We start from the raw sequence: 544,417 nt of genomic DNA on the forward strand, positions 1-544,417 counted from the left end.
CAAGGGGTTAAAAGATAAAAAAAACACTAAATGTGTAGCGCAATTTCCCCTGAGTATGGAAATACCCAACATGTGGACATAAAGCGCCATGTGGGTGCAGGGTAAGCCTCCAAAGGGAAGGAGCGCCATTTGGTTTTTGAAGGCTGAATTTGGCTGGAATGGATTCCAAGGGCCTTGTTGCATTTAAAAGGCCCCTGTGTTGCCAAGACAGTTGAACCCCCCCACAATTGACTCCATTATGGAAACTACACCCCTCATGGAATGTAACAAGGGGTGTAGTGAGCATATGGACCCCACTGGTGACGGGCACAAATGTGGAACAATATGGCGTGAAAATTAAATATTACATTTTTTACACTATAATGTTGGTTTAGCCTTAAATTTTTAATTTTCACAAGGGGTTAAAAGAGAAAAAAACACACAAAATGTGTAGAGCAATTCCCCCTGAGTACGGAAATACCCCACATGTGGACATAAAGCGCCGTGTGGGTGCAGGGCAAGCCTCCGAAGGGAAGGAGCGCCATTTGGATTTTGGAGGCTGGATTTGGCCAGAATGGATGATGAACGCCATGTCACATTTACAGAGCCCTCGTGCTGCCAAGACACTGGAAACCCCCCACAAGTGACGCCATTCTGGAAACTACACCCCTCAAGGAATCTATCAAGGGGTGCAGTGAGGATATGGACCCCTTGATGACGGCCACATTTGTGCCGAGAAAGTGAAAAAATGAAAATTTTCCCTTTCACGTCACATTGTTCCACATTTGTGCCCATCACCAGTGGGGTCCATATGCTCACTGCACCCCTTGTTAGATTCCTTGAGGGGTGTAGTTTCCAAAATGCGGTCACTTGTGGGGGGTTTCCAGTGTCTTGGCAGCACGAGGGGTCTGTAAATGCGACATGACCCTTGAAATCCATTCCAGTAAAATCCAGCTTGCAAAGGACAATTGGCGCTCCTTCCCTTTGGAGGCGCGTCCTGCGCCCGCTTGGCACTTTATGTCCACATGTGGGGTATTTCTGTACTCGGGAGAAACTGCGCTACACGTTTGGTGTTTTTTTTTTTCTTTTATCCCCTTGTAAAAATGAAAAATGAAGGCTAGAACAACATTTTAGTGTAAAAAAATAGAATTTTTCCTTTTTTACACCACATTGTTCTGAAAATCTGTGAAGCCCCTTTGGGGTCCAAATGCTCACCGCACCCCTTGTTACATTCCTTGAGGGGTGTAGTTTTCTAAATGGTGTCCCTTTAGGGGTGTTTTTAATGTTTTGGCACCCCAGAGCCTCTGCCAACCTGAAGTGGTATGGTCAAAAATAACCAAATATAACGGAGGCGTTGAAATTCACTGGGCGCTCCCTTATATCTGAGGCTTGTGGTTGCGTCAAATAGCGCAATACGGCCACATATGGGGTATTTCTATAAACTGCAGAAACGGGGCAATCAATATTGGGGTGCATTTCTCTGGTAATAGGTTTATCATTATGAAAGATATATGATTACAATAAAATCTCTGCACAGAAAATAAAAATTTTCTAATTTCTTACACAATTGGCTTTTATTTCTGTGACTCCCCTAAAGGGTTAAAACACTTTCTGGATGTGCTTTTACAGAGTTTGGGGGGGTGCAGTTTCTGAAATGGGGTGCTTTGTGGGGCTTTCTAACATACAGGCCCCTCAAATACACTTTCAACCTGAACAGGTCCCTGAAAATATCTGATTTTGAAATTTTACAGAAAATTTGGAAAATTGCTGCTAATGATTTAAGCTTCCTATTGTCTAAAAAAAATGAAATATAGTTTAATAAATGCTGCCACCATAAAGTAGACATGTTGCTAATGCTTTTTAATATATAATTTATGTGGCATAACCATTTTCTGTATAAGCAGGAAGGTTTCAAAGTTGGAAAAATGCATTTTTTCACAATTTTTCACGTTATTTTGGTGTTTTTCATAAAGATTCGTTATGAGTATCAACTCCATTTTACCAGAAATGTGAAGTACAATATGTCACGAGAAAACAATCTCAGAATCAGCCGGATAGGTAAAAGCATCCCGAAGTTATTAATGACTAAAGTGACGCAGGTCATATTCATAAAATTTGTTTCTGTCCTTAAGGCCATTTCAGGCTCTGTCCTTAAGGGGTTAATAATGATATGGTGGTGGTCATAATATTTGTTTCATATATTCTGGTATTATACATCTTGGTATACTAGATTACCTCCACAGTCCTGTCCCCTGATGTAAGCCCCAGCCTGAAGTGGATATGCTATGATTTGGAAGGTGAGGGAGACTTCCTGGGTCAGAGTGCAGTGCTGTAGACCCCACTATGCAGACCATCCCCCTCCCCCACTCCCCCTTCCACCCACCCAGTACAGGGAGCTCTTAAACCAAAGCAATACTTTCAAACCAAGTTACAATTTTGAAACACTGTGAGCTCTTCTTGCAAAATGCTCTCAATCCAAGTTACCACTGTATTCTGATCTCCCACCAAACTTCCAGTATACAATACACATAGGAACTTCCAACTGCAACAGCTGCAGACATGACAACTCCCAGCATTTACTGACAGTCTGCAGCCATCAGGATATGCTGAGGGTTGTGGTACATTAAACACACAATCTTTATGTCCACTGGGGCTGTAAAAGGATTTAGTGCTGGAACTTCAAGGCCGATGGTTGTGACCCACAGATTGCAGCAATAATTTATTAAAGGAATGTCATCTCAAAGACTACATCTCCCAGCATACCCTGTGAGCATCTTAGAATGCCCTTATGTAGTTCGACAGAAAATTTGGTATTAACAAGGTAGTCGTGAACATCGTGGATCCAGATAAATCCGGGATAGGACCAGGTCAGCATGTCACTTCTCACTTGTTTTTCGCTGGTGGGCCCCCCAGGATCATTCCCTCTGGTGGGTCCCTAGTACCCTAGTCTGACACTTGTCAGACATTGTCTATAAGGCCCCATTCACACGTCCGTGTCAGTTTTTACTGTCAGGAAATCCTGATCAGGAGGCCTTAAATGTCATCAGGATAGTATCAGGATTTCCTGACAGTAATCCGTTTTTACCATCAGGAAACCATCAGGAAAAACCTTCAGGATTTCCTGATCAGAAGAAAAAAATAGGACATGTATTTCTGCAAACTGGATGGTCATAGCTTGCAGAATTACAACTCCCATCATGCTTGGCTGACAGGTCATGATGGAAGTTGTACTTCTGCAGTCTGTGGTCACCCAGGTTGCAGTACATGATGGGAGTTGTACCTCTGCAGCCTGTGGCCATCCAGGTTGCAGAAGTACAACTCCCATCATGACCTGTCAGCAAGGCATGGTGGGAGTTGTACTTCTGCTACCTGGATGGCCACAGGCTGCAGAACTACAACTCCCATCATGGCCTGTCAGCAGGGGCATGGTGGGAGTTGTACTTCTGCAACCTGGATGGCCACAGGCTGCAGAAGTACAACTCCCATCATGGCCTGTCAGCAGGGGCATGGTGGGAGTTGTACTTCTGCAACCTGGATGGCCACAGGCTGCAGAACTACAACTCCCATCATGGCCTGTCAGCAGGGGCATGGTGGGAGTTGTACTTCTGCAACCTGGATGGCCACAGGCTGCAGAAGTACAACTCCCATCATGACCTGTCAGCAGGGCATGATGGGAGTTTTAATCTCACCTGTCCTGGTCTCCTGGCCGCGGGGGGGTGCGGGGGTGCCGCGAGTGGCCGCGGGGGGGTGCGGGGGTGCCGCGAGTGGCCGCGGGGGGGTGCGGGGGTGCCGCGAGTGGCCGCGGGGGGGTGCGGGGGTGCCGCGAGTGGCCGCGGGGGGGTGCGGGGGTGCTGCGGGGGGGTGCGGGGGTGCCGCGAGTGGCCGCGGGGGGGTGCGGGGGTGCTGCGGGGGGGTGCGGGGGTGCCGCGAGTGGCTGCCGGGGGTACCTGCGGATGAAGAGGCAGCGAAGAGGCAGCAGGAGCAGAGGCGGAAGGTGAGTGGAACTCCGGACGCTTTCCTGATGTGCATCAGGAAAGCGTCCGGGGCCCGGGCGCTCCCATAGACTCCTATGGAGGCGTCCGGGCCGGATTTCCGGACGAAAATAGGACCGGTTCTAAAAAATCCGGTCCTATTTTCCGGAACGGACAGCCCTCCGGAAAATTCCGGAAGAGTGTCCGTGTCCAATGAAAGTCTATGCGTCCGGAAATCCGTCCGGATTTCCTGATCGGAAATCCGGGCGGTTTTTCCGGACGTGTGAAGGGGGCCTAACAGAGTGCATGGTATGTACATCTATCTCTTTGATGCATATAGGGGACATATGAGACTGAATATAATGTGCTGCCCTGCGATGGCATCAAGGGTGGCACATGAGTTCTCAGTGTGAAGGGTAGACCACCATTTAACTACACAGTGCAAGACAGGTATACTCATCTATATCATAAAAATCAAAGTCTGTCTGTCTTTCTGTCCTTCTGTCTGTCTGTCTGTCCTCTATAGACTTCCAAACGCCTGAACCGTTTGACCCCAAATTTGGCACACAGATACATTGGGTGCCCGGGAAGGTTTTAGCGAAGGTCCTGTCCCCGCCAGATTTACAGGCGGGGAGGGGGAGGGGAAAGAGCACCCCATAGAGATGAATGGGAAAATCTCCTCACTGCAAACACAGGTGATATAATTAGCTGCAGCAGACACGGCAGTTGGAGCCTTAGCAACCAATAGGATTACTGCTTTCATTTTCACAGGGAGCAATGGTTGCTAGGGAAGCTGCCTCACAACATCCACAGTAATAACTGGTAGACCCCCTACTCCAACTATACAGTACATGTATACAGGACCCCCTACTCCATCTATACAGTACATGTACATACAGGACCCCCTACTCATCTATACATTACATGTATATACAGGACCCCCTACTCCATCTATACAGTACATGTATATACAGGACCCCCTACTCCCTCTATACAGAACATGTATATACAGGACCCCCTACTCCATCCATACAGTACATGTATATACAGGACCCCCTACTCCATCTATACAGTACATGTATATACAGGACCCCCTACTCCATCTATACAGTACATGTATACAGGACCCCCTACTCCATCTATAGAGTACATGTATATACAGGGCACTACAGGTATACCAAACTGTGACTGGGTAACACTGCCACACCAGACCTGACCAATACCGCCATACTGTGACTGGATAACACTGTCATACCAGACCTGACCAATACCGGCATACTGTGACTGGATAACACAGCCACACCAGACCTGACCAATACCGCTATACTGTGCTGGATAACACTGTCATACCAGACCTGACCAATACCGCCATACTGTGACTGGATAACACTGTCATACCAGACCTGACCAATACTGCTATACTGTGTTGGATAACACTTCATACCAGACCTGACCAATACTGCCATACGGTGACTAGATAACACCGCCACACCAGAACTTATACCACCAAACTGTGACTGGGTAACACTACCATACCAGACCTGACCAATACCGCCATACTGTGACTGGATAACACTGTCATACCAGACCTGACCAATACCGCCATACTGTGACTGGATAACACTGTCATACCAGACCTGACCAATACCGCCATACTGTGACTGGATAACACCACTATACCAGACCTGACCAATACCGCCATACTGTGACTGGATAACACTGTCATATCAAACCTGACCAATACCGCCATACTGTGAATGGATAACACTGCCATACCAGACCTGACCAATACCGGCAAACTGTGACTGGGTAACACCGCCACACCAGACCTGACCAATACCGCCATACTGTGCTGGATAACACTGCCATACCAGACCTGACCAATACCGCCATACTGTGACTGGGTGACACCATCATATCAGACCTGACCAATACTGCCATACTGTGACTGGATAACACCGCTATACCAGACCTGACCAATACCGCCATACCGTGACTGGATAACACCGCCACACCAGACCTGACAATACCGCCATACTGTGACTGGATAACACCGCCATACCAGACATGACCAATACCGACACACTGTGACTGAATAACACTGCCATACAGGTAAATACAACCCTGCAGGTATACAGCACACTACAGATATACAGGACCCCAAAACTATACACTACAGGTGCACGGGACCTCCACAAAACTATATACTACAGGTATACAGGACCCCAAACTTTACACTACAGGTATAAAGGACCCCAAAATTATATACTACAGGTATACAGGACCTCCACCAACTATATACTACAGGTATACAGGACCTCCACCAACTATATACTACAGGTATACAGGACCCCAAACTATACACTAAAGGTATACAGGACCCCAAAACTATACACTACAGGTATACAGGAACTCCATCAACTATACACTACAGGTATATAGGACCTCAAACTATACACTACAGGTATACAGGACCTCAAAACTATACACTACAGGTATACAGGACCTACACCAACTCTATAATACAGGTATACAGCACCTTCACCAACTCTATACTACAAGTATACAGGACCCCAAATATACTACAGGTATACAGGAACTCCACCAGCTATATACTAAAGGTATATAGGACTATACAAACTATACACTACAGGTATACAGGACCTCCACCAACTCTATACTATAGTTATACAGGACCCTCAAACTATTCACTAAAGGTATACAGGACCCCCGAACTATATACTACAGGTATACAAGACCTCCACCAATTATACACTACAGGTATCCAGGACCCTCAAACTATAAACTACAGGTATACATGACCTCCACCAACTATACATTACAGGTATACAGCACCAACTATATACTACAGGTATATAGGACCCAACTATACAGCACCAACTTTACTACAGGTATATAGGACCAAAAAACTATACACTACAGGTATACAGGACCTACACCAACTCTATAATATAGGTATACAGCACCTTCACCAACTCTATACTACAAGTATACAGGACCCCAAATATACTACAGGTATACAGGAACTCCACCAGCTATATACTACAGGTATATAGGACCCCAAACTAAACACTACAGGTATACAGGACCTCCACCAACTCTATTCTATAGTTATACAGGACCCCCAAACTATATACTACAGGTATACAAGACCTCCACCAATTATACACTTAAGGTATCCAGGACCCTCAAACTATAAACTACAGGTATACAAGACCTCCACCAACTGTACACTGCAGGTATACAGGACCTCCCTTAACTATACACTACAGGTATACAGCCCCCCCCAACTACACACTACAGGTATACAGGACCCCCCCAACTATACACTATAGGTATACAGCCCCCCCAACTATGCACTACAGATATGTGAGACCCCTAAAAACTATACATTGTGGGTATACAGAACCCCTCCAACTATGCACTACAGGTATACACTAATTCCACTGATTAACTCAGATGAAACAATACCTTTTGCTGACTGTGATAACTTAGTAGACATAAAACTCTGGTTAGCTGATTGGTAACTGCCATAGAGGGTGTCACTTTGCTACGTATATGGAGAACAATTTGTCCTGATTGTCTAATTTTTAACTGGAAGATGTAAACGGGTGAAAGAAATGATTAAGTCTGCTTCTGCATATATTACTGCTGATAGAGTGATTTATATACTCCAGTAAAGTTGAATATAATTATACTAATGAGTGATACCTCATTGATGCCAGTCTGTAAATGTCTCCAATCAGCACGAAAGGGCTCTTTGACCTGCAGAGAAACCACTCTAATTCTTTTTTTTTTTTTTGGAAATAAAAAGGGCTGACGTCCACGATGCCAAAAAAAAAAAAAAATGGTAATAAATGTTCCGCATATTTAAATCTAATAAATCTGACATGTAAATTTATGCAGGAGTAGCATTTGTATTCTTCAGTGTAATTCTTTGAAGTTCTGCATCCTTTTCATGTGTGAGTACACAAGCTTTTGTCTTTGATGCTCTAGGTGATGCTGCTTTATAAGAAGATTTCAGTCCCCCCTCCTTTTCATAAAGCAGATGGGAGGCATATGCCGAGAAGCAGAGTCCATGTATCATATATATTGATCACTAAACATTGTTCAAGTAGCTGTCACAAAAAATTGCAGTGGTAGTTTTTTTTTTTTAAGTAAATTGCAAGATTTGCCACAAATATGAATTTAAAATTCAGTGTCGATGCAAATTAGGGAGCAACTAAATCTGAACAGAAAACAACTGATGACAGTGTTAAATCCACATGAATATAATGCAGCAGAAATGACTAAGAAGATTAGAAAGCATGATCAATTTAAGTAAAATTAAACATACAAAATACTCTCAATGACTTCTCTGTATTGATTTCATGACTCACATACCAAATATCTATAGGAGTTGGTCGAAGTGGTAAAGCAAAAGGCTTTTTACTGTACTTTTCTTCACACCAAAGTGGCACAATATGCTTGCTGGTTACAGTTCATACTAAGGGAATAGACTTGCTGGTTACAGTTCATTCTTGGTCAGAGGTTTCACACTGACAGCCCTCCTAAAAACTAAACTATAATATAACTATAATTCCTATCTTGCCTAGAAACCCAAATCTTTGGCTTTGGTTGTCAAGGAATTGTACTTGGGAAATATCTGTAAGGCTGCCAGTTGGACCCACATGCTCAAGGTGGTGCTATATGATTGGTGGTTGGTAGGCACTGACAAAACTACAGAGCATTGTAGGTATTACAACACTACTACAACGGTACTTGGTAAAGTGACACTGTCACCTCCTTTTTGCATTATGACATCTCTACACAAATGTAAAGGGTAAATTTTGCAGTTTTCATACCATATTTTATATCATACGTCATGGTGCTTATTCCAGTTAAAAGTGATCATTTATGTAACCTGGGTGGGGCTTCACGGCTGCAGCACCAATTAGCCCAACCCACAGAGCCACAATAGGCCCCGCCCCTCTGTGGTGTCATCGGTGCAGGGCCCCACCCCCTCGTTGGCCCTTGGAATGGGCCGGCCTAAAGGTCTAGGCCCCACCCCCTCTAGGTCAGCCCATACCAATGGCCTCTGAAGGGGGAATGGCAAAGTGGGTGGAGCTAAGTGGAGCCCGTGAAGCTCCGCCCAGGTAGCACAATCAAAAGATTATAAATGATTACTTTTTACTGGAACAAGCACCATGATGTATCATATAAAATAAGGTGTAAAAACTACACAATTTACCTTTTACACCTGTGTAGAGAAGTCATAATGCAAAATGGGAGTGACAGTGTCACTTTAAGCAAATATGCTTTTTTTCTCAGCTAGGTGGGTGTAAGGGTTACTTTCTATATCTGACCCTATTCCCACACCCTGTTCAGACTACTTTATTCTACAGTCTACATTACAGGATTAAACTTTACAGGTCCCTGGGCAACCAATCTCCCTGTCTGTGCGGGTCACCAGTTATTCCATTTTACTTTCCAGTCAACTGACACTACCACAAGGAGCAATACCTGACCTGTCTCAAAGGTAAAATATTGGCTCTACAGGATTAACGACACTGCAACTTTTGGCACTAAACCACAAACCACTATCTTTAATCTGCTCCTCTTTGGCTCTCCTATCAAACAGATCAAAAAGACATTTAGGTATAAATGTAAATGGGTAAAATTTTACATGAAAAATTAGTTTTACTTCTATCTTCTAAGTTTCAGTTTTAAAATGTAATTCCTAAAATTGTCAATATGGATAGTTGTTGATTTCCATAAAAGAATGCACCCATTCCAAGTTCTTGGGTATGCTGAGTATTAAAAATAATGGAAATCATTTAAAAATTATCTTAGTCTTGCAGGGATTCAGAAAATTCCAGTGTGTTTTTCCCCGTGCTTTGAAATCAGTCATGCACTGAGTAGCTGGCATCACCAGTCAGCGTGACAAATTCACAGTATGTACAGATTGATTAATCATTATTCATCTGCTTTACTCCTTGCATTCTTAAAGAGGTATTACCATCTCATAAAGTGATGACACATAGGATATTCCATTACATTATGACCAAAAGGAGTCTGATTTCCTGGATCCCTAGAGGGAAGCTGCACTTCAGAGTTTCTCTTCAGTCACCTGTTGTGTGCCCATCTGGATCAGTGCAATCAGTGCAATGGCCCCTGGGGTCAGTGGGGTCAGAGGTCGGACCCCACTGATCATAAAGTGATGCCTTAGTTGGGAATACCCCTTTAAACCCCTTCCTGTAACCAAGTCTTTGCTGGGTGTATCTGCACTGAGAGCGTTTATTTCTAAGAAAACAAATCATCTGTTGTCTTCATAAATCACACCCAATCTCCTACGCACATCTATCCGCACTCCTAATTGTAGGCAATGTTAATTCTATAAAGAAAGGGAGGGACAGGAAACCTGTTAATGCGGAAAATAATTTAAAGGACATACTTTGTTTTTTACATTGCGTTCTACAAGCATTTTTCTATTTTCATACTTTTACATGTTTTTTTTTTCCAGAATAGCAACAATATACTATACCTATGGCATACACTATTAAAAAAACACCATGTACAGTACCTTAAAGTGACACTGTCACTTTAAGGTACTTAAAAAGTACACTGTCACTTTTTTGTGCATTCTGACTTCTCTACACAGGTGTAAAGGGTAAATTTAGCGGTTTTCATACGTTATTTTATATCATACGTCATGGTGATTGTTCAAGTAAAAAGTCATCTTTTTATCAACTGCAGATTGTGTTAAGTGGGCGGGGCCTCTCGACATTAGCACCACTTAGCCCCGCCCACAACACCACAGTTGGCCCCACCCCCTCGTCGGCCATTGGAACAGGCTGGCCGAAAGGTCTTGACCCCACCCCCTTTACGTCGGCCAATGGGCATCAAGGGGGTGGGGCCAATGGTACAGTCGTGGGCGGGGCTAAGTGGCGCTAATGCCGTGAGGCCACGCCCACTTATTACAATCTGCAGTTGATAAAAGGACACTTTTTACTTGAACAAACACCATGACGTATGATATGAAATAAGTTATGAAAAACGCTAAATTTACCCTTTACACCTGTGTAGAGATGTCAGAATGCACAAAGGGGGTGACAGTGTCACTTTAAATACCCAATTAAGCATCAGATAAAAAATAAATAAAACTGCATGGTTTGTAATGCATTGAGGCTAGGTTGTCATACAGCAAAGTAAAAGCAAAATTGGTATAATGTGTTCACACATAGGGGGATATTTACTAACAAATCTAAAAACACGATTTTGTCAAAGATGTTTTGGCATAATTTCCAATCGAATGTGTTTAGTCAAATTTATGTAAACTGTCTAATAGCATAGTAAATGTGTCTTAAAAATAATGGTCTTCCAATTAGTCTAATAAATTCACCTGTTTCGGAGCAGACCTAGCGATGCGCCAATATATGCGACTTTTTAAAAAAATTGTGCAGTTAATAAATTTAGCTAAAAAAGAATTCTGCCACACTTTCAATCTAATTAACAACAAAAAAATCTAATTCAAAAAGTCGCATCTAATTTGGATAGTCTTGTCTAAAAAAGTTTCATAAATTCATATTTATTCATATAGATTTATTTTGAGCGCAAACTAGATATATTAGACTAAAAACAGGCGCAATTAGTTTGATAAATGTCTCCCATAGTATTTCCACATAGTCTTTTTTTCAACTAAAACCAGGAGTGGAACTGACAGGGCAAATTTTAATGGACAGATGTGCTCAGCTTCTGTGTTTTCAACCCACTCCTGGTTTTGGTTGAAGAAAGATTGACGGAAATACTATGTGTGAACATAGCTCAGCACACTCACCTGAGCTGAACAGAAACTTATGGCTTATTCCTACATCCCTTTTATTTCAGAAATATGACATATTTAAATATCCCATCAAGTAATGGGTGAGGGGTAAATCTTCTAGTTTATGTCTGGAACATGACCACCATCTTGAAAGCCACCATATAAAATCAAGGGCAAATTTTACCAATGGGAAGGTGGTCATGTGGCATATCAAAAAAGACCAGAAATTGATTGCCGCAATCAGCAATCAACATAGAACTTTGGTTTGTTTAGCCTATGCTCTGTGTTCAGCACCATGGACAACACATTTAACAGGTCAAATAGCTGGGATATTCCCTTCTTGGTTATATGTGTTCAAGTTTTATAAGAAAAAAATAAAAGTAAATATTTTTTAACTCTTCAACTCCTTAGTGACCACCAATATGAGGTTAAAGAGGTTAAAGGTTTGTAGAAAAACTTAGGTAACTAACATAACCAATCAATTTAACACTTTTGGGATTAATTGGAAGGTCAGGTCACCACTACTTTGACACTGAAGGGGTATTGTCAACTCCAAAAATTATCTTCCATTCCTTGTTTGGAAACCCTACTGTGAATAAATTTGGGTGCCAATTTTCCTCTATTGTTGGATTCGGTGGGGGTAACCTCTGTTCTTGGGATTGGTGGTTGTCCCAGTAGTCAGACCCCTACCGATTAGTTACTTATCGCCTCTCCTATGGCTAGGCGATGACTTGATTTGGGGATAATCCTTTCAAGGACAGGTAAGTTTATTCATTTTCTATTTGCTGTAAAGAGCAGAAGAATATGTGTTAGTAACGCTGTGGCAGTGTCCCAAATTTCCTTTGCAGAACAGTTTGCTAGCCTTCTGGTGGTGCAGAGGTTAACCGAGAACACACTGTGTGATGTATTTTAGGAGAACATGAAATGCCAGCACTGCTGTGGGGGAAATAGGCAGACATGTGATTAAGCTTCCCATCTTCTTTATTTATAATTATAGATTGCTCTAAAACAGGAAAATACCAGCGTCACTAGGAAATTTAGTGCCTTGACAGAGGTTGCATGTCCATAATTTTATGAAATTAATCTAAATAAAAGCTTTCATCCATACCCAACAATTGTCAGCGTGCTTTCCTCTCGCTCGCTCCCTTCTGTCAGTTTAAGGAAAGAAAAGACAGGGTTTTCGAGCAAGGGAAATGGAGTGAAATAAATACATTCCAATTTATGTTTATGTCAGTGGCAAGTGCTTAACAAGCCTTCTATCAGAATGCAAAACTGGAATTTATTTAGAGAAAACACTGCTTCATCTGCGGTTAGGAACATATAAATAGCCAGGCTGCATTTCTTGCCAGTTTCTAAACTGTTTCATTGTTCTTTTGTATGAAGCAAGTGTTTTCAGCCCACTATGTTATCTTATGCCAGATAAGGCTGGACTTACCTATAGGTACTGTAAAGCCCCTAGTACACGGGGCGACGAGAGGGAGCAAGCGAGCGCTGATGGCAGCAGATCGCTGCTATTGTGATCGTTGAGTGTTGTAAGACAACGATCAGCCGACATCATGCATGTCGGCTGATTGTTGTCTTCTATTACACAAGACAATTATCGTCCGCAACGGCCTATATGGGCCGAATCGCTTTGTATAATAGGGCTTTAAGTTTATGCCTATAGGCCACCTTGACATAGGACATCTGTTAAATTAAAGGGTTAAAGTTTTTTTTTTAAATATATATTACTGGGGCTGCACAGAAAATAACCAACCCATAGTCACCTAACAAGCTGATCTGACATCTTTGTGTGCCCCCGCTGAATGCTCTGACTGCTACTTCAGGGATGGGCTTGTCTCAGCGCAGACAGCCCACTCAGCCAATAACTGTCACTTGTTCCAAGACAGCCAGTGAATGAGCTGTTATGGTAACGCAGGGGTGCTTGGTGTTGCAGTACATCTGTGGCACTTGTCACAGGGCTCGGAGTAAACACGCCTGTTAAAGGAGTAGTCCCTGTAGTGTGATATGTAGGTTAAGGAATCCACAGAGCCCAGAGTACTTAAATGGGTAACACTTTACTTGGTAAGTTGGCTTGTCAGGATCCCTAGCAGTAATACTGGAATAGGGTTTAGGGCTTTGCCAAAGTCTCTTTAGGGCTGACTTGGTTAAGTTTAGACTTGTGATTTGAGAGCTAGGGAGGCTACTGTGAGATGGGGGTCCTATTCAGTTTGTATTGTACTCAGCTGGAGGGGCTCTTACCACTTTGGATTCAGTGGAGATATATAATAAGAAGAACCTGCACTCACGGCTATAAAGCTCCCTCTGTTGTTGTTTGAGGGCACTGAGTCAAACGTCCCATAGTACAGACCCTGGTGAAGGGTGTGACAGCCATTGGGGTTCCTCTTTAGGTCCTGGCAAGTTGTTGCGGGGTATGTCAGCTCCTGTTGAATTCAGGGCTCGGAGAAGACCTTGCTAGCCTTACCCGAGGAGTACTAGCCTGACCTAGCTAGCATACAGGGACACTTGAGGAAACAGAATCAGCATACACTACTTTCACCACACTAGCTGAACTAGTGCAGAACTAAAAATAAAATAAGTTTGTCCTTGAGGTGCTCAGTCTAGTAGCCTAATACTTTAATTAAATTGAGCTATTAGACTGAGCACCTTAAGACTTATTTTGTTTTATTTTCCATTTTGTATCTAGTGTATTTTGAGTAGTGCATTTGTCTGTTCACCTTGATGTTTTGGTGACTGTATAGGTAAGCTGCCATGACTGTTATTTCGGATCTACTTCAGACCTAATGGGCACATGGTCCACTCCACTTCTACTTATAAACTTCCCAGAGGTTTCTGATTGATGGGAAGGACATGGGGATACAGGAAAGTTACAGTTTGGGTTAACTTTTATGGAGACTGGACAACAAGCCAACTACCAGCAGGTGGTAAACAGGTAAAGATATGTGCATAGGCACATACACCATTAACCTTTTCTTTTATATACCTTAAGCTGTGCTTCACAGAGAATAGAAAATATACAGTGACATCTTGTGACCAAAATGCAGTACTACCTTTACCATCCACAGAATACCCAATAACATGTATACCTTCAGTGCCAACCTACACATACACAGAACCAGCAGTGGCACATGGGTTCTGGAAAACGGCACTGTCATTGCAGAGATAACCCGTTCTCTGAAGTAGCAATTCAGTAGCAATTATTTTTCTCCCATAGGAGACCAGAGATAAAAATATATATACAATATTTTCCTATAATCTTTGCACAATGGACTACCAAGTGGGAGATTTGTGTTGCAGAAAATACAGGGGATAAAGGATACCTGTCCTTATTATCCTAAGTGGTCTCTATGGTTGAACCATCATGATCAGCTATCACATATATTTATATTAATCTCTTTAATTATTGGTAGTTATTATTAGGTATTGTTAATGTTTAGCTAATGATATCCAGCACAGGTCATATCCACATCAGTCCCTGTAACCACAGAACCTACAATCTCATCCCCCATCTCAGGCAGATTTCTTAGGCAGCATTAGTGTTCTAGAAAGGTTTGGACAAGTTGTGTTTGGATGTTCTCCAGTTTTGAAGAAGACTTTTACATACACCTTCCTGTTGTAATTTGGAATTCTCAAAGAATGATTGTTACATTCCTTATAAAGGTGTTATATCATTATAGAAGCCTGAGAAGTTCTTTGTAGTGTTTTGCTGTCAGTAACTTGACCCAAATTTGTACATCAGTTGAGCACATCACTTTTTTTTTCGCACCCTGTCATGCTTTAAGACAAACGCGATTGAAGTATATTCTAATTTTTATGGAAATTATGGTTTTATTGGAACTACAGAAATAAAATGGTTTAAAAAAGTTATTGTCTTAAAGAGGAATAGATCGTGTACCTGTCATATCATACCTTTATTTTATTTACATGACCAATAATTGCATAACTATATTACAACGGCACAGAAAGAGATTCTTTACTGCAACAGCAGTGAAATTATGGAAGTCTCTCCCAGAGGAAATGGGAAACGAAATAAAAGGGGGCTGTACACATTTCTGTAGTGTAATAACATTACAGGTTATAGTCACTAGATTGTGGAGAAGGGTTGGTTGATCCAGGGATTTATTCTCATTGCCAGATGTAAGGGTAACTGTGATAATGATTCTCTCTGCACATCAGTGTGCCGTCAAAGCTGACACTGGAAGATCAGTTTGCCATGGGTATATCCCAATCCTAGCGAGTTTCATGCATGTGCCAAACATGCGACATATCCATGGCAACCTTATCTTCTAGTGTCAGCTGCGTCTGCACACCAATCTGAAGAAATCCTGATCTCCTCCAGCCTGGTTACAACCACCAGAGGTGGTTAGGCAGCTAGAAACAGCAAGAATGGAGCATTTTGGATATTGATGACATATCCTGTTGATATTCCATATGGTATATGGCCATACTGTCTCTTATCTGAATACAAGTTGTGGGAGGATTGGCTTAGTAGAGTGTGCGATTGCAGTATGAACAGCAGTCAAGCGGCTGAAACGAGTCAGTACAGGCTTTGCCTATGTTTATTATCTAATACAAGAAAGCAAATAAACAGCCTTGGCTTCAGGCATAACACAAAATAAACTCTGTTTGTCCAGCACTAACTAAACAGAAGACGGCCCTGTCTATATGTTACGACTAGCTGCAGTTGTACGAACACAAAACATTGCATCAGGTCCAGTCTTTACCTTGGTCAGGTATATGGCTTCTTTGGAGGCCGCAGCCTTCCAGCACACTCAGCTGCACCCAGCCTCACTCTGCCCATGGCTCTGCAAAACTTTATGGCGCTCTTGACGGTCCAGTCTCAGCACCTGTGGTGCCCAATGCCAAACAATAGCTATAGTGGAGGAAGTGGAATGGACAGCCCCACTGCCAAACCTGCAATCCAATGCTAAAATAAACGGAAAAAAAACCCACAAGCCCAAACATATTTAACCAAAACATCTCCCAGCAAACATCCCTGGTTTCCCATGTCTCAGGTAGCAAGACATGAACTTCCTTCAGTCCTAGTAGATGTAATAGCTGAACCCAGGTGAAACATAGCGATTGTCTAAGATTAACCCCTTCAGTGTCTACAGATACAGTTCTATACGTTGTCCCTCTTCTCTTTTCATGCCTGTTAGTGTCAGTATATTATTCCTATGGTTGTTGCTTTGTGCCTTATGTAATTGAACATGAACCTGCCGATCAACTTAAATTCTCTAGAACACAATTTTCGTTTTAAAAAATGTAGTTGTATTTTCATTTTCTGACCAGTATGACACACCTGTCCTGTCCAGTTATAGATTTATGTTCTTCTTTCAACTGGTAAGTGCTTCATCCCTTTGTTGTACATGGCTTAGAAACTATGTAGAGTTGCTTATGCAGAATTACTCTGTTTAGGTAATTGCCTGGATGGAAGAACATCCACCGGCACTTGATTATTATGTTTATGTGATAATATTTTCCATTACTTAGATAATGGCAAATGATATACAGAAGCCCAGAATAATTATCTTTCATCTTACCGTAAACAGTATCTCTAAAACTATCATTAGACATAGCATACGAGGCGTGACATCAAGCTATTAACCTGTAATAGCAATGCAAGCTATCAATTATTATTAAAAATAAACATAGTTTATTAGGCATGTCAGCTCGGTAACAGTTGACTAGAGGAGGGTTCATGTTGATTAACTTTCCCTGTGTGAAACCAGAGATGCGATTAAATTATTGCAAGCAATATATCTTCACTATTCCATAGAGATCATTGATGCAATTACTTACCTGTAGCTGGCTAATTACAGGGCAACCATAAATTGTTGTTATGATTGCAACTGTGTTCCAAAGAATAGCACAAGTTCCCTAATGCTGTGCTTCTCAAAGATGACTCCCCAGCTTGGCCTCCCCATTTGCTGGTGTATGCTTTTTTGGCAAGATAGCAATACCACACTTTTCTGTCCTTCACAAAAACACACACCTAACGTATACAATGTTTTAACATTCAATTCTATGGAAAAAGTTTGGAGGCATAAAGCCTTACATTTAACATATCCTAAATTTAATTTCAGGCCCGAGCAATACCAAGATTCTGACTGAATTCTGCAACTTTACTTATAAGGAAAAAGGATACAATTCTTATGTAAAAACAGATTAAAATGCATTGCTATATATCAACATATATATAAAATAAGAAGACAGCAGTGTAAATACAGTTACATTTGTCTACATTGTTTTTAGGTATATAGTTTATTTATATGTGAAATATACATTAAAAACATGATGTGAGCTCAGACATCTACTAAGCTTAGGTAAGAGACTAAGAGATGAACCCCCTCCCGCCGGCGTTAATTTACGATCAAGGATAACACAGGCGCAGAATCTGTGTCTGTGTCATCCATGGCAGGTCCCGGCTATCAAGGATAACCGGGGACCAGCCGCAACTCTCGCGCTCCGGTGCTGAGAGGTATCCCTATAGATACTGCGTCAGCACGACCGCAGCATTTATAGGGCTCCTGACAGAGAATTCTCCCTCTACAGAGGGAGAATTCTCTGTCCGGTGTCCATTGTGGCTCTGCGAAGTGATTGCAGAGCCCCGATGGTAGCCATGGAAACCAGAAGCCTCAGTCTTCTGGTTTACTGGCTACGGAGGCCGGTGGGGGGAGGGTGGGAAGGCAGAGCGCATGCCAGGCGTGTGGACGTGCACTCTGCCCCCTCCCTTCTCTCCCCTGCCACTGTCATAAGATTGTAACAGCTGCAGGGGACAGAGAAGAGATGGCAGACAAAGGGACATCAGCTTATGGGATCATTATAATCCAATAAGCTGATGTCGGAAAACGACCTGGGCATTGAGGCATCAATGCCCCCAGGTCATGAAAGGGTTAACTAAAAGTATCCTGTCACTAAAAAAAAAGTTTGAATTGTCATACAGACTAGGGATGGTCCGAACAGAGTTCGGTTCGGGTTCGTACGAACCCGAACCCTCGGTAATGAATCCTGCTGTCTGCCCACTCCGTGCAGCGGGCGGATCCAGCGGGAGGACTGCCTGGAAAACTGGGATACAGCCATAGCCATAGGCTGTATCCCAGTTTTCCAGGCGGTCCTCCCGCTGTATCCACCCTCTCCACGGAACGGGCAGACAGCGGGAATCTGGTGCCGAGCGTTCGGGTTCATACGAACCCGAACCTCGGAGAGTTTGGACCATCCCTAATACAGACATATCAAAAGTTTTGATTAGACAGGACCCCAATCGATGACAGTAACAAGCTGGTGGAAGTACACACCTAGTGCAGTCTCTCCTGACTAATTGTCACATACTCTTGTCGGGGGTCATACTGTAAGTTTATGGGGTATGTCCAGGGTTCATAAATACAGGACTGCGTGGCTCTCCCAGTTTGTTCAGCTACTCGGACAGGGACTGGACCCTCTGACCCAAATGGATAAAAACTTTTGACATGTCAAATGACTTTTTTGCAATGACAGGTACACTTAAAGTGTACCAGCCTTATTGGGTGATTAGAGTGCTATCAATAGATATACTTAGCATGTAAACTAGTGTATATGTTAAATATACATCACTAACATTTTATAACACTAGATGCATCAGTGCCCATCTAATAGTACTAATAACAGAACCCATATTACCCTTATGGCTCATAAAATGGTGCCAGGTGCAAAATAATGGCAATCATGGTGATCCACAGGAGTTCTATGTGATTCATGACTAGTAGTGATGAGCAAACTTACCGAACATAACTGAGCCTAGGGTTGCATCCAACTTCTACAGCCACCAAGATTAGAATAGGGAGCATCCAGGCGCATCCTCCTGGTGACTATTCTTTGTCTCATTCCTGCATGCACTATGGGATGTCATCTGAAATGTTTTATTTTCTGACAGATCTATATAATCTAAACTCAAGTAAAACAAGTCTAAAGCGAATCAAGGACAACTGTTCTCTTCCCCAAGGGAAACAATATTATATCTTCTACTACATTCTGTACATAACGCAGGGTTAGCCCTGAGGTAGTTTCTATATTTGTATCTAATGATTCAAACGCCAACATCTGCTCCCTGGTTTAGTTTTATTTTAAGTGAAATTTATTTTACATTAGTATGTAACCATTTTTAGAAAATTGTCTTAGCTAAATACATTTTGGAAACGTAATATGAATTTCTTCATTTCTACTTTTTTTAAAAAAAATTGTACATAATAAAATATACAATCTGAAACTTGTACCATATTTTTCAATACGTTACTTACATCCCCAACATTCTTTTCTAATAAAGCTTAGTTAGAACAGGTAAACATTATGACATAGATAGATATAGATATATATATTTAGATCAACGTATTATGGCAGAAATGTGTATTTAAAAAATAGTAGATATGTATGATTGGCTCAAATATAACAAACGCTTCCTCTTAAGGTTACAAACCCACTTGCCGGATCTGCAGCGAGTCTCCTTGCTGCGTTTTTGCAGGGAGACTCGCTGCAGATCCCGGCCCTATACTTTCAATAGCAGAGAAACTCGCAGCAGGGATGTACATCCCTGCTGCGATTTTGTCTGCAGCCTGCCCCATTAACCCCCCGGCCGCCGGACATTATACATTACCCGGTCCCCGTTCCTGCTTGCTTTGGGGCTCCCGGTGTCTTCACGGCCCGCCCGGCCAATCAGTGTGCTCCGGCGGGGCAGCGCACTGATTGGCCGGGCGGAACGTGCCGGGAGCCGCTGAAGCAAGCAGGAGCGGGGACCTGGTAATGTATATCCTGCCTGCCTCCCTGCAGCCCCGATCGCCCCCAGCCCCCGGCCGCACGATCGCCCCCAGCCCCGCAGCCCCCGGCCGCACGATCGCCCCCAGCCCCCGGCCGCATGATCGCCCGCAGCCCCGCAGCCCCCGGCCGCATGATCGCCCGCAGCCCCGCAGCCCCCGCAGCCCCCAGCCCCGCAGCCCCCGGGCTGCAGGGCTGCAGGCGATCGTGCGGCCGGGGGCTGGGGGCGATATACATTACCTGATCCCGGCTCCTGCTTGCTTCAGCGGCTCCCGGCACGTTCCGCCCGGCCGCACTGATTGGCCGGGCGGGCCGTGAAGACACGGGGAGCCCCGAAGCAAGCAGGAACGGGGACCGGGTAATGTATAATGTCCGGCGGCCGGGGGGTTAATGGGGCGGGCTGCAGACAAAATCGCAGCAGGGATGTACATCCCTGCTGCGAGTTTCTCTGCTATTGAAAGTATAGGGCCGGGATCTGCAGCGAGTCTCCCTGCAAAAACGCAGCAAGGAGACTCGCTGCAGATTCGGCAAGTGGGTTTGTAACCTAAAAGGTATTTACACTGCAAGTGAACCTAATGCTTTCACACCCTCTTCTATCTGCTAACCTACCCAATTCATGTTACCTACAAAAGATAAACAGGAGTGTGAACTCAGACTACATGCTGTTTGTAGTCTGTTACTATGGTAACTCATAGGTATGTATAGGAACAATAAATGAGAAAAACACTTGTTTGTGAAAGATGTGATACTATTATAAAATGGTGCAAAGCATGTTGGTAAATGGTGACACACTGCTTCAAATTAAGGTGCAATCTGACTACTTTCACACATTTGTAGTGCTGTCCGTAGCTACTGACAGCACTATTGGATGTGCATCCGTAGCTGTCCGCAATGCATGGTCCCATTCATTAGTGAATAGAAAGGTATGAAAGGGGCCATTCAAACTAATGTCCATATTAATGTAGCCTTAGGCTATGTTCGCACATTGTATTATCACTCTGGAATTAAGGGTGTTTTATAAATAAATAACAAGAATAATATTTCTGTCAGTCTTTTTTCAACCAAAACCAGGAGTGGGTTGAAAATATAGAAGCCGTGCAAATCTGTCCATTAAAATTTTGCCCTGTCAGTTCCACACCTGGTTTTGTTTGAAAACTGATGAAGACTGATGGAGATGAGCTATGAGTGAACATAGCCTTATACTGCATTTTGTTTTATTTACCCTCTAGAAAAAAAGAAGGCCCTCCTAGAAGAGAATACCATGCCTCACAAAGAGAACATCCAATGCCAGCTGGATGGCCAAAAGTACCTGTAGGGGCAAAGGTCACACCATGAGATTGGGAATTGTAATGTGATGCCCATTAAAGGGTTAGAAAGTAATTAAAATAGTTTTTTTTTAAATTTAAAGTAATTTTGGAGTTTTACAAGTTGGTATTGTGCATGGGCTCTATCACAGAACTGGAAGAATACATTTTCCTATATCTAATTAATATACATTGTCTAGTTATACTACCTTGAATTTAATTGATCATACCAAATTATATGTAGAAATTGGGCCAGCAGTTAATTTTGGGAGGTTTCTGCTAAAAAGCCTGAAGTTTTATGAATGCAGACAATAATATACATTTTTTAATGCATACAAGTCCATATTATATAAACTAGTGTCTATACTCCTAAACTATTTTCTACTACAGAATATAGGTCTGATTAATAAGAAGAACCTTCTGCCTTGTTTTGTGAGAAATATATTGATGATTATTTTACTATATCATAAACTATGATCAAAATTGACATTAAAATCCTATAACATGCATAATGTGGGATATAAAAGTCAATAGAAAATCTTCCCAGGCAGTTTGACCTACTGTATGTAACGGCAAGTGCAAAAATATGACTTATGTATTATTAAAATCTTCTCAAACTGATAGATGACACTGTCGATTATTGTCAGCAATGAGGAAGTGAGCCATTAGATTTCAGACTTCTTAAGTATTTCCTCAGGGGGCTTTCTGAGACTGCGGCACTTAGCTAGAATTTCTTGGCATAACCAAAGGAAATCAACATCTGGTGAAAAAAAAATAGTATTATAAGCATCACTCTTAGTAAAAAGCTAAAACGTAATTTCTAAAAAATAATCACATGTTAGCACCTCAGGGTGACATATCCATCAATCTGCTGTGATTTGCATGCACAGAGTGTCACCACTAGAAATTACCATCCACAACATTATATTATTCGGCTGCAGATACTACAGAGCTGATTGATAGTGCAGTCAGATAATCTAATCTATCCCAGGATGAGGCCATTGTCATTAACCAGGGCTGTTCTTAATGTAAAATGTATATAACCTTTTACATCCATTCTAGTGGTGACCCTAAAATTTAGACTGACATATTGCACCTAGGATATGAAACATTTCAATCTCTGGCTTCTCAGATCTTTATCCTCCCACGCTATCTGCCAAGATTCACCGCAGTCATATTTCATTGCAGGACACTTTGATAATACAGCATTTCTCATACAACCTATGACATATAGTGCGGCCTATTAAACATTACACAGCTGTATTGAGATTGATGTCTGTTTGAAATCACTTTAAAGCTGGGTTCACACACTGTATACTTCAGGCAGTATTTGGTCCTCAAGTCAGGTCCTCATAGCAACCAAAACCAGGAGTGGATTGAAAACACAGCAAGGATCTGTTCACACAATGTTGAAATTGAGTGGATGGCCGTCATATAACGGTAAATAACTGCCATTATTTCAATATAACAGCCGTTGTTTTAAAATAACAGCAAAAATTTGCCATTAAATGACGGCCATCCACTCAATTACAACATTATGTGAACAGAGCCTTTCTGTGTTTTCAATCCACTCCTGGTTTTGGTTGCTATACAGCCTCACAAATACAGGCTCAAATATACATAGTGTGAACCCAGCCTTAGGCTGTGTTCACACGTGGTATTTCCGGCAGTATTTTTTCAACCAAATCACAGAGTGGGTTGAAAACACAGAAACTGTGAAAATCTTCCTACTTTTTGTTTTGGTTAAAAATGTATTGACCAAAATAATAATATATATATATATATATAGCAACATTGCCCCAGTAGCCAGAATCCTGCTCCACACTGACGAGGGGCAAATACCCCGAAACTGCAGTCTGTGGATGGATGCCTAGCCTTGGTTACCCTTGTCTTATGTCGTTATACTCGCCACAGAGTTAGACTTTGACTCACAGGGGCCACCCTGGTGTTTCCCTATTTAGGTCCTAAAGCTCGCAACAGAGTGAGGACCTGAGGGACTACGTTTCAGGGTGGTTTGGTGCTCTCCCCACTAGGAGGCACCCCTTGGCAATGGGCTTCCTTCTCTGGAGAGAGGGATATCTGGCTATTCCCGTGTTTTGAGACTCGTAACTGAGGCTCCACGGACCCCTTTTTTGCATAATATATATATATATATATATATATATATATATATATATATATATACACACACACACACACACCTGGGAATGCGAATTATCATGATCTGCCGGCAGCTTTCTTTGCAATTGCCCTAGATATGTCCCAAATATGCACTATGAGAGACAAGTCTGAAGACACTGCAGGCCATATCTTGACCAACATATGGTCTGGCATTGTCGTGTTCAAAAACAGCCTCTAGGACAAGTCAGAGAAATGGTTATACCACTGGTTCCATGACGAAATGAATGTGATACCTAAATGTTAATGTAAAATTAGAGGGCTTCAGCTATTGTACATTATGCCATCCCACACCATAATCCGGGGAGTAGGGCCGGCATGACAATTTCACATTTTTCACATTTTTCCATTTTTTATTGATACTTTCTAAGTTTAATGTCTCAAATGTGCTTTAAAAAACAAACAAAAAAGAAAGAAACAAATTAAGAGTTAAGATAAATAAAAATAAGGATTTATTTTGTGTCAATGAACTAAATCTAATATTTTCACTCTTCAAAGTAGTCAATACAACAGCTTTATGCATATATGCATTCTTTCTACAATTATATTCACATATCCATCCTCAAATGCGGACAGAATGTGGACCCACTTATTTCTTTGGCCCCTAGACATATCTATAGGTGTTATGGATCAGTACTGAGCCGTGATCTGGGCAGCAAAAAAAAAAAAAGGCAAGCCATTGTGTGGTCCCTAGTTCCGGCACCTGTTTTATCAATGGGTCCATGCAAATGGGGACTGTTACTGACACACATCTGTAATCCTGTCCGTAGTTGCAGGTCTGCAGTTATGGACAGGATTTCTGATGTTTGAAAGAGGCCTAACAGCAGTAGTGCCGCAGTGGTTCAAACAGTTTCCCCTCTCCCTGCATGATATTGATACATTGAGAAATATTCCATTACAGGGCTTCCCCATCTGTAGGACCGTAATTTATGGGGCATGGGAATAATCCCTTTGTCTCAACACTTAAGACAAATGCTGCATTGAAGGTTCTGTGTCCAGTATTCTGTACAAAATAATGTGCTGACCAGAGGTGAGCAAACCTCCAGCACTTGGGTTAGTCCGAACCCCTTGCATTTGATTACTGGTGCTAAAGAAGTTGGATGCAGCCCATAGGCTGTATCCATGTTTACCAGGACCCCCTAGGGCTGCATCCAAGTTCTTCAGCCCCCGGTAATCAAATGCTACAAATGCTCGAGGTTTGCTCATCTCTAGTGCTGAGCCATCACTGCAATGTTCACACACGGCAGTGGTCATGCAAGAGCAAGGCTCTGTACAGAATTCCTAATATAATGTCTAGTAAGGCTGTATGTTCACTTACAGTTTTCAGTTCTGTTCCTCTAGATATAATTACATCTGTAAAAATTGTGACTGAATTGTTACTGCATGCAGTAAAAAATACTAGTAGATTAGTATCAGGTATTAGTAAAGTAGTAATGATTCCTAAATGTAGGGTATGCTAACACACATCAGATTTATTGCAGAAATTTCCCAAAATTAAACAACTAGCTCTATATGGCACAAACTTTACAAAGTGCATCATAGGTATACCTTGGCAAAAAAAAAAAAAAAGAATGCTGATGTATACTGCAACATACTGGCAGCGGATACATTTAGTTTATTGGCCTGAACATACTCGACTAATAAATGCGGGCCATTTCCATTATATATATATTAATTTATTTTGCAGGACTCAAAAGTGTGGTCTGTTGTGCATTTAAGTTCTGTTAAATTGACATATACCTGTGGGAAATGGTCTAAATGTAGTAACTAGCCATGAAAGTGAAACGATCCACTGCTATTAGGCCTTTTTATATGTTGGCACCTTTTCTTTACAGGATGCCTAAATATACCTATAATATATTGTCTCGATCCTTGGATATTTATACATATACCGAAGACGTATAGTACTAATGGAGTTGTTTCATCAGAATGTTCATGTAGTTTAACAGCCTTCATTAAATTGTGATGAATTTATTGTTCATATTTTTCATGAATATAAACGTCACAAGATGACTTGTATAGCTCTCCAAATAATACTGTTTAGATATCTCGATTTTACTGGACTCTCTTAATTTACATAATTCCATAGTACACAAGATGACTATGTCACCAACTAATACTGGGTGACAGGCAACATCAACCTTTCAAAAGAGTTTGTCTGAATACATTATTCAGTAACATGCCTGGAGAATCAAACCAGTAGATCAGTGATATCTCAGCAGCCTCGCAGGTGGTCTATCACATAGTTGGTTTGCAGCTAAAACCAGCGATATTAACCTCTGGTCATAGTAAAATATTACGTAGTCCTACACGCTATCATTATATATTAGAATGCAGCAAGTTATATTGCTAAGGCAAGAACTTACATCACTACATTAAACAATAAAAAATAAATAAATCCCATAACCATTTTTTTCAACTTCTGTAAGCAGGGCACTATGTAGATTTCATATAACTATAGTATAGTTCCCCCACTCAGATCTTGCTGGAAGGTCATCCTTTTCTGACAGGGGTTGACTTGGGAAACCCTAGCCTAAGTTTAGCATGCACTCACATAAAATAAAAATATAAGCACAATCTTGTATGGTTACACCCCTAGTGGTAAGAAATGGAGCTATACACCAGGTTTGCCTGGGTTAAGAAATAACTCTTTCACAACACTTTGTTAAACCCACCAAAGATTATTATACCAAGGTGTTTTTTGTAAATTTTTTAAAATTTAATTTGTTAACACAATACATTTAGAATGCTTATATATAAAAACAAAAACCAAACAAATTAAATACAACAGTAGATCAAGCAAATAATTATAATGCATTACATCCACTACCCCCCCCCACACCTTTTCCCCCTACCTCTTCCCTCCCTAGATTTTCTCATCTACCAACATCAGTATTAAATCAGTTGTGAAAGAGTTTCTACCAAAAACATATACAATAGGTGTTCCAGGAACTGTTACTACACTTTAGTATTATATAAACAGCAAAATCCTCAGCAACAGTTATCAGACATACATCTCAGTAGCTAATAATACAGGTCTCTGAAATAATTACTCACTACTAGCAACAATAAATCTAGTTTTATACTAGGATTCAGCATGGGTCTGCCATGTTTAAATGGGGTTATCTGATAGGTGCTGAAGATCTATGGGGTAATCCAGAGATCCAAGGAGAGCACTATTGGCGTTAGAGTGTCACAATCATCAGTTGGTTTAGATAGATGCATGTCTTTTCATTGCAATCCCCTTAGACAACACATTTTAGGGTCTCTTAGACCCCTTTTTTAAGTACCAGAGACATCATAACAAACAGTAAAAATTAAGCTGTTTAAAAAGTAAACGCGTGGCAGGAATTAGGGCACAAACACAACATATCAATGTCCAATCTATATAAACCACGGTTCTAGAAATAAAAGGACATATGTAATGCACAAGTATAAAAGACATATTAAAATGGTTTCAGATTACCTCAAGGAAGCCATGAATATCCTAGTGGATACAGAATACTATGAAATAACAGAAGACCCCACATATACTTACCACTTACTGGTATATGCAGCTTTGGTATCTGGTATTCTGTCTGACAAAGAGAAAAAAAAAGATAGTATTCTTCATAATCTGTCCTTAGCATTATTCTGTCATCTACCCAAGATCCATTAAAAATCCCACACACTCTCTTGGTAGACCAATCATTGTCGAGATTTCATCAGTGACCAGCAATATTTCTCATTATGTTGACATTATACTACAGAAATATATCATCACTCTAAATTCCTATCTTAAAGACTTTACCACTCTAGTTAAAGATGAGGACTTTGTTGTATCGTCCCTGGGCCTCCTATGGATCACACTTGATGCCTTAGCCTTATACTTAAACATCCCTCACAACAAAGAGGTTGACTGCATTGCGACAACATTGGAAAACAATACATCCATTCTTAAATTAAAAAAAACCCTTATTACAGACAGTATTGCATTTAATCTTAACCTTAAAGCGTAACTGTCATTTCAGGGTAATTTTTCTGAAAACATTAAATATCAACAGTACAAGCGATTTTAAGAAACTCTGTAATAGGTTTTATGTACTAAAAGAGTTTCCTTCTGTACTGAAAAAGCAATCTCCCAGCCTCCCCCCTCACATCAAATGAAGCAGGATTTCTGTCTCCATTATGTGGCTATGGAGAGGGGAGGGGCTGTTAGGAGTGACTGAGCACGGAGCAGTCCTGCACAGCACAACACCCTGCAATCTTCTCTCAGTAAGTTCATAGATAAGCACTGGCCTTTCTTACCCCAGAATCCTGCGGTTTAGGTGCCCAGAGAGTCTACAAACAGCTGACCTTCATGTCACCTCTTCCTGCTCCCTCATCTCCCTCGGCCCATCCCCCCTTCATAGACTTACAATGGAGAGAGCAGAGCCCGTCTTCACTGGCTTCTCTGTAATGAAGACGTGTTTGCCTGATAATGCACAGATAAGAAGTCAGGGGGGAGGCTGGGAGATTGCTTCTTGAGTACAGAAGGAGGCTTTTTTGGCTGATGAAACCTATTACAGAGTTTCTTAAAATCGCTTATACTACTGATTTCTGCAATAAAAAAAAACATGACAGTTACGCTTTAAAGCCTTTGGTTTTGAGTGTGTACAGGCATACGAAAGGGACAGCGATGGGGACACATTTCTCACTGAGTTACCCTAACCACTAGATGGGTACCTTTGAAGAACTATTTATCTACCATACTATCTGGTCTGACAATATCCTTTTCCACAAGAGGTACATTAAAGACCTAATTTTTGTCTTGAGGGGGTCCATAAACAAGGCCAAAAACTTTGTTGCACATCTCATGGATAATACATGGGGATTAAGCTTCACTGCGACTTATTCCAACATTAAAATTGAAAACCTAGATCTAGACATATCTATAGAGGATCAGCAAACTGTGACTAAAACCTACTTGAAAAAAGGGGACAACAACAGCTATCTGGACTATGGCAACACTCATTCAAAGAAATGGAAGGATAACAATTCCTTTAGTCAGTTCAAGTGCTTTAGAAAAAAAAACCCACAAAGTGACATCCTCAGGTCTTGATTTTAAGCTAAGGGGTAACCCGAAGAAGTAGTCCAAGCAGCTTTTAAAGGAGAAGATGTCCTTACCCAAGAAGAATGGCTGAGATCCAAAAATATGACACAAGACTCTACAGAAATTACAGTTTTTCATTTATAACCACCTACAATTCTGGGCTCAAACTTATAAAAGAAGCCTTTACCAAAGACTGGGTAGTCATCCTCAGCGATCGCATCTCTGTTAATGGTGGAATTGTCAGGTCTGGTATGGCGATGTTACTCAGACACAGTGGGGTGGAAATTTGTTTATGTTTTAAGCAGTTAAAACCATAAAAAACACAATTCCGACAATGTTTCTACAGGGGGGGGGGGGTACAGCAGTTTTGTTTCAGTCTTTTAATCTATAAATCTGGTTACGTTTTTTGTGCCTAATAAATATTTCAATTACAATTTATTCATTTATCTATTCAATTACTAGTTGCCTGCCGGTCATATGATGTCACTTTTATTGATTCCACAGGATGCATTTTCTGTAATTTTTATCTATTGACTACCTAAGAGATTTTATTGTCTTTTATACTTGTGCATTACATATGTCTTTTTTATTTGTAATACAGTGGTGCCTTGAATTAAGAGCATTATTTGTTCCAGGACTGTGCTTGTAATCCAAATTCACTCTTAAACCAAAGCAAATTTTCCCATAAGAAAGCATTGAAATGTGGACAATTGATTCCACACCCCAAAAAAATCATTTTTTATTCTGAAGAACATTGTCACAAATTGCGCCGGACGTAGGTAGGGAACAGAACGAGACAGTGAGCCCTAACCACTAGAACCCACCTTCTGACCCTACCTACTTGCCTCAACGGCCCTAAACGTCCGTGGACAACCACGGTGTCAGTCCCTGTCCTACACCAGGTGATACACAAAACAAGACAGACGAAACAAACACAATAATGCAAAGTCTACGGTCCGGGTCAGCAACGGCGGTCAGCGAGGTACAAAAACGTAAGGCAGAAGAAGAGTCAGAGACAGGCAAGGAGGTCAGGGCAGGCAGCAGACAAAGCAGGTTGGAAGATCAAGCAATAGGTCAGGCAACAGAAGTAACAGAACCAGGAGAGTTGAAGCGCTTAGCTGAGTAACACTCAATAGCCAGCAGGGAAATGAAGAGCCTGCTGCTTTTTTATCTGGAATCAGGGACTGGGTCCAGCACTTGATTGGATCAGCCCTGATCCCAGCACCCAGCTCAGCTGGACAGGTCTATAAGGAGTAACCCCTGCACTGCCAGAGTGTAACAGGCAATGCGGGTGTGGCTGGGAAACTAAGACAGCATTCAGACAGAACTGCAAACAAAAAACAACCAGAGGCTCAGCGCTTCCTCGGTCGCCCAGCACGGACCGAGGAGCGCAAAGTCACATTCCTGACAGTACCCCTCCTCTTATGAGGGGCCTCAGGACCCTTATTTAAAGGACCCGGTTTAGAGGGGTTATGGTCATGAAACTTCCGGAAGAGACGTGGGGCATGTATATCCTTACTGGCAACCCACATATTTTCTTCAGGACCATATCCCTTCCACTGGACAAGATATTGGATGGAATTTTGAATTTGACGAGAGTCCAATATCCTGTGCACTTCAAACTCCAGCTCCCCCTGGATGACCAGAGGAGCAGGGAGGACTGAAGGAAGCACAGGATTAACATATTTTTTGAGAAGAGACTTATGAAATACATTGTGAATTCTCATAGACCCAGGTAATCGTAATCTGAATGAAACAGGATTAATGATCTCTGTGATAACGTACGGACCAATGTACTTGGGTGCTAGTTTACCAGAGGGAACCTTCAATTTCAAGTTCTTAGTTGAGAGCCATACCTTTTCTCCTATACCGTAATCTGGGCCAGATATGCGTCTTTTGTTTGCCTGTTTCTTAGCTGTCTCTTGGGCTTTGACCAAGTTCTGAAGAGCTTGGGCCCAAACTGTGCACAGTTTAGAATAAATACCTTCGGCCGAAGGGTTTACGGACTCTGACGCATGTACAGAAGAATATCTGGGATTAAAGCCATAATTACAATAAAATGGCGACATCTTGAGTGACTGATTTTCACGATTATTTAGAGCAAATTCCGCTAAGGATAGAAACTCTCTCCATTTATCTTGGCTCCCTGCAACAAAACACCTCAAAAATTGTTCCAGAGATTGGTTCACCCTTTCTGTCTGGCCATTAGATTGTGGGTGAAAAGCCGACGAAAAGGATAATGAGATGCCCAGCCGACCACAAAATTCTCTCCAAAATCTGGAGACAAATTGTACCCCCGTCAGAAACTACATTTTCTGGAACACCATGCAAACGTAAGATATGGTTTATGAACAATGTAGCCAAGGTACGAGCATTAGGGAGCTTACGCAGGGGAATAAGGTGACACATCTTAGAAAATCTGTCAACAACCACCCAAATGACTGTTTTACCCTTAGAGGGTGGCAAATCGGTAATAAAATCCATAGAAATATGAGTCCAAGGTCTGGTAGGGACCGGAAGGGGATGGAGGAGACCTTCAGGTAGTCTACGCAGAACCTTGGATCTGGCGCAAGTTTCACAGGCGTCGACAAATGATTTGACATCTCTTGCCAATGAAGGCCACTAATAATGCCGTGAGAGTAAGTACTTAGTACCTGCAATTCCCGGGTGACCAGCCAACACAGAATTATGAATCTCCTCCAAAACCTTAAGGCGAAGGTTTGGAGGAACAAACAGTTTAGACTCAGGAGTGTTCCGGGGAGGCAGAGACTGAGATTCCGCAATCCGAGCTGCCAGATCGGGTTGCAAAGTGGCCACCACCACTCCGGGTGACAGGATGGTCTCTGGTTGCTCCCTGGGAACCGTGTCGATGTCAAAGCTGCGCGATAAGGCGTCAGCTTTAACATTTTTAGACCCAGGTCGAAAAGAAATTTCAAAATTAAATTGTGTAAAGAACAAAGCCCATCTGGCCTAACGAGGAGTGAGACGTTTGGCTTTATCCAGATATATCAGATTCTTATGATCTGTTAACACCTTAATTCTATGTTTAGCCCCTTCCAGAAAATGTCTCCATTCATCAAAGGCTAATTTAATGGCCAGAAGTTCCCTGTTACCTATGTCATAGTTGCTTTCGGCTTTGGAGAACTTCCTAGAAAAGTAGGCTATGGGTCTGAGGTTGGTGAGGGTCTCTGAACCTTGTGAGAGAACTGCTCCTACCCCAACCTCAGATGCGTCAACTTCAATGACAAAGGGTTGTTCAAAGTCAGGCTGAGTTAACACAGGAGCTTCCGCAAAACACCTCTTAAGCTTGTCAAATGCCAGGATAGCCTCAGGACTCCAATTAACCAGGTCTGCCCCCTTTTTGGTTAGATCAGTTAATGGTTTAGCAATAACAGAAAAACCCTTGATGAACTTTCTATAGTAATTGGCGAATCCCAGGAACCTTTGTAGGGCCTTAAGGCTACTGGGTCGCTCCCAATTTTCAATGGCTGTCACTTTAAGGAGATCCATACAAAATGAGTTGGAGGTGATCTTATACCCTAAGAATGAGACCTCCTGTATCCAAACTGGCATTTTGACAGCTTGGCGCAGAGGTGATTTTGCCTTAGCAATTCTAACACAGTACGAACATGCTGAACATGAGAGCACCAATCAGGAGAAAATATCAAAATATCATCTAGATATACCACCAAAAAACGACCCAGATGTTCACGGAACACGTCATTAACAAAATGTTGGAAGACTGCCGGAGCATTACATAATCCAAAGGGCATAACGAGGTATTCGAAATGTCCCTCAGGAGTATTAAAGGCAGTCTTCCACTCGTCTCCCTCCTTTACTCTTATTAGGTTGTATGCTCCCCGCAAATCAATCTTAGAGAACCATTTGGCTCCCACAATTTGGTTAAACAAGTCTGGAATGAGAGGCAGAGGGTGTTGATTTTTCACGGTGATCTTATTCAATTCTCGATAATCAATACAGGGGCGTAGACCACCATCTTTTTTACCCACAAAAAAGAATCCCGCCCCCATGGGAGAAGAGGAGGGACGGATGAGACCTTTACGCAAGCTATCCTTGATATAATCTCGCATAGCCTCTCTTTCTGGACAGGACAAATTAAATATTCTACCCTTAGGGTACTTAGACCCTGGTATCAAGTCAATAGTGCAATCATAGGGACGATGGGGAGGTAATCCATCCACCGATCTCTCATCAAACACATCAGCATAATCAAGCAGAAACTCCGGAATCTCCCCATCATCAGAAGAACATTCAGCAAGCGACAAAGAAATACAATGAGGAGCACACTCTGGTCCCCATCGAACCAGTTCCCTGTTGGGCCAGTCAAACACGGGGTTATGCTGGTCCAACCAGGGTAACCCCAGAATAATATCAGCAGACAAATTTTCCATAAGCAAAAAGTCAAGCTTTTCAAAATGAACTGATCCCACCTTTACCTCAAGATGGGGGGTAATGTAGCGTATATTACCCTGAGCAAAAGGGGCAGAGTCCGCTCCAGTCACATTCAACGGACATTTAAGCTGAAGCGGACATGCCCCCAGACCAGACCAGAAAACAGTATTAATAAAGTTAGCAGAAGCCCCAGAGTCAACCTGGGCATATCCAGAGATAAATTTATCTCCCAAAGTCAAAGAAATAGGCAACAACAACTTCTTTTTCTTGTCGAAGGTTACCTGTGCACCTGAATGACCCCCTCGATAATCATTCAGGCGCTGAAGTTTTCCGGCGGTGAACCAGGTCCTGCGGAGGGGACACAGGAGAGGAAGAAGAAGGTTAAGAAGGTAAGGTCAAAGGACATGAACCAGAAGGGAATTTAGACGTGTCTCTCTCTTTTCGTCTGTCCCGCATACGCCTATCTACCCGTATGGCTAAGGTCATAGTTTCCTCCAGAGTCTCAGGATTAGGATAGGCTACTAACAAGTCCTTCAGTTGGTCAGACAAGCCCGCACGAAACTGAAAACGCAGAGCTGGGTCATTCCAAGCAGAGAGTACACACCACTGCCTAAAGTCAGCACAGTATTCTTCCACTGGTCTCTTACCCTGTCTGAGTGTCGTCAATTGGCGCTCTGCCTCTGCTGCTCGGTCTGGGTCATCATACAGAAGGCCCAAGGCTGAAAAAAATCTGTCAACGGTCATTAAATCAGGGGAGTCAGAATGTAGTGAGAATGCCCATTCTTGGGGTGGGCCCTGCAGCAGGGACATAATAATGCCCACCCTCTGGGTCTCATCTCCGGAGGAGCGGGGACGTAGCCGAAAAAATAACCTGCACTCCTCCCGAAAGGTCCGGAAATTTTTCCTGTCCCCCTTAAATTTCTCAGGGAGCTGCACTGGGGGTTCAGGAGCCTGCAGGGGGGTCAGACACATCTGCCTGGGCAAGGACTCTTGTTCCTGCACACGCTCAGCAAGGGTCTGAACCAACGTATTCAGACCCTGCATCTGGGTCACCAGGGTGTTCATAGGGTCCATGATGCAGGTGACCCAAAAATCTTCTTTCAGGCTGGCTATTCTGTCACAAATTGCGCCGGACGTAGGTAGGGAACAGAACGAGACAGCGAGCCCTAACCACTAGAACCCACCTTCTGACCCTACCTACTTGCCTCAACGGCCCTAAACGGCCGTGGACAACCACGGTGTCAGTCCCTGTCCTACACCAGGTGGTACACAAAACAAGACAGACGAAACAAACACAATAATGCAAAGTCTACGGTCCGGGTCAGCAACGGCGGTCAGCGAGGTACAAAAACGTAAGGCAGAAGAAGAGTCAGAGACAGGCAAGGAGGTCAGGGCAGGCAGCAGACAAAGCAGGTTGGAAGATCAAGCAATAGGTCAGGCAACAGAAGTAACAGAACCAGGAGAGCTGAAGCGCTTAGCTGAGTAACACTCAATAGCCAGCAGGGAAATGAAGAGCCTGCTGCTTTTTTATCTGGAATCAGGGACTGGGTCCAGCACTTGATTGGATCAGCCCTGATCCCAGCACCCAGCTCAGCTGGACAGGTCTATAAGGAGTAACCCCTGCACTGCCAGAGTGTAACAGGCAATGCGGGTGTGGCTGGGAAACTAAGACAGTATTCAGACAGGACTGCAAACAAAAAACAACCAGAGGCTCAGCGCTTCCTCGGTCGCCCAGCACGGACCGAGGAGCGCAAAGTCACATTCCTGACAAACATGTAGAACAGATGAAACAAACATTTAGAAACAGCTGAATATGTCATATTATAAGTTATTGTACAGTATGGCAAACAGCATGTGGAGTATAATGTATAGTAAGTGCATAAAACTGAAAAACAGCAGCAGTTTGTAGATACAGGATGGAACTGGAGATCCCCATAATGCAGTAGTGTAGTACAACAGGCTAGAGTAGAGAAGCAGGGCTGCTGTCAGAGGGCTGTGTGGTCACATGACAGCAATGGGGAAGGGGGTGTGTTCAGCATGGAACAATAAGGAAGTGAGAATCATAGAGCTGTGCAGGAGTATAGTAACAGAAACCTCTCTATACAGCAGTGTAAATGGCTAAGTGTATAGCAGTAATAGAGAGGATGGGAAACACAAGGACTGACAGCGACTGCAGGGAGCATGAAGGTATGAGCAGGGCATATGTGAGCACAGTATATAGCAGCACTCTCTGTCCAGCTGTCCAGGTTACAGCTATGGAGAGATTACCTCCACAGTCCTGTCCCCTGATGTAAGCCCCAGCCTGAAGTGGATCTGCTATGATTTGGAAGGAGAGGGAGACTTCCTGGGTCAGAGTACAGTGCTGTAGACCCCGCTATGCAGACCATGCCTCTCCCCCACTCCCCCTTCCACCCAGTACATGGAGCTCTTAAACCAAAGCAATGCTCTTAAACAAAGTAACAAATCTGAAAAACTGTGAGCTCTTCTTGCAAAATAGATTGGACATGGAGGAGCCCCACTCTGTTTTTACTGTTTATTATGATGTTTCTGGTACTTGAAAAAGAGGTCTAAAAGCTCTGAAAAGCATTTTCTACTGAGACTGTAAGAGACCTACATCCATCTGAACAGACTGATGACTGTAACACTCTAGTGCCGATGATGCTCTCATAGATCAGCACCGATCAGATTATCTCTTTTCCCAACATCTCGTGGCTACAGATCCCGGCGGACTAGGGGCCTAACTAGAAATGGCTAGGCCCCATAGCAACCTACCCCCTCCCACTTCCAAACTGGCCCCTAAGCCATTAAGTCTACCTGCAAGTTCTCATCAGGAGTGTTTGGAGTTAAAGGGACATTTGCAGAACCCTGGAGCCCTGCTTGGCCACCTGGTGGTTAGTATGATCTGCCAGCTATGACAAATCACTCCCTGAGTGATACTTCAGAGGAATATTTGCTGTCACCTTGTATAGTGTCCAAGTGGACACTATACACACTTTGACTTGCTAGTTTGTAAGTACTACTCCTGAGTGCTAGCAGCTGCTGACCGGCACAACATTGTATAAGGAAGGCCAGCTCTTGGTTTATACAAGTAGAGATGAGGCTAGTCCATAACCACCCACAGACTAGGTTAACATACAATTTTTTATGTGGGCAATTACATGGATGTAGCATCAAATGCTCGGAAAAGCAAAAAGAGAGGGGGAAAGAGAGGGGTTTTATAAAGCGGCATACAGCTTGTGAGCAGCAGGCATCCCCTCTGCTGAGGGTACTGTGCTGGTTGTCAGGCCCACTGCAGAAGTTAGTTTCTGTTATAGTCATTTTCATATAGAGCATGTACATTGGGTATTTTCCCCCATAAGGTCATAAGAGACTTTTTTAATGGGATTTGAACTCTACACTCTCCTCTGAAAATGTGGCTGACATATTAGTCCCAGTTACAGCGGGAATACAGGCCCCCAACACTCACTGGAAGACCTCTTGTGGATATTCAGCATCCAGGGATTACATTATCTGCCAGGATGGGACTTAGGAAGTCTTACTGCTCATGCAGTGCCATATACAGTCATGGCCAAAAGTTTTGCAAATTATACAAATATTAATTTTTACAAAGTCTACTGCTTCAGTTTTTAAAATGGCAATTTGCATATACTCCAGAATGTTATAAAGAGTGATCAGCTTAACCACAATTACTTGCAAAGTCAATATTTGCCTAGAAAATGAACTTTATCCCCCAAAACACATTTCAATATCATTGCAGCCCTGCCTTAAAAGGACCTGCTAACATCGTTTCAGTGATTGCTCCATTAACACAGTTGTGGGTGTTGATGAGGACAGGGCTGGAGATCAATCTGTCATGATTAAGAATGACACCACTGGACACTTTAAAAGGAGGCTGGTGCTTGGCATCATTGTTTCTCTTCTGTTAACCATGGATATCTCTAAAGAAACACGTGCAGTCGTCATTGCACTGCACAAAAATGGCCTAACAGGGAAGAGTATCGCAGCTAGAAAGATTGCACCTCAGTCAACAATCTATTGCATCATCAAGAACTTCAAGGAGAGAGGTTCCATTGTTGCCAAAAAGGCTCCAGGGCGCCCAAGAAAGACAAGCAAGCGCCAGGACCGTCTCTTAAAAGTGTTTCAGCTGCGGGATCGGGCTACCAGCAGTGCAGAGCTTGCTGAGGAATGGCAGCAGGCAGATGTGAGGGCATCTGCACTGTGCACTGTGAGGCGGAGACTCTTGAAGCAAGGCCTGGTCTCAAGGAGGGAAGCAACTTCTCTCCAGAAAAAACATCAGGGACAGACTGATAATCTGCAAAAGGTACAGGGAGTAGACTGCTGAGGACTGGGGTAAAGTGATTGTAATGGCCGGTATATATTGTCAGGCGTCTATAGGTATATTGTTGCCATTGGCAACCCTGAACTGTCTGTATTGGGGCCTATGTATTTGTGTCTTTTCCTTGCCTCTCTTGTGGTAATGTATTAAATGAGCATTGTTTTCTGTCATGTATTTGTTTGTTTAATATGCTGTTATGTATTGACCTTTAGTGGTACAAGTGTTATTACAGTTTCCATAGCAACCCACTTGGAGAATATTTATTGGTCAATTTATATGTTTGTAAACAAGTGTTGAGCTTGATCAGTACTCCTCCCATGCAACCTATCAGACTCTAGTGATTGGCCAGGGGAAAGCTGGCTCCGCCCACCTTCTACCCAGAGGGCTGTGCAGTCTTGACAGTTAGTAGTCTGGCATTGCCAGAATCACATCTAACCTCCCTGCATCACCTCAGTAATCCTGTCAGACTTGATACCCAATCTCCTAACCAGGTTCCAGGCAGCCATAAGGATTAATACGTGTCCTCAAAGTCTCAGCAGGAAGTTCTCTGTATTTATTAGTGCCTGCTGTCGGATTGGTGAAGTGATAGAGGGTCTCCCATTCACTGTCCATATCTTCCTGCCTCTCAAGTCAGTGTGTTCATGCGTCTTCCACCTGCTTGCCAGTGTGCGTTGACAGCTTCAAGTCTCTTCAGTAACTTCAAGTACCTATTTACACGTACCTTATAAAGGCTGGAAACCGCAAAGTCCCTGGAACAGGTCTGTCTACTTGAAATCCTATCTATCTATCAAGTCTAAGTTAGGCTGGGTTCACACTGCGTTTTTGCAATCCGTTTTTTCATCCGTTTTTTGAAATATTCCCCCCGTGTGTATGCTGAGAGGAGAAGGACCCCGGCACCCTCGTACCCCATCGTGACAGGAAGGTTCCAGAAGGTGAGCCCTAAGGTTGCACTACACCACCCAGCAACAAACCCTCAGCATATTACAGTACATCGCATCATTTTCTCTGATGAATCCCCTTTCCGATTGTTTGGGACATCTGGAAAACTGCTTTTTCGGAGAAGACGAGGTAAGCGCTACCACCAGTCTTGTCTCATGCCAACTGTAAAGCATCCTGAAACCATTCATGTGTGGGGTTGCTTCTGAGCCAAGGGAATCGGCTCTCTCACAGTCTTGCCTAAAAACACAGCCATGAATAAAGAATGGTACCATAATGTCCTCCAAGAGCAACCGTTCTCCCAACCGTCCAAGAGCAGTTTGGCGATCAATAATGCCTTTTCCAGCATGATGGAGCACCTTGCCATAAAGCAAAGGTGATAACTAAATGGCTCAGGGAACAAAACATAGAGATTTTGGGTCCATGGCCTGGAAACTCCCCAGATCTTAATCCCATTGAGAACTTGTGGTCAATCATCAAGAGACGGGTGGACAAACAAAAACCAACAAATTCTGACAAAATGCAAGCATTGATTGTGCAAGAATGGACTGCTATCAGTCAGGATTTGGTCCAGAAGTTAGTTGAGAGCATGCCAGGGAGAATTGCAGAGGTCCTGAAGAAGAAGGGTCAACACTGCAAATATTGACTTGCTGCATTAACGCATTCTAACTGTCAATATAAGCTTTTGTTACTCATAATATGATTGCAATTATATTTCTGTATGTGATAAAAACATCTGACAAACACACATTAAAACCAGAGGGCAGCAGATCATGTGAAAATATATTTGTGTCATTCTCAAAACTTTTGGCCATGACTGTATACAGAGTTTGAGAAGTCAGGGACAGTACTCACTGTATATACTGACAGCAGCTCCCTCTGTACCTCATAGAGCTAAAATCAGACTCCCCTCTTCCAAGTAGTGCTGCCCTGCTTTGTGGGGACTCTGTTAATAAAATGGCCAACGTGGAGAATCATGTGACCATGCCCGGCTTCAGTGTCCACCACTGAGCCTGTATATGCCTATGGTGGACACTGGGGGGGTCACATGCTCCTCCATGTTGGCCATCTTATGAACAGAGGGGAAGCACAGCCTGCCTGTGCATTATAATATATAATGTATAATAATTTGCAAACAGTGAACGTTGTTTTTCAGTTGTTCACACGCACTTTTTCTTTTTCACCGTCCTTTCACAGTCTTTACTATTAAATTCAACGGACTTTTCAATGTGATAATAAAATGGTGCGATGTCGCAACCATGTGCAGGATATGCTGCAGATCTGACGTCGCAGACTCACAGGATTTATTCTACAGTTATCGCCAGTAGCGGATTATAATAGGTAGCCCGGGGCCCTGAGCTCCTGGGGGGCCCATGGCCACCCAAAAAGAATCATACTTTAAGTGGTGTATTGTCTTCTGGCTACAGTTCTGTCATGATTTGCAAAAAAAAAACAAAAAAAAAAAAACCCCACTGCTTTTTTACCACAATTTTGCACAAATCTGAGCATCATGACATTATCTATCCTGTACTATTTGTACTATGAACACCCCGCTAGTGCTGCCATAGTTACAGTGGGGCTGGGGTGCCCTGGCCTGCTGACGATCCCATATGTGTGAATAGACCTTTACAAAAAAAAAATGTACACATATTAGTTATCCCCATACCCTGTGCTATAGAATTGTGTCCTGCGGGCTGAACTCTTAGTTAATGTAGCCCATCCTGCATCACCACCAAAATAAAAAACAAAAGCAAAAACTAACAACCCCTGAAGGTAACAAGATCGTTAGGTTATAAGTATATAAAGAAAACCCATGTCATATACAGGGCTAGTAATATGATACAAGCTATGGATGTTGGAAGATGGGGTTGCAGCTGACAAGGGGTTAACTCTGTCCAGAAACTACAATGTGACTATAGCCAGGAACAACCTAACCTGTTTAGTAGCAGAGCTGCTTTGTGTTGCACTGTGCAAGGACAGGTTATATTACAAGCTGTTATTACACCACTGCGTCACTAGGTGGCGTCTCCTGCTTGTTTACGTGAGCTGAACACAGCGAGAAAGAAGGAAATACCGGCGTCCTCCTTACCGGAAGGTAACGAATCCTTCAGCTACTGTAAGACCTGTATGACTGAGACTGTAAGGAAGTGCTGGCCGTGGTATTATAGCATTAGCGCAGACTGCCGCCCTGTCTGCTGTGTCCTACACGGCACACTGTAACCTATGTTATCACGTGACCGAGCCTGCCGGGCGCTTGTTGGCAGCCGCTCTGACGTCATGCTGTTTGGAGGACAGTGGGAGGAGCTCAGCAGTGACGTAACAGAAAGCCTAATTGCCTATTTTATTGTTTACTTAAGTCTAGCACGAGGTCAGTTGTATTCTGCAGTGGGATTTCACCTTATAAAAAAGAGGGACAGTCTGTTTTATGGGATAAGCGAGATTCATCTTGAAATTCCTGTTCACACCTTGCGTTTGAGCAGTGTATGGTAGGCAGGTTATAGACTAGTGTCATTTAGATACATTTTTGCATGTGTGCAGGCTGGAGCCACATGAGGGTCCCTTCACTTTTGCACAAGAATGAATATATATATATATGTATATATATATATATATATATATATATATATATATTTTTTTTTTTTTTGGGGGGGGGGTATAATCAATTAGGCAATTTTGTTGATTGCGTATACAGTACAGTGCAATACTACACTTTAGCGTTATACTAGCGATCACATGATGGCCTCTCTTACATTTACTTTCCTAGAGGCTGCATCTCCAGAGGCACAAGCGTATTGTAGAGAGTGACATGTGAGGACGCAGGGGGGGCTGAAGTAATCCAGGCAGCTTTAGGACACTAAAATAAAAATTAAAAAAATTAATCTAAAAATCGATCAATAAATAAATAATTCTGTGCATCAGAATAAAGGCACTGAAATATAAAACCTCCTGACCTTCTTAGAGCCATAACTTTTTTGTTTTCTTACGTACAGAGCCATATGGGGGCTTGTACTTTTTACTTTTTAAATGCACCCTTTATTTTACCATAAAGTTTACTGAAATATTATTTGGTGGCTGAAATATTATAAATCATTATAAGCGGTCGCCTATATTACGAGACGGCTGCCTTTCCCCTCTGTGTTCCCTCATGTGCCAGGGTTATTTTTTTTTTTGGGGGGGGGGGCAGTTTGTGGCAGGCACTCATTTTTTACTAAGATCTCCCTGACCTGTAATAGTCACTAAAAAAAACCTGATCGTGTTCTGTGTTCAGGTCCATGCTAATTAGAGAAGAGCGAACCTCAAGCATACTCGAGTCCATCTGAACCCGAATGTTCGGTATTTGATTAGCTGGGGCTGCTGAAGTTGGATAAAGCTCTAAGGTTGTCTGGAAAACATGGATACAGCCAATGACTATATCCATGATTTCCACATAGCCTTAGGGCTTTATCCAAGTTCAGCAGCCACCGCTAATCAAATGCCGAACGATCGGGTTCGGATGGACTCGAGCATGCTCCAGGTTCGCTCATCTCTAATGCTAATGTACTGCTCATACTGTCCTCCTCCTAGGGTTGATGTATCGCCACATACTGTATATGAACTCTCGGTACACATGCATGTACTTCAGCAGCAATAACTCAAGAACTCCATACTGTTAGTAAAAGCTGCACTGGATGGAAATACATGGCCAAGGGCAGGGAGTTTCCTCTATCTTGTACAGCCCCCAGACTTATACTTTATGGGTGCGTTCACACATTACGGATCCGCAGCGGGTTTCTCGCTGCAAATTTGCAGCAAGACCCGCTGCGGATGCCTGCCCTGTACATTCTATGTGCCGATAAACTCGCAGCAGGATGCACATCCCTGTTAACCCCCCGCCGCCAGAGTCCAAACTTCACATGGTCCTAGCTCCGGCTTGCTTCGGGGGTCCCGGTGTCTTCATATCCCGCTTAGCCAATCAGTGCCGAGAACCCCTGAAGCAAGCCGGAGCGGGGGACCAAGTGATGTATACGCTCCGGCGGCCGGGGGGGTTAATGGGGCGGGCTGCTGTCAAACTCGCAGCGGGATGTGCATCCTGCTGCAAGTTTGTCTGCCTATAGGGCGTACAGGAAACCTGCTGCGGATCTGTTACTTGTGAACGCACCCTTAATGATGGATTCCTGCATGTTTTAAATCATGTATACCCAATATGACAGATTATCTTTTTGTATAGATAGTGATAACTTTTATTATGTTTAATCCTTCTAGTATGCAGGATGATGGAGACAGGCCTCATCGATTGTACCTAGCCTCTGAAGTAATGCATTCTACCTTGCATGTGCTATATGTATATGTATCACCTGTGCATGTCTTATGTTGTACAGCTCCAGGCCCATTGATCAGATAATGGTACCCTTACCTGGGGCAGAACTGGTACATAAGCCTTTACAGCTGTATCGCTATCTTCTTCGTTGTTGCAAGCAGCTTCCAAATGAGCATCTTCAGCACCATTACAAGCATGCGGTCCGCCAGGTGAGTTGTGTTGTACGCCCTTGAGAAGTGGCTCTTTTTCTTCAACCTAAAGTTAGACCTTGAGTTATGGTAGGTTTACACGGGACAAAATTGGCCCAATCGCACGATTAACGATGTTGGAGTAACAATTTTTTTTTCATAACGATCAGCGTTTAGACGGTACGATATATCGTTTTAAGATCGCGCGCCCACAGCCCGGCCCCCTGCTCATCCGCAGCCCGGCCCCACGGTCAGCCGCAGCCCCCTGCGCCGCCCCGATCGCCACCCCCGCCGCTCCGATCGCCACCCCCGCCGCCGCTCCGATCGCCCCCCGCTGCTGCTCCGATCGCCCCCCACCCCCCGCCGCCGCCACCACCGCCGCTCTGATCGCCCCCGCCGCCCCGGCCATGAACATACCTTACCTGCTCCGTGTAGCAGGTGTTCGAAATCCCCGGCTCCCCTCTTCAGTGCATTGATAGGCTGAAGAGCTGAGCCGGGAATTTCAAACGGCCCCTCTTCAGCCAATCAGTGCTGCCGGGTGGCGATCAGAGCGGCGGCGGAGATCGGGGCGGCAGGGGTGGCGATCGACCCGGCGCAGGGGGCTGCGTGATGACTGTTTACATGGAACGATCGGCAAATTTTTTGCGAACGACGAACAACGATTTAAGAACAAGTTAAAAGGTCAAAATGAACGATTTCTCGCTCGTCGTTTCGATCGTTTGCTGCGTTTACACGTACGATTATCGTTCGAATTCGATCGTTATTGTGCAAATTCGCACGATAATCATTCCATGTAAACTCAACATTAGGGTCCATTTACACAGAAAGATTATCTGACAGATTATCTGCCAAAGCCAGAAACAGACTATAAACAGATCAGGTCATAAAGGAAAACCTGAGATTTTTCCTCTTTTCAAATCCATTCCTGGCTTTGGCTTCAAATCTTTGGCAGATAATCTGTCAGATAATCTTTATGTGTAAATAGACCCTTAGAGCCAACATTTTTTCCAGTGTGAGCCTATGATCACCCACTATGAAAATGATGGTTGTTTTTATTGGACGGTCATCACTTAATGGCAAATAACGGCCGTTATTCGTATAATTATAAAAACGGCAGTCACTTCAATAGTGTGTGAACATAGCCATTAAAGTGAATGGGGTCCATCCCTGTCTAGACACATGTACGCTGGCACTCCATTTGGTTGCTGACATGTATGTATCTTGGAAGGCACAATCAGACTGTCAGAAAATCAGCCTAGCAGAAAATATATTAGGGTACACCACGAGAAAAGCTACAGGTAGAACACGTAAAGGCCTTTTGCATTGGGCAATTATTAGCATAATAAATGACAGAAATTGTAGAATATTGAAAAGAGAAACACGATTGTCTTGACTTATTGCAGCCATACACATGAGACAAATTGTCCTAACCAGCTGATTTTGGCAGTAGCAGCCAATCATGTAGAAGGGTGTCTTAATTTTCCTTCAGTGTCAATTGGGGAAAAGGGTTTTAACATGATCCTTTGTTGTTAAAGGGGCAGTTCAGGGGGAAAAAAATCTTTCAAATCACCTGGTGCCAGAAAGGGGAAGAGATTTGTAATTTTCTTCTATTAAAACATTTTAAGTCTTCCAGTACTTATCCGCTGCTGTATGTCCTGCATGAAGTTGTGTTTTTCTTTTTCAATCTGGAGAGCATCTGCTCTCAACAGTTCCTGTGACGGACAGGGGTGTCAGCAGAGAGCAGGTGTCAAACTGGAAGAATGATGAGTGGACTGGAAAGATTAAAGGGTGCCTATCATTTAATTTTTTTTTTTTGCAGAAATCAAATCTCCTCTGAAGTCAGTACTGACCTCTCTGCCTCTGAATACCACTTTCATGCAGCTACCGCTGTGTAATCCTTTGTTCTCTGCTCTCTGCTGCCAACTAATCTCCCTCCTTCCTCCTCCCCCCTTCCCTCTCCATAGCACAGACAGGATCTGACTGTGTAAAAGAGTTGAGATTTTCTGATAATGAGCAGTGGATGACAGAAAGAAGAGGAGGGGGGGACCTGGGAAAAGGCTTTTTGAATGCAGATAGTGGCATATTTGCCTAATAAACCCAATTACAAAGTTTCTTAAAATAACCTGTACTATTGATTTCTGCAAAAAACAAAAACAAAACGACAGTGACTGTTTTTTCAGTGTCCAGGTTCCCTCTCCCCAGTGGTCCAACTGCAGCCTCATGATCTGCCTTTATTGTGCATGACACTGTGACGATAATGTGAACTAAGCCTTAGAATGTTTGTCAAGTTACATGGATTAAATATGGATTGTTTTCCAAAAGAGCTTCCGGGTTCATGCTGATGAGGATGACTCAGAGAGGATACAACAGATTATTAAGAGAGCCATAGAAGATGCTGACTGGGTGATGAATAAAGTAAGTACAGAAAAACACTAAATTCAGGTTACACTTGATACTTGATAGAAGATAACTCACTAACCATTCACAAAGCAATTATCTTATTCTCAAAGTTATTTTTCTGACACTTTATGGTAGGAGTAGCATACTGCCAGTGATGATGCCGGTCACATCTCCAGCTGTCACTGTTAATCCCTTACTCCATCCATCATATATTTACAATGCTGTCACCAAGCAGCATCATATACCTCTATGTTAAATTATCCCCTTATTCATTCCTTATAGTGAACCGTGTAAAATGGAAAAATAAGTTAATAATTAGCCTAGCCTGAACCTCCAGCTCTGCTACATCTGGGGAGAATTGGGGGGGAAGGGGGGGCACCTCCAGCTCTGCTACATCTGGGGAGAATTGGGGGGGGGGGCACCTCCAGCTCTGCTACACTCTGAGTGTTTGGGCGTCCACTTGGCAAATGAGGTTCAATGTGGATAAATGTAAAGTTATGCACCTGGGTACTAATAACCTGCAGCATCATATGTCCTAGGGTGAGTCACTAATGGAGAAGGATCTGGGTGTACTTGTAGATAATAGACTACAGAACAGCACACAACGTCAGTCAGCGGCTTCTAAGGCCAGCAGGATATTGTCATGCATTAAAACAGGCATGGACTCCCGGGACAGGGATATAATATTACCGCTTTATAAAGCTTTGGTGCGGCCTCATCTGGAGTATGCCGTCCAGTTTTGGAACCCGATTCATAAAAAGGATGTTCTAGAGCTGGAGAGGGTACAAAGACGGGCAACTAAACTAATAAGGGGAATGGAGCATCTTAGTTATGAGGAGAGATTAAAAGAATTACATTTGTTTAGTCTGGATAAGAGGGGAGATATGATTAACTTATTTAAATATATAAATGGCCCCTACAAGAAATATGGGGAAAAGATGTTCCAGGTAAAACCCCCTCAAAAGACAAGGGGGCACTGCCTCCGCCTGGAGAAAAAAAGGTTCAATCTCCGGAGGCGACAAGCCTTCTTTAGGGTACGTTCACACTTACCGTATCCGCAACGTATTTTCCGCTGCGGATCCGCAGCAGATTTCATTTAAATAACTGAACACAGCAACAAATCTGCACCATCAAATCTGCTGCAGATCTGCTGCGGATCCTGTAGGTGTGAACGCACCCTTACAATGAGAACTGTGAATCTGTGGAACAGTCTACCACAGGATCTGGTCACAGCAAAAACAGTAGAGGGCTTCAAAACCAGCCTAGACAAGTTCTTAGAGCAAAATAATATAAATGCATATGTATAGAACCTATCACCCCTCCCCCTTCCCTGTATCCATCCCCTCCTTGGTTGAACTTGATGGCCATGTGTCTTTTTTCAACCGTATTAACTATGTAACTATGTACATCTAGGGAGAATTGGGGGGGGGGGCACCTCCAGCTCTGCTACATCTGACATTGTGATGTTATCAGTGAAAAAAAACAGACACTGCTGATAAACGAAGGCAATCACAGGTCACAGATTAAAACTAACAGACAAAATCGCGAACCTTAAAAATCACTGGACATGTGAATGAGGCCTAAGAGTAATACATTATAATTATATAATTTATGACATGACAATATATAACAGGAAAAATATGGCTCCTCAAATATGGCTCCCGTGAAATAGGTCCAGTAAACAAGCACCGATCTAGCAGATCGGCGCTTGTTTAGATTGTTGATCGGGTCCTGGTCGGCCCGTGGAATAGGACCCTAACTCTTGACATGTATAACTAATGTTTATTCCATCATCCTTGTCATCTTACATGGTGACTCGTTGTGCTGTTGGTGAGACTGCTGTCTCTTATAAACACTCTCCAACACAGGAGCCAGAAGCAACAAACTCTGCAAGCTAAGTACTTCTATATTGTATTGTGAGCGAGTTTTGGAGCGTGCGAGTTTTTGATCTAAAGTGTGTTTTTGTCTCAAGTGTGGGACTTTAATATTCTGGGAAGGAGTGTATAACATACCTGTTACTGAGTGATATCTGTCCTTACTGGATTTATAGATAACAAATCCCTGTACACATATAGTATATAGCAAGGTACTATAGATTAGTTTATCTGTATTTATTTTCCTAGAGGTTATATACATTGTATCTGGTTTACATGGGACACATTACTATAGCCTGTATATACACAAGCTTGCTGGAGGTTACACAGGTGGAAGGGGAGGGGACTGATTGCTAATTAAGAGTTGATAAATTACATCTGTGTGAAGCCTCCCAGTCTCTCCAACACAGGAGCCAGAAGCAACAAACTCTGCAAGCTAAGTACTTCTATATTGTATTGTGAGCGAGTTTTGGAGCGTGCGAGTTTTTGATCTAAAGTGTGTTTTTGTCTCAAGTGTGGGACTTTAATATTCTGGGACTTTAGATTCGGGGAGTTTTAGAAGAAAACAAATTGTTTATTTGCTTTTGAACACATTGTTTGCTTTTGTTGCTTGTTTGTTTTTTCTTTCTTTATACATAATATCCCCATATAAATGAGCGCCATGTTTGACAATGCGGCCCAATGTACATCTTGTGCGATGTATGCAATCCTTGATCAACCGATCGAGGGTGCATACCATTGTGGGAGATGTGTGCATGTTGCTGGTTTGGAAGCCCAGATCCTGGATCTAAATGAGCAGCTGCAACGATTGAGATGCATTGGCAAACTGGAAAGGGGTCTGCTTCTGACTGAGCAAGCACTCCAAGGGGTAGATGGGGGAGAGTGTGATAGCATGGAGGTACAGGAGGAAGAGGCAACTAGTTGGGTCACAGTTAGAAAAAGGGGTAGAGGGAAGAGTGTGAGGGAGGCCAGTCCTGATCTGGCACACCCCAACAAGTTTGCCAAATTGGCGGATGAGGGGGATGTTGATTCAGGGGTGGCATTGCTGCAGCAGGACACTGCCTCTGAAAGCCAGGGGGGTGTCTGCTCCAGTAAGGTGGGAAACAGGAGTTCAGGGCAGGCCAGGCAGGTACTGGTAGTGGGGGACTCAATTATTAGGGGGACAGACAGGGCAATCTGTCACAAAGACCGGGATCGTCGAACAGTGTGTTGCCTTCCTGGCGCTCGAGTTCGTCACATCGCGGATCGGGCTGACAGATTACTGGGAGGGGCTGGCGATGACCCAGCAGTCATGGTGCACATTGGCACCAATGATAAAGTTAGAGGTAGGTGGCGGGTCCTTAAAAATGATTTCAGGGACTTAGGCAGGAAGCTTAAAACTAGGACCTCCAAGGTGATATTTTCCGAAATATTACCTGTACCACGAGCCACACCTGAGAGACAGCGGGAGATTAGGGAGGTAAATAAGTGGCTCAAGAGCTGGTGTAGGGTAGAGGGGTTTGGGTTCATGGAGAACTGGGCCGACTTCTCGGTCGGTTACAGGCTCTACGGTAGGGACGGGCTGCATCTCAATGGGGAGGGTGCAGCCGTGCTGGGGGAGAAGATGGCTAAGAGGTTGGAGGAGTGTTTAAACTAGGGACCGGGGGGGAGGGCAACTACAATATAGTAAGTAAAGACAGAGTAGATGGAGAGCTGGGCCTAGATTATGGAACTGGGGGTGGAGCGGCGGGAGGGGTTAGAATAGTCACTAGTGATAAAAGGAAAGGGAATATGGACAAATATATTAAATGTATGTATACTAATGCTCGAAGCCTCACTAATAAAGCTGAGGAATTAGAACTCATAATGGTTGAAGAGAAATATGATATAGTGGGGATAAGCGAGACATGGCTGGATGAGACCTATGACTGGGCCGTTAATATCCAGGGTTATAGTCTATTCAGAAATGACCGTAAAAATAAGAAAGGGGGAGGGGTCTGTCTCTATGTTAAATCATGCCTTAAGCCTATTCTGCGGGAGGATATATGTGATGATAATGTGGAGTCTCTTTGGGTAGAAATAAGGGGAGGGACGAAGAATAATAAAATTCTTATAGGAGTGATTTATAAACCGCCAAGTATAGTGGAAGAATCAGAAAATCTTCTTATAAGACAAATAGATGCGGCAGCGAAGCAGGGGGAAGTCATTATTATGGGGGACTTTAACTACCCAAATATCAACTGGAAAGCAGAAACCTGCAGCTCCAGGAAGGGAAGCGTGTTTTTGGAAATAGTAAAAGATAATTACCTTTCCCAACTAGTAGAGGAACCAACAAGAGGGGGGGCCCTTCTGGACCTGATCTTAACCAATAGGCCCGACAGAATATCAAAAATAGAGGTGGGGGGTCACCTAGGTAATAGTGACCATAACATAGTAAGTTTTCAATTATCCTTCAATAAAATAATTAGCAGAGGGGCTACAAAAACATTAAATTTCAGGAAGGCTAATTTCCAAAAACTAAGAGAGGACCTTGGGAACATAGACTGGGACAATGCCTTCAGAAATAAAAGTACACAAGAGAAATGGGACATATTTAAGAGCATCCTGGGTAAATCATGTGAACGACACATACCATATGGGAATAAACGTAGTAGAAATAAGAGAAATCCAATGTGGTTAACTACAGCTGTAAGGGGTGCAATAAATGATAAGAAACAAGCATTCAGACAACTAAAACAAGAAGGTAGTGGGGAAGCATTGAGCAACTATAGACAGAAGAATAGAATGTGTAAAACGCAAATAAAAGAAGCAAAAATAGCAACAGAAAGAAGGATAGCCAAAGAAAGTAAAACAAATCCCAAAATGTTCTTCACCTATATAAATAACAAAAGACTTAAAACCGAAAATGTTGGTCCCCTCAAAAATAATCTGGGTGTAATGGTGGAGGGGGAAGAGGAAAAGGCCAATCTACTAAATACATTCTTCTCTACTGTATTCACAGAGGAGAATCCCATAACAGACGATATGACTAGGGATAATGTTAATCCTCCCATAAATCTCACCTGCCTAACACAACAAGAAGTGGGGAAACGCCTTAAAAATATTAAAATCCATAAGTCACCGGGCCCAGAAGGTATCCATCCTAGAGTTTTGCAAGAATTAAATACTGTGTTAGACAGACCGTTATTCCTATTATTTAAAGATTCTATTACGACAGGGATTCTTCCACAGGACTGGCGCATAGCTAATGTGATACCAATATTCAAGAAGGGGTCAAGGAGTGATCCTGGAAACTACAGGCCCGTAAGTCTAACATCTATAGTAGGTAAAGTATTTGAGGGGATTGTAAGAGATGCTATACTGGAGTATCTTAATGAAAATAATCTTATGACTCAGCACCAGCATGGATTTATGAAGGATCGGTCCTGTCAGACTAATCTGATCGGCTTCTATGAAGAGGTAAGTTATAGACTGGACCTGGGGGAGGCTGTGGATGTTGTGTATCTGGACTTTTCAAAGGCATTTGATACTGTGCCGCATGAAAGGTTGGTCTACAAAATGAGGATGCTGGGACTCGGGGAAAACGTATGCAAATGGGTAAGTAACTGGTTGTGTGATAGAAAACAGAGGGTGGTCATTGATGGAACATATTCAGATTGGGTTTTAGTTACTAGTGGGGTACCACAGGGGTCAGTGTTGGGTCCACTTCTTTTTAATATTTTTATTAATGATCTTGTAGAGGGGCTACAGAGCAGAATCTCCATTTTTGCAGATGATACTAAACTGGGTAAAGTAATCAGTACAGAGGATGATAATATCATATTACAGAGGGATTTGGAGAAGCTAGAGGCTTGGGCGGAGAAATGGCAAATGAAGTTTAATGTGGATAAATGTAAGGTTATGCATTTGGGCCATAGAAATAATAAGTACAGTTATGTGCTAAATAATAAAACACTGGGTAAAACTACTTCCGAAAAGGACCTGGGGGTATTGGTGGACAGTAAACTCAACTTTAGTGATCAGTGCCAGGCAGCAGCTGCCAAGGCTAATAAAATAATGGGATGCATCAAAAGAGGTATAGATGCTAAAGATGAGAACATAGTTTTGCCTCTTTATAAATCACTGGTCAGACCACACTTGGAATACTGTGTACAGTTTTGGGCACCGGTATATAAGAAGGACACAGCTGACCTAGAGCGGGTGCAGAGGAGGGCAACAAAGGTCATTAAGGGAATGGGTGGGTTACAGTACCAGGACAGGTTATCACGCTTGGGGTTATTTACGCTAGAAAAAAGATGTCTTAGGGGCGATCTGATCACAATGTACAAATATATGAATGGACAGTACAGAGATTTTTGTAGTGGTCTTTTTACTCCTAGGTCTGTAACAATGACAAGGGGGCATCCTCTACGTCTAGAGGAAAGAAGATTTCATCATCAGCATCGACGCGGGTTCTTTACTGTACGAGCGGTAAGACTGTGGAACTCTCTGCCACATGATGTTGTCATGGCTGATTCAGTAAATAAGTTCAAGGGAGGCCTGGATGCTTTTCTTGAAAAATATAATATTACAAGTTATGGGCATTAGATTTCTGGTGATACGTTGATCCGGGGATTGTTCTGGTTGCCATTGCAGTCGGGGGAGGGGGGGGGGGAGTTTCTCCCTGTGGTGGGGCGTTTGTCTTCTGCCCCATAGGGGTTTTTCGCCTTCCTGGATCAACACAGTAGGATTTTCCTAGGTTGAACCTGATGGACTCTTGTCTTCTTTCAACCTTATTTACTATGTTACTATGTTACTATGTAAACCTGGAAATACCCAGGAAACTTTTTTCAGGTTTATTAACACATTTATGTTATTGGAGTAAAAAAAAATTGGCTTACTAATGATATGTTCGTTATACTTTTACATTGGTTTATTTATTTAATATTTATTTTTCTTTTTTTATTTTCATATTTATTTTATGTTCATATAAATTGTATTCTTATTTTATGTCTTTTTTTTAAATTTAAATTACTTTTTGATGTGACACTATATGCATTAATATAATTAATATAAGTACAATATATAATTTTTTTTATTTTTGGTAAAATATAAACTTCTGTCTGGAAATTTTTGAAAGAATAAGTATTGAGTGTATGTTTTTTACAGTATAAAAGCCAAAGCTAACAAAGAAAATGAAGATGTGTAAGACCTCATTAGAGGAGTGATTCCCAGACAATATTACATGATTTGATTGCAACCAAGGAAGCTAAGTTCATCTAAATGGCATCTCTCCTTAAAGAAGCAATCTCTTCCCAGTAACGGACTACATTGCTGACTGTCATTCACACAAGCTCTATGGTTTATCTGGAATGATGTTCACATAAAATATCCGAAAGGGAAATGCCTTGTATTTTTCTGTTATAGTATTTGTTATATATGTTAATATTAAAGTGTGGGCTTAGTGTCCTCTTTTTGCAAAAGAAGGTTTTTTTATGAGAGGAAATTGACTCTTTAAAGCGTACCTATCATCAAGTGTCATCTGCCCTCACAGCTTGCCAAGTAAGGGCAGTAGAGGAGTGCAGTAAGGGAAGCTCCGGGAGAGACATAGTAATTGGAGCACACATGGTACAGTTTTCCTTTATGATATAGTTATACCTCAGTAAAGCAGATTACCATCTAAGGGCCAGTTAAACAAAGTAAAATCTGCAGAATTTTGTGGCGGAACTCTCCGCCAGGGAACTCCGCCTGCCTCAGTGTAACACTGTTTTTCTATGGGAGGGCTCGCGTGCCCCGCTTCCGCCACTCTCCGCTCAAAAAATTGACATGTCCGGGAGCCCTCCCATAGAAAACAGTGTTACACTGAGGCAAGTGGGATTCAACGGCGCAGAGTTCCACTGCAGAATTCTGCCGATTTTACTCCGTGTGAACTGTATTTTTTAACAGTATTTTTGGCAATATTTTGCATCCAAAGCCAGGAGAGTGTTAAAAACACAGGAAGGCTATGTTCACACACTGTAGAAATTAAAGGGATGACTAGTGGCCGCATGTTAAAGGTTGATTTAAACATAGAAAATGTAAAAAAAAATTAAGCATGTATATTACAAAGCTACTTGTAATCACAACCCCTATTGATTTATTATAAAAAAAATTGTGACAGTGCCTCATGGTTTCTAAATTTAACATTTAGATTTTTTTTTAATAGATCACCTTTAACTTGATAATACTGACATCTAATGAGAACGTATAAAAATAGGATTGCCGGTATATTTTTCTGACGCAAATCATGTATTGTCTCCTTTTTGCATTCTGACATCTCTACACAGGTGTAAAGGGTAAATTTAGCGTTTTTCATACCTTATTTTATATCATACGTCATGGTGTTTGTTCAAGTAAAAAGTGTCCTTTTATATATCCATTCCCCAGTGTATACTTTGGAGACCTACTTTAAAAATATTATATTGTACAGCAAAGGAAAAGCTACATCTGGAACACTTAAAGAAGCAACCCCCCCCCCCATATTTTTTTAGATCACTTTGTCTAAACAGTCTGTTTGTTCTATGTAAGAGCAAAAACGATCAGTTAAACAATGATCAAACAATAAAAAAAATGAGATTTTTCTTCTCATGTAAATGATGATCGCTGGGAAAATAATATTGTTCCTTCAAAGTTGTTAAACGATCTATTGAGCAATTTATCGCTCTGTCTGAAAGGACCATAAGTGTTACAACTAGAGATGAGCAAACCGGGTTCGGGTTCGAGTCGATCCGAACCCGAATGTTTGGCATTTGATTAGCTGGGGCTGCTGAACTTGGATAAAGCTCACATGGATACAGCCGATGACTATATCCATGTTTTCCACATAGCCTTAGGGCTTTATCCAAATTCAGCAGCCACCGCTAATCAAATGCCGAAAGTTCGGGTTCGGATGGACTCAAGCATGCTTGAGGTTCGCTCATCTCTAGTTACAACTATTAGATTTGGGGAATTAACATGAACCCCCCCACAATACTGAAAAGATTAAACAGGTGTTTATGTATTGACCACCAGATGGCATCAACATTTAACTTTTCCTAATGCTATTGGAAAGCTTTACAGATACTACAATGTTGTTAGATCAGCTGTAATGTCTTTGTTGGGATAATGTAAAATATGCTAGATGTAATATTTTATGGAAAGGATTTCATTAACCCCTTCCCACATATGGATGTGCCCCCGCTCTGCAGCCTGTGGGACCCTGGGCCTTGGCCAGCAGCTTTTGTCCCCCATCCCTGGTGTCTAGTGGGGCATATCTCCCTTCCGCCATGCGATCCCTTACCTGGCCGGGCCTCTGCGTCTCAGTGACACTGACCCTGGCTCGTTAAACCATGGATCCTTAACCTTTGTCCGGCTGACTAGGTACAATTGTACCTATTCCGAACAGAATATATTGGCCAAATTTCAATAAAATATCTCCACCCCCTTTCGAGATAAGGGGTCGAGATATTTTTGCATCCATAACAAGCTGCATAGGTACAAATGTACCCTCATATATTTTGAATGAAGATAATGCAAGGAAAAAAGAATATATATTTTTTATGATAATGCTATTTTATTATTATAAACAAGTAAAAAAAAACCTGTTCATTAACATTATAAAAGAAAATGTAAGAAACTTTTTTTTTTTTATTGATTTTCAATGCATGTTGTCTTTGCTACTGAGTGTTCATCACAAATGGGTTTCACATAAACCACACAAGACTTTCTATTCTTACGTTGTTTTCGCCTCAGGTCTCAGCAGACATAGCAACTACCAACAACAGGGGAGGGTTTACGACTACCATGAGGTATTTGAGGGACAGCTGCCGCTTACGATGCTACCACAATGCATCGTCCAAGCACCATTTCTACTGCACCTCGAAGAAAATGGTTTCTCATCATCATTCGTTTTGTACTATGATCTTCAATTAGAAGCATACACAGCTGATTTGCGAGATCTTTCAGGAACTTTCTTCGTTGGTCCTTTGTGCTGGAGCTTGGATTGTGTTCTCTGTAGACGATGTACGATGCTAACCCAGTGACGTCAATCATATTGTAGAAAAATGCCAGAGGCCAACGTAATGTTCGTTGTTTCACAGTGTACTCTCCCAACATTTCATCCATAACATCAACTCCGCCTTTTGTTTTGTTGTAATATTTTATTATCTCTGGCTTGGCTGCTAGTGTCTCTTTAACTTCTCCCGTCCTGTGCATAGATGATAGAAGCATGACTGATTTGTTCTTCTTTGGTACATATGAACAGACTGTTGCATGATGATTGTAGGCAAAATTTGTCGAGTTTACAGGCCTTTCTTTGGCAAGCTGCATGTTGCTCGGTAGGAACATTTTGTTTGTTTTTTCTCACTGTACCAACTAGTGTCATGTTCCAGGAATTCAATACCTTAGCTAGTTCCATGGTTGTAAAGAAGTTATCGGTGGTGACATTTCTTCCAGAGCCTTTATACGAGCTCACTAGGTCCAATACTGTTCGTTCACCAATGTTTACTTGTCGAGGACCATCAGTTGGTTTCCCAGTGTAGAGCTGACCTTGTAATGGGTAGGCATTTGACGAGTCACAAGCCCAGAAAATCTTTATGCCATATTTAGCTGGTTCTGAAGGTATATGCTGGGTAAATTTATACTGGTATATACTGGGTAAAATATGCACATAAATAATGATTATATCTGGGAAGAACTGCACATTTGTAGCTGAATGAACTTTAGTTTCTGAAACCAAGTAAAGGAGAAAGTCTTCCCACAGTGGATTTATATGAAGGTACAATTGTACCTCTGCAGCCTGTTAAGGTTGTAAAATTATGCAGCCTGACAAAGGTTAATAAAAGTTTAAATCACCCCCTTTTCCCAATTTTTTTAATAAACAAACATTTTTGGTATTGGCTTGTGTGTAGTCGCCCGAACTATTAAATTATCACATTCCTGATCTTGCACGGTAAACGGCGTGAGTGAAAAAAGTGCAAAATTGTTGATTTTTTTAAATAGAAAGTACAGATCATGGTGCACAAAGTGTCACCTCATAAAGCCTCATAGACTAAAGGATAACAGCGTTATAAAGATGAAAAAGAGCAATTTGAAGAACTAGTTTTTAACTCCTTCACGTCAGCAATATGTATATATACGTTCCTATTACACATGCCCCGTGCAGTAGGAATGTATATATACGTTCCTGCTTTGACGGGGGTTTGTGATGAGAACAGGATGGCTGCAGAGATAGCGATCCCGCTCTCATCAGAGTGAGGCACCGGAGATGATGAGAATCAGCTGCAATCCCGCAGCTGACCCCCATTAACCCCTTAGTGACCGCCGAAACGGCGGTGCCGCCCCTGTATTTCATCTCCCCCCACCGTGAACCCACGGTGGGGGGAGATGAAATAAGTAAAATCAGACCCCAGATCAGTTGTCCGTATTCACCCCACGTTGCCCGTAACCACCCCAGGTTGCCTCTAACCACCCCAGGTCGCCTCAAACCTCCCCAGGTTGCCTGTAACCACCCCAGGTTGCCTGTAACCACAGCAGGTTGCCTGTAACCACCCCAGATTGTCTGTAACCACCCCAGATTGTCCGTAACCACCCCAGATTGTCCGTAACCACCCCAGATTGTCTGTAACCACCCCACGTTGCCTCTAACCACAGCAGGTTGCCTGTAACCACCTCAGATTGTCTGTAACCACAGCAGGTTGTCCGTATCCACCCCACGTTGCCCGTAACCACCCCAGGTTGCCTGTAACCACACCAGGTTGCCGTAACCACACCAGGTTGCTCGTGACCACCCCATGTTGACCGTATCCACCCCAGATTACCCGTAACCACCCCAGATTACCCGTAATTAACCTCAGACTGCCCGTAACCACCTCAGACTGCCCGTAACCACCTCCAGATTACCCGTAACCACCCCACATTACCTGTAATCTAATTTTATTTTAGTAACTGCGCTATTCTAATAACTATTACTAGCTGCGGTTTTGCTCCAGCAAATTGGCGCTCCTTCCCTTCTGAGCCCTGCTGTGTGCCCATACAGTGGTTTATGCCCACATATAGGGGAACCGTTGTACTCAGGAGAACCTGCGTTACAGATTTTGGGGTACATTTTTTCTCCTGTTCCTTGTGAATATTAGAAATTTCAAACTAAACCAACATATTATTGGAAAAATTCAAGTTTTTCATTTTTACTGGCCAATTTTGAATACTTTCCTCTAATACCTGTGGGGCCAAAATGCTCATCCTACCCCAAGATGAATTCTTTGAGGGGTGTACTTTCCGAAATGGGGTGACTTTTGGGGGGGTTGTATTCTGTAGACATTACAGAGGTGCTGCAAATGCACCTGGTGCTCAGAAACTTCTTCAGAAAAATCTGCATTGAAAAAGCTAATTGGCGCTCCTTTCCTTCTGAGCCCTGCTGTGTGCCCATACAGTGGTTTATACCGACATATGAGGTACCTTTTTACTCAGGAGAACCTGCGTTACAAATTTTGGAGTACTTTTTTTCTCTTGTTTCTCCTGAAATTGAGAAATTTCAAACTAAAGAAACATATTATTGGAAAAATTCGAGTTTTTCATTTTTACTGTCTACTTTTGAATACTTTCCTCTAATACCTGTGGGGTCAAAATGCTCATCACACCCCAAAATGAATTCTTTGAGGGGTGCACTTTCCAAAATGGGGTGACTTATGGCAAGATTTTACTCCGCTGGCACTACAGGGGCACTTCAAACACACCTGGCGCTCAGAAACTTCTTCAGCAAAATCTGCATTGAAAAAGCTAATTGGCGCTCCTTTCCTTCTGAGCCCGGCTGTGTGCCCATGCAGTGGTTTATGCCCACATATGAGGTACCATTGTACTCAGGAGAACCTGCGTTACAAATTTTGGGGTACTTTTTTCCTCTTGTTCCTCGTGAAATGGAGAAATTTCAAACTAAAGGACCATATTATTGGAAAAATTAGAGTTTTTCATTTTTTCATTCTTTGAGGGGTGTACTTTCCAAAATGGGGTGACTTATGTTTTTTTTCTCTCTGCTGACACTACAGGGGCACTGCAAATTCACCTGGCGCTCGGAAACTTCTTCAGCAAAATCTGCAATGGAAAAGCTAATTGGCGCTCCCTTCCTTCTGAGCCCCACTGTGTGCCCATACAGTGGTTTACACCCACATATGGGGTACCGTAGTGCTCAAGAGAACCTGCGTTACAAATTTTGGGGTGCTTTTTCTCTCATGTTCCTTTTGAAAATGAGAAACTTTAATCTAAACGTATATATTATTGGAAAATTTAAATTTTTAATTTTTTTACGGCATAATGGTGAATACTTTCCTCCAGCCCCTGTAGGGTTAAAATGCTCATTATACCCCTAGATTAATTCTTTAAGGTGTCTAGTTTCCAAAATGGGGTCACTTATGGGGGTTTCCTGTATACAAACCTCCTAAATCAACTTAAAAAAAACCTGATCCCTAAAAAAATCAGTTTCGGAAACTTTCACGAAAATGTGGTAATTTGCTGATAAATTTCTAAGCCCCGTAACACCCTAAAAAAGTAAAATATGTTTATGAAATGAAGCCAGAATAAAGAGGACATATTGGTAATGTGACTTCGTAACTAATTTATGTGATACGACTTTCTTTTTTTAGAAGCAGAGAATTTCAAAGTTCATAAAATGCTAATTTTTTAAATTTTTCATGATATTTTGATGTTTTTCACAAAAAACACACAAAGTAGTGACCAAATTTTGCCACTAATATAAAGTGCCATATGTGAGGAAAAAAACAGAATCGCTAGCATATGTTAAAGCATCACTGAGCTATAAGAGCATAAAGTGAGACAGGTAAGATTTTGCAAAATGAGCCTGGTCTTTTAGGTGCAAATAGGCTTGGTCTTGAAGGGGTTAAAAAAGGTTTTAATTCTTTTTAAAGCTGTCAAATAAAATAAAAGTTATACAAGTTACATATTGAGGAACATAGATGACATGTCAGTTTAACCATAGCGCGAACGACAAACACAATCCCCACCCCCCAAAAAAATGTAAATCACTTTTTTTTTTTAAGTTTCACCGCACAAATCGTTTTTTCCCCCTGGTTTTGTAGCATATTTCATGGAAAAATTAAGTTTGTCATTGCAAGGTATAATTGCTGTTGCAAAAAATAAGAGCTTGTGTGCGGCTGTAGGTGAAAAAATGCAAGTGCTATGGCCTTTTAAAAACAAGGAGGCTAAAATAAAAGTGTAAGAATAAAAATTGGTCCAGGAGGGCTTTAATTTGATCAGACCATATTGGTCCGTGTACCACGTGCAGGTCCCCTGGTTCACACGGGTCCCTACGCTAATTTCCACACTGTGTCAGTCAGCGTGCACATGCAGGGAAGGGAGGCCATGGAATGGCCCTGCAACCCCAATGTCACAGGACCAAACCCAAAATGCCCCACCAAAACCCAGTCAGCACCACCGGCGGGGAAGGCTGCCCCCAAACAACACAAGTATGAATATGGTATTGCACTCACCACTGCTGCTGCAGACAAAATGGGAAAGACACAAGGTACTGACATGTAAGCACAGGTATATCCTGCCAATTTGGGTCACGTGGGTCTTATGAAGGGGAGTGGCAGCTGCTCAGAAAAGGGAGAACTGTAAAATACGACATGGTGAGAAAGAAGCGGCTGCACATCCCACCTATGGCTGATACTAATGCCGCTAGGCATATTTTAAAAACCAACGCCAGGATGTCGGTATATAATTTGATCAAACCACATTGCCCCGTGTACCACGTGCAGGTCCCCTGGTTCACACGGGTCCCTGCGCTAACTCCACACTGTGTCGGTCACCGACCGCCAACCCCGCAAAGCGTGCACATGCAGGGAAGGGAGGCCATGAAATGGCCCCGCAACCCCAATGTCACAGGACCAAACCCAAAATGCCCCACCAAAACCCAGTCGGCATCACCGGCGGGGAAGGCTGCCCCCAAAAAACACAAGTATGAATATGATATTGCACTCACCACTGCTTCTCTCCTCTCCATGTCGAACTAAAAGTTATTTACCTACAGCACAGGTGATATCTACCTGATCGCCTGCTGGGACCCCCAACAATCATGTGAATGGAGGAATGGTGCAGAAGCACACATGCTCAGCTTCGGCCCTATTTTGCTCTTCTGAGGATAGCCATTATACATAGAGAGTGAATGGAGTGGTGGCCAAGCATTCGAGTTGACACTCCATTTATATGGAGGACAAGAGGCCTCCATTCTTGAGATTGAAGGAAACCGAGTGGTTAGACCCTTATGGATCAGCTAGCTATCGTCTATCTTGTGGATAAGTGAAAAGATAACTTTTAATCTTGAGGTAAGCACCTTTTTTTTACTTCATTGTTCTTGATCAGTGGAGCGAGATATAATGATCATTATCTATCTGTCCTTCTTCTGTCTTGGTAAACCATGCTAGATGGACTATGACTCACATAGCCGGGTATTGACATGGTTCTTAGTTAAAGGAAATTTAACACATCATGATTTTTGCAGGTTATTTATTTTTAAGTTTACTTAGTCTATCAATAAGTAATAAAAGAAACCTGTTCAGGGCTTCTATATGGACCTTAAGCACACTCCAGTAAGACTCCTTTGCAATTCTGTTGCCATCGCCATTGTACAAAAAAATTAGTAAATAAAAAATAGGGTGCTGTTTTTTAAAAGGACAAAAAATGTGACAGGAATAAAGCAAATGTACCATCAGGTACATGCCTTTTTTCTTTTACATGAGCCTATCAGTGTCGGCACAGGGATCCCGATGGCACAGTCCTTTTTTCTTTAGAAACGCTAAGATAAGGCACTGCTGGCCTGTTTTGCTCTCCCATACCCCCCTTCATCCTCCCTCCATACATAGAGTTCTATAGCATGCCTCTCTGCATTAGGGTATGTTCACACTGAGTAAAACAGGTGGAATTCAGCGGTGGAACTTTCCGCCACGAAATCCCGCCTGTCTCAGTGTCCCATAGCCCATCTATGGGAGAGCGCACGCTCCTCTACAGGCGCTGCTCTCCGCTCATGTCACTTCTTCGAGCGAAGAGCGGCGGCAGCGGAGGAGCGTGCGCCCTCTCATTCACTCACAGCGGGACACTGAGCACGGTGGCATTCCACCGTATTTGCTCAGTGTGAACATACCCTATCTCTGCCCCCTCCATAATCTTACACTACACTCAGACAAGGAGGGCAGGCTCTGTGGAGGATGCTGAGTGACTTGTATTGTTACACACTCCCTCACAGGAAGCCATGTATGGACAGAGGAGCTGTTTATCATGAGCAGGACAGGGGATTAATGGGGGGCACAAAAAGAACGGGCCCACAGTGAAGGCACTCTCTGTAAGTGCCTTACCGTAAAGATTACTGAAATTTTACAGAATGTGTGAAAAGGTCGCCAACCCTTTAAGGACCTACTTAACACGTGTAAGCCTCCAATAACACTCCTGTAGAATTCTGTTGCCATGGACTTTTGTTGTACAAAAAAAAAAAATTGCCAGGATCCTAAAGGAAACAAAATAATTAGATCTAAGCTGCTGTAAAATCGAAGGAATTTGTATACTCCCCTTCCCCACTTCCCCAATGCTGCTGTTCTCACAGAGCCAGCATTTCCTGGTGTTGGCATTAGAATTGGTTCTCTCAACCAGTCAGTGGGAGTAATGTTTCACCTCAGACAATGATTGGCTGAGCAGGCAGTTCCACCAGCACAGTTCGGACTGGCACAGTAGAGACCAGTTGAAGATGCATAAGTAGTTTAGCTGCTGGGGGGCCATAGGTATACTGATACCTTGTTTATTATTTTTACACCAACCACCAATTTGCTGTGGAACACATTGTTTTGCCTGGACAACCCCTTTATTCCATCAAGATTAGCCTATGCATAGTACCATAGTTGCAACCATGAAAATATGACAACACTGGTACCAATAAAAGTAAAAAACAAAAGTAATCTATTTTTATTTAGAACTTTATGTTGCAACTACCCATTATTCTACAATGTTGGCAGACTGGAGATCAAACTCTCACACAATAAACAAACAGGTTTAACTTTTACGCCAGGGTACAACAGCCTATTTTTGGCAACTTGCTTTCAGCTCTTTGGCAGGAAACGTGCATGGCAAAATTTTATTCCCATCTAAACAGCTGCTCTCTGTATTATTATATTACTATGTCATTGTTATTTTTGGTGATTTGATAGTATCATGAAGAAACTAGTTTTAATGAAAGTAAAGCAGGCGTACAATCAGGTTTCCTTTTTATTGTATGACTTAATGTCAACAGGTTCAATTCTACTTTTTTATTTGACATAACTAAATGGGTAACATGTTTGTGCTATATTTCTTCTAAGGTCAAGGCCATCAAGCTGGAAAACAAGTAGAGAACACCCAGGTGCAGTTCCTGCATCTCCCAGTCAGATGGAAAGTGTGACATTTTCCTTATTTTGTATCAAGTAACTGTACGCTTGCAGTGTTGTTTTTTATTATTCATTATGGGGCTAGTTAGCCAGTATATATAATTCAGCTAGTATTACTATATCTTTCGCTTTATAAGACACACTTTTTAAAATGCTTCTGCTCCTGCCTCTCCCAACTGGGGGCGGACACTGCCACCAGTCGGCCCAAGCTCCCCGGACCCTTCCCCAGGCCCCCTGACAGATCACCTCCAATGTGTGCTACCGCCTGCTGATCCAGCAGTGCCAAATTAAAAAAAAAAATTCCACTTCTGCCTCCTCCTGCCACGGGGGACACCCCCCCCCCCTCCCCCGGCGTGCCCAAGCTTGGGGAAGCCTTTAATCAGGCACTTCTGGTCGGCCAAAGGAAAGAGAGTGGCAGCACACAGATATGGGAGAAGACAAGTGTCAGCTGAAGCAGGAGTTGTCAACAGATCTCTGCAGCGGCTACAGGAGCAGGTGAGTGGATGTCCTGCAGTCTCTGCGATGATCTGTTGGTGGCGGCTGCTTCAGCTGACACTTGTCTTCCATATCTGTGCACTGCCACTCTTTCTCCACTCACTGACCTGAGGTGCAGTTGCCCATGGTGGCACAGCACTGTGGATTTCTTCCTCCCCTCCCAACCTTCTAGCAAGCTAGCCAGCACAAGTGGTCCTCTGTATCAGGTTGCTCAGGTGCTTCTGGGAGTAATGGCGTAGCATTTTGCAGCTCATTGAGGGTTACCTCCGTAGCACCACTGCTCCCAGAACAACCTTAGCAACCTGATACATTTTGCCCATAGCACTACACAGCTGTAACTGCAGCTCAGTTACTATTTACTTGAATACACCACTGCTACACAATGAATGGACACAAACTTCCTTTACTGTGTAGTGCAGCACCAAACAGCGCCCCCTCCTCTCAAAACCTAGGCGCGTTTAACCCTTTGAGGACCAGGCCCAAAATAACCCAGTGGACCGCGCAAATTTTGATCTTAGTGTTTTCTTCTTTCCCTCCTCCCCTTCTAAGAGCTCTAGCACTTTCAGTTTTCTATCTACAAGCCATGTAAGTGCTTGTTTTTGACAGGAATAGTTGTACTTTGTAATGGCGCCTTTCATTTTACCATAACATGTATGATGGAATTCCAAAATTATTATTTATGAAGATATAAATTGGTGAAATCGTAAAAAAGGATGCAATATGGTAACGTTTGGGGGGTTCCTGTGTCTACGTAATGCACTATACAATAAGAGCGACATGATATCATTATTTTATAGGTCAGCCCGAACCATGTGCAGGTTTACACAGATTCTCTACTGTTATATATTTTTTTTTAATGAAATCCTTTTTTTGGCAATTAATTATTAAAATGGACCTATTGTAACGCTTATAACGTTTTTATTTTTTCACCTACGGGGCTGTATGAGATGTCATTCTTTCCACCATGATCTCTAGTTTTTATTAAGACCATATTTGTGAATATCAGAAGTTTTGATAACTTTTTATAAAATTTTTTTATTTTATATAATGTAACATCAAATCGGTAATCCGCGCACTTTTTTCCTTCTTTTCGTGTACGCGGTTTGCCATTCGCAATGATGTTTGTTATATTTTAATAGTTTATTTATTTTTATATGTTTTTTTTATATAATGGGAAAGGGTTTCAACGATCGGCAAGTGATGATCGGTAAGTGACAGGGGACTCCCCCTGTCACTTACACTTAAAGGACAACTCCCACAAAATTTTTTTTTTGCTTATTTAACACACATTACAAAGTTATATAACTTTGTAATGTGGTTAAATACCCGGTCTGACCCCCTTCCCCCACTTTCGGACCCCCGGTCTGACCCCCCCGGAAGTTAAAGTAATTATACATTACCTATTACGGTCGTCACCGTCCTCTTCTCCCGGGCGCCTGTAACGCCTGGAGTAGTGGATCCACTGAACCGTCACTAGCGATAGCACTAACCTCACCAGGGAGCGGAGTCTAAGGGGCCGCTGGTTTTTGCACCAGAGCCCGCCGCAAGGCGGGACGGACTTGCTGCGGCAGGCGACCCCCAGGTCGCTAACCCTGGCTTGGTTGCTAGTGACGGCAGGCGAGGCGTGGCAGGAGCAGTAGGCAGGAGATAGTGCAGGCAGAGGTCTGTAGGCGTGATCGCAGGTGGCGGGCAGAACTCAGGAACAATAGGAAGGCAGCGGGCAGGGACTAGGGACAAGGACTGCGGACAGGAACAAGGAACAAGGACTAAGGTCAGGAACAACAGGGAGCTGGGCCAAACGCTATGGGAAGCATGCAGAGGCTCCAACACCTTTAGTGGGGCAGGGCTGGAATTTATAGGGAGTGATTAGTGCATCTAACCAATTAGGGGTGGACTGGCCCTTTAAATCTGAGACAGCCGGCGTGCACGCGCCCTAGGAGGCGGAGACGCGCGCGAGGTAAGGCGCCCCCCCGGGGCCGAACAGGTAGCAGCGCCGGGTCCCTGCACAAGGCCCCCGGCGGCTGCATGGGGCAGAGGGAGGTCGCGGCGGCGGCCCGGAGCATGGGACGCAGCCGTGACAGCGCCATCTTGTGACGATGACGTCAGGTCCGGGTCTTCTTCCTCCTCGGCGTCTTCATGGAAAGTGAATGGAATAGAAAAGGCTCCTGGTGCACATGCGCACCAGCAGCCTTTTCATTGGCTGGAGCGCATCACATGGCTTCCAGCTTGCTCAGCCCTGATTGGCTGAGCTTGCTTAAAGCCATGTGATGCGCTGAAGCAAATGAAAAGGCTGCCGGTGCGCAAGCACACTGGCTTCCTTTTCCATCCCCTGGACCCGGAAGTAAGAGGCATCGCTGGACAACTGAACCTCCATAACATACACCTGTTACTTGTTGGAGGTGACTGGCAGGGAATCCTGCCAGTCACGCCTCCCTAGATGCAGTGCAGCTGTGGACCAGATGAGCCCCTTGGACGGTGATGCCAGCCTGCGGCATCCCTGGTAACCAGGGACACTGTTGGGTATCTATTACGTCACTCAGCTGACGATGCTGGAGTCTAGTAGAGGGACGTGCCCCTGCAATGTGTGGCTGCCGGGACAGGACTCCAGGCACTCTGGTGGTGCGCCAGAAGTTGGAGTGGACGTCATAGGCTCGCAGAGAGGTATGTATTTTATCTGTATGTGGTGCCGTGCTAATGCATCCTGGGATTGAAAGAAAATTTTAAATGGAAAGAATGCAGTCTTTATTCTGAAAGTTAAGATTGATCAGAAGTCATATGACCCAGCTTCAGTAATGGAATGTATGGATACAGCTGAGCTAGGATGAAACAAATGACACTGCAGGATTAGTAATGGAAATGTGAATAGTATGGGCAAAAATACAGTTTTTACAATTTTTGCAAAAAGATTCAATGTAATAAAAAATTTATCAATGTATTAATTCACTGGATTAAGAAATAACATTAATATACTTTCTGCCTCAATTTAGTTTTGTAAAAAAATTACCTGATTTCCAAGTCTTCTGAATTAACACATTCTCATTTCAGACTTCTCCAGGGTCTTAGAACTTTTGGAAAGCAGAGTGATTAATTTAAGGCTTGAGGTGGCAGACAATTGGCAGGTGGAATGGTCCTTTAAGTTAAATAGAGCCACTAAGTAGGAAGCTTGTCAGTTGTGAATTTTTTGGCTTTTCATAATTTTTTATACCGTACATCGGGACCATCTCTGTATATTTTGTGGTCATCTGTGGTTTTTTGTGGACGTCTGTTTCTAGTCTCTTTAATAAGATTCATCTTCATTTTTATATAAATCCTGGAATCAGAATGCACTAGAACAGAGGCTAAAATTCCCTACTTTTCCGGGCAATGACCAGTCAGCCTGCCAGCCTTTCATCTCCATTTACTGTATTAGAATAATCTTTTCTACTGATCAGGTCAAGCTTATGAAGTGGTGTTAAGTGAGAGGTGCTGCCATCAAATAGTGATCCTGGAATGTAATCAGTGTGCGGGGCAAACATTAATTTCTACACAAATCTTCATTCTCCTCTATTTCATGTGTTAATTATTATTGTTGTTGTATGTCATACACTATTCTCATGGGAAATAGGTGCACAGATATTTATATATCACAGTTTGTATTCATTTAAACAAACAATATTTATTGTGCTACACCTATCATTTACATAGATTGTCATATGTAAAGCATAGAGGCTGCATTGATTGATATGCATGATTCATAATAGAGCCAATTGCATTGAGAGACACAAATATTTATCCTGTTCTGACATTGGGCGTGGAGAGGCAGATGTACATGCTAGCTGTATGTTTGCTTCAACAGCTGTATGTTCACATAATGTATTTTGAGCCTTAAATATTGGTTCATTTTACAAGATGAGTCTCAGGTTTTTTAGTTTTTTTTTTGTTTTTGTTTTTTTTGCTGTAAAAGGGCTAAAAAATAGACCAAAATTCTGATGTTTTTGGATCATAAATTGTTAAATCAAGTAGAATGTGTCTGGAAGGACACTTTAACATCATTAAAGGAGAAGGCACGTTAACATCAAAGAAGATGTCATTTTCGGCTGGAATCTGGGTATGTTACGTACTCGTCTCTTGGCTGCAAAGTTAACGCCCGGCTAAGCGATTGTCCAATCAGCCAGCCAGAGACTGGGATGGTGTCCCCTTCCAGTCACTGATTGGCTGAATGGTCAGTTGATCACCTGGGTATGTGACATTGCAGCTGGAAGAGCAGCAGGTGGCCAGTGGCTGTCATCGGGACCCGGAAGCGCCGCTATAGGGCACAGGGATGGGTAAGAATACTTTGTTTATTATTTTACTGCACCCCCCTGCCTTCCTCCCTTTTTTCAATTTCATGGGACTTCTTTGAATTCACTAAATCCCTGGATCAACAATTTATGTCCAGAAAATTATTCAATTAGCCATAATGTGTAATATTATTACCCCCAGAGAAGACATCCAGGCCCTTTTGAACTCTTTTACAAAATTCATCAAGGATGTATATACCATTTATACTAGGTGATTTATCTTTATCTTCTTCTTCTTCTTTATCTCATGCTCAGAGCTGCAGACATGAGCAGGTAGCTGATAGGGGCATAAGCAATTAATACCCGTCTCTTAGATAATAGCTGTTCATTATTAAAGTTATAAAATCTTCCTTTGCTGCCAGCTCAAGTGTCACAGAGGCCATGCCGAGCCACAGCATGCAGGCCCCCTCCCTCCTCCACCCCGCCTGCATTATAGATGTACAAGCCTCTGCTGGAAGCCAAGCAGTAAAGGATGAGTTAGAGAGGAGGCTTAGATGGAAAACTTTATTTTAAAACTTTGCAAAGAGCCATTAGCTAAGAGGCATGTATCATGTATTTTATCTTCCCATCACTCATATCTGCAGCTCTGAGCATGATATACAGTTGACAGATTCTCTTTATTCTGGTGTCTCTACGCTTCTCCCTGGGTTAAACAGGTGCCAAGTTTATGCATTTAATTTCAATTTTTATTGAGCTTTCTTTCTTCTTATTGCCTTTCATTATGCTTCCCTCATTCCCTCTTTTTTAATAATTATATAGTAAGAATATACAATTTTAATAATTATATAACTTTTAGGGTTAGTTCTATTCTCTTTGCCAAAGAGACAAATATTTTTTTTCTATAATTTATATATATGGCAGTGCAAATAGCCAAACACTCCCAGCGCTGCCATTCTCTGTTTCTTAGTCAAGAATGAGATAGCAACTATAAGGCTATTTTTTAAACAACGTATATTTTCGTAAAAGTACGGCCGTTGTTGCCGATTGCAACAACAGCCGTGATTAATACGAAAATATACATTAGGTTGCCCTCTATGGAATCCTGGCTGGAGTGTATAAACATAGTAAACATTCCGGTCGGGATCCCTAGTGGCGCTGTGAGAAACTGTCATGTCAGCTTTCTGCGGCCGCTATTCACAGTCTAAAGCGAGCACAGAACAGACCTGCTGGAAGCCCCATAGGCTGCATTGTAAATGTATTACAATGTAGTTTATGGAGCTTCTGGCATGTCCGTAGTACAGTCGCTTTAAAATGGAGTGCAGAGTCGTGAGAGTTTTGAAAAGGTATCCTGACGTGCGAACAAAATGATTGGCACTTTTTAAGTCATAACTACTGTACTTTTTAGAAAGAAAAACATGAAGTGAAGTGGTCAACAATTTGAGATGTTCATGTTATCAAAATATGTCTTTTTTATATTTTGTAAGGGAAAAAAGTGTGTATATCTATAATTCGATAATTCTCTTAAACTAAAGCAAATTTTCCCATAAGAAATCACTGAAATGCAGATAATCGGTTCCACACCCCAAAATAATGATTTAATATTCTTAATAACAGATAAAACAAATGAAAAAAACAATGAGAAACAGCTGAATATGTCATATTATAAGTTACTGTAGAGTATAGCAATCAGCATGTGGAGTAAAATGTATAGTAAGAGCATAAACCTAAAAATACAGCATCAGTTTGTAAATACAGGATGGAATTGCAGATCCCCATAATGCAGTAGTGTAGTACAACAGGCTAGAATAGAGAAGCAGGGCTGCTGTCAGAGGTCTGTGTGGTCACATGACAGCAATGGGGAAGGGGTGTGTTTAGCATGGACCAATCAGGAAGTGAGGATTACAGAGCTATGCAGGAGGACAGTGATAGAAACTTTTCTGTACCGAAGTGTGAATGACTGAGTGTAGGCACATTATAGCTGCAGTGTGCAGGCAGATTATAGCAGCAGTCTGTATAGCTGAGTGTAAGTGCAGGCACATTGTAGCTGCAGTGTTTATAGCTGACTGTAAGTGCAGGCACAGTATAGCAGCTGTGTCTATAGCTGAGTGTAAGTGCAGGCACATTGTAGCTGCAGTGTGTATAGCTGAGTGTAAGTGCAGGCACATTATAGCAGCAGTGTGTATAGCAGAGTGTAAGTGCAGGCACATTATAGCTGCAAAGTGTATAGCTGAGTGTGAGTTCAGGCACATTATAGCAGGAATGGGGAGGATGGGAAACACAAGGGCTGACAGAGACTGCAGGGAGCATGAAGGAATGAGCAGGGCAGATGTGGGCACAGCATAGCAGCACTCTCTGTCCAGGGAAAGAGGGGTTACAGCTATGAAGAGATTACTTCCACAGTCCTGTCCCCTGAAGTAAGCCCCAGCCTGAAGTGGATCTGCTATGATTTGGAATGTGACAGAGGCTTCCTGGATCAGAGTACAGTACTATAGATCCTGCTATGCAGACCATGTCCCTCATCCGCTCCTACTCCGTACAGGGAGCTCTTAAACCAAAGCGATGCTCCTAAACCAAGTTACAATTTTCTTGTAAAACGCTATCAATCCAAGGTAACACTGCATATATTATATACATGTATATATATATATATGTATTTATTTTTGCTTCAGTTTTCCATTATACTTTACATAAGACTTCTTAAAGAATAAATTTTGTTTATAAAATGTGTAAAACAATAAGCCATCGAGATACAGGTGCCACCTTCCTTATACACTTCTATCTGCATGGACCATTTCTAGGCACAGGAAATGTGGTGTCACGTGCCCTGCCTATAGCTGCAGGGTCACAGCTCTGCTACAGACTAAACCAGGGATGGAACTGGAAATTGCTGTTCAGCCCAGGATTTCAATATCTGGTATTTTACATATGACACAGTAAGAAAAACAGGTACAGATTGTGTCATGGAAAATAAAGTCCTTATATATCTTTATGTTTTCCTGGAACGTGCCTGTGAACATAGGCGTAGCTACCATAGAGGCAGGGTAGGCAGCTGCTATGGGGCCCCTGCAGGAGGGGGGCCCGGGGATGCACAGGGAAGATAAAAGCCAACCTGTATCCTTCTGCTTAACCCCTCATGTACTGCTGTTGGTAAGTGATCCAAAGTTCATTTACATGCTGCAACATAAAATGGGTTAATAAGCAGAAGACAAGGCGATCTCTGTTTCACTGCTCTGATAACCCCTGACCTCTGTTCTCCTGAGCCCTGCAGAGGTCAGGGGTTATCAATGCACTAGCCATCTCCTTCTCTTGTGCTTTTAACCTTTTTTTGTGCTGCAGCATGTAGGTGAGGTTTAAGTCACTTACACACTTAAGTACATAAGGGGTTAAGCAGAAGATAGTCTGCTCCTGCACCTATGTATTTAACCATAATGGCTCCTAATGGGCCCTTATAGTTAAATACAGTGGAGTGACGGAGCAAGCAGCGATTGCAGCGATATATATAGTGTGCTTTTTGTTGTGCGGGGGGGGGGGAGCTGTATAGTTTTTTTTTGCTATGGGGCCCCATGCATCATAGCTACACCCCTGCCTGTGAAGCCCATCATTTTTAAATCAATGGTATCCCCACAGAGGAGATCGTCCTCCATCCGTCATCTGTTCTCGCTTTCAGCCCTCTACAATATTTTCCTGATATTAATATATGCAGTTCAGTCAACCACTGCTGACTGAAACATTAAAATTAGTCAGACTAGACAGCGGCATCTTGGTCAAAGAAGTCTTTGTGTAAGCTGAGTGTGTTACAGTAAGAGGTTCTTGTAATGCCAATGCTCGCCTTTTCCTTTTGTAGAAACATTTACATGAAATGCACCTGAGAGCAGCTAACCTGCACCAATGCACGTACTCACTTGGCAAACAAAATAGGCTTTTACTCATTCAGTGATTGAAATTTGCTGATTTTATAATGTTATTCACTGTCAAGTGCGGTTAAACATCATTTTACAACGTATAAAATATCTGTATGAAAAGAGAGGAACCCCTTTTTATGATGCCCAAAAACCTTGTCTTCATGAGACAACCCTTAGCAGAAATTCTAACATATAATTTGCTAGGCTGGATTGCATTGTGGGAGAGCTTTTTCTTTTCTTTAGCAGATAACTGTATACTTCGGTAATGTGATAGATATTTTATAGCTCCGGCAATTATGCATGCGATGAAATAAAATATTTAGCTTTTTTCCCCTTGTTTTCTTTTTAAATGAGAAAAGGGGGGATTATTAGAACTTTCATTATGGGAGGCTTAAAAAAAAAAAAAAAAGGTTAAACTTTTTTTAAAGGACAACTCCGACGGGACCCCCCCAAAAAATAAAACACAGACACACACAGACACCATACTCATCATCCCTCCGGTGACGATCGCCACTCCATTCGCCCACCGTCCGCCTCACCGTCACCTGCGTCCGCCGTCCAGAGATGTCTCTTGCTTCCGGGTCCATGAGAGAGAAAAGGCTGCCAGTGCGCTTGCGCACCGGCAGCCTTTTCATTGGCTGGAGCGAATCACATGGCTTCCAGCAAGCTCAGCCAATCAGGGCTGAGCAAGCTGGAAGCCATGTGATGCGCTCCAGCCAATGAAAAGGCTGCTGGTGCGCATGTGCACCAGCAGCCTTTTCTCTCCCATTCACTCTCAATGAAGACGCCGAAGAGGAAGAAGACCCGCACTGCCCCCCAGCTCTGACGTCACCCGTCACCAGATGCCGCCCGGGAGAAGAGGACCGTGACGACCGTAATAGGTAATGTATACATTCTTTAACTTCCGGGGTGGGGGGTCGGGAGTCGGAAAGTGGGGGAAGGGGGCCAGACCGGGTATTTAACCACATTACAAAGTTATATAACTTTGTAATGTGTGTTAAATAAGCCAAAAAAAATTTTCGCCGGAGTTGTCCTTTAATAAAAAAAAAATATTTTTACTTTTTAATTCCCTCTAGGGACCTTTTTTAATCAATTAATAGACTGATCTATGCTATACTATAGTATTGCATAGATAATTGAGATCAGTGCTAATAGAGTCTGGCTGAGTCAGACTCCAACTGTGAAGTGACCCATCGTCACCCTGCAGCCACAGCAGCTGGGGAGGTCTGTACTAGGGGTGTACAAAAAAGCAAAGTTTCATGGTTATAACCACCCTGTTGTTTTCCTTTGAACTGTATGGGCATGATTCTGCTCATACAGATGAATATTACTGTTGAGAGACTCCCTACTCTTGTAGACCACAGACACATTTAAGCCTTTGGCCTATTAGATGCAACACAGGTTGGTGCAATGCATTGATACCATTGGGTCCTGCTGCACTACGATGCTGACAGTGCCAGAAGCAGCTTGCAATTTGAGCAGCCACTAAGGGGCACTATTATTGTGTGGGGCACTATTACCATGTGGAGAACTGTTTACATGGGAGTAACTTTAGTTATAAGGCAAGGGAGAAGCAGGAGGTACAGGACAGTAGTGTTAAAGGGGCATCAGAAAAGAAAGTTTGTGTAGTGTGTGTAGGTGGGGATGGAGAAATAAGGACCCTAAGCCGTGTGCTTCAAAAACCTTTAAGACATAAATTTTACAGTCTATAAAAGCAAGCATTAGGACTGTATTTTCACATAGGAGTTATTTTGAATTTATGATTTTTTTTTACGTTACTAGTTATTTCAGCAGTCTACACAGAAAAAAAGACAATGGAAAGACATTGAAAAGTGGAAAATTTCTACTGAAGTGTATGGTAATATTTCCTGTAATTTTACTGTCAGTGGTCAGCAGGAATTAGTTTCTACGCAACAATGTCTAATACTTAGAAAAGATTTTTTTTTTTCAAATACCTAGAAAAATCTTTTTTTTAGCATTGAAAGCCCATTTTTTCGTGCAATCGTAGGCAACATTTGCTATTGCAGCAATGCATTCGTGAACTTCTAAATTCTTTTTTTTTTCAGTCATTTAACCGTAAACAATGCAGCCAAACTTGGCTGTGTTAAAGCATGGACATCTATCATTTTGCATTACTTTGTTCCAACATCTGTAACTTTTTTCATGTTGGCAAGCTTGATCCTTGGCAGATGAATTATATCAGGCTGGGACAACACAGCCAGGATCATACAAGTCAATGGGGTCACACTGCATCCCTGTAGCCTCTAAAACCATCCAGGTTGGTTGCAGCCTCCTGTGGGTCACAGTGTGACCCCATTCACTTGTATCCATGTAGTCCAAGCCGTATTCAGTTGCACTTCCCAGGTCTTAGCATTTAAAGCATTACTAGCATTTCACAAAATATTTGACATGTCATAGACACTTGTCAGAAGTTTTGAACAGTCAGGGTTTGGGTCAGGAGAAGCACTTGGCTGACATGTCAAAGTTTTTTTTTATCATATGAGATTAAAGGGATATCAATTCTCCTTTAGAAGGGCATCATAAAGACGTGTGGAGACTCAAAGGCTATTCTTGCTCCACTGGGAATTCTGGGAAGAAGGATATGCAAAATAGTTATCGCACCACCTTGATAAGATGGTCTCAGTTTTACTCCATCAAGGAGTCTTAAGGGCCCTATTACACCAACAGATTATCTGTTTTTTTTGAGCCAAAGCCAGGAATGGACTATAAACAAAGAACAGGTAATAAAGGAAAGCCTGAGATTTCTCCTATTTTCAAATCCATTCCTGGTTTTGGCTTAAAAGAAATCTGTCAGATAATCTGTTGGTGTAATAGGGCCCTTACAACATTGACTGGGGACATATGCTAGACCAAAAATCTCTCCAAAGGCAAAGACTACCCATCTGCAGACAGATCCATGGTATAAAAGACTGGTGGTCACCTTAGTAGGGTGAAAGAACATGAAGTACAGAATCAGCTGACAAAAAGATAATTAAAGCCAAGCAGAGGGTTAAAAAAAAAATCAAGAAATCAAGATGTTAGTGAAGCTAGTGGAAGAAACAATCACAGACATCTGCCATAGGCAAGAGCCTAATGTAAGTAATCCAGTAAGCAACCATGAGATGCTAAGCAAGTAAAGAGACAGAACCAGCACTGAACGCACTGTGTGCTTGGAGTTGCGATTTCATACAAAGTGGGGTGCTGCTTTCTGTAAATGTATAGTCCAAGTAGCAGATGTAAAAATAAAGGAATCAATAGGCACTAACCACTTTTGCAGTTTATTAATCTTCAACCGTGCAGGATATTTTCCATGTTAGTAGACAATGCAGATGCCAAACCACCTTTCCATGACAATTCTTTGGGTGGATGGAGGCATGCGCGTAAGATATACTATTGAATCAATAGGACTGGCGGAACTTCAAGCGGAGTCTGCGGCACAGACTCCACTTGAAATTCCACGCTAATTCTGTAGTGTGAATGGACCCTTAGAATAGAAAACCAGCTATAGTTAATGGTGAAAGATGACGCCCTGTCTTATGTTGAGGTCATTTGGTATATGTGTAGCTAATGAGAAAATACAGTATATAATCCTTGCAAAGTAACTTATGGCTGTAGTCTCATCTCCTATCTGGAGGACTTACTCTTTCAATGCCTTGTCTTTTTAAACTAAAAAAATACTCCCACCATGTGTTTGTGCACAATGTAGGGAAACAGCAGAGACATTTCTGTTAGCAAAATGTGGAATGTCAGATAGATGTTTACTTTTCTCGTTTTAGGATTATTTGAACACGACACAAGGTACAAGATGTCAGATAAACTGCATGTGGAGTGTTGCAGTTAATATAATTCTTAATGTTGAAAGGCTGCTGGTTCACATACGAAAAAAATGATGATGAAGTGTTCATAATGATAGAACATATACATCTGACATGTCCACACATAAAAGTCTCTGTATGATGAAGATAAATATAGTCCTGAAGTGGGAACTTTTTTTTTTTAGCTACGCATTGGTAGTGTGAGCCAAAAGTATTACTAAATGATGGGCCAGAATAAAAAATGGCATAAACTTATGCATAATGCCACAATGTGCTGTAAGGAGTAGAGAAAATGACTGGTCTTGGTGCAAACAATGTGGATTTATCAACCTTCATTTCCAATAATTGAACACTATCACTTTTTAGGACAATTCATTTTGCTCTTGCTGTTGCTGCTCCATTTGGGATACTTGTGTTTTTTTTGCTGTACAATATTCACCTTGATAGAAATACTGGTTGTATGCGAATGGTACCCAAATTAGTCCTGGCATCAGTACTTTTACAGGGAAATATTTTATTTTATGTGCAGGATGGCAGGAACTGGCTTAAAGAGTCATATTACTTTTCATACTATGCAGTATGTGGCTGTTTGGATTGCATTAGTGTCCATGCTTATAGTGAGAGTAAGATATAGTGATATAGTGAGAATCATAGAAGAGGGTAGAGGACCAGCCTAAGCAGGTATTCTTAAGGAAATTAAAAAAATGTCCGGTATGGCTGCCACATGGAATCCACATGGAACACTAAAAGAGGACACCAAGCAGGTCTGAAGCAATACATACACCACACAGTACAGACAAAAGAACTAAAATATAGCCTGAATCTCTTTCTATGTGCTGTCGACTGATGTGGAGAGTATTAAAGGGAACCTATCACCCCCCGTGCCGGGGTGAAGGCCGTCCGACCCCTCGCTAGAGCCCCGGATACTTACCCCATGTCGCCAAGTCCCGTTCTTGGAGCCGGTCCAAGCCGAGCTTGGTGTATTGAAGTATTTATTACGTGAATAAGATTTGTATACAAATTTACATACTCCAGACACATTGTCAGGATTGTGCTGTAACCTGGTGTGAACTGAACCTGTTTTGCTTCTGTGTGCCACACCCGCTTGCTTCTCAGCTATCTGGCAATGCGGGAGTTAATCTGATTTCCTAGGAGACTTGATCTTTCCAGCTGAGTCTTTAGACTGACAGGAATCTCTGCCTATCTAGAACCTGGATATCTGAGCGCCGGTCCAATGGGGGATTCGGACTGGGCTCTGGTTCAGTATAAATAGGAAGCTAAGACAGAGTTCCAGCGCTGGTTATTAGCTTAATACCCTGATCCCAGCTTCCCTTGTCTACTCCTGCGATCCCCACTCCTAATCCCTCTGTTTTGCTCGACTTGTTACCTGACCTCCTGCCTGACTTTTTGACTATCCATTTGCTTGCTGATTTTGTACTGCGTTGCCTGTTTGGATTTTTGACCCGGCTTGTTTGACTTTTCTTTTGTGTTGTTTGTCCGTCTTGTTCCGTGTGCACATATTTAGCGCAGGGAACGTCAACATGGTTGTCCACGGCCGCCTAGGGCCGACTGAGGCAAGTAGGCAGGTGACAGTGGGTGGGTTCAGACCTAGGGCCCACTGTCTTGTCGTGTCTGTACCTCCCTGTCCTGACACACATTTGAGTGTGGATAGCCTGTGTGTGCACTCCTGATTATGCCCTGCCTCATCACTGGGATAAGACCCCCTGGTATGGGCAACCCCAAATCCAACAGGAAAGGGGCATTCCCTAATCTAGGTAATTAGATATGAACAATTCACAAATGACAATAAAAGTAGATACTTAATAATAACACTTATTGCCACTACTTAAAGGGAACCTGTCACCACCCGTGCTGGGGTGAAGGCCGCCCGACCCCTGTAGAGCCCCGGATACTTACCCTATCTCGCCAAGTCCCGTTCTTGGAGCAGATCCCGGGACGGAGATATCCCCGTCTGAAGCCCAGCGCACGCGCTGCTGAGGTGAGTCCGACGCCCATAGAGAATGAATGGAGATATATGTATTCTGACTTTTATGGCGGTGTACCTATTACTGACACATTCACTTAATGGGTCCTGTAATCCAAATAAACTGTAGACTACTAGTAACTAAAACCTACTGGAAACTGTGTGGAAGCATTACATCATTGAATGCCCCAGGTTTTAGACTCTAGGATGGTGGAAAACATTTTTTCACCTATGTATATAAAATATACTTAGAGGGATTTCCCAGGATTAGGAAAGAGTTCTGCTTTTTTTTCCATAGACATTACCACCCTTGTCTCTGGGCTGTGTCTAGTATTGTAGCTCATACTCATTCAAGTAAACAGGTCTATTTTGGGTCTATTTTGGGTCAGATTTTGTCACATTTCTTTCGTTTTCACAGTATGACTAACATGGAGATTTTACCCTTGAAATGGTTAATCAGCATTTCATAACTTTTGGTCAGTAGATACAAGAATACAAAAATGCACAGAGATATAAAGCATTGGCCATATAGACAATAAACATACAAATATATGTTACACACTCCAGTATCAAGATAGTTAGGACTACAGGAATCCCTATGAAACAGAGCTGAATCCTAATCAGACTGAGAATACTTGTATAGCGGGAATATGCAACAGTTGTTACCTAGGAATAAAGGTTCTGTAGGCATTCTGGAAAGTCATGTAGAGTGGCCAGAGGGCTGTCGAGATGTAATGAAGACAAGAGTAAACATAAAGTGAGAACAACAATTATCCATATAAAAAAGAGGTGTATTGGTATTGGTAACTTTGGTATTATGGAATAAGGCACATGCAACCACCTATAGAAAAACTATATTCTGGGTAGGCCATTATTATTGTATTAGGTGGATCTAAAGGGGAAAGAGAACCCATTCATAGTACACAGGTGTAAACATAATAGGTAATTCTGCTGTGGGTCATTAGAGAGGAAGACAAGGAAACCCCCCTAATGCATCAATATCCACAGAAGGCAGAGTGGGTGTGGGAGCAGGGAGCATCATCGGAGAAAGACAGGGAGCCTGGTGATGACATGCTTGATTGGGGGAGGCCAGTGATGGATATCATCAGCAGGTTGGCACCTGGGAGCATGCATAGTGAAGGGTGATTTGACGCTGTGCATTATTAGGCTATGTTCACACTACATGTATTTTCATACAACTACGGCCGTTGTTGCAGATTTCAACAACGGCCATGACAAAAATATTACAAAAATATACTTAACATTGCCGTCTAAGGAATCCCCACAGGAGTGTATACACATAGTATACACTCCGGCCAGGATCCCTAGCAGTGCCGCGAGAAACTGACATGTCAGTTTTTTGCGGCCGCTATTCATTGTAGTGGCCGCAGAAAACCCTGTCAGTGCACAATGTGGAGCGAGCGGTTCTGGCCGCACGCTCCCTAGTGTGAAGTGGAGAGTTCTGATGCGGGCGCATATGGCACGCCCATATCAGAACATCAGATCATGATCTTTTCTGAGACCGGCCGTTCAGGCCTAGCAGGTGTGCCATGCAAAAATACTATCAATAACCTAAAAGAGCTTGATAAAAGGTGACTTAAAAGGGAACTATCAGCAGGTCCCTGTTGTGTTCGGGAAGCTGAGGATGAAGGTAAATCTGTTGCAGTTGTTAATGTAATTGTCTCCGGTAAGGCCATTTGGAGCATTGAAGGGTTCCGGGCTACCTCCCCCAGAGCACTGATCCGCCCTCAGCTGGCCCACATCTAATGATTAACAATGAAGTGGTCAGGCCAGGGGCAGGCCGGATCAGTGCTCCTAACGGCCTTACTGGAGACATGATTACATTAACAACTGCACAGGAACGGTGCCAAGGATGAAGGCAAGAGACTTACCTTCATCCTCAGTGCCCATGGGCAGTAGGGAGCTATCAGCAGGTTAGATTAATCTAACCTGCTAATAGTTCCTCTTTAAATAAAATATAATTCATAAATATAATATGGAATAAGCAATATTTTATCAGTTTTATTAAAAAGTTTTATTTAGTCACTTCCATTCTTTTTCCCTTTAAGGTATATGACACTATTTATTATGTAATTGAGGAATTATCGGGTAATTACGAATACTTGAGTCACAAAGTCGGATTATTGCCTTAATCTGGTGATCTGTAACCTCTTAGAAATGGTCAAATGTCCAATATTTCATTGTATAACTCAAAGTTTTCTTTGAGGAACTTTCTGTTTCCTTATGTTTACTCATACATGGTAATTAGTTTAAAGTTCATATTGTAAAGCTCCTTTCAATTGTCGCTACCAGAGCTATGCAAGTCTTTGCCAACATTTTACTAATGGTTGAATATGTTACTATGGAGGTGCATTTTCCTTCTATTATAAACTGGAGGATTAAAGGACAACTCCCACAAAAATTTTTTTTTGCTCATTTAACACACATTACAAAGTTATATAACTTTGTAATGTGGTTAAATACCCGGCCTGGCCCCCTTCCCCCACTTTCGGACCCCCGACCCCCCACCCCGGAAGTTAAGGAATGTATACATTACCTATTACGATTGTCACGGTCCTCTTCTCCGGGGTGGCATCTGGTGACGACGACGTCAGAGCCGAGGGGCGGTCCGGGTCTTCTTCCTCCTCGGCGTCTTCATGCAAAGTGAATGGGGATGAAAAGGCTGCTGGTGCACATGCGCACCAGCAGCCTTTTCATTGGCTGGAGCGCATCACATGGCTTCCAGCTTGCTCAGCCCTGATTGGCTGAGCTTGCTGGAAGCCATGTGATGCGCTCCAGCCAATGAAAAGGCTGCCGGTGCGCAAGCGCACTGGCAGCCTTTTCCATCCCCTGGACCCGGAAGTCGGAGACATCGCTGGATGGCGGACGGCGGCGACGGAGAGGCGGACGGCGGGCGAATCGAGTGGCGATCGTCACCGGAGAGATGGTGAGTATGGTGTCTGTGTGTGTCTGTGTTTTGTTTTTTTTTTTGGGGTCCCGCGGGAGTTGTCCTTTAAGGGGCACATTTATCATCTGTGCATTTTTTTTGTGCTGCGTTTAGAGACCTTGCTTAAAATTTAACATTAGGCAAATAGGCCTTGATGTATCTTGCACATTTTTTGTGTGCTTGCGCAGGGTAGAAGTGGAGTACTGCTGGGCAATTTTCTGTGCTAAAACTAAAAACAATTGCACATGATTAATCTGGCTAATAAAGTAGCTAGCATGAAACTACTGCTCTCTGTACCTCCTTAGGGACCCATAGGAGTATGGGTATGTCACAGGTCTTAAAGGGGTAGTACGGCGCTCAGAAATTATTCACAGAATAACACACATTGCAAAGTTATACAACTTTGTAATGTATGTTATGTCTTTGAATCGCCCCCTTCCCCGTGTCCCACCACCCCCGCCCGTGTACCCGGAAGTGTGTGGTGCATTACCTGATCCGTGTCGAGGCTGTCCGCCATCTTGTGCCAAACGTCATCTTCGGACGCACGGCCGAATCGCTGCTGCCGTTCCCCCTCCGCCGCGTCATAACTGTGCTCAGCCGTGATTGGCTGAGCACAGTTATGCTCAGCCAATCGCGGCTGAGCGGCTGATGACGCATTTGTAAAATAAAAAATATAATTTAATTGAATTAAATTTTGTATTTGAAAAAATTATGAAATTGAAAAAAAAAAAAGAATATACATTTGGATTAAATAAATGTAAGGTGCAGTCCATGCTGTATTTTCCAAGCACATGGACTGGCACTCGGTAGATTATTTGTGGTGCCCCCTGATGTTTATATACAGTACTGTATATTCAAATCCATATATCAAAAAGCTCAGCTCCTTCTGCTCTATAAAATAATGCTTTTAGATTGGACTGCATTTTTAATGTGACAGTTCCACTTCAAGACACTTTAAGAGTTGAAAACTTTCTTGTTGGATTACTGACATATGCCAGATTCAATAATGATTATGCAACAGAATAGAAAATCTATGCACAAACTTTGGCAGATTGTCTAGAACAGTCCTGTCAAACTCTGGCATGTGGTGCCGTTATTTTTGGCCCGCCATGCTTTTTCATTGCTGTGTTTGGCCCACCTGACGGTGCAGCAGATTGTAATATGGGTGGTACATAGAGCTGCTTGGACCACCCATATTATAATCTCATAGGCCGCAGGCAGTTTTTGGCCCGTGGCCTAGAAGTATCTCAGTAGTGCCCTAACACTAGCAATGTGGTAAAGTCATCGTGCGCATCCTCTGATGGGCGTCTCCTGCAGCCTCTGGAGCCGCAGGAAGGGTGAGTACAAGCTATGGGGGCAGCCATGAACAACTACAGTAGGGGCTGGCTTCTATTTTAGAGACTATTGTTGAGCACTGACTTCTACATAAGAGACTGTTGGGGAGGGCTGGCTACTATATAAGACTATTGGAGAGGACTGACTACTTAAAAAAAACTATTGGGGTGGGCTGGCTACTATATAAGAAACTATTTTAGGGACTGGCTTCTATATAAGAACAATTGGGGAGGGCTGGCTACTATATAAGAGACTATGGGGGAGGGCTGGCTTCTACATAAGACACTATTGAGGAGGGCTGGCTTCTATATAAGACACTATTGGGGAGGGCTGGCTACTATATAAGACACAATTGGGAGGGCTAGCTACTATATAAGACACTATTGGGAGGACTGGCTACTATATCAGACACTATTGGGGGACTGGCTACTATATTAGACACTATTGGGGGACTGGCTACTATATTGGACAATTAGGAGGGCTGGTTTTTATATAAAACACTATTGGGAGGGCTGGCTACTATATAAGACACTAATGGGGGGATAGCTACTATATAAGAAACTATTGGGGGCTGGTTACTATGTGGGACACTATTGGGAGGGCTGGCTACTATGTAGGTCTCTAATAGTATGCCTGGCAAGTATGTGGGGCACTATGGGGGGGGGGGGGGGCTACTACATGGGGCACAATTATGGGATTGCCTACTGCTTGAGGGATATAATGGGTAACTTTCATGTCGGGAAAATTACTTCAGGATAGGCAGTGCCAGGAACGCCGCACGCTGCTCTGACAGTGCCAGAAATGCTGCATGCAATCTTCATTAAATATCATGGTTGGCCCGTGACTTTGTCCAATTTTTTAATTTTGGCCCACTGTGTATTTAAGTTTAACACCCCTGGTCCAGAAGATACCTAGCGAAGGAAGATACCTAGGAAGGTAGACAGAAGAAAGATGATAAATAGAAGTTATCTTAGATACATTTAGGCTAAGTTCACACACCTTCAAAATGACGGCTGTCATTTGTTGTTAAGTAATGGCAGTCCAATGAAAACGGATGTCTTTTTGTGTGTGAACATAGCCTCACAGAAAATCCAAAAACAGGCCAGTGTCAATTAACAGTATATTCAGCCTCTTAACACCATTATTGTATGTGGTATATTATGAGAAATAAGCTCAGAGATTGTAATACCTCAATGCGGAAGAATGATGTAAGAGGTATATGGCGTGGGAGGAATGAAAACAATACAATAGGACTGAAAAGGAAAAGTAAATTGAGCGGTGGAAAAAGTAAGTCTACAAAGATGGAACATTAATTTCATCCAACAAGGGGTTTTAAAATTCTAATTAATTTCTAATTAATTAATTTCTAATTCTAAGTAATTTCTATGAATTATTTCCAATGAAATAAATATTGTGCAGGCTAAAAGTAACAAGAAGAGACATATTCTGAACAGGATCAACAATGACTTCACCGCACCAAAGAACACGCAGGGGAAGGAAAAGTCAAATATATAACAGTACATGCTATGCACCAAGAATACTACAAAATCACGGAAATATCTACAAATTTAAGGGATAGGCCACTCGAAAACTATGTATGTGAAAAAAATAGTCACACAGACAATGGCATAATAGTGACAAAAAAAAAAATTAGTGTAAAACACATTGTGAAACTTGAGAGCCTTGTTACAATTAATAGCATAACATGAAACAAATGTATGTAGTGAAAAAAAAAAAATATATATTTTGTGCAAAAGAAAGTGTAAAGAAAAGTGTGCCTCCAGCTAAAACTTCATTGCAATATAGCCCCCAGCACTGTTTGACCTGCTGACAGTTCATGATGGGAGTTGTAGTTTTGCAGCATGTGGTCATCCAGGTTGCAGAATTACACAGTATAGAAGGGGGAGGTAGTGGCACAGTAGAACTACATCTACTATCATGGTGTGTGGTAATATGCAGGACCACATCTCCCAGTATGCTGTATAGGGTAAGCTGTAGAACTACATCTCCCTGCATGGAGTGTGGTAATATACAGGACTACATCACATAATAGGAGTTGTAGTTCTGCAACAAATTTGAGAATGAGAGATGTCATGAGGGGGACACAGTACGCAAGGAGTGGAAGGGGGCATGGTGCAAAAGGGTGGCACGGTGCACGAGGGAAACTTGGTGTCACGGTACATGAGGGGGAGACAGCGACACGGTACAGGAGGGGCAGCCAGTGGCACTGTACACAAGGAGAGACGGTGGCACGGTACACAAAGGGGAGACAATGGCATGGTACACGAGGGGGAGACGGTGGCACGGTACACAAGGGGGAGACGGTGGCACTGTACTTGAGGGGGAGATGGTGGCAAGTACAGTAGGTTGGTTCTTGGCGATGTTGGTTCTTGTGATGTATATGGAATATATGTTGGTGACATTGAAAGATTTCCTTTTTTTTTCCCGATGAGGAAATCTTAAAGGCATTCTCTGATGGTTTCCAGAAGGTAAGAACTGTTTACTGTCAGGAAATCCTGATGCTTTCCTGAAGCCTTTTGAGGACTCCTCCTGATGAGGATTTCCTGACAGTAAAAACTGACACTGATGTGTGAAGGGGGCCTGAGAGACTGATTAATATTGGGCACACTGAAGTTCAGTTCTCTCTTTTGCCTAGTTTAAATATAGTATGTTTATACATCTGTCTTCCTGTGCTTCAGTGTACATCATGTTGTATCACCTCTTCGACAGAAAAATACATTATTATGGTGCGTTCACACCTACAGGATCTGCAGCTGATTTTCTGCAGCAGATTTCAGTTAAATAACTGAACACAGCATCAGATTTGATGCTGTGTTCAGTTATTTAACTGAAATCTGCTGCAGAAAATCAGCTGCAGATCCTGTAGGTGTGAACGCACCCTTAATATAGAATTTGCAAAACCGAAACAAATATAGCACAATTCTTGTCACTCGGAAATATAATATACTTCAGTAATTTCCCAGGTTGGCTACAGATGGTCACAGCTACTCATAAAAAAAAAATAATTCATGGACAAACTTTGAATACGTTTCTTTCATATTTCGAAATTCAGCCTCAGGTATAATTTCTTATTGGGAATTTCCATTTTTATTAGAAAGACTAGAATAAACAACATTTTGCCTTTTACGTCCTTTTCCATGGAAAGGATGGAAGGCAGATGTAGGACCTGAGCCAAATGAGTCAAGGATTTCCCAATTTATATTAGTTATTGCCTGCTACTGTACTGAAAGTTTAGCTGCTGTTTTACTGGTAGCAAGAATCAGGCGGATTTAGACGATTTTAGCTCTGTATAACAGAGACAACAATCAGCCAATGACCACAACCTAAAATCCTCGGCCGCCAACCACACATTGCTACGTGTAATAGTGACTAGAGATGAGTGAACCTGGAGCATGCTCGAGTCCATGCGAACCCGATCGTTCGGCATTTGATTAGCGGAGGCTGCTGAAGTTGGATAAAGCCCTAACGCTATGTGAAAAGCATGGATATAGTCATTTGCTGTATCCATGGTTTCCAGACAACCTTAGAGCTTTATTTAATTTCAGCAGCCACCGCTAATCAAATGCCGAACGATCGGGTTCGGATGGACTCGAGCATGCGCGAACATTTCGCTCATCTCTAATAGTGACGTGTGGCAGACGGCCTAACGATTGAATACACTAGGATGCCCTCTGCTTGCTTCCTGGCTCCGCGGCTGCAGCTTTGAAGTGGTCTCTGAGCTTGCAGGGCGCTCACAATCACTGGCCACGGCAGTCCTGGTTAGTGATTGAGCGACCTGTCAGCTCAGAGATAAGTTTGAAGCTACAGCCACACCATCAGGAGTAAAAGCATGTATAACAGTTTAGGGCAGCTGTGTAATAGGCTCAGTAAAGATCGCTGATCTAGCAGTTTACATTATTGATTGGGCTGCCATTGTCCCATCTATTAGGAGCCTAAGGTAAAGCAAAAAAAAAAAGTGTTATGTCAGGGCCTCGAGAACAAAGAGACACAGCACAAGTGGGCCCTATAGCTAACACCCTCCACTCTACCTACTTGCCACTATCCGCCCTAAGATGGCAGCGAGCAACTGGGCGGCGGTCCCTGCACTGGCTAGGTGGAACACAAATACAAGACAGACAGACAAGGCAAAATCACAAAAACACACAGAAGGACAGGATCAAGAAGACAGCAAGGAACGGAGGGCCAAACAAACGGAGGACGAAAGCCAGAGACGCAACAAGGTAACGGTACAGCCAAAGCCAGAGATACAGCAAGGTAGTGGTGAAGCCAAAGCCAGGGAATGTAGCAAGATGAACAGGGGACAGCACAAGGAACACTGAGGACAAGCAAGGCACACTGAGGACTAAACAACAAACAGAACCAAAAGACAAGGAATGGCAAAAAACAGGCAAAAGGGATCAGGAAACCATGAAAACAGGCAGTATAGCCAAGGTTGGCTTAAGCAGTACAGACTAGCTGGACAAAGCTATCAAGAGCCCAGACTGAAGGGAGGGAGAAGCTTATAAGGGAGCAGAAGTCCCGGACTCCAAGCAGATAGGCTGAGCAGGAGAAACACAGAAAGCCAGAGGTGAGGAGACCTGTCAATCACAACACAGCAGACACAATTAGTAAACAGACCACAGCAAGGAAGGTGCAGGGAGATCTAAGAAAACATGGACCGGAACACAGAAGACACAAGCAGAGAACACAGTAAAACCAGGAACGGATCATGGCCCATAGCACAGTCTTTGGCGCAGAGGTCGAATCTTCGCAACAGAGGGTGGCACTGATGCCTTTTCAGGCGCCATCATGACATGTTACTTATAAAACAAGGTTATTCTTCACTTTATTTGCAGATGAATAGTCTGGAGCATATAAAGCACTCATATCTTATTCTGATTCCGTACATTTAATTTTATTGTTTAGCTCATCTATTGTAAAAATGAAATATATTAATTATTAAAATATAGGTTTACCAGAGAGCAAGGAAACATGTAGATGTAGAATTCCAAGAATTCCATCATCTATGACTGAAATAAGGAATGCTGCAAACATGGGACTGAAGTCATGTGGTAGAACAATAGCAACCACCAACTTTCGCCGCCTCAGACAGTGAAACAATGAGGCGGAAAATGTACAGTATATGTCTCTGCTCTGGGATGGAGAAGTTTAGGTACTAAATATGTAATGTGAGTAGGCTATAAGGCTACAGTATATTCCCATATGACACTTAAGAGGCATGATTCCATGTATTTCTCATCACCTTCTAAGAGTCATAACTCTTTGAGCCACAATCTATAGGGTATATTAGTACCATATTAGTGTACATGTGAATTTGTGATATATACTGTGACAAAAAAAAATGCAATTCTGGCATTTTTTCTCGCTTTTTCCTTTACGCTGTTTACCATGTGGGAACAAAATCATTATATTTAAATAGTTTGGACAATTCTGCAGCTGTGATACAATTTTTTTTTTTTAGTTTTACATACTTTTATTTGTAAAATTGGAAAGGGGGGTCATGTTAACTTTTATTGTGAGAGGGGCTTTGCAATATTTTTTAAAAACATTTTCAAGCAATAAAACATTTTTTTTTACATTTCTTATTAGATTGATCAGTGAGACCGGCACTCTGCTACTAGAGTCTGACGGAGGCAGACTCTAGATGCAGATTACTGATCTGTCAGGACGGAGGTAAGTATGAGATTTCCAACTGTCAGGGGTTAATCCGTTTGGGTGTTTTTCTTAAAGGGCCAGGGCCAAAGTCACTCTTAAAGGGAAAGCACTAAAGTTGCTCTCCAAAGGGTGGTGCCTGAGTTATGTACTGAGGGACAGTACATAAGCTGGTCTTGCCAGGGGTTGCTCCTTAAGGTACTGTACCAAAGTCACTCTTAACCCTTAGGGGACACAGCTAGTTTTGGTATTTATGACATGGCCAAATTTTTCAAATATGACATGTGTCATTTTATATATTTATAACTCTGGAATGCTTTTACTGATCCTTGTGGTTCCAAGACTGTTTTTTCGTGACATATTCCACTTTATGTTAGTGGTACATTTGGGCCGATAACTTTAACTTTTTTTGTGAAAAACTCCAAAATGTTATGAAAAATTGAAAAAAATTGCATTTCTCTTAATTTGAAAGTCTCTGCCAATAAGGAAGATAGTTCTACCACAAAGGTTATTGATTAATTCATATCTATAACATGTGTACTTTATGTTGGCAGCATTTGGTGAACATGCTTCAAATTTTTTAGGATTTTAGAGGCCGTAATAGTTTAGTAGCAATATTCTAAATTTTTGTGAAAATTTAAACTCAGAATTTTTTAGGGACCAGTTCAGTTTTGAAGCATATTCCAGAGGCCTGTATGTTAGAAACCCCCATATTTCCCCCCATTTTGAACTCTTCACCCTTTGAAGTATTCAAATTGACATTTAAGGCTTTGTTCACACTGCGTATAAATCCGTCCGTAGTGCGAACCGCGAATATACGCACGTAGTTTTGAGGTTGATGCGTTCGCTTGAAAGTATACGATATACGCCCGCACAGTGCACACTACGTATGAGCTTACGGCCGGATCGTATATGGCGCCGTGAAAATTGAACAAGACCATTGTTTGAGGACGGAAATGTTGAAACTCTCGGCCGTGGATTTCCATGTGGTCCCGTACGGAGTACTTATTTCAGCCAAATTGAACTTGATTTTTCGATCCAAAAGGTTCTGTGTGGTTTACGGGGCTGGGCAAAGATTTCCAAGTAAATGACCTGCCTCAGATCGCTTCGAATCAAGCTAGGGAAGCATAACTGTACTACGGGCGTATGTTCGCGGTTCGTACGCATCCGGCCCATGTCTATTTTTCCCACGCCCGTAGTTTCAGCCGCACATGTACGGCGGCGTATAATCTACGGACGGATTCATATGCAATGTGAACATAGCCTAAAACAGTTTTTAACCCTTTAGGCATTTCACAGGAATAACTGCAAAATAAGTGTGAAAAGTAAAAATTTCCATTTTCTTTGCAGACATTCCAATTCAATCCTATTTTTTTCATACCAAACCATACCAGCTATAAAAAGTGAAATGTAATAAAACATTTATTCCTCTGAATCTGCAGTTTTTACAAATACCCCATTTGTGGACGTAAAGTGTGGTGCAGGCGCACAACATGGCTCAGAAGAGAAGGAGCACCCTTTAGATTTTGGAGTGTGGATTTGGCTGGAATGAATATAGGAGACCATGTTACAGTTACAGAGCCCCCTAGTGCCGAGACAGTGGAACCTCCCCCACAAGTGACCCCATTTTGAAAACTACACCCCTTAAGGAATGTAACAAGGGTTACAGTTAGCATTTGAACCCTACAGGTTTTTCACAGTTTTTTTGCAAAAGTGGGCCATTAAAATGAAAAATCACATTTTTCACACTTATACATTGGTGAAACCCCAAATTTCAAAATGCTTGGAGGAGAAAAAGCCCCCAATATTTGTAAAGCAATTTCTCCTGAGCACAGAAATACCCCATTTATGAATATAAAGTATTGTACGGACGCACAACAGGGCTCAGAAGAGAAGGAGCACCTATGTCTGTGTATGCACTACTGCTCTAGCAGTAAATGCACAGACATTTACTGACACTTACTAACGCTTACTCACACTTACTAATGGACAGTGACTAACGCTTACTCACACTTTCTTACGGACACTGACGCTTACTCACGCTTACTAATGGATACTGACTGACGATAACTAATTGACACTGATTGATGCTCAGTAAGGGACACTGACTGAAGCTTATTCACACTTACTAATGGACGCTCACTGACGCTTACTTACGGATGCTGACTGACGATTACCAACGGATGCTGATTGATGCTCAGTAATGGACACTGACCGACTCTTATTAACGGACGCTGACTGATGCTGGCTGACACTTACGGAAGGTGACTGACGCTTGCTGACACCTGCTAATGGACGCTGACTGACTCTTACTAGCGGACATTGACTGATACTGACGCTTACTAACGGACACTGACTGACACGACGCTTACTAACGGACGTTGACGGATACTGACGGACACTTACTGACGCTTACTAACGGACACTGACTGATGCTTACTAACATACGCTGACTGGCGCTTACTAATGGATGCTGACTGACGCTTACTAACGGACGCTGACAGGTGCTAACGGACGCTGACTGACGCTTACTAACGGATGCTGACTGATGCTTACTAATGGACGCTGACTGGCGCTTACTAATGGATGCTGACTGACGCTTACTAACGGACGCTGACAGGTGCTAACGGACGCTGACTGACGTTTACTAACGGATGCTGACTGATGCTTACTAATGGACGCTGACTGGCGCTTACTAACCGACGCTGACTGATGGACACTAAGATCTCCCTTATTACTGGGAGATCACAAAGGAGGGGGGATTTTTTTTGTGTGTGTGTGTGTGTTTTACAGTATATGGATGCAGGCTCTGATTTTCTCACAAAGTGAGGGATCAGAGCCTGCATCCGTGATCAGATACTGTGAATGGCAGCTCTGATCACAGGGGGATGCTAATCGGGGGGAGGGGATGCCACAGAGGATCGGGGGGGGACACGGGGATGCCACAGAGGATCAGGAGGGACGGGGGGGACGGAGGACAAGGATCGGGGGAGGACACGGGGGATGCCACAGAGGATCAGGGGGGACAGAGGAACGGAGGACAAGGATCACGGGAGGACACAGGAGGTGGGGAGGACGGAGGACATGACATGACCTCGGCAGAGACCGGGACCGGGGGTTTACTGCTTTCTTTACTGGCATCAGTGGATCGTTACCGATCCACTGATGCCGGTGATCGCCTGTGCTGGACCCCTTCAGGGGGTCCAGCAGCAGCAACACTAAACTGTCATATATCAGCTGACAGTTTAGTTGCGGCTCCCGGTCACTGTTTATGCAAATCTAGTTCTATATCATAATTGGTTTTGCTTGTTTGGTAGAAGCCTGAATGCTGTAAAATTAAAATTAGAATTGCTGTTTTTTGTCACGTCACTTACCAAATAAATGTAATAAAAAGTGATCAAAAAGGTGTTTCTACCTCCAAAATAGTACCAATTACTCCAACAAGAAAAAAGCCTCACACAGCCTGACAGAAAAATACAAAAACTTCAGAATAAGACAAAACATAATAAAAACAATATAAATTGTGAGTCATCGTTATACTGCCATTCAGATTGAAGTTAACATTATTTTTACAACATAAATAATTACATAAAAAAGGCGTGTATTTTAATATTTTGTATGCATTTTATGGACAAACAATACACTTTTGGATTTTATCTGGAGCTGTGGATTTCCTTTTCCCATAAAAAAAGAAGTCTCTGACTTAAAGGGGTAGTGCGGCGGTAAAGAATTATTCACAGATTAACACACATTACAAAGTTATACAACTTTGTAATGTATGTTATGTCTGTGAATGGCCCCCTTCCCCGTGTCCCACCACCCCCACCCGTGTACCCGGAAGTGTGGTGCGCTATACTCACCTGTCACGTGCCGACACCCGTCTCCGATCTTCAGTCAGTGACGTCTTTTTCGGACGGCATAACTGCATAACTGTGCTCAGCCAATCGCAGGTCACTGACTGAAGATCGGAGACGGGTGTCGGCACGTGACAGGTATGTATAGTGCACCACACTTCCGGGTACATGGATGGGGGTGGTGGGACACGGGGAAGGGAGGCCGATCACAGACATAACATACTTTACAAAGTTGTATAACTTTGTAATGTGTGATATTCTGTGAATAATTCTTTACCGCCGCACTACCCCTTTAAGACAATGATGGAATTGCTTTTTTACCCCATTGCACCCAACAACTTTTTCAGTACATCAAATGGTACTATTAAAACAATAGATGTTAATAGAAAAATAACAACAACTATGGGGAAAATTTATCAAGGGCTTTGTGCCTATTTTTAGGTGAATAATTGGATACATTTTTGGTCTAAGTTCTATTTATGAACCAGTATTTAAAGGGCAAATATTTATTAGATGCAACATTTTTTTAATCTGCCTGTTCTGAGTATTCTCCCAAAAGTTTGCATATTTGCGACTTTTTTGCAACTTTTTACTTAGATACATTAACTATGGCAGTGCAACATTTTAATAAATCAGTCAATAGATATTGGAATAAAATATACACCAATCCTCATTAGAAGAGTCACACAGATTAGGCTCCTTAGTAAATGTCCCCCTATGACTCTTTGAAGACAGGTGGTAACATAATAAATAAGCCATTTGTACCTTTTCCTCTTGACCATGCAGTGTCACAGCTCAAGGTCACCCTTTGGTCTCCTGTTTTATTCCAGTTCTTCCATGACCTGGATCAGAAATTCCCACTCAAGCAGATAGTGACTAAGACAGGACATCTCCGCAGTCACTGACTGGCTGAGCGGTTAGTTCCTGCCGGGTCATGATAACACAGAAACTGGGAGAAAACAGGAGACCAGAAGCTGACAGTGAACTGGAGTGTTCCTTTATTCTATAAAACAGATCTACTTTGCTCCAGAATCTGCCTGGATCCTTCCCACTTACTATTCCACTTGCATTTTGTATCCTAACATCTGTTACATACATTTGAATCAGGTGCTTATATCTATATTAAAGAGCAATCTAGCATATAGAAATGCACATAAAAAGAGGTACTTTCTCTTTTGCTGTCCAAAACAGTAGGGAGATATGGCTGCATTGCTAATAGTATATAATATAATATCACTATTTGGATAAACACAAAGTGAAAGTAAAGTTTCTTATTAACTTAACAGATGTTTTTCGGGAATTTACCCTGTGCTAACAGAAAGAACAACATTCTCTGCCCCTAAGCTGTTTGTGGTAAGCTGCACAGTTGTTGGAATGTACTGTCTAAATTATATACCCCAACAGTATTGTGAATGGACTTAGTTTGGCACAAACAAAATATGTATATAAAACCATAACTGCACTGCCATTTATATCACCTATCCATATTATTTGTGCCCACTATATGTTTGCTCAGATTATTTCTATTTTCAGATGTCAAATTAAGGCTTTATTCGCACTTAGTTAAAATACATATATAGGGGAAGGAGGCCGTTTTATAACATAGACGGACACTTATAATGATCATGATCAGCCTTTCACTGATATAATTACAAAGTGGGAACATAGCTTATTTATGTAATTTTTTATATTTTGTAGGTCTGTCCACTTCATGCCTATAGTTTCATTGTTTGCACACACATATTAGTCTTATATAATATAGTAAGAGCGGTCTATTTATTTGCCTGTTAATGCTTCAAAATACTTAAATATTACTAGCAAAGACCTTATTTGCTTAAACCACACATGCCCATAAAACAATAAAGGAGTGCAACAAAAACTGCTTCATAAACAAAAACATACATGATAACGCTTTATGCAATGTTCACACGCTATTGAAATAATGTCTGTTTTTATTGGACGGCTTTTAATGTCAACGGTGTGTGAACATAGCCTAAGGCTATATTGACACAGCTTTTTTTTTTTTCTTAGAAAAGAACGGACGCTGATTGTAATGAAATCTGCATCCGTTCTTTTCTGCAGCGGTGTGCCAAAATCATTATTTTAAAGTCTTTTCTTTAGAACATACCTATTATTGTTTGCCAAACAGAGTCCGGAAAGAATAGCTGTTCGCACAATGTAAAGTACGTCCGCCAAAGTCAATGGTTAATTGATTTGCGGGCACACCCAATGTTGTCCGTAATTTAATTGTAAAAAAGTAATGTTCTTGCAGCTAATACGGCAGTATTGGCTGTAGCAACAGTTCGAATGCCTCCCGGCGGCTATGCTATGCAGCGAACAGTGTTATTGTGTGAACATAGCTGTCAGGAACTCACCTGACCTGGCTCCTGCGGCGTCTTCCCCGGCCTCTGCTCCGGCGGCCGGCTCGAGAACGCGCCGGAGCTCCGCCCGCCGGAGCAGAGTGACGTCACGGAGACCCGACGGCGTCCCTAGTAACCGGGGACGCCGCGGTCTCACGTGACAGTCAGTCAGCTGACTAGTCTTGCAGCTGATGCGGCTCGTGCGGGCTGAGTGGCAGATCGCTCTGCCACTTGGTCTGCAGCACCGCAGCTGCAGTATTGCTGGATCAGGAGACCGGACCAATCAGTGTCTGGTCCGGGCTCCTGGTCCAGTATAAAGTAATGTGAAAGCCAGCTGGTAATTGCTGGCTATTAGTTCTTCTAGTCCCAGCTCCCCTGCTCCGTCCCAGCGTTCCCTGCCCTATATCCCATTCTGCTTGACTTCTCGTGTTCCTGACCCTCCGCCTGACCCGTGACTATTCTTTGCTTGCCGATTGTGTACTGCGTTGCCCGTGTGGTTTGACCTGGCTTGTCGACTTCTCTTTATTGTGTTTTGTCCGTCTGTCGTTGTTTTGTGTTCCACGTGTTCAGTGCAGGGAACGTCTTCGTGGTTGTCCGCGACCGCCTAGGGTCGACTGAGGCAATTAGGCAGGGACAGTGGGTGGGATCAGATCAGGGCCCACTGTCTGGTTGTGTTGCCGTTGCTGACAGAATAGCCAGCCCGATTTTAGCGCCATGGACAATCGGACGGCCATGTCTAATATCGTGGACCAAATGCAGCGGCTCAACACTATGGTTCAGGAGCTTGCTGTAAGGGTCCAAAACCAAGAGACGACACCCCGACAACTCACGGTGACTTCCCCAGCATCTCCTGAGCCACCCGTTCAGCTCCCAGATAAGTTCTCGGGGGATAGGAGCAGGTTCCGTGCATTCAGGGAGGGGTGTAAGTTATTTTTTAGATTGCGCCCCCGCTCTTCAGGAGACGAGTCTCAGAAGGTCGGGATCATCATATCCCTCCTTCAAGGGCCGCCGCTAGAGTGGGCATTCTCCCTGCCCCCTGACTCCCCTGACCTGCAGACTCCTGACCAATTTTTTTCGGCCTTGGGGTTACTTTATGATGACCCAGACAGTGCAGCCAATGCTGAGCGTCAGTTGACTGGGTTGAGACAGGGTCGACGTCCAGTGGAGGAGTACTGCTCAGAATTCAGGCAGTGGAGTGGTCTCTCCATGTGGAATGACTCGGCCCTCCGGTTTCAGTTTCGGGCAGGCCTTAGTGACCGACTGAAAGATATGTTGGTGGCATACCCCCCTCCTGACTCCTTAGAAGAGAGCATGACTTTAGCTATCAGAGTGGACCGGCGACTTAGGGACCGACAGAGAGAGAGAGGTACCCCCGACCGACCAAAAAACCCTGAGTCACTGTTTCCTAACCCCAAGCCTTCCCTTCCTGTCTTGTCCGCACCTGAAGAACCCATGCAGGTAGATACTACTGAGGCTAAAACTCGAAGAGCCCATCGCATACAGAATAATCTGTGTTTCTACTGCGGGAAGACTGGACACCAGATCCGACAATGTCCTTCTAGGCTGAGGTCACCGCCGGAAAACTCCAGCGCCTGAGAGATTATCGAGGGGGTCTCTCAGGCGCACAGGTACCCTCCAAAAATAAGCTACTGTTACCTATTTCTCTATCTGTGGGAGGTAAAAGTATCAATGGGTACGCCCAGATTGATTCTGGATCCTCCGCAAATTTTATTAATCCTGTGTTCTTTTCTGGTTTAGAGGTATGTCCCCTGCTGCTCCAGCGTCCTGTTAATGTCACTGGAGCAGACTCTGCTCCCTTTGCCCAGGGGGACGTACGATATGTGACCCCGTGCCTGGAAGTTAAGGTGGGGTCGGTCCATGTTGAAAGTCTTGATTTTCTTCTTATGCATAATTTGTCATCAGATGTAATTCTGGGGTTATCATGGTTGGAGACACATAATCCAGTGTTTGATTGGTCAAGCAGGGAACTGGTCCGGTGGGGGCCTGGATGTGATTCTCATTGTATTGCTGTGTCTCTCTCAGGATGTGCTCCTGAGGAAGGAGAAATTCCAGAATTCTTGTCAGACTATGCTGATGTCTTTGATGAGAAAGCGGTAGAGGTGTTGCCACCCCACAGACCGTATGACTGCGCCATAGATTTAGTTCCTGGTGTCAAATACCCGCGAGGTCGCATTTTTAACTTGTCATGCCCTGAGAGGGAAGCTATGCGGGAATACGTTAAAGATAGTCTACGTAAGGGTCATATCCGTCCCTCCTCTTCCCCCATGGGGGCAGGGTTCTTTTTTGTGGGTAAAAAAGATGGGGGTCTCCGACCCTGTATTGACTATCGGGAACTAAATAAAATCACTGTTAAAAATCAACATCCGTTGCCTCTAATCCCCGATTTGTTCAATCAGATTGTGGGTGCTAAATGGTTTTCGAAGATCGACCTGAGGGGGGCGTATAATTTAATTCGTATCAGGGAAGGTGATGAATGGAAGACCGCATTTAACACCCCAGAGGGTCACTTCGAATATCTCGTCATGCCCTTTGGGTTGTGTAATGCCCCAGCGGTCTTCCAACACTTTGTTAACGACATTTTTCGGGAACACCTTGGTCGTTTCCTTGTTGTATATCTTGATGATATTCTGGTTTTTTCCTCAGACTGGTCGACTCATTTGCAGCATGTTCGTATGGTAATGGAGCTTCTGAGACATAATAATCTCTGTGCCAAGTTGTCGAAGTGCCAGTTCGGTATTCAAAAGGTCTCGTTTCTGGGTTATAATATTACCCCTGATTCGTTTAGTATGGATCCCATCAAAGTAGCAGCCATTGAGAATTGGGAGCGACCTTGCAACCTGAAGGCCTTACAAAGGTTTTTAGGTTTTGCTAATTATTATAGAAAATTCATCAAGGGTTTTGCTATCATAGCCAAACCTCTCACTGATTTGACCAAAAAGGGGGCGGATCTGGCACAGTGGTCCACAGAGGCTATCAAGGCCTTCGACACACTTCGTCACTGTTTCTCAGAGGCTCCAGTGTTAATTCAGCCAGATTTTGAGCGCCCATTCATTGTTGAAGTGGACGCATCCGAGGTAGGGGTAGGAGCAGTTTTGTCGCAAGGGATCGAACACCCTTACCAACCTCAGGCCAGTTGCGTACTTCTCGAGGAAATTCTCGCAAGCAGAACGCAACTACGATATTGGTAATCGGGAGTTACTAGCCATTAAAATGGCATTTGATGAGTGGAGGCACTTCTTAGAAGGTGCCAAGCATAAGGTTACTGTATTAACTGACCACAAAAACTTAGTATATCTCGATACTGCCAAACGTCTTTCTCCACGTCAGGCCCGGTGGGCCTTATTCTTTGCTAGATTCAACTTTGAGATCACCTATCGACCTGGTTCTCGCAACATCAAGGCTGACGCCCTCTCCCGCAGTTTTGATCCCGAAGACAGTTCCGAAAATCAGGTCGATACGATTTTACGGCCTGGGGTGGTGGTGTCTGTCCTGCAGCCAGACCTGGTGACACTAATCGCGCAGTCACAAGACCTTGCCCCCCATAACACACCTGAATCTCTCCTCTTTGTGCCGCCGAATCTTCGTCTCCGAGTGTTGGAGGAGATCCATAGTTCTGTGTTGGCAGGGCATCCGGGGGTGGCAGGTACCAAGTACTTACTCTCGCGTCACCTTTGGTGGCCAACCTGGGCTCGTGATGTTAAATCATTTGTTGAAGCCTGTGAAATCTGTGCTAGGTCCAAGGTTCCCCGTAGACCACCGGAGGGTCTATTACATCCCCTGCCGGTTCCTACGAGACCCTGGACGCATTTATCCATGGATTTCATTACAGATTTGCCGGTGTCTAGGGGTAAGACAGTCATTTGGGTGGTGGTGGACCGTTTCTCTAAAATGTGCCACCTCATCCCACTACGTAAACTCCCTAGTGCTCGTTTACTAGCCACGCTGTTTGTCAATCATGTTCTGCGCTTGCATGGGGTACCGGAGAACATTGTTTCCGACAGAGGGGTCCAGTTTGTTGCTAGGTTTTGGAGAGAATTTTGTGGTAAATTGGGTACCTCGTTGTCCTTCTCTTCTGCCTTTCATCCCCAGACCAATGGACAGACTGAGAGGGTTAACCAGTCACTAGAACAATTTCTAAGGTGTTTTGTGTCAGATACTCAAGACAAATGGCGTGATTTCATTTCCCTCGCCGAATTTGCTATCAATAACCATGAGCAACATTCTATCAAAATGTCGCCATTTTTTTGTAATTATGGTTTTAACCCCAGATACTCATCCGTTCACTCTGCTGAGTCTGTAAACCCCTCTGCTGAGGCTATTTTTTCGAAACTGTGCACAGTTTGGGCCCAAGCTCATCAGAGCTTGGTTAAAGCCCAAGAATCTTACCGAAAGTATGCTAACAAAAGACGCATATCTGGCCACCAATATGTAGTGGGTGATAAAGTCTGGCTCTCTACCAAGAATCTTAAACTAAGAGTACAGTCCGGGAAACTAGCACCCAAATACATCGGGCCATATACCATTCTGGAAATCATTAATCCTGTTACTTTTAGACTTAAACTGCCTACATCTTTAAGAATTCATTCGGTTTTTCATAAAGCCTTGCTGAAAAAATATGTACCGCCAGTGTTTCCGTCACCTCCTCCTGCTCCGCTAGTCGTCCAGGGTGAACTGGAGTATGAGGTAGAGAGAATTCTAAACTCTCGGTGGGTGCAGGGTTCATTACAATACCTAGTCCACTGGAAGGGTTTTGGACCTGAGGAGCGTACATGGGTGGCAGTTAGAGATATACACGCTCCTCAGTTAATCCGACGATTTCATACCCAGAATCCGTCTAAACCCGGTCCAGTGGATAAGGGTCCTGAGGCCCCTCATAAGAGGGGGGGTAATGTCAGGAACTCACCTGACCTGGCTCCTGCGGCGTCTTCCCCGGCCTCTGCTCCGGCGGCCGGCTCGAGAACGCGCCGGAGCTCCGCCCGCCGGAGCAGAGTGACGTCACGGAGACCCGACGGCGTCCCTAGTAACCGGGGACGCCGCGGTCTCACGTGACAGTCAGTCAGCTGACTAGTCTTGCAGCTGATGCGGCTCGTGCGGGCTGAGTGGCAGATCGCTCTGCCACTTGGTCTGCAGCACCGCAGCTGCAGTATTGCTGGATCAGGAGACCGGACCAATCAGTGTCTGGTCCGGGCTCCTGGTCCAGTATAAAGTAATGTGAAAGCCAGCTGGTAATTGCTGGCTATTAGTTCTTCTAGTCCCAGCTCCCCTGCTCCGTCCCAGCGTTCCCTGCCCTATATCCCATTCTGCTTGACTTCTCGTGTTCCTGACCCTCCGCCTGACCCGTGACTATTCTTTGCTTGCCGATTGTGTACTGCGTTGCCCGTGTGGTTTGACCTGGCTTGTCGACTTCTCTTTATTGTGTTTTGTCCGTCTGTCGTGTTTTGTGTTCCACGTGTTCAGTGCAGGGAACGTCTTCGTGGTTGTCCGCGACCGCCTAGGGTCGACTGAGGCAATTAGGCAGGGACAGTGGGTGGGATCAGATCAGGGCCCACTGTCTGGTTGTGTTGCCGTTGCTGACAATAGCCTTATATTTTAGGTCTTGTTTTGCATGTACATAGGAAACCAAGTGAATTTTTAAGTATCGAAATACATTGTGGCTTTAAAAAAAAAAAAAAAGTTCATAAAGAGTTTCTTACTATGTATTGCTTGCAGCTGAATATAACTTGAATGTCATTTTCAGGTTACTGATAAACAACAGACAACAAACAGACACAAGTTGGGCAGTCACAAATGGGCTGCACCTCAAAACACTATAACATAAAACATTATCTTTATTACAACAATATTCACAGGACAAGAACAATTTAAAAACACTAATGGACAAAATCCCAATGACTGGTCGTGGTATGACCATATGAAACCATGCTCACCCTTTCAGCACATGGAGAGCACAGCAAAAGTAATAGATGATGTACATAAATAAGTATGTAGGATGAAACTACTCTATACTCCCATAGTAGAATTCAGTGGAAAAACTGGAAAAATAATAATAAATAGCTTTAATTCTCATGGGAGACCCCACATGTTCTGCTTCAGAAGACTTTCTCAGGGGCCCCTATACTTTGATGGCATAAACATCTTAGAGCTTATGTCACATGGTGCTGGTAAAGTCCGTTCAGCAGTTGCAAATAGTGATGTTATTTTAGCATACACAATTATTACTGTGCCATTTAAGATTAAAGTGGTTTTGCCACCATCTTATAGACTCTAAATACTATAGTGGAGTTTCCTGCTCAACCACAGTATTGAAATGTATTTGCGTCAGTTGGATACAACTGTCCAATTCTAATTGTGATCTTGAATACATTCCTGCTGTCAGCATAAGTGGATAGAGCGAGCACAGTAGTTGATATCCGTCACCATCTGTCCGCCTTCGTAATTTTGTAAAATAAACCTAGAAAAGAATACAGTAATTACTTTTTAACGAATAACTAACTTAAAAACTCAGGTACCTCAAGTCCCAGCATTAACTAACAATGAACAACTTAAAGGGGTTATCCAGCGCTACAAAAAACATGGCCACTTTCCCCCTACTGTTGGCTCCAGTTTGGGTGGGGTTTTGAAACTCAGTTCCATTGAAGTAAATGGAGCTTAAAGGACAACTCCCGCAGGACCCCCCCCCCCCAAAAAAAACACAGACACACACAGACACCATACTCACCATCCCTCCGGTGACGATCGCCACTCCATTCGCCCGCCGTCCGCCTCACCGTCACCTGCGTCCGCCGTCCAGCGATGTCTCTTACTTCCGGGTCCATGGGAGAGAAAAGCCTGCCAGTGCGCTTGCGCACCGGCAGCCTTTTCATTGGCTGGAGCACATCACATGGCTTCCAGCAAGCTCAGCCAATCAAGGCTGAGCAAGCTGGAAGCCATGTGATGCGCTCCAGCAAATGAAAAGGCTGCTGGTGCGCATGTGCACCAGCAGCCTTTTCTCTCCCATTCACTCTCAATGAAGACGCCGAGGAGGAAGAAGACCCGGACCGCCCCCCGGCTCTGACGTCGTCGTCACCAGATGCCGCCCGGGAGAAGAGGACTGTGACGACCGTTATAGGTAATGTATACATTCTTTAACTTCCGGGGGGGGGGGGGGGTCGGAAAGTGGGGGGAGGGGGCCAGACCGGGTATTTAACCACATTACAACCACGTTATATAACTTTGTAATGTGTGTTGAATAAGCCAAAAAATTTTTTTCGAGGGAGTTGTCCTTTAATTGCAAACCGCACCTGAACTCAATTTCAACATTGTGTGAACAGATCCTTTCTGTGTTTTCAATCCACTCCAGGTTTTGGTTGCAATATGAGGACCACAATACTGACTGAAATATACGTAGTGTGAACCCAGCCTCAATGTTTCAGTGTGTATATATTCATTACTAGGGTACACTGGGACTTATAGTACCTTTGCATTCCAGTTTTAGGCTATGTTCACACTGCGTAAAATAACGGCCAAAACAACGGCCGCAGAATTACTATCGTACGGACCACAATACTGACTGAAATATACGTAGTGTGAACCCAGCCTTAGGGGGAAATTTATCAAAGGGTGTAAAATTTAGACTGGTGCAAACTGCTCACAGCAACCAATCACAGCTCCTCTTTCCTTTCACCAGAGCTGGAAGCTGAGCTGTGATTGGTTGCTGTGGGCAGTTTGCACCAGTCTAAATTTTACACCCTTTGATAAATCTCCCCCTTAACTTCTTCAAGTCTCAGCATAACCAACAAAAGAATAAATACAGTGAAGGGCAGAAGCACAGTGCATCCATATCCTGAGGCTCATGTGGCCAAAGGGGCAGGCTATATAGGATGGCAGTCCTCAGGATTTCCAAGCAGATCAGAAGCTTTGCAGGTGGATTTTAGGCTATCGCTCCATTGCTCCTCCATCCACAACACACTTCTCCATCGTGCAGAGAAGCACAATGAGGCACATTAATCAAACCAGCGCCATTGGCATATACCATGTAAAAAGGTCTTTTCCGTGGTGTATGCCAGGCATAAGCCCTGGGACAGCACAGTTGTCTAGGAAATTTCAGGGGCTACATGACTAACTAATTATTACTCCTATACAAGGCTCAAGTAGTGCGGTCCATGCGCACCCAACACTAACCAACACAAAACCGAAAAAGAATCTATAACGGATGCAAGACCAGTATATATAAATTTACTTTATTGTTTACATATCAGAAAGTGAAATTGTTTAAAAACAGATACATCACAAGGGGGCTAGAGCTAATACAAATCCCCATAAAAGCGGTGGATTAACAAGGTTCTTGGTTATAAAATATACCGTCACAGAGCAAAATACAAAATGATGAACCTATACATGTACTGGGCACTGGGCTGGTATTACATACAATAAATAAATATAAATATAACTCACAGTGAGTATACAAAGATAAATAAATACCATCCTCCTATGATAAAACATTACCCATACGTGTCCTTAGTTCATGTATCCACCTCACCGTACACCCGACGCACGTTTCGCTTGTTGCTTTATCGAGGGTGATGTCCCAAGTACTGAGCTCAGATCTTATAAACCCCATACAACCAATCAAACACATACCCATCATGTGTATCACATAACACAATCAGTAACGCCGGAGAACCGGAAATGATGTCACTGGGTCACATGACCAGGCTTTATCACATGATGAGTAATTGTTCATATGGCCAAATTATTGCTATAAACCTATATACATAATCATTATATCCCCTTCTAATTCCCTCCTTCACCCCTCATTTCGCAATCCTTTCATTTCTGAGTGATCTTGGTACCTTAGTTTCTGCATTCATAGCCCGCATCGTAAAACCGGAAGTGACGCGCGACACGTGACCGCATCACATGACCGCGTCATCACCGGAACCCGGCGCCGGAGCTGTCACTCAGCGAGCGTCATCCGGAGCAGGGTTGTATATGCGGTCATGTGATATCCCGCACGATCACCTGACCAGCCGGGAGTCACATGACCGCATACAATATACAATTGTATTAGGGATTTGTATTAGCTCTAGCCCCCTTGTGATGTATCTGTTTTTAAACAATTTCACTTTCTGATATGTAAACAATAAAGTAAATTTATATATACTGGTCTTGCATCCGTTATAGATTCTTTTTCGGTTTTGTGATGACTAACTAATTATGCAGAATACAGAAAGAGTTCATAGAGAAGCCTACTAGAGAGGAAAAAAAGAGTGGCCTACTTCAAACATCGGGCAATTTGCCATGTGCCAGTATTTCTGGATGGGTAGTTCTTCCCTGTCTAGGATTATATTATTGATGAACTAGCCTGACTGGAAGGGTCCAAGTCTCAGCAGCCTGATCTGACTTAATGGAGCAGTGCTAGGGTTGCAGCTTAGCCATATATGTGTAAATAGGAGTAAGGTGCAGTACTAGGTATAGCCATGACCAAATGTATGTGCTGTGCTTGCTATGTGTAAAAAAATGTATTTAAGTTAATATAATAATATCCACTGTATGTAACTGATAAAAATAGGATGATATTCGCTTTGTTCAGAGTTGCCTACAATGTGTAAAAAAGAAACTACTACAACACTGTAAAATAATAATGAGTAATGCAGAAGTTGTCACTTCCTCCTTAGTTACAGTCTACAAATAAAACTTTGTGTAAGTAATTAATATAGATTGGGTGACGCCGATCCCAAGTAACATGTGGGTGTGGAAAGCAAAACAACAATATGAACATATTCATCTTGTGTCTTAATCAGTATACACGTGTACCAATACAATTTATATTACAGGGGTTTCCCTGCTTCATCTGTTTCCTTGTTTGACTAGAGAAGTGACAACTTCTGCATTACTCATTATTATGTTAAGGTGTTTTTGTAGTTCATCAAATGATCACTCATCAGTTTCTGAGTCTATTTTGTAAGCAGGGTAGATCCTTGTTACTTGGGTGCCTCTTAAATACATCATTCTCAGAACTAGCATAGTATATCACCTTCATCAGCATGCAACCATTAAGAGACATTAAATAATGGGTTATACTGCAGAAATACTGATTCTTAGGTGGAAAAGTGGTACTGTTCCATATACCGTAATGTAAAGGAAGTCTTAAAGGGAACCTGTCAGTCGGGATGCCGTGGCGGAGCACGCCCGACACCCCGGTGGAGCCCGGCATAGGTAACCATCCCTCGGAGTCCCGCTGCTGGATCCGGTCTCTGGGACGAGAAACCATGGCCCAAAGCGGAGCACGCACCTTCTGCAAAGCAGGAAAGATGAGTCCGACGTCCATAGAAAATGACTGCTCCAGTCATTGTCTATGGACATCGGACTCATCTCACCTGCTTTACATAAGGCGCGCGGCTTCCAACGGGGATATCAGGCAAAAGACTTGGAGAGAAGGGGTAAGTATAAGGGTCTCTAGCGGGGGGTGGGGGGGGGGTTGGGGGGGGTTGGCACGGGGGGTGACAGGTCTCCTTTAAAAGAAAAAAGTGAAAAACATTATTACACTACCCCAAAGCCCCTCCCTCAATAAAAGTTGAAATCACCCCCCTTTCCTATTATATAAATAAAACATATAAAAATTAATAAATAAACATATAATATACCGTAGCATGCATAATTGTCCGATCTATTAGAATATAACAAGCGTCATCATTAAAGACGAACAGCGTAAATGAAAAGACCAAAAAAATTGCCAGGATTACCGATTTTTGTTACATTATATATAAAAATTTTTATAAAAAGTGATCAAAACGTCCGATCTTCACAAATATGGTAATAATAATAACTAGAGATCATGGCGGAAAAAATTACACCCAACACAGCCCTGTAGGTGAAAAAATAAAACCGTAATAAGCGTCACAATAGGCCCATTTTATTATTAATTAATTGCACAAAAAAGGATTTAATAAAAAAAAATATATAACATTAGAAAATATGTGTAAACCTGCATGTGGTTGTGTTCGGACTGACCTATAGAATAATGGTATCTTGTCGCTTTTACCATATAGTGCATTACGTAGACACAGGAACCCCCCAAACGTTACCATATTGCATTCTTTTTTACGGTTTCACCAATTTATATCTTCATAAATTCTTTTGGGGTTCCATCATACATGTTATTGCAGAATGAAAGATGCCATTACAAAGTACAACTATTCCTGTAAAAAACATCCCCTCACATGGCCCTGTAGATTGAAAACTAAAGCGCTAAAGCTCTTAGAAGCGGAGGAGGAAAAAACAAAAACACAAAAATGAAAATTTGCACGGTCCACTGGGTCATTTTCTGCTTGGTCCTCAAAGGGTTAAAGGGAAACTACCAGTAGGTTAGACACATCTAACCTGTTGATATGCCCTTATTGTGTACAAGGCACAATAAAGGAAATTTAACCACAAACTGCACGAAAACAACACGAAGGATGAATGTAAGAAACTTATCTTAATCCTCAGCACCCTGTGCGCAATAGGAACATATCAGCAGATTAGATGCATTAGGGCCCATTGTAGTAACATTTGACATGTCTATAGACAAGTTAAAATTTACTGATCACGCCAGGTCTCACCCCTAAGGTCTGATGTTATCCAGAGATACAACGCTTCACTCCCCAGCTATCAAATCTAACTAATTTGCTCTACTAGAGTGTATGAAACAAACAAAGTAGTGGTGCGATCAGTAACTTGACATATCTGAGGACAAAATGACAGTAATGCTTTAAGCTGCCCATAAGCCTCAGATATAGGTGAGTTGAAGAGGGGTTCCCATCATAGACATGTATAGCCTGCCAATAAGGAAGGTCACCATTCACTTCTACAGAGAGAGTGGCAGGCTGGGAACTAGGAAGATTCTTTTTTTCCCCCCTATAGTTCTGGGTCTTAAAGTGTACTTGTCATTTTAAAAACTTTTGACATATCACATATACCAATTGTGAGAATGAGACAAGTCGGGCTCCTTATGTAAGTCTATGGAGCCCAACTCTTTTTTTGTGACACAGAGTGGGGAGCAGATGTGCTGCAGCGTGGTCCTTTCCCCGCTCGTTCTCACAATGAAGACTTAGACCAGACTAACCTAACCTTTTGGCATGTCTCTGTGACATGTCAAAAGTTTTTTATGATGACAGGTACACGTTAAGGCTATGTTCACACTACTTAAAACAACGGCCATAGTCCGTGCCGCAAAACTACGGCCGTTTTTTTGAGGTTCCCTATAATGACTGCAATGCAATGTAACTACGGCCGTTGAATTCACACTACGTATAAGATTACGGCCGTTGTTTATACAGCCCCGTGAAAAATGAACACGTCAATTATTTCCGGCCGGTAATACTGCAACTATGGCCGTGGATTTCAATGCGACCACGAACGTAAAACTTATATCTGCCGAATTAAACTTTATTTTGATGTAAAAAAATTTCTGAGTGGTTTCTCGGGCTGGACGCAGTATTTAAAGTAAATGACCTGTTTCATCCCACTTATAAACATGCTAGGAATCTAAATTAAACAACGGCCGTAGTTTCACGACTAGCCCGTACGGTCGTGAAACTACAGCCAGTGTTTTGGCCTCAAAACGCCAACGTAGTGTGAACATAGCCTAAATGTGTGGCTGTTTTTACAGGTGTTTTTATTTGGTTGAGAACTTTGATGTTGAACCTATACTAGGATTCATAACTACCTGTTGACCCACAGCAAATATCCAGCCGTGGTGTTCAATGTAAAAAATTAAAAAGGCAAAAGTAAAAAAAAAGTAAAAAAAATAAAATAAATAGCCACAGCAAAATTTCCTTCAGTTTCCTTCAGTGAGGAAAGAGATGGTGGAGAGAAGTGTTTAGCTGACCGATTCTAACCACTTGTTCTAGTGATCAACAGGGGTTTGATCACCCAGACTGTAATTTATCAAAACTTTTAGCTTGCCTCCATGACATGTAAAAAAAAAATTGAAATTATAGTAAGGCTTTAAATCTAAGACATGACCCATATCAGATGTTGGAAAAGATAATATACTGGACACTTATGAAGGTTCCCACTGTGGCTAACCTCTATGCATATGTTTTTTAATTTTTTTTTCTCAGAAACCACCATTCCTCCCACTATTTCAGTATAGGCACTTTAAACAGCAGTTGTACCAGCAGAATACAGGTGTCATTTATGGCAGTCTGTTGTCTGTGAATGTACTGCACACAGTTGCTATCACAATGATCAGTTAACTGCTCAAAACCGGCTCAGGAAAGCGGCAGCAGTGGTGGAGTGGAATGGGTAAGTATTGGGTAAACATTATTAAAATGCACAAAAAATGCTTGAATGAATCAAGACAGGTTAAAGTATATGCATGTGGAAAATTACACATACAATAAAACCAATACCTTTGGCTCACGGCAGAGATATGGAAAGGGTAAACCAGTTCACATAGGGGTTATAAGGAACAACATATGGACATCTGTGACAACCAACAAGAGGAAAGTACAATGTACATGTATTTACAGCACACTAAGATGAATATGCATATCAAGGCTAATAGACAGTAATAAACGTATAGAACATCATTTTGTGGCTCTACAATGACAATATAAGCAAATTCACGCTTCACTTGTGCAGCAATGCACCGTCTGCAAAATCATAAACTGAGCAATGTTAGCGGGTTGAAAGTAAAGCAAATGAAGCTATAGTGCCAGCAAATAAACTGGAAGCCCCCAATGTACGTTTCGCTGGGGTCACAGCTTCTTCTGGGGTAAATATACTTGACTACAGTTTCCCCTTAAATACTTTTACAGGTGTTCATATGTTGTTGTTCCTTTTTATAACTCCTATGTGAACTGGTTTACACCATTCTTTTTCTCCATCGTGAGCCAAAGGTTTTGGTTTTATTATATGTGCATTTTCCACATGCAAGTGCCTATTCAAGCATTTTAATAGTTTACTCTGAATACTGATTACTCTTTGAGCCCTCAATCTACTTTTTATTTTGTTAGGTATTAATATATTATACTGTTCCAAGGTCCTGACAGGTTATGGTGACAAACACAATACAGAAGTATTGCAGTGTATTATATAGGTGGTTACATAGCCAAGATTCTTAATAAAAACAAAAAAAAAAACACAACAGATTTTTTTCTCAAATGTATTATATCAAAATATGTGAATAAGAAAAAAATTCACATAATTACTATCACATCAGTAATAGCCCATACAATAGAACCATTATGATTTTAATAAATACAACGCAATTTTTAATAAAATATATCATAATTTGTCACGGCCGCGGCGGCATCCCGTGCTCCGGGCCGACGAACAACCTCTCTCTGCCCCATGCAGCCGCCGGGGTCCATGTGCAGGGACCCGGCGCTGCTACCAGTTCGGCCCCGGGGGGCGCCTTACCTCGCCCTGCTCCTGTCTCCGTCTGTGCGGGGCCGGCGCCGCCCGCCTCCTAGGGCGCGCGCGCGCCAGCTGTCTCAGATTTAAAGGGATAGTCCGCCCCTAATTAGAGGTTTGCATCAATCACTCCCTATAAATCCCAGCATGCCCTGTCCCTCGTGTTGGAGCCTCTACATGCTTCCCATAGCGTTTGGCCCAGCTCCATGTTTGTTCCTGACCTCAGTCCTTGTTCGTTGTTCCTGTCCGCTGACCCGGTCCCTAGTCCCTGTCCGCTGCCTTCCTATTGTTCCTGAGTACCATCTGTCACCTGCGACTACGCCTACAGACCTCTGCCTGCACTATCTCCTGCCTACTGCTCCTGCCATGCCTCGGCTGCCGTCACTAGCAACCAAGCCAGGGGTAGCGACCTGGGGGTCGCCTGCCGCAGCAAGCCCATCCCACCTTGCGGCGGGCTCTGGTGAAAACCAGCGGCCCCTTAGACTCCGCTCCCTGGTGAGGTTAGTGCCATCGCTAGTGACGGTTCAGTGTATCCACGACTCTAGGCGTTACAGTAGGCTCCAACCATGGATCCTGGCGAGGGGCCTGATATCCGTGACGTAGCCAGAATGGTCGCCCAACAGGCTCAACAAATCCAGCAACAGTCGCAGCAGATCCAGCAAATGACGGCCGCCTTACAGCCGTTTGGCATTGGAATTCAGACCCTTAACGTTTAAAGATATACAGTTAGTCATAGGAAAGGGAAAGAGGAGAGAATTTGCTCAAGATAAGACTCACCACTTCCAGGACTAGAAGAAGGGACATGCGAGCAGGTCCACACACAGTTGCGATCTGGCAGGAGACGTCCAAGTCTAACAAGAGGAGGGGATGGGTCAAACAATGGGAGAGGGGGGACAGGGAGGCAGAGAGACCAGGACAAGACAGACACATAATGAACACAGAAAAAACAAAAGACAAAGATATAGTAGGCACTTGTCCAACAACTTAAGTCACAGTGTCGAGGGCAAAGGGGTATAAGTAACAAAACCATCTGAGAGGCTATAAGCCCAGAGGTAAAACACAGAAATCCCCAGGGGGGCTGGAGAAGGGTGGAAAAAGAGAACAGTAACAATGAACTTAACACTATCATGACGCATCAACAGTGGAGCAACTCCACACAGTGTCATAGTTATAAAAGAAATATCAAACTTTAACGGTAGAAGGCCCAAGAAGTGTAGGCAAGAAGAAAACCACTAGAAAACTCCCGGAAAGGGCAAATCAGGGGAAATTTATGGGGGGCCCTTGGAGAGGACCGTTGACTGGAGGTAGAGTCCTTGGACCGGCGTCGGCGCCGTTTCTGTTCCACCGCTTGCCAGACCGCTGGGGGAGAAGGAGGTGGAGGAGCAGTAGTCCAATCAGTGAGGCGAGGCTTCGGGATACCCAGAGTATCGCGAAAGGTAGTGAGATCGGACAGGTCTTTTAGAACGGCAGAGCGTCCATCTTTGCGGGCGACCAGAGCGAATGGAAAGTTCCATCTGTATATAATATCGTTGTCGCGCAAAGTAGTCAGGAGGGGACGCAGCAAACGTCGCTTTTGCAGAGTGATCCATGAGAGATCCGGGTATAATTGGACAGGAGCGCCATCGAAGTCGAAGTTGCATAGTGATCTCGCTTTGGACATGATCCGCTCCTTTAGTGCATAATCATGCACACAGCATATGACATCGCGAGGGACCCCAGTGGCGGACTTTGGCTTCAAAGCGCGATGTGCCCTGTCCAGTTTGTCTTTATGAGTCGCAGGTTCACCCAAAATCATGTTGAAGATAGCTTCCAATGTGGCGTGCAAGTCATCATCGCCGGTGGCTTCAGGTAGACCACGGACCCTGATATTATTCCTCCTCCCCCTGTTGTCCAGATCTTCTATATGTCTCTGCATGTCATTTAACACAGTAGATTGAGAGGAAACCGCATATTGCAGCTGGGAGACATACTCCCTTGTAGTATCATGGTCAGCCTCCAGGGTTTCGACCCGGGACCCCAATAACTGTATGTCCTTTCTTACGGCTGAGATCTCCACCCGGCAGGCGCTTTTTACCTCAGCGATGAGGGAGTGGAAATCATGCTTGGAGAGGAGCTGGGACAAGAGTTGCTGAGCAATAGACTGGGATCCGTCCCCAGGGGACAGAGAATCATCGTCAGAGTCAGCTTGCAGTGGCCAGGTTCCAGACTTAGAAGCATTCCCCCTTAGTTGGGTGGGGGTAGGAGAGAGGTGGTCGGCATCCACAGTTGCCAGGGACGACACCTGGTGGGACTTCAGGTGGGCTTTATCTCCTTTAGGCTGCTTGCTACTGGAGGCCATACCAGCTAGGGGATCCACCAGGTGGGTAACTGCAATATCGCGTCCATGGGGTGGCGGGGAGGCCCTGATCAGACCCGACAGGGTTAATGTAGGCAGATAACCTCCTGGGCCCTGCCTGATGAAGTGGGCACTGTCCGGGAACCCGTGGGCAGACGGGTCCGATCTCCTGGTGTCGGCAGCCTGTGTAGCCGGGGAGAGAGGAGCTGCGTCACTCAGCCTGATGAGATAGCGGTCAAGTGTGGCAGTCCGAGGGGCTTTCCGGGTGGTAGCCGTGGTAGAGGAAGGGGTCTTCTTGTCCTTATTCCCCATGTAAAGGGGGGGGGGGGATGCTGCTGAAGTTTGGGCCCTCTTAAGACACTGTATGAAGCGGCAGCTCAGCACTACACGTCCGTCTCCATCGGCTGCAAGCTCTGCCCCCAGCCTATTCTTCACAGTGAGCTTGCCTGTCTGTAAGAATAAGCTGATGTGCTGGTAGCCGATTGATTTGCTGATTATCCGCAGATAAATGCTGGGCTGTGTATAGTTGTAGCTCTTGGGGTCTTGCCTGCCTACAATCAGCTAAATCCTTACTCTCCCTGCTCCAACCTCTCTCCCTGACTATCTTCAAGATGGCATCTGAGCAGGAAAAGCCAAGTTCTTATTCTCGGAGTCACATAAGTAAGCCAGCCAATGATTGTAGCCGCTGTTCTTGCGATGTCAGCGTGCTCTTAGGGCCTGTCACACACCCCTTGCATAGTTATTGGATAGAAAAAGGCACCAAGCAAGGTGGGAGGAGAAACTAATTTTTACTGTGTTTTCTGTCGGATGCTTGATCGAAAACGAGTATTTCGAATAGTGTAGTATTCAATCAAATAGTTACTCAAATGAGTTCTACTCACTCATCTCTAGTAAGGACTAATGTTCATACCAGTTTTATGTAGGGTTCATATTCCATTATGGAAGTGCTATTACAGTACCTAAATAGGAGGCCTAATTCTAAATCCCTGTGGTGAAGCTATTTACATCCCAACCATTTGTGCAGTTGTAGCTTTTCTGGCTCTGGTGAAGCGGACCATATTTTAAAACCACAATTTTCTGTCTGGAATCTGCAAATATTCGTCTATAGTATCAAGGAATGGTCAAAGCAGTGACACTATCTAGAATTGTGGATCTGTATTTTTTGCTGACATTATGGAGGATCCCTTAGAGTTCTATTGGTTTGGTTCCTTGCCACAATTACGGTCTACACTTTTTTGTGGCTTGGATCACGGAATCCGCAAAATTTGCAGATGTGTAAATAGGCATACAGAAACCAATTGAATATAAATTTGTCCATAATTGCGGATTTGCAATTATGGGCAAAGTCTGCCAATGTGTGAGGTCCGCTTAAACAGTTAACAGCCAAGGCGGGACCCTACTATGGCTGCTGACTAGCTAAGCGGACCTCAAAAGTCACAACCCAAATCCCCGCTCTGACTAGGAAGTGGCTGGGGACCCAGGGACTAGAGCGGCCGTATGTGACCACCAGCGCTGGAGTGAGGGAGGTAAGAGCACATTTTTTCTTTTATCCTCCCCCTCCACAGCACTTGCTAAAAAAATGGGTCTGGATGGACTTATCCTTTAAAGACAAATATAGTTATTTTGACTTGATTCCCATTTGTATAGGAGCCTTTGTTGTTTTTTTAGATTCAGAGCAATAATATCAAAGTATGCTATTCTTGGCAGAAAAACAAAGGAAAATTTGATGGATTGATAGACCCCACCGGGTCTATCATTGGGTGTATTGGTGACTGTCATACTACAGATATGGCAGAGTGTCTTGATTTCTGATGTGAACGGAAGCCACGATGAAGATGTAAACAGGCGCAGAGTGTACACTGTGATGTATACAGCAGAGGAGCAGCTATGGAAGGATGAAGAAGCAGCAGCAGGCACAGCTGTCTACAGAGAGCAGTATAAGCGGCCATGTTCAGTGCTGTCAAACACTGTTTAACCCCCCACGATCAACTATTGATGGTCTATGTTATAGTTATAGAGACCTAAAAATGATTGGGGGAGTATATACATGTTCGTGGTGTGAAGGAGATTTAATGTGTGCATGGCTGCTTCAGTGTGGACATTCCCGCACACATTAATGTGGCAGGAGCCAGGCATAATGACAGGCAGCTCCGATCATACTGCTGCCGCCACTATTTGAGTGCCAGGAGAACTACCTTTTAGTGACTGATCGGGACCCCCGCAGCGTGACTGTCATAAACAGAATTGGAAGCAGAGAGCATTGTGTCAGACTGGAAAGAATACACCACTTCCTGCAGGACATACAGCAGCTGATAAGTACTGAAGGATGGGTTGCATTTTTAAAAAAATGTGATTTAAAAATCTGTATAACTTTCTGTCAGCAGTACATTTGAATTTTTTTTTTGCCGGAGTACCTCTTTAATCATGAAATAATAAAACTTTTTTATTTATCTGAAACTGGAGATCATCATCCTTCCTATTGCAATAGTTTATGTATGCAAGGCCCTGAGCAGTTTTCAGAGATGTGCACTGCCTCTACATTTGCAACACGTAAGCTACTGACATCTAGTGGTAAAGAGGGGTACTTACCAGTTGTAAGCCCAAACTGTGAGGAAACAAATAATACAAAATACAAAAATTTTTTTTAAAATAAATCTTACACCAGTTTACCAGATAAACACACAGACCGTTATTAAATGAGACAGCATTTGCCCAGAATTGGGCAATCATAGTCCCGCCTTAACAGCTTCTGCACCAGCAAAGTTAATACAGTGGTAGCTCATGAATCATGTTATTACTACAAAGCCTAAAATAACTTTCTGTTTTGTTGTTTTTTTTTTTCTCCTGGAAGATGGAGCAAATAAGATTGACAGAAAATGAAGGATTTTCCCGGCAGTTATATAATAACTCTGCCACTTCCTTGGTAATCCCTGCTTTACATATTGGAGACTATATAAGAGTTCTTTTTTCTGATTCTCTACACTCTTTGCAGAGATAAATCAAGGCAACAACCAGGTAGGATAAAGTTCTATCCATGTCTCTATACTCTGTTATTTTCTTCACCTGAAATCTAGGTATGACGATCTTTTCTCGCGGATGACCCTTGACTCTTTTTGGCTTTGACAGTTTCTGTGTCCCATGCCCCATGTTCAACCAAGTGTAATCTGTAAGATATATCTATCTATATCACAAATGCTGATTGAGGTCAGCTCACCTGCTTTGTCCACTCACGGTGCGCGGCAAAGCCCAGAGCCAGGGCAGTAAATGCAAAGGAAAAGTCCAGCACCAGTGTAGCGGATAAAATTATTAACGTCCTTCTTTATTTGCAAAACTTCACATAACAGGAAACAAACATGCGATTGTTGACGCGTTTCGGCGTCTCTCACGCCTTGTTCACAACATAGTATACCGTATACCGTATCTATTGCAAATAGATTATTCTATTAATTAAATAATTATTCTATTAAATAAAACAGGCAGGTAACCTATATGAAATCTTCTGGTGCCATATCAAAGAAGTACCAATACTGCGGACCAATAATGATGTTGATACCTACTGAAACTTCATTCAATCATTTAGTTATACTTAGTTTGTTGCTCTGCATCAACTCCGCAGTGAACCCAGTACATACGGATGTGCCCAGCAAAAGGTTTTTAGAAAATCCTTACATCTTGCCCACAAATAACACATTTATCATCCCAAAAAGGTGTATTTTTTGGAGGAAAGTGGCCATTGTGCAAATACATTTTTGCATCTGGCCAATTTTCCTCAAGCTTCGCCAGGGGGGCAGAGAGGGGGTGGAACGGGGGCTGCGGACTCTGGGTCTACTTAATTTAGAATTTTTCTCAACGAAAAATAATAAGGAAATAGTATGTAAGTGCAATATCCAGTAGCAAGTCCATTTGCACAGTACATTCATTTTATTGTACTCGTAATACGTATAGTATGATTATGTCAAAATGTGCTACTTCTTGGGGCAGTCTGGCACATCTTCTCATTTATTAAGTGTTTTGTGCTTTGCTTCTTATCTAATAAGGGAGCTTGCTTTACTATAAACCTGAGCCATATAGTATATACTTCATACTATGAGTTGTGAGACAATACAGCTCTACTACACCTGACAAGGCCATCTCTGCTGTAACAATATACATGTAATGATATTCGGCCATACTTGTGATGTATGCTAGTTCTTTTTCTGCCCTGCCTGTTTCTCCAGCAGAAGCTGAGCATAGCAGAGCTGTGATAACATTCCTTCATTTCTCCAGATTGGACTGATAATGAAGAAGGAACAAGACGCTGCTTCTAGATCCACCTGTTCCACATAGTTTAGAGTCTGGGCATAGGGGTGTGACTGCTTTCATATTTCTCATCATCTATTCGTCTATTATGGGCTAAAATCAGCGCATATCTCACTTTTAAAAGGGACAGCTCTTAAAGTGTTACTGTTGTATAGACATATGGAAAGTTTGGGGTCTCACTGACAAGACCTCCAGCAGTCAGCCAGTCTGCTGCAATTACATGACTGAGAGGCGAGCCAGAGAGGAATGAGCAGAGCTGCCTGCTACTTGCTTTACCTAGCAATCTCTGACCGATTATAACTTTTGACGTGTTTGTGGGACACCTTTATAGAGGTGAATACAAAGGGAAGACTATAGAACTAATGGTGCGTTTACACGGAGCGATTATCGATCAAATTTTGACAATAAAGATCGAATCAGAACGACAATCGGCTTGTGTAAACACAGCGAACGATCAAGTGATGAGTGAGAAATCGTTCATTGTGATCTTTCAACATATTCTCAAATCGGCATTTGTCATTCGCTAAAAATTTGCATATCGCTTTGTGTAAACAGTCTTTTACCAATTTACCAATGTGTGAGATTGGCTTAAGCGATCTTAAAACGATTGCAATAACGATTTTTTTAAAGTTTTTTCACCACATCTAAATGATCGTTATAAAAAACAAATTGGCTGACAAGATGACTGCAAGCAGAGATCTTAAAAAACTGTGACATACTGATTCAGAAATCAGATTGGAAAATTATACAACTTTTTATTGTACAGAAATCTACATTTATTTTTAATACAACTGATCCCATCTTATCCATAAGATCATTTCTCTTCATCAAGGAACTGAGAAATATTTGTTTCTCCTTTGTTTAAATTCAGGGAATGTAGAAAGAAGAACATATCCCTGAGATGCTAGTGACAGCTTAGGATGTACTATGAGAATTAAATGAAAGAGTGGGATAATAATGATACAGTATATTCACAACTCAGCTGCACATGCGGAGATTCTCACATTCTCACTGTTAGTGAACAATGTGACCGCTGGGTGTTGCTTAGCTGTGAACTTTTCATGCACGGAGATGAGTTGCCTGTGGATGTCCAGTATGACGACATGCACAGATGCTGCAGAGCTGAGTTTGGTATTTGTCACAATGAGCTGAGACACCACAAGGTTTCATCTGTGGTTTTTCATAGAACCGCACAGCAAGGAAACAATTTCTAAATCAAGAATTTTTCTTTCGTTTCCTTGTAAAATAACAATCTAAATTATGGGAACAATCTAAATCAATGTTAAGGTGCATTCACACGTACAGGATCTGCAGCAGATTTGATGGCGCCGATTTAAAGCTGCAGATTCAAAGCAAATCAATTCTGGGCCATCAAATCTGCTGCAGATCCTGTACGTGTGAACGCACCCTTAGGCTATGTCCACACTACGTATATTTCCGCTCGTAGTGCGAACCGCGAATATACGCACGTAGTTTTGAGGTTGATGCATTTGCTTGAAATATACGATATACGGCCGCACAGTTCACACTACGTATGAACTTATGACCGGATCGTATACGCCGCCGTGAAAAATGAACACGACCATTGTTTGAGGATGGAAATGTTCGAACTCACGGCCGTGGATTTCCATGCGGTCCCGTACAAAGTACTTATTTCAGTCAAATTGAACTTAATTTTTCGATCCAAAAGGTTCTGTGAGTTTTATTGGGCTGGGCGAAGATTTCCAAGTAAATGACCTGCCTCAGATCGCTTTGAAACAAGCTAGGGAAGCATAACTCTACTACGGGCGTATGTTCGCGGTGCGTACTCATCTGGCCGCATGTCGATTTTTCCCACGCCCGTAGTTTCAGCCGCATATGTACGGCGGCGTAAGAACTGCGGACGAAATCGTACACAGTGTGAACTCAGCCTTAGAAAGTATGTGGCTATGTAGTTGAACCATGAGTTTCAGCATAATAAAATATACATAAGTAGATATGGACCTATCTAGATTTATGTTCGGCAAGACATAGCTCATAGTATCCTGAGACTTATAGTTCTGCCATATATCTCCAAGCCCTTATTTTTTTAAATATTAAAGTTAACCCCTAGATAACCTTTTTGCGAGGTTAATCTATCAGCAAGTGGACATATTGCACATGGGAAGCAGCAGTGATAGTGATGCAAGTAGTCCAAGTAGTCTTGAAGGTCATGTACTGTATTTAAAGTGTGGAGGATGTCGCTCTCTTATTACTGTGAGAAAAAAAAAATGTTTCCTGTACTAATAGTAGCAACTTTTTTTTTCTGAATCCTAGCCCTATTTGTTTATTCAGAAGACCAGCCCCCTGGGGAGACTCTTTTAGTTTTTTTTTTTTTTTTTTGCACCTCGTGTAACGTTTGTCACTGGTACAATGATGTGCCCATGGAAGCTGTTCATGAAATCTGCAAAGGTAAAGGGAAAAAACTCCTATGATCTAACAGATCTGAATAACAACCTGTCCCAGGATGAAAAGCAGCCAAGGTAAGAAGATGTTCTTGTCATAGCTCTATGAATATTTTATTTAGTCCTAAAGTTTTTACAGCTTAGAACCACCACTGTGTATTAAAATGCTTATGTATAGTAAAATTCCAATAATATTCTGTAAGGACCGGGCACATGGAAATATTACTGAGTTTATTGTATTCACTACCTTTATTATAGATAATGGCATGTTAGTGAACTTCTTTGCTTTTACACACACACACACACACACACACTATATTATATTTTATAAAGGTTGATGATAACATTTATTGTTGCAATATATATATATATATAGAGCATGCTTGATAATGATTCTAGATTGAATCAAAACGTTGTATGTACTTTGATGATGGAATAAACACTATTCACCTTTACTCCGGTGTGCTGCAGACTCTTGCCATTTTCTATATATATATATATATATATATATATATATATATATATATATATATATATATATATCTATATCTATATCTGAGCAGCATATCTCACTCTAGTATCCCATCCCTCATTTTGGTAAAGAACATGCTATGTATGGTTTGTATGGCTTGTCATTCACTACTGAAGTAGCTAAGAGGTAGGCTAAGGCTCCCTGGTGATACTTTTAGCATACTTTACTGTGCTTTTTTTCATATGGGAAAACATTTGCAAGTGATCTTGCAGTAGGGAATAGGGAAACACTGAAGACTTACATAGTCATAGTAATACATATATTTTAATGGACATCATTCACAAGTGACTAGATGCCACAACCAAGCTTTAGCTTTAAGGACATCTCTGAGCATTAGACATAATGTCCCCATATATAGTATATCCAATGGGGTCATATGAGTTTATTGCTAGAAAACTATTGAATTTATGCTTTATAGTATTTAGGAACGAATCAATAAATGTAATATATGTCACAGAATATCAGTCACTGTACATGGGTGAGAAACAGAGGGGTTTACTTGTGAAACTGCATTCAAGGGAGGTGCAGGAAACATTATAGGAATCCACCTTTTACAGTTTCTCAGATGGAAACTGATATATTGCATGATAAGGTTTATAGATGATCTTTATACTTTTATTTTTTAACAAAGTCTAGACAACACTGGACTGAATATACTTTAGCCTTGTAACGTAGTGCCGGTATGTTCCTTATATGTGGATATAGGCTGCTATGTGGACATATTTAGGAAAAAAAGTAATTATTCTCAACTGTGCTTACTAATATTTACACTATCAATATTTACAACTACTGAATTATAAGAGAAAAATAACTCTAAAAGACCACCCTCTTATCTGGACCAAATTTTCTGTGATGAATGTTCATTTCATCATACATTATATATAGTGGGCAGTTACTATGAGAAGACAACCCCCTCTAAAAGATCACTTGTCAATGCAATTATGGGTGATCTTCCCAAAGAGCTTTCATTGATATTGCAACTGGGAAAGATGTATATTCTTATACATATGTATACATAGTTATGGCAGCCACATACATGAATGGAACAAGATGCATCTAAAACTGCACTATGTGGGCAGGGTCCATAATCATAGCAGATATATACATGGATGGTAAAAGATACATAGGGATACAAAGATCACAGAGTCCATAAGCATGGCAGGTATATATACAAAACCAACACAGAAAAGCATTCTTTACTGTAAGAGCAGTAAGACTTTGCAACTCTCTGCCAGGGGAAGTGGTCATGGAACTCGATAACAGTAGGGGCCTGGATAGATTTCTGGAGTGTAATAATATTACAGGCTATAGTCACTAGGTTCTGCAGAAGGGTTGTTGATCTAGGGATTTATTCTGATGCCAAATTTCTCAGGAAGGAATTTTTCTCCCCAAAATGAGTTACTACTTTACTATATAGTCTTCCTCTGCATCCACACTACAGGGTATTAGTCTGAAAAGATGGCTTTATGTCCGTCTTACAAATGATGTCACTATACCTGGAGACAAATACATGGAGACCCAGTGATGACAGGGTCCATAATCATAGCCGCCATATAGATGAAGCATGTAAGAGCATTTGTATGTGCTCACGGATTATGTAATACATCCTTTTCCCCTTGTAAATGTTTTAGTAACGTGTATCATTATAATCTTTATGGAAATCATTTTATGATGCAAAGAAGAAGGAGTGTGCAATGAGACAAATGCCGATGATGCTGCTCATTTGTTTTTTTATTGATCAAGAGATTTGTCCAGTTTTATGTGTCTTGTGCTTTTTTTTGTAAGGGAATAATACAATAGATGTGTACAGTATAATAACTCTTATCATCAGTCTGTATTACTTTAGTGTATATTTATCTCAGCTTCAATATATCTGTAGCAGTTTCTACTCAAGTCTGGCACCACATAACTTTGATGGTGGGGAAAAGGGCGGAAGAGATAGCAGCCCTAACCTGTTTATTTGTCATGTTGCCCAAGTTAAAATGAATGGGACCCACCTACAAATGTAATGTCTATGGCTACAGTCACAATAAAGACGGTCTGGTGTTAGCTGAAAGGACTGATATTGACCTATTGGAGCATGGGGAATTAATTGAAAGAGTGATTCTTGCTGTGGACCATGTGTGACAAGATCATCCATTGAATTCCATAGGTGCCATTTAATTCTGCAACTTTTAGCGCAAATGTGCATGATGTATTATATGATCAGCTTATTCATCCTGAGACATTGCATTAGGAAGTCAGATGTTGTGCTCTGTGCCTTAGGAACAATAAAGGGGAAGCTAATATCATATTTAAATATCACCGCTGATAAAATAGATCATTTGAATGAACCTCACTGGGTCATTTTTTTTTTTTTAAAGTTCGTTGAAGAAAGAGAATGTCAAGTCTAATGGCACGGAAAGTGATATGGATGAAATTCAAGCAGGATTAGAGGTAAGTGCTAAATGGGCACCAAGGGCTGCTTGAGATAGTTATAAAGATGGTGGCACTGATGTATTCTGTCCTAATAATAATAATAATAATAATAATAATAATAATAATAATAATAATTCACTTTATATTTTTATTTGCATCTTATCTAATAGCTGAAAGGGAATGTATCATCAGAAACTGAGATTTCATTTACATCTGTTTTTTATTACTAACATATGTTTTACACATTTTTGGTGGTGTGTTTTGAGATTATCCACAGTGACAAAATGTGAGGTGTTTTGGTTATTACTATTGTCAGCTTTGCTTAAAGCATACTTGCCAATATAAAAACTTTTGACATTCCCTAGGGGCATGTTTAAAGTTTTTGTCTGTCGGGGTCTGAACACTCACAAAAACGAGTTTGGAGAGAAGTACATTGTCACATGTTTCTCCTCTAGCTCTGTCTATGAGAGCAAAAAGGCCCCATAATCTTATATTGTGTCTCTGCTCTGGTCATGTGACACAGAGGGGGAGAGAATGCACCAGGCATGCCCTTCTTCCAGCTCGATTTTGCTCTTGTTAATGTATCTAGGACATATTAAAGTTGTTTTTTTTAAGATTTAGGCAAAGCATTACATTTTTTTGCAAATTATGATGCAGCTATTTTGCCTAAGTGCTCTGTTACTAGCCTTTAGAGAAAAGTTTTACAGTAGCCCCATGAACATTGGAAACATGAGAATGGGGAGGACTCCAATGACTGTAATAGGGGAGTTTTCTTAGGCTTAGTGACAAGAACGAGATACTTATACGCCCCTCCCCATTAGTAAATCCGTCAGGACCTGCGCCTTGTCGTACAGTGGGCACAGAAATCTACACTTGCTCTGGAGCAGGTGTAGATTTTTGCCATGGTTGCCTGGCATAAACCACAGAAGAGGAAGAAATCTGCACTTTTTCGATGGCATATGCAAGGGGCGGACATTGATAAATGTGCCCCATGATTTAAACAGTAGTCAAGAATGACACATTGGGTTTTACTGGTAGAGATTTAGAAGGCAGGATATTAAGATTATATACAAAGCCGTTCCCATGTCACTATCTGATAGCTAGGGGACTGTATGCTATTACTTCCAAAAGGCTGTTGACAAGTCCTTGTCAACTGGATCCCATTTGTTTAGCCACTATAAATCATACATACCTTGGTATACTGGCTAGACATGTGTATTATACTATTATCATCATCATGTGGTTGATGATGATATGGCATGATGTAGTTTGATGCCATAAAGGTTGGGCAGTCTAGAGTTGCCTGGCATAATATATCCTTCTCTCCCTATGGCAGTCCCCATGAACACTTAAACAGTGCATTTCTTCTTGTTAGGCCACCTTCACATACAGTATATCAGGAGGTCCAGCTCCGAATCCCTCCAGTGCAGTAGCAAAGCACCAACTCTAAACTGATGTTTGAACTGATCCCATTCAATTGAATGGGACAGTTCAAAATATTCGCTGCTCGAATCTGGAAGCCGGATCACTGGACATCCCAGATAGGGGAACGCATCTTGTAACATTCTTCCATTTGTCTTGTCCAACAACTGATGGCCTATGAAAAGGATACAAAGCCTGATTATGGCATCAGTTTCTGGTAAAACAAGGAAGCTGGACCCCCTGATATATATATGGGAACCCAGGCATAGCAGCACAGATGCGTCATTAGAGTTCTAAATAAAAAGACATAGCAAACCTCATTATCAAAATTTACAAAATTCATTATCTTCACATTTCCACTGCTCAACATGGGCATAGCCCACAATAAGATCACACTACATCCTGATCCACCCTCATTCCACCTTATCAGTTTAACCACTGTGAAATGCAAGTGATGCTAATATTACACTTCAAAGGCCACGTCCCTTCCCTGATTTGAAACCTGGGACAGTGTCACAACAGGGGAGGCTATTAAACTTTTATCTGCCAGCTTTATGATACCATGTTTGCGTATTTCAGAAGAATGCTCTGGAAAATCATGAGACTTCATGCAAAAAAACAGTTTGTCCTAAATATCTCAAATTAAGAAATTATGAGAATGGAAAGACATGGCAGGACACGTTACATCTGACAGCAAAACAGGTATGTGGTATTATATCAGATTTAGGCTATGTTCACATTACGTGAACACCCAGCCGTTCCGTGACCCCGGTGGGTCACAGAACGTCCGGTCTTAGCCTGGATCATCCCGGCCGGTACTTAAGTACCGGCCGGGTGATCTTTCCGGCCACGGAGCTCTGATGCAGGCGCATCAGCTTGCACCCGCATCAGAGCTTCCCATAGCCCACAGTGAAGCAAGCGGCCGGAGCGGCTCGCTTCACTGTGTGAACTGACAGGGCTTTCTGCGGCCGGAATTCACTGAATTCCGGCCGCAGAAGACTGACATGTCAATTTTCTTTCAAATCAACTGGTGCCAGAAAGTGCCATAGATCTGTAATTTACTTGTATTAAAAAAATCTCGTCTTCCACTACTTATCAGCTGCTGTATGTCCTGCAGGAAGTAATGTGTTCTTTCCAGTCTGACACAGTGCTCTTTGCTGCCACCTCTGTCCATAACACTAACTGTCCAGAGCAGTAGCAAATTACTATAGAACATTTCTCCTACTCTTTAGACTGAAAAGAATACACCACTTTCTGCATGACATACTGCAGCTGATAAGTACTGAAAGTAAATTACAAATCTTTAGTACTTTCATACTTTCTGCCACCAGTTGATTTGAAAGATAAATATTTTTGCTACTTCCCCTTTAACCCCTTAACGACCGCGGGCGTATATTTACGCCCTGCGGTCGTTAAGGACGTTCAGAGCGGGGCCGCACGGCGGCCGCGCTCTGAACCGCAGCGGTCCCGGGTGCCGCTTGTAGCCCGGGACCGCAGGTATTAGCGGGCACGGTCCGATCGCCGTGCCTGCTAATACAGTAATCGGATGCAGCTGTCAAAGTTGATAGCTGCATCCGATTGTCGGACGCAGCGTCATTCCTGGTGTCTAGCGGGGAGATCGCTCCTCCGGGATGTTATCCCGGAGGAGCGATCTCCCCGAACTGAAGCCGTCCGGGGACTGCTCCAAGATGGCGCCGTCCCCGGCTCGGCACTCGTTTACTTCCGGCTGCAGCAGCCGGAAGTAAACGAGTGCCTATCTCATGGATCTTTGCAGCATATCTATGCTGCAGAGATCTCTAGGAGAGATCAGTGCACTTATACTAGAAGTCCCCTAGGGGGGCTTCTAGTATAAGTGTAAAAGTAAAAAAAAAAGTGTTGTTATTAATAAAAAGCCCCCTCCCCTAATAAAAGTCTGAATCACCCCCCTTTTCCCAGGTTATTAATAAAAGTAAATAAATAAATAAACAAACATGTTTGGTATCGCCACATGCGTAATCGCCCGAACTATTAATTAATCACATCACCAAAGTGCAAAATTGCGCATTTTTGGTTGCATCAAATCCAGAAAAATGTTAATAAAAAGCGATCAAAAACTCGTATATGCGCAATCAAGGTACCGATAGAAATAACACATCATGGCGCAAAAAATGACACCTCACACAGCCCCATAGACCAAAGGATAAAAGCGCTATAAGCCTGGGAATGGAGCGATTTTAAGGAACGTATATTTGTAAACAATGGTTTTAATTTTTTACAGGCCATCAGATACAAGAACAGTTATACATGTTATATATCGTTTTAATCGTAACGACTTGTGGAACATAGATAACAAGTTAGTTTTACCCCAGGGCGAACGGCGTAAAAACACATATCCACTAAAAACACAAAATGTGTTTTTTTTTTCAATTTCACCACACATTGAATTTTTTCCTGCTTTTGCAGTGTACTTTATGCAAGAATTCAGCCTGTCATTGCAAAGAACAATTGGCGCAAAAAATAAGGGCTCATGTGGGTTTCTAGGTGAAAAAATGCAACTGCTATGGCCTTTTATGCACAAGGAGGAAAAAACGAAAATGCAAAAATCAAAATTGCCCCGGACCTTAAGGGGTTAAAGTGACTCCGTACCCACAATCTGACCCCGCCAAACCACTTGTACCTTCAGATAGCTGCTTTTAATCCAAGATCTGTCCTGGGGTCCGTTCGGCAGGGGATGCAGTTATTGTCATAAAAACAACTTTTAATCCGGCAGCGCTGTGTCTAACGGCCGGGGCTTACATTTGTATATGCATTAGGCTGGCACCACCTCTCTGTCCTTCCTCCCCACCCTCCTCATCATTAGGAATACTCCAGGCAGATTGCTTCCTATTCCCCATCTGTGGCAGCCCGGCACATAGGCTGGATTGTTAATACACCTGTGCAAAGCTCAAACAGCAGTAAATGTTCCTGGATCATTCCTAGTGATAAGGAGGGTGGGGAGGAAGGACAGAGAGGTTGTGCCAGCCTAATGCATATACAAATGTAAGCCCCGGCCGTTAGACACAGCGCTGCCAGATTTAAAGTTGTTTTTATGACAATAACTGCATCACCTGCCGAACGGACGCCAGGACAGATCTTGGATTAAAAGCAGCTATCCAGCTATGGTTTTGGGGGTGTGTGTCAGATTGTGGGTACGGAGTCGCTTTAAGGATTACATAGTTCTCATTGAAATAATGTGTTTTGTCCTCCAAAGATAGAGAGACACTCTTTGTATATGCTCTTCACTCTGGCACATAGATTCTCAACAAGGGACTGTCTTCTATAAACTCAAAATTCCTTACAATTATTCTGTCCCTCCCTTCTGGCAATAATTTTACTATAACTACAGCTCAGCTACTATTCACTCAGTGCCATCAATACTATAAAGACACCCACGTCAAAAGTGTTATACTTTATTCTTTTGCTATGGAAAATAGCACAGCAGCCACACTTTTTCATACAGAAAATAGATAGACCCGGAGAAAAAAAAAAAACAACACAAAAACTACACTCATTATCAGGTAAAGGGATCTATGGGTTTGTCTACCACATACTCCTGGAGACTATCTAATGCATGCTAGCATCGTAGTGTGAGAAAACCAATCCCAGACTGTTACTCAATGTATGGCTTTAGAAAAATTCTAAAGAATTGTAATGTTATTCTATATCTCCTGCCTTGTTATAATGATGATAATGTAATAAATCATAATTTGGTTTACAGAACCTCGGCTGCCAGTCAACTGTTTGCCATGGATCAATAATGAATCCTAAGTGCTATGAGAGAGGTCCAAGGGATAAGCCGGTACCACAAGATGTTCTATTACCACAAGCAGTAGAGTTTATTAATCAGTATTACAAGTCTTCTAAAGAGTAAGTTACTGTTATCAGAGAGTTTAGTGCAATTGTGTGCCATATAGAGTTGGAACTTAAAGCTTCGGGCCTAAAGGTTAATTGTAGGAACTTTTATTTCTCTCCATTTATTTCAGGCCCCAAATAGAAAACTACCTTAATAGACTGGAAACAATCACCAAAGACATTGAACTTACCGGAACCTACCAGCTAACACATGATGAGTTGGTATTTGCAGCTAAACAGGCATGGAGAAATGCCCCCAGGTGCATAGGACGGATCCAATGGAATAATTTGCAGGTAAATTTAGGACTTTAGGATTTTTAGTATGTGTTTTTTATGTTGTCACCTGACTTTTTAGGTATAATATTATAATTATTCATTATGCATTCATTATTCACATTCAAGGTGTTTGATGCGCGGTACTGCAAGACAGCTCAAGAAATGTTCCAGCTCATCTGTCGTCATATAAAGTATTCCACGAATGGTGGCAACGTAAGGTATTGTTTATAGGAACATTTTTTCACTAAATTAAAGTTATTCAGGTTGCGTACAATGTTATTCTTCATCCAGGGCCATTTCCAGTAATGGATGATAATAGGTCCATTTTGGGCTGTAGCCCGGGGCCCATGGCCACCCAAACAGACTTTCAGTGGTGTGTTGTCTCCTGGCTACAATTCTGACTAGAGATGAGCGAACCGGGTTCGGGTTCGAGTCGATCCGAACCTGAACGTTCGGCATTTGATTAGCGGGGGCTGCTTAACTTGGATAAAGCTCTAAGGTTGTCTGGAAAACATGGATACAGCCAATGACTATATCCATGTTTTCCACATAGCCTTAGGGCTTTATCCAAGTTCAGCAGCCACCGCTAATCAAATGCCGAAAGTTCGGGTTCGGATCGACTCGAGCATGCTCCAGGTTCGCTCATCTCTAATTCTGACATTACTTGCAAAAAAATCTACCCCGCATCTATGAGCACCATGCTAGTGTTGCCATAGTTGCACTGGGATGGGGGTCCAAGCTGGTGAACAGGCCGAGGCCTATGGTAAAGTTATCCGCCCCTGGCCGTTTCTGTCATGAGGCGAAATGAGTTTATCGCTATGGTGGCAGATTTGTAGGGGCAGCAGATTTTATGGAGTGGCTATGAATTATTCTATCTGCTACTCACCACTGACTTCACAGACCCATATCCTGCAGAGGATAGCTGGACACCAACATAGAATGCAAGGAAGTCAGCACTGCAAACACACATCACTACACACATCACTACACTACTAGTGATCACTACCCCTTTACATGGAGCATGCATAAGATCACTAGTAGTCACAAGACTCTTGTATATGTAAGGTGCTTTTACTCTTGGAGAAGCAATAAAGATTAAAGAATTATTTACACACTCATGGAACTGGAAACTTTAAATCTTTTTCTGAATTATCCTATGTAAGGATGGAAGGTGAACTTAGTGGATTTATGGTGGAGCTGGATTGTGTATGCACTTATTATTATAAGATGCACATTTTTGGCACCCATTCCTTACTGGTATATGGTTTATAGGAAAAGTCCTCAGGATAACTTGTTATCTATTTGGGTAAATCTATGCTGGGATAACTAGTCAAATGGGTGGTCCTATTCATTCACTGACAGCCTTCTGTCTGCCTGACTGCCTGTCCCAACTGATGGACAGCCAGCTCAGCCAATCAGTGACTCGGGTCGTGATGTTGGCTCTTCAGGAGATCCCAGAGCAGCGGTGCAGTGTTATGTTTGCCCCTGCAATTTGAAAATTTTTACTCATGGCTGAACTTCTTCTCTAAGTTACCTTAAGTTCTTGAGTCAAAATCTATAACAAAAAATATAAATAAATAAATTCAGTTCTGCTAATTCTGTATCTTGTGACATCATCTTTTTCAAAGCTGCATTTAAAATTCAGCTGTGACAGTCAGTAATGAGAGGAGATCCCAAAATACGGTGCACTCTAAGGCTAGGGTTAAAAGCGAAATGTCTCTCATCAGCAAATCGTATCTAAGTCAAGCAATTAAAATCTTTGTGCAATATGCCCGTGTATAGCTGTTATCTTACTATTACAGTTGTGATTTTGTTGTAAATAAGGGAAATTCACAAGCCACCTGCAATCATACGTGACTTACAATGAGACCAATGACAGAAAAGTATTGTGACTTATGACCAATAACCAAAAGTTGGTTATTGCAACCATCAAAGTTGTCTTTTGTGTGATTGATGTGTCAAGTTGGGATCCAATTGACAATCATTAGATTCAATGTTGCAATGTGACATTGTAATCTTGAATTGTGCAACCAAAGGGTCTATTTACACAGAAAGATTATCTGCCAAAGATTTGAAACCAAAGCCAGGAATGGATTTGAAAAGAGGAGAAATCTCAGGCTTTCCATTATAACCTGATCTCTGTTTATAGTCTGTTCCTGGCTTTGGCTTCAAATCTTTGTCAGATAATCTGTCAGATAATATTTCTGTGTAAATAGACCCTTATCTGGTGCAAGAGATGTAGAGTTTTGTCAGGCTTCTTATTGGTGCCAGGTGTAAATCTTTCACAAATCAACACAATACACCATTTCCTGCACAGACACAGAACCAGTAAAAGGCTTTTGAGAAATGTGTTATTATGTTGTCTGAGGGCCAACAGAAAAACAGAATGCGTTTTGATCTATGATGAAATTCTTACATCTGCCAACCTGCATATGTGGGGATAGAATGATTGCTTGCGCATGTTTTCAATGACTGATCATGAAAACACTTTTCACTGAAATTCTAAAAAATAATTTGTCTCTTTTTATTCCCATATTTCTTTGTTTCAGGTCTGCGATTACCGTTTTTCCTCAGCGTACTGATGGGAAACATGACTTCAGAGTCTGGAATAGCCAGCTGATTCGATACGCGGGGTATGAAATGCCAGATGGGTCAATCATTGGGGATCCTGCCAGCATAGAGTTTACAGAGGTATGTGAATTATGGAAAAATTGCACATGTGAAATACATTAGTAATCATCATATTTATTCTCCATTTTGCGACTATGGCAATGTACAATTACGTGATCATGTGATTAGTTTTGTAAATTCAATCAGCTAACCTGCTGATAGCCTCCTATAGCTCCGGGGAGGATGGGGAGTAAGGTATGTGTCTTATCTTTCTACTCGGCACCAGTCCTGCATTAGTCAGGGTAAACTCTGCTCCAGAGCACCTTCTAATGCTGCGTTTACACGGAACGATTATCGTTCGAATTTTCGCAATAACAATCGCATTTGAGCGATAATTGTTCTGTGTAAACACAGCAAACGATCAAGCGATGAGTGAAAAATCGTTCATTCTGATCTTTCAACATGTTCTCAATTCATCGTTCATCGTTCGCTAAAAAATCACAGATCGTTTAGTGTAAACAGATTCACCCTATGTAAAAGATGGGCTTAAGCGATCTTAAAAACGATCGCATTAATGATTTTTCTTACAAATTTTCTTACGATTTTTCTAACGATTTATTCGTCTAAACGCTGATCGTTATAAAAACCAAATTGTTGCTTCAAAATCGTTAAACGATCGATTGGGCGAATTAATGGTGTTCTGGAGCAGAGTTTACCCCATCTAACAGCGTGGGATCGGCACTGAGGAGAAAGGTAAGACACATACCTTCCTCCTCATGTTCCCTGGCACTATAGGGGGCTATCAGTAGGTAAGATTCGTCTAACCTGCTGGTAGCTCCCCTTTAAAGGATAAGTCTGGCGAAAATTGTTATGAAAGTATTGTATTGCCCCCCAAAAGTTATACAAATCCCTAATATACACTTATTACTGGAAATGCTTATAAGGTGCTTTTTCCCCTGCATTTACTACTGCATCAATGCTTCACTTCCTAGATAACGTGGTGATGTCACTTCCTGGATAAAATGGTGATGTCACGACCCGACTCCCAGAGCTGTGCGGGCTGTGGCTGCTGGAGAGGATGATGGCAGGGGGATGCTCAGTGTCCCTCCAGTGCCCTGTGTCCCTCAGTGTCCCCCTGCCATCATCCTCTCCAGCAGCCACAGGCCGCACAGCTCTGGGAGTCGGGTTGTGACATCACCATGTTATCCAGGAAGTAAAGCCTTGGTGCAGTAGTAAGTGCAGGGAAAAAAGCACTTTATAAGCATTTCCCGTAATAAGTGTATATTGGTGATTTGTATAACTTTTGGGGGGCAATACAATACTTTAATGAAAATTTTCGCTAGACTTCTCCTTTAAGGTGCTTAAAGTATACCTATAATTTAAACAAACTTCTGACATGTCGTACTAATGGGGGTCTGGATGCCGAGACCACCGCTGATTGCTAGGGGCAGAAGCGCTTTGTAGCATGTTCTGCCCCTTCTTTTCTGCTCTCACTGGTAAAGTAGCAGTGGATGTAATGGTGCCTATGAAACTTATGGCAATCGCATCTACCAGAAGTTCCATAGCCTTCATTATTATTCCGTCCACTGCTATTGTAGAAGTGAGAATGGAGATGAAGTGGCAGAGCATGCGCTGCTATGTGCGTCTGCCTCTTCTTCTAGCGATCCTCAAACCTCTGACATGTTGCTATGACATTTGACAGAAGTTTATTTAAATTATAACTAAATTTAAACTAAATTTAAATTAAAACTAATGTTGATGAATATGGATGATTTTAACCCTACAACCATTTTATCCAACCAAGTCAGCTGTCCTGGAAAGATTTTGGACAAAGATTGTTATTTCATGAAAATCCTTTTGTCCACAAACTTTCTTTTGAGAAAACATTCCCAGCATATTCTCAGAAAGATTGTTTGTCCAATGTAATTAATCATATTTGGTCAGTCTGAACAACTTTAACTGCCAATATGGACTAAAATGTGTATGGCTGTTTTTTAGAGGATTGTTTGTTCAACCAGCAACCTATTTTTATCTGATGTGTATGACCATCTTTAGACTAAAGATGGATTAATCTGATGACTTTGATGGGTGCTGACTATGTATGTGGCCTCCTCACTCTCTGCTGGCAGATGATTTCTGTGGAGAGATAAGTTATTATATTTTCACAGTGCAACCTTATTGTTCTAGAAGCTGTCACCAGAGTTGTCTGGCTGTGGCTTACCCCTCCCCTCTCTTAAAAGGTGCATGAATGTTTGGCTGTGCTGCATGTTCATTTGGATAGTGAGTTTTGAAAAAATAATTTTTGACATATTGAACGTTCGTCTGACAGTTATTGAAGGTGTATGACCAGCTTAAGTTGTCCACTTTGTAGTAAAATTGTTCATTGTACAGTATTAGTAACTATATGCCCTGTACTTACTGACATTAAGTCCCTGTGTGCCTTGTGGTTCTGATATCATGCGCTCCTTCTCCAGGCTGTGTTGTCCTGGTCTGTATGCTGAATGGTGATTCTGTCCATAAAATGGCTAAGCATGGGGGAGCATATGACCATTCCTATAGAAGATAACATGTAGTACTGTGAATAAGCCAACCTTATGACATGTCCTTCCTGATGAAAAAGGGGGAGGGATGAACCTCAAGTTACTTAACTTCTGAAACCTGGCTCTTTCTTCAGGAGTAGTCAAACTGGTAGTTGAACTCTAAGGATTGCTAAGGTGTCAACTTGGATAGACATCAGAGCCTAGCTTGTTAATCCTAAACTTTGGTGAGGGGTGGCCACCAATGTGGAGATGAAGGTTGAGGAGATCCCTTTCAGGACTGACATATTGATAGATTGCTTTTATAGCAGTTTTTTAATATATGATTTATAATTCAATGCATCCCAGATTACTTTTTTTTACAGATTTTTGTACTTGCATGATGGAAAGCAGCTCTGGCTTTAAAAAAAAACCTGTAAATATGGAACAATAAGATTTAAAGGATAACTGTTCCTTTTATAAACTTCTGATAATGTCATATATTTTATAAGACAATGCAAATTGTTTTTCTAGCTATGTGTTCAGCTTGGATGGAGACCAAAATACGACCGTTTTGAGATACTTCCTCTGGTACTGCAGGCAAATGGCGAGGACCCAGAATTATTTGAACTACCTAGAGATCTGATATCTGAAGTTGTAATGGAACATCCAAAGTAAGCTTTTTAAAAAATGTTTTTGTTAAACATTTCAGGTGGTTGAACAAATAAAATTAATATTTTTTCCAGTCAGCTGTTATGATGAAGTCCAGGTGAATTATCTGACTTTTGCAAAATCTGTTCCTTATGAATATGATGAACAATATACTGTTAACTTATGCTGACTAGTACCTTAAAGGAGAAATCTGGTGTTTTCTAAAAGCTGGAAGCTGGCAGGGGGAGAGGGAAATTGATTTCAAGTAACAATTTACTTCTTCCCATGCCAGCAGTGAGTGGCAGAAGCGGCCGCGAGACCCCCGTGGGCTTCAGGATCTCCAAGCTGTCCATGTTTGGCTGAGCGGCCAGGCCATCAGCTGGGACAGGCATTTTCCCCCGAGTCATGACATCATCACAACTCGGGGGGGGGAAATGACTTCCAGCGAGGGTCCCACAGCAGCTCCAGCCGCTCACCGCGGGCATGGGGAGAGGTAAGTTGTTACTTGACATCAATTTACCCCCTCCCCCTGCAGGCTGCTGGTTTTTAGAAAATACTGGAGTTTTTCTTTAAATTTAAGAAGAAAAGGAAATAAAGGTAGAGAGGGTTGATGGGGGACTTGGGGAGTCAGCAAATCCATTTGAGCTCCTGGTTTTGGCAGTTGTTAGGTGGTATATTTGAAATGTTCTTTATCAATGTTGAGCGGACTTGCCAAACTGTTGGCAACTGGAGAAGTTGGATGCCATCCTAGGTTTTCCTGGGAGTCTTAGGCTGTGTCCATGTTTTCCTGGCAGCTCTAGGGTGGCATCCAACTTCTCCAGCTCCCGCAATCAAATGCCAACTGTTCAGGTTTGGAGACCGTTGGCAAACCTGAACAGTTCAGCAAGTCTGCTCACCACTAGTCTTTAATAGTTGTTTGTATGCAAGGAGGTAATATGGTTATGTAGCTTTCCCACACTTTCTGTTTACATGGTTGTCTCTACCCAGTACATCTGCACAGGGAAAAAAAAGGGATTACTAAAACTTTTCCTCAAGAAAAGCAGCACCCTTGTCCCTAATTATAGTTTGGTATTGCAGCTCAGTTCCATTGAACTGAATTGAGCCAAGTTATAATACTGTGCACAGCAGAGGACGCGGTGGTGCTGTTTTTTTGTTTTTAGATGAAAAGCTGTTATGTTTCTCTAGTCATGCATATTCCCTTTAAATGCATCTGAGCTGCTATTCCAGACACAACCCATGGACAGGTTGTGGTGCTTTTAACCATAACAGCAGACACAAAGAAAAGGTGCAAATCTGTTTTAGTGTTGGTTCCACCTCTGGTTTTGGTTAAAAATACTATGGGATTATAATAAGGAGTCAATAGGAAACATATTCATTGTAATATTTCATAATAATAATAATAATCATAATAATAATAATAATCATAATAATAATACTTATATCATAATATTTGACATTAATAATGTTCCGCTGTGCAATTTCTGTTTCCTCTTTTCAAAGATTTGAATGGTTTAAGGACCTAAACCTGAGGTGGTACATCCTCCCTGCCGTTTCTAACATGCTGCTGGAAGCTGGAGGCATTGAATTTACAGCATGTCCTTTTAATGGCTGGTACATGGGGACAGAAATTGGTGTCCGAGACTTCTGTGATGTTCAGCGCTACAATGTGCTGGAGGTAATGTACACACATTGGTTTTTGCTGAGGTTTGAGGTTAAGGGTTAACATCTTCATTTTTAGAGCGAGAAATCTTTGCAGCGGCTGCAGCAGAGAGAAGGCTGAGTCCGATCATGGGAAAGTTATCTAACAGGAAGTGACACGTAGTCCACCCATTTCTTGTGTGTTCTGAAGTCCATACTGATTTAATAGGCAACTGTCATTTTCATCTGAATTAAGTGCTGCAGAGCAGGGAGGGCGGCTTTGTGTCATTACTTATTTTAGTCAGCCGGCCTCAATACTGCTGTACACATCCTGTGGTTACTCTCCTATAACCAAGGCTTCAAACGCAGTCACTTGGGACAGAAGTTACAAATACATTATACTAAATTAGGAATCACAGATATACTAAACAAAATCAGGAAAAAGACATGGTATTTCCATCTGAGACATTCATGGCACATCTTCTACATTAGTTCCTGTTAATAAGTAACTTACTTCTATTACTTTACTGAAAGAGTAGTAGATGCTTGGAACAAACTGCCAGCAGATGTGGTCGATAAATCTACAGTAACTGATTTTAAATCTGCCTGGGATAAACACATATCTATTATCTAGATAATAAGAAGGAAAATATTAAAAGGACAGACTAGCTGGACCCAGTGGTCTTTTTCTGCCTACAGTCTTCTATGTTTCTATGATTTGGTAGACTTGGTCAATTTGCATCCAATACTGCACTACAAGCTGACACAAAACTGCATATGTGTGTGTGTTGTACATTATATAATATATAACAATTGAATTTTTCAGGAGGTGGGACGTAGGATGGGCTTAGAAACTCACAAGCTGGCTTCACTGTGGAAAGACCATGCAATTGTTGAAATTAATGTAGCTGTTCTATACAGCTTCCATGTAAGTTTTGCAAGATATGCAATATTGCATACTGTTAATATAATATATTATATTATGGGTAAACTATACATTTTCCATAAAGTAAACTTTTTCTGTTGCTGTGCTGTATACTTTTAGGCTTTGTGTATCAATAATGTCAAATAGAGCTCTAACCTAGATGCCGATAGCAACTGCTTTTATTTTATAAATAGTAATGGAAATATAAAAGAGTAGTAAGCACAGGCAATGTAAATACTATATAGCGCCTAGCTGGGATGCAGGGCATATAGCGACTGTCCTGGGAAAGCAGGCAGCACCTAAAATGAATGTCCCCCTGGATCCAAGATAGTTGGGACATATGTAAAAGACTTTGGCGTTTGATTGCTCCTCTGTGCTCTTTCCATGCCCCTTGTTTCCTAATAGTGCATTTCCTCTTGAAAAAGACAAACGGCATGGATTCTAGGCATTTGGTATTGGACCAGCCATACCACCCTAATAGACTACCTCTATGGTACATGAGCACTTGCTTTTAACAATCTGATTGCAATACTGGATCTTCTTAGAGGTTATCAAAACCAACAATCCAGTTTCTTCAATTTTTGGTCATATATCCTCTTTAATGTACTGTATAAGCTCTATCTTCTCTCTGTAAGTGTTATTCTCTCCTGCCCTGCAGACTGCCTTGTATTTGCTGTCCTCTCTTTCCCAGGCTGTGTAACTGTCCTCCAAGGTTCCTCTTCCCCCTGTGCATCCGAGCTGATGTGTAACCTCCCCTTTATTGCTGCTATATCTAACAGTGAAAGAGCAGAAAGTCCATCTGATAGATTGATTTTATCTTTTTGTGAATATCAGCTAAATGGTAGAAGTCTACTTGGAAAGTTGCTTCATTTTGCATTAAGGGAACAAATCAATAAAAAAGTAGCGCAAAGAGAACCACATGAGGCGAGATTTATCAAACATGGTGTAAAGTGAAACTGACTCAGTTGCCCCTAACAACCAATTAGATTCCACCTTCTATTCCTCACAGACTCTTTGGAAAATGAGAGGTGGAATCTGATTGGTTGCTAGGGGCAACTGAGCCAGGTTCACTTTACACCATGTTTGATAAATCTCCCCCATGGTCTCTACTCTACTCATGTGAAGACTGTTTTAGGGTGAGACTAGTAGTGCTGTGGAGCCAGTTTTCTTCCTTTTGAGGAGAACTATTCACATATATATCCCATACAGAAATGGCTTTAGTCTCTTTAGCTAGTTGGTTTTCCTTATTTATATGAATATTGTGTCACATTGTTTCCAGTCTCACTCTCATATGTAATGGCTGATATTTTCAAGCAGATGCTAACCTCCTATATAAAACAATTTTCTCTTCCTTAGAAGCACAACGTGACCATAATGGACCATCATTCTGCAGCTGAGTCTTTTATGAAACATATGGAAAATGAATACAGGTTAAGGGGAGGATGCCCAGGAGACTGGGTTTGGCTTGTTCCACCAATGTCAGGAAGTATCACGAAAATTTTTCACCAGGAAATGCTCAGTTATATTCTGAGTCCTTTTTACTACTATCAGGTAGGAGGAGAGTTTATTTAATTAATTATGTTATAGCCGTGTTCGGAATATACAACCAAACATTGCATTCACATCAGATGTGAGGAAGCAGATGGTTCTGTACATTGTGTGCTGGCCATACTGGGTTACTACAGCTTAGCTCCTGTTAAAGCAAATGGGGGCTGAGCTGCAGCAATCTGACATAGCCAGTACACAATGAATAGTCCATTCGCTTATGGCCCTGTTAAGAGTATAGATCAGGCCGCAGTAGTCACAACATTGCACCGCTTACCTACAGAATTGATAGGCTAAACTGAGGCTGGCCTTTAAGTATCTGTAACTGTCTGTTTCTGCCACCAAGTAACCCATTTATAGGGATTCTTGTTTGAACAGCCTATTGATTTCAATGGAAAATCTCTAATATGTTTTTTTTTTTCCTGTGATGGCTAAACTGGGAAACCTACTTAAATTAGGTTAGGTTAAGTTAAAGTACAGTATATTTTTTTAATGTGCTGACAGAATGTGGCCAACATTTGTTTGGTAGTTGGCCTTTTGCTACCACATTTAGGCCGGGTTCACTCTTAGTAAGACATCGGCTGTTCTGTGACCCGGCCATTTCACAGAACGGCCAGTGTCAGTGAAGTTCATCCCGGCTGGTACTGCAGTACCGGCCGGATGAACTTCATTTCTTTTGAATTGGGATGTGGGCGAATCCTTGTGTGCCAGCATCGCAATTCGCCCTAGCACACAATGTATTGAATCCTGTCCGGAGCGTATAAGGGGTGTATACAGAGGATTCCCTCTGACTTCAATGCAATGTATCTTTTTTATTAATCACGGCCGTGATTAATAGAAAAGATACAATAAGTTGTGTGAACATAACCTTAGGATATGTTTGTATCTAATCTTTTCATAGAATAAATGGCCTTTATAAAACATTAAAAACATCTCAAAAGGTTTCCAATTCTAGCTTTATATTTTGGGTAAAAAAATTTGAATTTTTAAAAAAATTATTATGTGTAGACTTTCTATACTTTATATACTAGTAGTTTGTATGTGTTTCTGGATAGAATTTGAAAGCATAGTTTACGTCTACAATTTGGCCAGTCAACCCCAAAGAAAAAAACAACAAACAAACTTAGTTTGTGTTCTATGATTGATATCTTTGGTTTATGAAATATACTCATATAAATATACTCTTTTGAGCTAAACTTTTTACTTTTATCGGCTTTTGTGAATGAACATTAACATTTATTGATGAAGCTTTATAAAACATTTTTTTTTTTAGATTGATGCTTGGAAAACTCACGAGTGGCACGATGTGAGCCGTAAACCAAAGAAGAAAAAATTCAAGCTCACTGTTATTTCCAAGTAAGACATTTTAGATTTTTAACCTTGATATCTGAATAGGAACCAAGCCTTTCCACTTGTAGTAACACTAATTGGCTGTATTCCCATTCATCCTTTATGACAAGTCAATGAATTTTAAGGGAGTTTTCAACATTTTAATAATGGAGCGAGCAGGCTGACGAAATGAGATAACTGCTAGAATCCACTTAGCTGGACTTATAGGAAACAGTCTGTTAGTTCTGTTATAAAAATAGATGATGTGTTGATCTTAAAGGCTTTTCTAGTTATATACATTACATGTTTAATCTACATAGTGTATTTGCTATTTCAGGGCAGTTCTTTTTGCTTCAACGCTTATGTGGAAATCTATGACTGCCCGGACAAAGGCGACTATTCTTTTCGCAACTGAAACTGGAAAGTCTGAGACATTTGCAAAAAAGCTGCACTCATTATTTAGCTATGCATTTAACACTAAGGTAAGAAATATGGAATATATGGAATCATATTGTGAACTAGGTTCCCATGAGAGTGTCGCCTATGAACTCAGCAATTCTATTTATATTGCATTGTAATACACAAAAGGTAGATAACAATCTTGTGGTATTACTGTGCTGTAAGTTCTTAACTACCACGCAAATCTCTCCTGGGTTCTCTACTGGGATTTTAAAGGTAACAACCACTATGAATTAAAGTGACTCTGTACCCACAATCTGACCCCCCCAAACTGCCTGTACCTTCAAATAGCTGCTTTTAATCCAAGATCTGTCCTGGGGTCCGTTCGGCATGTGATGCAGTTATTGTCCTAAAAAACAACTTTTAAACATGCAGCCCTGTGCCAAACTGGTGTGGCCTAGAGTGTGTGTGCATTAGGCTGGCACAACCTCTCTGTCCCTCCTCCCCACCCTCTTCATCATTAGGAATGCCCCAGGCAGGTATTCTCCTATTCATCAGCTGTGTAAACACTGCGCATGGGCTGGATTGTTAAGGCACCTATGCAGTGTTCACTGCAGAGGAATAGGAAAAATCCTGCCAGCGGCATTCCTAATGATGAAGAGGGTGGGGAGGAGGGACGGAGAGGTGGTGAAAGGTTAGGGCACAGATACTCTAGGCCACGGCAGATAGGCACAGGGCTGCAAGTCTATCCGAAGGTACAAGTGGTTTGGGGGGGACAGATTGTGGGTACAGAGTCCTTTTAAGGCAAGGACAGGTAAACACAGGAACCCAGAGTCAAACTTGAAGTGATGCCCCATGACCACCGTCAGCAGAAAGTGAGTTAAAGTGGTTGCCTGGTTCTTTATATACTCGTCTGTCTTGACCTGGACCTTCTTAATGTGAACATTTGATCACTGTAGCCAAACACTGGCCACAAAAATCACCACGTACAGCCAGTGATCGGCTGCAGAGGTCACACATGTCCATGTCAAGAAGTACCAGGAAACAGAGACAGGCTGGGGAACTAGGAAAGGCAGTAACAGCAGCAGTGGGGATGGACAAAGGTAGTACTGATTCTTCAATTATTTCACAACAATGTGAGCTGTTTTGGAAAGCTTCTATTTAACTTCTGACATATCCTAGCAACATGTCTCTGCTAAAACCTCCAATGATCACTAGAATGAAGGGGCAGAAGGGTTTGACTGAGCAAGTTGTCCCTTTGTTTCAGAGCATGGAGTACAGAAGCCAAGGCAGTCTCATAGTGATTCAAATTATCTGGATATTAAGAACTCTACCTAGTAGTACAATTGGTATTGATGGTGTATTGCGAGTGCACTACTTGGTTGGCACCGTAAAGCCAATAATTGGCTCTAGGTCTGCGCTGTCTACGGCCGTAGACTGTGGGGAGCATATAGATGAATTTGCAGCTTTCCCTGTTGGTAGATGTCTCGGTAGGAGCTCTCTTTTAGGGTGTACTGCAGAGTTCTTATGTCAGGAGCTGTTAGATTCAAGGCAGTGTGTTTCGAATCTGGCTGCCTCTCCCATTGTGGTCAGGTAATCACCCTTTGCTGGGCGTTTCTCCCGTAGCTGCTGCCGAGGTGGAGGTATTCTCAGTGCATCCAACGTGGACAAAGCAGGTGAGAAATGAGGACTGATGGTAATATATGAAACACAGTGCGTCTATATTGTATTCAGCAAGTTATTGCAACTCCTAGACATGTTTCAGAACAATACTCTGTTCTTTCCTCAGTAATGAGTTACAAATCTCATAGTCTCATAGTGATACATACAGACCATCATGGTGTCAGTACTCTGTGTGCTCTGCTTTCTGGGGAAAGCTAGAAAAAAATAAAAGTACAAATTGCTCAACCAGGTGCTTCTGTCCTTTCATTCTTATAGAGAATTCAGCACCCAAGCCCCCACCATTCACAACGTCTGACGTGTCGCTTGGGTATGTAAAAAGTTGAATAAAAGTTTTGGCAGACAACATTTAAATGGCCAGCTCGTAATATTACCATCATGGACAGCTACAACCCCCTCCTCTAAAATGAGCTGTTCTCTTTGGGTTTCATGGTGATCACCTAAACAGCATGGGCTCACTTCAATTATACACATCATAGCAGGTCTGGATTTTATGGCTATGAAATATTTTTTTTATGATCACTTATGGATGAGTATTTGTCTAATAGATTCTTAACCTGTTTTACAAATGTATCTTTGCAGGTGATATGTATGGAAGATTACAATCTTGGTAACTTGGAAAAAGAATCTCTTCTGCTGGTGGTTACCAGCACATTTGGAAACGGTGACTGTCCTAGCAATGGCGAGGTGAGTTTAATATATATTTTTACAAGAAAATTGCCATCCATAATGCCAATGGAAAAAATATAGGCAATTGTTTTTTCAACCAATGTACATATGAACGTGATATTGTCCGAAATGTTTCGATTTACTGCATCTTCATATAATAAAACAGATTTTCTACAATAATCGGTGTCAGAAAGTAGAAGCAGAATGTGGATGGCAATATGGTCATTCTTGTAATGGATAAGATGATAAAATTCTCCATGAATGAGAGGGTTATGCATAAACAATACACATGTGCAGGGCTGGCCTTTTGTTAGATGGCCCCTGTGCAGGATTATTTTGGCACCCACCTTTACTGGGGCTACGGAAAACATGACAGAGATCTGTGCTGTCTATGCTGAGTAGGCATCTCCTGTCTGCATGGTATGTCAGCTGAAATTTTGAAGAAATGGATAGTGGCAGACACTGTGGCAATGTTAATCTTTTTTTTTTTTTTTTATAAACAAAAACTTCATTTAAATATTAAAAAACTCCATATTAAAAAAAAATTAGAGCTTTTAAGATAGGACTTATATTTTACTTATTGTTTTTACTGACTACAATTGGTTAAAAAAAAAATTACAAGATACAACTACTATAACTTGATAAGTTGATTTGCTTAACCTGAACCTTATAAATTGGCTAGCGATTTATCTAGTCTCATAAAGTCCATAATGACATAATCTAAATAATTCAATGGCCATTTCATTCAGAGTATAATTTCAACTCTACTTCTAATCATTGATTCTAGAGTTAGTTGTATAATAATATGATTGGAAATAAGTAAGTACAGTTCTGCATAGTAGTGTCGTACTGATGTATAATGTCGGACTGTGTATAATATTTGTTTGTTAGATCTTCTTGCTTTGCATGGATCCCTTATATAAGTCCATATGTCCAACTATTCCTAATAGTTGAAAATGAACCATGTACTTTTGATATGCTGATGGCTTTAGTTGCTGTCTGCTATTGAGTGGAGCTAGTAATCAGTATATAAGACAATGTATGCCTATTAGTGGCTTATCACATCGTATTTTGCACCATCTGCTGTGCTTTTGAGTCTCACAAAATAAATATCGATCAAACATGGTCACAAATTACTATATTTAGTCGATTAAACTCAATGGACCCAATGACAGTACGCCATGATATAATACCAAACATATTGTCAGATGGTGATGTGAACAGACCCTTACTCTACATATATTAAATAATGTAAACCCAATATTTAAAAATACCTTTTCAGTGCTGTTACATTAGTAATATTGTTACTTTATATATTCTACTAAATGTATATTTTTAATTCTGACAGAAATTCAAGAAATCAATTTTCAATTTGAAGAAACTGCAAGACAAATTGAGGTATGACACCTATGGAAATAATGAATATTTAGTATTAAATTCAGTTACTTCAGCAATTAATTTAATTAACTAAAAAACCCAATTCATTTCAATGTCATCTATAATTAAAATCAATGCATTCCCAGCAAAGATATTTCATGTCACCTCTGTTGGCTCTTGGCTCCATTAAACATACATAAGGTTCACAAGTACACTACAAGGACACAGCTAAGTTTCATCACTGATCAAGGCCAAGAAGTAACGGCCCTATTACATGAAGTTAGCATCGGCCATATTCAGCCGATACCGACCGCTGCAGCCGATAATCACTTTGTGTAATAGAAGACAACGATCAGCCGACATACACGCTGTCGGCAGATCGTTGTCTTACAACAGTCTAAAATGCCAACGATCAGCCTGTTAACGATCTGCTGCAGTCACACAGTGTAATAGCAGCTGTTGCAGCAGACCGCCCCTGTCTCCTATGGGCGCCGCTCGTTTACATCATTGATCGGGCCCTGCTCAGCCCGTGGAATAGGACCCTTAGCCACAGCTTTATTTTGATGGCATGTCATATATGGCAAACGAAAAGAAACGGCGCTGACCACATTTTGTGCCCTAAGGAAACTGCCTCAATATCTGGTGCTGTGGACAGAACCAATTGGCTTGGTGGTTGATGAATCCAATACAAAACATGAATTGGGGCCAGGCACCTTTCGAAATACAATCACCACATTTTTCCTGATCTATTAAATGGTTTTAATCCATTATAGGTTTTATGCCTATACTTTGAACAAGGACAAACTTGCTTGAAACGCGCCTGCATTTTTAATGCATTTATAACATGTCTGCAGATGTTTTAATGGATATGAAATAAAGTGGTGATTCCATTCAGAAAATGCTGGACTACATTTTATGGTTTACATGATATGCATGTTTTATGTGATATATGTGGAAAAGTCAGTTCCTCCTTAGACCACAGGAACCACATCAGATCCTCTAAGGGTATGGAGCGCAGGTGGCGCAGCAATCAAAGTGGTTTACCACATAACCAACTGCACAGGTGTACACGGTCTCATGCAAACCACTTGCAAGCTAATTCCATAGAAAAGAGTTTTATCAAGTTGTGGCGGCGCGTTTCAGCACTCAAATCCAGCAGTGCCTTTCTCAAGCCCTTCTCAAGCTCCCCATAGGGTATGCCCGTAACTTTGGCCATCCAAATGTCCACGTGTGTAGGCAGGATGGGAGAGATAATGGCTGAACGATTGTGTCATTGTCATTGGATGACAGTTATTGAAGGTGTATAAAAATCTTTATAATGCGTTCACACGTACAGGATCCGCAGCAGATCGCAGCAGATTTGATGGTGCAGATTTGATGCTGTGTTCAGTTATTTAGATCAAATCTGCTGCGCATCCGCACCATCAAATCCGCTGCAATATGGTATGTGTGAAGCTACCCTTAAAGAGCGTTAGATAAAATATAGGTTGGTTCTGCCGCAGTTGGGGGGCTCAACTAGCTTTTGGCTATAGTGTATAGCCCAGTTAAAACCTGATCCTACAATCTTACTTGTGATATAGATTTTTTATTAGAGATGAGTGAACCGGGTTCGGGTTTGAGTCAATCCGAACCCGAACGTTCGGTATTTGATTAGCTGGGGCTGCTGAACTTGGATAAAGCTCTAAGGTTGTCTGGAAAACATGGATTCAGCCAATGACTATATCCATGATTTCCACATAGCCTTAGGGCTTTATCCAAGTTCAGCAGCCACCGCTAATCAAATGCCGAAAGTTCGGGTTCCAATCGACTCGAGCATGCTCCAGGTTCACTCATCTCTATCTTTTATCTATTTATAATACATATGTCTTACAAATGTCTAATCTTACACCAGGTACGCTGTTTTTGGACTTGGCTCCAGCATGTACCCACAGTTTTGTGCATTTGCCCATACCCTTGACCAGAAACTGGCACAGCTTGGTGCTTCCCAGATTAGCCGTACAGGTGAAGGAGATGAACTTTGTGGGCAGGAAGAGGCATTCCTGTCATGGGCTGTCCACACTTTTAAGGTATGCATAGATTTTTCCCACTTTCACATAACTTTCCTTCATTTATGTATTTATATCTTCTGTATATGTTAATTTGTATATTGACTCCTGTTTTTTTTTTTAGAATAGTGATTTATTAGCCATACCCATGTCTGTTGACATACCTAACTGATGTGGCTTATGTAATTTTCAGGCTGCCTGTGAAGTGTTCAGGATTCGGGACAGACAGAAAATTATATTGCCAAAATGTTATACCTCAACAGAAGGCTGGATTCCTGAAAACTATCGTCTTGTTAACGAAACTCAACCTTTAGATCACATTAAAGGTATTGTCTATGGCAAGAATGTTGTTTGAACCTAAAATGTAAAAAGTTACCCAGGACCTAGAAAAAACACAGGGTAAAAAAGTGTATCTGTTGCAGAAGTTTTTTTTTTTAGGAAATCAACAAGGGTTGTGATCGCAACCAGTTTTGCAATATACTTGCTTTATTTTATTTTTTTAAGTTTAATGTTTCAATCAACGTTAAACATACAGCCAAACTGTAGTCCGTACTCCCTCCATGCTGATATTTGGTCTTTTCTTTGGTCAAAAAAAGAGACCAAAAACAGTCCTTTGAGTGCTCACAACAGTGCCTCTTTAAGAGCACATAAAAGACCTCTCAATTTGTGCCTCTTCAGCACCAGATCGCCGCTATAGGACCCCTGCCGGGCTCAGGGATCTCAACCAGGGCCGACGTCATGAATCGGTTGATTGACTGGCCACTTAGCCAGTCAAAGACTGGGAGGGCTCCGCTGAGCGCTCAGTGCATAAGCTGGGACGGGCAAAATGTCTTTCAGCCGGGGTCCCGGGGAAAGTAACCCGGCGGATGGAAGGCACGGGGAGAGGTAAGTAAGGACTGGTTATTATATTCCTCCTTTCCCCCATTCTTTAAAAACCTTGGCCAAACTTCTCCTTTAAATGAACCTCCAGCTTGCAGCTCCCTCGCATAATATTTCTCTCCTGTTAATATGATGTTTATACGGTCTCTCACTCGCTTGTATGTAGTTGGTGACTATTATGAGTGGATATTTGGATGGATTTGGAGTAGCGGTTGAGAAGTTTTGTGGCACACTCCATACAAATATGAAAAACATCCGGAAACAGCCTTGTCCTATGCATAGGTCATACATCTTCTTTGTCCTTAAGGAATTGCATAAACTGACTGTAACAGTGCAATAAAGAATAGTTTTTTTATGCAGCTATATTATGGTATTACAGACTTACTGCTGGGAAGAGCAGATATCTTATACTGTTAGGGAAGCCAGCTTTTATGTTTACAATTGCTGTCAGTTCCCAGTTATCCTATTCTTTCTGCACACTACTTAGCTCATTGTTATCCAACATCTGCCTAATAGCTGAAACCCGGAAAAGGTGTTGGCGCAATGTACTAAGGAAACAGGTTGCAAACCGATGTGCATATAAACAGAGGAGCAAAGGGACCAATTACTTTTTAGAGGTAACAGTCTGATTGTATTATTTTAGAAACTACTGCATACAGTATATAGCAAAATGCAGCAAAAAATCAACAATTTTTATCTATCACATTTAATTGCTCTCAATATAGAAAAGCCTGTCAATTACCGTGTGAGTGTAGATGGGTAATGGGGAACATTTATCAGATAAATTGTGCCAGCAAGGCTTCCCCACACCTTTGGCTGGATTCAGACCCAGCTTTAGAGAACAAGAAATTGCAATGGATCGTGTGTTGCAGGTAATTATTAGATTTTGGGCCAGTTGGCCTTTGTTCAAATCATAGCATGCTGTAAGTGTGTTGTTTCTAAGAATATTTTTTCCCTAAAGACTTGAGAAAACACTGGTTAACACAACATAATGAAGATTGCATGAACTAGGACAGTGATGGGGAACCTTTGGCCCTCCAGCTGTTGAAAAACTACAATTACCAGCCTTTAGCTGTCCAGGCATGATGGGAATTTTAGTTTTGCAATAGCTGGAGAGCCGAAGGTTCCCCATCCCTGAACTAGGACTACATAGGACAGGTGGACAAACAGAATAGGGGATGTCTAGGAAGCCATTTTATTACAATTTAAAAAGCTACACAAAAATGTTTTTGTGTTTTTAAACCTTTTTTGTGGGATTTTAATTACATACAGTAATTTTTAATTATATGTAAAGCTGGAATTAATCCAGTAGCCATCACTACTGCATATAATGTATATTCATTGGACTATGATAAAAAAGTACACATTAAGATATTAGGCTCCCCCTAGTGGTGGCTGAGGGAGCCAGAATTTTATATGCAGTATTTAGTGTATGTCTATTTAAGGGAAAAAAAAAAGAAAAAAACACAAGATAGAGATATATTACAGTATGTCAAAAGGTGGAAATTCCCCTTAAAGGGAATTAGACACATACAATATAGAAAAATAATTATGGCAAGAAACTCTGAGGTTAATCTCATAAATGACCACATGTTTCTATGTTGTTCCTTTGCATTCAGCACTTTCAAAACTGCATTCAAGAAGTGTCCTGAAAATGACCCTAAAGTCAAGGGAACATTTGCAAAGTTCTAAGTCTAGGTAAGTAGCATGTAGGCAATGAGGCATCCTAATACAACTTGGCTTCAGAAAAATCTAGTACTGTATATATTCTAGAATTCTATATGAATATATTTAGTCATGTGTTCAATAGAAACAGTTTTATGGCACTCCTCTAGCCAGTAGTTTACTATTTTGACATTTCTTACAGATATGGCCAGTTGCAGTTGAATGTGTATGGAGGGAGGGGGTATTTTAGGCCATTGACTAAAATATCTGGATAATTTTATTACTTATGTTATTATGTCTATAATACGCAATAAAAATAATGAAATGCTATAAAAGTGTACTGTTGGTAGAATGAATTAGAATTATATATAGAGATAAGTAAAGGCCCTATTCCATGGAACGATCATCGTCCGTATTCGGCCGATATCGGCCGCTACGGACGATAATCGTCCCGTGGAATAGAGTGCAACGATCAGCCAACATCGTTCATGTCGGCTGATCGTTGCAGTCGCTGATATAGCAGCGATCTGCTGCCGTCGCTCCGTTGAATAGGAGCGTCGGCAGCAGACGCTGCTATATCCTATGGGCTGCCCAGACGATCAGCGATCACCCGGGCAGCCCCCCCGCAGCTCCCCGCCGCCCCCTCCCGCACTCACCCTCTCGCTGCAGCTGCGTTGAATAGCGGCAGCAGCGAGCGGGGAACGAGGAGCAAACGAGCGCTGAGAGCGCTCGTTTGCTCCTCTTAACGACCCGTGATATAGGCCCTTAAGATTGCTGAAAGTTTGCTTATCTCTAATCATATTGGCCTTTATGTAGTGATTATTGTCTTATAGTGGCCATGCTCAGAATTGGTTGCAATACTAAGATGGTCTGCCTTTATGGTAGCTACGCTACTGCTCTCTTTAGACTGCGTTGTGTCAGCTCTCCTCTGTCTCCAATGTTCCTCTCCCCCAATCTATTTTTTGGGCTGGCGTCTAAACCCTTGCCCTTCCCTGCTGCTAGCTATAATGCTGACAAAGCAGAAATTCTCACTGACAGATTTATTTTATCTTGCTCTGATTAGCAGCTAAATGGTAGAAAATATTTAATTTACACAATTTGGAAAGTTGCTCCATTTTGCATTTAGCAAACTAATTACCAAAAAAAAAAAATCAGTGCAAAGGTGTCCTTTAACTTGATTTAAGGGGTTGGACACATTATAGTAAAATTACTCAGTGTACAGTATTAGTAAGTGTACTCACTGTGTATACTGACAGCAGCTCCCTGTGTACCTCATAGAGCTAAAATCAAACTCCCCTCCTCCAGGCTGTGCTGTCCTGCTCTGTGTTGAGTCTGTCCATTAGATGGTCGTCATGGAGGAGCATGTGACCATGCCCCCCCCCAGTGTCCTCCATAGGCATATACAGGCTCAGTGTTGGACACTAGGGTCAGGGCATGGTCACATGCTCCTCCATGTCGGCCATCTTAGGGACAGACTCACCACAGAGCAGGACAGCACAGCCTGGAGGAGGGGAGTCTGAATTTAGCTCTATGAGGTACACAGGGAGCTGCTGTCAGTATATACAGTGAGTACACTTAATACAGTACACTAATTAATTTTACTATAAAGTGGTCAACCCCTTTAACTAAGGCAATGTCATTCTCCCTCAAGAATGCCCACAAAATTGCTTAACTTTGTGATAAAATGTGTTTATTTAAATTTGCCATAATGACAAATTATCATCTCCTACGAAATATCCAAGAAGCAAAACTTAGCAACCTCATGAGGTCTCTCTGTAAATGAATGTGTTGATTCTGCTCAGAGAAAGGAAATCCTGTATACATATTAGTCCTATTATGAGTTCCTGCTTGTTGTTTTCAGTCGTGCCACCCTCCTAGTGAAACTCTCCAGTGAGAATTACCAGGAAGTCCAGTATCTGCCAGGAGAACATGTTGGTGTGTTTCCTGGCAACCAGCCAGAGCTAGTTACAAGCATACTTAAACTTCTGAAGGATGCGCCCTCCATCAATCAGGACATCCGTCTGGAGACTCGCAGTGAACAGGGTAAGAATCTATTTTGTTTTGGTGAACGCCTCGACTTCCTTCTTGGTATGTTCAGATGGTTGTTGCGTCACTATTATAATGGACAATGATGCTGTCTCTTTGATATAACCACTTCCCGACTTCAATCATCAAAGACTTTTAAATGACTTTATGATGAAAAGACAATTCTTTGCTTTATGATGAGTTTTTGCAGTTCCATCCTATTCATAGCTTTAAATATGCCCTGTACTATAATCTAACTAATGGCAAACCAGTACCTACTATGCTTGGCTATATAATGACAAGAGATACTTCAACAGGCAGAGATTTTTGTTTGTCGTTTGATTGTTGCCTGCATACACATGGAAAGATTATTGCTTAAATTCGAATGCTATAACGATTTTACGCATGATATCTTTCCATGTAATAGGGCCGTAAAGGGGCAGATAGAATGGACACTATCCTATTAGACAACACTCAGAACTATACCAGCTGTATTTTTTGATAGTACATAGTAAAGATCAGGGCCGTTCCTAGGTAATTTTGACTACAGGGCGAATCCTGCTAAAAGTGCCCCCTCCCCGCACCCCCCCCCCAAAAAAAAAACAAAACAGTTCAGTGACTCACAGGCGATGTCTTCTTTGATCTGAGGCATCACTTTCCCTTTTCCTCTCCATCTGGCCCAGTCCACCATGATGATTTCTTGCAGCAACAATTCATCTCTTGTGAACATGCCAGACAAACATCTTAGGTTCCGCACTTTTACAACTTCCACTTCTTTTGTGTCTTGTGCAGTAAAGTCAGTAGGTATGTGAGTTGCCCCCTGTATGTAGGATCCCCTGCTGTGCCTCCATAAGTAATAATCCCCATGTGCCCCCCCATAGTATTAATCCTCCATGTGCTCCCCCCATAGTAATAATCCCCCCATGGTTTGTTCACATATAGTAATAAACCCAACTGTGCAGTCCCCATAGTAATACCCCCCGTGCTTTTCCCCCATAGTAATAATCCCCCCTGTGCTCTTCCCCCATAGTAATAAGCCCCCCTGTGCTCCCCCCCATAGTAATAAGTACCCCTGTGCTCCACCACCCATAGTAATAAGCCCCCCTGTGCTCCCCACCCAAAGTAATAAGCCTCCCTGTGCTCCCCCACCCATAGTAATAAGCCCCCCTGTGCTCCCCCCCATAGTAGTAACCCCCCCATGCTTTGTCCACACAAAAAACCAAACCATTATACTCACCTTGTTCCAGCACACAGCAGGTCCCTCTCTCCTCTTCTCCAGCCTGCAAGGAGCAGGCCGCCGTCACCCCTGCACACATCTTTGTTCGGGCGGAGCTTCGTTCGGGCGGGGGCGGAGCTACGTTCGGGCGGCGGGGCAGAACTACGGTTGGGCACCAGTCTTGCCCTGTGATGGGGCACAGAGGCAGGGGGTCACAGAGCCAGGTGATGGGGTGAGCGGGCAGGTGGCCGGGGGTGCGCGCAGCTCAGTGGAGCCACCAGCGCCCCCTAGCTGTCGGCGCCCCGTGCGGTCGCCCGGCCCGCCCGCCTCTAGAAACGGCCCTGGTAAAGATGCTGCTTCGATAGCTGCTATGGTTGCCTCTGATATATACTACGAAGAATGGTCATCTAATGGGCTCTTATTCCCACTATGAACCAGTACCAGCTAGAGAGTCCCAATTTGTGTAACTCTCTATGTTAGTAACCCCAAACACAGTTTCTTAAAGAACTGTTTCTTGAAGACAACCCTTGTTCATATGCCCTGTTAGGACATATAGACATCAACTTGGGACTTTTCTCTCTATGGGCCAGAAAAGACAACCACTCTATTTTTTGTATTATATACAGCACATGGGTATTAATCAGAATAACATAAAGTACCCTTCTACAGGTTTTTGTATACAGATTTAAAGAAGCCATTTAAAGTGTCAAAGTCATTTAAAAAACTTTTGAAATGTCAAACTTGTCAAAATTTTACTTGCTTGAGGTCTGGGTGCTCATTCTCCGATGGACTTTGCAAAGGGAAGTTTGTAAAACATAAAAACATTTGTGAGTATCTAGATTAGTCAGTGTCTAGGTACTTGTTGGGTATTCCGGTGTGTGGCTTCAGTTTACTTCTCTCTGATGGGGCTGTATATTTTGTAGGTTCACTAAAGGTTAACCTATGCTATTATAAGGGACAGTCATACAATGTCTTTGTTACAAAAAAAAAAGATTTAGGAACTATTGAAAATGAATTATTGTAATCTATTGTGCAAGTTAAAGCACCTGCCTAGGATGTGAAGGAAGGATGTGTGAAGCTGTCCAAGGTCTTGTCATTAATGGGATTTTATAGGATTTCACACATCATCTTGTTGGGAAAAATTAGAAACTCTCAAAAACACTTTGGATCCCGTTCTAATAAATTTCCTCTCCTTCCTGTGTTTTCAGGTAACTTCTGGACAACTAGTGAGAAAGTCCCTCCCTGCTCACTGTCCCAGGCGTTAACTTACTTCCTAGACATAACTACTCCACCTTCTCAACTACTTTTGAAAAAGCTGTCTCTTCTGACTGTTGACGTGGAAGACAAACAGAGACTGGAAGACTTGAGCAAAGTACGTACATGGTTCACTCACTGAGCACCTAATATTGTCCATTATTTTAATGGACTTTGTCTATTTTGGGAAGTTTATATTTATAGTTTTGGCAGAGGTCACACATCATCTGACAATGTAACTGGAGAAACAACTGGAAACATTGTCTAAAAAAATAAATAAATATATATATATGTTTTTTCTTCCCACTTAAGATGCTAAGTACTAAATAAAAGCATAAGAAATAAAAACAACTACATGTTGTTTTGCATGCACAATTCTGAGACATGCAGCATATTTGTCCACTACTTTGACGCAATGTGGACATATGTTGATGGTTGCTTTTTTGTGAAAGCTTCACTGGTGTGTTAAGTGACCAAAGTCACTGACATGGAATTTCGAAAAGACACTCTTTTGTCCCCCATCAAGTAGGAAGTGTGTGGACATGTTTAGCATGTATCTGGGGAGGCCCTCCAATCTACACACTAAACGTGTGGCGCAAACACAGTATGAACCCAGCTTTATTGCAGGTTTTCACTGTATAGAGTGTAGTTCTGGGTCTTAGTTTAATAAAGCATTGATTGCACTATATTACATTTATAGGATACAGAAAAGTACAATGCCTGGATATCCTACAATTACCCATCATTCCTTGATGTACTAGAAGAGTTTAGGTCGCTTGAAGTACCTACCACATTTCTGTTGACTCAGTTACCACCACTTAAGGCAAGGTACTACTCTATAAGCTCCTCGAATGACATGACGCCTGGAGAGGTTCACCTTACTGTTGCAGTTGTAAACTACAGAACCAAAGGTTAGTAACTTACCTGTCACGTTTTGAGATAATAAATAGCTTTAATTAAAACTTATTCAATAAATGCTGACATTTCCCAACAATATTTGTGGTTTTTGAAAATTTAAGGTTGTTAGTGAATAGGAATTCATTTGTTAACTTCCAGGGAAGGAAAACCAGTCCTGTTAGTGTAGCGGGTGAGGGTATTTTCACATGTATGGATTTTCTGTGGGTGTGTTGGTAATAGGAAAGTCAGAAACCACAATAAATCTGCAACATATCTGCACATGTGAACACATCCTGATACATATACTGTAATGTGACATGATGAGCCTTTGGATCTGGAATCATCACATAACCAGCACAGATTTTCAGCTCTTGGTAGAAAGCATATGAATTACAGCTCTCACATTGCCTTTTCAAGGTAGCTTTTCTATAAGGTCAACATCTCACTCCAACCAGGAGACCTAAAACATGATTTACACCTGCTCGTAAATGTTCCAAATATACACCTGCTAGAAGGTGAAGAATCAGTTCGACGGATGCAGGTTCGAGCGCCTGGCCGGATTCATGGATTCGCCTCTTAGTGAATCCTGCCGGGGAAAGGGCGCGGGGCCTAATATAAGAACAGCGTACTTGTACGCCGGTCTTCAAAAATCTCCCCCCCTTGAGTTTTACTTAAATTGACTATACCACCAGGCCCAGGCTGAAGCACTGGAGGCGGGCCGACCCACCCTTAGTGGGAAGAAACTCCAGCCCCTCCATGACGTGACTCCATTAGAATCAATGGAACCCTATCATAGAGGGGCTAGGGTTTCCTCCCACTAAGGGTGGCTCGGCCCACCTCCAGTGCTTCAGCCTGGGCCTGGTGGTACAGTCACTTTAAATAGGGATACAGTGAAGCATAAAAGAACATAGTAAATATGCAATGTGTAAACACAGGCAAAGGGGCCTTTTACACAAGAAGATTAATAGCCAAATTGCCTTGTGTAATAGACACAGCAGTAAGCTTACAAGCATGCACATGCCCATGTGTCAGCTTTCACAAAGCTTTTGCAGGACTAAAAAATCATCTTTAGTTTACAAAGGGGGATAAGTGTCCGTAAATGCACAAATGGTTCAGTCCCGCCTGCATGATAATTGAGCTGTGTAATGGCTAAGAGCCGATCTATGACATTGGTGCTTGTATCGGAGAACTGGTAAGGTTGTCTAAAAGGGCTTGTACGCTCTATAAAGAGTTAAATTACTAATATGAAAAAATATATAGTAGTACACTGCCGTTCTTATCATTTGATTAAAAATGTTCAATATTTGATTTGCCATTGTTTAAGGATTTTTTTTATTTATCTTATTTAAATTAATATATATTTTTTTTTTAGGAGGTCATGGTCCATTTCACCATGGGGTATGCAGTACATGGTTCAACACTATGAATCTAAATGATGTGGTTCCTTGTTTTATTCGGAGGTATGAGAAAAATAAAGGATAGTATGACTTAAGCTATGTTCCTGATGTAAAAATAAGGGCTTAAATAAGGTTTAATATGGTTTTATTTAAGGTATGACACTTTTCCTACAAAGCCTACTAACCAAATAAGACAGGAAGACATTTAGTTGAATTGAAGTACATGGTCAATGCAGTCAGTTTGTTAAAAAAACAAAAAACAAAAGAAGATAATTATTATAATATTAATTTTATTTAATATGTAGGAAAATAAATTGTCATTATGTAAAGTAAATAATGTAATTAAAATAGTCATTATCGTAGTAGGAAGAGCGCTAGTCCAAAAGATATCTATATAAAAAAAAACTCTTCCCATGTTCTACAAGTAAAATATATCAAAAAGCTATATAAAAGGTGAAAAACAAAATGAATGACAATGATTACAATAATCCATTTTATAACATATTTGTGACTTATATTCCTCTGTTTTTCAGCACAAACACCTTCAATCTACCAGCAAATCCCCTATCACCATGCATTCTGATAGGCCCTGGAACTGGAATATCTCCATTTAGAGCTTTCTGGCAGCAGAGGTTGTATGAGATACAGAAAGGTATGAAGACTAATTGTGACATGGATGCATTAGTGCAACATACAATGATTTATTTTCTTAAATGACCAAATCAAAAAAGAATTCATACTTTTATTATGAAAAACACACTTAAGTGCCAATAATGATGTCATAAAATTGCAATTTCAGGTAAGAAAGTTGGCTCTATGATTTTACTAACTGGCTGCCGGCAACCTAAAATTGATGAAATCTATAAAGAAGAGAAGGAATACATGAAAAGCAAAGGTGTTATACAAGATGTATTCACAGCTTACTCCAGGCAACCAGGACAAGCAAAGGTGAGATGTAGACAATGTCTTCCTGTTTTGTGCCAATCTTGCATATTTCCTAAAAAGTAGATGGGTCTTTGCAGGAGGGACATGCCCTACCGCTGCCGAACACATTTCCAATAATTCAAAAAACTGATGTAACTCATGGCAGAAATCCAAGACAGCTCCTGTTGAGGTAGATTATGGCTCATGAATGGTCAAAGATACTCTAGATTCCTTAAAGGGAAACTAACAGCAGGTTAGACGCATCCAACCTGCTATCATGTCCCCATAGTGGGAATGAAGGTAGTTTTTTAACCTTCATTATCATGAAGGTTTTAGGGGGAATTTGTACTTTATTTAATATTTTGAGGACTGCGTCTCTAAAAACAATTTGGGGCGTCAGAGTATTTTTTACTTTAGACTGGCATATAAACTGATGGGCTGTAAAAAATCCCTCCTTAGTCTGTGAACCCCATGTGTATTTTAGGGTCCCAAATGCTAGCAGTAATAGGGTTTTGACTTGTGAAGCATATTGGATTAATAGAGAGGTATCCAACCAGGACTCTCCTCCTAGACTGAGTGAGGAACCAATACAAAGAGCATAGGAGGAGATGGATGTCAGTTACTTACAAAAGACATTAATGGCAATACCAGCTGATGGCAGAAAAGGGTTATCAAGCCTTATAAAACCAATGACCAATAATAGTATGGTAAAGGGCTGTGGCGATCATGCCAGCACCACAGCCTCTTTAATGTTTACCAATGCTTGTAGTTGTATCACTGTATAATTAGTATACAGTAGTGGTGCATTATCCTATTCACGCTAAAGGGGAAACACTCCAGTAGCTTACACGGCCACTGCTAATAGTATGGTAATGTAGGTTAAGCCATGGCATTAATTGTAAGAGCAGTACCTTTTGGTGGGGGTTGCTGAGAGTCTTATGCCTGATGATCTGTTGTTGATGGCCTACAGCTTTTTACTATAATTGCAATTATTGAATAGAAAGGGAGGAAGACATCACACATAGAAGACATATAGTAAAGGTATCCCAGTGTGTAGTAAAAAAATATGATGCTGCTGGGGCTAGGAAAAATAGAATAAAATCCTATACTAACCTAGCCCTAACCCCCTACAGTTTCCATTAGTCTTCTTCAAGTCCCCCTACCTTCTTTCTACCTACTGCCTCCGAGACGAGTACTTGGTACACAACCTGCCACCTTAGCATTTGTCTCAGAAGCATAAAGAAGAAGGAACTGGCATAGGATAGGGACAGGAGCCGCAGGTAAGCAGCAGAGGACCAGAGCTAGTTAAGAATAGGTTTTATTCCCCATCCCCAGCAAGACCTTATTTTTGAAGGAAAGACTAGAGTCCTCTTTTCAGATCCACTTTGTATTCAGTAATTGCAAACTTGAACTTGTAAACACACCCTCAAGGTCCTGCAGTAGCACCACACTCGTCCCTCTACCCTGTAACAGCTCATCATAGGATTTAAAGTGACACTGTCACCCCCTTTGTGCATTCTGACATCTCTACACAGGTGTAAAGGGTAAATTTAGCGTTTTTCATACCTTAATTCGTATCATACGTCATGGTGCTTGTTCAAGTAAAAAGTGTCCTTTTATCAACTGCAGATTGTGTTAAGTGGGCGTGGCCTCACGGCATTAGCGCCACTCAGCCCCACCCACAACTGCACCGTTGGCCCCGGGGGTGGGGCCTAGACCTTTTGGCCAGCCTGTTCCAATGGCTGGCGAGGGGGCAGGGCTAAGTGGCGTTAATGCCGTGAGGCCCCACCCACTTAACACAATCTGCAGTTGATAAAAGATGACTTTTTACTTGAACAAGCACCATGACGTATGATATAAAACAAGGTATGAAAACCACTAAATTTACCCTTCACACCTGTGTAGAGATGTAAGGAGGTGACAGTGTCACTTTAAGTTTTATCAGATATTTTCATTATTTTTGTGCTTTTATATACCATTGTTTAAGAGTTGTGAACTTAAGGGGTCAATCACTAAGGATCTGGCTGCAGGAACCCCACTATGAATATAGAAGTACTGTAATACGCCTACATGGCTGCCTCTCCATTCAACATCAATAGGACTGATGAAAATATCCCAGTACAGCACTTACGTATCAATGGCTGTCCCATAGACAGTGAAGTGATCATGCAAGGGCACTAGTGCACCATTCCATTGTTGAGGACCACTTTCTCTTGCTTGGTGAAATGGGGTTTAGTGGTTGGACTCCAAGCAATCATATTTACAACTTACTCTGTAGATAATTTACAGATTCTGTTAATGGGCACCCCTTTGAGCCATTTGTATTCATGTGAGAAACTGTACAAATTATGTTTTTAATAAAAAATTACCCCTCTGTCCATTATCTACAGACATACGTTCAGCACATTCTGGATAATAACCTTGATGATGAATTGTTCAGGACTCTGTTTGGAGAAGAAGGCCACGTGTATGTGTGTGGACATATCGAGATGGCCAGGGATGTGGCTACTACAATTAAACTGATTATTGCACGGAAGATGAATCTGAATGATGAGGAAGTGGAACAATCTCTGACCCAGTTAAAGGTATATTATATATTAATGGGCCAGTTGTAGCCTGTTCGCTGTGTATGCATCCCCTCATGTAACCACTGCTTAGAACACATCCTAACAGCTTGCTCAGAATGGCCTAGATGGCAGGCAGTTTGTTAAAATGACCACCTTTTTTCTTTTTGTCCAGTGATGCACCACCTGTGTGTTGTTGTAGAGACATGTCCAGCAATTAACAATCCTTCAGCCAAATGTACACTACCCAAAAGTAGCCTCTGGGACTCACTTGGCAAGCAATGTCATGCCCTTTTGTGGCAAGACCCATTGTCTAATCAAACCACACCTCTAACATTTACATATCTGCATGAGACATAATTTCATGGCGATTTTGGCAGAAGGAAATGCTTCTGAAGTATCTAACAATGCCACTCCACTTTTTTTACAGAATGAAATGCGTTATCATGAAGATATTTTTGGAACAGTCTGGAAGTCACAGCAGCCCCCGAAAAAACTCTAACTTCCGGAGACATCATATTGCTGTTGTGCATCGCTCTCAGTATTCTTCAGTATTTTGGAATATTACAGTAAGGATCACAGTAACATTTCTGTATATCCATACATGAAGATATATCAAGGAACTGACTCAAATACAGAAGACAAATTCTTTTGGAACTGTATTAAAACAGGGCAGATTGATTACAGTGGCTCATGCTTTATCCCAACTTTAGTACATTTGCCCCCAAAAATCTCCTTTATGGACAGTATTGTAGATTGGAAGAAAGTACGGAACAAAGGAAAGTTTCTCAGAATGCTTTCATATCTTGCCTGCCACAGAGTAATATAAGCACTTTCACTCATTTCTATAGACAGTATTGTACTTTCTGTTAGTTTGCTTAAATGCATTATAAATAGAGGGAGCAAGCCGGGTTCGGGTTCGAGTCGATCCGAACCCGAACGTTCGGCATTTGATTAGCTGGGGCTGCTGAACTTGGACAAAGCTCTAAGGTTGTCTGGAAAACATGGATACAGCCAATGACTATATCCATGTTTTCCACATAGCCTTAGGGTTTTATCCAAGTTCAGCAGCCACCGCTAATCAAATGCCGAAAGTTCGGGTTTAGATCGACTCGAGCATGCTCCAGGTTCGCTCATCTCTAATTATAAAACATTTCACTGTAGCAACAGAATAGACTAGAGCTACAGATCAATGGTTTCCAATAGTTCTTAATCAAAGAGGAGGACTATTGTCTTTTATAATAATAATTGAGCCATGATCTAACGGCTAACGAAGATCTGGAAACCTCCTCGACACTTGTGTGTGTTACCTCTTAGGTTCTTTAATTTTTGTAATACATTGCGCAAAGTTAGATTTTTAAATTGGCAACACTACAGTATATATTATATATTGTATTTATGTTGTTTAATATTATATTTTTTGTAGTTAGGTGGACAACATTGTAGAAATCTTTGTTTCATATAAGTTTTGTTTTAAATTAAGGCTTGCAGGTTTTTCTTTCTTTTGTACCTTTTGGTACCTCAGATTTTTATCATTGTTTTATTTAAGAAAATGGATAGCAAATGGTGCCTTATGGGGTGATATATGGTGCCTCTGGGTTTGCATGGGACCAAAGAAAAAAAAAAAAATACTATATATATACACCTGTAATAAATACTAAAGGGAATATATTAGCTGTATTTGCTGCAAAGAGTTGCAGACATTCTTGAATAGCTGTCAGGGTTTCCTGAAGCCAATCATGGTTGCCAAATATAAATGTCCTTTTTATTTCTTAGCCAAGTGTCCAGGTGGTGGAGCTGCTCAAGTGCCACAGCTTGGCCTCCTCTCTTGCCCTGATTTCTGATGCACACACTGATAGAGGCCCTGGCTTACAATCAAGGGAGTGCTGGGAGTTGAGGGTGAGCAAGGAGTGCCAGTGAGCTCTTGAGTGGCACTTGAGCTGCTCAGCCCCACCTCCTTGACTGAGAAATAAAAAGGGACTTTTCATAAGTTAAACAACCACTGTCAGCTCCAGGACAGGTTCAGTTTGGTTTTATTCAATAACAAAGATATGCTGCCACAACCAGGGAAAGCGATTGGTTACTCTTGGGCACAACCACTATAGCAAAAAAATAGGGGGACACACAGACGGGAGGTGCTCAGCTAGCGGGAAAATGTCCATTATCCACTTCATTTGTAGAGAATAATATGAGCTATTCTTCTCTTTAATTAAAGTCAGTTTGGTTCTATACCTTAACAGCTACCCAACAAGTCTGCAGCTTTTAGCATCCAGTACAGATGACAGATTCCCTTTAAGGTACTTTAGCTACATATATATCTATTGTGTCTATTGTGAGAAGATGAACCCAGCTTTGTCTGTTTGTGTATGTATACAATACATCTCTGGGTACCAAACCAATTTGTTTGGTAGTGCCTAAAATATATGGTTGGTAGCTGCCTGGCTGGTCCAGAGGCTCAACTAACCATCTCATATTCCTTAGCTGACAACCAGATTTAACTTATATCATTTAACTCAATTCTCATTTTACTGTATCTGAATTTTCTCAGAGTCCATATTAATATATTTAAATAATTATTTGTAATGCTCTTTATTGTATGTTTCTATATTTGTAGAAGATGCTTTTTAAAAATCAGTTTACCCAGTATGATAAATGAATAAAAGGAATAAAGATAATGTAAAATATATGTACAGAATTCTGTTCCCTATTTTTGTGTAATAAAATGCAAAGGTACAACAGTATTCTTAAAGGGGTTATCCAGCGCTACAAAAACATGGCCACTTTTCCCCTTACTGTTGTCTCCAGTTCAGGTGTGGTTTGCAATTATACTCCATTTACTTTAATGGAACTGAGTTTCAAAACCCCACCCAAACTGGAGACAACAGTAGGGGGAAAGTGGCCATGTTTTTGTAGCGCTGGATAACCCCTTTAAAATTCTATATCTCCAGTGTTAAATAAAAGCTAACATATGTACTGTATTTGGTAAGGGCAGCCTATGGAAGGTGTCATCCCAAGATAAAAAAACTTACTAATATAATGTAAGTACTGGCTCTAGCATGCTTTTGCATGTTTCACTGCTAACAGGAAAGAACTACAAAATGTTTATTGTCTCCAGCTCCCTGACTCCTCACTCTGTTCCAAGACAATGCATCATATTCATACAAGAGGCTTTGCTGGATCTTGTCTCTAAGCTCTGTAACCATCTCGGACCAACCATCACCATCTCTCCATTAAATACAGATACATATATATCTTTATATGAGCATTGCCAAGGCAGAGGAGCAGACAGGGAATGAATGCAAATAATACAAAAAAGTTCTGTGTGTCAATACCTATATCTCAACGGTCTCATCATAGTCTTCCCCATATATGGGAGAAGATTAGGCAGGGTAGAAGGATAGTGATAAACAGTTGAGGGAGAACAACTGCTCAACCAGGAAGTATAACCATACAATATGGGACTAAAACCCCCAAAACAAATGGATATTCAGACAGGTAAGCTATGCTAAATACTTCTGCAGCATGTTTATTTTCTTGCTTTTAACATTGTTTAGAAGTTCAGAGATCAGATGCTCTGCACAGATTTATACAGTTATTGCATAGAATGGACCATGGACACTAGGAAGTCCTTCTGCAATATCTCTAAACTGAAAGAACATTCACTGAGGTAATGCAAGTCTACTGAAAAATTGTCCATCAATTCTCCCTAATTATATCTGTATTCAAAATTGCAACTACACTTTATTTATCTGGGACAAATCTCCTTCAGTATGTAAAATACGTAATGCAAAAAAACTGCATCCTGATTTATACAGTATGCCAATGGGAGACTCCTGACCAGTGTTTCATGGATAGAAATCTATTAGCATTGTTCTGTACGTGTTTTCCTTATATTACGCCCAGTGACTGAGCCATATCTGCAGGCCTAACTAATATGCATGCCAACATTCACTACTATGTCAGTTTTCATAGCATTTATAGGCACTTGCAAAAAAACCTGAGACACCTGGCCATACAATAAGCATTGTTGTTCTGGATGGGAGAGCACATTCTGGAAGTGTTCTGGGCAATGGTCTCAGAAGGAAGTATCCTATAACAGCTGAGAAGCCAAGGGCAGGTGGCAAATTATTGAAACAGTAGAGAATTCTTGTATGGGAAAAGCCCTCTTAAGAAGCCCAATTAAGAAGAGCATCAGACAAACGATTAACTCATCAAGTCGCAGCATAATAATAACATTAATAATGTAAAATAAACCTAAAATCAACCAGAAAATTCAGCCGACAAAATGGGAGAAGGCACTGCTGTCCTGCGGTCCTGTCCGTCACTGATCCAGGCCCTTTTGAGGTTCAGTCAGCTATACTTTGTTAAAAGAAACTACAGCCAGTTTTAGGATTATTGTGACTCTCCGTTCATTTTATTGTTTATGTTATAATTAGTGTTGCATTGTCAGAGATATTGTGCAGCCATTTGACATTGCGTGTGGGCGCAGTTTAGCCTGCACGTAAAGATCATGTCCACCCCATGTGGAATGTAAGAAAATGAGCGGCAGCGTGATTCTATTACAGCTGTGGTCAGTGCAGCAGGGTCCTGGTATGATCTTTGCATTCATTTCAATAGGTGCTTCAGAGTGGGACCGTGTAGAAAAAAGTGCCATGGTACTTTCTCCACATATTTCCCCATCTCCTGCATAGTATTGATAGATAAATTGTCACAGATTAATCAACTTATATGATGACAACGTACCAGATTTATCAATTAGCTTTCTGCACATAGCAACCAAACACAGCTCAGGTTTCATTTTTACAGAGCTTGTTGCATGTGAAACATTGGTGTTACTAAATTCCTACTTAAATGCCTACATAAGTAATCAGAGACATACAAACATACAAAAGAGGCGTATAGAATTACCTGTATTCTGTATTATAGCTCTGTACAACTCAGTGGTAATGCGCACCATAATACAGTATGTTCATGTGCATTAGATGTATATTTAGGCTATGTTCCCACACAGTATTTTTGCTCAGTATTTTGCAACCAAAACCAGGAGTGGATTGAAAACACAGAAGGGCTCTGTTCCCACGCTGTTGAAATCTAGTGGATGGCCGCCATTTAATGGCAAATATCATCAGGAAATCACCTATTGTTTATAATTTTATTATTCACGATGCATGCTTACCAGGAGACAATGCTTTGTTATGCAACAATTCAGGTCAGTATAATGTCATTGTGTTGTTGCAGAGGTTTTGGTGCTGTGTGACAGGAGAGCTGATCATGGCACGGAGAGAGCATGAACCACAGTTTGACAGGAAGGGAACCACCTTGTGGCCATATAAAACATTGAAACTGTCTCAGTTGCCCCTAGCAACCAGATTCCACTTCTTATTGCTCACAAATTCTTTGGTAAATGAAGGTGGAATCTGATTGGTTGCTAGGGGCAACTGAGCCAGTTTCACTTTACACCATGTCTGATAAATCTCCCCCTTAGTTTTTATGTTCAACAAATATTTTTAGGAATTTTTGGTGTTTTTTTTTTTTAACTAAAATAATCTTAAAATATTGCAGTTTGCATCACTGCATGTTGGGCACTAGGCTTAAAACTAAGCTGAGACTCCCTGTTCTGTCTGTAATAAGCAGGGGGTTACTGGAAATTGATCGGTACAGAATTAGGCTATGTTCACACAACATAAGAGAAGAGATGATTTTTGGCGCCGCAGAGTTCTGATGCGGGAGCATCCGTGTGCGCCCGCATCAGAACTCCCCACAGCATACTATGGAGCGAGCAGCGGCCGCAGAACACTGACATGTCAGTTGTTTGCGGCTCCGCTAGGGATCCTGGCCGGAGTGTATACTATTTGTATACGCTCCAGGTGGGATCCCATAGGCGGCAAGGTAACGTATATTTTTGTAATAATCACGGCCGTTGTACAACGGCCATGGTTTTATGAAAATATACATTGTGTCAACATAGCCTTACAAGGTAAGGTGACACCAGTAGATGGTAAAGACAAGAGATGATGCTCACAGCTCAGTCTCTCCCTCCTGTTTAGAATGACCTCTGCACAGGTCACAGAGGTTACAAAGCATGTTTACATATGCATCCCGCAGAAAGAATTGGGTCTGGAGATGTTCATTGTGTCTATGAGGTTTGTCATAAAACATGTCTCTAAACGCTGTTGAAGGCAGTTCAGGCAAAATACCCCCATAATAATGTACTAAAAATAAAATTAAATCACAATCAAAAAATAGAAACTGATGAGAAAAAAAAAACATTATCAGTAGCTGGCTCAAGAGTGAAAACAAATCTAGGTGATGAACTCCCTTTAAAGGGGTTGTGTAATAAAACAAAGTTGGTAAAATCAGGTGCGTACCACATAAATATGTGTAAAGGAGAACAAACATGCTGTTTTTAGTAAAAGTAAATTTCATCCCTGTACAGTTTTTCGGCCAGTGGATTTAATTACTCTCTGGTTTCCTCTCTGAACTGTAAACCTGCTGTTGCCATGCAAACGTGCACACACATTCACACAATCCTCCTTGCTTGCAGGCTCAATGGAGAACAACTGCAAGTACTTTGTGGAGATTGCAGTTGAACTGATCATTGCTTTACCCCATCTTTGTGTGTCATAACCAAGGGCAACAAGTTATCAAAACAAAGCAGACACATGGGAGATTAGTAAGTCTATATCTCTCCAACAGTACAGTTTCAGAAATGCTTGTACATTTAAAATGGGTTCAATTTCACATAATGAATCAGATTAGACCTAGTTCTCTAGTTTTAATCCCTTTAAAATGTACTTTTTTTTCTTTGTTATCATGGAAAACACAGCACTTCCTGTGTTCGGACTCTATGGGTATGTTCACACTGAGTAAATCACTCTCCACCACGGAATACCGCCTACCTCAGTGTGCCATAGCCTGTCTATAGGAGAGCTTGCCCGTCTCTGCTCAAAGATTTGTCATGTCAACTCCTCGAGCAGGGAGCGGCGGCAGCAGTGGCGCGCAAGATCTCCTATAGACAGACTATGGCACACTGAAGGAGGCGGGAATCCACGACCGAGAGTTCGGCTGTGGAATTCTGTCTGATTTACCTAAGCGTGAACATATCCAAAGAGTCTAAACACAGGAAGTCAAGTGTTTTCAAGGTCATCTGAGCACTCACAGAGAAGGAAGTCATGTGATTGATGGACACATTGAGCTGTGACTCTCTGTACTGGCCGGAAGTCATGTGTTTAGCATGATAACATAAAAAAAAAAAAAAAAAATTAGAATGTGTATTGCGAACTTGCTTTATATCACATCCATTATTGATTTAGATTTTGAAAATTATAACTACAGGTACACTTTAATCATACAGGTATTATTTGGTAAAATAATCTGCTTTAAATGAAGATGTCATAATATCAATAATTTATTCTAGATAGTGGCTGTAGGTGCAGACTGCCTTGTCCTCAGAGAAGAAATATTTGACATACCATCTAGCTAATGAGAAAAGGACATAGATACAGAGCAGTATATTGGAGCCCTCTGATCTTCAGACAGCTGAATATTTGCACCTGGTCATGTAGCACACCTGTGAGCACATCTTTCTTTAAGATTCTTGAAAGCTAGTTTTGTGTATCTCCTTTTCAGATTTCCCTTGACTTCCATGTCAAAAATGTGTCTATTGGTGTCATAAGTTCAACAACTTTACACTAATGGAATGTGTGTAAAGTTAATGAAATAGCCATTTTACTTACAAGATGGAGCACTCAGGGCATATTTAAAATCTCCCCTCCTTTATTAAATCTCTCCTGCACGTACACATCTGAAACGGTTACGCATCCAGAGAAGAATAATATGTTGGCGCTACTCTTGTACTCAAGATATAAAAGAAGGGGTATCTAGAAGAAGATAGATTTATGGTGCGTTCACACCCACAGGATCTGCAGCTGATTTTCTGCAGCAGATTTCATTTAAATAACTGAACACAGCATCAAATCTGCTGCAGATCGGCTGCAGATCCTGTAGGTGTGAACGCACCCTTAGGGAGAAATTTTAATTTCCACAGTGTACAACATGTTTTTCCAACAGAAAAGGTTTTTCTTCAGGTTCATTTGAAATAGTGAGAAGTGACAGCAATGTACACAATAGCGGAGTCAGTTTGCAGGGTCCAAATTGCATGAAAAAAGTATGCATAAAAAGTTTCCCCTATCAAATACACATGGACTAAGGTGTGTGGACACTTGACTGTGACAGCCGTCAAGTGTGCACACACTGTTGGACCTCCCATTTCTGTTGGACCTAATGGACCCTTTTGCAACTTAAAGGGAACCAATCACACACAAATTGGCCATAAAGATAAGGAAACGTGCTGGTACATCAGCCAGCACGCTTCCTAACCATCCCCCTGTCCCCTCCGTCCCATGAACATTCAGCCCGCAAAGTTAGTTTAATAGTGTCCCGCGCTGTATGCAAATTACCATGTAAGTAGTCAAGGTGGGCGGGCGGCTGGTCAAGTAGTCCCGGTGGGCGGGGGCTTCGTCATGTAGTCACAGGCTCCTGGGCCGCCTCCGGTGCTGTAATCACGCCCCTCCGGGCGTGTTGTAAAGCGGCTCCTGGTGACGTCACTCGGTGGGGCCGGCATTGCACGTCGGCCACGCCGACGTCTTTACTAAGCTGCGCATGCGCAGTGCAGCCTGAGAAGACTCTGCTGTACTGCGCTTGCGCGGCGTAGTATAGCAGCGGCTTCACCCACTGTACTGCGCACGCGCAGCTTAGTAAAGATGTCGGCGTGGCCGACGTGCAATGCCGGCCCCCCGAGTGACGTCACCAGGAGCCGCTTTACAACACGCCCGGAGGGCGTTTGGTCCTAAAAACAACAACTTTTAAACTTGCAGCTCTGTGCCCTATGGGCGTGGCTTAGAATATCTGTGCCCTTAACGATCCAGCCCATGTTCAGTATTCACACAGCTGAGGAATAGGAGACAATCTGCCTGGAGCATTCCTAATGATGAGGAGGGCGGGGAGGCGGGACAGAGAGGTTGTGCCAGCCTAATGCATACACAACCTAGGCCACTCTCATAGGGCACAGGGCTGCCAGTTTAAAGGTTGATTTTTTAGGACAATAACTGCATCACCTGCTGAACAGACCGCCGGCAGGGCCGATTCTAGCTTTTCTGCCGCCTGAGGCGAAAACTGACGAAGCGCAATAGTCAGGGAGAGAAGATCCAGGACAGGCACAGTGCATTACCGCAGTGTGTATGGGACAGCACTATAGATAACAGTGTGCTCTGTGCGGTGACCAGATTTTTTAACTGTTTGAGCCACTATGGGCCCCTTGGGAGCTTCAAAACAAACAACAATCTACAACTGCTGACCTCTGACCTCAGGAGTCGGAGAAGAGCCATAAAACGGGCTGCTCTGTTAACTCTTTCAGTACTGCAGAATGTAGAGTATTACTGTGCATCATTTACATTCTGCTATACAAGAAGAGTTAACAGCAGAGCAGAACATTACTTTTATGCCTCTTCTCCTGCTCTTGCACTGTGCTGAGGTCAGCTCGGAGGTCGGCAGTGCAGAGAAGACATAATATAGCGTGCCCGCTGCTAACTTTTTCTTTTCTACGGTGTGTAAGTGATGCAGAGTATAATAACTCTGCATTATTGAAGGGGTTAACAGCAAGAGACACTATATCTATGTCTTATGTGGTGTGAATACCTGTGAATATGAGGCTTCCAGAGCCTCCTCAGCGCTTCTCATGAGGCAACTAACAGGAAACACGGCTGGGCACTGAGCCCTAACTAGTTGTAATGATAAGGACACAGGACGCTGATGCCGCCCCCCTCAAGGGCTGTGTTATCTGCCGCCTGAGGCGAACACTTCACCTCGCCTCATGGCAGATACGGGCCTGACCGCAGGAATGATCTTGGATTAAAAGCAGCTATCTGAAGGTGGTTTGACGGTGAAGGTGGTTTGTGTGTACAGTGTCGCTTTAAGGGTAGGGCTTTATGCAGTTTATTTAGGCTCATGCTCAGCAAACCCGTCAAATCATACTTTCATGGACTTCAGGCTTCACAGCACAGGGGCAGTGCTATGTAGAAACTAGACAGGGTCTTAGTTGGTAGTATACAAATGTCTGAAATTTATCTGGATGCTGTAGCACTAACATTACCCTTCACTGAAAATAGGAGGCCTACCCAATGCCTGAAGAACAAACCATACCTCCACCAAATTTTACAATATACTATGTATTCTTTTAGATAACGTTCTCCAGGCATAATCCAAACCAAGTTTCCAAACTCAATAATTCGGAGATGATTGGTGTCCACATACATTTGACCATAGATATTCAGTTTTATATGAATACAGTGGTTCCTTAAATAAGCATAATTTGTTCTGGGACTGTGCTTGTGATCCAAATCCACTCTTAAACCAAAGCAAATTTTCCCATAAGAAATCATAAAAATGCTGAAAATTGGTTCCCCATCCCCAAAATAAGGATTTTATATTCCGAATAACATGTAAAACTAATGAAACAAACATTTAGAAGCACCTGAATTTTTCATATTATAAGTTACTGTACATTATAGCAATCATCACGTGGATTATAATGTATAGTAAGTGCATAAACCTGGAAAACAGCATCAGTTTGTAAATACAGGATGGAATTGCAGATCCCCATAATGCAGTAGTGTAGTACAACAGGCTAGAATAGAGAAGCAGGGCTGCTGTCAGAGGTCTGTGTGGTCACATGACAGCAATGGGGAAAGGTGTTCAGTATGGACCAATCAGGAAGTGAGAATCACAGAGCTGTGTGGGAGGACAGTGACAGAAACTTTTCTATACATCAGTATGTATAGCTGAGTGTAAGTGCAGGCACATTATAGCAGCAGTGTGTATAGCTGAGTGTAAGTGCAGGCACATTATAGCAGCAGTGTGTATAGCTGAGTGTAAGTGCAGGCACATTATAACAGGAATAGAGAGGATGGGAAACACAAGGGCTGACAGAGATTGCAGGGAGCATAAAAGAAGGAGCAGGGCATATGTGAGCACATAAATACAGCACTCTCTGCTTACAGTACACAAGACATCTCATAGTGGTGACAAGGTGATTTTTAACATACTCACTACTGTTACTGAGCCCTAAGAGGCCTCTCTTTAGTGCACAGCTAGTTCTCTTTCTATTTCGGGGCGGTTGGGGAAGGGAATCGGAGATGGTCTGTTTGCCAGTAGTACAAATATATGATCTTTGGGTGCGGAACCATAATAAAATAAACTTACCCATCACTGTGCTACCGCTGTGCTGCTTCTAAGTCTAACGGCCATTAGCTGTTATTTTTGGCTAGCATCCGAGTACATCACTTACCCAGCTTCTCCACCTTCAGTCATGGCCTGGCTAAAGCCGCCCCAGTCACTGATCTGGCAGAGCGAGCAATCGATCATCTGGGTACGTGAGGGGTGGCTGTCAGCTGGACCCGGAAGTGGTGCTACATGGCGCAAAGATAGGCAAGTATACTTTGCTTATTATGCTCCTGCACTCCCCTGGCTTCTTGTGATTTTATAGTTTAGTTTGACTTTTCCTTTAACTTATCTTTCTTAACTTGGTAAGTGCAACTATCCATTTTTTGTTGTTGTTATCTTAATGACTTCCTCATCTTTTTCTTCATCTTTGGACTGTAGAATTCATCAATGTAGGATTCATCCTTTTCACCAGATGAATCCAGGGACCAGATGCCATGCGATAATGGGAAATTCTATTTAACTAAAATAAAGTTCAAAGATTTGCAGCATTACTGCAAGAATTAGCACATCTTTGTATTGTATAATGCCATTATTTTTGGCCTGCCTAGGAAATCGGATGATTTCCTAGTGGTGGTCCGCTCCAGGACACTCAGCAATGTCCCGGCACCAATCCCCCCGGTGGCTCTGATCTCTCTCCCTCCAGCAGCAGCTCACCCGCGGTACCTGCATACTTTGTGGGTGATGCTGCTGGAAAGGAAGAGAAGTCATGGCCGTTCGTATCAGCCGGCGACCATGGGAGGCGGCGGAACTGACATCCGCTGGACCCCACTCAGCTCTCCATAATACCCCGACTTCCCTTCCCTCCCGGAGTGCACTCTGAGTATAGCAGCAGCCGCCCTCCCACTGGCTCAACATCGGGCGATGGTTCCCGGAAGGAGGGTGCTATGCGTCCTCGGTGTCAGGGGCGCAATCGCCGCATAGCACCCGCACCCTCCTTCCGGGAACCATCGCCCGATGCTGAGCCAAGGGGAGGGTGGGCGGCTACTATACTCAGAGTGCGCTCCGGGAGGGAAGGGGAGTCCGGGTATTATGGAGAGCTGAGCGGGGTCCGGCGGATGTCAGTGCCGGCGCCTCCCATGGTCGCCGGCTGATACGAACGGCCGTGACTTCTCTCCCTCCCCAGCAGCATCACCCACCGGCGGGTGCTATGGGGCGCCCCCGTCATCATCTTCTCTCACCCCCATGACCTCCTATCACCCCATCATCTATTCTCTGCCCCCTCCATCTCCTCTCTACCCCCATCATCCCCTCCTCTCACCCCTATGACCTCCTCACCCCATTAACTCCTCTATGCCCCCTCCATCTCCTCTCTACCCCCATGACCTCCTCTCACCTCCATCATTTCCTCTCACCCCCATGATCTCCTCTCTACCCCCATCATCTCCTCTCTACCCCCTCCATCTCCTCCTCTCACCCCCATAATCTCCTCTCACCCCCATGACCTATTCCATCTCCTCACTACCCCCATCATCCCCTCTCACCCTCATGACCTCCTCTCTGCCCCCTCCATCTCCTCCTCTCACCCTCTCACCCCCATCATCTCCTCTCGGCCCCCATCATCCCCTCCTCTCACCCCCATGACCTCCTCTCTGCCCCCTCCATCTCCTCCTCTCACCCCCATGACCTCATCTCTGCCCCATCATCTCCTCTCACCCCCATTACCCTTCACCTTTTCTATCCTCCTCTCCCCCTTTCACCTCCTCTCCCTTCCTCTCCCCCTTTCACCTCCTCTATCTCCCTCTTTCCTTCTTTTCCCCCTCAGACCTTACTCGCCCCTTGATCTCCTTGTGGCTCAGAGGCTGGAGAAGAGAGGAAGACCAACTTCATGCCCAGATTAGGTGAGTATGATTTTTTTTCTTGTGTGTGTGTGTGTGTGTGTGTGTGTTTGTGTGTTGAGGCAGGAGGGGGAGAGAGTAGAATGGTGGGTATTACTATGGGGGCAGGGGTCATTATTACTATATGGAGAGTCATAGAAGGGGATATTATTTTTAAATGAGGGATCCTAAATACGGGGAAAACCACTCACTGACAGTGCCAGGAACGCTGCAGGCCACTCTGAAAGTTCCACATATGCTGCTTATGTGTTTCAATGAATATCACGGTTGGCCTACGAGTTTGTCCAAGTTTTTAATTTCGGCCCACTGTCTATTTGAGTTTGACACCCCTGATCTATATGGACCACAAGAAATTAGTTTCTCAGAACTGCTAAGAGGTTAAAACCTTACCAACCCCAAGGGGCTCTCTTCTAGACTACACTCTTATTTCAAATGATGTATCATTCAGGATCAAAGCCTGGTAAGGCCAACGCCTTATCCTGTTTACTCTTCACTGACCTCATCATGCTGAAGTTCCCTTCCTCCATGGGAAGAACTTCCTTGTTACCTTGCTGAACTAATAACCAGTCTTAAGGATGCTTCCTCAGTCCACTGCTGAACTAGGCAATCAAGATTGTTATCAATCCAAGGATGCTCTTCATTTCTCTCAAACTCTGGAAATTATACTCTCCCTGTCCACTGAATTTCATTTCATGAAAAGAGCAAATCAAATGCTGGAGCAATAGCTCTAATGCTTTTCTTCCTCTTCTGCTGATAAGTGACAACCAGTTTTGTCCTCGGCAAAATTATGATTTTCACTCATACTGAGCCCATCCCACAATAATTAGCGGTCTAGAGATCTCTGTATCTGTAGTCCAAGACTAGTTATTTCATTTTTCTGGATCACATCACTAGTTTCCATTAGTTCCACAGACAGACCAAGATATATTACATAAGTCATAACAAGTACCAAGATATAGGGGAATTTACAGTATTGTCCAATAAAATAATCTGGTCCCCCCTTAACTGCCGTTCTCATTTTTAACCCATCTAGTTTGTTCTATATAATTATTAAAGCTTCGTAGTTCTGGTTCCACTAGAGAATCTTATGTTCCCAGATACATCATCAGTCTACAAACTTCAACAGTGCAAAAGATACAGAACCTGCAAAAGAATGGAAAGGTTTGGGAGAATCAAGGAGACTCTTTGCAACACTGATGCTCCAAAGATCAATCTGAGATTTTTTTCCCTGCGATTCCAGAGTTGTGATAAAAATAGTGTTGAAGTAAACTGGTCTTTATTTATTAGTCAGGGCAAATAACACTTTTCAGGGTCTCTGAAATTGATGCATTGTGTTTTCCAACATCTTTGTATCATTGCCAGAAGTTTGTGCTACACTAAATCTTCTATGGGACCTGAAGGGCTACCCCTTTAAGCAATCAGTAAGCCTTTGGTACCCGTAACTGTGTCATAATTTCACAGCAAAGTTTTTCAGCAGTACATACGCAAAATAAATATGGGTGCACGCCTCACCAAACCAGACAGACATCAGGAAATCCAAAAATGAGACAGCACTTCTAAAAGTAGTCCTTAGAGTTCATCACACACCAGTAATGTCTCCACTGCTCATTTTGGGTCATCAGTTCGCCGCTTGTCTTTTTCTAGACCACTTTTGGTAGGTACTAACCATGGAATCCTGGGAAGACCCCAAAAGACCTGCTGTTTTGGAGATGCTCTAAATGAGTCATCAGACGTTTGTCTCGTCACCATCACTCAGATCCTTAGGGTGCATTCACATTGAGGAATCTGTGCAGAGAACATCCCATGGATTCCACAGCTCATTCCAGCGTGAAGGGTTTGCTATATTAGGCAGCGAGTTCTTGGAATCGGTAAAACATGCAAGTGCAAGGGTGCGTTCACACTGGGGAATCCGAACAGAAAATATCCCGCGGATTCCATTGCTCGTCTCCGTGCACTCCTGCTCGCAAGTCCGCCCATCCCATAGACTTCATTCTATGGTCAGGCAGATTCCGACGTCCGCCCAAAGAATTGACATGTCAATTCTACCGGTGGTCCGCGGAATTCGCTTGACCATAGAATGGGGTCTATGGGACGGGCGGACTTGCAAGCAGGAGTGTATAGGGGCAAGCAATGGAATCCGCAGGATGTCCTCTGTGCGGATTGCCCAGTGTGAACGCACCCTTGCACTTGCATGTTTTCCAAATTCCAAAAACTTGCTGCCTAATATAGTAAACCCTCCCCGCCGACAAACAAATAAATCCTCAAAAATACAATACAAGACATTTTCTTTATTTTGCGCAGTGCATAAACCAGGAAGGCTCAGATTATAAGAATATTTTAAATATATATGATATGGCTTGGTACATACGGAGTTATTATAACAATATGGATATGGCTATGACTGAGTAAGAGTAATAGAGACAATGGAAAGGAGTATGAAGGTCATCTTTTTATCCATTAAGTCAAATATTAAAGGGGTAGTGCGGCGCTAAGAAATTATTCACAAAATAACACACATTACAAAGTTATACAACTTTGTAATGTATATGTTATGTATGTGAATGGCCCCCTTCCCCGTGTTCCCCAACCCCAGCCCGTGGACCCGAAGTGTAGTGAATTATACGTACCTGATTCGTGTCGACCCCGTCCGCCGTATCAGGCGTATCACGTATCATGTATGTATAATGTACTACACTTCTGGGTCCACGGACGGGGGTCGGGGAAAACGTGGAAGGGGGCCATTCACATACATTACAAGGCTGGGTTCACACTACGTATATTTCAGTCAGTATTGTGGTCCTCATATTGCAACCAAAACCAGGAGTGGATTAAAAACACAGAAAGGATCTGTTCACACAATGTTGAAATTGAGTGGATGGCCGCCATTTAATGGTAAATATTTGCTGTTATCTTAAAACAACGGCTGTTATATTGAAATAATGGCCGTTATTTACTGTTATATGACGGCCATCCACTCAATTTCAACATTGTGTGATCAGATCCTTTCTATGTTTTTAATCCACTCCTGGTTTACTGACTGAAATATACATAGTGTGAACCCAGCCCAAAGTTGTATAACTTTGTTATGTGTTATTTTGTGAATAATTTCTTACCCCTTTAACGGTAACTTTCTATACACAAATTATTATTTTTTTCCCATTAAGGTCAAAGGACCAGATAAATATGCTTTAAGTTAGGAAAACTGTTCATTATAAAATATTTTAGCAATATAATATTACAGCTTAGTAATAACAGTAAACATCCTTGCTATGTTTAAAGGATATGGACACCTATGAACCAATTTTTTTTTTTTTAGAGATAAAAAAAACATTAGCTAGTAGCTTCTAATACCTTCACACTATGTCCTCCAGTACCTTATAGTTCTGTTGAATTGTTTTCTGACCATGTATTGATATGTTCCATGTAATGCCACAATCCAGCAACAGAGGAGTAGGCTCATCTGCGTCTGGTCATGATATCTGTGCCCTCCTCCACTCAGCAAGGCCTGATTGAAGTTCCCAAGAGCTGGGTTTACATTTCCTTGCGCTTAGGGTCCATTTACACAGAAAGATTATCTGCCAAAGATTTGAAGCCAAAGCCAGGAATGGATTTGAAAAAAAGGGGAGAAATCTCAGGCTTTCCTTTATGACCTGATCTCCGTTTACAGTCTGGCTCTGGCTTTGGCTTCAAATCTTTGGCAGATAATCTTTCTGTGTAAATGGACCCTTATAGACATCAATCAAGCCTGTCTGAGAAAGAGGAAAGCGCGTGGGGCCAGAAGTGGTTGCATCTATTGCTCTGTAATTGGATAGAGCTTAAAGCCCCCCAGCGCTACAACATGGCCACTTTCCCCCTACTGTTGTCTCCAGTTTTTGTAGCGCTGGATAACCCCTTTAAAGGGCAACATTAAAGGGAAAAATGTTTTTTCTTTCAAATCAACTGGTGTCAAACTGCCATAGACTTAAAGTTTACTTCTATTACAAAATCTTAAGTCTTCCTGTACTTATCAGCTATTGTGTGTTCTACATATCTATGTGTATTCCATACAGCAGCTGATAAGTACTTTAAGACTGAAGATTTTTTAATAGAAGTAAATGACAAATCTCTGGTTTTATTACTAAATATACAAACAATGTAACAACTGGCTTCAAAGTTGTCCATAACCTTTAATGTATCGCTCTGTCTTCTTGTGTAAATCCGGGCCTGAATAAGGAAACTCGTCAGTAAAAGACGTTAGCTTCTTGCGTCGTAATGTTAGGTGATAATAGACATCTCTTCCCGGTCTCTGCTCTCTGACAATGAGCTGATGACACCTCTGAGATATTTCATAAACTCCATCCTGACGTCCTCAGGATCTTCTTCTAGGTTGGAATGTACTAATGTTAATTTGGATAGTGCTGGGGCTGTAAAGAAAAAACAGAAGTTGAGAACCTTCCTGTATTGAAGAAAGATAAATAATATAAGGTTCAGAAGCTCTAAAGGTATTAACAGAAATGTATTCAATAGAAAGAACACAGAGGGCAAAGGTTATGTACCCTCTACTACTGATTTAACCCCTGGATTTTCCTGTGTAAGGATCTTTTCACTTCACAGTGAGTAAATCAGGCGGAATTTACTCCGCTCAGAAGGCATAATGCTTTTACCCAGTACAGGTTACAGTATCTAAATGTTTATTGTAGACTGTATGTAGCATAAGTACAAATAAAAAGCATATATTCTGTAGATGCTGACATACAAGCTCTACAGCCTGGCCTATGAACTATCCAATGTTATACTGCCATCTAATGTTAGAAAAGGGCAGCACTGATTAGCCTTTCTAATCTACTATGTACTGTCTATGAACATTGAGCATTATAGCACAGACACTGTTTGTAATCCCTATATTAATAAAGGATGATGTTTCTACTGAAGTCTAGTAATGCATATTAGTCTTTTCTTTTTTGAAGGCAACCGCCTTACACAAACTTTGTATTAAGATGTGAGTGTGGCACCACTGTTCTGAGGGAACACAAGAGATTGGACAGGGATGCTCACTATAGAGCTGAACTACCTGGCTTTCTAAAGAAGCTCTAATGATGTAAGTGTACATATATAATGGTCATATCAGATTGGTGGGGAATAACTCCAGGCAATCCCACTATCTGCTGATTGAAGTGTTAAAGAGGATGTACCACCAGTTACATCCTCTTTAATCTGAACCGACGCATCGAACGGCGCCGTCAAGGGGAAGCTGATGCCGCGGTCCGTTTTTCGGACCGCAGCCAGGTTCCCGTGCCATTCTATGCTCCGGAACCGGCCGATGCTCAAGCACTGGAGGCCGGCCGAGCCGCCCCTAGTGGGAGGGAATTCCCTCCCCTCTATGACGCGGCTCCATTCATTCTAATGGAGCCGCGTCATAGAGGGGAGGGAATTCCCTCCCACTGGGGGCGGGCCGGCCTACCTCCAGTGCTTCAGCACTGGCCAGTTCCGGTGCATAGAACGGCACAGTGCACGGGAACCAGGCCACGGTCCGAAAAATGGACCGTGGCACCGGCTTCCCCGTGACGGCGCCATTTGATCCGTCGGTTCAGATTAAAGAGGATGGATGTACTTGGTGGTACATCCTCTTTAAGCCATGGAGCTGCCTTTATTTTTTGGGCACGCTTTACATTTTGCAGTGGCCGTGTCTGGTATTGCAGCACTTTGCAGCTCAATGCCATTCAAATAAACAGGACTATGCAGCAGCACCTGTCACAGCAATTGCAAAAAACAAACAATCAATCAAAAAAAAAAAAAAAAAAAAGAACACACCCTTTAAATCAGCTGAGTGTGGGGGTGTCAGACGATGTAACCAATTGATCTGATACCGACAGACTATTCTAAAGCGAAGAAAACCCCTTTAAGCCTTGTTTCATTTCCCTCTAGGTGTAAAATACTATATACCCTGCAAGCACTACAAGAAATTTAGCTAGAATTTTAATAGGACACTTACAAAGATCTAGTTTTTCAGTGTGATCCCCTGATCCTGGCTTGACATGTGCTATCAAGAGACACTGCTTGTCCTGTAATCGCTGCTGCTGAATAAAGTTATTGTGCCACATTTCGATCTCTTTCAGGTGACTTGGAATATCTGAATTAAAAACAATAATCACCCCCTGTGAATCTTTCATTAAAGCAGGCCAGCAACTTTCAAATCTATGAAAAGGAGAGAGAAAAAAAAATGGTAAGAAGCAAACCCTGCTGAACCAAGAAACAGCACTAAGTAACATATATTCTTTAGGCTGCATTTATTGGTGAGTTCCTGCCAGAGTTTACCCAAAAACTTCAATGGGTCGGTCTAATTCAATCATACAGTAGTGTGTGTTAATTGCTGAACCAGCACAGGTTTAAGGAGTTTTAGGGTGGGTTGGTTCACATGTACAGGATCTGCAGCAGATTTGATGGCACAGATTTGCTTTGAATCTGCACCATCAAATCTGCAGCAGATCCTGTACGTGTGAACGAACACTTAAAGGAATTTTTTAAAAAGTGAGCAAGTAATGTAGGGTGGCCAAGAATGAGGCCACAATGATAAATGGATATTGGACCTCAGTGCTTGCTCAAATACAGGGGTCCCAAGGAGATGACCTTGTAGGGGTAAAACACCAAAGCAAGAGCATGCTGTGATTAAACAAATGCTCTAAATAGATGCAAAAGATGCGTACATACAGAGGATAATATAAAGACTCAGTTCCCCATTCCTTCAAAACTTACTTCTGGATTCTAAGGCTTAAAACATTAAAGTGTTTTTAGTCCCATCTTGTTCTGTACATTTTGCCTCTGCATTGCATATTTCTCAGCATTTCCAATAATTTTCTGGAGTTTCCTTTGCTCTATGTTCATTGCATGTGTAGGATCTGTAAGTAGTACACCAACCTATTATTTATATAGTGCTATGATGTTTTTGCAGCATCAATAACGTGAACATACATGCTCCTAGTGAATCAAGAAGACTATCGAAGCCAATAAGGGTCTGCAGCTACGTGCTTTCTGCAGCACTTCTGAATAGCTCCAAGCTTCCGCACATGCCTTGGAGCATTCATACAACATATATGTAGCCACAGTTGCAAAGAAGTTGTCAAGCTAGGAGGATCTGTGAATGATGTAGCATGTGTACTTTTAAGATCCTAATCATCTTCACAGTGAAATTATGAGAAACAATGCAAGAATGACCACTGTTGCTGAACTGCAGTGGTTGCTGTAACCAAGGAAAATGTCTAGAAAAATCAAATCAAGGAGATTTTAGAGGGGTTTTAAAACTGGACATATAATTTTTATAGTCTGCCATGGTTGCTCCCTGGATCCCCCAAAGCTTCCACTAAAATATAATTTGGTCTCCTGCTTTGCCTCCTACTTCCAAGACAGATTTGTCTCTGCAGTGATGGCCCAATCGGCCAGTCATAAGCAGCAACAGTGCTCCACCTCAGTCAGTGATAGGATGAGACTATCTTGGAAGTAGGAAGCAAAGCAATGAGTGGGAGACCAAATAATGTCACAAAGAAAGTTGCAACGGGGGCCCAGGTAGTTGAGTATATCTGGATAATCACTTTAAGAAAACACACTTAAAATTGTATTCATTTGCAAAAACACAAACATTTAAATTGTCCTTCATATAAAACAGCGTTGCTTAGATGTGAATACCCCTTTAAGAATGCATAGAAAAGTCTATACCCTGAAAGCAATAGCACTGATGTAAATACAGGGAGTGCAGGGAAGAATCATTTTAAGTTTCCAACAGCATAAAAAGAGGACTACGAAATCCAATATTGAGAATGTCAAGGGCCTTCTTCATGATGGGTTTAAAAATGCAGCTTTTCTAGATTTTTTTTTTTTGTGGGAGTAACAATGACGCATTTCTGCTCATAAAGCAATAATAGACATTTACTTGTGATCTCCTCCGCAGTCCCAAAGTTCAACTTCACATCCAGGCCCTTTGTTTCCATTTACATTCGGGCATTCAAACTCCAGAATTCTGTAAAAAAAAAAAAAAAAAAAATCTGTATAATCTGTATTGGATATATTTAGTAAGGAAAAACATAGCAATGCAATTCCGCTAGTAAAAAGTCCATTATCTTATACCTAAAGGAGAAGTCCGGGCAAAACATATTTTCTAATATGTTATTACATAAGGAAAGTTAGACAAATACCTAATGTACATTAATTATGGGAAATGCACATATACTGCTATTTCCCTCAATTTAGTAGGCCAAGCGGCTTCAATTCCTCTAAAAAAAATGTGATGTCATGAATCAGGTGTAATTCATATGAGGTGTCCAGCAGGGGGTGCAGTATATGGAGAAATTACATTGTAAGAATATCTATATTACAAGTGCCAGCAGCCCCGTCCATGGCACACCGCATCATAGGAGGTGATGCACCTTCTCTCCGTGCGGCTCGGGCCAGTGGGGAAAGTAGGGGGGTAGCTCAGGCACACCACATGTGTCAGCAGCCCCGTCTTATGTGCTTTGGACAGGGCTGCTGGCACTTGTGATATAGTTATTCTTACAACATAATTTCTCCGTATACTGCGCCCCCTGCTGGACACTTCATATGAATTATACCTGATTCATGACATCACGGTTTTTGAGAGGAATTGAAGCCTGCTTGATATACAGAGCACATAAAGTGCTCTTTCCCTCAATTTAGTAGATTAGGAATTTGGCCAACTTTCCTTATGTAATATATTAAAAAATACATTTTGCCTGCAGTTGTCCTTTAACATTGAAGTCTAGGAAACGGCACATCTGTGGAACACTATAACAATGTGTCTGTATTATATACAAGTATATATTATACATGGCTAAGCTCTGCTGTGTTCCCCCTGGGAGAATGCTCGATATATGCAGTAGTGGTCCTTAAGACAGCATCAGCCTCTCTGCGTCTCTCCGTGCTGAGGAATAAACATGTCCATTCTTCGGCGTGGAGAGAGGAGGCGCGCGAGCCTCCCATAGACTGTTATTATGATAGGGAGGCTGGCGGAATTCCGCCAGATTTGCTCCGTGTGGACAGAGCCTAAAAGCGGAATTTAAAGCAGAATTCAAGTCCTATTGACTTCTATAGAATTTCTCTAGCGGAATCCGCCCATATCCCGTCAGCCTCCCTGTCATATGGGAGGCTCGCGTTCCTCCTCTCTCCGCGCTGAGGAATAGACATATCCATTCTTCAGCGCGGAGAGACGCAGAGAGAGGATGCGCGCAAGCCTCCCATAGACTGTCAACATGAAAGGGAGGCTGGCAGAATTCCGCTAGTTTTGCTCTGTGTGACCGGAGCCTAATTCCAATTGAATTCTGCCAGAGATGAATAGGTCAGGAATTTCAACCAGGAAACATTCCTCTTGATTTCCTTGTTGAATACTCGCTTTGTTTTTTTTTTTTCCCCTTTAACCCGTTGAATGTCACAATATACATCTTTCACAGCACTTAAAATGGAGAGACTGGGGAGACAATCAATCCCCTCTTTAATGGCATTACAGGGAATCCTGATTTAGGCCTATACCTAGTATGGGCAGATAGTTACAGGTCCACTGAAGTACAGTAGGGCAGTCTAACCATATTACCTCTTGTTTGGTAATACTTAGGTATGCCTTTGTTCTTGCATGTTAAACCGTGGCCAGTGCTTGGCTGCAGTGCCCCCTGTGTACTGCAATGTCATCAATGTCATGCTGGGAACTGCTAAATTAGGAACCAGAGATAGGGTGAGCATAAGTTTGCCATCCTATTCCTTTGCCTTCCCTGCCCCAGGGAAATTTTGCATAAAGACTGTAAAATGTTTTAATGGACTGAATATAGTCAACTAGTGACTGCATTTGGTCCATTTCCCGAACATACACAGCTTCTGTGTGTGACCCAAAAGTGTGGTATGCTGCTCCTTTGTCTAAAAATATTCACTTTGATTTAAACCCAATGGACTTGCCAGGAGTGCTCTATAGGATACACAGACATACTTTTTTACCATTGCATATCAGTAAAATGTCATGTAAATAGGCCCAGAGACCTGCCCTAAAGTGTTACAAAGAAACAACTTTAACAACAAACCGCTACCCAAGTACCAGAGTGACTTCATGATCATAAGCCTGGGTTCACATCTGTTGTCTTGGCTGATCAATTACATGTTGGACATTAACAGCACCCAAAGAACCCCACTGACTGGTCCAACTGGATTCTGTCATGGTGCCTGGACCCAGCGGTGGAGGCATCCGCCAGAGCCTCTAATGCAGGTATGAACCCAGTCTAAAGGGCCTCTTTTGGGGCCATGTATGGCTGCAAGAAACTGTGATCACTGAGAACAGTGCTCGCATGTGGTGCCTCTTCAAAGGACGACCAATCCCGCAGGCGGGCCACACAAGTGATCATGAGAGAGATGTGTGGCTCATATTTATCCGGTTGCAAAAAAGGATCAAATAAGCTGACAGGTATTTGCTCGATGTACAGCTGATCACTTTTAAATGGACAAATTAGTTTTACTTTTTGCCACCTCAGCAGTAATACCACATACTATTACTACAATATACTGGTATGTTGTGTACGTACGCCATAAAGTACTATCTAGGGAAAAAAAGTTCAATAAAGGCTGCAGAACAATGGCAACAGGTCCTGTAAACTACAGTATAGGCTGGTACTTTACCTTACACCTTGGGTTGGACTGTATTCACCACCAATATTTTCTGTAGCATCAGCTAAAAAGTTTGCCAAAGTGGTCTTTCCACACTGAAAAAAAAAAAAGAAACATAAATTAAATAAAAACAAAAATGTTAAATATCAATGCATTTAAAAAAAAAAAAAACTACAAAAGGAGTAAAAAGTGATCAAAAATTCCCATGAGAAATATTTTCATTTTTCACTATTCTTCGCAGAAAAAAAACAAAAAAAAAAACTTTTTACTAGATTTACTCAGTATTTATGGTGTGTGTTTGTCAGCCTCCTGACATATACTATAGTGGACAACAACATGTGCAAAGCAAAATAATCTGAACACTAATGGTCCTTTAACATGGAACGATTGATCGTTCGTTTTTGCACGATAGCGATCGAATTCGAACGATAATCGTACGTGTAAACGCAGCGAACGATCAAACGACGAGCATTTGATCTTTTTGATCTTTCAACAGGTTCTCAAATCATCGTTGATCGTTCGCAAAAAAAAAAAAAAAAAAAATCGCAGATCGTTCAGCGTTAATAGTCTTTCAGCGACTTCACCTATGTGTGAGATGGGCTTAAACGATCGCATAGCGAATTTTCCATCTAAACGCTGATCGTTATAAAAAAAAACATCGTTCATTCAAAATCGATAATCGTGCGATCGGGCAAATTATCGCTCCGTGTAAAAGTACCATAAGGTTATGGACTCTGTTCAGGCAGATTTCTGCTGGTACATCCTAATATAACATTACTATATACCGTAGCATGGTGACTAGTTGACTCAGTTTCGGCCAGTAAAATGAATGGTGCCTGCTTCTGTATAACACAGTATATGTTGGCATCCAGTTTTTGACAGGATGCCCACAGATACCTATGATGCACAATAAAAACGCGTGTGAACAAGCCTAAGGCTGGTATCAACACAAGGAAAAAATTTCAAGGTTGTCATTCCACCATCACAGGTAGTGAGTTCCATATTCCCTCTGGTCTTCCAGTACATAAACCTTCCATGTACACCGTCTGTCACTACCCGTACTCATACTGCGTCTCAGGCGTGGTGCCAGGCTGCGCCTCAGGCGAGGTGCCAGGCTGCGTCTCAGGCGCGGTGCCAGGCTGCGTCTCAGGCGCGGCGCCAGGCTGCGTCTCAGGCGCGGCGCCAGGCTGCGTCTCAGGCGCGGCGCCAGGCTGCGTCTCAGGCGCGGCGCCAGGCTGCGCCTCAGGCGCGGCGCCAGGCTGCGCCTCAGGCGCGGCGCCAGGCTGCGCCTCAGGCGCGGCGCCAGGCTGCGCCTCAGGCGCGGCGCCAGGCTGCGTCTCAGGCGCGGCGCCAGGCTGCGTCTCAGGCGCGGTGCCAGACTGCGTCTCAGGCGCGGTGCCAGGCTGCGTCTCAGGCGCGGTGCCAGGCTGCGTCTCAGGCGCGGTGCTATGCCCCCATAACCATGCAGTTACCTGGGACACTGGAGATCAGGTTGCTGCAGATACGACCAGAGGCAAAATTGTGTACAAGCCCCATAATTTAGACATGGACCGTATCCATTGTGGCTCAATCTTCTGGCATCAGCTGCGACTAAACGCTGATCATGGCCTAGCGCCACAATAACAGGTGGCCTTCCAGTTAATGGGCAGTCCAGGCTTCTCTTATGTGGGACCGTGCCCTCGACTATGGCAGCAGAGCGGCTTCCTGGGGCATCTAAAGTAACTGGGTGACCTTTATCTAGTGGCTTCTCATACACACAAGCTTTTTATTCCTATTTCACACACCAATACGACCCTGCTGCTCCCAGCAGTCTGCAGAGATTCCTCTAAATCCACTGGTACTGAGTGATCACTCACCCTCCAGGATGACCCTGGACCCCGCCATGACCTGGGGGCCAGCCATATAGCACATACATGGGGCATTCATGGATAGGGACTTGTAGCTTTGCAAAAGCTGAAGAACACTGAAGAGATATGAACATGAGGTTATTTGCCTCTTACTGAAGTAGTTGCCGTTACCTCTGCGTTACTGCACAGTGTGAAACATGAGGCAATGAGTAGCACATGAGGGAAGGCTCCTGCGCTGAGGTTATCGCCACCTTCTTACCTCACTGGGTCCGACGAGCAGCACCTTTGCCTTCAGCATTCTCCTGCGGGTCAGTGGACGGCTGCTCCTGCGGGAGGCCGGTAAAATAGATCAGTCAATAGAACATACGGAGCGGCGGGTTCATCTCTACACCGAGTGCTACTGATGCGGCCTATACTACTACTGCCGCGTCTCCCGTTACTATAACTACGCGGGTGGACGCTGATAGGCTACCGCCGTTTCTATGGAGACAGAGCGGAGTAGATCTGTGCTGTGATTCTCGCTCGCACATTCGACATAATCACAGCTTGCGGTCTAGAAATAAAGGACTGATTTTTTGTTTTTAACTGCAGCCAATCAGGTTATAAATAATACTGGTTGCCATGGACGCCACTTTTAACTTCTGGACGCACTAAGCTTGGCAGCTCTAACAACCATGTTCCCACACAGCGTCATTGCGCTTACTATGTCGTGCATGGCGGTTTCCATGGAGTTCTGTAACAGCTGTAGGGTGACAGGTAAGGAACACTGATCTACAGCCCATATTCCATACTGTTTCTGCTCAGGAGCTGGGAAAGCTGGGTGGCAGCCTGTTCATTTAGCAGGAAGTACTGAACCTGATGGACAGGTGTCTTTCTTCAGCCTTACTATGTAACCAAGCTTTTCCAGGGGCAGATATAACTAACACATATAATACCTTAATAAAAGTCTTAAAGGGTATCAGCCTATTCACTAAAAGTGATTTGTCAATACCTTTTTTTTTTTTTTTTTTTTTTTAAATAAAATTGTATATAATATAACTGATTCTATTAGGTTTCCCTCCCAGCAGCCCATTCATTGTACTGTATATGGTTTTTATATACAGCAGGGATGGGGAACCTTCGGCCCTCCAGCTGTTCCCCATCCCTGCCATACAGGGTGGACAGTTCACTCCTGAAATGACTAGAATGTATAGGCTTCTATGAGGTTCCCCTCCAAAGTTTAGTTTGGCACCTTTTTCAACTTTTAGAGCTCATATCTACTACATTGGGCAGGGCTCCTCTGGCAACTCCTCTTTCTCTCTACTACAAGCTATGGTTCTACCGCAACTGTCAGAACCTAAGTTCTCTGTAAAGATTTGTACTGTTGTATCACGTTACCTACAAATCTGTATACTTGGGCTATTTTCTCTTTCTGTGCTGTATTGGTGCCAACAGTCCAGGGTGGGTCTTATACCACTCCAGGCTACCGTGACAAGTGCCCAGGTGACCCTAAACACCGCTGGCTACCAGCCTGACTTACCACACTGGTTCCTAACTGTAAATGCCCAACTTGCAAATTATTTCATTAACTGGTACAGTCTGAATCCTAAAAATTGTTATATTCTGATGATTACAGATCAAGTTAGAGTAAGGCAACATTCACATGTACAGGATCTGCTGCAGATTTGACGCTGTGTTCAATCATTTAGTTAAATTGATATCTGCAGCATTAAATCGTAGCTTCAAATCTGCAGCAGAATCTGTAGGTGTGAATGTAGCCTAAATATGTATGCTTGTTCAGGTCTGCAAAAAAGCTATTGGGACAAAGCTATATTATTATTAACCTGTCTGCTTACCAGTTTTCCATACAGTTATGGTATTATGATACAATATTTTTAACATACAATGGTTGTCCTGGAACCAATTAATATTGCACCTTGAGGGACCGCTGTATACAGAATTTCTCCTTCTTAATACTGAATAAGATTTACAGCTATAGACACTTACTAGATTTCTTAACCGAATAGCTGCAAAAAGTAGAACCAGCTTCAATAGAATAGCATTTAATAATAAAGCTAGGCCATTTCTGTTTAATGATCGCAACGGCACCACCCAGAGAACCCCTGCAGTTGAAGACCATACCTACCTCGTCAGTATTTGTATATGAGAGGTTGTCATATTGTGTTTATCAGTTTATCAGTTTGTAGCCACAGCTTCGTTGTTGAAATTTAACCCTGAACACTTCTTGTCTGCTCCATCAACCCACTGGCTACAAAGTATGGCTCCCACACTAGTTAAATTATTTATAAAGTGCTTTCTATAGCAGTTGTACATTTCAGATTGTTGGACAGTACTGGGGGAACAGGCGTTGACTTCTCCCTACATGCCTTTTCCATGACCTTTGGGCAAATCATTTTGAGAGGAAAGATCTGTGTGGGACCTTGCTACTGCTACTTAGTAGAAAAGGCAAAGGAAGCAACTAATTGTGTTTTTACACAGGCAGATTTATCTGACAGATTTGGAAGCCAAAGCCAGGAATGGATTTGAAAAGAGGAAAAATCTCAGTCTTTCCTTTATGGCCTGTTCTCTGTTTATAGACTGTTCCTGGTTTTGGCTTCAAAGATCTGTCAGATAAATCTGCCTGTGTAAACACACAATAATGCTGGGTTTACACGGAGCGATTATCGCGCAAATTTTCGCAATAACGATTGATTTCGAACGATAATCGTACGTGTAAACGCGGCGAACGATCGAAAAATCGTTCATTCTGATCTTTTACCAGGTTCATAAATCGTTGTTCGCCGATCGCAAAAAATTCGCCGATCGTTCCGTGTAAACAGTCGTCGCGCGATAGTCCAGCCGCCCGCAGCCCCGCCCGCCGCCCGACCCCCCGCTCGCAGCCCGGCCCCCCGCTCATCCGCAGCCCCCTGCGCCGGCTCGATCGCCACCCCCCGCCGCTCTGATCGACACCCCCGCCGCCCGATTGCCTCCCCCACCGCCGCTCCGATCGCCCCCACCGCCGCGGCCAAGAACATACGTTACCTGCTCCGCGCATCAGGTCTTTGGACATCCCCGGCTCCCCTCTTCAGCGTACTGATTGGCTGAAGAGATGAGCCGGGAATTTCAAACGGCTCCTCTTCAGCCAATCAGTGCTGCCTTGCATTGATTGGCTGAAGAGATGAGCCAGGAATTTCAAACGGCTCCCCTTCAGCCAATCGGAGCGATAATTCGCACGATCGCACGATTAACGATTTTGAATGAACAATGTTTTTCTTATACTTATATTTTTTTTAAACGATCAGCGTTTAGACGGAACGATACATCGTACGGAAAATTCGCTATGCGATCGTTTTGCGATCGTTTAAGCCTATCTCACACATAGGTGAAATCGCTGAAAGAATGTTTACACTGAACGTTCTGCAAATTTTTTGCGAACGATCAACGATGATTTGAGAACATGTTGAAAGATCAAGATGAACGATTTTTTGCTCGTCGTTTGATCGTTCGCTGCGTTTACACATACGATTATCGTTCGAATTCGATCATTATCGTGCAAAAACGAACGATCAATTGTTCCGTGTAAAAGGACCATAAGTAGCAAGGTCCCACACAGATCTTCCCTCTCAAAATGATTTGCCCAAAGGTCATGGAAAAGGCATGTAGGGAGAAGACAACGCCTGTTACCCCAGTCCTGTCCAACAATCTGAAAGGTACAACTGCTATAGAAAGCACTTTATTAATAATTTAACTAGTAGGGGAGCCATACTTTGTAGCCAGTGGGTTGATGGAGCAGATTAGGCTATTGTTCACACTAAGTAAAAGTACGGCCGTTGGCAACAACGGCCGTACTTTTACCGCGGTGGAACAATGCCTGTTGTTCTATGGGATCCTGGCCAGAGCGTACACACATTGTGTGCGCTCCGGACGGGATCCCATACGCCGCTGGAAACAACTGACATGTCATGTTCAGTGAATTCCGGCCGCAGAAAGACCTGTCAGTTCACACAGTGAAGCGAGCGGCTCCAGCCGCTCGCTTCACTGTGGGCTATAGGAAGCTCTGATGCGGGCGCGCGCTGATGCAGAGAAGAAAGCCATAGCTATAGCAGAGAAGAAAGCCAGTGATATAGTTGTAAATTAACTCTTTGTTGTCCTGTTTTGGTGCCTCATCCCCCTTAACCCCTCCCCTCTACATAGACAACCATGAAGACAGGGGGGAGAGCTTCAAACTGTTTTTTCATGATAAAAACGCATTTTTCGGCTAATAAACCCAATTACCAAGTTTCTCAAAATCGACTGTACTATTCATTTCTGCAAAAAAAAGTTTAAACAACAGTGACACTTTAAGAAATACTTGTAAATTTGGAATATGTTTCATTTAACATATTGCATCACTATAGACCTAGTTTTCTTAGTGACACCAATCCTTTAAGTAGCTGTCGATGTTTAGCTCATGAAATTATAACTCAGTTACAGAAATATTATTTTATAGTAAAGCTGAAGCAATGGAATCAGATACATATATACAATATATTGACCTACAGTACACTCACTGCATGAGGTATTAGCACATTCACATCTCTACTTTAAACTCCAGACTTCCAGATTATAGCTTCTTACCACATCGTATAATGTTAGTGATTTACAACTCTGAGTCACTTCAGGTGCTTCTGATGTTTACTGTCCCCTTCTGATATCTTGTCAAGTTCAATGATATCTGAGACCCCCATGATAAAAGCCAGCATTTTTTCATTATCATGTGGATCTCTACCTCTTTGATGACCATTTAATTCAACATATACAAGAGGATGAGGTAGTATAAGGCATGAAAAAAACTGACTAAGAACTATCATGAGTTCCTTGTGTTTGAAGCCATAGACACGGCTACATTAAACAGTGAGATGTAAGGGATGGTGAGTTACTTTATGTAGGATGTAATAATCAGGATCATATGTGGAGGGTGCGCTCAGAGCTCCTACATGGCACACAGCATATGTCCAATGTGAGTCAGGTGATAAATATGGTAAGAAAAAAATTAACTATCGAGTCGTAAATCAACAGGCTGTGTATCATGAAAATATTTGTCAGCAGGATGGTAAGACAACTTTTTTAAGGCCTCAGTACATAAAAAAGGGCAGAACAATAAAGTTATAAGTAGATAATATTTACCATGCTATGTTAAATAGGATTATAAGCATGGCATTCCTTCACTAAGAGCACCCATGGGACCAATGAGGAAAATGCTTTATTCAGCAGAATGCCTATATAGAAATTGTTTCCATAAGTAAGGCTGTAGACGTGGGCTTTAAGTTCTTGTGACCTGCAACACTGAACTTAGTCAAACGTTTTCTAAAAGAAGCTCTTTTTATGTGTTTATATTTTCCATAGAAACACATAAAAAGTCCGATGTGCTGTCTACAGTATTATACCAGTAACCACAATAGACTGTGCTGTTATTGGTAAGGCCCCCTTCACATGTCCGGAAAAACCATCTGGATTTCCTATCAGGAAATCCGGACGGATTTCCGGACCCATAGACTTTAATTAGTCACAGACACCCTTTTTTAGAACCGTTCCAATTTGTCCGGAATTCCCGCCCGGACGCCCCCATAGAAGTCTATGGGAGCGCTGGAATCACGGGCACTTTCCTGATGTACATCAGGCCGGCGGCACCACCAGCACACCTTTCTACTGGGCACCTGGACCTGCCGCCCAATCACCCCCTGCGCACCCCTTGCCCCCCGGGACCGCTGACTGCAGCCCGCTTGTACCCCCCGGGACCAGGAGCGCATGCATGGCTGGCTGCTGTGGGCCCCGGCACACCCCTGTATCGCCGCCACCGTACCTCCCCCCACATCAGTCCCGCTTACCTACTGTGTTTGCCCAACCCCCCTGATAGCGACCCCCGAATACCGGCCCCCGTACCCACAGCTCGCAATCCTCCTCCTCCAGCCACCACCACGACCCCCCCCCCCCCCAACTCACCTCCTGCTGTTGTCGCCGCCGTCACTGGACTGCACCATCTGCCAGGAACCAGGACAGGTGAGATCACCCCCCTAGAACTTAAACTCCCATCATGCCCTGTTAACAGGTCATGATGGGAGTTGTACCTCTGCAGCCTGTGGCCGCTGAATTTGCAGAAGTACAACTCCCATCATGCCCTGCTGACAGGTCATGATGGGAGTTTTACTTCTGCAGCCTGTTGTCATCCAGGTTGCAGAATTACAACTCCCATCATGACCTGCAACCTGGGTGGCCACAGGCTGCAGAAGTACAACTCTTATCATGACCTGTCAGCCGGGCATAATGGGAGATGTAGTTCTGCAGACTGGATGGTCAGAGCTTGCAGAACTACAACTCCCATCATGCCCTGCTGAAAGGTCATGATGGGAGTTATACTTCTGCAGCCTGTTGTCATCCAGGTTGCAGAATTACAACTCCCATCATGCCCTGCAACCTGGGTGGCCACAGGCTGCAGAAGTACAACTCTCATCATGACATGTCAGCCAGGCATGATGGGAGTTGTAGTTCTGCAAGCTGTGACCACCCAGTTATCAGAACTACATCTCCCATCATGTCCTATTTTTTCTTCTGATCAGGAAATCCTGAAGACATTTCCTGATGGTTTCCTGAAGGTAAAAATGGATACCAATGATACCATCTGAGTAGTCACATACAACACCATATCAGTGCTTTGCACTCTAGGTATTGATTACTTTATAATACAAACCTGGGGTATTTACCTGTTTATCTACTATAGCAACTGTGTATACAGTTACTATAAACCTATATTCATTTTTGTTTCACGTTATACCATCACTTGATTAATATCATCCTCCCGTTAACTATAGCGCTATAGATCATATTGGTATTTGTACTTTTTAGATTAACACTGAGGATACGGAACCCTCAAGATCTATATAGCAGCAAAATAGTTACGTATCTGCAGTGCAGCGCCGACGAGCGTGCATCTCTACGGAGTGCACACTTTTTTACATATCCAAAAATGGGTTACTGTCAGGAAATCCTGATACTTTCCTGATGACATTTGATCAGGATTTCCTGAAAGTAAAAACTGACACGGACATGTGAATAAACAGTCAATGAGGCAAACCAGAGTAAAAAAAAACAGAGGTCCAAAAATATAGACCAAATCAGAAGGCAAACACGTAGTGAAAGACACAACCCAAAGTCAGGAAACCAATAAACCTTGCACACAATAAGAAGCGATTATAGGTAAACAAGGTGAACGCTAGAGCAGGCCACAAGCACAGAAAATGAGTCTTAAAACCATGTTTACACCAGTGAGATGCAAACATAAGAACAACTAGCAAGAACGGAACCTTTTCTGCAACAGCCATAGCCGGCGTCCAGAGCTTGAAACCAAGGGTTTATCAGGTGCAGTCATGACAATAACAAAAACAAGAAATAAAAATCTCAGGTTATACCCTAAGTACACACTACAGGATTTTTCGTCCATCATTGCTGATGGCCGCCAAAAAAGATGTCCAATATTTGCTAATGACTGCTGTCTATTATGATCTTGATCATTATAGACGGCCATCATTAGCAAATCTTGAACTTCTTTTTGATGGCTGTCAGCAATGACGGACGAAAAATCTGATAGTGTGAACCTAGCCCATATGTGAAATTCAAGACTCCTTTTAACCCCTGTTGTCCTTATGTATTTCTCAAGACTCACTTTCTTACTTTCTTTCATCAAGTCTCAGAAGATGGGATATGTCTGGAAAGTCATCTGTGTGTTACTTCATCTTCCCCTTGTTTATGGACGATATATCATTTTGATTACTAGATATGGTGGTTCATCTGTGTAACGGATAGTTGGTCGATTGTGGTCGCTATTTTACCTGTTACCCATCATAACCTCTTCAGTAATGGTAGAAAATATGTCAGCTGTTTTGTTGCTTATGTTAAGAATGTTTTTTAGGCTATGTTTTCCTTATGTCTTATTTTGTCAGTTTTATGACCGTCGGCGTTTTGATGTGAAACTACAGCCAAATTTTGCATAATATGGGCATATTTTCAGGCATCAAAGGACGGACGTCAGAATGCTGGCTGGACGAAAATACGTCCAAAACACGGCCAAAAAAAAAAGAAGTAGTAGGAATAGAGATGAGCGAACCTGGAGCATGCTCGAGTCGATCCGAACCCGAACTTTTGGCATTTGATTAGCGGTGGCTGCTGAACTTGGATAAAGCCCTAAGGCTATGTGGAAATCATGGATACAGTCATTGAGCTTTATCCAAGTTCAGCAGCCCCAGCTAATCAAATACCGAACGTTCGGGTTCGGATCGACTCGAATCCGAACCCGGTTCGCTCATCTCTAAGTAGGAACATAACCTTAATGTGAAAATTAGCATATTGTAAAAAAAAAAGCAGTGTTTGCAGTCTAAGGCTATGTTCACACTTTGTGTGAGACAGGCTGTTCTGTGACTTTTCCGTTCCGCTCTCAGAAAAGATAATCCCGGCCGGTACTGCAGGACCGGCTGGGATGATCTTTACCGCCGCTAAATTCTGATGCGGGCGCATCAGTGCGCACCCGCATCAGAATTCCCCACTGCTCACAATGGAGTGTGTGGCCTGGATTCTATTGAAGGCAGCACTACGTAAGCTACGTAGTAATCCCGGCCGTTGTTGCAAATCGGCAACAACGGCCGTGATTATTACATAGCTTACGTAGTGTGAACATAGCCTTAGGTATCATTGCGTTAATGGAGGAGCTGTAATGGCCCATCCAATCTACCGTATGCTGTATTCCTTATAAACATATGAAAAGTAATAAAATGTGTACAGCACCTATAAAAAATCAGTGTGGCTAAATGCAAAAAGTGTATAATAAAACATGTCTGTTATTATTTGTGATGTTCTTGCATATAGTTAATGACAAAAAGTCTGTTTGCAGGTGAAATATATGGAAAACGTAAGTGACACAGTGATGTTATATGATATATATATAGGGCATTTAAGTAGAAGCATGCAATGCTGATTTCCTTATCTCAAACAATTTATTGAAACAAGAGGGAACAGTGGTGGGTGTACCCCAACAAAAATATCACTGTCCAAATAACGTGTCACGTGCACCTTGAGCCTCAATCACAGCCTTACAGCGATGTCTAATGCTGTTCACAAGTCGACTTACTGTATTGTCTGCCGAGGCATGGCATCCCATTCTTCTTGAAGGGCAGTCCTCTCAGGTCACTGAGGTTCTGGGGTACAGAGTTGAGCCTCTGCAGGCAACTCAGTTAATTCCATAGTGTCTATTGAATTTATATAACATTTAGGTTGCAATAACCTACTTTAAGTTAGATTTGGGATGGACTTCTCTTTTTAAGATTGTCTTTTCTCGCATATACTATACAGCAGCAGTACCACATGTGGCCACTAAGGACTAAAAAAAAGTTACTTATATGTCTGCGCACTATCCCAAATGAGCATTTATTTCCTTGTTATGTGGATCTGTGATGGAAATAAGCATGTGAATACTCTTTGTTTAAGAAAAGACCCTGGTGTAAACCTATTTCCAGGTCAAGTTGCAACAGATTTATGAACTGTCCTTCAAGTATGTTAAGGATTCAGAGATGTTGGCATTAAAACATATGTGTCGCACAGTCATCACTATTGATAGATGACCTGAACTATGTTAAATATTCTGACTTGTCTGACATCAGCAGCAAAATGGGCTTTCTGACAGGGAACTGGAATCAGATGACAGATAGTAATGTCACCTTCATGTCAAACTGATCTATCGAGGTTGATGTGTGTCAATGCAACAACTGTGCAAAACATATCTCATACCTTGAGTTTGTCGATGAAGCTCCTACAAGTGGGATCAAAGCCATCTACTGATATTATGTAATGGGTTACTGTCCATTAGCATTTTTGCACCTCTCTTAGATAATCCTCTAAGCCCTAATAATAAAGTGGCTGTCCATCTTCCGAAAGTTCACCATTCATAGGTTCACTTTTGTTTCTTTTGCAGTACTGTTATTAAAGTAATCTTATAATCTTGTAATAGTAATAGTGTTTGTTCAGTAATGCTCCAAGACATCCCTAATCCTTTTTGATGAGTTCATAAAGCTGTAATAAGGTCTCTGCCAATGCCAACCTACAATGCCACATTGTATCAGAATAAAACCATTGCACTTTCCAGACAGTCTACATAGTCTTCCCTTCTGGACTGACATCTCTCTCAGAATGCAAATGAAACATACTGTACATTACACATAGATTATAGGATCTCGCTTCATGTAAATATCTGAGGGGCTCAAGAAATCCTCTTGATGTTTGTCTTAAACTTGTTATTTTATGTAGCTTCCCTCCATATTTAATATACAAATCCATATACAATATGCTTATCACATTTCAGGACATCAAAGTGAATGTTTATGTTCTTTTCATATTTTTGGTTGATGTCTTTGTTTTTTCTTTATATTTTGAAGTGGTTAGAAAAGTTAAAGCATAACTTTGTTTATTTTCTTTGTCCTTGTTGGCTTTCGAGGTTGAAGTTCCTACTTTATCCTTCTTGGTGTGTGGCTGGGTGGGCTCTGCCCTTTTTGGCCTGGTAGCCTTCTTTTTCCCTGAGAATCTTAGTTTTTCTATGAAACCTTTAAATATTGCAATTTTATTAAGTAACTGATGCTTTCTAGAGAATAAATGATAGTGGAAGAGATTTATTAAAACTGATAGACCCTGAATGATTAGTCTGAGTGCTCTGCTCCTCTTCTCTTGCTTCTTTCATGTCCTCCTGACTAGAAATGATCGAACAGCGGAAAATCTTAGGTTTATATAGAACTCGAACCCTATTACCTAGGCTAAATCCCGGAATTCCAGGCAGTATCCGGGCTGTCTTTTCCTTCCCCACAGACCGGGAAGGCATCGGGAATCAAATGCGGAAGGTTCAACAAGGTTTGAGTTCTATAGAATCTAAGATTTTCCGCTGTTCGATCATCTCTACTCCTTACCCTTTTCTTTGTTTTGTTATGTTTGACATCTCTTTTTTTTGCACAGTAAACATTTTATTCAACTCTTTGGTTTTTCCCTCTTTAACTCCTTAGCATCCCATGACTTATTTGATACGTCATGGTGACACGGGGGGACATGAGAGAGGGGTCCTGCCGGGACCCCGCTCTGAATGGCGCCGCTCCCGGCTGTGATCTGCAGCCGGGGAGTGCCGCTTCGGCTAAATAAGCCTCTAAATGCAGCTGTCAAACATGATAGCTGCATTGAAGTGCTTTATACATAATGGTGTCTAGTGGGACGGATATCTCCCCCCTGCAATGCGATCGTGGGGGAGATCAGTTCTTCTGCCCGTGCCGGGCCTCAGCGTCGCACTGACGCTGATCCCGGCTGGGCAATAGATTGCTATGGTTTGCAGCAAGCCAGTGCAGTCTATCACCAATGTGACTGATCTTTGCTGTGTATATACACAGCATTGATCTCTATGAGAGATTAGTGCTGTGTATATACAAGTACCCCAGGGGGACTTCTAGTTCATGTAAAAAAAAAAAGTGAAAAAGTGTTTATATTAATAAAAAATCCCCTCCCCTATTAAAAGTCCAAATCACCCCCCTTTTCCCAACTGCGCGCCGCAAACAACTGACATGTCAGTTTTCTGTGGCCGCTATTCAGTGAATAGCAGCCGTAGAAAAACATGTCAGTGCACACTATGGAGCGTGCGGCTCCAGCCTTTTGCTTCATAGTGTGAAGTGGCAAGTTCTGATGCGGGCACGCGCTGATGCTCCCGAATCAGAACTCTACGGCCATAAAGATCATCTGTCCGGTACTGCAGAACCAGCCGGAATAATCTTTTCAGAGACCGGCTGCTCCATGACCCGGCCGGGTAACGGAATGGACGGTCTCTTACGCCATGTGAACATGGCCTAATGATGCATTTGATTACACCTGGTATTGCTTCTCTCCTCCCACCTAGTAGGACATTCTTTGCTCAGTGCTAATTACCATGTAACATTTTGCCATTTGTAACTTGCCATGATTAAGGGTTGCACCCGAAATGCGTCGGCGCATTTTTATTGTTTTGTTATATTTTAATTATGTTCCAATAAAGCTGTGGAATCCACTTCTATTCTTCTTCATTGCTTCACCGGGATACGGCCCGAGTATTTTCCACGTACTCCTTCCTGGGACACTGATGGTGCAACTGAAACCGGCACTATGGGGGTGAGCTGACTAATCTGCTTTGTCACAAATAAAATACAGCATGCAAAGCCCCAGGCTTACTACTGGCGGAGCTAAAAACATGCTAACTCTCTGTACTATTCATTTTTAGAAATGTTCTTTAATATCTTGGTATGAAACAAGTATGTACAGTATTACAGTTCTGCCTTCATTGTGCTAGTTCAGCATTTTACATTTGACCACTTCAACAATGACAAATCTAAATTAGTGAGTGTTGTCTACTAAAAGATCACTTCCTTCCCTGAAAGATACAGTCCCTGTCTTCAGCTAAATGCTATGAAAATGACGCAGCAACTCAAGGAAGGGTGGACTCTTGTTTTGGTTATTCTTTTATATTTAACTTGTTAAATTTAGTTGGTGTAAGTTTGTTTATTTTACCCTTTTAGACAAATGTAGAGAAAGCTTAAAGTTAGCTAAATCTGTAAAGAGGCCAAGAGCAGGGTACAGGGTAGGGCCAACGTTTACTGCAGTGTCTTTGCTAAAGGTATAGAAAAGGTGGGTAAATGCATTTTCTATTCTTTTACATTTGGAAGCAAATACAGCATTTAAAAATGTTAAATTGTTACACAGAATGGTATAATAAGGAAGCTTTGAAAAATTCATTGGGCAAGCCCCAATTGCCAGATAGGAGAATTACATGAGAGTTGCTTTTTCCGGACGAGAGAGGACGGGGTAGCGGGGAGGAGGGGTAGTTTAAGGGGGGGGGGGTTGCGATGAGGGAATCAGGGAAAATTGTTCATCATTTATCCTTTATTATGATGTCACATGTTTACCCCGACCTGGCAGGAGCGACATTCTCAACTCCTTGTTGTTACCTGCTATATTATTACTTCGTAGTTATCTTATGCACCTTTGATGTACTTGGGATCGTCTGTCAGGTCTTATGTAGGATGATGCTGTTATTGTTTATTATGACATCTCATTATCTGTTTACCAATAAAAATGTTTAAAAAAAAAAAAAAATGTTACATTGTTTGTAATAATAGCTAGTACAGTGGTACCTTGGTTTCAGAGTAACTTGGATTGAGAGCGCTTTGCAAGAAGAGCTTACAGTTTTTCAGAATTGTAACTTGGTTTAAGAGCATTGCTTTGGTTTAAGAGCTCCCTGTACTGGGTGGAAGGGGGAGTGGGGGAGGGGCATGGTCTGCATAGCGAGGTCTACAGCACTGCACTCTGACCCAGGAAGTCTCCCTCACCTTCCAAATCATAGCAGATCCTCTTCAGGCTGGGGCTTGCATCAGGGGACAGGACTGTGGAGGTAATCTCTTCATAGCTGTAACCCCTCTCTCTCTCCAGAGAGTGCTGCATTTATGTGCCCACATATGTCCTCATTCCTTCATGCTCCCTGCAGTCTCTGTCAGCCCTTGTGTTTCCCATTCTCTCCATTCCTGCTATAATGTGCCTGCACTTACACTCAGCTATACACACTGCTGTTATAATGTGCCAGCACTTACTCTCAGCTGTACACACTGCGGCTATAATGTGTCTGCACTAACACTCAGCTATACACACTGCTGCTATAATGTGCCTGCACTTACACTTAGCTATACACTCTGCTGTGTAGGAAAGTTTATGTCACTGTCCCCCTGCACAGCTCTGTGATTCTCATTTCCTGATTGGTCTATGCTGAACACCCCCGCTTCCCCATACAGACCTTTGACAGCAGCCCAGCATCTCTATTCTAGCCTGTTGTACTACGCTACTACATTATGGGGTTCTGCAGTTCCGTTCTGTATCTACAAACTGCTGCTATTTTTTTTTCAGGTTTATGCACTTACTATACATCATACTCCACATGCTGATTACTATACTGTACAGTAACTTATAATATGACATAATAATGTCATAATATAATAATAAATAATTATTTTTGGGGTGTGGAACAAATTGTCTGCATTTATATGATTTCTTATGGGAAAATTTGCTTTGTTTTAAGAGTGATTGGATTACAAGCACAGTCCCGGAACCAATTATGCTTGTAATCCAAGGCACCACTATATTACTTTCCTGTAGTTGTTAAAATAATGTGTACTAATGTAGAACACTTTAAAGCAATGCTGTATCCACCCCCTTCCCCCAAACGTCTGGTACCATCCATTTAATGAAAGTAAGTCCTTCCCGGCTGTGTCTTTTAAAATGCTCTCGATGCCTTGGTTAGGGTGAAAAATTATCTTTTAATCTGCAGCAGCCGAGTCAATGTGGCGGGACCTAAATTATCTGTGCCCTAGGCCTGCGACGCCTCGCCTTTTTTCATTTCCTCCTTCCTTCTTTCCATCTTTAGGAACGCCGCAGGGCAGGATTTCTCCTGTTCATCCCTTGTCTAAACAGTGCACATGTGCTGCTTTGAATTATTAAGGCACATGCACACTGTTTAGACAATTGATGAATAGGAGAAATCCTGCCCAGGGGCGTTCCTAAAGATGAGGAGGGAGGGGATGATAAAGGAGAAGCATCACAGGCCTGGGGCACAGACAGTCTAGGCATTGACACATTGACATGGCTACTGCAGATTGAAAGATACTTTTTAACCCTAACCTAGGCACCAGGCTCATTTTAAGGCTATATTCACACGTTGTATAAACAACGGCTGTTATTTGGCACTCAAAACAAGTATCAAACATGGGCCATTGTTTTAAATGAAAATTGCATTGAAGTCTTTAGACAGTGGTGGGAAATAATTGACATGATTATTACTTTGATGGCCATAGCAAACAGCGGACAAGCAGTTGTTTGACTTCAATGCAAATTATTGCATTATGATGTTGTTTAAAGTGAAAACAACAGCCGTTTTTTTTCATAAATTGTGTGAACATAGCCTAAAAGACACGACCAGGAAGGACTTAGTCTCATCAAACGGACGGTACTAGCGGTGTGGGGAAGTGGGTTGGTGCAGACAATATTGCTTTAAATCTTCACAACATTAAACTATTGAGGGCAATTACCCAAACTGGATAACACATGTACTTGTACATGGTGTGGTGGTGCAGATAGGGGAACACACGTTCTATAGTTAAATGGTAAGTTCCCGTTCTATAGTTAAATGGTAAAAACAACAGAAACAACTATACATTTAGATATAATCAAGGAGACATTGTTGTTAGGAATATGACTTTGCGCTCCTCCGTCCGTGCCGGGCGGCCGAGGAGGCGCTGAGTTTGTCTGTGTTTTTTGCATGGTCTGAATTGTGTTAGGATTTGCCAGCCACACCCACTTCTGGCAGTGCAGGGCTTACTGGACTGCTAGATCTACTCAGCTGAACTTGGTGCTGGGATCAGGGCTGGTCCAATCAACTGCTGGACCCAGTCTCTGATACTGGATAAATAGCAGCAAGTTTCTTCCTCCCCTACTGACTATTAGAGTTCACTCACCTGCTCAGCTCCCAGTTTACTCCATTTACTCTGTTCTCTGTATTCCTGACCTTCTGCATCTGACCTCGACTATTCTCCTGTTTACTGTTTTTGTACTACGCCGCCCGACTGTTGCTGACCTGGTTTGTCTGACACCTCGTATTGTGTTTGTTTGTCTGTCCGTGCTTTGTGTTCCACGTATTAAGTATATGGAACGCCTTGGTGGTTGTCCGCAGTCACCTAGGACTGTCTTGTGGCAAGTAGGCAGGGACAGTGGGTGGGGTCAGTTTAGGGCTCACTGTCCATGTCTTGTCAGACTGCCTTTACCATACCTGACCATAACAATTGCTCTTTGTAATAATGATATACTGTAACTGTGCAAACTGATGTAGAGTGTGGCACAAACAATTTGCATTCCACATTGTGCAAGTTTTTGGAAAATGAATCTCCTTCTCCAGAAACATCATAAACTGGCTGATGGATTGCCCCGTCAGTGACTGGGGCGGGACATTGCTGTCACTGATTGGCTGAGCGGGCAAACCATCAGTGGGGTCGGGTATTTCTAATGTTGTCACGACTCGAGAGAAAAGGAGTTCTAGCAGAGGGTCTGTAATGCGGCGCTTTGGGGAGACAGGGAGAGATAAGTAACACTTGTTTATTATGTTTCCCCCTGCCTCCTGGACATTTTTCACTTTCCCTTTAATGGTGTTGTCTGCCTTTTTCAAAAATTTTTGTTTCAATATTTTATCATGGGGAAAACAAGCTAGGCAGCGAGGGATATGGAAAAGGTTACTTTAAGAAGGTCCCTGAGGGAGATGTAAGGTCCTCTGAAAGAGAAGCAAGACTAGTTGAGTTGTGTGTGACAACAGCCATGTTGTAGACTATAGATGGTTCAGGGGACTCTAGTGGAGCTTTAAAATGAGTAAGACTAAAATATAGCAGGATGTTTGATGCCCTGTGGCCTGTTTAGTTGAGATTTGTAGTGTTAGAGGACTGAATGGAAGTATTGAAAGCAACAAACCACTGTCCAGTAACTATATAAAGCACATGGCCAGCAGCTAAGGTGACATCCAATGTTATTAATTGTTTAGAGTAGGAATCACATTACATTACTACTTCACAACCACTTACTTAAGAGAAGGTTAAAGATTAACCCCTTAATGACCAAGGTCATTGATGCACGGATGTCCATGTCACAATGAAGCAGTGTCACCTCCTCACCTTCAAAGAGCCATAACGCTTTCATTTTTCCACCTACAGGGCTGGTTGGGGGCTCATTTTTCTTATTTTGTGATCTCTAATTATTATTGATATGATAATAGTTTAAAAGAAAAATATTGATCACTTTATATACATTTTTTTTATATATAATATTAAATATTATGCCATAGCATAGCATAGATCAGTACTATGGGTAATCTGTACATAGAGTTTGCCTGAGAGCAGACCCTATCTTCAGATCGCCGTTCCAACAAGACGGAGTTACCATATGCTGCAGGGGTCCCAATCAGTCAGTGACAGGTGCTTAACCTGTCACTGACTTCCTTAAACGCTATGCGTTGTGGCGTTTAAGGGCTTATGACATATGTGAAACCGCAGCTGCCTGTCATTCTCTCCGGACCCAGCTACACTGATTGGAGCGGCCCCAAACACATTTACAGCCCCATCAGTACAGTAACGTATATATTCCTATTACTGAAAAGAAGTGGTTAAAGAAACAAATGCTAAATGTATTGGTGAAAGAGGAGACTTTACCTTTCTTCACAGGACAGTGACACACCATGCTTGATGGTTACAAGACATAGTGAGCGTGGTTACCACTCCCTCTAGCAAGCACAATTATGCTTGGTTGTTGGTTACTCCTGGTGACACAAAACATCCACAAAATGGATCCATACAACCTACAGATGTGTGTATTGGGCCATATGGTCTGCACGTGTGATATGATGTGTGAAAGAGGCCATAATGTCACATGATTCATCTGAATATAACAATTTTTAGGATCCAACGTGTACCACGTGATAAAATAATATGCAGTTTCTAGTCTATTATATAGTAAGTAACCAGACACTTTCTAGAGCAACATAAAAGGTTTATAAATGCAAATCTAATTCCAAGGTCAAAAAGAGGGACAGAGGGGCGAGGGTCAAAATCAAGGACTGTCCCTCCAGAAGAGGGACACTTGGGAGGTATGTTAAAAGGGAGATCTACCTTACAACCATCCTTTACAAAATAGTAGTGTAGTATAAGGAGTAATGTAACTCCAACCATGAACAGTGAAGTACATCAGATGTCAATGTAGCTAGTGGCCTTTTGCTTTTATACAGTTACTGGACTCCTTGGGGACTTTTAAAGGGATCTCATCAGTGGAGGAAGGCCCTGGTAACACAACGCACGTTGTGTGTCAGAGAAATTTTAGCTTTATTACGCTTCAGTATGAGTGTAATTAGTCATTGGGGCAGTCCCTGAGGTTGCTTTATGCCACATTAAGCTTAAGTGGGTTGTCTGGGCAAAATAAAAAATTAAAGGACATCGGAGAGAAGTCTAAACATAATAAATAAATTGTGCTCACACCATTCCCCTGCAGCCGCTGCTGCTCCCAGTCCTTTGCTGGTTTCCTCTATGTCCCAGTTCCTGTAACACCATGTCACCACTGGAATTGTCTTCTTTGATAACTGAGCAGGCAGGAGAACCAGGAGCTGCGGTGCGGTGACAGCAGAGGACCGGGACAGGTGTGTATAACTTATTTATTATGTTTACACCAACCCCTTTCTGTCCTTCAAATTTTTTCGCTGAGACAACCCCTTTAATTGACAGGCCGCTTCCTATGTGTGTATAAATATACAAAAAGAGTATGTGGAGCCTCATTTAGTGTACATTTAGGGGGACATGTATCAAGGCAAAACTGCGTACTTTTTTGCAGAAAGGGGCGATTTGCACCAGGGGGACGGAGAGGGGGTGTGGAGGGGGCGGAACGGGGGGCGTGGATTCAGAGTCCGCGCGATTTATCATTTTTAACACTAAAAGATACGCCGAAAACCTACTCCACCTTTCAGGTGACGTAGGTTTTCGGCTGTGCGCACCGACGCGCACAGGATTTATGTAGAGGCAATCCGCCTCTACATAAATCTCCGTAGCGCTGGAGATGCGGGGACATTTATAAGTCCGGCGTAAAAAACACTGGACTTAATAAATGTCCCCCTAAGTGTCCACCACATAATATGGTGGTGTTGGTATTATATACGATATTTCTATAATGAAGCATTTTGGCCAATATATGATTTATATCAAGCATAGACCTGGTTCATTTGTATAAGAAGCAATAACTGCTAGGTTCACACTTCTAAATAAAGCACCTCAGACTTTTAGTACTCCTAGAAATTGCTAGAGCATTCATGCGGCCCTTTGCTGTCATCACTCGTTGGCGTCACGTCCCCTATTTATTGGGGAGTTGTGAGGATGAGGAGTGTTTGCTTGGTTGTCGGCTGATCTCTGGCCCTATTACACAGATATTGGCATTGTGTAGTAGTGTTCTTACTGTTAAAAATACAGCAATGGCTGATGAAAGCCCCAGCAGAACCTCTGAGGGGAAATGTGACCTGAACCTAACCTTATTATGATCTTGGAGTAAGGGAGGAAGCTTAAGCCTCTGGAAAAATAGAGAGAGACTATAAACATCCCATGTCAATATTGTCCGAGCCAATTGGACCTGACTCTGTGTTAAAACCATTTCTCTCTCCATTCTCTGACATGGCCTTCTATTTATCTATACCAGTCATTGTTATCACAAAATAACATCAGAGCATTACGTCAGGAGCACAGCTGTCTTACAAGAACTCAGATGGAGACCGTTTCACATACTTATAGAACAGACTGTACTGATGTTCCCTCTGGTCTTACCCATAATTGGAATCCAAGCGATATCACAAATTGGACACAGACTCGGCATTTCTGCATTACTATGAAACAAATGCATATGCTTATGTTTCAGAAGGTGGAACTTGAAAGCAGTACTATATGAGGCAACAATATGTTTGAGCCTATACATTATAGCCATATTTCTGAGGGGAGAATCTGTTCTTCTTTTGTCATGTGATTTATCACCCACAATTACTATAATAAGTGAATATTGAATAATACACCATAAAATATTGACATGGACACACACCCATCTGCAAACCAGGTATTTCCTGACCCAAGATCTTAATTGAAGCAGCATAGTGCTTCCCATTTAAATCAATCGGAAATTTTACCATTTTACCAGGTGCCCCTTACTTGGCAAAGCGGAGAGTGCCTAGTTATCCTAGGCCATCATGCTGAATATATCTTGCACAAACAAACATATATTTTTTGTTCTAATTTTTGTTTATTTCGTCCCTTCAAGGGAAGTTTAATGAAATAGGTTTGTGCAGGACACATTAGAAGTCTGGTAGGATGCAGCAATTGCAGGCATCCCGCTGGACTTCTAATGATTTTTTGCACAAACCTGTTAAATTTTTTCATTCTAATTTCTGTCTGTTTTGTTTAAACATCCTTTGAAGGTTACCTGAGCATCCGAGTATGCTCTCTCAACTCTGGTAATAAACATATGAACCCCAGAATTCTCCAATAGTGCAGTCTGAGTACCCTTTGTGAATGCAGCAGTAATGCATCTGCATGACAGCCAATAAATTCACTGCTATATAACTATATATAATAGTGAACAACAACCACATTATATTACTACCAAAGGTGCCAAAGGACATTTATAAAGACTGGCATACTGGTTGAAAGAAGACAAGAGTACATCAAGTTTAACCTACACAAACCCTACTGTGTTAATCCAGGGTGAAGGCAAAACCCCCTATAAGGCAGATGCCAATTGCACCATCACAGGGAGAAAATTCCTTCCCGATTTCAATGGCGATCAGAATAATCCCTGAATCAAAGTTTTACCAGAGATCTAATGCCCATAACTTGTAATATTATATTTTTCAAGAGAAGCATCCAGAACTCCCTTGAATTTATTTAATGAATGAGCCATGCCTCTTAGTCAATACAGTCTGACTTGCAGATGTAGATTTCTGCCATGATTTACACCTCCAAGCAGGCATAAATAATGGTAAATGAGGTGCAGGAGGAGACCACACCTCCTACCTGCATTGCCGTGCCCCCTGCCCGCCTATCAGGTGAGCGGGGTATATGGTTGGCATACGCCAGGAAGGAGGGGATAATCTGCATCTTACCCCGCTCTCAACCTTCATAAATGTCCCCAAAATCTTCAGTTAACTTGCTTTGTTTGAGTGTACACTGGGGACATTACAGTAGCATCAGCACTGCCATGTGATATATGCCATGCACTACTGCACCCAGCTAGTCCTGCACTACACCATCTGCAACCCCTTGTTCTGTTTGGCCAAATAGCCAAAAAGAAACTAAAGTGTGAACATAGCTTTGAGGTGCTTTTACTTATGCCATACATTTTATCCATGCAGCATCATAAGATAGATGTTATACAGTAAAAATATGCTGAGGATCCTTGTTGAGTTTAAGCTTCATATTTCTTTCTCAGATTATTTGCAAAATCCATGCATGACTTGCCTATGGCAAATCCTTTGAACATGCTCTAAATCTGTACGATTAAATTAGATACAATACTATATAGAGTTCCATCATCATACGTAAAAAAAATACAGGATTTACTGAAAAACCATTTGGTTCCAATAGTTTCAATGAATATATTCCATCCATGTGTCTACTTTTACTTACTTTACCACCCAATCCTAACAAATATAGCTGCACCAAACTGTGTAAACCTAGAAGTTACAAATGTCTCTCTGCTGCTTATATATCTGCCAATGTTTGCATTCATAACTAAGTCGATCAAATATACAGTATTCTGGATGATAACATGATAGTTATTTCTGAGACTTATCAGAAGTTGCTATTATACAGAAGAACCACTAGGTGGTGCTAGTTATGTGCAGCCTAGCAATGTCACAGCCCCCTTTTCAATGACTGGAGCAAACGTTACCAAATTTAAAGGACTTTAGTTCAGAGAATGCCTTGAGCAACCAGTTCCTGTGTGCTTAGTTCATCTCTGCAGAGCTTTAGAGCCCCTGTATTAAAGAGCCTCATTGGCACTGGATCTGTTCATTGCTTTCTCATATTGGAATTATTTCCCCCATTTAAGAAAATGAGATATCCTCTTGTTCTGCTCTGGTCTTCCAGTTTGTTGGGATTTACCTGTGGAACTGGGTTCTTGTATCAGTTCCCAGCATCCACTCTGCAGCACAACTATCCTGATCAAAATTCAGCATCCGCCAGCGCAAGTTACTCAAATCGCAGGTAAGTGAGATAGATGAGTGCACTTCTATTCAACTTTTATAGACTATGCTTGAACATATTTAGTCATTTTTATTTGCATATGATAATGCACAATTGTCTAAAAGTAATTCTTCATCTAGCAAAGCAAACGTATGCTTTGATTTAAACAATTTTGTACATATGGTATATTTAAAGGGATTCTCAGTTATTGAATGTATTTATAATAGACCTAAAGACATATAGATGTAGCTGGTCATGGCTATAGAGGGGGCGGTTTTATTTGTATCAGTGGATGTGGGGTATATATGTAGAAATGTACATATTATGTGTGTGGGGTGGGAATTTACCATGGGGCATTAGGTGACTACTAGAGATGAGCGAACCTGGAGCATGCTCGAATCCATCCGAACCCGATCGTTCGACATGTGATTAGCGGTGGCTGCTGAAGTTGGATAAAGCCCTAAGGCTATGTGGAAATCATGGATATAGTCATTGGCTGTATCCACGTTTTCCAGACAACCTTAGAGCTTTATCCAAGTTCTGCAGCCCCCACTAATCAAATGGTGATCGTTCAGGTTCGGATCGACTCGAACCCGAACCCGGTTGCTCATCTCTAGTGACTACCTGAGCTGCTCATGGAGGGAGGCTGACCTGGTCCGCAGCCCTTTGGTCAGATAGAGTACTCTTCTCAAACATCTTTTATTCATCCAAATCCAGTGTCATCACAGCTATAGTGGTTGGTAAGAGCCCAATGACCTTTAATATCCAGAATACTCTCAGATCACTCTTCATCATTCACATAGAAGATCTGTATGTATATAAGCACTGGCTTCACCACATGTTGCCCAAGTCAGATATAGGTACAGAATGAAGGCTATATGCAGGTAATTTTACAAATTATTGGGCAAAAATATAAAAGGTAACATATATAACCAATATACCTATCAATGAAATGCATAAGTACTGGTACTGATAGATACTAAATCTATAATCACTAATCTAATTTCCATGTTGGAGTAAGCAAAATGAGAGTGGGATCCTGTGGGTTGCGCTGGGAATTTGCTGCACATTTTGTCATGTCTTTGTATATGGGACCCAACATGCCAATATGTTCAAAAATATGTATGTGATGTTTATTGCAGTTACCCAACTTTATAGGTTGTCAGTACATTACCATTGACCTACTTTGTAGTGATGTAGTTGCAGTTGCTCTGCCTAAACTTTTACCACGGATCGCTGTCAGGAAGCATGCATCGTGAACCTACATGAACTCCACTGTCCCGAAACCACTGAAGTGAGAAAGCATTGGTCAGCATCTGCTTTGCAGTAGTTCTCCCTCTGGCCTCTAGAGGGGAGTGTTGCTGCGGGATGTACAGCATGTTCTGTTTCTAACTAATGTATTAAATAGGCCCGTAACCTGTTCTTCATTTTTGTGGGGTCTGTGACATTGTTTATGCGTCGTAACATATTTAGCAGTTTTACAACTATATATATATGTTTCTTACTTTCTAGACCAGTTTATACTTAGGTATCCCTTTCTGCATGTCGCCTTTCATTTTACAGAGAAATATCCATATCTGGTAAATACATTATTACAATATAAATGATTAAATAATTAATAACACTGAATCGTATATTAACAGTAGTAATATTAATAATAACACTATAAAAAAACAGCATTCAATAACCCAGAATGGATAATAATTGCTCATTTTCCCTGTACACATCTTCAATAAAAAATAAAAATAAAAGTTTTCAACTGGTGTCAGAAAGTTATACAGATTTGTAAATGACTTCTAATTAAAAAAAAAAGCCCTCAAGTCATCCAGTACTTATCAACTGCTGTATGTCCTGCAGGAAGTGGTGTATTACTTCCATTCTGACGGGGTGCTCTCTGCTGCCACCTCTGTCTGTGACAAGAACTGTCCAAAGCAGTAGTAAAGCTCCTAGAAAACCTCTCCTGCTCTGGTCAGTTCCTGTCACAGACATAGGTGGCAGCAGAGAGCACTTTGTGAGACGGGAAATACTACATCACTTTCTGCAGGGCATACAGCAGCTGATAAATACTGAAAGGTTTACGATTTTTAAATAAAATATTTACAAATCTGTATAACTTTTTAACAAAGTTGATTTAAAGAAAAAAAAAATCTTCGGATTACTCCTTTAGGGAAAAACATTATGGAGTTACCGTGGAATTTGCATTTTTAATTTTTTTTTTATGTTAGTCTAAAAATTCAAGTCAAAAGTGCTTACAGGTGTTATCTAGAGGTAAATAATTGCATCAATGATCTTATTTCATAAAAAAGGCGAGTTACTAATAGAGATAAGCCAATTGCTCATCTAAATGAAGACAAGCGCTTGATCAGCGCTCTACTCATCAAGTCGGCTGGCTGGCTGTCAGCACTGCCTCCCTCCCTGCCATTTCTCCCTGGATGCCGGGAAAAGCTGCATCCAATTCTGGGAAACTTCTTCCAGTTTCTCAGGATTGGATCCAGCTTTTCCTTGGCACCCGGGGTGGAGCTGCAGGGAGCGGAGCAGCGCTGACAGGCAGCCGACTCGATAAGTGGAGCACTGATCAAACTAAGCTCTGCTCTTTATTTAGATGAGAGATTCGCTCATCTCTAGTTACTAAAATACTTGTTATTCCAGTAGAGAACTGATCCCCATTTGACAACACAATCTCTCGCTCCCAGAAGTTTTTTCCGCTTTGATAACTGAGCAGGTTTACCTCTCCAACATCATCAGAGCACATTGCAGCTAGGGGTAAAAAAGAAGAACTACCAAGCAGCTCTGCTCTCCTTCCATATGGGGACTGCCCCTTTGGCACAGGTGACCCCTTTGTTTAGATCCACATGAATCAGCAAACTCCTTTCCAGCCCTCAGCCCCCTGCAGAAGAGCAAGTCAGTGCTTCTGGGCACAAGCCTGTGCCCGCTACTACACAGGGCACCTCCTCACACCATCCTCTTGGTGCCAAGAGTCCTGCCATTTATCACCAAGCCCTCCTCTCCCTGGCAGCGTGGTGTGTCAGCACTACCACATATGTCAACTTACCACTACTAGGCCCACTCAAGACCTGTTCTCATATCTACATCCTTTTTTAGTTTAAAAATCCTCAAGACTTTCATTCTTGTCAATTTAAAGCTGAGGAGTTAAGAATATCAGGTATACATGACGGATATACAAGGTTAAAAAGACATAAATAAAAATAAATCACACCCCCTGAACCTAGCATTCACACCCCTTTCTGAAATAAAGTTCCTGCCCACCTGACTATTTAGCAAAAAAGTAAAGACAATTAATCCCTTAGTAATAATAGGGGCATAGCAAGAGAAAAAAAGCAGCATTGGAATCAGGTCATCCTAGGCTATAAAATTATATACAAACCTCAATGTTTTATATTGGCAGCTTGTCCCCTTTAAGTGAATAAATGAAAAGCTATGTTTTAGGTAGACTGTATTTGTACTTTTAAGGATATCACTGTGTTCCACTTAATAAACATACTGTATTTGTTTGCAATATTACGGGCTTTGATCCTGACTTTCCAGTTTCTGATGGGCAGCTGACTAATATCTTATGTCAGTGCAGTTAAAGGTCACTTGCATCTATTTCAGGAATTTCAGGAGCTTCTGTATTGTGCTGGGAGAGAAAGGTTGGGGCGTTTTTCAATGAAGAAAACACCATGTTTATGTTTATGACACATAGGGGGAGATTTATCAAACTGGTGTAAAGTAGAATTGTCTTAGTTGCCCCTAGCAACCAATCAGATTCCACCTTTTATTCCTCATAGATTCTTTGAAAAATAAAAAACCGGTGGAATCTGGTGGAATCTGCTTGGTTGCTAGGGACAACTAAGACAATTCTACTTTACACCAGTTTGATAAATCTCTCCTATAGATCAGAATAAATATATCGAATTGGGTAAACATATAATAAATCAAAAATAATATTATAGCTTAAGTCTGGTCTTTTCCTTTAAAGACATTGGAGGTGTGAAGTGGTTCATATCTCATTTATGCGTCCCTATTTACCACCCAACTCAAGGCTAACTCACTCCCCGTGCAGATTTGTGGAGTGCAATGGAAACTGCAAAAAGCAAACAAGTAAGGGCTGACAAAAGTGTACGTGAAAGTGTAGATAGAAAAATAGCAACTGCTGGAAAGATCAGGGGACCAAACACAGCACACATGTTCTTATGTTATAGCTGCCTATGATGACGACGTTTAGTCTCTGAAGTGTAAGTTGTTGTATGATGGTGAGATCACAATACCAATGTCATTACCACTTTAAAAATATTGGTCATGCCAGAAGGGACTATTGTAGGTGTATGGGGAGAGGTAAATACTTGAATTGTTTAGACCTTCTAGATTTTCTAAGGGAAGGGTAACCTAGAGGAAATGATGTCACTTTTATGGTGTCTGGGACATATCTAGGACTGTCAGATGGAAAGCTCTTCTGTACAAGTCAGACCAGAGAAGAAAACTGTAATTCAAAAAGACCTTATAAAATTGAGTGTTTTCTTATTTTTATAACTTTGATATATTAGCAGGTTACCTAAATGTTGGTTTTGTGTCATGCACCTAGGTGTTTTCTTTTAAGTTGTTTCTGGGAGCATTTTATGCCAGGTTTCCATCTTACATAAAATGCTACATGTATGGTCCTCCTCTGTCAATATGAAAGTCATTACGTGGACCACAGGTGTGTTTTGCTCATACCACCCATTGAACTTTCTGTTGGATTATCCACTAACAGAATACATCATGTATGACTATATTTGTGGAGTTTGTTAAAAGAGAGATAAAAAAACCTAGTATTTATTAATAACAGTAGTTAAAGTAGTAGTAGTAGTAATTTATTTATGATTAGGGACTAGAGATGAGCGAACCTGGAGCATGCTTGAGTTCATCCGAACCCGATTGTACGGCGTTTAATTAGCGGTGGCTGCTGAAGTTGGATAAAGCCCTAAGGCTATGTGGAAAACATGGATATAGTCATTGGCTGTATCCATGTTTTCCAGACAACCTTAGAGCTTTATCCAACTTCAGCAGCCCCTGCTAATCAAATGCCAAACGATCAGGGTCAGATGGACTCGAGCATGCTCGAGGTTCTCTCATCTCTACTAGGGACACATAAATGTTCATATATGGCTGGGTTGTGGTGTGAAAAAAAGTCATACTCACCTTCCTGATCTCCCACAACTTCTGTTTAACACTCATCCCTGAGGGAGAGATGAGCCATTTCAGCAGGATCTACTTACCCAGTAAATTTCGAATGAAATCAGGCCAGGAGCTGCAGGGGGTTGGGCAGAGGAGGTGAGTACCACTTCTTTTTTTTAATTTTACACCAGCTCCAGCTATATATGATATATATTTATATATATGAAACATGTTATGTCCCCAGTAGGGATGGTCAGAACCTGCCGAGGTTCGGGTTCGTACGAACCTGAACTCTCGGCAATGATTCCCGCTGTCTTCCTCCTCCGTGCAGAGGGTCGATACAGCGGGAGGACCGCCTGGAAAGTTGGGATAAAGCCATAGCCATAGGCTGTATCCCAGTTTTCCAGGCGGTCCTCCCGCTGTATCCACCCGCTGCACGGAGCGGGCAGACAGCGGGAATCTGATGCTGAGCGTTCGGGTTCATACGAACCCGAACCTCGGCAGATTCGGACTTTCCTTAGTCCCCAGACAACAACTTTAAATAATAATGGTTATTGATGCTGCATCCATCTATGGGAAATGTCAAATGTTGTGTAATCATTATGTGTATTTGGGCACTGAGAAGATCTCCCACTGTATACGCCAAATATACATATGTCACCAATTGTAAAAAAAAAGGTATACAGCACAGCATATGTGCTATTTTGGAATCCATGGGATCCCCTTGTTGTGGAAAGCATCCATTACATGCCATCTAACCAGATTTTAAAAGAACACCTATTTTGGGGGTACATCAGGTCCTCTATATGGTATGAACACCCTCTGTTTATACTGAGATTTTCCTGGCATATGAGCCAGACTTGCACCCCAAATGTTTGATGCGCAGAACTTTATTCTTTCCCTCCATTTACCATTTCCTTGCAAACTCTTATTTGCCATGAATGAAGCCTACTAAAATGTCTGTGCAGTGTTTATTACCCACAGGGGTAGTACATATGTCAAAGCTGGAGGAGTCCTGATCTACAGCATGCATGTGGCAGTGTACCGTGTTACTCTTCTGAGAGGTAGGGAATTGTGACTTAAACCCCAGAATGAAGAACTTATAATGAACTATGTGAATCAAATTAGCATTCTCTGCTGTGTGTCTCATTGTCAATGCATACCGTCCGCACAATCACTAATAGCAGCACATAAATCTTATTTGACAAGTGAACAGACCTGCACATCTGTAAGTGTATACGCATGTATTGTTTATGTCATTTACAAGGAGTGTTATGGGAAGCATTTGTCATACAGAAATATAAGACTTCTATATGAGAGTGACAGTCGCGGTAACGCAGCGGTGACCTTATTATTTGGTCAGTGAATCTGAATGCTTTGCTCAATACCTGCTCTATGTCAGACAGCATTAGGATGTGAGTGCAAATTGCCAGTTCACGTTCTCAGCTAATGCTATCAGCAGTACATACAGCTTATAGGATATTATTCCGGATTCATATGTAGGTAGCATATCATAATGGGAAAGTATTTGTAGAAGGAAAACGTATGCAGCCTGATACTGTATGATTTGCTATATTTGTATATCAATACTAATGTCTTCTCATGCAGTTACACATGCCAACATGCGCTGTTATTGATACCATCTTAAAGCAAATGTAAGACTAAGTACATTTTAACATGAACAGACTGATGCTGATAGCTTGTTTTTTTTTTTTAACCGCTGCCCGGTTCCCAGGCACAACGCAAGTCTATTCCTGAGCATCGGCTAGGCATGGAGCACTGGAGGCGGGCAGGCTGCCCCCCATGTGACGTTCTTCCCTCCCCTCTGTGATGCGGCTCTATTGATTCTAATGGAGTTGCATCACAGAGGGAACTGGCGGGCCTGCCTCCACTGCTCAGGAATAGACTAGCACTGTGCGCGGGTACTGGGTAACAGTTCAAAAAAAAGACCACCAGCATCCCCGCGTCGGTGCCTGTCTGTTTATGTAAAAAAACCAAAGTGATTTGCTTTCAAAATGATGTGCAGCCACTCATTTAAACAAGAATCTTGTAGGTTCACTATATAAAATTAGTGAGTGGCTGGATGTGTTTATATGAATAGATGAGAGAGGATTGCGCTTATGTTTTGTGAATACAAGGTCTTGGGTATCTGAAAGGATCATGCGCTTGGATCTTCTATTACATAAGTACATGTGCGTCTTTATATGCATTGGAAATAAGGGGATAGTGCATAATCAATGACATTGGTAATTTGTTTTTATACAGTATATCCATGCGGCATTATGTGGGCTCTTCTTTCCTCTTTATACACACTACTTGGAATAATCTGCTCTGTCATATGCCATGGGGTCATGGGAAGCCAACACATGTGGTATTGGACAAGACCTGGTTGGTGAAAGGGTTCCCTTGAGAAAGCTGCCCCATACTATTGATACCCTAAATCAGGCAATTTGGTTGTGACATCCCCTCTGTCAGGATCATAACATAAGCTTTTTTTTAACCAAAATTATTATTCATCACGATCTAAAAGAGAACCTGTAATCACTTTAATTCTGGCCAACCATGAGTTCTCAGGGTGGTTCCAAGGTTTCATCTTCTTGCCCCACCAGCCTTGATTGATAGATTTAACCCTATAAGTCTGGTGGAGCTGGAGGAAGCCGCCAAGACCTGTCCTGATGACTCGGGTTCCGGCAGTATGAAAGTGATGACAGGTTCTCTTTAAAGGGATGTGTCATCATAGACAACCCCTGTTACATCAAATCTGCAGCCAGACAGACAAATTATGGGAAAATATTGTAATACATGGTAGTTCTGAAGTAATACACAGACAGCTTGAGACTAATAGCCGTGTGAGCTTCTCTGTACTCTGGCTCATATAGCGGGGTCCCAAATGGGAAACCCCATTTATGACATCCATATGCCATAATAGCACATATCTCATAAAGACAACCCCATTAATGGACACATTAATAAATGTGCGGATTTTTTGTGAGCTGAATCCATGAAAAATTGCTTGTGATAACGAAAAAGAATCCGACAGAAAAGACAAAATATTCCCTCCCTGCTCTTTCTTCTTTTTTATTGCTGAGATTTTTCCTTTCTCTTGTTTCTAATTATATTTTGTATGTCTGGAAGTCTTCAATCTATTATTATTATATAAATCAATGTTTAACATATAGATAGTTTCTGAAATTCTTCAAGGATGGGAAAAAGCCAAATAAGAACTTCTCAAAAGTAAAAGCTTGAAAAAATAAGTCTGCGGGCAGTAATGCAGACCACATGCCATGTCATCCTTTAACCTCCTCTCTGCTTCAGTGTTATTCCTACAGTGGAATATAACAAAAGAAGGCTATTGTTTTATCTTTCCTGCTCTGGAAAGCACCCAAGTCTAACATGAAGGACCTCCATAGTGATAGTAATGGAATCTGCTTGTTGTGATATATGATAGAGCCTTACTATAGATTGATGAAGTCTCAGCATGATCATAAAGCCGTAACTCATGCTTTCCCAATACTTAGTGATTTGGTCATCCAGTGTTTATCTTTACAAAGATTAGACATGTTTTTCAATGTATGCTACACAATTTTATGGAGCCAAAAGGAATTTCGAAAAACCTATGTATTATTATATTCATAATGGTTGTTATAGGATAGCTGCACATAGAGGTCATGGAATTAATGCCAGAGTTCTGGAAAAAAAAATTATATACTGTATTTTCCGGCATATAAGGCTACTTTTTAATTCCAAAAAACTTTTTAGAAGCTTGGGGTCATCTTATACGCCGGGTATGGTCACTTAATACGGTGGGGGGGCTAAAAAATGGCCGCATCCCCACTGTATGGGGCGACCACTATAAAAAAAACAAACAGATAACTCACTTCGGGCCGTTTCCGACATCCACGTGTCTCCTGGCCTTTTCCCGGCGCAAGCAGTGTGATGTACATTGCCCGCACCGCCCGATTCTTAAAATCTCCTGAGCAGCCGAGCGTCTCACTGGAGAAGCTTAGCTGCCGGGAGAGCTGGAAGTACCCGAAGCCTCTGTCATTCTCCTAAAGCTCTCCCTGGAGCTGAGCATCTCCAAGCTTCTCCGATGAGACGCTCGGCTGCTCAGGAGAGCTTTGGGGATCCTTGGCACAGGCAGTGTACATCACACTGCCTGTGTCGGGAACAGAACAGGAGACACGCGGATGTCGGGAACGGGCCCCAGGTGAGTTAACTGTATTTTTTAAAAATTTAGCTGCAGTTAACCCCAGGGCTGCGGTCAGGCAGAGGTTAACATTTTCCGGTGTATAAGGCGAACCCCTGACAATCTTCTTAAAAGCCAGGGGTCGTCTTATACGCCCAGTCACCTTATACGCTGGAAAATACGGTACATATGTATGCTGTCTGAAATTTGGGATATTGGCTGAAAATTTCACCAATCTTTGAAAGTGAAAAGAGAACTATGAGCAATAATTGACATGACTAAAGTAAGAAAAATACATGATTACAGTGCTGCATTCCCATTTCTGCAGGATTCTTCTTAGAAGATATCTATTTGGTGTGGTGGTCCTTGGCTGCACCCACTACAGGAATAATGTAGTAGTACATGAGGGTTATTCAATCCCATAGCTGTCCAGGTAATACCTCTCCTGACCTGACGCCAGTACCTTAGGGTACTAGATTGGCGCTCGTTTACTAAGCCCATATGCGGCCCGATAATCATGTAGCAGGACTGTATATAAATTATTGGTTATGATTGTGCAGCCCTAATAAGTGTTAAATAATAAACTTATACTGACAGTGATTGGGACAGTGGAGCGGCCAGTGATTGGTTGAGCGGCCTGTCACTTCAGACACTGTGGGGAGCTGGCAAAGCTAGCAGGACATGAGGGAGCGTGGAGAGTAGAGATGAGCGAGTAGTGAAATATTCGACTTTCGAGAATTCGAATTGAATGGCCACTGTGATTCGACTATTCAAACGAATATTCGATCCCATTATAGTCTATGGGAAAAAAATTTGTGGCACTTGGAAATCCAAATTCGACCACTTGGAGGTCACCAAGTCCCCCATGAAACCTCCCTAAACGATGGGAGCATGCCTGGGTGCACCCAACACCCCAAAATCGCAGTATAATGCCACTCTCCGCAGTTGCGAAGGAAAAATATTTGCGAAAGTTTTGCAAACGTTTACGGCAATGTTCACACATTTCCTTCGTATTTCTTGCGCAGCGTTACATACATGATTCCAATGTGCGTCCGTAGAGCTTCATGTTATTCCCGCGTATCACCTGTCATGCTGTACGAACATTACTGGAACAGTATGTATGACGTGCCTTTTTCTGGGCTACTGGAACAGTATATATCAGGTGCCCTTAATGGGCTACTGGAACAATATGTATCACATGCCTTTTACTGTGCTACTGGAACAGTATATATAATGTGCTCTTAGTGGGCACCTGGAACAGTTTATATCAGGTGCCCTTAGTGGGCTACTGGAACAGTATGTATAACGTGCCCTTAGTGGGCTAAACCAAGGACACCATAAGTCACTTGTACACACAGGGTACTGGAATGAATACACCTGCTGCTGCTGTTATATCATCTATTCCTTAGCACTGAGAAGTGCTTTGGATGCAGAGATGACATTTTCGCTGGATCGTAGCCCTGAAAAGGACTTTTGGGGGCTGTAGTAATCCTGCCTAACCAAAACGCTACTAAAATCTCTCTCTCCCTTCTCCAAGATCTCTCCCTGGCTAGGTTGAAAGCGCATCTGCACTTGAGAGGCGGGAGACAAGTATTTAAGATTCAAGGTCATGTGGTTCAGCCATCCAATAAGGGTAGACGCCATTTTCGCACTGCGTCCGTACTCCCAGGGTCCCTCACAGCCTCCCTGGATGGTGATTGGATTAAAAAAAACGCCAACTGCGATGGGAGGGCTTTCGAATGGTTCCCACATATTCGTCACACTACTCGATTGAATTTGAATCTTTCGAATACCGCAATATTCGATTGAATACCATCTCGATCGAATTGTATTCGCTCATCTCTAGTGGAGAGGTATGTACTGTAGAAGTTTATTATTTTCTTTACACATTCATCAGCCCTCAGCAGTGCATCACTATTACACATAGCAATGTGTGCCCAGTGGCCAATGATTTTAATAGGTCAGGGCCAAAAGACATGACCAGCCGATGATCGTTGTCATCGACTGTAATTATTACACGGAGCTAAGATCTGCCGAATCGGCCTAATTTGGCAGATTATCACTTTGTGTAATAGGGCCCTTATAGCTGCCTGGCAGAGCTCTCTGATACTGTGCCCAGGAGCCTCTGGCAGGGTCCTGACTCCTTGTAACTAGGCATGAGAAGGGGCCGCAGCGGCATGTACTCACTACAGGACTACATGGTGCTGGGACCCTGTCATTGTTTAGTAAATTTAGAGGACTGTGATGAATACATCTGTCAGATGCTCCTATTTTATTTAGAATTGGAAGTCATGTTATAAAATTTAGCTGCATTTGTATGTGGTATGAAAGGCTGTTTTATCAGTTTACAAGTGACAGGAGTCCTTTAAAAAGATGGTTTTTTTTATTTACTCTACACACAAAACATTTTTGATACTCTGAATAACCTTTAGCTTTAGCGACTTAACCGCCTGTTAATATACAAATAGTTTGTGTGTTTTCCCTCTTTAATGATAACTGTTTGGTCTGTAAGATGTTTCCTCTTCTTTCTTTGGGCTGTATTTATCCTCTGTCTCCTGGTCTCATCATCTAAACTAAAAGAGTAAACAAAATGCTCATGAAAACGCGTGTTTAGTCTATAGAAAGAAGAATACTGTAATAAATGGGAGCAGATCATTCTGATCCTTTTTTCCACATTATTTGCCACTTCTTACATTTATATTTATGCATGCCATGTGTTTTTAGTTCCCTCACTATGGTACACAACTATTTCTTATTATGTCTGTATCAGGGGCTTAACCAAAGCTTGGCACGCAGCAATACTCGCCAAGGGACTTTTGTTGCCAGTCACAAGAAGGCATCCATGCCATGTCATGACATAGTGCTGGTAAAATGCCCTGGACCCAGCAGTATGGCAGTGTGCTGGGGAACAACTTACAATACGGCACCACAAATTGCATTTGGAGGGAGAGGGGGATTATTGATACACCATGCTTATAGGATGGTATGTGAGAAGAAAAGAGAGAAACACCAGTAGAAAAGCAGGGAAGGGGTTACACTAAGCACTGAACTACTGCTGAGGATAATGATAATGACAAGCCTGCAGAAACGAGGAGGAAGGGTGGCACCACTGTACAAAGAGTGATAAGGAAACTTATATGTGCAAAAGGGACCCAAACAGGCTCATAGAGGTACATAGTCCAGACGCCCTCTCTGTGTTCTGTCTTGCTTTCTCTGGTGTTAAAGATGGAATTCCCCTAACAACAGAGAGTGGACAGCAGATTGCAAAGAAATGAGACACCTAGTGGTCAAGATTTTAGAGCTTTTTCTGGGGTAAGGAGTCATTTTTTTTGTAAATTAAATGATTTATAAATATGTTAGGAATCACCTAGGCTATAAAATAAAGTTTTCTTCTTTTTTTTTTTTTTAATAAGAGTGACCTAGGTCTATACCTTAAATATTTTAGTAACACTAATTAGAGGTTTACAGTTGAGAAAAAAATTACTCATGAGGCGTATTTTCCTGTTTCAGCATTAACAGCTTGCCAGCATGTTACATCTCATTTTGCCATTTCCGTATTTTGGTGACATAACAAGTAGGTCCTGTGCAGGAATAAGTCTCCACCAGATGTATCTGGAAAAACTGCCAGACTGACATTTGTTTGATTTCTGGCAGTTGCAGAGGGCTATTCTGCTGAGTGTAGTTCTGTTCACGTGTTGTCTGACACCTTCTAAACACTTGGCAATCAGTATAGTAATGTAAACCAGAAAAGAGAAAACTAGTCATAGTCTGCTCAGTGGTATGGAGCTATTCATAAAACTATTCTTGTAGCTTCTAGCTCTCTTTGTATTTTAGAACTACACCCAAAGGCAGGGACAATATTATTAGTAATATTTCTTATTAGTATTGTATACTAGTATCATTATTAACCTTAGATCTAGATCAACAGACTCTATGCTAAACTGGAATAAATCTGTATAGATTTTTTTCTGAACTGTGACATCACTGTTTCTTTTGCCTGTCCTGTGACATCACTGACTGCATTATTCTCGTACTGTATGTTGTTTATAATCTCTGTACTGTGACATCACCCTGGTCCATTGCCATTAGCTGTGACATCACTATTATTCCTGTTCTCTGACATCACTTTATAATATTCCAACACTTTAACATCATTGTAAGCAAAAGATGTCACTGGTTATCTCTGTATTGTGACATCGCTATGTTTATTATACATGTATTGTTCTGTGACCACTTTGAGAATGATTCCTGTTCATTGACTTTATAGGAAGCATTCAAAGGGCACAAGAATATGAGGTGTAGATGTACTGGTAAGTGATGGTGTCTACCACCTCACAGTATATCAGTACTGCAATATTAATTTCATGAGATATTGCAGGTGACTTTTATTTTTTGGTAGTGTTTATTTGGCTATGTTCAAACGTCATATTTCAGTAAAGAACGTCCTTTACTGTAGGGGCGTTAAAATAATGAAGTCAATGCAATGCTGCCGGCTATGTCCACACACATAGTTATGTTAACGCCTGTTCTTTAGAAAGGGCGTTAAAATAATGTACATGGCTGTTATTTCCAGACGCTACCCACCGAACAGCTTCCGGAAATAATAGCTGTTCACACAATGTAATGTGTGAAGTGAATGGTTATTTGATTTGCCAACACACCCGAAGGTGCCCGCAAGTCAATGTTTAAACAGCTGTATGTGTATGGTTACCTAGCCTTGGTTTCTCCCTTGTCATTACATTGACTTTTAGGGCCACTTAATATGTTGGTTTTGGTGGTTTCCTAACAGGAGCCACCCCTTGGCTTGGTCCTTCCCAGAGGGATATCTGGCTAGTCCTGTGTTTTGAGACTCTTCAATGAGGCTCCACGGGCTCTTCTTTTGCATATTCATGTTTCCCAGGCGGCAATGCACCTAGGACTTTACTGCATTGAGCGATTTCACTAGCAGCCGGCAGTGTTGTCGTTTGGCTGGTCTCCCTGAGTTCAGCAATCTGTTTCTCTTATGGCTCTACTAGGCATTGCTCCCAGCTAGCCAGAATCCTGCTCCACACTGATGGGGGGCGACACCCCGAAACAGCTGTATGTGGATGGTTACCTAGCCTTGGTTTATCCCTGGTCAATACTTTGATTTTTGGGGCCACTTAATATGGTGGTTTTGGTGGTTTCGTAACAGGAGCTGCCCCTTGGCTGGGTTCTTCCCGGAGGGATATCTGGCTAGTTCTGTGTTTTGAGACTCTTCAATGAGGCTCCATGGGCTCTTCTTTTGCATATTCATGTTTCCCAGGGGGCAATGCACCTAGGACTCACTGCATTGAGCGCTTTCACTAGCAGCCGGAAGTGTTGTTGTTTGTCTGGTCTCCCTGAGATCAGTGATCTGTTTATCTTATGGCTCTACTAGGCATTGCTCCCACCTAGCCAGAATCCTGCTCCACACTGATGAGGGGCAACACCCTGAAACAGCTGTATGTGGATGGTTACCTGGCCTTGGTTTATCCCTTGTCATTACATTGACTTTTAGGGCCACTTAATATGGTGGTTTTGGTGGTTTCCTAACAGGAGCCACCCCTTGGCTCGGTCCTTCCCAGAGGGATATCTGGCTAGTCCTGTGCTTTGAGACTCTTCAAGGAGGCTCCACGGGCTCTTCTTTTGCATATTAATGTTAAAAAAAGAGCGTTCCTATAGCCGATACAGAGGTATCGGCTGCAGGAACTTCCTAAATGCAGTTAGCAACGGACGCTGTTAAACGTTGTGTGAACATAGCCTTTCTATTGAAATTTTCCTTATATCCATATAACAGTACAATGCCTCTAGTACCTGTATATGAAAGACCTAGACGATGTGATGATAGTTCTCATACATTGTGTATATCTATGTGCAGCACTTACAGTTTTTAATGATTTGAAGCCAACATTAAACTTATTTTGTAGTTATAATTTCTGAAAATGCTTAGCTTGAGACTTTGAAGGAGAGCACAAAGAAACACAGCTGTTATGTATTTACATAGTCCCCGAGGTTTCCATGTATGTTTGAAGATCCCTTCAGCGTTATGGAGAAGAATGATGTATCATTCCTTCGCCTACTGATCTTCCTCATATCCTTTAAGGCCCCTGTTGTCAGTAGGTTGCCAAATGCCTCTGCATGTGGTGGAAAAAGACCATTAATGAATATCACAATCAAAGCTACTTACAGTTGTGAAACCATTGGTATTATCTGTTCTTCTGCATCAGTAGTTTCTGAAGTCAGATCTAATCTCTCTCTGCGTCATGTCATAAAGAAAGACTTATGTAACAAAAAGCACACACAAGGACTCAGCTACTTGGTGTTATGTATAGAGTTATGCTACACATAGAGATGAGCGAACCTCGAGCATGCTTGAGTCGATCTGAACCCGAACTTTCGGCATTTGATTAGCGGTGGCTGCTGAACTTGGATAAAGGCCGGTCTGATACATAGTGTGTACATAGCCTAGAGCTGCATTGTGCAAGCCCAGAGCAGATATCTCCTAGAATTACTTGCTGTCTCACCCAGAAACTGCTTAAAGGAGAAGTCCGGAAATTTTTTTTTATTAAAGTATTGTCTTGCCCCCCAAAAGTTACACAAATTACCAATTTACATTTATTATGGGAAATTCTTATAAAGTGTTTTTTCCCTGCACTTACTACTGTATCAAGGCTTCACTTCCTGGATAAAATGGTGATGTCAGGACCCGACTCCCAGAGCTGTGCGGGCTGTGGCTGCTGGAGAGGATGATGGCAGAGGGGTGCTCAGTGTCCCTCCAGTGCCCTGTGTCCCTCGGTGTCCCCCTGCCATCAACCTCTCCAGCAGCCACAGCCTGCACAGCTCTGGGAGTCGGGTCGTGACATCACCATGTTATCCAGGAAGTGACATCACCATTTTATCTAGGAAGTGTAGCAGCCAAAAGCAATCCAGTGCCTATCTTATTGATCTATGCAGTATAACTATACTGCATAGATCTCAATGAGAGATCAGTGTGCTTATACTAGAAGTCCCCCTCCCCAAATAAAAGTTAGAATCACCCCCCTTTTCCCATGTTATAAATAAAAATAAATAAAAAAATAAACATGTTTGTTATCACAGCCTGTGTAATCGCCCGAATTATTAATTTATTATATTCCTGTTCTTGCACGGTAAACGGCATAAGCGCAAAAAAATCCCAAAGTGCTAAATTGCGCATTTTTGGTCGCATTAAATCCAGAAAATTTGTAATAAAAAGCGATTAAAAAGTCGCATATGCGCAATCAAGGAACCAATAGAAAGAACACATCATGGCGCAAAAATGACACCTCACACAGCCCCAAAGACCAAAGGATAAAAGCGCTGTAAGTATTGGAATAGAACGATTTTATGGAACATATATTTGTTAACAATGGTTTGAATTTTTTTTTTGAATGTTACATATTATTGTAATTGTAACGACTTAAGGGAACATATATAACAAGTCAATTTTACCCCAGGGCGAACGGCATAAAAACGTTTTCAATTTCACCACACATTGAATTTTTTCCTGGTTATGGAGCATATTTTATGCAAATATTCAGCCTGTCATTGCAAAGTACACGTAGTGGCGCAAAAAAAAGGGCTCATGTCGGTTCCTAGGGTAAAAAGTGGCCTTTTAAGCACAAGGAGGAAAAAAACAGAAGTGCAAAAATGCAAATCGGCCCAGTCCTCTAAGGGTTAAAGGGTTTGAGGGGATATGATCCGACCAATGGGCCTTCCATGAGCTTGAAAATGAGGGTTCCTCTTCCAACAAGTGTAATGGCAGTCTGCCACCACTCCATTTACTCTCTATAGGACTTCTAAACATAGGAAATGTAGTCCACTGATGTTAGGGATTTACCATGTGTGTTTTTTGTGCAAGGTTGTATATTTTTTGCACAATTTTTATTAAAGATTTTTGCACGCTCCTTGTTGAATGTTGCTCAGGTATGCAATTTGTGACTTAGACTGATACAATGGTATTTAGCATTTAAAGTTTAAGGAAGCATAGGAGTAGCATAGCTTTTGCACAATTGTACATCAGTTGACATAAATCACTGACTAAATAAGCACTGACTGAATAATATGACAGAAGCATCAAAGTAAAGTAGTTACAATTGTTGCTAATGTAATATGACTGTTTGCACTAGGAACAAGAAAAAAATTTAGAAACTAGGATTTAACAATGAACATGACTGACAAATGACATTGGTTTAGCATGATGTATTCTTTTTCTGTATAAAAGCAATGCATGAACATAGCAATAAAAGCCTATGGCTATAAAACATATTAAATTGTGAAAGAAGTAGGCTGTGACAGGCCCCATGTAACTAGAAAAAGTAATAGTTGGTTAAGAGAAAGAATAAGAAATGAAGGAGATGGTGGCGGGTGGGAGTCTTGACTGTATTTTTTAAAGTTTTGTTTTTTTCCTTAAAGTGTCACTGTCATTTAATTTTTTAAGATTTTAAGAAACTTTGTAATCGGATTTATTAGCCGAAAAATTAATTTTTGTCATTAAAAAGCAGTTTGAAGCTCTCCCTCCTGTCTTCATTGTTCTCCTATGGAGAGAGGGAAATGGAACACCAAAACAGGACGACAAAGAGTTAATTTACAACTACATCTATCTCCTCTGACAGTCAGCACTGACCTCTCTGACCTGTAAACTCCCTCCTCCCCCCCCTCCCCTCTCTATAGAACAGACAGGATTGTGGCTGATGCAACAAGTCACAATTTCCTGATATTTTGCAGTGAATGGAAAAGAGGGGGGGGGACCTGGGAAAAGTCTTTTTAAATGCACATAATGGCATATTTGCCTAATAAACCCAATTACAACGTTTCTTAAAATTGCCTGGATTATTGAAAAAAAATACGACAGTGACTCTTTAATTATTTTCGGCTTAGTAGTAGAGGCCGTCTAATAGATTGTCTGTTACTAAGCTGGGGCTTAATGTTAGTCCATAGAACAGCTAACAGTAACCTCCCACCTATTACCCTGGTACTCACTACCACCAGGGGTACCAGGAAAAGCCAGATACCACCAGGCTTGGAGCATCAAAAGATTACGATCTGGGACTGGGCAGCAGCAGGCTAGTATTATTAAGCTAGCAATGGCCAAAATAAATGGCCCTTCCCACCCTCGTAATGTCAGGCTGCTGCTGCTTGGTTTTGTATCTGTCTGGTTATGGAAAATAGCGGGGACCCATGCATTAGTTTAATAAATAAATACATTTAAAAACATGCATTATTTTCCATAACCAGTCAGGGTGGCAAGGGCCATTTATTTTGTCAGTCCTGTCACCGTTACTGGTGCTGGCGACGGGTGCAAGGTGCTGGTGATGCTGCAGTAGTACTCATCAAACTTGCACAAGAACAGTTGCAATCACCTTGATAAGCTGTTCTGTGACCTTAACCCCTTAGCGACCCATGACGTATCTGATACGTCATGGTGCCGCTCGGGGTGTTCAGAGCGGGGTCCCGCCGGGACCGCGCTCTGAATGGCGCTGATCCCGGCTGACACGTGCAGCCGGGCAGTGCCTCTATTAGCCGGCGCGGGTCCCGTTGCCGCGCCGGCTAATTAAGCCTCTAAGTGCAGCTGTCAAACCTGACAGCTGCACTTAGAGGCTTCAGACCTCACGTCCCTGGTGTCTAGTGGGACGGATCTCCCCCCCGCGATGCGATCGCGGGGGGGAGATCCGTTGTTCTGCCGTGCCGGGCCTCAGCGTCGGAATGACGCTGATCCCGGCTCGGCATTAGATTGCTATGGCCTGCAGCAGGCCATAGTAATCTATGACCGATCTAATCGATCTTTGCTGTGTATATACACAGCATTGATCTCTATGAGAGATCAGTGCTGTCTATATACAAGTCCCCCAGGGGGGCTTCTAGTTACAGTAAAAAAAAAAAAGTAAAAAAGTGTTTTTATTAATAAAAAATCCCCTCCCCTAATAAAAGTCCAAATCACCCCCCTTTTCCCATTTTCTAAATATAAATTAATAAATAAATAAATAAACATATTTAGTATCGCCGCACGCGTAATCGCCCGAACTATTAATTAATCACATTCCTGATCTCGCACGGTAAACGGCGTCAGCGCAAAAAAATTCCAAAGTGCAAAATTGCGCATTTTTGGTCGCATCAAATCCAGAAAAAATGTAATAAAAAACGATCAAAAAGTTGTATATGCGCAATCAAGGTACCGATAGAAAGAACGCATCATGGCGCAAAAACTGACACCTCACACAGCCCCATAGACCAAAGGATAAAAGCGTTATAAGCCTGGGAATGGAGCAATTTTAAGGAACGTATATTTGTTAACAATGGTTTGAATTTTTTACAGGCCATCTGATAGAATATAAGTTATACATGTTACATATCATAGTAATCATAACGACTTGAGGAACATGCATAACAAGTCAGTTTTACCATAGGACGGACGGCGTAAATGCAAAACTCCCCGAAATCAAAACAAATTCGGTTTTTTTTTCAATTTGACAGCGCAAATGATTTTTTTCCGGTTTCGCAGCATATGTTATGGAAAAATAATGCCTGTCATTGCAAAGTACAATTGGTTTCGCAAAAAATAAGCGCTCATATACATCTCTAGGTGAAAAAATGCAAGCGCTATGGACTTTTAAACTTAAAATGGAATAAGCAAAAGCGCAAAAACGAAAATAGGCTTTGACCTTAAGGGGTTAATCTGTGAAAATCTGCAGCTGGAATGTTAGAGTATGTCCATGATAGCATGATAGAAGTCTGTTCAATACAGAAAACCTCAATGAAATCAATACTCTTCCCCTTTTTTTTCTTTTCTGCCTCTTCTCTTACTCTTGCTGTTGCACTTTCCTTTATTAGTACATGCCACAAAACTTTTTGTATGCTTTACTTCCTGCTACCTCTATTGGTAAAGGTCTCTTGGCTTCTCTCCATTATGAGAGGACTTACACAGATGTTTGACATTTACATTCATATGCTGTTGCAGTTTTTTGTGTGTATGTACCATTTACTAAATACCTTGTCTTTTATCACTTTATTGTGACACCTTGTACTGCATCTTTTTTAACACTTAAAATCATTGTCCAAATCTAATAAAACTGATTTTGGAAAGAAAAAAAAATAAAGCAATCCATGATTTATTGACGGAGTATATAAAGATAGATTAATAAAACTTTTACAGCTTTTCAGCATTTGTGACATAGTGTGAGTGCAGATGTTTCCTTTTAGCCAGGTTTACACTGCTAAGGATGTTTCTTTCAGTGTGTTTTTGGGATGTACAAAAAACAGTGGTCAGATGTTAGCTGGGAGTTAATGGCAAATCATTAGTTTCCATTACACAGAGTTTTTTTTTTATATTATGATTATTATTTAGGTCATTAGGCTGCAATGTGCCCTTTGCTATCATACTATAGTTAGGTGTGGCATTTTTTCTGAACTATAATTTAGTATAATTTGACATATGTTTCTGGTTTCTTTGAAGAACTAGTTCCATTAGGACACCTTTTGTCTAAATATGTGGATGTCATAGGGGGGATCTTTCTTGACAGGACCACCATATTACTTTAGATCGGAGAGCCAAGGCAATGTGAGCATCTTTCTGATCTCTCAGCATTATTACAGTCCATAGTCACTAGACATGATTGGTTGTCAACTTCAATTTGGATTTGAAGGACAATTCAGGTTTCTTACAGGAGCCCTGGTTCTTGTGCAGAGAGCAACAAGGCATACACTGTATACTTCACTGCTGAGCTACAATTACTGGGCTGGGAGCAGTGCACGAGGCCCAGTAAATGTTATGAGTGTTAACAATGATGCATTCAGCATTGCCATTTACCTGGGAGGCAGGACACACATACAATGCATACAGTGAACAGGTACAGGTCACTGTTCCTTTAGGGTATATTCAAACTGAGCAAAAGCGGCAGAATTCCCTGCTGCGGAGTCCCACCTGCCTCAGTGTCTCTATGGGATGGCAGGAGCACGTGAGCCATCCCATAGAGACGTTATGTGACACTGAGGCAGGCGGCATTCCATGGCGGGGAGTTCCACTGTGAAATTCTGCCGCTTTTACTCAGGGTAAACGGGCCGTTACATTTCTGTACTTCCTTGTGTTCTTTGGTTAAGCAGTTGCTCTGTACTAAAATAACCTTAAATGCATTGCTTTCCCTTACCGCTTCACCCATGTCCTCCCACCCTGTCTCCTCCCCTACCACAGAATTCCTGCCCCTTCCACAGGACACCCTCTAATATTGACAAAAAAATATTGACTTGTTGACCACCACAAAACACATTCATTTAAATTGAGAAGTGATGGTCACTTGTCCACTGAAAGAGTGTTTTTTCAACATTGTTTTTTTTTTTTTTTTGGTGGTCCTGGTTGTGACTTTTCAAACATGGTTAATTGACATTATATTGTATTGAAAAATCCTTAACTGAGTCACTCAAAATAAAAATGTGTGTTTGTATCCCTTTTAATTAAAATTGACCAATATAATACAGTAAAACCTTGGATTACGAGCATAATTCCTTCCGGAAATGTGCTTGTAATCCAAATTACTCATACATTTTCACATAAGACACAATTGAAATGCAGATGATTCGTTCCACAACTCAAAAAAAAGGTGGGTAAGGTGTACTTTGTAAAAAAAAAAAAAAAAAAAAAGAACACTGTATCAATAAAGAAGGGGTTAACCAGTTAACTCTCTGCACACGGCTGCAAACCTTCTGATGCTGGTACTAGTGTTGGCTGCCTGCAGCATCTATCGGCGAAAGGATTCAATTAGGGGTCAAAGGGAAACAGCGGTGGCATGGGAAGGCATCGGAGGAGGGCCGGAAGGCATTCGATCACCGGAGTTGCTTCTTTACCGAGTTACAATTTTTAAAAATTATTAGCGTTTCTTGCAAAACGCTCTCAGACCAAGTTACTTGTTATCCAAGGTTTTACTTTACATGTATTAGTTTATCAGGAGAAAAGAAAGATTTATCACATTGATATGTATGTTCCTAACAGTACCATAATTTATTTTCATATTCTTCTTTAATTCTTTTTGCACATTTTCAGTATAATTTTTCTTATTTTATTTCTGAGCACTGATGAATAGATCCCTTAAGGAGAAGCCCTAGATTTTATGCCTATTATTATCCATAAAGATAGAAACAGATGACACTTGTTTCTCCTCCATAGTGTTGAACACAAATAAATGTCTGGAACTGTCTCAGTTTTAATCCTCCCACAACATCATTCACATGGGTTCTTCCATTATGAAAAGGTTGTCCTACCCAAAATGAAATAAAGAATGTGCCAGATATACACCAAGCATCTTTCACCATTCAATCATTTAGCTTCTTTATAGTTAAAACAAAGAACACTAGATAGGAGAACATCAGTGGAGGTGAGTGCGCCCTTTGATCACTCTGCCTTTTGTGGCTCATGAGCATATTAGTGGAATGTATCCAACAGGAAATCGTTGTCAATGGAAGTGAAAACTATCAAGATAAACTCTTTGTGGAAGAAGTAGCTCAGTCTTCATAATAGAAACATCTGTGAAACAAGTTGGATCGCATACTTGAGGAAGCCAGTAAAGACATCAGCATGAGCAGACATGTGGATTCAGAACTACTCATACAGAGACTTGACAGGCAGGTGTTTACCTATATGAAGCAAAGTCCCAGGTAGAGTAGAGAAGTAATATTTCCTATATGAGTATTATCAGTTTTATACTTCCTAACCGTTACCATGCATTATTGGTGATGTATATTTTTTCATGTGTTGTACTGTATGTAAATGTAATGCCTCTCATTCATTCAAAATGGCAGGGTATGTTCCCAGAGGGTGCATTGATCAGTGTATTTACATACATGGCTGGACCTAGTTAAAGGAGAACCTAACAATGCATTTACATTCAGTAAAATCGTAGATACTGTACAAGAGCAACTCCGCTATACCTTCCCTTATGGCTATGTTCCCGCAATGTAAAAATAAGGAGAACTAATGTCCGTTATCTGTCCTTATCATTACATTGTGGGAACATAGCCTCTAAGAAAAGTGTATTGCATTTCTTTGCTGTTCTAGCACACCCATTTTCTTAGTCCCCTTCAACAATTTTAGGCTACGTTCACACACGTAAAATAAAAACTAAATATGACTGTAATTTTTTAAGTGAAAATAAAACAATGTGTGAACAAATGAAAATGCAGGCTACACATAACAAACATGTTCATTATTTGTATGGTGGTAATCTATTACGGCTGTTATTCTATACAGTGTGTTCACTGCTGCGCGTCTACCACTTTTTTCTAAGGCTCGGAAGGGGTCTCAGCACCCAGACCCCGACCAATACAAATGTCTGACATGTTCCTATGACATGGCCTTACTGCGCTATATTTTACCTTGCATCAGTCACTAGAAAATCTAAAATCAAAAATTTAAACAAGGAAATGGAAATAACTGATTTTTAAATACTCTTGTGTATAATCGTTCTGGGCTCAGAGCCTTACTTACCTTTTCATTAAGTTAGTGTGGTTCTATCTACATTCAGCCAGTTAAATATAGTAAAGGAATTCTGTCAGCTGTATATCAGACATTGGCAGATAGCAGTTGAAACAAATAATAGCGGTCTCTTACTTGATAGCTGTTTGCAGAGTTATAAAATCATGTTTTCTTTCCATGCTTAAGTGCCATAGAGGTGGTGTTTAGCTGCAGCATGACGAAGTCACTGTGTGTGACGACACGCGTTGGGTCTGTACCAGGGCATCTGCTCCCATGTAACTTACTTCATGTGGCATATATGGTTGGGCATTTTTTGTCATGTTAGAGGTTCATATTGGTGTTTACAGTGATTATATGATTTATTTGCACATTTGCACTATAGCACTTTGGACCCTTTATATGGTATATTACTTTGTATCTATAGTTTTCCTTTTTTCACTTTGCCGGCCATTTTACTCTTATGCACTTGATGAGCTTTATGTCTGATCATGTGGAGCATTACTAATATGTTTGATTCCCTGGTAAAGTAGGAGAGTACATTGTCCTCCTGCCTAGTTTCTTATATACCTTTGTGGTTTTTAATTGATTTTATTGCTGTTTTTGTGGTGTTTTCTTGTTTGTCCTAATAAACTTTGAATTTTTTGGATTTAGTGGTGTGCGCTGTATTATAGTGTCCAGCTTTCTTTTTCTTATTTTTCATATAGCTGCAGCATGCACGCCTCCTCTCTCATCTGCCCCCTGCTCTGCATGATTGATGTATATGATGTATATGACTAAGTTCTGGAAGATCCAGTCCATAGTTACTTCCTGGTTTTGAGGTGAACCACCTTAGCCAGTGATTGACTATTCAGGCAGTTCCTGCTGAAAGGAGTTCTTACTGAAGCAGGAAGTAGCAGTGATGAGCAGGGGATCTGTTGATGTCAGAACAGAAGTTGTGGGGGACCATAGTTGGTATATGTCCTTTTTTAATCTATATCAACCCCAGCCATACAGACAAATAAAGGATGTCCCAAGGCAACCTCTCGGAGTAATGTATTACTATCACTGGCTCCATCTACATCAGCTATTCTCTGCATATAGAGAGTTAAAGAAACTCTGTCTTCTGTCGATACCTAATGACAAAATCCTCTGATCTTTATTTTATTTACTTATTTTGCCTTTGCAGAGTGAGGCTATGTTCACACAGTGCGGTTCAGGGAAGAAACAGAGTGCTGCACCTCACACCTATGGCTGATACTAGTGCCGCTTGGCTAAATAAAAAACACATCAGAATTTTGTGTATGAATTGATCAAGCCATACTGCCCCATGTACCTCGTGCCGGTATCTGATACACATGGGTCCCTACACTAAGTCCACACCGTGCCAGTCAGTGGCCACCAACCCCGCAGGCGTGCACAGCCAGGGAACGGGGGCCATGGGACGGCCCTGCGACCCCCATGCCACAGGATCAGACCCAAAAACACCACACCAGAACCCGGCCAGCACCGCCGGCGGAGAAGGTCGCCCCCAAGCAGCACAAGTCTGGATAAGGTATTGCGCTCACCATAGCTGCAGCAAACAGAATGGGAAAAAACAGGAGGGATTAAAACCATGTGCACTCAGGTGTCTCCTGCTAATTGCGGTCATGTGGGTCTCACCAGGAGGAGTGCAATACACGGAGAAAAGAGAGAAAAAAAATGCGGTTCAGGGAAGAAACAGAGTGCTGCACCTCACACCTATGGCTGATACTAGTGCCGCTTGGCTAAATAAAAAACACATCAGAATTTTGTGTATGAATTGATCAAGCCATACTGCCCCATGTGCCTCGTGCCGGTATCTGATACACATGGGTCCCTACACTAAGTCCACACCGTGCCAGTCAGTGGCCACCAACCCCGCAGGCGTGCACAGCCAGGGAACGGGGGCCATGGGACGGCCCTGCGACCCCCATGCCACAGGATCAGACCCAAAAACACCACACCAGAACCCGGCCAGCACCGCCGGCGGAGAAGGTCGCCCCCAAGCAGCACAAGTCTGGATAAGGTATTGCGCTCACCATAGCTGCAGCAAACAGAATGGGAAAAAACAGGAGGGATTAAAACCATGTGCACTCAGGTGTCTCCTGCTAATTGCGGTCATGTGGGTCTCACCAGGAGGAGTGCAATACACGGAGAAAAGAGAGAAACAAAATGCGGTTCAGGGAAGAAACAGAGTGCTGCACCTCACACCTATGGCTGATACTAGTGCCGCTTGGCTAAATAAAAAACACATCAGAATTTTGTGTATGAATTGATCAAGCCATACTGCCCCATGTACCTCGTGCCGGTATCTGATACACATGGGTCCCTACACTAAGTCCACACCGTGCCAGTCAGTGGCCACCAACCCCGCAGGCGTGCACAGCCAGGGAACGGGGGCCATGGGACGGCCCTGCGACCCCCATGCCACAGGATCAGACCCAAAAACGGTGCTGGCCGGGTTCTGGTGTGGTGTTTTTGGGTCTGGTCCTGTGGCATGGGGGTCGCAGGGCCGTCCCATGGCCCCCGTTCCCTAGCTGTGCACGCCTGCGGGGTTGGTGGCCACTGACTGGCACGGTGTGGACTTAGTGTAGGGACCCATGTGTATCAGATACCGGCACGAGGTACATGGGGCAGTATGGCTTGATCAATTCATACACAAAATTCTGATGTGTTTTTTATTTAGCCAAGCGGCACTAGTATCAGCCATAGGTGTGAGGTGCAGCACTCTGTTTCTTCCCTGAACCGCATTATGTTCACACAGTGTTTTATTTTTTTTTAAGCAAAATAACAACCGCAATTTTTTTTTTTTAAACAATGCCCATTGTTTTTAATTTTCAATTATTCCAATTGAAGTCTGTGCAAGCAACGGCCATCAGTTCACAAACTGTTTTTAGCAGCAGCCTTAAAATTAATGTTTATGACATTAAGTCTATGTTCACATATAGTATTTCTTTTAGTCTTTTGGTCAGTCTTTTTTCAATCAAAACCAGGAGTGGAAATGACAGAGCAAAATTATAATGGAAAGATATGAACAGTTTTTGTGTTTTCTTTCCACTCCTGGTTTTGGTTGAAAAAAACACTGACGAAAAGACTGACGGAAATACTGTTGGAACATAGCCTAATTTGCAGCAATTATTTTGTGAACAACGGCAGCTTTTTTAAGTGGTTCACACAAAGTTTTATTTTCTGTCCTTTATTCCACTGTTTTTAAAGGACAACCCCGGCGGGACCCCCCCCCCCCAAAAAAAAAACACAGACACACACAGACACCATACTCACCATCCCTCCGGTGACGATCGCCACTCCATTCGCCTGCCGTCCGCCTCACCGTCACCTGCGTCCGCCGATGTCTCTTGCTTCCGGGTCCATGAGAGAGAAAAGGCTGCCAGTGCGCTTGCGCACCGGCAGCCTTTTCATTGGCTGGAGCGCATCACATGGCTTCCAGCAAGCTCAGCCAATCAGGGCTGAGCAAGCTGGAAGCCATGTGATGCGCTCCAGCCAATGAAAAGGCTGCTGGTGCGCATTTGCACCAGCAGCCTTTTCTCTCCCATTCACTCTCAATGAAGACGCCGAAGAGGAAGAAGACCCGGACCGCCCCCCAGCTCTGACGTCACCCGTCACCAGATGCCGCCCGGGAGAAGAGGACCGTGACGACCGTAATAGGTAATGTATACATTCTTTAACTTCCGAGGTGGGGGGTTGGGAGTCGGAAAGTGGGGGAAGGGGGCCAGACCGGGTATTTAACCACATTACAAAGTTATATAACTTTGTAATGTGTGTTAAATAAGCCAAAAAAATTTTTCGCCGGAGTTGTCCTTTAACATAAATTCGATGTAACCTCTTAATAGCCCCATCCAAAAGGGTGTTAAAAGGGGCCATCTTTAAACCTGAACTTCAATAATCAAGCAATGGCTGTTATTCCAATGACAGCCGCCAAAGTATGCTAAACAATGCCCGTTGTTTTAAGTCTAAAATAACGGCCAATAAAAACATTGAGGGAGATTTATCAAACTGGTGTATGGTAGCTTCACACACACCATATCGCAGCGGATTTTCTGCAGCAGATCCGCAGCTGATTTGATCTAAATAACTGAACACAGCATCAAATCTGCACCATCAAACCTGCTGCGGATCTGCTGCGGATCCAGTGTGTGTGAAGGCACCCGTAAAGTAGAATTGTCTTAGTTGCCCCTAGCAACCAATCAGATTCCACCTCACAGATTCTTTGAAAAATGAAAGGTGGAATCTGATTGGTTGCTAGGGGCAACTAAGACAATTCTACTTTACATCAGTTTGATAAATCTCCCCCATTGTGTAAACATAGCCAGACTTTTTTGGAATTTGTTTTTAATTTTTGCCACAAAAAACCCTCCATAGTAATAAATACTCTTTGTGGCCACGTTGCCACATGTCTAATAGATGAGGATCCTGAACAGGAGATCCCACTTTATTTGCTCAAGCATTATCTAATCTATTATTTGAAAATGTATTTTTTGTAACCAGACAGTCCTTTATTATACAAGTCATCTGTAATGCATAAGGAGGAAATGTACATACCTTAAATATTAAACAACTATGGTTTAAAGTTAAAGTGTGGCTAGAAGCAAAAGTTACAAAGCATTTACAACCCATTAGTTATATTATTTGATGTGTAGCCTGCAATCGGATAGACACACGGTTTATGCTTACCAGCAAATATTTCTTTTATATTGCACAGACAGGATAAGACGTGCAGCAAAACGATCATTTGTCTCTTTCTATTTTCCCTGGTGGTTAATTACCCATGAAATATGTCATTCTTATGCTATGATACGTGAAATCACAATGACAAGGGTAACAGCATGCATTGATAAATTGTAATGGGAATCCAATGATTTTCAATTCAAGAGATTTTCTCAGATTTTTCCATCTTTTTATTAGTTTGCAAGACATTGTATGCTGGTTGTTTTCAGTATTGTAAGTGATTAGTTGCAGCCTGGACATTTGTGGGGGTTATGGTCCAATAGAAATATAACAGAAAAGAGTCAAAGTCCCTAGTGTCATCATTACCACCAGAGTGATAACTTACATCCACCAATTGGATTAACCTTTCAGCCTTGGCGCAGGAATAGGGACTCTTGTTGCCAATAAAAGCACCACTTTATTGCACACTCCAATAAAATGTATAAACAAAAAGAAATAGCGGTCGGCACTACCATCCAGATAGACCGGGCCTATTGTAACGTGCCGTGGCTTTTGGTGGGAATATAGGTCAAGCTACGGGGTGCTACAACACAGCAGAGAATATATGGATGCATACAGTCATCAAAAGAAAAGAGAAAAGCTGTGGGCACTCACCGTATAGTAGACCATCTTTACTCGTGCATTAATTCATGTAGAACAACACGTTGGCAGGTAAAAAGAGGAGAGACGCCAAACCCCCCCCTGCTATGACAGCTGTTTCACGCGACTTCTCCGCGCTTCATCAGTACTGATGTGATGAAGTGCGGAGAAGTCGCGTGAAACAGCTGTCATAGCAGGGGGGGGGTTTGGCGTCTCTCCGCTTTTTACCTGCCAACATGTTGTTCTACATGAATTAATGCACGAATAAAGATGGTCTACTATACGGTGAGTGCCCACAGCTTTTCTCTTTTCTTCCAATAAAATGTATGGTGTAAAAGAGTGAAGTTTTTCAAAGCCGATCCGACGTCTTTATCAAACTCATACCAACTCAGCTTGTAAAATATTGTGCGGCATGAAAATCATTGGGCTATTCTCAGGCACCATTCCCAATGTGCAGGAATAGTGTACGTGCACAGGAATAGGTGTGACATTTGGTTTGTATGCCACTTATTGAGTGTACTGGAGTTGTGCAAAATTTCTTTTTTTTTTACTTTTTAAAAAGTCCCATATATTAAATGTGGCTAAAAACTCACGACAATCAAACGGTTTATCCAGATAGTAGAAAAGGTCCTACCTCTTCTGCTCTCCGCTTCTTCACTTCCTCTGACCGTCTCTGGTGATAACTTCTATGATGAGAGGTGTCGGGAGCATGTTGAGGGCTATGATCAATAGCTGTCCAATGTTACAGATGCAGCTACGAGATTGGTCTGCTTTTGGACGTGCAACATGCTCTTGCTTCCCTCTCGTTTGCAAAAGGCATCACTAGAGATGGTCAAAAGGAGGAGGAAATGGAGCTTCAGAGAGCAGAAGAGGTAGGACCTTTTCTACTATCTGGATAACGCCTCTAAACTACCCTCATATACCAAAGCCACACCCATTCCAAAAGTGGCAAATGTTTAGGCAAGATGAATGCTACTCTTTTCCACCAGAAAACTGGCATTCAAGCCTTAATAAATTCCACATGTCTAAATGCTTCCCACACTTAAACCACACCTCTTTGTACAGAAGCCAAGCCCCTTACGTGCTTACGTTGCCAAAACACAGAAAGGTGCAAATTATAGAGCAGAATGAGGCTTGAACAAAAAATGTAAAACATACAAGCTTTAATAAATTCCACTTTAGGGTACAAACCCACTTGCCGCATCTGCAGCGAGTCTCCTTGCTGCGTTTTTGCAGCGAGACTCGCTGCAGATCCCAGCCCTATACTTTCATTAGCGATTTTGGCTGCAGCCCTCCCCATTAACCCCCTAGCCGCCGGACATTATACATTACCCTGCTGCGAGTTTCTCTGCTAATGAAAGTATAGGGCTGGGATCTGCAGCGAGTCTCCCTGCAAAAACGCAGCAAGGAGACTCGCTGCAGATCTGGCAAGTGGGTTTGTACCCTTTGGGAGGCATTTATTAAGTCCGGCGTTTTTTACGCCGGACGTAAAAATGCCCCCGCAGCTTCGGCGCTACGGAGATTTATGTAGAGGCGGACTGCCTCTACATAAATCCCGTGCGCGCCGTTGCGCACCGCCGAAAACCTACGCCAGCTGAGGACGGATGATAAATTGCGCGGACTCTGAGTCCGCGCCCTCCGTTCCGCCCACTTTCCGCCCCTTTTCCGCCCCCTTTCCGCCCCCTGGCGTACTCGGCGGAAAGTGCCGATTTGCGAATATTTTATTCGCAAATCGGCCATTTGCGTATAAAAAAATACGCAAATTGGCACTTTCCGCCGAAAATCATCCGTTCGCCGGATGAAACATGTGGCCCTAAGTGTTCTGATCAGTATTTTGTCCAGATTTTGCAAAATTTAGCAAATTTTTTGTGAAACTGTGACAGATACTATAAAAAGAAACTAAAGATTAAAATTATAGTAGAAAGATCATTTGTAAATTTTTCCATGTTTTGGACCCTTTTCAGTTTTTGATGACCATTTTTATGGAAGGCTGTCACTTAACGGCCAAATAACATCTGTTGTTTCAAAACAAAGGCCTTTATTTTAAAATAACAGACCTTTTTTGGCCATGAAATGACATCCATCCAGAAAAATGACCGGCAAATGGCCAAAAAAAAGATGTGTGGTTGTGGCCTTAGGGCCAGTTCACACGGAGTAAAACATAAAAAATTAACATGTCAAACCTCCCATATGCGAGCCTCCCTTAGTCTGCCTGTATGACACAAAGGCTGGCGGGATTCTGCTCCGGAATTCCACCAGTTTTACTCTGTGTGTGAACTGGCCCTTATAGTGATGGCACAGAACATAATAGACACAATGACATCATAATAGGATACCAAACGCGTCAAATATTTTAAATAGTCATGGGACTCTTAAAAATATATTGATATCTCTGTATAAAGAAAATTAAGTAAGTTATATAACAAAGCATTAGAAATAACTAATGTGACGTAGCTGCACAGGAAAGATAGTCACAATGATATCATCAGGCAGAAAAAAAAGGATGACACAGTACGTTCATAATTAAAACAGGAACAAGAAGTTGCACACAGTGATGTCACCGTATGAGAATATTGTGCATAGCGATGTCAGAGATAATGTCACAGAGCATGGATAATAACTACTCTTCATAGTGGTGGCTGAGCACTCTTAGAGTACTATTACATGGCCGGATCATTTTAGTAAAAGAGCGCCAACCTGCTAGATTGGTGCTTGTTTAGTGGACCTATTAGACGGCGTTATAATCGGGCTAAGGGCTGCATGGACATTGTTAGTGATGTCTATGCAGCCCTTCCCCAAACACCTGATACCTTACCTCTCCCCACTCCTGGTCTTCTCTCCTGTGCTCCGTAGCCTCCTGGTCCCAGCAGCAGCAGCCTCCTGTGATTGGCTGAGTGGCCTGTTAGCCCACGCTGCAGCCGCCAGGACCGGGAAGCTGTGGAGCACAGGAGAGAAGACCGAGAGCGGGGAGAGGTAAGGTATCAGGTGTTTTGGGCAATTGTCAGCCATCGGCCGCGCATTACTATTACATGTAGCGATGCACGGTCAGCGCTCAACAATTTTAGGTCCAAACCTAAACCAACGATCAGCCAATGATCGTTTCATCGGCTGATCGCTGTCTCTGGAGTGATAATCGGCCAAATCGGCCCGATTCAGACTATTATGGCTTCGTTTAATAGGGCCCTTAGGCCCTATTGTCATCCATACCCCATAGCTATGCTGATTGTGTCCCGAATCAAGCCAATCATGTAACTATAGATGAGTAAAAAGAGAAAGAAGATCAACATGAACATAGCATATTATTCATTGTAGGTTCTCCTCTAGTAAAATTCTACACGTGTGTCACCGTTTTTAATGCACAAGTATCAGAAGGCCACCTCAGAGTCACAAGTACCAAATAGGAACGTTAATGACTCATAGCTTGCCACTCTATGAACACCTCCTTTAAATTAAATGTTTAACCTCCCAATAAAATTTATGAGTTTAACATACTGCCCAGGACTCCTCATCACCTAAGAATGCAAATAGCACCCCACTTTTCTATCTGGGAGTCATATTCACTTACTTGGCTACAATGTTTCTCTATCCTGGGCAAACATGACTTTGGGTGGGAAAGTGAGAACACTGTCAACAGTTTTACAGCTGCTCAGTTTATGGTAAAGGAAACTTTAAAGAATAATATAATTATTACTACTCTCATTCCTGGCTAAAACAGCCAGGTTTAAATCATGGCGACTAAATGGAAAACTTCGGTTTTTACTTGCTGATAGACTACATGGAATGTGCCATTAACTGGACTGGTCCCAACAATGTGACACAAAACTATATTTTTTTTACAGAGTGAAACTGTAAAATTTGTAGGAAACAGTCTGAGTTTAACAAGTTAAGAAATATATTTTTGTAGTATATGGTGCTTTTTAGTAGTTTTATTTCTAGATGCTGAACTTATACTTAAAACCTACTGATTTGCCTTGTAAGACCACAAAGAGGCCAGCTGAAAGACTGAATACCAGTATCATACTAAGGTGACAGTCCATTATACCAATACAGTGAAATCACTTTTTTTTTTTTACGTTGTGTGCAAATCTTTTCATTATAATTTTCCCTTGTCAGTTCTATTAGTTTTTTTTTATTTATTTTTATAAAAGACTGATAAAAAGACTGACAGAAATACTGTTTGAGAACAAAATCTAAAATTCTTTAACCCCTGCAAGACAGAGCCCTTTGATGCACAAAAGTCCGGGTCAGATTAGTGCAATGTTCCTCCCCGCCTTCTAAGAGCCATAGCGCTGTTATTTTTCCCCCTACAGGGCTGGTTGGGATGTCATTTTTTGCGCCATGATCTCCAGTTTTATTAACATCATATTGGTGTAACAGAAAAAATTTGATAGCTTATTATAAAAAATTTTGTGATATATAATTTAATAAAATCAGCAATCCTGGTGCGTTTTTTCCCCGTTTACGCCGTTCACCGTTATTCTTTATTACATCGGACAATTCTGCACACTACAATATGTGATATGTGTATTAATTTATATTTTTATTTTTATAATGGGCAAGGGGGTATTTTAAACTTTTATTGGGAGGGGGTTTATAAGGGTTTTTTTTAATACTTGTAAAATATGCTATCATTAGATTGCATATACTGATCTATGCTATGCCTTAGTATAGCATAGATCAGTGTTATTGGCGATCTCTGTATAGAGCCTGCCTGAGAGCAGACTCTATACATGGATCGCCGAACCGACAGGATGAAGGTAAGGAGCTTATCTCCGCTTGTCGGCACCTGCGATTAGGACCCCCGCAGCACAGCTGCGGTGGTCCCAATCACTCAGTGACAGATGCTTGATCTGTTACTGAGCACCTTAAACGCTGTGATCGCTGTAGATCGTGGCGTTTAAGGGGTTAATGAGAGTCAGCTGCGGGATCGCAGCTGACTTTCATTACCGCCAGGCCCCGGACATTGATGTGAGCGGGAACGTTCTTTCTGCAGTGCTCCTGCTTACATCAGAAAGCCCCTGTAGTCAGGAACGTATATATATATACATTCCTACTGCACGGGGTATGTGCAGTAGGAACGTATATTTACATTTTACTGACGAGAAGGGGTTAAAAATGCTTTTAATTGCCATATTCTGACCCATATAACTTTATATTTTTCTATTTATGGAGCTTTAAAAGGGCTATTTTTCTGCTGTGTTTTTATCTGTACCATTTTGCCCTTTTCATTACTTTTCATTACTTTTTATTGCATTTATATTTGAAATATGATTATGATTGTGAGAACTGTACAATTGCAATAATGTTACATTTTAATCGTTTGGACAATTATGCATTCAGCTTAGTTATACCTTTTGTTTTTTTTTATGTTGGTTAAATTTTGATTTAGATTTTTTTTTTTTTTTTTAATGGGAACCAATCAGGATGATTGTGGTGATATGGTTCCCAGCTGCACAGTATAGATCTACTATGCAGCTCCCTAATGGTGCGTTTACACAGACAGATTTATCTGACAGATCTTTGAAGCCAAAACCAGGAACAGACTATAAACAGGGATCAGGTTATTAAGGAAAGACTGGGATCTATCCTCTTTTCAAATCCATTCCTGGCTTTGGCTTCCAAAATCTGTCAGATAAATCTTTCTGTGTAAACGCACCCTAAGGCTACCAGATCCGTCTGCAGGAGTAGCTTTCCCTTGTAATAAAAAGGTTTATTACAACACATGAGGCCGGGATAGGGGCAGCAATTAGTCATCTGGGCGGGGTGCCACCTGTGACTAGTCATGGCTCTCTGCCTTTCAGCGTGCAGTGCGGAGATGATTGACAAGCAAAGAGACCCGTTACTGGCCTCTCAGCCTGTCAGTAATCCCCACAGAGCATGAGAATAGAACTAGAGATGAGCGAACCTCGAGCATCCGAACCCGAACTTTCGGCATTTGATTAGCGGTGGCTGCTGAAGTTGGATAAAGCCCTAAGGCTATGTGGAAAACATGGATATAGTCATTGGCTGTATCCATGTTTTCCAGACAACCTTAGGGCTTTATCCAACTTCAGCAGCCACCGCTAATCAAATGCCTAACGATCGGGTTTGGATCGACTCGAACCCGAACCTGGTTCGCTCATCTCTAAATAGAACGTTTTACCCGATGTAAAGGTACCTCCACTGGTATCCTCGGAGAGCTGCACCGTAGATCTATACTGTGCAGCTGGGAACCAAATCAGCACAATTGTGCTGATTGGTTGCCTTTAAAGGAGAAGTCCATCAAAAATTTTTATTAAAGTATTGTATTGCCCCCAAAAAGTTATAAAAATCACCAATATAAACTTATTACGGGAAATGCTTATAAAGTGCTTTTTTCCCTGCACTTACTACTGTATCAAGGCTTCACTTCCTGGATAACATGGTGATGTCACTTCCTGGATAAAATGGTGATGTCACGACCCGACTCCCAGAGCTGTGCGGGCTGTGGTTGCTGGAGAGGATGATGGCAGGCGGATGCTCAGTGTCCCTCCAGTGCCCTGTGTCCCTCAGTGTCCCCCTGCCATCATCCTCTCCAGCAGCCACAGCCCGCACAGCTCTGGGCGTTGGTTTGGGACATCACCATTTTATCCAGGAAGTGACATCACCATGTTATCCAGGAAGTGAAGCCTTGATGCAGTAGTAAGTGCAGGGAAAAAAAGCACTTTATGTGCATTTCCTGTAATAAGTGTATATTGGTGATTTGTATAGCTTTTGGGAGGCAATTCAATACTTTCATAAAAATTTTCCCTGGACTTCTCCTTTAAATGTTTAAATGTCCCTCTTAGGGACTTGTATGAGCAATCATTTGATTTCTAGAAAAGATATCAGAATACACAGTGCATTGCAGCGTGCTTCTTCTGCATAGACATTGGAGGCTATGTGATACTGTGGACACCGTTCTCCGGGGAAACCTTGGCTCTTGGCATTCATGTAAATACTACTTTGACATGTATCACCTACTTAAACATTATTAAAACTAAGTACACCCCTTCATAGCAACGGCATTCTTTCATGGCAGTGGCCTCTTTCAGCAGTATAATGTGTCCTGCCACACTACAAAAATTGACAAAGAGTTCATAGTGTTGATTTGGCCTCCAAATCTCAATCCTGTTGAGCATATCTGAGATGAGCTGAGAAAACAAGTCCAATCCATGGAGGCTGCACTTCACAGAAGGTCGAGAAAGTGAGACACCCGTGCACAGACATCCAGGACCAGATGGGTTCTAATGTCATACATCCATAGGCTAGACCCCTGACGCATTTCGAATATGCTCCTTTAATCATGACTGTAATTTAAGGTACAAACCTGAAACGCACCAGCTGTTTGGCCTTCTTCGTAGATGAATTTATGAAGAGTCAAGAAAAGCAATGTATTAGAGAACACACCTGGTGCTGGACATTTCTTTGTAAAACACATACAATGATGTCCGTTCATCTGTACTATCAAATTTAGGCTAGAAGGCATTACAGTATATCCAGGCTTAGGCAACAAAAAGAGATTTTTGTGTTGAAGAAGTCATGCAATACAAGTTTCCCCAATGTGACCTTACTTCTCTTACAGTCTTACATAGCATCGGTTTTGTTCTTCCCCTACAGTAAATGATACATTAAACTTAATAAGTGTCAATTTCCCCTGACATGTTGTGAATGAGGCTTCTTTGGTGTGGTAGCTTGTAATAGGATATGTTTATACAGCATATAGAACAGTGACACATAGCAGTCTTATATATACAGTACGTGTGGTAATATTTCATTCTTTTGGTTTTCGCAAGGCTATTTTGGTCTATATGCGAACTGTCGTTCCTATGATTCCTATGACAATGAAGTAAATGCAGGCTTGTGAATGCGCTCAGTGTGTACAGAGATATTCTCCGAGACAGATGACAACAAAGCAAGTCTATCCCTTCCAAAGTAAACAGCAATTGCTGAAAAGAAGCTTTTTACCTGTCGCCTGTTTAGATCTGGGGCACAGCTGTGCTGGCATCCTATGCAGACACCCTAGAGCCTCAAAGCAGAATTGCTGTCAACATGCCATTGTGGATTTATTAATAGCCCATTTACTACCTAAATGTGCACAGCAGCACCAAAAACTTTTCATACGACCTCAGTGTGTTCACAAAGGAACAGAGACTCTGCAGAATGACAGCTGCTGAAATGGATGGCGCATTTTCTTTTTCTGCCAGGGCGATGAACAGACGGATTTGGAGTCATTTATTTACAATCACATCTGTCTTATGTTTTTATTCCTTATGCAAAACATATTTTCTTTTTTAACCGAAGAGGCAAATGACATAATTAAAGTAATTCCAGTTTTTCTTTTTTTAATCCTTTCTGAGCCGCCAGTACTGTATTAATTATCGCAGTTTTCCGGTGGGAATTCAGCAATTCCTAAGTTCTCGTCTATACTATTCTGCGCAGTTGCCATTCTGATCATTTTCTTATGTGACATTGGCTGTTGAACTCACAATGGCTTAGTTTAATTAGTCTTGCATAGAGCTGTAATAGGTCTTCCATAGCTTCCATGCATAAGGCCTATAATGTACCTGTGTATGAGGAATCACTTTAAGTGGAAAATATCTCCATATATATATATAGAGTCGATTGAAGTCTATGCTGCGATTCACATACATAATACTGATCTATACCAGAGGAGCTGTGCAGGCTTTATGCACAACCATACCGGCTTCGTGCCAGTGCATATAAGGCCTGAAAGTCCATTAGCACAATAGTAAGCTTTATTGAGTAGATAGATTCAATATGAAGCAGATGTGGATTAATGCAAATCTACATGGATGTACCAGTTCACTTTGATTAGCATTGACCTTAATGTCATACATTCATGAGGAAGGCCAGACACTGAATGTGTTTCGGAAATGCACATTTAATCATGGCTATGGCTATTTCATGCGTGCAAACCTGAAATAGATGATTTTATGAAGAGTCAATGAAAGCAATGTATTATAGAACACACCTGGTGCTGGACTTTTCTTGGTAAAACATGATGTCCATTCATCACAAGTATCATCTGTACTATGAGATTTATGCTAGAAGGCACTACAGTATATCCAAGTTTAGGCAACAGAAAGTGAATAATGTATTGAAGCAGAAGTCATTTTTTCTCTTACAGTCTTACATAGCATCGGTTTTGTTCTTCCCCTACAGTAAATGATACATTAAACTTAATAAGTGTCAATTTCCCCTGACATGTTGTGAATGAGGGATCTTTTGTTTGATAGCTTGTAATAGGATAGGTTTATACAGCATATAGAATAGAACAGTGACATGTAGCAGATATATATGTGTGTGTGTGTGTCACAACCATACAGGCTTTGAGCCAGTGTACATAAGCCTTGAATGGCCATTACCATAATGGCAGGTGGGTTCAACACAAAGCATATTAATGCAAACTTTGCACCTACATGGATGTACCAGTTCAGTTTGATTGGCATTGATTGTATTGTTGTGTGTGTGTGTGTGTGTGGGGGGGGGGTGCATGGGGTGGAGGGTTGGAGTGTCCTATCAGGGTGACAGCATTCCCCAATTGGACAAGTGCTGTAGATGGAACAACGGGCAGGAGACCCATGGGAAAACACCTCACTTATTTTCCCCTCAATGGATTGTGAAACGAAAATTTGAAACATTACAAACATCACCCTGAAGATGGCTTATGGGTATTCTTAGTAGGAGCTGGAATCATTCCAAGCTGTCCTCAACTATCCCTCTCTGACAACCGCTCGGCAGCTGCTCTATGCCTCCTCTCACAAGGAGAGGTCCTGAACTGAATAAACTTCAATAAAGAGGCTTGACCCGAGCTATTTCCTTCTTTCTGGACGGTACCCAGCAGTGTGTGTGTATGGGGTAATGCCTATTGGCACATCCATAGCCTGCAGCTACAGACAAGACTAACACGGGACGATTATCGTGTGAAAAATCGTTTGTATGTCGTTGATCGTTGATTTAGATCTGAACCTAAAATTATCGTTAATCGTTTGGTAATCATTCGCTATAAATCCGCATTCGTTCCCTCAAGTTCCGCATTTTTTCACTAATCGTTCAGTGTAATAGCACATTGCCTATTGTTTTGCTGGGATCAGAAGGAATAAACGATCATAGAAACTATCGCAATAACGATCGTATATAACGATTATCGATCTGTGTAATATGGTGAACGATTTCAGGTTAACGATAAACAATCTCATTTGCAATCGTTTATCGTTAGTCGTTAATCGTTAAAAATTGCTCCGTGTCATAGGACCATAAGGGTAAGCCATTCTGTTCACGGACATGCCTATTACATTTGAATTTCAACACTACAAACAGTATAAATCCTTATAAAATATTAAAAATCTGTTTTAAACATTATGGGGGAGATTTGTCAAACTGGTATAAATTTGATAAATCTCCAAATATATGTGTATATTTAAGAAATGGATCTGAGAATCCCGAACAGGAGTCAGAGAAAGCAGGCCACCATTGTTGATGCATTAAAAAACAGCAAGAAACCTATTTCAGAAAATCTCATTTACAAGGTCACATGACCTTCTTTAGTTCTGTTAAATGGACGAGAATCCAGTGGGTTTATTCATTTATTTTGCCATACTGAATGTTTAACACGAGAAGTTTTTACATACAGCTAGTTGATGGGATCTCTTTTGGCAAGAGATTTACTGTACAGACATAGTGCAAAAAGTTTCCTCTTTCCACTATTTGATAAGGACCAAAAACCATGTGAATGAGCCCTAATTAAGATTTAGAAAAATCTTTTTTTATGCTTACTTGCACTTAAAGGGGTACTCCAGTTAAATGTATTTCAACTTAAAGGAGAAGTCCAGTAAAAAAAAATTTTTAAAAGTATTGTATTGCCCCCCAAAAGTTATACAAATCACCAATATACACATATTACAGGAAATACTTATAAACTGCTATTTTCCCTGCACTTACTACTGCATCGAGGCTTCACTTCCTGGATAAAATGGTGATGTCACGACCCGACTCCCAGAGCTGTGAGGGCTGTGACTGCTGGAGAGGATGATAGCAGGGGGACACTGAGGGACACAGGGCACTGGAGGGACACTGAGCATCCCTCTGCCATCATCCTCTCCAGCAGCCACAGCCCGCACAGCTCTGGGAGTCGGGTCGTGACATCACCATTTTATCTAGGAAGTGAAGCCTTGATGCAGTAGTAATGGCAGGGGAAACAGCACTTAATGTGCATTTTATGTGCATTTTATGTGCACTTTTGGGGGGCAATACAACAATTTAATAAATATTTTTGCCAGACTTCTCCTTTAATTGGTGTCAGAAATTTACTTGTATTTTAAAATCTCAGGTCTTCCAGTACTTATCAGCTGCTGTATGTCTTGCAGGAAGTGTTGTATTCTTTCCAGTCTGACACAGTGCTCTCTGCTGCCATTTCTGTTCGTGACAGGAACTGTGCAAAGCAGTGGCAAATTCCCATAAAAGCCTTTCCTGCTTTGGAAAGTTCCTGTCATGGACAAAGGTGGCAGCAGAGAGCACTGTATCAGCCTGGAAAGAAAACACTGCTTCCTGCAAGACATACAGCAGCTGATAAGTACTGGAAGATTGAGATTTTTTAAAATAGGAGTAAATCACAAACCTTCATAACATGAGTACTGGAGGACTTTTTGAAATCTAAGTAAAGATTTTGAAATAGAAGTAAAATACAAATCTATTTAACTTTCTGACAGAAGTAATTTTGACATTTTTTATTCTCACTGGAATACCCCTTCAAGAGGGAGGGTATTTCACACTTCCCTTAACCGTAGCTGCACCTATTTTTTTGACTAAACCAAAACACTCAGGAATTATTTTACTGATATGCGCACCATGCACGGAATGCTTCTAGCTGAGGTTATCTGTGTAATATTCCATTAATGAAGTATGTAAGAAACCTCTGTGTCCTCTATGTAATTTTTTTAAGGTACACAGAGTTACATTATGGAACCTTTCTATTCTACAGTAAAGAATCTTATAATGACAAGATGGGATTTTTGCCAATGTTTACATACACTCTTGTTCTGCTAGTATCGCTCATAGTAGCCATTTATGCTTCTACAACATGTTCATGTGCTTTCTTTTGTATCAGTAGGAAGCCTCTGGGTTACATCAAAAGACTTCATCAGACTGGTCTGACAAGGTCATCCCAGGGTAAAATTCTAGTGTAAGAATGTGAAGTCTGCACAAAGCAGCAAACCATTCATAAATTATCTGTAACTGTAATTGTAGAATCATTTCTAACCTATAAAGGTCAGATGGCAGGGACGTAGACACAGCGTAGACTTTTAAAGAAAATGAAGTCATCACACATTCTTGTGCGCCCATTATTCTGTTTGTCTTACATCTCAGCATTATGTTACTACTAGTTTCGAGCCCACCACGAGATGTCTTTTTTGACCTGATTCAGATTACTATTTCTGGTTTACACATATTATATTGAAAACACACCATGTGATCATCCCATTTAATAATCGTGTGATTGCAATGTACATAATAACACATTATAATGCAACTAAGCCTTTTTATTAAAAGAAACCCTATACTACAACCCTATACAGCCCATGAATTCGCAGGAAATTTCTATGTTTTTGGAGTGAGGTTTCATAAAATTTTCATTAAATATCATATTCATAAAGTAATGTACGGTATGTATGGTTAAAAGTGTTTTTTTTTTTCATTCCAACACTGTAATGTATGACCACTATTTGGATGTATATTTTAAGTATACAAAATAAATTTCCCCTCCCCTCTCCATACACACTTGAACAAATGATGGTCTTAGGAGGTCGGGGGGGTTGAAGAAGTTGATTAGAGCAAAAATAATTTCTCAGATAAGATATATTATAAATGTTTCCCCTACGTGTGATTAGTAGTCTAGCCATTCTTGCCAAAATTTGCTATATTTTAAGTCATCTTGAGACAGTACATAGCAAATTATGGTGAAAATGGCCCCTACTATGGTTTGATGAAGTTCCAGAGACTTTTGTAGACATTTCTTCAGTCATGAGATACTGTTATTGTAGTGATTACTTTGCTTTTATTGTAAGGTTAATGTTCCAGTGAGGATATCAAATCTGCACATCATGTGTTATTGCTGCTGCAGGTGGTGATATTAACCCCTTAGCGACCCATGACGTATCTGATACGTCATGGCGCCGCGGGGGGTGTTCAGAGCGGGGTCCCGCCGGGACCCCGCTCTGAACGGCGCTGATCCCGGCTGACACGTGCAGCCGGGCAGTGCCTCTATTAGCCAGCGCAGGTCCCGTTGCCGCGCCGGCTAATTAAGCACTTCAATGCAGCTGTCAAACCTGACAGCTGCATTGAAGTGCTTTATGCACACTATCCCTGGTGTCTAGTGGGTCGGATCTCCCCCCCGCGATGCGATCGCGGGGGGGGAGATCTGTTCTTCTGGCCGTGCCGGGCCTCAGCGTCGGAATGACGCTGATCCCGGCTCGGCAATAGATTGCTGTGGCCTGCAGCAGGCCATAGTAATCTATGACCGATCTCATGGATCTTTGCTGTGTATATACACAGCATTGATCTCTATGAGAGATCAGTGCTATGTATATACAAGCCCCCCAGGGGGGCTTCTAGTCCATGTAAAAAAAAAGTAAAAAAGTGTTTTTATTAATAAAAAATCCCCTCCCCTAATAAAAGTCCAAATCACCCCCCTTTTCCCATTTTATAAATATAAATTAATAAATAAATAAATAAACATATTTAGTATTGCCGCGCGCGTAATCGCCCGAACTATTAATTAATCACATTCCTGATCTCGCACGGTAAACGGCGTCAGCGCAAAAAAATTCCAAAGTGCAAAATTGCGCATTTTTGGTTGCATCAAATCCAGAAAAAATGTAATAAAAAACGATCAAAAAGTCGTATATGCGCAATCAAGGTACCGATAGAAAGAACACATCATGACGCAAAAACTGACACCTCACACAGCCCCATAGACCAAAGGATAAAAGCGCTATAAGCCTGGGAATGGAGCGATTTTAAGGAACGTATATTTGTTAACAATGGTTTGAATTTTTTACAGGCCATCAGATACAATATAAGTTATACATGTTATATATCATAGTAATCGTAACAACTTGAGGAACATGCATAACAAGTCAGTTTTACCATAGGATGGACGGCGTAAATGCAAAACTCCCCAAAATCAAAACAAATTCATTTTTTTTTCAATTTGACAGCGCAAATGATTTTTTTCCGGTTTCGCAGCATATGTTATGGAAAAATAATGCCGGTCATTGCAAAGTACAATTGGTTTCGCAAAAAATAAGCGCTCATATACGTCTCTAGGTGAAAAAATGCAAGCGCTATGGACTTTTAAACTTAAAATGGAATAAGCAAAAGCGCAAAAATGAAAATAGGCTTTGACCTTAACCCCTTAACGACATCGGGCGTAAACTTACGCCCTGGCGCCATGGTACTTAGCGCATCAGGGCGTAAATTTACGCCCGATGTTTCCCCGATCGCTGCGTGTTCACACACAGCGGTCGGGGAAGATGGCCTGCTATAAATCATAGCAGGCCATCATAGCTTCTCGGCACGGGGGGTGGTTAACACCCCCCGTGCTTACGATCGCTGCTATAGGCTGATCAATTCAGATCAGCCAATAGCGGCGATCGGAACCTTTCCGGGTCATCGGTGACCCGATGACCCGGAAAAAAATGGCGGTCGGTGCTGTCCGAGGATGGCACCGACCGCCATTACTGTAAAAAGTAATGTTGATCGCCGTGCCACCGGCCCGATCGCCGTGAACGGCCGGCCGGCCGTTCACGGCGATCGGGCCGGTGGCACGGCGATCAGAGTCCCACAAAATAGTAAATACCTGCCCTGGACCCCTCAGCTAGGTAGCCGAGGGGTCCAGAGCAGGTATTTGTACATTACTCACCTGTCCCGGGCTCCTGATCGGCGTCTTCCGGGTTCGCGGCGTCCTCCGTCATTCCGTTCGGTCTTCGGGTCTTTCCGGCGGTCCTCGTCGTCTTCTTTCGGCTATTTTCGGCTCCAGCCTCGTCATTTTCCGGATTTTGCGCTCTGCTGCCCCCTAGCGGCTGATATGTGTAATACACTTATCAGCAGCTACAGGGATATTCAGAATATAAAAAAAAATTATTTTTTTTTCCCAAATTTTTTTTTTTCTATTTTCCGCACCCTATCGCCGCTGAGTGTTGATCAGCATCGCACGAAAGTGCGCTGCTAATCAGCAACTCCTCCTTTTTGGCGTAGGGTGTTTTTTTTCTATATTCTACTGCCACGGTCTGCTTATAAGTGCCGCACATTGCGGCATTTATCAGCAACTCCTTTGTTGGCGTAGGTTTTTTTTTATACTTACTGTAAAAAAACACGTAAAAAACACTACATTACACCACACTACATTGAATAAAGTTTGACACTACACCACTACATACCCCATATACTAGTCCCCGTATAAAGATGGCCCCCAGGGTGTTTTCGGCGTCAGAGGGATACGTTATTATTGCCTCCGACACCAAAACAGCCAGTAAGGATGAATGGGGGGATCCTTCTTTCCTCCATTCATCCTCATCATCCAGTGACGTGTCTGGGGGTAGCGTAGCGTACGCTGCCCCCCAGACACGTCTTTTCCGCCAGTACCGTCCCAATAAGAGATGACGGCATGGTGTGAAATTCTACACACTCTGTGACAGTACCTCAGGGTACACTTACAGATTTCGGGTACGTGCAAACTGCGGAATGGCGAAGGATAACCCTTTGTGCATTCCGCAGCTGGCACCCACCGGCGGACTGATGCGGGCGCATGTCTCCACCCGTGTCATAGACTCCATTCTATGCACGGGCGGAATCCGTCGTCCATCCAAAGAATGAACACGTTGGACGGAGAGCGGAATCCGCCCGTGCATAGAATGGAGTCTATGACACGTGTGGAGACGTGCGCCTGCATCAGTCCGCCGGTGGGTGCCAGCTGTGGAATGCACGAAGGGTTATCTGTCGCGATTCCGCAGTGTGCACGTACCCTTAGAGTGTATGTAGGAAGGGACACCCGAATCCAGCCCCCAGATGCCCCCTTCCCCTCCATCCTTGGAGTTAGTGGGGAGATCGTCCGGGAACTGATCTTCCCACTGCTGGATAAAGGTTACCACCTGTACGGGATAACTTTTATACCAGCACCCCCCTCTTCCAGTCCCTCGCTGCCCTGTAGCTTGCGGCACGATCCGAAAATATCAGAAGTAGTAATAGCGCCCTAATATTTAGCAGCCATGGAGCGGACCCAGCGCTTCTGGATATGAAGGACCCCGTATCGCACCAGGACAACATTTTCCAGGTGACGTCCCCCACACTGGAGAAAGGGAGACCCCAGAAGAAGTGCAGAGTGTGGGGTAACAGGGGGATCAGGAAGGACGCCATTTTCCCGTGTGACACCTGTCCTGATCCCCCCGGCCTCTGCATACTGGATCGCTCCAAGGCGCACCACACGTCATTGGGGTTCTACATTATCTAAATTCTGTCCCTTATTCCTATTTCAGGGGTCACGTTGATCCAGGGATTATTCTGATCGCCATTATGGAGTCGGGAAGGAATTTTTCCCCTGTGATGAGGCTACTGTCGTCTGCCTCACGAGGGTTTTTTGCCTTCCTCTGGATCAACACAGGTTGAATTTGATGGACACCTGTCATTTCCAACCTGATAAACTAATAATTGGCCTAATACCCCCAAATAAATTAGAATTGTCCCTTTTCCCCAGCTAAATAGGTATGGCCGCCATTCCCATTAGAGGAAGCCATGATGCAATTACAAAGCCTCTGTGCGGCCAGGACAGTAGAAACCCCCCACAAGTGACCCCATTCTGGAAACTACACCCCATAAGGAATCTAAGAAGGGGGGCAGCGGGGATATGGCCCCCTGGTGACGGCCACATTTGGGACGTGAAAATGAAAAAAATTTTATTTTTTATTTTCTCGGCACATGTTCTACGTAAGTGCCCGTCACCAGTGGGGTCCATATGCTTACTGCACCCCTTGTTAGATTCCTTATGGGGTGTAGTTTCCAGAATAGGGTCACTTGTCGGGGGTTTCTACTGTCCTGGCAGCACAGGAGCTTTGTAATTGCGACATGGCCTCCATCCTCCATTCCAGCCTCTAAATGGCCCTCTGTCCCTTTGGTGACTTGCCCTGTGCCCATATGGCACATTATGCCCACATGTGGGGTATTTTCGTACTCAGGGGACACTACCCTACACGTTTTGTGTTCATTTTCTTTTTTAACCCCTTGTGGAAATGGAAAAAAATCAAGGCTAGACCAACATTTAGTGTAATTTTTGTAAAATTTTTACTCTAAATTATTAATCTTGTCATGTTTTTTCATTTTCACAAGGGGTTAAAAGATAAAAAAAAACATTTAATGTGTAGAGAAATTTCCCCTGAGTACGGAAATACCCCACATGTGGACATAAAGCGCCATGCGGGTGCAGGGTAAGCCTCCGAAGGGAAGGAGCGCCATTTGGTTTTTGAAGGCTGGATTTGGATGGAATGGATTTCGAGGGGCCATGTTGCATTCAAAAGGCCCCTGTGTTGCCAAGACAGTTGAAACCCCCCACAAGTGACCCCATTATGGAAACTGCACCCCTCAAGGAATGTAACAAGGGGTGTAGTGAGCATATGGACCCCACTGGTGACGGACACAAATGTGGAACAATGTGGCGTGAAAATGAAATATTACATTTTTTACACTATAATGTTGGTTTAGCCTTGAATATATCATTTTCACAAGGGGTTAAAAGAGGAGAAAAAAAACAAAATGTGTAGCGCAATTTCCCCCGAGTCCGTAAATACCCCACATGTGGACATAAAGCGCCATGTGGGCGCAGGGCAAGCCTCCGAAGGGAAGGAGCGCCATTTCGTTTTTGAAGGCTGGATTTGGATGGAATGGATTTTGAGGGGCCATGTTGCATTCAAAAGGCCTCTGTGTTGCCAAGACAGTTGAAACCCCCCACAAGTGACCCCATTATGGAAACTACACCCCTCAAGGAATGTAACAAGGGGTGTAGTGAGCATATGGACCCCACTGGTGACGGGCACAAATGTGGAACAATGTGGCGTGAAAATGAAATATTACATTTTTTACACTATAATGTTGGTTTAGCCTTGAATTTATCATTTTCACAAGGGGTTAAAAGAGAAAAAAACACACAATATATGTAGAGCAATTTCCCCCGAGTCCGTAAATACCCCACATGTAGACATAAAGCGTCATGTGGGCGCAGGGCAAGCCTCCGAAGGGAAGGAGCGCCATTTGGATTTTGGAGGTTGGATTTGGCTAGAATGGATGATGAACGCCATGTCGCATTTACAGAGCCCTCGTGCTGCCAGGACAGTGGAAACCCCCCACAAGTGACCCCATTCTGGAAACTGCACCCCTCAAGGAATCTAACAAGGGGTGCAGTGAGGATATGAACCCCTTGATGACGGGCACATTTGTGCCATGAAAGTGAAAAAATGAAATTTTTCACTTTCACGTCACATTGTTCCAAATTTGTGCCCGTCACCAGTGGGGTCCATATGCTCACTGCACCCCTTGTTAGATTCCTTGAGGGGTGTAGTTTCCAGAATGGAATCACTTGTGGGGGGTTTCCAGTGTCTTGGCAGCACGAGGGCTCTGTAAATGCGACATGGCCCTTGAAATCCTTTTCAGTGAAATTCAGCTTCCAAAAGCCAATTGGCGCTCCTTCCCTTTGGAGGCTCGTCCTGCGCCCCCTTGGCACTTTATCGCCACATGTGGGGTATTTCTGTACTCGGGAGAAACTGCGCTACACATTTTTTGTCTTTTTTTGCCTCTTATCCCTTTAAGAAAATGAAAAATTGAAGGCTAGAACAACGTTTTAGTGTAAAAAATAAATTTTTCTTTTTTCACGCCATATTGTTCGGAAAATCTGTGAAGCACCTGTGGGGTCCAGATGCTCACCGCACCCCTTGTTACATTCCTTGAGGGGTGTAGTTTTCTAAATGGTGTCCCTTTAGGGGTGTTTTTTAGGTTTTGACACCCCAGAGCCTCTGCCAACCTGAAGTGGTACAGTCAAAAATGACCAAATATAACGGAGGCGTTGAAATTCACTAGGCGCTCCCTTATATCTGAGGCTTGTGGTTGCGTCAAATAGCGCAATAGGGTCACATATGGGGTATTTCTATAAACTGCAGAAACGGGGCAATAATTATTGGGGTGCATTTCTCTGGTAATAGGTTTATAATTATGAAAAATATTGGATTACAATAAAATCTCTGCACAGAAAATTAAAATTTTCAAATTCCTTACACACTTCGCTTTTATTTCTGTGACTCCCCTAAAGGGTTAAAACACTTTCTGGATGTGCTTTTGCAGAGTTTGGGGGGTGCAGTTTCTGAAATGGGGTGCTTTGTGGGGCTTTCTAACATACAGGCCCCTCAAATACACTTTAAACCTGAACAGGTCCCTAAAAATATCTGATTTTGAAATTTTACTGAAAATTTGGAAATTTGCTGCTAATGTTTTAAGCTTCCTATCGTCTAAAAAAAATGAAAGATAGTTTAATAAATGCCGCCAACATAAAGTAGACATGTTGCTAATGCTATTTAATATATAATTTATGTGGTATAACCACTTTCTGTATACGCAAAAAAGTTTCAAAGTTGGAAAAATGCATTTTTTCACATTTTTTCACATTATTTGTTTTTTTTTAATAAAGATTTGTTATGAGTATCGACTCCAATTTACCAGAAATGTAAAGTACAATATGTCACGAGAAAACAATCTCAGAATCAGCCGGATAGGTAAAAGCATCCCGAAGGTATTAATGACTAAAGTGACACTGGTCATATTCATAAAATTTGTCTCTGTCATTAAGGCCATTTCAGGCTCTGTCCTTAAGGGGTTAAGGGGTTAAAGGAGAAGTCCAGCAAAAAGTTTTATTAAAGTGTTGTATTGCCCCCAAAAGTTATACAAATCACCAATACACACTTATTACGGGAAATGCTTATAAAGTGCTTTTTTCTCTGCACTTACTACTGCATCAAGACTTCACTTCCTGGATAACATGGTGATGTCACAACTTGACTCCCAGAGCTGTGCAGGCTGTGGCTGCTGGAGAGGATGATGGCAGGGGGGCACTGAGGGACACAGGGTACTGGAGGGACACTGAGCATCCCTCATCTATTCCAGCAGCCACAGCTCGCACAGCTCTGGGAGTCGGGTCGTGACATCATCATGTTATCCAGGAAGTGAAGCCTTGATGCAGTAGTAAGTGCAAGGAAAAAAGCATTTTATAAGCATTTCCTGTAATAAGTGTATATTGGTAATTTGTATAACTTTTGGGGGTCAATACAATACTTAAAAAAAAAAATTTCGCCGGACTTCTCCTTTAACTATTGATGATACATTGTAGTTGATAAAATTATGTTTAGAACAAAGTGCACAATCTAAAAAGCATTCAATGTAATGAGATTAACCCTCTAAGACCGGTAGGACATTTACTTCAAATATGCTATAGAGGACCTGTTGAATGAGTGCTATAGTATATATCCATTGTAATAAACAGTCTATGTTTGTTTATTGTGTGTACGTTTATATGTTTGTATGAACTACTAGCTAATATCAGAACTCAATGCATTAACAATCTCGTTGACTGTAGACAAGTGTAAACTTCAGAATTCCACAGGTAAAACTCATTTGTCACCTCCTATTGAAAGCATCTGCAAATAATTAGCTGAGTGACAATTCTTTAAATGAGCACATTAGCCATTGCTTTCCCTTTGCTTCCATTTTACCTATCTGACACATTAAATGGTCACATTTTGACAGCTCCAGAATGAGTAATGTGTATGTAAACCCATTTGTTGAGCATTTACATTAACTAGTCTTTTTTGACCTCCAAGCTGTGGCCTCCGGTGTACATAACCTAGATCTGCTAAGTCCTTGTTGCAATGGAAAATAATAGAAAACAGAAAAGTGTAGAAGATCTCTGCTATAGGAACTCTGGAGAGAATCCACTTTTCAAACACAGTTTACAACTTTCTAAAACATCTGCATAAAATTAGCATAAGAAGTTGAGTGACTTTGTAAAGGCATTGTTTTGCTAGGCTTTTATTACTTTTAATTGTATAATTTTTTATATCTATATGATGGTCATCTGGTAATTTTATTTAGAACATGAGGGCTGAGTTGGCTACACTCACTACTACTCTTTCAGTGAAGAAAAATTTTCTCATGCTGCTTTGGATTTCGTCCACATCTAGACTGTGTCTCCACGTTCTTGTGTTTAATTTCTTATTAAAAACACTTTACTGTAGAACCGTATTTAGTCCTTTACATATGTAAAGGTTTTGATCATGTCTCACCTTTCCTTCTGTCCTACAGACTATACAGATTTTGGTTCTTAAGCCTTTCCTTTTATGTTTGAGACCTTCCACCATTTTTATAGCCTGTTTTTGGACCCGTTCGATTTTTTTCAAATTTACCTGCTCCCCTGTGGGTCAGACTGAGCCTGCCCTTACAGCCTAAACAGCCTGCGTCATTTCACTGACTGCCTCTCCATGCTGTCACTATGGCACTGGTATGTTGTACCGCCATGGCACCTACAGTATGTTCATTTAGGCCTCTTTCACAACAAAATAAGACCCACTGTGTAGCCTACACTCAGGAAAAATGTTCACATTCCAGTCCACCGATTGTTTTTTAGGCAGGTAAGCTCAGGCTTACTCTCATAGGTCAGCAACACTTCTCTCAAGCATCTTATGCAGTTTTTGTGCATACTCCCTGTACGCATGCCTAAAATACCCCCTTAGCCTCCTACAGTGTATATTGTACAATCCAGTGTTAAAACACCACTTACATCAATGCCCCCTTTTTTTTTGGGGGGGGGGGGGGGGGGGGTTAGAGATGCGGGTGCGGGCTGATGCTGCTACCTTCTTCCAAAAGTTGGCAACCAGTAAAACTATTATTTCTGCTGCCCAGCTACTGTGAATTACTAGGCCACCAAATATCATAGTCTCCCAGACCTCAGAAAGGTCGGGGCATAGTACAACATAATATTTTCCATAGAAAAATGATACTGAAACCTACGCCAGCTCTGAGTTTGCGTAGGTTTCAAAGATTTTGCACGGAGCAATGTGCCTCTACATAAATCCCCTGAGCTCCAGAGCTGCGGGGACATTTGTAAGTCTGGCGTAAATGCTCTTTACTAGTTTAGTTAAAGGACAAGTCCAGCAGGGGGTAAAAATCATTGCGAGCAGGGTGGGAATAAAAAATCGAATATGCTTACCACTTCCTGAGCCTGCACGGTGCTGTATCACTGAGCTCCCATACCCCCCTGGCTGTCATCTTCTCCCAGGTTCTAGGTTTAACGCCATGGACGGGTGGGATTGACCATGCTCAATCAGTGGCTGCAGAGGTGTCCCACTCCAGTTACCTTTGAAGCTAAATATTAACAGAAAAAGTTGCACTAAGGTTCAAGCTGCAATTTTTATTCTTCTGTTCATTTTCAGATCCCTTAACATACAGTTGGCAATCTGCTCCTAGCTTCACACTTCATTCCTCTACCGATTTCTCCTCCTATAGCCCATTAGGGAGATCTTCTCTCTTGTACTGACAGACACGGATGCTGACGTCTGTGTGATTTTTTTCCTCCCTCTGCAGCTTTTTCTTCTTTCATTCTAAATTTCTACATAGCCTATATGAATTACTTTTCTATTCCTGGCAAACTGCATTGTGTGTGCTTTCCTCCTTATCTACAGCCTTTGTGATCTGCCATCCCTGATAACTAGGATGCTTTTCCTCCCTCTTCACTCTCTGATCCTTCTTCTGGGTAGACCTAATCTTGACTGCCAGCTATCTCTATGTGCATCTATGCAGGGAAGGCTGGCAATCTCTGAGTAGGACCACCTACTGCAATCCAGAGTGAGGACAGACTAATATCAATAAATTATGTTATACTGAATCTTTTCCCACTAAACTATATATTAATTTGCTCCACTACTCCTGATCTAGAACATCCTTCTGGCAGATCAAACAGCATGTTCAACATGACATATTCACTTAAAATACTGTACAATTACATGTAAATCTTGGATTCTCAATCTGTGCAATATGTACCCCAGGGGGTACATGACTTGTCTATAGGGAGTATTCAAATTATCCTCATTCAATGCTTTTAATAGATGCTGTACTTTGTATCACCATAGCCCGCAGGATACATAAATGATATTTAATTGAATTTGGAGTACTTGGCTCAGGAACATTGAGAAGCACTGGTCTAAATAAAAATACTGAATAATATTGCTGACTTTACTTGACTTGTAAAGAAGACAATTATCCTGGAGTGAAGAATGGCTGCGGGCACCATTGCTGAAAATTGTGCAGATATTTACAGCTGCTAATGGGATCCATAAACGACATCCATGTGTTCCCTGGGGAGATTATATGTCGTCTTTCTCCATCACAGACTGCAGTTACTAAGGCCTTTTCTCTTTATTTTTACCAGTCCAAACATGTAATATGAAACTCTAAATTGGTTTATGAATATACCCAGAAGCTAAAGGATATTATTAAGTATAAGATTTGACATCCAAAAAATGATCTATGTATCTACAGCAAAGGCCCCAAAACCATTTAAGCTTGATGCCACATGCAAATAAATGAAGTGGTGATGAGAAACATTACGTGTAAATGATAGATCCCTCTCTCATTCTTCTGTGGATTCCTAATCCTTCATTCACCCCCTCTAAGAGTCACTTACCGACTCTTCTGCTCTCAGCTGTAAAATTACTCATTCCATTACATTGGAGAGATGTGCTCCCACCTACCTTAAACGAATGGATAGATAAAGTGCAATAGCCCATCTTGAAGAATTATGTAGCTGGGAGATGGGTACTCATTCCAAGTTCCTGACTTTGTGGGAGGCGTGGATTAATTTCTGCAAGAAATATTTATCCAACTCCTTAACATCCTGAGGTTATCCACATCTAGATTAGGAACCTAGGATTTGAAAAGAGTTACTACTATTACTTACCCTGAGAGGCTTGTAGCATTCATATTTCCTCCCTCACTTCCTATTATTTCCATGGCCTGCTTTGTACTTGTCCAACTTGATTTGTAATACATCAAGTTTCTATTTTTGTTTTTCATTTTTTGTTTTATTTGCTTTCTTTGGTTATTCCTACTCCATCTCCTTATCTTATTTGACACATCACCCATGTTCACGAATTCTCATTATTCATGGTCTTTGTATCCTTAGACACTGATTATCTGAGAATTTATCTGCATAAAATAGTAAAATATGGAGAACGCAAGAACATTGCAAAAATGCCTTCACATTTTTACAAACTCTGTCGGGACCAGCACGTCCTTTTTCATATGTTATTTTTATGATGATGTTCATATATTATACTTTTTCCATAATGTAAATTTGTTTAGAGAAAAAAAAGTGTAAATGTAGTCTACAAATGTATTTGACAGAAATGGCAGGTATGACATATTACAATTGCTAACAAGAACAAATGATACAACCAAACATTAAAGTGTTAGCGATGGCAGAAAATCGGGCACAGGCAATTTACACTGATGGATGGTAGTTTGGCTCTGTTCACATCCTATTCTGTCAGGGTTCCAGTGATTTTACAGCAAGAATAGTTCGGTCTACAGTGCTATGCCACAGTGCTAACCTTGATGGAAACCTAACTCTGTCAATGGCTCAATTAGGATTATGGTTATAGATGCTATAGATGTTATTGCTCTGTTATATAGAAGCCACATAGCTAGTGTAGTACTAACTGAACCTTGTAGTAGAGTTATCAGGGCTCTCTATTATAACCACTTTTCATTATGCATTTAATAGCCTTTTGTTTGTGTAAACTTGAATACACCTTAACCCCTTAATGACGGATGACGTTGCAAATACGCAATCAAGGTACCAATAGAAAGTACGGATCATGGCGCAAAAAATGACACCTCACACAGCCCCATAGACCAAAGGATAAAAGCGGTATAAGCATGGTCAAAGAGCAATTTTAAAGCGACTCTGTACCACAATCTATTCCCCCCCAAACCACTTGTACATTCAGATAGCTGCTTTTAATCCAAGATCTGTCCTGGGGTCCGTTTGGCAGGGGATGCAGTTATTGTCCTAAAAAACAACTTTTAAAGTTGCAGCCCTGAGTCAAATGGCCGTGGCCTAGAGTATCTGTGCCCTAACTTTGCACCACCCCTCTGTCCCTCCTCCCCACCCTCTTCATCATTAGAAATGCCCCTAGAACATTTTCTCCTGTCTGAACACTGCACAGGTGCCTTAACGATCCATCCCGTGTCCCGGGCTGACACAGGTGAGGAATAGGTGACAATCTGCCTGGAGCATTCCTAATGATGAAGAGGGTTGGGAGTAGGGACAGATAGGCGGTGCAAGCCTAATGCACAGACACTCTAGACCACCCCAGTTTGACACAGGGCTGCCAGTTTAAAAGTTGTTTTTTTAGGACAATAACTGCATCACCTGCCGAACGGACCCCAGGACAGATCTTGGATTAAAAGCAGCTATCTGAAGGTTTGGGGGGGGGGGGGTCAGATTGTGGGTACAGAGTCGCTTTAAGGAACGTTTATTTTCTGTAAAAGCTTTTATTTTTTTAAAAGCCTTCAAATAATATAAAAGTTATGGAAGTTGCATATCGTTTTGATCTTATCGACATGAGGAACATATATAACATGTCAGTTTTACCATATGACGAACGTTTTTATTTTCAATTTCACAGCGCATATAATTTGTTTCAGGTTTTGCAGTGTATTTTATGCAAAAATTAAGTCTGCCATTGCACCGTAAAATTAGTGGTGCAATAAATAAAGGCTCATGTAGGTCTGTGGGGAAAAAAATACAAGTGCTATAGCCTTTTAAACACGTGGAGGTAAAAACAAAAATTGGCATTAAGGGGTTAAAGCATGTGTACTGAGGAAACACTGATGAGGTTTTGCTAGTTCGCATCTGCTTCTATTTTCGCTTTGAGATTTCCAGAGCAATTTTTTAATAGTGTGATAGGTCACATGATCCTACTAAAAGAGGCTACTGCCATTAAAGAATATTGTGGTGTCCCAGAAGAAGCACATGTGGTACAGTGGACGGAGATCTGTGAAGTTAATAAGGCTTGTAGTCCTCATTAGTGATGAGCGAAAATCCTGATGTTCGGTTCGGATCCTGAACATGAACATGAAAAGAAATTATCGTAATCGGTTCGTGTTTGCCGAACATTTACGAAAAAATAACATACAGTAAAAGCGTACGTTTCGGTCTACAAATTGTTTGTGATCGGTGAACTGGAACAATTAGCATCATGTTCGTATGAACAGACTAACATTTATGAACATGTTCGCTCATTACTTGTCCTCATGTCAGTCGCAATCTGGACCTCACACTGCACTAGGCAAAGCCTGAAGCTCACTTTCATCCGTCCTAGTATGTAGCCCTTGTTCAACTTCTTCCCAAAGGCTAGAACTCCATTTCCTTTTCTCTTTTCCTGCCCTCAAACTAAGACCAGAATAAACTGGTGTCCTTAATTGACTTTATAGCAGTGCCCATTTGAGCAGGAAGCTCGAGTGATACATTTTGGCCTAATTGTCTAGCAATCACAATTTGCACAATTTGGCCCTTGTCACAATTACTCAGATCCTTACACTAATCAATCAATTTTGGCATATCAATTTCAAGAGCTGAAGGTTTAATTGCTGTCTTGTACATTCTACCCAATAAAGCGCTGCTTAGTTGTTAGATATTTATTTTACCTGTCAGTAGCTTTAATGTCATGGATTATCAGTAGAGATGAGCGAACCGGGTTCGGGTTCGTGTCCATCAGAACCCAAAGGTTCGGCATTTGATTAGCTGGGGCTGCTGAACTTGGATAAAGCTCTAAGGTTGTCTGGAAAACATGGATACAGCCAATGACTATATCCATGTTTTCCACATAGCCTTAAGGCTTTATCCAACTTCAGCAGCCACCGCTAATCAAATGCCGAAAGTTCGGGTTCGGATCGACTCGAGCATGCTCCAGGTTCGCTCATCTCTAATTATCAGTGTATTTGTAAGGCTTAGTTTACACAACATAATTTTGTGGCCATCATAAAGATGTCCGTTATTTGTCATTGATGGCTGTCTATAATAATCAAGATCATTATAGAAGGCGATCAATGGAAAATAACAGACATCTCTTTAATGGCCATCGGCAATACGGAGCGCAAAATGCCTTTGTGTGAACTTAGTTTGTATTTAGGAACCCTTGACTGTTTGATGTATTTTAGAATAATTACACTACTGATCTTAACATTTTGCTATGTATACATATTGTTTACCATTTATACAGATTAACGCTATGTTCCCACAATGATTTTTTTATTTGTCCATTTAGGGTACAAAGTCACTGGCCGGACCCGCTGCGGATCATCGCCTGTACAGTCTATGGACAGATAAACTTGCAGCAGAATGCACATCCCGCTGCAAGTTTGTCAGCAGCTCGCCCTGTTAACCCCCCGCCGCAGCGTATACATCATCGGGTCCCCGCTCCGGCTTGCTTCGGGGGTTCCGTCACGTCCTGCTTAGCCAATCAGTGCACTGCCCCACCGCAGCGCACTGATTGGCTGAGCAGGACGTGAAGACACCGGGAGCCTCGAAGAAAGCCGGAGCAGGGACCAAGTGATGTATACGCTCCGGCGGCTGGGGGGGGTTAACGGGGCGGGCTGCTGACAAACTCGCAGCAGAATGTGCATCCTGCTGCGAGTTTATCTGCCCATAGACTGTACAGGGCGCAGATCCGCAGCGGGATCTGCCCAGTGAGTTTGTACCCTTAAGGGCCAAATAACAACTGTTATTTCATAATAACGGCTGTCTTTTATACAATAACGGCTGTTATTATGAAATAACAGATGTTATTTGTCCTCAAACGGCCAAAAAAGGACATTGTAGGAACATAGCCTGAAACTATTTATGTTTATGTATATTTATGTATTTATGTTTATGTCTCTTTTCTCAATGCACAGGAGGAGGGCAGTGTAGGAAATAAATTTAGGGCAATATAAAACTTTCTAAACATTAATTCTAACTGTCCAAAGGTACAACACTATAAATAATTATACCCAATAATGACCTAAAAAAGTAAGCTATTTATATAATTTGGGAGCATGGTTCACTTTTCTTGAGTCAGATCGGCTTTTTTTTCCCACTAGAATTCAGTGACCTTTGAGTCTCTGAAATTCCTCCACTCTATAACATGGAAACTGATAGCCCCAGTTAAGTAGCACTTATTCAAAAACGTGGGGAAATCCGTCTGTCTATCAAAACAGTCCTACTGTTTTGTGCCCTAAATGCTGATCTCAACCAACTACAACATACAATCCATTATCCTTGTGAAAACAAAAAGATAATTTGGTACAGTTGTTTACACAGCTAAAAGGTTTAGTCTTTAGAAATGCCATCCCAGGAAGAGAAGCTTTTCATATTCCCTGTGGTGGGACACAATTTGTCTGCATCCTTTGGGTTAGGTGCTGCAGAACTGTTCCTATTAAACGATAAATGATGCTTGCCCCCCCCCCCCCGCCCGATGCAATTGATATGTTGTATATAAGTAGATGGATTTCGGAAGGATGCCACCTCCAAACATTTGTTCTAGTGACACCTGAGAATGTGTTAATCCCAGGATATTCCGATATGTGACAGTCTTACTTCCTGGGTTTTGTTTTTTTTCTTGAAATTTCCGAGGGGACAAGGCCAGTAACATTCAGTAACTGAGGATTCACCTGTTTGGTATACTTTTTTTTCTGCAGTAGTGGAACAGTTTAGGGCACCACTGCCTACCCGGCCCAGACGTGTGCATATGCTGGCATTAGCTCACACCGGCAATCCTGGGCACTCGCTTATCTTGGGCACTCGCTGTATTGAGGAAGCCAGGAGCCTTGCAGGATAAGGGTGTTTATCTGCTTTCAGCAGCCAGGGAGAAGCAGGTCCTGCCAATGTGGAAGCAGAGGGGCGGTAGGTTTCTAGTGCTTATTTTGTTAGCTGAAGGGGGGCAACTACCTGCAGGGGTCATATACTTATTGGGGAGCATACCTGGCTATCTGCAAGGGGTCAGATATCTATTGGGGAGTACTTATCTACCTATAGGGGGCACCTGGCTACCTAAAGAGGGGCAGCAATCTGCTAGGGGACAAACACCTACTGGGGGCACATATATACTAGCACCAGCTACTTTATGGGAGGTGCCTATCTACATATGGGAGGCATCTAGCTACCTAAAGGGAAACAACTACCTATAGATTGTAACTGAATATGGAAAAAGGCATCTGTTTACCTACTGGGGAACATATACCTACTTTAGGTACTTATCTACCTACTTTGGGCACATATCTATTGGAGGGCACATCTACCTACTGGGGACACCATTTGCCATATCTGCCTAGGGCACCAAAATACCTTGTCACAGCCTTTTAGTGGAATACATACAATAGTGAACATAATTCTTTTTATAATTGCATATTTGTGACTTAAAAAGTTATAGTCCCTGTAGGTCTTTGTCAGCCCTGGAGTAAGGGCACCTGCTGAAGAAACTATTTACATCATTTTCCCAATGTTTGTCATTGCAGACAACCTGACGCCATTCACTTGTCTGTAACCTAGAACCATCTCTATGAATCTCTCTATGAATTTTATCTCTTTGGTCCCCACATGTATTTGACCTTAATAAAACAATGTTTTCTGGCTTTGTAACCACCGAATGACAAAAGTAAAGGGCGGTATGAACTGTCCAGTGATCATTTGTACGACCCTGTACACCCTATGTCAAGCTCTAATAGGCGTAGTAAATGAGTGCTAATTGGCGTTGGAATCGTATGGGAATGCGGCTGTGCAATGTGGCTCTTAGGGTCCATTTACATGGAAAGATTATCTGACAGATTATCTGCCAAAGATGTGAAGCCAAAGCCAGGAACATACTGTAAACAGAGATCAGGTCATAAAGTAAAGCCGGAGATTTCTCCTCTTTTCAAATCCATTCCTGGCTTTGGCTTCAGATCTTTGGCAGATAATCTGTCAGATAATCTTTCTGTGTAAATGGACCCTAAGGCATGTGCCCACACAGAGGTAAAATAAGCTGTAGTTTTCAGTCTTATGCTACGTTTACACGTAGCGATAATTCGTCCGATCGTACGATGAACGATTTCGAAGTAACGTGTTTTTTTTTATAACGATCAGTGTTTAGACGGAATGATATATCGTACGGAAAAATCGTTTTGCAATGGCTTAAGCCTATCTTGCACATAGGTTAAATCGGTGAACGACTGTTTACACGGAACGATCTGCGAATTTTTTGCGAACAACGAACGACGATTTAAGAACATGTTGTAAGATCAAAATAAACAATTTCTCGCTCATCGTTTGATCGTTCGCTGCGTTTACACGTACGATTATCGTTCGAATTCAATCGTTATCGTGCAAATTCGATCGATAATCGTTCCGTGAATTTCTGTATACTGTTTATATATATAGTGTACATTTTTCTTTTCTTTGTCTTCACAGGGTGACGACCTGTTTTTATGGTGTTGTTTTTTTTTTGCTGTATTATGACATCATTTGCTATATAATACATCAGCATGATCAGCAAGTATCCCTATGAAAGACCTGGATCACACCTATGTGGTCTCTAGGCCACATTGGCTCTTTAGGCCATGATATCAATATTGATATATATAAAGCTTTTATGAGTGCTGGAGACCACAAGAATTCATTTTTGGAGGATTATAATAGCCCACAGATTTGATGGTTAGACTTAGTCTTCTCATTTCCATATCAGATCTTTTTCATGCTTCCTCTGTTATATGACTAATGTGGTGGTGCAAGTAAAAGAGGATAAGGGGATCAAGATCTTATATGAAGTATCTGCAGGATCTGAAACCTAGTACGCATTGCGGATGTCCAGGAAGTGAGGGGTCACAATAAATTCAAGTTTAAGACTAGAATAAGTATGAAAATTATATCAATATGTATTCCACAAAGGGCTGTTGTGATGGCAGAGCTGTGAAAAGGTGAACAGAAAACCTGCTTAAAAAACGAAGTTACATGGATCCCATATGAAATATGCGTACAGTATAATTTATATACAGTAAAATCTTGCATGAATCCTGTAAACAGGAATAGTCATTATGCAGCCTGTAACAATTGATAATTATAAGGCAGCCTGGAATCCAGAGCAATGTACTGTACATATGATGAGAGATTAACATGCATAAAAACTGTCAGCAGGAAAATACCATTTGGTTTATCTTGTCTGCCTCTACTAGATGGACCAGATGGTCTTGTTAGAGATGTAACATAAAATCGAGTAGTAAGGGGCAGCACCATCGTAAAAAGATCAGTCAAATAAAATGGCTCCGGATACACAGTAACAAACCAAGGTGTAGGCAAACTGACAGAGTATGTTGCATAGAGGGTGCAACAGCAGCAAGTATGGTAATAGGAAGAAGATGGAGAAATAAAAGCACTATGCACTCACCCGTAACAGCATCAAAGTAAGTCTTTAAATTATATCTTCACAAACAGCGGAGATACAGAGAGCAATGTGGGCATGTCCTCACCGACCGTGACCGTTTTGGGACTTCTCTCTTCTTCCGGTCCACTGTTTGTGAAGATATGAATTAAAGACTTACATTGGTGCTGTTACAGGTGAGTGCATAGCGCTTTATTTTCTCAATCTATGTGATAAAATCAAGAAAACAACCTTTTGGTTCATCTTCTCACTGCCCCCAATATATTGGAAACAAAATAAACCGCCATCTGTGTCTGAATGGTACGCTAAGGAGGAACATATAGGTTCTATGGAGGAGTAAGTGAGCTGGACACTGCGTTCGTAAAGACACCTTGGTCTCAATTATGCATTAGCCCACGAAGTGAAGCTGTGAACCAGAATGGCCTCTCAGAACCTCAGAACCTTACACCTCCTGATCTTTACCCCCCTTCCTCCCCTCTCATAAGATGAGAGCACCACCCAACGTCCCCCCCTGCTTCTGTTGGCTGACTTATGTCTCTTTGTCTGTCTTACATTTACATATAGTTTTTCCACCTACTACATAGTTGAATTCTTCCTATTAGAATCATTCATCTCATGGGTACCTACACCGGTATATATATGTTTCTGACATAGCCACTCCCGGCTATATATACCGATCATCCAGATGGCAGCGCACTATTCCTTATCATATACCATCCCATGACAATTCTTCTACTTTTACACTGTTGATGACGGTCTCTGCTCCTCCGTCCTGTTTGTTTCTCTGTTTCATTATGATATCTTCATTGTTTTTTACTGGATTGTATTCTTAGTCTTTGTACATTTACAAAATATTAAACATTAAATAAAGAAAAAAACAAAAAAAAACAACACGAATAAAGAAAATGACAGAGAAGACTCTGTCCATAAGGTATCAGGAACTTACCTGACTGGGATCCAGCGCCGCTCTCAGCCTCTGGGCCGTGGCGGTGCCTCCCAACGTCCTCCCGAGTGACGGCATGGATACCCGATGGCGTCCCTATTAACCAGGGACGCCGGGGACTCTGCTCATTTGGCCGCTCAGCTGAGCAGTGTTTAGCACTTAGGGTGAGTGGCAGACATCGCTGCCACTTGCTCTGCAGTGCTACAGCTGATTGTAGTCAGGACTCAGGAGTCCGGACCAATGGTGTTCTGGTCCGGGCTCCTGGTCCGGTATTTAAAGTGCCAGCAGTCACTTCCTGATTGCTGACTATTAAGGTTTATTCCCTGATCCCAGCTGCCCCAGTCTATTCCTGCAATCCCCATACCTAATTCTTCTGCTCATTTGACCTGTTATCTGACCCTCCGCCTGACCTCTATCTGATTGTTACCTGACTTTGGATCACGTTGCCCATTTGGTTTGGACTTTGGCTTGTTGACTTTCCCTTTGTGTTTGTTTGTCTGTCTTGTTCTGTGTCAACACCTATTCTAGTGCAGGGCCTTTGTGGTTGTCCGCGGCTACCGGGGGCCATTTGAGGCAAGTAGTAGCTCAGCATCAGGGCTCACTGTTGTGTCTTGTCCCTACCTCCCCTTTCTGACACAAGGGCTTACAATCTACAAGGGGAGGGGAGGAGACAGCAGGTAAGGAGGGCTGCTGATCGCAGTGCTATAAGATAGCAGCCGGGTTATTATAGGTTGTAGCCTATTTTGAAGAGATGGGATTTTAAGTTGGTTTTAATGGTTGCAATGGTGGATGAGAGTCGGATTTGTAGGGGTAGTGAGTTCTAGAGCTTGGGGAAGCTTGGGAGAAATCTTGAAAGTGGTTGTTTGACAAGTGAACAAGAGGAGAGCACAAGCAGAGGGTTTTTGAGGAGATTTGGAGATCGAGTCAGAGATGTATGGAGGGGACAGGTTGTGGACATTCTTGTATGTATGTTGGGCAATGAGTAGCCAGTGAAGGAATTGGCAGAGGGCAGAGGAAGAAGACAGAGAAGGAGCAAGGGGAGGGGTGGATTAATGATGACCTATTCCCTGTATAAATGACTACTGATTGATGTCATAGTGAGTCGTAGGTACTACTGTATATGAAAGATGTGTTTATAGGCAGCAGTGATTATGTGTATTGTATTTTCATCATGTTAATTCACATTATAGAATTACAGAGCACAAAGGTAAAGTGCAGAAGTAAGACAAAATTATATAAAAAATGCCCAGTGTACCAGCTACTGGGCCACCTACAAGACCAACCTCCAGACCACAGCCTCCATATTGCTGAAAGTGTACTCTGTTGAGTGGAGATCATAGTCTCCTAGCACTTGGATAAAATATATGCTTACAAAGGAAATCTTAGAGTATATAATTTAGGGAGAGAATGAGCAGCCACAGAATTGTTGGGAAAAGTATTGGTCCAAGCTGTGACTAAAGCAAAAAGATAGTTTCGCTTTATGCTGGAGAATATACTTCTTAGACAGTGTAAATGTGGCCTAGACACACTAAGAAAGCAACAAACTTGTTGCAGTGGCTCCAGTTGCTTGGTAAACCTGGCCGTCTTTAGACACTGTTGTCTGACTTTATGATACCTATAACTGGTAGTTGGTTTACGTTATATTTTCCACAATATTCTCGACATTTTATGCTGCATTTCAAGATATGCCTTTTCTTACTAGGCCCCATCTATTAAGGCGATAAAAGTGTCTAATAGTGGCCATATACCTTCAACTGTTGTGAGCTGAACATTCTCCCCTTTTCACTATATACACATAAACACTTAGCTGTACCCAACATTCAGGACATGTCTTCTGAATTGAGAGAAGCTGCTGCCAGACTTCTATGAAGGGGCATGTCTCTCTGAGAACAAAGGGGTCTGATGACCTTTCTGATCCCACCCTTCTGATCCTTATCTCCCCTTGGAGAGAGGCAGATTTATTAGAGAGTCAGCCAGTCCTGCCGAAATTGGCCGGTTAGGTTTGGTACAAGGATTTTGCATTAGAGCGAATCACTCTTTGGCTATGTTCACACAACGTTTTCTATGCTACGTTTAAAATGACGTCCATCATTTTGAGGCTAAAAGAACGGACGTTATATAGCAGCCTGGCCTCCTCTTAGTGCAATGACGGCTGTTGGTACATTATTCTAGTTTGGGTTACTAATTGACCTTTGGCTGTGGCTTAATTGAAAAGTCCATTGAATTTAATAGTAAAAATGGAGAAAGAACGGTAAAAAAGGAAAACTGTTTGTGAACAACTAATAAAAGATGTCCGCTGTTTGCAAAAGACATCCGAAAATAATGATCATGTTCATTATTCTGATGCCCGCGGTAAAAACGTCCGTTATTCAATACATTGTGTGCATTGGACGTCCTTCTTTCCATTGACTTGAATGTAAACATGAACATGATGGCAAACATGATGGGAAAAGTGAGCTCCAAACCCAGGTTCATATTATCTCAATTACAAGAAAGATTTTAGTATAATCCTCACAGTTTTGGTTAGTTTTAGATTTCTAAAGGTCGATGATATGAAAAATGGTCATATACCCAGTATTGGAATACTGGAACAAACCTAATTTTTGTGATCAACCACACGTACCAAACAGTAAGGAAAGAAACCAGATCCAGAAGACGAATTGTGTATTTATTGGGGATGAAGTTTTCCATTTGAGGAAACATCAAGCCTTTCCCTGAGAGAATGACTTGAACAAAGAAAGGAAAATTCTTAATCATCATCTCCTAAGGGGTCTTTGACTTCAAAATGCCTTTGGTGTTACGGCAAATAGATCTCTGGGGACAATATATTAATTATTTTAATGGTAGCCGTTCTGTCTCCTGGCAAGATGGAATTATTTAAATGAACTTATAAACGTTATAGTGAAAACCAAAAGTCTTATTATTTATATTAGTATAATATTTTATTGCAATATACAAAATGCTGATTGCTGCTTTTTACATCCTTTGGGTTGTAAATAAATATTTAAATTCTTTGGAAAAAAATGTTTATAGTGTTTGCCATTATCCAATAACAGTGTTGTATATATGCGGGTAAATATTTTGTGCCCTATAGTTTGACAAAATACTCGACTATCCACAGTTACACTGTTTGGCTATGTTCACACAACATTTTTTCATCCATCCTCCCGTATCAGTGGACCAGTCCCAGAGTGCGCCAAAAGAACACTATTTATTCCATTACTTGACCTCCATCAGCCTGAACTACTGATATCATAAAGGAAAGGTTCATCAATAGTCTGGTTACATGGTAGATAGATAGATAGATAGATAGATAGATAGATAGATAGATAGATAGATAGATATTTCATCTAGAGATGAGGATGGACAAATTTAATAAAAACAATGAGAAATCAAAAATAGTTGCCAAAGTTATACAAATAATCTTTACTTTCTTACTCTTTTACAGGAACTGGTGTCAGTTCACAGTGACAAAAACAGTGACCTGTCAAGTACAGAATGGATCTGAGACCGTGGTTCAGAGAGTGTACCAGAGTTGTAGATGGCCAGGACCCTGCACAAATCTTGTCAGGTAAAAATATTCATTAAATTGTCAATTGTCTTGATACATCGATGAAAAGTGTAAACGTAGTGTCTCAATCATTAGCTGTAAAAGTATAATAAAGGTAGGGAAGTAGTCTAGAGAAGTTGGGGGGGGGTAAGGTTTTGACTGCACATTCAGTAGGAAATTAATATCACAATATAAATATCGTAGTATATTTGTTCCTTTGTATCCGTGCTCATTGCGTTAGAACAGTCATGTCAAACTCTGGCCCTCAGGCCAAATTTGGCTTGAGGTGCCATCATTTTTGGCCCGCCATGCTTTTCCATTGCTGTGTTAAATTTGGCCCACCTGACGTTGCAGCAGATTATAATATGGGTGGTCCGTAGAGCTGCTTGGACCACCCATATTATAATATTTTGGCCCGTGACCTAGAAGTATCTCAGTAGTGCCCCAATGCTGGCAATGTGGTGAAATCATCGCGCACATCCTCCAACGGGCGCCTTCTGCAGCCTGTGAAGCCGCAGGAAGGGTGAGTCCAAGCTATGGGGCAGTCATGAACAACTACAGTAGGGGCTGGCTTCTATTTTAGAGACTATTCTTGAGGACTGGCTTCTACATAAGAGACTGTTGGGGAGGGCTGGCTACTATATAAGACTATTGGAGAGGGCTGGCTACTATAAAAAAAAAATATTGGGGTGGGCTGGCTACTATATTAGAGACTATTTTAGAGACTGACTTTTATATAACACACAATTGGGGAGGGCTGTCTTCTACATAAAAGACTATGGGGAAGGGCTGGCTTCTACATAAGAGACTATTGGGGGATGGCTGGCTACTATGTAAGACACTGGAGGGCTAGCTACTATATAACACACTACTGGGAGAACTGGCTACTATATAGGACACTATTGGGAGGGCTGGCTACTATATTGGGCACCTAGGAGGGCTGGCTGTTATATAAGACACTATTGGGGGCTGGTTACTATATAGGACACTGGAGGGCTAGCTACTATATAACACCCTACTGGGAGAACTGGCTACTATATAGGACACTATTGGGGAGGGCTGGGCTACTATATAAGACACAATTGGGTGGGCTGGCTACTATATGAGACACTATTGGGAAGACTGGCTACTATATAAGACACTGGAGGGCTGGCTACTATATAACACACTACTGGGAGAACTGGCTACTATATAAGACACTATTGGGAGGGCTGGCTACTATATTGGGCACTTAGGAGGGCTGGCTACTATATAAGACTCTATTGGGGGCTGGTTACTATATGGGACACTATGTGGAGGGCTGTATACGATGTAGGTCTCTAATAGTAGACCTGGCTAATATGTGGGGCACTATTTGGGGGGCTACTACATGGGGGGCTACTACATGGGGCATAATTATGGGATTACCTACTGCTTGAGGGATATAATGGGTAACTTTCATGTGGGGAAAATTACTTCAGGATAGGCAGTGCCAGGAACGCTGCATACAATCTTCATTAAATATCATGATTGGCCTGCAACTTTGTCCATTTTTTTTATTTTGGCCCACTGTGTATTTGAGTTTGACACCCCTGCTTTAGAAGGTAACCTGAAGTAGCCTAGAAGAAGCCTTGCTACTGGATAAGGCTTGAGTCTTTCTGGAATGCTGGGGTCCTTTTCTACATATTTTTGACTACTGTAGGGGGTTATAGAGATCATAGCCTGACACTGCGCGCTGCGATACAGAAGAACGACTATACTGTCTCTTTTGCATTGTGCTGCTGATTTCATACTGGACAGATAGGTTTGACCAAAAAAGCTGTACTGTCCCACTTCTGTAAATTGCTGCACTTCTTTATTAAAATTTAATGAATAAGATTGATCATATAGTGTACTAGCAAAATTTTAGTGCACTGCATCAATCATTTTTCATATATTCTTTGCAAAGTCACCTCTAAGGATGTCTCAAAATGTGACAATAATCACACAATCTGGTAGAATGGTATAGTTGTAGAAGACGGCACTCTGTTGAGATGATGGTGCTCATGGTAGGACTCATCCCAAAAACAGTAGAAGAATAAATCCCGGCACACATCTGGTAGAGTTCAGCTGATGAAGGATACCTAGCCGAAACGCGTCCTCCTGTATATACTGCACCTGTTATGCAAATAAATTAAGCAGCACTCTACCAGATGTGTGCTGGGATTTATTCTTCAACAATCTGGTAGAAGACATCTACTGTATCTATCTTTCTATCTATCTTAGCATGGATTTATGTATATCTGTGCTGTCAGTTTTCATGGCTGCACGAACGATACAAAGATTGTTTGTGCAGCCTGGCCGCTTGATTGGTGTTCTGTCTAAAGGCGCTGCAAACGAGCAACTATCTCGCTGATCAGCACCTGTTTGTGTCCTTGCCACTATTGAAGCCTTTCCTAGTGCAGCATGTAGCTTTGTCCCATTCACTTGAAGGGGACTGAGTATTAGCTATATTACCAAGCACAACTGCTAACATGTATGGTGCTGTCTTATGGTAAACATAATTAAGAAGTTATGCGTACCTGTCCCCATGCCCCCACAGCACAGCGCTACCACTCATGAAACCGCCCAGCCTCCTACAGCTTCCGGTTGGGCTCAGAGATGCCCACTCTACCAATCAGTGACGAGACAAGGCATCTCTGCAGTCACGGACCGGCAAAGTGGCTAGTTCCTGCCAGTTTGTGACAACACAGCAAGATGGGAGAAACATAGACCAAGGGCTGGGAGGTCAAGCTGGTGGAACAGTGCTGTGGGGGCATGGTTACGGGTAAGTATGACGTATTTATTATGCTACCACCCCCCCCTGCTCCCCCATGCCTGCCCTCTATCACAGTTCTCCTTTAACAACTTGGTACAATAAGTTGAGAGTCTTACTCTATATAGAGAATAGATGGTATAGGATTTATTATAGTAGACTTGAGTGTCTATTAAGCCTTAAAGTAATAGAATAATGTCATAAAATAAATACATTTCCCCACTGAAACTATTTGCCTTTTTGGCTAATATCATTCCCTTGTATTATCCAACTTAAAGTTTTTGTGATATCTGGCAGGAGATGCCTCTTTCATAAGTGGATTTACAATTTCAGTATCTATCACTGATTTCAAGAACCAGCTGATAGTTTGACAGATCCTTTCTATGCGTATATGACAAGTATCATCTTCTGTTGTTAATTTTTACTCGGCCATGTACCATATACAGTATGTATTCCATAGCACTCATCTGGACCCAATTATCATATCACCTAGTGAATATCCTTGGTAGCTTCGTGTAAAGGTCAATTCAACTGTTCTTGTTAGACAGATGATGATACAGCAGGGGCCTAAAACATGTATAGGACTGTATGTACTTTAATAGTTCTTAAAAGCAAATCTAAGCAAGCCTATTGGTGGTTTTGCGCACTGTGTTTTTCAGAGAAACGCCACATTTTTCACAGAATATTTTGTGCAGTGGTTCTTCCTTTTTATTTTTGCTGCCAGATGTTTTACTAAAGTCTATAGGTAAATATGAACCACATGACAAACAATGCCTTTCTGTGTGACGTTAGTTGCTTTTTATAGGTATATGGCAGTATGTATGGTGTGTTTTCTAACATTTTTCCCTATAGTTTTCTACATACAATCATCAAAACCACCAGTAAAATAACACTAAAAGTGCTTTGAAAACAGAATGTACAAAAAAAAAAAAGTAATGTGAAAATGCTGATAAATCTCCCCTTTAGTGTACATAATTCTGCTCTACATGTATAACCAAATCCATTGCTTCTTTAAGAGTACCTGTCACTAAAATTAACCTTTGACATGCCATCAGACTGCTGAGACCCACCGTGATCAGGAGATAGAACTGGGGAGAGAGTGCGGCACCAGCACGATCCACTTCCTGGCCAGCTAATATTTCCGACAATGTAGTCTCATAGACTTAAATTATCAGAATTGGCTGTTACAGAGATATGGCCAGAAAGTGGATGACATGGCTGCCGTGCTCTCTCCCCACCTTTATCTTCTGATCACAGAGGGTCTCTGAAGTGAGACCTGCTGGAATCAATACCATTTGACTTCTGATAACATGTCAAACATAGAATGATGTGATAAATTGCATAGAATTACAAGCTAAACTCACATGCTATCCACAAAGTAATCACACTGACCTTTATTTACAAAACTTAGCAATTTCAGATGATTTTTAATTGTTGCCATCCTTTTCTAGACCTCGCTCACACTTCTGTCTGCCAAGCCTCTGATGACTCAGGCCTTTGCCAGGAGACCATCAATTTGATAACAGAATATTTTCTTGCAAACAGATGTGGCTCTTGCTATCAAGCCCATGTTCTCAGCTGTTTCCCGTCACCAGCCTTATTGTTTTTATTATGTCCATTGCGAAACAATCTGATCAGTGCCATATGCTGGAGAGTGAAGCACTAATTGTGGACACAACAAAGGAATATAAATCTAGCCGAGTAGTCATCAGTACTGCACATACAGTAAATAGTTAGCGGTGATACATGGTTACTTTATGGTGTGTTGTAACATTTTTGGACTTTGATATGTAGATGTCTTCTTATGATTCAACGGTAACTTATAGATAAGCTAGATATTATGTGCGAGTTACAGTAATTACATATCAGTTGATCTTTGTAATGTTAAATAAATGACTCAAATCAAGGTTAGAACACTGCCGAAGCAGATTCTATGCCAACCAATTCTGTTGCAGCTTTAAAGCGACTCTGTACCCACAATCTGAACCCCCACAAACCACTTGTACCTTCAGATAGCTGCTTTTAATCCAAGATCTGTCCTGGGATCCATTTGGCAGGTGATGCAGTTGTTGTCCTAAAAAACAACTTTTAAACTTGCAGCCCTGTGCCAAACGGCCGTGGCCTAGTGTATCTGTGCCCTAACTTTGCACCACCCCTCCGTCCGTCCCTCCTCCCCACCCTCTTCATCATTAGGAATGCCACTGGCAGGATTTTTCCTATTCCTCTGCAGTGAACACTGCACAGGTCCCTTAAATATCCAGCCCATGTGCCATGTTCTCACAGCTGATGAATAGGAGATAATTTGCCTGGAGCATTCCTAATGATGAAGAGGGTGGGGAGGAGGGACGGAGAGGGCGTCCCAGCCTTATGCACACACATTCTAGGCCAGGGGCGTTGCTAGGGTCCTAAAACATCCGGGGCAAGGGCCCTCTAAGTGCGGTTAGTGAAGGAGCCCAGTACAGAAGCTAGTAAACCCAATGACCGCTCTATTAGCCCAGCTCTATTGCTTCCACAATAACTGCGGCTAAGCAGACACAGGCAGCCACTTGCCCTGGGCTCCTGTCAGGGTCACTCTCATCGGTAGTGGTGCACACTACTGCAAGAGTGGCCCAGGCAGCTCCTTCACAGCTCCCCCTAAACACACAGCCTCTGGGAGGCAAGTCCCTATTCTCTAGGCCAGTGTTTCTTGACCTTTTCTACCTCAGGGAACTCCTACCTGATAATGTTCTTCAAAATGCGAAAACCTCATTCAGTGACTCACAGGTGACAGCTGGATGATCTTCAACATACCGAGTTTAAGATGGTGGAAAAGCTGGGTGACCTGTATCATACTGAGTATAAGATGCTAGGAAAGCTGGGTGACCACATAATACTGACTACAGGATGCCAGAAAGCTGGGTGACCTCCATCATACTGACAACAGCGAGGGTGTCACACTCAGGCCCTCCAGCAGAGCTGTATATATAATATACAGTAGAGAAGCCTACACTCCAGAGAGGGGGGGGGGGGTGGGGGGCAATACCACAGAAAGGCCTATACTACACAGAGGCTGCATTGCTAGGGGAGTTTGTATAGAGATGAGAATAATGCTGAAGCGAGGAGCCTAAAATGTCTGTAGCAGATCCTGTGGAGACGAGTCATGGTTGGAGAAGTCTTCATGATGGCCGGAGCCAGGCGGAGACCAAAGGAAAAGTGAACAACCTTGAATACCAAAAACATCGCCTGCAATTCATACAGAGAAGCCGAAGATAGATAGATAGATAGATAGATAGATAGATAGAGAAATGGAGAGATAGATAGAGAGATCGTAGATAGATAGATAGATGGATGGATGGATGGATGGATGGATGGATGGATAGAGAGATAGATAGATAGATAGATAGGAGATAGATAGATAGATAGATAGAAGATAGATAGATAGGAGATAGATAGATTAATAGATAGATTAATAGATAGATAGATAGATAGATAGATAGATAGTGGATATCTAGCAGCTTATCACATATCTTAGATTGTACATACATGGATGATCACAACCAGCTCACCCCTTTTAATGTCTAAAAGCGTATTACCTATACCACTATTATTTTTAGGCAAAGATCATCTGGTTAAAAGGGTTCTCCAGAATTAAGAAAAAAAAAACATAGTTGCTTTCTTCCAAAAACAGCACCATCCTGCTCTTAGGTTGTGTGTGGTATTACAGCTTGGCACTATTCACTTCAGTCGAATACCACACACAAACTGAGGACAAGAGTGGTGCTGTCTGTGGAAGAAGGCAGCTATATTTTTCTAATCTTAAGCACTTTTAATTTTTTTGTGGTTCTATATGTGAAATGTAGTCCCCATAACTGTTAGGGCATGATGGGAGTTGTAGTTTTAGGATTACTGGAGTATGGGCATCTTCTGAATAGAATCTGTCAAAAGTTGATTATTAAGTTAAGGTTTTATTTAGAAAAAAATGAAAATTTCAATATCACAGAATGCAATAATAATAAAAAACAGACAAAAAAAAAAATCCCTTCACATGTCCATACTGAACTGTCCATAGAACAACAAAGGGGCTCAGCAGATGTCCCATAGAGAATCAATGGACCCCGTGTGACCTCCTGCAGATCAGTCCATACAGCAGCTGGGGGCCACAGCATGTGACTCAGAGAATCCAGGGGCCACATGTCATGTCCCATAGAGCACCCAGGGTCCCCGTCTCCATCACTGTGGATAGGCCCAAAGGATCTTTACCTTCCGGTCCTGGCTGTCAGTCTCCACCATCCCCAGCCTGTTGAGGGTACCGATGCCCTAGTAAACCCCCCGAAAATTGTGGGCTTCCCATCCAGCCACTGGGATGGGGCAAAGGTGAACAAAAATTGGCTGCCATTGGTGTCAGGTCCGGCACTGGCCATAGCACGGATACCGGCCCCGGTGTACTTCAGCTCTTGGTGGAGCTCATCGGCGAAGTGCTTCCAGTCATAGATGGAGCCGCCTCCTCGATCAGTGCCCATGGGGTCCCCGCCCTGTACCATAAAGACCATACAGGTCCGGGGAGCGACTTGCAGCCTGTCAGTAACTTCTGGAGCCTGTACTGCAAGCACTTCCGATGAACGCTCACAGGAAAATCCTGTGACTGCTCCCGACAGGCCGCAGAAGAAGACGTGCCCTAAAAGGTTTGAGGAAGCGGAACACATGGAGGTGCCATCCGGGGAAGGTTGGGAGGTATGCCTTAGACCCCCCGGGGGTTACAATACTCACTATTGCAGCAGTCTGAGGTGGGGGAGAAGCTAGTTTAGCACACTAGTGGACGCAGAGTGACGTCACTGGAGCGCAGGAGAGAGGCGGGGCAGGAGCGTGCGGCCGTCCACTGCGGCCCTCCGTGCAATAAAGAGCGGGGGGCGTCACTGGAGTGGTGTCCGGGCATACGTCCGGCACTAATTGGTGCCGACAAGGTTAGGCTGATCCCGCACCCGTGGGCTGCCAGCGCCGAAGTAACAGTAGCCTGGGGCCTCTGATAGTGATCTATCAGAGGCCCCGACTGCTGTTATTTCGGCGTTGGCGGAATCAAAAAAACTTTCGGGGCTCGGCTGAAATCATTCGGGCTTGGGCCCCGAATGATTATGCCTAGCGACGCCACTGCTCTAGGCCATGGCCATTTGGCACAGGGCTGCAAGTTTAAAAGTTGTTTTTTAGGACAATAACTGCATCACCTGCCGAACGGACCACAGGACAAATCTTGGATTAAAAACAGCTGGGTACAGAGTAGCTTTAATTCCTTCTGACACTGGTTGCCATAGGCAACTGCTCTCCATAGCCAGGCCATTTAGGCGGCAAGTTATTTTCTTTCCTTTTTTTTTAACCATATAACGAAACTTTCTTTTTTTTCTAATCTGTTTCTGTTTTCTGTACTTTTTTTTTTTGTACATTGTTGTGGGGCAGCCATCTTGCCTAAGCTGTTTTTAGAGATATGGGGGTAGGTTTATCAAACATGGTGTAAAGTGAAACTGGCTCAGTTGCCCCTAGCAACCAATCAGATTACACTTTTTATTCCTCACAGACTCTGGAAAATGAAAGGTGGAATCTGATTGGTTGCTAGGGGCAACTGAGCCAGTTTTACCATGTTTGATAAATCTCCCCCATGCTTTACAGCAAGTGTCATAGATGTAGGCACAATGGTCTTTTAGGTATGCTCTGTGACATGTGCAGGGTTCATTCTACAGGCAGAGGGACCCTGTCTGATTTATATACTGGTGTGACCTTTATTGTAATTCTGTCTGTGATGATAAGGCAGAAAGACACAGCAGGAATGTGATTTGTACCAATACACAACGTATTAGCTTTAAATTATATCTGGTGACCAGACAAAAAAGATTTCAGGATTTTTTAAATATAGATAGAATAAAATGAAAAGTGAGAAAAAGAAAATCACCAAAAACTTGATTTAAGTAGTAGATTTAAGTTTTGACCAATTGCCATGTAGGGCTCAGCTTCCAAAACTGAGCTCTGTACGTCACTCAGTCAAGGCAAGGAAGGATGGGCGAGGGAAGAAGCATGCATGCTGCAGCTCAGCACCACCATCTTGGCACCTAAGCATGATATAGAGATGACAGATTCCCTTTAATAACTGCCCCCCACCCCCCTGTTTTTTTTTTATTAGTTAGTAATCTTGTGCACATATCTGGGAAGATATGTGCACAACCATGATATCTGGGATATAAAATGGCTCCAAAACAACCATTTTATGTCCCCCCCAAAATTATAAAACCTACCTTAGTTCCCACATCTATTAATGCTATAGGGAAGAAGCATGCATGCTGCAGCTCATCACCACAATTTTGACACCTAAGCACAATATAAAGATGACAGATACCCTTTAATAACCGCCCCCCCCCCCCCCCCCCACTCCGTAGTTCTTTTATCAGTTAGTAATCTGGGTATCAAAAAACCTATGTGCGCAGACATGAAATTTGGGATGTAAAATGGCCCTAAAACAACCATTTTATGTCTCCCCCCCCCCCCCCCAAAAAAAAAAGAAATTATAAAACTTCCCTTAGTTTTCTATTCTATTAATGGTACAGCTGTAATTGTTAGGGACATAAAATTAAGTACAAAGGAGCATGACATAAGCGCTGCCTGATTTATTGCAATATACACTAGAGAGCTATCATACATCTCAGAATGCAGTGTGTGGGGCAACAGCTACAGTGTCCGATTTATTAAAAGCTGTACACCTCTCAATAAATAGGTGAACACCAAGGTAGCAGGATTTTAGTAAGGACCAACATATAGTATGCAGATCTTAGAAAATACCCCCCCCCCCTTCCCAAATGTCTATATTTATCATATATATATATATATATATATATATATCATACAAATTCTTTCACATCCTGGAAGAATTATTTAGGAATTTCATCCATTATTTTAAGGTGTAACAAACATTGTTTTTACATGAAGTAGTCTAATTTTGTTCTTTATTAGTTATAGGACTGTGCTGAGACCCATATATAAAATGTCATATCGTACAGCCACAACATTGGAGTGGAGGTGCTGCCCGGGTTTCACCGGAAGCAACTGTGAGGAAGGTAAGTCCCAAACACTGAACAATGAATAAAAACATAATTCTAAAATATATTGTTTCATCATGTTAGGTTTTTTAAAGGAGTATTCAAGCCACAACAAAAAATCCACTGCAGGCACTAATAAATAAATAAATAAATAATAATGATAATAATCCATCCCTGTGCCCCCGTTTTGCCGCCTCACCACCTCTCTAACAGACATTGGACTTCATTTTCTCGTGGCTTTCTGCTACATCATGGGAAAGTACCTCCTCAGCCAATCAATGACTGCAGAGGTGTCCCGCCTCAGTCACTGACTGGCTGAAAGGACCTTCCTGAGCGGAGTTGTGATGTTGCAAGAGCTAAAGGAGGCCAGCAGGAGTCCAGGAGCAGCGATGCAAGGCTACAGAAGCACAGAGATGGTGCTTTTAGTTTTATTTAGTTCTCCTTTAAGTTCTTCAGGAGATGTAAATTCCAAAGATTTTTTTCTTTTCCAAAAGATAAATGGAGAATACAGATTTTTAATGAATATTATCCAAGTAACAAAGAGATGAAACAATGTTATCTTGGAAGGTCCTGTTGACAGTCGTTGGAATTAGGGAGAGCACGCATAGATTTTTTTTTATTAATTCCACTAAAAGCTTTGTAGGTAGATAACATCAATAATCAAACATATGAAGCTCAACTTACCTGAGTGAGAAAGGTATACCGAGGTAGAGTGGGACGCCATGCAGTTTATGTGTTCACCATTATGGCTCCATACGACATAATTCTAGTATAGTTTTTTTTTTTTTTTTTACCAGTGCCCCAATGAAATGGTTATTCCCTCTGTAGATCACTTGACCAGCAAACTAGCTGAAACTTTCAACTAGTTATGTTTAGCACAAACAAACTGCATGTCACACAATGGCACCAGTATGGAAACTAACTACACTACATTGTACGCCATGGAAGCGTTACCTATCGTTATCTATCCGATTCCATATTATGCAGTTATTATGCAGTTATCATGCTGCAATAGCTACTGGGGGAGAAAAACATCAGATACTGAGTGGCTCTGTAGGGTCTCCATGTGCCATCGTACAGCTTAATACTATTATGGTATTTTTTTTCTAACTACAGGAACATTTGAGCCATGGACTTACACAGTTTCTTTACACTTATTTTCATAATTGCTATAAAACTAAAAACTGCTTATTACTAATAGTAAAAATTGGGAGTTACAGTTCTAAAATAGCTTGTTAAAATATAGAACATTGCACAGACTTACTATTAAAAGTCCCACAATTTGTAGTTTCTTTCAAGCTTAATGGAATACTATGCATCAAATCAGCATAAAACTATGTGCCTAATGGTTTATTTAGTAAAGAGACATAATGGTAAGAAAATTTTATTCAGCATTGGCCTTCTAGTGTTAGGGAAGATACCTGTTCTACATGACGATTATGAAATCTTGAAGAATAAGATATTTCCCTCTGGACATGTTAATTTGCAAAAAATGATTTAACATGCAGTGAATTTGGTGATGTTTGCTGCCAGATTTACCATACAAAAGGCAGCCGTGAAACCATGTTCACTATTAGCACTTGCAGATAATACAGAAAAAAAACATGGTAAAACGTGTGGGCGTGTGTATAATAAAGTATGGTTTTGTTTGCACTTGGCCCATGGAGAATAGTTGTTTCAGGCTAAATGAGAAAGACTTTCCGTGATGGCCATTATTATTATGTCACTGAAACTAGCTGAAATGACTTATAAGATAATTACATGACTGCACAGAACCCCACAGGGTTGGCAGGGACTTTTCCTTGGAGATAATATAGGCACTTTACTTGATGGTTTGAGGGAACATTGTAAATGCAAGCTTTCTGGAAGTGCAAGTTAAACACCTGCAAGTTTTTGTATATAAAAAATTGATTTTACACGCCTTACAGAAAGTTCATCTACCCTGGAAAATCTCAACAAGAGCAATGTATGTGAATGGGGTTTGTAATGACTTTTATTACATGTCTGTCCAACCCCCAGCTGCGGCCTACTATTAATCTCCCTAGGTGCAGAAATAGACACATCCCAGGTCACTGTCCATTGACATACAGTAAGTAGACCATAAAGGGTAATTTTTATTTCATCAAGTAATGGCATATTAGTAGATGTTTTTTTCTAGCCCCACCATGGATCTTTTAGGACAGTTGGTAGATTTTCCTACTACAAACACACTGGTGTATTTTGGTTCAAATCAGCAATAAATTCAATGTAGCATGTCAGTTTCCATCCGAAAAAAATCTGTAGTGTGTGGGTGAGATTTGTAAAATGCATAGTATTGGTTTCCTGTGAGTTTTTTGTGCATGAATCTGCATGAAGAATCCTCAGCAATTCAAATAGGGCCCTATTAGATGGGACGATTATCAGAAAATCGTTAAATCATTTGAATGTAAATGATAATCGTTCAGTGTAATTGCAGGCAACGATTGAAAAATAGTTTGTGTGTCATTGATCATTGATCTACATCTGACCTTAAAATCAATGTTAATTGTTTGCTAATTCACTAGTTGTTCAATGTAATTCCACATTGTTAATTCCTTTGCTGGGATCAGATAGACTAAATGATCATAGTAACGATTATTATAACGCCTCTTGTTCCGTGTAATATGTTGAACAATTTCAGATTAGTGATACATCGTTAGCGATAGTTTATCGTGAAAAACAGCTTCATCTAATAAAACCCTAAGGGTGCTTATACAGTATTTTAACCATATTCCTATTATGTGTTTTTATGTGTAATCTTTGTAGTTATTAGAGATTAGTGACCTTCCAAAATTAGTTTCAGGAGGATTTACTGTGAATTGGCTGTAGGTTCATTTCAAATTCCATTAGTGGCTCTATACTTGCTGGGTCTGGGGCAGAGCATTTGTCCCAGCAAGCGTAAGGAGTGTGTCAGTGCGTAGCATCTTTTATCCAGAGACTGCATAGAGCATACCTGATCACTGCACAGAAGCAGGGACTCTGGTCTTCAACATTGTGTACCTTCTTGCTAAATGAATATTCACTTGGCAGGGTGCAGAGTGCCTGCCTTGGCGCATATAGAGTGAAATTTATACACCATCACATTATGTCTGGGTAGCGAGCAATTGCTTGATCGGTGTAATGTAGACTGAGTGTGAAATAAGCAGTGGGGCATGCAGTGTAAGCAGTCATTATGGGAGCAAGGACCCTGGTCTTAGAAATTGTGAAGAGTGCCCAGACCAGCAAACGTAGAGTAAAATGCCTACATCATCACCGCTTATGTCTGGGTCGCATTCGTTGTGCTGTGCGTATTTTGGAATGTGAAGTGAGCGGTGGGGCATGCAGAGTATGCCATGCTGCTCAGTAAGCTGCATACTGTAGGTTCAGCTAAAACCAATCACAGAAAATTAGAGATCATTTGAATCCCTCTGTCTTCCCGTTCCATGGGGAAGATGGAGACAGCCCAAGTCCCTCCTTAAAAACAAGAATACAGCCTAGATAATGGGCTGTATCCCTGTTTGCCAGGCGGGACTTGGGCTGTCTCCACCTTTACCATGGAAAGGAAGAGAGCAGGAGTCAAATGCTGATGGTTTGAGTTTGTACAAACCTCATCTCTACAGAAAACGGTACACTGATGAATAAGATTCTTTTAGTAAAATTCTGAAGGAATTTAATTCATTCTAAAATGATTCGCTCATCACTAGCTATTCATAGAATATGTTAATTGGAATATTTGTCTTTAAAATAAGATACAGGTATTTACATGGTAATCAGGCTGGTTGCCCTTAGTACTCGTGGCTATCATCAGAATAAGGCCATGATCATATAATGTATGAGACCGGACGTTCCGTGACCCGGCCAGGTCACGAAACGGCTGGTCTCTGATAAGATCATCCTGGCCGGTACTGCAGTGATCTTTTCGGCCGCAGTGTTCTGATGCGGGCGCATCCGTGCGCGCCCGCATCAGAACTCTCCATAGCACACTATGGAGCGAGTGGCCGGAGCCGCTCGCTCCACAGTGTGCACTGACAGGGTTTTCTACGGCCGCAGAGTTCAGTGAATAGCGGCCTGCAGAAAACTGACATGTCAGTTGTTTGCGGCGCCGCAAGAGATCCTGGCCGGAGCATATACTATGTGTATATGCTCCGGCCGGGATCTCATAGAAGAAAAGGTAACGTATATTTTCGTAATGTACAACGGCCGTGATTTTACAAAAATATACGTTGTGTAAACATAGCCTAAAAATACAAAAACACATATACAAAATACTAAAATAATATCCCATAGCTACCTACAAACAAGCATAGCGATAGCGAAAAAATATCTGAAAAATTATTCAAAGATAAAGATGTACTATTTCCTATTTACTTTACTATGCAGCTACCCAAAGATGGATGTTGACTTGACAAATATTCCCTCTACTGTACATTTCTAACTACCAGTAGTTGGCTTTGCTGCCTATTAAGTACAGGTCTTACAAAATATCCAACATTAATTCTTCTTTCCCAGCCTGTATATTGTGCTACATTAAGCTTATTGGATTAGACATGTAACATTTGCCCGTTGTAGGTTGGAATAAGTTTGCCTTTAGAAGCCATCTTTTAAACTTTAATGACTTATGGCTTTTGGTTTTCTTTCCAGTCATCCAACCATTCTTCTTAAGTGCTACTTAAAGGTTGCCAACCCTTGTGATTTTGGCAGTCATCAAACATGATTATTGTGTTGAAGCTAAAAGTCTCCGAGGTAGAGCTTGGCTATAAATTCTGACGTTGTGACACATCTGTGTATCTCGGATTGGTAATAAAATGGGTAGTAAAAATGAAGCTGTCTCTGCACTTTCTACCTAACGTGTTACGTATTTTTACCAGTTAGAACCACCATTCGCCTATAAGTAATAATAGCTATTGCATAGTATTGCAACATGCGTTATACTCAGTGTGCGTGTACAAAGAAACAAAGAAAATATGCAATGAATTGTCTGTTTTTACTTTTATTAGCATTGTTAGGAAAAGAAAAAATGTGGTTTTAAGTAAAATGTAGAATGGACAGTCGCCAAAGCAAACCCATTTTAATTTATAGCTTGAATCCTCAAAGATGCAATAAATGATTTATATAGTAGTGTGTATATTCCAGCCAATACCTAATGATACAAATGAGTGAAATATACTAGTACAATGGTCCAAAAGACTAACAGCCTCTTAGAGACCAATATGCCTTATGTTAACGGATTTCACTAGATGGATAGAGACTGTTCTGTTTTCCAATTACAAGATGACTGAAGCAATTATTTAAAGGAGAAGTCAGACGATTTCTAAAATGCGGCAGATGGCAGGGGGGGAATTGATTACAAGTAGGAACTTACCTCTCCCTGTACCCTAGGTGAGAGGTGGGATCACTTCATGACTCCCGCCAGGCTCCGTGATCTCTGGTGCTGATGACCTGGACGCTCAGCCAGTCAGTGGCTGGGGCAGAATGTTGCTCCAGTCACTGGTTGGCTGAGCGGCCAATAAATCAGCCGGGACAGGCCTTTTTCCCTGAGTTGTGACATCCACGCCTTCCGGCGTGGGTCCCGAGGCCGCTCCCACTGCTCACCACGGGCACAGGAAAAGGTAAGTTTCTACTTCTAAACAGAGCTGTTTGCTTCCTGCCATTTTTCACTGTGTATACCTATGTCACAGCTTGGCATAGATTGGTAGGGGTGCTGGGTATAGGCACCCACCCATCTTCTATTAATATACTATCTTGAGGATAGGTCAATACATTTTGTCTGGTAAATCCCTACTCAGCAAAAAGCTGCTGACAGATCCTAGGTTTTTGGGTAACATATGCACAAAAAATGTATTTTATACTAAAGAATGCCAATTTTTTCACTATTTTAAAATAGTTTGTTACATTTGTTTAGCCTATTCTTTAATGATAATAAGATCTTTATGGCAGAGCTGAAAAATGAGTTACATGAAACAGCAAGAGGTTTTGTACAACATAGTGACTGCTCTAGTGGCCAGTGTAAGGTAAGGTTCACGCACCACCTTTTTTTGGCCGTTTGATGTCCGTCTTAGTGGACATTGTCATTTAAGTAATGAGGGGCGTAACATTCGTTATTTTGCTTTTTCAAAATAACGAATTTTATTTGGCCTCAAAATGTCCAAAAAAAGGCGATGAGTAAACCTAGCCTAGAACTGGAATAGTCCAATTATTTTTGTGTTGGGTGGGGACAAAAAAAACCCCAAAATGGGCCCTTCCATATGCCATCCTATTTTCCATCAAAAAGCCGAAGGCATGTAAAACAGGAAAGTTTACCAAGTTCTTGATCGAATGTGGTGACTGTAAACAGTAGCTCTATTCAGTTAAAGGGGTAGTGTGGTGCTACACGTTTATTCACTAAATAACACACATTACAAAGTTATACAACTTTGTAATGTGTGTTATTTAAGTGAATGGCCCCCTTCACCGTGTTCCCCCCACCCCGGAAGTGTTGTGCTTTATATTCACATAATCACTGTCGACCCCGGCCACCATCTTGGGTCGAACACGTCATCTTCAGGAGGCCGGCTGGACTGCTTCAGCCCTCCCTCATGTCGGCCCCCCTCTGGTGTGTCATCAGCTGCTCAGCCAATAACGGCTGAGAAGCTGATGACGTGCCAAGATGGTGGCCGGGGTCGACAGTGATTATGTGAGTATAATGCACCACACTTTATATATATATATATATATATATATATATATATATATATATATATATATATATATAACTTTGTAATGTGTGTTATTTAGTGAATAAACGTGTAGCACCGCACTATCCCTTTAATATCTTTATCACTCTATAACTACACAGTATGGTGACTCACATGTGTAATTACCAGGTCCAATTTATGTTACTCTCAATCGTCTGTGCAAAATATTACTTCAATGATTTATTATGTAAAATGTAATTATCATTTGTTTTGCTTGTATGATTTATTTGTATTTAATAAAAAAAGGATTATTCTACAAGGCAAACAAAACAGCAACAATTTTGTATCCAAACAGTCTTATAAACTTAGATAAACAGGCAAATCAGCAAATTGCCCCAGGAAATGATTTGGCACCGATATACAGAAGAGTTTTGGTTCAGACGGGCTCTGTGATCATGACTTTTAAAGTACTGTACTGTATGTTAGGCTGCTGTGACAGCTAAGAAAGTACTTTGCAGTCTGTATTACAACAATAACATTGTATCACACATGGATTTGTTTTATTGTTAGCTTTTTTCCATTGAGTTCATATAAGTATATCACTGTATGGGTGATGCTACAGTACTTTTATGATAGGCATTTACAGGTATATCCTGAACAGTGCTTACTGAATTTCTATGTAACTCATATCATCTGGTTGAAAGTAGCTAAACCTTCTCACTTTCCCAGCAAATGTTACACATCTCATAAAATGGAAAATCTAAACATTTCTTTGGATCATTACTTTTTACTGGAATTCTCAAATAAAACAGGAGAATAAAATCTGCAGTTCACATTTTCCAGGTGAACAATGATCTACAGTACGTTATGCCATTCTCACAATGGTGATTTAGGCCTTTTATACTAATGGAAAAACTGCTACAAGTTTCTGTAAAATAATCTTTAAAGTGTTGTAAAATCACAGTACAGAATCAAAAACCACAAGCATCTAGTGCTCTTAACGTGAATTGCAAAATATTAACCCTATTGACCCTGGCTTTTGGGTTTTGCCTTTATCCCCCAGTTAAAAGGGGTTCCAGAGACAGCATGACTTTTATACCCAGTTTGGGAGGGGTTATGCAACCCAGTTCCATTGGAAAGTGCTGAAATGTTCCGGCTCTGTGTCATGTGTAAGTCTATAGAGCCCAACTCTTTTTTTTCTGACACAGAGCGGGTAGCGGATCCGCTGCAGCACAGTCCTCTCCCCCACTCGTTTTCACGATCTGTACAGGTCTGAATACTTTTGGCTCGTCTCTGTCACATCTCAAAAGATGTTTTTTATGATGACAGATACACTTTAATTGCAAACCACACCTGAACTAGAGACAAGAGTCACGTTGCCTCTGGAATAAATTGGCCATGTTTTTCTAATGCTTGATAATTTAAAGGGGTTTTCCCAAGAATAAAAGATCCAAAGGATAGAGGGATATCTTACTGATAAGTGGGGGTCCACCAATGAGCGTGACTGCTGAGCCCCTTGAGCAGATAGAGCAGCAGTGTGCATCACATGTTGGACCACTAAGTTCAGCTTACGACAATGTTTAAATTTCTCAGAGAACGAATGAAGCCACAGTTGAGCTCTGGCAACGATGTAACAGGTTGAATAGACAACACCACCATTTTGGATAGCTTGGCTGGATGTGTGAGCCAGTCTGTTCCCACTCCATCTTGGTCTTCCTAGTCATCAGTAGGCACGTCATCGTTCGGACCAGGATTGATGATAGCAGCTGCTGTGCCTAAGCTAGAAGATTGCACCAGTGGCTGAGGCCTCTTGTGGTCCCCACCATTCGCTTGTTTGTATTTGCCATATGTATTTTATTATTTTTTTTTGCCATAGTACACCAGAGGAGTGTATCAAGCAAAGGGAGTTGAAATAAGCCAGAGAGAAGGCAGGATGCCCAGGTTAATGGAAGGATAGCAGGTCAGAGATTTGTTCTAGGTCATGCCCCCATCTAATGTAAATGTAAATCTTGATATATTGAATGTATAGAGCAGTCTGTATGGCACTTCAAGGGGAAGTCCGTGCAAAATAATTTTAAGATATGGTATTGCACAAAAAAAAGTTATGAAAATTACTAATAGACACTTATTATGGGAAACTCACCTATAGTGCATTTTCCCTGCACTTACTACAGCATTGCCTATTAGTAATTTTCATAACTTTTGTTGGGCAATAACATATCTTAAAATTATTTTGCCCAGACTTCCCCTTTAACCTTACATCACAATTTTAGATATACCATATATTCAGTATGTGTAATAAGATAAAGTCCATTACATCTTATCACAAATAATAGCTTTTATAGGGCAAACGGAGTTCTCAGTTGTAATTTTCCAATCAATTACTTTCAAGACTCCCTCTATTTTCTGTCCTAAAGCTTACACCCTATAGAGTTGATTTTATTACCTTGTTCCAACTCCAAGCATATTTTAATCTCTGAGCTTCTACTATACTTGTCCTGACACCTCTGGTGACTTGTTCATTTTTATTAAAGAAATGTTTTCCTTTATTTCCCTTGAGTACCACCAGTTCTGATATTTATTATATTATATTAGTAAGATTACTGAGTGTTTCTCTTTAGAAGCTGATGAATAAATATCTATGTTACATACAGTACCACAGATGTCTAACATATAAAAGGCCCCTGGTCATAGAATTCACCCATGACTTATTTTTTACCCACAACTATACCTATAACAAAGGGCATCCTCTACATCTAGACAAAAGGAGGTTTCTACACCAACATATAAGGGGATTCTTTACTGTAAGAGCAGTAAGACCATAGAACTTTCTGCCAGAGAAAGTTATTACAGTGAACTCACTACAAGAGTTCAAAAAGGGCCTAGGTACAATTCTAGAGTGTAATAATATTACAGGTTATAGTTACTGGATTACTGGAGATGTGTTGTTGATCCAGGGATTTACTTTGATTGCCAGATTTTGGTTTGGGAAACTTTCTCCCCTAAAATAAGAAAATTGGATTCTACCTCATGGGGATTTTTTTTTGTCTTTCTCTGGAGTAACATTGCAAAATAATTGGCGGTGCTATTACTTTTGTCATTTTTTAGCCTTACAAACTATGTTACTATATGTAATAATAACCAACTATCTAACTAACTAACTATATATGCCATACAATGTATATCTTAAAGGGGTTATTTAGGATTACAAAAACATAATTTCTTTGTTCCAAAAACAGTGCCATACCTGTCCTGGTTGTGTGGTATTACAGTTCAGTTCTATTAAAGGGGTTGTCCGGCGATAAAAAATTATTCACAGAATAACAAACATTACAAAGTTATACAACTTTGTAATGTATGTTATGTCTGTGAATGGCCCCCTTCCCCGTGTCCCACCACCCCCCACCCGTGTACCCAGAAGTGTGGTGCGCTATACATTACCTGTCACGTGCCGACCACGGTCTCCGATCGTCAGCAGTGACGTCTTCTTCATGGCCGCCTTCTTCGTGGCCGCGTCATCAGTCGCTCAGCCGCGATTGGCTGAGCACAGTTATGCTCAGCCAATCGCGGCTGAGCTTCGGATGACGCTGCAGAGGGTGGCCGGCACTCGGGAAGATCCGCCGGCCTCCCGAAGAAGACGTCACTGCTGACGATCGGAGACCGTGGACGACACGAGATGCGGTGAGTATAATGCACCACACTTCCGGGTCTAGCGTGGGTGGGGGGAAACACGGGGAAGGGGGCCATTCACAGACATAACATACATTACAAAGTTGTATAACTTTGTAATGTGTGTTATTCTGTGAATAATTTTTTATCGCCGGACAACCCCTTTAACTTTGATGAAACAGAATGGCAATACCACTTAGAAACTATAGACAAGAGCGATGTTGTTTGTAGAAGAAAGCAGTTAAGTGTTTCTAATCTTTAATAACTATTTAACATATTAATTAAACATATTTAGGTAATGTCCATCTGACTTTTCAGGTCTAAACTAAATTGATTTTGTTGGAACTTCTAGACCGTTGAGGTCCACCATGAAAATGAATTGGACATTATTCTTAAAACCAAAATCAACCCTCCTAAGATGGTTCATGCCACCATCATGGGAGGGTCAGTTTTTTCACAACTGAACTACTCATCCTTACTTTTCTTCTTTTTTTTTAAAGAAAAATGGCCTGTGTGATCCTGTGACTTTTTGCCATGTCATACCTATGTTGTGCTGTGTAACAAGGCTTACCTCTTCTCTATGCAATCCATAGCAGATGAAGGAAGCTGCTCTATAGTATGCACTCCAATGCCACCCATGCATTAAACAGACCATTGGGTGTACAATTAGAGGTATTTATGCTATATTACATACTCTCTAGGGATGTGTTTTTTTCATTCTGACATTTACAACAAGCTATAAATAGTGAGATATATTCTGTAGACATCCTAAAAGCCATGTTTCTTCAACAATAATGAAACTATGAGACTTATCCAGATGATTGGCTTTTGCGAGTCTTCCACAGTCTGTCTAGACCACACACAAAGACTGAAACACAACATTGTAGCATCGGTATTTAATAAATTTGTAGATTAATCTTGAGCAGTGTCAGGAAGGTTTTCTGTAAAGTATCAATGAGGTATCATGTAAGGTATGCAATTGGAAATTCCGTCCCAAGTCAGGTTTATTGGACTCAGATCAAACTTTTTATACTGTACTTTTATGATATTCATAGGATATGATATTTAGTTAATGTTCTAGAAACATGGAACCTTAACGGTAGGACAAGATCCTATAGAACATCTAGTCTGCCCTTACAATATTACCTTAGGATAGATATATGTTTATTCTAGACATACCTATATTTAATTGCAAATCAAAAACCTAAGCTCTGTTTTCTGCACAGGGTAAGGCACACATGAAAATGTAGTCTTTCCTTAACTTTACTCTATCATGAGATGTATTTTGCAAATATACAGTACTGTAGGCCATCCCCAACAGTACCTTTAGGCCATCCCCAACGCCATAGGCTACCATGGTCCAAAAATAATAATTGTCTAATGGATATTTTTTACAGGATGACACAAGATTATATTATATTGGTGTCATGACAAACTGTACAACATAATGCATTTCAAGAATGATAAAGAGTGAACACATTGGTATCTTGAGCAACGGCTATATCCTCAGGAAATTACTCAAAGGCCTGGATTATAACCTGGATTAAAAATCATAACTAACTGGTACCAGCCAATAATGTCATAATAGACTATTGCAACATGTAAATGGAATAGTCATCCTCCACAATAGGTCAAGATTCACATGGCAATAGAGGACTGGGATTACAATAGTAGCGTGAGCCATGGCTAGAATAACACCCCAGGGCAATTGGGGTCCATAAGTACGACATAATTGCAGGCAGTCTTCCTCCAAACAAAACAAGGCTAGTGCAGAGGGTCAACGAGGACCAATTATGAAACAGCAGAGTGACATACAGTAGGATGCATGTTAATGTTATATAACTTCTTTGGAGCATTTTAGCAAGGGTAATAATTAGGGCAATCAGCCAATAAAAAAAAAATAAATACAGTAAATAACACAATCATTTACAGACAGTTAACCCTTTGGAGGGTAAAATTTACTACACAAGCATCAGCAACAACCTTTACAATAAACAGGCAAAACAAAAGAAAAGAAGATAAAAAGGATACACAAAATCAAAAACACAAAAGAGAAAAAAAATTGAAGATGCATGATGTGGGTCCAAGGAGCCATAATATGCACTGGTAATCAATAATGTAACTTCTGGGACGACATCTAAAGAAACATAATAAATTCTACTAATCATTCCAACCCACATGGTTATACATCTTTAATATATAAATCCACATGGTTTCCCTTTGGAGTAGCTGGCAGTTGTTATTGCCCCTCTGTTATATTTGGGTAATTGTTAATTGGCCAAAAAGGACAGACTTACAGGTGATTGTTTACGAAATTCCTTTCCCTGCATTGCAAGAGGGTTTCTTTCATCTGTATGCTCACACAAATGTGCTCACCACCTGATGACTGGGCTTCCCAAATAGTCTTGCCAAAATACACTTTGTTGCATGGCCAGAGGATCAAATAAGCAATCACTGAAGAAGAGCAGCTTAAATAAGTGTGTACCAAAATCATGCACGTGGGCCACTCTAATACATCTCTTTGAGGCAAGTGGAAAGTCAACTGACTACACAACATTAGATCTGAGATGTTCAGATCTAACTAAAGGATCGGGTTAAGTTTTAATGTCCTATACTTTGTACTTTCCCCTTCTGCAGTAAGGCATCGAATACTGTATACATCTCTCCTCTGTAATTCTTCCCCCATACTGTATACAAATCCTCTGTAGGGAGTCCCTATACTTTATGACTCCCTCCCCCTCTGTAGTTATTCCCCCATACTGTATACATTCCCTCTCTGCAGTAAGTCCCCTCATACTGTATACCTGCCTCCCCCCTTTGTAGATGTTCCCCAAACTGTATAATTCTCCCCTCTGCATGTAGTCCACATACTTTATACCTCCCCCTCCCTGTAGTTGGCCCGCATGCCCTCTTTCCCCCATATTCAATGTCCCCTACTGTGAATCTTCTTTCCACTCCTGCTCCCTGCAGCTTGAAGTGAGCAGGCGGAGGTGGAGCATAACAAGTCTGGCGCTGATTGGCTGATGCCCAGCCACTCAGTGTCAAGAATCTGGTCAGCTGACTTTAATTGGTGCTTAGTTTTGGAGTAGGGCTTATATTTCAAGGCTACTCCAAAATATACTGCAAAATGAAGTTAGGTCCTATATTTTTGGAGAAATGCGGTAGTTCCCCATCCTTTGCTGATTTCTTTGTCCATCTTCTGCAAACTCCAGTGGTGGACACACAAAATCTGTCACTAATCCAATTTTGAGAAATTAGATCCCATAGCACTGTGCATAAGGGTATGTTCACACTGAGTAAAAGTGGAGGAATTCAGCGTCAGAGCCTCAGCGGAATTCCACCGCTTTTACTCAGTGTGAACATACCCTAAGTCAGAATGCTGGAACTTTGTGAGGGACTACTTTCTATACTGGTCAGTGGAAGAAGACAAAAGAACTGATTTCATGTGCTGTACCCACGGCTGTATTCAAAACAAAGGAGCTGGGGGGGGGGGGGGGTGATCTGGAGATCATTGGGAGGTCGGACCCTCTGCGATCTCTTACTTGTCCTGTGGATAGGGGACAAGTTAGTTTTATGTTGGAAAACCCCTTTAATCTTCTTGTTATGAACATAATATACATAAATATATATACTTATAATAAAGGGTCAATATGTTTTTGCTTGTCTGCTTGTCTCTCATGCTAACTTTCAGTACATCAAGTAGTAAAATATATATTGAGTTTACAAAAGCCTTTGCAGACAGTACAGGATTTTCTTTATGCCTAATGTCTGAGTAATGGAGTGACTTGCGAGCCATACCTGCTCATTTTGTAGCCTTGTAAAATCTTGCTTCCAGATTTTTCGGATACTGGAAATTATTTGACTCTGCACAATGACCCTACAGATGCTTGGAAAAAGGAACAATTGTTAAACTCTGTGCGTCGTCAAACATCTTGACCCTTCCTAATAGATTTAGCTTGAGAAAAGTAACTCCTTAACTACCACCAGCTGCTGGGTATCTACTCGGAGCCCCTGGCTGCACACTGTTTTCATTAAGTACTAACAAAGGAATTTTACTTTTCTGTATGGAGGAATTTTGTTGAAGTGCTGTATCAGGCTGCATGTTCCTTACATTATACCAAGGATGTTGAACTTGCTGAAGGGTTAGATGACCTTGGGCTGGTGCCCTAAATATAATACACATCATACAGATCTTTGATGTGTCATATGTATGCATGTTCTCTTTTCCTCCTATGAGATATTCCAGTGGAACATGAGAAGCTCAAGAGCTTACAATAATGGTTGGTCTTGTAATGCTTTTGTATCACAAAATCTTACTGTAAGAGAGGAAAAAATTCTATGTATATCAGAATACATTGGGCTCAGCACACAGCAATGCTGTATAGCCTGTTTGTATGTGCCATATTGTATTTGCATGATACTAGATTCTCCCCTAAAATTGCCCTGTAAGAATCTTTGAAATATTGCATGGGATACTTCATGACATGTATTTTTTCTCTTCCATTCATTTGGAGGCACACATAGATATGGTATCAGCCATAGATTCCTAGTTTTTTTTGTTAGCTCTGAATTGAATTATTGATCTGAATTTAGATGTGAATTTAATTTATCCATGACAAAATATGTGTTTTTTCAAAATAAATTTATATATCTTTTTATTACCTCTATGTTCTGTACATTGCATCAGTAATGAAACATACAGTGGGATTTAAAGGGGTAGTGCGGCGGTAAAGAATTATTCACAGAATAACACACATTACAAAGTTATACAAGTTTGTAATGTATGTTATGTCTGTGAATGGCCCCCTTCCCCGTGTCCCACCACACCCACCTGTGTACCCGGAAGTGTGGTGCGCTATACATTACCTGTCACATGCCGACACCAGTCTCCGATCTTCAGTCAGTGACGTCTTCTTCGTCCGGCGAACAGCTCCGACTGTTCCGAATGCCAGCCGCCCTCTAGCGTCATCTAGCGTCAGCCAATCGCGGCTGAGCACAGTTGTGACGTGGCGGAGGGGGGACGGCGGCAGGGATTTGGCCGTCCGTCAGAAGATGACGTTTGGCACAAAATGGCGGATGGCCCTCAACACGGATCAGGTAATGTATAATGCACCACACACTTCCGGGTACACGGGCGGGGGTGGTTGGACACGGGAAGGGGGCCCTTCACAGACATAACATACATTACAAACTTGTATAACTTTGTAATGTGTGTTATTCTGTGAATAATTCTTTACTGCCGCACTACCCCTTTAAAATTAAACTATTTTGCCATATTTTATTTGCCATTTTTATTCAAACATGTCTAACTTCCAATATAGTAACTATTTAATTAATTGTTTCTTAAAGGGGTTGTACATTATAGTATTTGAAAAACATGGTTGCTTTCTTCTAAAAAATCTGCCAAACTTGTCTACAGCCTGTGTGGGCTATTTCTCCATTAACATCAAAGAAACTAATGCTGCGTTTACACAATCGATAATTCGCCCAATCGATTGTTTAATGATTTTGAAGCAAAGATTTGGTTTTTATAACGATCAGCGTTTAGACGAAGAAATTGTTAGAAAAATCGTTTGAAAATTCGTAAGAAAAATCGTTATTGTGATCGTTTTTAAGATCGCTTAAGCCCATCTTTTACATAGGGTAAATCGGTGACTGTTTACATGAAGCGATTTGCGAATTTTCAGTGAACGACGATTTAAGAACATGTTAAAAGATCAAAATGAACGATTTCTCGCTCGTCGTTTGATCGTTTGCTGTGTTTACACAGTATGATTATCGCTCAAATGCAATAGTTTCTGCGAAAATTCGAAAGATAATTTCAGTGTACACGCAGCATAAGCCAAGACCCATGGACAGGTGTGCTACTGTTTCTGAAAGAAAACAGACATGTTTTCCCAAACCTGTTTAAATGTAACCAATTGTAAATAGAAGTTGTTTATTTTGTTTTTTATCTTTTCAAACATCAGTTTTATTAACATTTTAGTAAAATACAGAACAGTTGTATGTAAAGCGAATGTACCAGGAGGTACATCGCTTTAAGTTTTTTACATCAGTAGAACAGCGCTGCCGAGGGGTTGCTGCTACCAATCCTTTTTTCAACCATGGCCCGGTTCTTGCCCACAGTGCCGCTCTATTCCCAGTGATCGGCCTGACCTAAAGCACTGGAGACGTTCTGCCCTCCCCTCTGTGATGCGGCTCCATTGATTCTAATGGAATCATTGTAAAGATCTTGAAGTGATGTACCTACTGGTATATTTGTTTTAAGGCCAGTAAGGGTCTCTCTTAAGCCATTAGATGGAAGATGAAATAAAGAAATTAAATGCAATCATAATAGCATCAAACACTAAGTCTGTGAAGATGAAAACCATCGTGACCCAAAAGGAAGGATAACTGAGAGAAAGGGGAGAAAAATCATGCCAAGTGGTCCAAATACACTTTTCAGACTTCAGGTGTTCCTGTGTTAGGATAATAGATAACTAAGGCTTCACAAGGCTTGTGAAAAACTAGGGGACGACTGCATAAGATATAAATCTAGAGACTTTCGGACAAGACCACTACTTATGTTACTTGTGTCTGGGGGTTGCACAACCTCTATGTCAGGAATGGCAGGTGAAGACAAGACACTAGACAGTGGGCCCTGAATCTGACCCCACCCACTGTCACCTGCCTACTTGCCTCGGTCGACCCTAAGCGGTCGCGGACAACCACCAAGACAATCCCTATACTGTATACGTGCACAACATAAAACGCAGACAGACAGACAAACACAATGCGGGAAGTCAACTAGCCGAGTCAGAAACCGAACGAGCAACGCAGTACAAAATCAGAAACAAACGGAGAGTCAGGGGACAGGCAAAAGGTCAGAATCCAGGCAAGACAATAGAGAAAGGATAGGGCAGAATGCAGGGAACTGGGGAGCTGGGATCAGAGACAACTAATAGCCAGCGAAGTGAGCTGGTAAGTGAATCATACTTATACTGGGTCAGGGGTCCGGACCAGAACAACATTGGCCCGACCCCCTGATCCCAAACACACAGCAGCTGTCATGCTACGGACTGAGTGGGGAAGCGATCCGCTCCTCAGCCCGAGCATGATGCCGTTCAGCTGTAGCGTCTGGGCGGCCGCCGCGAGTGACTCGGAGCCGCGGCGTCCCTGGTAACCAGGGACGCCGTTGGGTTTCCGTGACGTCACCCGGCTGGCGCGGCCGCGTCGGCGCTGAGTCCTAGCGCCGACCGACGGAGCCGGGAGAGAAGATGACGCCGCAGGAGCCCTGGCAGGTGAGTTCTTAACACTCTAAGTAGATTTTTTTTTTTCATTGTAAATTACATTACTGTATTTTTCCCTCTCAAAAAACTTGAGTGACTAATCTATACATCTTTACATTTGGATAATTTAGTTCTTTCACTACTTTCTGTAGCCTTTTTATTGAATATTTTTTAAGGGCAAACTATAAGCAGGTTGGATGTATCTAATCTGCCAATATCATTATATGGCACACAGGCCACTGAGGATGAAGGTAAGTTTCTTTTAGTAAATAACGGACGCTGATTACAATGGCCTCCCTGTCCGTTCCTAACTGCAGGGGCGGCATTGCATTGAAGTCAATGCAATGCCGCCCGCTGTGTTCACGCACCATTATTCTAACGCCCGTTCTTTAGAACGGGCATTAGAATAATGTCCCTGTCAATTATTGCCAGACGCTGTTCATTGACTTCCACATCAGCTGTTCACACAATGTAATGTGCAGTGGCGGACGTACATTGCATTGAAGTGAATGGCTAATTCAGTTGTGAAAAAAGAATGTTCCTGATGCCGATACAGAGGTATAGGCTGCAGGAACGGCTGAGTGCAGCCCAGCAGCTGGCTGTTTAATAGCATCTGTTGCTGTGCAACGGACGCTGTTAAAAATGTGTAAACATAGCCTAATAGAGATTTAATCCGTATGCTGATTGTCAAGGCCCTGGTGGACAAAGACAAACAGGACAAGTGAACCCTACGGCTAGCACCCCCCATACTATCCCTGCCTATTTGCAGAGCAGGTCCTAAATAACTGTCCACAACTGGGCCACAGTCCCTGCTCTAAAATAAGAGCAGGAATAAAGACAGATGGACAAAACACAGAAAAAGTGCAGACAAAAAAACAGGGCAAAGACAAGACACAGAATGGAATAGTCAGGTCGGGTCAGTAACAGAGAGGGCGGGCAAGATACAATGGAGGCAGACAAATGCAAGGTCACAAAAACAGGAAGACGGTCAGGATACCAGAAATGCAGACTGCAAGGCAAAAAAGGTGTGGGGGGTGGATCGGTGTCCTGGGGATGGTATTTCCACCCCCAGTGCACCCAAATGACTTATTAGCATACAGATTAAACTGCTAATGTGACGGAAAAGATGCCAGGGATAAAGTTAGGAAACTTACCTGCATCTTTAGCGCTATTTGCGCTATAGGCACATATCAGCAGGTTGGATACTTCTAAAGGAACTGTAAAAATAGCCATTAATCACCAATAGTAAATGCATTTTGTTAAAGAGCCATTGGCCACAAGGAAATGTAAGTATTTAGTTGAATGACTAATCATAATGATCAAGGCCAAAAATCATTAACAAGAAGTAGAATTTTCATCTTGCTGCCTTGTTGATATTAATACTTGGCATCATGATGTTTCATGTGCGCCTGTTTGACTTGTGTACTACTGTGTCGCTATGTAATTTATTAAAGTAAAAAGCAGATTAAGGGGAAGTAAAATTAAATGACATACTGCTATTTATCATGTTGTGCACTGGCCAAAGCCTTGTCAGGTAATTTACTACACACTTTTCAGTTATTTATAAATGTAATTTATTTCAGGCTGAACTCACAAGGGTACACTAACTTATATTATATTTGCTTTTCATTGAATTGCTTTTATTAGCAAGAATTCACACTTTTATCTAGCAATTCAATCACCACAGCGGTCCATTCCCATGTCTTTCAAATTTCAGCCTGATCTCTGCACAATATTTATATAACATTATGAGTTTCGTTCTGTCTAGCCTAATCTTTTATTGATCCCATAAGGCTCTATTATATGGACTTAAGGGCACTTCCCTTGAACATAGCATTAAGTGTTACCAGCACTGAGAGGAAAAATGAATCCTGTATGTACAATCTCATGTAGCAAGAAGTAAAGGAAAACGGATGCCTCTGGTTTTATAGTTTTATAAAGGCCAGTAGATGTATAGATTTGTGCTTCAAATAAATTTCTATCAGTCCTGCTGTGATGTTTAGGTTGTTTGTGGTTACTAATATGCATTACTATAAAAAGCAAAAAGCAATACCCCTCCTATATTAGTCTATGTTCACACACAGAGACTGGCCGTTCCGTGACCAGCCAGTATTGCAGTACCGGCTGGGTGATCTTTTCGGCTGCAGGGTTCTGATGTGGGCTGATGTGGGCGCCTGAATCAGAAATCTCCACAGCACACTATGGAGCGAGCGTCCGGAGCCGCTCGCTCCATAGTGTGCACTGACATGGTTTTCTACGACCGCTATTCACTGAATAGTGGCCACAGAAAACTGACATGTCAGTTGTTTGCGGCACCACTAGGGATCCCAGCCGAGGCGTATACCCTGTGTATACACTCCGACCGGGATCCCATAGACGGAGAGGTAACGTATATTTTTGTAATAATCACGGCCGTTGTACAACGGCTGTGATTTTACGAAAATATACGTAGTGTGAACCCAGCCTCAGTCTGTATTTAAGTAACTTGCTACAACTTTACTGTTACAGGGAAGAAACCCAGTTCCATTGTTTTACTATTGAAAACCAATACTGGTAGAACGAATATTGGTGATAAGCTATTAATTAAGCAGATAATTAAAACAGGTTGTTTGGGGACATAATTTTCTTTATATGTGGCTGGGGGCCCATTAAAATAAAAAATGTCATACTTGTCTGCCCCATTCCCCCACAAATCCCAGTCTTATGTCTTCCTGTCTAAACAGGAATTGCCCACTTAGCCAATCACTGGCCACAAGGATGTCAGTTATTGGCTAAACAGGCAGTTCCTGGTAAGATGGATTGTTTTGAAAGTAGGAAGAAATGGTGATAAGCAGAAACTGAATGACATCAGACCGGGTACTGCAAGGGATTTGGGAAAGGTAAGTATGACTTATTTTTTTTATTTTTACACTGCCCTTAACTGGACAACATCTTTAAAGGGCTTTGCTGATTTAAACTTACTTGCCCCCTATTCACAGGATAGGGGACAAGAATGACATCCCAGGGGATCCATCCTCCGTGCCCCTTGGGGATCTCAAGATCGGCGCCCCGCCCCCTTTGCTATGAATGGAGCCACGGGTCAGTGCATGACCCACAGCTCCATTTGTTTCTATGGGGCCACCAGAGATTGCTGAGTAAAGAATGAATGGAGCTGTGTGTCTCAAACCGCTGCTGCATTCATACCAAAGGAGCTGGAACACCCATATAGAGATCCCAGGGGGGCACGGAGGTTGGACCCCCCCGTGATCTCATACTTGTCTCCTATCCACAATAAGTTTAATTGCTCCATGGGCAAAGATATGCTAATTAACTCTCCAGAAAGAAGACAATTGAGGGATGTAAGGCCATCTATAGGTAGTTACCACTGAAATATGTAGGCTCTGCTGGTAAATAAATGAGCACATGCTATAACATTGTTATATTCAGGAACAAAGCTCTATGGGGTGCTAAGGTAAGAGTATATCTAGATCCTGTTGCCAGAGTTGTAATGGTGGCTGACAAGTATTACAAATAGTAAAGATAGGGCCCAAGTTGTACCACTAGCTTTATGTAAAGATATATTGAGAATTATTTCTATTGTTTTATTTGGAATAAATCTATGCTTTTGAGCTAATGGTAATGGTAATGCTGACTTTAGGATTACTAGACCTCTGATGCCAGTACATTTGGCTGCAGCATATGTTTAGTTGTCAATTGGTGCATTTTGTCATCAATCGGGGAGGGTGTTGGGTTCCAAAGAAAAACACTGCCTTTCATTTTCCTCAGAGCAGCTGGCCTCAATGTGAACATGAGTTCAACGTGTTTCCAGATGAGGCGGTCAGCTGTTGAGTTTGCACCTGCTATATGTGTCATGGATATGCCCCTTGGCCACATAAGAAGATGTAAGTATTATAAATGGCACATAGGAGGGGCGCCCTAATGCAGATTTACTAGTAGGGCCCAGACATCAAGTTATACCTTTTTCTTTCATAAAGAGATAAACTGAGCAATGACCTTGGCTATAATGCACCAGCTTTATTGAAGTGAGAAATTAAAGTTTGTATTACATCACTTGATACCTGAGGTACTTGCGGCACAATGAATCCATCAATATGGTACTAAAAACTCAAAACATGATGTCTTCAAGGGGTTTCAAAATACAAACTGTGGTTTCCTTCATCCTTTTAAGAGAGTTTACAGTAACCACACAGACCTCCTCCCTGCCCCATACAGTAATCCAAAATTAACCACAAAAGGATGGAATTAAAGGAAATTGTAAAAAAAAAAAAGTTGTATAGATATGAATACGTGTTATAAGCTCACGAAAGCCGATGTTTAATTCTGGACTCTAATGAAGTAATTCATAAAGATCTGTAATATAATATGTTTATGTTTAGTCATTAGATATTAGTTTATTTATTATTTATTACTGAGCACATACATGCTTTTCCTTGGGCCATTTGTGGTCAGATGTAGCAGTACTTAGTGATTTAACGACTATTAGTACTTTGCTTGTTTTGTGAATGCAGAATGAAGTAGTCTTTATTTAAAGTTTCCCACCATTTAGCTTCTAAATAAACAAAAGTATGTCTTATAGACTTTCTGTTCTCTTAGAAATAATAACAGGTTATGCAAAGTGTATATACTCCGGCCGGGATCCCTAGCGGCCCTGTAGAAAACTGACATGTCAGTTTTCTGCGGCCGCAGAAAACCTTATCAGTGCACACTATAGAGCGTGCGGCTCCATAATGTGCAGTGGGGAGTTCTGATGTGGGCACTAAATATCATCCTGCCGGTCTCATACTAAGTGTACACATAGCCTAACACAGATAGTAGACAAGAGAGAGAGAAACCAAGGAGGAAAGCTCACACTGGCTGGAAAGAGAAGGGAGAGCAGATATACGCAACCTGCAGAGGAGATATATAGGCATAAGTATAGATCGAAAATTGAGTTTACACAACAAACTGTAGAGGCCGTAGAAGGAAAAATAAGCATTAATAAAGAACCATAGAGAAGTACTTTTGCACTATAGTATGAATGAAGCAAAAATTTAAAAAAATGCTTTTTAATTGTGTACATAGCCATGTCAATACCACATATAGTCATATAATTCTGACTGCCTGCTGCCAACCTTAAGAGGAGTAAAAGAGCTTACTGCGTGTATTTACACAGTAAACTTAATAATACAACACAGTCCCTCTAGTGGAGGCCACAAGGAAAAATTTTATCATATCATTTCGATTTCTATGTAGGAGGTGTAGAGCAGAGTATTAAAAGTGCCAACTCCTTCGCTTCAAACCTTCTAAAACCTATTTTTATTAATTATAAATTAGTTTTATTTGCCTCAACTAAACTATTACTGTAACTACCTTATTAGTAACAGTATATTAAGAGGAAGAACAATGCAAACCTAAATCAGGTTCAGATGTGTAAGCACACATAAACACTACTTACAGGTTTTATATGTCTACTATTGCCTTTACCTCTTGCAAAAGGCTATCACTAAGTATCATAATAAATACTGTTAATCCCCATTTGTTGTTATTTATAGTGTAAAACACACACCAACAATTACCAACAAAAATGGGCAGCAGCACTGTGTCTGTTTTTGTTTTTCTGTTTTTAATTGTCACTGCCTGACTCTGCTGCGTGAGCAGCACTTCATTTGTGTATGGAATGACAGCAAAGACAAAGACTTTTTATATGGCATTAATATTTTTTATACAATACTGTAATAAAAATAATGCTATAATAAAAATACAATAAATACAAATGTCTCACTTTTAACTAGAAGTGTATTCCGTATTAGGCTTCATTCACTTATACTTTTCTGGCATTCCCATCTCAACTAATATAGTTAAACTTTTAGGGCTTGTACTTTTGTTAATACATTCACTTAGCAAACTTGCCTCCTTCTCCTGATAAGCTGCAAGTTTGCTACTTTAATGTACAAGCCTGGAGAACACAGGGGTCGCTGGACCACTGGGCTGCTCCCCCCTGTGGGCACTGTCTTTGCTGCAGTGGTGGTTGCCGGCAAACGCTGCACCATACCTATAGCAGGGATTCATGTATATCAGAAGACCTGCACATGGTACATGAGGCAATATGGTTTGATCAAATGATATACTAACTTCTGATGTTGGTTTTTAATGTATCTGAACAAGCTTTAGTATCAACCATGGGTGCGATGTGCAGCCATTTCTGTGTTCTCCAAGCTTGTTGCTAAATTAATGTATTTGCAAAAGTATTTAACTTCTATATGTCCTATAAGTTTAACCAAGTTGAATTAAGATGGGAATATCTCCATAAATTCAATGGGTCTGACACAGTTTATGTTACCATACAATTTTTTACCCTAACCTGTCTTACTGTTTACTAGCAACGTAGAAAAAAAATTAGCTGTGAATGGCGCCTTAGTGTGCCTAGAACTAACTGTAAACACAACTCCTACTACTGGTAGTCATACATTTTATTTAAAGAGAAACTATCAGCAGGTTAGACTACTCTAACCTGTTGATAGTTCCCTATTGCCCATGGGGCACTGAGGATGAAGGTAAATGGGGGAAGGGGGGGGGCGTCCTGTGCAGTTGTTAATATAATTGTATCTCCAGTAAGGCTATTGCCCCAGAGCACTGATACAGTCTGCCCGCTCCATTGAGGGGCAGATTGGCACTCTAGAGGTGGGGTGGTGCTCCTCACAGCCTTACTGGAGACAGAATTACATTAACAACTACATGGGAATGGCGCTGACGATGAAGGTAAGAGACCTTTCTCCCTGCTGCCCCATTTACGATAGCAGGTTAAATTTGTCTAACATGCTGATAGTTCCCCTTAAATATTGCATTGGCAATCTGGCCAATTTAGATTTACTACAATATTGACTATGTTTTGTAGGTTGAACTAATTTTCTCCTTAAAGATTGTCTATTTAGCATCGGATATGTGCTGGAATAAGTAGATATCACTGGAAAGGAAGTAGCTTGAAAAATGTACCTTGCACATGACATTTTGGAGATCTCTTCTTTTGTAGTTGTACAGTAGTTGTTTAATTTATTTTAATCTTCACAATCTTCAGAGATTCCATAAGGAAATTCCCTCTCTCCTTTCCCAAGATTCACTCTTCTTTTTAAAAAGATATATAGGAGCAGAAATCTTTCAAACCTGATGTTGAAGGGGCCTTAATCCCATTCCAGATCCCAGATCTTGATAGAGCAGAATGCTTGATTTGCATTGTGGTTTATTTGAAGCTGTTCATAAATTCAGCAAGTGTTAGAGCAGAAGAATTCCTCCGGATGGTGAGCAGGTTGGTGATGAGGAAGAAACGATAACATCCAATCTGACAAGAAGAATGACCTTCCTAAACAAAACCGTGTGTGGTGAAGCCCTACTTGAGAAGGTCTGCAAGATAAATATTACGGATAACTCGTCACCTGGCCCTTTGATGGTGAATGTGATGAATAGCTTGAGACATTATATCAACAGATTACACTTGAACTCAGGCCTGTCTTTGAGTCTGATGTGTTTGTAAGGTATGCATGTATGGTCCATATGTATAATAAGACTACAAAGACGTTCTTCACCTATAAAATGAATCTCATCAGGTGTTAAGGTGTGTACACCATATCTCTGTATAATGTTAAACTCCATATCCAACTTTGGGAAATTATATTTTTTAACCCCACTATTTGTCGATGGACTTAAGGCCCTATTACATGAAATGATTATTGGCCATACTTGGCTGATTACTGGCCATTCAGATCGATAATTGTTTATGTATAGGACACGTTAAAAGGCCATGATCAACTGACATGCATACTGTTGGCTGAATGTGGTCTTTCAACATGTTGAAAGAGCATGATCATGTCAGTGAAGGTCTGCTTTTTGCCACTCGGTATAATAGGAGCGATGGCAGCAGAAAGCTACTGACTTAAAGGACAAGTGCCATGAAAAACTTTTCCCCAGTAATTGAAGCACATTACAAAGTTATATAACTCTGTAATATGCTTCAATCACCTATCTGCCTCCCTTCCCTGTCTTTTCCCCCCTCCACCCCCCACCAGGAAGTGTCCTAACTCACACAGACCTAATGACTGTCGTCACCGTCACCAAGCTCTTCTCTTAGCTCCTTCTCCTGTTACAGCAGCCCCCCCCTCCCCTGCCTTGTCAGGTGACTCAGCTTGCTCAGCTCCCATTGGCTGAACAACTGCAAGCCATCACTTGGACTGGGGAGGGGGGGGGGCTGCTGTAACAGGACCTAGACCAGCCCTCCTGCTGATGACTCATCCTCACAAGAAGGAGCTGCCTGGTGACGGTGACTACAGTCATTAGGTCTGTGTGAGTTAGGACACTTCCTGGTGGGGGGTGGAGGGGGGAAAAGTCAGGGAAGGGAGGCAGATAGGTGATTGAAGCACATTACAGAGTTATATAACTTTGTAATGTGCTTCAATTACTAGGAAAAAGTTTTTCATCTTGTCCTTTAACTGGGCAGTCCAAACAATCTAAGGATCGTTCAAGCTGCTCCCATTGCTCCCCACTCCTCCCCGCTTGCCATCGGTGTGTGTAATAGCACAAACAGCGATCAGGGAAGCAAGCACTGAACTGAACGGTTGGCGCTCGCTTCCTCCTCATTATCATGCCTTGTAATACTGCCTTTAGGTAACCAAATGCACAATGTTGGCTGATCGTAGTCTTTCAACATGTTTAGGTAACCAAATGCACAATGTCGGCTAATTGTGGTCTTTCAACATGTTGAAAGGGTATGATCATGTCAATGACAGTCTACTGCTTATCACTAAATAGGAGTGTCTGCACCACTGACTTCAATGGGCAGCCCAAACGATCTTAGGATTGTTCAGGCAGCCTCTGCTGGTCCCCCTCCTCCCCATTCACTGTCTGTGCCTGTACTAGCACAAACAGCGAGCGGGGAATGAGGGGGAAGCGAGCACTGAACTGACAGGGCGGCGTTCGGTTCCCCCTCATTATCTTGCCGTCTAATTGGGCCTTTAGGTAACCAAAGAAGTCTACAGATTTTACAGTCTCATAGGCATCACAAATAATTGCTTGTGTGTTAGTAACATTTTGACCTTTTCTCCTTAGTTATCCTTGTTTTATAGAGGAAATTTTATTCTAATAGGGAAAAAAAAACATGATTCATGATGTGCAGGGTCTGCCTCACTACAGTGACACTATAATGAATTTGGTTTCTTTAAATTGGAAAAACCTGTATGGAACATTAAATGAACTCATATGTCTGTTCTAATACTCCCGGAAAAAAATTATGAGATTGGGAAAAATCTCTTGTAACCACCCAGAATTGCTAAGGATATGCTAACTAACTGTATTCTGCTGTTGTGTGAGTGACACTAGTTAGACAATGATGCGTGTCCTTATCCTCATATATTTACTCACTCTTCTTACTTCTGTAATATGCGATGGCTTGCACAATGTAATCTGAGCTTTGACCTAGGTCACCAACCATGGCGGCAGGTCACAGCTTCAACAGCATTTTCTTTGATGTAGTTGATTTAAACCCATACATTGTAAAATGTGAGAATCATCCCTTCAGTTAGATTTAGGTTCGGGTGGCAGTTTCCTTTTAATTTAGGAAATAGTGGTACCACTTTATAGTAGTTTATACTACTGTATAAAGAAGTCAGTTACAGATAGATAACACATGAATTTACTTGCAGTAGATATAAACATGTTATATAGTAGCTTTTTATGAAAATAGACTGGAACACTTGTATTGAGTAAAAAAAAAGCTATAATTGGAATATACTGTACACTTTTTCCTACTACTAGACATTGCAGTTAGAAAAGTATATTGGTGCTCTAGTAACAAGTCACAAGAAGACAGAACTGTTCTTTACCTATAGCAATCATCTTTCATAGGTACTAACAATAGCTCCAATATATATATATATATATATATATATATATATATATATATATATATATACATGTATCAATGTGTTAAGGTAACAAGAATTGAGCCTCACCAATAGATGACAAAATCCGAATGATGATGAGAACTAAAAAACTGACCCTAACTAGTTTTTCCTAGATCTAGCCCTTCACACAGACACTAGACACCACTAACTCTTACTGTCCCTGATTTTATAAAACGGGAAAAACTGTATTCTGCAAACTGACAAACACAAAACCACTGGAGGTCTTTAGGACCAATTGACAAAACCAAGGCTGATCAGCACTAAACTAAGAAGCAATAACACCAATTACATATACAATGACATGGACTACACAAAAATAAACCAAGAACCCATTGGACTGACTTGCAACAAAACTAGGCAAAAATAAAGTAGTAGAGAAACATAGGAAACACTGGGTTCAAACACACCGGGCATGTACTATAGTCCACACCTCACTGCAAAAGTCAGGGATCTTTGAAGAGAGGATAACCAATCAGAAACTCCCAAAGTTGAGCAGCATGATCAGCTCATCCAGATCATCCCTGAGGCAAACAATAGGCAGGAGGAGTAACACTTTAAGGAAAACTATAAGGAAAACTGTACAATGCATGGTTATGTAGGATGGAAGCACAATATACATAATGTTTCTGGGAAGAGTAAGAATGTTGTGCAGACAGCACATTCCTCATGATATGACGTAATAGGATAGAACGTGATAATTCTCCGATAAAGCAACAGCCAAGGTGTTTAACATAAGTTTGATCTTGACAATGTTTTAACCATGGTAACCGCAGGCTTTTCCTGACATCTAGTAATAAATGGCCAGGTTCTAGAGATGATGCATGGTAATTCCTGTTGGTCGTCAATGACAACATTGTTGAGGTAGCCTGGTTTTCATTATAGACAAAATCTCACTGATTTTTGCTGACATGGTGAAAGATCCTTTAAAATTTATGTTGTAATCTGATCAGCCAGGCCATTTAATAATTCCTGTAGTTTGATATAATACAATAGGCTTATGGTATTTCGTTTTTTTGTGGAAAGTCACTTAAGGAGACTGATATGCTTCCTTCCCCATACTTTAAAGGACTTTTCATGATATTTTTCTTGCATTTTCCTTTATCCTATGGGATGTCTGAATATTTCATGTCCAAAGCAAAAACAGATTGGCATAAGGGGGTTGCGTGTGTGTTTTTACCTTGTTATTCGGTACATGTCTAGACACATTTACAAAGCATGTGTGGGGTTTCATTCATTTGTTTCTCCAGATTTGAGTAGCTATACATTTTTAGGGAGTTAATCTAATGGTTATTTAATGTTCCGAAATATCGAGTATATATCTGCCTATTTTTAAAGTGGGCCATCCATTTCAGCGGCATGCCTATGGGAGTTTCCTGGTACCTGGAAACTAACCTCTTACCTCTAAACCCCCAAAAACCGAGAATTTATTTTTTCCCCTCCACCGCAAGTGAACCTATTATTAGGAGACTTGTAAGAATCCCCATGCCGTGAGCTCCCCCTAGTGACATCTGCAGGAAGTCATAATTTTATTATGTGGGCAAAGTCAATATAAACATGGACATTTTGCCATCTGTTTTAGAAACCAAAGCACATAGAAACCAATCCCTTTAAAAACTTGCATTTTTACCCTTTATTTATATATTTTTTGTTAGTACATATGAAGGACATGATGTGAACAGTGACACACTCAATGACCCTCACTGACACACACACTGTTTTGTATCTTCTATAGGTGGTCTGGCTCAGAAGGACATAAAGGACAAAAGCTGTCAGTAGTCAGCTCCTTCTAGTGAGGGATTATGAAGTTAGAGATGACATAGTAACACTTTGCTGGTGATGTCACATTAGCAAATCCAATACCGCTATGATGCTAAAATAGCATAAACACTTATTTTTCCCAGTTTGAGTGCGATTTTGTAGCTCAATTCCATTAAAGTGAATGCAGCTGAATTGTAATACCACACCCAACCTGAGGACAGGTGTGGTGCTGTTTGTGCAAAAAAGTGGATGTGTTTTTTCTAGATAACCCCCTTTAAGGTGCCCATACACTCTTAATCTCTCCCAGGAGGGAAGGGGTAAACGGCCACCAGAATGCTCTGGTGCCAGCTTATACCTCTGAGAACAAAATGGCCAGGCAGAGAAAATCCATGATGCCCAACCCTTCTTTTCACCAACATCATCAGTCGGTGCATAGGCAGGAGGCCCCCACAAACCTTATACTGTCAGCTGAACTCACTGTCAGAAGCTGAAGAAGTCGAGGCCTGAAGACACATCAACTGAATGGGAGATTCAGAGAATTGGATGCTGGATCACAGCAACAACGCACCAAGTAAGTATGCACTGCTGTATGATATGGAAACTGATCTGGACACACACAAACACTCACATTACATAAACACAGGCACACACACAAACATACTTAGGCTATGTTCACACAACGTAAGTTCAGTGGGAATCACGGCTGTTGTTACAACGGCTACGATTCTCGCAGAACTCACAATGTGCTGCCTTCTAAAGGGAATCCCAGCCGGAGTGTATACACCAAGTATACACTCTGGCCGGGATCGCTCGCTGTGCCGAAGTAAACTGATATGTCAGTTTTCTGTGGCCGCTATTCATTGCCTGTCACCCATGATCCCTGTCTCTATATAGTAGGCTGTTGCTTACCCAGCTTATTGTACTAAGGCAGTGTCCAGGCTGACAGGCAAGGGGAAACTGTGTGTGGTACAGCTGACAGCAGCTTCTGTAGGTAGAGGCTGGGATCGGCTGGACCTCCTGATTCTAGTCTGTACCCCAGCCCCTGACAGCTGTACTGCCAGTACTGCCCTGATGGCGGCCTTGACCAGGGCCGATTCAAGGGTTTCTGCCACCTGAGGCAAACCTCAGGCGGCCGCCCCGAGTGATAGCCGGCATCCCCCCGGAACACCACCCCCCCCCCGCCGCCACCGCCACAGCAGCAGCGATCTCTGCTGTCTCCACATCCCGTCAGGTCCCGTGATGTCACCCTGCAGCTGTCACGGACCTCCAGGCTGTGGTGAGTGAGTGGGGTGATCGGGTCACGTGGGGCGGTCCCGAGCGACCCGATCACCCCAGCGCGTCCCCCACCGACCCCGGGCACTCACCACAGCCTGGAGGTCCGTGACAGCTGCAGGGTGACATCGCGGGACCTGACGGGATGTGGAGAGCGCGGGCGACGGGACAGGTGAGCGGCCGCTGTCATTTTTGTTAAGTGATACTTAACAAAAATTACAGCAGGGGGGACATAATGCCGCACCCTGCCGGACCGCAAATTCTGCCGCCTGAGGCGGAAGGCTCATTCCGCCTCATGGCAGAAGCGGGCCTGGCCTTGACTATGAAAACTTCTTTATTGAATGCCTACATCTGCTGTATGCAGAGGTCAAGAGTGAGCTTACATAGCCTGTATTAAGAGGATATGCTTAATAACCTTGCTGTCGCCGTCTTGAACAGGCCAGAAAATTGATGTCAGTTATTATGTTTTCATGCGTAAATCAGGATACAATTTTCCACTTCCTATGTTAGGAGACAGTATCAGTATGTTTCCATCTTGTTATAAAGCATCCCATAGTCCGCTTTGATCTTCTTTATGTGCTTATATTGAAATCAACTAGTAAAGAAAAGAAGCATGTGGCCAGGAAATTTTACTTATCACTATCATAAAAGTAATTATGTGCTATTTTCTCTCACAACTTCAATAACATAGTAGATGCCAGGGCATTGCAATGTCTAGGTCAGAGCTGTTTTCATGACTTTTCGATTACACCCTTATCTACTATAGGGAAAATTTCAGCCAAGAAAGGGAGAAAGGCAATATTCCAACAATGCCCTGTAACCGGTGACAAGAACATTTACTCACTGCTGCACGTTTACAGTGATTACACTGACTATTGCATTGTATCCATTTGGACAGAGATCCAGAGATATTTCCACTATAACTTTTTATTTCTGTTTCCATTTTTAGCACTTTGACACTTGAAGTCCTTAGTAACAACGTATCTGTTTACATAACCAACAAAGAAAAAAAATTATTGTAAGTTATTATTACCGTGACACGTGCCAGAAGGAAATGTGAGGCTGCGTCCCTGTAGTAGGAACATTACACAACCAGCACATCTCAATCTATCTGTGAGGCGTAGATCGGATTTGCGCAAAGATGTTGCTTTATGTCCTGTCAAGGCGTTGTGTTAATTTTCCTCTAGAGCTCTGCCTAATATCTGGAAAAATCCTAACATTTTTTGTTTCTATCTATATGATGAAAATATATTAGTTACTATTGAAGTTTTTATTATCGATATGTGCATAAGGCACCAATGGTAAAAGACAAATGCAGTTGTGATTTCCTATAATTATCAATAAAACCTTGGGTTGTCCTGGGGGTCATCTGCATGGAGTTTGCGGTACTTGTGCTTGTATGTGCACTTCCACACTTCAAAAACAACTTAAATAGTTAGCTTGATCTAAGGAGTGTTTTTTTTTTACAAGCTCTCACAACATCAGAGTGAATGGAACAATACTGTTATACCCTGCACAGCTGCCACTAAATAAATGAATTGTAATTATATGAGGTAAACATTGCAGAGTGCTTACCTGAACATATGAAGCCTTTAGGTCGTTTTACACAACCTGACATTAGTTGTAAGCAAACACTAATCTGCTTGATCGGCGCTTGCTTACCAAGCCTCTTACATGGGCTGATGATTGTGCAGCTAGGGCTGCACGGACATTGTTAGCAATGTCTGTGTAGCCGTTGCTGCATATATAGAAAATAATAAAGTAATACTTACCTGTCCATGCTCCCCAATGTCCTTCTGGCCTTTCCCAGTTCACCACAGCTGACGTGTTTCTGCAGTGACAGGCTGCTCAGCCAGTCATTGACTGAGATGGAATAGCGCCACAGCCAGTGTTTTACTAAGCAGCCTGTCACTTCAGAGACGACCTTAGAAGCTTCAGCAGCAGCTGCGGTGAGCAAGGAAAATCCAGGAGGACACTAGGGAATGTGGACAGGTAAGAATACTATTATTATGCCACCTCTTATTACATCAAGTGATGAGCATTCAGCAGCCAATGATTTTCAAACCTGGTGAAAGACAATAATTAGACAATCTTTAGCTCTTCAGCTGATGATTGTCTTTATTACACAAGGCAATATCTCCCCATTTCGGCCTGATTGGGCAGATAATCACCCCGTATAATAGGGTCCTTACTGTAGGTTTGACTTGGCCTATTTTGTTTGCATTTTTGGGCTACATTGTTGAACATGTGCTATGGTAGTATATAAATAATAGTACAATAGGATGGCTTGGGGAGGGGGACGGCGAATATTTAACAATAATAATAATAATAATAATAATAATATTTATTATCAATAATAATTTTACACTTTGACAAAAAGTCAGTTTATCATAATTATGGCTGTAAAAAATTATCATGATCAATTTTTACATCCATCCTTATCAAAAAAATGGCCCTCTTTTTGAGAAAATGGCCATTTTTGCATAATAAATCAGTGTGTGGTCATAGCCTATAAGTAAGTATATACTTTATGTTATGAATGATCTAATATGCCAATATTATCTGTTTTACGATCTACCCGTTATTTGGGGTAGTTGCTAGTCCTGTTTTTTATATTCACACTACGGATGAGACCGGCCGCTCCGTGACTCTGGCCGGGTCACGGAACGGTGGGTCTCAGCCCGGATTATCACGGCCGGTACTTAAGTACCGGCCGGATGATCTTTCCTCCGTAGAGCTCTGATGCGGGTGCATCAGCACGTGCCCGCATCAGAGCTTCCCATAGCCCACAGTGAAGCAAGCGGCCAGAGCCGCTCGCTTCACTGTGTGAACTGCCAGGTCCTTCTGCGGACGGAATTCATTGAATTCCGTCCTCAAATAATGGACCTGTCAGTTGTTTGCGGCGCCGCATGGGAACCGGCCGGAGCGTATACGATGTGTGTATGCTCCAACCGGGATCCCATAGCAAACAATGCTATGTTCCACCCCGCAAATCTACGGCTGTAGTTTTGTGGCGAGAACTACGGCCGTAGATTTACGTAGTGTGAACATAGCCTAGAGTTGATTGTATGAGATCATACAACCATTCATATGGGCAGGAATTGCCTGCTCAGCCAATCACTGTGCACTTCCAGCCCACATGAAATGTCACAGAACCAGGAAAGAAGAGGACATAGCAGAGACTGGAAGCAGAGGAGAATGGAAGGGGAGGGCTAGGTGAGTATGCTTAACTCTCACCATTGTCACCTGTCAGCCTGATATATATATATATATATATATATATATATATATATATATATAAATGTTCCCTGTGAGGAAAACCTCCTAAAACTGGTATAGTATAATAGCTTTGCTTGTCATTTTTACAGCTCCTAGTGTCATAGTGGTATACAACTTGGAAAATCTGTAAAAAGGTTGATAAATAAAACAGTGATTTTGATCCACAATGTAGAAATAAGTGAAACTATTTTGAACTAAAAGTTAAAGTTTAGGTACGTTTTTGTAGATGCAGTATGCTCACATAAATACTGTTAACTTATAGATTGTGTTCAGCCCAAATAAAATATATATGTTTTTGGGCTATAGCTTGAGTTATACATAAATATTTTACAGCTTAAAAATGTCCCAAAAGCAACAAAACAAAACCAGAACAAGAACAACAACAACAACAAAAACGTGTTTGGCCCATAGCCTTATTTAACAGAAAAGATTACTTGCGGTAATACACAGTCATAAGATAGGTGGCGCACTTAAACAGGTTTTTGAAAAACATGCTTCTTAGTACTAGTTTGTGAAGCAGATGAAGATTGAACAGGGGATGGATGGATGGATGGATGGATGGATGGATAGATAGATATTAGCACTGATAAGAAGACAAGCTCAATAATAAACAAAAGCATTCATTGTCCTAAATAAAGCCTATATTCATAGCACTATATGTATACAGCTACAACAAAGGAACTGTTAGAAAACCTGTATCGCTCTGGTTTAGTGATTGATGCATTGTTTTAAGGAAAATGTTAACATATGTTAGTATTTTAAATAACTCCCCTCTTGTAGCTTAATTTCTCTACTCACAGAAATAAATTACCCCAACGTACTTATCCCATAAATACAGTTCTCAACAATTAAATAATAATTTATTATACAATTAGGCCTCATGAGCCAGTTCTCTCAAATAAAGACCTAAACCAAGCTCTATAACAGATACAAGTCCATTTGTATGCACCCCCATATTTATTTCCATATTACTGCCTATACTCATAAAGGGAAATTTATTACTCCCTGCCCGAGCACAGAGTGACAAACCCAGTCTTTGTCCCCCCACTCTGGTGCAGGGGGTGATAAATTGCCCCATGGTGTTGGGTTTGTTATCTTTGTGTTCTTATGCATATTGTATTTGTTTTGAAAAGTTCAGCTCTTGAAAACATTCGGTAGTCCCATGGAGCGATAGGGACAATTATGTTCCCATTCTCTGTTGGATCCCGACAGATCTGCTTGTTATCCCCTCTCCTGTGGCTAGGGAATACCTTTCTAAGATGGGAATACTGTACCACTTTATTTCCTATTTTTATGTGGAGACTCACATCATTACATGCTTTCAGCATTCCTAAAAGTAAGACTCACAATTGAATTTCCTTTAAGGGGTTATCTTAAAATTCTAATTTTTTTATTTGTTATCTTTAAATAGGTTTTTTGCTTTGGACACTTGCTGCAATCGCCTCTACTTTGCTAGTAAGTGTTCAGTTTACCTTTAGTGCCTCCACAGGGCACATTAAGTATTACACATTTCCTGTTCAAATCAGTGGGTTTTCTGTAATGGAGGACAGGGCAGAGCCTACAGAACTTTATCGCGGTTCTCCACACTGGCTAAGAGATGATAATACTGAACAGGGGAGCTCCCAATATCTGAAATTACTAATACGATATACAAAAATTAGAAATTACTAATGGCTTCTAATGAAAATTCTTTAATGGCTGGCAAGTGTAGCTCCTGCTTTATCCTCCAAACAAACAAAAAAAATCAGGGTTAATTTTTAGTTCTTAAGTTTGGGTAAGTTAATTCTAGTTTTAAACTTTTACAGTGTAATTATACCTAAAAAAAAATTATATGAAGCATTATTAAATCATTGTTCATTCTGGACATAGCTGGTTTGTGTAGACGTCTTTTGATTAAATATGTAAAGTAAAACGCTTGAAATTGTTTGACAGTAAGATAAGGAGCCAAGGTCAACAATGATTCTGTTTCTACACTTTGACATCTTTACAAATACAAGAGATACAAGAGTTTATAGAACCTTGCTCCAGGCTATGACCAAACATTACTAAAACCTCTGGTAAAGTTAGATATGTTGTATTGTTCTTCCTCCTGTATTTTCATTTTCCACGTTTACAAAATTACATGATCATCTTGTCAGGGCTGGGATAAGCAGACAACAGAGGAACGTGAGCCCTGCGCTTACCCCAACCTCTGTCCCTGCCTATTGCCCCACCCACGCTAGACTGTGGGGCGACAACCACAAAGACTGCGTATACACTAACTAGGGTGCAGGGGATGGGAGACAAGAGACAGACAGACAAACACAGAAGAACTGTTAATCAGGCCGAGTCAAAACCAGGAAAGAGCATTAGGACAAAATCAGAAAGCTAAGAAAGGTCAAAAACAAGACAAAGTCAAAACCAACCGGTAGCAAGGTACAAAGGGGTCAGGCAAAGAGATGGTCAGAACACAGAATAAAGTCAGAACTGCAGAGATCAGATCACCAAACTAGCCAGTGCAGGGATTTCAAAGAATGGCAGTAAGCAGCCAGTTTGCAGATCTTAAATGCAGGCTGGAATCCCCACTCCCACAGTTGAGAGCAGAAAAACTCCAGAGAACAATTAACCCTGGTGTGACCAGGTCAGTACAACATGGCAATGAATAAATGCTCACGTTCTCCGGCGTGCAGCTAATGATTGAGAACGCGAGCACCCACATAACTTACAGTGTCAGAGACAGGACCGATGGCACGGATGCCCTGACCGCCAGTCCTGACACATCTATGATCTAGTTTTATGACACATAGTCAAGGAAGGAAATCTATTAAACCCTTTATGGTAGTTTTCTAGCCTAAAAAATTTGCAGATTTTAGTGCAGTTCTCAATCTCAGTATTACACATATTGGGAAAATCTGTTAAAGTATTTATCTAGATCAAAAGTTGCAATTTTTTTTACTTTTGGCTGGCCCGCGCCTCACTCACAAGTGGGTGGGGCTAACATAGGTGGGGAATTACTTAAAAAGGACCCATCACTACTTCAGCCAATCGGGGAGGATGCTGAGTATTGGTAACCTGCCAATCAGTGACTGTTGACCTATCCAGTGGATAGCTCATCGATACAAATTGCTCGTAAAAACCATTTAAGTCTTAGTAACTCCCCTCCTCAAAGGCTGCTTAAAAGCCTTTTAAAAAGAAACCTTCATTATAATGACTGATCCTTGTGTTTCTCGAATTTCAGAAAATGATGGGAAAATAGGCTTGGCAGCACTGTCTTCTGTATACCTTAGTGAATAGACTCTTCCACAATTTTCCCACCATTGCTGCACACACCAATAAAGATCGCACCTCCGACACTTATCTTTCCATGTCATCTCCATTCTATCACGCCTGTAACTTTTCCCTTCAATATAGATGTTCCTTTCATAGTAGCGCCAAGTGAATGGCAGGGTAGCTGGTCCTGGCCCAATATGTTTAAAGATTTTCAATGCTCGTATTTCATGCGATTAGAAATGAAACATTTTTTTGGCCCCATTTCAGTTATGATCTTGATGTTAGTGGCAGGAATCCATAAAACAGAGAAATGTCCATTGCTTGCTAATTTATGAGGTGACAGATTACTGACTGTCTTATTTTTGTTTTTAATGAGAATACTCCAAAGTCATTGTGATTATTGTAATTATTAAAGAAAAGTGCTACATTTGGCCATGAGCATGGGGGTGAAGGAGTCCAAAAGATTTTGGCTTGGATTTATCAAGTGCCAGTAGAGGATTCACTGCTCCCCCTTGTGTATTGGCAGCAATTTCAACGCATGCCAATAGCAACTGAAACATGCTGTGGAGTGTGTTATAGATGATGTGCTGCTAGACCAAATTATTTAATAAGAGAGTGCAGAGTTCTTCAAAGTCTTATAACCCAGTGCAATAACCCAGATAATCATATCCTTACTTCTAAATACTCAGTGAAAACTGTATTTCTTAAATATCAGCATTTAGGAAAACTTATTCTAGATGGAAACAACATTAGTATAACGATGCTAAGAATAATATAACATTTTTAGACTTGTAATACAGTATATTGAAATATTAAGTTGGTATTAACTAAATGGGGGAGAGGAATGATGAGCAGAGAAAGGGGGAACGGGAAGGGAGGGTAAAAGGGATACATTTGAGTAAGCATTACAGAATGTACAGTCATTTCATGTAAGACTTAAAAAGTCTAGACCCACTTCATAACAGTCCTTAGGTTGTGTGTGATTTTGCAGTTCACCTCCATTCACTTAAATGGTACTTAGTTAAAAAACCTACACCCAAACTGAAGACAAGAGTGGAAAAATGTAGCTAAGTTTTCTAAGGGTCCTTGAACAGGCTGATATTCAGTCATGAACAATCACTATAGTGTTCACATGGCCATTACAATGCATTTTTATCCACCCCACATGTCCTGTATACACAGAGAGATGTGCACCCAATAACAATGATTTTCAAATAAGCTCAAAAGCGGTTGTTTTCTTGCTCGTCGGCAGATTTCTGGCACTTTAAAAAGGCCTTAAACCTGGACAACCCCATTCAGATATTTGCTACAGGCCCTACTCTGTGTCACCACTAAATTTACAATCTACTTACAGTATTTAAAAAAGCATGTGACATGTCATGGTGACATGTCATAAGTTTGTATCAGTGGAGGTCCGGGTGCCAATCCCTAGAACAAAGGGGCAGACACACTCAGCAGCGTCCACTTTGCAGTAGTCTATAAAATCATAATGGAATCCTATGGAACCTTCAACAGTTCTGTATACTGGAAGTCTCATAGGCCTTAACTATAACATAGGCTGCTAGTATTAGCAGTTTATAGGAGAGAGGGGCAGAGCTTGTGGCAGAGACGGGGGAGAGTGTGCGCCAATAAGAGTGTCCGCCTTTTGTTGTTGATTATTGAACATTTCTCTGTTTCAGGACACTAAAAAAAAACCTCTCTCTCTCTCTCTCTCTCTCTCTCTCTATATATATATATATATATGATTTTAGCGTAAAGACATTCATTCTGTATTGTATATATATATAATTAATAATATTACTATTTGCATTTTCCCCAGAGGTGATTTGGCGAGGAGGCGAAAGATAACACAGCTTACTATAAGTGTGGGTTCACACTACGTATATTTGAGGCTGTATGTTTGAGGCTGTATAGCAACCAAAACCAGGAGTGGATTGAAAACACAGAAAGGATCTGTTTACATAATGTTGTAATTGAGTGGATGGCCGTCATTTAATGGCAAATATTTGCTGTTATTTTAAAACAACGACTGTTATATTGAAATAATAGCAGTTATTTACCATTATATGTCGGCCATCCACTCAGTTTCAACATTGTGTGAACAGATCCTTTCTGTGTTTTCAATCCACTCCTGGTTTTGGTTGCTATGAGGACCTGACAAGAGGACCAAATACTGCCTGAAATGTACGTAGTGTGAACCCAGCCTTAGGCTGGGTTCACACACAGTATATTTCAGGCAGTATTTGGTCCTCATGTCAGGTCCTCATAGCAACCAAAACGAGGAGTGGATTAAAAACACAGAAAGGCTATGTTCACACAATGGTGAAATTGAGTGGATGGCAGCCATATAACGGTAAATAACTGCCATTATTTCAATACAACAGCCGTTGTTTTAAGATAACAGCAAATATTTGCCATTAAATAATGGCCATCCACTAAGTTACAACATAATGTGAACAGAGCCTTTCTGTGTTTTCAATCCACTCCTGGTTTTGGTTGCTATGAGGACCTGACATGAGGACCAAATACTGCCTGAAATATACTGTGTGTGAACACAGCCTTATACTGTATAACTACAATTTATCGGATGTAGACATTCATTCTTAAATCTGCTCAAATCTTTAAAACTGTTCAGAATAAAGTAACAGAAAACTTTGAATGAGACAATGTGATAAAATACAGATAATATAGGTCCCCTAAGGACTCCCAAGAAGCTTGCATCAAGGTTACACCCGTGTACTTATTTTACCCTGTCAACCACCATGTACATTGATCTTTATATTCAAAATTTATTGCACACATAAGCATAAAAGTAGAAAAAGCAAATTCAACCACACCTAACCATTACTATCAATCGCTGTGCGTCTCTGCTGCAAGATATCTCAAATGCTACAATGTTACCTCGAACCACAGAACAAGTTGTTATTGTACAGAACTTGATATAAATCTATTACAGATGTAGATGTAGGGTCTATGAAATCTAGATTACTAGAAACATTTCAATGAAAAAAAACAAACAAAAAAAACAACAACACACACACATACTATATTGCATTAAACTATATTACATGTAATATGTTAAGTACCTTCATTATTTTATGTAAGGTAATTGTTTATTTAGCAACAAACTTCAAGCAAACTTCAAGTAAAGTTGGATTCCCATATAACTGCAGGATGAGACTACACACCCTATGTAGGCTTATCCTGCAGTTATATTGCCATTCATTTATCTTTTACTTCCTGTGTAACAAGCTTATATCAGTAAGAATAAGAGAAGAGATGATAGAGACTAGACTACACAGTTTGTAGTCTGTTACCATGGAGATTTATATTAAAGATGTAGACAAAAAGGTAGGACATTTTAATTAAGGGTAATCTATCGATGCGTTTTAGATATATTGTCAAGAAAGAGTAGTTAAGTATAAACTGATAAATCTGAATAGCTGTAAAGATTATACATTGTAACTTATACAGTATGTTGTCATTGTAGTTGATTACAGATTTATAGTAGTATAGAGGTAGTCCGATAAATGTAGCAGATATCTCCAGAACAGTATGGCTGCCAAACATACTGCCACAATATTGCACTGGTTCTGGTCCCAGACTCCTCACATCTGAGTAAACATATGTTACTGCTTGACAAACTTCAAGCATTTCCAGCATTCACGGTTCAAAGATTTTAGCATGCAGGAGGCAGTCATTAGAGGGAAGAGGGAGGAAAAAAAGGTAGGGCCTTTTTAATGGCTGAATGTAATTTAGCTTCTAATTGGGTCTTGAACTCAGCCTCATACTTAGGACTTGTTTACATCACAATTTTCCCTTTCGTGTCACATATAGGTTGTTTTACTGTCAAAATTAGATCCAGTGTATTCTATACTGGAACAGGCATCATTACCTTTAATGGCCTAACAGTAGTTAAAGGGGTAGTGCTAAACAATTATTCACTAAATACCACACATTACAAAGTTATATAACTTTGTAATGTATTTTATGTTAGTGAATGGCCCCCCTTCCCCGTGTTCCCTCCCACCCACGCTAGACCCGGAAGTGTAGTGCTCTATACTCACCTGATTCGTGTCGACCCCCGTCCGCCATCTTGTGACAATGATGTCATCTTCGGGATGCCGGCCGGACCGCACCAGCCCTCCTTCATGCTGCCCCCCCGCCCTCTGTGCCCTCTGCGGCATCATCAGCTGCTCAGCCGCAATTGGCTGAGCACAGTTATGCTCAGCCAATCGCGGCTGAGCAGGTGATGATGCGGCAGAGGGGGGGCCGGCACGAGGGGCGGTCAGAGCGGTTCGTCCGGCCTCACGAAGATGACATAATTTTCACAAGATGGCGGATGGGGGTCTAGCGTGGGGGGGGGGGACACGGGGAAGGGGGGGCATTCACTAACATAACATACATTACAAAGTTGTATAACTTTGTAATGTGTGTTATTTAGTGAATAATTGTTTAGCGCTGCACGACCCCTTTAACTACCATTTGGGTAATTTACCAAACGTATACATTTACTTTTTTGAGATAAAAGAGTTTTAAGTCCCATAAAAAAAATGTATATGTGTTGGAAATTACTCAAAAGTAAACACTAATAGACTATGTTTGGGCCATTAAAGTCAATGGGACCCAGGCCAATATGTCACAGAGAAGGGAAAATTGTCATTCAATACAAACAAAACTGATAGACAGGAAAGGTGCTGTTAGTAATTAAGCAGCCATATATTTATAGCCCTGTGCACTTATCAAAACTGTCTCCTTTATGCTAGATGTGGTTGTAAAGAAACAGATAATGCCCTGTTATTGGAGTTCACTTTAATGGTCATGACTATTTAGCATTCCTGATCTACTAAATTAGTGGTAACTCTGAATAAACAGATTTATTTTACATTAGCTTTAACTTTGATGGAAACTGTTCAGATGACAGACAAAAGCAGGCTAAAAAAGATTACTAAAAGCAGCTGTTTTGGAAGACTTTCTATTTTTCGTGATGGCAATTATGATTTCTGGATATTGTAAACTTACTGTACCACAAACTATAAGGCATACCTAAAAGTGATGTCATGTCTAGACATGAGATTCAGGTAGAATGTTACTTGTTTCAAAGATTGATAAAAAATAGACCTCCGTCTTTGGCTTTGACTTTGATAGACTGCACGTTCATGCTATGTTTACTAAAAAAGAGTACTACATAGCTATTATAATTAGATAAGCTTCTTGTGTAAACTCCTGTCTTCTGTACTGTGATCGATATTCTGGAAATTCCCTTTAAATACATAGTAAAGTTTGGAACCTCATGCAACACTGAGGGATTCTACATAAAAACGGTCATTAGCATTTATTGTTTTATTCATGTATATAGTGCCGACATATTCTGCAGCACTTTATGGAGCTTATCATCACTTACATTGGCTTCTGTCCGAAAAAGGGGTTCACACTCTAAATTTCAAATAGACCGTATGTTTCTGGTTTATTGAAGAGTCAACTGTCATGAAAAATAACAAGTAGTAAGAAAAGCTGAGGGCACTCACCGGTTTGATGCGATACTTCTTTATTTCAATGAAGGTAAAATGGATTAATACATCTTACGGGACGGCAGACGCCATGATCCTACACAAACAACATACTCAGGAAGAGGAAGCGCGCATGTGCGCGAAATGGCCATCATGAGTACGTTGTTTGTGTAGGATCGTGGCGTCTGCCGTCCTGTAAGATGTATTACCCCATTTTACCTGCATTGAAATAAAGAAGTATTGCATCAAACCGGTAAGTGCCCTCAGCTTTTCTTACTACTTGTTACCCATGCATCATATCTACCATAAGAGGTGCACCCCGGTGCGATTTATATGCTAGTCCAGAGTGAATTCAAGATCCGTTATGGTTTTTGTGGAAGTAGTGCCGGTGATCTTCTCCAGACTTTGTCATGAAAAATAACTTTTTACATGTCATCAGGCATGTCAAGTCATTGATCACAGTGAGTCTCAAGCCCCTATCACTCAGGGAGATCAAAAGGAGCAAGCGCGTGCTGACCTGTTAGATCAGTGTTCGATTGCTCCTTGTTCCCTGCTTGCTACCTGGGCTATTAAACGTGCCGACAGTGAGCGGGTAAGTTCATGCGCGGGAGTGTGTGTGTTTGTTGCAAGGAGCTGTGGGGGGCAGTCCTGTTGTACGGAGCGACGGCAGCAAATCGTTGCTATAGCTGTCTTTTGTCTTTTAACATGTTGAAAGACGTTATAAGACAACGATCTGCTGACATTGTGCATTTATTTACCATGCCTATAGCAGGGCTTGGTTATTGGGAAGGCAGGACCAAATAATTACTGGTTCATTTGTGCGGACCTTTACATCTATCATTCTTTGGCTGCACAGCACCTATTACACAAGGTAATGCAAGGATTTTTTTCACAAATTATGTTGGCTGATCATTGCGCCTAGTACACAGGATAATTATTGGCCTATTTGGCTAATAATCGGCATGTAAAAATAGGGCCCTTAGGCAGTGAGGGTACTATTGTACTATAATTGATCTCTGCCATTCTTAAGGTGCCTTCACACGTAACGGATCCTGCCGGCTGCTGTGCACTGATTGGCTAATAAGGAGAGAGGGGAACCAGGAGCTTTACACAGCCGCCGGCCGGGGGTTAAAGGGGCCGGGTCACATATCTGCAATGGAATTAAAACTGCAAACTCGCAGAAATCCGTTGCGAATACGGTACGTGTGAAACTACCCTAAAAGTTCTACTGATTTCAGGCTGGGAAATTGACAGGAGAAACTGAATTGATCTTCTGCCCAGCTGCTACCTTGTAGTCCTTTCTAAACCTGATGTGCTAGGATGCAATTACAATTGCCTTTATCACAATAACAGACCAGAGTGATTCCTCTATGAGGGTATGTGCACACTGAGGAAAAGGCGAAAAATTAGGTGATGAATTGAAGAGGAATTTCAGCTTAAAATTCCTCCCGTAAAATATGTGCAGAGCAAAGTCCTATTGTGTTCAATGGGTTTTCTGCTCTGTTGTTCACACTGCAGGATTTCCGATCAGAATTTTCTGCTGTAGATCTGCTAGAGGAATCCTATGGAAGTCAATGGGGGGCTTAAATTCTGCTTGAATTCTGCCTGAAAACTTTCTGCTTCAATTCCTCGAGAATTGCTCAGTGTGCACATACCCCTATTCTGCTCCCTATTCTGTTTTTTTTTGCAAAAACAGTGCCACATCTGCCGCAAGGTTGTGTGTGGTATTGAAATTTGGCTCCATTCATTTCAATGAAATGAAGCTGCAAAACCACACCCAAAATGAGGAGAGAAAGTTTGTTGGTGATTATTGAATATTACACTGAACACTTAGAAAACTTTCAAAGTAAAGTGTTCCTGTGAGATAGTTTCAGTGCTCACAGCTGCACTGCACTTAAAGCGACTCTCTACCCACAATCTGACCCCCCCCCAAACCGCATGTACCTTCAGATTGCTGCTTTTAATCCAAGATCTGTCCTGGGGTCCGTTCGGCAGGGAATGCAGTTATTGTCCTAAAAACAACTTTTAATCCTCCAGCGCCGTGTTTAACGGCCGGGGCTTACATTTGTATATGCATTAGGCTGGCACACCCTCTCTGTCCTGCCTCCCCACCCTCCTCAGCATTAGGAATGATCCAGGAACATTAACTGCTGTTTGAGCTTTGCACAGGTGTCTTAACGATCCAGCCCATGTTCATTATACACACAGAAGGGGAATAGGAAGCAATCTGCCTGAAGCATTCCTAATGATGAGGAGGGTGGGGAGGAAGGACAGAGAGGGTGTGCCAGCCTAATGCATATACAAATGTAAGCCCTGGGCCGTTAGACACAGTGCTGTAGGATTAAACGTTTTTTTTTTAAGGAGAATAACTGCATCCCCTGCCGAACGGACCCCAGGACAGATATTGGATTAAAAGCAGCTATCCGAAGGTACAAGTGGTTTGGGGGGGCAGATTGTGGGTACAGAGTCACTTTAACCCTAGCTGAAAATGACGTTAGGGTAATTGGGAACTTGAGTGTTATTAGCTTTATGGAAAGAACAATGAAGGAACATAGACGAGTTTTGTTTCTTAAACACCTTACATGTGGAACCTTAATGGGGTTTTGCGACAGTTAAACCTATTTTCAACTGTTTAATAAATTAACATATATTGGTAAATAAAGTGCTTTTATTACTGTTTTGTGTCTTTCATGGTTCCCTCTGCTGCTGATACAAATTACACTGCTGTCTTTATTGTCCATGTCTTGTTTGGTGAACATCCTGTAATTGACCTGTTCCTGCTTTACACTTTAGATTGGAATTCAGCCAACTCTATCTGCCTACCAGTATACACTAACCTTCCTTTTATGCTGAGATGCCTATTGCTGGGACTAGCAACAATAAGGGCCCTATTCCACAGTAACCATAATCGTCCGGATCGGCCCCATTTGGCCCGATTCGGCCGATTATCGTTCGGTGAAATAGAGAGAACGATCAGCCAATGATCGTGTCATCGGCTGATCGTTCATTTAGGGCCAGACCTAAAATCATTGTTTCCCCACCGCGCATCGCTACGGTTGAATAGCGGTGCATGGCGGGTGACCGACGATTTGAGAAGAAACAGCAGCAGCATCATCATACATTACCTGACTGCAGGGCTTCTTCTCTGCGCTGTCTTCATCCCCTGGTCCCGCGCGCTCTATCTTCTGAATGGCCGGTCATCTGACGGAGCGCTCAGCCAATCACAGGCCGGGACCGCCGCGGCCTGTGATTGGCTGAGTGTGGCCTGTCAGCTGATCGGCCATTCAGAAGATAGAGCGCGGGACCCGGGGAGGAGACGAAGCGGAGGACAAGCCCTGCAGCCAGGTAATGTATGATGCTGCAAGGGCTGCAAGGACATCGGTAATGATGTCCTTGCAGCCCTCGCTCAACAATCATCGGGCCGTGGAATAGGTCCAGTAAACGAGCGGCGATCTAGCAGATCGCCGCTCGTTTACATCGTTGATCGGGCCCTCCTCGGCCCGTGGAATAGGACCCTAAGAGTGTGTAAACCCAGCCTTACAGAGAACTGTAGTGCTGATCTATTTGGCTCACAGAGCATTGCCTTTCACTTGAAGGAATGATTTTTTTTATACAGGTTTTAAACTCTGGATGTAAAAAATTTTTTTATTCTCAAAAGACAGAGTTTTTATAGTTTTATAGAAACAAATCTAGAAATCTTCTATAACCAGCCATGGTTACATAAATGGAATTACTATAACTACTTAAAGCCCTCGTATTGAGCACCATTGTGTAATGTAGATTCAACCAGATGAAATACCAGTATTTCTCAGGGCTCTACATGGAAACACAGAACCAAGAAAATGGAAAGGAAAAATAACCTCATGTAACATCTGTAATTGCTATCATTATTCTGGGCAATGGCAACACATCAGCAGGTTATCCTCTGTTGTCCACTTATGCCGGCTAATCTGTTGTTACATCAGCTTAGGTTTCTTTCCCATTAAAGAGTACTGATGAAGATCGTCCAACTGGGACATAGAGTATGTATACTGTTATGTGAATCAAGGAAACTTTCCATGTGTAGATACATACTACTCGAAGGCTGCTAACTACAACACATCATTTATATTCTGTCATGTAGCCTTGTACAGTCATATATATATCTTACTGCCCTAACAGTAGATCATGTAAAGTTAATGTTATGATTGTACCTGTTGATCCCTGGTTAGTAAGATACGACAGAGACTGCGCTTTTGGCCTTGAATTTGTGTTTATTCTGTGTGTTAATTGCATTTACACATCGACAGAGTGGCGCAAAATAACAGTAATTACTTGTCATTAAATGACGGCTATCCATTCAATTTCAACAGTGTGTGAACATAGCCTTTCTGTGTTTTCAATCCACTCCTGGTTTTGAATGCAAAATACTGAATAAAACATTGACCAAAAATACATCGTGGGAACATAGCCTAGAAGTGATGTGTTAACGAAATATACAGAAATTACAACAAAAAAATGCAACAGGTTACTGCGAGACACATTAGCACTCTGGCAGTTGACGGCATATTGATAGAGTTCTGATTTACGTTACAGTAAGGTATTATATGAATGGAAAAAATGCAGTACCTTACTGCATTACACATTAGAAGTCAACTGTGTCAGTAAAGTAGCACAAATATTTAAACAGCACCACGAGCACTCTGAGCACTATGCCCAACAGAGCCTGCTCGCTCAACACTAATAATAATATTATTAATAAAAAATAAATAAAAATTTCCCCAGAAACAGTGCCACACCTGTCCATTGGTTCATTCTGATATCGCACCTTAGCTAGATTGAAGTGAATATTGCTCAGTTGCAATACCATCCTCAACCTGTGCAAAGGTGTGGCACTGTTTCTTAAAGAAATTAATCATGTTTTTCCAATTTTATAAACTCATTTCAGATAATAGTTTGGGTGAAGATATAAAGCACATAAGAACAAGCAGTAAATGAGCTATGATAAAAATGCTAAATATTAGAACAAGACCGTCTCCATATGGTAACAGATCCTATCACAGAATAATCTATATTGCAATGTATTTCAACCATCTCACGGACATCATTTGACCAATGCTATTGTATTCTTTAGCATGGTTTTCAGATGAGATAATAGTTATCACTGGTAGGTATAGAAAACATATATAACATTTCATTACCTCTTCATTGCTTGCATCTGACTAAATGTGTCTTTTACAAGCTGTTCTTAGAGTATTGGCAAATGGCTGTATCCCCCATTGAAGTGTTTCAATACATGCAGCATGTGTGTTTCATTGTAATTTCTAGTGAAGTTCTTGATTGATGATGTTAACATCCTTTTCCAACTCATTAAGCTACGACTTGGCAGAATATTATTGAGAATAAAAAAAAAAATGTCTCATGCAATTTGTACATTGGCTTAGTGCATTAAATGCTTAATATACTGTCATCCTTCCATCTCACTGATACTTTGACATATATCTGTTGGGAGAATTGCATTATTTTAAAGCTGGAATGTGTTCCTGTACATTTCAGATCAATGGATAAATTCCATTGAAAAGTCTGTAAAATTTATTTCTATAAGCATCAAATTCTGCTGTCAGAACCTGAAAACTATAAAGAGATGAGTGATGTCTCTAATATAGTCATTTTATCTTTATTATCTGTGTCATGAGCTGGGCTGCATGCTCAGCTCCCGGAACAGCTAGAGTGCCTGCCCGGCCTGTCAGACGTGCCAACGGCGTCCATGGTAACCGACCCGGTCTGTTGCTAGGGGCGCATTGGCATCATACTTAGCACAACGACGGGGCCGGGGCCACTCTGCTCCTCATCCGGGCTCTCAGCTGTTTCCGTTTTGGGTAATGCTGACTGGCAGGTGCAGCTGCCAGCCAGCAGGGGAATGTTTTGGAGGTTGGAGTCCCAGGCCTCAATCAGTTCTGGGGCTGAGACTTTACCTCCCACATAACCTGTGTATTTCCCCTCCCTCCTAGCCTGCAATAGAGCCCCAGACCCTGAGTTCCCTCTTGACCTAGCATTTTTTCCTGCATTTATTCTCTGGCATTTTGACATCCTGGCCTTTGACTTCTGACTTTGCTTTTGGACACATTTTTTGTACTGCATTGCCCGTTTTTGTTTGACCAGTACTTATCATGGCCGTTTCTAGGGGCAGGCGGGCCGGGCGACCGCACGGGGCGCCGAGAGGTTGGGGGCGCTGGTGGCACCCCCAGGACCTCACTTAGCGGCGCGTACCCCCTGCCTTCAGCCCGCCGCCCCACCACCTGCTCTGACCCCTGGACCGCCCGCTGGACCGCAGCTTCGCCCCCCGGACAGTGCTTGGCCGAGCCGAGCGCTCATCACCCAGCTGGCTGCTGCCGCCCCCTCCTCTCGGTCCTGGCCTGACCTTCTCATCACCTGCTCAGACCACTGGACCGCAGCTCCGCCCCCCGGACTGCACTTGACCGAGCCGAGCGTTCATTACCCGGCTGGCTGCTGCCGCCCCCTCACACATAGTCTCCCTCCAGCATATGACGTCATATGACTGTGCTGGAGGGAGAAAATTTGTGCAGGGGCGGCGGCGGAGGCCTGCTTGCTCCTCGCAGGCCGTGTGTGTGTGTGTGTGTTTGGGGTGGGGGGGTGGGGTGCAGAGCACAGGGGGAGATTATTTATATGAGGACAGCATGGGGGGGATTTTTACTATGGGGGCAGAGCACAGGGGGGATTATTAATATAGGGACAGCATTGGGGGGATTATTAATATGAGGACAGCATGGGGGGGATTATTAATATGGGGACAGCATTGGGGGGGATTATTAATATGAGGACAGCATGGGGGGGATTATTAATATGGGGACAGCATTGGGGGGATTATTAATATGAGGACAGCATTGGGGGGGATTATTAATATGAGGACAGCACAGGGGGATTATTACTGTGGGGACAGCATGGGGGGATTATTACTATTCTGGATGCAGCACGGCGAATTATTACTATGGGGACAGCACAGGTGGCAATATTACTATATGGGGGGCACAGCAGGGGATGCTACATACAGGGGGCAACCCACATACCTACTCACTTTACTGCACATGACACAAAAAAGTGGAGATTGTAAAAGTGCGGAGCCTAAAAAATGTTTGTCTGGCAGGTTCACAAGAGATCATCATGGAATGACTTTTTTTTTGTCCCACGTACAAAAGGGTTGAATAACACTGTTCTATGCCATGATACACACACTGCTTCCCCTCCACATATCACTTTTTTGGGGGGGGGGCCTTCAGCAAGATTCGCCCTGTAGTTCAAATTACCTAGAAACGGCCCTGGTACTTATGATCCTGTTGTGTTTTAGTCTGTCTTGTCTTTGTTTAGTGTTCAATTATACTCATTAGGGACTGTTGAACAGTTGTCCGCTGCCTCCTAGGGCAGTTGAGGCAAAAAGGGCTGCACCTGTCTTTTGTCATCCAGTTTCCTACTCTGATGATCTGCTTTGGAGTGCACACTTTTTTTTTTTAGTGCATACCATTTTCTCCTTATTTGTTGGCTGTCTCAGAATTGGAGAAACATCTTAGGCGCCACACTTTCCCAGCACTTCCCTACCTCAATAGAAACTCTCTGCCCATAGTGCCTCAAACTGTAATAGTGTCCAATTTAAAGCCCACACAATAATCAGCCTCTTCCTGTCTCACAATATTATTATGCCCATTCTGTGCTCCAAAATCACATAAACTACCCATTTTGTGCCCCATGGTATAATAATGCTCGCTTCTGTGCTCACATTTTATATTAATTCCCCTTCTGCCCCCCTCCCCCATTCTATTCTAATGCCCTTTGCTCTGGTCTCTTAAAGGACAACTCCGGCCAAAACTATTTTTTAATATGTTATTACTTACGGAAAGTTAGGCAAATTTCTAATGTACATTAATTATGGGAAATACACATATCGGGCTATTTCCCTTAATTTAGTAGATCAGGGAGACTTCAGATTCTCTAAAAAAGTGTGACGTCACGAACCGAGGGTGTAATTACAATGGAGTGTCCAGCAGGGGCGCACTATATATAGAAGTCAATGAGTACAATTGACTTCTATATATAGTGCACCCCTGCTGGACACTCCATTGGAATTACAATGGATGTATATGTAAGTGTAATATACAGTGTTTTTGATTAAATACATTTATGGAATACTTTGGAGAGCAAGTGTCCGGGAGCCGGTATGTGTGAGCGGCAGCGGGGCAGGGAGTCAGCCATCAGATCCCGGATGCCGGATCCCGGAAGAAGAAGCAGGGGGAGGGGAAGCGGGGGCATGATGTCTCCTGTATGATGAGCGGCTCGCCCGGCGGCATCAGGCATGTGATAGGGGTAAGCCAGCTACAACTCCCATCACCTGCTCACACTATTAGCAGGTGATGAGAGTTGTAGTTCAGTGTATACACACCAGTCCAGGGCGGCGGCAGCGGCGGGCAGGAGATCGGCGGGCGTGCTGGCGATTGGTGGGCGGGCTCACGGTTGATGGAACTCGGCCCTGGTACTATTCCCCCATCATCTGCTCATACTATGAGCAGATGATGGGAGGAATAGTACTGTGTATATGTGGCACAGCAGCACCAAGCAGGGAGGGAGGGGGGAGGTAGATGCACCTCTCTTCCTCCCTGCTCGGTGCCCTCCAAACGTACTGGTTAAATACATTTATGGATTACTTTGGGAAGCAAGGACACTTGCTCCCCAAAGTATTCCATAAATGTTTTCAATCAAAAACACTGTATATTACACTTACATACACATCCATTGTAATTCCAATGGAGTGTCCAGCAGGGGTGCACTATATATAGAAGTCAATGGTACTCATTGACTTCTATATGTAGTACGCCCCTGGTGGACACTCCATTGTAATTACACACCCGGTGTAATTAAGTAATAACATATTAAAAAATAGTTTTGGCCGGACTTCTCCTTTAATTATGCTGGCTTCTGTGTGCCATATAATAATGCCTTCTGTGTCCCCATGTTACAAAATTGCTACCTTTGTGCTCCTATGACATAATAATTACCTCTTCTGTGCCACATATAATAATATCCATCAAAAGTGACCGTTTTGTCAACCAAAGAAAAATTATAATCCTGTCACTCCTATCAGGCCTTGTCCTCTGTTGGATGCTGTGTGGTGTAGACTGCACACTGAAATAATGTGTAGCCTGTGCTGGGCTGACATCAACAGCTCACCAAATCACTTCTAGGCCACAGGTCTAATGCAGGGTGCAGCCTTAAGTGACGGTTATTGAGTAGAGAGCCAATGCCTCCTAGCTCTGTAATAGTTGTGAGCTTTGGCTGTCTCTCTACAGTACAGGAGCAGGGAGTCCAGCAATAGACTGGAGTCCCTTCTCGTGCCTTTTACTATTTCTGGTACACTGTCAGTAGTGTACTAGACATGAAGGAGCTCCTACCCTTAACATAAAGAACAACTTACAACTTTTAGAAGTTGTTTCTGCCTTTTATAAGGATTTGCTATGCTGAGTATTTTTCCTTTGATCTTTATCTTTCCTTCATTTGAGTTGCCTTTTTGGAGGTTTCATAACCAATTAGTAGCTGTAGTCTACAGTTACAATATTTTTAATGGATCCTGTTCATAGTGTACTGTACCTTGATAACCCACTGTATCCATATACAGTGGTACCTTGGGGTAAGAGTAACTTGGATTGAGAGCGTTTTGCAAGAAGAGCTTGCAGTTTTTCAAAATTGTAACTTAAGAGGATTGCTTTGGTTTAAGAGCTCCCTGTACTGGGTGATAGGGCAAGTGGGGAAGGGTATGGTCTGCATAGAGTGGTCTACAGCACTGTATTCTAATGCTGGAAGTCTCTGGACAGAGAGTGCTGCTATAATGTGCCTACAAATACCCTGCTCATTCCTTCATGCTCTCTGCAGTCTCTGTCAGCCCTTGTGTTTCCCATCCTCTCCATTCCTACTATAATGTGCCTGCACTTACACTCAGCCATTCACACTGCTGTATATAAAGTTTCTGTCACTGTCCTCCTGTGATTCTCCCTTCCTAATTGGTCCATGTTAAACACACACCCCTTCCCCATTGCTGTCTTGTGACCACGCAGACCTCTGACAGCAGCCCTGCTTCTCTATTCTAGCCTGTTGTACTATGCTACTGAATTATGGTAATCTGCAGTTCCATCCCGTATCTAAAACCGCTGCTGTTTTTTCATTCTTATGCACATACTATATATGCTGATTGCTATACTGTACATTAATTTATAACATGACATATTCAGCTTTTTTAAATCTTTGTTTCATTTGTTTAATATGTTGTTCAGAATTTAAAGAAAAATCATTATTTTTGGGGTGTGGAACCAATTGTCTGAACTTTTAAGATTTTTTGTGGGAAAATTTGCTTTGGTTTAAGAGTGATTTGGATTACAAGCACAGTCCCGGAACAAATTATGCTCATAATACAAGGTAACAATGTAGTTTGGTTTATCAACCTGTAAAGTTATACAGTATGTTATCTTTATTGCCTTGTCCTGAATCTAGGATCCTGAAATTGTCATTCTGATGGGAGCTGTCAATCAAATGATTGCTGCCACAGGTCCAATTTCTTATAGCTGATTTTGCCAGGAAACACTTCTTTTTTTTTTATTTATTATTTTTTATGGTCTAATAAATTATAGCAAAAAAACTGGAAATCCAATGTTAATCTTGTGAAGTAGAGAACTGGCAGGAACATAGTGAGCTCCCAAATTAGTGTACAGGCAATAGATTAGCAGAATTACCAGAGGTTTACTGTATTTAGTGTTCCTGTTATATGCTGAATCTGGAAGCACATTCAGAACGGATCTGCATGTGGAAACGTAGGCGTCTAAAATAATCATAATAATAGATTTAATAATTGTACTTCTGGAGTAGTCCAACCATGTGGTCATTGTGCAGATGCATGTAGCGAACGTTTCTATAGTCATTTTGGCTCATTGTTACTCACCTCATTATTCAGACTGATTCTACAGAGGTTTACTACAACATTCTGCCGAGCATTACTAGTGGCATGTAGTCATCACTGATACAATGTAATAAGATGGAAGCAGCTGTGTACGACCCTGATATATGACTCTAATTATCCGTGTGTTTCCGAGTTAATAATCATTGTTCCGTCTGCACTCATGGCAATAAAGACATAGATCCAAACCCCTGATTTAGGCATTTTTTTTAGTACAAGAGTAATTGTACATTATAAAGTCGTAGATTTTAGTCTCTTGGGTCTTGACTGTTTTACTGTAACTTAAAAACGGGAAACAGCCTTACAGATATATCATGAAACTCCTAGGCCTAAACCAACTCTATACAAGGGCTTCTCTAACATGACATTCCTTGTAGGTTACTAGTAAAATTGCACAAATTAATCACACTGGTTCTCAGTGTTAACTTAATGCAGTGCATGCTTAGCCACTGTTTAAACCACTTATTAGTTGGCTTACTTGGCTGCCATTTTTGTCACTGCTAAGCCACAACCCCTCTCAAACAAGGCACAAAACTGTAAAGTGTTGAAAACAGCGGCACATTTGGCATGTATAAAAAAATAAATCTGACCCCTTGTTCTCCTTATTCCCTTACTGGAGCATCATTGTAAAAATTGGATTCTCCTTAGTATAGACTTCCTGCTCTGTAACCATTAAAGGTGTACTCCGGCCCGGGGGCATTTTTGAGCTATGGCCAGGAGAGGGTAGTTATAGGTGGCGGTCACTTACCTTCCCGGTTCCAGCGCCAAGTCCCGAGGCGGTGCGATCCGGGACCTGGCGCTGGAATCGGGGAGGTAAGTGACCGCCGCCATCTATAACATAGAAACATAACCACCCCCTCCCCGGCCATAGCTCAAAAATACCCCCAGGACAAAGTAGCCCTTTAAAGTAGACCTGTTAGCAGGAAAACAGTAAATAAATAAGTACATTGCTAGACAATGATCGTCATCAGGATTTAGGGCATACTTTTTTTTGTTTTAATAGTCCTCCATATCATCGAGATGTAAGTCTTTTAGTTTAAAAGTAAATAAGGCACAGGTGCCATAGGGCTGTTCCTTATCATATCAAGAGCCCAGGTAAGTCCCATGTCCTCTTTATTTAGTGGCTGTCAGTCAAACACATTAGGCAGATGCAAGTAGGTCATTGGGTGGGGATAAAGAAGATTGGCTGGATTTATACCTGTTCTTGCCCTGCTGGGAAACGCCCCTTTGACACTTGAGCCTCATTTTTGTATCAACAAAAGGCCTTATATATCACTAATGGAGGACCATTGAAATAAAGAACCTATACCCAGAATCCTGATGAGCTATACAGCCATGTTCTTATTTACTCCTTTGCTGGTAACAGATCTACTTCAAACAGGCTTCACATAAGTAAAATATGCATTTCTGCATTGATTTTAGAGCTACAAATTCTAGTCTGATCACCAAATAATAATAGCTTTGTTAGTCCTCATGATACTGTTAGTTCAGGTCACCAGACCCACGTTTGGGTGCAGAAATGCTACACTCATTACATTGGCCTTCTTCTATTCAGTGCGTTCGTATGAGTTGAGGTCACATGCCAAATGTTGATGCTACCATGGCAACCCCAGACTAAGCAATATATTTTCTTTGCTGCAGAAGTGAGCAAAAGGAGGAAAAGTGGAGAAAAAAAATAAATGATGTATTTGTTTCACTTGTTCGAGTGTTGAAAAAAGGGTTCAAAACTGTTAAATTGGGCGTACTTAAAAGCTGAAATACTAACTGTGCTCCATAAGGGAACATGTCATCAGAAAATTATGTGTTTTTTATATGGAGTATTTGATTTTTTTGGTGATGTTTTTTCAATTTTTTTTTAGCTTACTGTCTATATTGTAAAATAATTCTGAAATATGTTAGTTTTTAGTCTGGACACTAGGCATAAAACTAAGCTGAGACTTTAGTAGATAAGTATAAACCTGGAGCAGACCAGTGGCTGGGGGTGAAATACCCACAATTTACATAATGACCACCTAAGTAGTCCAATAACACTCTAGATTTCCCAGACACCTACTTAAAATACACATGCACAATATTAAAATATTATTGTGTTAAAGATAAATAGGTATCTGGGTTCTCGAACTTAATAGGCTCATTGGTTCAGGCAGTTTGAGAATCGAGCGGTGTCTTCCTGTAGGAACTAATGCCAATGTGTTTAATTGGTTCCAGCAGCCACCAATAATTACCTACAGTACCCATATATTATAGTGCATTTACACGGAACGATTATCGGTCAAATTTTATCGATCGCATTTAAGCAAAATTTGGCTCTTGTAAACACAGTGAACGAGTAACCGACAAGCGAAAAAAACGTTCATTGTGATCTTTCAACATGCTCTCAAATCGTCGTTGGTTGTTCGCTAAAAATTTGCAGATCGCTTCGTGTAAACAGTCTTTGGCTATGTTCACACAAAGTCCTAAAAAGGACGCTTTTTGTGTTTAAACAAGACGTCCGTTATTGCATCATTTTATACTTTATTTTATACCATTTTATACTTGACTAAAATGGATTGAAGTCTATAGAATAACAGACGTCTTTTTCACACATTGTATTAAATGCTTCCGCCTCAAAAGACGTCCGTTATTCAATGCAGTGTGTGAATAAGACGTCCGTTTTTCCATAGACTTTAATGCATTTTAGTCAAGCATATTTAAATGTTGCAATAATGGACGTCTTTTTAAACACAAAAAGCAGATGCCTTTTTCCTTTTTAGGACGTTGTGTGAACATAGCCTACCAAAGATTCACCCTATGTGTGAGGCTTAAGCAATCTTAAAAACTATTACATTAACGATTTTTTTAACAAAATGAATTTTCTAACGATTTTTTAGTCTAAACACTGATCGTTATAAAAAGCAAATCGTTGCTTCAAAATCGTTAAACAATCGATTTGCCGAATTATTTGTGCAAACAGGCCATCCCATGAAAAGGGCCCAGTTTAATCTCTACAGTACAGTACAGAACAGCACTATATACTGTACAGTACATTATATACAAGAAAGATTTAACAAAACCAGCAATTATAGTACAGTAGTCACTAACTCCTCACTCATCCTTTACTGTATATTGCCCCCCCCCCCCCATCCCAGCACTGTAAGGGATGGGAGATGGTGGTACACTGACTGTACTACTACTGTGCTGTATATGCACTCCAGCAATCTTATACAGTACTAGGCAGCAATCTTATACAGTACTAGGCTATGTTCACACTACGTAAAAGTACGGCCGCTGTTGCCATCGGCAACAACGGCTGTACTTTGCACGTTGTGGAACAATTCCTATTGTTCTATGGGATCCCGGCCGGAGCATATACACATTATATACTGTCCGGCCGGGATCCCGTGCAGTGCAGCAAAGAACTGACTTGTCAGTTTTCTGTGGCTGCAATTCAGCAATTTGCGGCCGTAGGAAACCTTGTCAGTTCACACCATGAAGCGAGTGGCTCCGGTCGCTTGCTTCATTGCTTCTCATTGCATCAGAACACTACGGCCATAAAGATCATCGGGCCGGTACTGCAGTACCTGCCGGGATGATCTTTGCAGAGACCGGCCATTCCGTTCCGTGATCCTCTAATACAGCCTGCCTGTGGCAGACTGAATCAGAAGATTGAAGACCTGACTCCACGGAGGAAGTAAGGGACCTCCGGCAGTCACTTCATGTGACCCCAGCAGACACGACTCATATCAACAGAGAAAGTGACCACATCATTACAAAGTTACATATAAAGCATTTTGACAATGGTTAATGTATACAGACCGAAAATCAGTCTGTGAAACCAACATAGAACAGTTGCAACCGTTTACACAATTAATGCTACCTAGTACAAACAATAAAGTAATATGCATCACAATTAAGAGGGTGCAAGTCCAACAGATATCACTCGTGTACCAATCACTTTCCGTAAGGAAGCCAACTGCTTCTGGGTGCAGATGTGGTATAGGGAACAACTGAAGTATCAGTGTGGAGGTTGGGTGTAGTCCACATTAGAGGGGGAAGAGAAAGGAGGGGAGGCGGAGCAATTCCCTGAGGATATCCAAAGATCCCACGTGGCAAGAAATTTTTCACATGATATATTGGCCCCATACACTTTTGACATTTGACTGGTCCCCCTGAAGTTGACGGGTTCAGATGACTTTTGACTGACTGTATGGGCTCTTTCTGAGATATTTGTATATCTTTTCACAGTCTACAGATACCATTGTTGGATAAACCATACAAAATTGATAAAAAGTTCTTTATAGACCACCAGAGGGGTGTAATAAGCAATCAATATGTTAGCCAGGTCTGTTAAGGATTTCCTACTACATAACATGGCAAAGCTTTATAGAACATGCAGATGGAACGCATTTGAGTGAGACAACCGGCACAACTGAGCACCAGGCACATTAGTCATATAGTCCATGAACCCATTTAGGAATAATGATGGATCAGACAGGCCTATTGCTGTGTGACCTGGCCCATCCATTGTTCTCCCAGACTGTACCACTTAAATATGCTCCATCTGTATTTTAATACATCTATTTCTGTTTTACACTGTCTCCAAGCTTCTTTTTGTCCAGGATATACTGTAGTGTTGGGAATTAGATAATTAGAACTTGGGATGGATTCACATTTACACGATTCCTGTCTGCAACTGCAAACCAGTTGTTTTAGATTAGTGTACAAATAGACATCGGTGTAATACATCTGTTGCTAATCCACATTCTAGTAGAAGAGAAATGCCAACACATCATTTATTAAGACTGTCGATTGTCTCATGTTTTTTTGCCTTGCTTCTTTTTGTCTCCTATTTGAGCACACAAAGGGTTCCAGGAAGTCTTTTATTTTACTACAGGACACATTTCCTTCTAAGACATCAGGACATAATCAATTCCAGCATGTATTTTGTGTGATTTAGGAATTGAGGCTTATTCTATTTATCCCGCAGATATCTCACCATCTGTATGAGCTGTGCTATTTTTTATCTTGACATTTTTTTGTGACATAGCCGATGTGTAGGACGTGTAACACTGGTAGCAGCATAAAAAAATATCTTGTCAGTTTTCTTCCAGACTCATTCACAGTGTGTTACAATTCATCATTAGAAAGTAATGTTCTCTCTCTTTAGTCGTAACTGTGGAAAAATAAGAATTGGTGAATTTTCTTTATTTTAGTCATTACAAGATGACATTTCCAACTTTAAAGGAACCTGTAAGGAAATACAGTCCAATCTGTAGGCCTCGTGTTATAGAGTAGGAGTAGTATTGAGCGAACTGTTTGTGTTCGTCAACGTTCTTTGCACTGGTCGCTGGAGAACTTGCCTATGGCTGTATCCATGTTTTCCAGGACTCTATAGGGCGGCATCTAACTTTTCCAGCCGCAGTGAGTAAAATTCAGAGCATTCAGGTTCGGGGAATGTTGCCAAATCCAATCAGTTTATCAAGTTCGCTCAAAACTAAGCAGGAGATGCTGTGCGAATTGATATACAGTACACATTTCTTGCAAAAGGCTCTGTATAACAAATAATTTATTTATTTAAACCTCTGCTTATTTCGGGCTTAGGAGTCCAGTGGGTGGTCCTAATTAGTGACTAACATTCTTCCCTTTATGTGCACAGAGATGGCTGTCAGTAACACCATAGGACATCCCACTGGACTCCTTAGCCCAGAATAGCAGAGGTTTAAATCAGTAAATTACTAGTTCTACAGAATATATTGTTTCAGGTGTGTCATCTTGCAGAAGAAGCATCAGCATTTATACATCGTGGAAGAATTATCTGTTTACTTTAGAAATTTAGAAAGCATCATGTATATAACATTAATATGGAGGATACAAAGAAAAATAACCCGAGCGAATAGTACATTACACCAAGAGAAACCACTGTACATTTTATTTAACATTCACAGTTAACACAGTGGCATATACTCTCAGTTCATCAGACTTCCTCCAGAATTCACTAAGTCTGCAGATGTTGCTGGTATTTCAACATCTTTTCACACAAATATGTATGTCAGCTCAATGCCTCCTCCTCTATAGTATGTTGCCTTCATATTGCACTGCATTTTCATTGTGACTGGTTCTCTTCAAGCTTCTGGACTGCAATATAATATCAGTAACAATCCCTCCACCTACTATGTGCCATTTATGATACTAATTTCTGCTATAAGTTAAAGGGACCCATGGGCCCCAAAAGGCACCAGGGATCAGGCCTAACAACTACTTCTGCACACCCTATGACTAATATCTTTTTATAACCTCTATAATACAATAAATAAAAATCATATTGCCGGACTAAATCAACCCAGATAAGTCAATTTTAAGATTAAAATTTAAGAGAAACTTTAACTCTTGATACACTCCCTTTAAGAGCGACCTGGGTAAGACCAGCTTAAGTTCTCTCCCTTTGAAAGAGACTTAGGTACCATCCTTTGAAGACCAGTTTAAGTACTGAACCTTTAAGAGCGGCTTGGGTACCATCCCTTTAAGAGCAACTTGGGTACCATCCCTTTAAGAGCGGCTTGGGTACCGTCCCTTCAAGATCGACTTGGGTACCGTCCCTTAAAGAGCGACTTGGGTACCGTCCCTTTAAGACCGACCTGGGTACCGTCCCTTTAAGAGCGGCTTGGGTACCGTCCCTTTAAGAGCGACTTATGTAACGCCCCTTTAAGAGCGACCTGGGTACCGTCCCCTCACCTATGCTACTTTACTGACTGAACTCTGCTACTTATAATTGTAAAGATCATTGCTCGGTTACCATGACAATCTTACTCATGTCAGTAAGACAAAATCGTTAATGACCTTCCATCTTATACATCTTCTATTGGCCAATGGTGGACATGTGACTGTGTGGATGTTGCGAGGCATTGACTGACAAGACCTTAGAGTTCCTATTGGCTGCTTTATTTCAGCTATTTGCATATGTGCTGTGATTATCTGTTAGAGTTTACAGTGTGGCCATTATTTCCTATGGGCCATTATTTTCTATGGGAAATTATAGGTCTTTAAATGTAAATTTCTTAAAAACGACAAATCCGATCGAAAAATAGATAGCACACCTGTCATTGCCAAGGGCTCTGAAACGCAGTTTGAACGGAGTCTGTGTGCAAAGTGGTTCGGGCTGTATTAATAGCAGAAGAATGGCTGGAAGAAGAAGAAATGGAAGAAGAAGAATACGGATTACAATATAGTGCTTATTTTCAAGCACTATATATATATATATATATATATATATATATATATATATATATATATATATAAATAAATAAACATGAAACAGTGCCAATACAAATAGTTGTACTATTATACACCTGGGCTTTATAATACTTTCTGTAAAAGCCAATATAAGTGTACGTACTTGTAAAATAGTCATCTAATAAACCTCACTATAAAAAGGCACATTCTGTGGAAGCATAAAAAGGTGTGGTATATAGACATTTTCCTTCTGTTACTGAGGAGACCCAGAGCAGGTGTGGAGAGGAACACCAGTGGCCAAAAAAGCCAGAAAGAGAAATCTGAGAGCTAAGTAGGAACACGGACCATGATCCTCTGGTGAGAATCATATAGCAATTGTGTGCTGATTAAAAAGCTTCCTTTCCCTGTGTTATTTACTATGCCTTCCTCACATGAAGTGGTGAAAATGAAATGTAAGTACAGTAGATGTCCCTCATGCAATTTGAAGGCCATAAAATCAGTAACTATGTCTTGTTTCACCACTTGGCATTGTGCCACTGTTAACAGGAAATGGTTGAATTTGGAATGCACCACGTTTGACATTAATTTCTCTAGCATTTTTAGAAGCCAAATTGGCACATGGTAATGACACAATTGGAAGGTCGTATTGCCTTTAAAGTACATTATAGTTAGCATTGTGCAGACTCCTAGCTACAACTTGATTGATATCTCCATTGTAAAATATATATTTACTGAAAGTGTATAGAAAGTCAAACCTAGCAGCCGGAGTCCCTAATGATTCCTTGTTTCATATATAGATACAGAGATAAGTCTATCAGTGACTTCTCAGATGATCAGTACATAGACCCCAATGCTTTATCAGTGACTAACCTTCAGGTGACCATATCAGTACTTGTTAGAGATACTCTGCTTATATAGACTGTGATCATCTGTCTTCATAAGACTGAAGAGACCAAGATGCAGGGCATTGCTTATTCAGCCAAACTAAAGTATAAGGTCAGGTTCACTTACGTCCAGCAAATTTGGTAGAGTTGCCATCCGGCATAATTTCTTTGTTCAAAAAAGTTACATGTAGTATTTTTGACCTAACAAAATCACTATGGAGGGTAACTATGCTGGTTGGTTTAGGTGTCCATGACCTTGCAATATTTCATCCCATTAGAATAGTACTAGATGCAAAAGGTACAACTTTTTGTTTCTGGTGATGCTATCCAGGTTGGCTCTAAATCGGCAAACATATGTGTACCAGGACTTTGAGGTTACAGTTGTTGCCCGGTAGCTCTTGGGTCCTGATTTTGTAAATCATTAGTGAATGGGGTTTGTATGTTCTTCTCATCTGTTTTGCTTAGGGTTTCTCTTTATAGTATTTCCGTGTCCTCCCACACTCCAAAATATACTGTGGGGTTTACTGGCTTCCTATGAAACTTGACCCTAATGAGTATGGCTACAGTATGTTCACTCAACGTCAAAAAAAGTTGGCGGATTTTTAAATTTAAAATAACGTCCATTTTTGCCGCGATTTGACTGACTGCAATGGCAATGAATTGAAGTCAATGGAAAGACGGACGTCCAATGCACACAGTGTATTGAGTAAAGGCCGTTTTTGTCGCAGACGTCAAAATAATGAACATGATCATTATTTTCAGGCGACTTTTGCAAACAGCGGACATTTTTTATTAGTTGTTCACACACAGTTTTTTTTTGTCACCGTTCTCTCTCTGTTTTGACTATTAAATTTAATGGACTTTTCAATTAAGACACACCCAAAGGCCACTTAGTAACCCAAACTAGAATAATGTACCAATAGCCGTCAATGCACTAAGGGAAGGCTAGGGAGCTAAATGACGTCCGGACGTCATTTTAAACGGAGCATAGAAAACGTTGTGTGGACATAGCCTATGTGTGTCTCTGAAATATAATAGATGAGCTGAACAGCAGATCCAGGGACCCTGTAAATGGCGAGCGTGCGGCATGAGATGACTGGTGTCTAAAGAAGTTGGTTGAGGGTCTGTGCCAGTAATGTTGGCCAATGATAAAATAACAGATTTTGTCTTTTCTGTGCACAGCGATTTTTCCATCATTACATTCCCTGTAGATTTTGCAGAATTATTATAAAGACTATTGCAATTCTCACAGGAAATGTTATCATTAGATAATAGAACTTATATGGACAGTGACAGAGTACCATAAAATAATTCACGTAATCATCAAAGTAAAAAGACACTTTTGTAATCTTCATATAATGAAGTGTTTTAAAACTTTTACTGGGGCTATAACAACAGCTCATCTGCTGGTTTCTATAACATCGCGCATGATGTCACCATTTATAGATTGGTGATGGAACATAAGATGCTCATTTGGCCGCATCGTGGGAAACTGAAATGAAACGTAATTAGATGAACTAATCGTATTTAATGTTATACGCAACTTTATTGGTTTTTTATTTTGTCTTGGAAAAGAGAAAAAGAACATAGCTTTTATCTTAGTGTAGTGTAATCTATCGTTCCCTGAAAAATTCATTAATTTTGGTTGTCATAGCAAGGGCAGTAGAGGCCTAAAACTCACCTCCTGGTTTCATCACAGGCCCAGAATGTTGCTGTCTCCCTTCTTTAAGATTTAGGCTATGTACCGACACTGTTTTACTTGTCTGTTTAAAATTTTTAAAATGACGTCCGTATTACAGCTATAACAGCTGTTGGTACATGTCCATCATTTTATATATTGTGTGCATTGGACGTCCATCATTTCATTAACTTTAATGCAGTCAGTTAAATCACAGCAATAACGGATGTTTTTTTAAAAAAATGTCTTTTTTAGACGTTGTGTGAATATAGTATTAGGCTATGTTCACACTGCGTCTTAGACCGGCCGTTCCGTGACCCCGGCCGGGTCACGGAACGGCCGGTCTGTGCCCGGATCATCGCGGATGGTACTTAAGTAGATGCGGGCGCATCAGCGCGCGCCCGCATCAGAGCTTCCCATAGCCCACAGTGAAGCAAGCGGCCGCATGCTTTACTGTGTGAACTGACAGGGCTTTCTGCGGCCGGAAATCACTGAATTCCGGCCGCAGAAAACTGACATGTCAGTTTTTTCCGGTGCTGCATGGGATCCCGGCTGCAAAACTACGGCCACAGTTCTGCGGCGAGACCTATGGCCGTAGTTTTACGTTGTGTGAACATAGCCTTAGACTATGTTCACACTACGTATATGTCCGGACGCATATTTTTCGCGGCCGAACATATACGTGTAAAACTCCGGCCAGAATTCACGCAAGTTGCGGCCGGCTACGTACGGTCTTACGCTCATAAGCTACGTACGTTTCCCGAGCGGCGTATGTAGCGATCTTACAGCGGTATTTTACTGGGATATCTTCGACTAGCCCCGGACACCCCACAGAACCTTTTGGATCGGCAAATCAAAATGCAAAAAAGAAGAAATCACCACTCCGTACGGGACCGCATGTTACGCTACGGGCGTAAATTACAGCATTTCAGTCCCGAAACAATGGTCTGGTTCATTTTTTACGGTGCCGCATACGATCCGGGCGTAAGTTCTTACGTAGTGTGAACTGTGCAGCCGTAGATCGTATACTTTCCATTGTACGCAAACTACGTAAATCTCCGGCCGCTTATTCACGGAGCGCGCTACGGCTGGAAACTTACGTAGTGTGAACCTAGCCTTATACTGCATTATACATTGTTCAGACTGACTTCGAAGCAGAATCACATAGGAAAGACTTATATTGCAAATGCAGCAGTGCCAAAAAGCTGGCTCAAGCAGTATGCAGCACACGTATTATGTGTTTTTGATAAAAACTTTTAAAAACTTTTTTTTTTTTTTACAAGGGGGGGGGGGCTTAGTGGGAGAAGAAGTGTCAATTATTAGAAAGGGGTGTGGTTTGATAAGGTGCAAACTTAACCATCCGGTCTGTTTTTTTTAATATAAGCACAAAATGTATACACAAAATAGCACATGCTTACAGTTTGTGAAATGTCATAAATATTGTGTAAAATTAACAATATTGTAATAATATAATCTTTCTTCATACTATGTCAGCAGAATAATTGCATTGAATAGTGTCTTTTTTTAACTATAACTTTTTAAAATGCAAATTGAATAATATGTGAATAACGAATGATGCAAACTCCCCTGACAATTTGATAACAATTTGTTTTTAGACCCCATGGACTCAATATTTTCACTTTAAAGCGTCTTCTGTGACCATGATTAATATGCTAGCAGCTACTTTTTTTTTCTAACCTGACAGTTATTTTGTACATTTACAAGTCACTTGTGTGCATTATAATTACTTATGGTAATGTGTCAGAATGTCCCCACTGTATGTCCTTAGCCAATACTTCTAGATCATAAAACACATGCTTAGGAGACTTTTAAAAGGTGTTCATTGAAGTGAAGTTAGCTTGGCAGGGCTCTGGCAACTATGTAGTGTCTATTTCTATTTCTCAGAGGAGAAGTCTAAGTTGAGATGGCCATACATTTTCAATACTTGTCGGCCAACCTTCCTTTGGCCAACAGTTTTCACCCCAACCTCTTCAGTATCCATTAAAGGGGTTGTCTGAAGTTAGGCAATGTTTAATACATCGCTGCTGGTAATATATCCCTCCCAGCCTATGGCTGTATCTATGTTTTCCCGTACTCTCTAAGGCTACACTTACATTTAGTATAACATCATCCATTGCATAGCAACGGACGGTGTTATGCTGCGGAATGTCGGGCGGCGTTCAGCACGTTCCTGCAGCCGATACTGCTGTATTGTCTGCAGGATTATTATCACTTTACAATTGAATTGTGGGCACCTTTGGGTGTGCCCACAATTCAATTAACCATTAACCACAACGTAGAGTACAGCCGCGGTACAGCTGTTTCACTGAACAGCTCTTGGAAATAATAGGCACGTTCATTATTTTAAGGTCCGTTCTAAAGAATGTAGGTAAAAATAATAAAGTTGGAACACAGCAGGCGGCATTGCATTGAATTCAGTTCAACGCCGCCAGTGCAGAAAAGAATGGATGCTGATTTCTTTGCAATCAGTGTCCGTTCTTTTCTAAAGACCTATGTATTTGGAACATAGCCTAAGGCTGCATCCAACTTCTTTAGCCACTGGTATTCAAATACCGAACATATTCGAAAGGCACTCATCTCTATTTACGTACAAAAGTGAAGAAAGGGAGGGCAAACATACAATGGCAATTTGTGCAGTTTACTGCGGAGTGGCCCAGTTTTGCGACAAGTACATGTGTACCATTGTGTATAGATAAACTATGTTAATCAAAGATTTCTCTTCATCCAAGTCATGCAACTGTGAGCTCAGGACTTGGTCAAGACATTTTCTTCCTCTGGATGAATATGTGCAACAATCTGTATGGAGCATGATGATAGACAGTTATTTAACATTTTAGACAATTGGCAGATTTATACAATAAATGTAAAACAAGTTATGAAACTGTTTTAGTATACCATAAAAAAAAATAAAAATATATATATATATATATATATATACTGTATATATATATATATATTTTACAAATAACAAAAAAAACATGTAAAAGAGCATTTGAAGTATTCAATCTGTGTCAATCTGGTTGGTACAGTAAGCATTGGCTTTAATCATAGTCACATACAGCAGTGGATGACGTTTCAAGCTCAGAGTAGAGATGTTTATAGAATGCCATGGTTCTGTGTTTTCTTGGTATAACCAGAATACATTTGTTATGTCACTTGTATAATTAAAGATCCGTATAGTAAAGAGGCATATGTAAAAAGATCTGAAACTATAACTTTTTTCTGGCTTTGACTTGAGAGAACACATTGTTTTATTCACACCAAGTACTGTAGTCTGCCTTTATGTGTTAGGAGAGTAACTTATGTTATTGTTACATTCATATAGTGCCAGAATATCCCCAAATGCCTGCATTTACATTGACTACAAACGTTTCCAAGTAGCAACCCAGATGTCTTTTTCCTCTGTTTTCTATGATTTAATGCAGTTGTGATTCGTGACAGCTCGCACAGGAATAATAGTGCAGTTTATTCAATTATGCCAAAGCTGTTTTCATTCTAATTCCAACACAAGGCTTTTTCTTACCGACACTCTATTCCAAGGATTATTGAATATGGAAACACATTTGAAAGATAGGGTGACATTTGGTACACATCACTTCCCCTGAAACTGCACAGGAAAAACAGCCATTTAAATCCGTCAGTCATAATGTTTCATTTACATTGGCAGAAATTAGCAAGTACTTATTATATGGACAGACATAGACAGGATGCTTTGGAGAGCAGCTTGAGTATGTTGGCTATAGATTTAAATAATTTAAAAGGCAAGTTAATTTCTAAGTTGTCTTATCCTAAATAACTATTATGTAGGAGCAGAAATCCAACAATGATGTACATTCTGACATTATCACTCAGTGAGCCACAGTGGTCTTAAAGGGGTTGTCCAGCGGTCGGCCTTTTTTAATACATTGCTACTGGGGCATATCAAAGAATAAACATGTTATTCATACCTGTCTGCCCTCCCTGGGTTTCCTCCTCTGATGTCGCCAGTGTCCCCCGCTGACTTCATAGCCTCCACTACCAAGAGGGACTCGTCTTGGGAGTGACAGCCTGCTCAGCCAATCACTGGCCATGGGGCTGTCCTGTCTTAGGCTGTCAATCCTGAGACAAGATCATCAGTGGGGACACCAGTGACAGCAGAGGAGGGCACTGAGGGAGCATAGACAGGTAAGGATAACCTCTTAAAAGAGGGTTATTTGGGGTTAAAAGAGAGTTATTTCGAGCTCTAGCTAAGATATATATCAGACTATATCAGATAGTATTAACATTGCGACTGATAAATGCCATTAAATGGTATTCCGGGAAAATTTCACTTTGACCCCTGAACCCCCCAGCGATCTCCATATTGGACCCGGTGGGGTCTGTTATGAATAGAGCCCAGGGTTGGCACATGAACCTTGGCTGTATTCATCCCTATGGAGCTGACGGAAAGAGCTGAGTATGGCGGAAGAGCGATGTACTCAGCTCTTTCCATTGCTCCATAGGAATTAATAGAGCCGTGGGTCATGTACTGACCCGGGACTCTATTAACAGACCCTTAATCTCCTACTTTTCCCCTATCCTGTGAATAAGGGAAAATTGAATTTTTTTCCGGAATACCCCTTTATTTTAAAGAAAGTTGGGGCCCCCATTGCAAAGTAAACTATAGTCTGGGTTATTAGATGTGGGGTAGACCCTACAGCAACTTATTATTTGAGATAACCTTATCAAGTAACTACAGCTGTAGACACTGAAGATTATTTCTAGAATTTTGCCTCTATCTGACTTGATTGAAATAACAAGGCATGTCTCTGCAAACTGAAATTGGACTATTACTTCCTGGCAGCTGCAACATCTGTATCTGTATTTATAGCCCGGTTGTTCCCCCAGGTACACATTCTGTTCTCTGGTTTATTTGATCAGCTAAGAGAAAAGATAAGAATAAGTTCTGTTAAAATGACTTGGATACTATACTATATCCTCATTTGCTCCGCAAGATCAGATATATTTAACTGAGATTTATGCTGTGAAGAGCTGAGAGTAAAGCTGTCTAGGGAATATGTGGTTAGGGAGGTAGGAAATTGTTATCCATATGCCGTATAGAGGCATGATTGTGTTTCCCAGTCTATATGCTGGGATTAATTTATGTACTTTAAGACTTTGGGAAGTTTAATTTAGGATAGAAAGCATAGACTATGTCGGTTAGGTGGAGAAGCTTCCCTGGTATACCAAGCCTCCCCGCTCTTAGGGAGAGAAAGCTTGAAAGTAGACAGACTCAGGGCAATGTTCTCTGTGAATAATTATGCAAATAAACTTCACTCAGAGGGGAAGAAAAACAGCCTGATAGTGATTTATTTTTTTGGCATGTGAGGAATCTTTTCTAGAATACAACTCTGTAGTTTTAAAAAGGCACTGCCACAAAAAAACTTTTTTTTTTTTTTTTTTTATTTAAATGAATCAACAGGGGTTGTTATTGCAAATAGCTTTGTAATATACTGTATGTTTTATTTTTCTTTTACGTTTTCTATGTTTGCACTAACCTTAAAGAGGTTATCCAGTGCTACAAAAACATGGCCACTTTTCCCCCTCTCTTGTCTCCAGATTGGGTGGGGTTTAAAACTCAGTTCCATTGAAGTAAATGGAGCTTAATTGCAAACCACACCTAAACTGGAGACAAGAGGGGGGGGGGGGGGGAGTGGCCATGTTTTTGTAGCACTGGATAACCTCTTTAAACATGCAGCCACTGGGTGTTTCCCTTTTTCTCAAACAGCTGTCCACGCTCCCACCAGCCAATATTTGGTCTTTTCTTTAAGACACACACAAAAAAACAACAACAAAGTAAGCGAAATTATAATTCCTAATATGCCACAACAACTGTAGTGTAGCAGTTAAACACAAGAAAATGCTGAACTGTGTAATATTTATATGTAAATTAGTGAATGGCAGGCTAGGACTGTTGAACAACTACAGCTCCTATCATGCCTGATACTTTTGTACATTCCTGAGGATAGTGCTGCTATTTTATTGTTCTAAGTCAGGCATCCGGCCCCTGACACCTCCGGATGTGGCCCGCGGCTCCCCTGTGACATGCGCCGTTCTGGAGGAGAAGGAGCCGACACAGACGGCATTCTCCTGTGTCTGTGACAGCTGCCAGGAGGATGCTGTGAGTGCCGGCTCCTTCCCCTCAGAGCGGTGCACATCTTCTGACTCCTGCCCTCCTGTGACGTGCGCCGCGCTGGTGAGGCAGGAGCTGGCACAGACACAGGAAGATGTGTTGTATGCCGGCTCCTGCCTCACCAGCGCGGCGCAGAGCGGCGCACGTCTTCTGACTCCTGCGGGCCGCGCGCGATGACGTCATTTCATCGCGCGCCGCCTGCAGGAGAAGACCGGCACAGAAGAGAGGAGGGAGAAGAGGACCTGGACAGCGTGGGAGCGGAGGAAAGGTGAGTGGGATGTTTATTTTTTTCATTTGGGGCAGACACTGGGGGTTAACTAGGCCACCAGGGACATGACTGGGGGGGGGTTAACTAGGCTACCAGGGACATGACTCGGGGGGGGGGGGGGGTTAACTAGGCTACCAGGGACATGACTGAGGGGTTAACTAGGCCACAAGGGACATGACTGGGGGGGGGGGGTTAACTAGGCTACCAGGGACATGACTGGGGGGTTAACTAGGCCACCAGGGACATGACTGGGGGGTTAATTAGGCTACCAGGGACATGACTGAGGGGTTAACTAGGCTACCAGGAACATGACTGGGGGGTTAACTAGGCTACCAGGGACATGACTGGGGGGGGTTAACTAGGCCACCAGGGACATGACTGAGGAGTTAACTAGGCTACCAGGGACATGACTGAGGAGTTAACTAGGCCACCAGGGACATGACTGAGGAGTTAACTAGGCCACCAGGGACATGACTGAGAAGTTAACTAGGCTACCAGGGACATGACTGAGGAGTTAACTAGGCCACCAGGGACATGACTGAGGAGTTAACTAGGCCACCAGGGACATGACTGAGGAGTTAACTAGGCCACCAGGGACATGACTGAGGAGTTAACTAGGCTACCAGGGACATGACTGAGGAGTTAACTAGGCCACCAGGGACATGACTGAGGAGTTAACTAGGCCACCAGGGACATGACTGAGGAGTTAACTAGGCTACCAGGGACATGACTGGGGGGGTTAACTAGGCCACGAGGGACATGACTGAGGAGTTAACTAGGCCAGCCGGGACATGACTGAGTAGTTAACTAGGCCACGAGGGACATGACTGAGGAGTTAACTAGGCCACGAGGGACATGACTGAGGAGTTAACTAGGCTACCAGGGACATGACTGAGGAGTTAACTAGGCCACGAGGGACATGACTGAGGAGTTAACTAGGCTACCAGGGACATGACTGGGGGGGTCAACTAGGCCACCAGGGACATGACTGAGGGGTTAACTAGGCCACCAGGGACATGACTGAGGAGTTAACTAGGCTACCAGGGACATGACTGAGGAGTTAACTAGGCCACCAGGGACATGACTGAGGAGTTAACTAGGCTACCAGGGACATGACTGAGGAGTTAACTAGGCTACCAGGGACATGACTGATGAGTTAACTAGGCCACCAGGGACATGACTGAGGAGTTAACTAGGCCACCAGGGACATGACTGAGGGGTTAACTAGGCCACCAGGGACATGACTGAGGAGTTAACTAGGCTACCAGGGACATGACTGGGGGGGGTTAACTAGGCCACCAGGGACATGGCTGGGGGGTTAACTAGGCTACCAGGGGCATCACTAAGGATTCAAATCAGGTACAAGGGGCATCACAGAGGGTTAACTACAATAGCAGGGGCATTAGGGGAACAATACTTTGCCTTGTTCGGGTGCTGCAAACCCCCGCTACTAACTGCCGCACACGGTATAACATTGAGTGCGGCCCTCGAATGATTTTATTAAGGCCCGACCGGCCCTCGACATGGAAAAGGTTCCCCACCCCTGTTCTAAGTGATATTTTGCTGTACTGCTTATAAAATAATATGGGTGTGATATAAAAACTGTACCGCGTGCTGGGGTTACTCTCTCACTCCTGGAACTTTCCTTACTGCGCTCCTCTACTGCCCTCCTCCTTTTTTTTCTAAATAAGAAAAACAGCATGCCCATATTGTGAGAACCACTGTGCCTCCTGTCCAGTTTGACTTTTTTCTGCCACTCCTGAGGGCATTGTCAAAATGGACCCCAGTTTTCACCCTGTAACTGTTGTAGAAGGGTCTGGACTTCACAGCAGGAGGCCACAAGACTGGGAAATGGTTCTGGTATGAAGAGGCAGCTGGACCCAGGGCCATCATGATGGCAGTTTGAGGTACTATGAGATCAAGCAAGAGAGTTGTCTGCAATGTTCCCTCTAAGCTTCAGCCACTGCATAGCGGAATGGCAAGCGAGCTGATCAATGTGCAAGCAAAGTTGGGGAAAACCAAATCCTCTCTCCAAAATCTGTGAGAGAAACATTTTAGGTTCCTGGCTCCAGCACATATAATAATTAAGTCCCTCTGTGCCTCTTTATAGTTTTAAAGCCACCCTCCAGGATTAATATTAACTCATCCACTGCCAGGATGCCCCTAGTATCACAGTTAATCCCTGCCCCCTTCAGGATGCCCCTAGTATTGTAGTGAACCCCTACCCCCAGGATGCCCTTAATACTATTGTTAAACCCTCCGCTACCTTGATGCTCCTAGTATTATAGTTAACTCCTGTCCCCTCCAGGATGTCACTAGTATTTTAATTAACCCTGGCCCCCTGCCGGATTCCCCTAGTATTGTAATTACCCCCCCTCTAGAATGCCACTAGTATTCTAATTAACCCTTGCCCCCTGCAGGATTCCCCTAGTATTGTAATTAACCCCACCTTGTAGAACGCCCCTAGTATTGTTGTTAACCCCTGCCCCCTTAAGGATGCCCCTAGTATTGTAGTTAACCCCTGCCCCCTCCAGGATGCCCCTAGTATTGTAGTTAACCCCTGCCCCCTCCACGATGCCCCTGGTAATATAGTTAACCCTTGCTCCCTTCAGGATGCCCCTAGTATAACTCCCCCCTCCTCCTCAGATGCCTCTAGTATATTAAAAGACCACCACAGGGACCCCTTGCATCGTGATTAACCCCTCACCCCCAGAGTATTGCCCCTCGTCTGTGCCAAAAAAAAGTCCCACTCACCTGTCCTCCATTCCAACGCTGGCCTGCCTCATCCTCCCCTATTCTCTGTGGCTTGCAGGTCTTCTACAGGCGGCGTGCAATGGGATTAAGTCATCATGCGTTGCCCGATGTGTGCCGCACTTCTGTACAGGCACAGGGAGCAGGATACTTCTGTATGCATATTACGTACTAGATATTACTGTATGAAATGTACGTACAGGAGCAGGGATTTACCTCCAGATTTTCTGCTGACAGCAGTGAGCAGGTCTTCCCTTTAAGCTGAGCGGCCGTGAAGCTTAAAGGGACTGGTTGTCTAGGTACTAGCTGAGTTCTGGACAGGCCGTATTTATTTGTGGTCAAACTAGTAAGCTTCACAGGTTTGTGGTTAGAAACAAGCAGAAGTCAGACACAGAAGATATAGAAACATGTCCACGGAAACACCTTTACTGCAACACTAGAGGACTAGATCACGGTGAGGGGCATTGGGCTGAAGGTAGCAAGACAGGAGTGACTACTAGGATTAGCAATACAAAAGCGGAAGTGGACCACCAGCATTACACATATATTACATGGATAAGCCATTGGTTTTAATGAGCACAGTGCACTTTCTTTACAACGCTTTTTGCCAAGTTCCCCAAACAGGACACCTTCCATTAGACCACCATAATATTATCAAGGCAGCAGGACAACCTTTAACCCCTTATTGTTGGTGAAGCCTCATAATAATAGGGGATTGTCCTGCTGATTTGTCACATCTGTTTGGGAAACCCGACAATGATCCTCTTTGTAGTAGTTAATTAAAAAAAAGGAAATGTTTGCTAAAAGTTTTCTTATTATCTTTGAATTAGAAGATGAGTTGATCAGTGTTAAAAGTAGTGAAGCGTTAGAGGACAATTAATGTCCCTCCTTTGGGTTGGTGTGCTAAACAGTCTGTCTCTGTGCTGTAATGGAAATGAGGGCTTCACGGTTTTGCTGAACTATGAAATGTCTAGGCATCAGATTAAACATTCTGGATAGTAGCCATCGAAGGGGCTTCCAACTGGACCAAAATTCTAGCAACATTAAATATGTTTGAATGTCCCATGCAGTCAGAGAAATTTCCAAGTTAGATTGTAATTAGTATCCCCTTGCACCGGATAGAATCTCTTTGCCTTCAAAGTAATGCAAATAATTTTTTTCAAGAGAGTGTAAGCAAGAAAATATGAATTCTCACTACTTTGAATATATAATAATTTCCCCATAGAATTCCTTTTTAAGACGTACTGTATAGAGGTGCACTCACATTCTGTCACATCTAAAGTGCTTGATTCTGATCCATGTTCCAGTACGTACAATTTATGGCGTTGCCATTGTCTTCAGACAGCTCACCCATAATAACCATGAGAGAAAGGAAAAGTAGCTGCCTCATTCAATGAAGTTGATGGATGTTTAGCAGAGCTACAGCTCAGCTTAGTGCATTGGGAAGCCCAATCCTCTGAACTATTTTATTACGAGGAAAATTTGGCATTTTATACACTGTAAGTGATTGAAAGCCAGGCAGAAAGCTCAGGAAATGTTCTCTGTTAGCACAGTATGTGTTTTCCTTGCGTATAATGCATAAGGCTCTTAGGGGCTACAAACTTAGTCAAAACACACCTTCCATTAGACCACCATAATGTTATCTCTGTAGGCTGAAATTTGATCATATTCTCGGATCAGAATGCCGGGAATTCACTAGACTATTGCTGCTATGCAAAGTTATTTCAATGCTTTTCTCCATAAATCATAGTTATTAAGGGCAATATCTAAACAGCATGGATAATGAGGATTTTTTTTTAGACTGGGTAGAAAAACAACAAAAAAAAATAACTATGAAAAAAAGGAATGCTCACCTCACCAATCCCTCACAGGTGTACACTGATGTCCAATTTTTGTTCCCATCACTTTTTTTAATCCAGTCTTTTGACTGGTAAGCACAGAGTACTTATGAGGTCTAGCACCATTTTACTTCCAACAGTAAGAAAATCCTATTATATTAACAGGTAAAGGTGCGTTTACACGTAACGATTATTGTGCGAATTTGCGCGATAACGATCGAATTCGAAAATCGTACGTGTAAATGCAGCGAACGATCAATCGACGAACGAGAAATCGTTCATTTAGATCTTTCAACATGTTATCAAATCGTCGTTCGCAAAAAATTCGCAGATCGTTCCGTGTCAACAGTCGTTCGCCGATTTAACCAATGTGTGAGATAGGCTTAAGGATCGCAAAACGATCGCAAAACGAATTTTCCGTACGATATATCGTACCGTATAAACGCTGATCGTTATGAAAAAAAAATCGTTACTCCGACATCGTTAATCGTACGATCGGGCCAATTATCGTTTCGTGTAAACGCACCATAAGCGATCCAAATTTCACGAAGTGAGATTTGTTACGAACTCTTATGACCTCATTACGAACTTGCAAAAAGTTTGATTCGTTACAGAACCAAACTTTTTTAAAGGTTCAATGAATTCATATAGATGGTGGCTATGCATTTCAATACATATAGAAAACAAAAAAGAGCCTGTAGATATGGGGGGGGGGGGTTACATAATAATGACATAATATGATGTGTAGACAAAATAAATTTGTATGAATTCCATTAGGCATTATTCATCTAAAAGTTGTATTACTGACTGCTTACTATTCATAAACTCACTGAGCTTACTTTCCATATTGTGCCTGAGAGGTTCACGATATGGTAACCCAGGTTTGAACCCATTCGCATTAGGGTGGAGTCTGCAAACAATTAGTGAGCCATGCATGACGCAACTCTGCTGTACCTGCGCAGCGGACCCTGATTCACTGTATAGTCTCTCATCACTCAGCGTCTTACTTTAAGTGATTCAGCATCAGAAAGTTCCATCCATGTAGAGGATCATTTATCAAAGTCCTGCAGATTCAAATCTGCAGTCGATTTATTAGGAAAATGTACATTGTTTCCCATGAATGTGATTCAATTTTATACTGATAAAACTTTTTTTCTCCAACAAACTTAATTCTAATATATTTTGTACGTATTTTGTTTCAGTTAGTGCTAAATAACAAGGTAAAGGCTTTTCAAATTTTTAAATTCCTTTTGTTCTTTTTAAAGGGACACTATACCTAAAACCTATCTCTTCTCTGTTTTCTGTGCTTTGGACTGTAATCTATCAATCTAACAACAAATCTCACATTAGTAATCCTATAATTCGCCTTAACCATCAATTACTAATGAACCTACATTATGTAATAATTTGTCATTGTCTATGAACAGCCATTTAAGTCGGGAAGAGGTTGACTGTAGTTTTTATTTACTGTATTACTGTTTGGTAGTGCCATGATGATTACTATTACTATACACTTTTGCCATGGGATCTTCTTTTACTGTTGTGTTTAATCACTTGCTGGCAGGAGTTTTCGTTTTGCTGGTATACAGGTCCATGCCAGGCTTTTGCTGTGTCTGGTTTGACTTGATTCCTCAATAAAAAAGTTCCAGCAGCACTTTGCCTGAAGGTAGTAGCGGGTGCCAGCAGATTCAGGTCAGAGACCACTGACCAAACGTAGATAAATGTAGTAAAGTCCACAACACTCCAAAAGTATGCCAAAATCGTGAAGTGAATTATTCAAAAGAACATGTGAAAAATAACAGCAAGCACAAGCGCGACGTTTCGGTGGCCGCCTGCCACCATTTTCAAACAGGTGGCCACCGAAACGTCGCGATTGTGCTTGCTGTTATTTTTCACATGTTCTTTTGAATAAATCACCTCACGATTTTGGCATACTTTTGGAGTGCTGTGAACTTTACTACATCTATCTATCTATCTATCTATCTATCTATCTATCACAACAGGTACAGATATATACCAGGAAGGCAACAACTAAAAATCATCAGTAATTACAATCCAATAAGTTCCAATGGGCTGCCATGGGTTCCCCCACCTCAACAATTGTGTTACAACAATACTCAATCTTAAGGCTACTCTTAGTATAGGCTATAGGTTCCCCATCTACTATCTTCTTTAAGAGGACCTTTTGGACTCTTTGATTAGTTAACAGATTGGAGTCCTTTTAACACCATCCCTATTGATCTTGGGACCACTCACTAAGGCAAGGGACCATGAGAGGCCTCCTCTACTCTGAGGTACATGTTTGTACTAAATGTTATCCATTTGTCAGTGTTGTTTTATTTTATATCACTTTTTTCTGCAAGTCTAAGAACCTCTAGAAACATTTAGATTTAATTTTCAGATATTAGTCGTTTTTCTGCTTTAGTTATGGGTATGTGCATTCTTGAAACAAAAACATTTAGTGTTCCCATGCATTTAAAATAAAAAAATGAAACATGTTTAATAGTCTGGATTAAAAATGACTTAGCATTTTGTGTATAGAGCTCTTATGCAGACCTTTGTGTTTACCGACAACAAACAAACCCCATGTGGTCTGATCCTTGATCCTTTCCATCACCCTCTGGTCATTGTGGCAGTGTTGATCCTTGATATCTTCTCTTTTATACTGTACAAAACAAGGCCTTATATGTAACTCTATAGTGCTTGAACTTAATTTTTCAGGCTGCAAAATATAATTTATTGTAAGAGATAAAAATCTAGTGATGACCAGTAGAGTCTCCTTGACACCTGGAGTCGTGGCTTCACCATGCACAGTTAAGGAGCAGGAAGCAGACAGCTCCATGTATATTGTGTAGTGGCCTTTCTGGGTTACCACATCCCATTGATCAACTATTGATGGTCTAAACTATGGACCATTAACAGATTTCTAAGCAGGAAAACCCCGTTTATGAATAGTTCATCAATACATTTAGCCCAGAAAAATCATTTAATAGCAATTAAACACAGTGAAAGGACAGATTTCATCTACTATATTTACACGGACAAGAAGCAATAGCTGAACCATAACTATACTTCATAGGATATGGGGAAAACACTTGCAATAAAGGGAATTTTGTAGTTTTTGAAAGATCATATTGCCAGTCTTAAGGGTACTGAGAGAAAGGAAGGTTGTCTCCCCAAAAAATTACATTGAGCATATCTTGCTAATATTGGCTTTGATCTCCAAACCCATAAGATATGTCTTTATGCTGTCCCTGTACTGGAATAGTGCTAGAATATCTAAACGTATATATGATGTTGGATGGAAAATGACACAATCAGCAAATAGGACTATTCATATACACAGACAACTGGAACCATTTAGTGAAGCCAATGTTGATGCCACCTAAACAATGGAGGGATGAGAATCAGGTCAAAAGTTCTATGATATTTTGTTGGGGTCAAGTCATCTTTGGGCAACACAAATTCTTAGTTATTGCCGATAGATTTAGTTAGAAAAAAAGTAATCATGAGAAACATATTAACTTAATAGGTTATTCTCCAGTACAAGGGAGGTATGTTTACTTATTTGCATCATAACCATGAGGTCAATTAGCCTTGAAGCATTGCTGATGTCAACACTTCTCTGGCTTGTGATGTTACCCATACTTTATTTTTAATGCTTTTGTTTTGCCTGTTTCTCAAGCAATTTGTATTATGAAAACAAAAGAAATACATTTCTGGAGCAACGTTCAAGAAAGAAATCAGATCTGGACATTTAGAGACTTGACCATCTGTGTTGCGGCTGATAAAATATTCAAAACATCCCCGGTAGTAAAGTGTAATCGTTGCCTTACTTTGCATTTCTGATGCCAAAGGATAATGAAGGGCAGAAGCTTTGAATGTGTTTTGCATTGCGTTGCATGTTATGTTCAATCAGCATTCAGTGTAAAAGCATTTTACATAATAACATTATGTACTGGTCATATAAAGAGTACGTCCGGTTTGGAGATACTTGACAGAAAATATTAGGGATTTGCTAATTCTGCAGTTCTCTGATATATTTCTATTAACAGAATTGCTCTGGCAACAGGAGTGATCTGAAAATAGACCAGGGGTAAATGGCCTTACTAAGTGACTCCATTATAAGCTATTCACTGGACAATTACTTTTTAGGTGACTCTGTAAAAGTCCTCCGAAGGAAGTAGTAATATAAACCAAATTACCAGTATGATCTATAGCGCTGTAGTACCAAGGAGATATAGTGGACTATATCTCCTTGGTACTACAGCGCTATAGATCATACTGGTAATTTGGTTTGTAAACTTTCACTGAGGATACGGAATCCTCAAGATCTATATAGCAGCATATTAGTTACCATTCTGCAGTGCAGCGCCGACGAGTGTCTAACTCCACGGAGTGCACACTTTTTTGTTTTTATATATATATACATCCGGAAGTAGTAATATTTTGTTGAAATGCTCATACCATAATATTCATATTCTGCTTATTAATTTCCATGATAATAATGGTGCCCCAGATAATGTAATGCTTTTCCCTAGTTATACCCTATGGTTATCTTGCTATTTACAGAAAATGTGGCATGTCTGTATACAACATAAGTAAGTTTCTAACAACATTTATTGTACAGCTCTCTTTCTGTGTCTATGTAATTTTTTTCACAATTTTTTGGGTAACAAAAACTATTATTTCCATGTGAAGCTGTATATGGCCCACACATTTCTTCTGAAGTTGCTGATGAAGGAAGAGTGGCACACGACGCAGCCGCATGCAGCATCTCAGCCAAATTATGTGTCCACAGCCTTTTCTATTTAAATAATTGGAGTTCTGGCCTCACTCAGCCAGAGCTACAGTATCATAGAAGTATATGGAAAATGCACCAGCTGGGAATTGGGGAATGTCACGTAAAATTTGGAATAGCAGGATCAATTTGACAGGTGGTTTGTGGCCACTTTAGGCCAACAATCTCTGGGGCCATTTGAGCCTGTGAAACAATGGAGGTGCAGGTGCAACATGTCCAACTTCTAGCATTCAGTATTCCCATCCAGAGATGTGTGAACAAATCCTGAAAGATGCTTGGTTTTTGAATTTGTAACCCTGAAAACCCAGACAACTCCGATTCTGTAGCTTGGGACAAAAAAGTATCAACACTTCATTTCATAAAGTGCGCTGGACTACAGCTTCTAGAGCCTCTTGATTCTGTGTGCCTCTGCAATCTGGTGGAACATCAGTTTCCAATGAAAAAGTAATGGCTTGGCAATGACCTGAGAGAGGAAAGGGGTCATGATAAAAATAGGGAGAAGAACCACATGGCCAGGAGAGAGAGACTTTGTTCACTGCAAAAAAAAAAAAAAAAAAAGAAAGATACCAAATCTAAAGACACAGAAAGTACTTAAACTTTATAAGTTCACTCTAAGGGCCCATTCTCACTACGGCATCCGCGCCGAAATTCCGTCAACTACCCTTCTTAACATAAATCTGCCAAGTGGTTTTATTCTTTTTCCTTGTCAGTGTGTACTAATTGTTGAAGGGCGTTTCCTTAGTCAACCCATAGTAAACGAGAAAGAGTTCCCAGAGTTCCCAGAAAGATCTGGGTTATAGTGAAGTTACTCATGATAGTGCCTAGCCATGCAATGCACACAATACTTGAAATCTCTTGGAAAACTGGGCATTTTTAATTTCATAGGAAACACCTTTAATGCTTTTATTTTGAGTCTGATGACATAGAAATTGGGCTTTAGCATGGGTCTAATTTGGACTCCAATGCTAAATTGGCTACAGAGCATGTATAATTACACCCTACATGGCTATGATTTAAAAATATTTCACAATTTTTATTGCCATGATTTAAAAAATCTCCAACTTAATTATGCAGTGCAAAATGATTCAGTAATATAGACAGCCACAAGCCACAGTATCTATATTATAATTTAACTCAAAATGGTCACAGTAAGCACATAAATCATGTTACCTATAGTCATGTAGTGTATCTACATGGCCTCCTAAGTCCGGTAAGCACCAATGTGCAATACCTATTTTCTACAAGCCCATCATCATAAAAAATGCTTAACCATAGTAGCATGTGACGTCCGTACCCCGCGCATTTCGCATGTGTTTGCTTTCTCGAGGAGCATGTATAATGTATATAAACTGTATAATGTAACATACTGATATCTTGCAGAGATTCAGGGCCCATGTGTGACAGAGCCCATGTGTGAATGATATCACTACACCCCCTATATTTGTGAAAGAAGATAATTTTACAAGCAAAAACATCAATTGGATAAGCAATTCAATAAAAAGAAAGGATATTTTTTTCATTTATTCTCCTAGTAAGCCAATGAAAGTATGATTAAGTCTGTGCACCTGCGCTCACAAACTTGGCTTTGAATCTTTGATTTCGATTAATAATTTCAGTTTATCACTCACAGAAGATAAATTCACATGATAAAAGCGCAGATGGCTTGTATTCCTGAATGTCTTCTCTAGGGTGACATAAACAATTATTTTCTTCTTTTATCCATTATTCAACAAATATATGATAATAAATGATAGATCTGCGTAGGAACCTGTGAAAATGGAAGACATTAGCAAGAGGCAGACACATTATTAAATAAAATCCTTGTTGGCTTAGGATCTCAGTTACGAAAACATATTGCAAACACATGGCTTATTTTGAGTGAACACATTAACAACAAACAAGTTTCTAAAACCACAAGAAAAACACAATTTGCTTTACTGTTCCCTATGTACAGATTTATATGCAGAGGGCAGACATGGGAAGTTCAAGTGTTCCTATAAGAAATCTAAAGATTAATTACTTCTACAATTTTTGATAGAATCATGGCGGTTGTTGTTGGTTCTTACTTTTTTAATAAAATTATTCTGCAACAGCTCATTTCTACTGGGAATTGATTCCACATGAGGATATTGATTGTCTAGGTGGGATATCTAAATTAAGATACCCAGAACTGGCTGAAGGCTAAGTGAAGGCTAAGTGGTTGGATTGTTTTTTACGTCAATGGATAAGAGACAGTCTTTCTCTATGTATCCAACATTGTTAAATGTTTTTTATAGTTAAATATTTTTTTTAGTTTAGTGGCAGCAGTTTTTCTTGTAACAGTGTTTTCTTGCCTATTATTAAAGATATGGTACCACCTGAGGAAAACTATAGATGATAAAACCATACAAGCTGTTTTGATCAAATTGCTTCCGCTTGTGATGATCCCAGTATAAGATGATCGTAATTGCTGAAACATGTTAGAATAGACAGTTTTTCTGTCCTGTCACTAGGACAACTGATTGTCCTTAATAATTGCATCATAATGGGGTGAAGCAGCCATCCTGTGGAATATCTTTTATATTTTTCAAACTATCTGAAAATTTTCCAAGGGACCCCAAAAGAGAGGTATTTGTCATGAGACCCTAGATCCCAACTGGATAGTTGTTAGGGCCTGTTCATACTACAGCATTGGCACTGAAATTCCGGTCGGAACCCTAGCCTGCTATCTCTTTGAATGGGAGGCATTACGTGTCTCTGCTCTCTGTGCCTCTCCACGCAAAGAATTGATATATCAATTCTTTGAGCAGAGAGGCATGGAGAGCAGAGGCTCACAAGGCCTCCCATTCAAAGAGATAGCAGGCAGGATTTGGTGGGGGTTTCGAGCAGAACTTCAGCGCCGATGCCGTAATATGAACTGGCCCTTACAGTCTTGTAATTATTTTGTACTTCAGCAATCCATATATCTTTAGCAGTCATGTCAAACTCTGACCCACGGGCCAAATCTGGCCCGTGGTGCCATTATTTTTGGCCCGCCAGGGAATTCAGAGTTTTAATTACTTCTGGCCCGCTATGGCTACTATATAAGAGACTATGGGGGAGGACTGGCTACTATATAAGAGACTATGGGGAGGGCTGATTACTATATCAGACTATTGGGGGGACTGGCTACTATATGAGACTATGGGGAGGGCTGGTTATTATATGGGACTATTGGGGGGCTGGCTACTATATAGGACACTTGGGGGATGGCTACTATTTGGGCACTATTGTAAGGGTTGGCTACTACATGGGGCAATTTTGGGAGTAATTGACTATTATATGGGTTGGGGTTTAATCATGTCATAGCAATTTATCATGTCATGTAATTTATCATAGTGCACAGTGCTGGGAGGCGCACACCACTGACAGTGCCAGGACAACCACATTCGCGCTTTAATAATTATCTGGGTTGGCCTGCGACTTTGTCCAATTTTTTTTATTTTGGCCCACTGTGTATTTGAATTTGACACCCCTGATCTACAGCAATGTTTGTCAACTCCGGTCCTCAGTTATCCCCAACAAGTTATGATTGAGGACCTCCTTATTTTAGGTATAAATTACCACTTAAAGTGTTGGTAGTGAGTCCTACTGGAATGTAACCTCTTGGGTGTCTGAGAAAAAAAAATAAAACATTCTCAGCCACACATAGACAGTTTTTGACAATCTTACAGCTTTGTCCTTGATCAGGGAGTAACTTTCAAATGAAACTAGTTTCAGTTTTCAACCAGATTGGATTTCTTTAAGAATTTTCTCTGTCTGTATTCCGTCTTCATTGTAATTCAGAGGATTTGGCTGCAGACTTCACCCAGGTTCTTAATTCCCTGTTTTTCTGTTCAATGCTTCAATGTTCAAAGTATGTTGTCAAATACAATACAGCAGAATTAACAATGAATAAAATAGTAATTTCCTAAAATCATTTGCTGTGTAGTTATCATCCAGAGGTGTAAGATCAATGATGTAGTCACAATTATTCATACATTAAGGGGGATTTATCAACATTGCCACTGCAGTTTGTGCAAAAATCGGTGACTTTTTCTTGGCATACTCTCTGTGAGCTTAATGGGTAGAAAGGGGGACACGGCAAGGTGGAGAGGTGGTGTGGCATCTTCCCATGCCTAATTTATCATTATTTGGCCTGACACAGGCATAATATATAGCAGAATTTTATGTCTGCTGTGTTAGCGGCTGGCCCAGTGGACTAAAAGATGCCGGTGTGAGGCACCAAGGATTACAGACAGAAATCTGGTAGCTGCAACTGCTGAAAGTCACAATATGCTGGCGAGGGCCAACAACCAGCATTACATTCCGCACATGTATACAGATTCCGGGGCTGTTCCTGACAACCATTGCTCAGGACCTGAGCAGTCATGGAGGCTAAAGCAGTGGCTGGACAGAATACACATGTAGATCTTGTCATCATATAGATGTCCGGAGTATCACTTTAATAGATTTGTACATGTATTATTATTCTTGTTAGGTTAAAAAAAAGCTGGATTACCATATTTTGTTATTATGTCTATTAGGGCTGGCTCTAGGTTCTTGGGGACCCTTGGGCAACAGAGTCTCAGCGGGCCCCTTTGTGAAGCAAATGATGTTGGGGGATGTGAGGAATGAGACCCAGTGCAATAAGAAAGTCAAAAGTTCTATTCATGGCAGGCACCCCAAACATTTTGTATTTTTGGGATTATCCACTAACATTCTAAATTATATATACACACAAGGGGGGATTTACGAAACTGGTGTAAAGTAGAACTGGCTCAGTTGCCCCTAGCAACCAATCAGATTCCACCTTTCATTCCTCAGACTCTTAGGAAAATAAAAGGTGGAATCTGATTGGTTGCTAGGAGCAACTGAGCCAAATCTACTTTACACCATGTTTGATAAATCTCCCCCACAGTGTGTAATGGTACTGCGGCCCACCTGATTTTCAGTCACGGGTTGCACTTAGCCAGCACTGGCCTTAGTGCAAGTAATGTACGACTTCTCTGCAATTTTACAGTTTCTTTTTTTAAATAAACATAAGCAGGTCGCCATACCTTCGCACACCCCCATTTTGTACTCAGTAATGTAGTCTGTGTTGAACCAGGGGCGGATGACACAGTGCAGCCCGCTTACTCCCCCGCAGCTTTCATTCTTCTGCTGGGTACACATAAAGAAGCAGCAGCTGCTCAATAACCACCACAGCTCAACATAACACAATATTCCCGGTGCAGTTTTTTGGCTCCGTACCAGTGGCGTAGCTACCATGAAGGCAGGGAAGGCGACTGCTATGGGGCCCTTGCAGGAAAGGGGCCCCAGAAAGCCTGCTCTGCCCTTATAGTAGATATGCCACAGACAGCCGCCTACCGCATCCCCCAGGGGCCCGGAGAGGAAGAGGGATCCGGCATTGTACTCTTTAGCCCGCTCACTGTAGTTTAGGGTGAGCAAGCTACACATCAGGAGAGGAAAAGAGCAGCAGGTCCTGCCAGGTCCTGGACCGCACAGAAGGAGAGGAAGAAGGACCTGGTCACATGACCCAAAGGTCCTCAATACTTCTGTGTCAAGATCAGCCGACTACAGGAGGAGGATGGGGAAGCCTGGGAGCTGTAAGTGCTGAGTCTGTGTATGTATGTGTATCCGTGAGTGTGTGTATGCATGTATCTGTGGCTAGATATGTATATGTTAGTGAGTGTATCTACTGTAGCTATGTATTTTTCTGTGTGTATATGTCAGTAGTGTCTGTAACACTGGTGTATATGTGTGTATATGTAAGTAATGTCTGTAACACTGGTGTATATGTGTGTATATGTAAGTAATGTCTGTAACACTGGTGTATATGTGTGTATATGTAAGTAATGTCTGTAACACTGGTGTATATGTGTGTGTATATGTAAGTAATGTCTGTAACACTGGTGTATATGTGTGTATATGTCAGTAGTGTCTGTAACACTGGTGTATATGTGTGTATATGTAAGTAATGTCTGTAACACTGGTGTATATGTGTGTATATGTAAGTAATGTCTGTAACACTGGTGTATATGTGTGTATATGTAAGTAATGTCTGTAACACTGGTGTATATGTGTGTATATGTAAGTAATGTCTGTAACACTGGTGTATATGTGTGTATATGTAAGTAATGTCTGTAACACTGGTGTATATGTGCGTATATGTAAGTAATGTCTGTAACACTGGTGTATATGTGCGTATATGTAAGTAATGTCTGTAACACTGGTGTATATGTATGTATATGTAAGTAATGTCTGTAACACTGGTATATACTGTATGTGTGTATATGTAAGTAATGTCTGTAACACTGGTGTATATGTGTGTATATGTAAGTAATGTCTGTAACACTGGTGTATATGTGTGTATATGTAAGTAATGTCTGTAACACTGGTGTATATGTGTGTGTATATGTCAGTAGTGTCTGTAACACTGGTGTATATGTGTGTATATGTAAGTAATGTCTGTAACACTGGTGTATATGTGTGTATATGTAAGTAATGTCTGTAACACTGGTGTATATGTGCGTATATGTAAGTAATGTCTGTAACACTGGTGTATAGTGTATGTGTGTATATGTAAGTAATGTCTGTAACACTGGTGTATATGTGTGTATATGTAAGTAATGTCTGTAACACTGGTGTATATGTGTGTATATGTAAGTAGTGTCTGTAACACTGGTGTATATGTGTGTATATGTAAGTAATGTCTGTAACACTGGTGTATATGTAAGTAACGTCTGTAACACTGGTGTATATGTGTGTGTTTGTGTATGTCAGTTGTGTCTCAAGTGATTGACAGGTTTGCTCCCAAAGATGTTCTGCAGCAGCTTCTATTAATGCTGGGCTCTAATAAAAGAACCCACCATTAAAAGAAAATGCAGCAGATATTATTTCTGGTTCAGTATTTCTTATTACACTGAGATGATTTCCCTGTGTACAGTCTACTCATGGTGTATACAACTGCACTAGTGTAATCACATTCTAGTGTGAATGTGTTTGTCAGTGGTGTATCTGTATATATGTTAATGGTGCCTCTGTGTGTATATATGTGTGTCATTGTGTGTGTTTGGGAGTTGGCCTTAAATGGTGGGCGTACAGGATTCATGGGGCCCCATACAGTTTTTTGCTATGGGGCCCCATGAATCCTAGCTACGCCCCTGCTCCGTACACTTGCAGGGTAAACACACAATGCCCGGCTGGATGCAGCAACGACAAAGCTGCCAGCAATAGGAGCGAGAGACAAAGCGACCTCCCACCCACCAGGAGCCTTCTTCTTGTCGCCTCCGACTGTCACACACATGCGCCAATGGCAAACTTCTCGTCCATATCCTTGTTGTCCTCAGCACTGCACTCCTCCGGCGGGGCTATCAATCCCTTCTGAGTGAGGCGGAGGGTGATGTTACTGTCAGTCCCAGCCTGCGTGGTCGTCTGTCATAATGTTAAAAACAGCCCTGGTAGAGCCGCAGCCCCCAGTGTAGTATCAGCCATTGCTGGGCCCCCAGCACTTGCCTTAGTAAGCTGGGAGCTGGCGCCGGCCCTGATGTCTATTTATGTGTGTGCTCACGATGATAGGATCTCATATTATTCAGCGTACTTCCTGCAATTTCAAGTCAATCATACATCTTGCTATAGAATAAGTAGACAGTATATAGTGGTCTACATGGGGACTGCATGCATATCTGAGCTTTTTGTCTAGATTTGCAGCTGTTGTGTTGTTGCTAATTGGTGGAAACATTACCATTGATCTTAGTAGTCATTTAATGGGCAATTAGATGAGATGATGTCTATAGTTTCACCTAGGGTTGGCGCAACAACTGAACCGTGCATTGAACACCAGCCAGTCAGCTAGAACACTATATTGATGACAGCTTTGGATGGAAATCCCTATATTTTCTATTGTTTTTATAATTAATCTTAAAAAATTGCTGAATATTACCTGTCATGTAATAGTGCAGCCGCAAAATGCTAATAATAATCATGAACTTCAGCTCAACTTCCTCTAATTATTTCCCCAGATCTCTCTAGATCCCTTATGGTTTCTTTACCCAACCTGACCGTGTTCCTAACTGTGCCTGTTCACATATACATCACTATTTGATTCTCTTTGTGTCTGCTGGAGTCTGACCCATGCTGAAACCTTTACTGTATAACATAACACAGAGCGAGATGAATTGTCCCATTTATAATTCCAGTGGTGTTCGGTGGGAAAAAAAATCTGGCCTATATTTCACTACTCCCTTCTCTGTCTGTGAGTGCATTCTTTTAACTCTCTTTGTCTTTGAACCCCATTTTAAGGAAAACATTAAAAGCTAGAGTAAATTGATACTGTACTTATTACATTTTGACAGTGATAATAACCATTATATACATCATACTGTATGTACTGTGGATCTGCAGATGGGTAATTGCAATAATTGTCTGCGCTATTTGCGGATTTGATCTTGCATTCTTCGCCAGTGTGCAATGCTGAGGAAGAGCCGTAATTTGGGGAGATTAGAGGATTGTTATCTATTTGATTATATACTAATAGGGTTTAAGTATAAACAGGAAATTAATTGTATCCACAGCTTTAATAAGTTAAATATCTTTAATATTTGGAAGAAAATATTAAAACTTTTACTTTATTCTTTTACTTTATTCCCTGTGTTCCCAAAGCTGTATCCTCTCATTTTATCAATTTCCGGGACCACAGCATCTCTCCATACAGGACACTGTTCTCCCGGCTTCGGCCATTCCAGAAGTCTTTGCACTGCCCGCTCCGGTTCTTTCTTTTCTCAGAACCAGCTACTTTAGTTCTGAGGTGGACTGGAGGGAGTAGGTTCCACTACAGGAGGGTGCGTCCAGTTTCTCTACAAGCGTTCTAGGCCTAAGCCACTTTGAAAGGGCTCAGGCAAACATGACAGCCTCTCTGGAACAGCTGCATGCTCAGCCAGCCTTGACAGCCTCTGTGGGACTGCTGCATGCTCAGCCAGCATTGACAGCCTCTGTGGGACTGCGGCATGCTCAGCCATGCCTTACAGCCTCTCTGTGACTGCTGAAGGCAAGCTTGATGGCCTCTGTGGGACTGCTGCATGTTTAGTATGGCTAAATGGGGTTATCCAGCGCTACAAAAACATGGCCACTTTCCCCCTATCTTGTCTCCAGATTGGGTAGGGTTTCAAACTCAGTTCCATTAAAGTAAATGGAGCTTAATTGCAAACCACACCTGAACTGGAGACAAGAGAGGGGGGAAAGTGGCCATATTTTTGTAGCACTGGATAACCCCTTTAATGGCTTCGATGGAACTGCTTAGAATGGTTTTAAAGGCCTCTCTGGGACTGCTGCACACTCAATATGGCTTAAAGGCCTCAGTGGGACTTCTGCACTCCCAGCCACACTTAACGGCCACTCTGGGACAGCCGTATGCTCAGTATAGCTTGACAGCCTCGTGTCACTGCTGCATGCTCAAGGACGCTTGACAATCTAGCTTGATTGTCCAACAGCACCTTATGGATGTGTTTCCAATAGTTGGCTGAGTAGTAGGTAGGGATCCACGCTGGAAGACCCACTATCCTCATGATGGGCACTGTAAACTTACAACAGAGAAATTTTCCTGAAGCATCCAAGTTGAAGCAACATGAAGTTTATTCACATGGCAGGGTACAAGGGTGCAATGTTTCGACCCAAACAGGGGGTCGTTGTTAAGCATGCTTGACAAAGACCCCCTGTTTGGGTTGAAACGTTGCACCCCTGTACCCTGTCATGTGAATAAACTTCACATTGCTTCCTCTGGGATTCCAGTCACAAACTTGAGCCCAATACTGCTTTATGGTGCGTTCACACCTACAGGATCTGCAGCTGATTTTCTGCAGCAGATTTCATTTAAATAACTGAACACAGCATCAAATCTGCTGCAGATCTGCTGCAGATCCTGTAGGTGTGAACGCACCCTTACAGTAGAATGAACTGGCTGCTCATCCCAGCCGGAGGGGAAAGCCTCCCAGTAGCTAAGGGATGGTGTCAAGGGAGTTGCTTGCCAAAGAGTGGATTGGAATGCATGCAGCATTGATTATATCTATCCTGATGGAATAAAAACTACACACTTGCATTCACCAGTCCTTTGTCAGAATTGAGGAAAAGACCCTAGTGCTCAAGGCTATCCTGAATGTGATGTGGAGTCAAGGGCCAAGTCAAAGTAGCCATGGGTTTAAAGGCTGTCCACTGCTACCCTACATACTGTATATTATTCCTGTTGTTTTACTGTTATTGGCTTATGTAACTGAAGTACCTTGGATTTTGTAATTAAGTCTTTATAAATAGATTATATTACACACATACATACATATACATTATAAAACGATATGATATACATTCTACATAGAAGAAGATTTGACTTGAGATTATCCAGTTTTTGCTTTATCTTTCCCCATTGCTCCGATTCTCCGGGGAGACGGTCACAAATGTTTACTCAAGTGCTGAGTATTACAAAGCTGGATATTTTCTTCATCATAGAACAATAGTGCCTGGGGGATTAAGATAAATTAGAACTGTAAATATTTCCACCTACTCAAGGAAGGCTTTTCAAGTTAAAACATCTTATATAAATAGCCGCATTATAATATGCATATGTTCTTCATTTAGCATAACTGTGTTTGCGTACTCGTGCATATGTGAACTATACAGGGATTCTGCACTAGATCTATACTTCCTAATATAATAGTAGATAGATTAAGTTTCCTTTCTTTGTGCAACCTTACATTTTTAGTTAGGAATAATGTGGTGCTTTTCATAGGTCCATAGGCCTTGGACTGAGTTGTACAAGTTCTGTAATTTCCTAGACATTATTCCTACAAACCATTGGAGATAATATGGATTCAATGACTCATCCGGTGCAATAGGACATATAAAAACAAAACACATTAGATCTCAACATGATGCAATAAACGGTTTGGAGTCTATTGGTTCCCATACAATTAACAAGGACAACATGTTTTTACAAGAGGATCCTAATACTGGTTTCTTTTTTAATACGCCCAAATTTTCAAAAGCCAAAGAATCATTATTGAATAAGAACAGCTGCTTGAATGTTTGCCAGAATATATTTTTTTTACATTGGATTCCAACATATTGGATGATCATGGGTTCTTCAAACAATTGTCTGAGAAGTTTGATGCGTTTATATCAGCAGGAAAGGATGACTGCACCTTCAACTACAACAGGTGTTCTCTACCAGTCATCTCAGAAGGAAGTAGCACTCAAGATGCTGGCCAGTATTAAGCTGAATATATTATGTCTAGTGAAGGGAATGTCTTTACTATTAAACTTCTCCAATTACAAGCATTCTCCAGAGCATTGTCTTAAAGGTTTTATTGTTCCCTGTATAACCTTTACAATATTCTATATTCTTCTGAGAGGCTGATGTGATGTCTTGAAGCTTGTATTTAGTACATAGGTTTCCATAATATTTAAAGAGTAAGTTTATTCTAAATAACATCTACAAAAAGTTAAATAATGGAACTAGGCATCATGGCATCCCATGAGGCACCATAGTTTGTGTTACTGTGTTATGTATGATTTTACAATTTTCTATGTATATATGTAGGTACGCTACTCTTCTCCCAACAGCCTGCATACTGGGTAATAGCCTACTGTGACCCTGCAGCGGAATCCATTGACTGTCAAGAGGATGGTGATGAGGGGGTCACCATTGTATAGTTTTTATTTTTGGATTTATTTAAGCGCACTCCTAAGTGAGAAATGAGCTCAGAGTCTATACGCAAATTAGCAGATTGGGCACCATAACTGTATACAAAAAGAGGAGCATAGGCACAATAGACAACAAACTGTGATGGCAGCTGGTTGTCCATGTAAGATTAATAGTCAAATTAAATTGAAATGAGCACACCCCTAGATATTGAGGTTCGTTGGGTAAGGCCGAACTGGGAAATAAATTTGGTTTGGACTGGACTGAGCCAAATACGGACCCCATTGAAATTAATTAAGATTCATAGCATCCTGACTTATGGTGCGTTTACACAGGCAGATTTATCTGACAGATTTTGGAAGCCAAAGCCAGGAATGGATTTGAAAAAAGGAGAAAGCTCAGTCTTTCCTTTATGACCCGTTCCCTGTTTATGGTCTGTTCCTGTCTTTGGCTTCAAAAATCTGTCATATAAATCTGCCTGTGTAAACGCACCATTAAACTCATGGTCAGACTGCTCTGTTGGGGGAGAGGAGATTAAACTCATTCTCCTGGGCTCGCAGCATGCAGCTTTTTTTGTCTTTGGCTCCTTCATCTGCAATCGGCGAATCAGCAGACACCGCTGAGCGGATGCTGCAGGAGCCGCCTCTGCTTATCAAGTGCTGTATGCCAGGCCTGCTAAAGCTAAAACGAACACTGAATTGAGGCTTGAGTCTGAACTTTACAGTACATGTCTAGTCAATCACAATTGTCATGTCCCACAACTTGGTTTTACTTATTGATATGTATCTATTGTATTGCTATTTGTGTGTATTTGCCTCTTTAAGGTTGTCTCTCCTGTTTCCCTGTACTCTATCTGTGATATAACAAATAACCAATAACCATAAGGCCATGTATATCTATAAGTAAAAGGACAATTACTGGAAATATTCAAGTAAAACTTTCTTTGCACTTTACCATATAGATTGTAAGCCCTCGTGGGCAGGGTCTTCTTTCCCCATGTACCAGTCTGCCATTTACCTTTATGTAATGTGTTTTGATCTTGTAATGTTCTTGTTTTTTTTTACCCCTATCACTTGTATAGTGCACTTTATAAATAAATAATAATAATAGCCATATACTGTATGTTAAATCCACAGCATATATGCTACATGTGAACATACCCAAAGACTGCTGTATACAAATGCTAGAAAGGTAAAAAGAAAACATTCACTGACATGAGGCTGGGAAACCTGAGATTTTATAAAGAAATGTTTATGCCCATGTTATTCTGTATAAAATTAGACATCTGAACACAAGATCACATAGAAAACTCCATAGAGTAAACATTTTCAAAGCTTCATAAAATCAGTAAAATAGATACCTCTGAACAGTGGTATCATGTGCACAGCAGCTTTCCACAGTCCACATGAAGGAAGACGTAAACTTAGGTGTGTTCTGGAGGAAATATAGTTCTATTTCACCCTTGAGAGTCAGAAAGCCAGTCAGGTTTATGCATTATCTAGAGTAGTAATGTGCTTTTACGAGATGCTGAAATGTAACATTCAGCTATAATGTTAATGAAGCCCATATGCCAAGCAGAGCAAAGAATTCTGCAGCTTTACACGTACGGTATAGTCAATAGTTATCCCGGTAATTCTTCTGTTTCATATAGGATGTTTTATTATTACAATCACATTTTGTAGAATAGGATTGGATGCTGTTGTCAGTACAAAAATACATAGCCTGATTTTCTATGTTTAAGGGGAAATGCAGGGCCAGCGTCAGCACAGGGCTTACCCAGGCAAGTGCCAGGGCCCACAGCATCTCTAGGGGCCCAGAGCTCTAATGTTCAGCCCCCTCACTGTAGTGCAGGCTGAGCATTGAACATAAGAAGAAACAGGAGACAGAGCAGAACCTGCACAGAGAGAAAAGGGTAAAGAACCTGATCACATGACCTGCAGGTCCTCAACCTACCAGTGTGGAGATCAGCCCAACAGAGAGGAAGAGGGAGAACACTGAGCTATAAGTGCTGTGTGTGTGTCAGTAAGCACGTGTGTCAGTAATGTGTGTTTGTGTACATTAGTGGTGTCTCATGTGATGGATAAGGGGCCCGCTGAGGCTCTGTCGCCCAAGGGCCTGCAAAAACCTGGAGCCGGCCCTGGGGAAATGAATATCAACAAAGTGGAGCGGGCAGATGAGTGCACTGTGGGTGATAGTCCCGCCCCCCCCCCAGTGCACCAAACAGTCTAATTAGCATATAAATGAACTGCTAATATCATGGAGACAGAGCAGAGGATGAAAGTAAGAAACTTCATCCTCAGCTCCTTGTGTCAAAACATGTCTGATGATATGTCAAAAATAATTTTTAGTGACAGTGCCCATTTAAAGGGGTTGTATCATAAAGCAAAGTTGGTGTATAGATGTAAAGGAGGACACATTTGCTGTTTTTAGTAAAGTAACATCCCTGTACTGTTTTTCTCTCCCATGGATTAAATGACATTCTGATTTCCTCTCTGCATTGTGACCCTGCTGTTGCCATTCAACAGAGCACAGACTTTCCCACAATGCTTCTTGCTTGCAGGCACAATGCTTCTTGCTTCCAGTACTTCCTGGATACTGCAATTGGACTCAGCCTTCCCGGTTCACCTTAGTGGGTTGTATCCAAGGCCAACAGGTTATCAAAACAAAGCAATAACACGGGGGATTAGTAGGTTTATATTTCTCAAACAATACAGTTTCAGAAATCCTTGTATATTAAAATATGTTTAATTTCAGGTAATATTTCAGTTCAGACCTAGTTTTCTTAACAACAATCCCTTTAACCCCTTAGTGACCGCCATGCTGCCTTTTCACGGCGGTCAGTAATGGGCTTTATTCCGATGCGTACGCCTTTTAACGGCGGACGCATCGGAACGAATAGCCACCCGGCGGCGGCTGCAGAGCGGGTGATCAGCGGTCAGTGTGACCGCTGACACCCTTCTGTAACTGCTCGGAGCGGGCAGTTTAACCCCTTAAATGCCGCTGTCAAACCATGACAGCGGCATCTAATGGGTCCCGGTGGATCCCGGACGGCGCTGTAGGTCACTTACGTGATCGCAATGTCCCGCGGCGCCGTCTGGTCCTCCAAAGTCTCCATGGTGATCCCGGGGTCCTAATGAAGGTCCCTGGGGTCACCATGGAGATGCCTCATGCTGACAGGGGTGGCTGTGGCTATTGCCTGTCAGCATGAGGCATGATACAATACACTGCAGTACATCAGGTACTGCAATGTATTGTATCAGTGATCAAAGTATTTTACACTAGTGTACAGTAATGTACACTAGTGTAAAAGTAAAAAAAGTGAAAAAAATGTGCACCAAACACAACACAGCCCCCCCAGCCCCCCCCCCCAATAATAAAGATGCATTACATTCCCTATACCCAATAAAACGTGACATAAAAGTGATCAAAAACACAAATCCTATACATATTTGGTATTGTTACGTCCGTAACGACCCAATTTATAAAACTATGTCAATAATTATATCGCATGAAACACGCTGTAAAAAAAAAATAAAAAAAAAACAGTACCAGAATAGCTGTATTTTATCAATCCACTTTAGAAAATACGTCATAAAAGAGATCAAAAAGTTATATACATATAAAACTTGGTATCAATAGAAACTACAGATCTTCCCGCAAAAAATAAGCCCAAAACCAGCTCTGTCGCGCAAAAGATAAGAACGCTATGGATCTTGCAATGCGGCGACAGTTTTTGTGGGTTTTTGCTAGGAAGATAGTTTCTATTGCGCCAAAGTGATAATAGTTAAAAAAACCTACACAAATGTGGTATCACCGTAACCGTAGTGACCCAGAGAATACATGTATTATGTTATTAGTGACCGCTGATACAGATTTTTACGGCGATCACTAATGGGCTCTATTCTGCTGCCATCAGCTCTTTATGGCGATGGTGCAGAATAGTGCAGCGGCACCGGTAATGTCCGCAGACCCCTCCTCTCAGCTACCGAAGGTGAGGGGTTGGGGCAGAATGTGGGGTCAGTCCTGGCAAGTCCACTCACCAGCGATCGCTGTTATTATCAGTATAACGGCGGCCACCGGTAACAGACATTGCCAGCGCAGCTGAACGCTTTCATCTCTTCTCACCGTGAATCCACAGTGAGAGGAGATGAGAACATGTCCCCCCCTGTCCCCAGAATTAACCCTAGTGACCTGGTCACTGACCCTCCCCTCCCAGGGCGGCCATCTGATCCAAGATGGCCGCCGCCATCTCTGTGAACAGACTCTGTTCACAGTGATGGATTCCTAAAAATGATCAAAGCTTCATTCTCTCCACCACCGGAGGTGGCGGAGAGCATGGGGCAATGATCGGTGACCACCCGGTGTGGTCCCAGTACAAGTGATCAGCGGTATATACTATATACCACTGATCGCTTGTTCCAAATGGTGCCGGCACTTTTTTACGCCTGTCACCAAAGTCAAATGCCCTGGATTACCCGTAACCACCCTGGATTACTTGTAACCACCCCGGATTACTTGTAACCACCCCAGATTACCTGTAACCACCCCAGATTGCCCGTCACCACCCCAGATTGCCTGTAACCACCCTAGATTGCCTGTAATCTCCCCAGATTGTCCGTAATATCCTCAGATTGCCCGTCACCACCCCAGATTGCCCGTAACCACCCCAGATTGCCTGTAACCACCCTAGATTGCCTGTTATCTCAACAGACTGTCCCTAATCTCCCCAGATTGCCCGTATCCACCCAAGATTGCCTGTATCCACTCCAGATAGCCCATAACTATCCCAGACAGCCCTTAACCACCCCAGATTGCTTGTCACCACCCCAGATTGCCCGTCACCACCCCAGATTGCCCGTCACTACCCCAGATTTCCTGTCACTACCCCAGATTGCCCGTAATCTCCCCAGATTGCCCGTAATCTCCCCAGATTGCCCGTAATCTCCCCAGATTGCCCGTATCCCCCCCCAGATAGCCCATAACCATTCCAGACAGCCCGTAACCACCACAGTTTGCCCGTAACCACCCCAGATTGCCACAGACTGCCTGTAACTACCCCAAATTGCCTGTAACCGCCCCAGATTGCTCACAACCACCCCAGATTGCCCGTCACCACACCAGATTTCCCGTCACCACCCCAGATTGCCCGTTGCAACCCCAGATAGTCAGTGAACACCACCAGATTGCCCGTTACCACCCCAGATAGCCAGTGATCACCCCTAGATTGCCCATCACCACCCCAGATAGCCAGTAAACACCCCAAGATTGCCCATAACCACCCCATATAGCCAGTAAACACCCCAAGATTTCCCATAACCACCCCATACAGCCAGTAAACACCCCCAGATTGCCCGTAACCACCCCAGATTGCCCGTGACCACCCCAGATTGACCGTAACCACCCCAGATTGGCACAGACTGCTCGTAACCACCCCAGATTGCCCATAACCCCACCAGATTGCCTGTTGCCACCTCAGATAGCCAGTAAACACCCCGAGATTGTCCATTACCACCCCAGATAACCAGTAAACACCCACATATTGCCTGTAACTAAAATGACACTCCTTCTTTTCTGAGCCCTGCTGTGTGCCCATACAGTGGTTTATGCCCGCATATGGGGTACCATTGTACTCAGGAGAACCTCCGTTACAAATTTTGGGGTGCTTTTTCTCCCGTGTTCATTTTAAAACTGAACTGAATTACCTCTTCAAATTGCCAAGCCCATACAGTATATACATTAGGGCACCGTCTTAATGATGGCCGTTTTTATTGGCCGGTTGTCATTCAAAATAATGGTCCAATGTAGACTGATACTGATTTATAGAATTAATTCACTTACCTGACCGAATACAGAAACAACACTTCACATGCCTCACTACCCAGAACATTGTCTAATCCATTTATTACCCCAGCGCAGTTCTATAAAACATGGCATTAGACATAAATGGGTAAAAACATCTTATTTTAGTGTTTTACTTTGTATGAGACATTTGCACCTTCACACAGGACTCACATTAGCTGCACTAAGCTGTAAAACAGAGCTGGAGAAACAGTCAGTGCTGGGTGGATTACATATAGTAACAGCTGGGGTAGTGAGCAAAGACAAAGACATGAAGTATTTCCGAATACAGGATACAGTTGGGACAAAACCAGGTGGGAAGATCAGACATTGGGAATTATATCCCCAATCAGTCTTAATATAGAAACGTAGCACTAAATGGAGTCTTTTTACAAGGTGCCTTATATCCACACACTGTTCTTAGTGTATGATTGTGATTGTGTAGGTATATCTATATCATATAGTGCATCAAATGTATCCTAGAGAACAATAAATATTTTACTTGCACATAAATAGTTTTGGGATAATTTTAGATTTCCTGCCTTTTGTCTTTCCTGTTGTGTTCCACTCACAATAGGAAAACTCAAGGTCAAGAATACTTTCAAGTGCTTTGAGCAGAGCGACTAGAATTACATTAAGATAAACAATTTACATGGCTGACAGGCTTTCCCCTCAGTGCAGCGAATTTTAATCCTATAAATGAGCTTTAGTGTCTCCAAATAACATTAGCATTTGAGCGTTCCTCAGCACTCCTACGTTGTCTCTACTTTCACCAAACTTGTCAAAGTACTAAAGTATTTGGTCATATGTTCTAAGTGGGTGGCATTTTGTTCAATGTTAACAGACCAAGGCATATAAACTGTATATGGGATGTGGGTTGTTATGAACTGCTTCTTCTCTACATGCAGTATATAAGGAGCCCAGCTAAAGAATAACATGCATGACAATACATTTTTATTATTTCTATTTAAAGGGATTGTCTCATGAAGAGCATCCCTTCTCTAACATTAGGTAATAGAGCAGCTGATATCCCTGGAAAAAACATCTAATAAATGCCTATTAAAATAAATGGTGATGATGTAATACATCAATGGGCTGGGTCTGCAAGAGTTATAGACAATTATAATCTCTTAGTAGTGGCTTCCCAACTTTTGCTGGGAGCAGAATATGGACAGGGTTTACTTTTGAGACAGTCCCTTTAAATCAGTGAAGCCTGTACATCCATCAAAGCTATGACTGACACAGTTATCAACCGTTCTATAAGTTGTTTTATCCATATATTTAATGTTCTTTCCTTGAAAGAAAAATGCCAACAAGGTCTGAAAACACTTAGGGTGCGTTCACACCTACCGCATCCGCAGCTTATTTTTCCGCGGAAATCCGCAGGTCTGGTAGTGCAGATTTCAACCTGCGAGAAATCCGCGTATGTGTGCGTTTTGCGGTTTTTCCGCAGCAAGTTTATCGCAACTGAAATGTCCGTTGAAAATGTCTCTCATTCTAAACGGACATTTCAGTTGCGATAAACTTGCTGCAGAAAAACCGCAAAATGCACACATACGCGGATTTCTCGCAGGTTGAAATCTGCACTACCAGACCTGCGGATTTCCGCGGAAAAATAAGCTGCGGATGCGGTAGGTGTGAACGCACCCTTAAAGGGCTTGTGTCACAAAGCAAACTAGTCTGTGCTGATACATAATGCTAAATGAAACATATTTCCGATACACAAGCATTGCTTTAAAATGTATTGTTTGAAAGATATAGACTTGCTAATTCCCCATGTGCTGTCTTGTGTGATAACATGTTGCCCCTGGTTAAGGCCCTCTGAGCATCCACTGGGTTGGATCACTCATGCTCAGTTCACTCGCAGTCACATGATCTGTCCCATTAGTATTGGCGGCTGCTTTTCACCTCACATGCAAGCAAGGGGGATTGTGGGGAAGTGTCTGCACCGTTGCATGGAAACAGCAGGGTCAGTTTAAAGGGGAAAATAGAGAGTAAATAAAAATGATACTGCGATTACTAAAAACAGCTCAGGTATCAGATTTTACATTCTTTGCTTTATGACACCATCCCTTTAAGCTGCCCAGCCAGGGCTTGTACTTTTCACAAGCCTAAAACTACCAGAAACTATCTAAAACCATACAGAAACAGATCTGGACTATTTGGCAATAAGGGTCAGTGGCTGTAAAAAGAGTTTTCCTGAAATATTCATTGATGTCTAATCCTTACACTAGGTCATTGGGGTCTGACCCTGGACCCTTCATTGAACTGCTGGAAGAAGGGGCAGCAGCACTTGCTGGAGCCCATCACTAGCTCATTTATAGAGCTTATTGGAAGACTTAGTTATCACTCAGTAAGGGCCACACAAATGATTACTAGATGTTTTTCGTGTCCATTTGCTGCATCATTCATTGGCTACACATCCCCTATTACACATCTTTGAGCAATGGTTTTTAAGAGATCAAAACGATATAATCATCCGAAATCTGTTTGTTGGCATTATAAGACAGGACAGCGTCAGCCAGTTCAGCCAATAATAACCCCCTATAATAGGACCCTAAGACTGTTCCTGGTCATCCCTAAACTATATAGGGTTAAGCTGCAGTACCAGCATAACCAGAGCCCACAGCAATTTCATTTTTTTGATTGTAGGAATTCCCACCACATATTAATGGTCTGTCCCAAGGATAGGTCATGATATGTAATAGAAAACTGGCATCTACTGAGCATTGCTTGATACTAATGCCTGCCAAGAACATGACTGTTTTTATATTTTCACCATGTACATGTATAAGACACAGACCTCCCTCAGTGAGTTACAGTATGCCATAGTGCCTGGGCAAGACATTTGACATGGGAACATTTGTTTCCACCAGCTGAACCAACTTATTTATTATCCTCCAAGAAATGTTTCTGATTATTTCAGTATAATGTATAATACAAAATATTAGTGTACCATTGTTACGTGTACTGGACTTAGCTTCTGGGACATCATACTGAATATTATAAATCACTGTCATGTGCCAGGAAGTTATGATTTATTACCTGGCATCTTATATTTTGGCAGACACAGTATATCGCTCCCACCAATCTGCCTAATAATCTAATGCTTAAAAACAAGCATTTGATTTGGCCTTCACAATAGCTGTATGCCAGAGAGGGGGGAGAATAGAGGCCAGTGCATCTGAGTACATGTACAGAAGGCAGAAAGCAGAGTGTGAGTTATCCTGTTACTGTGTGAATGACGATATGTTTATAGGGAGTGGAATTGTTGCAGATGTACATTATCCAAACCAAATGGTTATAGTTATGATGTGAATGCCATTAGACTGGGCAGAAGCTGTTTTTTTGTGTTTTTCTTTATTTGTAACAAAGGAGAGAAAACGCAAAATTTTAAATAGGCTCTGTCCTTATGGTCAAAATCCACTGTGTCCTTAAGGGGTTAAATATAGGAAATAATAATTCAAGGGTTTGTGTACTGTATGTGGCTTTGCTCAAATCCTATATGTAGTCTTTGTGATCAATGTTACAGACAGAGTAAGGGATGAGAGGTAGGAAGCATAGGCAGCTGCCTAGAGTACCGTCAAGAAGGTAGCATATTTGAAGGGATGCAGTATTACCAGCTGAAGAAGCTACTGGACCATATTATAGTTATGTTAAAGGGCAAACTGACTTTACATTGAGTACTGCACAAATGTGGAGAAGATAAGGCAGACAAAGAGTTACCACATTGGTCTATAACAAAGCAGTATGGTGGAGGCCTTAAAGGGCTACCCTGGACATTCTTATTTTTTATATATTGCTGGGCTTGCAGAGAAAATAATTAACAGCCTATTCTCTCATATCACACTCCCCAGGGGGTCTCGGCATTGATAGTCAGCTTAGCCAATCACTGGCCGTGCCCCTGTCCCGCTTCAGTCAGTGATTGGTTGAGCAGGCTGTCACTACTGAGACAAGTCCATCTTGGAAGTAGTGGTCAGAGCGCTCATTGGTGGACCTGAAGACTACTGTATACAGCAGGACTCCTAGAGCAAGTTTGGTAGGTGAGAATAGGATGTTTATTGTTTTCTCTGCAACCCTGATAATATCTAATGCCTTAAATGAAATAACATAAAGAAAATACTGCAGATCTTGAAAAAAATATGTGATTTAAACTTATCTGAACTTTTTTTTTCTTTTTAATCATTTTATAACGCAAGATGGTAGAGTTTGTGGAAACACAGCATCTTATGAAATAAGTTACTGAAACATGTCAGTCTGGAAAGTGTTATACAGTCATTTCTATGGCTCTGGGACTTAATCAGGCCACAGCGAGAGTCATTATCTCCTTTCCCAGGAGTGTGTGGCCTGCCAAGATTACTCTAAGGACGAAATAATAAATCATCTAGGAAGTTATAGAACATCTCAGAAGAACATCATAAGAATTGCAGAGCTCTCTAGTCCCAGCTGAGGTCAGTGTTCATGACTCCATAATAAGAATGAAACTGGGCATAAATGGGATCCAGGCTGAAGCTATCAAAAGTAAAGTCAGTGCTCATCCCACATTTGGGATAACATTTATGGGCAAACAAGTCAAATGTGGAACACTATGACCACTTTACGGGCAAAAAACATCCCATCAACAATATAGGCATTGGCGTTAGGAAATAGTATTGATGTTGTAATGTTCTTACAGCCCAGACTGTGTTGTATTCTAGCGTCTTGTAATGATCGCCCACAAGATCACGGAAATCAGACTACATTCCAGTAACTGTATTCTTTGTGCCACATCAAAAGGCCCCTTTGGTTCTTCCATGCAGTGCAGACTTTAGGATTATGGCAGGAAAGAAAAATAGACTTTATTGTCTCTGTGAAGAAGATAAAAACAAAACAGAGACTTGAATTTCCCCCTGCTGCTTGGATGGATCTTTCCAATAATCTAAAAGCCATGATTCTAATGCTGGCAGACTCCTGCGAAAATATATATGAAAAACTCTAAGATTACAAGAATGAACATCTGGAGATTTTCAAAATAAATATATTATGATAATTCAACTCCAGTTATGACAGAGGATCTCATTCAAACTCTTTATATACAGCATATGCATCGATAGATAAACAGCATATGTCTTGTTTCTAGTGCTGTTTTGTACAAGGCTTAAAATGTCAATGCCTCTTTAAAAAAACTTTTGACATGTCCTTGAGTTTTGATGTGTCAGTGTTCAGACCCAACTGATTGTTAGAACTGGCAGAAGCACACCCTGGTTGGTTTTCGGGGCCATGAACACCCATACCCTAAACATTCAACATTTTTTACATGCCTTAGGACAGGTATCAAACTGCGTCCCTCCAGCTGTTACACAACTAAGATTCCCCATAGTACTTATCAGCTGCTGTATGTCCTGCAGAAAGTGAAGTTTCCTTTCAAGTCTGACACAATACTCCCTACTATCACCTCTGTCAGTGACGGGACCTGTACACGGCTGTTATGTTTGCTATCAAATCATAATTAATGGTCTTCTTAGCCAGAACAGGTCACACATAGGCCGACTTGAAGCTGGCATGGATATTGAGACCATGTTGCAAAGTTAAGAATTTTAGCATTTGTTTATATTCCCATTCCTTTCTTTCTCTTTGTGTCTTGAAATGTCCCATTAAGACTGTAACCCGAAGGTCTTCAACTGTATGGTCCTGTCTGGAGAAATGTCTGTCCGGCCGTTGTTAATATTAAATCGGTGCAAGTTCATTCGTTGAGTCTCTGCCCTGTTTTCCCCACATAGAGGCCTGTAGTGGGGCATCGCACACACATGATCAGATACACCACATTAGAAGATCTGCAGGAAAATGTTCCCTTAGTTCTGTGTATCTCCAGTGACTGTGGGACTGGTACAGTGTCAGAGATATGGATGTGTGTGTGTGCAGGTCTTGCACCTATTGTGTAGACAGGGTGAGGTGCCATTTTTTGTTAGGGCCTTCAGAGCACTGCGGACAATGATTTGTTGCAGGTTTGGTGGCTGCAAAAAAGAAAGAGGAGGGGGACTGGGAATATTTCTTTAGTAGCATAGGTTGGAGTTCCCTAGCAATCTTTCGTAGGATCTCCAGCTGTGGATTAAAGGTGACAACTAGGGCCATTCAGGTTTTATCATGGGCCTCCTTGTATGTTAGGAGAGTGTGCCTGTTGATGGCTGCTGCTTTGCTGATCTGTTTGTCCTTCATGTTTGGTTTGTAGCCCAATTGGAGGAATTCAGTCCTAAGATTAAGGAGGTGCTGGTCCAGGCCTGCTTTTTCTGAGCAGATATGATTGTACCGTATAGCCTGGCTGTATATAATAGATTGTTTTCTATGTTTAGGAAGGAAGCTGTCACTTCTCAGGTAAGCAGGTAATGCTCTGTCAGTTTGCGGTATATTGATGTAAGTATTCGGTGGTCTTTAATTCATATGGTGGTATCCAAAAAATGGATTTCAGTATGGGAATGGCTCAGTTTGAGATTGATGGTGGGGTGAAAGATGTTGTCATCAAGAATTTTAAGTAGGGCCTTCTCACCTGCAGTCCAGGTTACCAGGATATCATCAATGTAGCGAAGGTAAGCCATACAGTAGGTCTTGACATAAAGCAATGTCCGCCCAGCCACTCATTGTCTAAAGTCACTAATAAGGTGAGCAACAATTATTAGGTTAGTTAGTTTTTTCTTTTATATAAACCTGGCCACTATTAACACAAAAAGTAATACCTTTAAACTGTAAAAATAAGTGTTTATGTACCTGACAATCAATAAAAAGTCTAGGTTTACATTGCGTTTTGTGCTTACATTTCATTGTTTTCATTTCATTACATTCAATTGCAGTATATATATAAAGAGTAGAAGACAACCCTATTGTATACAGCAAAAAAGTATACATTGCAATGCTTTTTGGTTATAATATAAGTCAATGAGAAACAGATTTTACTGTATACATACAGCAGCATAAATTTTAAGCATCTCTTAACGTATACATTTTTAATCCCTTTTAAGTGTATATAAAGTATACAACAAACATAGATACAAATGTAAACGCAGCCTAACAGTACAGGGAAGAGCTATATAGCCCCCATTGACATGTTCTGTAGATTTGATCAAATTTACCTGATCCTATATAGCAGTGAGCAGAGAGTCTGATCAGTCAGTAAACCAACACTGCTGAGATTGATCTTAGTAGAAACAACTATCTTTAGTTATTTACATAGCTCACGTTATTATATTATGTATGTAGAAAATAGAATAAAATTTGTTTAAAAAAGAATAACTGTATTCCTCACTTAGGATTGGGGACCGAGGCATGCAAATTGTTCCTGTATGCCCATATGGTCAACTAATCTTCCAGACCCCCTTGTGCATAGCAGCCATTAAAAACAGACCTGTTTGTTCCTGCTGTCCCACAGCTGTTTCTGGATTGTTACTCTGTATAATCTATGGACATTATGGATCAATGAAGAAGAGCTTGAAAAGTATCATTGTAGAATAGCATGCAAATCCTGTAGTTAACAGATAAAATTTTATTACATTATTACTAGAAGACATCAGATATTTCCAATTTTAACTTTGAAGGAATTTTCCCATCACTTACTGATCAGTGGGGGTCCACCTGCCTGGACCCCCACCAATCCTTAGGAGCAACTTCTTAGTGTTTCACTTAAATGAGGCTATTTTGCAATTCCCTGTACAACTGGTTACCAGGAACACTGCTGTGCAGGAGAAAGCACTGGTTATCACGGACATTAGACCCCCACTCATTTCCTTCCATATTGCAATCCACTATATAATTCAATAAGAAGGGGGTATACCCCTTTAAGTTTGTTAGAATTTTTGGATGAAACTGATTGTAAGTCTATAAAGCTTTTCCCTGGTTTACACATAACTTTTATTATTTTATTTTTCTCTATTATAACTTTTATTTGTATCATTTGTAAACCTTTTAGTCATTTTTTAATACTATAAAAGGAGGAAAAAAATATTAGATGATATTCAACTCTTTTTCAAAGCTTTTTAGCACAATATCATAAAATAGGCATTTCATAAAAGAGAGAATTGCAAGACACACACTGTAGCCTGCCAGGCATGTCACAATGTAAAGATGGTGAGTGACCAGGGAAATACAAGTACCTGGACTTAAATGACTTCCCTCATTTCGCTCCCAACATTGCCTCTATATGAGTTAGTAAAATGTTTCTGCATAACTCCCTTTGTCTTCTTTGTAGACGGCATGGGCCAGGTGGTTCATATCTACATTAAAAACCTAACCTTAAATAATGAAACACCATTTCTAGCCACAAAACCTACATTAAATAATATTTTAAGATTACCATTTTTACTATAGCTAATATCTGCTGGATTTCTTATTTGTACAACTTGTAACCCAACCCTTGTCTATTTCTGTGAATATGTAACTTAGGATTCATTCTCTAGCTGGTCCATTAATAAAACCATACATCTTCGGATATTTTTAACCCTATAAGAAACAAACTAGTTTGATCTGTTAGGATCAAGACCATTTTCGTTTTCTTTTATTTTTTACATAATTTATTCATCTGGTTTCAAGAAGTTCTAACTTTTTCATTTTTCCGCCCCGCCAGTGTAACTGTATGAGACTTCTTTTTAATTGAACTACTTTAGAGTACATATAAATTAATAATTTTTGCAGGAGGTGGTGCAAAAAAATAAGAAGTGTTGCTCTTTTTTTTTTTTTTTAGGACTTTTTAACAATAATATATTGCCCTGAAAAGGTCATCACATTCCCTTCTATTTTTCTGTCAATATAGCTGTAAGGGAACCCGCTACCTAGATGGTTGGTACCTAGATGGAAGACAGGGACAGACAGACAGTGTGAGCCCTAGCACTAGGCCTCACAAGACTGTCCCTGCCTACCTTACCAGCCCTAGGCGGTCAGAGTCAACTGGGTGACATTCCCTTCACTAAGTAAGTAAAACACAGAACAAGACATGACAGACAAATATAATAAAGCATAGTCAGGCAGATACACCTCAAACCAGAGATAGAAGGACAGTAGAAGAACATGAGGCAAAACCAGAGGTCAGAAGGGCAGGAAAAGAGGTCAGAATTCCAATCAGTCCACTCTAATATGAAATGCCAGCTCTAGCTACAAGAGGCTATCATAAGCAAGGTCCCTGAGCACAAGTGGACTTTATATGAGATGTGCAGGTTAAGAGCATGATTGGACCAGCCCTCTGGCATCCAGCCTACACAGAACACAGACTGTCGGGGAAGGGAGATGAGTGGTGAAAGCAACTGTCCATCACAAATGGGTATGGTGGAGAACCTGTGAATCAGCACACAGCAAGTGCTAGAATAAGACAGAGTTCAGACTGGTGCTATGGAAACATACAACTCTGAATCATGGCCAAAAGAACAGTCTTGGCCGTACTATATGGGCACAGGACCACACTGATGTCTCCACAGGCATGGACATAACAGTAACCATATGAGTTATACTTTAGATTTTTTACATTTTTTCTATTGATTGTTTGATCCTACATACTGTAGTATTCCAAAGCTTCATTGCTGTCACTGTCATCTTTACACAGGCAACCTATTAGACCAATATTCTCTAGTATTGTAATGGACACTGAACTGTGCAGGCCCTGAACTGCTGATCAGCACAGGCGCCGGGTGTCAACATCACCCTGATCAGTGACTGATAAGCTATTCTTGGATAGGTCAGTCTATTTTGGCTGGAAAACCCCTTTAAGATTTGTCCTGTCCCATCAAACAATTCCCCATAATCCCCTACATTAGGCACTGGGAATAGTTTAGAAAATAAAGCATATTTTATGATCCTTCCTTTTAGCTATACTATAGTTTCCATGAGGGACCCTATTAATTGGTATGTAACTGTTTATTACTATATATCATATATTTAGCCCTTGAGGATTTACATTGCATATATAGTAAATATGAAATTATCATCCATGCTTAGCATATCAGTGAAGTAAGCACAGCTCACAACCTTCTCTAATATACCAGTCCAAGATACATCATTAACAATACAGGTTTTCCCAGACTATTGTTTTCCCTGGTGGCATTTAAACAAGGGCAGATTAGGATACACTGACTAAAGCAAGTGTTTGTCAGGTCCTTGTTCACATAGTCGATGGAGCCAGATTATTTGCTATCATCATACCTCAACATTAAGTTTAGTATTGAAGTAATTCTGGCTTCATATCCCATCTGCTTAATAGACGAGAGACCGCAAGGAATTCTGTCTTGGAGAATATTATTCTTGTAGCAGAAATCAGGTCACTACAAACCAAGATTTCCCCTACCAAGGACATGGAGCAAACCTTTAATTTTTTTACTTACAAGCAATACTGTTTTGGTTTCCATCACGATCCCTCAGGTTCTTCTTGGGAGAGGGTTTACATGTGAAATTTCAGCTGTTGGCTTTCTTCTCTAACTTGGCTGCCAAATAAAGGAACATTGAGTAAAATGAAAGTCCATTTTGCCATGGATAATAAAATTAACTGCTCGCAATAGGGCAGATGTAATTTTTATTTTCGGAGGTAGGACACTTGTTCAGATCTCTAGAGATGTCTGGGAATGTGCATCACATTATTTTCAATCTTAGAAATACAGATCATAACTTATTCCAAAGGAAATGTAACCCAATAGCTGAGACAATCCTTTGCACTCTGTAACAACAATCTGATCCATTATCAGCCGGCCTTTGTTTCCAAACAAGTCTTCTGTACTGGAGGAAAAGAAGCAATAAGAAAAATGATTCTTTTTGGTACTTTTTATGACTTCTGCTTTTACTATCTTGTGCATTTTAATGTTGTGAAGCTGAAACATAAGGAAAGGATTTTCGGCGACTACATTTATTTCAACAGTATAGCGCTGAATCATCTTTCTTCCATAATTGTCTTGTGTTTAAAGGGGTATTCCAGTTCTTAAAAAAATGTTTAAAAATGATCCCTGATGCTTTCAAAATGAAAAAATAAAATAGAAAGGGAAGCATACAGATATACCAGCCCCCTCCCGCCCATTACTGCTGCTTCAGTGTTTCTCGGTCCCCACAGCTTTCTGCATCCTCTGACATGTGAACCCTGCAGGAAGGATTCACTCAGCCTTAGGCAGGTCACTGCTACAGACATGATTGGATGAGAAGACATTTTCAGGGTCAACATGTCATAGGATTAAGGAAGCAGGGGAGAGCAGTGGGGACCGAGTGCCATTGGTGCAACAATGGAAGGGCATAGGAGCAGGCAAGTATGCACTTTTAAAAAACATTTTGGGAAAACCCCTTTAAAGGTAAAATGTAAATAAAAAGTAGTAAATCAAGCATTCATAGACGTCTGTTGACCCATATGGTGCTATTTAACAAAAAACTCCCCAATTATGCAAAATATTTCAACGCATAGTTAACCATACTCAGAAAAAAAACAAAGAAAAGCATTTGTAGTGCTTTGTCATCTACTGCAGCACTTGCACTTTATTTGTATATACTGGTGTTACTGTTTTAATACAAGGGGGGAATACTGTACTGTGGCAACATTACTACATTTAAGTTGTTTATCTGGAGTTGTGTACCGGTGTCCTGTTCTTTTGCATTTGTGTGGTCATCAGTGTCCTGTCCATAACGAATTCTGTATGTCTTACCACACAGACCCAGGTTTAGGTGCCTGTGTTGGAGCATTTTTTCTTTTTTATAATTTTTATGTACTAAATAAAGATGCTTTTGTATTTTCCATATTGTGCTATGTAGAGTTCAACAGAAAAAATGTATTCTATGTTCTATTGGAAGCCATTTAGGTTTCCTCATTCACATTGCTTCTTTGAAAAATAGCATTATGATTTAGTACTATAAAGAGGCACCATATATTGTCACATAAAGTGCCTACACTTACATAGTACCGCAATACAGGCTTGCTGTACACTGCCATATGCATAAGCACTTATGGTCACTTGCTAGATTTATCTTTAGATGGGGTCCTGAGCTGCATTCCTTGCATGTATTTTAAACCATGCCGCCATGTGGTTACCAATAGCTGTGCAATGTTACGGATAATCCCAGAAACACTGCATGGCTATTGGTGAAGAAATGGGGGTGTGGTTTCACAAATGTGGGAGTGGGTCCACAAGCATATTAAAAGGGATTCTCCTGGCATGCTTCCAGATCCATGATCAACCAATACCTGTATGAACAGTATCAGAGCTGACTGGGTGGGTGTCAGGACAGGGAGGTAGGGATAAGACATGACAGTGAGCCCTAGGCCTGAACCTCTCCCTACCTAATTGCCTCAAACGGCCCTATGCAACCACGGACAACCACGAAGGCGGTCCCTGCTCTGGTGTTAGTGTAACACAGAACAAGACAGACAAACAAACACAAAGGAGAGCCAACAAGCCAAAGTCAAAACCAAACAGGTAACGCAGTCCAAAATCAGTAAACAATCGGATAGTCAAAGATCAGGCGAGAGGTCAGATAACAGGTAAGTCGAGTAGAGGAATTAGGTACGGGGATCGCAGGAGTAGACAGGGGCAGCTGAGATCATGGTATAAACCTTAATAGCCAGCGATGAGAGACTGGCTCAGCTTTCTTTAATGAGGATCAAGAGCCCAATCCGGATCCCCATTGGTGCAGCGCTCTGATCCTCAAGGTTCCAGACAGGCAGAGGAGAAAGTCAATAAAAAGACTTGCTCAGCTGCATCGATCAAGTCTAGCAGAGCTCAGTATAACTCCTGCATTGCCGGAAGCTGAGAAGCAAGCGGGTGTGTCACACAAAGGAAAAAACAGGCCTAGTTCACACCAGGCTACTGCACATTCCTGACAGTGGGTTATTATAATGTTATCTGGGTGTCATGAATGAGTCACATTATGATGCCCAGAGCTCATGTAAGTTACAGAGAGCACTGTTTTGACAAAACCTGGAAAATTAATCGATAATATTGGTACATTGCCTAAATCAGTGTATACATCCTCATATGATAAAGACAGCATACTACTAATCAGAAGTTAAATGACTATGAATGTCTTAATATACATAGTATGTTTCTTATTCTCTACACTTTGTTTTTTTTTTGCTGTACGTTTCCCAAGTTGTTCATTAAACATTGTGGTCACTGTTGTATTACCTACCCAGCCAAGTAGCTCTTTAGAAATGTACTCATGTAATGCCTTATGGAGTTCCACATATGGTTTCTCTCAGACATATTAAAATTCTACTTTTTGAAATGCTTTTCATGTTACAATGTTAAAAAGCGGTGATGACATGATACAAAGTAGCTCTATTGTGCCAGGAAAATTATATTAACGTCTTTTTTGGATGCCAAAGTCTTTATAAGTGGCATGTAAATGGCATGCAAGTTATTCCCAACACAATCAGTAACAATACACCATGCACAGGTGAATGTATGAAATGAGGAAAATTTACAGTTTCTAGTTCAAAGAAATGGACTTGAAAACCCTATACCTTAAAATGTGATATTAATGTATAGCCACATTAATGATAGATAGATAGATAGATAGATAGATAGATAGATAGATAGATAGATAGATAGATAGGAGATAGATAGATGTCCATTTCTGTATCAGTCATCTTTTTGTGAGTCTTAATTGTGGATCTTAATATTCAGGACTTATAGTAGAGCTAAATTGAATGATTAGCGGGTAGTGAAAAGAAAAACATTCAAGCATATATCAATGCTGGAAGAGAACAAGAATAAGATAAGTATCTCATCATTACTGGAAATGGAGATGATGGATTAAATGATCATGTTAACAAAAGATATTGACACCAGTCAATAATGAAAAAGAAGATGGGAAAAAGACAAGCCTTCCCTATATCTTTCTCTGTTTCTCTAAACCTCACATCTCCTGCATTACCTTTGTGGTTGTTTGAGAACACAGGTGTCAAATTGGTGCCCCTACAGCTGCTGAAAAACTACAATTCCCTTTGTGCCTGGACAGCTTAAAGGAGCAGTCCGGCGAAAATTTTTATTAAAGTATTGTATTACCCCCCAAAAGTTATACAAATTACCAATATACACATATTACGGGAAATGCTTATAAAGTGCTTTTTTCCCTGCACTTACTACTGCATCAAGGCTTCACTTCCTGGATAACATGGTGATGTCACGACCCGACTTTTAGAGCTGTAAGGGCTGTGGCTGCTGGAGAGGATGATAGCAGGGGGACACTGAGTCGGGTTGGGATGTCACCATTTTATTCAGGAAGTGAAGCCTTGATGCAGTAGTAAGTTCAAAAAAGCACTTTATGTGCCTTTCCAGTAATAAGTGTATATTGGTGATTTGTATAACATTTGGGGAGCAATACAATACTTTAATAAAAATTCTCGCTGGACTTTTCCTTTAAGGTTTTTGGTTTGGCTGCTCAAGCATGATGGCAATTGTAGTTTTGTCCATAGCTAAACACAGCCTACACCATGTTCTAAAAAAGTAGTCGGGGACTAGGTTTACTATCATTTCACCATAAATTTATTAAAAGACTGGCTACTAAATTAGTTAAATTAATAATAAAACATGGAGAATCTCTTTACAACATTAGTCTTGTATATTCTTCATTTATAATTTTTTTGAGGTTCTTCTCTCAAATTTACTCCTTCGGTACTAATTCTTCGTAATTTTTTATGTCTCCTCCGGGATGTTTTTGAAATAAAACAGAGTTGTAATTATAAATGTTCATCTCATGCAAATATATAAGAAAAACGAAATCTGTCAAGTCAGGATTTAAGAATGTGCCACACAACTATTTATCCACAACCACAGAATTCAACAAGCAATCAGGGGTATGAAGCCTACTTCCAGGACATAAAACATATTGGTAGTTGTTGAATGAGAATGTTCTGCCAGAAATTCTATAAGAAGAAAGAAAACACATGTTAGATAGAGTATATAAAATAGTATTATGTATGCAGTAGATTTGTAGCACATGTTACTTAATCTGTATTTGAGGCTTTCTAAGGCTCTGTATTTCGGTCAGGATTTTGGTAACCATTTTTTAACCAAAATCAGAAGTGGGTTAAAAAACACAGAAGCAGTGCAAATCTTTCCAATATAATGTTTCTCTGTCGGTTTCACTACTGCTTTCGGCTAAAAATTTTAAAATACTGACAAAACTACTATGTGTGAACATAGCCTCAGATCATTGGTCAGTTTCTCAATGGTTTCACAAGTGTCCTTAGGGCTATGTTCATACACAGTCATGTAAAAGCAATTTTGAAGTAAAAATACAGCTGTATTATCAATGTAATAATGTGCTCCATTAAAGTTATTGGGAAATTGTCTGGAAGTGCACAGTATAGAATAACGGCTATAATTGATTATGACCATTCAAATAAGGAACATGCTTATTATTTGCCACCTACTTTTTTTCACCTGTTCCCATATTGTTTTATTATTACTCAAAAAGGCCCCCATATTTTCCCTTACAAACTTAGGCCATGTTCACACAATGTAGATTGCAACAACGGTCGTGTTTATTACGAAAATATACGCTACCGTGCCGTTTATGGAATCCCGGCCGGAGCGCATACACATAGTTTACGCTCTGGCCAGGATCTCTAGCGGCACTGCAAACAACTGACATGTCAGTTTTCTGCGGCTGCTATTCATTGAATAGCGGCTGCAGAAAACCCTGTCAGTGCACACTATGGAGCGAGCGGCTCTGGCCGCTCGCTCCATAGTGTGCAGTGGAGAGTTCTAATGCGGGCGCGCACGGATGTGCCCCCATCAGAACAATGCGGCCAAAAAGATCATCTGGCCGGTACTGCAGTACCGGGCGGGTCACGGAACGGCCGGTCTCTTACAAGGTCTGAACATAGCCTAATACTGAAAATCACTATATATATATATATATATATATATATATATATATATACACATATATATATATATATATATATATATATATATATATATATATATATGTGTGTGTGTGTGTGTTTAACACAACACCAGACCATAGACCAGACCCCAAAAATATTTCATAATGTCATATGTCATAAATCAATCTCCTAAGTAAATGCCAGCCCACAGCTAACAGTATGCTATGATGAGGCTCTTTAAGGAAGCACCTGGGGCACTTTAATAGCAAAAATCATTAGGTTATGTAGTCTCCCTGTAGGATAACTTTCCTTTTATGACCCTAAATAAAATTTGAAGATTGATTTCCCTCCAATTGCTTAAGTTGTTTGTTTGCAGACGCCCAATTAGACCCCAAAATGATCTATGACCTATGACCATAGATCCTTAATAAACAGGATTGTAATTTGTTTTTTAGAACACAGACCAGACCAAACAGACCTACTGTAAGTAGGTTAAAAACTCCAGACTAGACCCCCTAAACTAGACATGGCTGTGAAAATGTACTCAGAATCCGGAGCATACACCAAATCCCAGAATTTATCAGACCCCTTAGTTTATAAGCCCCCATAATAGAATTCTAAATTGCTTGAACTATATCTCAAAATTTCTCATACCTCCAAATTTCGCTGACCTAGAATGTAGACTAGATCCCTAAATCAGTAAATTGTACTCCTGATCTAAAACATAAAATTCATACCCCACACTAAATCCAAAATATATTTACCAACATGGTCAACTTTTCTTCCATGCTCCACCACACACATTTTGATGATAGCATCAGTCCTTTTTATGCTGGATTTAGGGAATCTTGAATATCTTTCTGCGTGTGGTAAAAAAAAAACCCATACTTTCTGCCATTTATAGAGCAGTATGTGTTATATCATTGGGCAACAAATGTATTTTTTTGAAGAATAAAGCAAAAGACAAAAATAATTTCTTAGATCTCGGTAACAAGGCCGTGATAGTAAGTCTGCAGAAGCTTGTTAAACATAGTACCACACAGGTGGAATAAAATCAGAGGATAACTTTAAGTTGTTTTATTTACATATCTAAATTTATCATTAACTTTTATGTGGTTCCATTACAAGGACAACCTGCACCAAGTCTACATTCTTCCACAACCGAAATAGTTACAATAGAAAACCTCAGACATATTGACTTACCCTTTGAGAGAGTTATCTTATAACAAGGAAAACTGTATTTTTTGGCTTATTTCCAAACCCTTTAAGAAGGTAATCACCATGACCAGCGAGGCTGCTGGCTTATATAATGCACAGAGTTTTATAGTACCGACGAGACCATAGGAAACACAGCACATGCGATGCAATAACCATATAGCTTTAGCTCCATATGGCACAGAAGTTATTGATCATTAAATATTAAAAAGTGGGATTGAAATCAAGAGCTTTGGTTAGATCCATTTCCTTTTTTTGTATCTCATGAGAATTATTAAAATGGTTCGTTTTTTTTTTTTTATAAAATTTTTCATTTTTTAAATTTAACAAATCTATACATTTTTGGGGTTGTATCTGCTAGATCTTAAAAATGCTCAGGGAGGGGAAAAACAATAACATTACTTACCTTGCCAGCTCCAATGCTGCCTTCTGTATACAGGCCCTCCAGTCCTCGACATCTGGCGGCTTCCTGCTCTGAGATGGGACTTGGGACGTGACATGGCAGGCCCACTTAGCCATTTGGCGGCAGACATTGGAGACCACTACAGCCTCTAAATGGCTAAGCGGGCCAGCCACGTCACATCCGAAGTCCTGTCATGGGACCAGGAATCAGCAAGGGATAAGTAGCAAGTTAAGTGAAAGTTATTTTTTGTCACGTTTTACCTTCTGAGCTCACGAGAGTCTGGCTGAGCTGCAGCATGCATGTCTTCCTTCATGACTGATTTACAGGGTTTGGCCTTTAGCACTGAGCCTTGTACATCAAGCATGCTGTGCAAGCAGGAATGAGGCTTGCATGCTTGTATATATATATATATATATATATATATATATATATATATATATATATAAACATTACTAATAATACCAGTGTATACTGTACAAATAATACCACCACACCATGATCAATACCATACAGTGAATGGATAAAACCCCTATACTGTTATTGAAAGAGTGTAAATATTCTCACCTGACGTCACAGTCCCTAGGCCTTTCTTCATCCTCTCTAGTGAGCTGAAGGTGTGTGGCTTTGGTAGGTGAAGCCAGCTAAGCCACGAATCACAGGAGAACCACAAACTAATAGAGTGGGCCCGGCAGAGAATATCAGAGAGAGACACACAGAGAATGGGCTCTTGCCATTTAGCCAGAATTCTTCTCCACGCTGATGATGGGCAATACCCTGAAACTGTCTGTCAGTGGATAATTACCTGTCTTTGGTATTTCCCTTGTCATGTTGCAGTACTCGCATTTTAGACTTTGACATAAAAGGGCCCACTTTGGTTTTTCCCTATTCGTGTCCCAATACTCGCAACTGAGTGGGACTTGAGGGGCTACATATCAGGCTGGTTTGGTGATCTCCCCACTTGGAGGCTCCCCTTAGCAATGGGTTTCCTTCTCAGGAGGGACATCGGGCTATTCCTGTGTTATGTATTCCTATGCTGTTATGTATCAAGGGAGACACTTGAATGAGTACTCTATTGATTTTTTTACTGATCTCTCTGAGCTCAGTGATTGTTGTGTTTTGCTGTTTATCTATGGGTCTGTGTGTCCTATAGATGAAAGCAGCACTAAACATATTTGGGACACAGCAAAGTGGCCCGGCCGTGATTGCGACTGCTGTAGCTACGCGACTGATGCACTAGCTGCTTCACTGCCTTATTTGTTAAGTGGCTAATAGATCAGGGAAGTGGAAACAAGACTTTTTACATTAATTCTGGCATGTACATTTCTGGTCTTGATAAATTCCCCCCTATATCTCATTCTGGTAGACTTGGCTGCTCCATGAATTATTGCTATCAGTCTGGTCAGTAAATCACTTTCTCTCTGCTAAGTCACAATCTTGCCCCATCTTAAACTCCTCCAGTGCTGCACCTATTTCTTCAGGTACCATAAGGATAACGCCAGTCATTTACAGTTTTAGTATTAAAATGATTTTTTTTTTAAAAGCTATAGGCTCCTGGGCCCAGTACAGAGTTTTAACATGACCCCCACCTACCATTGGAGTTTCCTTATTTACCCATGCTTTATCACAGGAGTTCAGTTCTATTATTACTCGGAACCAGCTCTGCGCGTCCGCATCAGAACTCCCCACTGCATACTATGGAGCGTGCGGCCGGAGCCGCCCGCTCCATAATGTGCCCTGACAGGGTTTTCTGTGGCTGCTATTCAATGAATAGCGGCCGCAGAAAACTGACATGTCAGTTTTCTGCGGCCGGATGGAATTCCATTAATTCACAAAACAAAGTATCCTTTGCATAAATAACTGCCGTTGTTGCGGTTTATGCAAAACATATGTTGTGTGAACATGGCCATAGGCTGTAAGCAACATGCAGGGTGTCCTTTCCTTTTGCTTTTTATCCAATATGTATGTTTCTTTAAATTTTTTTTTCATTTTTAAAGTTTTTTTTTTCTTTTAAAAGATGTAAAAGGAACCAGCTAAAATCAGCTAAACCAGACTGAAATGATTCCCTGAACTGCTGTATAAATCTTCTGAGCAGCCTGTGGCACGTACCGGCCACTGCAGCAGAAGCTGTAGACCTTAGAAAAAGAGGTAGTCCTCTGGGCAGCTCCCCGCCCGTGTCTGGTCACCACTCTCTGCCTGTCAGCGTGCTCCATGGGATGATTGACCGGCAGAGAGACCAGTAACGGACCTCTTTGCCTTTCAATCATCCCCTTCGAGCACGCTGACAGGCAGAGAGTGGTAACCAGACACGGGCGGAGAGCTGCCCAGATGACTGCCTCACCGCCTCTGCCTGTCACACGCACAGGTTATTAAACCTCTTTTTCTCAGATACTGTATACAGCTTCTGCTGCAGTACAGTACGTGCCACAGGCTGCTCAGGGAACCATATCAGCCCAGTTTAGCTGATTGGTTCCCTTAAATGAATCTCAGATAACTACTTTACTGGGGACTATATAAAACGTGTTTGGAAATAGCGTTGAAAAAAGACTAACATTTTGCTTACCCCAATGATGATTATTTTACATTACGGGGTATCAATGAGACAAGCATGGTGACATCACATAATTATATGACAGTCATTCATAGCAATGATGGTGACCAACCACAGCTCTGGTGGTCTGCCATGGTCAGGTGACTTTCCCATAGACATTACATCCCTTCCCTATTACAGACGCGTTGTGGTGAGGGAGGCAGTATGCAACGGTAGTGTATATGTATTTCCCTACAGAACAAAGCACTTAATAAAGTCACATGACGGCTTTGTGGAATTGCAGTTACACCCATTAAAGAATAAACACACTTATAGTACAAGACACTGGTGTATTCTTCTAAGTGTATGCTTTAGTACATTTGGCTTCTTTTGTCCTAAGCAAGAGGGAAGCCACTGAACAGTGTATGTACAATGAGTCTGCTTTCAGTAAAACACCACATGTCTGCTCCTGTAAACATAATCTGAGATGCAGCTGATTATGGGAAATACCGGGGGGAAAAAAATCTAAGAGTAACACAGTATATGAAGAGACAAAAGCTAACAGAGCAGGCTCTGTACGGGCAGAAGGGATATATTTGCTTTCAAAGGATCCTGAAGATGTTTTGGTGTTGAATGTGGTACGCTGCGGCCCAGATGTTATCAATTATCAGCAATATTCCAGCACAGTGGAGCGTGAATTCTTATTTGCCAGTTTGTTACTTTTGAAATGTATCAATGAAATGACCCACAATGCAGTGTGAACGGTTTCCGATTTTATTGTCTACGTTTCACTTAGAATGTTTTATTGAGGCAGACTGGATGCCATGGATGCTTTCTAAGAATCTTTCCATCTATCATTTAAAATTCTCCAAATTTGTGCCCAAATACTTAACACTTATGAAATGCATCGGGTTGCAGTTTAAAGCAAAAGCTTATAATAAGTCCTAAAATTAAGAAGATACAAGAGTAATATTAATAGCATAAGGTTTTTAGCATAACATGATTATAGCTAAAATAGTTATAATTTTGCCACACTGCCATCTAGTGGGTTTACCTGTAAATAGCACAGGCAATGCTTTCTGTTACAGTTATTGGTTAGTGTACTGTGTAGTTTTAAATTGTCTTAAAAGCATGACATTGTAACATACTTTACAGAACAGGTAACATTTATCTATTCTGAAATATCTGAATGCACCACAATTATCTGGTACAATTATTTACATAAATCAGATCAGGAAATTGCATGAACGACTTGTAACAGTGCCCACCACAATTTATAGATGCTTGTAACTAGTTGATAGGACAACATCAGCCATGTTTATCTAGTTGGGGATTAGTGTTTATGGTATTTGGAATTGTAATTTTAGTAAGTTTAGTGTAAAATAATTCCAAACCAAAACTATCCTTTAACCAGTTCAGCTTTATGAACATACACAGTTTAGCACAATAGTTAAATGGCTACAACATAGTTTTGCTGTGTCCGCAATGTAGGCTTTTTATGTTTACATTTTTTTTTTTACTTTTTAGTTAGCATTTCAACAATAATTGGTGGAGATGGTCATTTTCAGGGGTTATTTTATTTTACACAGCAGCCCCAGCTAGAGGTTAAAGCGACTCTGTAACCACAATCTGACCCCCCCCCCCCCCAAACCACTTGTACCTTCGGATAGCTGCTCTTAATCCAAGATCTGTCCTTGGGTCCGTTTGGCAGGTGATGCAGTTATTGTCCTAAAAAACAACTTTTAAACTTGCAGCCCTGTGCCAAACGAGAGTATCTGTGCCCTAGCTTTGCACCACCCCTCCGTCCCTCCTCCCTACCCTCTTCATCATTAGGAATGCCACTGGAACATTTTTTCCTTGCTGAACATTGCACAGGTCCTTAACGATCCAGCCCATGTTCAGTATTCACACAGCTGAGGAATAGGAGACAATCTGCCTGGAGCATTCCTAATGATGAAGAGGGTGGGGAGAAGGGATGGAGGGGTGGTGCAAAGTTAGGGCACAGATACTCCTGTCGGGCATGGGGCTGCATGTTTAAAAGTTGTTTTTTAGGACAATAACTGCATCACCTGCCGAACGGACCCCAGGACAGATCTTGGATTAAAAGCAGCTATCCGAAGGTACAAGTGGTTTGGGGGGGGGGGGCAGATTGTGGGTACAGAGTCGCTTTAAAGCAGTCCAATTAATGAATCCAGTCAGACTTATCAATAGCCCCCTACTATTGGCATTCCACTGAGCACGTGAGCAGTCATGTGACCACCTTGATAAAAAGTAGTGATGTCTACTTTCCCGGACCAGATCCGGGATGCTGTTACTGCACAAGTGTGGGATCTGGGCCAGAAAAAGAAAAGAAAAGGGAAAGGGAAAGGAGCCACTCCCCCTTTTCTTTAGTGCTCAGTGCTTATTTAAACTGCTATTTTGTGCTAACATCGTTCTTGCCTGATGAAGTTAATAGAGCATTGAGGAAACTTGTTGCACAAAGAAAATATGAGATTGTTACTGTATATCACTGTATACTTCATTTACTGGCCAATCAATGCTCCCAATAACCCGCAAAACTTGAATTTTGTGATGTGCATTGACCTAAAATGCGGCCAAGGTGGTAGAGTTGAAGGTTTAATGGAAATAATAGTGCCGCTATTTTTTTCTAGCAAAAGAGATAGCTTCGGTGTCAGCATAGCCTAACAAGATGAATACCAGGTTAATGGTAAATAAAGGAAGCTCATATGCAGATTTCATATAGAAATCTACCAAATGAGATTTATACCAAAACAACAGCAAGTCTATTATTTTTCCTCTAAATTTGACCTTTGCAGCTGCGGTATAGCGAATATATAAGATTTCCATGTAATGTTAATGGAAATCGGGTGTCACAGAGCGGACAGCTGTGCAAAGAGTTTGATGCAAATTATTGGCACAGTCCTGGGGTTACATCTGTACGGCATTTGTATTTGTTTGGTCATGTTGTCTAATCCTAGTACTATAGTTAGCTTGTATCTCTTAGACCACAGTGAGTGGTAAAGAGAAAAAAGGAAACAGCAATGTCTTAATTTTGAGCCAAACTATTCCGAGTGTTTGTTTAAAAATTATTGACGCTCATAAAACACTGACGAATGATAGGTTAGATTATGAAAAGATGATGGGAAGATGGGTGGATCTATATATTTACTCAATGCTTGGTTTGCTTCCCTTCCAAATAAATGACATACACAGCTGTTGGATATTTAGCACTTGCTCTATGGAGATTTTCGTCTCCAAATTGTTATTTTATTAACAGGACTGCATTATCCAAGGGATTTTATTTGCTATAACTATTTACAGGTCCAGACATTTCGAAGAAGCTTCCAAGGATTGTCTGTGGGATGATGGCCCTTTAATTTGAGTGGTTTGAACTTGTGTACTATCCAAAACATACAGCAGCTCCATACCTAAAATAACCTCTTAAATAAAGAAAAAAACTGGTTTCAGTTTCTTTCTACAATTTAAAGGGATTTTCCTATCACAACAATCATTTCCATGTGTTCTATTAAAGCAAGTGATGAGGAAAGGGGCAGGGTCCCTACTCAGCAATTGAACAATAGTTGGGTGGACAGTTATCTCTCCCGTAGGTAGAGAGGTCCAACAGCACCAATAGTTCCCCGTGTCAGCAAATTGCTGGATGCACGCTGGGGCCCACTATCTCAGTACATGGGTGTAGATGCAGTAAAGGAGAAGTCCAGCAACATCTATCCTTGAAATCTTTATTAAGCTCACAAGCAGAAATATGATGTTTAAACTCACAGTCACTGAGTCTTTGTCAAGTATACTCATTGTGAGTCGAAACGTCGTATTTCTGCTTGTGAGCTCAATAAAGATTTCAAGACTGGATGCTGCTGGACTTCTCCTTTATAGTTATCTCTCCTGGTCTTCCCATACACATGAACGTTGGACATTGGCCCAACATTCCTGTGTTCTCTATGGAAAGGGGAGGGGTAAGCTGCACCAGGACAGATCTGGTGTCAGCTTATCTCTCTAAGAACAATGGGGTTGGATGATGAAATTCCATCACACCCAGGCCCTATCTCCACCCAAATCATCTGTTGGTGGATTCTCGGAAGACCCCTATACACTTTATACTGATGGCCAAACCCACTGCGAGTAAAAGAAGGAAAGATTTGGAATTACACTAAACGATTAGTATTGTGTAATAATTACGAACACATTTGGAATTACAGCGGAAAGTAGCAAACAATTAGCAAATTATTAACAATGATTTTAGGGTTAGATTACATGCCCGTGTAATAGGACCTTAAATCAATGATCAACAACACACAAAAATTTTTTTATTGCTTGCAATTAAGGTGCGTTTACACGAAACGATAATTGGCCCGATCGTACGATTAACGATGTCGGAGTAACAATTTTTTTTTTCATAACGATCAGCGTTTAGACGGTACATTATATCGTACAGAAAATCGTTTTGCGATCGCTTAAGCCTATCTCACACATTGGTTAAATTGGCGAACGACTGTTTACACGGAACGATCTGCGAATTTTTTGTGAACGACGATCGACGATTTGGGAACATGTTGAAAGATCAAAATGAAGAATTTCTCGTTCGTCGTTTGATCGTTCGCTGCGTTTACACGTACGATTATCGTAGGAATTCGATCGTTATCGCACAAATTCGCACGATAATCATTACGTGTAAACGCACCATTTCACAGGACAATTATCGTTTAAATTTGAACAATATAACGATTTTCTGCATGATTATCGGCCTGTGTAATAGAACTCTAATTCTAAAGTACTGCACCTGATCCATTCTGGTATTAAATAACTGGTCATTCATTTGAATAGGTAACATGTATCTCCCCCTGTGCCTGATTGGCACTTCTGAAGTTGCATTCATTGTTGAAAGCTTATTACTACACTGTCTTCAATGTGAGCATTTGCTGTCCTAATAAAACAACCTCCCCAATGATATCTTTTGTAGTACATATGGCAAACACAGGTTGACCTTAGACAGAGTAATATCAGAGAAGAGAGTGACAGCCCACCCTGCCTATCAGTGACTGAGACAAGACAGCGCCACAGCCAGTGATTGGCTAACCAGGCTGTAACTACTACTACTACTAATAGTAATATTGTTAATATCTCCAATCCATAAGTTATTATAAGTCACTATCAGTCTTGCCACCGGCCATATACTGGTATCACAAAGGGACTGAATGAGCAGAAAAGAAAAAGTAGAGCTAAACTTTATCAGTTGCTGATACAATAACGCTATATAGTTTATATGTTACACATGTGTAAAGTTATTGTAGCTACAGAAGATGCAGAAAGGATGACATAATAATGCGGTAATAAATCGATGGATATTACAGCTGCAATGAATGATGCTGATAAAGCTGCAGCCTTACGGGATCCGTTGTTTGGCCAGTTACACAGACGTTTAGTAAGAAAGGCTGTGCAAAATATTAGTGCATAAAAACAATGTATATTGTTGTGTTGTGTGACTGATGTCTGGGGAAATATGATAGGAGTGCAGGCTTTATCCTAGGGTTAATAGCAGTAAAATTATGCAGTCTGCTGCCGTCTCCTATGTATTACATATATTGCTTTTCATTATTACTGTCTCATACAATTTACATTACATGTTTGTATTTGTGAAATCATTTTTTTCTGTTTTGTTCACCTGGTATCAACATAAAATGAAGCCATCATACATTATAGATTGATGCCCTTACAAGCTATGTTCAAACTGTTTAAAAAAAAAATGTATTTGGTTATTACCAAATTATAATTGAAGTCAAAAAAGGAATGCACTGAAGTCAATTGAATGATGGCCGCCCAATACACATAGGGGGAGATTTATACCAAACTGGTGTAAAGTAGAATTGTCTTAGTTGCCCCTAGCAACCAATCAGATTTTACCTTTTTATTTTTCAAAGAACCTGTGAGGAATGAAAAGTGGAATCTGATTGGTTGCTAGGGGCAACTAAGACAATTCTACTTTACACCAGTTTCATCAATCTTCCCTATAGTGTATTAAATAACGGACGTTGTTTGTGCAGATGTCAAAATAATGATCATGGCAATTATTTGTGGATGTTATGTGTGTCCAATCAAGAAAGAAAATCTCCTGGCACTACCTACACAGGCTCGGGTGGGGAACAAGACACAGTCCGCTATAGGAATGACTCCAAAACCCTGTCGGTGGTGCTCATCAATAGCTTACATATTCCATAAACAGTCTCAGTAAAGAATTTGTGGCACTCACCGTTTTCGTGAAGTAAAATAGCCTTTATTGCATAGAGGCTCGGTCAGAATGCTGACATAGTGACTGGGCAACTGGCAACCAGTCACTATGCCAGCGTTCTGACCGAGCCGCTATTCAATAAAGGCTATTTTATTTCACGAAGATGGTGAGTGCCACAAATTCTTTACTGAGACTATTTGCGGATGTTATTTTGCAAACATTTATTATTTTTATTTATTTTTTAACGTCCTTTCACCTTCTTTACTACTAAATTCAATGGACCTTCAAAAAAGAACCACACCACCCTCTATGGCCGGGTGTCAGGGCTGCGGCGGCGTCCCACGCTCTGGACCGCCACTGTACCCCCTCACCTTGTTCTGCAGCCGCCGGTGTCCACATGCAGGGACCCGGCGCTGCTGCCACTTCGGCCCCTGGGGGCCCCTCACCTCGCCCCGCTCCTGTCTGTCGCTGTGCCGCCCGGCGCGCGCGTCCGCGCCTCCTAGGGTGCACGCGCGCCGGCTGTCTCAGAGTTAAAGGGGCAGTCCGCCCCTAATTGGTTCACACTCTCCTATAAATTCCATCCTACCCCACCACAGGTGTTGGAGCCTCTACATGCTTCCCATAGCGTTTGGCCCAGCCCCCTTTTGTTCCTGTCCTCAGTCCCTGTTCTTTGTTCCTAGTTCCTGTCCGCTGACCCGGTCCCTAGCCCCTGTCCTCTGCTTAACCCATTGTTCCTGAGTACTGTCTGCCACCTGTGGTTACGCCTACAGACCTCTGCCTGCACTATCTTCTGCCTACTGCTCCTGCCACGCCTCGCCTGCTGTCACTAACAACCAAGCCAGGGGTAGCGACCTGGGGGTCGCCTTCCGCAGCAAGCCCATCCCGCCTTGCGGCGGGCTCTGGTGAAAACCAGCAGCCACTTAGACTCCGCTCCCTGGTGCGGTTAGTGCCATCGCTAGTGACGGTTCAGTGGATTACACACAGTATGACACCGGCCGTTCTATGACACGGTTGTGTCACAGAACAGCCGGTGTCAGTGAAGTTCACCCTGGCTGGTACTGCAGTGAACTTTATTTCTTTAGAGCTGGGATGCAGGCGCATTAGGGTGTGCCCGCATCCCAATTACCCATAGCCACATTCTACATTGTGTGAACTGTCAGTGTTGTGTGACCACTATTCAATGAATAGTGGCCGCACAAAACTGACATGTCAGTTTTTGCTATGACCGCTTGGATTCCCTATATACTATGTATATACGCTCTGGCCAAGATTCCATTGACTTCAGTGCAATGTATATTTTGAATTAGTCACGGGCGGTGTTGCAATTTGCAATAACGGCCATGAATAATTGAAAATTTACGTTGTGTGAACATAGCCTATAACTGTATTCAGGTCAGTTGCATACATGAATGTGCCTAGTGGTGGCTGGGATATCCTGTACCGTTATCAGTATATACCACAAAATAAGAAAATATGTTTGTAGAACCTGTACATGTTCCAGGTTCATTCAATGGACTAAAATAATGCATGACTGAAACACACTGAACATTATAGATTCCTGAACACCAAGACATGTTGTTAATCCCAGTCATAAAACTCAGCTTCAAGCATAATAAACTTTAAAAGTGTAGCATTCATCACTAAAGTTTTCCAAGTAAGAAGAAATTAGTTGAGCCAAAAAAGTCCTAACACCATAAAGTATTGTACTTAGTGGAATCCTCTTGTAAAATCACAGGTGATAGGTTCTCTATGCTGCTGATAGGAAACAATGTTGTATCATAAACTATGATGATTTAGACTGCATCCCTGTACAATTTAATGCTTGCAAGTCTGCAGCCATGTAGATCATAGGGACGTTAATGCATAGTTCAGCCAAATATAAACTTATATTTAATATACAATAAATTGTGTCTATAAAGCATTGACGAAAAATACTATGCCTTGTATTTCTTTTATTTAGCTCCCCTATTGACCAGCTATACAGAAAACTATGTAGTAGGAGAAGCTATCCAAATGCTCCTTCACTCCTTCAAGGGTATCACTTGAAAATCACCTAAATAACTGCTAACACAGTGCAATGAGAAGGCTGCATTGTCTCTCCTCTTTCCCACCCAGCTTTAGGGCCATATCACACGGCCCGATCAATAATGGAAAACAAGCGCCAATGTGCTTTTGCCTATTGAACGGCTCAACTGTTGAGCAGCAAGGGCTGCACAGACATCATGTCCGTGTAGCCCTTGCCTTAAATGTAAAATAATAAAGTTCATACCACGAGTTCATAATAAAGTTGACCATGCTCCCCGGTGCCTCTCCTTGCTCCTCGGTATGTTCCTGGCTTCTGCTTGGTCCTGTAGCCACCCTGGTATTTCCCTATTTATGTTTCAATACTCGCAACCGAGTGGGACTTAATGGGCTATTTATCAGGGTGGTGTGGTGCTCTCCCCAACATGGAGGCACCCCGTGGCAACAGGCTAGAGATATCTGGCTATTCCGTGTTTTGAGACTCGCAACCGAGACTCCACGGACTCTTGTTTTGCATATTTAAATTTTTGGGGGCATCAGTGGAGACTCTTGATTGAGTACTTAATTGGAGTTTTTGTTCACTGTTCTCCTTGAGTTCAGTGATTAATGCGTTTTGTTGGTTGATTTTTCATTGCCCCAACTAGCCAGAATCCTACTACACACTGACGAGGGGCAAATACCCTGAAACGGCTGTCTGTGGATGGAAGCCTGCCTTGGCAAGCCCTTGTCATGATCGCAATACTCGCACCTTGAGTTCGACATTGACAAAAAGGGACTACCCTGGTATTTCCCTATTTATGTTCCAATACTCGCAACCGAGTGGGACTTAAGGGGGTATTTATCAGGGTGGTGTGGTTCTCTCCCCATCATGGAGGCACCCCGTGGCAACAGGCTAGAGATATCTGGCTATCCCGTGTTTTGAGACTTGTAACCGAGACTCCACAGACTCTTGTTTTGCATACTTGGTCCTGTAGCCACCGTCGGGAGAACTGCAGATTCAGCCTCTGAATTGACAGGCCGCTCAGCCAATCACTGGTTGTGGCCAGCGACTGGCTTAGCGTCCTGTCACTTTAGAGACTTGCTCTAAAGTTCTCGCAGTGGCTGGTGGACCGAGCAGAAGCCAGGAACATACCAAAGAGTGGGAAGTGGCACCGGGGAGCGTGGTCAGGTATGTATGAACTTTATTATTTTCTTTACACTATCAGCTGTCGACCTTGCGTAGCTCTTATACATAGCGTTGCGCGGTCTGTGGCCAATGATTTTAGGTCAAGACCTAAAGACACGATCAGCCCGTGTTCGTTGTCATCAGCTGATCGTTGTCTTCATAAGGCTATGTTCACACTTTGTATAACACCGTCCGTTGCATTGAATTCAATGAAGCCACTGCTACAGAAAAGAACGAACGCTGATTTCATTGCAATAAGCATCCATTCTTTTCTAAAAAAGAACGCAGTGTGCACATACAGTAGCCTTACACTGAGCAACAGTCTGCCAAATCGGCCTGATTATTGCTCCATATAATAGGGCCCTTAGGCACTTTATTGCCTTGGAATAAGTCTGACACTTTAACGCAGAAGAAAAAAGCACTTCTGTGCTCCTCCTTCTCTTCGTATACAAAAAAAATCACCTAATGTCTTAAGAGGCTTGTCTGTGTGATGCCACCATCTCTCATCAGCTGTCTGCATACAGTAAATAAAATAGGACATATCTATCTCCTTAAGGACCTATGATGCCTCTGTACCATGCCACTCCCAGCTGCTATCAGCAGCCGGGGACCACGGCTATTAGCTAATTTTATTGCAATATAAGGGCTAAGGCTAGGACTCTATGGCAATTCCTAGTCCAGTAACCACAGTGTCACTCTGCCTTGTCATGCGACTCCACCACCACCATCCATTCAAGTGAATGGGATTGCGTTGGAATCTTTATGATTGTGTAGTCACTCGTGGGCCCTATTCACTTGAATGAGCAGTGAAGTCCCACAACAGGCAGCTCAACATGGTCAATCCTGGTCTTGTTACCAGGAGCTGCTGTGTAGCCTTAGACTAAAGGAGAACCAGCAGAGGACTTTGAACCCTTTGATTCCTTCTCGGTAATTTGCAGTTCATTCACATATGGCATTTATAAGGTTAAATAAGTATGTTTGCAAGCGGCACATACATGCACATATGTTAGACAGCTCAATAATTACATCTGCCTTAACTACCATCTGACGGCTGCTCTGAGACCACCGAATACTCAGTAGGCTTAGCATTCTTCATTTCAAAAGCCATGTTTTGCTACAGAAGGGAGCATTGACTTTAGAGCTATGGAAAAAAGCCATGATAAAAATAATGTTTTTGGCGTTGAAATCCTATACTTTCTTTACAAAAGGTCACATTTTACTCACTTGTAGTTTCCTGTTTGTGTTTTTTGGCTTGGGTTGCTATCTCAGGTTTGTGTCATATCACAAGAAATGTTATAACATGAGTTATCATAGACTGATGTTAACACTAAGAGCCCTTTAGAAAAACCAGCATTAAAAGCATTGCACAGCATTTTATCCAAATGGTTATAGCAATCCAAATGCATTTATGGCAAGAATATCTGATTATAAAGCTATCACCTGTATTTACAGCTCCATACCCTAAGCTGCTGTAAAATCTCTGCGCTTGGCTTAGTGAAATACCATGGGGACAAGGAGAAATCTACATTTGGTTTCCATTTTTTTTGTACGCTTTTTTTGCTTTTACATTTGAAGGAAACTAATCCAAACTAATGTAATGGAAAACTAGAGTCCTTATCTAGTTGGCAAATAATCATCTTGGCCCTTTAATTTTCTTACCAAGCCTGTAATCTGATTGGTAACAATAGGTAACTTCTCACTTTAGCTTTAATAAATCCCCCTTCATTAATGATATTGAGAACTTATGATAAAATGCAAGATTTAAAAAAATAGACAGAAAATTAGTTTACAATAAAACACTAGTGCAAAAAAAATTTAATTAGAAAAGAGGTCAAATGTTCTTCAAATGAATAAACACTCATTCATTCATTACAGGGCTACTGAACATTGCTGAGCTCAGCATTTGTAACTCGTATTGGTCAAGTGGTCAAACTTTTACAGATCAGTTAGAGATTTTCTCAGGGGCGGATTAACTTTACTATAGGCCCCGGGCTGTTCACCAAGCCGGGGCCCCCCAACCCCTCTGTAACTATGACAGCACTAGTTTGATGCTCATAGTGCAGGATAGATAATGTCATGATACCCTGATTTGTGCAAAACTGCGGTAAAAAAACCAGATTTTTTGCAAATAATGACAGAACTGTTGCCAGGAGACAATACACCACTGAAAGTATAAGTCTTTTTGGGTGGCCATAGGGCCCTCAGGAGCTCAGGGCCTCGGGCTACCCCCCGAAACAGGCCTAATATAATCCGCTACTGGATCTTCTATCCCATGGAGAACTTTTCATGCAAGGCTATTGTAAGGCCCTTTTATCGAGAATGACTATCGGCTGAATGAGTCAAATGGTATGTTTCTCCTGTTATAAAACATACATTTCTGTTGTGTCCCTGTAAGACTTGCTCAGGGTAGAAACATTTGAACTTTGGGCCTTGTTACAATGCATCATTAATATTAGGGGTGACCTTAAATCTTTATATCGTCTGCCCAACAGAAGAATTCTAGACACAACATTATACCAAAGACTAATTTGACTCTCATATTTCATGTATGGGAAGTGAATCATAAGTAACAGATCACTCTAGAAAATTTATTAAAATGGGGTCATTTTGTGCTGTTCAATGAATCACCTCATTCTGTCATAATACTGGATGATCAATCCAAGATTACATTCTATTTAACATATGCTCACTTTCCATTTGGAAAACTGGATGACAGACTGATCAGCTGTATACTTGTGGTAAGGCCTATTCTTAACCACAGTATGCACTATATTGTACTGTAATACATACCAGACTGTAACGTACATATAATAATAAGCCAAGAATAACATATAATACTTCTATCACTTGTCTTCTAATCTAACCCTAATTCCAAAAATCACAATTTAAATCAAGACAATTTAGACTTTTTCTTCGTACATCAACTGTTAGCCCTTGTGAAATAGTCTTGCCAATTTCAGGCTATGTTCACACAAGTAAAATAATACCAAAATAGAGCACTTTGAGTGATTTTTTATTTTTTTTGTAAATATTGAGCATGTTTTATTTTGATGGTCTTAATTAATTAGACATTATTCAATATGGTGTGTGCAAAGCTGACCAATTTCCCATTGCCAGTGCATTATAACACTATGTTTAACCGCGTCCTTTGCATAGCAATGGACGCGGTTAAACTGCCAGCCACCGAGCTGCATTCAGGAAGTTCCAGTAGGTGATACCTCTGTATTGGCTGCAGGAATGTTCTTTTTTTTACTATTGATTTGCGGGCACCATCAGGTGTGCACAAAAATGAATTAACCACTCACTTCAATGTAATGTGCGGCCGCCGCTGCACTTTACATTGCGTGAATAACTGTTATTTTCAGTTGCTGCTCACTGAACAGTGTCCAAGAATAATAAACAGGGACATTATTTTACAGAACAGGCGTTAACATAACGCTGTGTAAACACAGTGGGTGGCACTGCATTGACTTCAATGCAATGCCTGGCCTGCAATAAAGAAAGGACGCAATCAGCATCGATTCTTTACTGAAATATTAAGTTGTGTGAACATAGCTCCTTACTTTGAAGAATTACAGCCTTGCTTTTATTTTTAATGTGTATGAACGTAGTTTAAGAGTATGTTAACATGATGTGGATTCGCTGCAATGTGGGAATGCCTATAGAACAATTGAATGGCCAATTGACCTACATTTATTTAAAAAAAAAAAAGAGTTAAGTAAATTTCTGAAAAACAATAGGAAAACAATTACAACCTTTAAGGTATAAAAAATATGAAAATATATGATTTTTTTAGAATTTATTCTAGATGGCCAAAGTTAAATTTACAAAGAGGTTCTATATTAAGGAGCTGTAGGGATTCCATGTGTCAATGTAAGGTTCACCCATATGTGACTGTATCCCACCTTAGAAGCAATGCTCAAATTGGAAAACATGGCATAAACCTCTGTGGTAGGGATGGTCCGAACCCCTGAGGTTCGGGTTCGGCTGAACCTGAACGCTCGGCATCGGATTCCCGCTGTCTGCCTGCTCCGTGCAGCGGGCGGATACAGCGGGAGGAACGCCTGGAAAACTGGGATACAGCCTATGGCTATGGCTGTATCCCAGTTTTCCAGGCGTTCCTCACGCTGGATCCACCCGCTGCACGGAGAGGGCAGACAGCAGTAATCATTGCGGAGGGTTCGGGTTCATACGAACCCCGTCCGAACCAGGTTCGGACCATCCCTACTCTGTGGTATGACTGTATTGATTTTATTACATTGCAGAATGAAATGAGAAATAACATAAATAATGGTTTGGTTTGGTTTGATATAGTGGAGAAGGTAAAACTATACAGTTCAAAAAAATGCTTGTTACTTTTTATTCTCTGTAAGAAGAATTAGGGGAAAAAAAACTGATCCTACTTATTTTTAGCAAACTAAATTCATTCTCCGTTTGGGATGATACTGCGTGCTGCGTTTAACCGATCTGACAAGTAGAGCGATATTTGTTTAAATGTAGAAAGACAATGATCTCCGCAGTAAATCAAGCATCTTTTTGGTCTGTGTTACATGTGTCCGCATTATAAAGGTTTGCCAGATCCACTTAGCAATGTTCAAAGCTGTTATGTTCATTTCAGAATGCCAGAGTGACGAGTTCTCGTCTTTATCTCCAAAGAAAATACAGTAGTATAATTCCTTCTTGTGTTGTCATACTGGGAAATTCTGCCAGATGAACCCACACTGAGATGTTTTGCTTTCACTAAAACGTAGGATGATTCTAGGCCAATCTGTAACCCCATTTACCTCCCTGCAATTCCTCAATCCCTCAGAGGGATTCTCATGGCATATACCATTCAGTGTATAATTCTGAAATTAAAACCAATCAAACCTTACTCTGTCATGGAGGTAGGAGAGTGCCAGGACTTCAGAGCTTACTGAGGACGGTGCAGAGAGGACCAGTAACAGCTATGAATGGCACAGGTCAGAGGTAGTGGCGATAGCAGAAGTTTATTCGTCTCATCCAACAACGCATTTCAGGATATACACCCCTTTCTCTAGCCTCTTTTAACTTGAGAAAGGGGTTTATACTCTGAAACGCGTTGTTGCAGGAGACGAATAAATTTCTGCTATCTCCACTACCTCTGACCTGTGCCGTTCAGTTACTGGTCCTCTCCACTCCGTCTTCGGTAAGCTCTGAGGTCCTGACACTCTCCTGCATTTGTACGTCCTCGATCCCGTGGCTTAGAATCCCGGACCGACCCTCTGGTCCAGAAAGACTCATGTGTTTCTTTGTAGGAGCTGCACAACTTAAGATAATAAAGACCAGCTGTATTTAACCCCTTAAAGGACAGAGCCAATTTCAATTTTTGCATTTTCGTTTTTTTCTCCTTGTGCTTAAAAGGCTCTAGCACTTACATTTTTCCACCTAGAAACCCACATGAGCCCTTATTTTTTGCGTCACTAATTGTACTTTGCAATTACAGGCTGATTTTTTTTATAAAGTACACTGCGAAACCAGAAAAAAAAATAAATGTGTGGTGAAATTGAAAAAAAAAATGCATTTTGTTTATTTGGGGGGTATTTGTTTTTACGCCATTTACCCTGGGGTAAAACTGACTTGTTATTCATGTTCCTCAAGTCGTTACGATTAAAATGATATATAACATGTATAACTTTTCTTGTATTTGATGGCCTGTAAAAAATTCAAACCATTGTTAACAAATATACGTTCCTTAAAATCGCTCTATTCCCAGGCTTATAACGCTTTTATCCTTTGGTCTATGGGGCTGTGTCAGGTGTCATTTTTGTCATTATGTATTCTTTCTATCGGTACCTTGATTGCGCATATACGACTTTTTGATCGCTTTTTATTACATTTTTTCTGGATTTGATGCAACCAAAAATGCACAATTTTGCTTACGCCGTTTACCGTGCGAGATCAGGAATGTGATTAATTAATAGTTCGGGCGATTACTCACGCGGCGATAGCAAACATGTTTATTTATTTATTTTTATTTATAACCTGGGAAAAGGGGGGTGATTCAGACTTTTATTAGGGGAGGGGGCCTCTTATTGATAACAACACTTTATTTATTTTTTTTACACATATACTAGAAGCCCCCCTAGTAGCCCGGGAACTGCGGTCCCGGGCTACTCGCAGCACCTGGGATCGCGGCGGTTCAGAGTGGGGTCGCCTAGCGGCCCCGTTCTGAACGCCCTTAACGACAACAGGGTGTAAATATACGCCCTTTGTCGTTAAGGGGTTAAACGTTTCAAGCATTCAGTCTTTGGTTTTTCATCCATATAATAATATTAACATATATATATATATACAGTGGTACCTTGGTTTAAGAGTAACTTGGTTTAAGAGCGTTTTGCAAGAAGAGCTCACAGTTTTTCAAAATTGTGACTTGGTTTAAGAGCATTGCTTTGGTTTAAGAGCTCCTGTTATTGGGTGGGAGCGTGAGTGGGGGAGGGGCATGGCCTGCATAGCGGGGTCTGCAGCACAGTACTCTGACCCTGGAAGTCTCTCTCACCTTCCAATTTATAGCAGATCCACTTCAGGCTGGGGCTTGCATCAGGGGACAGGACTGTAGGGGTAATCTCTTTATAGCTTTAACCCCTCTCTCCACGGACAGAGAGTGCTGCTATACTGTGTCCACATCTGCCCTGCTCATTCCTTCATGCTCCCTGCAGTCTCTATCAGTCCTTGTGTTTCCCATCCTCTCCATTCCTGCTATAATGTGCCTGCACTTACACTCAGCTATACACACTGCTGTTATAATGTGCCAGCACTTACTCTCAGCTGTACACACTGCGGCTATAATGTGTCTGCACCAACACTCAGCTATACACACTGCTGCTATAATGTGCTTGCACTCACACTCAGCTATACACACTGCTGCTATAATGTGCTTGCACTCACACTCAGCTATACACACTGCTGCTATAATGATTATAAAATGATTTTTGGGGTGTGGAACCAATTTTCTACATTTCAATGATTTCTTATGGGAAAATTTGCTTTGGTATAAGAGTGGATTTGGATTACAAGCACGGTCCCGGAACGAATTATGCTCGTAATCCAAGGCACCACTGTATATATATATATATATATATATATATATATATATATATATATATATATAAGCTTGAGTGTTGATGTTTTACATAATTACATTGCTTATGTATTTTGTAATGGCAATGGTTTAATGCTGTTGACTTAACATTATGGTTTTATATATCCTGTGTAGACACCGCCAGACTTATCTCCATTTCAGTGTCATTTGCAGTGTAGATTGGTAATGCTGTGTAGACCTGAGGAGATGATTCATCATTGCTATGAATACATTTCTTGGTATAATTAGGCTCTTAGTTTACAATGTATCTGTTATTTTTAGTCCGCTAGAGAAAAGCCCTCGTACCCAGCTGGCACTAGCATTGAAGTTGTCAATTGCCAACTAATAATTCACACATAAATGCATTGACCACAAATTCCCTCTTTCCATTATGGAAGTTGGAACATAAGTTGGATCAGTAGAAGAACTCTAATAAATATAAGAGAGGTGAAAATTAAACACTTCACTTCCATAGAAGCCAGCAGAACCAGCACAGCTTATATATATTAGTTAAACATGAAGTATGCCATACATATACAATGTATGCATTAATCTGCCAGACAAAGCAAGCTCAGTGTTTTGGAAGAGGGCAGCAGCAGCAGTACTCCGTAAGGCATGTTCAAGAGACTTTGCATTGATTTCAAGGTCCACTTAACCTTTATTCTTATGTCTTTAAGATGTAGTGTCAGTTTTAAAGAACTTGAATTACAGTTGTATAAAAAAGAATTCGCTCCCCTTCCAGGTGTCTCCTATAATGATACAGCTTCAGAAGCTGTGCCCGCACCATCACCCACAGGAGGAGGGCAGTATTTGATAGCTGGCTTCCTGCGTCAATAGATGAGGATCTTTAACCTTTCAGTACCCATGTTCGATAGTAAAGACAGCATCTGACAGATCAAAACAAAGAGAGGGGCTGTATTTGTATCAACTACCCCTGTAAGAGAGTTTGGGGGAGGGGGCATCTTGAAAGCTAAAAATGGGCATATGCCATACATAGTTTTTCAATCAAGACAAATTGTGCTTGTTCACACAGAGTCTTTTTTGGCCTTTTTCTTGGCAGTTAGAAGGCAGTCTTTTAGGACAGATTTTATGTGTACAATCTTGGCTCTCATTATGAAATAACAGCCATTATTTGGCCTCAAAATGGCGGCTGTCCTAAAAGACAGCCTTCTAATGGTCAAAAAATACTGTGTGAACGTAGCTGTAGGGTATGTTCACACTATGGACTCGCATGGATAACCCACCGCACTGTTGCTCCCACCCCGTGCTTCCACTTGAATTTCCACCCCTGTAATAGACTTACTATGAATGTCCCTTGCCTGCCATGAAGCTAGAGGGTGGAGAGAACACACTTAACCGATGTTCTGTCCTTCGGATCTAGCAATCATGGGGTCTGAAAACTCAGACCCTGACTGATCCAAGATTTCCATATGTACTGTGTCTAGGGCATGTGAAAAGTTTTTTCTAATGACAGTACCCATTGATATTGTTTTAGTCTAGAGTGATCCCAACATGACTATGATTATGATAAATATACACACACTGTCCATAGCTTATACACATCCCATAATAAAGCTGAGTCTCTCCTTGGTCATTCCACGATCAGCTGTAGATGTTAACATCAGTTCATTTTTCTGAAATCATGTCAGGCTTATTGAGCACAATCGGTTTTGCTGGTTAAGGCCATGTTCACGCAACTTAAAGTGACACTGTTACCCCCTATTTGCATTTTGACTGCTCTCCACAGGTGTAAAGGGTAAATGTTACAGCTTTCATTACTTATTTTATATCACACCTCATGGTGCTTGTTCTGGTAAAAAGTCATTTTTATCACCTGTGGATTGGTATATGTGGGTGGGGCCTCGCTACCTATGTGCCACATCGCTCCGCCCCTTGTGCCACTTAGCCCTCAGCAGCCATTGGTGTGGGACAATCTAGGGGGTGGGGCCTAGAGCATTAGGCTGGACCTTCCAATGGCTGCTGAAGGGGCTGGGCATATGTGGCCATGACGTCACGGATGGGGTGGGGCTAAATGGCGCTAGTGGCGGAGTGATGTGGCACATAGGCCGCGAGGCCCCGTCCACATATACCAATTCACAGGTGATAAAAACAACTTTTTACCAGAACAAGCACCATGAGGTGTCATATAAAATAAGTAATTAAAGCTGTAACATTTACCCTTTATACCTGTGGAGAGCAGTCAAAATGCAAATTGCAAATCGGCAACAATGGCCATGATTAATACAAAACTTGCATGCACTGCATACAGAGGGAATCCTGGCCAGCTATAGTATACACTCTGGCCGGGATCCCTAGCGACAGCATGGAAAACTGACATGTCAGTTTTGTGTGCCCACTATTTATTGAATTGCCGCCGCACAAGCCTGACAGGTCACACAATGGAGAGTGCGGCTTCAGTCGCACTCTGCATTGTCCGCTATGGTGAATTGGAATGCGGGCGCACGCGAATGCACCCGTGTACCAATTTAGGACAAATAATCTTCACTGACACTGGCCATTCTGTGACATGGCCGGGTCACAGAACGGCTAGTGTCATACATCGTGTGAACATGGCCTAAAATTGTAGCAGTCAAACAGGAAGGAGGTGTAATGCAGCTCCCATGCCAGTCTCAAGTGGCTCTTCCTCGCCTTCTACTGCATGCACTCTATATTCTAGGACAAGAATCTGGTTGTATAATATAATAGAGTGGATGTTTCAATTTACCACGATCACCCCCTTTTTTGCATTTTTTCTCAGAGACACGATATATTTTACCATCACTCTCTTAGCACTTAGGAATCTAGGCTTTGTAGGGTATGGAGGATGAGGGTCCTTGCACCATATTTCGACCTGCTGTCTTTGTTGATCAAAGGTTAGCCAAGAAAAGTTTACTTTTTACAGCTGGATGTTTCTGTTTCTACTGTAGACTATGCAAATAATCTGGTAACTGTGGATTAAAGCGCATTGTCCCTGTTAAATATATCTTTTGGCCGATTAAGTGAATGTTCCATATATAGCAAAAGTTACTAATGTTAATGTTTAACACAATCTGCCAACTAAATGCACATCCTGCCAGAAAAAATACATTGAGAATATGTATTTGGCCTTTTTTACATGGCTAAAACCACTAATTATAATAAACAGAAACCAGTGAGTATGAGCCAGTTTATGGGGTTACATTATGTGAAAAAGATAGCTGGATATTTTTAGGGCTGAAAAGTTCATTTCTTAAGATACTAAAGTCTGCATCAACTTAAGCTGAAACATGCTTTATTGTGTACATTGGAAGTAAATACCCTTTTCATTTATATACACTTTTGGCCATGTGTATAATAGCACGAGTTAGATATGTTTGTTGTGATTCCACAGGAACCATTGACTTATACTGTTTACATTTTACAAAGACATTAACTAATTTGTTGCAATTTAGCTAGTTGATTTATACAGAAATGTGTTCTAAGGGATAAATAATGATTTTATTAAACAAAGATGAGAAAAAAAAACAAAAAACAATACAAAGATATAAAAAAAGGCAAAAAAACAAAAGATAATGACCACAGTTATACACGTACCGCATTCCCAGTGGATTTCACGCTGCGAGTTTGCAGCGAAATTCACTGCGAATCCTGGAACTGTGATCTTCAATGAATTACAAACCCGCAGCGGATTTTTCATTCCCCTGCGAGTATGTAATGCCAGATCCTTTAACCCCCCGCCGTCCGCAGCATACGTTACGTGCTCGACGCCGCAACTGCATATGAAGCTCACGGCGGTCTTGCTCAGCCAATCAGTGACTGCGTCGGGGCCGTGCACTGATTGGCTGAGTGGGACCAACGGAATCTGGGATCCTCAGAGGAAAGGAAGTAACAGTAGTTTAAACCATGGTACCTACAGCTGAAAGTGCCCAGTGTAACAACAAAAAGAACGGCTTGTGGCTATGTTCCCACTTTGAAAACATATCTGGCAAACATGGTGTCAGGGCCCCCGGGAACACAGAGACACAGGACAAGTGGGCCCTATGGCTAAGACTCCCCACACTGTCCCTACCTGCTTGCAGAGCAGGCCCTAAATGACCATCCGCAACTAGGCGTTCCCTACGCTGCAGTAAGTGCAAACACTAAACAAGACGAGACAAACTAACACAATAAAGAATAGTCGGCGGGCAAGGTTGGCAACAAATGGGCAGCAGAAGTACAGAGTAAGAATCCACAAGCAAAGTTGAGGTCACGAAATCCAGGTCATAAACACTAATAAACACGGAACAAGGAAGTAAACAGTAAACAAGGTACACGGTGAAACAGAAACCAGAGACAATAACCAGGTAACTAGAGGACAAGGCAAGGAACACTGAACCAAAAGACAAAGGCAAGAAACAAGCAAAGGGATCAGGAACTAGGAATACATCGAAAGTGAGCAAAGGCAGGATCTAGCTGACAGACAAGCTGAACAACGCTCTCAAGAGCACTAAGTGAAGGGAGAGGCACAGGTATAAGGGATCAGAAGTCCCGGACTCCAAGCTGATAGGTAGAACAGGAGAAATACAGAAAGCCAGAGGATAAGAGACCTGTCAATCACAACACAGCAGACAACAATCAGTGAACAGACCACAGCAAGGAAGGTGCAGGGAGGACAAGAAAACATGGACCGGATCACAAAAGGCAAAGAACATAGTAAAACCAGGAACGGATCACGGCCAAAAGCGCAGTCTTTGGTGCAGAGGTCGAATCTTCGCAGCAGAGGGTGGCACTGATGCCTTTTCAGGCGCGATCATGACACATGGCCATGTGGTTAAATGGATGGCCGCTAATAATGATCCTGATCATTATTAGCGGCCATCTATAATATGAGGCGGCCGCCTTCCCCAATATGTTCCCGAAATGTGAACATAGCCTATGTGTGATCAAAAACCAATTGCAACCACTATCAATAGGGAGATCTGTGTATAAAGGGGAGACCAGAAGCACCAGAGCCAATGCACATAATATTTTTATCGTCTATGTTTAGTGAAATATTATTTATCTCTTAAAACGCAGTTTTTTTTCCTTAAATTTTATATCCTTTGCATAGGATATTATTATAATTTTTAGGGGCTTTGTTTGTTTATTTAGTTAGTTGACACATCTGATATGTATGACGGGCAAATACAATAGATGGCCGAACAAGATGGGTCATACGGTATACTAAAACAAAAGTACACTATTTTAGTACCTTGGGTAAAATAGTGCATGTGATAAATATGGCAATTTTCAAGATGTCATAAATTAGCTCCTCAGTTACTGATCAATGGGATGACAAAACCCAGCACCCATGGCGATCAGCTGTTCGTCACTGCAATACACAGTGAACTGAGTTTGTCTGATTGTGTAGCCGTTGCAATGTATAACTGCAGCTCAGAATATCCTGCATGTTGCTGATGCTGTGTTATAGAGATATAGGGGAGCAGAATCTCCTATGCAGAAACTTGTATGTGAGCAGTGTATGGGAGACATCATAGCAGCTAGTCTTCATCCAGTAGCTAACTGAAAAAAGTTAACTGAAAATAACATTCAGAGTTTGATAAGGTGTATTGAGGCAGTTTGTAAGCTTTGAAGCTAACACCAAGAGTAAAAGGGGGGAAAGTAGCGCCTGGCTCTTATACTTTCTCTCTTGTTATGATCCACACCTAGCCTTGGCTTCAAAAACATGCAAAGAGAATTATTACGGTCAGACTTTTTGATGCAGGTGTTGAATCCAAGAACACATATAAAGGGAAGACTGAGATTTTACCTCTCTTAAATCCAGCTTTGGCTTCAAAACTGCATAAAAAATCTAAACATGGAAGCACACCCTAACAAAACCCTATCAAACCTGAATAAGCAGGAATTCCCCTAGGGTATGTTCCCAAATTATGTTTTTTATGGCGTTTTTAAAGCCAAAGCTTGGAACATATAAATGAAGGATACATATAAGGTAAAGACACAGTTTTCTTCTCTTTTTAAATCCAGTGTTGGCTTTGAATTCAAAACTGTATCTTAAAACTGAACAAGGGAATACAAGCCAAGGCTATGTTCACACACAGTAAAATAGATATAAAACATGGCTGTATTTATAATCTAACAATGTGCTGCACTGAAGTCTATCTGTGCACATGTTGTAAAAAATGTTTTCACAATGAATTCACTGACTGACATTATTCCACAGACTTTAATGTAGAACATGGTTAGATTATAAATACAACCCCATTGTATACCTTTTTACTATTGTATTATGCTTTTTTTTTTTTTTACTGTGTGTGAACATAGCCTCAGGCTTAAAACACACATCCTTGTTCAGCCCATTAAGCATGGTTTGTGTGCTGGCTTAATCTCACAGACTGAGGCCATGTTTACACAACGTAAATTGTGTATTAGGGTGGTATTACACAGGCCGATGGGGGCCCGATAATACCTGTAAACGAGCAGCGATCTGCTAGATCGTCGCTCGTTTACTGGACCTATTACATGGCCCGATAATCGTTAAATAAGGGCTGCAGGGACATCGTAACTGATGTCCTTGCAGCCCTTGTTTAAACTACATACATTACCCATCCACGTTCCAGGGCTGCTGCTGCTGCGGTCTTCTTCTCCACGGGTCCCGCGCGCTCTAGCTTCAGAGTGGCATGTCAGCTGACAGGCCGCTCAGCTAATCATAGGCCGGGACCGCCGCGGCCTGTGATTGGACGGCGGCCTGTCAGCTGACATGCCACTCTGAAGCTAGAGCGCGCAGGACCCGGGGAGAAGAAGACCGCAGCAGCAGCAGCAGCCCTGGAACGTGGATGGGTAATGTATATCGTCAGTCTCTGGCCACGCACCGCTATTACACGTAGCGGTGCACGGTCGGCGCCCGACAAAAATAGGTCCAAACCTATATCAACGATCAGCTGATGATTGATTGATGATGATTGAGTATATACACCAGCCGGGGCACAGAATGGCCAGTGTTTTACATAGTGTGAACCTGGCCTGAACATGTATCTGTAAACTGATTCATCATCATAATAAGTAACTCTGGCTGTTTCGGAGCTCAATGCACTATAACTATTATGATACTGCAAGTCCCGTTTACAGCTACATGTTCAGTGAGATTTAGCCAACACAAGGACAAATACGGATGTGAACTTTAAGCTTAACTTCCAGTTAACCCCTTTTTTATATACATTGGTTGAAAATTGGTTGATGCTTTTTACCATATTGGTTATGCTTTTTACCATACTTTTTTCCCTTGTGTGCCCTGATTACTGTTTTACCATTAAATCCAACAGAATTTAATAGTTAAAGAAAAAACAATAACGATGTTTTACATCCAAGAAAATAGGCAAAAATATGTTGTGTAAAAATGTCCTTAAGATCACTTACATAGAACACTTTGAGAAATCTGAGAATGGCTAACAGCATGCTATGCCCAAATAAAGAAAATTTCTGAAGAAAGGAGAATGAAAGTTATTGACATAAATTTGCCTGGAAATTTGCTATTTCTATGGCAAATATAGAACCCCAGACCCAAACCACAATGAGAGTCATTATCACCAGAGGAAACTTGATCAAAAAACATTTGTCCAAAATGCTACAGAATTCCCAAAAGTTCCAATGCAAACATTTATGGAACCTGCTAAACTCAGAAACTCATGATTCCACCATTAGAGACTTGGCAAAATGGTATATATGTGTGTATAAGCCTAAAACAACTACTAACTAATGAAGAACATAAAGCTTCATTTGATATTTTCCAAAAAGCACCGTGATGACCCCCCAAGGTTTTTGGGATAATATTCTGTGGCAGCTAGCAGTTGCATTTAGCTGTATTTATAGGAATTTACATGAATCCAGTAACACAGTTGAAATAATTAATTTAATATGAACGTGTCCTGGAAACGGAAAATCTCATTAACGCTCAACCAATCTGCTGATGTCAGTGCACTGTCAAGGGGGAAGATGATATATATTCTTCTGAGAGGAACCCACCAGTGATACATTTCAGAGAAGTCAGCTTCCTTAAAATAAGAAGCACACATATGGACTAGACATTGGACATATGGCATCCATCAGACAATAGCATTGCCTTGTGTTTGACAAATATGGGAAACAATATAGAAAAAAATTAAAACCTTCAAAGTTTTAAACTATTTCCTTTTCTGTTTATGTTTGCGCACTATATGGTTCAAATTAAAATCAACATTTTGTAGAAATTCTGAATTTCTTTCAACTTTGTAACAAATGAACCAATCGATATTTTGAACTGACAAAAAATTTTTAAAACTTAACAACCTTGTTCTTTTTGCTTTTGAATCGTTTAGTTAGATTGCTTTAGTTTTTAAACAGCAACAAACTTTGATCCCAAGCAAGAAAAATGCTTTTCTTTTCTGGTCTAGCTGTTCTGTTGTGGGAGGCTGCTAAGTATTTTCATATTTGGAACATTCTAACCTTAACCCTTTAAGGACCAGGCCCAAAATGACCCAGTGGACCGCGCAAATTTTGATCAATGCGCTTTTGTTTTTCCCTCCTCTCCTTCTAAGAGCTCTAGCACTCTCAGTTTTCCATCTACAGGCCATGTAAGGGGATGTTTTTTACAGGAATAGTTGTACTGTGTAATGGCGTCTTTCATTTTACCATAACATGTATGATGGAATTTCAAATATATTATTTATGAAGATATAAATAGGTGAAATTGTAAAAAAGAATGCAATATGGTAACGTTTGGGGGGTTCCTGTGTCTACGTAATGCACTATATGGTAAAAGCGACATGATACCATTATTCTATAGGTCAGCCCGAACACAACTATATGCAGGTTACACAGATTCTCTAATGTTATATATATATTTTTTTATGAAATCCTTTTTTTTTGGCAATTAGTTAATAATGTAATGGCCCTATTGTGACGCTTATAACAGTTTTATTTTTTTACCTATGGGGCTGTATGGGGCGTCATTTTTTCCGCCATGATCTCTAGTTTTTATTTCTACCATATTTGTGAAGATCTGACGTTTTGATCACTTTTAATGAATTTTTTTATATATATATAATGTAACATAAAATCTCATCTACGTCTACGCCATTCTCCGTTTGCAATAACGCTTGTTATACTTTAATAGATCGGACAATTACGCACGCTACGGTATATTATATGTTTATTTGTTTATTTATTTTCATATGTTTTATTTATATAATGGGAAAGGGGGGTGATTTCAACTTTTATTGACACATTTATTGACACAATATTTATTTTACACATTTGAAGTCCCTTTAGGGGACTTGTACATACTTGTACATAGGCATAGCATTGATCAGTGTTATCGGCGATCTGCTCATTGAGCCTACCTGTGCAGGCTTAGTGCAGCAGATCGCCGATGGGACCATAAGGAGGAAGGTGAGAGACCCCCGGCGGTCCGTTTTAACGATCGGGACCCCCTCAGTCGCACGCCGCGGCCACGCCGCGATCGCATCGTTCAAGGGGTCAATGACACGTGGCAGCGCGATCGCTACAGCGTGTCATTACCGGTGAGGTCCCGGCTGCTGATTGCAGCCGGCCCCCACCTGCTGTGAAGCGCGCTCCGCTCCGGAGCACGCTTCATAGCCAGAGAAACACCCAGGACGTAGAGTTACGTCCAGGGTCGTCTGGTGACAGACTTCCATGACGTAACTCTACGTCCTGGGTCGTCTAGGGGTTAAAATATCCACTTTTAACACCGTTATTTTTAGGTCCAAACATTCCCTGCTGATAAATATTCCTCATATATCTTTATAGTGGTCAGTGATCAAGAGTAGAAAATCTCCTGCAAAGACATACTGATGTAGTCACCGCCAACACGAACACAGCAACCTGACATGCACCTAGTGCATTGTACATATTGCTGCTCAGTATACAGTAGCAGGCAGCCTTGGTAGTGAAGCATGCAATAGAAAGAAAATAGTACACTGCCAATAACGCGGACTGTGGCTACATCTATAGTATGAATTCAGTCACGTAACTCAATAATTAACTAGTATGCAGGAAATTTTCTCGAGTAGACTAGGAAGAATCTTCCCAGAAAATTAATTCAGATCTGACATTATTGAGGAAATTTGGTGCTCGTATAGTTAAAAAATGGCTATAAAGATATGCAGTATAATATTACTCAGCACAGGATTTTAGACTTACATTTTTTAGATTTAAAAAAAAAAATCTAAATTGTATTTGATGTGGCATTCACTCCAGTAGTGACATATACTGTACATTTATGGTTGATGTATGGTACAGAAATATGGTGCTGGCTGAGCTTGCCCCTTGCTGTGAGTGGCTACTGTAAATTACTGTTGACACCCACCAGAAGTGGTTGGGACTGGAGATGACTTAAAGGACAAGTACCATGAAAAACTTTTTCCCAGTAATTGAAGTGTAAGAAACTCACACAGACCTAATTACTTTCGTCACCGTCACCAAGCTCTTCTCTCAGCTCCTTCTCCTGTTACAGCAGCCCCCCCTCCCCAGTCCAAGTGATGGCTTGCAGTTGTTCAGCCAATAGGAGCTGAGCAAGCTAAGTCACCTGACAAGGCAGGGGAGGGGGGGGGCTGCTGTAACAGGAGAAGGAGCTGAGAGAAGAGCTTGGTGACGGTGACGACAGTCATTAGGTCTGTGTGAGTCAGGACACTTCCTGGTGGGGGGTGGAGGGGGGAAAAGACAGGGAAGGGAGGCAGATAGGTGATTAAAGCACATTACAGGGTTATATAACTTTGTAATGTGCTTCAATTACTGGGAAAAAGTTTTTCATGGCACTTGTCCTTTAAGGTCCAGCTAGTAACCCCTTAGATGCTATGGCATATAGATGGTTAACCAAAGGAAACTGTCATTTTTGATAACCTAATGTTCCCTAATAACGCAATTGTGAAGTACCATTAGGTTGTCATGGCATTTAGGGGTCTGCACTGGTTGTACGCACAGGGTATAATGAGAGATCCGCAATATAACTTTACCCTGCAATACATTACAGTATATATTGCAGTACACTGCTCAAGCAGTCAAGCAATCATATATGGAAATCCTTCAAAAAGTTTAACTAATAACTTATGCTGAATGGCAGGTGTTCCTAATGTGTTTCTAATGACAGTGACTCTCTAAAAATGGAAATTCAAAAAATGGAAATCGTAAGTGTCCATTGGAAGTCAAATACTGTTTTTAATATTATCATCTTTTTAGTGTTTATATTTTATTATAAAATTTTTATATTTGATTATTTTATCAATTTGTTATATAATTTTAAAATCTTAGTTATTTTATTTTTTTCTAAACTTGATAATCCCACTTCTTAGAATCAATTAAAATGTTATGCTGCGTTTAAACTGAACGATTATCAATTACATTTGAGCGATAATCGTTCTGTGTAAAAACAGCGAACGATTAAGCGATGAGCGAGAAATCGTTAATTATGGACTTTCAGCATGTTCTCAAATTGTCGTTGGTCGTTCTCTAAAAATTCGCAGATCGCTTCGTGTAAACAGTCTTTCAAAGATTCACCCTATGTGAAAGATTGGCTTAAGTGATCTTAAAAAACAATCGCAATAACGATTTTTCTCAGTCTAAACACTGATCTTATAAAAACCAAATCGTTGCTTCAAAATCGTAAAACAATCAATTGGGCGAATTATCGCTTCGTGTAAACACAACATTAGTCTCTGCCAGGAAATTTTCCTTTTTTCTTTTAGAAAAAAATATTTGCATTAATGGCTGAGGAGTCAACCTAATTACGGCTCAATCTTCGGGATTATGGATGTTTTTACTTTTTATAATAAATCATTTGAAGTCAGTCCTCCCTTATCCAATCACTTGGATAACTGATATCAGAAGCAGCCTGTCCATCAACACTGCCTTGTTTACATCTGGTTTAAAGATTTAGATCATCTCTGACCCTGGAATCTATTAATATTGTTGACTCCTAATCCTACATCATGTTTTTTGACATTAGCAATTAAATTATTGTATTGTACTTTGCAAAAAAGCACGTTTAGAGACTTTGGTTCTCAGCAGTTAGGCACTGACCTTAGATCTTGCTTCCTTGAAAGTTTTTCTGATCAATAATGTTAGACTTCATCACAGGTGCTGTTTGTGCTGTATCTTCAATGGCTTCCAGATAACTGTTTTATGGTAGTTAAAAAAACAAACAAAAAAAATACACTTTTAACCGAATTCCCCACTGATTCATACACAGCTCACAGAAATCATGTTATCTTTAAAGGTGTTAAGTGAAATGGGTTCCATATGTGTTTCACAAGCCCTTATATTGTAGATCATGAGTTTAAGGTCGAACCCATTGTTTATATACAGACTGTATACATAGTTAGATATATTGGGCAAGAACCCACCTTCTTTGACACTATACAAATGAGATGCACATTTGGTGCATGTTTATTTCACAAGGGAGAGGGGATAAATTGAACTTGGTAGATTCATTCACGTTTAGTATTGTTTAGCAGAAACTACTGAGCACTGAACAATTTTTTTTTTTATCCTCAGTCAGCTGTAGTTATAATGTCCTTGAGAGCCCATGTGAATCGGTTAAAGAGAACACTCGACAGTGGATATAAAAAAAAAAGTTCCCACACTCCTTTTTTAAAATGCCAAGATTTTGTTATGTAAAAACTCAAACCGAAAAGAATATTTTTAGAACTTTTTTCCACCTTTAGGCTATGTTCCCATTTTAGGAATAGTTCGAAACATAGCCTTCTTATTAAATAGACAGATGCTAATTAAGAACATGATCTTTATTAGCAGCCATATTTTAATTGAGATTACCGTCTCCCCCTGATATGTTCCTGAACTGGAAACATAGCCTTAAAGTGTCAGTGTCGTTATAACTTTTTAAATCTAAATCAACAGTGGATGTGATATAAAGCAAGTTTGAAATTTACATTCATTATTTCTTTTTTTTTAGTTATGGAAAACACCACACTTCCTGTTTTCTGACTCTTTTTTTTCTCAAAAACAGGAAACAGTCAGAAAACAGGAAGTCATGGCCATCTGAGCGCTCACAGAGAAAAGGCAGCCATATGATTGACGAACCCATTGAGCCGTGACTCTGTACTGGCCAGAATTCCTGTGTTTAGTCTGTTTTTTTCAAGCAGCTCAAGTCACACATTCAGCTTTGTTTTACCACATCATAGCAACAACAAAAAAATAATTAATGTATTTTGCAAACTTGCTTTATTTTCTACTGTTGATTTAGATTTTGAAAGTTATAACTACAGTGACACTTTAATGTCACCTACAGCCTATGTTTCCACTATGTAAAAATAACTTTCTTGCAAAAGCGCTCTAAGGCTAGGTTCACATTTAGTATGAGACCGGACATTCCGTGACCCGGCCAGGTCACAGAACAGCCAGTCTCAGAAAAGATCAGATCGGATGAACTTTTGCATCAGTGCGCACCCGCATCAGAACTCCCTACTGCACAGTATGGAGCGAGACATGTCAGTTTTCTACTGCACCGCAAGGGATCCCGTCCGGAGTGTATACCATGTGTATACACTCTGGCCTGGATTTCCTCGGCCTGCCGCCCAACATAAGTTTCATACCAATCACGACCATTGCAACGACGGCTGTGATTAGTACGGACCTTACGCTGTGTGAACATGGCCTAAATCTGTAAGATTGTAAGGGGTCATCTATGTAGTGCCCTCTTAAGGTCAACACACAACCATAACACATTTTCCAACATGTTTTTAGCAGACTTAATGTAAGTGTTGTAAGAAAAGGATTCAGTCCTGCTACCCTTTTCCACATCCCAAACATACAGTATGAAGAATACGGGAGATTATTGTCACATGTACTACACAACCAGTACTTGCCAAAAATTCCTTCAGCCTCCTTTAATATTGTTGTAGACCTCTTGGCAGCTTCGCAGACCAATTTTCTTCTTTTCAGAATTTTTTAAGGAACATCCATTTTTTTTGTAATGTCCCTGTTGTGTCAGATTTTATCCACTTCTTGACTGTCTTCACTGTTGGGTTCTATGGTATAAATGATTCCTTGGAAAATGTTTTGTACCCTTCTCCTGATTTAATTAGATCCCTTTATTGTGTTGTAAGTTTTTTATGGGTCATGGCTTTTTCTAAAAATCCAACAAAAAATGTCAAGATACTCTTACTAGAATAGTTGAAGATTCACTCTAAATGATGGCCCCTGTGTACTAACTGCTATATGACATTACCTAAAGTTTCACTGTCGTTATAACGTTTTAAAATGTAAATCATATGAGGGTGTATTATAAAGCATGTTTGCAATTTATATTCTTTTTTTTAAAGTTACTGTGCTTTAACACAAAGCTATACTTACTTGAATCCAGGTCCAGTCTCTTGGAGGCATCTTGTGTTGGTTGACAAAAAGGACTAAACATACAAAGTCAAAGTGTGGCGCAGTACAGAGTGTCTCAAGAGCAAAGCATTACATATCTTTTGTCAGATACAGAAAATACAGTCTGCAAAAGACAAAACAGGGGTGTGGCTAGGTTAAAATGTCTGGGGCCCAAGCCCCGAAGGAATCAATGGTAGCCCCGAATGTTTTTGGCCCAGCAGGAAGCAGGGACTCCAGTTTGATGCTGGACTCTCTGCTCCTGCACTGTATGGGGAGTCCCTGCTGTTATCTGTGTCTTTGTTCTTGATTGCCCTCTGCGCCTCAGAGCAGTAAAACACTTAGCACCTGTCGCCTGTTGGCACAGGTAAATGTTGAGATATAGTATATATGCCTGTGAAGGCATAGTTGAAACAAAAAAAAAAAAGTGTCACAGGTCTTTTTTGTGCTCTGCGCCCCATTGAAAGCAATAAAACACCTGGCACCTGTCGCCATATATTGTGTTTAGAGTGTAAGCTTGATAGGCTATGATAGTGGCGTAATACTGCAACTTGGGCATGTTAGATGCACCCAGGCATGCTTCCCCTGCTGTCCCAGTTGCATTCCAGAGGTGTGTCCATCAGTTTCTGAGATGTCATTGTGGACTTGGAAACCTAAATTCGACCACTTGGAGGTCACCAAGAAACAAATAACTAAATAACGTCCATTATTTTAGACTCAAAATGACGGATGTAATTTTAAACAGAGCTGAAAAACGTTGTGTGAACTTAACTCATTATTATTATTATTATTATTATTATTATTATTATTATGTTTTATCTTTGCAAGATTTGACAAAGACAGACACATTTTATTCACTATTGATCATTTACCTAGAAGAAGATAAATGACATTTATAGTCTGAACAAAGGATTTTATTAATACTGCTACTGGGGCATAGCAAACTCTTAGAAAGTGAAAAGCATTTTTGATGTGGGATAGATTGCTAATGTGCCAACCGTCTAGGAAAACACATAATCCATTTTGTTTTTAAACTATTTTAATTATTAATACCAAATTCTTATGGCTGTTTCTCATCATGTGAATAGACAGAAATGTAAAGCTGACGTTGGCATGAGTGACTGGTATCCACCCTTCAGTAGGGAAGCAGCCTGCACTACATCACTCACCACATGTCCAGAAGAGCATTATTGAGCCATTTCCAGAAGAAGAGGCCTGGAAAACCATTACTGTCAATTAAAGTCTCTTTTCTGAACCTGTGCTGCCGCAATGGGAAAATAATTGTTAGGCTAATGTTTTGACAAGTTGCATTTGGACATGAGGAATTTATCAGGAATACCAGAAATGTGTGTATTTCTTCTCAAAAAATAATTATCTAAGGATTAAAGTATATGACATTCTACTCCTACAACAAGTAGAACTCGCAGTAATAAGTATGATGCTGCTCTAAACCAGGGGTGGAAAGAGACAACTTAGAGTCTCTGAGAAGGAACTGGGTGAGGTGCCCTGTTCATACAGACCTACAACTTACAGCTTCATATCTATAAGAACCTTATCTATCACAGGAGAGAACCTAGGCGCTCTAGCTTGTATATGGCCTTATTCATAGTTCTTCGAATAAACATTACAGCGGGCTCTACCAACAATGATGCCCATACAATGAGATATGAAAGGACCGCACCGAGTTCCAAGGAGGCATGGGCATACCAATCGGATCCCGAACAGAAACATTAAAAATAATTATCGTGATCGGTTCATATTCACTGAACATTGATGAACAAGTAACGTACGTGTAGAAGCGTACGTTTTGGTCTTCACACATGCGTAGATTATTCGGTGCAAAGCGTAAATTATGCTGTTGCATACGCATTTGTGTAAACAGTTGCTTACAGATTGCTTACATTTCAGTGTAGAGTTACGCACATGCATACAGATTATAAGGTGCAAAGTGTAAATTACACAGTCGCATACGTTCGCAAGCTCGAATATGTTCGAAAATGATCGTTACAACCATTCAGAACAGTGAACAAATTGTTTGTGATCGGCAAACACAAACAATAAGCGTCATGTTTGTACGAACATTTAGGAAAATGTTCCCTCATCACTAGTTCACACCTGTTGCTTATGAGATACATTAGTGCAGCACAGTTCATTGTTGTATATGTCTTTTACATGCAGTCCTAAATTAAATAGAGTGAAGTATAAACAGTCTAAATGGAAAGATTTTATGTTAATATGGCATGAATCTCAGTAATGTTCTAATGATGGCTAGCATTGCCATGTAAACTTCCATTTTGTTTTTGAGCCACAGATATATTAGCTGTCTCAATAAGTATGAAAAAATAAACATCGCATAAGTTGGAGGTTCTGATGTGAACATAGATGTTATGGAAGAGCTGGTTTGTGTTGGTCTCTGAGGTGTTTCATGTCTAGACTCCCAGATACAGGTACACTCATTAGTAATGTTTTGGAGACGGGATCCATACCAAACATATGACCATACAATGATGATGTAATGGCTAATGGCTACTGTGCCAGTGCAACTGCAAGTAGGTTACCTAATCATGATTTGAGGAGGCTAGCCTCCAACACCATGACTTAAGTCTTGTTGCATATGCCCCACTTTAATTTTATAATAGCAATATCAAAATACCACTCTCCTCTTTAGACTGTGCCATGTAGACATAGTGTAGATGCCAGCAGAGCCTCTCCAGGAGTTCACCCTACGACTACACGAAGGGTTCTTTGGAAGTAGAACTAGAAAAATACACGCAGATATTATATTACCTGCGGCCATAGCAACAGAGTTGTAAAACATACTTCCCCAAATTTTGATTCTGGAAAGTTTCATGTGGTTCTTCATTATAAGAAACATTTGTAATTGGGGATCAGGGGTTACGGATAAAAAATGTTAAGCGCATACCAATAAAATGTGCAACTGATTTCTGAAGGACTTTGGATGAAAACAATTTAATTTAAAAATTGTAAGCTTACATTGGTTCTGTAATTTCTTGGCATAATCTTTTAGGGCTGGAAAATGATGAAGAGATTAACTAGATTTATGTTGGCACGGCCAGGTGTGTGCTGGCATGTTAGTAGGTAATAGAAGGAAAAGAGTCATTACAAAGAGCAAGCTTATGGTTTTTACCAATTACCCTAGGCCAAAGATATTACCTGGTCTCCTCATTCAACAGGGACATAGTTGTACTCTCTCCTGGCTTGTAATTAAATTGAACAAATATAGTCAAAGAATTCCTAACCATGAGCAAGGTTTTTGGAAAAGACAAAGTAGCCGTAAATATGTGTACATAGAGGTAAGGCCAAATAAACACCAAGAATAAGAAGAAAATTTCTTATTAAAGAATATCCCTGCTGTGTTCAATCAGAATATATGGAGCGATGTAATGCTTTATCTAGTACTATTACAATCCAAGCTTGAAATACTTTAATTAAAATCTTAGCTTTCATGGTGAGTTTTTCTCCACCGAGGACTGATTGTTAATCTTTCCTAATTCCCACCTTGAGGTGCACTTGCCAGGACTTAAGTACACAGAGGCCACTTATGCAGTAATGTGTAACAGGCTCGTCCTGCCTGCTGGGGAAGGAACAATTTTGTAATGCAGAATTTTATTCGGGATTTTATGGATCAGACCGCTATAGTAAATGACCACATCCATGGATAAGCTAGTGGATTTTAATTAGGATAACGTAGATGTAAAGAGCTGAAAGGTCGGATTGTAAGAGTGTAAGTAATGGTTCACACTTCCATGTCACAAAATGTCCCAGCTTGGCACCTCATCTCTATTTTGTATCCTGTAATGCTGCACATTGGGAACAATATCACTTATTATAAACTCTGGAAAGAATCCTTTTTTTTCCCCTTAGTTAATGATGTGTAGCCGGTTTAACTGTAGGTGAATAAACATGTAATAGAACTTACTACTCAATAGAAGATACATACAGTACTAAAAAGGTTTCTGTAACCAAACACCATCCCAAAATATAGACACATTTAATAGCTTTCTATTAGACAATTTCATGCACAGGGGGGTCGTCGGACCATCTGGTGTTCAATAGCGATTTGTTCTGCATGTGCCGCAGACTAGTCATAAAGTAACATTTCTTAATGTTTAGTGTGTAATGCGTTGCCCAGTGTACATCGGTGATACATGCCAGACAAAACAAGCCTCATTCATCTTTTTTGCCCATGCATGTTGTACTGTAAGAACTCCAAAATAATGTTAAGCAAGCAGTAAAATATTTCCTGTTTAGAAAAATTTGACACTTTCAATAATTTTGAGCTTAAAAAAAAGCAATTTATTAGAACATAAGTTTGGTGGTTTTGTCTCTATGGATATAATCATTACAATGTGTTCTGTAAACATACAGTACATACCATCACATTTGTATGAGCCACCAAGATTCAGTTACTTAAACTTTGCCAATTTGTTTTAGCTATTGGGTGAAAATGATGGCTGTTGACTTCGGTAATCACGAATATTAATAGTAAATTGTCCGAAACCTAGCACCACGGCTTGTCTTAGGAGTGTGCGATTTGTGCTATCGCACAGGTCTCATCACCCTGTCGATCACAAGGGGGCGCCAGCACCTGGTGAACCCGCACAAGTGACGGGGCCACTGTCAGGTGCTGCGCTGCCCCCTTTAGCTATAGCATGTCTAATGACATGCTAATAGTTAGACAGGGCGCCCTGATTGACAGCGCGAGGTGCCATCAGCTCCTCATGCTGTCAATTACTCTTGTGACAGCAGGCAGCGTTATGCCTGCGGTCACAAGAGGTCGCTCTGTACCCCTGCTCCAGCGCTCTGACGTCACCTCTAACACATAATTTATTTGACATATACAATATTGCCTTGTGTAGCATACAATACTGTGAAGGAACAGTATCCAGCAGGGGTATAGAGAGGAAGGACAACTGCTGCATGTTTCTTGGTGCTGACTGCAAGGATGAATGGCGCCAAAAAAACAACTTTGCCTTGGCTATTGTATTTACAGTAGATACATGTTTAGGGCACTAAACTGAACATTTGCCTAGCAAACCAAACTACAGCTCTGGTATCCAATATGGCATCCAGTAGGCAGATCATTACAGATGTATAACACAACAGGGTGCTTAGACCCTCAAGCTATTAGTCTGTTAGTTGGGGTCATCTTGTGTTTGTTATGATAAGCCACAATAAAGTACAATATGCAACCAATGACTGAAAATGTAATGTTAACTAGTTTTAAATGGAGCATTTTAATACTGCCAAAGGCTCTAAAAACACAATACTGCTATAAAAGCAACTTTCCTCTTGCTTACATATGTCTAGTGGTACTTACATTTTTTTTTAGTCTGGCTTACAATCCAAAGGTCCCAATGGTTACTTCTTTTCCATCAGTAAATTTTTAAAATTTAAAGGGTATTGTAGTGTCTATACAAACTTTATATAAGGATGTGGAAGAAGAAAGATATACTTACCTACTACTGGTACCCTGTACATGCAGCTGTAGCTTCTGTATGGCTCCCTCTGTTCCCCTATGATTGTCTTCTTTCCTTGTTTCCAAGGTGAGAGGTTGCTGTAACCTGTCACCTAAGAAGCAAGCAGAACAGCCAGAGATCAGAGGGAGCTGATCAAGAGCTACAGTGGAAGATATGGGTTACATGGAATAGGTAAGTATAATTTTTTTTACATCCCAAGCATTATATCAGGGTTTATGGACAGTAGAATACCCTTAAAGTGTCCATTAAAATACAGTATTAGAAGCATGTTTTTCTGGATAGTAATATGTCTTCATATGACAAGATAGTAGTGTACCAGAAGATAGATTGTTTTTCTTTATCGAGCTGATATACACTAGTATTTATCGTACACCCTTGGGTATTTCTATTTCTACTGCTACAATATGTGCATTAGACTTGTCAGTTAACGTGGAAACATTTACTTTGGGATAAAACCTGTCTGGATCAATCTGCACCAAACATTCATTTTCAGGATTTATTTTAAGAACATTAAAAAGTGAATAAAATGGCATAATGAAATGTGGATGGGTCATCCTTTGTATCTTGGCTTTAAAACAAAGGGCTGGAAGGATTAGCTGTTAGACTTAGTCTTTGTGTTATTTGTCAGATAATTTGATATATACAAGAAGGTAATGTTTTGAAAGCAAGACGAGATTATGAGATACATTATTCTCGACTCCAAGTATGCAAGCTGATGAACTCCTTCGCTAACTATTGTAGTTGTTACTTCAGTCGATGTGGAAAATTTGAACATGGGCTCCCAATCTGTGTTTACATGGTTCCTTTACAACTATTTGAAGATCCTTTTGCAGTGGTAGCACAAACAAAGAGTAAATTATCTACTTAGAGTTTAGTTGTGTAAACTCCACAGGCTACATAAACTATATGAGCTCAAGTCTGTTGGTGGCACAAGGATTTAAGGTTTTCTTTCTCTAAAGGGTTTCCCTGGTACTTGGCAACCGAAACCGAGAAACATTGTTTCAAAGAAAAAAGTTTATTTTAATCATGTCATGGCATATTTCCTAAATCCACATGTAAGAGACTGGCATAAAGACAGGTGGCGTATTATATATCCTGGTATACTCATCTCTCATTCACTGCACCACTGGAGAATATCTTGTTAGCAGTCTGTCTTAAGTGTTTATAGTGTGCCAGACAGAAAATCTGGAATAACACAGCTTGGAAAGTTCTGTGCCTACACTTCTAGAATAATTAGCTAGCATTTTAATAGCCTGTTGTATTTCTTGCTTTACTAGCCAGCTAAAGTACAACTTAGCGGAGATTTGTTTCTTGTATGTATATACACACCGTGAGTAGTAACCAATCAGGAGAGGGCTGTGCATGCAGGTGGGGTATGATTGCATACTTTATTTCATTCTCAGGTCTGAAAGCAGGATGAAATCATGGCAGGTTCAGGAACAAGAATTACATTCAACAACAATTATACTTAAACATCTAGCATACTATTAGGAACTTAGCTTCCCCATAAACTACCATATGAAATAAGCAGAGGACAATTCCCTCTTGTTCTTAGGCTCTGTTCACAACAACGTATATTTTGAATTAATCATGGCCATTGCTGCAAATTGTGGGAGCGTATACACATAGGGGGACATTTATCTAGCTAAAAAGGCGTAAAAATGGTGGAAAATTGGCAGATGCGAATACATTTATTCGCAAATGGCAGTTTTGCGAAAAAATATTCACATCTGGCCAATTTCTACCCGGTACGCCAGGGGGGTGGTGGCGTAACAGGGGGTCGCGGACTCAGGGTCTGCCTTATTCATAATTTTTCTTGCAGGAAAATGATCAGGAAACCTAAGCCAGCTCTGAGCACCTCTATATAAATCTCCGTACTGTCGGAGCTGTGGGGACATTTTTAAGTCCGGTGCAGAAAACGCCAGACTTAATAAATGTCCCCCATAGTATGCACTCCAGCCAGGATTCCTAGCGGCCGCTCGGAAAAACTGATGTCAGTTTTTTGCGGCTGCTATTCATTGAATAGCGGCCGCACAACACTGACAGCTCACATAATGTAAAGTGCAGCTCCGGCCGCACTTTCCATTGTCTGCTATGGTGAATTGGGATGCGAGTGCACCTGAATGCGCCCGCATTCCATTTCAACAAAAATTAAGTTCATCCAGCCAATATTGCATTACTGGCCGGGATGAGCTTCACTGACACCAACCGTTCTGTGACATGGCGGAGTCAAAGAATGGCTGGTGTCTTACTAAGTGGGAACCCGGCCTCAAGGTGACAGCATTTTCACTATATATATCTGTGCTGTCAGTTTCCAGGGCTGCACGAATGATACAAGGAACATGCCGTGTAAAGGCACTGTAAATGAGCACCGATCTTACTGATCGGTGCTTATTTCTGGTAGCCCCCATAGCCGAGAAATGTATTTGTCTAAAAGGACCCTTAGTCAGTGTGACCTTTCAAACCTAATTTGAAAGGCCTAGATCATAAGAATTTTTGAGATTTTTCTGCACTACATTAATAAACTAAGTAATCAAAGCCATAGTAAGAGAGATGACCAAGAACCCAATGGACGGACTGGATGAGTCCTAAAATTCCTGTGTGTAGATGGGAGAGAGTTTCAGTAGGTCAACCATCACTGCAGAGCTCCACTAATCTGGGCTTTAAGCACAGAAAGAAGCCTCAGTAAAAGACACAAAGATTTTCTGTTCTGATGAACCCAAGACTTAACTTTTTTGGCCTCAATTCTACGCTTCATGTCTGGAGGTACCTGCCAAATACCATCCCTACAGTGAAGCATAGTGGTGGCAGGGTGTAAACCAACCATAGTAACCAATCACAGTTCAGGTTTCATTTTACCAGAGCTAAAAGCTGAGTTGTGATTGGTTGCTTTGAGCAGTTTACACTGTTTTCTATTTTACAGTTTGATAAATATGGAACCAAAGGATAATGGCCCAGATTTATCAATGTGTTTAATTTTCCTTCCATTGTAAATTAACTTGTGGCTGCAAAGATCCATCATTGGATTCTTCTTTAGTTCATCTGTTTAAATATCCTGGAGCAAATTCCCAATGCTTTGTAGAAGTCGAGGAACATTCATCTAACTGTATGAGGAAAACACATTAAATAACTGCTGTCAAAAATGTTCTCAGCCAGTCGTCATGTCCAATATTAAAGCACTGTAGGTTATCTTTTCATGTGGTAAGAAATATATCTAGTGTACAACTTCCAGATGTTGAGTATTGTTGTTTTTTTGTTTAGTTTTCTATTTTTCTTGAATTCTATTTAATTATGGCAGACCTTTGAAAACACCACAAATTATTGGCAGTATTGTACACATGAACAGATGTTACTACTCAATAGAGCAATATAGCACCTATAGTAAGTGTCCCATTATTAACAGGACAATCCACTTTACTCCAACTTACAAGAATACTTTACAGAAACATCAGAATATAGCAAGTTACTATTGTCCCCTGCCCTGCTGGCATAGAAAGTGGGATCCAAACCCACTGCTAAAAGGTACAGGAGGACTAACTTTTCTCTTTAATCCAGGTGTCTGTGCTTGAGAGCAAAAATTACAGTCACAAAACTTTTCTTGTAGTTGAAAATATTTGAACCTCAATAACTACCTGAAAGACACCAATATAAATCAATGAGATCTTTACTGCTTAAGGGTGGGTTTAGACTACAAAATCTGGACATACTGTTTAACACGTCGCGGATTCCATCGCTTGCATCTCCTCCCATGCCATAGACTCCATTCTATGGTCGGACAGATTCCACTGTCTGCCCAAAGAATTGACATGTAAATTCTTTCATCGGACAGTGGAATTTTGTCCGACCATAGAATGGAGTCTGTGGCATGGGCGTAAATGCGCGTGGGGGCGAGCGGTAGGTCATCCCCCCTATTCCGTAGTGTGAACCACCCTTATTGGGAATGGCTTGGTATAGAGGGGGAGCTTGTCTCGTTTAGCAGACCTACAATATTATAAGTTGTACAGTGCTCTATGGGGAAAAGTATGCAAAGTAGTTCCAGGATAAAAATAACTTATTCAACATTGTCACCTACTGTAGGTAGCTTCCCTGCAAATCAATGTTTGACCCTCAAAGGGCCTTAAACGTGATCAGTGATTATGTGCCACTATCTCTCCTTGACAGATACATACATTGATTGAAGGGAAGCAACCTCCAGTAGGGGGCAAAGAGCAAGTTCTTTAGTGAAAGGAGAAGTCCGGCGAAATTTTTATTAAAGTATTGTATAGTCCCCCAAAAGTTATATAAATGACCACTATACACTTATTACGGGAAATGCTTATAAAGTGCTTTTTCCCTGCACTTACTACTGCATCAAGGCTTCACTTCCTTGATAAAATGGTGATATCATGACCCAACTCCTGGAGCTGTGCGGGCTGTGGCTGCTGGAGATGATGATGGCAGTGGGATACTGAGGGACACAGGGCACTGGAGGGACACTAAGCATCCCTCTGCCATCAGCCTCTCCAGCAGCCACAGCCCCCACAGCTCTGGGAGTTGGGTCGTGACATCACCATTTTATCCAGGAAGTGAAGCCTTGATGCAGTAGTAAGTGCAGGGGAAAAAGCACTTCATGTGCATTTCCCGTAATAAGTGTGTATTGGTGATTTGTATAACTTTTGGGGGGCTATACAATATTTTAATAAAAATTTTCACTGGACTTCTCCTTGAAGACTCATGTGTCCGAGTACATGTAGAATATTGTTTTTCTACAGTAAAGGTAGTAATAGACATACAGTTTGTAAAGAAAGCTTTTAAGTTTAATTTTTTTTATAAGTTTTAAAACTGCTTCTTAACTTTTATATTATAGCCCACATTTCTTTATAAACAACTATAAGGGTAATATTAGGTATCTATTGTGATGAATTCTTGTATATTTTTTTTCATTGTGTCATCATGATCATTAGAAAGGAAATAGCAACATACAGTATATCATTGTCATGATATGATCATGTGAACAGAGGCCAGTATAAAATGTAGAAACAATCAATGAATAGTCTTAGAGACCAAATAGTATTGTAAAGACTGTGACTACTGGGAGCAGAGCAACAATGTTAGAATGACTTGTTAAGGATAAGGTGAGGGAACACCTTTTTTCTGCATGTATTAATTTCTATGATATGGTAGTATCTGTTCTCGGTTTGATATTCATTGTCTATACTGAATATGTTTATTAATCTGCACTGTATATTTTCTTTCAGAATGTATGAATTGCACAAGACTGGCGGCAATAGTAGAGAGGATAAGCAACCTTGAAGCTAAGGTAAATGTTTTTCAATTTGTAGAATATCTGTATAAAAAATCACTATTGTAAAGAAAGAATAAAAATAACGATTGTTAGTATTCCATTGTCATTGAACTTTACTATTGTCCAGACACATCTGCAGTTTAGGGTTTTAAACTTCTGCAATAAAGTGACTCTGTACCCACAATCTGCCCCCCCCCAAACCACTTTTACCTTCGGATAGCTGCTTTTAATCCAAGATCTTTCCTGGGGTCCGTTAAGCAGGTGATGCAGTTATTGTCCTAAAAAAAAACTTTTAAACTTACAGCCCTGTGCCAAACAGCCGTGGCCTAGAGTGTCTGTGCATTAGGCTAGCACACCCTCTCCGTCCCTCCTCCCCGCCCTCCTCATCAATAGGAATGCTCCAGACAGATTTTCTACTATTCATCACCTGTGTCAGCACAGCACATGGGCTAGATTGTTAAGGCACCTGTGCAGTTTTTACTGCAGAGGAATAGGAAAAATGGCGAAGAGGGCGGGGAGGAGGAACGGAGGGGTGGTGCACAGGGCACAGATACTCCAAGCCGAGGCACAGGGCTGCAAGTTTGAAAGTTGTTTTTTAGGACAATAACTGCATCACCCGCTGAATGGACCCCAGGACAGATCTTGGATTAAAAGCAGCTATCCGAAGGTACAAGTGGTTTGGGGGGGACAGAGTCTCTTTAACTAGTCTATCTAGTCATAGCTGTAGATAGAAGCTCCTGTACAAATGCCACCCAATCCGTAGGTCAAGTACAAATCAATGCGGCAATCACTGCCAGAAAACTGAGCAGAACACTAAGGACATGTGCTTTTGATGCCAGGGCATAAGGGTGTTATTGCTTTAGATTTAGAAATCAACTAATAAAGAGAACTTTTGTAACTACATTAATCTACATATTTCTACAGTATGTATCTACATTTTTTATATTACAGACCTGCAGTTACAAATATGATGCAATGTTGTTGGAAACAGTCCACAATCTTAGGGCTCATGCACACTGAGCAAAAGACGAGGAATTGAAGAGGAAAGATTTCTGCTTGAAATTCCTGCTCTGGCGGAATAGGAGTAGAATAGAAGCTGAATTAAAGCTGAATTTGAGCAGATTTTAAGCAGAATGCAAGTGGAATTCAAGCTGAATTTTAAGCAGAATTCAAGCTCCATTGACTTCTATGGGTGGGTTCATACTGAGGAATCCTCGCGGATAAATTCTGCGGAATTCCTTCGGCTGTCAGCGCATATGACATGTCACTTCTTTCAGCGGATAGCGGAATACACCGGCCCATAGAATGGTGTCTATGGAGCCGGCGGAAAGGCGCGCGGCCGTGCGCGCGAACAGAGAGCGGAATTTCACGGATATTATCCGCAAGAATTCCTCAGTATGAACACACCCTATAGGATTCCTCTAGCAGAATCCGCCCAAAGGAGTGACATGTCACTTCTTTGGGCATAAAGCAGATCTGCGGCAGAAAATTCTGCTTGGAAATTCTGCAGTGTGAACAACGGAGTGGAAATCCCATTAAACACAATGAGACATTGCTCTGTTCATTCTTTTACCAGAGGAATTTCAAGCAGAATTTAAGAGCGGATTCCTCTTCAATTCCTTGCCTTTTGCTCAGTGTGCATGAGCCCTTAAAGAAAAATCTTTCACAGCTTAAAGTGAGAGACAATATAGAGACATGTTTGATGTGTCTGAACACCGACTGTGCAATGAACGGGGAGAGGCTAGCTTACATTATGAGGATGGGTTCACACTATGTATATTTGAGGCTGTATTTGGTCTTTATGTCAGGTCCTCATAGCAACCAAAACCAGGAGTGGATTGAAAACACAGAAAGGCTCTGTTCACATAATGGTGAAATTGAGTGGATGGCCGCCATATAACAGTAAATAACTGCCATTATTTCAATACAACGGCCGTTGTTTTAAAATAACAGCAAATATATGCCATTAAATGGTGGCCATCCACTCAGTTACAACATTATGTGAACAGATCCTTTCTGTGTTTTCAATCCACTCCTTGTTTTGGTTGCTATACAGCCTCAAATATACAGCCTCAAATATACGTAGTGTGAACCCAGCCTCAGCGTGTCTCTTTTTTTTTTAACAAAGAGCAAGGATTGGACACAATGCAGCTCGTTCTCCCGATCGGTACGGGTATAAACACTCAGACCCTGACCGATCAAACCTTTTGACATGTCTCTATGACATGAAGGTCAAGCACGGGTGTTTTAAGCATGGCATTTTCCTCCAAGTAGTGATGACACCATGCCTGTCCAAGCTGATGGACTGGCCGCTCAGCCAATCAGTGACTGGAGCGGCAGCCTGCCCTAATCACTGACTTGCTGAGTGGCCAGTCAATCAGTTAGGTTGTGACGTGTACACCCCAAAGATCCCAGAGCACAGCAGGGTTCCCGAGGCTGGTCCTGTACATGGGCACAAGGAGAGGTAAGAGCGTACTTGTTATCATATTGCCCCCTGCTGCTGCCGAATTTTTAAAATGGACCTTTAAGGTAGTTATTAAGGTTAAGAACAACATGGCCACTTTCTTCCAGAAAAAGCACAACTCCTGTTAAGGTGTGGTTTTGCAACTCGGTTCCATTAAAGTAAAATGGAATTTAAAGGAGAAATCCCAGGAAACTAAAAAATGACAGGAAGGAAAGGGGGTGCGGAAACAGTAAACAAAGTATATTGACCCATCCCCTTGCCCCTGTAGCACTGCTCTTGGGTCTCTCTGATAGCCACTGCAACTCCAGCTGCAATGTGGATGGATTGCATACTCAGCCAATCAGTGACTGGGGCAGGACACCAGCCCGGTCACTGGAACCACCGCTACATGGGCATAGGGATTAGTAAGTATATTTTGTTTATTATGTTCCTGCACCCCCCTGAATGCCTGTCATTTTTTAGTTTAACAGGACTTTTAATTGCAAAACCACACACAACCTGGCGACAAGAGTTTCTGGAAGAAAGTGTCCATGTTTTTCAAATCTTGGATAACCTTTTTAACATTATTAAACAAAAAAGGATGCTGGGTGATTTCAGCTCTGAAATCTAAGGAATTGAGAATGAAAATCTAAACTATAGGCTCAATGAAAAAAGTGATTTGATTAACAAATTTGCTTCCCATTATTTTAGATAAAATTTATATGTAAACTAAAAAGGGGAATGTTAATTATTGTTTATTTATGATAGTGTAATTCTCCAAAATGTTATAAACAACAGAATTGCATGTAGCTGAGCCTATTGCAATTCCTCCAAGAACCATTACATAGCCTCCATTTTTACGTGACCCATTAACCAATGTGTTAGGAAATATGTATTTTTCTTCTGCATGTTTAATTTAGCTTGACACATTCTTCTCGAGCAGTCACTTATAGCAAGTTTTGGATTTCCCTTTATTAACATTGGCCACTCTAATCAGTCAGACCTACTTTATACTTGAATCACAAATTACTCCACTTGGCAAGAGCAAAGGAAACACTTAAACTGATTTAAGTCTGTTTTCATTTGTATATGAATGCCCACACAGTGCAGCCGATAAAGTAAATGTTAGTTGCGTTTACTAGAATCTCAAGGTAGAAATGTCACTTACAATAAGCGATATTTGTGTATTTTTGAGGGATTTGTTTAGGTAAGACATGTCATGCGTCTTTTTTTTAAGCTGATGAAGTAGTGAGATGTCTGTTATAACCAGAGGAGACTCTTTATAACAGCCATTATTTCATAATAACAGGAGTAAGTGCACAAATAACGCCTATTATTATAAAATAAAGGCCACTATTTGGCCTCAAAATGACAGTTGTCCTAAAAGACGCCCGCCAAACGGACAAAAAAGATTGGACTGAGAAAAAAAGAAAAAAAATGTTTATTCAGGTCTATTAAAAATAATTTTAGAGAACTAGGTGCTAAGTTGAAGGGAAGGACCTCCAAGGTGGTATTCTCTGGAATACTGCCTGTGCCATGCGCATCGCAGGAAAGACAGCGGGAGCTTAGGGAGTTAAATGCATGGCTCAAGTCATGGTGTAGAGGAGAAGGGTTTGGGTTTTTAGAGCACTGGGCTGACTTTTCATTGGGGTACAATCTGTTTTCCGCAGATAATTTGCACCTTAATGGAAGGGGGTCCGCTGTGCTGGGGGAGAGAATCCTAGAAGGGGTGGAGGGGTTTTTAAACTAGGGATGTGGAGGGAGGACAATGTAGTATGTAATGTAGTGGCAGATAGGTTAAAGAGGGGACAGAACAATGAGGAGGGAGGAGAAGGGTCCTGTGGGGGGAGGATAAGAGCAGTGGATAGGGAGATCCATATGTTGCGGATGAACAGTGAGGATGATTGTAGCCACAGCACAGTAATAAATCCCATTTCTTATAATGAAGCGGTTAAACTCGATGGTAATATAAAGTGTATGGTTACTAATGCCAGAAGTCTAGCCAGCAAGATGGGGGAGCTAGAGGCCTTGGTTCTGGAGGAGTCCATTGATGTGGTTGGTGTGACTGAGACATGGCTGGACTCCTCACATGACTGGGCTGTCAATATTCAGGGATTTACGTTGTTCAGAAGGGACCGGGTGGGCAGAAGGGGAGGAGGAGTATGTCTGTATGTCAGAAATGATATTAAAGTGAGTGTAATAGATGCAATAGTGGGAGATGACTGTGATGATGTGGAAGCATTGTGGGTAGAACTACAGAAGGAGGAAAAGAGGGAAAAAATTATTCTTGGTGTAATCTATAGACCCCCCAACATTACTGAGGAGGTAGATGGCCAGTTGAATAGACAAATAGAGCGGGCTGCCCGGGAGGGAACAGTAGTGATAATGGGGGACCTCAACTACCCAGATATAGATTGGGGTCACGGTTCAGCTAAAACCACAAAGGGGAGGGAATTTCTTAACCTCCTGCAGGATAATTTTCTGGGCCAGTTTGTGGAGGAGCCAACTAGAAGTGATGCCTTGTTGGATCTGGTTATTTCTAACAACGCTGAGCTGGTTGGGGATGTCACTGTCCATGAACACCTGGGTAATAGTGACCACAATATAGTGACTTTTAGCTTAAAGTGTAGAAAAGAAAAGCATGTTGGGAGGGCAAAAACTCTTAATTTTAAAAGGGCCAATTTTCCTGGGTTAAGGGCAGAACTTCAGGGCATAGACTGGGAGCGGCTGCTGTCACATACGGATACAGCTAATAAATGGGAAATCTTCAAATCCACATTAAATAACTGTACTGCCAAATATATTCCTATGGGTAACAAATATAAACGGTTAAAATCCAATCCCACATGGCTTACAACCGAGGTTAGAAGGGCTATAAATGAGAAAAAAGGGGCATTCAAAAAATATAAATCAGAGGGGTCAGCTGTAGCATTTAAACATTACAAAGAAGTCAACAAAACCTGTAAAAATGTAATAAAAGCAGCAAAAATTCACAATGAAAGGCAGGTAGCTATAGATAGCAAAAGAAACCCCAAAAAATTCTTCAAATATATTAATGCAAAAAAACCAAGGTCAGAGCATGTAGGACCCCTAAATAATGGCGACGGGGAATTAATAACTGGGGATCAGGAGAAAGCTGAGTTACTTAATGGGTTCTTCAGTTCTGTATATACAAAAGAGGATGGAGCTGTGGTGGGTGGGGCCAGTACTGAGGTGGGTGGGGCCAGTGCTGCTAACACATGTAATGTACTGAACTGGTTTACTATAGATATGGTCCAAGATAAATTAAACAAACTCAATGTAACCAAAGCTCCAGGGCCTGATGGATTGCACCCCAGAGTTCTTAGGGAACTCAGTTCTGTAATTTCACTTCCCTTGTATGAAATATTCCGTGATTCTTTGCTTACTGGTATTGTGCCGAGGGACTGGCGTAAGGCAAATGTAGTGCCGATCTTCAAAAAGGGCTCTCGAACTTCCCCAGGTAACTATAGACCCGTAAGCTTAACGTCCATTGTGGGGAAACTATTTGAGGGGCTTATAAGGGACTACATCCAGGAATATGTGGTGGCTAATAGTATTATAAGTGATAACCAGCATGGTTTTACTAAGGACAGAAGCTGTCAAACCAACCTAATATGTTTCTATGAAGAGGTAAGTAGAAGCCTGGATGGCGGCGCGGCTGTGGATATAGTGTACCTGGATTTTGCAAAAGCGTTTGACACAGTTCCTCATGGACGTCTGATGGGTAAGTTAAAGTCTATTGGTTTGGAAAATTTAATGTGTAACTGGATTGAAAACTGGCTTAATAATCGTACCCAGAGAGTGGTGGTCAATGATTCCTACTCCGAATGGTCCCCGGTAATAAGTGGTGTACCCCAAGGGTCAGTACTGGGCCCTCTTCTGTTTAACTTGTTTATTAATGATATTGAGAATGGAATTAACAGCAATGTTTCTATCTTTGCAGATGACACCAAGCTTTGTAGTACAGTACAGTCTATGGAGGATGTGCAGATGTTACAGGATGACTTAGACACACTGAGTGTTTGGGCGTCCACTTGGCAAATGAGGTTCAATGTGGATAAATGTAAAGTTATGCACCTGGGTACTAATAACCCACATGCATCATATGTCCTGGGGGGAGTTATTCTGGGAGAGTCACTGATGGAGAAGGATCTGGGTGTACTTGTAGATAATAGACTACAGAACAGCACACAATGTCAGTCAGCTGCTTCTAAGGCCAGCAGGATATTGTCATGCATTAAAACAGGCATGGACTCTCGGGACAGGGATATAATATTACCGCTTTATAAAGCTTTGGTGCGGCCTCATCTGGAGTATGCTGTCCAGTTTTGGAACCCGATTCATAAAAAGGATGTTCTAGAGCTGGAGAGGGTACAAAGACGGGCAACTAAACTAATAAGGGGAATGGAGCATCTTAGTTATGAGGAGTGATTAAAAGAATTACATTTGTTTAGTCTGGAGAAGAGACGTTTAAGGGGAGATATGATTAACTTATTTAAATATATAAATGGCCCCTACAAGAGATATGGGGAAAAGATGTTCCAGGTAAAACCCCCTCAAAGGACAAGAGGCCACTGCCTCCGCCTGGAGAAAAAAAGGTTCAATCTCCGGAGGCGACAAGCCTTCTTTACCATGAGAACTGTGAATCTGTGGAACAGTCTACCACAGGATCTGGTCACAGCAAAAACAGTAGAGGGCTTCAAAACCGGCCTAGACAAGTTCTTAGAGCAAAATAATATAAATGCATATGTATAGAACCTATCACCCCTCCCCCTTCCCTGTATCCATCCCCTCCTTGGTTGAACTTGATGGACATGTGTCTTTTTTCAACCGTATTAACTATGTAACTATGTAACTATGTAACAATTGCCTGGCGTTTGCCATACAAACTATAAGGACTAGGGGGTGAGCAAACTTTTGCTATAATGGCTGAATAATTGCAGCTACAATAGTGGGAGTCTGATAGGGTATAGTTTCGTTAAGTTGGAGTTGCTATTACAATGAAAAAAGTGGAAAAAAATCAAAGTGCAAAAATAGTAAAAAAAATTAGCCAAAGTGTAAGTGATTACACGGGACATAGGACACCAAGTTCCTTGGACCCAGTAGGGTGGAAAACAGACATTTGTCAGTGGAACCAGCTGCAGTAATATCACTGTATTCGACCCAGTATGGTTGAGAACAGACAATTGACGGAGGAGGAGGCAGTAGCACTTGATTGCACCCAGGCCAGTATGATTGAGAAGAGATTATTGGAGGAGGTGGCACCACTTGATTGCACCCAGGCCAGTATGGTTAAGAACAGACTATTTGAAGAGGAGGAGGCAGTACCTTCAATTGACGGAGTCAATTGACGGAGGAGGAGGATGTTCAGCCTTGGAGTGGTGGCCTGGGAATCCTCGCTGATGATGTTGTTCAGCGCACTTTCCAGAACACGGACGAGTGGGATGATTTTGTTGATTCCATAGTCATGCCTACTCACAAATAGAGTCGTGTCCTCAAAAGGGATCAACAATTGGTAGGAAATGTTCAAAGAAACCTGTGAACTAATAGGTTTATCACATGTGCCATATGACTCAGCCCTCCCTGCTGCACTGCAGAGACATTGTTCCTCCAATTGTCGGCTACAACACTTCCCACCGTCAGTTGACGTGGGGTCAGCCATTCATATATCTCCTCCCTAATGGTCCGGAGGAGCTCCTGCCCAGTATGGCTCCATTCACCCAGGCTCACAAAATGGAGGACAACCTGAGAGCGCCAGGCCTGACATCGTTGGTAAGACACCGGGGCAGGTTGGACTGCAGTCAAAGCGGTGGATGGTTGCAAGCTGGTGGAGGCAGAACTTGTGCAGAACTGGCCCCCTAAAGCATTGAGGAGGTGGAAGTGGCAAGAATGGGCCAACTTCCTGATGGTCTTCTGGGAGGATGTTGACCCAATGGGCAGTAACAGACATGTACTGCCCTTGCTCATAATTAAAGGACCAGACATCAGCACTCGGGTGCACGGTCTTGAACACCAAGAATCCCAATGAGTCGCCAACATTTTTCTACACAACTGTGCAGTGATGGGACAGCTGATGGGACTTTTTTTTTGGCTGGGACAGTGATGGGACTTTTTTTTTTACTGTTTTTTTTTTTTACTTTTTTTGTTGCGGCTAAACGGGGTTCTCCTATTTTTTTTTTTTTTTCTTGAAGCTTTAATAAAGTAGATCAGCTTGACCACTGAAGTTGCTTTCATGTGTCTTGGTTAATATTCACAGACGGCTGTCCCATTATATTTTTGATTAGGCAGCAGCCAGGTATATCTGAGGAGACTAACTTAAGGTCTCACCCTAACAGGGGTGACATCACACATCTTGATATTCACAGAAAACCAGCATACAAGGGATTATAGGAGTAATAATCAATTGTATCCTATTCTGTGATTTTATTTGTTATTGTTATTTTAACCAAATTCGTTACGAACTCTCTCACAGTTCGGTTCGGTGACGAGCCAAACTTTTTCCAAAGTTCGCAATTAATCTGGTTCGTTACGGTTCAGTTCGCTCATCCCTAATAAGGACCAAACAGAAAGTGTTAATTCATAATCACCTATTCAAATCAAGACATTAGTTTATTGCAAAAATATAGATAATTATTTCATGTATATTTGGAAAAATAAAAAATGGAAATAAAACTTGTCCCTGAGAGCCCATTGTTCGTGTCAGTGTGGAGGTCACTCTACCAACCAGTGGTCAGTGGCCAGTAGTCTCTCTACCAACCTTTTTGCGACAAACCCCTTTTCTCTAATTTTCCTAATTTTCTATCTTATAATACAATACTGAAACCTTGCACTTTTCATTCTCCCCATTAAGCATCCTTTTCTGTCTATGACAATAAGCAAGAGGCTGATGTAAATTGATCTGTACATTACAGTGAAAGGTAACACCAGGAAATGGAAAAGACAATAGCAACTAAGCCTCCCCTTTCCTGAATGGCCTCTTTAAAGGGAAATTTTAAGGGATACTGCTAACCTGATATCTCCATATAGCTCACAAGGCTCTGAGGATATAGGTAAGTTTCCTACCTTCATCCTTGTCCCAGTTTCCGTGCTATTAGCAGTATAATCCTAATTCCAATTAGGCATTTTGGTGCATTGGGAGTGGGAATGGCGACCTGAGTGCACTGATCTACCCCAGGCCAGCGAGACCCTCCTAATGAATACCAGCAGGGTGAGCATCAATACCAGCAGGTGCATTATGAGAACCAAAAGGCTTACCTAACATAGAGTATAAACTACTTATAGCATAGAAACTGTGCAGAGGATAAAGGACACCTACCTTCATCCCCAGCACCCCATGCGCTATAGGCAGATATCAGCAGGTAAGATACTTCTAACTTAATGATAGTTTCCCTTGAAAGGTTACAGAGTATGCTGAGTAATGTTTTTAATTCATGTTAATGGGACAGGTTCTGTTCATTGCCATCTATGTTCATGGGGCTTGCTATAAATAATATCATTAGATTAGAGAAAAAAAAAGTACATATGTCAGTATCTGAGTCTAATCAGCATAAAAAACCTAGATGATAAATTCCCTTGAATACATGTTAAAGTTAATGGATGCTTGTATTTTCCCATCTATTATTTCCCAATAGGTCATATGCAAAGTAAGGTGCAAACAGATATGGCAATATTCAGAATATTCTGGAGCTCTTTTTCAGGGCAGAAATCTGATTCACATAAAAATATATGATGGAAACACAGCATTTTAGACCCAGGAGAAACTATTGACTTTACTAATCCATGGGTCCACTGATACATTCCCTTTCTGGGGCTGAGTACCTCCAAAAGGTCACACTGAGGGTGAGGTACTTTACATACTTTGTCCCCAGGGAGCATGACCTATAGGACACCGCCCATCAGCTTCTTACTCTTCCCAAGGAGACACATTACCTCCTTAGGTTTTGTAAATGACTTGACAGACTGTCAAGCAAATAAAGCAATAAATTGAGTACATGGGCTTCTGCAGGGGACTAATTGTGACTTAAAGGGGTAGTGCGGCGCTTAGCAATTATTCACAAAATAACACACATTACAAAGTTATACAACTTTGTAATTTATGTTATGTCTGTGAATCGCCCCCTTCCCGTGTACCCCCACCCCCGCATGTGTACCCGGAAGTGTGGTGCGATATACATACTGTACCTGACGCGTGTCGACCCCCGTTTTCTGTCGATGCAATCTTTGGGAGGCCGGCCGACTCGCTGCAGGCGTCCCGCATGCCGGCCCCCCTCTGCAGCGTCATCAGCTGCTCAGCCGCGATTGGCTGAGCATAACTGTGCTCAGCCAATCGCGGCTGAGCACAGTTATGACGCGGCAGAGGGGGGCCGGCAGGAGCGGGTCGGGCCGGCCTCCCGAAGATGACGTCTTTGAAGAAGATGGCGGACGGGGTCGGTCGACACGGATCAGGTATGTATAGCGCACCACACTTCCGGGTACACGTGCGGGGGTGGGGGGACACGGGAAGGGGGCGATTCACAGACATAACATACATTACAAAGTTGTATAACTTTGTAATGTGTGTTATTCTGTGAATAATTGCTGAGCACTGCACTACCCCTTTAAAGGGATTATCCAGTGTTAGAAAAAGCAAAAACAGCACCACCTTTGTCCCCAGGTTGCATTTGGTATTACAATGTAGTTCCATCCACATCTATGTAACAAAGATGCATAACCACATCCAAACTGAGAACAAGAGTGGTGCTATTTGTAGAAGAAATCAGCCATGCTTTTCTAAGCCTGGATAACCCCTTTAAGCTATGGTTTACATGCAAGTATAAACTTGCATACTGCTTATACTTGACAGAAAATAGGAGTTCACTTATTTTCTTTGCCTTTATGTCGGTGGTTACTTTAGGATTGTTATGTGAATGATTAGTATTTATTAAATCTATACAGCACTGCAGTTAAACCATGGAATGAGGAGGAAGAGCAGTAACAGGTATATCTGTTATTCCTTTTGCAGTGATTGAGAATGTGCATTTTGTAGTCTCAGCAAAGTCTCAGCAATAACATAACTCATTGGCGCCCTCTACTGCAAAATCACATTTCCTACAGCTTTTTTCTTAGCACACTAGAACTTCCCATTGAGGACACATAGATCCAGCTGTCTATTTTAGTACAGAAGGGAAAACTAAATCACAAGGAGAATATAGAACTGCATTCCTTTCCAGAAAATCTTCTATGAGGATAACAAATTTCTGCTATAGTTAGACACATTATTGATGTGACAAAATAATTGTCAGCAGGGTGCCTCTTGTGGAAAGGAAACATGAAAATAACAGAAAGGCCTTCTATTGAGATATTCTGCTATAGTAATGTTACAAAGTTATTCACTTATCTGGGTGTACAATAAACCTGAAATAACTACTGTATATACAGTATTGTCAGACATGATATATATCATTTTTTTACAGTAGAAGAGCTGTTGGTTCATTAATAGTGATGAGCGAACGTGCTCATCCGAGCTTGCTACTCGTTCGAGTATTAGGATACTCGATGGTACTCGTTAGTCGGACGAGCATCTCGCGATACTCGAGAAAATCTCATCATCCTTTTCCTGTAAGTTTCGTCGCTTTTTCTCAGCCAATAAACACGCATGACACTTTTTGGTACATCCTGCGATCATTTGGGACCCATACATGTCGATAGCAGTGATTGGTTGGCCAGATCAGATGACCCTGCCATACAAAAATCGCGTCCGCCGAGGCTCGGCTCACATGCATGCTGGAAGAGAATAGGGACAGAGCTGCTGCTGGTCAGAGAGAGCGTTAGGGAGGGAATCAGTGTTCCAGTAGGCAGGAAATACTAGCCAAACAACCAAATAGCCCTTGTAAGGGCTTCAAATAGTTTTTAAATTGTATTACTTCAGACTGCTGGCTGGGACTTGCAGTGCTGCTACCACGATTTCAGCAGCACACTGCGGTGATCGGCTGCTGGCAGAAAGGGAACTTTAGGTGTTGCACACAGACCCCTAAGAAGTGCTCAGTACTATTTTATTGGGCCCTCTACTATATTTTCTGATTTCTGTATTTCTTACACAAGGCATACCTAAGTTCACTACTGCTTCCACAGTGTAAAGGGGGTGTCATAGGTGCAGCCACCAACAGATTGTATCCCACAGCTGTTGCCCAGAATTTGGGGTAATGGTGCCATTAGGCAGCCTCAGAGGCATCCATACATGCTGCCCCTGCTGTTTCCTGTCCATTTCCGTGGTGTTTCCATCATTTTCTGAGGTTGACAGGTTTTCACACGACCTTCCCTCTACCGAACTTGGGTCCCCTGCAAAAATGCTTGAGTTTCCCATTGACTTCAATGGGGTTCGTTACTCGAAACGAGCACTCGAGCATCGGGAGATATTCTTCTCGAGTAACGAGCACCCGAGCATTTTAGTACTCGCTCATCACTATTCATAAATTGTCCTGATCAATCAAGTTGATATTAGAAGGAATCTTGGTTTATGCTGCCTTAAATGAGGACAGCATGAACTAGTGACAGACATGCTGAACAGAACAGTGTATTATTTACACAACTTTGTTCAGCTGCTCTCCTAATATGCAGGAGAATGGGCTCCATGCTGCACCACTCGCCCTTCCCCCAGCTGCTGATTGACAGTTGACTACCTATACACAGCATTGATAGATAACTGCCAATCAACAGCTGGTGAGCAGAGTTTGCTGGAGCTTATGGATATCCAGGATACTGAGCACATGCACATAATAGAGAGGACTACTTATTGTCTATGTTAATCAGGAGGACATCTTTGAATCAGCTGCACAGAGTGACACATCATTATGTTCAGCTTTTCTGCCACTATTTTATGCTGCCCTTAGATAGGGCAGTATAAACCTTTAACACTTTCTTTCAAGTTAGTTAATATGGAACATCTAATGAAATCTTTTACCAACATGTTAGTTAACAGGCTCTGTTCACCCCATGCTTACCATTTTTAAGCTATGTTCCCAATGCCTGAAAATGACTAATAACGGTTGTTTGTTATAAAATAACATACCTTATTTGCTGTTACATGCTAGCTATCCAAGAAAAACAGCTGTAATTTTGACGGTGTCTGACCGTAGCCTTAGGGTAGCTTCACACACACCGTATTGCTGTGGATCTGCAGTGGATCCGCAACATATCCGCAACAGATGCACTGCAGATTTGATCTAAATAACTGAACACACCATTAAATCTGCGGTTCAGGGAAGAAACAGAGTGTTGCACCTCACACCTATGGCTGATACTAGTGCCGCTAGGCTAAATAAAAACACATCAGAATTTTGTGTATGAATTGATCAAGCCATACTGCCCCATGTACCTCGTGCCGGTATCTGATACACATGGGTCCCTACACTAAGTCCACACCGTGCCAGTCAGTGGCCACCAACCCCGCAGGCACGCACAGCCAGGGAACGGGGGCCATGGGACGGCCCTGCGACCCCCATGCCACAGGACCAGACCCAAAAACACCACACCAGAACCCGGCCAGCACTGCCGGCGGAGAAGGTCGCCCCCAAGCAGCACAAGTCTGGATAAGGTATTACACTCACCATAGCTGCTGCAAACAGAATGGGAAAAAACAGGAGGGATTAAAACCATGTGCACTCAGGTGTCTCCTGGGGCACTAGTATCAGCCATAGGTGTGAGTTGCAGCACTCTGTTTCTTCCCTGAACACCATTAAATCTGCACCATCATATCTGCTGCAGATCTGCAGATCCTGTACGTGTGAATGCACCCTTAGGGTACAAACACACACGGCATATACGCTGCGTATTTACTGCTGCGATACGCAGCAAATACGCAGCAGATTAGGTCTAAATAACTGAACACAGCATCAAATCTGCTGCGTATCTGCTGTGTGTGTTTGCACCCTTAGAGAAAGTTTTCAAGCGTCTTTTTTCCCACAGTGCAGAGAGCAAAATCGGCTAATAACTAGTATTCATAGTGGTGTGGGATTGTGCAGAGTTTAGCAGAGATGATTTAGGAGTAGAGATGGTCCGAGCCTAGTTCGGACGGGGTTCGTACGAACCCGAACCCTCCACAATGATTACCGCTGTCTGCCCGCTTCGTGCAGCGGGCGGATCCAGCGAGAGGAACGCCTGGAAAACTGGGATACAGCCATAGCCATAGGCTGTATCCCAGTTTTCCAGGCGGTCCTCCCGCTGTATCCGCCCGCTGCACGGAGCGGGCAGACAGCGGGAATCCGATGACGAGCATTCGGGTTCAGCCGAACCCAAACCTCGGCGGGTTCAGACCATCCCTATTTAGGACAGAAGAAATATAACAATAACACAATAATATAAATTCTATCATGTCTAAATAATTTTAAAATATGATACAGGGCACCAAATATTTTTTTTTTCTTTTTTTCAGTATTAGGCCTTATACTTTGGTTAGATGGTAAAATTTTATTTGCAATGGAGTAAAGCAGAATGGATGTTTATGTGTATTGGAATGCATCACTGGTTATTTAGCTCAGAGGGGGTTTCTAGAGCCTAAGAAACCTCCCCCAATAGTTCTGAATTTGCCCTGGTCTGGTATGGTGGTATTATCTAATCACAGTATGGCGATATTGTTCAGGTCTGGCGGTATTATCCAGTCACAGTATGGCAGTATTGGTCAGGTCTGGTATGGCAGTGTTTTCCAGTCACAGTATGGTGGTATTGGTCAGGTCTGGTATGGCGGTATTATCCAGTCACAGTATGATAGTATTGGTCAGGTCTGGTATGGCGGTCTTATACAGTGACAGTATGGTGGTATTGGTCAGGTCAGGTGTGGCGGTGTTACCCAGTCACAGTATGGCGGTATTGGTCAGGTCTGGTGTGGCAGTGTTATCCAGTCACAGTATGGTGGTATTGGTCAGGTCTGGTATGGGGATGTTATACAGTCACAGTATGGTGGTATCAGGTCTGGTGTGGCGGTGTTATCCGGTCACAGTATGATGGTATTGGTCAGGTCTGGTGTGGTTGTCCAAGTCACAGTATGGCGGTATTGGTCAGGTCTGTTATGGCGGTGTTATCCAGTCACAGTATGGTGGTATTGGTCAGGTCTGGTATGGCGGTGTGCTTTAAATGTGCATTGTCTAAAGCTGTTACCTACCAATCCTGTGAGGAGAATCGCTACAGACAATATGCAGATCATTTAATGTGCAACCTTGTTTATAGTTTAAGCAGTTAAAAACCATGTAGAAAAAAAAATTCAGACAATGCATGTGGCCGAAATCATACGTCCATTTCTTTTCCAGTAGCCAGGAGGGAAGGGGGGGGGGGGGGGGGGCATTGGAAAGTTTGCTATGGGGCCCAGCCATTTCTAGTTATGCCCCTGTCTCTATAAAAATGTAGGTTTAACAGCAAATGGTGTCTAAGATCACTGTTGTGTGCATATTTTCCCTACCCTCTGTACTTAGAAGATTGTCAGCAGAAAAAGACCTATGGGTCCATCTAGTCTGCCGTCTGCCGTTTCTTACTATCTGAGAATGGATATGTGTTTATCCCGCGCAGGTGGAAGTCAGCCACGCACAGTTCCACCTCTTTTGCTCAATATGAACTGGCCCTTACCCTCTGATATCTATCCTTTAGCCAACCACAAATCCACTGATCAATCCAGGGATGAAGTCCAATATCCTCTAACTTCTCTATCAGCTCTTTATGGGGAACTTTATCAGTAGCTTTGTGTAAGTCCAGATAGGCGATATCCACGGTACCACCTTCATCCAGCACTTTTGTGACATAGTCAAAGAAATTAATATATTAGTCTAACATGATCTGCTCGCAGTAAAGCCATGCTGGTTTGGATCCATCAAATTGTTGATTCTTAGGTGATCCATTATCTTCGGGGGGGTTAGAGAGTTTCCATAATTTTTACTACTACTACAAATGTTAAGCTAACTGGCTAACTATACTTTCTTCACTGCAAGTGAGGACGATATACAGGGAATAGTCAGAAAAATATACAGTATACATTCTAGCAAACCCAACCCCATTGCAAATCAGATTGCAAAAACAAAGCTAGATAATAAGCCAAACTAAAACATCCCTAAATGTGTTCAAGGCTATGTGTCCCTAGAAAAAAATAAATAAAAAAAAGACAGACATGCATCCCTAGATGTGTACACCAGATGTATGTATACTGTAGGTATAGGCTGAACCAAAGGGGCATCTTAAGAAGTGCATTGTCAATAACAGCTTTTTATACTGTATATGTGTTAGACTTTTGTAGGTGGTATGCACATTCAAAAACACCAAGATGGAACATAGCAGGCAATTTACACTTTCCATCTTTTTCTGTTTTGTATAGGGGGGGAAAAAACACTTTATCATGACTCTGTATGACGCTGAATACAATACAGGGCTTATGCACCTCTATGAAAGCCCTATTATGGTTCTATACAAAATAAAGCCATAATACAACCATGTGTATCAAACCAAAATCTGATAATTCTGCATTAAAGATAATTAGATTTTAATTGTGGCATCAGTTCTTTATCCTCCCCTCCAAATGGCTAATGTTTTTGGCTATCTTTATAACATAGAGCCATCCAAGTAGCATTTGCATGACTCTAGGGAATGAGACCATCTAACTCATTCCCAATGCAGCAGAGAGCTGAACAAAGATTTCCACTGGGAAATCACAAGTGATTTCAGGATTAGATTAAAAACACAGATTTAGTTCCAAAACTGCTCAACATCTATCTCCTTTTGTCCAAATACATTTATTCACTTAAAAATTCATAAGAACAGCTAAACAGACCCAGGAGCACATTTTGGACAAAAATCAGAAATCGATAAATTGATTGTCCAAAAACTAAGCATTTAAATAAACATGTACCCAAGGCAGATTATGTCACTTTTTATGATGCTGTCTGGCTTTATACTTATTGTTGGGCAGTGAAACTCTGCTTCAGTCATCCCAAAAATGTCTTATGATAAAGCTAAATCAGGACCGATTATAGTTTTTAATGTCATTTTAAGGCTATGTTCCCACAGAGTATTTTTGCTCAGTATTTTGGTCATTATTTTGCAACCAAAACCAGGAGTGGATTGAAAGCACAGAAAGGCTATGTTCACACACTGTTGATATTTAGTGTATTTAAAAAAAAACTGAGCAAAAATACTGGTGGAAACATAACCTAAAGCTACATTTCTCATTCGAAAATGGAGGGTGACACAAAAATAAGAATATGTAAATCACCTCTAAGGCTCCTCCTCTTAGCTGTAGCAGTACATAAAATATATTAATACTTTCCTTTAGTTCCTGTGTGTAGCAGGTGTTACTAGTATGTTACACCCCTCGTAAAAGCCTGTACTTCAAGTAACTGTGGTAATGAAGTTGTACCTTAGTTTTGCCACATGATGTTGCTATTCAATGTAACTGCACTTGTGTTTTGCACAGCTGCAGGTAACTAAAGGGTTATTGTTTGTTGTAATCTTTACACCAATGAGGACCTTCTCTTCTTCTCTTCATCTCTAAGCTCTTTTCTTTCTATGCTTTCTTCCCCACCACTCTCAGGGGATATTACACCTCCTGTAGGAAGATGTCACATGGGGAGAGGAAGTATACACCCACTCTTAGTTAGTCTTAGTCTGGTTGTTGAGCAGAGAAGACGCAAAACAAGTTGGTCCCTGCTGTGGTCCAGCTGGGCCCTGGCTTTGCCAGGTCCCCACTCCAGAACTAGTCCGCAGTCTTAGTCAGGTTCCTGTGCAGAGCAGATGCACATGGGAGACGCAGACACCAGTTTCTTGAAATCAGCACTTCCACACACTATGCAGTGTTAGGCTGGGTTCACACTACGTATATTTCAGTCAGTATTGTGGTCCTCATATTGCAACCAAAACCAGGAGTGGATTAAAAACACAGAAATGCTCTGTTCACACAATGTTGAAATTGAGTGGATGGCCGCCATTTAATGGCAAATATTTGATGTTATTTTAAAACAACGGCTGTTATATTGAAATAATGGCCGTTATTTACTGTTATATGGCGGCCATCCACTCAATTACAACATTGTGTGAACAGATCCTTTCTGTGTTTTTAATCCACTCCTGGTTTTGGTTGCAATATGAGGACCACAATACTGACTGAAATATACGTAGTGTGAACCCAGCTTTAAGCTACTTCAAGGAGATAACAAGTCAAAGATCACCCCAACCCACACAAGTTTTAAAGTGCAGGGCAGTATCCTAATAACAAGAGGAACTGATCTGAATAGAGTAAAGTTGCTAGAAGCCTTAGTACTCTATCTCGCAGCGCGGGTGTAACCAGGACATCTTGGCCATTCTGCCCAACCCAGGTAACGAGGTCTGGGGCTTGTGTCACCGCCATAGGATGGGTCACCCGACACTGGTGGACAAAAGGTGATATAGCGACAAAGGTCGAAACACGGGCACAGATAAACTATTTTCAAGTCTTCAGTATTCTATTACTACTTCTTCTTCTTCTAAAGTTCCAGCAGAGCACATTACTACTTGGGTTGGGACTCTCACAACCTACTCCTCTCTACCACTCTGAACCTGCAGTACAAACTTCTCTTTACAGCTCGAGACTCTCAGCACTCTCAGTAAAAACTCTCAGCTCTACTACTCTAAAGGTCCTCAGTACAGCTTCTGTCTTGTCAAGTCTACAGTCTGCTATCAGTTATTGTACAAAGTATTCTCTCAGTAAAGAAGATCTATTTATGCTAACTAGACTCAGTGATTATTACTCAGGCACCTACACAGTAGATACCACATCTTTGGGTCATCTCTTCTTTCTGTGGGTGGCAGTACCAATAATCCGGGTGGGTCACAACTCCACTCCGGACCACCATGATAAGTACCCAAGGGACCCCCTCACAGCCTGGCAGGTCACTGACCACAGGGGAAAGGGTATAGCTCGCCACTCTAAAATAAAAGCAGGTGTGCCTCCATACCTGTGTGCCCATCTGGCACTGGCGTCACAACAGTATACCATCTGGCTGAGCTGTATCTCTACCAACCATGACTGAATGACTGTTAGATAAAGTAACAGGGGAAAGGGGAGACATGTACACAAAATAACAGGGGTCAGATACAGCTACAGGTGACGGTCAGGCAGGAAGGGATTTTGCTGTTCTCTCCCGGCTCTAGACTCCTCCCACACACAGAGGGAAGATTGGGGCAGGGAGAACTGTCAGATGCCGGACCCTCCTTTCATCCTCGCTGCGATTGGTCCATCTGTACATATGGACTAATTGCAGTGATTGATATGCGGGCCAAGTAATGAGGGGTCCCTGGATGCCGGAATATGTCGTAACTCGATTACATCGCTCAGCATTAAATTGTCATTGCTTGATTTTGCGGAGCAACAGTTTAACTCCTTCATGTGCATATACATGAGGTTGTGCTCAAAAGCAGCAAGCCTTGACTTACACAAATGTGATTTTTTTTTTTACTGAATCGTGCTCCATGGCATTACTTCAATTCCAGTCCTTATGGCCCACCAACAAGTCATGTTTTTAGGATATCCCATACAAACAACACCTTTAATAATACCTGATATACTGAGTATAATTATATCACCTGTGAAATACTATGCAAAATCCTCAAAACATGACCTTGGTGGGTCTTGAGTATTAAAATTGAGAAGCACTGCTATATAGAATAGCACAGAGGACTGGACTATTCCATTTAGTTAATAAACTTGAACCCTGATGTTTCCAAGCAGATGACAAAATTACACTGATCAGGGGTCTGTGACTAGTGGTGCGTTTACACAGAGAGATCTATTTGACAGGAAGCCAGGAACAGACTATAAATAAAGGACATATCATAAAGGAAAGACTGAGATTTCTCTTTTCCAATCCATTTCTGGCTTTGGCTTAAAAAATCTGTAAAATAAATCTTTCTGTGTAAATGCACCAAAGGTTTTCTATATGTGCAGGGAGATTTCTGATGGCTGGAAGGAGCCTGATGTAAACAGACACCCTAGCAGGTGTCTAGAACTGTTTGAAATCTGGAAGCTAGTAGTCTTTAAGAAATACTCACTATTTAAGGCCTATTTGAAGCCTATTCCTAGAGTTAGTTGTGTGCACTGACTGTTGGACACATATCAATTACTTGGTAGAAGCAGTGACTTCTTTAGTATACATAGAGTATGTAGTGTAATCTACCTGAAGCAGTGCCAAATCCAGGGAGAACTTTGCCTTTTAAATTACTGGGCCTAGCTTGGGCCTAAAGCCTGCTTGTTGAGTGAGTACTTATCCACGGAGGAGGGCAATGCCAGAGGTGATCTGATGCAAAAATTACAGCCTCCCCCCCTGATCAGGAGAAGCTATAGGGAAAGATTCTCAATGTTAAGACCATTAAAAAACATTACATTTGTTGTTTGTGCATGATAGTCCATGACATTTATCTGAGGAGGAAGAATGCCCTAGTCCTGCTTTCACTGTGGCTTGGAATCAGGTACTGTATCAATACTGAACCCTTATGTCCCTCATATTTTCAGCCTCAGGTGTACTTTTTTGTAGGAATAGAAAAATGAATACATTGTATGGGGAAGGTTTGGGGCTGGGTTCACCAGTTCATGCAAAAACATACTAACTTTTCAGACTGATTGCACCTAAAAACCATGTGATTACTCAGTAAGGCTGGGTTCACATTTGTTTAATGTATCTATTTTTAATAATTACTTTTAACGAACACCAAAACTTCAACAAGTCAACACAGTTTTTGTGTACACTGAAAAAAGGAAAAAACATCAGTTTTGACCCTTTTTTTTTTTATAGTGAAAGGATATAAAAGAGATTGCACACAATTGCATCCATTTGTGCATCCTTCCCCCCTCCCCATAAAATGTGTTTGTTAAACTGACCCCAAAAAGCAGTGTGAACCCAGCCTAAACCTATTGTTCACTGCAAACAATTAAAAAAGCTTGCTTATATGGTTTGCATGGTTTTAGCCTAATAACTGCTATAGTAGTTGTTTTTACTCAATAGGTAATAAGACATATTCTCTGCACAATATGAGAAATATTTGAAAATAACATATTTGGATGGGTGCACATTCACCCTCCCAGTCAATGAACGATTACACATGTACATCAATATGGTTTCTAATTTTGTACATCTGGGCATTTTTATTACATCACACTTTCATAAAGTGGAAATCACACACCCTGTCAATTGCCAGATAACAGCCAAACTTTGTTGAATGAGATGTTGAAGTGGAAAACCTTACATCCTTCAGAATTTACACAGGAACACATCGGAGCATGTTAATCTATGGGTGGGTGAGTTCTTTACTTAAAAGCATAAGATTGCTTTTTTATACTTTTTTCAAGCAGCATGGGAAAAAAATGCAAATGATCACACATGCCAGTTAAATGAGGGGGTTGAATGATTTGCATGAACCAAAAAAAAAAAATATAAAAAAAAAAAAATATATATATATATATATATATATATAATATATAATTTTATAGTATTGACAAACAGTAAATAGATAATGCATATGAATGGTTGTCTAGTTATTTGTTTTATTTTGTTTTTTTCATAAACAATTTAAGAGTTGTGACTTTAGTGATTTAGTGTTATTGAACCTTTGAGAGTCCCTTCCATGGTGCACTTTCTTGTTCTTTCCATCCCAGGTAGTAGGTCCACAGTTGAACTGTTTGCCACATGGCTTTGAGTTTATTGCTCAGGGTGGCAGATTTGTAGAGTTTTTTAGGGGCGGTATGTTTCATAGAGTGGCCACAAATTATACTATCTGCTACAGACAACTGACTTAATTGACCCCATGACCTGCAGATGATAGCTGGACACAGACATAGAATGCGAGGAAGTCAGGACTGCAAACACTTTGCAGGTATTGTTATATGCTTCAGGCATCACTTCACTACAAGTTACAGTACTCCTTTATATGGAGCAGAAAGTGTAATTGTAGCATGACCATGAATAAGATCCCAATGGCTGCAGGAGTCCTGATCACTTGTACTGACAGGTGGGGGTAAGCCACTTACTTCTGTCCTGTCAGACTCTATGCACAAATCACTGATAATACTGGTCAATGCTATGCTATGGCATAACATTCGTCAGTATAAGGGACTTATATTTACAATATAAAATGTGTTAAAAAAAAGTTTTTAAAACATTTAATAGAAAAACCCTAATAAAAATGCCCTAATAAACATTTATATAACCCCCTATCCCATTATACAAATAAAAATATAAAAAATAAACATATTATATCACAGCATCCGTAATTGTCAGATGTATTAAAATATAAAAATATTGTTCCCGCACGATGAACAGCATAAATGGAAAGCGGAAAAAACACACCAGGATTGCTGATTTTTTTAAATGACATATTAGAAAAAAATAATAGGAAGCAATCAAAATGTTTCTCTTACACCAATATGATACCAACAAAAACTAAAGATCATGGTGCAACTAATGACACCCCAACCAGCCCTGTAGGTGGAAAAATAAAAGCGTTATGGCTCTTAGAAGACGAGGAAGAACATTGCTTCAATAAACTCGGTCATGAAGGGGTTAAAGTACCTCAAAAAGAATGAGCCATATAACCATAAAGTGGCGACACACATTGGGTCTGGTCAAAGATCTTCACACAATCATTGTCCAAGGGTGATAATTATTTTTGTCCTATTTTTTTTTGCCTTTGATTCCCCTTTTATGGTCTGTTGTATTCTTAGGATGTGTTCACACATAGCATAATCGCAGCAGATTTCTTGCTTTGTCTTTGCAGCAAAATCTGCTGCGATTCCCTTCCTGTCACTTTCAATAGGATTACATACTAATTGTCATGCTGCTACACATATGTAAAAGTCAGCCCCCACAAATGACAAGTCAGTTAAGTGTGAACCCACTCTTAATTTGGTATTGGTTGTTACACATGTACTGTATAGCTTATTCTTTTTAAGGTACTTCAATAGTGTACTGGTTGTTCTTTGCACAGCAGCATTTTAATCACAATATTTATTATAGTGCTTGAAAAAGCATTATATTGTATTGTGTTTTCTTTATTTGTCTTCTTTCAGTTTCCTTTCCGCCACCAATGCAGCCTCAACTTCTTTGCAGATGATAAATGGTGCGCTATCAATATTGAATATAAATGTATGAGTGTTTCCAAGCAACATCCTAAAGTGCAACAACACAATGTAACGTGCACTGCCTACAATACAATATACCAAGGTTAATATAGGAAATATACCGAATTACAGAAACAAAAAGAAGAAAAGTTTTTTTTTTGTTTTTTTTTTAACTTTTAAATGTTTTGTCATTTTTTTGGAAGTGCTTAATAAAATTTGGATACATTTTTTGGTATATATTATCTTGAGGTGCAGCCTACTATCTGTAAGCTCTCCTTTGGCCTGTATACGTAGCTGATATTTCTGGCCTTAGCCTAATCAAGGCTGAATCCAGACTAAAAGTTCTATTAATACATTTCTTATATGAAAACTGGTGTCTGAAGATCTCATTTATAACTGTAAATAGAACAACAAATAAATGGTGAGAACAGATTCAGAATCAAATGCTCAATAGTCCAACTTGATTAAACTTATGTCCTAAAGTGTGATCTTAGACAAAAAAACTCACGTAGATGGCTATATTATGTCTCCAGTCCATATACAGCAGTAATGGGATTAAGGCGCATGGGGGTCTTACTGTGTTCCTGTGTTTCTGAATGCCTGAGACATATGGAGGTATCTTCAAGGTGGATCCCACAAGAATCCATCAAGAAAATCAAATGATGGCATGTTCCATACAATGTTGAATTGTACAGCCACAGAGCTCCCTCCCCTTCCCCTCCATAATTAGCAAATATAACAGTATGTTATAAGTATATGGACTGAATGGAAAATTCTAACAAAACAGACATTGTTCTTTAACCTGAATAGATGATAGATGATAAGCGGCTATGGATTTGGAAACCAGTTACACTAGTTTTATTGACTGGTATTTAATAACTCCTAAATTCTTATTTTGGAAAGCCAATGACAAATTATTGAAGACCTTACATTGTGAAACATGCATATCAGAATACCATACACTATAAATAAAGTTTATTTTGGAAGTGGCTGGATAAGAAACTGTTCCAAATGTGTCCATAAGTATGATTAATTGTCCTGAGTAGACATAGTAAATGGATTCTAAATTTCTAAGTGTCTAAACATGCAATGAAAGTTTCTAAGTGCTATGGTCACATATCAAAATGTGGATTCTGTAAGACTGCAATTTGTCTGACATTCACTAGACTAAGATTTGGAGTCTAAGGAATACTTTAGTTTTAGCCCCTAACCTTTGCAATGAGGTGTGGACTGTGCTGCAGGAGGTTTTCCTGGTCTTAATCCTTAGTATAGTCATGGATATGCAGTTATAAAACAGACTGATTAGTGTTATCGTCAGGGAACAGAAGAGGGGATTGTTAAAGGGGAACTTCAGATAAGGAAAACTTGTTTTCTATTAAAAGTACATTAAAAGTTATATAGCTGTGTCTATATAATGTATTATCATATCTGTGCGGTTCTGCCACACTGGTAGCTGATCCAGGAAGTGAAGAAAACTGGCCTCTGTTCCAATTCACTTTGAATCCTGCTACCTCTGCTCTATCCCCTTAGGAGACAAATATTCCATGGCTGTGTCTCACATTGTGTGTGTTTGCTGAGCACAGGCGGATGATGCAGACAGGGGTCAGGGCGTGAGGTCACAGGAGGCTTGGCTGGATCCCCCAATCCCCTGAGTGATTCACCATCTCTAACCAGCCTCTTTAGCCTCCAGTCTACATCTGAGCAGGCAAGGAGTTACAGAAGCAGCTGCTGCAACTTCACTGATGCAAAAGTTCAAAAGTCTGCTGTGAAATTCGGGCTATGTTCACATGTGGGAGTTTTGTTGCAGTACTGCAGCGCCTTCACCAAAATGATGCAGTAACACAATTAAATGATGCTAAACAGAACAGAGGATAAGAGCCGACACTGCCACTCCCACCTGGCCACAAAACAAGGCATACACAGTATATTCCATGTAAGATAATATCAGATAAAGTCCTTATTGTGGGTCTCAACTTCAAAGATAAAAGATGCTTGATCATAATATGTGCGTGGAGATGAAAAGAAAGAATAATTTAAATTAAATTCAAAAAGTTCTTTAGTTTATTAGGGCCAGTTCACACTGAGTAAACACGGCGTAATTCTGTGGCGGAGCTTTCCGCCACAGAATCCCGCTGCGCTCAGTGTGCTGCTTTAAGCGAATGGGAGAGTGCACGCTCGTCTGCTTCCTCTCCTCTCCGCTCAAAGAACTAACATGTTAGTTCCTTGAGCGGAAAGCGGCGGCAGCGGACAAGCGCACACCCTCTCACTCACTCAAAGCAGCACTGCTCAAAGAGTTCTGCTGCGGAATTACGCCATGTTTACTCGTGAACTGGCCGTGTTTACTCAGTAAACTGGCCCTTACAATCTCGGTATTACAAGTGGAGAATACAGGTGGAGGCGGCCAGGGCACCATTTATTCTCCCCTGTTTCGCCCAAAGATGCGCTAGGTCTTATTTTCAGCTGATCTCTTATTTTTCCATGAAGAAGAATTGAGCATGGGGTATGGCGGCTTCCGGCTACCAGGGGAGCACACCACAGCACACTGTGTACAGCTGGACATCTGGCAGTAGGGGACAGCAGGGATGGTGGCAGGCGATAGGCCTCTTGATGCCTTGCCCTGGAGCAATGATTTCCTATGGCCATCAGACTCATTTCTGCTCATTTGCATATTGAGCGTGCAGATGAGCCGACGGCCAGATCTCTGCGGTGGAACCAGCATCTAGAGCAGGACATGCAGGAGCGTGTATGTATGCGTAAGTATGTATGCGGGGCCATGTCCAGGGGTGGGGTGGGTTCGGGGGGCTGCCCGGGGTGACAGGTTCCTTTTAAATAAGCTGCCAGGCCTAGCGTCTGGAGATGGCAACTAAACACGAGTGTTGTGATCAGAAGTGCTGTGGCATGACAAGTAATACTAAGCATGAACAAGGGTGGACAACCCTCAATTTGCAAACAAGCTTGTGTCCAGCTTAGAGAGAAGGTTTCACAGTTGTAAGCAGCAGCAGTGGCTATATTGTGTTATCTTCAACAAGCATAGTCAATGAGATAAAGCTCACAGGTTGACTAAATCATTTCAATACTAACACAGAAACCCCAGCAGGTAGTGCACAGCTGCCGCTCATGTTTTAGTTTATGATAAGCCCTGAAATTTAGATTGACTATTTTGGCATGCACACTGTGGATGTAAGTAATTTAATATTCTTTGAAGTATTTTTTTGTATTTGTAAAAAGGAATAACTGGACACGTTGGCACTATCCAAAACACGTGCTAAGGGATTTTCAGCTTTGAAAAATTTATTTGAAATTTGGTATTAGAAACAAATAGTTAACAAAAAAATTAATTAGAAACAATTAATTATGATTTAACAATTAATTATTACAATTAATAATAACCATAATGTCCCATTGACTTAAAAGGAGTGCAGTATTTTATTGAAAATATGGCCGTATTTTTACCTCACAATTACGGCACTATTTTTCCTTCATTTTGTCCCACAACAACCAATTACGCCTCAGCTTTCATTTTATCAGAGTTGAAAGCTAAGCTGTGATAGGTTGCAATGGGTAGTTTACACCAATTTCCATTTCACACAGTTTAATAAATCTGGACCAATATACCGAAACCAATAACTAGAGATAAGAAAAACTATAGTAAGTTCAGGTTTCCGAACCTAGGGCTGCATCTATCATCTCTGGTTGCAGAGAGTCAAATATTGAGCAATTGGTTGTTGTTTTTTTCGCGAAATCCAGACTTACTGCAATTTTGCCTATCATACTAATAACACACAAACACGGTACCACTTCATTCTATTAAAGCTGGACTGCAATGGTTAATTTGACTGCAGGCGCACAAAAATGTGCCTGCAATCCAAATAGAATAAAATGATGTCAAACAGGGACATGTCAAACAGTGGCCGTTGTTTATACATTGTGTGCACCTAGCCTAATGAGGGAAATACAGGGTACTAAGTGTAAGCATTCTTTTCATTTCCCTAATGCTCTTAGGGTGTAAGCAACTCACCTGCCGTGGATCCAGCGGCGTCCTCCTCGGCCTCAGCCCCGTCTGACGGCACTAGGACTCCGGAGCCGCGTGACGTCACGGAGACCCGACGGCGTCCCTGACAACCTGGGACGCCGCGGCTCCGTGTCACGGCCGGCCTCCGCCCAGCTCTCACAGCTGAGTGCGGTCACACTCAGGCTGAGGGGCAGATCGCTCTGCCATTCAGCCTGCAGTGTCTCAGCTGCACAGACTTTGGATTCAGGAGGCCGGACCAATGAGAGGCTGGTCTGGACTCCTGATCCAGTATAAAGTATAGCCAGTATCAGACTCATGTGCCGGCCATTAGATTGTTCTAGTCCCAGCTCCCCTGATCCTGGTTCTGCCTTCCCTGCCCTATCCTTCGTCTGTTGTTGCTGCGTTTTCTGACCTTCTGCTTGTTACTGACTTCCCGCTTGTCTTTCGATTTTGTACCTCGCTGCCCGTGTGTTACTGACTTGGCTTGTTGACTTCGCTCTATTGTGTTCGTTTGTCTGTCTTTGTTTCATGTTTACACTTATATCAGTATAGGGACCGGCACCGTGGTTGTCCGCGACCGTTTAGGGTCGTTGCGGCAAGCAGGTAGGGTCAGAAGGTGGGTTTAGCTTCAGGGCTCACTGTCTCGTACTATTTCTGCCTACCGAGTCTGACATAGGGTGTTTAGTCAGTGTGCCTAAAATGACTCTGTACCCCCCCCCCCCCAAAACCACTTGTACCTTCGGATAGCTGCTTTTAATCCAAGACCTGTCCTGGGGACCATTCGGCAGGTGATACAGTTATTGTCCTAAAAAAATTACTTTTAAACTTGCAGCCCTGTGTCAAATTGGCGTGGCCTACACTTGTGCCAAATATAAGGCATGAATAAGTCAACACTTTGTCTGTTATAAGATTACTTTGTTCTTGTCCATAGTAGTCTATGGGTCCTCCAGGGCGGGCACCCCATTCTAAGAAGTGGCATTTACGTTTAGTGCGAGAAGTGCACAGCTGGTTTTTGTGGGAGTAGGTCCTAAGCCTGACCTCAGCAGGCATGGCTGCCAAGTGCATTGTCAGGTAAATTGCACTGAGTAAGAACAGAGATGTGTTAGTTGCTGCCATCCATGAATCATTAGTTGGCTTACATTATTCTAGTTACATTAATATTTGATTGGTTGATAAAATCCCAACCCAGCATTGTTATATTTGCCATGTCTCTAAAATAGCCCCCATGTGCTTTTCATGATGAGTTTAACAAGCAGATGGCCATACAGTGGGAGGCATTTGTGAAAGTGAAATAATATAAATAGAATTTATGTTAGAATTACATAACTGTGACTCATAAGGGATTGTTTATTGTCTACGGTTATCATTCTTCAGAGCTCCTCTCGCTTAAACGTTTATTATTGATGCATACCGGGTGGAACAGACACATATTGTTCTTATAACTTAAGCGTACTAACAAAGCCTGATCTTGCCTTGATCTTAGAACAGAGTGATAGGATCATCATTCAGCTTAGACATATGCATACATGTCCAAGCAAAATGGATTCCAGGTGATCCTAAAGCACCCAGATCACTTTTATTAGTCATTGTGAAATATTAAGGCATCCATGAGAAAATTAGAAATTAATAGGTGGTTGTACCATGAATTACTAACAATAACCTTGCCTAACCTCATTACATTAACCACCTTCGCGCCTATATACATCTTAGCATACACTGTATGGTAAACTTCAGTTCTCCTAGACTGAAAAGGTTACTCACATATCCCCCACCACTGCTGTTCTGGGGCTCATCGCCTACTTTCTGGTGCATTTTTGACACAAGGAAATCCCTGTTCTGCCAATCACTAGGTGAGGTGGGTCAATGCTGCGACCAGCAAATGGCCAGGTGGGCATTTACTGTGTGTCAGGATGGAAACCAGCAGGTAGAGATCAGTGGAAACTGGAAAATGTTGAAGTTACAGTTGTGGAGGATGCTCATAGAAAACCCATTGGAGTTCTGTTGCTGTGAGACTGCACTTCTTTGCGTTGCCTCCTGTTTGCCACCTACCTGAGCCTTCTCCTTGAGTCCTCCTCCTCTACTGTATTGTCTGTATTAGGCAGCTCCTCCTGATGACACTGGCATGCACTTTATGCATATATAGAGTACTGTACTAATTACATTGTACATTTGTATTTGAAACTTACAGGTACAGTAGTATTGGTGGATGTTTTGGTTATGTGGAAAAAAATATATAAATGGAAAATAAATATAAATATGGAATTTAAGCATTGTCTGTATTTTGCATCTTGTTCAAAAAACTGAGTTTAAAAAAATAATATAGAAATATGAAATTGGATTTCAGAGCTTGTTTATGGGAACTGCATTGCTACGTTTTGAATTTCATTATAGCGACTCTGTACCCACAATCTCCCCCCCCCCCCCAAAAACCACTTGTACCTTCGGATAGCTGCTTTTAATCCAAGATCTGTCCTGGGGTTCGTTCAGCAGGGGATGCAGTTATTGTCCTAAAAAACAACTTTTAAACTTGCAGCCCTGTGTCAAACGGCCGTGGCCTAGAGCATCCATGCCCTAACCGTGCACCACCCCTTGGTCCCTCCTCCCCACCCTCTTCATCATTAGGAATGCCACTGGCAGGATCTTTCCCATTCCTCTACATTAAAAACTGCATAGGTGCCTTAATAATCCAGCCCATGTGCCGTGTTCACACAGCTGATGAATAGGAGAATACCTGCCTGGGGCATTACTAATGAAGAAGAGGGTGGGGAGGAGGGACAGAGAGGCTGTGCCAGCCTAATGCACACACTCTAGGCCACGGCTGCTTTGCACAGCTGCCGAACGGACCCCAGGACAGATCTTGGATTAAAAGCAGCTATCTGAAGGTACAAGCGGTTTGGGAGGGGGACCGATTGTGGGTACAGAGTCGCTTTAACCTAGCACATCTTATTTGTTGCAGTCATCTGCATAAAACGGTAAAAAAAAAATGTAAGAAGCGTGAGCATCCTATGAAGCTTTTCTGTTTATAATGAGTCCTGTGTGTCCAAAGTTTATGTTAGATTGCTCATTGTTGTTTTTATTATGCAACTATCTCAATAAAAAATGATTGGAAAAAAAAAAACTTCATTGATCATTTTTAGACATAAGCGAACCGACCGAGGTTCGGGTTCGTATGAACCTGAACTCTTGGCTTCTAATTCCCGCTGTCTGCCCGCTCCGTGGAGAAGGTGGATACAGCCTGAGGACCGCCTGGAAAACTGGGATACAGCCTATGGCTATGGCTGTATCCCAGTTTAGCAGGGGGTCCTCAAGGTTGTATCCACCCGCTGCACGGAGCGGGCAGACAGCGGGAATCAGAAGCCGAGAGTTCAGGTTCATACGAACCCGAACCTCAGCTGGTTCACTCATCTCTAATCATTTTACAATGTTTGATAACATTTTATAAAATAGAACCAAACTTTTGTTTTCATTTTTTCCCCAAGATTACTACACTGCAAGCAGCAGAGAAATCATCAGAAAATGACCTGCCTATCACAAGGAGCACAGCGGTGTGGAACGAGGACTACTTGCCAGATGCAATTCCTCTGCTCAGCCCGGGAAGCATATTCCGGAAGCCAGTTAAATCTACACTAGGTGGGAACAAGGATAATAACAGAGAACAGACAGAACTGTTTGTGTTGTTAACTCCAAGCACCTCTTGTTATCATACTGTATACTGCTTTATATGGGACAGAAATAGAACGACTTGTATCCAATCAGTGCCTCACAATGCTTTCAGAGGTTTTCTGCCTAAATTAAACATGGTTAGCAAAGGAGCTACTATAACAAAACAACTAACAAGAAAACAGGATTATTGCACTCATAGGGCCACTAGTATTCCAACCAAGAGAAACTAGAAAAACTAGCATTTTCTCAAAACTACTAGTTTCTATTGGTTTGCATGAAGTATAGTGGCATACTAGTGGTTCTAGGAGTGCGGTGATCCTTTTGTTTTTAAAGTCTCTTATAATAATCACTAAAAATCCCCTGCAGGTCCTACTGCACCTTCTGTTCTTCTGCCTCTGGTCCCCTGCCACTAGTCTGTTGAACCTGCTCAGAGTAGGAGGTGCCAGCTCAGCCAATCAATGGTCACAGAGTAGCCCTGTTTTGGCCAGTGGTTGGCCGAGCAGGCAGATCCTGCTGTGAGCACCTTTCTTGAAAGAAAGCTGAAAAGATGAGCGATGAGGATCAGAAGCAGAAAAATTAAAGCTGCAGTGGGACCAGCGGGGGAAGGAGAGCAGGTAAGTATAGGTTTAGTTGTCGATTTTTCTATAATATCCCTTTAAGTTTTATATGTTGCTCTTAATAAAGGATTGCTTGTTGCTCTTATTGGCAAATAGTAAAAATTGTTGAAACATATAAAAATGAAGCATATGCATGATAAATTGATTTGTGGCTTTTGTTCCTTTATATAAATGATTTGTACCAACAAAATGTACACTTAAAGGAAGCTTGTCCGGGAGAGAGCAGAGAACAGCGCTGGCACTAAAAGTACTTTATACTAAATGCGTTACTGTTTGTCCTCACAAACTAGTACATATATTTAAATGCTACATACTGTATATCATTATATTTGTAAAAAGCTAATGCTGCACTTATCAATTGTGCAGGTTCCAAAGGAGATAGTAATGAAGAAAAAAAGACACGAGGTAATATAATGGTTACTGACTTTTTACTACTAGAAAGTAGTTGATTTTATTATAAATCTATTTTTTTATGTTGGCAACGTATTTCCTCTCCTGGTTTCTTACAGGATTGCCTGGAATGCCTGGACCGCCTGGATCAATTGGACCCGTAGGCTTACCTGGATCAAAAGGGGACCGTGGCGAAATAGGTCAAGTTGGACCTGCTGGCCCACCAGGTAACCAGTATTCTCCTTACAAAATATATATATATATATATATATATATATAATATATATATATATCCACCCAAAGACATTTCTAGTTTGGTTAGTCTAGATACTTCTGCAGGTGCTAATAAACCTGGAAAAGAGGGACATATATGTATGTATTTTGAAAATTTTTCTTTAAAATTTAATATAATAATCCAATAAATATTCTACCCAGATGTACACTGTACAAAGATCCTTAATACTATACACATAACATGAAAGAAGCCATAGTAATATATTTTATATTGTTGTATTTTATGGTAGGGCCTATGGGACCTCAAGGGCCAAAAGGACAGACCGGAATTCCTGGACCACCAGGTCCTCCAGGGCCACCTGGACCACCAGGTGCTGCTATCTCCTTAACAGAGGGTGTTTTGTACTCTTTACAGCCAAACTCAGAGAAGGAAAGTGAGTATTAGTTCTCTTACTATGAAGCACTGTATGTTTTATGTGCCACCCATACTTAAAGTATTCATTTCTGACTTGCGTGCTTCAATGTGATCATATTTTCTCTGTAGATGGAGAACCACATTTGGTATCCACTATAACAGATACTATAATGTCTGGACTTCCAGGACCCCGTGGCCCACCAGGGCCTATTGGCCCCCCAGGTAAATAAATATGAATAGTCCTTATTAGTCCTTTATATTACTGGTTAGAGATGAGCGCAATTCAGGTATGCTCGAGTTTGATTGTTGGGCATTTGAATACTAGTGGCTTAAGAAGTTGGATGCAATCCTAAGGAGTCCTAGAAAGCCTAAAACTCCCAAAAGCCATGTAACACACTTTTAGTGTTTTATATGATTTGCAAATCTTTTTAGGCAAAATTTTACATGGTATTAAAAAATGATGTAGGGCATAAGAGAAATATACATGTTAGTTTTGGACAGAACGTGGCATCCAGATGGCATCATCAGAGGAGCCTAGCAGTGGTACTGGACTGGTTGAAGAGCAATAAAAGGGCCGCTTCTCTCTATGAAGCCAGCTTAGCTCCTGAGCTGGCTTCATAGAGCTCCTGAACATTATGACATACAGGTACGTCATGATGTGGGAAGCCACTGACTTCCATGATGTACTGTACTAATAAGTCATATGTCGGAAATGGGTTAAGGAGTTAAGAAATTAAAACAAACTCATATATGCAAGCTAACAAGTCAATGTCATATAATTCAATGTATTTTATATATACCTTAGATATAAAACATGTGTAATTGGTCTTATTGGGGACTTTCAGGGCCAAGAGGACATGCTGGACCAATGGGGGTTCCAGGACAACAGGTGAGGGTACAAAAATAAAAACTTGCGCTGGTATGTTGTAGTGATTTTTTACATAAGTGGGACAATAAAAGATTGATGGAGCATTTTAGGGTTTAGTAGGTGATGGACACACCTGTTTTAACAAGAAACTGAACACAAGACCAAGGAGACACAATTTGTGGTTAGTTGGAGGAAAGATCAAGAGCAACATGTGAAAATATTAGTTTACTGAAAGGGTATTAGATGCTTGGAACAAACTTCCAGCAGATGTGGTAGGTAAATCCCACTAAATAAATTTAAACATGCCTTGGATAAGCATATGTTTATCCTAATGTAAAAAAGAAGGAAAGAGTATAAGAACAAAATAGTTGGGACCAGGTAGTCTCCGTCTGCCAACAATCTCCTATGTTTCTGTTTAAGAGAATAAAGGAAACCATAAAACTCTAGTAGTAATGCACTATGGGTGAAAGTTTTTTGTTTTTTGTTTTTTTTTAAATGTGCTTTATTCCTAATTCCAACCAGTAAATAGAGACAATAATAGTCTGGGGCTTGGTTTTGGTCCTCTAGGACCTTTCTCAAGCCAAAGTCTCTGTCACTAGAGTCAGGATAGTCCGGATCTGCTGGAGTGGCACACTGACAGATACTTTGGCTTGATACTCTTATTGTCTCTATTTAGTGGTTACATTTAACCCCTTGCCGCAAAATGACGTTTGGGAAACGTCATGTAAAGCAGGTTGTTCCCGCAACATGACGTTTCCCAAACGTCATGGCTTCCCTGCCTCCCCACGCTGTCCCTAACGGTGATCCGGCAGCGGGAGGAGGCTATGTCACACAGCATCCTCCCGCTGCCTCTGCCCGGAGGGGAGCCGCGCTCCCCCCGGGCAGTTAACCCCATAAACGCAGCGGTCAATGCGACCGCAGCGTCTATGGGGAGATTCATGGCCTCCCGCCGATCGGGCGGCGGGGGGAGGCTGCAGAACGTTGCCTCCCCCCACCGCCACTACCAATATGTCCCCCAGCCCCCCTCCCCGCATCCCCCGATATCGGCAGATCGCCACTATTACCGTTATAGCGGCGATCGGTCGGTACCGGGCATTATGGCGCCGCCGACAGCTTTCATCTCCCCCACCATGAATCCACGTTGGGGGGGTGATGAAAATGTATCCCCTAGACCCCAGATCAGTCCCCCTAGTGGGCGATCACTAACCCGCTCCCCTCCCCGGGCGGCCATCACATACAAGATGGCCGCCCCCATCCCTGGCTGCCACCGGAGGTAGCGGAGAGCATGGGGCAGTGATCGGGGACCCCCCCATGTGGTCCCGGAGCAGGCGATCGGCGGTATATACTAAATACTTTCCTCTAATACCTGTGGGGTCAAACCGCTTACTGCACCCCAAGATGAGTTCTTTGAGGGGTGTACTTTCCTAAATGGGGTGACTTTTGGGGGGGTTCTATTCTGCTGACACTACAGGGGCGCTGCAAACGCACCTGGCGCTCAGAATCTTCTTCGGAAAAATTTGCACTGAAAATGCTAATTGGCGCTCCTTCCCTTCTGAGCCCGGCTGGGTGCCCATACAGTGGTTAATGCCCACATATGGGGTACCGTTCTACTCAGGAGAACCTGCGTTACAGATTTTGGAATGCAGCTTCTCCCCTGTTCCTATTGAAATTTGAGAAATTTCAAACTAAACAAACATATTATTGGAAAAATTCGAGTTTTTCAACTTTACTGTCTTATTTTGAATACTTTTCTCTAATACCTGTGGGGTCAAAATGGTCACCACACTCCAAGATGTATTCTTTGAGGGGTGTACTTTCCAAAATGGGGTGACTTTTGGGGGGGTTCTCTTCTGCGGACACTACAGGGGCACTACAAACGCACCTGGTGCTTAGAAACTACTGCAGCAAAATCTGAACTGAAAATGCTAATTGGCGCTCCCTTCCTTCTGAGCCCTCCTGTGTGCCCATACAGTGGTTTATGCCCACATATGGGGTACCATTGTACTCAGGAGAACCTGCGTTACAAATTTTGGGGTGCGGATTCTCTCATGTTCCTTGTGAAATTGAGAAATTTCAAACTAAACGAACATATTATTGGAAAAATTCAAGTTTTTCATTTTTACTTTCTAATTTTAAATACTTTCCTCTAATACCTGTGGGGTCAAAATGGTCACCACACCCCAAGATGAATTCTTTGAGGGGTGTACTTTCCAAAAAGGGGTGACTTTTGGGGGGTTTCTCTTCTGCGGACACTATAGGGGCGCTGCAAACGCACCCGATGCTCGGAAACTTCTTTAGCAAAATCTGCATTAAAAAAGCTAATTGGCACTCCTTTCCTTCTGAGCCCGGCTGTGTGCCCAAACAATGGTTTATGCCCACATATGGGGTACCGTTGTATTCAGGAGAACCTGCATTACAAATTTTGGGGTACTTTTTTTCTCTTGTTCCTCGTGAAATTGAGAAATTTCAAACTAAACAAACATATTATTGGAAAAATTCAAGTTTTTCATTTTTACTGTCTAATTTTAAATACTTTCCTCTAATACCTGTGGGCTCAAAATGGTCACCATACCCCAAGATGATTTCTTTGAGGGGTGTACTTTCCAAAATGGGGTGACTTTTGGAGGGATTCTATTCTGCGGACACTACAGGGGCACTGCAAACGCACCTGGCGCTCAGAAACTTCTTCAGCAAAATCTGCATTAAAAAAGCTAATTGGCGCTCCTTCCCTTCTGAGCCCGGCTATGTGCCCATACAGTGGTTTACACCCACATATGGGGTACCGTTGTATTCAAGAGAACCTGCGTTACAAATTTTGGCATGCTTTTTTTCTCATGTTCCTTTTGAAAATGAGAAACTTTAATCTAAACCAATATATTATTTGAAAATTTTAATTTTTTATTTTTTTACGGCCTAATTGTGAATACTTTCCTCCAGCCCCTGTAGGGTTAAAATGCTCATTATACCCCTAGATCAATTCTTTAAGGTGTCTAGTTTCCAAAATGGGGTCACTTATAGGGATTTCCAGTATGCAAGCCTTCTAAATCCATTTAAAAAAAGAACTGCTCCCTAAAAAAAAATCAGTTTTGGAAACTTTCACAAAATGTGATAATTTGCTAATAAATTTCTAAGCCCCATAACACCCTAAAAAAGTAAAAAAAAAATTCAGAAGTTCATAAAATGCAAAATTTTCTAATTTTTCATATTTTGATGTTTTTCACAAAAAACACACTAAGTAGTGACCAAATTTTGCCACTAATATAAAGTGTCATATGTGACGAAAAAACAATCTCAAAATCGCTAGCATACGTTAAAGCATCACTGAGCTATAAGCGCATAAAGTGAGACAGGTCAGATTTTGAAAAATGAGCCTGGTCATTAAGGCCAAAACAGGCTTTAGAGGCAAAGGGTTAATGAACAAAGTACATTTTCTTTGTAAATAAACTTTCACCCATAGTGCATTACTCCCAGAGTGTGTTACGGCCGCGGCGGCGCCCCGCGTTCCGGGCCGCCGCCGCGACCGCTACCTGCCCTATGCAGCAGCCGGTGTCCATAGTCGGGGACCCGGCGCTGCTGTCACCTCGGCCCCGGGGGGCGCCTCACCTCTCCCCGCTCCTGTCTCCCGCTGTGCCGGCCGGCGCGCGCGTCCCCGCCTCCTAGGGCGCGCGCGCGCCGGCTGTCTCAGATTTAAAGGGGCAGTGCGCTCCTAATTGGTAGTTGCACCCAATCACTCCCCTATAAATCCCAGCAGGCCCTGTCCTTAGTGTTGGAGCCTCTACATGCTTCCCATAGCGTTTGGCCCAGCCCCCTGTTGTTCCTGAGTCCTATCTGTTACCTGGTCCCAGTCCCTGTTCCTGAGTCCTATCCGTTACCCGGTCCCTAGTCCCTGTTCCTGGTTCCTGTTTCCCTGTCACTCCATCTGTTCCTGCGTTCAGCCTGTCACGTGCGCTCTCACCTGCAGACCTTTGCCAGTGCCATCTCCTGCCTACTGCTCCTGCCACGCCTCGCCTGCCGTCACCAGCAACCAAGCCAGGGGTAGCGACCTGGGGGTCGCCTGCCGCAGCAAGTCCATCCCGCCTTGCGGCGGGCTCTGGTGAAAACCAGCGGCCCCTTAGACTCCGCTCCCTGGTGAGGTTTGTGCCATCGCTGGTGCCGGTCCAGTGGATCCACTACTCCAGGCGTTACAGTAGGCTCCAACCATGGATCCCGGCGAGGTGCCAGATCTCCGTGACGTCGCCAGAGTGGTCGCGCAACAGGCTCAACAAATCCAGAAACAGTCACAGCAGATCCAACAACTCACTGCCGCCTTACAGCAGCAGACTACTGCCCAGCGCACACCATCTCCTGACGCTGCTTCTTCACTCCGACTGGCTCTCCCAAGCAAGTACTCTGGGGACTCTAAGTTGTGCAGAGGATTCCTGACTCAGTGCACCATGCACATTGAACTTTTGAGTAGTCAGTTTTCCACCGAGCGCTCTAAAGTGGCTTTCATCATCAGCCTATTAGAGGGTAGAGCCCTGGCCTGGGCCACGCCACTGTGGGACCGTGATGATCCTGTTGCTGCCAATCTCCGGGCCTTCCTATTCGAGTTTCGCTCCGTCTTTGAGGAACCTGCCCGTGCTTCTTCGGCCGAGACTGCTCTCCTCAACCTCTCTCAAGGCAGCTCCTCTGTCGGTGACTACGCCATCCAGTTCCGCACCCTGGCAGCTGAATTGGACTGGAACGAGGCCGCCCTGTTGGCCACCTTCAAGAAGGGCCTGTCTAGTCGAGTGAGAGACGTGCTCGCTGCCCGAGACCTGCCTACCTCCCTGAACGAACTCATTCTACTGGCCACCCGAGTTGATACTCGTTTTTTCGGAGAGGGAGGAGGAGGTTCGGCATGAACATTTACTAACCCATTCCCGTCGCCACCCCCAGCTGGCGCCGGTTTTCCAGAATCCTGACCTTTCGATGTCCCAGCCCTCTCCTGAGATTCCTATGCAGGTGGAACGGGCTCACCTGACGCCTGATGAAAGAATCCGGCGCCTGGAGCAGAATCTCTGTCTCTATTGCGGTGGTTCCGATCACTTCCGGCTGGGATGTTCCCTACGTCCCCAAACATCCGGAGGACGCTCGCACCTAGGTCCGGTGGGACAGGTGTCCCTAGGTGCGAATGCCACCATTCCAAGTCTGTCTATGCCTGTTTCCATCCGGACTCCCTCAGGACAAAATCATCAGACTACTGCCTTCCTCGATTCTGGCTCAGCAGGCAGTTTTATTGCGGCAACATTGGTCCAAAGATGGCGGCTACCCGTGACCCGACTAGCCAGGCCCCTGACTATCTCCTCGGTCACGGGCGAAATTCTTACCGACCGTGTGTCCTACCAGACCGCATCTTTAGTCCTCCAGGTGGGTCCTTCACATCAAGAAGAGATATCCTTCTACGTCCTGCCCCATTCTTCCCCCGCGGTCCTCCTGGGACTCCCGTGGCTACAAGAACATGCCCCTCAGCTGGACTGGAGAACCGGGGAGATTCTCAGTTGGGGTCAGGACTGTTCCCACCAGTGTCTCAAGTCACCTCAGACCAAGTGTATTATGTCATTTCCTGTCCCGGCCAAGCCTCTATCCGGTCTACCGGCAGAAGACCAAGACTCGGCGGATGCCTTCTCTGCCGAGGTGTACCTTCTCCCCGTACCCAAGACTAAGGTCGTGTCCTCTCACCACCGGAAGAACTTACAGAAGGTCCCTTGCCACGTTATACCGCCTGATCGCCTAGTACCAGTCGTCACCTCCACTCTTCAGAGAGTACCCCCCGGAAAGACTCATGTTCACCCTGCGCTTCGAAGAGGTATTTTGAACTGGGGACATTCCTCGTTGGAGGCCGGGCACCCGGGAGTCCGTAAGACCGGCCAACGGATCTCTCGCCACTACTGGTGGCCCAGCCTATCCCAAGATGTCAAAGACTTTGTGGCTTCCTGTGCCATTTGCAGGCAAGAAAGAGGGGGAGGCCAAAGGGGGGGGGTACTGTTACGGCCGCGGCGGCGTCCCGCGTTCCGGGCCGCCGCCGCGACCGCTACCTGCCCTATGCAGCAGCCGGTGTCCATAGTCGGGGACCCGGCGCTGCTGTCACCTCGGCCCCGGGGGGCGCCTCACCTCTCCACGCTCCTGTCTCCCGCTGTGCCGGCCGGCGCGCGCGTCCCCGCCTCCTCGGGCGCGCGCGCGCCGGCTGTCTCAGATTTAAAGGGGCAGTGCGCTCCTAATTGGTAGTTGCACCCAATCACTCCCCTATAAATCCCAGCAGGCCCTGTCCTTAGTGTTGGAGCCTCTACATGCTTCCCATAGCGTTTGGCCCAGCCCCCTGTTGTTCCTGAGTCCTATCTGTTACCTGGTCCCAGTCCCTGTTCCTGAGTCCTATCCGTTACCCGGTCCCTAGTCCCTGTTCCTGGTTCCTGTTTCCCTGTCACTCCATCTGTTCCTGCGTTCAGCCTGTCACGTGCGCTCTCACCTGCAGACCTTTGCCAGTGCCATCTCCTGCCTACTGCTCCTGCCACGCCTCGCCTGCCGTCACCAGCAACCAAGCCAGGGGTAGCGACCTGGGGGTCGCCTGCCGCAGCAAGTCCATCCCGCCTTGCGGCGGGCTCTGGTGAAAACCAGCGGCCCCTTAGACTCCGCTCCCTGGTGAGGTTTGTGCCATCGCTGGTGCCGGTCCAGTGGATCCACTACTCCAGGCGTTACAGAGTGCCGTGGTTTTTCCATTTTTCTGATGTAGGGTTAAAGAACTCTTTTCGACAAAGCACCTACCGTGTACAAAGAGTGCAGTTTTAAATCTTCTTTACTATCCGTTGAAGAGAAATCCTAGGTGGGAATCCAACAATATAAGTAAGAATGTAGATAATAATAGTTTTGTATTGTACTAATAAGCCACATATTGGTTCCTCAGTGTCTACAGGCTACATTGTAAAACTTTGTGATTTGGGCTATTATTTGGGTTGGAATCACTCTCTAAAATACACTTGTAAATACATCCACAGGAGAAGTTTTGTTGTTAGGAACCATTTTTATGTTACTGTTGTAATAACAGTTTTTTTTATAGCTGATATGTGACACCTAACTTGACTCTTGGATTATGGAGGTTCTTAGTTATGGCTCAGGAGTGTTGGTGGGAGGTTCCTTTATTGGTTAGAGTTGTTCTTGAATCATAATTTTTTTTCTTATGTATTTTCCAGGGTAGACCAGGACATCCTGGTCAGCCAGGAGTTAAAGGTCAAAAAGGTGACAAAGGAGACAAAGTAGGTGCATTGCTTTGGTGGCCAGTTTCACTTCTGCTTAGGATTGATAGATATATAGCTAATATATAATTTGCTGATATAACTGACTGTAATTATGCCAAATGAATAATAATCTATAAGTATACTTTGCTTTCTTTTATTCTGTCCTTTATATTCAATTATAATTCACTGTTTCCTAAACCATTACAGCCAAAAACATGTTATGGTATGCCTGAAAGATAGAACATTCTAACAAATCATTATGTGCTTCTTGTTTTCTTTATCTATATTGATCAATATGACACATTTTAGGGAGAAACAGGTCTGCCTGGAGAGCATGGACTTAGGGGGCCTCCTGTAAGTATGAAATGCTCTGCAATCTATATTTTATTGCATATTTTATTGGTCAAAAACATTTGTGACAATTTAATATTTCTATTTTTAGGGAGAACCTGGAGCTAAAGGAGAAGATGGACATAAAGGAGAAGATGTAAGATAGATTTACGTGTCATTTTATAAATGAAATTTGTTGATGTAAAATATTAAGAGTTTGACAGTTTGTAAAATGCACACATATGATACACATAGTGGGGGGAATACATAAAAATTACATGCCCTATTGACCTGCTGCTGCTCCTGCCAGAGGTAATCGGGAAGCAGAAAACAGTCCTCAAGACCCACCAACAGGTCATGTTTTGAGGATTTCACAGGTGATATAATTATACTTGCCAGAATCCTACTCCACACTGATGAGGGGCAAATACCCCGAAACAGCTGTCTGTGGATGTATACCTTGCTTGGGTGGTTTCCTTGATTGGAGACATTCCTTAGCTTGGTTGTTCCTTTCCAGAGGAAGGTCTGGCTAGCTCACTACGTTGAGACTCTGATGGTGTCTCTGGAGTGTTCTTTTGCATATTTGATTTCCCAGGGGGCAGTGTCCTAGAATACACTAATGTCGAGACACGTGATGGTGTCTCTGTTGTGTTTTCGGTTGATTTCCTTGACGTCAACTAGCGTCCCTGTGATATAATTATGGTTAGTGCACCAGTAACTGCCACAGCTGTTTGTTGTATGGGATATCCGCAAAATATGACCTGTTGGTGGGTCTTGAGGACTGGAGTTGAGAAACACTGGTGTAAAACCTTTGGCTCAGCTGTTTTCTGCTGATCACCTCAGGTTGCCGATAACAGGCCAATAGGGCAAGGAATACCTCTCAATGAGATGGGATTACACCTTAAAATGCCACATAATGCCTATTGGGTCACAGAGTGCACACTTATTACAGATGACTGCCTTGTGTTTGTCTTACAATATCCTTAATATACTTGTAGTGGAGAGAGGACTCTAGCATTGTTCAGTTAGCTTAGATTCAGGACCATTCACTCTGGTATTATACAAAAGCATTAGGTATGCATGAGTCTGCGATACACCTCTATATGTGCTAAATATACTATATATGTCTCAGATATTACACAGATGAATATAAGGGAGAATATCCTGATACATTTGACACCTGACAAAACATCTTTACCAGCACACAGGTTGTTTGGCCTTGTAGTAGAAAGCCATATAACCTCCATACACTGCCCTAGTAGATCCATCATGTACACAGTTCTGCCATGAGCACTTAATTTTTATTTTAGAGGAGTTTACCGGGACTTATTTTCTTCTTATTTCGGGGGGTGATCCTCATATAGATTATCAATAACAAAGAGCGGTCTCAGTTTCAGCCCTCTGGCAACTAGCTGATCAGCAGGGTGCGGACTACTGATCTGATTTTGTTGTCCTATCCTGTGAATACGTCACCAATAAAAATAGTCCTGGAAAACTGCTTTATATTCTTGTTTTTTGCCTTTAAAAGACCCAATAAAAAATGCTGGGGAAAAAACGAACTAGTAAAACACCATATACCAAATGTTATCACTCCCTGAATACACTTTATAAAAATTTGAGTAAACATTTTTGGCAGAATATTTCCATTTTTATTTCTAAAAAAGAATGGGTGTGCCAAGCTGTATCACAGGAATTCTTACATTTTACATCCTGTACTTGCCAAAGAGGGCTTCTAGAATGAATGTGAGGATCATAAGAACAATTCACGTCCTACCTTGGGACATATATATCAGCCAATTTTTTAATGTTGCTGGCCAGGAAACCCCCATCTGTTTTAATTATGGATAAACTCAATTTGGCCTCTAGTCAGGATGTGTATTACTGTTAACAGTTCTTAAGCTTTACAATATCTTTTATTGCAATGCAAGATATGGAAGAATTATAGATGCATTTCATCAATTTATCTATCAATCGATCTACATTCTCTCTATTTTTTAGATAACACATAATAACCCACAAGCAGCTATGGTTGTGTTCACATAAGCATCATGACTATGGTTTATAATGCAGACATGACCACTGTGACTGATCAATTTTCATGGGTTTAATCAGGGATCTGATATTTTTGACAGCGAGAATAATGTAGACTGAGCTGCTCTTAATGGAACCATGTTGTACAAGTGTACTTTGTGAAAGCTGAGTTTGGGTGTGATTTTCTCTCTGTCTATTATTGTAATAGAGGTAATTTCTTTTCCAGGGAGAAGCTGTCCAGCAGCTTAGAGAAGCTCTTAAAATTTTAGCAGAGAGAGTGTTAATTTTGGAGCATATGATAGGAATACATGGTGAGTATAACATACAGAATAATCAGAACCAAATGTTAACTTCCTGTCTTACTCTTGTTCAGAGTTTAGACATGCAGTATACCTCCAACAGAAAGCAATAACAAAGTGTTAATAGAGTCTTATAACTGAAGTTTTCTTGCAAACATTACTTTATTATGAGTTTATTTTACTGGTTCACATCCAGGGTATTTTGGGATTTCAGGATCAGACACTTTTTAGCTATTTTTAGCTGAATGGCTGTAAGCATTTTTACCATTTCTTTTTCCAGTTTTTTTTTTTACTTTCAATTTTTAAAAAAACATAGTAAAAATATGATATTTTATCATCAATTTTTTTATTTGGTAATCATATAGAAGTACTCCAAATAGACTTTAAAAAGGAACTATCAGAAGGTTAGATGGATTTAACCTGATGATAGCTCCCTATTGAACACGGGGCGCTGAGGATGAAGGTAAGTCTCTTACCTTCCTCCTCGGCGCCATTCCTGTGCAGTTAGTAGTTTACAGGGAACCAATCAGCCCTTTCCAGTAAGGCTGTTTGGAACACCGCCCCCAGAGTTCCCGCTCCACTGATAATCATTAGAAGGGGTGGACCAGAAGGGGGCGGATTGGAGCTCTGGGGACGGGGCAGTGCTCCTAACAGCTTTAACAGAACAAGGATTAAACAACTGCAAAAGAAAGGTGCCAAAGATGAAGGTAAGAGGCTTACCTTCATCCACAGTGCCCCATGTGCAATAGGGAGCTATCAGCAGGTTAGAAATTTGTGATTTTCTTTTCTTTTAATATTTTGTTTGAGTTGTTTTTGTATTTTTGGAACACTATTTTTCTATACTGTATGATAATCAGCCATGGCACAGTGACAATTTTCATTGATAGGACTGAGCTGCAGCTACAGTAGTGTGCCTCACTGAGAGCTTTGCATGTAAAACCGAAGAAAAGAGGAACAATGAAAAAACACTCATCCTTTCAGCACCAAGTATTCAGCTGCCTGACTACTCGTGCACTAGGCTTCGAGCCTGCACCACAAATAGACATAAGTGTAGGTTTAAAGGAGTACTCCAGGCATTCAGCTTTTATAAATATTGCTGGGGCTGCACAGACAGTAATATACAATCTATGATCACCCATCAGTAGTCCTCCTGTGGCATCTTTGGATCTCCCTCTGAACGCTTTGGCTGCTTCTTATGAGAAGGATCTTGGCAGTGACAGCCTTCTCAGGCAATCACTGGCAAAATCATTGTCCCCCTTCAGTCAGTGATTGGTTGAGCAGGCTGTCACTGCTGGGACAAGTCCGTTTTGGAGGTAGTGGCCAGAGCATTCAGTGGTGGTCCCAAAGATGTCACAGGAAGACCCTTGAAGAAGCATTTTAGGTGAGTATGGGTTGTTTATTATTTTCTGTTAAGCCTCTGCAATATTTAAACCAAAAGATGAATGCCCAGAGTACCCCTTTAAGGTCCAAGACCACTGATCGTAAATTTAAGGCAGGTGGTCCGTAAGCGGTTAAGTCTTTCAAAAACAACCAATATTTTCTTACACGTGCATTTCCCTCTCTCCCCAGATACACTCTCATTTGTGGAGCCAGGCTCTGGCCAGGACATTTTGGGTTCTATTACTTCCAAAAATCTAAAACAGAAACGTGAGCAGCAACAGAGATATCAGACACTCGATATCTTTTCATCACTGCTGGACGACAGTGAATCAAGTCAGAACTGATAAAAACATGGACCTCTTTATCTTGTGAAATCAGAATCTCCAGCCCTCTTACTACAGAAAGATGAATGGCGAGAGCTTTACGAATGTTATGGCATGTCGCTGCAAGAAGTCGTAATGAGAACCAGATACTTTCATTTGCTGCAAGTCTTAATTACAGTATGAATCCATGTTCCAATTGCAAATCATGTGTCAAGACAATATTTCTTACATAGATATTTAGCAAATTACACAAATGTATCACTATCCATCCAATGTTTGCTTTTGTAATGCATTGATTACTTTTAAAGGCCCAAGTCCCAAGTCACATCACGGGTTATCTTATAATTCAGATATATTCATTTAATGTACCCGGTATGTCATCACAATGAAAACAGTATGGACCCTGAACAGTTCCAGATACCATTGCCTCAACCGTTTACTGATAAAACTATTATTTTCCTAACATATGACAACATTAAGTTGGAAATATTCTTACTGGTGCACATTAACAAATCATTGGTGGAATTTTTCATGTACATATACGTAATACAGATTATAATGACCAGTTATTATAATTACTATGATTAAGAACACATTAGAACACTTTATTGCACATACATGAGACCTCAGTATATGTTTTCCCTAAACTCACTATATATAATACATTGAATATAATTATGGTCCAAGAAATCTGAGAATCACTAATGCTATCAAAGATAGATGACATGATAGATCATTCAATTTTTAATCTAAATAGGTTAAATAGTCAACACTGATACATTCTTTATATATTCTCATTATGGTCAGAGCTTTGTTTACCTGATAGAGGGCTTCAAGTTTATCTTTATAAATACTTACAATTTAAAGGAGAAGTCTGGTGAATTATAAAGTCTGGCGGCTGACAAGGGCAGGGGGGAAATTGATTACAAGTACTAACTTAACTCTCCCTGTGTCCGTGGTTAGCAGCGGGACCGGCCGCAGGACCCTTGCCGGGCTAATCGATTTCCAAAGCTGACATGTCACGACCCGGCTGATGGACTGTCCGCTCAGCCAGTCAGTGACTGGAGCGGGACACTACACCCGTCACTGATTGGCTGAATGGCCAGTTGTGATGAATGGGAAAAGGCCTGTCCCAGCTGATGGACTGACCACTCAGCCAATCAGTGACGGGCGTAGCGTCCTGCTCCTGTCACTGACTGGCTGAGTGGCCAGTTCATCACCCGAATTGTGACGTGTCAGCTCCGGAAATCGACCGGCAAGGGTCCCGTGGCCTGTCCCACCGCTAACCACAGAAACAGAGAGAGTTAAGTTATTACTTGTAATCAATTTCCCCCCTGCCGGCTGCTGGATATTATAATCCACTGGACTTCTCCTTTAACATATAATATGCTGGCTTCTTTATAACCTAATGTACCATGCTCCCATATTCCCTCTAGTTATGGCTGCAGGCAGCCAGCTTGTTGGTTTTATATCTATGTCTATGCAGACTTTTGGAGCTTTGTGTCAGATAAAATAGCTCTAGCCACTAAAAAAATATTGAGGAATTAATTTTACGATGTTTTTCAGGTATTAAAATAAATATATACTCTTTACAGTAACACTTTTTATCTTTTACACTACAGAAAGTCATTTCAAAAGATTTCTAAAAACCTGGTTGGCTTTGTTAGATTATCTCTTCAGAATGGTGATCATGTGATTATAGTTCTCTGGCTTTGTTATTTAGCATATTCCTCTTTGCTATACCATAGAATGTTCTCTGGGCTAAACAGAATGCACAATATTGAACTGATTTACACAGTACAGTGCTAGATGGCATGTGGAGAGAGAAGGGATTACTGATGTGTTAAGTTTGTAAAGTACTATGTGAGCAGAAACAGCAGCAGCAAGATCACAGCAAGTGTTATACTTTGCATTGAGTTGTTACTGTTACTATTATTGTTGTTGCTGCTAAGAAACTAAATGCAGGAGAGAGATTACACTGTAGCATTGTAGACATGTAACAGTAAATACATTGGTATTTACACAAGGACAACCTCCCAGAACTTAATGGTTGGTCAGAGATGAGAGAGAAGCCTTAATTTACATTTGAGTAACAATGAAGATCATTGGCAGGCTTCCACACACTCTCTTTCTCCTACACATAGTACATGGTAAATCCCACCCACTTCCCATAATCTGTCCTGATCTAGCTGTTACTGTAGACAGATTTACCCTGGCAGCATGCAATGGGCAGCAGATTGCAAAAAAAATAGAGAGACAAGAATTTGGCCAGACTTTAGAGCTGTTTTTTTATGTAGAGAGTAATTTCTGGTCAATGGAGGGATTCATTCTACTGCTAAAAACATCTTAATTTAATGTTTTAGGGATATAAGTAGTTCCATACTGTGCTACATAATCTGGATTGACTATGCAATGTACAGTACTATCAGAGCCTGTTGATGAGATCAGAGAATTTACCTTTAGGCTTTTAACTGCATATACCAGCAAGTCAAAACATAGTCTATCAGTAGATTCATCCAGCAAGAAGACAGTCACCTCTCCTCAATGTAAAATCTTGAATTTATTTCTTAACCAGAGAGCATGAGTAGAAACCTTGTGAAGGTAACATGCAATACATCGGCCTACAGTCATTTCTATCAGAACAATGCTTTTCTTACTTTGACACAAAACAGCCATAGGCCCATGTGCTGCGTGTTACCTTAGGTAACAAAGGTGATGCTAATGCTTTGTGACTAAAAATAAAGATAAATTTGTACATTGCAGGTGAATGTTTATAACATAAAGTGTCCCCACTGACAAGGGGTCCACTTTGTAGATACAATTCAGATGATCCTGTGGTTGTACAAACCACACAGGTAGCAAGCTTCCATGGGGGCCCCGAAAAAGGGGGAGGAAGCCAGCTCATGTGGGTTACACCCATTTTCGTAATGTGCGGTGATAAGATGATCACTACTCTCTCTTCACAGGCACTGCTACATCGGCACATGGTTCATAAAAGTGGGTAGGTGGTAAACAATTGCCTGCCTGCTCATTTATGTTTTCCATAAGGAACCTTCTCCTCTATGTATGCCACAATAAGTAACATGGCTACACACATTTTAAAAAATCCACATGGTACTTATGTATGTTCAGTAACATTTTTACTACAATATTCATAAAAATAAATCCATAGGGGCAATTTTTTACATTTTCAGGTTCACACCAAATTGAGAGCAGGTGACCAAACACCAATGCCAATTCATAGGCTGCAAAAAGCTAATTTCTGGAGCAAGCTTCATGTTCTCAAAATTTGCAAAGAGCCATATCATTTTTAACTAATCAGAGCCATATACTGGAACATCTCTATTTTCTGATTTTATTTATTTTTTTACACATTATTATGGGGCATAGCCATTTTGTCTGAGCTGTTTTAACAGCATTTAGCCATATTCCTTACAGCAAGCCCCATGGACCATAGGACAAAATAGACAGGATCTGTCCCATTCAGGTGAATGAGTAAGGCTTCTGGGCATGCTCCATGACTTTTAAAGATATAATTTGACAGGGAAGGGAATGCCGAGTGAGCATTTCCTATGGCAATCGGATTCATCTCCGCTCATTTGCATAGTGAGCGCACAGATGAGCCGCGGTCAGATCTCCACCAGGAGCGGGATACACAGGAGGCGGTATGTATTCTGGGCCCTGTCCAAGGGTATACGGGGGGCTGCCCAGGGTGACAGGTTCCCTTTAAGGCTAGTTTCACATGTAACAGATTTGCAGTGGATTTGCGAATTTGCAGCAAAATCCGCTGCAGATCCCTTGCCTGTCATTTTCAATGAGAAGACATACATGCAGCAGAATTGACATCTCACTGAGACTATGTAAGTGACAGCCCCCTTAACCCCCCACCTGCCGGAGCATACAGTACCTGCTCAACGCTCCGGCTTGCTTCAGGGATTCCCGGAGTCTAGGCGTCCTGCTCAGCCAATGAGTGTGCTGCCCCACCCCAGCCACTGATTGGCTCAGCGGGACGTCCAGACGAAAAAACAAAGCAAGCCAGAGTATGTCTTCTCATTAAACATGACAGTAAAATCCAGCAACATTATAAAGAAATTAGATGGGACTTTTGTCAAAATTTAATTTCTCATTGTACTGTTTACATTTTGACCAAAAAATAAAAATTATAATGAAAAGATAAACTAAATCCATCCATATTAAAAATGAATTATAAGATACAATGTGACACAAAACACATAGCACAAGGGTTGGGTGCATGGCAGTGGGGCCAATAGTTCAAGTGGTTAAAGCATACTAAGCAATATGTGTATTTTTATGGCGTGCAATTATATCGACCTTGAAGGCCACCGCCGTTTTGCAGTTTTCTTGTAAATCATTAGCAGTTTCTGCATTCTCCTATGAGATGCTTCAGAGAGAGGGACAGGACACATAGCTAGGCATTGGTCTTAGGCAGGAATCTAAGACTCAAATATGGACTCTTATTACTGTATGTATCATGAAGGGTTGTGCTTCATGAGTCAGGTGATTCATAGAAATTAGGGATGGTCCGAACCTGCCGAGGTTCGGGTTCGTATGGACCCGAACGCCCGGCATCAGACTCCCTCTGTCTGCCCGCTCAGTGGAGTGGGCGGATACAGCGGGAGGAACGCCTGGAAAACTGGGATACTGTATCCCAGTTTTCCAGGTGGTCCTCCCGCTGGATCCGCCCGCTGCATGGAGCGGGCAGACAGCAGGAATCATTACCAAGGGTTCGGGTTTGTACGAACCCGAACCGAACTCGGTTCGGACCATCCCTAATAGAAATACATTTGAAGTATATTGCCATGTCTTCTATTCATAAATAAGGTGCAATATAATCTTGTTGGCTTCATTTGCAAACCTATTACCCCAAAAATAAGGTTGCATAGTGTTCCTTGATGATGTGAGGATTTTAGTTTTCTTCCAACCCTGCCAAGTGCAGTTGCCAAAGAAGCAAGCTACAGCAGGCTTCAATGTGATCCAATCTTTAGTTTATTGCAATACCATAGATGTACAAAAATGCCCAAATTTTGACTCATCAAATAACATACAGGCCTTTGTCATGCTTGGCATGTTCTTAATGGGTTAAAAAAGAGCATTTTGGGGGGAATATATTAATGTTTTTTGTATAGGTTTTAGTTTATAATTATTGCACAATTCAGAGCAATTGCTTATTTGCTCAAAATTCACAATTTTTCCTATGTAATACATAAGCGATACTTACGCATGAGTGCTCCATGGGAGTGGTGCTGTTCACTGTGATCACTAAAAGTGTTTTTACACAAGTTTTATAGTGGATGCATTCAGGGCCGTTTTAATACATTGGTGGGCCCGGTGCACAGCCCTCAAGAGTGCCCCCCCCTTCCCTTTCGGCACATGGTATAATGTACTGAATTTGCCCCCACACTGTATCAAGAGCCCCAATACATACAGTAGTTACCTTATAACACTATTTCCACCATACAGTGATTACATATTACATAAAAACTGCACTGAACAAAACAAAGATATCACCAATGATACCATTACATAATACCGCCACATCATGACCCCTAACACAACAACCCTATAACAGAGTGCACCAGAGGCGTCTTCTCCAATCAGAGTCTGTCACCTTTTCTTTTTCGCTCCATCCAGCCTGGGCCACCTTGAGAGTCTTCTCCTGGCTGTGAATCTTCTCTCCAGAATCTGCCAGACAAATATTTTAGGCTCCAACACATACAGTAGTTAGGTCCCTTGTACCCCTATATAGTAGTTATACCCCTCTGTACCCCTATATAGTTACACCCCTCTGTCCCTGTAGCATATAGACCCTCGTGTGCTCCTCTAGTTATATACAGCCTTCCTGTGCGCTTCCCCATTGGTATGTAGACTCCCCGTGTGCTCCCCCAGTAGTATATAGCCCCCCCTGTGCGCTCCCCAGTAGTATATAGCCCCCCTGTGTGCTCCCCAGGAGTAAATAGCCCTTCAGTGTGCTCCCCCAGAAGTATATAGCCCCCCTGTGCACTCTCCACAGTAGTATATAGCCCCCCTGTGCGCTCTCCCCAGTAGTATATAGCCCCCCCGTGCGCTCCCCCAATAATATATAGCTCCCCCAATAATATATAGCCCTCCTGTGCACTCCCCCAGAAGTATATAACCCCCCTAAGCGCTCCCCCAATAGTATATAGCCCCCTGTGCTCTCTTCCAATAGTATATAGAGCCCCTGTGGTCTCCCCAATAGTATATAGCCCCTTTGCTGTGCGCCACCGCGCACTCCGCCTCCCATACAACATAAAAAAAAACACTTAAACTCACCTGGGTCCACGCGTTCCTCTTCTCCTCCCTCTTATGGCCGTACTGCAGCGGTCACAAGAGGCCGCTCTCCCCTTAGCCTGGTGCAGGAGCCCAGTGACGTCACTCGGCTCTGACACTAGATGGAGAGTGCGGCCTCTTGTGACCGCAGGAAGTGTGGCCACAAGAGTGACTGACAGGGAGGGAGCCAATGGCTCAGATTACCCATTCATGGCGCTCCCCCCTGACAGAGCCCTGTGCAACAGTACTGGTCGCAGATAGCAACACCCGGCCTGCTCGGGGGCCCTTCAACCAGTGGGCCCGGTGCACGTGCACCATGTGCCCTCTGGTTAAAGCGGCCCTGGATGCATTAATACAATAATTGCCCCCTTTTTGTTTTTGTGGTAGACCACATTTTTGCTGATGTATACTTTGACATGTGACCAAAAGGGGGATGTGAATGCAACCTTAAATTGTAATATAGATGCAACTAAGCTCCAGATCCTCATTGTATGGATGCAGTGTAAACTAAATCCTGTGTTCAGTGGTCAAACCAGATTTCAATTGTGCAGCTCTTAGGATGCAGCGTCTGACCAACTTCTAATAAATTAGAATACCCTTATAACATCTCCCTTAATTAGTGTTAAGAAGAGAAGCCAAACTATTTGGGTTCTGCAAAGACCACAGGCTGTATCCATGTTTTCCAGGATTGCCTAAGAGTACTATTACACGGGCCAACGGGGGCCCGATAATAACAGTTAACGAGCGCCGATCTGCTAGATAGGTGCTCGTTTACTGGGCCTATTACACAGCCTGATAATCATTTAACAAGGGCTGCATGGACATTGTTACCAATGTCCTTGCAGCCCTAGCTAAACTGGTATACATTACCTATTCCGGGTCCAGGGCTCCTTTTGCGGTCCGCTTCTCCCCGCGCGCTGCAGCTTCAGAGTGGCCTTTTTTAACTGACAGGCTGCTGAGCCAATCACTGGCCGCGGCTGTCCCGGCCTGTGATTGGCTGAGCGGCGATCCCGGCCTGTGATTGGCTGAGCGGCCTGTCAGCTAAGACAGGCCGCTCTAAAGCTGCAGTGTGCAGGACCCGGGGAGAAGAGGAGCAAGAGGAGCCCTGGAACATGGAAAGGTAATGTATTTATTTTGCAAATCTTCAGCCACCGGTTGCGCACCGCTATTACACGTAGCGATGCGCGGTTGGTGGCCGACAATTATAAGTAAGAACCTATATCAACGATCAGCCGATGACAACGATCATCAGCTGATCGCTGTGTGTATTACACGGAATGATAAATTGGCCAGATAGGGCCGATTCGTCCGATTATCATTCCGTGTAATAGTATCCTAGGGCTGTATCCAACTTCTGTAGCCATGGGGAGTCAAATGCCAAGCATTTACCAAAACTGAACAGTTTGGCCGTTTCTGCTCAACTCTACCCTTAACCTCATCATAGAACATTGTACAACTGTGGTGTGATATGGGCTCTGTCAGATATCTGCGCAAAGGACGTGTAATATTAATAATCATATTTTTGTGCTAGTTTTATATAATTGCTTTCTGTGAAGATACTACATTATAATATGGTGCTATATTTGATAACGGATCACTCATTCATTAGCATTCATCTTATTTATATTTCTCTGCTCTTTTTGAATTTAATAGTTTTGGGGGTTTTTGGTATTTTTCAGGCACAGTATATGATTTTTTGGTTGTGGTCATAGATATCATATATCTTTCTTTTATTTTGCAATGCATTTTTTAATCATGTTCTGCTCTGTTAAAGAGGCTGTGCAGAGTTAGGAAAGCAGGGACAGTACTACATATACAGTATCCATGGGTTATTTTGGATATAGCACCTCAGCCCTGTTGGATTAAATGAGAGTTGTAGTACCACACACAACTTGTTGACCTGTTTTTGGAAGAAAGCAGTCATGTTTTTCTATCTCTGTACAAACCCTCTACCAGAATGGGTTGATGTAAATGCTCATGCCTATCACAAACGCTTACTATTTGTGTACATTATTGCTTATGCCAATGGTATCTGCCACAATATTGGGTATGATTTTTGTTTTTGTTTTTTTGCTGAAAACAGGAAAGCTGTTGTATGTTATAATGGTAGTTTTGCTATTGTATGTTTCATTGCTGATACGTATGAAACAATAATGTTATATCCAATGTGTTGAATTTCTACACTGGGGCCCTATGGTCATTTACAGAGCATAGTGATTGCCAATAAATTATACCTTCTGATGATTTTATACAACCATTCAAGTCTTCTTAAGAAAGAAACCAGTGTGCAGAGTTAATGTAACCTTCATTATGTTTTCTTCTTAACATTGTATCTTGTTTGCTCCAATTTGCTTGAAGTTAAGTAATGTTCATATATAGACACTGAGGTGAGTTTCATTTGTGTTTTTATGAGTTTGGTTTGACACCTAAGTGCAATCCATGCATATGATGGACCTATTTTTTTATAATGCACTGAAAAATAAATGTACTGTAAATGATCACTTGTCTGTGTTTTCTTAAACCATAAGTTTAGTTAATAAACTCGATTTGCATTTCCAGGGAAATACATAGTGCTTGAAAAGAGTGATTTCCCTTTAAGAGAAACTTTAAACCTTAATATCCTCCCTTTAAGAGTGACCTAGGTACTGTCCCTTTAGGAACGACTTTTGAATATAGTCCCTTAAGGAGCGACTTTGGTGCCAACACTTTAAGAGTGACCTTGGTTCTGGCCCTTTAAGAGTGACTTTGGTACTGTCTTTTAAGACCGAATTTGGTACCGCCCTTTTAAAAGCAACTTTGGTACCATCACTTCAAGAGCTAATTTGACTCACCTCTGCTACATCACTGACTCATCTCTGCTACTTTACTGGCTGAGCTCTGCTTTATCATGTGGGTATCAACTCTTCTACATCACTGACTCAGCCCTGCTGTATCATGCAGGTATAAGCTCTGCTACATCACTGAGTTAGTTCTACTGTATCATGCGGGTATAAGCTCTGCTACTTCACTGGCTCCAGCTCTGCTATATTATGTGGATATAAGCTCTCCTACATTACTGACTTAGTTCTGCTGTATCATGTGGGTATCAGCTCTGCTACATCACTGACTCAGCTCTGCTCTATCATGCGGGTATCAGCCCTGCTACAACACTGACTCACCTCTGCTACTTCACTGACTCACTGCCCTATAATGGTAAAGAACATTGCTTAGTTACCATGACAATCTTACTCATGTCAGTGAGACAAAATCGTAAAGGACCTTTAATCTTCTACATCTTCTATTGTCCAATAGTGGACATATGACTGCATGGATGTGGTGAGGCATTGACTGACAAAACCTTAGAATTTCTATTGGCTGCAATATTTCAGCTATTTACATATGTGATTGGCTCGTAATGCTTTTCAGTGTGGCCATTATTTACTTTGGGAAATTTTGGATCTTTAAACATAAATTTCTTAAAAATGACAAATTCGATCTAAACCAAAAATACCTAGCACACCTGTCATCACCGAAGACTTCGAAACGCAGTTTGAACGGAGTCTGTGTGCAAAGCAGTTCAGGTTGTATTTATTGCAGAAAAAAAGCTAGAAGAAGAAGAATACGGATTACAATATAGTGCAAAACAGGTTTCTTGTGCTTAAAGTGGTATTCTCATCTAAGATATTGATGGCAAATCCACACTTTGGGAACCTTAACTATGGCAAAACCAAAATTTCTCTATTGCCATTCTGCTGATGTGATGGCTGGCAGCCAGTGCATCAAGGTGAAGAAAGACTAGCAAGGCAGTTGCACAATCCCACCACTGTATTCAGTTAAAATGGTTCTTTAAAAACATATGAGAAAAGAATTCTACACTGCCATGAAGCTTAAAGCGACTCTGTACCCACAATTTAACCCCCCCAAACCGCTTGTGCCTTTGGTTAGCTGCTTTTAATCAAACTTTTAAACTTGCAGCCCTGTGTCAAATCGGCGTGGCCTAGAGTGTCTGTGCATTAGACTTGCAGCACCCCTCCGTCCCTTCCCCCCGCCCTCTTCATCATTAGGAATGCCCCATGGCAGGTTTTTTTCTATTCATCCTTTGTCAGAACAGTGCACAAGTGCCTTAACAATCCAGATCATGTGCAGTGTTTAGACAGGTAAGGAATATGAGAAATGCTGCCAAAGGCATTCCTAATAGTGAAGAGGACGGGGAGGAGAGACAGAGGGACGTTGCAAGTCTAATGCACAGACACTCTAGGCCACGTCAATTTGACGCAGGGCTGCAAGTTTAAAAGTTGTTTTTTAGGACGATAACTACATCACCTCCCGAACGGACCCCAGGACAGATCTTCGATTAAAAGCAGCTATAAGAAGGTACAAGCGGTTTGTGTGGGTCAGATTGTGGGTACAGGGTCATTTTAAAGATTACCTGTTATATAAAGAAACTTTGGACATGTCCTAGAGACATGGCAAAAGTTTTGATCGATGGCGGCGGCTGGTTGTTAGAAAGAGCAGGGAGAAATGGGCACTATACCGCCTGAAATAGAGTGAGTGGTGGGAATGTCATGTCATATAATGTTGGTGCCATGTCAGTGCCCCTGTTACACCCTGCAACAATTACATGGTACACTAGACGAAAGTGAAAATGAAAGTATATTGCAAAACAGAGAGGAGTAAAGAAGTATGAAAAAGAGGCTAATGTAGGGTTAAATGGGGTTATCTGACATGGGAAAACGTTATATATATTGTTGTATGTATATAGAAAATAATAAACAGTCTTTGTGCCCTCCTCCCTTCATGTCCTTGTGTGGTGTCTCCAGGTCCCCAGCCTCATGTAGCCCGGGACCGCGGGTATTAGCGGGCATGGTCCGATCGCCGTGCCCGCTAATCAGGTAATCAGATGCAGCTGTCAAAGATGACAGCTGAATCCGATTACCAGATGCAGCACTTCCCTGGTGTCTAGTGGAGGAGATCGCTATTCCGGGACGTTGTCCCGGAGGAGCGATCTCGGTTTCTGCTGCCGGCCGGGGACCTCTCCAAGATGGCGCCGTCCTCGGCTCGGCACTCGTTTGTTTTCGGCTGCAGCAGCCGAAAGCAAATGAGTGCCGATCTCATTGATCTTTGCTGTATAAGTAAAGTGTATATACTAGAAGTCCCCTAGGGGAGCTTCTAGTATATGTGTAAAAAAAAAAAAAAAAAAAGTATTCCCCTAAGAAAAGTCTGAATCACCCCCTTTTCCCAGGTTTTAAATAAAAGATAAATAAATAAATAACAAACAAAAATAAATAAAAAACATGTTTGCTATCGCCGCGTGCGTAATTGCCCGAACTATTAATTAATCACATTCCTGATCTCGCACGGTAAACGGCATCAGCGCAAAAAAGTCCCAAAGTGCAAAATTGCGCATTTTTGTTCGCATCAAATCATGAAAAAATGTAATAAAAAGCGATCAAAAAGTCGTATATGCACAATCAAGGTACCGATAGAAAGAACGCATCATGGCGCAAAAAATGACACCTGACACAGCCCCATAGACCAAAGGATAAAAGCGTTATAAGTATACGTGAGTATATTGTGAGTCAGTATTGCAACCAAAACCAGGAGTGGATTAAAAACACAGAAAGGATGGCCTTTTAAACACAAGGAGGAAAAACCGAAAACGTAAAAATGAAAATTGGCCCCGTCCTTAAAGGGGTATGTCTGGTTGCACAAATTTATATACTCCTAAAGAAATATAAGAACACTTTCACAATTCCACTATGTCCTTATGTAATGTTTACTTTAGTCATGACAGTGGAAGCAGACGTGCACATATATTATCAGTATTCCAGGAATGGTAACACAATACAGTTACAATCACTGCCAAGAACTAGAAGTAGAGCTGTCAGTATCTTGGACTTTAGCCATTTTAAATGTTAAAGTAACTAGGACTTGCTAAATAGAGATTACTATTAACCGCATGGAAGCACAACCTGCCACATAAAGTACATGCTGAAAGTAGTAGAAATACTCGGTAGCCTGCTAGGTCCATTTAGTACTAAAAATACAGGTCACCTTACACTCTAAGGGCTATGTTCCCACTACAGGATTTTGGTGTTTGTTGCCTACCCCATCTCTCTCTACCTTGACTAATCAATGTATAGGGCTGGAAGCACAGTCCTGTACGTCAAGCAGTCAAGATGGGGTGGTGGGGGAGGGGAGCATGTATGCTGTGGCTATGCGTCACTTCTGTGGCACTTTAACGTACAAGTAAAATGCCATTTTATAACTCTGCAAATGGCCATCAGTAAAGACAAAGGCAGCATATATGACCCATCTGTGTCTGCAGCTCTGTACCTAGTACCTTTCCTTTTAAAGGGGTTATCCAGAGAAAAACTATTAAATGCACACTTGAAGGATTTGCATGGTAAATCCACAGCAGATTGCAGTTGCAACAAAGTAGATGTGATTTTTTTTAAATGTCATCTACACATACAGTAGCATCGTGTGCTTTTACCCAGTGACTGCTTGTGATCCTGTGATTGTGATAAGACTGGTATCAACAGCCACTGCACATTTTAAGCCAAAGCCAGAAGTGGATACATCAAGGAGGAGACATACAATTTCCCATTCTTTTTGCATCCACTTATGGCTTTGGCTTACAAACTGCATGTGACACCAGCCTAATGCTGGATTCATACATGGAAGTTTTTTTTAGAATACTGCCACTGCAGTTTTTGAGCCTAAACCAGGAGTGGATCTGGCAGGTAGGAGATATGTAAGTACTTCCTTTATTTTACCCATTACTTTGAATCCACTTCTGGTTTGGGCTCAAAAACTGCAATTGCAGTTTTTCAAAAAATTGTCATGTGTAAAACCAGCCTAATATGACAATGCAATAAACCAGGGATGTATTCAAGAGAAGGACTTGCTTTTGAGAAGATCATAACATTCAGCCTTATCCATTACACATGACACAGATACCTGACACCAGTCTAGTAACACTAGGGTTGATGAACTTTTACCTGAGCTTTTTCACAGTGTGAACACCTGGAAGCTGGATATAAAAGCATTCCTATAAAGGGAGCAGCCTGAGTCTAATGTCAGCAACTGACTAGCTAAGGTAAGATTATAAGTACATTATATTTAATGCATGTCTTGCTATGGCTCTTAGCTTTGGAGCTGCTATTCTCTATCCTTTATGTGCTACACTTTAAATAGATATAAATAATAAGTTCACATGACATGTATTTTGGTGCAGAATACTTGTGTTGGCTGCATTCAAATACATGGGCAGTACATTAAATTGTTTTTAATGGGAGCTACACACTGGAGTTTACAAGATGTGTATTTTGTGCCTACTGTGGTGGTAAGTAGCCTTAACTCTTTAATGACATTTCATTTTTGCACTTTTGCATTTTCCCCCCTTGTGTTTAAAAAGCCATAGTGCTTGCATCTTTTCACCTACAAACCCATATTGTTAGGATAGAGACAGGGAAACAGGGGAGCCCTGAAGCTGTCTTCCCGCCCTGCTGTCCTTACCTACTTGTCTCAGATGCACTAAATAGCAACAGATAACTGGACGGCAGTCCCTGATCTCACTAAGTACAACACAATGAAGGGGAAGTCAGACTAATGCTGCGTTTACACAGACAGATTTATCTGACAGATTTTGGAAGCCAAAGCCAGGAATGGATTTGAAAAGAGGATAGATCCCAGTCTTTCCTTTATGACCTCATCCCTGTTTATTGTCTGTTCCTGGTTTGGGCTTCAAAGATCTGTCAGATAAATCTGTCTGTGTAAACGCACCATTATGGAGCCTGAAGTCCCAGCCACTGGTGTGATTGGGGCTGAGGCTCCAGGTCGTGCCCAGATACAGACAGCTGGCTTGTGAGTCAGCTGTGAGTCAATAATTAGTGAAAACACTACACCTATGCTAATTGACAGTGAAACACTGGCCTCTGCTACAACACGGAATAGCAGAGCAGAGCAAAGCAAAACATGAAAAGCAGTCTGGCTGCTATGGATTTTTTTTGCGACCCCAATAGTTTGCAATGACATATTTAATTTTTCCATAAAATATGCTGCAATATGTTCCTCAAGTCAGTATCATTACAACAATAGACAATGTATATGACTTTTATTTTATTTTACTGTAAAAAACCTGTAAAACCTGTAAAATAAATAAATAAATTATGAATCTTATCATCAGGCTTTTATTTTTTGGTCTCTGGGGCTATTTTCACCACGATCTGTACTTTCTGTCTGTATCTTGTTCACATATATGCTACTTTTTGATCACTTTTTATTTATTTTTTTCTAGATATGACGTCAGTACATCATAGAGCACACTTCCTAAGGGTGCAAACACACAGGACGTATATGCAGCGAGTTTCTCGCTGCGTAAAAGCAGTGAAACTCGCTGCATATCCCGTCCCGTCCTGTCGCCGGGGGGGGGGGGGCAATTAGGGTTGCCGGGCGGGCGAGGGGATGATCGGGGCTGCAGGATGTGTTAAGGAGGCTGCGGGCGGCGGCTGGCTGGAGCATATACTTTACCTGGTCCCCGCTCCGGCTTGCTGAAGACACCGGGAACCGCCAGAGCCGGGATCAGGTAAAGTATACGCTCCGGCGGCCGGGGAGTTAAAAGGGCGGGCTGCAAACAAACTCTCAGCAGGGATGTTCATCCCTGCTGCGATTTTGCCTGCCATTGACTACACAGGGACAGGATATGCAGCGAGTTTCACTGCGTTTACGCAGCAAGAAACTCGCTGCATATACGTCCTGTGTGTTTGCACCCTAAACATATACCTATTCCCTGTGCCCCTGTCAGGTATGATCAGAAAAAGTCCTGTATTATATGTAAATGCTGGCCAACTAGTCATCTGGGTGTTATGGACAGGGCAAGTAGTCACATCCACTGGGTGTGATTCACAGTGCTCTATCAACCATATGTCGCAGAAGGTGGTCTTCTAACTCATTGGCGCTCCAATCTCACGATAAGGGTACAAACACACACACCGTATACGCAGCAAATACGCAGCAGATCTGATGGTGCATATTTGAAGCTGTGTTCAGTTTAGATCTAATCTGCTGCATATTTGTTGCGTATACGCTGCGTATCGCAGCAGTAAATACGCTGCGTATACAGTGTATGTGTTTGTACCCTTACAGCGGACATGCACAGTACAGCAGCATTATATCCCGCTGTTCACTGTGATGAAGCTGTGAATCGTATTTACACATTACACAGGCCTTTCTCAAAGTAAGTGATATACAGTAATATACAGGGATACAGGCATAGGTATATGTTTAGGAAGTGTGCTCGATGATGTAGTTAGCATTATATAGATTTTTGGAGTGATTGGTTCCTTTTAAATGCAGTTGTCAGTTTTGACAGCAGCATTTAAAGGGTTAATCGGACGGTATGAGTGATCGTTTTGTGCCACATAATAGCTGCGGTCTCCAGCTGCTGATACCGTGTTTCCCAGAAAATAACACAGTGCCTTATATTCATTTTTGCTCAAAAACAGGCACTATGAGGGAGATTTATCAAACATGGTGTAAAGTGAAACTGGCTCAGTTGCCCCTAGCAACCAATCAGATTCCACTTTTCATTCCTTGCAGACTTTTTGGAAAATGAAAAGTGGAATCTGATTGGTTGCTAGGGGCGACTGAGCCAGTTTCACTTTACACCATGTTTGATATATCTCCGCCTATGTCTTATTTTCAGGGTATGTCTTATTTCTCACCCCCTGGAATACTCACATCCTCCTGAAGCAGGAGCGAATCAGCAGCGAGATGTGTGGCGGGATGTGTAGTAGTATGTGTCAAGTTGGCGGCGGTGACATGCGTTAAACATGCAGCAGGATGTGCGGAGGACATAGGGGCCCTGGATCAGTATGCCTGCAGCTCCGGCTAAGAAGGTTTACGAGTCCTGGGTGGCGGCGGGTGGCAACGGGCGATTTTTTTTTTGGGGGGGGTGTCTTACTTTCAGGAGGTGCCCTAGTTTTAGAGCAGGGGTGCCTTATTTTTTTTCGGAGGGGGGTGCCTTACTTTAGATGGGGTGTCTTTTTTTTCGGGAAACATGGTAACAGCCAGGAGTGGCACAGCCCCCTCGGTACACCCTTAACGGCATATTGGCATACTGTACATTTACGTTATATGTTGTTAAGAGGTTAAAGGTATTATCCACCTAAGAGCGAAAAAAGGAAATGCTAGCTGGTCTTATTTACCAAGTCCCCCTGAGTATTTTGAGCCGTAACCTGTCTTTCTAGCCGCTGACATTCCTTAGTTACAAGTTTTTCTAAATGCTTATCTATAACCAAGATAGGAAACTACATTTCCCATCATGCATCTCCCTGATTGGTCTGTTCGTGTACTCGCCCCCTTAGCTTTCTTTCCTGCCCACTGCTGTCATTACTATTGCATAGTAAACACAGTACTGTTTTTTTTCACTGATTTTGCATCACATCACCCCAATATGTATTCCACACTAGCTGATGAAGTAGCAGAGCTGACGCACACATGGTGTAGCTATGTGCTGAATAACAGGCATCTATTCACCGGGATGGGGGGGTTTAGTGTGGGTTTAGACCTCTGCTGAGTGTGAATGAAAACATTCTAGTTCCGTACAGACTCTAAGAATTTAACACAATATACAAAGCTGTGGCACAAAGACAGGTGCATATGCCTGCATTCACTGACAGCAAGCAAAGATAGAACTATTCCTTTTCATATTACAGAAACCTAGGCTCAGGAACATATGTAAAAAAGCAGCACAGGTGCATGGAGATGATGCAGATAATGTCTCCTGGTGGTCAGGTTACCAAGTCAATAGACAGCTAACCCAGCCCCAGAAATTAACACCCAAGTAATTATTGTATTGAAAGTAAATTGCACTTTTAGGGTACCTTCACTGACCAACTCGCAGCAGAAATCTTGCTGCGAGTTTTGCAGCGAGACCCGCTACGAGCTAAGGTCCTGGCAGGTCCTGTGCATACATACTGGAAGCGGTCTGAAAGACCGCTGTGAGTATTTAATGCAGCCGCCCCCTTAACCCCTTAATCGTCTCCCGCTCTCTCTATACAGTACCTGTCTCCTGCATGGGGTCCCGGCTTCCTGCTCTGCCGCCCAGCCAATCAGTGGCTGTGGCTGGGCAACACACTGATTGGCTGGACGGCAGAGCAGGAAACCGAGTATGTATGCACAGGACCTTAGTTCATAGCGGGTCTCGCTGCAAAATTCGCAGCGAGATTTTTGCTGCGAGTCAATCAGTGTGAAGGTACCCTTAGGGCTCTATTCCACCGGACAATTATCGTTCACATTATCGTAAATCGTTCGAATCTAAACGATAATCGTTCGATTGAAATGCAGTTAACGATTAACGACTGAACGCGAAATCGTTGATCGCTTTATAAGACCTGGACCTATTTTTAAAGTTGCTCGTTCGCAAAACGTTAGCAAATCGTTTGCATTGAATAAGACGTTGTTCGGTCGTTCACAGTAGATACCAGGGGTTATTTATCAGGGTGGTGTGGTGCTCTCCCCATCATGGAGGCACCCCGTTGGCAACAGGCTAGAGATATCTGGCTATCCCGTGTTTTGAGACTCGTAACTGAGGCTCCACGGACTCTTGTTTTGCATATTTAAATTTTTGGGGGCATCAGTGGAGACTCTTGATTGAGTACTTCATTGAAAATTTTTTCGCTGCTCTCCTTGAGTTCAGTGATTACTGTGTTTTGTTGGTTGATTTTTCATTGCCCCAACTAGCCAGAATCCTACCCCACACTGACGAGGGGCAAAAACCCCGAAACGGCTGTCTGTGGGTGGAAGCCTGCCTTTGCAAGCCCTTGTCATGATCGCAATACTCGCACCTTGAGTTAGACATTGACATAAGGGGCCACCCTGTTGTTTCCCTGTCTATGTTCCAATACTCGCAACCGAGTGGGACTTAAGGGATTATTTATCAGGGTGGTGTGGTGCTCTCCCCATCATGGAGGCACCCCGTTGGCAACAGGCTAGAGATATCTGGCTATCCCGTGTTTTGAGACTCGTAACTGAGGCTCCACGGACTCTTGTTTTGCATATTTAGATACCAACGCAATAGCGAAGAAATAGCGAAGAAAAAACGATCGCAAATACGCAATAGCGGTCGTTTGAGGTCGTTTGAGATCGTTAATCGTTAACGATTATGCAAACGATAATCGTCCGGTGGAATAAGGCCCTTATGGTACTTTTACACGGAGTGATAATTCGCCCGATCGCTGATTGACGATCGACGATTAACGATTTTGAATGAACGATGGTTTTTTTATAACAATCAGCGTTTAGACGGAACGATACATCGTACGGAAAAATCGTTATACGATCGTTTTGCGATCGTTTAAGCCTATCTCAAACATAGGTGAAATCGCTGAAAGACTGTTTACACTGAACGATCTGCGTATTTTTTGCGAACGACCAACGATAATTTGAGAACATGTTGAAAGATTAAAATGAACGATTTCTCGCTTGTCGTTTGATCGTTCGCTGCGTTTACACGTACTATTATCGCTCGAATTCGATCGTTATCGTGCAAATTCGAACGATAAATCGTTCCGTGTAAAAGGACCATAAGGCTACGTTCGCACAATGTAATTTTGCAGGTGTCGAAGCAACACACAACCAGGCACAGGATGGTATCCTGGAGTGCTGGCTTATCTTTGTTTTTTGTGTGTGCTCTATACTCCTCATGCACCAGGCACTTAGGATCCCTTTACACACACAGATTATCTATGTAGCCAAACCAGGAATGGATTTTAAAAGAAGAGAAATCTCAGTCTTTTTTATGACCTGGCCTTGGCTGCACAAATCTGTCAGATAAATCTGTGTGTAAAGGGACCCATTTGGCCCGATTCGGCCGATAATCGTTCGGTGAAATAAAGAGAACGATCAGCCGATGATCGTGTCATCGGCTGATCGTTCATTTAGGGCCAGACCTAAAATCATCGTTCCCCCGCCGCGCATCGCTACGGTTGAATAGCGGTGCGCGGCGGGCGACCGACGATTCGACAGCAGCAGCAGTAATACATTACCTGTCCAGGCTTCTCCGCGCTGTCTTCATCCCAGGGTCCCGCGCTCTCTATCTTCTGAATGGCCGGTCAGCTGACAGAGCGCTCAGCCAATCACAGGCCGGGACAGCCGCGGCCTGTGATTGGCTGAGTGTGGCCTGTCAGCTGACCGGCTATTCAGAAGATAGAGCGCGCAGGACCGGGGGATGAAGACAGCGCGGTGAAGCCTGGACAGGTAATGTATTACTGCTGCTGCAAGGGCTGCAAGGACATCGGTAACAATGTCCTTGCAGACCTCGCTCAACGATCATCGGGCTGTGGAATAGGCCCAGTAAACGAGCGGCGATCTAGCAGATCGCCGCTCGTTTACATTGTTGATCGGGCCCTCCTCGGCCCGTGGAATAGGACCCTTAGGGCCCTTTTACACAGAAAGATTGTCTGACAGATTAACTGCCAAAGATTTTAAGCCAAAACCAGAAACAGACTATAAACAGAGATCAGGTCATAAAGGAAAGCCTGAGATTTCTCCTCTTTTCAAATCCAGTCCTCGCTTTGGGTTCAAATCTTTGGCAGATAATCTGTCAGATAATCTTTCTGTGTGAAAGGGCCCTGAGTCCCTGCCAGAGTCTGCACACCCTGCTAGGAAGCTTTATATAAAACTATATATAAAAAAAAAACTGCTGCAGAAGCATATTGCACTGTTAACCCAGTTTTGAAACTACAGAAAATCCATTTGTTTTGGGGGCTTCTGTTTATGTTCTGAGCAGTTGTACACAGTACTACAGGTTCCAGAATGCATTGCTTTCCCTCAGCTGTTCATCACAGTCCTCCACCCTGCCCATTCCTCACCCAAATCTGTTGCAGAACATCTAGGCTGTGTTCACACATTGCAGTTTCATTGTGTTACTGAATTATTTGCAGTACTTTATCATTTCATTGTGGTCCCACCCGCACAGTATGCTGTATTCTCTACCTGTAACCAGGGCTGTATTAACCACTAGGCACCCGTGGTCTGATGTCTAGGGCAGAACCTTGCAGGGGGGCAGCACCAGGGAGCAGGGGGAAGAAAACATGGCTATGGCTGTGATGCCTGGAGCTGTTACCTACCAATCCTGTGGTGAGAATTCCTTTAGACAATATGCAGATGGCTCTAATAATTGATTCAATGTGGAAACCGTTAAAAACCATGATGATGAAAAGTGAAAACCATGAAAAGTAATTTAGACAATGTAAAGAAATGCATGTGGCCGAAATCACTTTCCCCCACACTCCCCAATATGGGGCGTCTTCAGGTTTAGTGCCTAGGTCAGCAGCAGCTGTTAATACGGCCCTGCTTGTAACACAGATATTGCAGTAAAGAAGTTTTTGAATTTAATAAATTTTTTTTCTTTTCATCTCCTTGCACGCATAGTATAATGATCAAGCATCTTTTATCTATGAAGTTGAGCCCCACAAAAAGGACTTTATCGGATATTATCTTACATGGGACATACTGTTTATGCCTCGTTTTTCCTCCAGGTGGGATTGGCAGTGCTAGCTCTGATCCTCTCTGCCGTTTAGCATCATTTAATTGTGTTACTGCATCATTTTTTAAGAAGACGCTGCAGTACTGCAATGAAGCTCCAGCATGTGTGAACATAGCCCTAATTTCACAGCACACTTCTGCACAATCAGAGAAATTGCAGCAGCTGCTTCTCTCACTCCTTGCTACTCAGGTGTAGTAAGGGGCTGGTTGGAGATGGTGAATCACTCAGGGGATTGGGGGATCCAGCCAAGCCTTCTGTGACATCACGCCCTGCCCCCTGTCTGCATCATCAGCCTGATCTCAGCAAACACACACAATATGAGAAAGAGGCAAGGAATCTCTGTCTTCCGATGGGCGATAGCAGAAGGAGCAGGAGACAAAGTCAATTAGCACAGATGACAGAGGCCTGAGGACCACCTGTAAAATGCCTGGAAAACATGGTTACAGCCCTGATGCAGGCCTGCGCCAGATTTGGATTTCTTCCAGCAGCGCAGTTGATTGCATTGTATACAATCGATACTGGTACTATTTTTGGCAACATAAATCCTAAGTTGGAGAAATCCCAAAATGTGTTCCATCATATTAGTCCTGTAAAAGGCAACTCTTGAGGATTTATTGTCAGTAGATGTTGTATTCCATATTGAATAAATGTTATTTTATTAAATTCCATAGTTTATCTACTCTCATCAGTATGGCAAAGGATCTGGTATACTTGGTAACAGGTGGCAGTGGCTTTATTGGAGAATGGATTGTAAAACTTTTGCTCAAAGAAGATTATGTGAAGGAAGTTCGAATCTTTGATCTCAATGAATGTGAAGAAATAAAACATCTTGACACAGGTAATTATATAGAATGGAGTCTATGGGACAGGTGGAGATTCAAGCAGGAGCACGGGGCCAAGCCACAGAATCCGCAGGAAGTTCACACAGATTCCGTGGTGTGAACGCACCCTTAGGCCCCGTGCACACAGAGCAAAAGTGGCGGAATTCTGCGTTGGAATTGTCCGCCAGCCACCGTGTCATAATGCGTGCCGTATCTCTTAGGGTCTCTCCGCGCTGAAGAATAAACATGCTCATCCTTCAGCGCCGAGAGATGCAGTGCGCGATCCTCCTCATTATAACACAGAGGCTGGCGGCATTGTTCGCCGCGGAGTTCCGCCACTTTTGCTCTGTGTGCATCGGGCCTTAGCCAGGAACATATAAGGCATAACTGGCTTTCTCCAATATAAGTAGTTATGTTATAATACTTATTTAACTCCTTTTGGGCTGGAGACAGCAGGAATCAATATACACTCATTGCCCAAAAAATGCACCCAGATAGAAATTTCTAATTACTTAAAGCAACTCTGTACCCACAATCTGCCCCCCCCTCCAAACCACTTGTACATTCAGATAGCTGATTTTAATCCAAGATCTGTCCTGTGGTCCGTTCGGCAGGTAATGCAGTTATTGACCTAAAAGACTTTTAAACTTCCACCCTGTGCCCAATGGGCGTGGCCTACATTGTGTATGGATTAGGCTGGTACAACCTTTCTGTCCCTTCTCCCCGCCCTCCTCATCATTAGGAATGCTCCAGGCAGATTGTCTCCTATTCTCCTATTCTCCTATTCCTCACCTGTGTCAGCACGATACATGGGCTGGATCGTTAAGACACCTGTGCAGTGTTCATACAGGAGAAAATGATTCAGTGGCATTCCTAATGATGAAGAGAGTGGGGAAGAGGGACGGTGGGGTGGTGCAAAGTTAGGGCACAGATACGCCCGTAGGGCACAGGGCTGCAAGTTTAATGCTGCGTTTACACGGAACGATTATCGTGCGAATTTGCACGATAACAATTGAATTCGAACTATAATGGTACGTGTAAACGCAAGGAACGATCGAACGACGAGCGAGAAATCGTTCATTTTGATCTTTGAACATGTTCTTAAATCGTTGTTCGCAAAAAATTTGCAGATCTTTCCGTGTAAACAGTCGTTCACCTATTTTACCTATGTGCGAGTTAGGCTTAAGCGATCGCAAAACGAATTTTCTGTACCATTTATTGTTCCATCTAAACGCCGATTGTTATAAAACAAAAATCGTTACTTCGAAGCCGTTAATCGTACCATCGGGTGATTTATCGCTCCGTGTAAACCCAGCATTAAAGTTGTTTTTTAGGACAATAACTGCATCACCTGCCGAACGGACCCAAGGATAGATCTTGGAGCTTGCAGCTATTTGATGGTACAAGTGGTTTGGGGGGGCAGATTGTGGGTACAGAGTCATTTTTGCCCTGGACAGCAGTGGTCATTGGTGTTTCAGTGGCATAAAATCTAAAAGCTTTCTAATAAACCATTTAGCACGTTACAATCCCCCTTCAAGTCCCCTTTACCTAAATTGTGTGGCACCCTTTGTATTTCCTGTTAGTTTAAGTGGCACCAGCATAAGTGTCACTTTAAGTGTGAGTAATATAAACCAGTTCTCCTGGGTACATTTTCCCAGTTCAAGCTCCACGCCAGTCAGTAGTCAATCCCAGAGCCAGGAAACCTCTTAAGGCTCCTCAAGAAGCAGTGCCACTACTATTTTGTGGTAAGAGCAGGAGGTTTCCTCTTCCCCATCTCCTTTTGTGTCTCACCACAAGTCAGCTTTGGACCACCATCAGCAAGATTTCTTCTGGCAAGCCTAGCACCCCCCCTCAGAGTCTCAGCTACTGTACTCAGAAAATCTTTTGGAGGAATGTCAAGGTAGTCAGTGTCTGGAATGACACATCGAGACTGCAGGGGTTTGTAGGCCACAAAGCAGTCAGGAGATCAAGGGTTTTAAAGATAGACGATTGCAAACAAGCACTTTAGGGAACGACCTGAAATTGTTCACCATAATATACGGAATGACAGTATTTATGATTGCATTTACGATTGTTTGTATACTCTGGTATACGAACGATTGTAATTAGGAACGAATGAGGAGTACATACTGTGAAAGATTTGCAAATTATTGGCAAATAATTAACAATGATTTTATGGTCAGTTCAAAAGATGCGATCAACGACATACAAATTTTGTTCAGTTGTATGATCGTTGCCTGCATACACACGGGAAGATTATCGCTTAAATTCAAACAATATAAAGATTTTTTTACCCAATAATCTTTCCGTGTAATAGGGCCCTTATCCTTTCACTCTAATATTGCTGCTTACTGTCTCAGGGGCTAAGCGGCCAAGCATTTATCTGGTTGTCAGAATTCCAAAGAAATTCAAAATAATCTTCAAGTGAATCCAAATCTTTGTTCATAGCGAACAAAGATTATTAATTAATATTAATTCCTTGGCTTTTTACTACTTTAAAGCATAGAAATCCCACATTTTCTTATTGCATGAATTAAATTCTAAAGAATGTTGTCTTGCTTAAATATCATGCTTATGTCCCTAACTTTGCCTTTGTCATTGAAATCTTTAGTATCGACCATGGTTACTTTTGTTAGAGGAGATATCACGGAGTACAGCCAGATTTTGTCAGCTGTTGAAGGCGTTGATGTTGTAATTCACACTGCTGCCTTGGTGGACTATTTAAATGCATTTCCTTTTAAGAAGCTAGAAGCTATAAATGTTGGAGGTAAGTTGAAATCTCAACTTATTTGGCATCTATATTGATACCTTTGAGAGGTTGGTCACTTTTCTGGAGCCTCAATAAAAGATGTTAAAAACCTGTCACTTTTTCTCCAGGAACAAACTGCACAAAAAATAAGCTAGCGGAGGGGGCTTAGTGACTTGTGTGGTCATGTGCTGCCATGGGCAGGAGTGCTGTCCGGATGGGAGAGAAGGATTATCAATCAAGGGGACTGAGCTTCCTCGTCAATATACATAATTGGGCACTTACTGTACAAAAGTAAGTGACCTTTTATTAGCATTAAAGGGGAACTCTAGCAAAGCCATAAAAAATTAAATAGACAAAAAGCATACAGGTGCAGTCACTGATCCCCCACCGATTGTTTGACACTTTTCGAACATATCTTCGCTGCTTCTAGCCCCAGATAAACACTTTCACAACTGATCCCAGTTTTACATCATGGCACCCGACCAGGTAATTACATCTATAGACAATAATATAGGTGCAGCTCACAATTGGAGTCCTGAATAGATCGATGTTTAACTAAAACTGCCCCTAACTAGAAATGGGCAAATAAAGGGAACATTACTACAAAAGAGTTTTAGTCCTCTAGACCACAACAGCCCTATCTTTCAAACGGAGTAATTTAATAGGTTACAAGATGGAATATAACAAGTAATTAAAAATGACAATAATATCCTCAAGGGTTCCTATCATGTCTAAAAGAACCTGATAGATTCATAGTAAAAACATATATAATAAATGAGTAAAGGAAGTTAAAAATCTGTTCAAAACATGGAGTACCGCTGGGCCCTGGACATATATGAAAGGGACTTAGTCACACCCTTATTAATCCTTATGTTTTAGGAGTAACAAAGTCTTTTGCGGGTTAGTGTTGTATACAGTCTTGCATGCAAAGTAAGAAACATTGTTTCAGTAAGGTGTCAGTTCGTATTGGACTTGTAGTCCTCCTGCAGTGCTCATGCATGAACTAATAACCCCAGTTGTTCCCCGTAGGGTACGTATGTGTAGCACAGGTTACACAAAAGTCCTGATGAGTAGTAAAATCACAATATTTGGCCTCACTAATTAGTAATCACAACATTTGGCCACAATGAGTTAATGTGGTATTTGCAAACAGGCTGAGTACTATACAGATCGGCATATACAATGCCTCTCACCCGTATTGAAGTGGCCGCTGCTTCACAGTGTAACTCCCGCGTTCCTCCTGCGGTGTGATGGATCGATGTCTGTAGGTTCAAACTACAGGGGTCCTTCAGCGCGTCCTCGTGCTTCTGGGTTAGCGTTTGGTGTTAGTTAGGGATGAGTTAGGACTTTGGTGTTAGTTCAGGGTAGCTAGTCCCGTGTGCCACTTGTCCATACATTACTTTATGCCATACACGTTTAAGGTTCTCAAAATTAACCCCTTCGTCAGTGGGGATAGTATTAGTCATTGCAGTCCTATGTTGAAGGGACATTTATAGTCAGTCTCTAATTGATCATGTGATATCCAAAAATCTAAACTGGATCACGGTACTCCAGAGCATCTTTTGGGATCTGTATAAGATCCTTTTCTCTTTTCTTATATGGTCATGTATAATGTACAAACAACTCTCGTTAAAAGATGTTCTTAAACTATACTATCATAATTTTCATATACTGCAGATGTTATACCTTAAATAAATACAATAATATAAACACTATAAAAATCTGAGTAATTGGTTGCACTGATATATTTATATGCACTCCAAAGACGCATCATAAACGCAACATGTGTGTACAGTTTCAAATCAAGTGAAAGTAAAAAATACTAATGAAAATAAAAATGAGGATGAATATAAGGCAATTAATTTAAATATAATGAATGTAAAAATGTAAATATAATGAATTATAAACAAATTATATAGATGTAGATAACTATGAAATATAAAAAAACCATGATAGGTGTGAATATGGAATAATGGGAAAAAAGGGACTAATATAATATTGACTGCCCAGTACCATATTAAATACACAATAAATGAATAATACTGTATGTCAACAACAGATAGTTGCAGCATAATGTCCCTGTCTCTGTACAACCTTCTTAGATGTATCCAATATACGCATGATGTGAATGCAGCTCTAAAATAAAAAGGATACAAATCTTAAAATATGAGAGGAGTGACTATGGAACATGAAACATATAGTTATGCGTCATACCTACTGTGTAAGATATAAAATATAACACATGATATAAAATTTAGAGGTGTGAAAATCTACAAAGATAACTTAACTGGCAGGGACGGCTCTGGCGCCATGTATTGCAAATCTATATCACTTTCTGACACAAGTTGATTGAAAGAAAAAGATTTTCGCTGGACAACCCCTTTAAGCAGTTAAAAACCATGAAAAATGCGGTTCAGACAATGTTTCTACATGTAGAAAAATGTGGCCAAAACCATGCTCCCATTTCTTCTCTAGTAGTCATGTGCTGTTACCAGGATTATTGGCCATACGCCTATTGGTTACTACATGAGGGTCTGGTTTCGGCTGCATTTGGTGACGTACAGTAAATGTGGGAAAGTGGCCTAAGACTGATCAGATATCAACATGATGTTCAGAAACTAGAAAATCATGATGCTAACTGGTGAGAGAAGATGGGGCATCTTCAAGTTTAATGCCTAGGGCAGCAGCAACTGGGAATACAGCCCTGGCCACTGCTAGACTTGCCCTTGAGGCTAATTTCATACACAATATTTTTTGGTTCAAAAAACTAAATTAAAAAGGGCCACAAAAGTTGTGTGTAAAATTTCTCTTATAAACATATCCTATTAGCTGGCATATATCCCCAGAACAAAAAAAAATTTAATTTTTTTTTTCAATTATACACAGGGACAGAGAATGTAATAAATGCCTGTCTGGCTATGGATGTACCTTACTTTGTCTACACAAGTTCAATGGCAGCAGTAGCACCAAATACAAATAATGATCCAGTGGTGAGGTAAGAAAAAACTATTTTCTTATGCACTATAGGATGAATGTTACGATCACAAGCCATGTATATGTTATTAATGTTTAATATTTGTGTTTGCAGATAAAAGTAGAAGTCCGGCGAAAACTTTTACTAAAGTATTGTATTGCCCCCAAAAAGTAATACAAATCCCCAATATACACTTATTATGGGAAACGCTTATAAAGTGCTTTTTTCCCTGCACTTACTACTGCATCAAGGCTTCACTTTCTGGATAAAATGGTGATGTCACGACCCAACTCCCAGAGCTGTGGCTGTGGCTGCTGGAGAGGATGATGGCAGAGGGATGCTCAGTGTCCCTCCAGTGCCCAGTGTCCCTCAGTGTCCCCCTGCCATCATCCTCTCCAGCAGCCACAGCCCGCACAGCTCTGGGAGTCAGGTCGTGACATCACCATGTTATCCAGGAAGTGAAGCCTTGATGCAGTAGTAAGTGCAGGGAAAAAGCACTTTATGTGCTTTTCCCGTAATAAGTGTATATTGGTGATTTGTATAACTTTTGGGAGGTAATACAATACTTTAATGAAAATTTTCACCATACTTCTCCTTTAATATTTAATTTTGAAGTTTGAATCACCGGTTTTATACCAACTGTCACATACACATTTCCAACTAGCATATGTGATGCAGGTGTAACTACAAGGGGCTAACCCCACCCAATTGCCTCATTTCCCAACATGGTCTACCACTTATCAAACACCTGTGCGAAGTCCCCAGTGCAAACACGCATGCAGAAACATGGACATTCCGCAGTCAAATGTTTAAACAATCTACAGTATTACAGGTTATGGAGTTTTAACCTTTTCTGGACCCCAAGGATTTCAAACTTTGGCTTATGTTGTCTTCCTCCTCACTTTCATAATGTTTTTTTCTTCCCCACTGAGAAAGCCATATGGGGGCTTGTTTTGTGTGGAATTAATTTTCTTTTTAAGGGTACCATTTATTTTACCACATAATGTATTAAAAAGGTAGTTTTTTTTGTGGACCCTGCTCCAAGTGCTGCCACACAGTGCTGTATAGAGCATGGTCCCATGAAACCTCTTCTATAGTATTAGGTAGCTTCTCCCCCTGGTTCTGTAAGAATGTACAGTACACAGGGGAAAAAGGACCCTGCTCTGTAGAGCTGTGCAGCTGTGGTGAACTAGCGATCTGCATTAGATGGTATAACACAGGTTAGCGGATGTTGTGGTACCGCTGTGGCACTTGTCACAGGGCTTGAGTGGTATGTTAACTTCTCCCACAGTCCTCAACTACTTTGACGAAATGTTCAGTTAACACCTTCTTATATATGTAGGCCACTTGTAGTATCAGTTACCCTCCTCAGCCTCCATGTTGTATCAGTCTCCACCTCTACAGCCCCATATAGAATCAGCTCCCCCCCCCCCCATGCAGCCCCATAAAGTTTCATATCCCCATATAGTATCCATTTCCTTCCTGCAGCAACCATTTAGTGTCAGCCTCCTATGAAGCCTTCATTTAATATCAGTCCCCCCCCCCCCCTGTATCAGTCTCTTCAATTCCCCATTTGATCACCCCATTTAATGACGTTATTTTACAAAATAATGTATTAGCAAAAAAAAAAATATCTCTGGAGTATCCCTTTGAACAGGTTAAGTCACTTAAAAAAAATGACAACTTAACTTGGTTTAAGAAGTCTATACAGCATAGGGCCATGTTCTCACTACGTAAGTTCCGTAGTAATCCCGGCCGTTGTAACAATTTAGTGCTGCCTTCTAAGGAATCCCGGCCGGAGTGTATAAACACAGTATACACTCCGTCCGGGTTCCCTAGCGGCGCCGCAAGATACTCACATACTCACGGCCGGGTCACGGAGCGACCGGTGTCATACAAAGTGGGAACATGACCCGGTAATGTATATTACAATTAACTTAGTATACAAAAAAACCTATGGGGGGGGGTGTCTTTTTGTATTTACGCAGCTTTTCGTATATATTTATTGCAAATTTTTCTGCACACATTTTGTGTGACTTTCACACCACTTGACATATTTTAATTAAAAAGGACAAATAGAGATTTGCCTGGTAGCTGATTCATCAAATGCAGCAATTTGGAATTGTCACTACACTTTGAAACTTAAAGGGGTATTCCAGGTTATTTTCATATTAACTCTACTGATTTGTTTTGTAATATAATAAATATAAATCTCATTGGTTTCTATTAGAAATTTTGTCTCTTTCTCTCAATTTTTGTATTAGTCACGTGGTTCTGTGACATCACCGGCTCTGAAGTGTGGTGACTTCTCCGACTCAGCCGGCCTCTAGCTATTTATGTACTTAAAAAGCTATCAGAGCCTTACAAACGTCCCTCCCTGAGCATGGGATGTCACATGACGCCCTGTTCCAGAGGGGGCCTGTCAGTGGGAAGGGGGTCGCATCCACCTCCTGTGTAATCACGAAGACCCTCCATGCCCTGCCTGTGTAATCATCCCTATCCCCCGCCCCCCCTTCTTTACTGTATCATCATCCCGATTCTCCGCCCCCCCTTCCTGTATCATCATTCCGATCCTCCGGCCCCCCCCCTAATCATTCGCCCTCACCCCAGAGTGTGAGCGTGCTGCGTCGCTTTACCCGGTCTCGGCACCTTTTGCAAGCAGCTGTGCTCAGCTGACAGGCGCTCTGTGTGTGAGGCAGGAAAGAAATCTCTCCTGCACACACACAGAGCGCCTGTCAGCTGAGCACAGCTGTTTGCAAAAGGTGCAAAAACCAGACCCGGCGCCGCAGCACGCTCACACTCTGGGGTGGGGGCAATTGATTAATTAATTATATTACAAAACAAAACAGTAGAGTTAATATCAAAATAACCTGGAATACCCCTTTAAATCTCGGCTATTTGTAATGGTGCAGGTTCACATGGTTAACAAGTAGCAAAACTGTGTCATCATTCCATTACACTAAGGCTATGTTCACACACAGTATTTTTGCTCAGGATTTTGGTCAGGATTTTTTAATCAAAACCAGGAGTGGATTGAAAACACAGGCTATGTTCACCTACACTGTTAAAATTAAGTGGATGGTTGCCGTTTAACGGCAAATAATGGCCGTTATTTCAAAACAGCCATTGCTTTAAAATAATGGCAATTATTTGATATTTGATGATGGCCATCCACCCAATTTCCGCAATGATTGTGTTTTTTAATCCACTCCTGGTTTTGGTTGAAAAATACTGACCCAAATACTGAGCAAAAATACTAAGACCATGTTTATGCTTTATGTTTATGCAGTGTGTGACTATAGTACAAATAAGGATGCATTTACACAGAAAGATTATCTGCCAAAGATTTGAAGCCAAAGCCAGGAATGGATTTAAAAGAGGAAAAATCTCAGGCTTTCCTGTATGACCTGTTCCCTGTTTATAGTCTATTTCTGGCTTTGGCTTCAAATATTTGGCAGATAATCTTTCAGATAATCTTTCTGTGTAAATGGACTGAAGTGCACATTCAAGTTCATTAATAATGGCCGTTGTTTTTCACTTATTTTTACATTGTGTGAACATAGCCTAAGAGCGAGAAACTCCCCTCTGTCCCTAAGAGATGACATTCAGATAAATATTGAGTCATTTTGTAAATGAAAAAGTTAACATTTCTGTTGTACTCTTATATTTGAGCAGAAATTTTCTGACCTGTATCTAGTCCTAACTAGATCCATGTTTAATTTAAAGAGTGACAGAAGACACCTTATACCCTGGTGAACCTTCACTGCAATATGGAAGAACCAAGGCTCGAGCTGAAAATCTAACTCGGTTGGCTAATGGGCAGCAAGTAATGCAATTCAAAAAATAGTATATATGTTTATCTGTTGTGAATTTGAAATTTAGATTTATTATCTTGCCCTTCGTAAATTTTGCAGAGTTTTTACATAATATAAACTAAAACCAACGTTACCTCCAGACAAATGGCAACAAATTTGCAGAATGCAATACCCTTCAAAAAGAGAATGGTTAATAAATCTGTCTATTGGTTGTTATAGGGACATGCCCACTTTTCGTTTTTAAAGTCCAAAATGACTGATACATCCGTTTTCTGACATTTTTATGGCACACAACATTAGTAAATATGGGGAAATAGGAAACCCACAGGGAAAAACTAATGAGAACAATTTGATGATGGAAATATAACAGTAAATGAGGGCCAGTGTGTTTACCAGAGATAGAGAAATTATATTGTGAGCCAGATATGGATCACAAATGGAGCAGACACATAGAAAAACTATTTCTCGTTTCTCCATTCCAGGCTTTTTATTCATTGATTGCAATTAAAAATCTGAATGTGTGAACGCACTCTTAGGCCTTATCCTTGAGGTCTAAATGAAATTAGGTTACCATAAGTTACCTAGAATGTTAAGTCAACAAGTTGATCAATTCCATTGCAGACCAGAAATGGAAGGAAACTTATCACATGTGTGATTCGACCGAGCACCATCTATGGTGAAAAGACACCACATTTGCTGGATAATTACAATTCTGCAAAGTCAAATTATAATCGCCTTAACTACATTGAACCTGAAGATAAAGAACACAGCCTAACATATGTTGGTAAGATACTTTATTATCTGGACTGGAATTATAACTGGGCACAATAGACCTCTTGTAGAGAACCAGGGTGTGGATGAGAGTGAGAGGATTAGTGGAGAGGATGGTGGTGGTGGTAGTGGTAGTATAGTCTGTAGATGGCTAGGCCTCTCTCTGCTGTGTGTATAGCGCTGAGTTCTGGAGTGAGGGGATGCTATAAGCTGCAGAGTAAGAGTGCATACCTCCCAACTGTCCCGGATCCAGCGGGACAGTCCCGATTTCAGGGTCATGTCTCATCGTCCCGGGACGGGCCCCAAGTGTCCCGCTTCCCAAAATATACCTGGCCCTTTAATTGCGAGTGCTCCTGATGAGCGCTCGCAAATGCGGAGCTGTGCACTGCTTTATCTTGTGGCTGAAAGCTGCATTCTGCCTCCAGTTACAAGAGGCCTCTCTCATCCCCTGCGTTCCGGTGGGGAGCACGTCACAGTGAGAGGAAGGGGACGCTGGAGGGCTGAAGCACAGAAGAGATTGAGTATGTGCTTATTCTTTTTTTAAAATCAAACGAGGGATGGTGGGGGGAGTGTAGCTGACAGGGAAGGGGTTCATCGTGGGAGTGCTGTCTGCAGGGATGCGGCCAGGGCCGGGGGTGTAACTGGGGGCATTAAATACTTCTACTGCTGTTTGGAGACACAGTGTGGGGCCCCTGGGGGTGCCGCAGCATTCTGACACCACTGGGGGAGGGGGGTCTTCATCACTGGCCCTGGTTGCAGGGATTAGGACCGCTGCCAGACTGGAGGGGTAGGGGGCCGCAGTTACAAGCGGGAGGGGGGGGTGCCGCTGCTGCCGCACACTGACCACGGTCACTGACTGACACTCAGCAGCTGCGGCCTTCAGTATCTGTCAGTGGCCGCTGACAGGGTCAGATGCTCTGTCCCTTTCAAAGCCCTGAGCAGGCGAGCTCACATACAGCACAGATCCCAGCCCCCGAGGCTCATATCTCCAGCCCCGCGGCACTTGCATTCATCTTCTCCCCTGCTTATCTTCTCCACGCTGCTGCTGATGTCACATGTCGGGGACAAGCAGGAGAGAAGAGAGTGCAGACGCGGCGGAGCTGGAGATAGGAGCTGTGTGTGACGCTGTGCATATAGCCACTGCTGGTGAGCTGCTGCTGGAGAAAGCCACTGCTGTGCTGCCATGTGCGTATCCTACACTCTCTGCATCCCTCCAACCCAACCATCAGCTTGACTGCTGTGCTGCCCTGCAGTGGCAAACAGTACAAGTGGCATTAAAGGAGGTGGGTTACCCGTAACTTCCTGTATCCCCTGCAGTGCTATAAGGGGGGAGGGAGTCGGGACCTGCAAAATCTCTCTCCTATGAACGCCCCGGAGGAGGGCGTTCATAGGACACCAGGACATGAAAGATTTTTATTTTTTGCAATAGTAATGCATTCCTTTTCCCACTGCTACATGGTGGTGACCTAGGCAGTGGCGTTCTCTCATCTATCCTCCATACTGGCCCTACACATACCCCTAAACTATAGACATATGTACCATATGCCACTGTAACTCAATCACCTCCATGTCACCATGTCTTATGCCCTATAATGATGGCGGGGCAGATGTAATAACCCTAAATAGTACGGAACAAGAACTTATGTTAGATAGTGTAAGTACATTTTTACTCTGTATGATAAATTTGAAGAATTTTTATACTGGCTTGCTATGCATCAATATACTACATAAAAATGTTGGCACACCTCACATTTCAGCTATAAAAGTAGTTTCCCTACACAATCAATGAATCAAAGTTAAAGGAGAAACAAGCATTTAGTAGCACTGTGGCTATAATGACTTGTGAATCTGAATACTGAAATAGTAACTAACAATGTATTAATGAAATTGGCTGATAAGTCTTAGCTTGTCCACATGATGGCGCTGTTAGCCACAATATAATAACAATGTCCAGCTATCATTGATATTTCTCTTAAGCTAAGAGTGAACAAATTGGAAAAGAAAATCAAAAGCATGACTTTTGATGTACATTTATTAATGTGATACATATAATAATGTGATATTTAACAAAAAATTCTTCTGGAAAACACTAAAAAAAAGAATTTTGTGTATTGTATTACCAACTTTAGAAAACTAAAATAGATTTTAATGAACATGACCTTATAATCAGAAACCTGTCATCACTTGCATGCTCCCTGAACCACAAGTCATGAGGGTGGACTCTAGGGTCTGCTGCCTGCCCAAAAAGCCTTTGTTAATTGATCTCTTCCTATATCCAAAAAGGAAGATATCTATCTCAATTAACCCTGGCTACAATGGCAATCAACACCAGGGACCGCCCTAAGGTCTCATTCAGGAAGAATGAAAGTGATTACAGGTTCCCTTTAAGAATAAGGCTACAGGGTCACATAGGTTCCACAGCAACCTATGAATGCACCCAAACTATAGCTGAATACAGCCTTGGTTTGCTGTAACTCTTTCTTCCTGACTAGTTGCCAAGTTGCACCAAAGTTGCATTTGACTTTTGCATGGATCTTGGAATTATGCAATGGTTTTCTTCTCACCTGAGGCTATGTAACATGTTGCATGTAAACTGGTATTGGGATTAATAAATATGTATTTCTTTAAAATATATTGAAATGTTCTATAAGTGAGAAAAGAGGATTATTGCTTTTATTATACAGTCATAATTCATACCTTGTGTTCCAGGTAATGTAGCTTGGATGCATGTACTTGCAGCACGGCAGTTGCAAATCTATCCAGACCTCCTTGGTGGACAAGTCTACTACGCTTACGATGAAACGCCCTTTAAGCAGAGGGTCAAGCTCAATCATGACCTGTTCACTGAAATTGACCCTGCTATCCAAATAGGGAAGCGTATTCCTTACTGGAAGATGTGGATAATTGTTTTCATCTACAGCTTAATAAAAATCATCGTCAAGCCTTTTTGGAAAGTCAAGCCCTTTATGACTTTATCTATACTGAATTTATTAACCATTTCTTACAGCCACGATACTGATAAAGCCTTTAGAGACTTTGGCTACAAGCCCCTATTCACCTGGGTGGAGAGCAAGCAAAGGGTTTGCCAATGGTTAAAACGGGAAATTCAGGGGCAAAGAAAAGAAGACAAACGTGATAATTAATTGCGGGACTAAATTCCTAGAGGTTTTTTAAAAAAAATGTATTCTTGACCACTGCATTAGAAAACCCGAATGTGTGAGTGCACCGTGAGGCTGGGTTCAGTCTCAATATTTCTGCCTTAGTTTCCTCCTCAGTTTGGTCAGTAGATTCTCTGCCATCACTGCCAGGGGGTGTCTCAAGTCCTGCACAGGCACCCTATTGATTCCAATGGACATTGTGTTTTGCTTTGTTTTACCCTGTGGTGATGATGCAAGAAAAACGGAACACTTACCACCAGTTTTCACATCACATTATAGCTGATTGCTGGAATCTCACAGGAGGACATTTTTTGCTCAGTACCTACTCTGTGCCCACAATCTGACCCCCCCAAACCACTTGTACCTTCAGATAGCTGCTTTTACTCCAAGATCTTTCCTGGGGTCTGTTCGGCAGGTGATGCAGTTATTGTCCTAAAAAACAACTTTTAAACTTGCAGCCTGTGCCAAACAGGAGTATCTGTGCACAGGTGCCTTAACGATCCAGCCCATGTGCCGGGCTGACACAGGTGAGGAATAGGAGACAATCTGCCTGGAGCATTCCTAATGATGAGGAGGGCGGGGAGGAGGGACAGAGGGGTGGTGCAAAGTTACGGCACAGATACTCCCGTTTGGCATGAGCTGCAAGTTTAAAAGTAATTTTTTAGAACAATAACTGTATCACCTGCCGAATGGACCCCAGGACAGATCTTGGATTAAAAGCAGCTATCAGAAGGTACATGTGGTTTGGGGGGGTACAGAGTCGCTTTAATGATAAAGGGGTATTGTCATTATAAAAAAGGTTCCCCGATTTACAAGATAAGGAATAACTGGCAGATCAGTGGGGGCTTAACCCCAGATGATCCCAAGAATGGAGGTCAAATGTTCTTCAAATGAATGAAGTCTCAGTGATCAGGCTTCCACCGTTCCACTACTTATCACCTATCCTGTTTATAAGGGATTTCTTTCCATGGTTGGAGAATACTAATTTAATCAAGTGTAAGAAAAGCCAGGGTCTTTCCAGAGACAGCACCAGTCTTATCTCCAGTTCAGGTGTGTCTCCAAACTGGAGACAAGAGTGGTGCTGTTTCTGAAAGAAAGCGGCTATTTTTTTTATTTTTTTACGCTGGAGAACCCCTTTCAGAAATCATTCTAACAACTAGGGTTGTTCAAAGTGAAGAACTCCTTTAACTTTCTTTATATCATTGTACGCTCCGGTCCAGTGTTAATGTAACTATTAGATCTTCTATCTGAACACAGTTTCACAGAATGATATCCCTATTTCAGGGTTTCAGGGTTCTGCCCCTATTTCTGCTGCCTCTGCAAAGTTCCTGCCAATAACAATGTAATCATTGTTTTAAAACCCTGGAAATGCACTTGCTGATCTCAATAAGAATAAAGAAACTTGTGTATTTATTGTTATTTGACAATCGTGCCTGTATTACATTAGTTCACAGTGTTCTATATTGTATTCTGTTTGAATTTTTCTATTTGATTTAATAGAATCAATTTACACAATAAAATCATGCAGTCTTTACTATATTTACTTTTTCTCAGATAACTACCGCAAAAAATGGGTGATTTATAAGTAAAGCAATGGTAAAGAAGAGCATTGCTTCCTCATATGTAGCTTTATAAGTCTGTGAAGATTAGGTTTATACTTTGGATAGTGTACTTCTTGGTAAGAGACAGATCTGTGACTTCTAGACATGCCTCTACAATGCATTGGCATGTAGCTTCAGGCTGCATTCACACGTTCCGGGAAGTTGTCCGTGCTCACGGATCCGTGCGCACGGACAATTTTACAGTCCATTGCTTTCTATCAGGCTATTCAGATGTTCCGTGATTTCACGGATCCGTGATCCGTTCCGTTAAAAAATAGGACATGTCATTACTCGGAACGGATGCACGGAAAGGATTCCCCATGGAAATCAATGAGATCCGTGTTTAACACGGATGTACACGGATGTGACATCCGTGTTCATCCGTGAAAAACACGGATGTGATGTAATCAATGTAATTTAAAATGCTTTAACACAGATCCGTGAAAAAAACGGACACGGATGCAAAACGGATGAAAAACGGACTGTTTTGCACGGATCACAGAGGTAGCTGCCGGACCACAATCACGGACCGGGAAAAACACTGAATGTGTGAATGTAGCCTTAGGGTAGACCTCAGAGTGAATTTAACCACTAGGTAACAGTCTGATCCTGCTCTTGACAATACTTTTAAATCCCTGACTGTCAGAGTTTTCCTTACACTGCATTAGGGCCCTACTAAATGGAGCGCCGTGTAGTAAAGACAACAATCAGCTGAGGAACTGATCATCAGCTGATCGTTGTCTTCCAATATGTTTAAAAACACATTGGCCACGGGCAACACTTCGTTACGTACAATAGTAATGCGGCTGATGCAAGGGTTAAAGGGGTTATCCAGCACTACAAAAACATGGCCACTTTTCCTTCTACTGTTGTCTCCAGTTCAGGTGTGGTTTGCAATTAAGCTCCATTTACTTCAATGGAACGGAGTTTCAAAACCCCACCCAAACTGGAGACAAGAGAGGGGGAAAGTGGCCATGTTTTTGAAGCGCTGGATAACCCCTTTAAGAAAAAAATAAAGGTATATTTACCTCCCCACATTTCCCAGTGTCCTCTTGCCTTGTTTCTGTGATTCCACACTCACCGTTCGCTGTAATTCCGCATTCGTTCACTTTATTTTTTCACTAACTGTGTAATTGCACATTGTTCATTGTTTTGCTGAGTAAACAATCATAGTAAGGATAGCAATAACGATCATAGTACCAATCGTAACTAACAATTATCTGTGTAATATGGTGAACGGTTTCAGGTTAAAGATAAACAATCTCGTTTGTGATCGTTTATCATTAGTCGCTAATTGTTAAAAATCGCTCCGTGTAATAGGACCCTAAGGCAGTGATTGGCTGAGCGGCCTGTCACTTTAGATGACCAGACGTATGAGCTGCAGCTGCAGGGACTGGGGATTCCTACAGACAAGGCTGGAGGACATTGGGGTACACTGGCAGGTAAGTATATCTTTTTTATTTACACCTTTAAAACAAGCTTGCTGTACGATAATCGAGCTGTGTAATAGACTCTGTCAGTGAGGGCTGATCTAGCGGATCACTCGCTCTCTGAACCATGATATTAGGCTGTGTAATATGGCCCTTTAAATTTAACATATAGCCACCAAATTTAGAACTGAACATTATGGGGGAAATTTATCAAGACATACATGTATGCAGATATTACGTAAATCCCTGCCCCAATGCCACGCGCTGTATTTACTAAGAGGTGCCTTTTCCCTGGCGTACCTTAGGAGTATTATTGATAAATCCCCCCTATTATAGATACTTTTGGGGAAATATGATACTGTAAAACTGGTGCAGATCGTTAAAAAAGGGCAAAATTATGCACAAACCACATGCACAAATGTTTACTGAACTTACCATTGAGTGTGCATAGAAAGGGGGTTTCATGGAAAGGGGGTGGAACTGCCGCTTGCTAAATCCAGGGTGACTGTACACTGGTGAGGGTTTACTCAGGGTCCATTTACACAGAAAGATTATCTGACAGATTATCTGCCAAAGATTTGAAGCCAAAACCAGGAACAGACTATAAACAGAGATCAGGTCATGAAGGAAAGCCAGAGATTTTTCCTCTCTTCAAATCCATTCCTGGCTTTGGCTTCAAATCAATGGCAGATAATCTGTCAGATAATCTGTGTAAATGGACTTTTTATTGTTAAGGATTTGACTGTTCACATTCCTCTCCCCGCTCTGTGTCTGTGTAAGTGAGACGGCTCCATAGAATTGCATTATACACATATCACAGTGCCAGAAGGGAACAGGCTTCTGGCTTGTTCTCCTGATCAGTAGATGAAAATTATTGACATGTGTCCCTGACATGTCAAAAGCTTTATTTATTTATTTTTTCATGACAGTGCCTCTTTATGACTGGTGCACGAAACACTGGTCCTAGTAAATCACTCCCTTTAGAGCTTTTGTATTTTTAGTGCGCACATGTATCTTTCTTTACACTTCACACAAGAATACAGGAAAGAATCTCAACAGAAACAAGGGAAAGAAGCCATTTAAGAAGCTTTTCTTCTTGAAACATTTGAGTATGTCAGCCCACCGGATATTCCTCTTGAAATAAAACACATAAAGAAATTATTACACAGGCGTACATTCAATATTGCTTTATATAACTTTAAAATGTGAAAACAAGCCAGTAAAAATGCAAATTATGTATATTCACTATTTTGCTTAAAAAGGTACAAAATGTGCAAATTCACAATTACAAGATTTACAATTAAAAGATTTAGTAAGCAAATGTAGTAAAACTATACAAAAGAACAATGCATGGTACCTTATACACATTTGGTCATAGTAACAAAAAAAACAACACAATAATCTTAATAAAAATGAATCAGGTCAGTGACCCATACATTACATTTCTAATTAAACATGTCAGTTTCACTCATATACCTTACAGGGCATATCAACCTTTTACCATTTTATGTGCGTATTGTTTCAACGCACATAAAATAAATAAAAGGATAAATAAAATAGCTGGAGTAACCCAACTAATAGTCCTACGCTTAGGCCTCTGTCTCTGCCTCTGCAGTGTTACAGACTACAAATCAAAATCATAAGGTACTCCCTTAAAGGGGTTTTCCGGGCAAAACTTATTGATGACCTTATCTCTGGATAGGTTATCAATATTAGATTGGTGGGGTGCCGACACCCATCACCTTTGCTAATCAGCTGTTTGCCACTACCGCTACCCTGGCATACACAGTGAAACAAAGCAGGAAGAAGACAGACGTACAATGTGTCGTGGCCAACTTGGGTTAATGCACCTCAACTCCCATTAAAGTGAATGAGATGTAGTAACCCAAAATGGCCAATATACAATATATGCTGTATGACACCACCGCACTTAGGCTAGGTTTACACTGCGTTTTAGCAATCCGTTTTTGCGAGAAAAAAAAAACGGACGCATTTGTGTGCATCCGTTATTCCATTGACTTCCATTGTATAAAAAAAACGGATCAAAAGGACACAAAAATGTAGCTGACACGTTTTGATCCGTTTTTTTTTTTTTACAATGGAAAAACAGATGTACACAAATTTGTTTTTTGCAAAAAAAGGAAGAAAAAAACTGATTGCAAAAACGCAGTGTGAACCTAGCCTTAGCAAATCCAAAATGGCAGCACAATATCAATCTAGAGTATCTACACATTTAGGCTATGTTCGCATACTATGTTCTTTGGCAGTTTGAAGGCCGTCTGTTAGGGCAACCATCATTGTAAGGCCAAATAATGGATGTAATTTCATTATGATGGTTATTTTTATAATTAAATAACGGCTGTTATTTGGCTTCAAAGTAACAGCTGCCATAAAAGACGTTCGTCGAATGGCCAACATCACAAAATGTGTAAACACAGACTACGGGCCCTATTGCACAGAGCTATAATAGGCCGAATCACGTCGATTCAGCCGATTATCACTCCATGTAGTAGAGACAAGTATCATCCGATTACAAAAATCACCGGCTGATTGTGGTCTGGATGTAAAATAATTGGCCGCCAACCCAGCATCACTACATGTCTTCTCCGGCAGTGTAATGGTGCATTTACACAGACAGATTTATCTGACAGATCTTTGAAGCCAAACCCAGGAACAGACTATAAACAGGGATCAGGTCATAAAGGAAAGACTGGGATCTATCCTCTTTTCAAATCCACTCCTGGCTTTGGCTTCCAAAATCTGTCAGATAAATCTTTCTGTGTAAACGCACCCTAAGGCTCAGTAAACAAGCGCTGATCTAGCAAATCGGCACTCATTTACATTATTGATCAGGCTGTCAGCATCCTGTCTAATAGGACCCTAACTCAAAAAAATGGTCCTAAACGTGGATATAACCTTTGTCACACACCTCAGAAAAGTGTTGAGCCTCAGTTTTTGATGGGAGTCTTGTAGATGGGCCCCCCTATCTAAACTTTTTTAGGGTGGCATTGTTCAAATCAAAAAATTTTTTAAATTTGTTAGGGGGGGGGGGGAAATTGGTCACAATTAATAACTTACCTCTCCTCATGCCTGCGGTGAGCTGTGGCAGCGGCTGTGGGCCCCCCTGCTGGAAGTCATTTTTTGCCCCGGCTGCTGAACTAGCCGCTCAGACAATCAGTGACTGAAGCGGCGTCCTGCCCCAGTGACTGATGGCTGAGCGGCCAAGTCCATCAGCGGGGTCGTGACATGGACACCCTGGAGATCCCGGAGCCCTGTGGGGGTTCCACGGCCGGTCTCTATGCTTACCAAGGGCACGAAGAGAGGTAAGTTAGTAAGTACTGTATGATCAATTTCCCCTCTCCCCCCACAGAAAGCCAGGGTTTTAGAAAACGCAGACAGATAAAGGGGTTATCCAGCGCTACAAAAACATGGCCACTTTCCCCCTACTGTTGTCTCCAGTTTGGGTGGTTTCAGTTCCATTGAAGTAAATGGAGCCTAATTGCAAATCACACCTGAACTGGAGACAACAGTAGGGGGAAAAGTGGCCATGTTTTTGTAGCGCTGGATAACCCCTTTAAGATCTCTGGATCTTAGAAGCTGTTAACCTTACTTCTGATGCAAAACAAAAATTTTTCCCTGTTGCCCAAATGTAAATTAATATACCTAATACCATAAATCCACGTATACACCAGACTGTAAACATATGCAAAGCAACAGAAGATGGACAACTGTAATATAATCATGACAGTCAAATACAACTACATGCCCACATAATCCAATATCCATTTGACATATCGGGGGGGGGGGGGGGGGGGGGGTGTCAGCACTGCTTACAATTGTAAAGGGGAGGGATCAGAATGCTTTACTTACATGTGCCCCTTTACAGTCTGTACAATGAGTATGTATACTATATGTTTTCTCATTGCTAATTTTACTGCCTCATCAAATTGCCTAACTGTAAGTTGGGCATATTGACTTTAAGGTATTCACTAAAAAAACTTTTCTTTGCTCACTGTAAACATTTTAGTTGACACTGTTACATTACCTCAGTCTAATTCTATCCTTGATCATAAAATGACCTGCCTCAGTTCCTTCAGGGTTAGTGTGTTACTGGAACCAGGAAGCAGCAATGTGTGGTATCAGATGGTGTCAGAATGGCAGTTGGAGGGGCTCGGGACAGGTGAGTATGGCTTCTTTTTTATTTTTGTATACCTGACTCCCAATCTCAATATACCCCTTATATAATAAGGGTTCATATAATCATTCAAACTCCCCCACATTCTGGTATTAATGAAGCATAAGACTTCATTAATCATTGACATGAACATGACAAAGTATATGCACAGAGTATATATGGCAGCAAACAAAATCCATAAGGCCTTATATTGCAGAGCTATAGGCACTCCATATGCCACAGTATAGATACTTGGTACAAGTCCTCTGTAATATGGTATGCAGTAGAACATAACAGATCCACAATATGTACTTATCCATTAGGCCTATGAAGGGTGGCTTCTATACTTGATAACAGTGCCAGTTTTGCCCAGACAATCCTGAAAAGGTTGTCCGAAAGTGTGGGTTCTGGGGACAATCCTGTGTATTTCAGGGTCTTTCACCATAATAATGTCAAAGCTGGCATGGTGAACAGGCAAACAATGCTGAAAACAAGGGTACCAGAAATCGCAGTTGGCATTACTATAACTGAACTAAAATGTAACATTTTCAGTGTAATACAGTATGTTATACACAAATAAAATATATACTTATATACAAATACATAAAGCTCTTCATTCTTTGTTATATGTTTGCAAATAAACATTCAACAGTTTACAATTTAAAAGTTTAAAGTACATTGTTAAAGCATGAGCAATGTATAAAAAATAAAGCCCAAAACATCCCCATGAAAGCCCTTTGCTTACAATTGCCCGATGTCCCTTTTGGTAACAGGAAAATAAATTTTACATTCTAATTATATTAATTTGCGCCAAAATAATAAAACTGAAAAGCATGTGACTGACTAGGTAGAGGATGTTACAACAAAATTCTAGTAGTGTGTGGTCACAAAATCCGACTTTATAGTAGCCTGGTGACCTATGATCAATTACACAGAACTGCAGGAGGCCCAGGTATTATGGACTAAAATTAAACCAAAAGTGTTTAACCAGACTTAGTTTTCATAATCTTTCAGAGGATAGAGGTTCTAACCAAGGGTCTCCAATATGAAAACTGTGTATAGTTGAGGAGACGGCACTCTGTAGTGGTGGTGCTCGTGGTGGGGCAGCAGGATAAAAAGTGATAAAAAGAATCCCGGCACTCACCAAGTTGAGTTATGCTTGTTTATTCAGTGCAAGACATCATAGGGTACAGGAGGACACGTTTCGGCATAACGCCTTCATGGAGCACCAAATAAACAAGCATAACTCAACTTGGTGAATGCCGGGATTCTTTTTATCGCTCCAATATGGAAACTGTCTTGCTGCCCATGGTAGAAATCCATGTCATGGCTCCTGGTGAACTTTGGTGGCCATGGGGGACAAGGTTACCTTTTTTCAGTTTTGATCCATAAGGCCCAAAAGCCATCAGATATTAACTTATCCATACAGGATACATGAATCCAGAGAGAGCTCCATTCTACTGAGTGATTGTACCCGTGTGGAATTGTGTAAGAGCCATTTTCTATTGCACCATAATAGACTTCTTATTCTTTTAAGGTCTTAGTTCCTGGACCAGAATTGTTTTGCATGGCAAATTGCCTAATTTTATTTCAGCAGATCCTAAAATCTACATGGTAAAGATTAAGGTGCCAGCTCACACCTTGCTCTCCATGCACAGCTCTATGAAGCTACCTCAGGCCTGTGCCAGGAAACAAAGAAATGACCTGTGTAGTCAGCACAAGCTTCAGTGCACCTGCATTTCGACAGTATGCAAACAAGACAGATCAGATGATGGAAGGTAAACATTCAAGAGAAATCGAGGGGAGGAGACAGCACTGCTCACAAAAAATCCTCTCTCTATAGGCAGCTATATCTGTGATATGCAGGAAAGCTCGGCACTCGGAAGTTTGCTCAACAGGTGTTCTCAGCGTGCAGCTGTAATTAAGTACGCTGAATAAACCTGTGTGTTGAGCAAGCTTCAGTGTGCCGAGCTTTCCTGCATATCACAGAATCTGCATCTACGTGCACCGGACTGAAAGGTTGATGTGCCGTTCCCATTTTGCTATTTCGTATAGGCAGCTATATTCATCCTCCAAGAAGACCTGAATGTTGCTCAAACTTGGAGGTAACCAATTCTCAGTATCTGGATATTAGTCTTATCAAAATTATTCAAATTTCTATGTGTCAGGCAGCACAAGGGGTACCAGGCACATGGATTTTACCAAAATATCTCCAACAAAGATCCCAACGTGTGAACTGGTTCACCCTCATGTACCAGTGGTGCTCAATCATCCACAGCAGTAGAAGCATATCTGGAACATCTTCATATAGAAAGTAAGGATGAGGCACTCACCAATCCATAAACGCTTATTAGTTTATTGACGTTACATCACAGGAACACAAAATGCGGGCAACAGCCTGTTTCGTGTGCTGACGTGCATGCTTCCTCTCGGTCAGCACGCGAAACAGGCTGTTGCCTGTTCACTCAGGCCCCTATTACATGGGGAGACATAGATTAGCAGCGAGCAGGTAATAAGGCCTTCACTCGACTGCATCCTTGGTTCCTGTGATGTAACTTCAATAAACTGATAAGTGTTTATGGATTGGTGAGTGCCTCATCCTTACTTTATATATGAAGATGTTACATGAAGTTTACCTCCTAACTATTCTATAGTGCATCCAAGTATCAGATTGAGAGTGACTACACCAAATGTAGCCAGAAAGCTCAGAGCCACATCCACTTGGTGCAAAACCCATTTAAAGCCTGATGAAGGGAAGTTCCCAAAAAGTTGTATTTTAAATATAGCTATAGCATGGTTGTATTTGTTCTGACATGCATTAATAAAAGCTTGCACTGAGCATTCTCATTAAATTTGCTGCACCGACTGTCAATTTGATACTTATCAAAATGAAAACTAATGAAATGATCTACAAATAGCACTGGTGCAGATGGTTTTGCCGCCGTCTTGGAGTTAAAATGTGCAAGCGCTGAAGCAATATCCAACGTGTCTTTTCAATTTCAAGCTGTTTTGGCATGTAATGGAGGTGAGATCCTCAGCAATTTCTGCTTGCCTCACTAGAGATCATTCACAGTCACAGTTTGCTGCTGCCAATATGTTGATGATGAAAACTGGGTAAACAGATGAGCAGAACATGAAGTTAAAGACACGGTAAAGTAACAATAAACATACCTCCTACAAAATTGATGGAGTTAAGTAACACCTACCAATTGGCCCATGGCAACCAGTGGGATTTCACTTTCTATTTCCATAGCATGTTTTGTTGCTTAAAATATATGGTTTTGCTTAGTATAATTATTGTAACTATAAATTTTGACATTTTAAACCAATATCTATTTTGTTATATTGTGATTAACATGGTCTCATGGTAGATGCTAGAGTGATACTAAATGGTAAACAATATATTAAAAGGCAAGTGTCCCTGGCATTGTAAAAACAACTTTTGACATGTCCTAGAGACATGTGGAAGAAGTGCTTGGCTAAATACTTCACTTCTATGATATGTAGAAGCAGATCTCACACAGATCCACAGGCCACAGATGTCCTTGTAGACAAGTGCAGGTGGATGGACATCCACGAGTGCTTTTCTACAAGGAGATCTGTGGCCTGTTGATCTGTGTGAGATCTGCTTCTATATTGTTCTGCACCTCGGAGCTCTGCTGATGACCCCAGATGAGCAGCGGTGATCGACTGGTTAACAGTGCAAGATAAAGCTGTGCCAATGCAATAGCACAACTTTCCAAAGTGAGTGTATAGAGGTCTACACCTCACTGGATATCTCTGCGCTACAGTACTGCACCAGAAGGCATCCCTTTCCTTTTTTCATTTCTAGGCTGACTGTGATCTCCGTCTTGTTGCAGGAGACGGTCCCAATATACTTACATTGGAGCAAGTCTCCTGCAGCGAAATGAAAGAGGCAGTGAGCCAACGTTAAAGGGTTTATCCAGCGTGGGGGCACTTTTTTGGGGGGACCGAGGGGGAGGTGGCTGAAATAAAAGACGTCCACTTACCTCCCCGGTTCCAGCGGCGGGTCCCCATTTGAAGCCAGCTCGGATCCCGCCTCCTTCACTGAGTGGCTGAGCGGCCCTGAGATGTAGCGTCTCGGGCACCGTCAGACACCAGGAAGCGGCCGGGAACCGGGCACCGGAGCGCCATGATGCGGGACCCGCCGCTGGAACCAGAGAGGTAAGTGGACGTCTTTTATTTCAGCCACCTCCTCCACGGCCCCCACAAAAAAGTGCCCCCATGCTGGATAACCCCTTTAAGCATGTCAAAAGTTTCCATTTAAAGTATATTCTATTATATGCTAACATGTTCTACAGTTCCCATTGAATACCTTAATTTTACTTATATTATATTTCATTATTGCTTATAGACTATATTCACACACTGTCAAAATGAGCCGCTTTTATTTAAAGACATTTAACGTCAAATAACCGCCAATATTTTAGAATCTGTTGGCGCTATACAAATAAATATTATGATATTATTATTATTATTATTAACAACAACAACAGTTGACAATGTTAAATGAGGGAGTCCAAAAAAAAAAAACGGACGTCATTTTGAAGGCGTGTGAACATAGCCATAGAATGTTCACAGATAGTTGAATTTAGGGTTATCAGCTCTGATTTTACATTTCCCACAAGACTCTGCTTCCCAGGTTTGGAGAGTGTGGGACTTCTCCATGCACTGTACAAGAAGACTGTTGCAAAAAAAATAAAAATACAATAAATCTCCTACTATTCAGTGGGTGTCAAGTGATGGAGCTCAGTTAACCCTTTGTCTTTCAAACTGCAAGAAATTTTGAATTCTTATTAAATATCTATTGACTTCAACACAGTTGACTTTACCATGACCAGCATAATAAAAGTAGATTTTGAATATTTATAGACATAGAAATGTAACATTGTACCTATGGTGACGCTAAGACGAACATTCACTTATGTAACATAATGAGAGCATTACACGAGACTTGTTGTAAGCTTCCTAACATTGTAAACACACAGCATGTGTAATATCAGTATAGGTATATATGTTCTATATGTTCTAAGCTGGATTTAGTATAGGTAATAACTAACAATCATCACTGTGAGTTCATACCAGCATAGTTTTTTCTGTTGTTCTGCTCTATTAATAGTGCAGAACAAGCAAACAAATCATGCAGGTAGTAGTATTGCATGCCAAGCACCAACGGTGCCCAGTACACGTGTGTAAACTCAGACTAACCCTACAATCTAACCACCTAGAATAGTTAGGTGAGTGGGAAGGAAATAAATGATTGGATATCTAACCTAAGCAGTATTGCTGCCATTGGTATAGCACACCGTTTTTTGGGCCTAATTCATGCTCTGTGAGAGTACTCCCTCCTACCATGTGTCTTTTATATACTGTTTTTTCCTGTTGTGTTATAGGGCGTCTCTAGGCCAGATTCTAGATGTGACTGCCACTCCTGAACCCTTAAATATTTACCTTTGCTTGCTGCCCGTCCCTAGAATATAACACCCTAACCCCTTATTTTGCTACATTACTCATATCTTATACACTAACTCTATGGTATCCTCTGTTTCCTGAACGGCTAAACAATCCGTCTATGAACATGAAAATAAATATTTAAACAACATAGTAAATATTATGTGAACAGAGTTACAATCATGAACATTTCCTTTGTACAAACCTCATTCTTTAGTATCATGAAGAGGGTTGGGCTGGGATACATTAGCCCCCCATATAAGTGCAGTATAAGGCATACTTTATAATTAGCAGGAAGCAGCCAATAAAAAACTGGGAATATAAATAGATGGTAGCTTAGATGGTGACCACAGCAGTTTGTTACAAGCACACACTCTATTTGCAAAACTATGTTTGGTGCTTACTGACTGGATCGTGTATTTCACATTGTATGGACTTTGTATAGATAGATGAGCAGGTAACATTGGTGGTGGGGAGTGATGCAGATCTACCTGGTACAAAGTGTTAGGAAATGACCATGTGACTAGCATTTATAACATTAGATAAGCATGTCAGCCTTTACTAGGGTGATGAAAAACATACAATGAGCATGCTTCTATAGGATGCCTCCCAAATAGTCCCAAATGTTTGCTTCCCACAACAGCCTCAAAAGAATTTTATTTTTATTAAAAGGGGGTTTCCATCTCCAAAAGGTAGGAAATATTTTAATAAAGCCTATACTTTACATTCAGGAAACAAATCAGCACAAAGCTGTTTATAGTCTTTAAAGGGACCATCAGCATTTTGTCCAGTCCAGGCAGTGATAAGTGGCAGCCTGAGTTGAGGGAAAGCCATGCACCCCGGCTGTCAATCACGCCTGACTGGCAGGAAAGAGCATGGTATTGTGACTTTAACCCCTTGCCATGACTACAAAAAACAGTCACGGCTGCAGAAAATAAATGTAATTTTCTCTGTTCGGCCAAATTGCAGTACAGTCAGGGGAGCAAGCATTGGAAAGCTGTTCTACTGCTCTGTCAGGTCCTGGGGCCAGTTTATGTGGACCTCAAGGACCTGACAGGTTCTCAGTTATAATGGATATTAATCTATATAGATAAATATACCCATCACCATCCAAATATCTAAGGTATTCGATAAACTGGCACATGCCTGGTCCTGTTGATGGATTAAAGGAGTGTTACTGTCATTAAAATAAGCATCCCTATTCACTCGTATTTCAAAAGGCACCATATTAATAGTAATCTCATCGTCCCAATTTCTGCTGATGTAAAGTGTCTTCTTAACAGTATTACATTGTAATTAGCATATGTATAAAGTACAAATAATATAATTATGTACAGTCAGAAAAAATACATATTTTACACTATACATTTACGCTTAGTTTTCTGTATTTACCCTATATAGTTTTATTAAAATTCCCGTAAAGCTTCTTTATAACAATTAAATAGTTAATATGGTTACTTGTATAATATATGACTGAATAGTTTTCTGCTATTCTTAATATCTCTTCTATGACACATAAGCTGTGTTATATATTAATGACTGCTCGCTCTAGAATTTAGATATGTTAGCAATCCTGATTTTGCAGGGACAATCACAGTAGCCACAAAGGGGCAGGGTCTATGCAAATCTCATACACAAGGGCAGCCTCAAGGTGGAGCTTAATGTCCAGATTTAGTATTTTCAAAGCTTGTTACAGGTAAGGTGTGGGTACCGGTATTGTACATAGGATTAAACAGAAGCTCCCAATAGTTATTCAACCTTACTGACCTATGTCTGTAAAAAGAGAAATGTATCTCTGCTTCACAAATAGTGTACCTATCCATTTTATGTAAAAATTATAGATATTCTAAACTCACCATAAAACGTAAGTGTACAATATCTATAAGAACTGGTCCTGTCTTCCATTAAATAGAACCATAGATATGAATGAGTCCTGTGTAATGACCCATTTCCCCTTGGGTGGCGCTGTGGGAAACAGGTCTACCTACTGATTATAACTGATCGATTGGGATCCCAGTAGGGGTGACACTTTGTGTCATTGTCAAGGGACCCATCCTAACTAGAAAATTCCTTTAATTTATAATTAACATGTACCCAGAATAGTTATGTCTTTCATCTTCCATAGCTGAAGATGACTTGCTGAGATCCCAGGTGCACATAACAGAAAAATATCTGACAACTATAAAGGACTCAAAAGTAAAAAAAACTTAGAATAGTCTTCATTATGGGCCTACCAAAAATCTAATAGTTATCCTTCACTTTAGGCCCCATTTGTAAACAATAAAACTTTTCCCTTTTACACTTTTTCCCTTTTGCACCCTGTAGTCTTCAATGTGCAGAAACAATCTGCAGCTTGGAAAGGGGGATCTTTAACCTTCACCACTATTACCCAGAGAAGTGAAATACAGCCCAGTCTCTGGAAAGTGTTCAGTAGTATATAGACTCATGGACCTGGGTCTATTGATCATTGATCTTCACACCACATTTACACCTCGGTCATGTCCATCAAGCTGGATCTTTAACTTGTGGAGTTCTTCAATTTCCCTGTGATGGCGCTCTGTTTTGTGCCTTACCAGCGTGCGATAAAAGTGAATTGTGAATATGACAAAGATAATGCCCACAGGTACCATGATGATGGTGGACACTAGTGCAGAAGTAAAACCTGCATCGGAACTTTGCCTCTGTGCTGAGGTAGATTCATTGCGAACTTGTGGAGAGTCTATTGGTAGGAATTTTATCCAGCACAGAAGAACCACCTCAGCAAGAAACAGAAGAATCCCAAGAGCCGTGGAGAAACCCCAAGCCAGTTCAATATAGGGATGCATACGATCATGGGGTGATTCGTTGACAGAGTTCAAGTTGTGGATATTACTCACTGCCTCCACATTAGGAAGTATACAGGTGCTTATGAGAAGTGCAAATAGGTGGACAGCCACCAGTATGGTGGTGCAGGCACTAAATGCAATAAGTAATGGTTTAGGGTAATCATATTTCATCTCTAGCTGGACTTCAACCATTGCCACCTGGAAAACAACACAAAACAGGGAGTTAACAAAAATAGGGATCTTGTGAAAGAAGAACCATGGAAATCATGCTACTCAGTAGAAAGTCTTCTGGCAATTTGCCCATTCTGTAATTTTTCCTTTACAGCGAGACAAGTTTTCAGCCCACGCAGAGACCTTTCCCAAACTTGAAACAACCAGAAATGCAAACTCCTTCTTCCTTCCAATATAAACACATTATCCAAAAATAACATTACATTTGGGATTTAATATTTTTCTTCTACAGGTATTTACTTAGAAACATTCAATCTGTGTTGTTTGTTGACCTCTATATATATTTTTGGGATGCATTTTCAAAGCCTATCAATAGGAGGTAAATGAATTATTCTATATCGGGTTTTCTTGGTGTAGGAAAGCGTTTATTCTTATAGGGAATTTCCACCAAAATGCATAGAATCAGCCATATCACATGAATCACATAGAATCGGCCATATCACATTATATCACAGTCAAAATGCTTTTTGCAATAATATTCTCATACAAAGGATTCTACTATATTGATAAGGGCTTGTTCACATGGCCATCTGTATATTGATAAGGGCTTGTTCACATGGCCATCTGTATATTGATAAGGGCTTGTTCACATGGCCATCTGTATATTGATAAGGGCTTGTTCACCTGGCCATCTGTAAGTTATAGAGACTTGTAAATTACTTCTATTTAACCCCTTCCCGCATCAGTGGGTAAATGTACGTCCTGATGCGGGGATGGGGGGTACAGAGAGGGGTGGTGCGGCGACCCCGCTCTGAACCTCAGCGATCCCCGCTCCCGCTAATTATACATTTAATTGCAGCTGTCAAAACTGACGGCTGCATTTAAATGTATTAAGTGCCCTTATCCCTGGTGTCTAGTGGGGGAATCTCCCTTACACAATGTGATCCCTTCTACTGAGCTGGCTGGGGCTCAGCATTGCACTGATGCTGATCCCGACTCAGCAATCGATGTATCTGTCTACAGCAGACCAGAGTGATACAGCAATGATCTAATCAATCATTGCTGTATTAAGTATACTGCAGTGATCTCTGAATCACCCCCCTTTTCCCATTTTATAAATAAAAATATATAAATAAACAAACATATTTGTTATCGCCGCGTGCGTAATCGCCCAAACTATTAAATTATCACCTCCTGATCTTGCACGGTAAGTGGCGTAATCGCAAAAACATGCCAAAGTGCAAAATTGCGCTTTTCTTGTCAGTGATCATGATCACGAAGTTGCAAGATCATGGCACAAAAAATGACACCTCAGACAGCCCCATAGACTATAGAATAAAAGCGTTATAAGGATGGTAATAGAGCGATTTTAAACACATTTCGTTTTTTTAAAAGGTTTTAATTTTTTAAAAGCTGTCAGATAAAATAAAAGTTATGCAAGTTAAATATCGTTGTAATCATAGTGACATGAGGAACATATATAACATGTCAGTTTTACTATAGAAAAAAAAAAGGTCTCATGTGGGTCTGTAGGTGAAAAAATGCAAGCGCTATGGTCTTTTAAACACGAGGAGGAAAAACTGAAACCACAAAAATAAAAATTAGCTCGGTCCAGAAGGGGTTAAACGCCTCCCTGTACTTTTCAGCTGCTATATGTGCTGTAGGAAGTGGTTTATTCTTTGAGGTCTGACACAGTGCTCTCTGCTGCCACCTCTGTCCGTGACAGGAACTGTCCAGAGCAGTAGTAAATCCCATAAAAAACCTCTCCTGCTTTGGGCAGTTCCTGTCACGGACCGAGGTGGCAGCAGAGAGCACTTCCTGCAGGACATACAGAAGCTATGTACTGGAAGACTTCAGATTTTTAAATAGAAGTAAATTACAAATCTTTATAATTTTCTGACACCAGTTGATTTGAAAACATTTTCACTGGAGTACCCCTGCAAATGGAACAAACACAAGTGACTGCTGCCCTTCTATGTCTCCTTATAAATCTAGTATAAATGCGTCTTCTTTTAATTGTTTGTGCTTCTGCTTCTATTCATTTTACAATCTTTTGTTATTTATGTATCAGCATTGTCAAAAAACAAATGGGCATACGGAGGAATTAGACAAATATCACACAATGACTAGAGATTTCCATGACTCGTTCATTTTGGAATTCATTTATTTTATATGTTAGAATTATTATGTCAGCATAGTAACATAAAAACCTGTTTTTGGCAGGTTGTCACAATGTTAAATTTATTGTCTCAAAAATCCTTTTCAAAATCCGTGATGCTCTGTCAGGCTTCAAAGACAACTCTCCAAGACAATAAAATTGTCCTTATTTAGTGAGGGAAATGAAACATTGTCTTCAGAATTTGATACAAGTCCAAGATTCAAAACCACAATTATTTCTGTGTCTAAAAACTTGAAAATATTGATGGGGCTTTGAAAGATAGCGTAAATCTGGAGATGGCAACAGAATGTACGACATTTCTACTGACTGTTAAAATGTTCTTCCTACTGACTGCAATGTTAATTTTGTGGTCTTCGGCATAGCAGCGATGACATATTCATCTGATTATATTTATGATGGAAGAAAAATTACAAATGTTCTTTACTATCAAAAGCAAAACATCCTTCAAAGAAGAATCAGCTTATAAGGGCAACAACTGTACTAAGGTTTCTTCTTTTTATACAGTGGTCCCTCAACTTACAGTGACCTCAGGTTACAATATTTTTAAAATTCAATGGTCCTTTCTGGACCATTGTAACGTGGGCCAAGACTTAAAGGGGAAGTCTGGGCAAAATAATTTTTAGATATGTTATTGCCCAACAAAAGTTATGAAAATTACTAATAGACACTTATTATGGTAAATGTGGCTATAGTGCATTTTCCCTGCACTTACTACAGCATGGCGTGTTCAGGTCTCTGTAAAGTTGGTGATGTCACGTCACATAAACTGCCGGCTCCTGCTGCTCCAGTCTGTCCCACCACTGCAGCAGGTGTCGGCAGTTTATGTGACGTGACATCACCAACTTTACAGAGACCTGAACACCACATGCTGTAGTAAAAAAAAAAAACCTTCCCATATTTAAAGTTTAAATAAAAAAAATAAACAAAAAAAAACATATTTGTTTTTGCCACATGCGGGATTACTTGAGCTACAAAATTATTAAATAAAAACGTTGTAAGCGCAAAAATCGAACAAAGAAGGAAAAATGCAGATTTTTTAAAATCACATCCCAGCCAGAATTTTTTTTTATAAAAAGTGAACAATAAGAGCTCATATGGGTCTCTGGGAGACCCTGACTTCCGGCCTTCAATGGTCTCGGAAACAGAAGAGGGGTCAGAACCGCTCATTTGAATTGTGCCGCAGGACCGGACTGAAGACGCACTGCGGGACACTGCTCATCATCGGCGAGTATATGTGTCAGCGGCAGCGGGGGAGGGATGAAAAAAAAATGGGGAATGCTTCTTTAAACCTTTCACTACTTATGAACTGCTGTGTGAATTGCAGGAAGTGGTGTATTCTCTCCAGTCTGACAGAATGCTCTCTGCTGCCATCTCTGTCCATGTCAGGAACTGTTCAGAGCAGTAGCAAATCCCTATAAACAACTTTTCCTGCTCCGGACAGTTCCTGACATGGACAGAGGTGGCAGCAGAGAGCAACATGTCAGACCTGAAAGAATACACCACTTCCATATAACAGCTGATAAGTACTGAAAGGCTGTATAACTTTCAGACAAAAGCTGATTACAAAAATATTCTCTGGAGTAACTCTTTAAATTTCACTTCTGGGTGAACCTATTGCATAACCAATTTCTGAAGAAAAGCCTTAATGATATACATTTTTTAAGCTTACCATTGCAAATCCAGAAAGCAAAGCTGAGGTCCTGCTAGAAGCTTTCAACTTGGCTCTGCTGAGGTATAACTTCCTCCAGGATAAGGCCTGCACTGAGTGATGATTGGATGTGACCAGTTCCAAGTAGCTGCGCCTAACCCAGTCTCTGTAGTCCATACCTTTGTTGCTGCGCTCAGAGGCGGCTGGGGTGGAGGGATCCACTGGAACATTGAGTTCACTACTCATGCTTGCTGCTAATGCTAGAAACAAACAGACTATTAGTTATAGACAGTAGCAACAATATAGTAGAATTCAGTGATGCTAACATTTACTGTAAGGTCCCGTTCACACTACGGAATCGGCGCCAAGATTCTGGGCAGAACTCCTCCGCGCCTTCTATCAGTTACAATGGGAGAGTTTGCGCCTCCGCTCTCCGCGCCTCTCCGTGCCTCTCCGCTCAAAGAGTTGACAAGTCAATTCTTTGAGCTGAGAGGCACAGAGAGCGGAGGTGCACGAGCTCTCCTGTTGTAACTGATAGAAGGCAGGAGTTGGTGCGGAGGAATTCCGCCCCGGAATCTTGGAGCCGATTCTGTAGTGTGAACGGGGCCTAAGATGTAATAAATAACTAAGAATGAATAATAAATCATCACAAGCCTGGATCCATCAGAATTGTAGGCAATGGTATAGGGTAGGTCATGTCTTTGGTTTTGGTGAAGTCTTCAGTGGAACTTATTAGGTGAAGTGTTTTTTCATGGCAGGCCCACACAATGTGGCTGATCCCAGGTACAGAAGAGCAGAAAGGAGATATAGTCAATATAACATAAGGTCAACCCTGAGGGTATTGGTGATAAAATGAGTACTGGCCAAAACAAAGTCCAAAAGAAAGGTGTAGTCCCTGAACAGTCCATGTTACTTGCAGTAGGTATATCCCAATACACAAACACTTGTATGTTAAGCTCCTCTGTGCTGCTTTTGCTTACCCATTGTGCAGGTTGTAATGAGAGCCTCTCTGTTGTGCTCTTCCCACATATGCAAAGTGTCAAACAGCAGAGGAAAGAACGCCAGGTCCTTACAGTACTTAGACAAAGACCACATTGGAAAGATTCCATTTTCCTGATAAGTGATACTCTATAATTCAGTATAACACCCAGGACTACACTTTAACGTGTTAGTTCCTTCACACTGTATGCTTAACACATAGTAAATTAGCCATTCATTTACAAACACTGGGTGTAATTGGACATTATGGGGTAACCTGAGAGCGGAGTATTAACAATGGCTGACAGAATAATAAACACAGTCCAACATTTACTTTACTTCTTCCTTAGTTAAATAGCTCGGTAAAAGCTTTAGTACCAGTATGTGCCAAATTCCTCACATGTACAGTATAAAGAGCCCACATGGCCAGTATGAGCAAACCCACACGCTCACTAAAGAGCGGCGGATAATATACAGTTAGCATAAGGTAATGCATGATTTAAAGGGCTCTGTCAGCAGGAACAAAGCTGCTTATGTACTGATGAAATCAAGGTAAAGCAGCTCAGCGCTCTCGGCTCCACAGATAGGACAATTCTAGTATAATCACAGCAAGAAAACAGCGACTGGCACCATTCAGAAACACACAGCAATATACATGGACACTCTAGGAAGGCATATAGATGAGATCCCAGATTTACAGAGACTTTGGTTGTGCTCACTATACAGAGTATCATACGATAATTCTAGTCCATGCTTTTCATTCTGTACATTTTGATTTTTAACTTAAATATGATTTGTATTTTTTAAAACAAAAGTAAAAAATCTATTTTGTAATACATATGGCGGACCGAGGACCCTCTTACAGATTTTGTACTGAGGCACAGGAGCTTCAGTTTCTGTCTGCCACAGTAGTATGGGAATGGCTTGGTCTTGGGTACAGAAGGGCAGCATAGCACAGAGTTTCACAAGAAGTTTCATCAAGAACCAAAACACCAGAGGCCAGGGACGACCTTAAAGGGAATGTGTCGTCAGGAAATGATTTATTGTTAAAATAATGTTCTTTTTGTTAAACATATTTTTGAAGAATTTTTTGAGACATTTTTTCTAACTTTGACTGCTATAAAGTGATCTGTACATCATTGCAGAAAAAGAGGACACCAGTAGATAGGGGAGACAATAGCTGCTGCCTGTGGAATTACCTTTTCAGGTCACAGATCACGCTCAGTGATGTTTCACATTCATCTCAAGTGGACATCCTCTGTCTATTGTCATCTATGTCCATGAGTCTTGCTGTAAAGCATGTCATTAAATGTTGCTAAAAACAGCCCAAGCAAGATAACAGCCCCCATAACAATGTACAAAAAAAATTACAGTGAGAAAATATAAACAGATTAGAATAAAAGAACATGTTTTTGTATCTGGCTCTAATCAGCAAAAGAATATGTTGGTGACACATGGCCTTTATGGACATGCACCTGGTACCACTGGCCCTGATGGCCTGGACACCTGACTCTTGTACAGCTGATCATTAGCATAGATATTAAAAAAATGTACCCAAAGCAAGGATTGAAACAGGCCTTCTATTATATCATCCCATTTTGCCCACCAGGACAGAAAATGTTGACGCCTATTTCCTCATGCTTTCCGAAATCCTAAGGTCAAAACCCCTATTCCTTTCTTTGCTGACAATTTAGTTTGCTTTGAAGTAAAGTCCTGTACGGATTGTTGCCAACAGCAATAAGAATAGAACCAAACAGGTCTTTGCCCCCTCTCTCCAAGGGTACCATGGTCTGTCTCTATGGTATGTATGCCCTTGCATCCGATCCCACATATATTGCTAAAACCTATAAACTATTGCTATATGGTATTTAAATTACTGTGCAGGTAGTGTTATTTGGACAATGTACTGTATAACTGGATTATTTGGACACTATACACTCACCGGCTACTTTATTAGGTACACCTGTCTAACTGCATGTTACCACTTAATTTCTAATCAGCCAATCACATGGCGGCAACTCAGTGCATTTAGGCATGTAGACATGGTCAAGACAATCTCCTGCAGTTCAAACCGAGCATCAGTATGGGGAAGAAAGGTGATTTGAGTGCCTTTGAACGTGGCATGGTTGTTGGTGCCAGAAGGGCTGGTCTGAGTATTTCAGAAACTGCTGATCTACTGGGATTTTCACGCACAACCATCTCTAGGGTTTACAGAGAATGGTCCAAAAAAGAAAAAACATCCAGTGAGCGGCAGTTCTGTGGGCGGAAATGCCTTGTTGATGCCAGAGGTCAGAGGAGAACGGGCAGACTGGTTCGAGCTGTTAGAAAGGCAACAGTGACTCAAATAGCCAACCGTTACAACCAAGGTAGGCAGAAGAGCATCTCTGAACGCACAGTACCTCCAACTTTGAGGCAGATGGGCTACAGCAGCAGAAGACCACCCGTTACTAGCATGGTGTACCTAATAAAGTGGCCGGTGAGTGTATAGTACTGTATGCACAGAGCACCATCCAACATGCGACCAGCCTTGGCAGAGACTAGGGAGACAAAAACATTGTGGGGGTGTTTATTTAAACACTAATTTCAAATACTGATAAGAACATGAAAACTAGAGTCATGCTGTTCCGATATGGTACATTCCTTACAGCAAATAAGGCAGCTCAAACTCCAGTCATGAGATTCCAATAAAAGGGAAGAGCATTTATCCTAATGTGGAGCAGGCTGTTTTTATAAGATTTTACATCAAAGGAATGTTCAGTGGGAATGTTTTTCTTTTAACATTGTCATTCTTGGTCTAAGATTCTTTGCTAATTAAAGGAGAAGTCCTATTAAAGGGGTTATCCAGTGATACAAAAACATGGCTACTTTCTTCCAGAGACAGCCCCACTCTTGTTTCAAGCTTGGGCGGAGTTTTGCTGCTCAGCTCCATTGAAGTGAATGGAGCTTAATTGTCTTATTTTTTTGTTTACACATTATATATATATATATATATATATATATATATATATATATATGTATGTTACGGCTTGAAATAATATTATGGCATTATACTGTTTATCTCCAGTTTCCCTGTAGTACATTGTGAAATGAAGAAATCCAAGCAAGAAAAATATTTATTTCTCCACCCAATGGGAGATTAGCTTTGGCTGTAAATGATTTTGTAATACAGGATGTTCTTGTAACACTGTCTCTATATGCCAGTAGTGGTGCAACAGGAAGATTACCTCTGCTTAAAACACTTGGGGGGAAATTTATCAAACTGGTATAAAGTAGAATTGTCTTAGTTGCCCCTAGCAACCAATCAGATTCCACCTTTCATTTTCCAAAGAATCTGTGAGGGATGAAAAGTGGAATCTGATTGGTTGCTAGAAGCAACTAAGACAATTCTACTTTACACCAGTTTGATAAATCTCCCCCTTGCTTTTTACTGGTTTGACTTCCCATAGTATAAATATATTTTCAACATGCCTAAATTGTTGTCTACTTTTAAAATTGCAGTACAGGAAAATAACATAAATTAACATACTTAAGATCCCGATCTAGTTACCCAGTACAGGTGGTTCCCCTAAGTTTTATTTCACCTGAGATAAGTATCTCAGGTATCGCATAAAGGGGATGAAGAAGATGTTATGTATTTTCCCCACTAGGTGTCACTCTCTGCTTTATACTTGTGTTGTTTATGGAGCACAGCTGAAGGAGTAATGGTTAACTGTTGGTTGTCACATGTTCTCTTTTGTCCTATTACAGGTGCAGGTGCGTTCCCTCACTATTTCTACCTATAACACTTTTCTCTCTCCACAAGCCCACCAATCAGCACACGGTTCAGTTACCCCTATAAAAGTGAAATTAGTTCCTGGTGGGACGCATTTGGTGGGAGGTGGGGATGGCCTGAGACACTCAAGCAAGCACACTATTTCACTTTTGCTGACTATCTCCAGTATGCAGTGTTAAACCTTTGGGAGGGGTAGTCATCCTCTGAGGAAACCTTGTCCACGCCTAGAATCCCTCTTGCGTAACATAAGGGCAGTAACCATAGCTAGGTAATGACCCCAGTAGGACAAATAGCTGGAATCTGACATATCCTGCTGTCTGTGCACAGCTCTTCTGGGAAGCCTCTGAAAGTCTGCTACACCCTGGCCTGGGGCTCATACTACCCAACCTGCCACTCACTGAACTGGTAAGGGCAGAAGGTGGTCAGATAGCACACTTTCTAAACGTGAGTACGAGAATTCTTCACTCTTCGACATATTTTTAACTAACTCATCCCGGCAGAGTACACCACTACCTGAAAAAAGGCCTTCAAGACCCATCCCTACAAATCTTTCTAACTACCTGTCACCTGCACCTGCTTTCAAAATTATTACTGCCACTGTATTGTATTTCACGGAAGTTCTTCCAGTAAAGAGCGTTACCCTGGTTAAGTCACTGGACTCTGTCCTATTTTTTCGCATCTACACCTACATTTGGGCTATCCTCTCTGTCGAGCGCAGTTGCCGTTTGTCCGGGGGTGGGTTCCAGTACCACTCCTGGCCACCGTGACAAGTGCCCAAGTGACCCAACACCCACCTAGCAGTCACGACACCGCATAGCTAGCCCTGGCACACGGCACCCATACATCTTTTCATACTTTTGTCGGCAGTACCTGCTGCTAGTTGGTGTATGGGGCTCTCCCAACTGACCAACGACAGATGATGTTGGTGTAGAGAGACGATGGATGTGATAGAAAATCACTGCCTGACCCCTCTGTTCTGGGAAAGATATTCTGCTGTCAGAGCTCTCTGGCTGCGGCTTAACCCTCCCCTTCCCATAGAAAACACAGGATTGCTCTGCCATGCTGAATATTTCTGTGTTTAGCGAGGGCTGGAACAGGAGAGAAAACTGACATCTAAACAATCAGTCGCCCGTCAGTTATTGAAGGTGTATGGCCACCTTGAGGAAGTATCAATAGCAAAACTTATGGGGCTGCAGTAAGAGCATAAAATATAGCCAGGTGTTATTTAGGTGGTTTCACGGTTATAACCTATTTATAGACTCCTTTCGATTTATCTATGTATTTTTGTTGAGTAATACACTTTAATCCTGATGGTCTACTCTTTTACCATTTATATCGACATTTCTAATCCCCACCCTGATTTTCTCAGGACTCACTGTAAAACATCCCAGAAACACTCACCTTGGAATTTACAAAAGCCCCAACGGCCGATTTAGGCTATGTTCACACTACGTATTAGACCGGCTGTTCCATGACCCCGGCCGCGTCACGGAACGGCCGGTCTCTGGCCGGATCATCTCGGCCGGTACTTAAGTACTGGCCGGATGATCTTTCTGGCCGCAGAGCTCTGATGGGCGCATCAGAGCTTACCATAGCACACAGTGAAGCAAGCGGCCGGAGACGCTCGCTTCACTGTGTGAACTGACAGGTCTTTCTGCGGCCGGAATTCACTGAATTCCGACCGCAGAAAACTGACCTGTTAGTTTTTTCCGGCGCCGCACAGATCCCGGCCGGAGCGTATACGATGTGTGTACGCTCCGGCCGGGATCCCATTGAAGATAGGCTATGTTCCACCCCGCAAAACTACGGCCGTAGTTTTACCCAGTGTGTGTAACGCCTGGAGTCGTGGATCCACTGAACCGTCACTAGCGATGGCACTAACCGCACCAGGGAGCGGAGTCTAAGGGGCCGCTGGTTTTCACCAGAGCCCGCCGCAAGGCGGGATAGACTTGCTGCGGCAGGCGACCCCCAGGTCGCTACCCCTGGCTTGGTTGCTAGTGACAGCAGGCGAGGCATGGCAGAAGCAGTAGGCAGATGGTAATGCAGGCAGAGGTCTGTAGGCGTAACCGCAGGTGGCAGGCAGAGCTCAGGAACAATGGTTAAGCAGCGGACAGGGACCATGGACCGGGACAGAGGACAGGGACTAGGAACAAGGACTGAGGTCAGGAACAACAGGGAGCTGGGCCAAACGCTATGGGAAGCATGTAGAGGCTCCAACACCTGTGGTGGGGCATGCTGGGATTATATAGGGAGTGACCAGAGCAACTACCAATTACGGGTGGACTGGCCCTTTAAATCTGAGGCATCCGGGACGCGCGCGCCGGCCGGGACAGACAGAGACAGGAGCGGGGCGAGGTAAGGCGCCCCCCGGGGCCGAACTAGTGGCAGCGCCGGGTCCCTGCACATGGACCCCGGCGGCTGCATGAGGCAGGGGAAAGTTGCAGCCGTGACAGTGTGAACATAGCCTAACTGGGTTCACACTACGTATATTTGAGGCTGTATGTTTGAGGCTGTATAGCAACCAAAACAAGGAGTGGATTGAAAACACAGAAAGGCTATGTTCACATAATGTTGTAATTGAGTGGATGGCCGTCATTTAATGGCAAATATTTGCTGTTATTTTAAAAAAAACGGCTGTTATATTGAAATAATGGAAGTTATTTACCGTTATATGGCGGCCATCCACTCAATTTCAACATTATGTGAACAGATCCTTTCTGGGTTTTCAATCCACTCCTGGTTTTGGTTGCTATGAGGACCTGACATGAGGACCAAATACAGCCTGAAATATACATAGTGTGAACCCAGTAAAGTGCATCTAGCAGGATAGGACAGGATAGTTTAGAGACATGCTCGTTTTTCCCGGCCCGAATATGAAGCTTTGTTTTCCTGCCCTGTCTTTGCCATAGAGATCATTGAACATTGGGTGAACAGAGAGGACTAAATAAAAAAACAAAAAAACACATGCTTTCCACACCTGTACTTTAATGACAGTTAGGTGACCAGTGTGCTTAAACATCATGGTAATATGGTGGTCACCTTGCTAGGCAGAGCTGTAAAAACAAAAAACTTACCAAAGCACAGAAAGTGCCTCATGTCTTTAGTGTGGTTA

At 41.7% G+C, this 544,417-nt stretch overlaps 6 protein-coding genes and 2 long non-coding RNA genes across 16 annotated transcripts in view; 4 read left to right on the forward strand and 4 right to left on the reverse strand.

The window, feature by feature from the left end:
- Positions 1-22,305: 22,305 nt before the first annotated feature.
- On the reverse strand, positions 22,306-41,058 carry LOC138767554 (uncharacterized). The gene is made up of 3 exons (XR_011358811.1): positions 40,887-41,058; positions 27,580-27,619; positions 22,306-22,623 (listed from the first exon to the last, which is right to left on the reverse strand). It is a non-coding gene; the product is annotated as an uncharacterized lncRNA (long non-coding RNA).
- Positions 40,797-52,984, forward strand: LYRM9 (LYR motif containing 9). 4 transcript variants are annotated; one of them, XM_069945120.1, is made up of 4 exons: positions 40,797-40,892; positions 43,156-43,303; positions 45,605-45,697; positions 52,684-52,984. In XM_069945120.1, exons 2-4 carry the CDS (start codon positions 43,178-43,180, stop codon positions 52,699-52,701), a joined length of 237 nt encoding a protein of 78 aa, XP_069801221.1. In that variant the 5' UTR covers positions 40,797-40,892; positions 43,156-43,177; the 3' UTR covers positions 52,702-52,984. The 4 variants fall into 4 exon arrangements, with proteins under 4 accessions (XP_069801221.1, XP_069801225.1, XP_069801223.1 ...); XM_069945124.1 differs by lacking the exon at positions 40,797-40,892 and adding an exon at positions 40,895-40,913; XM_069945122.1 differs by lacking the exon at positions 40,797-40,892 and adding an exon at positions 40,953-41,165.
- On the reverse strand, positions 41,557-89,666 carry LOC138767553 (uncharacterized). The gene is made up of 3 exons (XR_011358810.1): positions 89,522-89,666; positions 43,191-43,349; positions 41,557-41,651 (listed from the first exon to the last, which is right to left on the reverse strand). It is a non-coding gene; the product is annotated as an uncharacterized lncRNA (long non-coding RNA).
- A 27,340-nt stretch (positions 89,667-117,006) lies between these two features.
- NOS2 (nitric oxide synthase 2) lies at positions 117,007-158,342 on the forward strand. Of its 3 annotated transcripts, XR_011358935.1 has the most exons (27): positions 117,007-117,116; positions 119,934-120,006; positions 121,990-122,112; positions 125,147-125,295; positions 125,412-125,574; positions 125,683-125,774; positions 128,106-128,247; positions 131,217-131,356; positions 132,834-133,008; positions 133,798-133,899; positions 135,253-135,447; positions 136,715-136,797; positions 137,108-137,252; positions 139,432-139,536; positions 140,867-140,916; positions 142,787-142,961; positions 143,134-143,266; positions 145,439-145,517; positions 147,346-147,527; positions 149,934-150,097; positions 150,680-150,890; positions 152,249-152,336; positions 152,807-152,925; positions 153,073-153,221; positions 155,588-155,782; positions 156,192-156,330; positions 158,002-158,342. XR_011358935.1 is itself a non-coding variant. In XM_069946173.1 (26 exons), the coding sequence occupies exons 1-26, from the start codon at positions 117,007-117,009 to the stop codon at positions 156,261-156,263; spliced, it is 3,414 nt and encodes a 1,137-aa protein (XP_069802274.1). In that variant the 3' UTR covers positions 156,264-156,744. The 3 variants fall into 3 exon arrangements, 2 of the variants coding, with proteins under 2 accessions (XP_069802274.1, XP_069802275.1); XM_069946173.1 differs by lacking the exon at positions 158,002-158,342 and having other exon boundaries at positions 156,192-156,744; XM_069946174.1 differs by lacking the exons at positions 155,588-155,782; positions 158,002-158,342 and having other exon boundaries at positions 117,014-117,116; positions 156,192-156,744.
- Positions 158,343-171,144: 12,802 nt separating this feature from the next.
- Positions 171,145-181,829, reverse strand: IFT22 (intraflagellar transport 22). Of its 2 annotated transcripts, XM_069944713.1 has the most exons (5): positions 181,612-181,829; positions 179,518-179,600; positions 176,780-176,866; positions 174,848-175,050; positions 171,145-173,279 (listed from the first exon to the last, which is right to left on the reverse strand). In XM_069944713.1, exons 1-5 carry the CDS (start codon positions 181,648-181,650, stop codon positions 173,131-173,133), a joined length of 561 nt encoding a protein of 186 aa, XP_069800814.1. In that variant the 5' UTR covers positions 181,651-181,829; the 3' UTR covers positions 171,145-173,130. The 2 variants fall into 2 exon arrangements, with proteins under 2 accessions (XP_069800814.1, XP_069800815.1); XM_069944714.1 differs by lacking the exons at positions 176,780-176,866; positions 179,518-179,600; positions 181,612-181,829 and adding an exon at positions 175,609-175,696.
- Positions 181,830-202,948: 21,119 nt separating this feature from the next.
- On the forward strand, positions 202,949-483,200 carry COL26A1 (collagen type XXVI alpha 1 chain). Its single transcript, XM_069944702.1, has 15 exons — positions 202,949-203,218; positions 268,289-268,411; positions 278,133-278,236; positions 436,506-436,567; positions 467,605-467,755; positions 468,772-468,810; positions 468,915-469,022; positions 469,320-469,463; positions 469,574-469,666; positions 470,290-470,333; positions 477,518-477,580; positions 477,872-477,916; positions 478,005-478,049; positions 480,150-480,234; positions 481,792-483,200. The coding sequence occupies exons 1-15, from the start codon at positions 203,067-203,069 to the stop codon at positions 481,944-481,946; spliced, it is 1,413 nt and encodes a 470-aa protein (XP_069800803.1). The 5' UTR covers positions 202,949-203,066; the 3' UTR covers positions 481,947-483,200.
- A 12,003-nt stretch (positions 483,201-495,203) lies between these two features.
- On the forward strand, positions 495,204-517,417 carry LOC138767734 (3 beta-hydroxysteroid dehydrogenase type 7-like). 2 transcript variants are annotated; one of them, XM_069945454.1, is made up of 7 exons: positions 495,206-495,315; positions 503,439-503,605; positions 506,200-506,355; positions 509,224-509,332; positions 513,038-513,137; positions 513,748-513,910; positions 516,607-517,417. In XM_069945454.1, exons 2-7 carry the CDS (start codon positions 503,458-503,460, stop codon positions 517,038-517,040), a joined length of 1,110 nt encoding a protein of 369 aa, XP_069801555.1. In that variant the 5' UTR covers positions 495,206-495,315; positions 503,439-503,457; the 3' UTR covers positions 517,041-517,417. The 2 variants fall into 2 exon arrangements, with proteins under 2 accessions (XP_069801556.1, XP_069801555.1); XM_069945455.1 differs by lacking the exon at positions 506,200-506,355 and having other exon boundaries at positions 495,204-495,315.
- An 11,088-nt stretch (positions 517,418-528,505) lies between these two features.
- Positions 528,506-544,417, reverse strand: part of ORAI2 (ORAI calcium release-activated calcium modulator 2) — a 34,366-nt gene continuing 18,454 nt past the window's right edge. The window contains exons 1-3 of one of the 2 annotated variants that reach the window (XM_069944456.1): positions 538,397-538,453; positions 536,577-536,815; positions 528,506-532,755 (exon numbers count right to left, since the gene is read on the reverse strand). In XM_069944456.1, coding sequence (XP_069800557.1) covers positions 532,207-532,755; positions 536,577-536,801 — 774 coding nt within the window. In that variant the 5' untranslated portion in view covers positions 536,802-536,815; positions 538,397-538,453 and the 3' untranslated portion in view covers positions 528,506-532,206. Of the gene's footprint in view, positions 532,756-536,576; positions 536,816-538,396; positions 538,454-544,417 lie in introns of those variants that run through there. The other variant, XM_069944455.1, reaches the window with a different exon arrangement.

This window comes from Dendropsophus ebraccatus, chromosome 11 (genome assembly GCF_027789765.1).
Source record: "Dendropsophus ebraccatus isolate aDenEbr1 chromosome 11, aDenEbr1.pat, whole genome shotgun sequence".
Lineage (NCBI taxonomy): Eukaryota > Metazoa > Chordata > Amphibia > Anura > Hylidae > Dendropsophus > Dendropsophus ebraccatus.

Excerpts from the sequence above, each read along its gene's own strand:
- NOS2 (XM_069946173.1), top strand. The coding sequence starts at position 117,007 with ATGATGTGCCCATGGAAGCTGTTCATGAAATCTGCAAAGGTAAAGGGA. Across the intron at positions 122,113-125,146 it reads TACATCTGACAGCAAAACAG|AACCTCGGCTGCCAGTCAAC; the intron begins GTATGTGGTATT and ends TTTGGTTTACAG. Across the intron at positions 143,267-145,438 it reads ACCTTTAGATCACATTAAAG|CACTTTCAAAACTGCATTCA; the intron begins GTATTGTCTATG and ends CTTTGCATTCAG.
- LYRM9 (XM_069945120.1), top strand. The coding sequence starts at position 43,178 with ATGGTACCCTTACCTGGGGCAGAACTGGTACATAAGCCTTTACAGCTG. Across the intron at positions 43,304-45,604 it reads ACAAGCATGCGGTCCGCCAG|AGCTTCCGGGTTCATGCTGA; the intron begins GTGAGTTGTGTT and ends GTTTTCCAAAAG.
- IFT22 (XM_069944713.1), bottom strand. The coding sequence starts at position 181,650 with ATGCTGAAGGCAAAGGTGCTGCTCGTCGGACCCAGTGAG. Across the intron at positions 179,601-181,611 it reads TGCTCGTCGGACCCAGTGAG|TGTGGAAAGACCACTTTGGC; the intron begins GTAAGAAGGTGG and ends TTTTTTTTTCAG. Across the intron at positions 173,280-174,847 it reads CACTGAAAAACTAGATCTTT|CCCCAGCACTATCCAAATTA; the intron begins GTAAGTGTCCTA and ends TTTTCTTTACAG.
- LOC138767734 (XM_069945454.1), top strand. The coding sequence starts at position 503,458 with ATGGCAAAGGATCTGGTATACTTGGTAACAGGTGGCAGTGGCTTTATT. Across the intron at positions 509,333-513,037 it reads AATAATGATCCAGTGGTGAG|AGTGACAGAAGACACCTTAT; the intron begins GTAAGAAAAAAC and ends TTTAATTTAAAG. Across the intron at positions 513,138-513,747 it reads GGTTGGCTAATGGGCAGCAA|ACCAGAAATGGAAGGAAACT; the intron begins GTAATGCAATTC and ends ATTCCATTGCAG.
- COL26A1 (XM_069944702.1), top strand. The coding sequence starts at position 203,067 with ATGAGATATCCTCTTGTTCTGCTCTGGTCTTCCAGTTTGTTGGGATTT. Across the intron at positions 203,219-268,288 it reads GCAAGTTACTCAAATCGCAG|GAACTGGTGTCAGTTCACAG; the intron begins GTAAGTGAGATA and ends ACTCTTTTACAG. Across the intron at positions 470,334-477,517 it reads TGGGGGTTCCAGGACAACAG|GGTAGACCAGGACATCCTGG; the intron begins GTGAGGGTACAA and ends TGTATTTTCCAG.